The sequence below is a fragment of the Microtus oregoni genome, unplaced genomic scaffold (genome assembly GCF_018167655.1).
Source record: "Microtus oregoni isolate MIOR12 unplaced genomic scaffold, Mior012 000060F_ref0000265, whole genome shotgun sequence".
Classification (NCBI taxonomy): Eukaryota; Metazoa; Chordata; class Mammalia; order Rodentia; family Cricetidae; genus Microtus; species Microtus oregoni.
In genome coordinates this window covers 7,262,124-7,838,839 of record NW_024543870.1, presented here as the reverse complement: position 1 = coordinate 7,838,839, position 576,716 = coordinate 7,262,124, and the positions used below count along the sequence as shown (strand labels likewise).

General features: G+C 40.6%; 3 protein-coding genes across 7 annotated transcripts; 1 reads left to right on the top strand and 2 right to left on the bottom strand.

Moving 5' to 3' along the window:
• Positions 1 to 6,926: 6,926 nt before the first annotated feature.
• Positions 6,927 to 44,226, bottom strand: Dnajc10 (DnaJ heat shock protein family (Hsp40) member C10). The gene is made up of 23 exons (XM_041639838.1): positions 44,076 to 44,226; positions 42,433 to 42,782; positions 40,932 to 41,094; positions 39,314 to 39,364; positions 35,163 to 35,245; positions 34,791 to 34,922; positions 34,248 to 34,341; positions 33,159 to 33,236; positions 31,489 to 31,532; positions 28,369 to 28,506; positions 26,708 to 26,797; positions 25,933 to 26,046; positions 23,997 to 24,111; positions 19,506 to 19,633; positions 19,180 to 19,296; positions 16,437 to 16,538; positions 15,256 to 15,411; positions 13,994 to 14,127; positions 13,285 to 13,338; positions 12,664 to 12,811; positions 11,115 to 11,234; positions 9,834 to 9,938; positions 6,927 to 8,065 (listed from the first exon to the last, which is right to left on the bottom strand). Exons 2-23 carry the CDS (start codon positions 42,634 to 42,636, stop codon positions 8,054 to 8,056), a joined length of 2,382 nt encoding a protein of 793 aa, XP_041495772.1. The 5' UTR covers positions 42,637 to 42,782; positions 44,076 to 44,226; the 3' UTR covers positions 6,927 to 8,053.
• Positions 44,227 to 199,313: 155,087 nt separating this feature from the next.
• Pde1a (phosphodiesterase 1A) lies at positions 199,314 to 444,530 on the top strand. Of its 4 annotated transcripts, none has more exons than XM_041639716.1 (16): positions 199,314 to 199,458; positions 199,729 to 199,839; positions 354,941 to 355,054; positions 378,628 to 378,810; positions 383,158 to 383,224; positions 386,553 to 386,669; positions 387,630 to 387,770; positions 394,106 to 394,206; positions 403,305 to 403,430; positions 404,154 to 404,255; positions 404,361 to 404,481; positions 411,804 to 411,885; positions 419,282 to 419,402; positions 419,907 to 420,094; positions 439,994 to 440,110; positions 442,057 to 444,530. In XM_041639716.1, the coding sequence occupies exons 1-15, from the start codon at positions 199,427 to 199,429 to the stop codon at positions 440,065 to 440,067; spliced, it is 1,680 nt and encodes a 559-aa protein (XP_041495650.1). In that variant the 5' UTR covers positions 199,314 to 199,426; the 3' UTR covers positions 440,068 to 440,110; positions 442,057 to 444,530. The 4 variants fall into 4 exon arrangements, with proteins under 4 accessions (XP_041495650.1, XP_041495652.1, XP_041495651.1 ...); XM_041639717.1 differs by having other exon boundaries at positions 199,321 to 199,504; XM_041639718.1 differs by lacking the exons at positions 439,994 to 440,110; positions 442,057 to 444,530 and adding an exon at positions 425,535 to 425,851.
• A 10,861-nt stretch (positions 444,531 to 455,391) lies between these two features.
• Ppp1r1c (protein phosphatase 1 regulatory inhibitor subunit 1C) lies at positions 455,392 to 559,732 on the bottom strand. 2 transcript variants are annotated; one of them, XM_041639865.1, is made up of 5 exons: positions 559,540 to 559,732; positions 557,727 to 557,787; positions 512,463 to 512,497; positions 508,973 to 509,033; positions 455,392 to 455,452 (listed from the first exon to the last, which is right to left on the bottom strand). In XM_041639865.1, exons 1-5 carry the CDS (start codon positions 559,618 to 559,620, stop codon positions 455,415 to 455,417), a joined length of 276 nt encoding a protein of 91 aa, XP_041495799.1. In that variant the 5' UTR covers positions 559,621 to 559,732; the 3' UTR covers positions 455,392 to 455,414. The 2 variants fall into 2 exon arrangements, with proteins under 2 accessions (XP_041495799.1, XP_041495798.1); XM_041639864.1 differs by lacking the exon at positions 455,392 to 455,452 and adding an exon at positions 462,938 to 463,860.
• Positions 559,733 to 576,716: the final 16,984 nt, after the last annotated feature.

The following is a 576,716-nucleotide window of genomic DNA, read 5'->3' as shown; positions in this document are numbered from 1 at the left end:
TAGACCTCATTGTCATCAGCCTGGCCCCACTTTGGGGCCATCTTCCTTCCAAGTGCTGGGGTTCCTGGCAAGAGCCATAAACTCAGGGGGGAAAATTCTCAGTGTGACTTTTAGGCAGTTAATCTTTGTAGTTACATACTTAGAGAGATATTTGTATATATTTTAGGCTACAGATTGGAATCTGGGACTTGAGGGATTCTCAGGTTTACTGTTTATGTTGAATTCTATGTAGTAAAATTTCTTTTAGATTTTATCTACGTGGGTGATTTTCCTGCATGAATGTCTTGCATTGCATCTTGAATGTCATTCAGTACCTACAGATGCTAAGAGTGTTAAATCCTAAGGAACTGGAGTTACAGAAAGTTGTTGGCTGCTATGTGAGCGATAGGAACTGAACCTGGGTCCTCTGGAAGACCAGCCAATGCTTGGGACCCCTTGAGCTATCTCTCCAACCCCTTCTGTTGGATTTTTTAAAAAACAAGCCTAAGTTCATTTGTTACTGTGAACTCTGGAAATTAGAGAGTGTTGCAGAATATTTACTTATGTTGTAAAGCTATGTCTGCCTAAGTTGCCTTCATTTGGTTTAATAAAGAGCTGAGTAGCCAATAGCTAGGCAGAAGAGAACAGGTGGAACTCCTGGGCCAATTGCCCGATTTTGCCACCATACTCAAGCAAGAGGTAACTAAGCCACAAGGCAGAACGTAGAATTAAAAAAATTGGTTAATTAAGTTATAAGAGCTAGTTGGGGAAAAGTCTAAGACCAGGATTTCATAATTAATAACATGTCTCTCATATGTGGGTTGGCAGTCCAAATATAGTCCGGCAAGAAAGCTTGCTACAGGAGGCAGTTCAAACTAATTAAAATTTTTCTCACACATATAAACCACCACTCTGTTTTCTTGTTCTGCAAAAGGGGACACGTGATGAGGACACGTGTTGAAGTTATTGAACAGACTTGCAAGTAGTGGCTCTCTGAGACCAAGTGCCTGCTTATTCTGACCTTGCTACTGCGAGGGCTCCTGCCGAGACCTGCTGCGTATGGCCTACGCAGGAATTTTCTCACTCTTTGTCCTGGTCTGCTGGAATAGACACCCACTGGGTGACTTGTGTTTCTCTGAGCTCTGAAGGGTAGAACGCTGAAGATGAAGGTGTGGGCAGGCATCTGAGGAGGGTCCCTTTCCTTGTTTATATCACAGACGGCACCTTCTCACTGGGTCCTGACTAGCTTTCTTGGTCCACATGAATTACTCACTTGTCAAGGCCCATCTCCTAATATTGTCCTGGGGGTTAGGATTTTAATGAATGAAACTAGTACATGTGTGTGTGTGTGTGTGGGGTCACTAACATTCAGACCAGTTTCTTAAAAATATCTAGGTTGCTGTAAAATCTGAAAACATTAAATACAGTCAGTACTTGCATCTTCAGTTTTACTTTTCTGAAGCCAAAGGAATTTCCTCTTTACGTGTCTCCGTTGATTAGGACTTAGTTTACGCCTCTAACTTGGAGCAACAGGGTCAGCTAAGTGATTCCGGCCAAGCCTCTATGCAAACTTTTCTATCTCACAGCTGGGGCTCACAAATGAACCTTGAGAACTGTTCTAGCTCCCTAGAGACTTGAATTTAGCTAACATTAGCTAATGATGGAAACCAGGCCTAACAGTGTGAGCCTGTAATCCTAGCACTCAGAAGGCTGAGGCAGGAGGATTCTGATTGAGGCTAACCTGCACTATATACCTGAAAAAGGAAAAAAAATAGTAAAAGGACCGATGAGATCTGGCTTACCACCCCGGGGAAGGATGAGAAGCATGCCCTTTGAGGGATATGGCGGTCAAGGGTAATTCTTTGTTTGCCTTAGGAGCACACAAACAAGGTCAGTGTATGCCTGCATAACCCATGTCCAAGCCCATGAGTCCAGCTGGCACAGTTATTATGACTTTACCAGGGTACGTGTGGGGCCTTAGATAGAATTAACTCTGTTAACTGAAAAGTACCATTCCCAATTCTGGAGAACTAGTTTAGATGCTGCATGGTGCATGGAATTCCCTTAGGGGAAACGATGCTTTTACAAAGAGGTACTATAGAAAGAATAACATGCACAAACACACAAAAGCACGCATGCACACGTGCACACATGTGAGTGTGCACACACACAAACATACACAGGAAGAAAGGAAGGGAGGAGCTGAGATACTGTCCCAGAAGCTGGGCCTTGTGCGGCAGTGCAATAATCACTGGTAGGTGATTATGCAAATCTGGGTACCCGTGCTGCTATTCACCCACGTCTATCCCCTGTGGACAGTAGAAGTAACCTTAGCTCCCTAAGGTGGCTCACCCGGTCCTGAGTTGACTGATCTTCCTTAGAGACAATGGAAGGAGCTCTGTGGGTTCTTTTGACTAGACAAGAAGTCTAGTTGGTGCTTTGTGCTTAAGGATTCGGTCTCAGGCTTTAGTGGGGAGCAGGGTTGTAATCCCTCAGCACCCCAGAGAAGGGCACTAGAGTTCAAGGAGAGGGAAGTAAAGGGAGAAGGGGAGGCAGACCCACCTTTCAAGTTGGCCCCTCATTCCGGACAAATCCATTTCTGTGCGGTGGTTTGCCTACTTTTAAGGCAGTGAGCTAATTTACTGGCAAATAATTATTAATGCTTCGTTTCCTCATAAATTTTAGTATGTGCATTTTAAAATCAAAATTCTGTTAATACATAACCTTTATCATGGAGTATTTCCAAGTAGCACTTTAACCCTTATCCGACACCTCTCTTCGGCTCTTGTATTTCAGATCAGCCGCCTCCATCCTTCATATTATTTCCGACTCTCCCTACCCAGGCTGTTTTCTCTATATTCTGGTTATTTTGAAGCAAATTTTGAACATTGTTTTCATTACAAAGTCAGCCCACTTAAAAATAAAATACCCCTATCAAATATCACTTTCAATTTTCATGTTTCTTCTTTCCCCCCTTCCTCTTCTTGTTCCTCCTCTTCTTATCCCCTCCTTTTTTTTGAGGTCTATTCCAGGGCCTTGCGCCTGCTCAGTGAATGTTCTACCACTGAGCTAGCTTCAGCCCCTTCTTTGTTTCCTGATGTTTGTGAAAATCTAGATCCAAAAGTCCACACACTATATTTGACTGATAGGACGCAAAATCCTTTTTTTCTGTTTCAAAAAAAAGTCTACATTCTTGATTTTTGTTTGCACATTTTTATAAACAAGTTATTTTATTTGCATGACTAGCTGACTGAAGTAGGCAGAGAGATGTTTTTACCTGCATGACTAGCTGATGAAGCAGGCAGAGAGATGTTTGTTTTTCACTTAGCAAATCAGCCATGGTAGAGAGAGACAAAGTAGCAAAATCACCAAACTCACCAAGGAATTGGGTCACAGGACAGGAAATCTAATTTTTTAGAACAATAGTTTTTTTTTTTTTCAACTGAGAATTGGGACTTCTACTTAGTGAGTTTAAAGTAGCATTAAGAATCACAGCACATTCTGAGAATCTCGAAAGGTCTTAGTATAGTCTGCTGTATGTTTTAAGATTCTGGGAAGTGATACACGAGAATAAGAGGTGGCATTCTTCATGAAGGGAGCCTTCCGCGGTCTGTGGGCCCGTGTGGCTAATGATGTATTGTCGTACTGTCCAGAGTCTGTCCTATTCTATCACACCACCAACTTTGCTTGCCTCCCATTTCACTAGTCAATACAGGATACTCAGGAGCTTTTTAGCCGAACAATGCAAACCAGGGTCTGGTTACAGAGGACTGCCTTTTCCCCCTGAGGTGGAAGGAAGCCTCTCCTTACTACCCAGTGCCACCTGCTGGTGCCTCATGTTTCTGATTAAAACCAAAAGGGCAGCCTGTCTGAGGAGCTTGGGAGAAAACAGAAAGACTGAGAAGGTTCTTTTCAAAGGAATAGGTGTGGCTTCCTAGGCAAAGATACATTAGATTTTCTAATAAACATCAAGCAGGCGGATCTCTGTGAGTTTGAGACCAGCCTGGTCTACAGAGCTAGTTCCAGGACAGGCTCCAAAGCCACAGAGAAACCCTGTAACGAAAAAAACCAAAAAATAAAAAATAAAAAAAACCCAAAAAACCAAAAACACTGATTACGATACTCCTAAGCATCGTGAGGGCCACTTTTCAACAGGAACCATCAGCAGCACACTTTTATGGTGGCATTTGCACCTTTCCGGGCACAGCATGTTATTTATGCACGAGGGTCGAGCAGCGGCTGCCACTCCCTCTCCCCAGGCAGCAGCCATTCTTCCGTGTTGATTTCTAGTCCTTTAGTGCACTGGAGACTATCGTGGACTCTTTTTAATTTCTCCTTGACTTGGTCATTGAGATATAATATGCAATTAATCAGTTACTCATAACTAAAACAAGCATTTACTCACCTTTTCCAAAGTCTATACCTACAGTTGTTTTATAAAAACTCGTGTTCAAATGAAATCTTCAGAAAAGCACTGTTTATAGATCAGCTAGCTCGTGATGTTAACAATGAGGTCAAGCCTTTCCAGGGTGACATGCTCCAGGTGATGCATGAAGTCAATGTAACCAGGTGGCTGGCAGAGCATTTCCGGGTCAGATACTGAAGCCAGCGTTGCCTTTGGCACAGTTCCGGGTCATGACTTCCCCAGAAACGCTACCCAGTCATCTGCAAGGGAGCTCGTGACGGAACCTCAGGGCAATGCAGTTTGTAGTTGAGTGTGCACACATGCCAAACGTGGTAGCCAGAGGTTGAGGTCAGGGGTTTTGATCTTACTTTGGGGACAGGGACGACTCTTGCTGGACCTGGCAGTCACTAATTGAGCTGGATGTACTGGCCAGCAAGCTCCAGAGTTCTGCCAGCACCGAGATTACAGGTGTAGACCAACGCGCCAAGGTCTTCGCACAGGTGCTAGGAGTCTGAACTCAGCTCCATGTCTGTGTGACAAGCACTTTATTGACTAGCTATCTTTCTAGCCTGTTTTTTATTTTTAATAATTTATGAGTGTTCTGCCTGCAGATGTGTGTGCACACGTGCTCTGGTGTCCCAAGGTCAAAAGAGGGCACTGAACAACCTGGAACTGCAGCTGAGCCGGGTGCTAGGAATTAAACCGGGATTCTTCTAGAATAGCAGAGCCAAGCCCACTCTCCAGCCTCTGCTTCTGGGATTTGAGAGCTTCACAGGCAGCCCAGACTGCTACTTGTTATCTAGACCTAACTGACCTTGAACTCATGGCAATCCCCCTGCTTCCTGCCTGCTGGGATTACAGGCAAACACTACTAAGCCTGGTCAAATGGTGTTTAAAAAAACGATTCAAGCCAGTGAATCACAACGTTTTTTTGTTTTTCGAGACAGGGTTTCTCTGTAGCTTTTGGAGCCTGTCCTGGAACTCACTCTGTAGACCAGGCTGGCTTTGAACTCACAGAGATCTGTCTGCCTCTGCCTCCCGAGTGCTGGGATTAAAGGCGTGCGCCACCACCATCCAGCAAATCATAACATTTTCATGCACGATCAAAACTGTGTTTATGCTTAGCTTTTTAATCTGGTTTTATGACCACAAAATGCAAGCTTATTTAGTAAACAAAGTTGGCTGCATTTTCAGAATTGAGGGTGTGTAATGTAGGCTGCTAACAGAAGAGCCTTCTCACTGTCATAAGTAACACTGTTGTGTAGGTATGTGAGAAAACACTGTACTCTTTCTAGGTCAGGATGGAATGAACTTGACCTAATTTAGACTCTCACCTGGCTTTGCTGGCAGACGTAAAGAACCAGGAGTAGACTGTTGGACACAGTCAGCTGCACTATCCTCTCCTTAAACTCTCTGCTTTTATGCATTATCAAGTACTGGACCACGAGAAACTGTATCTTTTTAATAACTGCACATCCAGTGAGAACTGGAGGGAAACAATTTAAACTTTAGAGAAAGTTATACAACCGCCTCATTTGTCTATGTAATCAGTTTTAAGATCTGTGTGGACAGGCACAGGCATGCCACAGCATGTCTGTTTAGGCCAGGAACAGTCTAGAGCAGGGTCCCTGCCTTCCAATCCCACCCAGGAATGCTGGAATTACGGAAGTACACTACCACCTCCTCTGGCTTTAGCTGGGTTCTCAGATTTTTAGGCTTGCATGGCCATGTGCTTTACCTGATGAACACCCCCCCCCCATCCCTATAGCAATACACTCTTGGATAAAAAGGTATTCATGTCCACGGCCTGCCTCCCGGAATTTGCTCTGGTATGCTAGGATGAGTTGTGTGCAAGAATGGTGTTGCTGCTGAAAACTGCACACTACAATGGTACTTCTCAGAGGTGTTCTCGTTCAGACATTAGTCTGCCAGCCAGTTCTGGAAGATCCAGCAACACTGTTGAGTGTTGAGGTGGGTCACTCTAGACCCAGGAGACGTAACCTGATGTCCCAGGAGGTTCTAGTTTCCACGTACCTTCTATCTGCATATAGCTTAAGGAAAGAAAACAGACACTGTTCAACTTACTGCCTATAAAACGTTTATCAATAAGTACAGGACATAATTACTGACCTGTTTGTGATAGGAGGGTGGTCCTGTACACTCCTTTGTGTCCTCTGGCGAGTCTTCTATCTCAGCAGACCTTTTCTAAGACTCCCCTGGGCAGTCATTTGGGGATTTCACATAAACAAGCCATTTAAAAAAGAAATTCCATGTTTTCAAATTTACTATGTGAAAGGCTTTTGCTATTATCAGTCATGATTCAAAAAGTACGTTAGGAAAGGTAACTGCCATGTCTGCTCACATGTACAAAATAATGAGTCAGGGGAGCGGAGCAATAAAACAGAAGCTGAATGGGTTAGCGCTGAGAACAGAGTGTGCTGCTTTTCTGTAAGTCTTACCTGTGCTGTAAGCTTTATGAAGACCGACGAGGGAGTATGGGACGGTGATAAAAATCTTCCAAACACAACTATCTTCAAGAGAATTTTAGAAAAATCATTTGACTTTATTCACTGGTGTCCTCTGACCATCCCACACACTCTGAGAATTAAAACATAGGGCACTCAGGGTTTTGAGTCGCAGGAGAAACCTTGTGGCCCTTTAGTCCAAACAACCGAGAAACGGAGAGAGTCCATCATGTGCTTGATTTCAGTAAAAATAACTGCAGTTGCTATGGCAATTCTTTACTGAAAAAGACATCATTTGACAGGAATAACCGAGGAACAATACCACCATGAGCCACGTTAAAATAAATGTAAAATTACTGTTTCTATATGAACTGTGAAGACTGGACAGGAGAAGAAATCAATGTGAATGATGAGAACAGAGACCCCAGAGGAAAATGTGTAAACATCAGGAGACACCGCAAACAACAGAAACCAAACCGTCAGCAGGAACACATTTATGAAAGCAAGCAAACGAATGTGTGCCCGTGAAGACACGGGGACTCTGAGGCTGTCCGTTTAACTGCTGTAGATACTTTCCTTACTTTGTTCTAGAATCATAGTTTACAAGTTTTACATTCACTGTTGTGTTAAGAATCTCTCCAATTCTTATAATAAAACAAAAGGAGAACCTCTGTATATACACTAATACACAGTATGAAAAATGGGTGCGCTTTTATTTTGCGGTATTGTGAAAGTAGTCAAAATAAAATATGTGGTCAAAGGCAGAATTTGCAGAAGGGGTGACGGAAAACCAAGTCACTTTCTGTCAGGACCATCGTAAGATCACAGTAGAAACCCATGTCCACTCTGTACAGACAGAATGTAACAGATGCACAAACATCAGCCTGGTAGCCAGAGAACCAGTGCCTGGCCTGCAAGTGGCCCAGGGAACACTCCTGTATGGCCCTGAGCTAAGAATGGTGTGTGCATTCTAAAGGGATTAACAACAACAACAACAACAGAGATGCAGCCAAGAACTGCGTGTGGCCTGGGTCCCAGGTCCCAGACAGGAAGTGTCTGCAGGCTGCGGCAGACAGAGGAGCACAGGGCAACTGCAAGGCCAAGGTCACCGCGTCTGCTTCCTCAAGAGCATCCTAACGTTTGGAAAACGGATCTTCTGATGTTATTTTCCAGATTCTTTTCTTAAAAATTTTTTTCTTCATCATCAAAGCTCATCCTGTATTTAACGTAAAGGCAATTAAAAGAAAAAGGTATTACAAGCTAATCAATATGTTCTTACTGATGGAGTGTAACACAATACACTTATACACTCCCTGCTTCATTAACAATGGCAAGGTCAGTCTCAGCTGCCCACAGTAGGCGTGGCAACTAGTGAGTCACTCCCTGAGTGTGATGGCTGCTACCGTCAACACCAGAGAGAAGCTTCTGCAATCGCCTGTGGGGTCATGATTACCTGACATGGGACTGGGACTGTGTGGATGGAGAAGCCCTAGGCAGCAGCGAGTCCTGACTGGGTGTGATCAGCTGCTCCACCCCCCCCCCCCCCCCCCCCCCCCCCCCCCCCCGCGCCTGCAGGACTTCCCTGCCAGGGGGGTAGGTACTAGGATGACTGTCACAGAACTGTGAGTCTGTCAGAGTGTTCGATCAGCAAAGACACTGATATCTGGCAGGTTCCCTTTCTTAATTTCAGTTATGGTATTTTGGTTTATGAGTAATAAAATATAAAACATAAATCCTAAGTTTTAAAATAACTAAATCTTTAGAAAAACATGTTTACTTTAGATATCAAGAAGACATGAATTGGCATCTCCTCTGCCCCTGCCTCATAGACGGGGATAACATATCAGGCTCTATAACCCTTTCCCCACTCAGGTCTCCAGTTAACTGGTTCCGCAAAGCCCTGACCCTCTCCAGAGGCTGTGTCTCTGTTCCTCCAGCGTTAGATGAGACTGTAGTAAATCCTACTCCAGCACCTGCTTCTCAGTATGCCGGGAACAGACTCAAATGGGAACAAAGAAATTGGCCACAGGAGGGCAACAGGCAGGACTCTGCAGTGCTGATGGGTAGACACAAATTTAGGATTAAGGGATTATGGGCTAATACACATTCCCCCTATACCAAGTGCAAAAGAAACTTGGCTACCTAAAATATGCTGAAGTTCTAGGGTATTTACTGCTAATACTCAATATTTTATTTACACTAAACAACTTTTAAATAACTATTAGCTATCACTATTTTTAATAACATTGTTGTATAATTTTCTTTAAAAAAACTATTTTGGAAATAAAACCTTACTACTGGCTGGCCTCAAACTCAGACCCGCGTACCTCTGCCCCATGAGAGCTAGGATTAAAGGTGTGCAGCAGGAAGCCTGGCTGGCATATTTCACATATTAAAGAGAGAAAATCCATAATGAAAGTTCAGTGGTGTATTCAAGAGTTAGATCACTATTTTCAGAACATGTTTTGCACTTCAAAGTCTAATTCCTTTTTACTCTTAGTAAGCCACTGCCATGTCTACTCTCACCCTGCCCTGCCTACCACCAGGCTAGTGGTTGAACTAACTAGTTAGTTTTTGAACATTCCACATATACAGAACTATATAATATGCAGCTCTTTGTGACTGGCTTCATTCAGCTAAGTATTTTTTCAAAATTCACCACGTAGCATGGATGCATGTTTCATTTTTTAGGTAAACAAGACTTATCCACTCTGTTTGTGGGTGACCTGTCTTTCCCTAGTTCGGTGTATTAGAGATGTTGCTAGGTACATTGGAGTCCAGGTTATTTATGGAAGAAGCTTGATCATTTTCTTGTTAAATGGGGAGTATACCAATTTCAAAGCCATTTCATTATCTAGAGGACACAATCTTGGCTGTCCCATTTCTCCAAAGTGACAATGTCTTTGAATAGTTATTTCTTCATGGAATGCATACTAAGAATCCACCTTGGCAACCTGCCACTCACTTGTAGGCCTGGCTCTTACCTTGTTTCTCTTTCCTTGGCTCTGGAGAGTTTCCAATTTTCCATAAATTAAGGCAGCAATAGTTTTTGCATCTCTGGAATTTATTTGCTCTTCCCAAATACTTTTCTAAAATTAAAAACACTCATGTTATCTTTTAAGTACTTAAATCAAAACATGACATTTCCACACAAGAAGCTTGCTTAGCCCATGCCTCAACGTTCTTTTGTCCCAAAGCTGTTTGAAATTCAAGTTTCTTCAAGTACATCACGCTGCAGAGCAGTTAACCCAGACTCAAAAGGACAGTAACAGGAGCAGGACTGTGGGGACACAAACTGACCCCGAAGCCTTATCTGGTGGGCACATGTGTGCAGAAGGCTGAGCTGGGAGGTGAGCACTGTCCGCCTTCAGTACTACAGGAGAACCACGAAGACAAGTGTCCCGTCAAGCTCACATCCTAGTCCTTCATTTAATTTCTTACAAAATAACTTTAGTAGGAAAAAAATGTGTCTTCATTTGTTTTAGAAAGATCAGGACTCTTGTTAAAGAGTCATAGTTCTGTGACAACCAGCCTACTATACCTGGGAAGATGGCCCAGGCCCTTATGTGGGTTCAGTTAACCATTTTGTCAGCTGAAAGATGCAGCTTTTGACTCAGTGATCATAGACCTTGGTTTGGTGAGATTTTGACTAGAGTTTTGGTTTCTTTGACTGAAAACCTAACACAGCTAGGCACTGTGGTGTATGTCTTTAACCCCAATACTCAGAGGCAGGTGGATATCTGTGAGTTCAATGCCAGTCTGGTTTCCTAACAAACAAAATCAAACCAAACCAACAAAGGCAAAAAAAAAAAAAGGCATATTGCTAACGGTGCCCCAAAACAAGTATAACCAAAGAAAGGACCCTACTTGTAATCTGAATCCTTAGTACATATTCCTCAAAAAGGCTCAGTTACTAAGGCTATTTCAAAAGCATTATAAAATAATTTCCTTCAATTCTTTTTCTTGTAAGGAAACATTTAAAAAAAAAATCATTATAGTAAAAAGTAGCAAATATGGAACTCCACAAAATAAATCCTACAACCCAGAGGTACCAGGCATGAAGGTCTGGTTAGGTGTCTTTCCACTCACGGAGCACCAAGTTCGTAAGGCTGCTGAGAGCATGCAGACCAGAAAACCCTGTAAGATCCCTCCATACAGCGCAAAAGATGTCTCAATAAGAAATATTTTTAAAGGTGAAGGGACAAACTGGAGAGCAGCAGAGTTGGCTGGCTGAAGGAAGGCGCAGAGCGAAAGCCTGGACATACCTTTGCTCTTTCATAGCGGTAAAATTTAACACTCGGGTAGGCTTTGATGCCAGCTTTCTGGCATGTCTGGGGGTAAGCCTGGCAGTCCACTTTCCCAGCTTTCACTTTTCCTTTGATCATCTGAAAAACAAAAATAGCCACAGGTCTTGCCATTGTATCTTCGGCATAAACTATTTTGGTAACTACATAGCCAACATACTTCAGTTCTTTATATATTTAAGGGTTTGTCATGTTTAAATCTCAGTCTAATTCTCCCCATTCAAGTGAGATTGTCTGTACTTTTCCCAAGCCCTGTAAGCTGCCCACTAGCTGCCGTTTGTCCGACATGAAGTCTTTTCTCAGGAGCATCCGAGGCTTTAACTCTGACCCCAGCACCTGTCTTCGTCTAGTGCATGGCTGACCAAACACCTACACTGCCCAGGTCAGCCTTCACGCCTGTACTGTCAAGGCCAGCCCTGACTCTTTCCATACACTGCCCAGGTCAGCCTTCACGCCTGTACTGTCAAGGCCAGCCCTGACTCTTTCCCATACACTGCAGAGGTCACAGGTTTCCTCTCAGAAGCAGCATGCACGCTGCCATCTAGGTTCCATCCCTCCATCACCAGCCATGTGTGTGGTGCTCTCAACTGACTTCCGTTATTATCATTCTCAGCACCGGAACAGCTTGAAGGCCACAGGGACCTCTCCTTGCCCTAACCTACAGACACCTTCCTGATTTCATCTTCACGTCTGCTTTATGGTGCTGTCCACGCCTGCCTCTTGTCTTCCCTACTTTACTTACAGTCCCCAAACCACACCTTTTCCAGCAGAGGGATCTCGTTCTTTACCTTGAGGCCAGTTCGTGCCCCCAGAGCCCCACCGTTGGGTATCCACTATGATGCTCTCTCGATGAGCTCTTACATAATCCTGTGCTGATGACTCCTCCTTGATGCTAATCTACTCTACTGAACTGCTCTTTGTGAATGCCTCCAAGCACCTCAAACACAAGATATCTGCAATTAGTTTTTCCCCATGCCCTGGGCTCCTCTGCGTCACCTGTCTACCACACACAAAGCTCTGCGTGTTTTCACAGCCTGCGTGTAGATCCCTCTGTTCCATCACTATCTCCTACACTACGCAGTCCTCGTTGGCTCTGGGACAATCAAAGTGTCTTTGCTGTCTCTGGTTTGAGGCCCATGGTTACTGGAACACACACATGCAGGCAGACTGAGTAGGTTAGCAGTGCAACTATAGGATAACAAGGTGCACACACACTCGTGGGCTCCGCAGTCTGTTATTAAATGCTTTTGATATTAGCACTTGGGAGGCAAAGGCAGGCAGACCTCTGAGTTTGAGATTGGCCTACTCTACATGGGGAATTCCAAGTCAGCCAGCATTACAAAGAGAAACCTGTCTCAAGAAAGACAGATTGTAGCTATAGGAACAATTTTTTTAAATTGAGAGATAATTTTTAAGAACTAAATTAAAAATTAGTTTACAATGTTTTAACCAATTATTAAAACATGCATGTGAGTAAAAGTTACTGATTTAACTAGACAGCAATACTTACCCTAGCTAAGAGTTCAAACTCTGGAGCAAAGTTCTGGCAAGGTCCACACCAAGGAGCATAGAAATCAACCACCCAGTGAGTCTTCCCCTCTAAAACCTTCTCGCTGAAAGTCTGAGGTGTTAACTCTGTGGACGCTTGGGGCAGAAATCTGCAGTAAGGGGACCACACATCAATTCTCATTAGACAGAAGCAAAGCAAGCAGTCCACGGCAATCCCACAGGTCTTCCCCCGTGAACAATGCACGCAGTCTACGGCAATCCCACAGGTCTTCCCCCGTGAACAATGCACGCAGTCTACGGCAATCCCACAGGTCTTCCCCCGTGAGCAATGCACGCAGTCTATGGCAATCCCACAGGTCTTCCCATGTGAGCAATGCACGCAGTCTACGGCAATCCCACAGGCCTTCCGTGAGCAATGCACGCAGTCTACGGCAATCCCACAGGCCTTCCCCCGTGAGCAATGGTTCAGAGGAGAGTAACGGAGTGACGCTTGGTTCTACCTTCATAAAACGGCCTGTCCAAGGCTTCAAATGCTAGAATTCTAACTCACAGGAAACTGCGCACACGAGAATACCCTGCTCTGAATCAGTATTTGTCAACAGCACGCAGTACAGTTACTCACCCGAGCCCCCAGCTTCTCAGGGAGTAAGCGTCCCTATTCCAGCCGTTGTAACTACTGAAAGAAGGAAAGAGAATACAAAGCTGTAGACGGATATTACTGGATACGGTCAAGAAACAATCTTACTGTAGCAATTAAAAAAAAAAGTGTTGACTAGTTAATGTCACCGAGTGTCTCTTCCCACAAAGTATATTAAGAGTAGTTATATGACTTCAGATATATTTTTCATAAGTACCCTCCCCAATTAACCCAGAACTGTACGTGATTTTGTGATTCTCCACAGCTAATTCTTGCATTTTTTCCAAGAGATTCATGGCTCAATATTTACTTCTTAATAGTGATTGTGTTTTGTTTTTTGAATACCTACTTAGTATAGAATGGGTGTACACTAGGGCACACTAGGGCAGTCCACAAAGTCTGATGTGGTGAGTTCCTTCTCTGCGAAAGGATGGAATGACTCCTTCCCACCAAGTGTGAGGACCACTGCAAATGATGCAGGCCAGGACTGGATGGGAGCGGGGCCAGCAAGGACTTAACAAGCCTGAGTTCTTCCTCTCCCAGCGACTTGACTAGAACATAACCAGCTTTACTGTTCAGTTCCCTCATCATTATGTGTGGGCTCACCCAGTGGTGGCCTCCCAATCACATATGCTGGGCTAACTGTATAACCAAGGATTTTAAGAGATGTCTTCAAATTTGAGAGAATACTTACTGGTACTGATAAGCTTTATTTGACTTTTGGGGATAAAATCTTATCTCGGGATATCTCTGAACATTTTCTTGGGTACAAAAAGAATGATACTGCTGGCAGTCCACACTGCCTACACTGATCAGTCCAGTTAATGTCTACAAAAGAACAAAGTCAACACATGGGTCAATGACTGGAGTAAAATTCTCTATAACTTTAAAGTACAAAAAAAAATTATGTGTATGAGAGTTCTGCCTGCATCTTGTGTACCATGTGTGTGCACTGCCCATGGAGGGTAGAAGAGGGCACGGGAGCCCCTGGATCTGGAATTAAGATGGGAGAGAGCACTGAGTTTTCTCTAAGAACAGTCAGTGCTCCTAACTGTACAGCCCTCATGACAACTTTTGTATGTGTTAATATACTTTGAAATTTTTATAGTAATTAAGAACTTCCCATAGTTATTGCAGATGAAATAACTGGCTCGTTTACCATGGGGAAAATATGCATTTCAAAATTTCAATGCCAGTAGCCAAAACATAATCTAGCACTTTTCAAAAAATATTATTTTTTAAAATTGTTTTTATTGAGCTATATATGTTTCTCCTCTCCCCTCCCCTTCTATCCTCTCCCAGGGTCCCCATGCTCGCAATCAATATCTTTTTTATTGGAGGTAAGCACTGTCTGACTCACACTCCATTTTTATCAAATACACAATCTTAAGTGTTAGGATACAATAACTCTCTTTAACTCCGTTTATTTTTATTTGAGGGATAAATAAGAACTACTGATTTCATTTTCCATTCTAGTATTTAAATAATTTGCTTTCATTCAGTATTTTATAACACTGTTTATAGGAAACTTATATAAATGTCTTACTGTTTGAGCTTATGTTCTGTTTTGCTTAGTTTTAGTTTGTCTATTTAAAGACAGAACGGGCATCTTTGTGTCCAGGATAATCTTGACTCCTGATCCTTCTGGGTCGGCCTTCTGAATGCCAGCACCACCACACTTCCTGACTAAGGCTGCTTATTTTTAAGACCCACAATATTGTGAGGAAATGTTATCTGTAAGCTCTAAAAATAAAATGACAGAAAAATGTAAACAGGAAATGCAGATGACCTTCGGGCTAACACTGGCAGTATTTTGCCAGAAGCATATCAGATGGTTCAGTTAGGAGGCTGGGACAGCGATGGGTCTTAACGATTCAATCAGGTCTGTATAAATCATCCACTTATAGGTTTATGACCTCGGTTTAAAGAAACTGAAGAAGCATGACGTCACTATACCCGGGCCATTCGTTTCCACTCCGGCATGAGAACCTGACAGGGATGGCACCACGGAGAATAGAAATCGACCATCCAGACTTCGTCATGCTTTCTCTGTTTGACTAGCTCATTGAAAGTGGTGGGTGTCAGAGAGACCACAGAAGGGTTTCTCAGATCCTAAAAAGAAAAAGAAAAAATTATTATATATACCAAGTTTTTCATGTACTTCTGGCTAGTTGCTGGGGTATGTCATTTAGAAAGTTCCTATTTTAGAGAAATCAAAAGGACACTTAGATATTTAAAAGAAATCTATCATGAATTGCTTTAAAAAGTAAACTACCAAATTTATTAAGTTTGGATTTTGCCCATCATTTTTCTTAGAAGATATATTTTCACATTAGCACTGAAATCCCTGTAGGCTGGGAAAAGAGGTATCTTGGAAACTACATAAGTAGAGCATATAATCAAGTTCTGGGAGTAATCCCGATAGTACACAGGCCTGTTAATACTACTATTATATACTAAACATATACAATAATATGTTTAGAAATAACCACTTAATTACTAACACAAAGCCTACTACTATTACTTTTTGATATTTAAATAGAGGAGCTATACATACACCATTTAATTACTAACACAAAGCCTACTAACTATTACTTTTTCATATTTAAATAGAGGAGTTATCCACCTTTCTTGAGACTGTGTATTCCGAATGCAGTTTTCAGAGAGCCTCAGGCCTGTATCACAGTAATTAACACACTAGTTTTACTAGGACAGCCATTAAAACAGGAGGACAGATGGACACAACAGAGTAGAGTGGACATGAGTGGTCAGAGCCCCTGTAATGACCAGTCAAGACTCAATGAACACCATGGAGATGTTGTGGACGCAGGCACTTCCATGCCAACAATGCCAAAGTTTCTTGCAGAATGCCTGGCCTTCTGCATTGAGAGGAAACAGGCAAATGGTGACAGGCTTCACGGGAAATTCTAATCTCACGTATTTCAGTAGCAGTGTCTCCCATATACAAGACACCATAGTAGGTAACAACAACAACAAAACAGAACCAAAGGCTTAAATTAAAAAAAAAAAAAGCTTTTCACAATCTTCTGGCACAAAAATAGTAAGTCCTAACAAAGTTATCCAAAGTATACATGCCAATAGAAAGACTTCTAGCCAAAGTCTCTAGCTGAAAATACCTCTATGAACTCCAAGATTTGTTCCGCAGAGTGGTGCCCTTCATACTCATGTATGCTGGACTGGTTGAATACCACTGTCGTTGGATAAGCTTGGATGTTATACTGTGAGGAAGAAGAAATTCATACATTTTACCCATCTGTTTCAATTCCATACAAATCATTTTATATTTTTTTATGTTTATGGGTGTTTTGCTGGAATGTACATATATGCACCATGTGCTTCTTGGTGCTGCAGGAGGTCAGAAGCGGGTGTCTGATTCTGGAACTGGACTTACAGATAGCTGTTTTCATCATGTGGGTACAGAAAACCGAACCTGGGTCCTCAGTAAGACCCAGAGGTAAATGTTCTTAACTGCTGAGTCATGTCTCTATACCCTTTAACAAGACTGTAAAAATCTACTGCTGTCTTCTTGGTGATGGAAGAGAAGAATGTACGACAAATTTAACAAAGGCTACACATTAAAGCTTGTACTGATGGAGCTAATCATTATTAAAGTCCAATGGCACCAAAACACAGGAAGTGAGCCAGAGAAATTGATTAGTAAGCTCTTCGTCTATTTGTCCTCTTCAAACTAGGAGGGAAGAGACTGAGAAGACCCATCGGTCACTCTGTCTCACGACAGTACTGGGGTCATCCTAAGGGGCGATGAGCACCACCGTAAAACAGCAAGAATAAATGAACACGACTGTGTATTGTATTTTTAGTGTCATGCTCTAAGAAAATGGTCATTTTTACTCAAGAGTTCTTGTAGTGTAAAATATTTAATTCTCTCTTCACAGTTAACATGGGCACCAGCCCAGGCAGCACTGTGTAGTTTTAAGGTACAAAGTGATTTCCCCACCTATGGACGTGTGATCCGCTGTACCTGATCTATGGCTCCTCAAGTTGGTAAGAACATATTAGTAAATAGAAAATTTTAAGACTCATAATTCTAGAAAAATTAGCAACATTATGAAGTTTTGAAAATGTGTGAATTCAAAGCATTTATTAGGTTAAGAGACTAGCTAAAACTTGACAAGTTCCTACTGTCTGCCGTGCTCTAGCCACCCACAATCTCACTAGTTAACATTACCAAACCTACCTTACAGACCTGGTAAACCAACTGGAGGATGTGCATGAATGACGTACACAAATGAAGGCTTACTTCAGGTGAGTGTACTGTATTTTTAATCCTTACACTTTCCTTAATTGTTGATAACACAGTTACTTGGTATAAAATATAGACAAACCAAATGGTTCAAGATGAACTACCGTTACTCATGATGATTTTGCACCTTTGGTTGGCATCTACTTTCCAAATTACATAAAGGACAAAAGATACTAATAGCTCTTTTATTTATTTCTTTAAAACACAAACAGTTCCCTCAACTTACTTTAATTTCAAACATACTAAAACTACGAGAATAACCTCATAAATACCTACACATTTTCCCTTACTAGTGACTAATAGTTGTTAGTCATACTGACTTGTTGATGACACCGTCTTCCTTGGCCCCACCCCTCGGTGTCAAATCTGCTGGTATTTAAACCTCACTTCTTCTCCATTATCTCCAAGCAGAACACTGTACTGTTTTGAGTATTTAAAGACTTTTCTATGATTTTTATCATACTTAATTGCTGCTATATGATCTGCCCTTTTCCTTCTATATTCTATTTTTTAAGATTTTGTCTTTCTCAATGCTGGGGCTTGAGCCCACGCGTTAGACATGTGAGGTAAGCGCTGCTGCCTCTGAGCCACACCCCACTGCTTATCCATGTGCGGAGGGATGTGCCAGGATCCACCGCACCACTCTGAACATTGTTATTTATAAGCTTCTTCTGTCAAAGGGAAGATAGCAAAATTTTGATGTAATTTGTATTTTCTTGAATAGTGAAGTCAAACATTTACCTTCTAGTATGTATTAAGAAACAGGTTTTCGGGGGCTGGAGAGATGGCTCAGTGGTTAAGAGCATTGCCTGCTCTTCCAAAGGTCCTGAGTTCAATTCCCAGCAACCGCATGGTGGCTCACAACCATCTGTAATGAGGTCTGGTGCCCTCTCCTGGCTTGCAGGCATACACACAGACAGAATATTGTATACATAATAAATAAATATTTTAAAAAAGAAACAGGTTTTCCCTTTTTTGTCATTTTTTTCTTTTAAAACATTTTAGTTTTTGAGTTTAAAGATTCATATTATAGAAAAGGAAATAAACCACTATGAATTCACATAGTTTAATTTCCATCCACTCATGGCTACTCTTACATCATCTATACCTCTCCATGTCTGGTTCACGCCTACCCTATTCCTAACAACCAGAGTATGTTTAATATACAATGTCATCACCCACGTACTGGTTCACTCCTACCCTATTCATAACAACCAGAGTATGTTTAATATACAATGTCATCACCACGTAGACACAATGCCACTTCCACATCGTGAGAATGAGCGGTTCTTTTAAACCGGATATCATGCCTGCTCAAATCAAACTACTCAGACTGACAAGTAAAAAGAAATCCAAAGAATAAACTGCAGACTACTAAAACTTAATATGTTACAAAAGTACAAAGACTTAATTAAAGAAAAAGGAAAATTGTGGAAGTATTTTATGACTCAAACACATGCCTGAATTTGGTAAACAAAGTTGCATACAGTCAGCCATCTACAGATCTATTTACAGTTCAACTACAATTACTATTTTGCTGAAACTGTTTCACTATTACTGCCATAACAAGGTTGTGTTAATACTGAACGTCTTACCATGCTGCAGAGTCCTTCGTGAACTGTGCAGTCTAGTGTGCCAACTTTGAGCTGGCCATAGAGCAGCGTGGATGCCTTCCGTAACTCTGGCAAAAGAGCTCGACAGGGCGGGCACCACTGGAAGAAAGGAGTGAGCATGAGCGAGAGAGGACGAGGAAGGGAAGACCTGTACTGTCTCTGCTGAGTGCCGTGGTCTGTCCCACAGCACCTTCTGCTACAGCCTCGTCCTGGGAGCGCCCGGAGGAGCAGCAGGGCCCCCAGTTCTAGACTGATGTTCTAGTTGTCGAGGGGATGGCTTTTTGAGATGACAAATAAAAACAGCTTACCGGGGCAAAGAAGTCAACAAGCCATGGTTCCTTGTCACTTGCAGGGAAGTTCTGAGGTCCAAGCGTGGTAACATGGGAATTAACACTTTCTTTGGCAAAAGCAAGTATATCGTATAGAATCTTCTTTCCTATAAATTGAGAGAAATTAAAGTACGTGGTCTCTTTGTATGTACGGAAACATTCTAATTTTAGTACTGAAAATATAAGAAACAAGAAGGCCTATGGATGACTGGCTCTGGTGGGTTCCTGTGCTCCACACCCTCTCCTTGGCTTGCTGTGCCCGGAATCCCTTCTACTGGGCATTCTTCTGTTTCCTGAACTAAATGACAAGGCCTCTGAGAAATGCTTTCTCACCTCAGAAATACAATAATCCCTTTAGTAGTCTCTTGAATTTGAAATATGTATTACAAATTGTCCGGTGGAAAAATGTACTTGATTATTTGAAACTTAATGTATCTGTTTTAGATTGGGCCACCCTCTCCCCAACCCCTATGTGTTTCTTTTTCATATTCTCAGACTTGGCAGATTGTTACCCCGTTGCCTAAATGAGGCCACCCAGAGGATTCTTCCCTACTTGTTCCCCTATGATTGTGTCCACTCCATCTCTTGCCCTAGCCCTATGCCCCCTGCTACTGCTGTAACAGCCACACTAGTGAATGCACCCATTTTCCTACGGCTACTACAGTCACCCTTAGAAAGCAACAAATACCAAACTTAAGTGCATTCAATGTTTTGCCACAGTCTGAAGAGCATGCTCTGTGGCTTGGCAGATGACTTTTCTTAACTATGAGACTCCATTTTCCCTAAGTACCTTCTGACTTACTCAGCAGTCAAAATGAAGGTGAGCACTGAGTCAGACACATACCTACTGTCACGGTTCAACAGACAGGACAGGTGAGACGACAGTGATGTTACTCTCCTGCCTGTTCTCTTTAGTGCTGTTTCCTGAACTGCTTCACAGTTTTCTTTCTGAGCACCCTGAAATGTCCCAATCACTGGTTCTCCTGCTTCACTCACATTAACTCATATTCACTCAGGCCTTTACCATTAACACACAACTTAATGTCTTCGTTTTTGGCTTACATTTCTCTACTGAAACCAAGGTATATACTCAATTGTGATCTACACACTGTCGACGCCTAATCCTTCCTCACTAAAAGGTCCCATTACTCGAAGTCCAATTCACTACATAAAATTAGGACAATTACAGGACTCCTCTCTTAATCCCCTATATACTAACAAAAACTAAATTATACTGAGTTTCTAAAAGGTTTAAACCGGTCTACTGACCTCTTAGGTACCATCTAAGGTATGGCAGTCCTACCTGAAGTGACCAGGCAGCTTCTGCTGTCCCTTCTAATGTTGCCTCCTACCTACCCTGGGCAGTGACTTTTCTAAAACCAAGTATCTCCCTGTTTTCTCTTAGGATGAAATTCCAGTGCCTTTCCCCAGAAGATCAGAGATCATCTTTGTCTTAGTCTTCTCTCAACAATGACCTTTCCCATCTTTGAAGTCCTGCTGGCCTAAGATCAACAGGGCTCTCTTCTTATCTCAAGTCTGTAAAAAACCGACTGTGTTTTATCACCTCCTCTACTGGGTAGCCATTGTCTAGACTTTACATCTTAACGTGGCGATTGTTCTTTCAGGGCTTCCTCTAATCTCAGAAGATTGTTCTACCTCAGTTTCTTTGTAAGTACAACCTACACTTACTGAAGCCCAGTTTCCTTCCAAGACAGCTCCAATGCCATTTACTTCATGTCAAAGTGACTACCAGAATATGGGGCTGTGATCTCATGTGTTACTTCTGTCTTGCTTTCTCATTTTCAGGTAACTTATTCTGGGATTAGTCAGCGAGCACACTGTTAGCAATTTAGACTGCAGCACACAGTGAAGAACCAAGGCCTCTGGCTCCATGAAGCTTTCTGATTACCCCTTCATCTACATGGACTGCAGTGTCACAAGAAACTAAGATGGCTGCTCCCAAATGGTTGTTATCTGGGTAAAGGGTTCCACTCCACACTCAAACACTTTACCTTCTGTGTTCTCTTCAAGTCTCTAGAAGTTAAGTACAGCTCACATCATTTCTATTTTGTTCTAGTCTGTCTATTTTACTTGGGACACAGAGGCGCTGAGTGCAAGGTGCAGTATAGTTATTAGCAACATAAAGGGACATGATTACAGGCTCAGTTGCTTCCTACGGTAAGAGAGTAAGTCTGGAAGGGTAATTTGGGGTTTGCTAGTATCTGGAGGAGCGGAAAGAGTGACTGTAACTCAGAAGGCAGAACCATGTGCAACCTCGGTATGTTCAGGAGTCAAAAGTGGGTGAAGCTAATCTCTGTGGAGGGGGGGGGCAAAGGAGGGTGCTGAGGCTACGAGACCAGGCAGAAAGAGGTGTGAAAGCACCCTGACCCTGCAACAACTCTTAAAGCGTTCCTAGACATGCCTGACATAGTCCAGGTGCTGGGGACAGAACAGTGAGCAAAACAGACAATGCCATTGCTGCTATATGAGGAGCCTAACACTCATTCTCCAGAAGATTCAAAATGCAGAGCAGTGGCATGAAAATAGTGTGCTGGGTGTCGAGTGCAGACAAGAGGAAGAACAACTGTAGACAAAGGAGGTGATGGGTCTGAAACAAGGCAAAGAACAGAGAAGGTGGGGAACATTTCGTAGGCAACGTGTCACTGCAACTGGGCACAGAGTGCGTGTGTAATCTTAGCACTACAGGGGCCAAGGCAGGGAGACTGCAAGTTCAAGGTCAGTTTGAGCTTTAGGTACATAGAATTCAGGTCAGCATGGCTCAGAGTATAACCTACCTTGCTGTGAGGCTCTAACAGAGCTTAGAGTCCTAAGTTCAGGTCTTAGAGTTAGTCACTTGTGTGTGCCTATGTTGGGGGCAAGTTATTCAACACTTTCAACTTCAGTGCTCCTCTTCACTGGGAGCTGTGATCTGACAATGCTTGTCCTGTGGTCAGTGTGGTCCTGTCACATCTTTGCCCAGGGGTTCTTGGCCTTCCTAATGCTGCCCTTTAATACAACTCCTTATGTCCTTGTGACCCCCAATCATCAAATTATTTTTGTTGCTACCTCATAACTGTGATTTTGCTACTGTAATGAATCATAATGTAAATACTTTGAGACAGAAATCTGCCAAGGGGGTAACAACTCACTGCTTTAAGCTAAAGAACCCTACTTCTGTAATTGCTTTAAGCAGCTAAGCAGTTCATGCTCAATTCACACGCTCCCACTGACCTATGACAAGGACAAGCCCCCTGGATCTTGTTCAGATTTACATAGTGGCCACTGAGCATCTGTCATGTTCTCCCTAGAGAGCTCTCCTGTCCCTATCACATTGTCGTCCAAACTTCTTGAGAGCACAGCTACTGTCGTTCGAATAAGAATGGTCCTCATAGGCTCACATATTTGAATATTTAGTTTCCAACTGATGGAACTGTTTGGGAAAGATTTGGAGGTGTGTCACTAGTGGTGGGCTTTGAGGTGTCAAAAGCTCATACCAGGCCCAGTCTCTTTCTTCCTCCAACTTGTACATCAGATGTGAACTCTTGGGGTATCTCTAGCACTGTGACTACCAACCTGCTGCCTGCCCCTTGTCATGATGGTCATGGGCTAACGCTCTCAACCGTAAGCAAGGAAATTAAATGCTTTCTCTTTTAAGCTGCACTGGTCATGGTGTCTCTTTAGAGAAACAGAAGAGTATCTAAGCCAAGAGTTCCTGTCTTGCAACTCTATTACCTCATACTAAGAGAGCAGAGATAACAGGGGGAGGCTCAAGAAAGAAGCCTCTGTTGAATCAGTGTCTGCTACTCCTCTAACTGCACGTCTTTCAGAACATCAGACAAAGCAGTTAATGAAGTCTGAGTTCTCAGGTAGGCAGGGCTACCGGTTAGCTGAGAGAATGAATGAGGGATGGTGAGATGGAGACCACAAGGGGTGCTTGCTTTGCCAATAAATCCCCACACAGTGATGTGCCACCCTCAGATTTTTAGCTGAAATAGTTATCAAAATGTTAAAAAAGACCTTTAAAAGAATAAGCATAATAAAATTATTAACTACATAATTAAAATATCTCTCTACATATTTGCTAGTGAGAGCAAATTCTTGACAATAATTGTGTCCACAAAATACAAATCACAGTCAGAGTATTTCTATTTGAAAGCTAAGATGCGTTTCTGTGACTTTCCTAGTCTCACTGGGATGGGTGGTCCCAGGTGGTGGCCTTCCTGGAGGAAATGTGTCACCATCATAAACTTTACAGAGTTCAAAGCCTCAATCCCAGTGTGTACGGTTTCCCGCTGCAGTTCAGTTGTGAGCTCTCGGCTGTCTCTGCTGCAGGCCTGTTGCTGCCTTGTTTGCCTACAGTGGTAGTGAACGGCCCTTTACCCCTCTGGAGTATAAGCTCAGGTAAACCCTTTCTCCTAAAAGCTGCCTTGGTCATGGTGTTTCAGCACAGCAAGAGAAAAGCACACTAACCATGATGGATCTCATACTCTTTGGTTCCTTGTCCTTTAAACACTGCTAGGCAGGGCTGGAAAACGTAGAGATCAGAGCAGATGCCCGGTGCAGAGGAGCAGTCAAACCTTCCAACCTGGAAAGTAGAACACTGAATTGGATAAAACACATTTTATACAGTTTTTTAAATATCCATACAACTATCTCCAAATGACATTACAAGTCAATGGGCTATAAAATAAAGGGACAGGAATGGTTCATTTACAGGATTTAATACTGAGTTCAATAAAGAATGCTTCCTAGACAATTTAGAAACCTGCAAGAAATTCCCAAGAAAATGAGAATTTCTTTAAGAAAAATATTCTTGAAAAGATCATAGGGGCTATTTCATTTTGTGGTAGAGCAAAGGTAACTTTGCAAGCGAGGCACTTCAAAAATAGTGCAGAAAAAGGATGTTCCAGTGTCAAAGAAAATAGCACAAATAACTCAAGCAAATGATAGACCAAGGAGGGAAACATGGTATTTAAGACAAAAGAGCCATTAAAAATAATATTAACAATCATATGACCAGGAATAAAAAAGAACCAGGACTGTGAACAGAAAGTAGAGAAGAATGTGACTCAAAAATTACATTCAGAGGCCTGGCGAGACAGCTCAATAAATAAACTGCTGCCGGACAACCACGTGGACCTGAGTTCAGTGTCCGGTATCACGCTAAAAGCAACACGGAGAGCCGGGCGGTGGTGGTGGTGGTGCGCGCCTTTAATCCCAGCACTCAGGAAGCAAATCAGAGGCAGGTGGATCTCCGTGAGAGAGGCCAGCCTGTTTTACAAGAGCAAGTTCCAAGACAGGCTCCAAAGCTTCAGAGAAACCTTATCTCGATAAACAAACAAAACAAAAACCAACAGCAACAACAACCAAGAGGCCATAGCTTGAAATGCAGCAAGGAGAGGTGTTTGGAGAGAGGAAAGGGAAAGAAGAAATAATGTAACTGTAATCTCAAAGATAAATCAAACAACAATAAAACCTAGGACAGCGATTTGTACCTCTAGTCCCAGGGATGAACAGGTAGGGACAAAAGGATGGCTGGGGCTTATAGCTCAAGTGGCAAATCTGAGGTTCCGTGAGACACCATTTCAGAAATGAGGTTGACAGTGATTGACATACAGTGCTGACTTCTAGTCTCCACACCTAGTCATGTATATAGGACTGTATTCACAATCATTACTATTTAGGGAATGCCACTAATAAGTAACCCTTTCATCAACACTACAACAGACTCTATAAGTCACACACAAGTATTGACAACTAGTATCATATGCAGCTCCTCAGAATACAATAAAGTAAAAGTGCAATCAAGACAAACGATGGGGAACAAATATATACGTGGACAATGAACAAAATAATCCACGCCTTATTTAGGAAATGTAAAAGGAAAGGAAAATGCTCTGCAGTGGGCATGGTAGCAGAGCCTACAATTCCAGGAGTCAGGAGAGAGGTGGGGACGAGTTCCGGGACACTACAGCTAGGTCCTATTTCCTTAAAACAAAGCAAATGACAAGGTGAACTAACAGACCAACATCAGGGGTACAACAGTAAGGGTCTAAGCATTAAGTCTCCACACCCAAAGGTATCAGTAAGAAAACTGAACACGCACTTCCAGGACCACAGACTCTTGTGTGGTCCAGGCTGGCCTCTCTCTGACTAGTTCAGGATGACCACGAACGTTTGACCCTCCTGCTTCGACAAGGATCACAAATCTGCACTACTGCCAGGTTTCTGCACTACCGGGATCCAATTCATAGCCTCATGTGCACCGTGTGAGTGCTCTACCAACCAATTCTATCCACAGATACTAAAGCTATTTGTGCAAAGAGAAAAGAATTGAATTTAGTAAAACAAACAAGGCAGACAAACAAGGATGCCCACAAGCTAGACAAAGTATAGTTTTCCTTACTTGAATATGTTCATTTTTAAGCAGAGTTTTCAGTTTTTTCAATTCAGGATCATTTACATTTTCATTTTTTCCAAAATGAAAAAACACGAGCCAGCGATGATGCGCCAGACGATCCTGACGTGACAAGAAGGAACAAGGTCAGCAGAGGGCGAGGATCCAGTGTTCTCTTCTCTGACATAAAATAAACGCTAGCTACCCTCCTTGTTAATTCAAAGTCTTCTCTAAATCAGTCACTGTTCTCTTGAGGTCAGCAGTAATAGCGCTCTAGAGTACACGGTAAGAGATAGGTCACTGGGTCAGAAAGCTTAAAGCAAGGGCTGTTCCGAGAAAAGAATATGACTTTAATAACTTAAGACTTGGGAAGGGCTGGAGAAATCATATGTTTTAGGTTTAATAAAATATTTGGTAAAGATACTAAATCCAGCACTAAGTGATGAACAGATTAAAGGGGCCGAGTCTGCTACTGACTGCACTGTGAACACAATCGGAAGATGCTCCCTAACCCCAGTGAACAACAGCTGTGCTCTCAGACCGAGGCTGCTTTGTCATCCGTATCCAACCTTGCTGGTCCTCTCAAAGCTCAGTTTCAAGGATGTAAAGATCTTTTGAATTAGAAACACTGCAATTTCTGTAATCAGAATTCTCCCAGAATTAACTAATATATAATCCTTCAAAACTGCTATTTTTGATTCTCCCTAGCAACAAATAAATTCTGTTGTTAACTTACTACGACCTGCAAGGTTGTCAGCATTTATTAGTACTGTAAAAGCATCACCTCTAGTTTATTTGCTGGAAGCAGTTCGAAGTCTGGAAGATGATGTATGATTTCCATGTATATTTCCTTAGCATCCAATGAATTAAGGAACTAGAACAAATGAACCATATTGTAAACTTTCTAAGAACATTCTCATTTATTGTATTTGACATCTTATTACAACTTCTACAGGTTAAGGTGGAAGAGTAAGTTTTAACAACCATGTAAATTAAGCAGTTTTTAAAATTATTTCAAATGAGACTGTTTGAAAAGTACGCCATATTTTGGTAACTACTAAAGATACTGTATAACTGGACTTTTTTCAATTGAAAAAATCTATTAGTATGCACGTGTGTGCACACATATCACGTATGTATAGAGAGGCTAGAGGACACTGTGGAGCTGGTATGTCCTAGTGCCGTTACATAGGCTCCACACAGCAACTTGGGTCACCAGTCACTAGCCTTGTGTAGGAAGACTCTTTACTGAAATATCTTTTCAGAAAGTTAGGCTGTTTCTTTCTTTTTAAAAAATAATTATGTAAACAAATTATGAGTCGCTAATTCAATAAGTAAAATTTTATGTGGTCATCCTCTCGGCAATCTCAAGTGAATTCTACAACATCAGGAAAACATGCTTGCTTAATTTCAGTTCTAACCACATTTTACACAATGTCCACACTTTAGTCTCTTAGAATTTTTAATATTAAAACACTTCTAATATTACATTATTTCTATCAATAAGTACCTAGAGCTGGAAAAAACGATTATGTATGTTTTAGAAAACCAAATCACATACGTATGAATTTTTAAAAGCAAAACATACAGACAAAAATTTCTTTGAACATGCCCGGAAGTCAAGTCTCTGCTTTAAAACAAAATGTTCACAGGAGGCAAACACTCCTCCCCTCACACCTCCTTCACCTCCGCCTGTACTTTATCCTAGAGCTTGGTGTCATCAACGGAGCATATGTAACAAAGGAAGCAGAGCAAGAGAATGTACAGGGCATTAACCTATCTTTACAGCTACTCCACCATTTATGTTTAATAATTAAAACCTTACTTAACTTAAACTCAGCTTTCTTCTCAATTTCTTAAATGTGCTTCTATATTAAAAATTATACTAAAATTTATGCTAAAATTTCCCTTAAATGTATTTTTCTGTGTGTTTGCCTGAATCTATGTATGTATACGGCATGCATGCCTGCTGCTAGAGTGGGCCACAAGAGGACATCAGATCCCCTGGGACTAGAGTTAGGCAGTTGAGAGCCACCTTGGGTGCTGAGAACTAAACCTGGGTCCTCTAGAAGAGCAGCAATGCTCCTAAACACTGAGTCGTCTTTATAATTTCGCATAAATATTCTTATATAAAATATTTTCTTGGCTAGGGAGTAGACAGCAATCTGACAATAAGAGCTGGGGAAATTTGCAAGTATCCCCCTTCAAAAAGACACTTTAAGAAATACACAAGATGAACATGCAAGATTGTACAACACTGCTTATAGCCATGAAAGTATATATACAAATAAGTATATCTCAAAACAGGATGCACTAATCTAAGTATGTCATAATTAGTAGAGTATATTCAGGAATTATTTCTAAAAAGATGTGAGCAATTATTATCTTACAATGTGTGCATGTGTCCAATGACATGCAAAGAAATTTCTATAAAGTTACACATACCAAAACACTGGACTTTTCTCTGTTATTCAAAGTGGCTCCGGGAGGAAAATAAGCAGTGGTACTCGCTGTGATGTCCAAACTCTTGCAGAGGCTGTCCTGGGTGTCACAGTCCACCCATCCCACGCTGACAAGACCGTCCTGATGGGAAGTGCAAAGGAATGAACATGCCATGGTGCAAAGAAAGGAAAAAGGACAGTGAGGGTCACCTTCCTTGGAGACTAAGCTTTTCTATTATAAAGTTAAAGCTCTAAAAAATAGTACTCCACACAGTATTCTAAACTATGAATAAAATGTAATTTTCTCAATAGTAAACACAAATTAAACATCAACTTTTATTTTTTTCTTTTTGGGTTTTTCAAGATAGGGTTTCTTTGTGTAGCTCTGGCTGTCCTTAAACTCAGAGATCCCCCCATCTCTGCCTCCCGACTGTTAGGATTAAAGGCCTGTGCTATCACTGCCCGGCCTCCTTTTTACACTGTTTTGTATATGAGAACTACATTTTCACAGTATTATTTTAACTAGGCTGTTCAACAGTCTCAGACTGAAACAGCCCAAACTGTGGCTCTTGTCAGCCGCATCACTGCAACTGTCCTTCCGTTATCATGAAGGTCACAGAAGTCTCTGCACCTATGCTGTTCCATGTAAATCAGCACCCGTCAGTCCTCACCTGTTGGTGCCCGAGCTCCTGTAAAGAGCTCCAATGTCCTACATGGAAAGCACATTTCTCAAAATGTCAAGCTACTAAAAGAAACTTTTCCAGACTAGGCAAGCTGGTAAACAGAGAGAACTGACATCTATTTAATTGGGACTCCATAAAGACAAGAGGAAAAAAAAACAGAAAAGAAGTACAGTAATGGCTGCCAAGGTGAAAAAAAATTAACCTATATATCACAAAGTCCAATACTGTTAAAGAAAAACAAGAAAATGGCACCTAGGTAGTATATGTGAGCATCTGTAAGTAAAAATTAAATAGTACAAAAAAGTACACTATTGACTGGGGAGAAACCTAGCATACTTAAAAACTTAGGTTCAGACATCTGCACCACATATATACACAAAGATACATTCAATTTACTGCATGAAGACTTATGAGAACCCACACTGGACTAACACAGATGATAGCAAATTTGCAAGAGGTAATGAGGGAATCTGCATTCACAGACTTGCCTTGCTAAGAAGATGGAGTCAGAGATGTTAGAGACTTGCTGTAATCTTGATGGTTTACAAATTACAAAGAAAATTAACAAACCTTTTTTTTTTTTTTTTAAGCATTTCAAGACAGGGTCTCTCTGTAACAACAGCTCTGGCTATCCTGGAATGCACTTTGTAGACTAGGCTGGCCTCGAACTCACAGAGATCTGCTTGCCTCTGCCTCCTGAGTGTTGGGACTAACGGTGTGCTCCACCACCATCTGGCCTTATTTAGATTCATATAAGACTCAAAATATAAGAAAAAGTTAGCAAAATGAAATGGAGAAATAGAAATGTCCATAATAATAGTAGGAAGTAGTATGATATTCTTACAAGAAACTAAATCTAGACTTGAGCATCATCACTTCATACAAGCACATGCGCGTATGCATCTTTTCAAAAGTACATGAGGATTTATGAAAGTATATACTAGTCCATAAACATCTCAATTTAGCTTAGAAACTATGGAAAGCATGTTCATTACCCATGCTGGAATTTACATAGCCAGGAATATCACAAAGCTTCAAAAACTTAGATCTGCTTTTAGACATTAACCATACTACTAAATAATCTATAATTCAAAAAACAGTTACAGGGCTGGTGAGATGGTTTAGGGGTTAAGAGCACTGGCTGCTCTTCCAAGGGACCTGGGTTTGAATCCTAGCACCCATGGTGGCTTACTGCTGTCTGTAACTACAGTTCCAGGGCACCTGACACACACGACAAGACACTGATGCACATAAAATAAATAAATTAAAAATAAAAAGGGAATATTTCAGGTGCTAATAAAAATACTATGCAGCAAAATATGGTATGCAGTTAAAGCTATAATTTGTGGTAATTTATCATCTAAATATTAGGAAAAAAGTTAACTATTAGTGACATCTCAACAATTTTAGAACAAATTAAACCCTAAGAAAACAGAAAGGAAATAAAAAGTAAAACTCAATGAAATACTTAGATCTCTGTGAGTTCGAGGCCAGCCTAGTCTACAAAGTGCATTCCAGGAAGGAGCAACAAGATCTCTACGGCTTAGAGAAGCAACCTTCAATCACATAAGCACATTCATGTTACATGCTCCATACAGGTCTACCAATTCCTCACCTTCAGACTACAGTTTGATCATATTCTTTCAGCACAGTAATATGCTGTACAGTTTTGTAGCCTAGAAGCAACAGGCTATCCTACAAAGGCTAGGTATGAGGCATCCTGAACACATCAGGTTTGTCTTAGTAAATTCTGTGATGCCCCACAACGGTGAAATTGCCTGGTGTACCATCTCAGGGCATTACCTAACCCTTAAGTAACAGAACGACTAAGCTACATACATATATGCATACACACATACACATACACACACACACACACACATATGTTGGCATACATACATAAGAAAATGAAAATACAAATCAATTTAACATGCCCCTCCCCAAATTAAACAGGACAGAAATGAGGCAGATACAAGCCCATAAAACTAATCTGTTATGTAGAAAAATCCCACCCAATCAACATCAGTACTCTATAGGACTTTTCCAGCTTCCACAACTGACAATCTCCCAGACCACGTGGAGTTCCAGCGCTACTCAAGGACAAGCATCATTCACAGCATGGGAAGCAGCAGCAGCAGCAGCAGGCTAAACCCTGAGATAACGAAATCTGAAGTCTGGAGATGACAAAGCCTAGCCAACAACTGAGGAATGCACACACAACAGTACACACAGCAGACTCGGGTGAGTCATAAGGGAAGCACACACTAACACTGACAACACAATAATTCAGAAAGACACAGCTAAAATCATGTCTACCAGAAAATAAGATCACAGGTAAGAGGGATAAAGTGTTCAAGAAACCACGAGAAAAGATCTCTGTTGTCAGCTTCTAGCTGTACACCTACACGGAGACACATTGTATAGAAATGCTGGGCGCTTACCAACATGCCACTGAGCCTGAGTCGTGTCTGCGAAGTCAAACAATCTGAGGGGAAGAAATTTATGAGGCTGTTTTAGTTTTAATTCTGATGACCTCATTCGGCGCCCCGCCATACTGTTTCTAAGGCAAGGAGCTGCACTGGTAAATATGGACAGGCCCAGCAGGCCATCTCTGTCCCACACTCAGGCTCAATCTCATACTCCCTCCCCTTCATTTCTGAGGATTTCCACTACAGATGCAAACAGAGCAGGAAACATCTCTTTAGGTCTTATCCTCTTAGAAACACTCTCCTTTGGTCAAGAAATATAATCTAACAGATCTATTTGAGAAGGTATAGGCAGAATCTTCAAAATATTATAAATCTTAATCTTAAAATGGCATTTCACGTTTTTAAAAAGACCAAATTTTATTAAATATGAATGATAGGACACAATGAGGTAAGACTTGGCAGTGGCTTGCAGCCATCTGTCCTGAGCTCCTGCGCCCTCTTGTGGCGTATATGGGAAAAAAAAGACTTGGAAGAAAAGGCATCATAGCTTGGGGGGGGGGGGGCTAAGATAAATGGCAGTATGTTAGAAAGTTTCTAAAGCTCATGTGTAGATAGAGAAATCAGCATTTAGCTTTGCTTGGACCTGTGCTTCTTATCCCACTGGTCTTAACCCCGGAGGTGGGGGTGTGTACTGAATGACCCTGTCACATGGCTTACATATCAGATATTTATATTATTAGTTATGAAGAAGTAATGACATAAGTTTTAGGGCTGGGCTAAACACAACATGAAGAACTGTATTAAAGGGTCGCAGCATTACGAAGGCTAGGAGCCACTGGGTTAGGCTGGTAGGAAACTCACTGCTGAGACACTAAGCTGAAGGCAGTGCTTTCCTAACACAGGTCTCGAGGACGGGTGAACTGTGGCTTTTAGACCCACACTGGGATTAGGCACAACAAAGTATTTACAATGGATTCATTTTTTTTTTTTTTTGAGACAGGGTTTCTCTTTGTAACAGCCCTGTCTGTCCTGGAACTTGTTTTGTAGACCAGGCTGGCCTCGAACTCAGAGATCCACCTGCCTCTGCCTCCTGAGTGCTGGGATTAACGGCATGTGCCACCACTGTCTGGTAGATATTTTGTAATTTTGGAAAAACTTTAAACTGATCTCATTGAACACAGTTTGCATTTTTAAAATTTGGCATGCAGGACACTCAACTTTAAATAACTTACAAAGGGGCGTGCCCTAAAAATGGGGCTGTCATCACTAAAGGCACAATCTGATGAGGTGAGCGCATTTTTTATGTATTTAAGTTTCAACGTCTGAATTTCTAAAAATTATTTTGGAAGCAACTGTAGTTGATATAATTAATTACTTGTGCATACTGCCCAGTTATTTTTGACTATTTGAGATACAATTTATCCTGAAAACTTAGCTGAAAACTCATCCACTAAACATGAAATTATACAGAAACATTTATACATCACAAATTTTATTACCCATTATATGTAAAAGGTCAAAGACGTATACATTAAGTAAATATTTGTAATTTGGTACCTAAATTGTACTTTGAAGTAACTGACTGATTACTGATAGAAAAAAAGAAAAATCAAGCACAGTGGTATAAACTATCTTCTAAATTTAGATACCAGTCTTTTCATCCTAACAAAGTGAGAAATTACCTTCTCCTTTAGAACAAAACGTGATCAGCCAGCCGATACCAGCAGCAAAAGCAGTTTCTATGGCGTTAACAAAATTCCCTTTAAAGAAAATAAAATTTCTGAGTATTTCTTACTCAATAATGAAAACATTCTTCCAAAAGTTTTTTCTTTCCAAACTGAACTACTTCCAATCCTCTCTATTACCAATTATTTTTAAGACATACTGATTATTTAGAAAGGTCAAACAGGTAAGTCTGTATGACCTGAGCGTTGCCTATTTGGCCAGTCACATTTCCCACACAAGCCCACTCTACTCACTGCTGTCTTAGACGTGTGCAGAATTGCTGACTTCCAAATACACAGTGTTCCCAAAGCCTTCCTATTCCATCTTAGGAGAAGTTAGTTACGTTTTCTGTGAAGAAGTACGTTCTAACCTCTTCTCAACAGGGTAGCTTCACCCTTGATCATCCTGTCTGCTCAATCTCTAGCCAGACAAGTACGTTCTAACCTCTTCTCTTCCCCTCAACAGGGTAGCTTCACCCCTTGACCATCCTGTCTGCTCAATCTCTAGCCAGACAAGTTCAAGTTCCTGGACTGCATTTCAGCTGCTGGCCTTGTGCTCACTGACGTAAGCTGCTGATGGCTGGGATTGCTACATAGTGCTGAACAGTTCCTCACACAGAGTTGGTGCTGAATGAATGAATGAGTCACCCTCTGGCCATGCACTCTGTCTCAGATACTTTATAGCAGCCCTACAATCATGTGGTGAATGATTTTAACCTAGCATTGAAGTGGTTCTAAACTTGAGCCTTCGGCCTGTGGCTGTGGAAGCATCAGCGCTGCAGGGCTGAGCGCTGGCAGCCTCACAGGATGCCCTTACCCCCATCTCACACCCTCTACACCTGGGCTGTACAAGTCCCTGTGCAAACGGAACCAGCCTGTCCAATGTACAAGTCAGCAGGGACCAGAGCAAGGACAATTCCTTTCTAAGAAGCACAGGAAAACATACTTCAAAACATAATTATGACCCAAATGTAAAACTATCATTGTAAATCCAAAAGACTGATTACAAAACACCCCTGAAAGGCAAGCCAACGCGGGAGTCTGTACCTGTGGACAGCTCCGTCACTGTGCTCCGGACATGCTGCATGGCGAAGCTCACCAAGCTTTCCTTTGACCGGTCTCCGTTATACTTCACTGCAGCCTGTTGGTTTAGAAAATGCCCTTACTTCTTCACTTTCAAATGCTACCCAATACTCTGACTTAACACTCTGAATGATGCTGAAGTTCTACTTCTTAACAACACAGTGTTCTTACAAATGATACTGGGAGAACCCCGACAGTACAGATCGTACAGAATATCGTTTGTAACGACTTTAGTTCCCTTTCGTCACTGGAAGTGGGAAAAGACAGCTGTTAGAGCTGTATATCCCACGAGGCAGCACCTACAATATGTTGAAATGTGCATTAAACATCCTGTACGACAGAAACTGATGGTCCTGAAGGTTTCATAAAGAAATACACAAGGTTTATGGTAAATTAGCTCCTAAAATAAGAAAAAGCAAAAACCAGCCTAAAAGTTTTCATATTGTTTTCTCTAGTACTTTAATAGCTATAAGGTCCACAAATCTTCAAAATGGAAATAGCACTTACCATTCCAGACCTGAAGATGTAGAGGCTGGGGTAGCTGCTGACTCCTTTCATCCGGCAGAGCATCCGGTCATCGCCGCAGTTGACAGCTCCGATGCGAAGTAACCCATCCACTTCCTTAGCAAACTCTCTCCACTAGACAGAAAAAGACAAGAGTTTCTGACAATGTTTCTTCTCTTGAATACTTCACTCTGTATGATTTTATGGGAGGAAAGTTTTCCTAATAAAACATGGGAAAAGTATTTGGTGATGATCTCATAGTCACAGTGACTAACACAAAATAATTTCCAACAAACTAGAAAAAAAGGAAGCCCAAATAATAAATACATCAACTAGGAAGAAGGCTTTAGCAGCTGGGACAGTAAGCATACGTACAGTGGGGGCTAAATCGTGGCAATGTGAGCATCCCGGGGAGTAAAAGTTTACAAACCACAGTTCTCCAGAATTAACAGCAGCATCTGAAAGCACACAAAACACAACAATTTACTAAAGGTTAAAGCACATTTTAATTACAAATCGTTTTGCTAAGATCAAAATAAAAAAATCAGTCCTAAATATTCCAAGTGAGTGTATTTCCTGTGGTTTTCCTATAAGGAGTACTGTTTTTTCTTAAATGTCATACCCATATAACTTTTACAAACTCCTCCTGAGCCCGTACTCAGGGTAAATGTGGTCGTGAAGGCACACAAGGGGTGGCATGGGAGGCAACAGCCAGGGCTTCTGCCAGTCTGCACAAGAGAGGTAAAGGGGAACCACGGCGGAGACTAAAGCTGTTATACCACTAGCAGCAAGGGGCAGTGCAGGGCCAGGGCCCGTCACAGACACTGAAAACGATTTTTGAGACAGGGTCTCACTGTGTAGTCCTGGTAGCATGGAACTTGGCTATGAAAACCCGACTTGCCTTGAACTCACTTGCCTGCTTGGAGGACTGGGATTAAAGAAAGGTATGTGCTAGTGACCTGCATTACAGAGTAAAGATTACAGAGATTAAATTAAATGTTTTTCCCAAATAAGAGCTTTATCTTGGAAAATCATATTGTTCAAAAATGTAAAGAATTTTGTCATATTAAAACATCAATACATGTTTTTGCTAAAATAGATTTGAACACCATGTAGCATCAAGTCGACAGCATGTATTTGTAAAATGATCCAATGAAGACAAACTTTAAAATTTTAATCAAGGATTACTCTAATATTCTAGACACAAATGTGAGGGCAATTTGTTAAGCTCTTTATATAATTTCATACCAAAATCAGCTTTCAGTGATCTTAAGTGCAATTTTCATAATTATAATTGTCAAGATATGGGTACTATTCTTATTTTTGTTTAGCTGACTGGCTAGTGGAAACACTCAGGAATGTATTTCAGTGGCAAGGCAGTTCTGTGGAGAAACAGTTTACCTACACACTGCAAGCAAGAGTAAATAACTTAGGATTTCCATCGGTCATTCTTTGGCAAAGTTGGGAAGTGTTAAACACTATATTGATGATCATGTTGGGTTAGACTACCAACTGATGTTAATTTAGGGGGAAATCTTCATTAGAGTTACCGAAAACTTTAACAGAAAAAAAGAGACTCTTGTCAGTTACAACCACAGGAGACAGAGCATCTAATGCTGTGTATCCCTGAGTCAGAAACACTGCCAACCTCTGCAGCAGTGGCTCAGTTCTCGCTGTCGAGTGAGAAGCCAGACAAAAATACATTCACTATCTGCTCAGTTTTAGGACCAAGGCTTTTCTCTGTTGTGTAGGCTGGGCAGGAACTCACAGTCCTTCTGCCTTGGCTTCCCACGTAGCTGGGGTCACAGGGTAAGCCACTGTGCTGGACTAAAAATATTTTTAATAGTGTAGTAAAATAGCACAATGAAATGCCTTTATATAACTCAGTAACACAAAACAGAGTAAATATATATTTGAAAATGCAAATTTCTTTGAGATCACAGAACCAGAATATCTATTAATATCTATACAGTAGCTTCTACTAGTACAGAAAATGCTGTACTGTCTTGAGTTCCTCTTTTTTGGTACATCTGCAAAAGCATGCTTCAACCGTGGCCTTATTTGGTCAGGTGTTGTCCACCCTTCAAACACAACCTAGAACTTGATCACGGCTGATGTCGTACTGTGACATACAAAAAGATAATGTGCTCATGCTTAATGGAAAACATGACCCTTCTTAGGAAAAGATGGCAACATTCATAGCTTTAAAATTAGAGCTTCCTAACTACTTCTGTCCTTCTGTGTTGAAATCAGACATTCGGGTTCCTTTCCTGGTAAAAGCGAACTCTGTAATTTGGCCTAAATTTTCCAGTACTAACAACAGGAAAATTGGGCAAACTATAAAAGACTTATGCTGAAAACTCAGAGATGCATAATAAAGCTCTCTAATGCCAAGACGTGGAAAGGTGGAAATCAGAGCCAGTACTGGCCGCTAGAAGAGACACTTGAGAGGCAAAATCTGGGCAGAGATTTCAATGAATTAACCAGTTAAAAAGATATAAGGACTTAAGGTATAAGGAAGGCTGCAAGCAGAGATGAACCAGGGCATGATCACAACACAGCATCTGCATCATTTTGTTCTACCAAATAGAGCTGATTTGAGAGTGCTGGGACTCTCCCCAGAAGACTAGAATATATACATATCACTTAAAGATGATTTTATAATTGTTTATGGAAAGATTAAATAACTCAAGCCAACAGAAAGAAATGGCAAGCCCACTGGTGACATTTGTCCAAACAGGAGTCGGCTCCATAAGCACATCTGTCATCTCTCTGCTTCTAGAACTGAAGGGCCAGGGTCATCTTATCTTAGTCCACTCACACAAAGAACAGTGCGAGTTTTAGTTAATGTGTCTCAATTATCTCTAAGGTTTTGGGCCTGAATTTAGAACTGTCATGTGGGGTTCTAGGTGACCTAATTAGGAGGCCTTTTCTGCACAGTGCTGTGTGAAAATGTATAAACTCATCTGCAGTGTAAAACTCAGCCAAGTCTCGTTCTAGGTGGTCTCACAGAACAGCCAGCTGCAGGTTTGGTTCAGTTCCTCTGATTTCTGTGCAAAAGTCTCCCTTTTTCTAACCACAAGGGTCACAAAACACTTATGAATGAGTCAGAGTAAGAACCACACAGGAAGAGCTATAGAGCTACACAACCACATATGGTCTGTGATACAGGCATTAGTGTTATCTATAAATCAAATCCCCCCATTTCTTTTGTAGGAAAAGATGTTGAAGAGTTCATATACACTACTTCTAGCGGCACTCCATCAGTCAGCTGTTTTCCTAATGGTCTAAAATGTAACTGGAACGGAACAGGGACTTTTCCTATCAGTCACATATAAAATTAAACTTGCCCCCACAATAACCACACTTATCTAAAAGACTGAAACTGCACCTTTTCTGCTGTTGCAAGTACGTAACAAAGCAACATGGACGCTAAACCTCAACTGCATATTCTTTTTACTCTCATTTGGTATTCATACTTAGCTATTTTGCTACGTACTGACTAAGAAACGTTAGTGTTTCTATAATTTTACTTTATGTGTATGATAGCTTCACCTGCATGTGACCATGTGAGTGCACAGAGCCTGTAGCGGTCAGAGAACCATGGCTGTGAGACACGTAGGTGCTGGGAACTGAAACTATGTCTTCTCGAGGGTAAAAGTGCTTTTAACAGCTGAGTCACTTCTCTAGCCCAGTGGTTCTCAATTGTAGCATAAACAATAATAACCCAGAGATACTGGAGTTCAAGCTGAAGATCAGAAAAGCAAAGGAGCCAACCACTAGAAGAAACTTTTACCTCTACCAAACCTTCAGATAGAAGGGGCAAGATCCTTTCTCCATGAATCCTCAAACTCTACACTCCACCAAGTTCCTGTCTCTTCCCCTTTATAGTCTTTCTCTGTCCAACCATATTGCTCCTGTTTCCACCATCCTAGGGTTGGATTAAATGCGTGTGATCCCAAATGCTGGGATCACCTTTGTAGGAGCTCTGTTTCTCTTTTAGACAGATTCAATCTTGTGTGGCCCAGGGTGGCCTTGAACTCACAGAGATCCACCTGCCTCTGTCTCTGGAATTCTGGGATTAAAAGTGTGTGCCACCACTCCCTGGCCTGTATGGCTGCTTAGCCCTCTGATCGTCAGGCAAGCTTTATTTATTTAAACTCAAGTAATATGCCACTATACTCTACCTTCCTAATGCTGCAACCTTCAGTACAGCTCCTCACGCTGTTGTTGCTACTTCATCACCATAATTTTGCATCTGTTATGAATCGTGATATAAGTACCTGATATGCAGTCTTGGGTGACACCTGTAAAAGTCGTTCAACCCCCAGAGCAGTGGTGACCCACAGTTGAGAACCACCACTCTAGCCCCATGCTTCTCTGAACAGTTTAATATACCATGCACATCATAGTCCTTTTAAAAAATCTGAATGATTTCTAACTTCCAATTACATTCAGACTTGTGAGTTTTGGGTAAGAGATGTGACCTGTACTACTGTCAGAAAGTTGTTTGCCCATAAACTTACCAAATTCTCTTCTTTCTAATGTTATGATTTCAGGATCATCATCGTAAATACCTAATTTTAAAAGTGGATAAAAACCATAAAATTAAAACTTCTTCATAAAAATAAATCACCACATAAAATATTAGCTATAAAAATCAGTTATACTGAATTTCAAACTTGAATACACATCAAATTAAGAGAAAACCGACAGTGATTGCTGCTCCAGATGACTTCCTTCAATACTGACAATGCTGTGATCCAGTCGAGCACAGGGTGGGTGAAGTTCCTAGTCATCTCCATTATTCCCCATACAAAACCTCTGTGCCTTGTTACTGTTTTATAAATTATTTACTTTTCTTTTATGTGTATTGGGGTTTTATTGGCATGTATATCTGTGTGAGGGTGTCAGATCCCCTGGAACAGGAGTTACAGACAGTTATGAGCCACCATGTGGGTGCCAGAAATTGAACTCAGGTCCTCTTGAAGAGCAGCCAGTGCTCTTAACTACTGAGTCATCTCTCCAACCCCCTTGTTTTGTTAGTTTTAAAAACAACCACAAACTCACTAGAACTTGCAACAACAGCACAAATTCTTATGTACCCGTCACCTAACTTCTCCTAAAGACGACATGCTACAATATCAAAACCACAAACTTGAGTAATGTTAACAATGAATATAAAGCATCGACAGGAAATTTTTTCTACAGGGGCACTTGTAAATATTTGGGGCTTTATAGGGTGTTATAGGGCAAAGTTTTTGTGGGGTTTCTTTGGTTTTATTTTTAAACACAAATGCTCAGTTCTGCCCTCAGAGTCTTACAGAAGTAATAGATAACATGTAACAAATTACAGATCTGTACTCCAATAAAATTTTCTTTTTGTAAGCTAGTAGGAAGCTAAGTCTGGCTGGTAAAAATCAGCAGGGAATATATGTAAATATTATTTTTAAATTTATTTATCAAGTCTTGAGTAAACCATAGAACAAATTTAAACTATTTTCCTTAGTCCAGATAAAAGCACATGCAGTTCTTAGCCTGCATTTCAAGTTCACTAGTACAAGAGGAAACACTGGTGATATATGATAACACTTCTGATATGACTATGGTCTCTACTTCCTCCTTCCCTGTCCTGTGTCTCTCTCTCCTCTCGCTTTCCTTGTTTATTCCTGCCAACAGCACGTAAAACCAGGATCACCAGAGGCGCCACACGAGGAAGATGGTGTTTCTATCACACCAGATACTGTTACATTTAAAAGTCCAGCTATGGCTGGAACACATTCTTCAAAGTTTTGACATGTTTTAATATTTAACTTCTAATGCAACATACAGCACAAAACACATTGTTAAATGGAACCATATATAAAAGTATTAAGCATAATCTGAGCAATACACTTTCATATATGGTCCATAATTTCTGTAGACCAAATGACTTGCCTTTTCAACTCAACTTCAGAGTAACCTAAGAGCTAATCCAAGCGACATACATGCAACATACAAATTAAACAGCAGAATAACACTGTTTTCTTTGTATTATAAAATAAACTTTAGGTTTGGAGACATGGCTTGGTGGTCAAGCCTGCGGTTCACAGCCCAGCATGGGGTGGGGGGACAGGACTGAGCTCACGGTAGCAGGCACCTTACCGAAATCATAGCGGTAGTAGCTCCAGCTCTCATACTGGCCTCCTTGGTTATCTTCAAGTCCCTTCTCCCCGTATTTGTCATACTTCTTCCGCAGATCTTCATCCTTGAGGACTTCATATGCTCTATTTATTTTTAAAAAATCACCATGTGCATTTGGGTTATTCTGTTAAAAAATATTACATACAACGGTTATTTCAAATATACAATCTGAACCTCTTCAGAAATACAGATTTAACTGATCCAGATTTCTGCATACCAACAGGAAAAAGGGCAGTACAATAAGACATGAATCATCAAGATGAAATCAGGAAGTAGTCCCAGGGAAGCAAACTTTGAAAAGAAGCCTAACGAAGGGAAATCAGAAATTTCAAAATTCAAAAGTCTGGCAGTTCTGGCAACACAAGTTCATTACTGTATAAAGTATCCAAATAAGAGGAACAGTGGATAAAGATCAGCAATCCCCTTCTAAAACGCTGAAAACAATGCCACTAAGAAACAAGCCTAAGGGACCCGTGAAGCCTTTACTTATAATCTGTCACTTCTCTAACAGTGATAAATAGTATGCATGCCATTTCCCACGTGAGGCCCAGCCATAAAGTGTAGCTTTCATTATTAAAAAAGAAATCATACCAAAATCACAATTCAAAACAGGAATAAAAAGATGTTACTTTTTTACTGTAACACAGACTTGGCTTCTGGAAATTACACTTGGAAATTTTAAAACAAAAACTTGAAAAACAACAGCAACAACAACAAAATCCTTCAATATTTATAATACAGATCTCTGGGAAAGAGAAGTCAACCAGGAGTTTATAGTGTTCAGCTTTGTGTAACTGAGACAAAACAAACTCACTTATAAATTTCTAGCTACATAAATTATCTCCATCATGTCCTTATTCATGATAAGCTAAAAATTAATGAAAAAACTTAAATATCATAAACTTCAAAACAGATTGATTTTAAAGGTTCTGGGATACACAATCTTTATAAGGAAGTACACTTGGAGCTCTCAAGTTTTGATTCGAAGTGTGTAAGTCAAGTGTGAACTTTGCATGGATTACAATAGTGAAAGTTACACCACGCTGTGACTAGCTACTGTCCCTCCTGAAAGGCTCTTCTGAGTGCTGAGGGAATAGTTGTCTCTATGAACCCCAGTTAGCCTGAACCCTGCTTCAAAGACAAGGCTGAGGTTAATCCATTCACTGCTCCTGTTGGAAATCAGTTTACAGAGAAGCAGCAGCTGTACAGGATACTGACAAAATCCTTGTGCTTTGCTTCTTCTGGTTTTACTCTGCAGGTGACTTACTAGCTTCAGGTGGTGGGAATCAAACTCCGAACCTTGGCACGCCAGGCAAGTGCTCTACCTACCTCTGTCTTTTATCTCCAGCTGCCAAGTTATAATTTTTTATATTCTGAAGCATTTCAAATGCTTATTTAAAAATAAAACACATATTGAGACACAGTATAATAAGCAGGTATTTGAAAGAGAAATTTTACCTACCGGGTTTTTATCAGGATGTAACTTCAGTGCTAATTTCTTAAAGGCTTGTCTTATTTCTCTACTGCTTGCAGTTTTAGATACTCCGAGTAAACTGTAAAAATTCTGATCCGTGCCTACCACAACGACCACAAACACTATCAGAAGACAGAGACCGATCCGCTTCAAGTCTCTGAGAAAGTCATCTTTGTTTAAGCAGACTCCCATTCTCTTTCTTAGGCAAGTTCTTATTTAAGTGAACATGAAGATACAGTGCTGGGTCCAGTGGTTATAAGAAACACATTTGAGAACTTCTGTCCACATTACTTCAAGGGTCAATCAAGCAACACAGAACACAGCCCAGAAACGTTAACCTAAAGAGACCAAACCAGGCAGTTAAAATACTTTCCAAACTAAGCAGCTAGAACATAATTTGCCATCTGACAGGGTCAGCAATACACTGTGAACGGCCCTGAGTCCTACCCTCTAGAACCCTCCCTTGCCTCTGTATTCAGGTAGGCATATTTGCAAAATCACTCTAGGTAGAAGGAAAAGGGTGATTGGTGGCTGGAATCTAGAAACACACACACACATTTAGACAAGAAGGCGTGTGATCCACCAGGGTAAGAATAAGTGTGACTCCACCAGGGTAAGAATAAGCAGCGTTTCCTTCTTCTCCCAGCACACTGCCCTTTTCCAGTATCTCTTCCTTTTTGCTCCTTTTATTCCTTAAAAACTGTTCAGTTTTCTTTCGAATCTAATCTCATTTGTAGAGGATGCCTTTGAGGGAAATAAAAGGAAGCATAAAACTTTTCCAAGGGGTTTGTGCCTTTTACATAACAATTTTAAAATGTCAGTACAAAAATAGACAACTTACAAAGCGGGCTACCCCAAATTTTCTAAAGTGCTTGCTCTGAGAGAAGAAACTGATTTATAAAAAAAAGCAGAAACAGCTGCGAATCGGTGAAATTTCATTATAAAGATCACGTGTGGAATAAACAAAAGTAGAAGAAATAAGAGAACCAGGAAGGCTGTGAAGGATCAAAATCTAGAATTTCACCTTAGAGTTCTACTAGTATCCTTTAAGATCTTAAAATGCTTGGGGAGGAGGAATCTTTCCTAGCATCTTCAACTTCAATTCTCTTCATTTAAACCCAAACGTGTTCCTAAAAATTCCTTACCTGTGAACAGGCCTCACCTCACTTCTAACCCCTCCTGTCCATCCCACAAAATATACACCTTTGTAAAAGATACTGATAGAAAACCAGACATACCCAGGCTAATAACTAACAGGGAGGAAAACAAAGGAAGAACTAATCTCAATCAGGAATTTGGGATACGGTGTCCCTGGGGTTAGGGTGGGAGTAACAGAAGAGCCCGGGGCAGGTGAGGAGGCTGAAGGTAAACGCAACGTTAAGGATGGATGCTGCCGTCTCTCCAGAGCGGGAGCGGGGGAAGGCAGGGGAACGGGGCTGGCCCGTGTGCGTCCGAGGTCCCCGGTCCGACCGGGGAGAAGCAGCCCGAGTCAGAAGTGCGAGCGGAAGATGGGGTGGAAGGGGCAGCGAGCGAGGCGAGGACTCGACCCCGGGCGGCGCGGCAGCGGTGGGATGCGGCCGGCGCCCTCCCTCCCGAGGCCCCTGCGGTGCGTGGAGGCTGCCCGCGCCCACCTCGGCGTCCTCGGCTACTGCCCCATCCTTAGGCCGCCGAGCTCGGGACCGGGTCGGACCGGACGCCGGCTACGAGCGCGCGCAGCAGCAGCAGCACCGCCGCTCGGGTCGCGCCGGCGGGGCGGGGCCTGGCGCGCGGCATTGTGGGAAAGGCGTGGGGCGGGGGAGGGTGGCCCGTGGGACAGCGGCCGGCGGGGTGGGGCGGACGGGCGGGCCGGCCGGTTTAGGCTGACGTGGCCGATTGTGCGGCGGCCGCTGCGGCTCCCGCTCCCGCTCCCGCTCGGAGACAGGGGAGCAACCTGCAGCGCGGCCCACAGCGGCTCTGCGGCCGAAGGCAGCCACGGGCGGAAGGAAGGGCATAAAGCCCGCCCCTTCCGGTCCCGTTGCCAGGGCGACGGGGAAACCCGGGTAGAGGGATCCGGCTTGCTAATCCTCCCTAGAGATTTGGTTAAAGGGTGGGTACCGCGGAAAAAGCCGATTTGGCTAAAAGTGGAGAACTCGCCTGAATTGACCCCGTTTGCAAGGGACTGGACAGAGTAATTGCCCACTAACCCAACTTCCTAGAAATAAAATTATTTACAGTTTTGTGTATCAGCAGGCATCGAGCTTTCTACTGATTTCCGGGTTTCTGAATCATTCTCACAGAGTATTTCTCCTCTCATTGACTTCTACTCGACTGGGTACAAAAACTACACTTTTTCAGTCATAGCGCTCTGACCATTGAAGTAGCTGCACTTAAAATCCCGGAAAGAGGAAACGTCGTACTTTGCAATAGGTAGAAATTGTTAATGAGTCGTTGGATAGTAAACCAGATGTCAGCTAATAATTTTATGACTGTAGGGCCTATTGCTAAACCAACATGTAGAAATATTAGAAGCAGTCTGAAGTGACAGCTGTTAGCATGTACCAGGAACTGGCCTAAGTACACATGGATTAACTCAGTCCTCCAAGTAATCTTGGGAGATAGCGCTGATTATTATATACATTTCAAAGTCAAGGGAGCCTGGGTAGCTAAAAATTGAGGAAAATGAAAGTCACACCTAAGCAACCTAGTTCCAGGGTTTGTAATGATAATCAGTATGCTACTGTGAACCAAACCAAAACTGCTTAGAATAACTTAAAAAGCAAAACAGATATCAGATAACAATGATGCCCACTTAAGGGAGACTAAATCCTCATTGTCTGAGTTTAAGTATCAAATCTCAATATCATAACTATATCATTTATGCCTGGGACACATTAAGAAATACTCCTTTTAGTTTCTTTTGGGGAACTACATAGCTTTCAAGATCCATTACATGGGGGCTGGAGAGATGGCTCAGTGGTTAAGAGCACTGACTGCTCTTCCAGAGGACCCAGGTTCAGTTCCCAGCACGCACATGGCAGCTCACAACTGCCTGAAGATCCAGTTCCAGGGGATTTGACACCTTCCCACCAGTGCACATAAAATAAATAAACAATAAGAAATAAAAAATGGTCCATTATATGTTTCTTCTGAAGACATTTTCTGTGTACCACCAAAGTGTGTTTGACCACTTCATCTTTGTTATTACATTAATCACAACATGTTGCAAGAGTATGAGATCAGACATTGGCTTTATGTCTCTCCCCAATGCCTCCTTAGAAGAGAGCTTGGCATCTATTCAACACATGGATTAGGGTTGAATGAAGAATCAATATTTGGTTTGAACAAAGAGAAAAGAGTAGCCCTGTGTTCCTGAAGTTATTGTTTGAGACTGGGTACAGGGCGTAGTCACAAGGCAAAAATAAATGACAAGTGAGTGATTTAAATCATGGTCTACGTGGTGAATTTCAGGGTGCAGTGATCAGAGAATGAGAGGAAAGTATGGGTGATTCTAATAAAAGGAATTCTCTCAAGTATTGGAATTTTCATAATTGGGTGCGTTTTGGTGTCATTATGTCTATTTGTTCAACTCACAGGAAGATTTCGAGCAACTAATCAAAAGTCCTTTGTCAAGGGATGAAATGGGAGTACAATCTGTATCGTATGTGTTCTTGCGTGAACAGACAATTACAGCTAAAATTTCCATATACTTTATATGTCTCGGGTACTATTTAAAACACTTTACCTACATTAATTCACTTAGTTATTATAGCAACCCTCTGAGGCAAGCGCTATTACTGGAAATTCCTTTAAAATATTTAAACTTTTGTTTTTAATTATTATAGATATGCATTGTATCTGTGTTTGATCATGCATAGGTGACTTTGGAGGCCAGAGATGTCCGATCTCCCTGGAGCTGCTGGAGTTACAGGCATGTGAGAATCAGACTCAGGTTCTCTGTGAGAGTGTGCGGGCGGAACTGACTCTCCAGGCCCTGCTGCCAGTTCTACTTAGGAGGAAACCAAAGCAAAGAGAAGGCTAAGCCTCATGCCATCATCACACAGTCAGGCAGTGACAGAATTTGGATTCTAGCATTGGTGATCTCAATCAGAAGGCCACCAATATTTCAGATAACTGAAATATTTTTGATAGATATATTTAATAGATTTGTTTAATCCAGAAGAGGTGTTCTTTCCTTAGACTACTTCACAGTATCACACATGCTTGACTTGGGGGTGTTAGAAATGCAGAAATGCTTTATAAGGTAAGACCCCACTGGCAAAGGCAATGCAAATTCCTTGCTTGTGTGTTGCTGTGGAATAATCTTTCTGTACACTGTGAAGATGTATTTTGGCCAAGGCGCCTTCTGGTTGGTTTAATAAAGTGCTGAATGGTCAGTAGCTAGGTAGAAGAGGATTGGTGAAACTTCTGGGCAGAGAGACAAGAGGAGATGAGTCTAGGCACAGGCGAGATACCAGAGGACACAGAGAGGAAACAGGAGGTGCAAGATGGAAGGGAGGTAAAACAGTCATGAAGCAAAATGCAGATCAGTATAAACGGATTAATTTAAGTTATCAGAGCTAATGGGACAAGTCTAAGCTATAGGCTGAGCTTTCATAGTTAATAACAAGTCTCCATGGCTGGTGGGACAGAGGAAGGTCTGATTAAAGTATGCAGAAATCACCCACAGTACCTACCAAAGGAGGTGGCATTCGTGGCGATTTGAATGAGATGTCCTCTATAAGTCTTGAGCATTTGAATACTTTGGCCACCAGTTGGTGGCTGATTGGGAAGGATTGGGAGGTGTGGCCTTGTTGGAAGAGGTGTTTTGCTGGGGCCAGGCTTAGGGTTTCAGAAACCTTCCAGCATCTCCAGTGAACACTCAGATGTTGCTGCAGTATCTCCATCATCATGCCTATCTGCCTGCTGCTGTGCTCTCCACCATGACAGTGACAGACTCCCACCCTTCTGGAACTGTAGGTCCCAAGTAAACCCTTTCCTCTATAAGTTGCCTTGGTTGTGATGTTTTACCATAGCCATAGAAAAGAAACCAACACAGCATCCAATGCATGTGCTGATTTCAGCTCAATTTTCAGGAATGTGCATATGGCTGTAACTGTGATTTCATATTTTCCATCTTCAGATAACAGTTCTACTGTTAATATGGCAAACAGTACTTTTGTGCATTTCTTTATATAAAATAATTTGACATTATAGTTTTTCATGTTAAAGCATTATGTAGTAATTAAACACAATCTAATAAAAGTTATTGAAGCAGACTTTGGTGTGTATACACAGATGTAAGCATATACACATGTATTTGCGTATATCTATGTATCTCGTGCACGTTGGATTTTCCTATCAATCATCCTGTTTTCACCTCCCAAGCTCTGGGATAAGTGTTCGAAACACCTCTGAAAGTTTTTGTAAAACCTGGCTTCTGAGACTGGAACTCAGGTTTTGTGCCAAACACTTTGTGGATTGAGCCCTCTCCCCAGTCCAAGAGTTTATTCTTTAAAAAATAATTTTATATCATGCCTTTCAGACAAGAAATACCCTTGATGGGCCAGAGACTTTTGAAAATTGGTTGAAATGGGGTCAACAGAGGTGTCAAATTTACAGAAGTCCTCAGTGAGCAAAGCAGAGGAAAAGAAAGCTGCGAACTGTGAGAAAGGCTCTGCATGATCTCCAGAGCCAGAGACCAAGAAGCGGATGCTGGAGGGGACAGCTAGAGCAGCAGTGGATCTAGGGTAGCCTTTATGATTGGCACCTGGGTGGTTATCCCCTCAACTACTCCCGTGTTTGTTGAGTCACTAGAATGACACATAGGACCAAGACTATCCTTGCTATGCCCAAGATTCGTCACATAGAAATAATATACGACAAAATCTGGAAGGCAAAGAAGTCTGGACATGGTTTGAAGGAGATCAGTTCTAAGGTCCCAAGGTTCTGACCCACTGGATTGGTGTAGAGCTCAGCTTTCGTGTGTACTGTGTGCTGTGTTGTATTCTGGCCAGTGTAGCAAAGGCTAAATGCCTGAGGTTTGATTGGAGGTAGACACGAAACCAGTTTCTGCTTAGCAGTTAGCAAAGTCCCAGCCTCCCAGAGAAAAGCAGGTATTCAGCTTAAACCACATGGTAGAGTTCAGGCACCATGGGCCAGTCTTATCATTTAAGGAAAGTTTTATAACATGGGAGGAAACTATTGACCAGCTAAGTTTCTGGATGCCAGCCAAAGAGACAAGAACCAAAGGAATGAAGTTATATTAAAAGATGCCAACAACCTTACTCTGTAAGAAGAAAAATGCTATTGCATTTAGTAAATGTTAAAAAGAGGGTTTATTAGATTTTTTTTTGGGGGGGGGGACAGGATCTTCTTAGCCTAGGCTAAGCTATATTCCAAGATGTGATAAGTTTTAAACTCCCACCTAGCTAACCATAACAGTTCTTTGACATCTTAGACAAAGTTCATGTCATCTTTGAACCTGTGATGAAGATGCTGGCCCTATGTACCACCCAATTGGTGAGGGGTTGGGGTGGGTGGCTCTAGGGACACAATAAAGCATATTTCATGCAAGACAGCTGCTCTTAGGAGTTGTTCTTGAAGAGTGAGCCTCTGTGGCTGGCATCCGGAAACTTAGCTGGTCAATAGTTTCCTCCCATGTTATAAAACTTTCCTTAAATGATAAGACTGGCCCACGGCACCTGAACTCTTACAAAAATAGATACGGGGCTGTTAAGTGTGTTTGCTAGTTTTTAAAAATTTAAAATATATATTGAGAGAAATTTGGGGGAATAGTACAGAGAGCTCCCCTGAGGCCCTTCTCAGTTTTTCCCATGGCTATGTTTTATGTAACTACAACCTAGTATTGAAACAGAAAACTGACCTTGTCCCAGAGCTTTTACCTCACTGTGCCATTTATCAAGCAATAGGTGTGTGTAAGCATTACAGCTGCAATACAGGACCATCCTGGCACAGGTGCCCTAGTGCCAACCTTCAGTCACAGGTTACCCAACACATGACCCATGAACTCCACCTCCGGAAGAATGAATATTTTTTTCCATCTTAACAGTATCATCACTGGCCATTGGTGGTGGCCCACACCTTTAGTCCCAACATTTGGGAGACAGAGGCAGGCGGATCTCTGTGAGTTCGAGGCCAGCCTGGTCTACAAGAGCTAGTTCCAGTACAGGCACCAAAGTACAGAGAAACCCTATCTTGAAAAAAACAAAACAAAACAAAAACCAAAAAGCAATATTATCACTGATGATGTTACATAAACTACTATGTGACCTTTTAAGATTGCCTTGTAGTCAGCAGAAAACCTTTGCAAATGATTCATGGTTTTGCAGGTCCATCACTGAAACAGTGTTCTGCAGCATATACATATCATAGTTTGTTTAGCTTCCCTCCTATTATGTAGCATCTTAATTGTTTCCAGTTTAGGACTATGGCCAATAGTGTTGCTTTGAACATTTGTGGGTAGGTTGCAGAGCGCGTTTATATGTTTATAGATTTTCATTTCTCTGCAATAAATTCCCAGGAATGTTACTGTTGATTACATGGTAAATGCATGAATTAGTTTTAAAAGAAAGCAGTAAACAGTTCTCAGAGTGGCTATACCAGTCTGCATTTCCACAGGCAATAAATGAGATTCCTGTTAGTAGGGTTATGGTCTGATCGCAAAACCAATGGGGAGGTTGCACTGCCTTCTGAAGAACAAACGAATTTGTGTTCTGCCTGGAATTCACGGTGGCAAAAGAGCTTTGGTGTTCCTGATGGCAGTGCCATCCCAGTCAAAGACACTGTGCCACATCTGGAGAAAGGCTCAGAAAAACGCTCTCCAGGACAGGAGCCCAGGAAGGTGCTAGTTTCCCACTCGGAACAGGTTCAGGGGCACATGCAAGTGTGCAGCAGTCCTAAAAGAAAGGGCACACAAGGGCAACACAACTTCCAAGGAACACGTACTTGTATAAATTGTAAATATCGTCCTTTTATAGACAGGAGACCAAATACAACCTATAAGTAGGAATGGCATCATTTCTTCTAAAGACCTAAGGGAAACCAATTCAAAATAAGAGGTGAAGACGGGCTAAACAAAAGGAGCTAGCACCACATCACAAAATAATATGATCTACCTAACTCGCGTGTGAGGAGTAATTATACATCAGTGTTCTCAGTGAGAGAGAGCCAAGAGGACAGACAGACAGACAGATGAAGGAATATTTAGTAAGGAATTGGCTTATGTAACTATGGCGATTTTTGAGGCCCCAAATAACGAGCTGCTGGAAACTTTGAATGTTACTAGATGGCTCAGTGTAATTCCTAAAGGGCCAGACCCAGGAAGCCGGTGGTTGGAGTGGCATTCTGAAAGTAAAGGTCTGAAGAAATGGATGATGAGAGTCCTGGAATGTAAATACGCCAGCTGCGATCTCTATAGGCAGGAGAAGATGGTTTCTTAGCGCTACAAGGGAAAGAGACAAATTCCTTTGTTTATTCTACCAGGTCTGCAGCTGATTGGATAGCACCCATCTAGAGGGTGGACTCTACCCACTCACTCAGTCAGACTTTACCCACTGTGGTAGTCTTCTCTGAAAATATTTTTAAAGAACACCCCAGCAAAATCCTTCACTAGTTTTCTAAGTATTTGTTAATCTCATTAAGTTGATATCTAAAAGCAGTCATTGCAAAAAACCTTATGTGTTTTGATGTAATTAAGAATTGGTTTTTCCCCCTTGTGAACATGTCAACAAATTAAAAAAAAAGGGCAGATGAAAGGAAATGGAGGAATTAAGCACAATTAATAGGGCTTTAAAATGTATGTTGAAAATACGCAAAGTAGTAAAGAATGGTGAAAGTCTGTAGTTAACTTGCTTGGGATGAATTCTCATAGGCTAAATCCTGAGGGATATTGAATATGGAGATTTTCTGAGTTCATGGCAATCATCCAGAGCTGGAGGCTGCTGGGAGAATCAAGGCTGTAAGAATGCTGAGGTGGTTAGTTCACCACACATCCAGCATCTGCACCCACAGGCTTAGATCCAGATTGTTGATCCATGCCGGAGAGGAGCTAATGTTCTTGCAATCAAAACTTCATAGCTAAGGCCGAGCCTGCATTTTCTGAATCTCATGTCTACTAGAGACTTGGTTCCACACCAGGATTAATAGGCAGCGACCTGAACACCTACTGCTTTCTCAAGACAGTTAATTCAGTTTATTATATTTGATGCTAGCCACTGGGCATGCACTTAACAGCTGGCACAAAACCCAGGGTATCTGGGCCAGCATACCAGGTAGCACAGATCAAAGACCGATGTTGAAGTGGGAAAATTCAAGCAGGGCAGCATGGTCAAATTCAAGTGTTGAGATGGATTAATTACTGACAGGTTGCAGGAACTACCGTTTAGAAGCCTAGGTTGCAGGAACATATTTAGAAGCCTCAGATTACTTAAGTAGCAAACTTGCTGAGAACATTAAGACCTGGTGATATACAGATTGTCAATCTTTCTTGCTGTCACTAGGCCTTAGGAGTAAAGTAGAGGCAAATCTACTTAGTAGAACATCAAAGAATTCTCGATAATGTAAAGTCAAATTTTAAATGGACCACTTCTTTAAGGCACTGTCCCCACTGAGGAAGTGCGTGCTGTCATGTAACCTGAGTATTAAGTATTAAGTATTCTGCCAACTCTATACACTATGAGAACACAAATGTTCCTAGGACACTCTGCAACTATGCAATGAGTCCTGAAGATTCCAGATATTTAAATTATGGTGTGTGATTTTTTTGTCTTTTAATCATCATTAGAGCTGGCTGAAGATGGCTTCTATTTGTAGAGCCTGGAGACAGGGCTGCCTGCTTCACCTGTGATGGGGACCTCAGTAACTGGAAATGAAAGGTGATGTTTTAGAACATGCGAGGCATTTTCCCAACTCTCCATTTCTGGGAATTTCTTCAGAAACGCTGAGGTAGTATTTTGGATCTGGGTATGCAGTCACATTCAGCTTGAATGAGAATGTCCTGTCTTGGCCAAGAAGCTGTGAGTGCTAGATTTTATTCTCCGGATTGCATCGATGACATAAATGCTTTTGTTATGATGGTGGCTTGAGGTGTTGGGACTCCGGACATTATTTACGGGTAGACGGTGCCAAGTAAGTTCCAAAGTGTGAATTCTTGATGTGCACGGAAGAACAGGACTTTGTTGATGAGATTCAAGCTGTACAGCCTCCTCTTCTTCAACAGCTGTTGTCAAGTTCAAACACTCAAGGAGAAGAAAATGCTGACCCTACAATTGTGTATTTGGACTTGGCAAAAGTTCTCGGGAAGATGCAGTCGTGTGAGATACACCTGTGGTTAGAGCTGCCTTGGAAACGGGCTTCAGCAGAAGCCTGGTGATATGGGTAGGTCAGGGTCACACCCTGGCTGCTGGAGGGAACCACAGGAAAGGTGATGATGCTGTGGCGCCTCTCTAATGCTAAAGAGGGAAGAAGAGAAGGAAAGGCAGACTGAAGAACAGCACAGAGTGACTGGTCATTAGCCAGAAGAGCAGAATGGCCCTCTTTCAACATTTGGTGTGTGTCCTTCCATTCCTGCACAATCGTCTAAAGGTCAGTTATAAAATAGAAAACACAGACACCTTTGCAAACAAGCAGACTGGTTGACACCATTTTAGTTAAAGGAAATGTTGTGAACATAGATAAGCAAGGAGACAAGGATTAGGGTATACAGCAGAGTATTAGCTAGTCTCGGTAGGAGCGCTCTCTGTAGGGAGCATCCTCAGCCTGTAAACATGGGGTGGGAGGACCTGTGGTGGGCACTTTCTGTGTATGCTGCCATCATTCACACATGGTCCAGAGGAAGATTTTACCCTTTTCTCCATAGGCCTGAGGCTCTGGGGTCCTCGCATGGCTGCAACCACGTCAATAGCATCTTCATTGAACACTTCACTCACCCAGGGTTTTCTCTGCTCCCTACAAAGAGCTGTCGGAGAGACAATGCTGTTTACTTCTGGGGTGTCCAGGTATCCTCTAGATGCACACAAAACACCCTTCATAATCCAGAATATAATAAACTTAGTCTCCTAGAAGTAAGAGCCTATGGATGTTCCATTCACCATACAACCTGCAGAATGTAGGGCAGGCTGGAAAGGTGCCTGAGGAAGTCAGCATCACCATCCACGGGCAGACTGGTTTTAGCAGCCTAATGCTATACATGCTTGATTGCTATCGCTCTAAGGATCTGTTCTTAAGAGTCATTTAAGCAATCCAGGAAATTAGGGGCATGAATGTATCTGGAGAGAAACAAACTGGCAGGATTCTGACTCTATCGGGCATAACTGATCTTCCTTTAATATTTTTACCACTTAAGGAGAAGTTTAAGAGATTAATTGAGACCCTCTTTTTTTTCCAGTACAATGTTCCTAAATCCTTTTTCATAATCATCTCATGTGTTTTCATTTATTCAAATAAAATATTTTCCAAATTTTATTTTACTCCTTCTTTGACCCCAGGGTTTAAATGTCACAGGGGATAAACTAATACCTTCTTCCAGGTTTGCTGTGGGACACAAAGGACACTGGATTACTGCAGAAGTGAAATTACTGTGGACTCTACCTGGAATAATCATAATAATATCTGTATCAGCTATTATTCTCATTGCCAAATTGCCATTGTTTTTCTTCATTTTGCTTAAAGATGAAACCTGAAAATTTTCTTTCTCTGCCACAAACTCCGGGACACAGAAATAATCACTGCTTATTTTTCATACTCCATGGTTACCAGGTGTGAGGAAACATCACTGAAGGAGAGCTCAGGCTTTCTCATACCGCCAACATACAACTGGTTTTTGATTTACCAGAAATTGATAAGAGAGAACCTCTGTTTATCTTTTGCAACTTCTGCTTGCTTCAATAGCCGTGCCTTTTTAAAACCGCGTGGTCAGAACAGGGTGACACATGAAAACGTGGGCAGTTATAAAATTTGAACCAAAGCCCCTGGTGGCCTCTGGATTGTTTCCATCAGAAGAATGTGTGCTGCTGCCTGGAACCCATTCCCCGTCTCAGCCAGGCCTGCCATAGGCTTCCTTTCCTGGGAGTCTCTAGCACCTGTAAAGAATTCTCTTTTTAAGTGTCATTTCCAAGGGCCTCCCCACTTTGACATTATATTTTGTTAATTCTGCATTTGCACAGATATGTGCATGGAAGCCAGAGGAGAAAACTATGTTATCATTCTGTGCTTTGTCCCCTTGGGACAGGGTTTCTTCCTGAACATGGAGCTAGGATGGTGGCCAGTGAGCCTCAGTGATTCTCCTGTTTCCGGGACTCTCTTTCTCCCATAGGCCTAATACAACACTAGGGTTACAGGCAAGCAGAGCCATGTGTGACTTTTTACATGGGTGCTGCGGATTTTAACATAGTTTAAAATCCTTTATGATTGCACAGCAAGTGCTGTTTTCCCAATCTCACCCTCCCCTCCCTCAACTCTATAAAACAATAACCAGGACTAAGTGTGCTATTGCCCAATTAATAAAATTGAAGCGAATGTTAAGTGAAAGATTTTAGATTTTAGGCATAGAATAACACAGAGAGAATCCTGCTCAATGCTGAGTAGAGATGCAGCAGGGGAAGGCGAGGGTTGTCTACCAGGAGAGGATGGGATTTCAAGGGAGCCGAGTGTGAAAGGCCCTTTCAGTCTTGAACAGTGCCCCACTGTTCCTGCCTGGACACCAGAGCTCACCTGATGACGGCTTCTTTTGGCCTGGTCATCTCTAATGGCCAGTGCCACATTTTGCTCTAAGCGTCTATCCTGTTCACGTTTGAAAAGGGTTTGGTTTCCATATTTTTCACTGAGATGTAACAATTCTCTGTGTGTGAGTAGCCATGAAAGCGGATGCTCCTTGTCACTGGCAGTGGGTTATTTAAAGTGAGTATTTACGAAAATAAACCCGCTAATATTCTATACTGAAATATAACTTAGTTCTACTCTCATGATGTTTTTCTTTAATACTTAGCCCTATAAAGATGGATTTATATCCAAAGACCTAATTTATTTCTTGTAAACATGTTCTAATTATTTTTATTTATTAATTAGCAATATTAACATTGAATATTTTTTTTTAAATAGTAAAGCAGTGTGGAGCGACTCCTCTTCACCATGGTGCTAGGTAGCCCTGTTCCTTCCACCCCACAGGTTTGCCCACATCTCTGTTCCACACTGCCAGCTAGCTCTATTCCTTCAGATCTTAATGGCCCAAAGGCATGGCTCTTTCTGGTCTGCCCTTCCCTGGGTCAGGAAGTAGGCCCCTGACCTGGAGCCATCAGCTAGGCTCTGCGTCTTTCCACTCCAGGGACACTCCCTCTCCTCTTGAAGATTGCTTCTTTGAGCGAATGGGTAGACGTTGCTCTGCCACACACTCCAGGGCTACCAACTCTGTCAGGATCTAGCCTTCAAGTGTGAGCAGATTTCCTGCCTCCTCCAGGATCCCTATCCCTCAGACTAGGCTTGCTCCCTCCTTCCCTGAAACTTCCCATTGGGCTAGCTTCCCAGAAAGCCTAGGTAGGACTTCCTCTTCTGACCCCACAGGCCTTCTGACCCCGACATACCTAGCTTCCCGAGATCTCCTACCCCCAACCACTGACTGACCAGAACTCACTCTAGACTTGGAGAACTGCACCAGAAGGCATCAGAATAGAGGACCAGCAAGGAGTATGGTGACCTTTGAGCAGTGTCTTCTTGCCCAGGAAGTAGCAGACTTTCAAAATAAGGTTGGGGATAGAGCCTGCTGACCTCAGTGCAAGTTTCACAAAAGACATGTCTTAACCTTCTTACGAGTTAATCCTCTGAACATGCAAGCATCTGCACAGAAATAAATGTAGAGAAATAATAAAGGTTATTGGATCAAAGGGAAGCTGTAACTATAATGTGTATTTTGTGTCATTTTAAGTCTGTACTTTTCTCTTTGATTGTGACAGAGGTCATATTAAGGATCACTTAGAATAGAGACCTTTTGGACTTTTAAGCAGTATCGAGGCTATGAAAGACTTTGAGGACTTCCCAAATTGGGCGAAATGCTTTTTCCATTATGATAGGACTATGAGCTTGAAGGGCCAGAGAGCCGAATGCAATGGTTTGAACAAGAAAACCTCAAGTAGCTGAACCCTTGGTTCCTGTTTGCTGGGGCTGTTTGCGGGGAGACTTTGGGAGTTTGCCTACATTGCTCCTCACCTTGTATTTTGAGATAGGGTCTACCCCTGAGCTTTGTACTCAGTGTTTCAGATAGACTGACTACCTAGTGAGCTGCCAGAAGCTGCTTGTTTCTGCCTCTCTCCTGGCCCTGCTCCAGCCAAGGGCTCATGCTGCCTTCTGTGTGGAAGCTCATGTTCTCATGCTTGTACGGCGTGTTAATTGCTCATTAATTTCAGGACATAATAGTCTTCTGTAAACCTACATTCGTGCAACCAGGGTAAAAACTGACCAAAAGCAGAAATACATCACTCAAACTTCCTTTGAAGTATGACGTTCTGCTTTGTACTTTATGAATTTTATGATTATTAGTTAGGTCCTTCAGAAGTACAGACCATTGGCCCACATCATGGATAAGGCAATCAAGGTGGAGAGATAGGAAATGCTTTATGTGAAACAGCACAGCTCATCAGTGTTACGATTCTATGGCTGGTTTGATTAGTTTGGGGCCCATGTGAGCAAGAAGTGACTTTCTGTTCATTTTGTGGCCTTTTTTTCTCCTTTACATGTTTTCAGTGGGAGGCTCCGGACCATGACATGTGTTTAATACTTTTGTAGAATGGAGTCATAAAGTTGTTACATAAATTTCTATGTAATGTTCCTGGTATACTAATTTCAGTTCGTATTTTTAAAGAAGCATACCCATTTTGCTCACTAATTTTTGCAAGTCTCAAAATGTCAGAACTTCCCATGCTAAAATTAAAATGCCTTTGATTATAATTCAAATAATTTACGCAAATGAGAATGGTTAAAAATTATGCCCCTAGCCGGGCGGTGGTGGCGCACGCCTTTAATCCCAGCACTCGGGAGGCAGAGGCAGGCGGATCTCTGGGAGTTCGAGGCCAGCCTGGTCTATAAGAGCTAGTTCCAGGACAGGAACCAAAAGCTACGGAGAAACCCTGTCTCGAAAAATCAAAAAAAAAAAAAATTATGCCCCTCACTGAGTTGGAACGGGAGCATCCTTAAACCACAAAGCAGGACCTTGCTCCATAATAATCCCACAGTCCCCTGTGAAAGAAACTGTCTTGCTTACTAAGTCACTGAGATTAACTTGGCTGGTTCAGTTGATGGCCAGCTCATGTACAAAGTTAAGTTCATGCCATTAAAGTTTCATCTCCATTTTGCCTTTATAACTAAAGCCTTAAAAATCATGGTTATTCTTACAGAAAGTACTCTGTGTGATTTTCTTGCTTGAAAGATCAGAACAGAGATGGAACAATCTATAAAAATCCAAAGTAAGTAATGCATTTATCTGTTACTAACATGCAAATTTTATTTCTGATATGAAAGGCTTGACTTTAGTCCCTTTCTTAATAAGGAAGTAATATTAAGCCTGACCAGAAAAATTAAGATGACTTATGAATTATAAATCAATGGGAAATGTAATTTAATATCTATTACTTGCAATAACCTAATAAAAGCTGTTTTCATAGCTTTTGTGTTTATGATGAATCAGGCAATGTGTCCCTATTTGCTCTGAACCCTTGTATGAACTCAACATACACATTTAATGATGTGAGTCTGTGTGTCTGTCCCCCTCTCTCACTGGACTCTAGTCAGCAAGAACAAACACTCATTTTTCATCATTGATTCTCTCACTAGAATCTGTACAGTGTTTTGCATGCGACATGTATTCAATAAATATATATATTTAAACAGTTCCCTCTTCCTCCTTTCTTCCCTACTTCCCCTCCCCTCCCCTCTGCTCCCCACGCCAATCTACTCTTCCTCCATTTCTCTTCTGAAAGAGGCAGGCCTCCCAGGGATATCAACAGAACATGGCATATCACGCTGCCAGGAGATGGGCAGTTCAGGCTATGTATCCGCGATTGCAAGACTCATCTACGCAGAGACTAGAGTTGGGCTTATTTGCATTGCTGGCTCAATTCATTTTGCTGAATAAAAGTCTTGTCCTCTGGGGACCATGTCTCCTCTCTAAGGCCTTCAAAGCCCTGGCAGGCGTGTTCAACCTGCCTGACCCTCCTTCTAGTGGACAGGCATTGCCAAACGTCTGTGTTCCGTGAGAACGGGAAGTTTCATGCCAAATACACCAAGTTCTCATATTCTCCTGCATGAGTGTATTTAGAGATGAAATCAGCTGGGAATGAACATTGAGGTCAGCCTTCAAGGCACTATGGAGTCTCAGGCAGGAAGTTTCATTCTTTGGCCTCGGTGAAGGTTGGTGTGCTCACTCTATGAAAATATCTTTTGGGCCTTAAAAAGGAATATTTTCATGAAAGCATAAGCAAAAAGAAAAGATAGAAAAGCAAAAAGAATTCATACCCATTTCCTCCACATAATTAATATAAGACTTTTCTGCCCCTTAGGTTTTTCAAATCTGCAAGAATGCTGAAAGGTTATCCTTTTGCTTTCTATTTAAAATCACAACACATTCCTCAAGTTTTAATGTTTATAAACATATGCCTAATAATTCTATTATATATATATATTTCACTAAATGGACTTAGATATTTAACTGATTGCTCTGCAGTGTCTTCCTACTTTTTAAGCTTTTCTAAATTTTCCTGTTAATGTAGATGAAAATGCTAGTGTAAATATCATTTTGCTAATGTACCAGCATTTTAGTAAGTGTCTTACTTTTTTATACACAGACATATAAATACTATAATAGACGCCCAAGAGCCTATTCAAAGTTCAAGAGCCTGAGGATATTCTTGTAGGATAATCTTTAGCAGGAGGTAGAGAAACACTTTCTTTTCATAAAAACCTAATCATTACTTTAACGATCACAAAGCTGAGGTTTTCCTTTGGCACCAGAGGGAAAACAGAATGGTTCAGTGGATAAAAGTGCCGGCCACAAAGCCAGACGCCCTGATGGCATAGCATTTGGAACATTCTGTACGCTTATGTTCCTTTTGAGCATCTTCTTTGGTGACAGATCTGTTAATGATTGTGAACCACTCCAAAGTTGGGTTATTGGTTTTCTTATTGTAGAGTTTGAAGAATTATTATTAGATTTTTAGATAACTATTCTCAATATCTTTTGTATTTTTTCCTCTCAGTTTTGGCTTGTCTTCTCAGTATTTTGGCAATACCTTCTGTTGAACAAGACTTAAAAAGAAATTTAGACTATCATCTACACTTAACTATTCTCTGTCTTGTGTTCATCCAAGTGTAGATGTCCTGGGGAAGTGCCTATTGACGACCCTTAGGTCAGACTCTGGGGACTTTCTTCTTCAGCTTTGCTGTTACCAACACATCTCAGTGTTTGCCATCTTAACACCAGCGAATTGCAAATCTGCCCTCCCCAGAGCCTGAGAACCCGATTTAACAGTGCTATAATCAAATGTCTTTCCTTGACTCAAAAACTGCCCCCAGGGCTGGAGAGAGGTTTCAGTGGTTAAGAGCACTGGCTGTTCTGGAAGACCTGGGTTTGATTCTCAGTACCCGGTGGCTCACAACGTCTGAAACTCCAGTTAGAGAGACTTCTGTTCCCTTTCCTGGTCTCCAAGGGTATCAGGTACACATATGTTGCAGACATACATGCAGGCAAATTACCCAAACACATAAAATAAAAACAAAAGCAAAAGAAAATCAAAATACCAAAAACAAAAATAAAAACCAAGCCCATCTCCACGTGGCTGCCATTTCCTTGCCTGTCCGGGAAATAGGGATGGGGTGAATGGCGTGGGGGTAACTGATCGTCTCGAGAATCCAATCGGGGAGATTGTGTCCAGTCTCTCTGCAGCATCGTGACCAGGCACGGGATGACTTGGAACGGAAGTGTTCAATTTAATGGGTTTCTGTTCCCGGCCATGTCAACATTGACTCTAGCAATTAACACTTACACTGTTAGTTTTCCTGCTCAAACACTGGCTCCCACGGAGTTCCTGCCTGGGACTTCTGGTTTGTTGAGTTGTGATTCTCTTCCTTTCTGGGGCAGTGCCTTACCCTGTGGTTTACCTCGTGGTTCCGCTTTTCTTACAGTTCTAACAAGTACCGTGGCCTTGAAGCTGGGCCCTCTTTGCTAGAGCAGTGTGGCAACATCTAAGCCCCTGGGATGCCAGGACAGCCGTGCTTGTGGGTTTGTGTGTGTGTGTGTGTGTGTGTGTATGAATTTTAAGTATTTTGCGAAGAGCAAAATACTAGCACAGCTCTCAGAGGAAAAGACAGGACTAATTGGTTATGACCCGATATTCTTATTTTATGATCACGATGCTTTTTAAGAGTTTAAAAAATTTACCAGAATCATGACCACTTTGTTATAAATTATAAAAATAAATTACTCTGAGAAAAGTAGAAAAGTGTATTTCAGTATTGAAGAGACCACTGTGTAACACCATTCTTGAAGACTCGTTTATAAGACTTCTTCTAAGCCCCCTCCTTTTCCATCGTGGGAGTGCTTTCCAGCCTCAGTTGCAAAAGGCCTTCTCTCTCCTCCATCTCTTTTTCTCTAAGCAGTTGCCAAGGTTTATAGCTTGTCTCTCCTGTTCCTTCTCTCTCAAATGCTAAAAAAATTTGTCTTAAGCTTATGATTCAGTTTTTAACCTGTATTTACGGTCAGTTCATAGTTGGGCCTAAGGCTGTTGAGCTCCAAAGAAACCTTCAGATACTCCAGTTTACTCTTCCTACTGTGAAAGCAGCAGATTCCTAAAGTTGTGTTCACTAAGAGCAGTGCAATGTTTTCAATGTAGATGGAATGTGTAAGGATCTCATCATAACAGCAACTAAATGAATACAGAAGAAATATAGCATTGCATATTGATGGAATAAAAATAAATAAAAAGACAATAAAATAAAAATTTGGGTCATTAAAAGATCAAAAATGAATTCAACACTGATTGTCAATAGCTATTATATCACACAAAAAGGCAACTGGATATCATATGTTTCTTAGAACATATGGGCATTAGAACATTATTGGGTAAAATATTGAGACAAAACTCTCAGCACTTAGAAGGCTAGATGTTTGATATTGTTAATTCTTTCAGTTGTCATAATATGTTGTAGTGGTAATAAAAAGGTTCAATTCATTATATGTAGGTAAAGAATATGAATGTTTACAATGAAGTGATATAATATTTGTAACTTGACAAAATGATGCGCCATGGAGAGAGGTGGATAGAAGCGAGGTGAGTTAAAGTCAGCAGCAAAACGGAAGGATAAGTGCCCAGGCTTGGCCACGCCCATCACCTTCAAGGAGCTGCGCTTGGGACCATGAGGGACAAACATGGAGTTGTGGAACCTCTTACTGTGAGGGATGGGTGCACTGTGTCCCCCACTGATTTTGTATATATTTGAGATTTCAAAGTTTCATAGGATTCTGGGAACTATCAAGAAGGCCCAAATCCTGCCAAGTCACTAGAAAAATAAAAATGGAAAATGGATTTATAATAGACTAAGGAATTTGTTAATTCCCAATTAAGCATCATAATATAGACATCTAGTGTAATATAGAAAACCATGAACTTGTTCAGTATGAGATGGACATATTTACATGGATTTCTGGATAGAAGAGCTGCAAAGGTTTCTGCGGATAACTATACACAGACTCAAGCATCAGACTGTATAATGCATGAACTAAATCTATGTTCCAAAGACCATTTAATTCTTTTACTATTACAATATCATACAGAAAGAAACAAGATGCCCAGAATTATGTTTTCAAAGGTAATTTTGACATTGGCTCTAGGGAGAACACTTCTGTTGTGAGATGATGGTTTTACCCTGTAAAGATTTGTTTCTTGTATTTGTTTAATAAATGCTGATTGGCCAGTAGCCAGACAGGAAGTATAGGCAGGGTAACTAGGCAAGAAGTAGAGGGCAATGAGAATTATGGGAAGAGGAAAGTTTTGGTCTGCAGTTGTGATCCAGATGCAGAGGACACAAGATGTGATGCTGAAAAGGTACCAAGCCACATGGCTAACACAGATAAGAATTATGGGCTAATATAAGTTATTGCCTAATATTACCTAGGCATATTGCACATAATATAAAAAAGTTTCATTAAATAAATTATTAAAAACTTCAATGAAATTTGGTAGCAGAGGATGTCCTTTTTTGTTAAATATAAGAAAGAAAAAAATCATATATATATATTACATATACACATTGATATGTTGCATATACAAAGGTATTTATGCTATATATGTATACATGTGTATTTAATTAAACAACTCTATTAAACACTATGTTATTCAGGTTCTTATTGAGAAGAGAATCTTGAAGGAGAATAGAGTTTTTTCATTAGTGTTTGAGTTTTCCTCCATTTAAGTTGACATTGGCTATGGGCTTGCTGTAAGCTGCCTTTATCATGTTTAGGTATGTCCCTTGTATCCCCGATCTCTCCAGGACTTTTATCATGAACGGTTATTGGACTTTGTCAAAGGCTTTTTCTGTGTCTAATGAAATATCCTGTATTTTTTTCTTTCAGTTTATTTATATGGTAGATTACATCTGTTGATTTTGGTACACCGAACTATCTCTGCATCTCCAGGATGAAGTCTACTAGATCTTTTGGATTCAGTTGGTAAGTATTTTATTGGGAATTTTTGCATCTGTGTTCATAAGGGAGATTAGTCTGTAATTCTCTTTCTTGTGGGGTCTCTATGAGCATCTCTACTTTTCAAGACACCAGTTAATGAGATTCACATTTGTAGAGTCCACTTCTCAAGGACAGAAAACCAGGCCCTACGTCAGTAGCTGAGAAACATCTCATGATCATAGTCCCTCAGAACCAGGCTACAGTAAAAACCAAGTCACAAACCTTGAACTCCCACAAGAAACTTCAGGCCTTTCAGAGGCTCTGAACTATTAAAGTAATATTAGTGCAACTCTTAACTATTTAGCAGGTATGTTGGGCTAGGCAGCGGTATCTCTAAGACAGCACGCAGCTGTATGGTACAATGGCAGGCCTTCACTGAGTCGTGATAATGTTGTGTGCGTTGCTGGGATGCTATTGTCCTGTTGTTGTTCTTTATCACACCAGGTAAAACACTCTGCTGTTTCTCAAGTCAACTGGGAAGTGATGTGGGGGGCAGCAGGACAAGCCTGCCAGTGAGTGGGTAACCATGGAAACACACACAGGGTGGTCCAGATCATGCTAGAATCTAGAGGTAACAAGACTAGTGATTTCCAAATCCTCATTACAGGTAGACTCAAGTTCAAGTGTTGTCTGTAGAATTGAGAAATCGTGAGAGGAACAAACACAGGGAGAGCCCAATGGAAGTGGAAGTGTTATGGAAAGGTTCTGGCTTATATCATAAGGACCATCGCTCAGCTTAGCAGCCACACTTTCTCAGAGTCCCGAATTACATAAAATAGATTGCGCTAATGTGTTAACCTGCTTCAGGACAGTTGCCATGGTGGTCATTCATATTGTCCATCAACATGGACTTATTTAAGGAACATTGAAACAAAAATAGACCATTTTCAAGGTGTTTTTTTTAATATACTCGTTCCTCTCTTTTATAAATATTTTCAGTATTAGTTGTTTACCTGCGTTGAATTATTACTTTTTTTATGGAACATTTTTGTGAATATTAATTCTTTGGAGTTATTTGTTATGAAGTATAAAATACTTCAGTAATTTCTTGCATTCATGTAATATTTTAAAGTTTATGCATGCTAATTTTGTTAAATAAGTTTTTATATAAAACATTAATAGACATAATAGCTTCTAATCTTTTAACTAATATAGTATTGGGAACAATGACATAATAATCATTACTTAATTAGCCAGAATTTATAAAGCACTTACCATTTCTTTAGATATCTCTGAAGATAGCTAAGAATGCAAGATAATTGTAAAATATTAAATCATTGATAAATAAACTGCGAGGCATGATGACAAATGTTGCCATAATATATAAAAGAGATTTAGGAAGAACAGGTTAATGTGAGGATCGAAGAGAGGAGATCCTGTGTGGTGTGTGAAAACATTCTAGAAATTTGAAAGTAGCAGAGCGAAGCTACAGACAGTAGGCAAAACGCGTGAGGAAAGAACTGGGGAAGTGAGCCTTGTAGTCTGAGTGCTGACTACTTGAAAGTGTGATTCCAAGAGCAGCGGGCCAGACACCCTGGGTGGGCTTCATGGAGGTACAGGACCTCAGGGTTTGTCATAAGCCCACCTAATTAAAACCCACATGTGCACAATCCTCTGCTGTTTTATATAAAAACATGCTTAGACTATTGCTTTCCAAATGCTAGCTGGCAACATTTTGGCTAAATAAAAATGCCTGGACTGCTGGTTGCTAAAAGTAGAAACGCCTAGCACCCTCCCACAGGGGCCTTTGCTCAAAGGTCTGAAGCTGAACACTGGGAGCCCGTGCCCTCAGGTAATTGTCCCTCATCGCTGCTCCAGGTCCAGCTCGGATTTGATCTGGTTCTAGGCCAGTGGCTCTCAATCTGGGCTGCACATTAGACTCCCTTGGGGAGTTTTAAAGCATTGCGCTCTGGGCCCTGCTCAGAGATTCTGATTGATCTGCATTGCGTGGAATTCAGGGATCTGGTTTTCAAAACATCTCGAGCGACTTTATTGGGTCACTAGGACTTCTTATAGCTGAGATGGGGAGAAAGGAAGAAGACTGTAGAAACACATTTCTTCTCGAATAGAAAAGATATGTCTGAGATGGATCAATTAGGAAGATTAATTCCACTATGGTGCTTGAGGTGGATATGAGGCATGTAGAAACCACCGTAAGGATGTAATTGAAAGCTGGGGAAAGATTCCAAATACAAGGGATTCTAGTGCATATGTAGCTGAAGCAAGTGACATAGAAGGGACTATGGGGGCAACCATTCCCCCACCACATCTGTGCCCACCAGAGCCTTGGTCCAGACTGTCTCTGCAGAGCATCTGTGAAGACTTGGCCCTGACTGCCCCTGGAGAGAGCCTTGTTCTACCTACACCTGGAGGAACCCCAGAACCCGATCAGTGTCCACTAGAGGTATGGACTTCCTGCACCTTGAGGAAGAGCTACCACCTAAGCCACAGGCCCCATCTACACCAATTGGAGGAAGAGGTGGGCAGACAGCAGTGTAAGAACACATTCAACAACATAAAGAGCAGTATGGAACCATCAGAACCTAGTGATCCTTCAACAGAAACACCTGAACATCCTAATCCAGAAGAATCAGAAGAAAATGACCTTTAACTATAACTTTATGGAGATGATAGAGACCCTTAAGGAGGAAATGGAAATTTCACTTAAAGAAATGGAGAAAAAGACAAACAAAAAATTGGAAGAAACCAATAAATCTCTTAAAGAAAGCCAAGAAAACCAAGGAAAAAAATAACAATCAAACAGGTGAAGCAAACAGTTCAAACACTTCAAGACTTGAAAATTGAAAGAGAGAAAATAAAGAAAACACAAACTGAGGAAACTCTGGAAATGAAAAATCTGGGTAAATGAGCAGGAGCTACAGATGCAAGCATAACCAACAGATTACAAGAGATGGAAGAATCTCAGGAATTGAAGATACAAAAGAAGAAATAGATTCATCATTCAATGAAAATGTTAAATCTAACAAATCCTTAACACAAAACATCCAGGAAATCTGGTATACCATGGAAAGACCAAGCCAAGAATAATAGGGATAGAAGAAGGAGAAGAAGTCCAGGTAAAAGGCACAGAAAATATAATCAACAAAATCATAGAAGAAAACTTTACCAAACTAAAGAAGAGTATGCTAAGAAACACACCTCAACCTCAAAGACAGACATTATTTCAGAGTTAAGGGTTGGGAAAATATTTTCCAATCTAATGAGCCTAAGAAACAAGCTTGTATAGCTATCCTAATATCTAACAAAATAGACTTCAAATTAAAATAAGTATAAAGAGATGGAGGACACTTTATACTAATCACAGGAAAAATCCATCAGGATGAAGTGTCATTTCTGAACATCTGTGTCCCAAAAACAAGAGCACCCACATGTGTAAAAGAAACATTACCTAAGCTTAAATTGCACATCAAGCTCCACACACTAATAGTAGGAGACTCTAACAACCCAGTCTTACCAATGGACAGGTCTGCCAGACAGAAACTTAACAGAGAAATAAAAGAACTAAGAGATGCCACGACTCAAATGGACTTAATCGACATCTACAGAAGATTTCACCCAGATACAGAGGATTATACCTTCTTATCAGAACCTGTGGAACCTTCCCTAAAATTCAACACATACTCAATCACAAAGCAATGGGCCTGAAGGCTGAAGATGGATGCCCCAATGGTACAGAGGAACTTTGGGTGACTGTCCAGGCAGCGAGATGTCTCTGTCATTTCTAGAGTTTTAAAAGTTGCTTTTTTCTTGTTTGCTTAGGTAGTATTGTATCTTTCTGGAGTCTTTGATGGAGTTAAGAATAGTTAGTTATAGTTATAGTTTTCCTTAGTTATGATAAAGATTATTGTAACTTTTACTTGATAACTGTTTTGTTATATGTAATTTTGCTATGTTAAAGCCTTTTTTTTGTTTAAACCGAAAAAGGGGAAATGATGGAGGAAGGTCATTGGCTAATAAAGGCACTGCCTTGGCCCATTTTATTGGTTAGAAGATAGGTGGGAGGAGTAAACAAAACAGAATGCTGGGAGGAAGAGGAAGTGAGCTCAGACTCGACAGCTCTCCTCTCGGGAGCAGACGCCTCAGAGAGACGCCATGCCCCGCTCCTGGGCAGACACACACCATGAAGCTCCGACCCAGGATGGACTAGGCTAGAATCTTCCCGGTAAGTGCTCCTAGGGGCGCAACACAGATGATAAGAAATGGGCTAAATTAATATGTGAGAATTAGCCTAGAAGAGGCTAGATAGAAATGGGCCAAGCAGTGATGAAAAGAATACAGTTTCCGTGTAATTATTTTGGGTAAAGCTAGCCGTGGGGGCGGCTGGGTGCCGGGGACGCAGCCCCACCGCCCCTATTACTACAGGAGAGCAAGGAAAGTGCTATATTGATTGAGGGAGCCATTATGGGGCTAGCAAGAAACCTGGCACTAGGGAAATTCCCAGGAATTCCCAGGAATGGCCCCAGCTAAGACCTTAAACAATAGGAAAGAGGGTACCTGAATTGGCCTTTCCCTGTAATCAGATTGATGACTACCTTAATTGCTATCATATAAATGTCATCCAGCAACGGATGGAGGCAGATGCAGAGATCCACAGCTAAGCACTGGGGTGAGCTTCTGTACATCAGACCAAGAGAGGGAGGAGTAATAATATGAGCAAAGGGGTCACGATCATGATGGGGACACCCATAGAAACAACCGACCTGGGCTAGGGAGACCTTACCGACTCTGGACTGACAGCTGGGGAACCTGCAGAGGACCCAACTAGGCCCACTGAATGTGGGTGACAGTTGCATTTCAGGGCCAAACTGTGGGGCCACTGGCAGTGGTTCCAGGATTTATCCCTAGTGCTTGAACTGGCGTTTTGGAACCCATTCTCTTTGGAGGGACACCTCGCTCAGCCTAGATATAGGGAGGAGGACCTCAGTCCTGCCTCAAAGTGATGTGTCAGACTTTATTGACTCCACTTGGGAAGCCTTACCCTCTCTGAGGAGTGGATGAGGGGCTGTCGTAGGGGTAAGATGGGGGATCAGGAAGAGCAGAGGGCATGGGAACTCGGATAGGTATGTAAAATGAGAAAAGATTATTTCTAAAAAATAAATTTAATTAAAAAAGAAGGGAGTATGCATAGAAGTAATAGTGAAGAAAATGGGATTTTAGAAGTCAAGAAAGAAAAGCAACATGTTTATTAGGAAGAAAAGAAAATAGTGTGGTGTATGTGGTCGTTTAATATAGGAAAACTCCCCACCTAAGGTGAAGCCGGAGAAGAAGATGGGAAACAAGAACTTTAATTTCTTTTCTGTACATTGAACTAATAGAAAAAAATTTAGAAAATTCTCCTTAACTGATGGGAGTCAGAGGTGGTGTGGGAGCTGGAGAGATGGCTCAGCAGTTAACAGGACTTGTTCCTGCAGAGGACCCACTGAGTTTGCAGAAGTCACGTCGGACATCTCAGACCCGGCTTAGGTTTCTTCCTAATTCTTCTCCATTAAGCTGGGTTTGCTCTTTCTCAGCCTGGACTCCTTGGAAATGAAGCAGATTGATCTGCTCTAATCTTGCACTGGCATGTTCATAGCGGGTGATTCAGGTAGAATCTTAAATTCCTCCTTAATCCATGTGGTGCTGACTTTAGCCTTTGGCCAAAGTTGAGAATTTTGAGTGCAATTACACCGCCGTTAACACCCTTGCCTCAACTTACCCTTACCTTTTTTTCTGGTGTTAAATTTTACCTTTCAAGTGACTTCCTTCCCATGATGGCTTCTAACAAAACCATATTTTTTTGACATGAAACTTTTGTTTTTTAAATGGAAGAAAGTTATTTGAAATATATCAAACTCTTAGCCTGGATTGCAAAATTCAATTTTAAGTCTCTGTGTCTCTGTCTCTCTCTGTCTCTCTGTCTCTCTGTCTCTCTCTCCACTCCCCAGTCTCTGCAGAAGACATAAGTGGTGTTAGAACTCTTGGAGCTGGACCGACAGGTGGTGTGAGCTGCCTGGCATGGATGCTGAACTCAGGTTGTCCGGAAGAGCGGTTTTTACTCTTAACCACTGAGCTATTTCTCCAGCCCCACCTGCAGTTGTAGAAGTTAAGCTCTGCTATTGTTCTGTCTTTTCTTGATATAACACCTTTAATCCTCTGTGTGGTAGTATCCCTCCAATATTCCCTCTGGCTTACAGTAATTGAAATGTCTAAAACATGCTCCTTTAGAGGGGGTTTGTTGGCTCTTAGCGCACAAAAAGGAGTCTTAAGAGTTTGGGGGGCTGGAGAGATGGCTCAGAGGTTAAGAACACTGGCTCTTCTTCCAGAGGTCTTGAGTTCAATTGCCAGCAACCACATGATGGCTCATAACCATCTGTAATGAGGTTCTGGTGCCCTCTTCTGGCATAGAGGAGTACATGCAGGAGGAACATTGTCATAACAAATCTTTTAAAAAAATAAGAGTTTGGGTAAATTTATTCATGAGTTTGGTACTCCCAGACTTCAATCACAACTTCTGAGATAATATACAAGGCTCTGCTCATGAAAGTACAGAGAAAAACTTTGGCAAGGGACACACACAGGTGTGTGTGTGTGTGTGTGTGTGTGTCTAACACACTAGGGACTGAATCCAGAGCTTTACAAATGATAGGCAAGTGCTCCCCTATCCCCACATTCATACCCTTGATAAGCATTCTTGTAGCTCTCCCTCCTTTTTAAAATACGCCATACTAATAGATTCCTGATTTTATGAGGGACACTGGTACCTGATAGAAAGAAGCTCACAGCAACATTTAGCTGCTGAAGATAAGACCGCACGTGTGCTGTGAAGAGCAACAGATTCTGATTGCTATACAGGTAGCTAGGCCATTTCGACTTACAGTATGTATGTATGCATTTATTTATTTATTTATTTGAGGCAAAGTTTCATGTAGCCCAGGCTGTCCTTGACGTCTGATCCTTCTTGTCCCCACCTCTCAAGTACTGGGATTACGGGTTGTCACTGTCACTAACACCATCTTATAATAAGTCCTAATATCACCTAAGGCAAGTCTCTTATTCATCAACTATGGTTTTCCAAAATATTACTTTTTCAAAATGTTTGTGTCTCTTTGATTTTTTCATGGAAAATTTAACTTCTGCTTGTCAATCCATAAAATATTCATTATCTATTTAGTTGGCATTGCATCTGTTTTATAGACACGGGTGAACTGGTCAGAATAAAGTTTTATTTGTGTTTTTGTCTTCTTTAATGTGTATTTATAGAGATTTATTTTCTTTCACACATTGTTTGTTAAGTTTATATATAGGTGTTTATATCTTGTTGCTTTTATAAAGACTATCTTTTAAAACTGCATATTCCAACCATTGATTGTTAGCGTGTTGGAATATATTTGGTACATTATGTCTAACTAACTTTAATAATTGCTGGTAGATTCTTCTAGAACTTTAGTCGATGGTTATAGCCCCTGAAAATAATGTCGGTTTTGTATTTCTATGTGTAAGGCTTTCATTGTTTTTGTTTCTTCTGGACTTTCTTTAAGGCCCCAAAGCAAAGAGAAGTGTATTTGCATCTGATTTTAGCGATAGTGCTTCTAACTGTTCATCATTAGTCATGGCCTTTGATTGCGATTGTTAGTGGGGAGGCTGTCTTTGATCTAAGCAGGCAATCTAATATTCAATAAAAAGCAGGTGCTTATTAAATATTGCGGGTTACAATGCCATTGTTCTTTCTAGTCCACGGACATATGTTAAGTAAGAGCATCTCTGCCAGGCATGAAAATCTCAGAGTTATTTGTTTAAACCTAATGTTATTAGAAACTGCAATCTGGTGTATAGTGAATTATCCAGAGGCATGTCAAGTTGGATATTTAAGAATCTTTCAAATTTCTGTCATATTCACAAAAGAATTACTCTACTATTGGGGATAACTTGTTTATGTTAGAATTGCTCTTTCTTAAACATCTGCTAATGCAAACCCACTGGGTATAGGCACTGGAATGTTCCACATGTCATTCAGAAGCTGTGCTTGTGTGCCTGCCATTGTAGAGTGATCCTGGGCATCAGAGGAGGGAGTCTCCTCCAGAGTCTTAGTTATCCCTTGCTGTGTAATAAATTATAAGAGTGTGCCATTGAGACTGCCATCACTTTAAAGTCTCCATTTCCTCTAGCGAGAATGGGGACATGGGTTATTTAATTGTTTTCTCACTAGCTGTTTGGACACCACACTGAACACTGTCCCTCTGAAGACATTTGATAGTGTGCCTATTTTCCTCCTTCCCAAGCCAACCAGAGGGAATTCTGCCTTTCAGGGATCACATGATTAGATCAGGGCCACTTGAAGTAATTTACTTAAAAAAACAGCATAATTTATGTTTATTATTTTAAATTGCGTGTGTCTGTGTGGGGCCATGTGCACATGTGCAGTGCCTGCAGCGGCCAAGGCAGCGTATCCTCTGGCGCTGGAGTTAAGGCTGCCTGGGAGCTGCTCAGTGGGGACCAAACTCAGGTCCTCTGCAGCCAAGGCTCTTAGCTAAGGAGACTCCAACGGTCCCCTGACTTTTGATTTAATCAAAGTCAAGTGGGTGAAGACCATGATCTCCTCCACACAATCTGGTTTTTAAACCATGGAACAATTACTGTATTAAAATCTCACATGCAGCGCCTTTCTGCCCACATGTGCGGGGGGTTAGCACACAAGGACAATGGCAGAAGTCTGCCATCACACCCAGTGTCTACATGCAGAGATGGGACTCCCCCCCGGAAGTGCCTTCCTCCTGGCTACCTGTCATTATCTCAAATGCTAGTGCTCCAAACTGCAACTTTGGTTCTGAGGTATGCCTAGAGACATTGTTTATGGTAGACGCTGGATAATTTATGGATTTTAATCCAGAAGATTCTGGGTTCCACTGGTTTTAACCTGCTAGGTTTCAGCTATATTCTCAAGGTGACACACACAGAGAGTGACGGGGAAAAAGAGAGAGAGAGAGAGAGAGAGAGAGAGAGAGAGAGAGAGACACTCATATTTTGTGTTACCCTGAAACTTTACTATTTATTGTCTTGCTGTGTTTAAGAATTACAAGAGGATTAATAGTCCTACAATTATAGGGAAACATTTTCAGAGTGTTTAATGTTGCTTTTCAGAGGTGTGGAAGGTGACATTACAGTAGCCTCTTGCAGTTTACAAGGCGTGAGTTCACATGTCATGCTTGTCATATGTGAGGAAAGCCCATTGGGGCTGGCTAAATTATACGGGCTCGATTGGAAGAACTGGGGTTTCAATGTGGAACCATTGCTATCAATCACAGTACTCTTTCCTGAAGCTGCTTCACAACCTTAGAAATGAGAAGAAATGAACGTTTGCTAATATGCTTTAAATCTTCATTAAATAATAGAGATAGAATTTGGAGACATACGGTCTCATTTTATGTAACTCTGAACTGGTTCCAAAAGGATGGATCTGTCCTTGTCCTGTAGATTTATATACAATTCCTTTTGAATTGGCTTTATTATTTTTACAATGCCCCATCACTTGTAATTTGGCATATGTTCTTTGTCTGCTTTGTGTTCTCTGTGTATTTTTATGAGGTCGTATATCTTCTTATTTATAGGAACAGCAAATGGAAACCACGTCAGTTAGCAGATTTATCCAAGGGCTTCATAGTCATTCGTTCTTGTGTTATTCCTTAATCACATGCCATTGTCTGGAGGCAAATTTCCTACCAGAAGAATGATGATCATACCCAGAATGGAAATATTCATGAGGCTTGAGATGTATGAGTACAATCCTCCATGCAGGCGGCTCTGGCTAAGTTGATAGATCTTCATGGACTTGATGAGAGATGGTTTACAAGAGTAAGTATCAGGTAATATTTAAAACATTAAACTTGCCCCCCCCTGCCAGGTCTTGTTAAAACAGGTCCACGGGCTCTCAAAATCATGATCCTTTTATTGCCACCTCCATGCCTGGATTTTAAAATGAAAGTATTTTGAATAACAATATAGACAAATTACAGCATCAAATAGATCACAGGAAGGTCTAGTGAGAAAATAATTTCCCGTCTGATCTGTCACAAGTTTAGTTGCTTATGGCGAGAATTTGCTGAAGATTAATTTCTTTCCGAAGGAGGAAAGATATTTTCTAATGATGCCACTTGGCTCTAAGAATGTGTGGGAGGCTGGAGAGATGGCTCAGAGGTTCAGAGGTTCAGAGTGTTTGCTGATTTTCCCGAGGACCCGGGTTCAGTTCTCAGCATCCAGACTGGGCAACTTACAATCGCCTGTAACTCCACCTACAGCAGACCCAAGCCACTCGGGCACACACACACACACACACACACACACACACACACACACACACAGAGCATACGTGCACATCCACACCTAAACAGTTTTTGTAAAGAATGCATGGGAAATAGGAGCAAAATACACATGCAGACATTCAAAAGAAGACCAGGCATTCTCTTTCCAACAAAGTATCACATTTGGGCTGATACAATGTGGAATTGAAGAAAACATGTTTTTGCGAACTAGAGAAAACATGTTATGTGAACTAGTCGTGACCCCACCCTGCCTGTTGGCTAGAATGATAGGTGTTTTCCAACAGCCTGTAGGTGCTTCCCTGTCCTTCACCTGACCCAGCAACCGCCCTTCCTGCCTTTGACATAACCAGTCATAGAAAATTCCCTTAAAATGAGCCAATCCCTGTGTTTGACAAACAACCCCTCCTTGAAAATGTGGTTTTTGCCTTTAAAAGCAGCCTGTAACAGCTAGTTGGGGCTTCTCTCCCTGGCCGGGCTCCTTCATTTGCGCAAACCAGAATATAATTCCTCTTGCTTTTGCATCAACCGGACTGGTGAGTGGTTTCTTGGGGCGACCTTCCTGAGTAGTTAGCATCCCAGAGTTGGGGTCTAACAGAATGACTGATAACAAACGGCTCTAGTTTACACAGATTTGCTGCATTGAGCACAGGTGACAAACATCTATCCTGTTTTTGATAATCTTTTAAAATCACCATTTGCGTGTTTCTGTCATCGAAATACGAGAAACAACTTAGGGAGAAAAGCCTTCTTTTGGGTCACAGCTTCAGTGGACTTTAGTTCCTCATAGTGGAAAATGATCAGACAGAGAGGCTCAGTTCACCATGTTGGGAGCGTGTGGTGGAGGCTGTCCATATCAGGATAGACCTGGGTACATACTGAGAAGCTACAACTGTGGCTGGGCATTCAAAAGCCCACCCCTGTTGAGTTACTTAAGCCAATTAAGCCACACATCCTAAAAGTTCCATAGTTTTCCAAAATAGTGCCACCAGTTAGGGACAAAGTACTCAAAAGACTCTGTGAAGCGTATTTTAAATTCAAGCCATAATATTCTCCAGCTAGCTTATAGTCCCATGACCACATCATAATGAAAAACTCAATTAGTCAAACTTGGAAAACCCCCCATAATCTTCACAGTTCTAATGCTGACCAAAGTGCAAATCTCTTCAGAGACTCATAGTAACCCCTCCCCACTTTTAAAGATAGGGTCTTACTATATAGCTCTTGCACGCCTGGAACTTACTATGTAGACCAGGTTGGCTGTGAACTCAGAGATCTGCCTGCCTCCCCCAACCAAGTTCTGGGATTAAAGGTGTGCCCCACCATGTCTCCAAGAACAAATTCTTAATGGGGAGCCCTCGTGATATACAAACAAAATTTATATACCTTGGCTGCATCTATAGAGAAATCAAGCTAAACTTGAGCTGGTGACTTCCTTCTTGCTGGCCTGCGTTCATTGACCTGGTAGTTTCTCTGCCAGATGTTGGAGAGGAAGAGGTGTCAGTGTTCTCATCCAGTGGTGAGCCAGGTAAGAGGTGCCTTCTGTGCAACAGAGGCACAACTGTCATGGGTAGAGCAGATATAGGTGTATCAGATTCCATCTGAAGCCCACCCTGTGGGAGAAAATTCATGCTTTGTACTATAAACCTGGTCAAAATCCAATGGCGATGGAGGACGGCCTTTCTAGGGGGAAACTGAATGCTGTAGATTAGCCAAATTGATTTAGTTTCAATGTTTCTACCCATGGACAAATGCTATGCTTAGCCCTAATCTGAGAAGCCTCTATTTCCAGTGAATGGAGGTGAATGCAGAGATGCATGGCTGTACCAGGTGCTGAGAAAAAGTGACTAGTGAGTGCACAGCTGACAAAAGACCTTTTTACGGTTTCTTCTATGACATCGTGGAAGAGGGAGCAGAAAATAAATATGAGAGCCAGAAGAGAGGAAGAAGAACTGCACAGCCATCTTCTGGGCTGGGCATCGTCATTGCAACCACAAACCCAGCACCTGCAAATACCTGCGCTGAGTCTGCTCAGTAACGGGCCTGGTGACACTCGGGTATGGGTGAAGAAGGGACTGCAGGGCGTCTACCCTGCACCACTGAACTATTTGGTATTGATCCATTCAGGGAGCCCGGGAGTCAACTCAGTTCAGTGGTACGCCCACTGGTGACTCCACCAGGTTCAAATGAATAGTTTCAATTCAATGGTCACATAGATGGCTGTGGTTGAATGAAGTGAGTCCCAAATCCAAACCAAAAGTCATCAGTTTGGGACAGGGAGAAGCAGGGCTTGGTAAGGATGGAAGGGAGACATGAGATGATTGGAAAGGAGGGGAGTGTAATCATGATGTCTTATGTCCATGTATGACATCATGAAACACAGACAATGATACAAGGAAGACCTGCTTACAAAGCTTGCCTTGGCTGACAAGTGGGGACTTAGATTTCAGGAGGGTGAATAGTCTGGAAATTCATGAGTGGTTTGCCGAGACTACATGCTGGACGTACGCCTTCCTCTGGAAGAGTCGATGTTTTGGGGTGTACTAGACAGAAGGTACCTGTATGAGTAGCCCACAGGAAGAAGTTACAGCATGAGGTCTCTGATGAGCTCCCCTGGCACACATTTTGAGTTTATACTAACTGGGGACTAGGTGCCAGAAGGGGAGTCCTGGAATCGTGCACTTGGTTTCCCCTAATTCCCGTTGGTTGGTTTTGCACTGTATCCTTTCACTGTGAGAAATTTGGCTTTGAGTATGATTGCAAAAAAGAAAGTTACAAACTTCCCATATAGTATAGCAAAGAGTAAACATGCCTGTTAAATAAAGAATGAAGAGGAGGAAAGTGTGGGCAAAAGCAAGACCCAAACATAACAGAGAAAACATGAAATCCTGTAGCTTCACGTCTGGGTCATGTGGCAACATCATCTGGGTTTCAGTAGGCCTGTGAACCTTTGCCTTGTGGGTTTGCAATAAAAAGCCTGAATTGCCCTTTCCTGGGGCCCGTCTGTTCAGTACCTGCAGCTTTTCCCCTTAGACATTCCACGCTGCTAGCATTTCAGACATTCTGCTGTCCTTATTTCAACACAGGCTTGAAAATGGAGGCCTTTTTTTCTGTTCTACCCAATTCCAAGACCGTTTTAAAATAATTACTTTGAGGCTAAATATTAATTACAAACTGTTTTGCCTATTTGCTCAGGCTTATTATTAACTAGCTCTTACAACTAAATTAATCAATTTCTATTAGTCTGTATTTTACCATGAGGCTCATGGCTTGCCCTCATAGCTTTACATATTTACAAGGGTTGCCCTGGAAGGATCCCAAAACCAGCTACACATTGCCTGATCTCACAGGTTCTTCTTAAAAAAAAAAAATTCTTGGTCGAAGCCTCCACAACCTCACATCTCTTACATTAGTCATGCCTTCCAAACCAGGGATGTGTGGATATGGTAGTTAAGCTACTAAATGGGTCCAGAGTTACATTGCCTCATAGCTGCATCAGGTTCTGAGGGCCTGGGAGGATGCTTCTGTAGGTGTGTCAGTGAGATTAGAAATCCAAAGGGCACTCTATTTTTAAAGGGAAATCTCTCAAACTAGTTTGCAGCCTGCGATTGCCGGATGAAGGCGATACTCGGTTCCTAAAATGCCCTCAAGACATCTCTCCTACTGTCCCACTGTGAATTGCTTGGTGTGTTTCTAATGTATTATCCTTTTGGATGATTACACCCATTGCCTTAAATGTTAAATGAGCATCTTTTCTGCTTGACGTGTTCATTTCCCATATCGTTCCGGTCTGCATTTAGCTTCTCGGTCTCGCTGTAAGCTTGGTTAAGAGCAGCTAGCAACGGCCATGCCATAGTCTGAAGGCCATGCTCTTTTGAAGTTTCCTGAGCCAGATTAATGTTAGTCCATTCGCACTTAATTCAGTCTCTCTTGGATTTCCAGGACATCAGCAAAACACTGACAAATTCATCAACTCATTCACTGACTGTAGACTTTACTGTCTGCATTTTGATTGATAGTCTGGTCTTCTGAATGCCTACTAGAAATGCCCACTACTGTCTGCTTGCAGTATTTTTGGCTTTCTCTATTGTACATTCACATATTTTTCCTAATTCTTCCTATAATCAAGTTTCTAAGGACTAAGAACCACATAGTCAAGTTTAGTCACAACAGTGAACCTACTCCTGGAACCAATGTTCTGGTTAGTTATTTTACCATCACTGTGACCAAAATACCCAAAAGAAACAGCTCAAGGGAAGAGAAAATGCTTTTGGCCTGTGGTTTCAGAGAACTTCAGTCTACAATGGCAGGGAAGGCATGGCAGAATATCTCAGTTACGGCAGCTATTGTATGAAGTTGCTCCCATTACAGCAACCTAAGAAGCAGAGATGAGGACAGAATTGAGGGTTTTCTTAGTTATAACCTTCAGAGGACCACCACTAATGAGCTAATCTATCAGCTTTGGTTCAACTTCCAAAGGTTTCAGAGTCTTCTAAAATACTGCTGCCTCTTGGGGATCAAGTGTCCCCCACACAAGTTTGTGGGTGATGTCTTGTATTCAAACCATAGCAAACAGAATTACTTCTGTTGTCTTCATTTGTACATGTTTTCCCAGTTATTGCACGGAAGACAGCATGTCACTAGAGAATTAAGAGGTATTGTGAGTTGAATTGCACACCTCCAAAAGATACAGTCACATTCACAAGTCTGAAATTTGTGAATGTGACCTTATTGAAAACCTCTTTGCAGATTTCATCAGGTAAGATGGGGAGGCTCTACACCTAATGACTAGAACCATTAGTAGGTCATGTGAAGACAAAGGCATCGTCATGAATAAGATCATGCAGTAGGAAAGGCAGAGATTGGCGTATTGCAGCTGAAAGGCAAGGGATGCCAAAGAATGCCAATAACCATCAGAATCTAGGAGAGAAACAGAATGGAGTCTCTTGTAGAACTTTCAGAAGAACTGATGATATTTTGAATTTGGAGTACTGGCCTCTCAAGTGTTAGTATTAAAAGCTTGTGCCATGATATGCACATGCTAGGCATTTTAATCTCTTTAGAATTAATTCATGTAATTAGTCTGTGGCACTTGCTTATGATATGACAAATTCGTGGTTTTCAATCCCCATCCATTAAATCTTCGAAACAAGGTCACTTTCTTCATCGATGGGTAACATGCTTACACGGTCTTGCTCTCAGCCATTATCAGCACTGAGCTTTTTGATAAAAATGTAGGCTGTAGCGGCTCTAATTACCTAAACATTCTACATTATTATATTATATTGCCCCACTCCCTTGATGCTTTTGTGCTAAGGGGATATAAGGAAGAAGATAGTGGCTTGAGTCAGATGTACTTGAGATTGGAGAGAAAGGTCACAAAATTTCAGGAGAATTCTTTACTTTTCTAGTGATTCAAGCAGTTTGGACATCATTCTAAGGGTTTTGGCACACAGTAAAGGATTGGTTGTCGGACCTTGAACCTGCCATCACTCAGAATTAGGCACAATACTTTGTGACCTCCTTCAGTTCAGAATATTTATGTTGCCCTAAAAATACTGCTTTGAACCATTTACAAAGTGACTCGAAGGTTGTCAGTTTTGAGGGGGAACTAGACCAAACTTTCCAGCAGGTCCATGATATGGCATGAACCTCTTTGACTCTGAGGTTGACTCAGTGTGGAGGCAGATGAGGACTCCACATAGTGTTTGGAACTGTACATAAGTAAATTGTGTGTTATGAATGGTCATGTTTCTGGAACAAGACTGTGCCTTAACATAACCAGTAGGCATGACTGCTAACCGCCGAGTGCTAGGAGAGAGAGAGAGAGAGAGAGAGAGAGAGAGAGAGAGAGAGAACCTGATCATTAGATGCCTGTCACAGACTGGATTGCTAGATCGTTAAATCTGGGAGAGCATAGCAACAAGGTGTTCTAAGATAAAAATGGTCCATTGGGGATCAGACCCAAGGAGTATGAGGTGGGGCACTAAGTTGTTTCAGTAGATTTGATGGCACTTATTTATTTTTTCCTTTTCATCTTGCAAGAGATTATCTCGTAGAGTGGTTGATTTTATCTGTGGAAGCAAATCCTGGTGGCTAACTTGCTACATCCCTACACAGAGGTAATCCTAAAGATCAGCTGGGGGTGGAATACTCCCAGTTATCAAAAGTATAAACTTCAGAATGGCTTTTTATTTTCTGTGTGAGAGAACTGGGATGAGGTCAGAATATGCTTACCAGAAGGTGATTCGCAGCTCAGATTGGGCAACCCTTAATGATTGGGGAGCAGAAAAACTATGAACAGGGATAGGCCAGATCTTTGTGGGTTTTCCTAGAACTCCCTCTTGTACAGTGCTCACATAATACTACATGGTGGCTCACAACCATCTATAATGAAACACGGCGCCCCCTTCTGGCCTGCAGGCACACATGGAAGGAATGCTGTACACATAATAAATAAATAAATAAATAAATAAATAAATAAATAAATAAAACATCTATTATGGTCTGGGCATCAGTGACAGTGTTTGTGGCTTGTACCTCTAGCCCTTGTGTGTGTAGTGTTCTGAGGAGGTGAGAGCTGCATTTTGTGGCACTGAGTGGCATGAGAGGCAGGTCACATCAAGATGAGCTTGATCATTGAGTGTTCGTGTCCAGCTGTGACTGGAGAGACCATGGCATGTGTATCTTTACGTACATTTCAGTGATACCTCTCCTCACATCTGGGTTTTGTGCTTACACTTTCATTCTCATGGCCTCTTGACAATGTGCGTGCGGGCGTGGCAGAGAGAGGTGCAATATATAGTATATAAGTAGATCTTAGGAGGTTTCAAGACTGCAGATGTATTGAGTGTATAGGAGAGGAGAGTTGCCGTAGGAAGAGTTTGAAGAGATATTAGATTATAAATAAGCATCCCAAAGATTATTTAACACATTCCTATTTGAGAAAGAGGTGTGAGAGAAAATCCTGATGAAGAGGCTCCAAGAGCAGCTAGCGATAATGCGTGGAGAACACTTACTGTTCTTATTCAAAGATGAACTCTCTTAGTCAAACCAACTCAGCCTCTCACTTTTACGTGGAAAACAAATGCTTTCTTAAATGCGTAGCAGAAGTCCACGAGACCCTTACAAACTTCTCAGAGTGATGTATCAACAAGTTCAGCTGGCAGCAGTATCTCTACTTTAGAGATGAAAAAGCTGGATCCTTGATTGAGTATTTTGTACAAATTGAATTGTAAGAATTCTCTTACCTAGTAATAGTATCAGGTACTGTCTATTAAAACAATGCTACAGTAGCTAACATGAATAAATAAATTTAAATAAGCATAGCTAGAAATTTTCAAAATAAGACTTTCTAGTTTGGCACAAAACTATAAACGAGACTCTAGAGGGCGCTCTATCTCTACTGTGTTTCAAGAGAAAGTTCGGGTTCTTGACGGAAGGTGAATTCAGATATTTCAGTCATCTTCAATAGTTTCAAGAACGTTAGAGTTTTTACGCAGCATGTAAATACCATGTGGCTAAGCAGGGCTTCTGTGCGTGAGGGTTAAAGTTTTCATTGGGGTAATTTAAGTTCTTTAATGACTAAGATACAACTAAGGTCGCAAGAAAGCACACCTGATTTAAGAAGTTGGAGCTACGATATTAATTATTTGCCCCATATTACCTAGTGATACTTTTATTTCCTTTTTTTTATTATCAGTGCTGTGTAACATTGGGGTAAAGGCTGGTGATGTTCAGAGGGCTCTGGTTCAAGCAGCTTGCTCCCTTCCTGGTCCCCCACACACTGAATCCACACGGGAGGCCTCAGAACGGGATTGGATCTAGCATGTGTCTATTTAATATTACTCAGTAGTGCATTTGATGCTTAAGAGTGTGATGTTAAGGAACACATTCCAACACTTGTTCCTGAGCCCTTTTCTTCTTGGCTGCAGGCGGAGGAAAGGAAGGCTCTGGCTGGTGAGATGGGATTTCTTTTGCCAGGTTTTAAGAATCTGAGTTCTATGTCACATCAGTTATTGCATTCTGAACTCTTCCATAATCATCAGCTTTCCCCATTGTCCCGCACAAGCAGGTTGAGCAACTGTCTGTGTTTAAAACCCAGGCCAATCTGCTGGGAGCAAACGCCTTGCCTGAACACCACTTTGTGATTGTCCCTTGGGATTGGCTGATTGAAAAACCCTCTGTATTCATTGCATTGTTTCCCTCTTTACAGCTGGAATTGTGTACTTGGTTATAGGCCCAACCACCGGAGCTGGCCAATGGTAACTAAGCACCCCGGTGTGCACCATCACCCCAGTTTGAATCTTGTTTGTCCTGTCAAACACTCAATTCCTCCAGTAACTCAAGTTCTGCTTGTCTCCTTGGAGACTGTAGTTGCAGATGAACGTTTAAGCCGGCAGAGGGAGCTATGCTCCTCTACTGTATGAGTCTTCCTCATGCCTCATGATTCTGTATTCCCTTTGTGGTGTTTACCAACCTGTCTGTAAGGCCTCACTCTGCTACTAAATTTCACATCATAGTTTTTGTTCAGTAGCAATAATCCTTATTATTTCTACAGCGCTCTTGTTACACATTATGTGGCTTCAAAGTTTTGTTCAGTTCGTCTAAACCAGAGCTCAGCTTCTGACTCCAATATCTGGACTCCCTTAATAAGAAGGAGGATATCTACTCCCTGAGCCCAGAATGTCACAGACACACACAGAAGCATCTTCTTAGCCTATAACTTGATGCTGTTTCAAAACAGAGTCCCAAATTTAGTCAATCAAGATCACACACGGTGTTGTTATACACACGCAGACTGCCAATTGCAAGGTTTCTTCTCAGGCTTGCTGCGGTTTAATAGGTCTGGGCTGGAAGCTGAGGGTGTTTGAACAATTGCCCCAGACTCATTTGGTTTATGTTCCTTTTCTCCCCACTCAGCGAGCTGAATTAAGACATTTTCCCCTCATTTTCTCCCTTCTTTGCTTAACTTTTGTTCTCAATGACAGACTAATTTTGATAGCTAATTAGCCTCATGTTTAACCGACATTGAAAAGCAACTTGATCTACACATATTCTTTACACTACTCTGGAATAAACGGCTCTAGAACTGTTCTCACCTAGGCTGATTCATTATTTCTCGCGTCAAAATTTTAAGTCACACAGTGGTGACAGGGTTTTAGAATCAGATGCTCCTAGACTTAATTTCCTTTCTAGTCTTTCCAGAAAACAAAGTGACGTGTCTTTTTCCAAGTGATCTCCCCTTCCATCTTCGCAGAGCTACCAATCTAATTCAGTAGCTCCCAGGTTAACTTCTGTAAGTCCTGGGCACGTTGTAAAAGTAACACATGTATGCAAGGACCCCACAGCAACTATGAAGGATTATAGAATAATAGCTGTGTGGGCCAAAAGATGAGATGTCCTGGGAAGGTGCGTCACATAGTCTCACCATGCTCTATTGAAAAGAGACCAGAAACAAAGCCTGATCTTCAAAGCCTGCCATCCATCCTGGCATTCTGATGTGACCTCGTCTGGCAGGGGCAACACCCTGGCAATGCCAGGAAGAGCAAGGCTGGTCTCACAGTGCAGTTGCTCTTGAGAAACTCATGGAGAGGTGATGTGGGAGGTCCTTCTATGTGTTGCTTTTATTGGTTAATGAATAAAAAAACTGCCTTGGCCTGTTGATAGGGCAGAATTTAGGTAGGCGGGGAAAACTAAACTGAATGCTGGGAAAAAGAATGGCGGAGTCAGAGAGAAGCCATGGAGCCTCCACTGGAGACAGATGCTGGGAATTTTACCCCATAAGCCACAGCCACGTGGCGATACACAGATTAATGGAGATGGGTTAAATTAAGATGTAGGAGTTAGCCAATAGGAAGCTAGAGCTAATGGGACAAACAGTGTTTTAAATAATACAGTTTCTTTGTGATTGTTTCAGGGCTAAGCAGCTGGGAACTAACTAGTGGCCCCATTACAACAGAGAGGAATCAGTACAGCAGATTCATCCTGGTTAAAGAGATGATCTTCATCAGGATAGGTTTACAATGCTAATTTAGTCAATCTCCGAGGTATGTTCAACTTTACAAACAAAAAAGACTAAAACAAAACCTAAATATGTAGAATAAACCAGGTGCCACCTGTAGTTAGTCCACGATAAGAAGCAGGATCCTCTGGGCAGTATGGGCAGTGCCCACTTTTTCTCTTTGATGGACTACTTGAAATGCCTGATGGCTAAAAGTTTCTGTTTTTTCCCCCCTCACAACATTTTGTAGGTGCTGTCATTTAAAACAAACTTTATTACATTTATTTATTTATTTGAGGCACTTAGGCACAGTGTATGGAGGTCCAAGAACTGCTTGCAGGAGTCACTTCTCTCCTTCTACCATGTGGGTGCCAGGGATTGAACTCAGGTCATCAGACTTGACTGCAACACCTTTATTTGTTGAGCCATCTTGCTTGCCCAACATGTCAGTGTTGAGGATTCAGGCACACTGTTTGAGTCAATCAATTTCATTCTGCTTAATACGTAAATGTTTTGAGTATATTATGGCCTTTAACTGGGCTACACCAGGCTATCGGTGACTGGAGATTCTTCTTTTGAAGGTGACTTTGCTTATTTCTCATTTATGATCCATCAAAACTGTATCCTCATCAACTGCATAAAAGAGTGACTGAAGTTCTTCCTCACTATACTCTGATATTTATATTTGATACCCCCACCGAGTCTACCAGAAGTTTATTTTCAACCAAAACATGACATTTCGTTTTCTAAAGAGGGAGACTATGAATCACCAATTCAGCATACTTAGAAGAAAATTGACTTTCGGCAAGTTATTTCCTCTAGTTGGCTTTCAACGTGGATAGTCATTTGTTACACCAGGGAACACTACTTGCAGCATGCACGCTGACTCTACTTTGCAAAACTGGGAAAATTCAGTACTGTGATTTATCTGTAGAACACGTCCAGATTTGCTTAGTCTAGAGCCTGCTTCTGTTCAAAGGCTGGCTTTCTCTGGCCTTGTGTTGGTCTTCAGTGGATTGGGAAAGAGAGCACTGTGTAAGCCACCCTGAGCCTTAATGCTGCCTCCTCCCCACAGTGAGTCATCAGCACGGCCCTCTGCGCAGGTTGTGTCCTTCTTAGTCAGAGATGGAAGGAGGAGTCCAAGAGAGATTCAACCCTGTAGAAAACCCAGAAAACCAGTCAGAGCCTCCCTTCTTCAGGAGCTCATGCCTAAGCACGCAGCATACCACGGAAGCCACAAAACAAACACTTGTCATGTTGTAAGCACTGCTTTTGGAAAGATTTTTCCAGAATCATTTACTATGCACAAGTGTGTCAAAAGGAGAATTCCTCAGATCAGTTATAGTCAGCAGTATTTGATGGAAACAAGACATGATTAATAAACTAGGCAATGCAGATTCCGAGAGCTACAGCCAACGATGGGACATGAACAGGGAATCAAGACACAGAGCAATCTGATTGGCTATAGCTAATTTACTAATCATTCACTTAGGCAGTTGTTTTCCATTGGGTAATTTTCTGCAGTGCCAACTGAAGCTCAGTAAGGGGGTTAAACTTTATTGCTTTGGTCTGGCAGGCCCAGCCCAGGGACCTGGTCTTAGTGCATTCGTCCTCACAAAATTCTATTGAACCATTCTTCCCCTTGGGTTATCCTCTCAAGTTAAGAGTTTGTATGGAGTTTTGGCATTGACACCACTGTAAGAAACCATGATATTAGATTTGGTTTCAATAAGCCATTCATAATTGATAGCATCCTCATGTCCGCATATTTAAGTTCTTATTATTCTACACAATGAGAGATCATTTAGCATTTAACAGATGGCAGCACACGGGTATTTAAGCCTGAGAACACGCTGTACCGGGGAGGCCGCTGTTGTAGCTATTAGGAAGAGAATAGCAACAATTTGAGGTATGATTGCTAGCCAAGGCCAGCATAAAACAAATCCATTAAAGTGGGATGATTAAATGATGAGCGATATTCATTTTTAGTCAAGTAGCTTCTTATTTGTTTCTTGTAATGAAGTATCTCCACTGTCCGATGTATTTATTTCGTGCAACAAAAGTACTAGTGACTGCCCAGACTACTCTCTGCATAGCCACTGGCCCCACACCCTATAGCTAGGAAGTCGAAATGAAGTGAGAATGAGTGTCTAGAAGACTGGCGATGGCGTTATCCCAACAAATGAAAACTATGTACGCAAGGACCAATCAGGAGTGGTAAGAGTCTCAGTATGGTGGGACTGTGATAGTTCATCTTACAGAAAGTTCTCCATATCGGAGGCAAACTTTTCCTTACTTTACCCTAAAAATCTCTAAAGGTATACAGTTCTATCTTAAGTTATAAGATTCTGTAACGACGTAAGCGAATGCAGACAGATTGTAAATATATATATATATATATATATATATATACAGCTTTAATGGAGAAATAGACTTACAGAACCACCGTTCCCGCGGAGACCAGGAAAGCAGAAGCAGTGGCTGGGAGCACACTCGCCAAATTTATAGGCAAACATTAGCCCGAGGCGAACACGCCCCCTAAGGGGCGGGACTTATCCGTACAAGATTCAGACTCTAGTTTTGAGATCCTGAGACTTTCACTGAAGACGGAGTGGGAGAAGTTAGAATAGTCACCAGGCCAACATCTTCCCATAATTGGTATTGCCTGCCTTCTCCATGATGAATGGGTAAAAAGCTAAAAATGGGCGTTTCAAGACCTAGGGCAGATCAGGCGTCTGCTTGTGTCTTCAATGAGTCCTAGGTTAATATTAAATTCCTTTTCCAATGCAAGGGAATTGCATTACTATTTCCAATTGTAACACTATGATCCCTCATGAGGGCCACTGTGGGCAATCTGATTTGGATCAAATTTGGTTTAGAACCACATCAAGTTGTTTCATTCAAATTGGTTCTCGCAACCATCTCATAAAACGTGGAAGTCTGTCAAAGCATTTCCTTGATATTTGTTTAATTCCTGTTCCTCCATGATGTGTTCAAGAATGACCAGTCTCTCTGAATTCTGGGATTTCTCACTCTAGTCTGTGATATAATTCCAAAATGCCGAAAGTCTGGTATTAGGTGTGTGTCAGAGTCGGCTCTTTGAATTCCCTGAAGATGAAACACTTCAGTCCAGAGTAGACAGAACCATCTCTGGGGGGAAACGTGGAACTGTAGCATTACATGGCTTAGCCTCATAGTCAGCCCAGAGCTTCTCTGTGTGGCCCAGAATGCAGTTTGTATTTAAGGAAGGGATAGTTGGTCTCCATACGGTCAGCTACTTGTTTTCTAGGTTTGTTGGCCATGAAGAAATATAACAACATCCCTTTCTGCTTACCTTCTGGTTTTGTTAGCTTTAGGTCAATTCAAACCCCAGCCATTGGTTCATCTTTAATGCTCAGTTAGTTAAAAGCAGCCTGTGGATCTTGATCAGGCCTGAACAGCCCTGAAAAGGGAGAGATTGAAAAGGAGCTGCTAGCAGCTTGGAGGTTTTTCCGCTGCAGTGTTTAAATATGCCTTCTCTTTTATTTTTAAAATTCCTATCTACCGGGGTATTACTGATCTCTGATCAAACACTTCGTCTTAGAAGAAGCTGATATATTCTTGTATGTGTGTCTCAAATGAATACCCGGGAAGGAGAGAGCTGCAGCTAGCTACAAGGATCTTTTATTTCCTTTCTGTTTGCACAACATTCCATATCAATAGCAAATAGACTTAAAGGGTCTGTCTTGTTAGATTGTTCCTAACAGTCTCCTGGAATGCTTCAAAAGGAAGTCTTAAGGCAAAAGAACTAGTCTAGAATTTGATTTTGAAAGTCTTTCAAAAACATTAAAGGTTCAGAGTTCTTGATCAAATAAACCCATAGTCATGCAAAATAATAATTCACTTAACCAAAATAGTAAGACTTCAGATACTAACACCTAAAGCCAAATACAGCGGGAAAGGCCCCAGATCTTCATCAGAGTCAAATTTTCCCATTATAAGTGGGTGAATCTTTCAAGAGAACCTTTTGTTTTTAAACGCAGGGAACCACATATGAGTTTCATGGCCTTATGCATTTGTAATGGTGTGTATTTCCTAGAAAACCTTTCTGTCCTCTAATTTCAATCATCTTGATCACATCAAACTCATCTCTCATTTCTAGAATTTTTTTATATCCCTTCGCAGTTAATCCTTGATCTTTCTCCTCATCATTTCTGGATAACTAGTTCCAATTTCCTTTCTATTTCTGTGATAAAACACCCTGGCGAAAAGTAACATAGGGAGGAAAGGAGTTTACTTAGATTATCATGTTAGTTTCTGCCTGTCACTGTAGAGAGGCCACAGTGTCGGAGTCTGACGCAGCTGGGCACAGATCACATCTGCGGCCAAGAGCAGAATGAAATGGATGCTGGCGTGTTGCTTGCCTATGCTCAGCTTGCTTTGTTTATTCTTGTATGTTTGGTTCTGAGTCTAGCCTCTAATGGCTGAGCCAACTCTCCAGCCCTGGCTTTATTTATTCTTAGCTCAGGACCTCCTGCCTAGGGAATGGTGCTTCCCACAGTGAGCTGTGTCTTCCTACAGCAATTAAAACAATCTCCCACAAACATGCCAACAGGGCAACCTGATCCAGACAATTCCTAAGCTGTGGTTCTCTTCCCATGAGATTCTAGGCTGTGTCAAGTTGATAGCTAAAAGTTAACCAGTACACTGGTCCTTAGACTGGAGACTCCAAATTCCTTTTTTCTTTAAAACATCTTTCATGCATTTTAGCTTCAACAGTCAAAACTCACCAATCATATCTTGCTTCCCTTTTATAATGTTATTTCTAGTTTTAATGGCCATTTATTGATAATAAAAAGAAAATCTTCAGATCGGAAGATGGTAAATAGCACACAGGCATGGACTACTAGAATTTCAAGAAAAAAACAACTGGGAAATTTGATTAATGGTTATCAAACTGTTAGATAACAGTCAAATATTTCTAGTATTAATATCATAGTCAAATAGGGAACTTTTACAGGGAGGAAAGAAAGACTCTAGCAAGTCAGGAAGTATTGGTTTGGTCTAGGGAACTCTCATCTTCGAGGGAGAGGGAATACCAATAACAGCAGAAGTGACAATGCAGAGGCTCCAAGAATCTGCACTTTGTTTTTAGTAATGAACTTTTATTTTTATTACATTTATTTATTTATTTATTTATTTATTTATACATTCATTCGTTAGTCTGCTGAGAGCTGGGGAGGTTGTAGGCTATCTGATTGCCTTTATTTACCTCTCTTGATGGTTCTATAATCAAGTTACCTCATCTCCTCCCTCCTTGCTTGTATTGGTCCCCCTTTTATTTATTTTTTACATTTTCTTTATCCACCCAACTCTAATCACTAACCTTACTCTATTCCATTTTATCTTTCTACCCATATCCACAATAACAAATGCAGTAGTGGATACAGTATTACCTATGTCTTTTTACTTCCTAAAATTATTGACATTTAATGGGTTATCACTTTGCATTTGACCTTTGTTGTATTTTCATAGTGTACCAACCCTTAAAAGAGCTTTTTAAAATGATAATGCTGTACTCTAAAAGAATTACTAGGGATTGAGCTCGGTGTTTTGACTATTAGTAAAAAAGAAAAAAATATCTCAACTGTCCTAGAATCTAGTTTCTCTCAAACATTGCAAACACTAAAAGAATAAAGGCAAAAATATCCAATCAATAATATAACCCAAGATGATTAAATCTCAATGTAAAAACTCAAGATACATAAAAAAATCCAAGACAATATAACTCTTCAAAAAATTGTTGATCCTACGTTGATGGCCTCCAATGATGGTGGATAAGATGAAGCCTCAAAAATTCAAAATAGTGAATCTAAGTATGTTCAGAGAGATCAAAGAAGACACCAATATGCTTCTGGGAGAATTCCAAGAGAATGCAAACAAGAAACTGAAAGAAATGAAGGCTTTGACATCATATATGAGAGAAGAATTCAACAGAGATAGAAATACTAAAGAAGACACTGAGACAATGGGGATGTTCTATCGGGAACTCACCAAGGCCAGCTGGCCCGGGTCTGAGAAAACATGGGATAAAACCGGACTCACTGTACATAGCGGACAATGAGGACTACTGAGAACTCAAGAACAATGGCAATGGGTTTTTGATCCTACTGCACGTACTGGCTTTATGGGAGCCTAGGCAGTTTGGATGCTCACCTTACTAGACCTGGATGGAGGTGGGTGGTCCTTGGACTTCCCACAGGGCAGGGAACCCTGATTGATCTTTGGGCTGACGAGGAAGGGGGACTTGATTGGGGGAGGGGAAGGGAAATGGGAGGAGGTGGCGGGGAGGAGGCAGAAATCTTTAATAAATAAATAAATTAAAAAAAAGAAATACTAAAGAAAGAATTTTTGCTGGGAAAAAATATCAGTACTACAAATGAAACTCTCCATTGGAAACTTCATGAATAGGGCAAGTCAAGGGCAGGACAGAAGGTGTGGAATTAGGTCATTAAGTCACTGACTATGATGGATTAGGGAAATAGGAATAGAACATTTAAGATCTATGGGATATTATAAAAAATACCAAATGTACAAATCATGGGGTTAGGAAAAAAATTTCATGCAAAAGGCATGGACTACATTTTCAGCAAAATCATAGCAGAAATTTTTTTTTAAATCTAGAGAAAGGGATCCATTTATGAGCAATGTCTTAGCCAATGTTGTTATTGCTGTGCTGAAACACCATAATCAAAAGCAAGCTGGGGAAGAAAGGTTTTATTTGGCTCATTTGTGCACTTCATAGTCCATCGTCGAGTGAATTCTGAGCGGGAACTCATACAGAGCAGGAACCTGGAGGCAGGAGCTGAAGCGTACGCTGTAGAGGGTTACTGCTTACAGGCTTGCTCAGCCTCCTTTCTTATAGAACCCAGGACCACCAGCTCAGGGGTGGTCTCATTCATAATGAACAGACCCCTCCTAATGAATGGACTCGCGTCTCCCAAATCAATCACTGATTAAGAAAGATGTCTGACAGGCTTGCCTGGAGCCCAATCTTATGGAGACATTTTCTCCATGGAGGTGTTCTCCTTTCAGGTGACTCCAGCTTGTGTCAAGGTCACATTAAACTAGCAAGCAGAAGCAGGAAGCATTTGAAACATCCAACAAAGAAGTCCATAAAAGAATCTTTCGATGCCATCCTACAGTCAAAACATTAAGTATACAGACCAGAAAAAGTATACTAAAAACTTTAGGGAAGAAGAGTTAAGTCACATACAAAGGCAAACTTGCCAGTCATAGCAGCTGGCTTTTCAAAGAAACCTTAAAAGCTAAGAGGGCTTAAAATATCATAATTCCAGATGTGAAAGACAACTATCAACCAAGACCACTACACTCAGGAAAACTATCTCTAGTCTTCGAGTGAGAAAGACAAGCTTTTCATGATGAAAGAGACTAAAAGAATTCATAACTACTAATCCAGTTATGCATAAGACACTTGAAAGAATTCTTTAGGCTGAAGAGAAAGATAAACATATCCATGAGGCCCTAGGAAAGAATAAACCATGTTAGAATAGTATTTCAGTAAACGAGGAGCAGGAAAACACTACGAAGCTGGCAAAACGACACACCTGTCTTAGTTAGGGTTACCGTTGCTACGATAAACCACTGTAACCAAAAGCAAATTGTGGAGGAATGGGTTTATTTGGCTTATGGTTCCACATCTATAGTCCATCACTGAAGGAGTCCAGATAGGAACTCAAACAAGGTGGGAACCTGGAGGAAGAAGCTGAAGTAGAGACCATGGAAGAGTGCTCCTTACTGGCTTTCCCCTCATGGCTTGCTCGGTCTGCTTTCTTATGGAACCCAAGACCATCAGCCCAGGGATAGTACCAGCCACAATGGACTGGGCCCTCCCACATCAATCACTAATTAGAAAAAAGCTCTACAGGCTTGTCTGCAGCTCAGTGTTATGTAGGCATTTTCTCAGTATGAGCTCCTCTCAGATGACAATATGGTGTATTCTGTATTTGTGTTGCTTTCATTGGATAATGAATAAAGAAACTGCCTTGGCCTAGTTGATAGGGTGGAACTTAGGTAGGTGGAGAAGACAGAACTGAAATCTGGAAGGTAGAAAGCAGAGTTAGAGAAAGAACCCCCATGGAGCGGCCAGAATCAGATATGCTGACTCTTTCCCAGTGTAAGCTAGCCACGTGGCCGGGACAAACAAGGGGCCACCCTTCTGGTACAACAACTATAGCTTTTGTCAAGTTGACATAAACTAGTCAGCATTAGTAACTTTCAGGAATGTATTAAGATTAACAGTCTCCATTCCACAATCAAAAGATACAGAGTAGCAGATTAGATTAAAAAAATGATCCACCTATTTTTGCTGTGGCTGAGAAATTTGCCTCATCATCTGTGATGATTAATTTTGTCAACCTGACAGAATCTAGAATATTTGAACAGCATTTCAGGGAGGATTGTCTGCATTCCTTTGATGTGTGGGCATGTCAGCAAGAGAGCTTTCTGCCTTTCAGTTCCTGACATCTTGATTTCCCACAGTGGTGGACAGGAACATGGAATCATGTGCTAAAAATGAGCCCTTTCTCCCCTAAATGACATCTGTGGGCTTTCCCATGTTTGTCAGGGTTTTTAATCATGACAACAGAAAACAAAACTAAGATACCATCGAAGACATATGCGACCTTAGAGTAACAATAAACTAAGACGCCATTGAAGACACACACTGCCTTAGAGTAACAATAAGAAAAAGATGTTCTCAGCAAACGTGGCCAGGAAACAAGCCGGCCTTACTTTCTGCTGTCTGACAAAATGTATTCCAACCTGAAATTTGCCAGGAGATATAAAGAAATTCACTTAATATTGATTAATAGAATAATATATCATCAGGGCATTTTAACTTTAAATGTGTACACACTGAATTGAGAGTATCCAATTTTGTCTATCAAATACTACTTAATTAATCCCCAATCACACTGGGTGTCTTTGGCATACCAATATCACTAGTATAAAAGCTTTTGATGGTTTATTTAATTTTCCTTCTCCAGGTGCAGAGGAGGCGAGAGTCATAGAGGAAGACTTCTTTCACACAGGTGATCTTTTCTCTAGAGTTATGTCTCAAGATCAACAAGATTAGGCTGGTTTTCCAGCCCAGGCTGTGTGATCTTAATTTAGCGAGAATTCAGGGTTTGGCCAACTAAAGTGTGGTATAGAGAACATCTTTCCCACCTTCTATCTTTTTGCTGTTTTTTTAAAGACAAGATCTTTCTGTTAGCCCTGGGATGTTGACCAGGCTGGCTTCAAGTTCACAGAGATCCTTCTGTCTCTGCCTCCCAAGTGCTGAGATTAAAGGCCTGTACTGAATTCAGAGAGCATTTTTTTCTTTTCTTTTCCTTCCTTTTTTTCTTTTTTCTTTTTATGTTTTGTTTTGTTTTTCAAGGCAGGGTTTCTCTGTATCTTTGGAGCCTATCCTGGAACTAGATCTTGTAGACCAGGCTGACCTCGAGCTCACAGAGATCTGCCTACCTCTGTCTCCCAAGTGCTGGTATTTAAGGCTTGCACCATGCCAGAGATCATTTTCTAAGTAAATTAAAGGGATGTTTTCACTGGTATTCTATCAGGTTCTGACCAAGGCATAGAGGTATATATAAGTGAAGGAAGTCAACCTGGTACCTAATGGCTAAACTTCTATGAATAACCTTTCACCACAGTGTAGGTATAGGCCCACACACCAGTTAAAAAATACAACTCAGTCTATGTTCTTTTCGGTCCTCTTTTTGAATGTATTCCACAGTTTATCCAAATTTAAACATCCTCATTGTGATCATTGTAATTCCAAATTATTTCTAGCAAATTTTCCTCAGTTTTTTAGAAAAAGTATAAGTTCTGGGCATTATTTTATGTGAATTGGCTGTAGAAGTTCCAGGTACTGTATGCAATCTGGTTTTTCTGTCTGAGTAAAGGCAGCTGTCATGAAGACCAGAAGGTTCTTCCTGAGCCATTGTATTGCACACTGCACTGTAGGTATCGCTCTGAAGTTATAAACACTTTCCTAGCACAAACTACTCTTTAAAGGGACCCCAGGACGCAGAGGTCTAGAGCACTAGATCCAGGTGAACCCACGATGCTTCTAGTCTTCTAGTAATTTTACTCTCTACTGTACTCTGTTGAGTTTTTGTCTGACTAGGTTAGATCCCTGAGACTGTTATGCCTGCATCATGAGGCCGCTAGGGCCCACCAGGAGTCTGACCTTTGTTCCACCATTCTCAAGGATATAGCGACTCAGTGGGGGGAGGCACGGGGACCCTCTTGCTGGGCCCTTCCTCCGGTGAGTGGGGGTGAGAAGGGGGTCTCCCCTTCTCTGCAGCCCTTTGGGTCCCTGGAGAAGGGAGCTGATAAGGAGGGGGACAAAAGAGAACTTCTTCCTCAGCTCCCCCTTGGAGGACTGGTGCTGATGGTTTGGGGTGTGGCTTACCAGCTTCTCAGTTTCCTCTTTGACATTCTTATTGGTTCTGTGAAAATAAGCGATTTTAGCCAAGAAGGAGGGTACGTGCAGGACTAGATCCTGCCAGGCGACAATGTAAGGAATGTGGTCCAGGTGGACCATGACATCATTGGCATGAGTCACCAGGTAGAAGTAGAAACTTCTTCCTCCTGGCCCGCCTATATCAAAGGAATGCCATTCTAGCTGACAGAATGTGGTTAATTTTTCTTTCTTAGTTTTAACCCCATCTTTTTTTGTGCTCTTGTCTTAAATCCCTGAAAATGGTCAAGAGTCAGAGTCAAGGGAGTGGGAGTACTCGGCTTCTGTCCATAACATTAGTGTCAGACGCAAAAGAAACACAGACACAAAACAAACAAACAGTCCTAAAGCAAAGCGACCGCCTGGCCACTGGAGGAAACCCGAAACTGAGATGCTGGCTTCTCGCTGATTGGCGGGCAGGATTCTGCCTGTCTAGTCAGAGAAACCAGGAGATCCGAAATTCCTTACAGAAGTGTTCTCAGACACCTGCTACTTCCCCCGCCTGCAGTCTTTCCAACTCTTCTGCCTAGACCTTTTTGCAGGCAACTCAGAAATGGGCTCGGTCAGATTACAAAGTACAATGCAAAACAGAGACAAAGTGAAACCAACCAACCAACCAACCAACCAACCAACCAACCAACCAACCAACCAAACAGAAAGACACTCTCTGGTCAGTCAAAGGCTCCGTGTGTCGGGGTCCTGGTGGATCTGGGGGATCCTGGACGAGCCCCTCACCCCAGAGACCACCAGGATTCTCAGTTCATATGCAAAAGCGAAGAACCTTTATTGCAAGCTCGAGTTTGGGGAGTCTGTTTCTACACAGCCATTGAATCAGGGAGCCCTGAGCTGAGTTGAGGGAGGGTTTTTAAGGAGCAATGGCTGGGGTGAGGAGTAGGGGAATTCCAGATTCACATGGGGGTTGAACTCCTGATTGGGCAGGAGTTTTGTCAGTCATTGGTACTGGTTGTGCTGCAAGGAAATTGGCAATCTCTTTGCAGATTAAGTACAGTGTCCTCATGTTCTCTTTGCAGATTAAGTACAGTGTCCTCATGTTCTCTGTGCAGATTAAGTACACTGTCCTCATGTTCTCTATGCAGTATGTACACTGTCCTCATGTTCTCTTTGCAGGATGTACACTGTCCTCATGTTCTCTATGCAGTATGTACACTGTCCTCATGTTCTCTATGCAGTATGTACACTGTCCTCATGTTCTCTATGCAGGATGCACACTGTCCTCATGTTCTCTATGCAGTATGTACACTGTCCTCATGTTCTCTATGCAGTATGTACACTGTCCTCATGTTCTCTATGCAGTATGTACACTGTCCTCATGTTCTCTATGCAGTATGTACACTGTCCTCATGTTCTCTATGCAGTATGTACACTGTCCTCATGTTCTCTTTGCAGTATGTACACTGTCCTCATGTTCTCTATGCAGTATGTACACTGTCCTCATGTTCTCTATGCAGTATGTACACTGTCCTCATGTTCTCTTTGCAGTATGTACACTGTCCTCATGTTCTCTATGCAGTATGTACACTGTCCTCATGTTCTCTATGCAGGATGTACACTGTCCTCATGTACTCTTTGCAGTATATACACTGTCCTCATGTTCTCTATGCAGGATGTACACTGTCCTCATGTTCTCTTTGCAGATTAAGTACACTGTCCTCATGTTCTCTATGCAGTATGTACACTGTCCTCATGTTCTCTATGCAGTATGTACACTGTCCTCATGTTCTCTATGCAGATTAAGTACACTGTCCTCATGTTCTCTATGCACTATGTACACTGTCGTCATGTTCTCTATGCAGTATGTACACTGTCCTCATGTTCTCTTTGCAGTATGTACACTGTCCTCATGTTCTCTTTGCAGTATGTACACTGTCCTCATGTTCTCTATGCAGTATGTACACTGTCCTCATGTTCTCTTTGCAGATTATGTACACTGTCCTCATGTTCTCTATGCAGTATGTACACTGTCCTCATGTTCTCTATGCAGTATGTACACTGTCCTCATGTTCTCTTTGTAGTATGTACACTGTCCTCATGTTCTCTTTGCAGTATGTACACTGTCCTCATGTTCTCTTTGCAGTATGTACACTGTCCTCATGTTCTGGAGCACCTAGTGCTTGTTTGTCTCAATTCCTGGTTATTGTCATGGTGAAGCCTAGGCCCAGTTATGTTAGTCTACAGCTCGTCATGGCTGCACCAATGTTAAGTTAGTCCTCCTTCAAGGCCTCCTACTGGACTCATCTCTGTGTTTCCTTCACAACGTCCAAATACAGTTTGAGGAATGTTTCCTCAAAGAAACTTGATGTTCAAAGGATGACCCCTGGTACTTCAGAGTCACAGTGAGAACTCAGCCAGCATCCCTCACACAAGGAAAGGGAACACAGCTCAAGAGACAACACTCCCGGTTACTCGGGAGCTCCCACGGTCTCTGGAGCTCCACTCTGCATCCTGATTATAACACTAGCTAAAAGGAAAAGTCCTGAGACCAGTTAGGTGTAGCAGACATCATCTGAGCAAACCACAGTTCATGTATGAGGTAATGCCTATACCCAGACACTTCAACCAACAATTCAACCTGACATTTCCAGAAAACCAGAAGTAAGGCATAGGAAACCTAAAATTAACTACAGTTTAGGCAATCAACTAGCCAACTGGTTATAACTTAATTAGTTTACACTTAAATTACTTAATTGACTACAGAGTCATCCAGGCACTCTGATTAAACTATGTTGGCTTAGTCTGCTGGCCTGTGCCCAGTCCAAGTTGGTAACTTCCCGCCAAGTATTATACAACAACAGCATTGCATCCGATGTCAAATGTGATGGGCAGGGTCTTACAACCCCTGCTAGTCTGACATCGAAATGTCAGAAAAAAAAAAGGTCGGAATTTCTGTGTGATATTTTGGTGAGTCCTCAGGGGAACACACTTGTTCTGTGCCGTTTTGTTTGTTATTCCTTATTGCTGAGTGTAAGTGGCAGCCGTGACTTCTAAACACTACAGTAAGCTTCTGAAGCTTATGGTTTACCCGGGGCAAACCATAACTTCTGAGGAGTTAAGCCAAAGGGAGACAATTGTACCACATTTTCATATAATCTATCAAAGCCACACAGAGAGGTTCGTGTTATTAGTCAATAGGAATTGGCTGACTTCCCAGGCTGACTTAATAAGTAATTATCGTAAGCACCCTGAATATACTGCAGACTATAGTACCTGCTTTCTATATTCCTGGACTTTTCAAGATGCGACAAAGCCAATGTCCTTTGTGCCAGATCTTTCATTTAAAAAAGCTGACAGTTTCTCATTTTGTTTTTTAAATATATGTATTTTATTTTTTTAAAGATTATAATATAATCACTTAATTGGCACAAGCATGAGGAGTTAAGTTTGAGTCCTCAGCACCCATGGTAAATCTGGGCACAGAAATCTGTATCTTAAACCTGAGGGAGATGTGTGTATATGGGGACAGGTCAATCTCTGGAACTCAAAGGCTAGCTAACCATAGTTGAATGGATAGGCTCTGGGTACAAAGAAAGATTCTGCCTCAAAAAGTAAGGTGTGGGGATGAGAGAAGAAGACACCCAGTGTCCATTTCTGGCCTCCACATGTGCATGTGTGCGCACCCCTACACAACCACAGGTGAACTTATCATACACAAACACAAGACAGAGCAGCAGGAGGAGTAAACAGCCGGGAATGAGCCTTGCCCACGAGACCCAGGATCCAGTAGCATTTGACCTTGGGTATATGAGGTCAGGATTATGTGGTTTGTAAGGCTGCAGGGGAAGAGCGCATTCTCTGATGAGGTTGTGAGCCAGGAGAAGACCACCTGCATCACAGCCTCTGAGACTGTTTATTCTTCCAAACTTAGTTAGATGCTCTCCCTGTCAGTTGGCTTAATGTGGACACCTTGAGTGCCTGTTTTGCCCATGAAGTGAAGGAATGATTGAGCTGATTAAAAGAAGAAAATAGATGTTATTTGGAAATATAAAGTATGGGAGGATAAAATTACCAGATTGAAACTAGATAATACCCCTCCTTCCCAGTAAGGCTGGAATGTGACATGCGGTTGCTGAATGCTTCAAAGAAATCCTTCAGAACTGTGAAAGATAATTAGATATTGTATATCTAGATCTGCTATCCTAGAAACTAAATTAGATATCTCAGCTCCATCCATAAGTGAAAGAAAAGAGTACTAATGAATTCCTTTAGTGTCTTTAGCTTAGGGAGCCTCCTTTAGAACAAAAATGACTGTTTCATAACAACCAGTTACGTGTGGATTTCCTAACCCTTCAAAGGCTGCCACAGGCCTGGCTCTTCTGAGCTCTGTGTCCCTCTGACGTCATTGCTGACTGTGACTTCTGTCATTTGTGTGGTTTCAGGGAAACTTGAAGTCACACTTCCAGTATCCTGATAATCCTTTCTCATTGGAGTCAAAGTCAAGAGAAGTCTTTATATCTTCTAGGATCTTCCTCAATATATTCTTATTTTAAAGTTTTTTTAAAGCATTTTAAAGTTTTACTTATAGAGTTCTTTTATCTCCTTGCTTAGTTTTATTTCTAAGTTTTTTTTTGTTTTGTTTTGAGGCTATGGTGAATGGGGTTATCGCCATGATTGCCTTCACAATGCTTGCCATTGTTATATAGGAAGGATGCTGTGGGTTTTTTTTTTGTTTGTTTGTTTTGTATCCTATCACTTTGCTGAACACATGAGATCTTTAGGACTTCAGAAGACCAAATCTAAATTTATACGACCTATCAAACTCAACCCAAATGTTACAGTTTAAACAAATATATAGCAAGTAATGAAACGGAAGTAGAGTTGAAGACTGTCCATCTGAAAGCACCTCACATCTGCTCTTCCATCCTATGCATTACAATGCTTGAATACTCAGTAAGAGCAAGAAGACCAGAAAAAGGCAATAAAAGGGATAAGAATAGTCAAAATGTGTTTATTTGCAGTTGATATGATTCCATACATATGAGACCTTAAATTCTTCAGCAGAAACCTCTTAGAACTGTTTTCCTTTATAAGAGTTGCTGTGGTGTCTCTTTGCAGTAACAGAAACCCTAACTGGGACAGCTAGGAAACGCTTAAAGATTGTGTTTAACATCCTTACCCATCAGAGAAATGCAGATTAAAAGTACTTTGAGATTCTACCTCACTCTACTCGTAATGGTTATCATCGAGAAAACAAATGACCAGTATGGATGAGGATCTGGAGAAGGAGCGCACCTATGCACCGTTAGTAAGAGTATAAGTGGGTGCAGCCAGAATGGAAACCAGTCTGGAAATGTCTCAGAAAAACTAAAAATAGGGCTTCCATAGGGTGGTACTCCTGGACGTATTCCCAAAGGACTTTGCATCCTACTACAAAGACATTTTCACATCCAAGTTCTTTCTTGCTCTATTTCCAATAACTAGGAAAAATATACACATGGAATTGTATCCAACTGTAAGAAAAAATTATGAAAATTTTAGGAAAATGTATGGAACTGGGTGGTATGATATTGAGTGAAGTGATCTAGGAGCAAGCAGGTAAGTGCTACATGTTCTTGCTCATATAGATATTGTGGCTTAGATTTATGTATTTAACTTGGGATGTTGGTAGAATCCAGACTCTAGAAAGGAGACAGGTTATGGGGGAAGAAGCTTGAAGGAGAGTGAGGAAAGGAAGACATGCAAAAGGAAAATAGAGGAGGGTAATGCCGGATATGGCAAGGTTTAAATGCAGAATGGGAAAGAGTTGGCTGAGAGGTGGGAAGAGCTAACACGAACTTAGGATGCATAGGAAGGCATATGGCAACCTAGTTTTATAAAAGCTAATAAAAAAACTTGAATGTAAGTAGGTTTCATGGGTATAAGATGACGAAACAAAAGTCCCAATGCCATGTTTGGACTATCTCCCTATGAGCTGTGGGTTAGGAAGGACCCCATGGCCACCAAAGCAGCCCAGTCTATTGCCCTTGCTCTTGGTTGCCCATCAGAACTAATGAGCAAAAACCTTTTTGCTAAAGACAGCATACGGCTTGGTTTCAAGACAAAGAGAAATCAGACAGAACTGAACTGGAGGTTTCCTCCCTGCCTGCTGAGTGACTTCCATAATGCTTAGAGAAGCTACATAGGCAGCTGGGGAAGGACAGATATCTCTGGTCTTATTCAGAGGTAGGCCTTACATGGTGTAATTCTGACCTGTCAGGCCAGATGGGTTTTACTGAAATCGTGACGTGACTTAGGGGGTAACAAGCTGCTTTCTGATTGGATCTGAGGCTACATCTACAAGAAGTATTCCTGCCTGATACCATAAGTCTGTTCAAAGCCTGCGGTTAAAGAGGTCTCAGGCCCTACAGGGGAATGTACTACTGTCAATCTTCTTTATGAACATGCTCTTAAACTGCTTTCTAGTTTATGAGTTTATATGCATACGGATGCTTCTTGCACTGAATGGTGGAGAACTCAGAGACGCGTGGCCTCTATGGTGCTGAGAACACGTGACTGCTGAATATTTATCCTTAAATGGGGACATGTATGTGACCCACTTCAGGGATCAGAGACTATCATGGCAGAGAAGGCAGAAAAAAATTAAGAATGGTGGGGAGGATCCTCAATCACCATCTTTGGCATGTGATCTGGCCTTTTAATTATGTGCTTACAACAGCCACAGCTGCCGGCACGACTGCTCAGGATTGGGTGCTAACATTCAGCTTTGGATGGAGGAAGGACTTAGGAGGTCCTACTCCTTGTGGGGTTGTGGATGGATGCTGGGTGAGGGAGAGTCATGTCTTTAGTGATGAGTCACTGATGAGTTCTCTATTCTCCTGTGCAGCGTTCTATCCGTGACAGTGCAGGTGGCTCTGGTTAAATTCAGTTGGTCACAAAACGAAAACAGAAACAAAACAAAAAAAAAAAAATTGAGAGGCATCCTATAAGAAGAATACACAGAAAGGGAGGCAAGGGGCTGAGAAAGGACCGACAGCTGTGCCATCAGAATGCATTGTGTATATGTATGAATTGTCAACGGATGAGTTAAAGAAAAAATGCAAAACTCGATTCCCAATGTAGCTGTGCACAACTTTTCTCCTTTCCATAACCAGAGTGAGGAGTGTTTATAATGGAGCGTAACCCAACTGATTTGCATTCTGTATCTTAAAACACAGATTGCATAATGAAGGCTCTATAAGCTGCATCTTACATATAGCAATTGCTAAAGCAGTTGAACGTCCCCGGAAGTGACATCTCATCCCATCTTTTGTTTTGCACCTGTTTTCAATATTTCTGGAACAGGTTCCAATTATTAAGCTGTATGTAATAATTAAGGTTTCACTGAAGATGAATCATCATCCATATACACCGAGAATCTGCCTCATTCTGCTACCTGCCGCTGTGAGAACAATTCTTTCGCACCTCATCAGGCATTCTTGCATGCTCCTTTTCTTTGAGTCTTCACCTTAGAACTTTGTTTTTGTATCTGAATGTCACAAAAATTACCCCTGTGAGAGGAAGGTTTTGCATTTCAAGGCAAGGTTAATATTTTTTCAGCGAATAATAGCGACACCTGCAATCCTCAGACTCTCAGAGACGTGAAGAAGGTGGAGCCGCAACAGCAGGTTACAACAATTTGCTGTTGAAAACCTCTTTCAGTGAAGCAGAGGCCTGACACCCGCTTGGTTTATTCAACTGCTCGTCCTAGGGCTGTTTTCATTTCCTCTGAGACTTACTATCTTAGTGCGGTGAGCTTCAGGGAATGGGCACAAGGCTTTGTGCCTTTTTCATTTCTTCTCTACAGAGATACGCAGAAGAGCTTTCCAGGTTGGTCGCAGCTCCTGCTCACTCTAGCAGAGGTACCTGGCGCTGGCGTACAAGGTCACCCTGTCCTTAGAAAAGGCTCCTTCAGTTCACTGCAGCTTTGGCTCTGCAGTTAAGCTGGTGATTTACATTTCCTGTGCAAGATGGTTCAACAGGCAGAGCGGGGAGGCTGCAGATGCTTTAAGATGACTGTCCACACCTTCTCTTTTCCTAGCAGTCCCATACTTTATATTTTTTCTTGTGTCAGATTTTTTGTGATTAAGAGATTAATATTTAATTGATTAGCTAATGCTAATTAATAATTAACTAAGCATTCTATTAAACTGATGAAAATGAGCAAAAGCAGCAGTGTCTCTGTGATGTAAACTGTGAGCTTTGGGAAATTCATCTTAAAAGGTCACTCAAAAGTCATGTCGTATTAGGGAGAAGCAAGAAACAGTGCAATACTAGCGACTCCACAAGACACAGAAGGAGTACCCTTCAGCTTGCCTCAGATACCTAAGTTTTAAGATTTCTCCCTGTTTTTATTCTAATGAGAGAGAAAAAGAAAGGGTGTGGATTTGAGTGGGTGGGGAAGAGGGGAGGATCTGGGAGGAGTTGGGGGAGGGGAAACTATAATCATTATATGTTGTATTAAAATCTATTTTCAACAAAAAGATAAAATAAAAAATTATCTTCAAATTCAAATTAAACTTCTTTGTATGGTCTTATTTGAGATAATGGGAAAAATCTTGACTCTTTCACTTAGAAATATCAAATAAAGATCTAAGCAAACAACCTATGGAAATGCTGTACAAAGACTCTGGTTCGCATAAGACTTTGTTTAAACTCGTTAGCAGAGTCTCAGGTGATCGGCGCAAACCCATAGGGGTTTTGGTTCCACGTGAAATAAACAAGCAAATGTCATGCCGATAATGGATGTACATTTGCATATTTTAAATTCATACAGAAAGCGTACATGTCAAACTTTTAAATGGCTCACCTCCTTATTCCAGCTGCCCTGATGAATTGAACCGTAAACAATGCTGACCTTCCAGATAGGATTCCTACTAACTGGGACTCAAACGCCTCTTCCTTCCATGAGCTCTTTCTGATCTAAGTTTTATAACACAGGTAGAAGTGTGGTTTTTGAAAAACATAAAGTTCTCAGGTGTGGGCTAAGTAGTTAGAAGTATGTCAGAGAATTGTGAGCGAGGAGGCAGAAGGAGCTGCTGTGTAAGCGGTAGTGTGGAAGGCCTAGCATTCTGGAAGAAGTTCTTCTAAAACTTATCAGCTGCCCTCAGAGGGCGGACTCACCTGGGTCAGAGGTTAACGCTGCTCGGTCTCTCCTCCTGGGTCCTCTAGTCAGAGAAGGTTTCCCTTCGCACTTGCTAGAAGAACATTTCAAGTGTAAACACTGCACGGAACACCACCCGTTTCTATTTTAGTGCAGAGTTCAGGTTCGATGTAGATGTCTCAGATGGGTGGGCGCGCTGGAGCACTGGGGGCGGGAAACAGGAAGTAGAGCAGAGCACAGGCTGCTGGGTATAGTGGGGAGGAAAATCCATCCAGTTACACAGACAAAGCTATTTTTGATCTTCAAAAAATGCCGCGGGTGATCATTGCTACGTTCCTGACCTGAGAAACTGCAAACCTGGTTCATGTGCTGTCCACCCACGACAATGCTGTCCACCCATGGCAATGCTGTCCACCTAAGACAATGCTGTCCACCCACGACAATGCTGTCCACCCACGACAATGCTGTCCACCCACGACAAGGCTGTCTACCCACGACAATGCTGTCCACCCACGACAATGCTGTCCACCCACGACAAGGCTGTCCACCCACAACAATGCTGTCCACCCACGACAATGCTGTCCGCCCACGACAATGCTGTCCGCCCACGACAAGGCTGTCCACCCACGACAATGCTGTCCGCCCACGACAAGGCTGTCCGCCCACGACAATGCTGTCCGCCCACGACAAGGCTGTCCTGCTACCTCCATGACTTTTCAGTCTTAACTGTATTTGAGCGCATCTGTTCGTCACGGGTTTTAATTAGTTAATTAATTCAAGACAAAGTCTCACTATGTTCCCTGACCTTGGCTTCCCTGGTTTTGTAGACTAGACTGACTTTGAACTCACAGAATATCCTACCACTAGCCTCTGATTCATAAGTGCTGAGATTAAAGGCCATGAGTTTTATTTTGATGGGAGTAAATTGAATCAGCAAGAAATTTGTCAATAACTGTAAGATATATGAACTGAAGCCCCAAGACCAAGATGGAATACAACTTCATTGTTATCAAAAGGTTGAGTTACCATGAAGTCATAAAAAATTTTTCAATATCCTAAGTCTCAGGGACATTTTTTTTATTCACTGAATTAAGAAACAAATAAGAAATAGTTATGCCTTAGATATTTAGGATAATATGAGATGGTTTTATGATATTATGAACTTTATTTTTTTCCTTAAATTTCTGTGTGTGCATGTTTGTGTGCGTGTGTGTGTGTGTGTAGAGCATAGGAAAGCATTTGTGCTGGCAAGAACAATAATCTCTGAAAATATGTAATTTCAATTGTTGATTTGTTATCAACAATTCTGTATTTTATTCTGTTTTCATTTATAGAGACACTTGAAAAAATTATATCGTTTCTGTAAACTAGGAAGTTTTAATAAAGTCCAGAACCCATTTGGGCCTAAGGATGATAAAAGCATCTTAAAGGAAGATAGAAAACACTATTCTCATGGCAACTAATAGACTACTCTTAAGAGAAAAGCATTCAGAAAAGAAGGGTCACAATTAAAAATAAAAATGGAATCATTTGATCTTTGACTTAACGTCAAATATGTAAAAAGAAAGTATTAAGTTTGTTCTGTATTTTCCCACTCAGCTGAATGCTAAGTCTTGTAAAGTAGATGTTAAAACCTTCATAGATTTTATTTATGCAGCTGTTGTTGTAAGTATGGTTCTGATTAAACCTCTGATTGAGAACCGTATTTTTGATAGTATAATAGTCAACAAAGTGTGCTGAGCTTTAACCGGATTTTCATATCTGATGAAATATTTGGGTAAAGACTTCCCCTCGGCGTGGTGCCTGTGCACATGCTCAGAAGCATAACGAGTGTTTGTGCAGTATTATTCTAACAGCTGCATCCCTTTCCACCTTATCCCATTCTTTACACACTACAGTCTGAGAAGAGAACCAAATGGGTATATTCCTTTGTGAATGGCATGATCAGAAGAATGTCACTAACGGAGTACCAGCTTGTGTGTGATCCCACTGACCTGAAAATCAACACTCACATTTATGGAAATATTCACAGTAAATTGTAGCGAGTGTCATTCCAGCTACACGCTTGGGGTCAGTTTATGTTTCAGAGAAAAGCAAAAGGCTAAGAATTTTGACAATTTCCCGATATTGTACTTGAGAGAATTGTAGAGAAACACTTCCTACTGCTCGAAAATCTTGGCAGAGGAAGGAAAGGGGATTATAATCTAAGATTTTATTTGCTTTTTAACTTTATTTTTTTTTAAGTATTTGCTCTTTTTAAACACAATTTCCCCAAGGTTTTGCAACTGACTTTGAGTTAAGTCAGCACCTATGAAAGTGAGTACTGAAACACACAATACCTCACTATTTCCAAATGTTGTAACCTGTGATGATTTGGAACTATGTGTGCCCTCTTTGACTGGGTCTAGGATGCCCAGATATGTCTGCGACTCTCTTTGGGGAGATGTCATTGAACAGAATGACTTGAATGGGTAACCAGGAGAGGTTGAGGTAGCTAGCTGACCCTCATCAATACTGCTTGGCTTCTTACAACTGTGGGCAGACTGAGAAGCCAATGATAATGGCCCTGGGGTTTGTCTCTACGGCATGTACTGGCTTTTTGGGATCCTAGCCTATTTGGATGCACACCTTCCTAAGCCTGGATGTGTGTGTGTGTGCGTGGGGGGGCTTGGACTTCCCACAGGGCAGGGTACCTTGCCCTCTCTCAGGACTGGAGGGGGAGGGTGGGAGGGTGTTTTGGGGGAGCAGGAGGGAAGTGGGAGGAGGAAGTGGAAATTTTTATTGGTATTATTTATAAAGTGATAAAAAAATAAAACAAAATGAAAAAGACAGAGGCAAAGGGAAGTTAGATGCTGCCTCCGTCCTCCTGAGGCAAAGGGAAGTTAGATGCTGCCTCCGTCCTCCTGAGGGTTGAGCTGCAATATTGTTGAGAACATCGGGCTTGCTTTTCTGGCCTTCAGACGTGGACTGGAATGCGAACCTCTGTTTTGTAGCTGTGGAGATGTCAAAATATGCCGCCAGTTTTCCTGTGTGACAGTCTTGCAGAGAGATCATGGACGTCTTTCTACCTCTCATAATTTCGTGAGCCAATGCTTTACAATCTCTCTCTCTCCCCCCTCCTCTCTCTCTTCCTCTGTTCATCTTATGAGTTCTTTCTCTATGAATAACTCTAAGTAAGCCAGGATCTGAATTCTTATTCATAAATATTAAATAGAACAAGAAAATGGAAGGGAAAGAGAATAGGAAAAAAAGTTCCTAACACACGAGGACTGTCTTCTGGTGTGTCCTTGGATCCTGTGAGCGCCCTCAGGAGAGGCCTGGTGAAACTGGTAGCTTATATTATATACAATATAATCCATAATATATATATATATATACATATGTATATAAATATAAATGAAAGAAGAATAAACATTTGTAACAAACGTTTTGTGTAAAGGAGTTAATGTTACAATATGAATGCCCTAAATGGGACCATAGAATGAAAATGACGTCACCGAGAATCCCCAGCAAACCCTTTTCCAATCTAATGAATGTTTTGAGATTTTAAATGAAGGGATAAATGTCTGAGCTAATGTAAGACGTTTCCGAGATAGGGGATAGAGCAGGAGCCTTTGCGCTGCCAGCTGCGAACATGCTGGAATTCAGTGTATTTGAATCAATTTGGCATTGGCTTCAGATCAGTGGGGAAGAATTCAGAATCTGAAAATAGACCCTAGCATGGGTGAGAATTTAGCATATAGCTAAGGTGATATTTTCGCTTGTTGGGAAAATGGTGGGTTTTGAAACATATGGTGTTAATTCAGCCGGCTATTCTTCAGGAAGTAGATTAAATTGCATCACCGCATTATATCACACAGGCAAAATCTGGATGGGTCAGAAATTAAATGTAATAGCATAATCGCAACTGACCTCAATGCATCTAGGAGATCACATTTACAAACTGGGGTGGAGGAGGAAAGGGACTCCTGCTTTAAAACAAGTGATTAGTCAAAGAAATCTCTTTGGGAAAAAATTGTATCCTGGTGTCTGTAATACACAAGGAATTCCCACAAACGGACAAGGAGACTATCCAAAGAGAGAAAGAATAAAGGGTAGAAAATGAGAAACTAAATAGAAATAATCCAAAAAGATAAAAAAATTAAATTCATGTCTGTTTACATCTCAAACTGACCAAAACTAAAAGAAGGAAGACACTACTGTTTGTTGCAAAGTTTAAAAAAAAACCAAACCAAAGCAAGCAAGCAAGCAAGCAAGCAAGCAAGCAAGCAAGCAAACAAAAACCAAAAAGAATAAACCATTGAACTTAAAAAAAAAAGACTATTGTAATGTTTAGGAGAATAAACAAGCACATACGGACTTTACTTTGCTTCCACAGCCCCATCTAAGGAGCAGTTTTTAGCACACATGGAGATCTGATACAGAACATTGGTTGTGCCATTTTCCAAAGAGGCCAAGAGTCGGGAACACTGACTATCCATCAGTTCACATCTACACCATGGGTAGCTTATAGACATTAAAGGATGGCTTTAGAACTATATTAAGTAACCTGTGGAAGTGCTCCTGAGTGAAGCAAGCAGGATGTTAATAATGTTATATAATACTCCAGTTTTGAAATATATGCAGATCTACCCCTAAATTATATGTCTACTTTATAGATCCTTATAAGCCAGCTAGGATGAGGTAACGAAAAGCCATTCCATCACTTTAGCTATGTCCCATGCATTAGAAAAAAATCACAGGTGTCGCTGAACACTGTTTGTGTTCCTCAGAGAAGGTTCTCATGAGAACACAGATTATTGGGGAGTCGAGAATAGGCGAATCTGCCACAGAGTACAGGTTTATGAGCAACGTCGATATGTGGTGACGCCCAATGTGGGCTGCAGATTTGAAATCACCTCGAGTGTCTTTAAAGGTGCTTCACTCCAGATCAATTAAATCAGGATGCTCACGGAGTTCTTTAAAGGTGCTTCGCTCCAGATCAATTAAATCAGGATGCTCACGGAGTTCTTTAAAGGTGCTTCGCTCCAGATCAATTAAATCAGGATGCCCACGGAGTTTGTATTTTGCAGATCTCAGTGTGGACAGTAAAAATAATCCTCCAGTTATTTCTAACAACCGCTAGCCCTTGAGATCACTGGGGTGAGGAGAGGAAATCATGGCAGACACCTGCTTCTCGATTTTAACTAGTGGTGCTGTATCCTGCCAAGTGGCCTTCTTTTCAATGTATTCTTTTAATAAAATGTGAACGTATTAAAAGCAGACTCCCTACTCAATTTCTGTGTTAGATGGGCTATTTGCATATCTGGAAGAGAGTAACTGGTCTACAATATTCTGTAATTATTAATGAAACCATTAATTAGATTTTCAAATTGTACCCTCCAAAGCCACGAACATATGAAGCTCTCTCTCTCTCGAGGCCATTTCTGTTATTCTGTGAATATATAATAAACTGGCAAACCTGAAGACTATGCAGGAACTGTGAATTACATCCTGTGAGTCTCAGACTTCAGCAGAAACCTAATTTCCTTCAGGATGGATTGCTGTACTTTTCTTGTCTATCATCGAGAATATAATTATATAGAAGTTAAATGCTTTGAAATCCTCCGCAAGTCTATAAATATGTGAATAATCAATGAACTTTCTATTATAGATGCATGCACGCAAAAGCAAATTTAAAACATTTTGTTAGAGACCAATAGGTATGAAAACACACTTAAAAATATCAGGACTTATTTGTATAATGCCAAGCAAAACTGGAAAATAAATGGGTTTAGATGGTTAAAAAATGATGGTTGTAGAAAATGATAAACCATAGTTGGAAAACATTAGCCAGTCTTTCATCTTGGGAGACTGAGATAAAAACAGTATGAAGAGCCCGAGTATCTGGCTTTTGTGTTTCTCAAAGCCTGAGTCCCACTGAGAAGATTTTATTAGATACTCTTTGAAGCAAAAACATTTGCTGGAGAAAATTATTCTCTGATTCTCAAAGCAAGGATGGGGGAGGGCTTTAATGGGAAATAGCAAAATGTTCTCCAGGGGTGAAGTTGCTGATGGAGTTGGGCATAGTAGAGAGAGGAATATATAGCCCTGCTTCTGAGATAGTGCACGGAGGAGTAGGAAGGACAGGAGAGATCTGCAGAGCCCATGTGAGAAAGGGATTTCTGCCCTATGCATCTCTGTAAAAGGTCCTGGAGAGCTTGGCTGGAAAGATAGCTAGGTCATTAAGAGTAATATGCAGGAAGCAAGACCTAAGGCAGAGATGAGACAGGAATGGGTGTTGTCTCAGTGATGTCTGTGTGGGCTGATGGGGGAGTGGAAGATGGGCAGGGCAATAGGTGCCCTGCCAAATGATCCAAAACACCCAGAACTCGAGGCCCCCTCCATACAAAATAAAACAAAATCAACCAATAAACCAGCCAACCAACCAGCCAACCAGCCAGCCAGCCAGCCAGCCAGCCAGCCAAACAACCAACCCCAGAAATGGAGAATTTAAATGAGCAAAGTTTAAGGTTTGCCACTTTAGACTTGAAACTCCAAATAGGAATTGACTTTCAGGAAAGAAAGAAAATTGCATGCTTTTTATCTGAAAATTTGTGTGGTAAAATCAATAACCATATAAGGTAAGAGAAATAAATATGGAAAGCACAAATGTTTATTACCAGTCATGCTCTCCAAAGGGAATTCAGCTTTCTAGAAGTAGAGGAAAGCTCATGTGACATAGTGCCCTACACTTCCATCTCTGTTGTAAGAATTTTGTAAAATGTGTTTCCTCATGTTCAAAGCCTTGGTATTTTCTAGTTCAATATTATCCACTTGAGATAAGGGATAACAATGGAAGACAACTTTGTCCTGGAGGTAGGTACTCATTATGATAAATTGATGGATGCTGTGATAAAAAATTAAACGTTGTGATGGATAAATGACCCTCTACCAGCTCTTCAGAGGGATAAAGTGAAGACTGAATGGCTACTGGAGAAATTCCAAGTTCTAAAGGTCATATAGTTAAAATTCATACCAATATAAAAATGTGACAGTAGTTTGATTCCTACTGTGTCAAATTGACTTACCTAATTATAGTAACTTATTTAATAGATTCTTTTATTTTTGGTTATTGAGCTCATTTTTATTTTTTAACCTCAGGCTCTGAATTTGAGTTACACGAAACTCTCCTGAACTTGCACTTATCTTAACAATATATCAGGTGGCACTTTTCATAAAGGGGAGAAAACATAGCAGACAACTCAAAGTGACATAAAATCCTATAGTGTCATAGACTCTCATTAGTTTCTTGAGTAGCATGTAAGAAACCTTTGCAAGCAAGACAATTTCAAGCAGGTGTTACTTCTTAGTGGCCCCGAGGGCACGGGCAGTGATTCTCCTAGGCTTCTTTGCTCCTATGGTGCTCAGAGCCTGGACAACCTGACCCCCTCTGTGGGCCACATGTTCTCTCAAAGCTTGCTCATTTCCCATCTTCAGAGGAGCCCACAGCATTCTCTGGACATGCTCAGCCTCTTTTGAGAAAAATTGTTTTTGACGTTCTCATCAGTTCATAGTGATTGCATATATCATGGATCCATTGTGACAACTTGGTAAATGCATACAATGTGGAAAGATCCAATCACGGCGGCTATCATGGCCATCATCTCGATCATTCATCACGGGTTTGTGTTGGAACATTGCAAGACTCTTCTTCTAGCTATTTTGAAATATATAATAACTGTTGTGAACTATAGTCAATCAACGGTACTACAGAACACAAAAACTTACTCCTCTGTTCTAACAAGAGTTTGGTGTATGTTATCCAATTTCTGCAATCCCAGATCTCATACTCTCCTCGAATTTGGTGTTCATTATTCTCCTTTCTGTTTCTTTGCAAAAATCAATGTTTTTGTCTTTCTCAGATAATACTCAAGTTTTTAAATTTCATATTTGTTTAAGTTCTCTCACATTCTTATGAGATTATGCTTGGTCAAATAAGAGTATTAATAAAATTTGCCAATTGTTACCCATCCTAATAACATTGAGAAAAGGGATATTTTTAAAAGAGACAATAAGGAATAGTAAGAATTAATATTGTGTCCATTGTACACATCCAGAAAAAAAAGAATTAATACTGTGGAATTAATTTCCTATAAAGATAGCCTTGTATAGTATTTTTTTTTAAGGTGAGAAATCAATAGCTTCTTTGTTGCCGACTGACTCTGTACCAAGTCTTGATGTGATTGTCACTGCCACGAACTCTGCTCCCTTTTTCTGGTCTGCTTCAGTGGTGCCTGCAATTGCAACACAGTGTCAGAACAGAGGTAGTCTTTCTTTACATCTGTCTTCTATTCATAGGGTGTTCATTTATTTAATGAGCACAAGCCAGACCTGTGTTGTGTGCCAGGGACATAGAGATAAAAGTCCCCTGCTTTCTGAAACTCACAGTCTGTACATAGATAATTTTTTTCAGCTGAATTCCATTGTCAGTAGCTCATGTTTCTGGAAATAGCAATGTATATCAAAAACACATAAAAGAAGAGCAATGCTTGCTATCTTTTAAAGTAGCAAACTGAACATCAGCATATGGAGAAAATGGTCCAATTCTCTCTATGGTTATTAGATGCTAATCTTCTTGTAAGCAGCATCAACCTTTCATGAGGAATTTTAGCAATGAATTTTTTGCCCTCCCCAATGCTGATGGACTATCATTAGGTTTCTTACCTCCTTGGTCAAACTATTTCATCATCTGATCTCCATTTTCAGTCAAAGCTATGCTTGCAGGACTTTTCTGCTCTCTTCGTTTCTGGTCTCATGCCTTCTTGTGGTTGCTTGCATTTTTAGTCTTACAGGAATTTTTTTTTACAAAATTTCAGCATAAGCAAACAATGTCCACAACTTGAGAGCTTTAAGCAAGCTCAGCACAGCAGAAGTGAGAAAGCAAACAAGACTGGTATGAAATAGTGCCAATTTCTTCGCTGCTAAAATTGGAGCTTGGTAAAGTCCTGTCAAGGATATGTGAGATTCAAAGAACATAGAAATAACAAGCTTGTATAATATATATGCACACACATAAAATATACAAAATATATTATGTATATGGAGAAGTATATGGAGAAGGGCTTCTGAGAACATGAAGAGCTAGTAGGTGATTTAGGAGAGTGTGGATGTGGAGGTTTATGAAAGGTATGACACTTGTGACAATTTGTCTCAAGCATGAAGGAGTGAGCCAACAACTAAGGAAGAAGGCAGAAGAAGGGAAAGACGGTGCTGAGCCATGCCAACGGTGTTGCTGCTAAGGGAGAATTGCCCAGAGTGGGCGTTATCACACAGAGGTGTGCATCCAAGTGTGATGAGCTTGTCACTCCGAGGTGTCTATTGGGAACTGACAGATCCAATCTGGCTACATGCTAGGCTTCAAAAGAGGTAATTGATATTGCTGATATTTGAATCTGTACTCTGTATCCTTGAGCCTTCTGGGTAAATATGTCTAGATTGATAAGCTTGTGGGAGATCTACATATGAGTCTAATATATGATGACAGCTGGGAAACCAGTCCATGAAAGAGACAGGAGAGCTCTCCTGGGCAGTCTGATGGAGACAAAGAGCTGGCTCTGGCAGGCAGTGTAGGTAACCAGGTAGCCATAGGGAAAGCAAGAAAAAGAGACTGAGTCAGGAAAAAAAAATATTTTCCTGGAGATGCTAATATCCAGGCAGATATTCCAGTCCTCACCAGCTTTGTTGGGGTGTGACAGTGTTTTACTTTTTGATTTTTCTTTTTTCTCATAGGTCTTTAATCTTTAGAGTGGACAACGACCATTTGAAGTGAACTACACTGTGAAACTTGAGTGAGTGTTGTTTCATTCTGGCTTCTCTCCCTCCCTGTCTAGCAGGTTAGTCAATCATTTGAGGCTCAGCTACTTACTGGTAGAGTGGAGGGAATCATAGATGCCCTACAAATGATTCTATGGTGAAAAGAACTTCAGTGTTTTATCTTATGTTCAAAAATGTCATCAGTGTGATTCTCAGCATCTCTAGAAGGCGTGCTATTGTTATTACAGCTCTGTTCCACCACTGATAGACTGATTAACCCATAAGTTTACTCAACTTTTATAACAACCCTATAAGGTAAATATCCTAATAATTTTTATTTGATAGCTGAGAAATTAAGACTTTATGATGCACATAATTTGCTTAATATTGCTCATTGATGATTTTTATTAATAAACCTACCAATAAAAGTTGTGTTCTTGGATAATTATATTTACTCTAGTAATGAACATTTCATTTCATTTTTGTCATCCCATGGCACATAGTCTTGCATGGCTTCTGATTTTTGGCCAGGAGTTGTAGTTTTATCTTTCCAGTACAATTATATTCTCGTTTCATTTCTGTTGCTGTGACAAATACTCTGGTCAAATTCAACTTGGTGAAGAAACGATTCACTTGACTTACAATCCCTGGTCTTTTTAGGAAAGTCAAAGCAAGAGCTCGCCGGCGGTGGTGGCGCACGCCTTTAATCCCAGCACTCGGGAGGCAGAGGCAGGCGGATCTCTGTGAGTTCGAGGCCAGCCTGGTATAGAAGAGCTAGTGCCAGGACAGGAATCAAAAAGCTACAGAGAAACCCTGTCTTGAAAATAAAAAAAAAAAAAGCAAGAGCTCAAGCAGTCAGTTACATAACATCCTGAGTAAAGAGTGAAGAGACAATATATGCATCTTTGCTAGTTTGCTCTCAGCTGACTCTTTAATTTCTTCTACTGTCCAGGACCGCTTGCCTAGGGAATATTGCCATCTGCAGTGGGCTGTGACTTTCTATATCAAGTGACAATTAAGACATCTCCAATACATGCCCACAGGCCAATCTATTCTAGATAATTCCTCACTAAAACTCTCTTCTCAAGTGATTCTATGCTGCGTTAAATTGACAGTTAAGATTAAGAAGCATAAATGATACCTGCACCATTGGAATAAGAGATAAGACACGATTAACAAGTTCTGGCATTTTTTCTTTGTTTTTTTTTTTTGTCATGTTAGAGGAAACAGTTGAAAACTGGAGAAGTCTTCTGATCTGAAGCCACTTATCAAGGTGAGCCTAGAGCTACAAACCAGCAGCTTCTACACTGAAGGTGTTCTTGACCCTGTTCTCACAGAAACAGCAAGAAATTCGCATGGCAATTCCACACACACTCTGAACATCTACCATACCTGTAAGGCTTTAGAATTTAGTGATGATGCCATCAATCTGGAATCAATGACAAATGAATTTCAAGAAAGTAGAAGATTCTATTTAATGATGTATTCTGGTTAACAGAGTTTCAATTCATGACAGATAGGAATTATCTATTCCAAATCTCATGTAAATATTAAAACAAGGATGGTGTTCTTATTTCAATCTCAGATAACTACAGCTACCTGTGGGATAGTCCTACCCGCTGAGCACTGCACTCATTGTGAACTTTGCATCAAGACTGAACACATGACTTTTGCTTCTGCACCAGTTTCCAACTGGTACTTTCTGATGCCAAACTTTACAAAGATATGGATGGTGTCACTGGAAAGAATATAGCATGAGTGAAGGTTGATGCTACTTGGACTTAATTGAAGAGATGCATCTCCGTGTTGCCATTGAAAATTAAAAATATGATGGTACTTGGAGCGTTTTGGTAAGTTTGGAAAACATGGGTTGGACAGTTTTTCAAGATGAGAAATCTAATAAATGTTGAAAGTAGAACTTGAGTATCCAGGTATTGTGGAATATGTCTATAATCCCAGCACTTGGAAGGTTCCCATAGGAAGATAAGAGGAGTATAAGATCATTCTTGGATACATAGTACCTTAGTTAGTGTTTCTATTGCTAACACCGCAACAAAGGCAGTTTATAAAGGAAGTGTTTGGATGGGCCTGTGGTTTCAGAGGGTAAGAGTCCGTGACAGTGGAACAAGGGCATGGGGCAGAAACACTGAGAGTTTGAGAGTTCACACTCTGATCCACAAGAAGGAAGGAGAGAGACACACATGGGGGTGGGGGGGGATGCCTGGATTCTTCTGAAACTTCTAAGCCTGCCTCCGATGACACACCTCTCCAATAAAGTCACATCTCCTAATCCTTCCAAAGCCAATTGAAAACCAACCACTCAAACATATGAGCGTATGAGGGTCCTTATCATTCAAACCACCATGCACATGAAACCTGAGATCAGCTTGGGCTGCCTGAGACCTTGTCTCAAAAACAAACAGAAAAGGTAGAACATGAACTCACAGTACACTTACACATTTAAAATATCTAATTGATGAAGTTATTTGAACTTTCATTGATGAAGACTACACCACTATATAATTTTATTTAAGAAACAAACATATTTAGAATGTTGGTTAATAACAATATATATAAAACTGAATGAATCAATGACAATTGTTCTTAAAAAGTGTTAAGAACTCATGAAAATGTAAAAAATAGTATATGTTTGTGGTTTATCTCTCACAATAGAACCATCTGTCAAATATTTTATTTTTTATTTAAATCAGTATTATCTAATTTACCACATATTTTGAAACTTCAATTTTCATGTGAAAATCTTGTAACCACAAAGTTATATTTTTAAAACAATTCTTGCCTTACAGATTCACAGTCTCTTATCACAGAACTCACATGTCTCTTATCACAGAAATCACCAAACAAAAAATAGTGGAAACATACAGAGTGATTGATTCCAGAAAAGGTCTCTCGATTAGGGCACATTATTCATCTCAAAACAAAAGTTAATAAAATGCTTGTGTCAACTTTAATTTTCTATAAATGCTCAGGTTGATATTTTTGTTTAAATCTTCAGACATTTTCTGTTTGTTTGTTTGTCTTAGATAGTCTTGCTATGCAGCTAGACTCAAATTCATAGCAATCCTCCTGCATTAGTCTCTGGAGTGCTATAATTACATTTTTAAATGAGCTGCACAAACACAATACCTTAATCAAGAGCAGAAATACACATATAACAAAAGTGACCTTAAATTTATATCAATAAACCAAGATCTATACCAATGCAAATCTTTAAATCATATCACCCTTTAAAAGTAAATAAACATTTATAAGCAATTTATAAACAACATTTGGGAATTTGGGCATAGTTCTCTCCAAACTGCTTTCTGCTTTTTGTTGGGTAAAGTAAATTTTGGGGGTGTTCTTGGCGACCTTGTGGGGGGGGTCTTGGTCCATTAAAGACTCTGCCTACTCTTTCTCTATATATATCTTTTCTAGACTGGCTATAGTCTGTTAATCCATTTGCCCAACGCAGCTTCTTTATTAACCAATAAAAGCAACACATAGAAGGACTTCCCATACCACATGTCTAGGAAGGATGTTGAATGTGTAGGAGCTGGAAGTATACATGGCTATTCTTTGGTTCTTTCAAAAATTGCTAGGTCTTCAAAGAGAAGAAAAGTAGCATTTAGTGAAAGCAGGTTGCGTTATTGCATGTGAGAACTTGCACATACAGACTGATCTGAAGTACACAGGCTCTTCCCTTAAAAAGTGTCCTGTTCTCACACCTGTGCATGACGTGACCAAAGAACCACAAGGCTGCAGCTTCATAGCCTATGGAGTTCAAAACAGAAGTAAGCTTCTACAAAGTCTTCTGTGAGATGTCTCTTAGAGGTTGGCTGAATTACATATGTTGAATTTCTGCAAGTTGGGTATTAGAAACTATTCATTTTTTATTAAAATCAGTTTCTGAAATATAGAGTACTGAAAGTTATTGCTGTTCATAAAATTCCTCCTCTTAGACATATCCCTGTCTCAGGTCCTGTGAGAGTGTTATTGCTGTTCAGGCAACCTGATTAGCCTTTAGTACATAAAAATGAAATTCTGAAAGAGTTACCATGTTAATTAGGCATATAGAATTCATAAACAAGACTATTTTGACAGGCTAATTTGTAGCTTGTTTGTCATTCTGAAATATTGTACAATATATGCTTTCTGAAAATATAAATATAAAAATGTTGACGTGATTGTGGAGGGGAGCTGTAAAACCACCATCCTTTGAAATCTTTAACAACAGAGTAGATTTTTTTTGGGTTATTTTAGATTACAGATTATGGCAGATAGATAAAATTCCTTAATCTTTGGAGACTACTAATTATAGTGTCTTAAAATCTGCTGATATATCAAAAATGCCAGGCAATTATGATTTTAATTTACTGGTTGAGAAGAGAGACTGATGATGCCATAGGGCAAACACAATACCATGCTGTGGAGTTTTTGGTTTATCTGAAATCCGCCTTTTGCATACAGAGTTGAGACACAGTTTCCGGGGGAGGTTGTGTTTCTTTTCTTCAAAATATTTTTTCTATTGCTACTTTGAAACTATTTTTTGTTGCTTTTTTAGCTGTTCCTTGTGGTGAATATTGCTTGGAGTTTGGCTCCCTCGGATGCTGAACATTTCTGATATTCGCAACTTGAAATGGCAGCCTGTGGAACTGGCATGAGTAAGATCAGTGAACTGTAGGCAGTGGATTTGGGGGCTGGGAGAGACCAGAAGTCCAGGGCTACACATTGGAAACTGGTCCCTCAAGTACATTTGACCCCCACATTCACTGGTGAATGCTGGTCTAGCAGAAGGTGAACACAGCCTTGAGAACTCAGATGTCAAAGATTATGAGATCAATGGCCCCGACCACTTGGACTTCTTATCTGAAGACTTGGTTCTCTGCAAAGAACTTTAGATTTCCACATGTGAATAGTCAAATTCAAATGCAGAGATCTAGCATCTTCAGCACTCAACTCAGCTTGCACTCGGCTTTCCTTGCGTTTTGTATTAGAGGTATTTTGTAACCAATTACATAATTTATTTTAGTCTTCTGATGTTTATAATAGCACTAGATGTGTTCTTGATTATTTGAGTCTATCTTTGCTTTCAGTTTGTTTGTATTTAAGGTTCTTTATTTTATCCTTTTAAATCTTATTTCTGTCTTGTCTCTTTTCTTGAAAAAAAAAGTATTTTTAAGATTGCTGTAAGTGTTTCTTAAACTTTGAGCTGTTGGTTTTGTCTGACATTTCAAACCTTCTTAGGCTTTTTAAAATTCCATCCCAGCCTTTAATGTCAGACAGTTATGTTTATTTATTTTTTGATTGCCTTAGTTAGAAACACCCTTCACACCCTTTACAAGGTAGATCTCATAAATGTGTGTCTCCAGCTCTGGACTGCTATTGCTGGTAGGGTTTTGCCTATAGGGATATTTAGAGGTTGCCATGACTGTGGATAGTGTCTGTGCAAGATTACCACCTTTCCATAGTAACACAAATCACGAAAACATGCAGAGACTGAGGTACAAAGTCTAAGTGCAGGACCATCCTGATGGGCTCTTCCTACATCTGTGGAGTCAGCACGGTGCATCTTCATCTGGTTCGACTTTTCTATCTGCTCTATCTTTCTTCCCTTGGGACCTACAGGAACTTTCTCAAGGTCACTTCCTGAATTATATATGGCAATTCTCTCAGAATTGACTTCCAGGACACTCCATCTGGGATAATAATATTTACTTCAAGAGTTCCACTTATATTTGCTTATGAGTGTATTTGCATCTAGTAAAATTTACCAAGTTAAAGTGTACTTCAAGTGCTGTTTCTCAGAGAAACCAGGCAGCTCTTACTTTAATGCCTGTGGCCTTGACTTCCTTCTCCTCTGCCCTGGACATGGCTTGCTCACCTAATTCTTTCAATGCTGTTTTCTCAGGAATAGTTTCTATTCCTACTGTACTTAAAATTTTGAGGCAGCTCCATTTTGGAAACACAGATATAAAGTTCTTGCTTAGTGATTTTTGTGGTCCTTCTTACTTCTACGACATAATATGATGAGCTTATTTTGTTTATTTTCTGTCTTCTCATTCTGATTATAACTCCCAATGGTCAGAACTTAAATTTGTTTTGTTCATTGTAGCCTCTGCAGTACTTATAAATATTTGTTGAAGAAATGGAAAACTGTTTTTGACCTTTCGTTGTATGAACAGTTGAGGCAGTAAGTTGTCCTTTCCGAGTGAGTGCCTGTGTCTGTCACAGGGAAATACAAAATTATACCTCTATTGCAGATCTGTGGTGGGAACCCAAAACGAAATACAAAATTATACCTCTACTTCACATCCGTGGTGGGAATGCAAAGAGAAAGTTTTATGTGACACAAATTACTTTTTTTAAAAAATTTATTTATTTATTAAGGATTTCTGCCTCCTCCCCACCACCACCTCCCATTTCCCTCCCCCTCCCCCGATCAAGTCCCTCTCCCTCATCAGGTCGAAGAGCAATCAAGGTTCCCTGACCTGTGGGAAGTCCAAGGACAGCCCACCTCCATCCAGGTTTAGTAAGGTGAGCATCCAAACTGCCTAGGCTCCCCCAAAGCCAGTACGTGCAGTAGGATCACAAACCCCTTGCCATTGTTCTTGAGTTCTCAGTAGTGTGACACAAATTTCTGAACAAACATGCTACATAGGAAAAGTAACTTGGCTTACGTGTGTGTGCATGCACACAACAAGTATATTCATGTATGTACATATATGTATTCAATTGTTATTTTGATTCTAAAATGAGTCCCTTTGAGGAATGAACCTAACATTTCAATACAATTCCTTTCTCTGTCCTTTGAGTGTCTGAGATTTTACAGGCTGCTCAAGGACACAACTTGGCAATGATGCCTACATAGCAGAGAATACAATGGCAGAGAATATAGCAGAGAATAACAAGGATTTTGAGAGTGTTCCATTTTTTCAGGGTCACCGAACTGGTGGATTTCTGTAGCTGATGCGGTTCTGTATCTGTCAAGAGAGTGGCAGAGAGCAGCTGTAATTTTCTTAGAAGCCTCAATTACTGGTACCTAGTGAGGGGGATGAAGCTCATCTGAGAAAGTGAATCTTTGAGGAGAGAAAAAAGAGAGGCAGAAACCATGATGGGAGGAAGGTAAAGGGGAATGGCAGGATGTAGTGATCTGGTGGTGGAAATGAGAAAAGGGGGCTCCTTAGAGAAGGAGACGGGAGGTAAATCCATGAGAAGGGGTAGGAAGGAAAGTATGGATGTCTGAAAAAAAAAACACAAGGAATTATATTATTAACAATTTACCTAAAAATCCATCAATAGCTCACATAATTTCATAAATAATTATACATAAATAGTTTTAATAAATTTTTCTTATTTGTGCTGACAGTGCTGCCTCTAAGAATCAAAGACAACCTAACTAAAACCTACTAACAGACTCAGGAACCCCTCTTTTTCGTTGTTGGTCAGGATAGCTTAAGAGACTCCCAAAATATACAGCCAATTGCTGTTGCCCTTGGTTACCCCACAGAGGTGGGAAGTTAAGTGCTATTGCTGAAGACACCATGCATATCAGTATGAGGGCTCAGAGACTGCTGAGCTGTAATTGACCAGAATGTCACTTCTCTGACTAGGTTTCATGGCACCAGAAGATACCATGCAAGTTTCCAAAGGAGTGAAGCAACCAGCAGTCCTCCAAGTTCTGATGTCTACGTATCATATCAACAACTAGCTGGCATGGCACCTAAGGGTGCAGTACTGGCACACATACCTTAGTGGTAACCAACAACCCTCTAATTGTACTTAAGATCAACTCAACAAGAGAGAAACCATGCCTGGCACCTGAAACCTAGCCAACTACCTAGTGTTAGTGAATTCATAGCTATTGGAGGAGAATCTACAATGACTAGTCTACTAAACAAGCACAATCTGTAACAACAATCTATAGATAATTGTTCTTTTGTCCACGGATAAGTGTAGTCTTTGTCCCTCATGAAGGAAACTTCTCCTTGCAATAGAGGAAGACCACTACAGAAACCCAAAACTAATCAAACTGCAGAATTACAGAGCCCAGCCCCAGTGCACCCATGCACCTAAGGCTCAGAGAACATTATGGAAGAGATGGTAGAAAGATTGTAGGAGCGAGAGACTCTTTCTGTAAGGTCTTGTCTCTGAGTAACATTAAAACCTACACCCATGTATCTCACCAACACAACTGCTCAAATGTAAGTGGAACAAAGATGATGCCAATTGGCATGCCAAAGTGGACAAGGAAAAGCCCACTGATGTCTTCACCTTGTTCAAAGAACTATAGGAAACGAGGAAAATCTGGGAGGAAGGGGAAGTGATCATACCTCTCAAAAAGAACACAATAATTGGTTGTCTAGTGCCAAATGGTCAGCCCTGAAAACATACAAATAGGCAAGATTATATAGACTCAAGCGGTTATATTTAGAAATATGCAATGTACATAAACATATTTAATGTATATATTATACACACATACATACATACATACACACACACACACACACACACACACACACACACGCAATAACACTCAGTAAGAAAAGAGGCCATGAATTTGAAGGAGAGTAGAGAGAGGTATATGAAAGGGTTTGGAGGTAGAAAATAAAAAGGAGAACCATTGCTATTAAACTATAATCTCAAAAAACCAGAAAAACCAACCGACAAACAAAAAAACTAATACAAATTGCTTTCCAAAACCATCTTGAGCAAATTTCTTAGGATGTTAGGAATTTTCACCCAGAGTGCATATTTGGGACTTAGACCATGAACAGCTGTGTGTTGTTCTTTTTAAACAAGCTAGAGCAAAGGATTTTGAAGATTTTCCCCCTAAAGAAATGATAAGCAAATGAGGAGATAGGTATCTTTAATGTGATTTAGATATTATTAAATTATAATTTCACTGAAATATCGCATTATGCCATTTGATGTGTATGATTTTTGTGCTTTCATATATCAGCTAAAGATGCACTTAATTTTTAAAAAGCTGAGCAGATGGAATGCATACCTGCCTCCCACTTTTATTTATTACATATGCATTTAGATTGGGACAAGCTGCCCAGCCTCTGGTTTTGTTTTTCTGCTTTTTGAAAAGCATTTTGATACTTTAAAAATGTTTTTTTATATGCTCTCAATGTTCGCCCCAATAACTTAATATTGTTTTATAAACAAATCAATGCAATTATTTATGAATAAAATAGTTTACACCAAGATAAAAATTCAGGAGACAGCTTCTTATTTCTCTTCCAGTTGCACAAATATGAAAATTAAATATGACTCTCAGATCAGGCACATTTGTCTGTACTACTAGCACTTGGGAGGCTGAGGCAGGAAGAATGTCACACATTTAACACCAACTATATAGTTAATACCAGAGAAGCCAGTGATATAAATCAAGATCCTGTTTGAGAAAAATGAAACAAAACAAAATAAAAAACCAAATAGCTAATAAACAATATTTTTATCTCTTTAGTGTAAAAATAAGGATTGGAATTTATTAACCACTTAAAACTGTTTTGAGATTTCTTTAGGTTCTTGGCTGTTGAGAGATTTTTGGCACATTGGAGAAAACCCTTCGCGGCAATGAGTGATTCAGGAGAGATTGGTGCGGAGAGAGGAGAGAGATGTGTTGGTGATGGAGAGGGAAGTGTGAACACTGGAAACAGTGCTACTTAAAAACGCTGCTTTAGAGAAGCTTTCAACTTTATTTTTCAGGCCTAAGATAATTTTGCTTCAGAGTTTTCAGATGCAATCACGTACAAACTCTAAGGATCACAAAGTTTTAGTTAATATTATGTTTTACTATTGGGAATGAAATAAGGCTATACACATAGGTTCTAGAGGACTTCCTGGCCATGTTGAAGATCCATGCGTAGAACATGCTATTTCACCAGGAGAGAGAAGAGTCTATAAGCATATTTGGATCAATAATAGACATAATTGAACCTCTCTGATACCAGTGACACAGGAAAATGTGTTCAACAGGATTATTTAATAAAGTGTGGGATGGCCCATTGAAATCGAATATTAAATAAATGGTGCGTAGCTTGTTTTAGCCAAGTATATCATGTTCATTCATATTCCAGGGGGGGCATTCTATGTATTTATTTGCTGTTCCTGGCAACTCTTTCAGCTTAGAACAATGTGAGGTTTGAGAACCGGGCCACTCACATGGAAAGCAGTAACATAAGGAAACACATCATGGTGATTTACTGAAAGCTACAGGTCTACCATTGTTCCATCACCGAGGTACAGGGCGTTTGCTTTTGCCTTTTTATCTGGCTGGACTTGGTTTACTACAGAATCTTGAGGGTAGCCCTGTAAGACTAGGTGTGCTAACAACGTAACAGATTATAACAGGAGCTGCAGATCCTGCCTGTTACATACAGATGCCGCCTGTTGGAGTGCTTAGCCACAAGAGAGAATACCCGAGGCCATCATATGGGAAGAAAGCCGAGCCCACACGGGGAGTCTCAAGTATACGTTTTTATTGTTTGCCTCAGCATCACCTGCACTGAAGTCGCTTCTGAGAACCAACGTTAACTATTTGGAATGTGAGTGAACCTTCTGCTGGCTGTATGAATTCTACCCCTGGTCATTGTGTAACTACACACAGGACGGTGTAAAACAGCTCCAGCAATCCTATTTGTCTTATCTAAGTACTGTGCCTATAGAATCACATAGCACAGTAAAGCAACTGTTTAAGCCACCGAGTTTGGAGTGGCGACAGGGGTGTATCTGCTAAGCAATGATAATACCTAAAATGTGAAGACAAGGTGAATGGTTAAACTAACCAGCACTAAAGGAGCTGAGAGTCATAAAAGGCTTAGGTGGGGGAGAGCCCCTCTGTTCTGCCCCACACTTGAAAGGAGAGGGAAAAGGAAGAATTGCCAGCAAAGATGTATGATCTCTTTCCTTTAAAGTCCTTTATGTAGAATAATTGCAAATTTAAGTCAATCAGTTTTCAAAGCCCTGGGAAAAAAAGATTAAGGCTTGAATGGAGGAAGGAATAAATTAAACTCCTGTCTAATTTCTGGTGTCTGCCTCCTCGCATTTAAAGACGAAGGCTGTGGGTAAGACTTAATGGTTGTTGGGGAGCCGGTAAACTGGGGGACAGATTGCAGTCATTTTGTGTTGGTGACCCACCAGGCTGACTTAATCACTTGAGTTTCACATTTCTTTACAATTCTGAAATAAGGCCATTCGAAAGTGCTCTTTCGAAAGAGCATAAAAGTTTCATGGGTGAAGAAAGCAATATGGCGACAAGAGAATTTCCTTTATGCTGTAATTGAAAGACCCTACAGACCCCCTCCTCAAAACCAGCAGCTAGCATGCTCCCGGGGGAACGTCCTGTTTGCTTTAAAAAAAACCTCTCCAGATCAGCAGCCAGCCTGCTCCCGTAAGAACATCCCATGTGCCTGAGAGAGCAGGAGATAGAGATAGGAAGACTGCAAGGCAAGATGTCAATAAGATAGGATGTCAACAAAGCAGGTTAGCTATAAGATAGGAACAGGATGATTGTTGCCAGGCATCCATACTGAGAGAGGAAACCTTTCATGCCCCCCGCCGCATTCCGATAACCACGCTTTTGCTTCTGTAAACTTGCTTCTTGCTGACACCCATGCTGAGAGGGGAAACCATTCATGCCCCCGCCTCATTCCGGTCGATCGATAACCACGCTTTTGCTTCTGTAAACTTGCTTTTTGCTCTTCCCTATAAAAAGCCTGCCCTCCAGTTGGCAGGTGCGCAAATCTTCCGAGAGATCTTGCTGCCCACAGGTACCTGTGTCTACTCAATAAACCTCTTGCGATTTGCATCCGTGCGGTCTCGGCCTGTTCCTTGGCGTTGGGGAGGTCTCCTCCCGAAAAGAGGTCCTCGTCGAGGGTCTTTCAGTAATGCCTATGGTGAAGTCTCCTCACAGTTGAGTGGCCCAAAATAAGAGCAAAATGAAGTACGTAGTCTGTACTTATGGAAGGATTCCTTTTTTTTTTCTGTTTTGATTTTGAGTTTCATGACAAGGATGAATTGTGGGGAGCAGAGTGAAGCCCGCACCATTTCCTTGAGGTCTACACAACCACATATGGGTGTAATATGAAAAATGTCTACACATTGCTCAAAGATCAAACTCAGATTTTCTAGTTTCATAGAAAGCAGCATTTTTTTTTTTTAAAAAAGATTTGGGAGTGGTCTTTGAGTAACTGGAAACAGTTTTCTTAACTGTTTAGTTTTATTTTTGACCAGAGTCCTGATCTACAGCTCAGGCTGGCTTAGAACGTGTAAAGCTCTCGCCTCCCCTTCTGAGTGCTGAAATTTCAGGTGTACGCCACCACCACAGCTGCCTTCTTTAGTCTCTTCTTCAGCCCCTCTCTGTTGGTTCCCAGGATTTCTAGGTTCCTCTGCTGAGTCTGGACCCATCAGCATCTTCTTGACTCCTGCAGTCTACCAGCTCTGGATTCTTTGAGTTTCATGTAATTTAATCATCAGTCCTAGGCTGATTCCTCCATTTGCCATCCAGATAGACCTCTCTTTAGAGTGGCAAAGCTACCTTGTAGATGGACTCTGTCTTGCATATGGTCCATTGATTAAAATTTCTCAGAGATCGCAAGATTTTGATACCACACTGCATTTCTCCTAAGTTCATGAAGTTGAGGGTGATCCCAAATGTTTTATAGATAATATAATCCATTTTTGTTCCTATGTCTCACTATATTATTTATTTATTTTCTAAATATTCTTTTATTTTGTTAAAATTTAAATAATATTTTTTCCATTTAGTTTGCATACTGAATGCATACCTCCCTCCTCTCCTTCTGGTCCCCTTCCCCCTCCCCTTTTACTCCTGTGTCCTGTACCCATTTTTAAATAATTCTGGTTACTCTGTAGTGAATTTACAACTGAGGTGGTGCTTGTCTAACTCTTGCTTTTTCTCAAGTTTGGGCATCTTTCACCACTCAGAGCCTTGTTCATGTAGCTCATATTATACAATAGCCTCACGGCTTTAGCATTCCTTATTTATATTCAACGTCATCACCCACTATGTAGTAAAATTACAACACTAAAGTTGTAAAAATATGAATCCCAGTGCTCATTAGTCAGAGGCAGTGGAGCTCTGTTGATTTTGAAGCCAGCCTAGTCTACATAGTGAGTTTCAGGCCAGCCAGACCTCCAAAGTGAGACCCTGACACAGATAGCTACACCAATGGTTAAAAAGTTTCCCAGCTTTTAGCAACAGATAAGATCACATACTAGAAGCTCATGTTTAGTGCCCTCCTGATGTGGTATTTTTGAGCTCCTGCTAAAGCATGCCTAAGACTTCAGCCTTTTGAGGAGTCCCACATGGCAGGAGACTGTCAAATGTGCTAACTGGACATTACCTACCTTGGCTTCCCTTTGTCAGCTTTCCAGCTTTTCAGCACCTTTTGCTTGCTGTCTGCTTGTTGGGACTTTACCTGTAGGTATCTTCTTGGCAATGCCTATTTTCATGGCAATGGTTTATTCTCTTCTACCTTCTGCAGTGTTGGAAGGCCCAAAGTGACAAGGAGAAAGTCCTCTGCTATCTGGACTTGAATTTAGAAACTTTAGTAGGAATTGCTATGCCTGTTCTCTTCTCAAATGTTCTGTGGAAAACCAACCAACCAACCAACCAACCAACCAACTAACCAACGAACCAACCAACCAGCCAGTCAGCCAACCAGCCACCCAACAGCAGGTGTTTGCTTTAGCATTTGGCTTCCCTTATTTGTGGCAGTGTAGGTGTTCCCCAGTGTTTTGCGATGTTGACCCACCCTGCTAACACACTGATGCCCCACTGGTAGGTATTCTGACTTGATGCACCTGGATTGTCTCTGGCATTAGGCGATTCTGCTGAGTAATTTCAGCATCAACAGGAGACTTACACTGTACTCATCTACATGCCCCTGGAGTCCTCAGTCTAGGTCAGAGGTTTTCAACCTGTGGGCCGAGACCCCCTTGGGGAGTACACATCAGACATCCTGTATATCGTATTATGTTACAATTTACAACAATGGCAAAACTACAGTTTTAAAGTAGTAACAAAATAATTTTATGGTTGGGGGTCACCACCACATGAGGAGCAACATTAAAGAGTCACAGCGTTAGAAGGGTTGAGAACCACTGCTCTAGATGTTTGCCAAGTAGCAGGTCCTTCCCTTCAATATCCAGACAAACACACAGGTCTCACTTTCTAGCAAATCATACCAAGGCACCTGCTTAATTCCTGGGAAAGCCTGGATTTTGGTTTGGTTTTCAGAGAAAGGATGTAACAGGATGTACATGGAAAGAGTTCAAAGCTGACTTCAGAGGGAGGAAAACCCAGTCTTATCAGTAGACGCTTCCCTGCTCCAAGAGTACTGACCACAGTCTTTGGCCCCATTTTGCAAAGGCTTGAGAATGATAGGCAGACATGCATGTATTCATTCATGTTATGGTCTTCGACTAAATTTTTCACATTTACTGTATAAATACAGTCACACATAATATTAATTCTGTATTTTAGCTTTGAAGGTCATAATTTACATTGTACACAGCAAAGGTAGTCCATTATGTAATTTCTACATAGGTGGATTTAGTGGTGGTAATGACGTTGAAGATTTAAGGCCTCAGAAGCGTCTGTCTCTGGAGGTGTCTTTATACTGTCGTATATTTTTGTCAATTTGCACGAGAGGTAATTTTTCCACAAGAAGGGTTCACTTCTCTAAACACAGAGGTCTTAGTTCTCAGCTACCTTGATTCTGAGAAACTCTTGGGATTTCACCTACGAGATGAGCTACTTGCTTGTCATCTCTGTAGACAGGCCCCACTTTGTCTTCATCTGCCTGTATATTTATTTTAAATGAAAGTGGGTTCCAAACTAAAATAAAATAATACAATTATATAACTTCCTCCTTCCTTTTCCTTACCTGTTCCCTTTCATGTCTCCCTGTTTCCCTCTTAAATCATGGTCTCTTCTCCTTTGCTATTGCTATATATGTGTGTATAAATGCACACATATACATATATACATAAATTAAAACATTAAAGAGTATATTTGGTGTTGCTTGCATGTGTATGATTTCAGGGCTGAACACTTGGTATTAGGTAACCCATCAGGGGCTCATCCCTGGAGACAGTTAATTCTCTCTCTTGATTTTCCTTAGTTGCATGTAGTTCTTTGTCTGCGGGGACCCTGTGAGATCCCTCTTCCATGTTAGTATGCCTACTGAAAAGACTAATGTAAGACTTATTTTACACTAACGCGTACCACTAACTATGCAAACTTAAATTAGGGAAGGATCGCTTGACATGCTGATGAATAACCATTGTCTCAAGCCCCTGATGACCTCATTACCCCTCTACTTAATGTCTACCACTCAGCTGCACCTCCCATGGGCTCACCTGACACATCAGAGATAAATTTTTGAGCTTCATCCAGTGTATCTGCACTAGCATCTCTTCTAATTGATCAATGTCTCTGCTCAATGAGTAGTTTTAAGAGTTAAATATCACACCTGCTTAAAAACTATTAAAAAAATCTTCAAGTTATATATCCTACTTTGAGCAACAGTTTAAAGAGTTAACTTTATGTAAGCTGTGATCTTGTAAAATAAATCAACATTCTTGAAAGGTTATTTTTGGAAATAATTTTATGTTCACTTAATATCTTATTTATAAATGACTAACAGAAGTCGTGTCATGTTAAAAACCATGTCTTAGATAAGTCGAAAAGAAGTTGAGTAATATTTTAACAGAGCAAACTGGGATGGTTCTTAAAATATATTAAAAGAAAAAGCCAGCTGCTAACACAAAGGAGTACTACTCAGCAGTCGCAGTGTAGGAGTCGCTGGGAAGACTAACGGAGATGCCGCGGTGGCTCAGTAGCTGCTTACATCTTTACTGAGGAGTGCATCTGAGAAAAGCGTTCTTCTTCCACCCCATCCAGCACGCTCCCCGCCTTGCTTTGGAGAGCTCTAAGTCACCAGCGTTCTCTGCAACATTGGGGAACCTTGCAGGAACAAATCATTCAGGCCAGATGAATGCGTCTGAGGGCTGGAGTCAGGGAAGATGAAATTTAGATCGAGGCTATTGGGATGTCTGAGCTTACTTTAAAACAGGCTCTCACATGAGCTTTGAAGGCTAGAGCCACCTTTAACGGCTAGCCTTCCCGGATTATTTTAGTGGAAAATGTCATCTGTGCGTTACGAAGAATCAGTGAATACACTAGATTTATAGATTCAGAGACACTTCAGTTGGTTCAATTATTAGTCTGTAGATTAAAATAGGTGACAAAAGGATGGGCAAAAGGAACTTCTACGCACAAAAATGCATCTGCCATGTTTTTTTCAAGACATTTTTAACCTAAAAAATAATTTTTCATACAACGTATTTGAATTATACTCTTCCCCTCCCCCAGTTCCCCTCAGATCCTCACCCTCTTGCTTATCCTCCCACCCAGCTTCATGGTCTCTAAACAAACAAGAAAGACCACATAAAACAAAAGCAGGTAAACAAACAATAAAAAACAATATGAAATAAAAATATCAAAACAAAAATTCACACATACACAAAAGCATAGAGCTCCATGAATTTGAAAGCCAGCAAGAAGGAGTCTATAGGAAGGCTTGGAAGAAAAGAAGGAAAGGGGAAAATGATACTATCATAATCTCAAAAATAGAAACATGGAGTTTGTTTGTATTCCTCAACTACTCCTGGCCATGTGGCTTGCCCCAGAGAATGGCTGATATGCTGTGTCACTCAGCTGGGGAAAGCTGGATTTTTTTTTTTCCCCTTTCCCCATGCAACTGCAAATAGCTTCTTGGTTGGAGGTGGGACTTGGTATCCACATCTCATCAGTGGGATTTTGTCAAAAAATATTTTATCTGAAGTTCAAATGGTCCAATATTTGGTTACTCAAGTCTGCAGACGCCAGTAGCTTCTTATTAAAGACTCACCTTCCCATCCGTTCAGCACTGAAAACACAAAAGTTCCAGGACACTAACGTTCAGACGTGGTGCAGAAGTGAAGTAATACAGGCGACACCATCCCAGGGGTGGGAACAAACAGATCAACAGACATGTATGACATCTGCAGAAATGAATTAGTCATTCTATATAATTATGTGTCTTCTTAGTAAAAGGTGCTGCCTGGCAGAGACTCAGCCCAATGCAGATTCCTCCCACGGGAGTGAGTCATCAGGAAGTTTTATCCCATCCTTATGTTAAGTGGATCTACTCTGTCTCTCCCGTAGTCTACATTCCCTGAGAGCTTCACTGGCACAACTGTGGGTGATGGAGCTTCCATTTGATCTCTGCCAGTCTCTCATTTTCCTGGTCCATCTTCAGTGTTCCGCTCACACTCCGGAGCCAAAGTGTGTTCTCTGATCCTTAAACCATAAAATAACCAAAATCTATTCATGAGATTTGATCCCAGTTTCTACCTGCCGGTGTGAGGGGGAGCAAACAGAGACAAGTCAAATGGTAACAGAGCAAACAGAGACAAGTCAAATGATTTTATTATTATTATTAATTCTGTCAGTAATGACTGTGACATTTTTGGAAAAATAACCTTTGTTTGCAACAACACTTACAGGTATATACAGAAAATAGACACTTTGAATCCCATTTTCTATCTCTTAGAATTTCAGTCATCAGCACTATAATTATTAAATGATATTATGTGTGACTGTGTGGATTAGTGTACCTAATGCTTTCCTAAGGCAGATACAGTTTTTGTACTCAAAAGAAACAGAATTCTAAAATCAGAAGTAGGGTTTATATATGCTAGGATTAACAGCTAGTAAGATTTTCAGTTTAGAGTAGCAATGTGATATCCTGTTTATCTATTTTATTTAATTTCTGTAAATCAACAGAATGGGCACAACAATAGGTTCAGGAGAAACCACAAAGAAAAACTGAAGAGTGTGAAGGACAGAGACTAGGAGAGCCCTAAAATAACCAACAAACATCCATGGGAAATATGACCAAGGCCATGTGGGAACAGTTGTAACTGTGAGGGATTTCACCGAGACAGAGGTATATGAATGCAGGGTCTTGACGATAGAAATCTAGACCCCCATGAGTTCTTAAAATAGGTTCTTCCAAGCCATGCTCTCATGCCAATAAGAACCTCTTTTGAGTGGATCGAAAACAGACCAGTAAAGGGACAGCAAAGAGGACCACACAGCGATGTTTAGCTTACACTTGGGTGGGAAGTCTCAGCAAGCTGCCTTATTGCTTAGCACTATGCAAGAAAACAAAAACTTGGGAGCCTTGAAGTTTAGAAGTATACAATCTTTACACTAAAACCCATATTACTGAGGCCAAAATTTTGAATAATCTTTTCAAGAAAGTGAAGAATAAAAAGAAATTTTAATTTTATGAAATTGCATTTATTCATTATGTGCGTGTGTGTTGTGTGTGTGTGTGTGTGTGTGTGTGTAGGCACATGTGCTGTGGAACATATGTGGAGGTCAAAGGACAACTCGGAAGAGAAGAGTTGATTCTTTCCTTCCACCGTGCCGGTCCTGGTGGCAATATCATCAGGCTGGGTAGCAAGAGCCTTTATCTGGTGAGCCATTGCACAGCTCCTCAGGGATATCCCGCTTGTAGATAATATAAAACTAGCTGAAAGACATCCACAAATGGGTAAAATTTTAGTCCTTTGAAATGAGCAAACACTAAAGAAATTATAAAGACTATAAAAAATAGTACCATGTCTGAGTTAGAAACATGAAATGGGACAAAACTCAAGAAGTCATAACAATAAAAGAAAAAGATTTAAGCGTGAAGATCAAGTTAAAAGTAACAGAGGAAAGAAAAACATGAAAAATAATTCCTTACGTGAAAAGATAAATAAATAGAGATTTTGAAAAATCAAAAGGAAAAACAGATTTAAGAAAACCTGGCAGAAACTGGAGAAAAAGTAAATCCAAAGTAAGAATAATAGAGAAACGTTAGGAGAAAAATCCAACATGAAGAAGGAAATAAAATTGAGGCTTAAGATTGCAGATAATTGTACCTCAATTACAAAATAGTCCTGGCAGTGGTTTGCAGGGGAACATCGCGTGCTGAGATATTAACAAACACTCGATCGTCTCTAAGCTGAGTAGCTCAAAGGAGAAGGAGCCTCTGTTTCCAAAGCAAACAGCAAGCAGATGCTTAGAAACTGTTCAACTCCTCTCTGATCGTTCAAGCGTCTATGCAATTAAACTGGAATCTGTGAAAGTGTGGATGTGAGGAATGGTGGTTTTATCGGGAAGTGACTCACAGCACAGTGAATCTGCCATGAAGTTCCCATCCTCAAATGGAAAGACGAGACAGAGACATCAACGCCAGCGACTCTGCTCAACCGTGGGCAGTGTTCTGACCACTTAGTGCCAGCCAGGTCAACTCTGAGAACACAGGGCAGAATCACTAAAGACTCCGCCACTCATGTCTGCGTGTGGCAGGTTGTTTAAAGAGTGCTTGTCATCTGTCTTGACGAGCAGCTAGCCCCGGGCCCATCTCCACGATGATGCCCAGCATTTTACATCTATCTCATAGGTCAATCTCTTGGATTCCTCTTCTCTTCATTTTTATTTCATTGTCATGTTTTACTAAGGCAAATATATTAAATAGCTAATCTTTTTTTTAAAGCAAATATGATTTTTTGGAGACAAAATGTTCTAGTCACATTTTATTTTTTTAAATTGCCTGCTTAATTGCTGGGTTTTGGGATTTATTTTTCTCTAGCAACTGAAGAATAAGACATATTTCCTTTATAATAAGGTCCCACGGTCACTGATTATACAATCAATAAGCAAGCACCCATTTGAAGTTATTATGCATGTGTGTGTGTGTGTGTGTGTGTGTGTGTGTGTGAAGTCTTTTAGTTTGCTGACAAATTTCATAAATACAAGAATTTAACCTTGTGTCTGAGGACAAAAGTATCTCAACTACTTACACTCTGTAATTTCATTTACAAACTCCTGTATATACTACAAAACCCTGAAGCTACCCACCTTAATCATACCGTAAATCTCCACATCTGTTCATCAGATTCTAACCCCTGCTTCTGCATCCGAAAGTTTCTTGTGTTTTCTTTTATTGGCTATTTGGCTAATATTTAGCCTTTCTCCCTTCATTCATGAGTTCAGAATCAAATGAGGCTCAGTTGTAGGAGGTGATAAGCAGAAACCGAGATATGGGAACTGTGCTGCTGTGATAGGCTCCTTAACACATCACCCCTGACTTAATAGGCCAGGAAGTAACACATCTGGAAACAGAGATTATCTCCTCAGCTTTCTCATGGGATGGAGAGTGGTTTGAAACCCTCTTTCTCTGTCGGCAGGGGAAGCCAAGGGACAAACAATACAACAATACAACATAGAAGTATACATTGTCAGGCGAACTCGTGGGACAATTATTCTTTTTTTTTTTTTTTTGGATTTTTCGAGACAGGGTTTCAAGGGACAACAATTATTCTTATTGGAGGAGTGGGTTATAGACATGTTCCAGGAAACACTAGACTACTGGGGTAAGCACCCCCGCCCCCACCCCATGTACTACTGCAATAGTTCATTGAATATGCGATTCCCAGTCACAGAGCTTTCTCTGTCAAGATGTCTGTGAGTTGGTGAATGACAACATATCAGGGATGTACGGGAGGAATTCTCCTAGACTCCATACAGCGTCTCCTACTCGCTCCTTTGTTAAATTCCCCTCTTAGCCAATCCTTTGTAGACCTTGTACATAAAGGGTTTCTCCTTGGGAGCTATAGTGGTGACCTTTTCCCAGAGCACATTGTAGATGCGCACTGTGCTTTCTGTGTTATAACCAGGCAGCAGTCATTAAGGGTGGTATTGCAGACAAGCTTCACCCTTGGCCATAACTTACTGTGTTCTTGAGAGCATCAGCTGGGCTTCTTGCTGGGTGGGCACTGTCCCACTGGGTCCCCTAGACCTTATCTTTCTATTATTTTACTCCTCTCTGAGTGGGTTAGTCAATTTCACTACACTGGCCAAACCTAGAATAGAGAGTGTGGGCTAGGAGCTTGCCTTGAAAAAGTAGGAATTGATTTTCTGTTTTTCCTCCTTGATTCATTTCTGATTGCTTTCTTCTTTTTCTCAATGGGTCAGGCATAAAGCTCTTGGTAACCCTCTTCTAGGCTGGGATTTTTATCTAAGAAAGCACTATGTGGTAGAATTATTTCACTCATCCACTTGACTTAGCCTGACCTCTGTTTGGCTCTATTTCGTACTCTGAAAGAGTCCCTATACTATGTAACCCTAGACAAGGACCAGCAGTCTTTTCTTGGGTAGTCATCACTTCACTCAGCCCTGATGTAAACTAACTTAAGTGGAAGTTCCCAAGAACCTCTCCGGGTTGATGCATTCGGGCTGGTGAGGCTTAGACAATTATGGGTCCTGACGGATAAGGTATCGTGCATCCGGCAGCTCTTTCTATTCGGATTTCACTAACCAAATGTTGACTCTCTACACTGGCACAAATTTTTGTGCAAATCATTCTTGGAACTGAAAAACCTATTGTGTGTGTTTACTTGTTTTGTTTTGTTTTTCGAGGCAGCTTTTCTCTATAGCTTTGGAGCCTGTCCTGGAACTTGCTCTGTAGACTTGGCTGGCCTAGAACTCACAGAGATCTACCTGTCTCTGCCTCTCAGGTGCTGGGATTAAAGGTGTGTGCCACCACCACCTGGCTGAAAAACCTATTGTTATGAATATGTGTTTGCTTCAGCAAGACCATGTTAGCAGGGTAGGTCTTAGGGCAAAGAAATGTCCACCTGTGGTGCTGCACCTTTTCTCTCAGGAGGATTGCTTAGTGAGTGCTTGCGCTGTTCTTGTTGTTTCCAAGAAAGCCTAACCTTTAAATTTTCCAGGTGCTTCTGTGAGATGCCTGTGGGCACTGAGAACCTGGGTCTCACTTAGAGAACAAGTGTTAATTTGACTTGAAGTCAGGAGGATGGTTAGTTAACATTTGAAATACACTAATCAGAAACACACACCCACCACAAGCAGTTAGCATTTGAATGAATCTAATCAAAAGCATGTTCTCCAGAGACACCTGCTACCTATACTCTCGCATCATCCTCTCTGATTGGTACTAGTAGGTGTCCTAATCATAGCATAAGTGATGGTAGAAATGACTTCTCATTGGTTGAATAGAGTGTGCAAGATGTACGGATTGGTGAAAAGCATTTCATAGAAGCACCGCCATGTAAGGAAACTTGATGTCTAGTGACTTGAGCAGCCCAAATGAGTGGTGTCCAGCGGAGATGATTCGACTCCTACGTCTACCTCCAATTGTCTATCATAGGATGTATGGCAGCATCTAAGGATTGGTTTTTTGTTGTCACAGCTACAGGGAGCGGATGACACTGACTTCTAGTGTGTTTTGTCCCCAAATTCTATAGTACAGACTCCCCAATAATAGATTTTATCCAGACAAAATTACCAACAGTGGCAGGGTGGAGAACTCTTAACCTAGGCTGGTCAGAGTAATTCTTTTTATCTAGGACTCTATTTGGTACCATGTATTGATGTTAGCTGAAATTCTGCAGCTGCTTCTAGCTAGAAATTTAGCTAACTCCTGCTCCCAGAATATTCTTGCAATTCCCCCAGATGAATATTTCACAGAATGGGTTTGTTGGAATTCCTAAAAGAAGTGAAACTTGATGATTTTATGCTGGCTGGTGACCATGTCATTGAGTTTTGCAGGTCTGAGTCTGGGATATGCACTCATGGTCAGAGAAGTGGAAGACCCTGAAATTCTGAGAATGAAGGCTGTGGCAAGACTGTTCTTATAAAGACATAAAGAGTCCACATCTCTTCATCCATAGAGGATGCTGATGGGTGAAGAAGGTTTATTTCAAGTCCAACCAGCGAGTCTATGTTTATTTTAGAAGCCTAGGTAAACTCGGGGAAGTTTGGAGTCTTGTGAACATCTATGAATCTTAGGAATCTCACGAGCCTCATGCCCTCCCCCATAAAAGTGAATGTCAATGGCCTCATTTTTGTCAGGGGGTCTTTTGGGTGAGTAACCAGAGCTGTTCTGATGCAAGGTGGCAAAGGTCATGTCTAACCTGGAGGAAACAGCGACATCACGCCTCAGTCAGATCTTATAGTCTCCCCACCTCCACTTCCCATGACAACACCTAAGCCAGTTGCATAATTAATTACTTTTCATGTAGCATGAGCCAAAAAAACTGCTGCCATGGCAAGGAGGAATACCATTATATACCACATGGGGGAAGATGCTACCCAGAACTCACCCCATTGGTGTTCTACCAGCTTCTGTTGCCTCTCGTATTCATAACAGGGATACACAGCTCCCACTATGGCAAGAAACATGCCATTTCATATCACAGCCATTCTGAATCGTTCATGGGCATTCCTGGATTGAGGGATCTTTTTCATTGGATCATGGAATTCTAAATGAAACTGGGTAAAATGCCCCTTCCTAGCTCCAGAAGAAACTTGTATGGACTTCTATCTTTTTTTCTTTCTGAAATTGTATGGTGTGGGAGGTCCTTCTGTCTATGTGTTGCTTTTATTGGTTAATGAATAAAGAACTGGCTTGGCCTATCGCAAGAGGAAGGTGGAGTCAGAGAGACACCATGGAGCTATGACCAGAGTCAGACATGCCGAAGCTTTGCTGGTAAGCCACAGCCACATGGTGATACACAGATTAATGGAGGTGGGTTAGCCAATAAGAAGCTAGAGCTAAAGGTCCAAAAAGTGATTTAATTAATACAGTTTTTGTGAGATTATTTTGGGTCTAAGCTAGTTGGACAGTCAGGAACCCACAAGTGGGCCTTCCTCCAACAACTGTATTTATTCATTTTGTGATTCCATGATTGAGCAGCCCTATTTTCACATTCCTCACTAATTAGTGATGGAAACTTTCTTTATGGGTGCTTTTATATTTATTAAGATTCTATTTGTCTGTCTTTTTTGATTATGCTGCTTCAAGCTAGAAATCTTTGCATGTGTAACACTTCTAGTGGATTCTAAAACTCAGTGCAGTTAGTTGCTCAGTATCTGAGAAGCACAGTATGAAGCAGTTCTAGCTCTCTCTGGTTCCTGTTTCTACCCTTCATTCCTTATTGTTTTTCTTTTTTAGAGTCAGGCCCAATCTTTCTATATGCAAAGAAAAATTGTGATCAAATGTTACTTGTTAAATTAATATATAATTTTAATTAATATCTAATATCTAATGTTATATCTTTTTCAAAACTTAAGTATCATTTCTTGTGATGGTGGGAATGAGAATGGCTTCATAGGCTCATATGCTTGAATGTTTGGTCCCCAATTAGTAGAACTGTTTGGGAAGGATTAGGAGGTGTGGCCTTGTTGGAGTAGGTATACGTCTGGGGGTGAGCCAAACCCAATCTCTTTCTCTCTCTCTCTGTTAGCCATGGGTCAGAATAAAGCTCTCAGCTACTGCTCCAGCCCCAGGTTGTCTGCTTCTTGCCATCATGATCATGGACTAACCTCTAAGATTGTAAGCAAACTATTAGAAGGGAGTTTCTGTTCTGTCTGGCCCAGCAGTCATTTAGTCCCAAAGTAACACACAGAGGCTTATATGAATTATAAACTGTTTGGCCTACTAGCTCAGACTTACTATTAACTAACTCTTGCAACTTAAGTTAACCCATATTTCTTATCTATGTTTAGCTACATGGCTTGGTACCTTTCTAAGTGAGAAATTCTCATCTTGCTTTCTCTGTATTTGACTGGTGACTACGTCTCTGCCTTTCTTCTTTCCAGAATTCTCTTAGTCTGGTCGTCCCACCTATACTTATTACTGGTCAATCAGTGTTTCATTAAACCAATACTGTAGTGGTATATTATTTGTATTTTGGTAAATAAATCTTGCCTGAAGTCATTAGAGGCCAGACAATGGTGACACACACCTTTAATTCCAGGATTTGGGAGATAGAGTCAGATGGATCTCTGTGAGTTCAAGGCCACCCTGAGTTTTGCAGGATCAATGCAGAAACAAAGCCAGTTGGTGGCTCACATTTTTAATCCCAATCTTAGGGTGTCACATGCTTTAATTCCAAAACTATAGGGAGTATAAAATGGGAGGAGAGAGAGGCTTAGTCTGTTTTAGTTTGTGGTCTCCCAGTCTTGGTAGAGGTAATACTTCTATAGTGGCTTGGCTGCTTTGCTTTTCTGGTTTTTGGGTTGAACCCCAATTTCTATCTTTGAGTTTTTATTATTTGTGCTACACAATATAAGTGACAAATCTTTATATTGTACAAGAGCATTCTGCCAAAGCATTTTCCCTTTTTTGCTTTTCAAAACAAGAACTCTGAATCTAATCTCCTTTAGTTCAACTTTCCTCCTAATTGTAACCAATATCAACCCCAAACAATGATGAATATCCATATTTTTTGGAGGTGCTGGCTAGCCCAGTTGGTAGAGCATGAGACTCAACCTCAGGGTCATGGGTTTGAGCCCCATGTTGGGCACCACACATAGCATGATTAATAAAAACCCAGAGGCAGATATTGGGGTTCAACCTGAAGATCAGAAAATCAAAGCAGCCAAGCCACTAGAAAAGCTCTTACCTCTAAGAAATTCTCAGACTGAAAAAGAGAACAAGTTCCTGTCTCATCTCAGCTTAAATTCTTCTCTAGTGCTAGAATTAAAGGTGTGAGCCACCACCACCCGGATTTATTTCTGCATTGATCTTGTGTAGCACAGGATGGCCTTGAATACACAGTAATCCATCTGTCTCTGTCTCCCAAATTCTGAGAGTAAAGTATGTGACACCACTACCTGGCCTCAAGGGGCTTAGTTTTACCTTCCGGTCTTCACGCAAGCTTTATTTATAAAACATAAATAAAATATCACTATGCAAACCCCCAGTTAAATGCTTTCTTTTGTAAGAGTTGCTTTGGTCACAGTTTCTCTTCATAACAATAAGACAATAACCAAGATAGTTATGAAGGATTAAAAGCCAATCTTCTTCTACTGTGCTTCATAGTCTTAATTTAACTTTCAGATGTTGCTATGCAGAAAGCCGGGATGAAAAGGCGAATCTCAACAGAGTGGGAGAGAGAAGTTCATCCCTGGCTTTAGTTTCTTCAGAACCCTTTTCCCTTGTGTTATTCCTTAGGGAGCAGATGATAAGGAGGAAATGAATTCAAACTTATTTACTTGCAAATAGACACATTCTACACAGCTTTGCTCTGAATAAGGGTATTCAATAACAGAACAGTGCTACCAAATTTTCATCCTTCATATTCCAAACCGATTCTGTGAAAAACACATTCTGTTAAAACACAGTTGCTGCTAGGCTTAAAAAAATATGTTGAGCATTCATTTGAGCTTCTTCTCTGTGACTCATATGTTGTCTAGAGTCACATCGGGTTGTTTTTGCTCTTGAGCTGTCTCTCTCTCCTCTCCTGTTGTGTGATATGTCGAACAAATATCATACTTAATATTTGCAGTTCACACGGTGGCCAAGTCTGGTGCTTACATAATGGATTTTTAGAAAGAAGATTCAAACAAAATGTTAGGTGGATCTAATGGATAGAAGGATAGAAGTCTAGAAAAAGAATGCTTAAGTGGTCTTGTCCATACTGGACATTAGACATTCATTTACTTTTGGGTGATGTCACATTAGTTTTCTTGAAGAATTCCTTTGGATATTAATCTTACTAGTCCAGAGAAACTTTGGATTCACTGGGTAGCAACAGCAAGGAATACTGCTGGAATTTAGAGTGTCTCACATAAAATGAAAACACCTGGGGTGGTTTTGGTGTTAAGAGTAGACAGTGTCACTCTGCTATGGCTAGAACTGGAAACATCCTGTTCCTCTAAAGGAAGGAATAAAGCCTAGGAAGAATCCTGGGGAAGAACCAAGCTACTGCAGAAGTGCCCAAAGACTGACTTTAGTTAGAAGGCCATTTGTCTGAAGTTACAAAATCAGAATAAAGAAACTGAGTCTGGCCCATTGTCTGGAGCACTGAGACCATAGCTCATTGCTATCTCTACACAAGGCAATACGACTCATTCTCAATATGAAGCACAAGTGATGTGGGATTCCCCTCTGTATGCTGTGAATACCATTGGTTAGTCAAGGGTTGCTTTGGGCCTGTGCAGGGCAGAATATAGGTAGGTAGGGAAAAACTAAGCTGAATGCTGGGAAAAAGGAAGGAGGAGTCTGAGAGAAGCCATGGAGCCACCTCCTGGGACAGAAGCACTAAAACTTTGCTGGTAGGTCACAACCTCATGGTAATGCACAGATTAATGGAGTTGGGTTAGATTAAGATGAAATTAATTAGCCAATAAGAAACTAATGGGCCAAGCAGTGCTTTAAATAATATGGTTTCTGTGTGATTATTTTGGGGCTAAGCGACCGGGAACAAACTAGCAGTCTTCTTACTACACACAAGACATGGTGTGACTTGGCTCCTGCCCTCAGCTTTCAGCACCCCAGTGGCACTGACATGCATTCTCACCTACAGGCTTTTGTTCATATGTTCTCATTGCCTGGACCACTCTTGTCCATTTCTTACTGAGACTCTTTTAGATGTGTGCATGAGTACCCCTTTCACTGTGAATAGCTTGACCCTGCCTCCACCTCCAACCTGGGTCAGGCGTCCTTTCATCACGTTCTACTACTGTTTTGTTTATTCTTCTCTCCATGGTGATATTTTATATTCTAAATTAGCATGGACAGGTTACATGTAACAATTACACTTTAGGATAGTACAGGAGAGGACAAACATTATCTTTCTTTGCTACTGTGGGCCAATGCTTGATGTATAATAAGCATTTACTGAATGGTTTAATGAGTGAATAGGTAAATGGCAGTGCAGACCAGTGACTTTCAACTCAAGGTGACTAAGCTTGCCTGCCAGATGTGTTTGGCAACATCTAGAGTCATATTTCATTAACATCATCTGGGAAGTGATAGTGCCCCAACATCTAGTGGGCTGAGCCCATCGTAGGACATAATCACTCTGCAATATGGAGGTCCCATTCTGTAACAAAGAGTTGCCTATTATAAAATGTTGATAGTATGAAAATTATGGTATAAACAATATCATGTTTAAAATAACAGTTAATACAAAGGTGTTACCAGAGGTAAGTAGCAGGAAGAAAAGGGCAATGAAGGCAAATAACTGGGTTTGGAAACAGTTTAGGACTTGCATCAAGGAATGTGATTCATGATCAAGGTCATGGACAGAGGGTACAGCCTTCCCAGGCCGTGATGGCATCAGCTGTGGGAACAGAAGAGTTCAAAGCTGCACCTTGATGATCTGTCTAATAGATTTGTGCCCCTCTTTCTACCCCCTAGTGACTGCCCTCTACCCTCTGAGATTGCCTTAATGCCTTCCAGTTGTCTAGGAAATAGTTGTCATTAGTTTTGAAGGTTTTTTCCCCACCCGTCCTAGATCTGAAGTTTTAAAAAAATAAACAGGATAGGTTGTTTATGGGGCAGGAAAACTGAAATAAATTTCCTCAAATTTGTAGAATGAATCTGGAGAAGATGCAACTGAAGCGATTTTAATAAAAACTCAGCTCTTTATTCTCAGAAACAGGGACACAGTATTCATGCTATCTCTCCTATATCTTCCTTTAATCATGGGTTGTCCATGGTCGAGCAGAATAAGATCATTTTTTCCCACCACACATCTGAAATGCATCTAAACTTAAACTGTCATTAAAATCTTGCTCAGTTCAATGAAGATGGGACCCATTTATAAACAAGAAGATGTTTGGAATATTAAATAAAGACAGCTGATGTTTAGCTGGTTTTGTAATTTATAGACTATCATCTTGATTAATAACCACTCTTACTGTATCTATGGAAACGAAGAAAAATTACTTCTGCCTCCAAGAAACACACGCAAAGATGAGAAACATTTTGCTTCTGTGAAGGATTCACACACGTGTTGCCCTCCTTATTAACTTTGTGTTATTATCCATTTTTCCAAGAGAAAAGGCAAAGCCATGTGGGTGGATATCAGGGCTGTGAGATTAAGAAAATAAATGGAAGTTGCCCTAGGGAGTCATGTACTGTCCGTTAAATGGAAGTTCCACATCATTTTCTGGCTCAGGAAACAGAAATGGAGTATATCCAAACAATTTATGCGCTGAGCTTGCTATTTGATTCATGGAGATGACCAATTTCTGCAGTTCTGTAGGCACGTTTTAATAGACAATCTGGAAGACACAGCACGTCAAAGAATAAGAATTCACCAAACAGGGAGGAGACCCCCTAAAATACGTTTCATAAAATAACACATAAAATAACAGTCTAATGAGTTGCCTTGTGGTTCAGGTTGATATAATGAATCTGGCTGCTAGTGCAATCTCCAATTTGATGGTATTTTATGGAAGGTACTGGTTTTTGGTGAGGCAGGCCTTGTCACCAAATATTAAAGAGTAGGTGAGGGAGAAGCGAGCATCATTCTCTACCACTCGCTGCTTGCTTCCCATTCTTCGGTGACATTTAAATGCCACCATACTCTTGTTTTGGGGTTTCTAACATCTCGAATCCATTTTGTACAGTTTTTCAGAATAATAAGTAGGAGAATGTTTTTCTTTGATCATGTCGTTTTTCTCTTTTGCGTGATTCTGCTTTTCCTGGTCTTGTTTTTGTAGAACCATAATTTCCCTCTCAGTACCTTTGGCACCAGGTGTGGTTAGTGATTGGGCTGGCTTTTCCTCATGTGCTCAGGCAGTTGAGGCATTGGCTCTCCTGGGGAGAAGAGGAGAGGCCATTACCTGGGGCAGTTCTGTAGGTTCCTCAGCCAGTCTCTCTGCTGCTGGGTGAGCCTTAACTTCAAGTGCCAATGGGAGGCTGGCAAGAGACTCCCATTCCTCTCAGCATCAGGAGATGGCGAGGGCAAAGCTCTCTCTGGCAAAGTCTCCGACTGTGTCTTCACTGTCCTCTCCAGTGGTAATTTTAGGTGGTGAGCAGTGAGCAGAGTGGAGCCCTGCTGGAGAAGTCGTAAAAGCTGCCATGCACTGGGACACATTACTTTCTCCCAGGACTCATGACAGCCTGGTAAGTGCTGCCTTCCATCGGAACTGGGAAGAAGTTGAACCTTTGAGATGAGCAATTTGTCCAAAGCCACAGCAGTAGTCAGTGTTGGAGGAAGGATTCCACCTGAAGTGCTTCCGACTCCAGCAGCCCTGTGCTCTCCTCTGCAGCTCTTGACATCCTTTTAAAGGTGCCCAGGGATGTTCTTCCAGCCACAACAGGAGCAGCACCGGGCAGCGTTCCAAGATGGGCATGTGGTTCCTCTGTTTCTAATCTGACAGTTAGAGGTTGAAGGATTTAATAACATTCTACAATCGCTTAATGAGACTCTTGACCTGGTTTTCTCATTAAGTTTGCATTCTGGTTTGCATCTCAATGCTTCTTTCTATGCATAGAATCATCCTCAACAATGCACTTAACTTTGCACAGGTGTTCCGTGGCACATCACAATAGAAAAGTTGAGTTTCCCCATGTGAAAATGTCACAAAAGGAAGGCAGAGACCTGCCACTAGCTGGGAAAACTGTAGGCGCTGCTGCACTTACGATGTGCCCCAACAAGACCATAGGATGTTGAAAATGTCACCCATTAGAACTGCGTTTGTGGCCAGAGATGCAGCTGATGTGGTAGAGAGCACGTCTAGGGCTCATGAGGTCCTGAGTTCGAGCTACAGCACTCCATCAACTGGGAATGGTGACTTAAGCCTGGAATCCTAGCGTTCAGAAGTGCAGGCAGGAGGATCAAAAGTTTAACGCTATCCTTGGCTACACAGTAGGTTAGCCTGAACTACATGGGGCCCATGTTCCAAAAGGGCACAGTAGCAACAACGAAAGTGAAGTTGTACTTATTACACTAAACACACCCAACAGCATCACTTAGCCTATTTTACATGAAATGGGCCCATAAGACCTAGTCCATAGTTCAGCAAAATCGTCTAGCGTGTGTCCTTATTTACATAAAGTACTGAATATGTCATATAATTTGTTAAATACTTGGCAGAAAGTAAAAGACAGCAATTTTAGTTGTAGGGAGTCTTTCTTTGGATCTCCAGCTAACAAGTAATAATACAGAGACTTCTTATTGATTATTTATGCTTGGCCTTAGCTTAGGCTTGTTCCCAAATAGCTCTTTCTTTAAAGTCTTTTTATATTTTACATTTCAATCCCAGTTCCCCTCTCCCTCTCCTTCTCCTGCTCCCCCACTTTCTTTCCACTCCACCCCTCCATCCACTTCTCCATGGGGAGTCAACAAAGTCTGTCACCTTGAGGCAGGACCAAGGCCCTCCCTTGTTTCTAGATTGAGCAAGGTTTCCCTCCCTAGGGAATGGGCACCAAAAAGCCAGTTCATGAACTAGAGATAGATCCTGATCCCACTGCCAGTTGCCCCACAGACTGCCCAAGTCACACAACTGTCATGCACATTCAGAGGGTCTCGTCCGGTCCTATTCAGGTTCCCCAGCTGTCAGTCTAGAGTCAGTGAGCTCCCATTAGCTCAGGTCAGCTGTTTCTGTGGGTATCTCCATCATGGTCTTGACCCCTTTGCTCATATTCTCACTCCTCCCTCTTTTCAAATGGACTCTGGGAGCTCAGCGCAGGGCTTAGCTGTGGATCTCTGCATTTGCTTCCATCAGTTACTGGGTGTAGGTTCTATGATGACAATTAAGGTAGTCATCAAACTGATTGCAGGGAAAGGCCAGTTCAGAGACTCTCTCCACTACTGCTTAGAGTCTTAGCTGGGGTCATCCTTGTGGATTCCTGAGAATTTCCGTAGGAACAGGTTTCTAGGAAAAAAAAAAAAAAAACCATCCTGAGTGAGGGAACCCAGACCCAGAAAAACAGACACAGTATGTACTCACTCATAAGTGGATGATAGATATAAAGGAAAGGATAACCAGCCTACTGTCCACAATCCTGGAAAAACTAGGTAACAAGGGGGACCCTAAGAGAGACATACATGGATCCTCCTGGGAAGGGGAAATAGACAAAATCTCCTGAGTAAACTGGCAACATTTGGGGGAGAGGATGGTGGAGAGTGGAAGGGAAGGGGGAGGGAAGGAGAGGAGGGAGAGGAGAACAGGAGGCATAGTTGAGTTGGGGGAAGGACAGAGAGAAAGAACAAGAGATATCTTGATAGAGGGGCCTTTATGGGGTTAGTGAGAAACCCAACTAGCTCTTATAGCTTAAATAAACGTGTTTATATTAATCTAAGTTCTGCCACATGGCTAGTTACCTCTTCTCCTTACTGTATGTCTGACTTCCTCTGCTTCTCTTTGGCAAATTCCTTGCCTCTTAAGTCCCCTCCCCCCGAGTTCCTCTTTCTCCCCAGAAATCCCACCTATCCTCTCCTGCCCAGTAATTGGCCTCTCCGCTATTTATTATACCAATCAGAAGGTGTCCTGGCAGAGACACATCTTCACAGTGTGTTAAAAGATTATCCCACAACATCTAGTATTATTCTTTCAGACCATTATAGAATGGAGGAAAAATACCAAGTTGAATCAGTTGAGGTCCTGTCTGGGCATCAGGGATATATGACTGTCATAGTATATACTATCACAAGATTTAAGACGTTTGTCATAGGGTCAGCAAGACTAAACTCAACTTTCTCCAAAGGATTACAAAGTTTTCAAGAGATGGGGTGCAGCGAATTCTAAACCTCTTATCACCCAACTGACCTTACCTGAAAGAACAGAAACCTTGGATCTTCATGACATGTGGACAAGATACCTAAGGAGATCACATCTTATGGAATGACATTGTTCAAAAATTTGGAGATGAAGAAAGAAAAGCTAGATATTCCAGATAAACATTCAACCTGATCTCTGCAGTATCCAGAATTCAAAGTAGTCAGTTTACATGCATTTTCCTTGTAATTTCCTCAATAATTGAATTTTCTTTGGTTATATAGAGATTTTTCTGTTTTTCTTGAATTCTTATTAAATGTGTGATTGCTGAATCACACGGCATCATCTGTTAAGACAGGAACAGCCTTGCTCAGTGAAAAACAAAAACAAAACGAAAAAAAAAAAAAAACCCCAGAAAACACAAATCCAGACTCTCTCAAGAATTTACCACTGGGAGGCTACTTGGAAGAGGCAAACAGGCAAGCAGCTGCTTCTTCGTTTTTCTGCCACCATCTTGGGGTTCTTTATTTGTAACCATGCCCAGTACCATCAAACTAGCTTTTAGAAGTTTGATTAAAGTCCCGAAAGCAACCTCCCTTTAACCTTTCTCATCATGAATACTGCAGACCATGACTTTGAAACAGCAACCAACTGCAAAATCTATAATGATGTAGAAGTAAGAGCAGAAACACACGAAGCTTCATAACAGCGTGAGTACATGGGGCACATTCATGTTCCCATGGTAACGAATGCGCCAAGCTTCCTGGGCTTTGCCCCTGGTTTTAGTGATGGTTACCGTCACTAAATCTCATGTCATGTGTCTTTTTACATACCCTTGATGCCACTGAGGCTGGCTTCTTCCTGTGGATGTCCAGACTTTCACACTTGAGCATCTCTGGACACGCTACTCTCTCCTCATCTGGAACAGCATCCCTTATCTTTGTCCACACCTCTCATTTGTTCTTGTAAGGCCACTTATTTATCACTTCTTAGTATTTCTGAGGTCCACAGAATTAGTTGCTTTCCTATTTCTAGAATGTTTTAAATATTAATTAGTATTTCCATTCATGTCATGTAGTGGTTTGGCCCTTATCTGCCATCTTTGTTACACTGGGTCTCTTTGGAAGCATTGATTGTATCTTGATTACTAGTTGCATCCAGCATCATAAGAAGCATCTAGCAGGCACCTGGCATGCTCCTTTTAGCCAACCCTTATTGAGGAAACCTGCATTTTTACTCCAGCCAATAAAGCTTTAAAGAGTTTTGCCCAATTTCTTGCCTTTTTTTTCAGTTTTTGTGAGAGCATCCATTTAACTGGATATTTTGCAGCTCACCACCTTTGCACACGAGACTCTAAAGGCTCAAAAAGTGCAGTCCTGAGTTGCAGACTGAACAGAGTGGAGAGGGCCATGAGGGATTTGCTTTATTTTAACTTAAGCATACACAGTTTGAAAATTCTACCATCCTCCTTCCTCCCTGTCATTTTCAGTCTTACTTGAACAGTGAGAGACATGTGCTAGTATTATATTTACAGAATTTATATAATTTCTGTTTTATGTAGTTCATAAACCAGACAACACAAGTCCATTCTGTCTTACACTGATGGTATAAAGGAAAGATAAGACGGTAGGCACAGAACTGGGTTCAGGAACCTGAGCTCAACTCTGGCTCTACACCTGGCTGTTTCTCCCATCTCCATCATTTCACTGTGGTTCGAAGTGCTGTAGAATATCCTGTTTTCTCAGCCGCTCGTCCCCCTCCTCCTGGTAAAACAGTTCAAGTCTCTCCTATACCTGGTTTTTTCTGGAGCCTTGCATTCTTTATCTTCCTGCATGACAATAAAGAATAAGAGCTGATTGGTATAGGGTGCAGGGAATTACAGTACATAAGTAACAATGTAATACGAAACTAGACAAGTTTACATGATTGCCAATATTGACTTTTGATTAAAAAAATGGTTTTTCTAGAGATGTTTGCTCACGAAGGGAATTTTTTTTATCAAGGCTCCACACTGAAGAGCATTTTTGCCTGGCGAATGGTGTCTAGTTTTAAATATACATTTCATAATGAATGGGACTATTGCATCTTTCCTTGGCAAAAGTAAATTATATTAGACAATTAGAGATTTGTATTCCATTATTTCCTTACCCTAAGTCAACATTTTAAGAAGGAATTCCGTGAGAATACTCCAGCAATTTATACTTTTCTTTTAGTACAGTGGTGAAACAAATGGTCTCCATTGACAGACTGTGCAACAAGCATAAAAATAATATTTTCCAGGGACTAAAATTTGCTTTGGTAGAACTAAAATTTAAATTACTTGATTTTTTTCTAGGCATGTGTTTTCTTACGGTCAGACTTAATATGTGGAGAAATCTTTTTACTTCAAGCATAAGCAAGAGACATGGTCATCCTGTTGGGTGCTATCTGGCAATATGAGCAATACTGAAGGTAGGAGGGCAGGAAGGATGCACTGTATCCAGCAGAAAAAGAGTGTCAAGATATGGAAGAGAGGCAAATAAATTTTACAACTAAGAGCTCATTTTTTGCAAGACACATAATTTAAATGGAACAGTATGAAAAGGGGGCAAATTTAAATATTCTCAGAATTTATTCCAGAAAAGACGAACAATGAAGTCAAAGGCTTTTGTTGAGCAGGTGCCAAATAAAGAAGTTTTACCAAGGCCGTTAGAAAGGAAATGTCTTGGAATTTTCAATTGCTTTTATTAAAACCTAGTTATACATATACATCCCCTTGACTTACAGTAGCACTGACCACATTGAAACTGGGTTGTTTAAGGGTATAGTCTTCCTATGGCTATTGAATAAAAAACTCAGTGCCCGGCATGGGACACCACCCTATGGGTCACTGGTGAGTGAAATCTGAGAGAACTTCAAGAAAACACAGGGTATTGTCATTGTTCTTTATTTCCTACCACACTGCGTAGAAGACATTATTGTTGCATGCTACAATACCAACTTACCAGGCAAGATGCAGTCACTGGTACAACAGTGGTATACTTGTCAGTAACCAACCACTTTCTGAATGTAATTGAGATCTGCTTCCTAGGAGGAAATGTGCACCTGGTACCATGAACCATGGGTGAGGACCCATGGAGGGACACACTAAATAGTTTTCAAATGGCCTTGTAAGTATTTGTATTTATGCTCATAGATCTGATCAGATAGCCTTGATCAGAGAAACTTCTTTTCACAGTAGGCGGTGAGGGGTTAAGGCAGAAACTCACAAGTGACATCTGTATTGACCTCCCCTTGGCCCTGTATCTTACTCAGTGAGCATCTTGGGAGAAGGGGATGGAGAAAATGGAAGAGATGGAGGATAGGGAGGAATTAGTCTGCAAAACGTTGTCTTCTGGACACAGCACAGTCATTACACTCATGAGCTCACAGTTGCTATGGTTACCTGCATAAGACTTGCACAAGAAGAAAGCTAGTCAAAATTCCATCATGGGGAAGGTGATCCTGAGGCCCCACCTCTAGCCGAGGAGCTGTAATCGATGACTGCTAGGGAAAAGGGGAGTCATTTTCATTGTAGATATGACCTCTGATAGGTTTTCCATGCTCCAGTGGATGGCCCCACACCCATGTACACATAAGAATCATTGGCTGAACTCAGTAGGTTACCAAAAAAAGCATGGAGTTAGGAGAGAGATGTGTTGGGAGAGGGTCTAGGAGAACCTGGAGGAGTAAGGGAGATAGATACAATAGAAATATATTGTTTTCATGTATTAAATTTTCAAAGAATAAAGGAGTATAGTCTTAGATCTAGACTATGGTCACCATCTTTTATGAGTTGCCTTTGGACTGAATAACTTATCCTATAGTTTGGTTGTTCTCTGAAGATTCATGCACTATAGGGTAGAAAGTTTCATGGGCTATAGCGTTGTTCCATCGTACATGGGCATTGAGAGGTGGTAGAGCTGCTAAGAAGTGGTCTCAATGAGTTGTGACTGACTCATGATGACTCTTGAAAAGGGATTAATGAGAGTCCCAAAGAGTGAGCTAGGTTTCAGAGGAGAGGATTGTTTTCCAGGAAAGAAAGTTGCTGTGGCCCCTACCCAGTCTCTTGATCCCTTCTCTTGCCAAATGACCTCTGTTGCTTGCTTCTTGCGTGTTCCACTGCATTGTGCCTCCCACTGTGCTATGATGTAGACATGGATCTTGAGTTATTGAGGCTACACCATTAGAACTTTCAACCTAACACTTTGACAGCTTCCTAAATCAAATGTCAAATCCTTACTCCCCATTCTTCAGAAAGTTCCTGTGTTCGGAAGTAAGCTTTTTAAGGAGTAAATTAAGCTAACATTGATACCACTAAGGTGTTGTCAACAACAGTGTCCTTATAAGAAGGGGAAATTTGGAAGAAGACAGCAATAGGGAAAAGGTATTGGGAGAACATAAAATGAAGACAGCAGCCTACGAGCAAGAGAGAGAGGTTTCAGAAGAAATCAATCCAATCTATGCCTTGATGCCAGATTCCTAACCTCCAGTGCTGTGAGAAACCTGAGTTGCCTGTGGTCCTCTACTATGGCAGCCCTAGCAACGGGGTAACTAACATAAACTTTGAATCTAGAGCTCAACAGTCTTTGAATGAGGAATCTTGATTTTTTTCTTTTTCTTTTGTAATAGAATAAAGCCTTTTAATATCTTTATGTCATCTGTAAGATAAAGATTTTACACAAAGCTTACGTTTGGAGGCAGGTAATTATTTGGAATGCACCATAATCCATCCTAGCTGTCCTGACAAAGGGTTATATCCTTAACAAAGACCAAGGTGAGTTCGTTTCCTGGGGCTGCTGAAGCACACGACACTCTCAGTTGCCGGAAGGAACTGAAGCCTCTGCAGAGTTCGCGGGCTGGAAGGAGAAACCCAAATCTTTTGACATTTTCTCTTGTTGCTTCCTCTTTCCTGATCAATTTCTCCAGCATTTTTTGCTCAGCGTAGTCTCTAGCATCCCCTGGTTTGTGTTAGCTGCTCAGCTCCAAATTTTCCCTTGTTGTCACATGGTAGCTTTTCCTGTGTGTCTTTCTCTTCACTTAGGAGGGTGCCAGGCATATAGGATTATGTCCCAGCCTTCTCCAGGATGACCTCATCTTAACTAAGTAGAACTGCAATGATCTCATTTCCACATAAGGATACATTCTGAGGTTGGGGACACCAACGTATCATTTTGTGTGATAGTCAAGCCATAAGAAAGAACCTGGGCCATGGTCAAAGAGAAAAAGAAATTCAAATGACCATCTTATTTATTTTTATTTATTTACTTATATATATATTTATTTATTTTTACTTACCAAGGTGTAACTAATAGCTTGTTTTGAAGAAGCTGATAGTCCAAACGGAAAGCAGTTAGGGTCTAGATATAGATCTGTTTTTGCTATGCTTACACATTGGCAATATTCACCAATAAAGTCAGGGGATAAGAAGCAGTTGGTAAGCCCATCTGTGCTTGCTCTTCTTGGGGAATTAATGCCCTCTATACATGCTCATTCCAGCCCTATGGACCTCAACCTTCTGTTCAAATCCGAGTTTATGCAATTTGTTTTATTAATTTATCAAAGTAATGCAGAGTTTGACGCTTACTTCTCCCCTTTTAACTGGCTATGAGTTTGCATCCCTATCTAAAGAAAAGCATCACATCTGCTTCCTCTAATGTGTTCTCCTTTCATGCTTGTGAAATCCATAATAAGTGGCTTACTTATCGTTAGCCCCTGCTTGATCTTCAAGCTGTTACAGACCCTTTTACATGGGGAGAGCCAAAAATAGCCACAGTCATCTGCAGAGAAAACCATTAGCCACTTTGCTTTTTAGAAGTTTGTCATCTTGTCTGTCGTACCATGAGCTATTGGAGGGCAGAGGACAAACCTAGTTACAGAGTCCCTGGTTCCTAACATTTATTGAGAACTTGCATGTATCTGCCACAATCCTAAGAGCTATTTCCCACCTTATCAATGATAGATATTGTCTATAGGTTTATACTAAGAATAAGTCATGTGTCGGGAACAATACAGCTTGTGAGTGGCTCTGTGAGCATCAGACACACATGTGGTGTACATACATACACATACATACATGCAGAAAACATGCAAACACATAAAATAAAAATAAGTGCATCTCCAAAAAGAGTTACTTTTTAAAAATAATATATAATCTCCCATTATATATGTGCACTAATTCAACCAATCCCCTTCTTTTGGGATAAGGGCTATTTCTAGACTCCTGTCCTCTTTGCTCCCAAATGATGAGCCTGTGAACCACGGACCTGTTGGCTGAAGTACACACATCTCTTTTCAATAGATATCAGATTACATTATTTCAAGGTTTGCTGATTTAAATCTTTATAACATAGACTTTTCTGTGTGAAATCAGACAGTATCGTTAGAAGTCTTAGCTCTAATGTATTAACTTTCTTCTATACACTGAGTAAAATTTGCAGGAAACACATATGACAGGCTCATGTAAGACATTTCAAAGGTACAGAAGAATTTAGAATAAATCAAGGATAACATTTAAAGGCTTTAAGAATATATACATTTATCAATACCCTTTTCCCATGTATGTGTGCTTATGAGCACTCATGCATGCCACATCTCATGAGTAGAGGTTTCAAGACAAACTTGTTAGAGTTTGTTTTCTCTGTCCATCATATGGATTCCAGGATCAGACTCAGGCTATTCGGCTTGGTGGTGTAAGGGCTTTTGCATGCTAAGCCACCTGTCCAGCCTCAAGTTTGTTTTGGGGTGTCCATGATTTAGACTGGCTCATGACTTGGGCTTCTTCTAGATCAAAGTTAATGGGATAGAAAACAGAAAAAATATTTATGTTCATTTTGCGAAATATATTCATTTTAAAAGTTGTAACTAAATTCTTTTTTTTTAAAATCTACTGAGTAAACAGTAGCAATACTCTAGTAAGCCTATGTATGGTTGAGCACAATTTTGGAGAACATGTCATAGGATGGACCTGTTGCCACAGTTACACATCCCCTGGCTGTTCTAATATTTGACATCTCCAGTCTCCAATTGCTGTCTTAGTAATTACAAAGAGTGAGAGTTTGCTAAGAGTCTCACGTGACTGGCTTTCCCTGCCTCTCAGCACTTACACGTCAAAGAGGATGACATTGAGGGCAGGTGGCAGCCCTGCCCCTGCCGTCTGGAGAAAGTTATCTGCAGTCACTCTTGTCAGGCTCTGTGCTTGCAGAACAGACAGATCTACTCTCAGGATGGCACCAGGAGTGGGTCCTAATTAGTTATCCTTAATTTGGTAACGATGTAAATATTTAAATCAGGGCTCCAGCACGATACAGTAGAGAGATGCCAAAAGGAACCAGATCACCTCATACGGCTGAGCGCCCTTGACTACATTAATTCCATCTCTAAAATTGAGCTAAGATAATAATAATCTCTCATAATGACACAAAAACAAATCAGGTAAATAAGAGAGAAGTAGAGAAAGCCTACCTCAGAAGAAATGCCACTAGTGTATCTAATGACACTGTCAACAGAATCACCCACGGGTGAGAGAAAACACGTGAAAGACACATGTCTGGTACAGGTAACAGCAAGACTATGCAAAAAGACAAAACAAAAACCCCATAACTCAAGAACAATAATGCAAACAAACAACTTAAAGAAAAGGGATTTGAGCAGACATTTTGCTAAATAAGACACAAAAATTACAAATATAAAAAAAACCAAATAAAATCATTGGTCCTATGTTTCATGCTTATTACAATGGCTGGCATCAAACAAAAAGATAAATCACATCCAGACTCTGTGTTGTTGGTAAGGATGCAGAATGGCACAGTTACTGCTGAAAACAAAATTGTGGTTCCTCAGAAATAAAATTAGAAGTACAATATTGTTGTAGTGTGAATATCAAATGAACCACACAGGCTCATGTTTTGAAATTTTGGTTTCCCAACTGGTGGTGCTATTTTGTGATATTGTGGAAAATTTAGGAAGAATAGAGGAAGCAGGTCACAGAATCACTGTGTGTGTGTGTGTGTGTGTGTGTGTGTGTGAGAGAGAGAGAGAGAGAGAGAGAGAGGAAAGAGAGAGAAAGATAGATGATAGATAGATAGATGATAGATAGATGATAGATAGATAGATGATAGATATATAGACAGATAGATAGATGATAGATAGATAGATGATAGATAGATAGATAGATAGATAGATAGATAGATAGATAGAAGGTTATACCTGGTTTTGGACTCCTTTCCTGCTTGTTTCTTCCCATCTGTTATGAAGTAAACAGTCTCTGCTTATGTCCCCACTACTATTAGATTCTGTCCTCCAAGGGTACCTTTCCAGTATCTAAAGACCTGCCAGTAGGTCCAATCTCCTATGAATCTGTGAAGATGTCCACAGCCCCCTAAAAGTGCTAAGCTGGTTTCCAGCTCTTAATACATGAACTTTGGGGAGAAACACATTACAAACTAGGTAACCAATCTCTATGTTGCTCTTGCCTAGTGGTACTACTGATCAATCTTGCTGGGTTGCTACTTATTTCTGGTCTTAGCTCTAATTAAAGATACAAGCTTATAACTGGGTGGCAAAGAATCACACCTTAAATCCCAGCACTGGGGAGAAAGAGCAGGGAAATTCTCTGTGAGTTCAAGGCCAGCCTGGTCTACAGAGTGAGTTCCAGGACAGCCAGGCTACAGAGAGAAACCCTGTCTTGAAAGATGAAACAAAACAAGCATCAAAAAATACAATTTGATAATTTGGGGCTGGAGGGATGGCTCAACAGTTAAGAGCTCTGGCTGTTTTTACAGAGGAACAGGGTTTGCCTCCTGATAAGCCACATGGCATCCATCACTCTATGTAATTCCGGTTCCAGGGGCTCTGATGATATCCTCTTCCTGCTTTCTCCAGCATCAATAAACATGCGGTACTCAGACACACATGCCGGTAAAACACTTGGAGGCATTAAGAACCTCTTTACAATTATGTAAAGTTTCAAATGTTAATAAAATAAAAATAGTACAATAACATGCTTATCATTAGCCAGGGTTCAACAAAGCTAACAGTATTTGTAATATTCGATATATACTGTGTTGTTTGGTTGTCTTAGCTAGGGTCACTATTGCTGTGATGAAACACCATGACTAAAGGAACTCGGGGAGGAAAGTGGTTTTTTTTTTTTTTTTTTGGTTTATGCTTCCACATCACTGTTCATCATCCAAGGAAGTCTGGACAGATGCTCAAACAGGGCAGGAACCTGGAGGCAGGAGCTGATGCAGGGGCAGTGAAGGATAGCTGCTTACGGGCTTGTTCACCTTGGCTTGCTCAGTCTGCGTTCTTATAAAACCCAGGACCACCAGCCCAGAGACGGCTCCACCCACAATGGGTTGGGCCCTCCCTCATCAATCACTAATTAAAAAAATGCCTTACAACTGGGTTTTATGGAGACATTTTCTCAACTGAGGTTCCCTCCTTTCAGGCAACTCTAGCTGGTGGCAAGTTGACTTAAAACTAGTAGACGGCATATTATTGCGTGATAATTTCATTGGATCTTTAAAAAATGGTGGCACTAGATTCTTTACCTCTATCAATTTTCAGAGTAAAGATCATGTTTACTCGTCTCTTTCAATCATGGCAAGTGAGATTTATTTCTGTTTTACTTTTAAAACACCAGATGCTATGTAAATGCTCAGGAATAGACTTTACTATGAATTACAACATTCCTTAGCACAGTCAGGGCTGATGTAGGACTGTATAGCTATTTCTGCCTTACCTTACAATCTGGTTTACAGTCATTCTGACTTAACTAACAATAGACCCCAATAGTAGAAGCGGGAAGCCTGCTGAGCTGACAGCAGACTAAGAATTTTTTCTCTGGTCCCTTTCATCATCAGTTTTGCCTCTGAGTTACATAACACATCTTCCCCTTGCCTGCCGCAGTTGGAGATGTTACTGTGTGCATGTCTCCTTCACTTTCCTTTCCCTCTAGCTCGTCTTGCAATGCAGAGGAACTCATCGAAGCCCACGGAACACGTTCCTGAGATGACAGGGGGCTGACTTCCACTCTTCTATAACAAAACTGTCTCAAACAGCTGTCCAATAATGGGCAGATTATCAACCAGTTCTTGCGTCTACAAAAAACCTGAGACCCCTGAGCCTGCCTTCTTGGAGCCATGGCTCAATTTGAAACTGCCCTTTAAGAGAGTAGAAGAAGGCGGTTATCAGGTCATGACAAAGACGACATGTCACATGCTTAGATTCTCTGAGGACATGGACGAAGTAAGTCAGTCTTTGCAAGGATCTTTTCTGAATAATAAGAAATGACCATGGCGTAGGTGCCATGTTGTAGACTTAGAATTCAGATAGTGTAATGGGTTATGATTCTCTCCCTGAAAGCTGCTAAAATCTCAGAGTTGTAAAGATTATTCTGGCTTCTTCACATTCTCAGGAAGCAGGCTCCTCATCATTTAAGCATCTTGTGCGGTCAACAGCACTTTTGTTTTTAAGTATTAAATTTATCAACTTAGTAATTAGCATACCATCTTGTTTTAGCACAAAAAGGAAGCAGCACTGTGCAGTATCTTTAATATTATAATAAGTTGTCCGTGAGCATCATAATCTTCATTCCAAGTGCAGCAGAGAAGCATAGACAGATGATCTTTGTAGTTCATGACACTTGCCTTTCTACCTCTATACGCACTTTAGATAAACTGATAAGAGACAAAATAAGTGGATTACTGCTTTTTCAATCATTTTCTTGAAGTATCTTCTCCAGATCATACCAGCTTCTCTATGACCTGCTTTGCAGAACAACACAGAGAATATTTTTCATTCCACCCTTTTCCCTTTGATATTTCAATAACTCATATTTCAAAAGAAACTTTATGAAAATACGATTCTAATGTCTTTTCGTTACAAAGCCAAGCCTTCAGTTTTCCCCACAGTGATAACTCTTGCCACCACCCCGCATAACCAGAAAGCTTTCAGTGAGTTAAAGTATCCATTAAAGCAAAAGCTTCTGCCATCTTCCCCATTTTCACAGGTTTCAACATCATTATCTATTTAAAATAAATCAGCAGCTTCTTCTCTAGCCCTTACCATAAACCAGATTCCCATATAACTAACTACGTTACTAAACAGTGGGGAATGGTATCTCATATCACAAGTGAAGATGTTAACCCAGGAAGTGAAGGGACTTGCCCTTTTCCCTGTACGCCATGGGTGCTCGAGTTGTCCTCTTATTTCAGATGCACTGCCTCCCCCACAGCTTTGCCTGCCAAACATATGGCTGTATGAACTTTAAACTCCACACTCCCTAGCATGGCTAGAAGCATTGATATAAAGTATTAGTTATCAAAGACTATTTGAAGGCTATGAATTACTCCAGTCATCTCAGATTTTATTATTTTCCAATTTCAAATAAGAAAATGAATATATTAACCATTGACATAAAAAGAACACTTATACAGTTATTATGGTTTATTTTATGTCACAAAGAATGAATGGTAAATCAGATATAAGTGTTTTAGGAACAAACCAGTTAAAATCGTTACATAAAGCCTATAAAATATTCACACAGTAATTTTGCTTTTTAGAGAAGATGAAAAACAAAGTCATCAATGTAAACACATGAAAAGACAGCAAATTCATTTAGCTACTAAGATGAGCTTCCTGGATTTATATACATTTATGCTGCTATAAACATAAAACTTCAAAAAGTATCAGGATAAATGAATGATGGAGGAAGGTCATTGGTTAAATAAAAAGAAACTGCTTGGCCCTCATTGGTTAGAAGATAGGTGGGAGGAGTAAACAGAACAGAACGCTGGGAGGAAGAGGAAGTGAGCTCAGACTCCACAGCTCTCCTCTCGGGAGCAGACGCCTCAGAGAGACGCCATGCTCCCAGCTCCCAGGCAGACGCATGCGATGAAGCTCCGACCCAGGATGGACATAGGCTAGAATCTTCCCAGTAAGCGCACCTAGGGGCGCTACGCAGATGATTAGAAATGGGCTAAATTAATATGTGAGAATTAGCCTAGAAGAGGCTAGATAGAAATGGGCCAAGCAGTGATTAAATGAATACAGTTTGTGTGTTGTTATTTCGGGCATAAGCTAGCCAGGCAGTCGGGGTGCTGGGGACGCAGCCCCGCCGCCCTTATTACTACAAATGAAAAGCACAGATGATTTGTTTGGTCCATGACAGAAGTCATGCCTTCAGTAAGTGGGACAAATATTAAAGCTCTGTACTCATGAGTTCCATGTGATTTCTTGTAGCAATGTACACATAAGTTCCCTGCGAGAGAACACATAAACATAAAATGAGGGAATGAATTGATTACACAGGAGAAATTTAGCTAAAGGTTCTGGCAAAGGTTTGTTATGCTTCAAAAGTAGGAAATATGGTAGAAATAAAAAAATGGAAGGAGACTTGTGGATGGGGGGGATATTAACAGTCAATCTGAAAGGCGGGGCAGGGTATAAAACTGAGAACTTTAAGTTGGTGACCTAGAAGCTACTTTGAAAGCATCCTCATTATCTTTGTAATCTCTTGAGTATCACCGAGGAAACACACCTCTGAGGAACCTGATGAAGTTACTCGTTTGAGCATTTGCATTTGTGCGGCTGACCCTCCCCTCCCTTCCTCATCAGTGATTTTTGCACAGGGGAGATTATTAGAGGTGGCCAGTGGGATGGGGCATGTTCTGGACTTTCTGTGAGAGGTCAGTGGAGAGCCGCGAGGTATGAAATCAAGAGAAAGACTTCTGGGGGTACTTTGTTAGTTGGCCTCAATTCCTTGAAGTGCTTTAACTAGCTATCTAAATTTATTGTTACATATTGCTTCAGCATAAAGAATTAGGACAATAAGGCATGTTTTGAAGATAGAAAAATCACATGTACAACATTAGATTTTTTTAAAATTCAAATTTATTTATTTATTATTTGTTGTGTATGTATGTGTGGGCACAAAATGACATATGTGTGAAGGCCAGGGAACAACTTGCAGTAACTGGCTCACTCCTTCCACCACGTGGGTTTGGGGGATTGAACTCAGGTCACCAGGCTTGGTCACGAAGCCCCTTTATCTACTAACCAACCTCACCAGCCCAACATCAGATTTCTTTGGTTTGCTTGTTTGTTTCAACCAAAGAGCCATCTCCCTTAGAAACTGCTGGTGTCTCCTTGCCATGCTTGGCTACACCGGAGAATTAGAAAGCCGATTGTACCAGATGGAAAGCTCTTTAGGAGGAGTCCTTGATTCTGCGTCTCTATCACCAGTCAGGACAGGGCTCCGACACTTCTGCATCCATTCCTCTTTACGTCAGCGGCAATCTCAATGCTGATTGGTTGACTGCTTCCCTCTCCATCATGCTGCCTTCTGGTTATTAACCACACCTTATGCCAGCAATTTCTTAAAGACGTTAAAAGGGAGTTGTGCCTGGTTCAATAAACACTTAAGCTGATTCTACCAATGCTGCTATGTTTGCTTTATGCTATTTGTGGTATTCACATTGTGGCCTCAGATTTAGTTCTCATTGCTGAGTAGCGTCATTGCGTGAATACACTGAACTTCATCTGCTAGACTGTTTGTGGGAATTGGGATAGTTTCCATCTTGAGGCTTTAAGACTAATCTTTTACATTTCTCATGGATATTGAATATATGCATGTGTTTATGTTGGGAATATAACAGTGAGTAAATGTTGGGCCATGGGAAATACATAAGTCTGGTTTTAGTTAACAATGCAAAATAGTTTCTAAAAATGCTTCTATCGATCTACACTTTTGTAAGCAATGTCTGAGAACATGGGCTGGTCCATAACCTTGCCATTTTTATTATTATTGTCAATAGTTGCTGTTTAAAACTTGTTGTGGAATATTATTCTAAGATGTGTTCCTTTTGTTTATGCTGAGGAACAACTGTTTCATGATGCAGAGATACGTTACATTCTTTTATGTTGCATTTGTTTAACTCTGTGAAGCTGTGTTACTTTGCCTGTCTAAAACTTTGCCTGGTGGGGCTAATAAAGAGCTGAACCACTGATAGCAAGGCAGGAGAAAGGATAGATGAAACTGGCAGTCAGAGAGAATAAATAGGAGGAGAAATCCCCGAAAGAAAAGATAAAGTAGCAAGGAAAGGAGGATTAGGACAAGGAGGAGGAGTCTAGCCACCCAGCTACACAGCAAGCCGTGGAGTAAGAAGCAAAGAGGTATGCAAATGTATTCCAGGTGTATGCATATACTTTTAGAAGTTTATTTAAATTTATTATTATTATCATTTTTGTGTGTTTGCTCATGAGTGCAGGTGACTGAGACTCGAGAGTGTAAGATCCACTGGAGCTGAAGTTACAAGTGGTTGTGAGAAATATGTTATGGATGCTGAGATTTGTGGCCTCCGGAATAGTGATATGTGACCTTGACTGCGGAGCTGTCTCATCACCCCATGTATATACTATTTAATTCTAAACTGATTTTACTGTATCTAGCATGATGCTAATATAGTGGAACACATTAGTATATCTATCATCTGACATGTGGTTTTGGGGAAAGAACACATACATTCTACTACTACAGGGTAGAATTGCAGCCAAGCTCAGGTGCAGCGCAGTTTACTACCTGTAGTCTATAGACTTAGCCTGCATCCCATCTACAGACTTAATTATCCTGTGTATTTCATCTGTAGCCAAATCCGCATCCCAGGGGTTTGCTTTTCCTGGCACAATGTCCTCACTGTCTTTCTCTGTGGATTCCTACAGTTTTTAAGAGTCACACCTTCCCTTTTTCTCTGGATTCCAGGCCAAGACGTTCTATTTCTATCTTCTGAAAGTTATAAACTCTCTTCACTCTAGGAACTTGGCACTAGGCTCTTATCCCGGATATCACTCCGCTTATTGAGATCTTGCTTCTAATATTATAACGTTTTTCTTCACAAATCTGATCACTGAGGACAGAGATGAGGTGACCAGATAATCTAAGGTGACATGATTTGAAAAGATCGCTGTGTCTGTGTACAGTATCTTGTTTGAGAATAGTGAGGCTTGAAAATTAGTTTTCCTTCCCCTCTGGCTTTCGGCTTGGACTTTGCTGCCAGCTGTGTTCAATCGGCCTATGCTTTCTTAACAAAAGGAGGGGGAAACTTTCTTCAATAGTCTTTGGAGACCCAAGGGTCAAAGAAACATTGATTCAAGCTGCTTTCTGGTCTGCAGATTGATTTTCCAAACAGGCCAGGGAGGGAGGGTGAATTTCAAGGAAGACTTCAGGATGAGAGCACTCACGGTTTATATACTGCACACTGTGGATTTATGGAGAAAGGTGAAGCACATTTATCATTTTGGGGAACTTTATCCTTCCACATGCTTTAATAAATCATTCTTGTCAGGTGCTATGAAAGAATTATTGGTTCTTTCATTTTTACTATTTTCTTAGTTGCTCTGAAATTTTAATTGTATTATATAAAATAATTATAGGTTATATTGGTATATTATTTTATACTTCATATTATGTTACAAGCTGTTGTATAGTGTACGGCTAGAGCTGGCCTATTTACTGACAAAACCATCTATTTTCACAACAGTACTGCTTTACCAGGGACATAAATGATGCTAAAGTTTTAATTTTGTATTGTCTATTTTGTGCTACTGAGAAATGTTCAAGAGTCAAATACGAAATAGAGTGACAGTTGACAATAATATTTGATGATCACATTAGGTAGAAACTTTTCTACATAAAGTATTAATAAAATTTAATCATAGTCTATAAATGATTAGATTTTTCTTATAACCTGAAACTTTGTAATTTGGGCTACTGCTGGCTCTCTGCTCTTTCTCACCGTTACAACAGCCAAATTACTTTTAGAGTTTGGCCCCATCTGCACTTTTCCATTTTCCTTATTTCTGGTCTTGGGTGAGAACCTGTTATCTGTTTAAACAGACACTTATTTTTAGAGTTCTTCTTTTGTGGTGTTTATGCTCCTACATCTACTAGTTCTGATATACAGTCAGTCTTCTTTTTGTTCCCTAATCATGGGTTCAACAATACTTTGGGTCAAAACATTTGGAAAAAACCATATTGTTACCATGCATATAGATTCTCTTCCTTGTCATCCCTAGAATCATAATGATTATGTGTACAGCATTTATACTGTGGTAGGTAAGATATTCAATCTAGATATGATTTAAAATATGCAGAAGCGTGTGTGTGAGTTATCTTCAAGTGGTATGTCATTTGTTATAAGAGATTTGAGCAACTGTAGAACTTAGGATTTGTGTATTTGGTAGCATCCATGGATACTGAGATATGACTTCAGTCTCTTTTGATTTACTTAATTAATGTCTAAATTTTACACTTGGAAAGGACTTCAGAGCTTGTTCTTGCAGAGAGCCTGGACTAATGCTCAGGACCTACATGGTAGCTCACAACCATCTGTAACTGCAGTAACAAGGGATTTGATGCCCTTGTTTGTGGCCATGAGGCACACACATGGTAAACATGCATATATGTATGCAAAATACACACATGAAATAAATAAACCTTAAAAATAAGTTAAAAAAGACATTAGTACTATGAGGATATGAAAAGGGAGCTCCTGCACACCATGGATTAAAATGTAAATTGCTACACTTGTCATTAAAACATTATGAAATTATAAAAGAAAATTAAAAACAGAACTATCATATTATCTAGTAATTCACTTAATATGTATCCAGAGGAAATAAGTTAATATGCTCCAGGTTATCCATAAGAACTGTTGCTTTTTTTGTCTGACAGTTTTGCCCCCACAGGCGCATGCGATTGAACACTTGGTCTCGAACCAGGAGCACTGTCTTGTGAGGTTGTGTAACCTACAAAAGTGGAGTCTACCTGGTGTGTGTAGGACACTTGGGCAGGCCTAGGGAGTTAAAGCTTCACTAAGCTTCTGATGCTGCTCCTATCTCCTGTTCCGTTAAGATGCAAATACACAATATTGCAAGCAGAGTGTGCTGCTCTGATGCCCACACCTTCCCTGACGTGGCAGCAGGCACCCTTTCAACTGTAAGCCAAACAAACTTCTCTTCCTTAAGTTACTTCTATCTTGTGTTTGTCACACGGATAAAAAAAGTAACTAATATATAAATTAATAGTGATTCATACTATTAATGTTTATATAAAATGCTACAAGTTTAAGAAAACTTTAAAGTGTGACTTAAAATTTTTAACTAATTTTTTCATATAATTTGATCAAGTCTTTTCCCTGCCCCTGCTCCTCCTAGCTTTTTCCTACCTTCTGTACCTCCATAATTTTATGTTTTTTTCTCCCTGTCTAAAAAAAAAAAAAACCCCAGAAAACACAAAATGGATAGTCAAAACGAACAAACAAAAACAACCCACCCACCGGGCGGTGGTGGCACACGCCTTTAATCCCAGCACTCGGGAGGCAGAGGCAGGCGGATCTCTGTGAGTTCGAGGCCAGCCTGGTCTACAAGAGCTAGTGCCAGGACAGGCTCCAAAGCTACAGAGAAACCCTGTCTCGAAAAACTAAAAAAAAAAAAAAAAACAAAACAAACAAACAAACAAACAAAAAACAACCCACCCCAAACAGAACAAGATGAAACAATGAAACAAAAATCCCTCAGAAAGTCAAGGGTTCACTTTGTGTTGGCCAACTACTCTTGGTTTGGAGCTTACCCTTAACAGTTGTGACTTTATCCAGTGACACACCACTGGAGAAAATAGATTTTTCTTTGCCAGTGGCTATCAGTTAAGCTTCCTGGTTAGGTATGCGATCATGTGTTGCTTCCCGTGAGGGCTCGCCCTCCATTGACCCGAGCCTGGGCAGGTCTTGTGGGTGCTGCTGCAGCCTCTGTCAGTTAATGTGTGCATCAGCCCTGTTGTGTCTGGAAGACACTGTTTCTTGGGAGTCATCCAGCTCTGGCTTTTACAGTCTTTCTGGCTCCTTTTCGGCTTAGGTCCTTGAGCCCTGAGGAGATGGATTTGATGAAAACATTCCATTCAGGACTGAGTGTTCCAAAGTCTTTCATTCTTGGTTCAGTTGTGTTTCTCTGTGCTAATTCTAATCAACTGCATGAAGAAGGTTTTCTGATGATGGGTGATCCAGGCACTGATCTATGGGTATAGCAGTATGTCACTAGGAGTCATTTATTGCTATGTTCCTTTAGTAGAAGAATATTAATAGGCTTTCACTTAGTCACATGACCTTTATAGTCTCAGGTTCTTGGTCACTTCAGCAATTATATATATATATATATACATATATATATATACATATATATTACACACACATGCGTGCGCACGCACACACACACACACACATATATATATATATATATCTGATATGAGATATATCTATATCATGGAGTGGGCCCTGGATCCAATTAAAAAGTGGTTACTCCCATAACATTTGGCCTCTATTGTTCCAGTATATCTTGCAGGCAGGTCACTGTTGTAGATCACAGAATTTATTTCTAGGTGATAGTGATGATTATATTTCTGTTCTAGTACCATTCAGTGTCATGGACTCTTGGTTTAAGATGTGTTACATTTGTTTATGCTGTGGAATATTTGTTTAATAATGCAAGAATGTGTTGTAGTTTTTATGTTGCATTTGTTTAACTCGGGGAAGCTGTGTTACTTTGCCTGACTAAACAACTTGATTAGTCTAATAGAGAGCTGAATGGCCAAAAGCTGGGCAGGTGAGAGGGATAGGTGGGGCTGGCAGGCAGAGAGAATAAATAGAAGAAAAGAACGGGGGGAAGGGAGAGAAAGGTGGAGAGGGGATGCTAGGGACCAGACACCCTGTCACACAATCAGCCATGAGTGAGGAGGAAAGAGAGGTATATAGAGCAGAAAAAGGTTAAGACAGATTTCTGTGAACACCACTGATACTCAGTTTACCTTTTGAGCCATCCGTGCAGTAGTTCTGTCAGGTAACAGATCGTGTCTGCTCACATCTCTGCTTCCATAGCTGCTACGAACCAGGCAGAATTACAAGGCTCTGTAGGGTCAACACTGTACTTCCGTTTGTACTCTAGAGATGGTAGCTGGAGATGCTGACAGGATATATATATATATATATATATATATATATATATATATATATGTTATCACGTAGCTCTTTTGCAGGCATTGCCTCTAAAATCTTAGGTGAATGGGAAATGATGGGACACTATCTGTGTCTTGTCCAATTATTTTCTGAAGCCCTATTTTTCTATGGAGTGACAGGAAGAAGAGATTTGCAAGGAAGTTCTGCAACAGCAGATGACACCCTGGAATTCAGACTTAGCAATGTCATGAACAAAATTAGTGATATTATACACCATTTTTGAGATCTTGCTAAATGTTGGGCATTGTACTAAATACTAAGCATGTGTTTTCTTGGTTATATAATTTTGTGAATTAATAGCATCATCTGCATTTAACAAATGAAGATTTTGAAGCCCTGGGAAAACAACTGAATTAACTTAACTGAAGTTCATCCACGTGAAAATGTATGGAACAGGAATTCAAATTCAGGTTTGTTTAATTCTCGAACCCACCCTCCTCACCACCTCATCAGATACTTTGTTCCTGGAGATGATCAAACCGAGTCTGGAGAGGTCTTGGCAAGGATAACGTCGGAAGACTTCCAACATCAGATGGATGGTTAACCAGGAGGATTAAAACTTTCAAGTTCTGAGAATCTGTGATTCTATGTTTATATCAGCAAGAAGTATATTTTTATGTACCTTTAGACTTCAGAAGAGGAATCGTGACTGGAGTTTTATCAAAGATGGATTTAAAATTAGTTTTAATTTAAAGCACTGCAAAGGAGTATGGTATAGTTCTAAAAAATTGGTTATACAACAAATGATCTCTTTGAATTGTGAGTTAAATTTAGTTGGGAGAAAATGGTACACCCCCTCTGAGAAGTGCTTAGCTTTGGTGGCTTCCCATCATCTCCATCTCAGTATCATAGTTATTTCCCATTTTGTCTCCTTGTCAGTAACATTATCTTTGTTGTCTGCTCTTGATGATGAGACCATCAACCAAACACAATTCTGATCATGCAACCTCTTTCTCCAAGACATTCTGATGATCCCCTTTGTTCAGCTCTTTCTACTTTAGAAATGTCTATATATGTGTCTTCATGTGTGTGTGCACAGATGCATGTGTGTGCGACTCTATATGTATGTGTGCACATGAACGTGTACATGTAGAGGTCAGTGAACAACCTTGGGTGTCATGTTTAGGAATGTCATCCTCTTGTGAGTTGGGATCTCTCAATGGTTTGAAGCTCATCAATTATGCCAGAGAGAGTCTGCCAGCAGGCTCTAGGGATTCTCCAGTCTCAGCATCCTCAGTGCTGGAATTATAAGCACATGTCACTACACCAGACATTTTAAAATGTGGATTCTAAGGATTAGCTTCTGGTCCTTGTGGGGATAAGGCAAAACTTCACCGACTGAACTATGGGGTCAGGGGCTGCTAATCCAGAGTCTAGACATCTTTTGAATTCCAATGATCACTTCCAAATTAGGTCGTAATCCGGAGTGCAGATCTCTTAACTACCAACCATCACTTCCAGCAATCTGGCAGGTCAGATTGTTTTGAAACTCTCCAAAGATTGTTTTGTTACTTTGTCTTCACTCTTTAGACACCAAGTAGTCCCAATGCGTCTCTAGAATCTCATTGGGCATAGGTTTTGTGTCAGTATTCTGCACATGATGCCTTTTCAAGCCCACAGCATACCTTTCCAGGCTTCTCAAAGGCAGGAAAGAAACAGACTACAGAGAAGAAGGCAAGTTGAAGTAAGAATTCTCTACATTTCACTCTTCCTTTGCATACACTCGCCTTGCCAACTGGAGGACTGGGAGCCAATACTTAGAACCCATGAAATGAGAAGAGAGGGAGATGGGGAGGGGGAGAGAAAGAGAGGGAGAGGAGGAGGAGGAAAAGAGGAGGAGGAAGTGGAGGATGAGAATAAAAAAAATCAAGAGCAGTAATGGAAAGGGCTCAAGATTGATGTCCCAAACTAGGTTTAAGAAATACCGTCTTGGCGGAGGCGGATGGAACCCGGTCGCGGAGGCGGATGGAGGACGCCCCCTGCAGCCGGTGGGGACCAGCTGGGACCCGAACAACAGAGGACGCAGGACGCAGGCAGCGGGAACCATCGTGGCAGCAGATACAGGCTGCAGGGACCGCATACCGAGACCAGATCACCCCACTACAATTAAACCAAAGAGGTAGGCCTTTGGTTGGGGAGGTCCCTGGCAAAGGAGGAGCCAGGTCCTATTCCTGAAGACCCTTCTGAGGGGTGAGAGGGACCTTGCCCCCCTCCCCCCCGCAGGAATCAGGAAACAGAGCAAGGGCATTTTGTAAGAGGAGCCCCTGGCCAGCAGGGAAACCTGAACCAGTTTTAAAAGACCCACTAGATAGCATCCATAGGAGGAGATGGGCAGGCGCCAAGGCAAGAATTCACCCAATAATCCGAAAAACAGCAAGAAAACACCAGAACCCAATGATCTTACAACAGGTCTTCAACACCCTAACACAGAAGAAGTGGAAAAAATTGACTTTATGAAAGCAATAGAGTCCCTTAAACAACATGTGAAAAATGCCCTTATAGAAATGGATGAGAAGTATAACCAAAAGTTTGAAGAAATGAGTAAATACGTAAATAATACCCTGGGAAACCAAGAAAGAACGATCAAACAGGTAATGGAAACAATTCAAGAATTGAAAACTGAAATGGAAGCAAGGAAGAAAACACAAACTGAGGACCAGCTGGATATGGAAAATCTAGGTCAATGAGCAGAGCCTACAGAAACAAGCATAATCAATAGAATACAAGAAATAGAAGAAAGAATCTCAGATTCTGAGGACACCATAGAGAAAATAAACGCTCTGATCAAAGAAAACTGCAAAGCCAACAAATTCTCATCACAAAACATTCAGGAATTATGGGACACAATAAAAAGACCAAACTTAAGAATAATAGGAATAGAAGAAGGAGAAGAGTCACAGCTCAAAGGGCCAGAAAATATTTTTAACAAAATTATGGAAGAAAACTTTCCCAACATACAGAAAGATATTCCTTTGAATATTCAAGAAGCATACAGAACACCAAACAGACTGGATTAAAGAAAAACATCCCCTCGCCATATAATAATCAAAACACAAAATATACAGGATAAAGAAAGAATATTAAGAGCTGCAAAGGAAAAAGGCCAAGTAACTTATAAAGGTAAACCGATCAGACTTACACCTGACTTCTCTATGGAAACAATGAAAGCCAGAAGGTCCTGGATAGAAGTACTGCAGAAGCTAAGAGACCATGGATGCAAGCCCAGACTACTATACCCAGCCAAGCTTTCGTTCACTATAAATGGAGAAAACAAGACATTCCAGGATAAGAACAAATTTAAACAATACGTAGCTACGAATCCAGCCCTACAGAAAGTAATAGAAGGAAAATCGCAACCCAAGGAATCCAACATTGCCAACACTGCCTACAATAACTGAGGCATCTAGCGACCCTTCACCAGCACAACTCAAAGAAGAGAGACAAACAAATTCTACTTCCAAAAACAATAAGAATATCTGGAGTAAACAACCACTGGTCATTAATATCACTTAATATTAATGGTCTCAATTCACCTATAAAAAGGCACAGGCTAAGAGATTGGATACGAAAACAGGATCCAACATTCTGCTATTTGCAAGAAACACATCTCAACCACAAAGACAGGCATCTACTCAGAGTAAAGGGTTGGGAAAAGGTCTTTCAAGCAAATGGTCCTAAGAAAAAAGCAGGTGTGGCCATATTAATTTCTAACAAAACTGACTTCAAACTAAAATCAATCAGAAGAGATTGAGATGGACACTTTATACTCATAACAGGAACAATTCATCAGGATGACGTCTCAATCCTGAATATCTACGCCCCTAATATAAAAGCTCCCACTTATGTAAAAGAAATATTACTAAAACTCAAGGCAGACATCAAACCACACACACTAGTAGTAGGAGACTTCAATACACCTCTCTCAGCAATGGACAGGTCAATCAGACAGAAACCTAATAGAGAATTAAGAGAACTACTGGAGGTAACGAAGCAAATGGACTTAACAGACATCTATAGAACATTCCACCCAAATAGGAAAGAATATACCTTCTTCTCTGCGGGTCATGGAACATTCTAAAAATTGACCACATACTTGGAAACAAAGGAAACCTCCACAGATACAAAAACATATCAGTGTCCACCTGTGTCTTATTAGATCACCATGGATTAAAGTTAGAAGGCAACAACCACGCTACCCCCAGAAAACCGACAAACTCATGGAAACTGAACAGTCAACTACTGAACCACACCTGGATTAAGGAAGAAATCAAGAAAGAAATTAAAGTCTTCCTTGAATTTAATGAAAATAAAGGGACAACATACTCAAACCTATGGGACACTATGAAAGCAGTGCTAAGAGGAAAGTTCATAGCACTAAGTGCCCACTTAAAGAAAACAGAGAATGCATACATCAGAGACTTAACAGCCCACCTGAAAGCTTTAGAAAAAAAAGAAGCAGACGCGCCCAGGAGGAGTAGAAGACTGGAAATAATCAAACTGAGGGCGGAAATCAACAAAATAGAAACACAGAAAACACCCAAAAAGATGAATATGGGATGTACTCACTCATAATTGGTTTCTAGCCATAAATAAGGACCACGGAGTCTACAATAGGTGAACCTAAAGAAGCTAAGTAAGAAGGTGAACCCAAGGAAAAACATATAGTTGTCCTCTTGGCTAAGGGAAGTAGACCAAATTTCCGGGGAGAAAATGGGATCTTGGGGGTGGGGTGGGATGGGGGTAAGGGGAGATGGGGAGAGAAAAGGTAGAAGGGAAGGAGGGGGGACCTGGGAAACAGGAGAATTGGGATAAAGGAAAGGTGGATAGGGGAGCACGGAACCACAATTCTTAGTTAAGGGAGCCACTTTAGGGTGGGCAAGAGACTTGACCCTAGAAGGGCTCCCTAGTGCCCAAGATGAGGTTCCCAGTTAGTTCCTTGGGCAGCTGAGGATTGGGAACCTGAAATGACCCTATCCTAGAGTAATACTGACGAATATCTTGCATATCATCATAGAATCTTCATCTGGTGATGGATAGAGATAGAGACAGAGACCCACACAGGAGCACTGGACTGAGCTCCCAAGGTCCCAAGGAGGAGCAGAAGGAGGGAGAACATGAGCAAAGAATTCGGGACCACGAGGCGTGCATCCACCCACTGAGACAGTGGAGCTGATCTATGGGGAGCTCACCAAGGCCAGCTGGACTGTGACCGAAAAAGCATGGGATAAAACCGGACTCTCTGAACATGGCGAACAATGAGGGCTGATGAGACACCAAGGACAATGGCAGGGGGTTTTGATCCTACTTAATGTGCTGGCTTTGTGGGAGCCTAGCCAGTTTGGATGTTCACCTTCCTAGATATGGACGGAGGGGGGGGGGACCTAGGACTTACCACAGGGCAGGGAACCCGGACTGCTCTGTGGACTGGAGAGGGAGGGGGAGAGGAGTGGGGGGAGGGGGAGAAGGGTGGGAGGAGGGGGAGAAGGGTGGGAGGAGGGGAAGGAAATGGGAGCCTGGGAGGAGGTGGAAACTTGTTTTTTGTTTATGTTTTTTTTTCTTCTTTTCGCAATAAAAAATGTTTTTCTTTCTATTAAAACCCTTGATCAAGCAAAAAAAAAAGAATCAATGAAACGAAAAGATGATTCCTGGAGAAAATCAACAAGATCGACAAACCCCTATCCAAACTAATTAAACGACAGAGAGAGAACACGCAAATAAATAAGATCAGAAATGAAAAGGGGGATATAACCACAGACACAGAGGAAATTCAGAGACTCATTAGATCTTACTACAAAAGCCTGTATGCCACAAAACTAGAAAATGCAAAAGAAATGGACATTTTTTTAGATAAGTACCATATACCAAAGCTAAACCAAGACCAGGTGAACGATCTAAATAGACCTGTTAGTCGCGAAGAACTAGAAACTGTTATCAAAAATCTCCCCTCCAAAAAGAGCCCAGGACCAGATGGTTTCAATGCAGAATTCTACCAGAACTTCCAAGAAGACCTAATACCTATACTCCTTAATGTATTTCACAATATAGACACAGAAGAGGCATTGCCTAATTCTTTTATGAAGCTACAGTTACCCTGATACCAAAACCACACAAAGACCCAACCAAGAACGAGAATTACAGGCCTATCTCACTCATGAATATCGACGCAAAAATTCTCAATAAAATACTGGCTAACCGAATCCAAGAACACATTAGGAAAATTATCCATCATGATCAAGTAGGCTTCATCCCAGAGATGCAGGGCTGGTTCAACATACGAAAATCTATTAATGTAATCCATCATATAAATAAACTGAAAGAAAAAAACCATATGATCATTTCATTAGATGCTGAAAAATCATTTGACAAAATTCAACACCCCTTTATGATAAAAGTCTTGGAGAGATTAGGGATACAAGGGTTATACCTAAACATAATAAAAGCTATATACAGCAAGCCGACAGCTAACATTAAGTTAAACGGAGAAAAACTCAAAGCCATCCCACTAAAATCAGGAACACGACAAGGATGTCCACTCTCTCCATACCTCTTCAATATAGTGCTTGAAGTTCTAGCAATAGCAATAAGACAACATAAGGGGACCAAGGGGATTCGTATAGGAAAAGAAGAAGTTAAGCTCTCATTATTTGCAGATGATATGATAGTATACATAAGCGACCCCAAAAACTCTACCAAAGAACTCCTACAACTGATAAACACCTTTAGTATTGTGACAGGATACAAGATCAACTCCAAAAAATCAGTGGCCATCCTATACACTAAGGATAAGGAAACAGAGAGGGAAGTTAGAGAAGCATCACCTTTCACGATAGCCACAAATAGCATAAAATATCTTGGGGTAACTCTGACCAAGGATGTGAAAGATCTATTTGACAAGAACTTTAAGTCTTTGAAGAAAGAAATTGAAGAGGACACCAGAAAATGGAAGGATCTCCCTTGCTCCTGGATTGGGAGGATCAACATAGTAAAAATGGCAATTTTACCAAAAGCAATCTATAGATTCAATGCATTCCCCATCAAAATCCCATCAAAATTCTTCACAGATCTGGAGAAGACAATAATCAACTTTATATGGAAAAACAAAAAACCCAGGATAGCCAAAACAATCTTATACAACAAAGGATTGTCTGGAGGCATTACCATCCCTGACTTCAAACTCTACTACAGAGCTACAGTATTGAAAACAGCTTGGTATTGGCATAAAAACAGAGAAGTCGACCAATGGAATCGAATAGAAGACCCTGACATTAACCCACAAACCTATGAACACCTGATTTTCGATAAAGGAGCTAAAAGTATACAATGGAAAAAAGAGAGCATCTTCAACAAATTGTGCTGGCAAAACTGGATGTCAATCTGTAGAAGAATGAAAATAGATCCATATCTATCACCATGCACAAAACTCAAGTCCAAATGGATTAAAGACCTCAATATCAGTTCAAACACACTGAACCTGATAGAAGAGAAAGTGGGAAGTACTCTACAGCACATGGGCACAGGAGACCACTTCCTACGTATAACCACAGTAGCACAGACATTAAGGACCTCATTGAATAAATGGGACCTCCTGAGACTGAGAAGCTTCTGTAAAGCAAAGGACACTGTCGCTAAGACATAAAGGCAACCCACTGACTGGGAGAAGATCTTCACCAACCCCGCAACTGACAAAGGTCTGATCTCCAAAATATATAAAGATCTCAAGAAACTAGACCGCAAAAGGCTAATCAACCCAATTATAAAATTGGGCACGGAACTGAACAGCGAATTCTCAACAGAAGAAGTCCAAATGGCCAAAAGACACTTAAGGTCATGCTCAACTTCCTTAGTGACCAGGGAAATGCAAATCAAGACAACTTTACACCTGTCAGAATGGCTAAAATAAAAAACACCAAGGATAGCCTTTGCTGGAGAGGTTGTGGAGAAAGGGGTACACTCATCCATTGCTGGTGGGAATGCAAACTTGTGCAACCACTTTGGAAAGCAGTGTGGCGGTTTCTCAGGAAATTTGGGATCAACCTACCTCTGGACCCAGCAATACCACTCTTGGGAATATACCCAAGAGAGGCCTTATCATACAACAAAAATATATGCTCTACTATCTTCATAGCAGCATTGTTTGTTATAGCCAGAACCTGGAAACAACCTAGATGCCCTTCAATAGAAGAATGGATGAAGAAAGTATGGAATATATACATATTAGAGTACTACTCAGCAGTAAAAAACAAGGACTTCTTGAATTTTGCATGCAAATGGATGGAAATAGAAAACACTATCCTGAGTGAGGTAAGCCAGACCCAAAAAGAGGAGCATGGGATGTACTCACTCATGTTTGGTTTCTAGCCATAAACAAATGACATTGAGCCTATAGTTAGTGATCCTAGAGAAGCTAAATAAGGAGAACCCAAAGAAAAACATATAGGCATCCTCCTGAATATTAACCTTCATCAGGCGATGAAAGGAGACAGAGACAGAGACCCACATTAGAGCACCGGACAGAAATCTCAAGGTCCAAATCAGGAGCAGAAGGAGAGAGAGCACGAGCAAGGAACTCAGGACCGCGAGGGGGTGCACCCACACACTGAGACAATGGGGATGTTCTATTGGGAACTCACCAAGGCCAGCTGGCCTGGGTCTGAAAAAGCCTGGGATAAAACTGGACTCGCTGAACATAGCGGACAATGAGGACTACTGAGAACTCAAGAACAATGGCAATGGGTTTCTGATCCTACTGCACGTACTGGCTTTGTAGGAGCCTAGGCAGTTTGGATGCTGATCTTCCTAGAACTGGATGGAGGTGGGGGTTCCTTGGACTTTCCACAGGGCAGGGAACCCTGATTGCTCTTCGGGCTGAGGAGGGAGGGGGACTTGATTGGGGGAGGGGGAGGGAAATGGGAGGCGGTGGCGGGGAAGAGACAGAAATCTTTAATAAATAAATAAATTTAAAAAAATAAAAAAAGAAATACCCTCTTAGGCTTTCTGCTTTATGTAGGGAAAATTGCCACCAAAACTCACTGTCTTGGACACTTATAACCATGTCAAACTTCATTCTACCACAACTAATCTCACTAAGCTTTCATCAAGAGCCACGGGATTCTACAGAATTTGTGGCCTCACTGTACTCACAAAAAATTTTGTTATTCTAGATAGCTTTTCTGTACAGGAATGCTTTAATAGAAGCTAGCCTCTTAGCTGGGTAGTGGTGGTGCATGCCTCTAATCCCAGCTTTTGGGAGGCAGAGGCAGGTGGATCTCTTTGAGTTTGAGGGCAGAATAGTCTACAAGAGCTAGTTCCGGGACAGGCTCCAAAGCTACAGAGAAACCCTGTGTTGAAAAACAAAACAAAGCAAAACAAAACAACAACAAAAAGAAGCGAGCCTCTTTCATGAAGGCAGTTCTCTCAAGTTTACAGCTTTGAAAACATTTTTATTTTTATTTTATGTGTATGAGTGTGTGCCTGAATATATGTATGTACACCACATGTGTGCCTGGTGCCCTGGGAGGTCAGAAGAAGGTGTTTGATCTTCTGAAACTGTAGTTACAAATAGTTGTGAGCTGTCATGTGGTTGTTGGGAACTAAACTTAGGTCTTATTCAAGAGTAACAAGTGTTCTTAATGGCTGATTTACTTCTCCAGCTCCTATTCTATTGCTTTTAAGTGATAGACTCAAAGACGGGAATGCACATTCTTTTTCTTCCTCATTGCTGATTTTATAACATTAATTTTTCCCTTCTCCCAAAGTTTGAATTCCATGACAAATTGCTCCCTACTTTTCTTTGTTACTCTTATACTTGACTAACTTTTGGGGTACCCCAAATCTAAATTTGTGGTTTTAGTTCCTGGATCATCCTCAATCTTTCCATTATTGGCAATGATGATATTTCCAATAATTGGCATCTCATGTTTTTTATCTTGTCTCCTTCAGTAGTCTATCCTTCACCTGGAATAAACCACCTATAGCCATAATCTCAAAGACATCACCACTCAGCCGGGTGGTGGTGGCACATACCTTTATTCCCAGCACTCGGTAGGCAGAAGAGGCGGATCTCTGTGAATTTGAGGGCAGCCTGACTACAAGAGCTAGTTCCAGGACAGGCTCCAAAGCTACAGAGAAACCCTGTCTCAAAAAAACAAAAGAAAAAGACACCACCTCTCTTATTTTCCAAAGTGTCCTTATGTTATTAATGACCTTACATAAGTTATGCAATTTTGAGTTTGTTACAATTTTATTTATTTTTAACTTTTTTTGTTACCTCTATTTAATATGTAAATTTCTGAGGTCTATTAGTCATAGTTTTCTAGAGGAATAGAACTGATAAATTGATGTGGGAAGTCCTTCTGTATATGTGTTGCTTTTACTGGTTAATGAATAAAGAAGCTGCTTTTGTCCAGTGGCTTAACAGAATATAGCTAGGCTGTAAAAGATATATAAAGAGAGTAAGCAGAGTCAGTGAGACATCACGTAGCCCCATTGGAGACAGACGCTGGAGACATAAACTTACCAGGTAAGCCACAGCCATGTGGCTATAGACAGAATAATGGAGATGGCTTAGTTTAGGATATAAGAGTTAGCTAGAAATATGCTTAAGCTATTGGCCAAATAGTATTGCAAATAATATTGTTTCTGTGTAATTATTTCAGGGCTGAGCAGTCAGAAGTGAACTAATAGCCTTCAATAAATGAGTACTTGAAGGGGAAATTCTTAGTTGATTCCGGATCCCGTAAAGCTGACTTGCAAGCTTAATCATCATACTGGGTAAGATATTTTGTTTTCTGTTTACTGAAGGTGAGAACATTGGGAAGTTACTATTCTTCAGATTGTATACTTTACTCTTTGGGCACATAGTTAGCCTGTATTTATATTCTTTGCTGTGATTATCTCTGACTGAGAAAGCATTTCATGGAACTCACGGGCACATCTTGCTTCTTGTTCAATACATGGCACAGTAGAATTCTATTGTTAAGCTGTCAACATTATTGCTTTGCTCTCGCAGCTAACCTATCATGAATGATATACCATGATGCAATAATACAGCCCAAACTCTTTGAGCAGTGGGACTGGAGTGTGACAATCTTTAGTCATGAAATTAAAAAAAGTCATCAGTACTTAAATATTCTAGAGTTGGTGGTAGACTGAGGCTTGCGAGTCTGACTTGGCTAGATTGGCTCTGAATTCTGATGATATGTATCTCAAGAGAAGGTGCTTAGAGCACTAGTGTCTAGAGAAAAGTGTTTTACTATAACACTCATAGCGCTCTCTGAGAATGAATCTATTGCAGGCTCAATTTTCAGCTCAGTTAATTGCTTGTTTTATGGTGGTTGGCACGTGACTTATTCTAACTCTAAAAACATTCCCCTCTATCCCTCCCTCTGTCCCTCCATCTCTCCTTCCCTTTCCCCCCCCTTTCTCCCTTTCTCCATCCCTTCCTCTCTCCCTCTGTCCTTCCTTCTTTATGGTGCTGAGGTTGAACCCAGGGACTTGTGCGTGGTTGGTACAACCACTCTTCCATGGAGTCACATGCTTCCTTGCTTTTCAAACGAGTACTTTTTTTTTTTTAGTAGGTGGAAAGGAATTTACTGTTTCTTTATGAGGGAACTCCAAGAGAAATGTCCCTGTATGTTCTTCAGAGATAGTAAAAATATCTTATGATTTTGAATAAAATTTCCTGAACGAAGAAAATCTGAGGAAAACGCAAAGATTATATCCATATTCAGACTACTCAGACTTTCCTGTGTATGTTAATTTACATTAACTGTTACTTCTGCAAAATTGAGTTATATAACATAGAATAAACTATTTTGTAACTCTGCTCATAGTGCAAACACACACTTATGTCAAAAATCCTGATCCTGTTAAAATAACACTAACAACTTTAGAAAGGATAATGGGAACATTCTACGTGATAATAATGCTAGTGGTCTTTGATTTTATTCATATATTTAAATTGGAATGAGGATCCTCAACTTTGCCCCAGTTATAGTGAATGGTTTGTAACAATAATACATTGCAGAGTGGAAAAGGAATTTATTGTTTTCTATATAAGCACACAATCAAATCAAATACATTGGCATTTTACAAAGCATTGAACATCGTGTTTTGCCTCCCTTTTCCTCCGCTCTGTCGCATGCTGTGGTCTCTATTTGTAGTATACTATAATGTTGCAACTTTACTGCCATTGATGCCTCATCTTGGTGGAACTCATGACCCTTAGCTCTCTTATTGGTTTTGGTGTTTTCGCTTCATTAGTAATATCATTTTAAAGATACAAAGCCTAAATTTGTAGATGCTAACTCGATTTGGGAAATAACCAGGCTAGCTTACAGATAAATAGTTATATATTTATTTCTTATCAGGGGAAAACTTATGAAACTGGAGCCAGAAGTCCAAGCTCAGCTGTGTGGTGAGGGAACCACAGAGAGAAAGAGAGATAACCTGGGCTGTGTGCCCATTTTTCTCCATGCCCCAGAAAGCCACACCCTTAGTTCCACCTCTTAAAGATAATTGGTTAACAAGGCTTCCCCATCATAAATTAATAGGAATGTAGGTATGGTTCATAAACTAGCAAAGGTTAGTTTATGAAAAGATTCAATAAAAATGATTACATTTGTTGTTTTTGTCAGTTTCTTGATGATTTTTGACAAATTCATTCAACATATTTCAAACGTCCTTTAAAAACATTGTTTTAAAAATATTTTGAATTGCTTGTATGTATGTATGTATATATATGGATATGTGCATGATTTCAGGGCCTCACCAAAACTAGAGGCATTGGGTACCCTCGGTCTGGAATTACAGGCAGTTATGAGCCATCTGATATGGATACTGGGAAGCAAACTCAGATCCTAACAAGAGCAGTATGTAATTTTAGTGACTGAGCCATTTCTCCAGCCCCTCAAATACATTCTTAAAAACATCCTCCTTTTCCAAGGAAATCAGAAACATCAACTAGTTTAGAATTCAAAGATATTACAATTATAAATGTGTTTTATTGAGAACTTCAAAGTAATTTATGAATTTCTCTTATACAGACCGGTATACAGTTACTTTCACTGTGTGTGCATACATACATATGTGTGTGTAAAATAAACTGTACAAGCTAAGAAACCGAGATTACCATCTCAAATATAACTCTGTTTCCTGTTAGTCTTGCAAACAGTGACTATTGGAAATGCTTACTTTGTTATCCACATGGAACATTTTTTTTTCCTCAAAAGTATCCTGCAAACATTTAGAGAATATGTGCCAGCCACATTTTCCATTGTAGAATCCTGTGTGACCTAAGCATGACCTATCTGGGGAACAGAGGTCTAGGAGCAGAATCCCATTCCAAGGGGGAAATTATACTTAGCATTGCATGGGAGGGGTATAACCAGCGGGTCTGGCCTGTCTCAGAGGGAACCTGGGCCCTTGTAGAAAGCACCTCATCCACAAAGGAGGATATCAATCAGTAGTTTGGGGCAAGCATTCTAGCACCTGATTATGTATGTAAGAAGATACAGGAGTGGGAATCTGAGAAACAGTCTCTGTCTCCTTGGGGTGTGTATACGCGTGTTTGAACAAACTTCCAAGTGTACTTTGACCCCAGCAGAGTTTGCTGAGAGCAGTTGGCAGGCGCAGAGTTGGGCTCACATTCTCCCTTCCAAAACCTTCCTGCATTTTTGCTCGGTTATATCCTGTGCATTTCAATGTGGCATTTCAGAATTTGTCACCAAGCCTATTTTAAAAATCAAACTTGCTGTTATGTTGGCTCAGGTACTTTAAAAACAAAAATTGAAAAGCAGTGAACTATGCAGGCAATCTTGGGAAGGAATTCAAACCCAGCCATTTTCTGTTAATAAGAACTCAATCAAGAATGAAGTTTTCTGCAAATTTTACATTAGTCTTCTGCCCATTCTTTCTCCACTGATGCAAAGACTCTATCTAGTGACTTAGCATGAGAATAAAGACAAACTCAGTCTCCTAGGAAAATCATAAAGGTAGAACAAGAGATGTGATGGCACTGCTTTTGGACAGATGCTTGCCTGAAGATAAACTGTGGCGCCTGCTTCAGGGTTCACTCTGTTCTTCTATGCACCCCTTTCCCTCTCCGCACTGATCATTTCCGAAGCCATGCCATTTAGTTTGCTTCTTGCAAATCTATTTGCCATGCATACTGGCTTCTCAGAGACCTGAGAAATAATCCAATGACCTGAAATTAGTAGAAAGAGTTTCCAGAAGAACAGTTCATAGACTTGTTATCCTTTATCTTAAACAGCACCACTGATTCTCTCTGTCTTTAGCTGTCCTCTGTTTCTGTCTCTCTCTCTCTCTATGTATATATGTGTATACATATCTATATAGATATACACACACACACACACACACACACACACACACACACACACATACACTGTGGAACATTCTAGTTCTCTCCCTGGACATTTTGAGAGAGTAGGCTCAAATTTTGGCTAGAGTAGGCCTTCCTACTGTCAAATCACACAACTCAGGCGGCAACCCTAGTCTGCTTACCTTCTACAATGCAGACCTGTGCTTTATTTTTCTTAGGATGTTTCCTTATACAAACTTCCTATGAAATATGAAGTATATATAAATATCTGCATGGGGTACTAACCATCTCAGAATAATAAAAATAGGTCACAGAAAAGAAAATCTAATGTTATTGATTTGTTTTTGCCTGTAGTCTCTTCATTAAGCGTATACCTAAGCCTGACATTAAAGCAGGCAAAGCAGGATCAACTGGCCACAATCTCCACTGGTTCCCTCTGCTTTTTCTTTTGCCATCCATTTCTTTCAAGGAAGGGGGCATTCAATTAGGAGATGATAGTTTTTCTAGATGAATCTGGGCAGCAAGAAAGAACCAGCTCAGAAGAGCAAGCTGGACATTAGAGAAAGAGAGGAGGACCCAGCTCTCATGAGATAGACATGACCCTTTCTGTTTTGTCCAGTGCCAGCGTCACCTATGAAGGCTATTTATTGCTGACTTCTGTTTTATATGTACTTGTTCCTAACATATTTCCATTATATTGCTTTTAAGCTGTAAAATGACTGCATCTATGAAAGGAGATTTCACTGCAGTTAGTTGAAAAAAAGTCTATTAAAGATGAATCATGACACTGATTTGAAAGTAACCCTTCTGAATGAAGATCAATTAGATGACATGATAATGAAGCTGTTACATTTCACAATGACGAGTACTGGCCTTGCAGTGTAGAGATTGGCCGTCTTTTCTGTGTAGGCTTCCTGGGTGCCATCTCTTTTCTACAGTTGTTTACAGCTAACGAAGCCTTTTCTTTTGGTTACTGATCATCCTTTTTGCTTCTCAGCACTTGAACATCTAGAGGGAGAGGGACAAGAGTTATCCTCACAGGGATAACGCACAGTCACCTGGTTGGCTCCTGTTTGACTGATTTGTAGCTCTTATTCCGGGATGAGAACCATGTGTGTCGAGAGGTGGGGAAAGAGCTGTAGCTTTGTGCTGGGTACCAGTGTTTTCCTGTCTGCTGCAGACTGTGCTTTCTATCTGTGTGGTGGACTGTTTGAGTGCTTGTAGGGATAAGTCCCGCCCCTTAGGGGGCGTGTTCGCCTCGGGCTAATGTCTGCCTATAAATTTGGCGAGCAAGCTCCGAGCGCTTGCTTCTGCTTCCATGTGTGTCCACGCGCTAGAAGAGGGCACCAGATCTCATTACAGATGGTTGTGAGCCACCATGTGGTTGCTGGGAATTGAACTCACGACCTCTGGAAGAGCAGCCAGTGCTCTTAACCACTGAGCCATCTCTCCAGCCCCCAATATATTTGTCTATTATCCCAAGTGCTGACACCCTTCCCCAAGGTTTGGGTCTTAGAGAGCCTTACCAAGCCTCTCTGAAACGGAGCATCCACTCACACCCAGTGTTTTCTTCATCTTCTTACTTACAGCAGCAGATGGACAAGCTACAATGCTTTGCTTCCAAAACACGCTCATCCAGTGCTTGGTCCCTCGCAAAGGACAAGGCACGACAGCTTTTCTGTGTCATCCTGTTTGTTTAACTTCATCATGGGGTCCTTGTGCAGATTTGTGATGAATACGATGGGAACTCAAGCTGTGTGCCTGGCGCTTTGCCGCTTGGCTCCTGAGCCTTCTATTCTCCAGCTGTGTGAAGGGTTTTGCTTCTTTGAAGTACTGCACTTTCAGACAAGAGATGATCGACGGTAATCATCTTAATAACGCACAGAGACATTTTAGAATCTCTTCTTGTTAGAAGGCTGGAGGTGGCAGATCAATTCACAAGTCCTCCGTCAGCCACAGGGAGGATGAAGGGAAGACTCTTTCTGCAGTATGTTGACTCACTTTGGTCCTACAAGTCTGTGTCATAGTTTCTTGAGTGACTGTGACTCTGTAGCGATCTCATGACCGAACGTGGGAGTTTTTGACCCTGTACAGGGCCCCATATCAATGTGGGGTATGTGAAGACTGGTTACCATGAACAGAATGCAATACTGCCAAAAATCAATGAAAAATCAAACATGAAATACAGCAGAAGTACTTCTGAAGATGCTTGCCTATGTTGCAACCCATGATGTCCCTGCAGCCTTGAGTGTGAGCACGCCATCTGTGCTATGTGCTGCACATGCTGCACCGCTGCCTGGTGTCATGCAATGCTGCCTGAGACACATGAGTTCAGGCCTGAGACTGCTGTATACTGTGAACTTCAGTGTCTTACTGTACATACAAATTTTTATGTTTTTACAGAAATGAGTGGTTTACTTATCAAAAACAAAGACTTTAATATTTTTCTACTAACCATTCTGGAGCATATAAGGATCACACTTTGTATATCATTGAATTGTGCTGTATTAGAATATTTGAATTTAACATCTCTACTTTGCTGATTTGAGTTTTATAAAAAAAAATCATCAATTGAATTTTGGTTTTGGGTTAGGATACTTCCAGTAATTTCAGAAATGGCCTAGACACACTTCTGCCATTGTATACTGTGCATTTATGAGAAGTGGAGTTCTCAGTACTGAAAATTATAAAATAAAAAGATTGATCAATTATGAAAAACTCTGAAGATGCTTTCTGTCCTAAAGCATCAAATATTAATTTAACACTATTTTGTATGTAAAATTCAACAACCGCATCCATCTCTTAAGTATGCAGATTCAATTTTGTCTTTAATAAATAGTAAAATGGGCCCAGTTTTGGTGGCACGCACCTTTAATCCCGGTATTTGGGAGGCAGAGGTAGGCAGATCTCTATGAATTCTTGACTAACGGTCTACATAGTGAGTTCCAGTAGTCAGAGTTTTTGTTTGGTCTCCAAATCAAAACAAGACCCAGTAAAGTTATATGTATGGCAAATAGCTACTTTAGAATCAATTTCTTTATGCTCTATTTTAGTAAATGTTTGACTTATATAGTTATTTATTAATTATATGTGTATATATTCACACACATGCATATATATGTATATATATGCACACACACACAGGGACATAAAGAAATTTCTTAGATGAAACAAGCACTATAAAGGGCTCAGCTGTTGGTATCATGTGTGCTCCTCCAGAGGACCTGAGTTTGGTTCCCAGCACTCACGTCAGGCAGCCCACATCCACCTGTGACTCCAGCTCTGCGTCTTCTAAGCCTCCACACACATCTGCTCGCACACATACCCACCCGCACACACATAATTTTAAGAAATAAAAACAAACCCTATAAAATAGTGCAGTGAGCCTAAGTGGAAAATGGTTAAGAAGCCTTGGCCCATGTGATCAAAGCCATCAAGTGAGTCTGGTCTCTGCAGCTCTCTGGTTCTATGATGGAATGACACCAGCCAGGGTGAGGGGAAAGAAGCCATCATCACCAGAGAAGCCAGCCAAAGCAGAGAGACATAATGGAACATTTGATTTTAGCCCCTGGATTGTGTTTTCGGTTCCTATGCCGGTATCTCTCTCCCATTTGCAAATACAAGTAGGGAGGAGGAGACCTAGAGAAAGGAGATAGGAGAAAGAAAAGAGAAACCAACAAAAGTGGGCGGAGACCCAAGGAGGCACGTGAGAGCGGCAGAAAAGGAAAGCTGGTCGCCGTAACTACCACTGAAGCTACTAAACCAATTTTAATGGACGCCGTCCTTATTACACGAGAGGAAGGCAGAAGGCTTGGGAGGCTTCGAGGGAAAGAGCACGTAGGACAAATCCTCCTCACACCGCAAGCTTCCTCTTAGGGATGACCTTGATTTCTCTCTGCCAGAGCAGGTGCTACAGATGTTTAATTCTCTGATCAGGTGGTGCGTCTCAAATCCTCTGTTTTCATAAACATTTTGGACATTTGTTTTATGATTTAAGCTCATCTAGACTCGAGGATTTGGACAGCAGAAGGGAGCAGACAGAGTAGAGGAAAGCACCTGTATTTCTACAGGAGAGAGAATTAAACCTCCATCATGAGCACAGAGACACAACACGAGGTGCTTCCGTTATTTTGTTTATCATGGCCTGTCAGGACTTGTCTTCCAGCTGCTCTGAGCAAGTTACCTTGCTCTAATTTCATTATTGTCTTTTTTTCCATAATCCCGGGGCTCCCATTATGGCTAGATAATTATTTTGTCACCTCTTAGCCCCATCTGTCCTTTGGAACAGGTCATGGAGATTTAATAAGGCTTCTTTTTACCCCCTGTCTTTCACGATTAGGTGGTGTTTCTTGAGGAACATGGAGACAGTGACTTAAGCAGTTTGTACCAAAGACATCCGATATGACAGATCCAGGATGCGGAGGGAGACTGGCAGGTGGAGAAGAAGCCACAGAGGAGTCGTTGGCAGGACCTGTGTGTATCATCTTCTCAGTTTAGAAGCCCATATGGTGCTTCATAACGCTCGGCTCAATTGCTATAGAGTTTTTGTCTATATCCTATTAAAAATAAACTCTATTAAGCAGAACACTTAGGATGAATTATGAATTTTGTGTTAGAATTCACCACAGTGTTTTTAAAAAAGAATATCTTGAGTTTAATATAAACTGACCTTGAAAGATAAATCGGGATATGTATTTTTGTGTGTGAGTGAAAAAAAAAATAGTACCTCCAAAAGAAGTTGCCACCATTTAGTTTTCAAGGACAAAAGGACTATATGCCTTTGACTGAGATCAGTTTAAAGTAAAATTTTAATGTTGTAAACAATATTAAAACCAGAATATTACAAACATCCCCTTCAGCACTCCTTACCTATAAAGGAGGTATGCACTAGCTTATTGTGGCTTTGATGAACCAAGGTTTGAGTCCTAATCTTTGAGAACAAGATATTTATTTATTTATTGATTGATTGATTGAAACAAGGTTTATCTGTGTATCATTGGCTGTCCTGGAACTTTCTTTGTAGACCAGGCTGGCCTTGAACTCAGAGATCCCCCTGCCTCAGCCTCCCAAGTGCACTTCGTTCTGATTTTTATTTTTAATTATGCAGGTGTGTGTTTGTCTTTATGTAGGTATATGCACATGAGTACAGGTGCTCATAGAGGCCAAGGTACTGGCTCCCCTGGAGCTGGAGTTCCAGGCAGTTGTGAGCTGCCCAACACTCTGCTGGAGTCCACCTGGGACCCTCTGAGATGCAACACACTCTTAACTGCTGAGCCATCTCCTTATTCTGAATTCTAATCTTAAACCTTGGGAAAGAGCCACATAGAAGAAATTAGCTCCTGAGCTTAAGGATTGTGTAGTATGGCTGATCTGGAGGGTAGAACTGTGCCATCAAGTACTGGTGGCTCATTACGATGGTCAGGGATCAACGAGAATCTAAACTCATACTTAGTATGGTATTCATGAAGTTGTCTCTTTAGTTTTTCAGAAAAATTTGGGGGAGATATAAATCAGTACAATTAAGATTTGCCTACTTGTATTGCTACATTTGCATCTCAGCGGCTTTCACTGTCAACATTTCACAGTCAGCTCCGCCTGACAAAGCCTTTGGATGGTCTTCAGCACGTGTGTGGGGCGTAAGAGGGGACCAGGCTCTCCCCGATGGCTATCCCTCCTACCGCCTACAGCTTCCTGGTTTGTAATTGGAGAGAACTAGAACAGCTGCCTCAAGCAGAGTCACTCAGAACAACCACAAAAACATATGAAAAAAGGGATACGTCAGGAAGATGAACAAATGGCAATTCTCATAGATAGTCTCGCCCAGAGTTCCTTTATTATTAATGCCTCACGAGGTCTGGATGTTGGACCTGGAAGCATATGCTTTTTTTTTTTTCATTTACATGGTACCCTCCTAAAAGATAAACAAATGATTTTGGCAGAAAAGTCAAAAGGAATGTGGAAGTTGAAGAGCATACAAGTTTCTGTCTTAATGATTGGCTTTTATACACCAGATGGACAGCCTCAGCAACCAAAGGTTTATTGTCCATTGACGTCATCTCAGAGTGCGCAAACTCTGAAGATATGCCACTAAATCAAGAGATTTCTATCCCCCCAAAATAGATACGGCCATCTTATTTTCTTAACGGAATAATATAATGAGCTATAAAGGATGCAGTGAGATTCATAGGAATCGATTGTGTCTGTGTGTGTGTGTGTGTGTGTGTGTGTGTGTGCAGGCTTGTGTGTGTAAGTTAGAGGACAACCTTGGGCATTGCTCTTCAGACCTTGCCTACCTCTGTTTTGAGACCAGCTGTCTCAGATCTGGAACTCACCCAGTGAGCTAAGCTGCTGACTAACGAGCGGCAGAGAGCTGCCTGTTCTCACCTCCCTACCACTCAGTTGTGAAGCAGTCACCAGATGTATGCAGCTTTTTAAGGGTAGGATCGGGGACACATTCATGTCCTTGGGCTTGCGAGGAAATCCCTTGTTGACCTAGTTCTTTCCCCAGCCCCTTGAGAATCTTAAAAACAAGAAAATAGAAATAAAGTAAGATATGGATTAGTGATCTATTGAGTATTATATGTAATTCAATTCATGTGTTAAACTTACCTAAAATTTTAATTCATGCAAAATGCTAGATATTTCCAGTAATTTTTTCTTTTTTCAATTATTATTTAATTGAAATTATATATACCAATTCCAGTTCCCACTCCCTCCTTTCCTACTGCTCCCTCAATCTTCCCTCCACGCAGAGAGTGTAAGGCTTCCCATGGGGAGTCAATAAAGTCTAGCACAGGGCTTTGAGCCAGAACCAAGGCCCTCCCCACTATATCTAGGCTGAGCAAGGTATCCCTAGAAAGAGAATGGATTCCAAAAAGCCAGTTCAAGCAGTAGGGATAAATCCTGGTCCTACTGCCAGTGGCCCCTCAGCTGCCCCAGCCATATAACTGTCACCCACATTCAGAGGGCCTAGTTTGGTCCTCTGCTGGTTTCCCCATTGTCAATCCGGAGTTAGTGAGCTCCAATTAGCTCAGGTTAAACCATTTCAGTGTGTATCCCTATCATGGTCTTGAGCCCTTTGCTCATATTATTGGTATTCCCTCTTGTTGACTGGACTCTGGGAGCTCAGCCCATTGCTGTGCTGCGGATCTCTGCATCTGCTTCTATCAGTTGCTAGATGAAGGTTCTGTGATGACAATTAAGATAATTATCAAGCTGATTGCAGGGGAAAGCCAGTTCAGCCCCCCCCTCTACTGCTTAGAGTCTTAGATTTTTGAAATGTTTGTGATTTCCCTGTTATCATTCTTGCTATTGACTATATTGCTTAGCAGCATAATCTTTAAGTAAAAGAGCTTTCAGGTGTGCTGTTAAGAAGCTAGTGTGAGATTTCTCCACTTTCTTTATGAAGGCACTTACTTCTATGAACTTTCCTCTTAGCATTGCTTTCATAGTGTCCTATAAGTTTGGGTATGTTGTGCATTCATTTTTGTTGAATTCTAGGAAGTATTTAATTTCTTTATTTCTTCTTTGACCGAGGGGTGATTCAATTGAGCACTGTTCAATTTCTGTGAGTTTGCAGGCTTTTTTTTTTTGAATTAGCGTTTTTGTTGAATACTAACTCTAAGCCATGATAATCCAATATGATACAGGGTGGGGGGTTATTCTGCTTTTTTTTTTTTGAATCTGTTGAGGTTTGCTGTGTTACTGAGTATGTGGTCAGTTTTAGAAAAGGGCCCCTGACGTGCTGAGAAGAAGGTATAATCTTTTGTGTTTGGGTAAAATGTTCTATAGATGTCTGTTAAGTCCATTTGAGTCATGACATCTGTTAGTTTTCTTAATTCTTTGTTAAGTTTCTGTCTGACTGACCTGTCCATTGGTGAGAGTGGGATGTTAAAGTCTCACACTATTAGTGTGAAGTTTGATGTGCAATTTAAGCTTTAGTAATGTTTCTTTTACATATGTGGGTGCTCTTACATTTGGGGCATAGATGTTCATGATTGAGAAGTCATCTTGATGAATTTTTCCTATGATGAGTATGAAGTGTCCTTCTCCATCTTTTTTTTAAATTGATTTTAGTTTGAAGTCTATTTTGTTAGATATTAGGATAGCTAGACCTGCTTGTTTCTTAGGTCCATTTGATTGGTAAATCTTTCCCAACCCTTTACTCTGCAGTAATGTCTGTCTTTGAGGTTGAGGTGTGTTTCTTGTTTGCAGCATAAGATGGATCCCACTTTTGCATCCATTCTGTTAGCCTGTGTCTTTTTACAGGTGAATTGAGTCCATTGATATTAAGAGATATTAATGACTAGTGATTGTTAATTCATGTTACTTTTTCAGTGGTATTATTTGTGTGTTTCTCTTCTTTGGGGTTTATTGGTGTGAGGTTATCTGTTGCCTATGTTTTCGTGGATGCAGCTAATTTTCATGGGTTGGAGTTTTCCTCCTAGTACTGGATTTGTGGATAGGTATTGTTTAAATCTGCTTTTGTCAAGGAATTTTGTTTTTTCTGTCTATGATAATTGAAACTTTGCTGGGTATAGTAGTCTGTGCTTGCATCTGTGGTCTCTTGGTGTCTGTAGCACATCTGTCCAGGACCTTCTTGCTTTCATGATTTCTTTTGAGAAGTCAGGTATTATTCTGATGGGTCTGCCTTTATATATTACTTGACCCTTTTCCTTTTCAGCTCTCAATATTCTTTCTTTATTCTGTATGTTCAGTGTTTTGATTATTATATGGTGAGGGGATATTTTTTGAACCTGTATTTTGTGTTCTGTAAGCTTCTTGTACCTTTATGAACATATTCTTCTTTAGGTTGGGAAAGTTTTCTTCTATGATTTTGTTGAATATATTTTCTGCACCTTTGAACTAGAGTTCTCCTTCTTCTACCCCTGTTATTCTTAGGATCATTTTTTTTCAAGGTGTCCTTGATTTCCTGTATTTTTTTTATTAAGAATTTGTTGGATTTAACATTTTCTTTGAGCTATGAGTCTATTTCCTCTATTGTATCTTCAATGTCTGAGATTCTCTCTTCTATCTCTTGTATTCTATTGGTGATGCTTGCATCTGCAGTTCTGTATTTACTTTGTTTCAGTTTTCAAGTCTTGAACCATTTGAACTGTCTGCTTCACCTGTTTGATTATTTTTTCTTGGTTTCTTTAAGAGATTTATTAATTTCTTCCAATTTTTTGTTTATCTTTTCCTCTGTGTCTTTATAAAGTTACATTTAAGATCATTTTCTTCTGTTCGTCTGGGTTAGGGTGTTCAGGTCTTCCTGTTGTATGACCCTTGGGTTCTGATGTTATCATGTTGCTTTTTGGGTTGTTGAATGTATTCTTGCATTGGCGACTATCCATCTCTTCCTCCAATTAGTGCAGGCAGTCTTTGCCTCTTGGTCCAATCCTTGCAGTAGGTTCTGTGTCAGGGATCCTCTCTTGGATGGCCCATTGCAGTTGCTGTCTTGAGGATCTGCTCTTGGTCTGCCTTGCAGGACACTGTTTGTGTCGCAGGGAGCTTCTGAGGTCTCTGGTATGGTTGGGTTTGGGGGTGGAGAAAAATTTGTAGATTACAGGATCTGATAGATGGAGGAGGGGGATTGGGGCCCGAGGCTTGCCTGCTGGCCAGCTAGAGAGTCTGAGGCAGGTTGGGAGGGGCCTGCAGTTTTGCCCTGGTGCCTAGAGCCTGGAGACTGGGCTGTCCAGCTCTCTTACCTATTGGTCTGCTCTTTGCAGTCACAGTCTGTGTGTGGTGTGAGCTCTGAGGTAGCTTCAGTGATTTTTAAAACCAAATTTATTTGGAAAATCTACTTGGTAGAAGATCGACAATTTTTGGAAAAATTTTCTGATGTTGAAAAGTAATTTAGCCTTAAAGCATATGTTTATTTTTAAACAATGTGTCAGATGAATCTATTTTTGTTAAGTTGGACATAGTTTTAAAATCATAGAATGTATAATGTACTTTCAAATATTTAAATGTGTGTTTTGAAATTTTAATTACAAATTTTCATTTAAATCATATCGTTTTAGCTGTTATAAAACAACAAACTTCTTTTAAAAGATAACGCTTGACTTAAAAGTAATGCAGCAAAGACAATATAATTAACAGTCATACAAAGTATTACAATAGGTTCATGAATTTTGTTGGACATTTTCAAAAATTTGGCTAAAGCTTTCCAAGTGACCTTGATCCTGATGTCTGGGACTTGGAATTGAAAGCAGAATTTAATGTCTTGGTGTCCTCTTAAGTCAGTTATTTCATGCTCAAGTTACACAAAGGAACGTTTATGTGAGATAGTTTGGGATTATCACATTTAATTAATATTTCCTGTCTAACATGTACAGGTAATTAAGCCAGAGGAGATTTGCTTGTAAACTCCCATGGCCAAATAGCAAATTACTTTCAAGTTTTCTTTTATGTTCTGAACATTGATACTCTATAATCATTTAAATTAGCTTAAATATGAATGAATAAAAGAAAATGGACAACCTGAATGGCTTTAGAATGATTTTTATGAGCAATAATTTCTCATGAGCATTGTTAGAGGCTGAACTTCAGAACACTGCAGTGAGGCCAGTAGGGTCTTTGTCTTGTCCCTTCGACACCTGACAATCATTCCCAACAGTGTTCTCTGCATCACACCTCCGAAATAGCATGGCAGCCTGGCAAGGTAAGTCTTGTGATAAGCATTTTCTATCTGAAGAAAGTAGAAATATTAAGTGGTATCTTCTAGACTTTTGAGTTGTAAGTTGTGGGGTTGGGATTGGATCTGAGTTTACCATAACCTTCTTTGGCATTGATTTAAAAGATGAATTTACATATAGAGAGTGTCAGGGTGTAGACTACCAGGGAGTAGGGTCAGAATCTCAACCTACTGTTGTGAATCCGAGCCCAGCAAGTGCGTTACCCAAGTTCCCTCTGTGCCAAATGATTGTAAAAGCCTTTATCATCTGTCTTGTTCATGTAAATCATGTGGAGTCAGTAGTAGCTGTCAGGAGGTCTAAGTGGGCAGTTAATGTTTTGGCAGTATGTATCTTCTCAGATAGGTATACATCTTTTTGTAGTTTTTGATTTTATAGTCAACCAATCTTATTTCACTTGCCTTTCTCCCCTTCTTTCTTCCCCTTTTCTTTCTTCCTTATTTCAGTTAGTTCAATGACATAATTGTGATAATTATTTCTGGAATTTCAGCCAAAGACAATAAAGGAGGCAATTCTGTTTTCTTGCATAGAAGAAGCATTACTGTGCATGAATATTCAGCATTTTATGGGGCTTTTGGGTGATGGGAGGCACTATGTGTGCATATATACATATTTGCTACAAGAACATGGTCATATGTTTTTAATTTTTTCTGTTAATGTGAATTAGTAGCAATGTAAATAAGTATACATTTATGTTTATTGTATTTATTGGCAATTATTAAGAGGATGAAAACCCTATGCCAATTTTTGTTAACCTGTGTACACATGAAAAACCGTAAAACTAAGACAAGATACAATATTTTTAATTTGATAAATGCAGACTTAAGTGAAAATGGAACTAATTTTTATTTTAAAAGCATAGAGAATGTGATCAGCTCATATGACATTTGAGGCGTATTTGTTATACATCATTCTGGCTGACTAAATATTTGGCAAGGTTTTGAAATGAGAGCAATTAGTTCCTTGCAAATAACCTCCCTCCAAGTTTCTCATTTCTTCTTTCATCATTATGCCTCTTCTGATTGCTGGGCAGTTTTCAAAAATTGATTTGATGTCAGTAATTTTTTTCCCAGAACTTTAGGTCAGTGTTTTACTTCTCCAAGAATTATTTGCATTTGAATATTTTTCTGCAATGGAAAGCTTTCTCCTCAACATAATTCTGGGCATCATTGAGGAAGTAGGGGAAATATCTGTAGGAGGAAAATGGCATCTTTAGTTTATCTGAGTGACAACTCTCTACTCCTTTGCACAGAGCAGGCCACAGAGCTAGAGACATAGCCCAGAGGTAGAATAGTTATCTGCTACATTCATACCCTAAGGCAAAATGAACCATGAAACTAAAAAATCATTTGGTAGTTTTTTACAGGTGTTTATTAAATATTTATTTTGTCATCACCAAATGTCTATAGTAATATGGCTATAGTCATATTATTCATGCTAAGTTCTGAGTATGATATGATAGAATCTATAATGTGCTGAACAATAACACAGACTTCTTTTCTGGAAAAATGAAGAATAATAGTGTAGACTATTACAAGTCTAGCAAAATATTATTGCATTGCCTACTAGCTAGTGAATAGTGATCAAATTATTCTGAACGCTGTAATTAAGGTTGGGAAGATTATTTACTTTTATTTTGTTGGATTTAAAGTTAGTAGAGTTAATCTTAAAGGTCTTTCTTTTTGAATTGAAACTTTGGACACTTTGGTTTGTAACTCACTCACTGCCTCTGGAAGCTCATAGTTTGTTCTGGGACTCAATGCAAGCCCACTCTTTGGCCTAACAGCTTGATGGAAGACAGAAAACCCATAAACCTCTCAAGCATTTTTTGATGTTTCTAGAACCTCCTCTGTTTGTGGTAGTGTGTGTTATGTGTTCTTATTGTTGAGAGGCCGCTTGTTTGTTTTCTCAGGCCGCCTGGCAGCTCAGACCTGAAATAACCACACAGAAACTGTATTAATTAAAATCACTGCTTGGCCCCTTAGCTCTAGCTTCTTACTGGCTAACTCTTATATCTTATTTTAACCCATATCTATTAATCTGTGTATTGCCACGTGACTGTGGCTTACCAGCTAAAGTTCTAGCATCAGTCTCTGATGGGGTGGCCTTCTTCCTCCCTGACTTCAGTTTAGCATCCCCCCAACACATCTATCTAAGTTCTGCCCTGCTATAGGTTCAAAGCAGCTTTTTTTTTTTTTAAATTCATTAATGGCAATCACAGCATACAGAGGGGAATCCCACATCATGTTCTTTGAATTTAGGTGTGATTCAGCCAATTGGGAATTTGTCATGAACAAAATAAACTGTGTTTGTAGGACTTGCCTTATTTCATGGCCTTGCTAAGGGAGTCCTTTTAGAGATGCTGTGGGCATGTTGGCCATTCCCATCTATCTAGATCAGCTTTGTAGATCTCAGGCATAGAACCAGGGTACACAAAGACAGAGCCAGGAGTGCTAGGTCTGGTCAAAACTCACCTCTACCACATTCTCTACCCTTAGCTTATTGATTTTTGGTTTTTAAATATTGATTGATTACTACTTAAAATGCAGTTTTTAAAAAGTTGCTGCTCTATTCATTTTCCTCACGTCTCTCTCTTCCTTTTAAACAGAACTGGTGCTGAGTACAGCAGAGGAGGACTAGGCCTAAAGTACTCTCAAACTAGCTAAAGAATGATCAAGAATTTGGAGTTAGTGTGGGCTACATGGAGCAAGCTTATCTTCAAAAAGCCGAAAGAAAAATGAGACAAAAATAAAAAAAATCTAAATTTATATTTTTGAAGTTTTCTCTTGTTTAGAATCTATTTATAAAATAAAATGTTGATTATATTTTCAGTAAAAACAAAACACGTGGAAGGAGCAAGTAACCGAAGTTTTTTTTTTTTTTTTTTTTTTTGTATCAAGAGGAAAGAAGATGGATAGAGTCTACTTTAGCTTTTTTTAAAAGTCAGGGAAGAAAATAAATATATATAGAATAAAAATTCCTCAATTAAAGGGCACATGTCAAAATAGTTTTGTACCTCGTGTCTCTTACTCCTCACTACCGTCTATGGAGGACACAGCTGTTCACACATGTCTTCAAATACTTAGTTTATCATAAGCATTGTTCTAAGTGGACAGACTCCTCAGAAAGCAAGAGAGATCGAGTACTTATTTTCGGGTGCTTCCATTTGAGAAGGAACAATAGCCCACCCAATATACCAAGAGTATGAGCATAGGGTAACAGCATTGGAAATGTCACCCCAAATCATCTGGTATTTTAGATTGAATGGCAGATTTGGTTGCAGAACACATTTGCTGATAGAGAAAATTGTCTCGGAGAATATTGCAGGAGCAAAGAAAAAGCCAATGAGGGTGGACTAGCTAGAGCAAATCAGTGTGAGGGAGAATAGGCATGGCCAAGAGACTCAGACTGGAGCTCTTGATAGAGGCCACTACTTTTTGGCTATTATTTACAGCTTTAGGAGCATATGTGTGGAGGCTTTTGACATGTGTTTTTGTTGCTCTTGAGTAGATTGCTAGAAAATCTCATTGTGTGCTCACAGCTGGTTTTTTTTCAGAAGAAAATGACCCATCACCAAGTGCCCAAGGAGCATTAAAGTCATTCCAGGTGTTACTTTGGCTTACAAATTAACCATGACCTTTTTTAGTTCTTATTTTCCTGAGGCAGTTTAAATTAAATTTTCACAACTATATAAAAGATTGCCCTTATACATGCATATTAAACCCTGCTTAACAAGGTAAACGAAGCACTTCTGAAACATTCAAAATACCCACCTTCCATATTTGACTGCAGTGTCTCAACTTTCCATTCTCCTTGTGTAGAGTTTGGCGCCATCATTCCCTAAGTTCTCACTAACTATTTATGTATTTCACACTTGTAATCGTATTAGTTATTTCTATTTCTCTATTGCTCCCATGATAAAGACTGTAACCAAAAGGGACCTGGGGAGGAAAAGGTATATTTCAGCATATAACCTGTAATCCATCATGCAGGGAAGTCAGGGCAAGAATCTGGAGAGAGGAAATGAAGTAGAGACCATGGGGGAATGCTACTTACTGGCTTGCTGTCCAGGGCTTGCTCAGCTTGCTTTCTTACATAACTCAGAATACCTACCCAGGGGTGGCACCCTTCACAGTGGGCTGCCTCATTAGTTGGTAATCAAAGAAAAAAAAACAGACTTGTCTCCTACTAATCTGATGAAGACATTTTCTCAATTGAAGTTTCCTATTCCCAGAAGACTTTAACTGATGTCACTGACAAAAAACTAAGCAGCATAGTAAGTTAATGAATGAATGACACCGCATCCTAAGCTCATACAGTGCTCCATTCCACCCCCCCATGTTACTTCCATGAGTCACACAGACTTATTGTCAAATACCATCCTTTTTATGAGTATGCCAAACTTTATGAATATTCCAGAAAATGGGGGTTTAAGTAGGAAAGCACCAGTGCTTTAAGTCTCATTTTACATGCAGGAAAGGATTTTATGGTACGTGCATCTTAAACATTTCTAGACCTTGATAATATTTTGAACAAAAGAGAATAAAACTTTCATTGCTTCATCTCTTTCCTTGATATGTGGTATTAAATGACTTTTCATCAAAGTTATGGAGTGTGGAAGAATATGTTGACCTATACTTGATCAGTTAAAATTGTACTAAATATAAATAACCAGAACACTCCAGCTCTCTATACCAACTGTCCATTTCTCTCTCCTTCAGGGACTTTGTTGTTCATGTTTTGTTCATATTTTAAATGCTACCTTCTACTAACTTGCTTGTGTTTATGTGATGGGGTTACTGAGTATTTTCTGTACATACTTTAGATATGAACCATTTGGAATTATGTTACAAACATTGAAAATATTTTTAATTTTCCTTTGAGGATTTTGTTGTCTCTCTGGAGAGTGTGAACAGACTTACTGTCTGTTTTAGCCAAATATTTCCCTCTAGTCTGATATGCTTATTCTTCATTATAGAAGATTTTTAAGATGTAAGAGCTAGCTAGAAATATGCCTGAGTCATTGGCCAAACAGTGTTGTAATTAATATAGTTTCTCTGTGATTATTCGGGTCTGGGCAGCTGGAAAAACAAACAAACAGTCTGCACTTACAAAGATTAGGGTTCCCCAGCAATTTTTTCTTCAATATTACTTGTGATTTTATATCAAATGTGAATTTCTTGCATAAATACTATAGCTGGGTAATGTTTATGTATCTGACACGGCAATCTCTCTTTGACTATACACATTATTTGCACTTCCTATAGCTATCAATATGTTAGTACAGAAGACTGTCATGTTCTTTTGTGTTTGGCAGCTTTTTGTTTCTGTTTTTTTTCCCTCCATTTCCCAGTGCATTTATTAAACAAATCTTGACAAACCTTATTTTGATTTATTTATACTATTTAAATGTGTTTTCCTGAATAGTTTTTCCAATAACATTCTAAACATCATATTATCTACATATACTACCGCAATGTCGTTGTTTCATCAGCTTACGTGTGAAAATCTTAACATTTATAACCCATTTAGTCTCTTGTTTATAACAGGGTTATTTTTTCCAGAGATGCTTACGTCAATATCATGTGATATTATATCCTTTTTTCATTTTAAAACTCAGGTGTACATAAAAACTGTAATATTATCTATACTTTTGCCCTCCATGATCTTCCTCCTTTTCTGAGGTTCTATTTTTCCTTTGATATCTTCCTTTTGGTGTAGGGAATTTTCTTTTGGCATTATTTTAAAGTAGGTGTTCTGAGATACATTTTCTCAGAGTTCCTTTATCTAAGATGTCTTAATCTCACTGAGGATATTATTTTGTGTGTTGACAGTTCTTGTCTTCCAATCCTTCGAAAATGTTCTGTCGCTCTGGGTGCTGTGACTGTAGAAAGCAGACCACCATCCTACATCTGCTGTCCCCTGTGACTGCTGAAGAAACCACTGTCCTTCTTGCTGTATCTTCGTGGTTGCTGGAGTTTCTTTCTCCATGGCATTCAAGATTCTCTTTTGTCTTTTTTCCAGATGTTGACTGTGAGCTTCTTTGGGTTTGCTCTGTTCATTTTGTTAACATGTGTGAATCTCCAGATTTCTAGGAAAATTTTGCTCATTATTTTTTCTATCTCTGTTCTTTTTTTCTTTCCACATGAGTCCCCATTTCCTACATGGTCTTCTGTGCTCTCTCAACTGTGTTAACCTGAGCTCATACTGGTCGTGTTTGTTTCCCATCTCATGAATTCTTTGTTGCTTGATTTCAGTGGTTTCAAAACTATGTATTTGTGCACATTGTGGTAATTTAAAGTGATCCCTATTTTTAATCTTTTCCAGAAGCAGGAGTCTGAATTCATTTTGAATGATAAATCATTCTTTGTTTCCAAAAATCTAGATCCTTCCTTCCTTCCTTCCTTCCTTCTAGCTTCTTGGAACTATGTATTTAACTTCTTTTAAATTTTTTTTTATTTTTATTTTTTGTGTTTAACTTCTATTGTGGTTAGATTCATACATCTTTTTTAGTCATTATTTTTCTATGTTTCAAATATATAAATCTGTACAATTATTACAAAGGAGTATATAAGTTGTATACTGTAAGAGATTGGTGGTTCTGAATATGTCACCATTTATCTTTGTCACATAGTGATGGTTTCTGGCTATAAAACTGGAAGCTTTACATTATTTTTTCAATTATTTAATATACAATGTCTTACATGGAATGCAAATATTGCTCCAAATAATTAAAACTAGTTTACCTATGAGTAAGGATATAGTTTCTAAACAAAATAAACACCATCCCTGAATACAAAACATTAATACTTCACACTAAATGATTAGGGCAAAGATGTATTATTAGTAAACTTGAACAAATAAATAGAATACAAATTATATGATTATGAAATTGCAACAACAATGATGAAAGGTTATAGTCATAAGGCAATTATTATGTATTATATGCTATTTTAAATTTAAGTTGGTTAACTTATTTACTGTGTCAGATCCATGAGAAAGTGATGATATTAACCTTATTTTGCCATGTAAAAAGAGACACAAAATAGTAATTGATTAATAAAAAAAACCCATGTTGCTCTTTTAGTAAAAGATCAGGAATTCTAGCCCAGGTAGTTTGTATTCAGGATCTACTGAATGCCTCGCCAGCAGCAGTAGATACTAAAGTCAATCTATGAACTTCTGTCATCGTTCCTGAACGGATTGTCATTGAACTAGCTTGAGCCCAAATAGAGTTAGAGTGGGAAGAAGGATTGCCTGCCTAAGAGGTAGGATGTGAGCCAGCTCTGATTTGGCCTCTGTTCAGAGTCATTTTTGGCCCCTCCCCTCTTTCCAGAGCTCAGAGTGGATGTTTTATTATGCAAAGTATACTTTGATTTACAGGACTCCATCCTGATCTTATTTTTTTTTTGTCAGAAGCTTTAGATTTTAGCTTAAATTCATCAACAAAACATCTCAGTATTTCTTAATATACTCATTTCAAAAAGTTGAACACTATTACTCAGGTTGTGTTGATTAATTGCAATGTGATTTGTTGTATTTTTGTGTCATTAATGCATCTTGAAGACCAATTACAAATAAAGAAAGTGATATTTATTCTGTACTATAATGGAGAGAATATTTTGGTGCTGAGATTGAAAACTGTTTGGGCCAAGTATTTAGGCAATGAGCTGTTCTATCTGGTTCATCACTGACGATTTTACTTTGAAAGAATTGCACAGTTTTTGGTATCCAATAACTCAATCAGTATACCCCATCATATTAAACACTAAGAAATGGCAGGATTAATGGTAAAAAATAGGGCACATGAGTTGTAATAATGGATTGAGACTTCTCACACAGACCTCATGGTTTTTTATTCTATATCTTACAATGTTATTCAATAGAAAGGCTTAGAATTTCATGGATTATTTAGAAAGTTATTTGTGGGAAAGATGTTTTGTATACTCAAAAATTTTGGTATTATATGTCATAAATAATAATGACATTTTATGCATGTTCAGGACTATAGTTTACCTTGGAGAACAGAATTCAGGTGGTTTGTTTATATCCATTAAGAAAAATCAGAGAGAATTTACTAAAGAAATATATCTAAGATGATAAATGAAGGTATGGCAAAGGTAAAGTTGTGACCTCTCGAGCAAAGATGAACTTGCGTTGGCAACTCTGACAGCTGCTCATGGAAGTAAGTTTGAGTGGAGAAAGCAGCATTGACACTGGCGACACTGAGTCTGATGAAGCTGGAAATGAAGCTTACTGAGTTAAAACCCATTCATTTATAAACCAGAAAGCGGTTTTTGTAGTTTTGCAAGAGTCCTTTGTATATTCATATCGCAGCTTTGACTATTAGATGATGTCAGTGCCTTTTGGACAGAAACACTTCTTTTTTTTATTGGAAGTTTTCTGCCAAGAAAACAATCGCACTCCCTCTAAAGACTAGGTTTTAAATCCAGAGCATTTGTTGATGCTGTCTCATCCGTGAAGCAGGAATGTTACCTACCTTACAGCACTTTTGGGTAAGGCTTTTTAAAAAGCTGTATGTATTAAGTCCCGATGCCTACAATGCCTACACATTGAAATCCTCACTAAACATTGGGTGTTATTACCTAACTGTCTTTGGATACCTGAAGACTCAAGATACAGGGCAACGGGTAAGCCTTCTTGGGTGAGTGAATGAAACTGCATGTGCGCGTCCAAACTATAAGAGGTAAGACTTTGGAGGACATTTTTTTCTTAGCAGTTTGCAGACAGCAGCAGATATGATGGCGCTCTGCTCAGGGTCTGTGCTTCTTTCAAAGAAAGCTCCCCATGTGTTGGAAGCTTGGCAGGCAATCAGTTCTAATTCCTTTTATGTCCACTTTCTCTCATTTTTCTCCTACCGCGCACAAACACCACTGCGTCAGTTTCGCTAGTCTCTCTCTCACTGTCTATGCAGGCACGCGCGCACACGCAGACAGACACACAGACACACACAGACACAGACACAGACACACACACACACACACACTCCTTCCCTCAACATGCGCACACACATGCATTCACACATGCGCACACACATGCATTCACACATGCGCACACACATGCATTCACACATGCTCACACACATGCATTCACACATGCGCACACACATGCATTCACACATGCGCACACACATGCATCCACACATGCATTCACACATGCGCACACACATGCATTCACACATGCGCACACACATGCATTCACACATGCATTCACACATGCATTCACACATGCATTCACACTCGTTTTATTTTGTTTAGTTTGAATCCTCAAAGGATTCGAGGAGCAGGCTGAACGCAGCTGCTCTGTTTTCCCTGGTTAAATTGGCAGTTCCCTACTGTGTAGAGTTGCTAGGAGAAGGTGAATAAGTGTGATTACAGCATCCCTTGATGGACATACTCTCTCTGTAACAACCTGTGGAGCCCTGGGGTCTGTCTTCTGTGTGGCTCTATGTGTTATCTTTCTCTCTGTTTGTCATTATTATTGGCTGCTTTTGTTGGTTGGGGAGGGGATCATGCTCTGTTTTAAAGTGTCGCTTCTAGTTTCATTAAGAGACAAAAGCCTTGGTATTTAAACAGGCACTTTCTTCTCAGGGCGGTGCTGCTGGTACCACTTCCGACCATCTGTTTTCATATTACAGCCTGCCTTCCTTCAGTTGCTAGGGAGGAATTCAGCTTCGTGGGGAGCGCGAAAGTCATTCACGTTTCTCTTGTGCATCATCGGGCTTGCAAACTGTAGGAATTCTGATGTGCTTCTGTGCACGCCGCAGTGACAGATGAGCTGCTTGGGGGACAGCCTGAGCAGTCGGTCAGTAGTACAGTAGCAGCTCACATGTGCGGATCGCTCCCGTGAGGTCAGAGCATCCGTTTATACCGCTGTCTGCTTGAGGGGGGGTGATGTGAGCAGAGGCTTTGCCTGTCAAAGTCGACAGCAGCTCTGGCAGGGGCTTCTCTCAGCTTTGCCCCTCGGAACTGTTTTGATAGATAGGAGATGCTACTGTGTGATGCTTGAGATTTGTCATGGACTGAGGACTGCCTGTTCTCGCGGCTGAAACTGACTGTAACTGTATTGCCCTAGGAACACCAACATGGGGTCCACTGATACGGACATCGATGACCTGGAAAACGCCACTTACAAGTATCTCATTGGAGAACAGACGGAGAAGATGTGGCAACGCCTGAAAGGAATGTGAGTAAGCTCTCTGCTCGGTCTTATGCTCGGTTATGCTTCCTCCCCTCTCCCCCAACAAAACCTGACCATTAGCGTAAGTGTGGCTGCTCACCTGACCATTTTGACATGAGTAACAGTGAGTGCTTGCGACTTTGGGATTTAGTGTTTCCTTTGCAAAAATTTTCTCTCGGAAACTAAAATGTGCCCATCCCAGCTACCAACTTGTTGAAAGCAAAGAGTTTTTCCTGTACCTGTGTGTTTTGTGTAAAGTAAGCTGTGACTCTGAGAAATCACTGCCCGGTTTTCTCTCCAGGGCTTTTGGTCCCCATTGTGTGTGCTATTTAGACGTGCCTTTGGAAATGTGGAGAAGGGTCGGAGGGAGGCTGCTTGCTGGGTCCTTCCTCACGAAAATAATCTCTCTTCAGGAGGGAGAGTGAGGATGAGATGGAGACGTCTTTCTTCAGGAAACAAAGACAGGATTAAGATAACAATAAACAACTTCAGCCCCACCGTGCTTATTTTTTGCTGGTTAAACTAATATTTTAGTAAAGAAATTGTCTATGTGGTAAAACAGTAAAAAAAAAAAGAAACAAAAGAGCATATCAAATGTATTGAAGCTTTGGTTTAAGCTAACCAGTTCAGTTCACCTAAGTACAGAATCGCTTCCAGAGTACTGACCAGGGCTCTTAACAGCACAGATCGGGATGTGGAATTATACTGAGCATGGCTTGTAATTACCTGAATCAACTTTGATTCCCGTGTTATCACCTTGATCTCCACCTCCAACTCCATCCCCTCTGATGTTCTGACCAGAGTTCTAGCAAAGCATTGCTTTGCTTTAATCATATCTCAGTTGTAAAATATGACCTAACATTTGGATAAAAATATTAATATTTATCGGCCATTGGGATTTCTTAGTGCATTTGCGTATCTCAAAATTCGGTGGAGCATTAGCTTTACAAAGACAGCTGAAGGACTCCAATGCTTCCTGGCCAGGAGGCTGCATCGGATTCCTGTTTTTAATGCTGGTGCACGTTCCCATAATGTTTCACCAAAGGCGGTATATGAATAAGCCTGATGTCACTGCTGTTATAAAGAATAGCTACATTGAAATTTGCTTAGAAGTCCAAATCCTCGCGACTTTTCTCCTTTTGGACATTCTGAATTTTGCCTGTATATGTAAGCTGTGCTCTCAGTGTCTTATACAGTTTCCAAGACTTGAAACAATCCACGGGACTGCAGTGTCTAGTATAAGAACACACCAATAATGCAAACAACAGTTAGCAGAGAATAACTTTTTAAAAAGGAGGCCATGTTTACAGCATGTGAATAAAATAGAAAAATCTGTTGTCAAGAGCCATCGGGGATTTAGAAGGCAGATTCTCTAGAGAAACAAATAATCCTGCTGAAACAGAAAGCAGTTCACAAATTAATTAGCATAGATGCAAATTAAGCATTATTAGTCATCAGATGATTTGTGCTCTAACCTAATGAGTGGATGAACAGCTGCACTGGGAAGCTGTAACTGAGATCACAACCTATTTTCGATTCTTCCTGACAGGACAGGATGTTTTGTTTGCTCTGGGTAGATTGTATTTCCATAGTTACACTAATGCACAAAGATGCATGGTGGCGACTTCATGCCTATGACTACAAACAATTAGAAGATTGATTTTGCGTGGACCCAGCATTTTAGAGGAAAGTTATCTGACTTTTCACTTTATCATTAGATGCCAGTTTCCGAGGAGGGTGATGTGGTCCCTCAACAGCAGAGCTTCATGAGTGGGCAGTAGAGTGTGTGTGTGTATGTGTGTGTGTGTGTGTGTGTGATCTATTACTTTGGAACTATAGCTACATAGAATCACTTAATGATCTCTAGTCAATTTGGTTTTTAAAAAACCATTCTTACCGATTGAAGCGACTCTCTGCTTCTATATTGAAGCAGGAGGAAATTTGCATTTTGGTTCTATCACTTTGACTTAAGGCATTTTCAGTATTCTGGGCTCAGGCTTGTCGAAGCCAAAAAGCTCCGAGTTTAAAATCTGCATGACTAATGACAAGCAAATGGTTTAATTATGGCCTTTTGTGTAGTCTGCACTCGGGGTGCAGTGATGCTCAGGACTCCCCATTCCCCTGATGAAATGCCTCTCCTCTTTAAAATGCAATTCTGATTCAAGTAGAATTTCACCTCATTAGCCTTGCTCCTAAGATTGCACTTTGAAGTGTTTGCAGTGGTAATCCTGGTATGCTCGGGATGCTAGTACACATTTGTAAAATGATTTTCTTATTGTTGATTAAATAGACTGAGCATTGGGTATTAGATAGTTATTTGGAAATGATTATATTCTATTACCCCCAACTTTAGGAACTCAGGGATGTTTTTCAGCATGCTATCTATTTTTTTATGCTATCTATTTTTAATTTAGCTTATACTATGTATATTTTAAGGTTAAATTCAAGTGGAGATTAAAACAGGTGAAATGTTTATCCATGCAACATGAAAAACAAAACCCTCTATTGACAGATACTTGGGCAGTTTTTATAGGGATTTTTATATAGTATAATATTTTAGACATGCACACAAATATTGCTGTGTAGCCCAGATTGCCCTCAAATATTCCTGCCTCATTCTCTCTAGTATTTGGATTTCAGGCGTATAACACCACATACCTGGTTTGTGCACTCCTTTGAGTATGTAGAAATAATTTAAGAATTTTGTAACACATGTGGAAAACATTACTAATATAAATTAAATGTCATTCTCTCTAGACCACTTGGCTCATTTCTTCCATTGGTCTCTTTAGTGAGTTTGGTGTCCATGCGGGTGTGTGCATGTGTGTGAACGCAGACACGTGCACACGCACACGGATACCCGAGGTACTGTTCTTGTGGTCCTCACTCACTCTTCCTCAGCTCATGTTGTGAGTTAGGGTCTCTCACTGAACTTGGAGCTTCACTGGCTGATGAGCAAACCACCTGAATCCACTTAGCCCAGCCTCCCCAGTGCCAGGATAATAGGCCGCCGTGCCCCTGTCTTTTCCCGCTGGTGGAAACGGTCAAGCGTAGGACCTGTGTTTACCTGGCAAGTATATTACCAGTATACTCGTCTCCCAACCCTCATCCTTCAATCTTTCTAAGTCTTTTTCATGTAATATTTGAAAAACCATAAAAGCTCATGTGACTCCCAGTCTCTCAGACCTTTGGGAGCAGAGGTGAAATAGTTTCCTATCCTCGTTCTCATAAAGGCCTCCGGGCCTCATGCTTCTGATTTTCTGGTCAGCGTTATTTTCACCATTTCCAATTCATTTGTTACCGCTTGCTCATCGTCTTTGATTGTGGAAATATTAGCAACAACTGTGACACCGGGTCCTTCATAAACTGTAATTTGAAATCATCATATCCTTATCCATAAGTTATCAATAGCTTAGGACTCAAAACAGTTTTCTACTTCTTATTCCATTTCACCAACAGCTTCAGCTCCTTGTGCGGAAGTTCCCTGTCGCTCTGAGGCTCAGCTGAGTCTTACAGATTAAGGGCAGTTTTCTGCCCACACAGGCTTGGCAGAGAAGGTTAATTTATGGTTTCTGTCTGAAAAGTTGATTTGAAAGGTTTATGTTCTTTCAGTTTGTGGTACTTTTAAAAAAAATCAGAAATAATGCTTTTTCGTGTCTTGATACTAAAGTCTCTTCCTTGTCCACTGGTACCCACAACTGTGCTGTGCATATAGGTAGCGACATTGATACTGCTTTTTTCTTGTGGTGCTGCTGTCTCAAGAATTCAGCCCGAGTGGTAAAAACATTTCCAGAACCTTGGTCAAGTAAAGTTTTCAGTGAAAATCATGTGAAGTTGTCAGAGCAACCACCCCAATGTCTTCTTCCACTGTGCACTGTGGTCCAGCAGACATGATGAGAATCTGAACTCCTCAAAACCAGCAACTCGGCAAAAATTAAACGCTCACCACTTCATAGGACAATGTTTCCGGCTCCTTCATGCCGTACGAGTGTAGGGTTAGGATCACAGGGTTTCAACCATCTCTTCATGGCAGATTTCCGATGTTTTCTCTGTTGCCACACATCTCTCCCGTCTTCGCGAATGTCTCCATATTCAGATGTGGAATTGTGAGCGTGGTGAAACTGAAGAGCATTCAGCCAAGCCTCTCCTACCTCTCGCTTTTACGGTAAAGGTCATTTATCAGCAGCGAAGGTGACTTGTAGCGAGGTGGGGAGTGGCTGAGAGCGGAGGAACCCCATCACTCATTCCTCACTGCCAGCTCACGCGCTTGCTAAAGGCTGTCTGGTGCGCAGTGCTCGCGGGAATCTGCCTGGGCTCCATTTCGAAGATCTAACAGCAGTGCATATTTAAACTAGGCAAAGATTGTAACTGGGAAGAGGAACCAGCAGCACATCCCTGAACTGGAATTCTACTTGAAGATAAAATGGCTTCATAGACAAGAAGAAAAAAAAAATCCTTTAAATCTCCCGCTTACACCCGTTACAGCTCCACCTGTTCGCACGTGAAGGTTGAGCATCATTATCCACAGGGTCTCTGTGTGCCTGTTTGGAGTTCCCTTTCATGCCTCCCGTTTCTGGCTCCCTCCCAAGCAGATCTGAGGCTGACTCTAAGAAAGGCTGCATAGCGCTTTTATTAATTTTAATAAGCCTCTTTTTTCAGGCAGCCCAGGTTGCTCTTGCTCACCTGACTTTAAAAGGGCAGTTTCCATGTAGTGAGCCCACAGTGTTCCTGCATTTGGTAGACAGCAAAGACCAGAAAGACAAGACTGTGTCCTGAAGAACCCAGGCTATTCCTTCATCAGGAACATGACCATCTAGAGAAATACTCAGCATCTCGGCTTGAATTTTACTTGTACAGAAAATTCTTGCAGACTTTCCATATTAGGCTGGCTTGGGTTTATAAAATAACCTAAACTTCATTTGCCATCCTGAAATCTACCTTCTCATAGGGACCACAGCTTTTGGGTTCAATTACCAAGTTCACTTTCCTTGTTTTGTGTTTTGGATTCCCTGAACCCGGCACAGTATTGACTCTAAGTAGGAAATGACAAAATAAAGCCAGATTGCTTAATACAAAGTTGGAGATGGAGACAAAATTTACAGTTGGAACAGGGATGGAGAAGATAGAAGTTAGCAAAGTACACTTTCCATGTTTTAGTTGCTAGAACTGTGAATATATAATATGTTCGTTGTCTTGTATTTTCTTATAAATGCGTCTAAGAGATAAGTCTCCCAAATTAGTTAGTCAAGTATCTGGTGAAGCATAAATTTGAGCATAGGTCTACTTGGCCTGAAAGATTATATTCATTTTTTTCTTCTAAAACAAACAACTCGCCTAACAAAGACATTCTCAGAATAGTTATCCAGAAACATCACCAGAAAAGGATGTACAAAGGTGCTTCTACAACAGTCCCCAGATCTCATGGTAGATGGGCTAGGTCCCACCACAGGTCCACACATTTCCCAATCTCTAGTACATGTGAGTGTTACTTTACCTAAAAAGCAAGAGTAAGGCATTATACAGGGTTAAGGTTTCCAAATAATGAATTCTTAAATAGGTCTCTTTTCCTGAATTAGCCAGGTGAATCCCATGTGGTCATAGAACCCCTTGGCAATAAAATTGAGACAGAGGAGGGGACACTGAGAGAAGGGCTGGCTTGGGAATCCCTGCATCTGACACAGACAAAGCAGGCCAGGTGCCAAGGAACATGGGGATCTCACGAAAGTAGAACACGAAGCCTTCCTGAGTCTTCAGGAAGAATGCAGTCTTGCTAAAACAGTGAAAACTGATGTCAGATTTATGACATTCCAAATACAAAACAATGGAACCTATGTAGTATTTAAGACACTAGTGATAGATTTGTTACAGTAGCAGCAAGAAACTAAACTGTATCTCCTATACAAAAAACTAAACTGTATCTTCTATACAAGAATAACACCGCTTAATAATTTGAACATTCTTCTCCTTTCCTTTTCCCCACCCCTTACCAGCCATGCACAGTTAACCCTTAGAGGTGTAGAACAATGGCCCATGATCCATTGGAACTGGGCAGTCTTGACCTTTGCCACCAAATGACCCCAAGAGTCTCTATCCTGTCTGGCTTACATGCCCAAACCATCAGTGTCTTGCCACGTTTTAATGTGAGGATATACAGTACATTAAATATACAAGTGTTATAAGAGAATATTTACAAGCTTCTTGGGGATTGTTAATAAATCTGCCCTTGTTCTTACATTGTTAAGCCTGCAACTATTTGATGGAATCATCAAGTGGATTGCTTTAAAAATTCATATTTTAGCCATCAGTCTAACTTGGTTTGGAGAAAAATCACCTCACAAGTCTTACTCTGAAGCACATATTTAAAGTCGTAAACCTCAGTTTGGATATAACATTCTGCTATTGTCTATGGAATAAAATACTTTCGTCAGGAGTAAGATGGCAATCTGTTATTTCTTACACTATCTGCCAGGCGACATGAACACGTTATTAATTTCTCTGAGCTTCACTTTTCTTAGCTGTAAAACCTAACTATTTTGTTCATCATTCACTTACTCATTCAATAAATGTCCAGTCTCTTTCTATGCAAGGTTCATGCTAGACACGGGCTTATTTCTAGTGGAGGAAACAAACACCAGACAACGAGAAGAGGAATTACACAAACCAAGTTAGCCTATGGTAAGAAACAGCCTAGGAACTTGAACCAAAGTTCCTTTAGGAAGGACTTTGGATGATCATGGATGGTTTCTCTCAGGGTACTTTCCAAGTGAAACAGAGAAAAAGTGCTACCTAGGATGTTAGGATGTGAGAGGACCAAATAAAGGCTGAAGTCCAGTATCTGGTGAGGGATGGATTTCAGAGTCCGGTCAATGGAGATCAAAATGTAAGTTTTAATGTAGTAAAACTTTCCTTGGCTTTGCTGTACAGCTTAATGTGTCAGAGGGTCTCTGACTGCTTCTCCCTCCCCAAATACAGACCATGATAATCTCCCCTCCTAAATTTACCTCCTGACTTGGAACAGATGAAACTTCACTTTCTCCAAGGGCGGATTTCTTCCCTACTCACTGAGAGGGAAACCTCTTGTCTCCAAGTCCAGCTGTGTCCATGATTCTTGGGCCAAACAGGTGCTCCTACTCATTGCAAAGCAGGGAAGAGGCCCAGGAAGCATCACCACTGAAACAGGCTTCAGCAAAGAGGAAAAGACTTGGGCCGAATGCTTTCATACCCTGAAGTCAAGGTAACAACAATTACATGAAGTATGTGACTGCAGCATAGCTCCTCCATGATGCACAGAAGGCCTTTAAGACACTGTAACCATCAATACTCCCACAGCACCCAACCTTCAAGGCAGGGCATCCCTACAACTCATTTGCTCTATGATGTTCTCTATGTCAATCTATTTTATAATATGTTAGTTTTCTCATACATAAACCAGAAATAACTCCTATCGTACAGATGTTGAAGAATTTAAATTAATCAATAATTATAAATTCATTTAATAGTATCTAATATTGCACAAACTTTAGCAGTTAAATTATTGTTGTTAATTTTGCATACTGAACCAGATTTTTTCATTTTGAGATAATTGGCACTATGTGATACAGGCTGTCTTGGAACTTGCAATATTCCTATCTGTGTATACTAAGTACTGAGATTACAGGCATGTGTCATTATGTATGGTTCCAAAATCCTGCACTTTGAAAGGTACTTTTGCTACCAGAATCAGTAGACAGACCAAGGTGGCCAATATAAGAAAACTTTCTCTTACCCTAGTGGACGCTCATAGCAGTTTCTCAGTTTCTTTCTCCCAGTCTGTTAAACTTTAAACTTGAAGGACTTGTCTTCCCTTGAGTCTGAAGCTGGGAGGTCTCAGGGAGAAAACTGAGAAGGGGATAGCCTTGAGAGTTTCACTAGAAGAAGAATGTATTGATGGCTTCAACTTCCTTTCATTTTTTCATAGTGGAGTTTGGTCCTCTCTGGTCATGTACAGCTACAGGCTAGACAGATTTCCTGTGGTACTGGTTTGCAGAGGGTTGACTTCTTATCGATAGGTGTGATGTCCCAAGACCACCCCTTTGCTGACACATTTGATAAAATGCCACAAAACCATTATGCTTCTAGATTTTGTCCTGTACTGTGTTTCTGCCAGCTAGTCAAGTGTTAGGTATGGTTAACTACAGTTGAGGGAGTAAAGATGGAGGCTGGGGAGATGGCTAAAATGTGGTTAAAAGCTTTGGCCAAGCAAACATGAGACCCATAGTTTGAAGCATTGGACCCTACATCCAGTGCTAGGTGGGAATGAATGGTATCCACTTGCAAGTCCTGCCTTGGAAGGTGGAGAGGTGGATCCTAGAAGCAAACTGTAGTGAGAATAGTCATGTCAGCGAATTCTGGGTTTAACTGAGGGACCCAGACTCAACGAACAAGGTTAAAAAGCAATAGAGAACGGTTCCCACGTCAGTCTTGAGTCGCCATATGCATGTGCCCACACATGCGTGTACTCACACACGCAAACATACACACACATACAGAAACACAAATGAAACCAAAGAACACAAAAATGCTAATAAATCCTTAGAAGTTTAAAAATGAAGCTTCATGTTTTGGTTTCTCCTTTAAGCTATACTCTCTTGAAGCTATTTAAAGATGTATTTTATATTGTATAAAATATTAAAAGATAGGTTTTTTACTAAATAGGCCCTGCATGCTCAAGGATGCAGATAATTTTCTTTTGTAGGTGAAATTTTGGTATTTATAGCTCTTCAAATAAATTCATAATGGGCCATGAAAAACTTTTTGATATTTATAGCTCCTCTAATAAATTCATAATGGGTCATGAGAAATGAGTTAGTTTCTAGGCATGAAAGTTTTCAGGAGAAGGAAAATAGATCTTGATTAAACTGTAGATGAGGGCTGGAAGGTGACTCACTCAGAAAGTGCTGGCATAGGAAGGATGAGGTCTTGGGGCCAATCCTCATGAGCATGCTAACCAAGGAACACTCCTGAAACAGGTTCCAGATAATTCTGATGAAAACCAAAATAAATTCACCAGGAAAGACACAGTGTGCTGATTCTGTTCTGACTGACTTAAAACTAAGTTCAAGAACAAGATGAGGAGAAAGTATACAACTTCAGGGTTGACCCCACTTCTGAGTAAAGTATCTCAAAACCACCTCAGAGTTGAATTATAGAAATAATCATACTTAGAAAGTTTTTGTGCCTTCCACTTTTATCTTTTAAAAAGATTTTCATTGTGTATGTTCAGTATACAAGGATATGTTCATGTTTGTATGACACGTTCCCTCAAATCTACACGCTACATCGAGCATACTCTGTAATGGTTTTCTTCTGATATATGTGTCTCAGAATAATCATCTACAGTTTTTTTTTCCACTGAGTAACTATCCCCAAGTGGTCACTTGACTACTGTTTCATGGTTGGTAGGGAAAAGCCAGGGTCCCAGGTCCATACTCAGTCCATTTAACACTGACGTACATGCTTCAGCTCAACACCCAAGACACACTAGGAATTAGTTCTCCTGTTTGAGCTTTTCTGTAATCTGTTATCTGTTTGCCTAACTCTGCATACTTGAGAGTTAAGACTCTAACGGGAGGCAGCTCTTGGTTTACACGTTCTAGATGGCAGAAACTCTCCTACTTGTCCCTCATCCCAGGACATGCATTGTCACTAGCTCTTCAGTTGATTGACTTAAACCATGATCCTTGTTAGCATCTCTAAAGGAATTTGACTATTACAAAAACTGTTGATCCTCAGAGTTTGGACCTTTGCAGTATTACTTCGATTTTCTTGACTCCATCCCCCGACAGTGGAAAGAAAAAGCACAGAATATTTTATTTGTCAGTGAGGATATAGCTATGATTCTGAAGATAAAAAACTTTATTTATGTATAATTTATTCATATATATACTCATGTGTATATGGTAACCCTTTTTTGTTATGAAAGATTTTAAGTTTGTGGTAGCTGTCTTCCTTTGAGTGAAGTAGGCTGTATTTCCCCACTTTGCTTAGGTCAGAAAAATTAACTTAATGGAGTTTATTTTATTTTACTTTACTTTCAAAAACAAATAGAAATCACATCCTTCCCCAGGCTGTTTGGAGGTGGGTACTATCCAGACTAAAGAGAGCCCTTCTTCATTTCAGAATATTCCAATTTTCCAGCACTTCTCTCTCTTTCCAACATGAATAACATGTGTATTTTTGATATGTGTGCATTATTTTGATATAGACGCTTTATTTTCCAGCAAAGTCTGCTTTAATATCTGAGACTCTCCTGCAAGCCACTGTTCTCCAGAAATCTTCCAAAGTTCTTTACTCTAGGGGTCCAATTTGTTCATGGTTTTCTGCATCCATTCTCTTGGATCCCCTCTCCCTCTTGGTTATGCAATGTGCCTTGGCCAAGGGGACCTTTTCAAATGTGATGTAAGAAAAGGCAGGGAAGGATCTATTCATTGGGTCTAATCTCACCCGAAGCTCTCCCATGCCTCACTGCAGCAGGTGAAGAAGTCTGATCAAGATGGACACAAAGAGGAAATACTTACCACTCAGGAGAAGACTCTTTGTTTCTACCAGACGTGTAGGTGAAGAGAGCTTGGACTAGCAGACTTCACAATTGCCAGGGGATAGTAACAGGCTCATTCTTCAGGAGCAATACTGTTTGGCTAGTTTATACACACTTACACTCTTGTTTTTTTGCCTCTAAGGTTTTTTTTCTGTCATTTTATGGTTTCAACAGATTCTTCTGTGTGTACTGTTTTGATATCATCATCTATAACATATATTATATTATACATATATATGTATATGTGTGTGTGTAAACAGCTAGTAAACATTTCAGAGATTAGAAATGTAAGAAGTATGGAGATGTTCTTTTATAGAAAAATCAGTCTAGTGAAATTTCCCCTATGTTGTGTTTACCAAGAGCAACATAAGTGCCGTGTATCCACTTACAGCATTTCTTAGAAAGCCTGCCCACTTGGCGGCCTGTGTATTGAAACTGTATTGTCGCTAAATTTAGTGAACAAATGAGGGTTCCTATCAAATAGAAATAAGACACAGAATAAGGCAGGAAAGCTACACAGTTGTGTAAAAGGAGATGGTTCATATCTCGTTACCCTCACAACAGGGACTAGCAAGGCCAGAACTTTCTGCCCATCCTGTAGCCCTGACAACAGGTTGTACAGGACCTGGGAAGGCCCACTCGCTAGTATTTTAGGTCTCTACTTTGAAAGCACAAAGTAAAAGGACCAAGTGGAGTTGTATCTTATTCCTCTTAAAAACACAGTTCTAATTCTCAAACTACTTCATTATAAGATTGTCTTTCCAGATGTGAAAGAGGTTGAAAAATCATAACCTCAATTTTTGTATTCATGAGTGCAGAAACCTTTGCTAATTTTTGGTTGGATCAAGGGAGCATTGGTAAGAAAAACTGAGGAGGGAATAAAAAATGAACAGAGAGAAGAGGCTGTGGGAATCAGCACGGGGGTTCCCCCATCTGAGAGCTGGAGTTGGTCGGCCACATTAGCCAGGCTCGGCTGGGTCTGAGAGTCATTGAAATGAGTCATTTGCTCTCTGGAAACCTCCATTTCCTTTCAATTAACGCATAACCAAACATCATATCATGAAGCAAGGTTGTGCATTTCTATTATCAGCATATTTCTCAATTTGGTAAAAATTTCCTCACTTTTCATTCACATTCAGCATTAAATTTCTTTCCTCACTCATTACGTCTATGTAGAGTCAATAAGAAGGCAATCTGGTCAATTCTTTTTCCTGTTCCTTTTTCTTTGTTTCGTGGGTAGTGGGTTTCAGCATGTAAAGGAAATATCATTTAGCTTTATCTTTGGCTCTTCCTTATTTATGGCTTATGTAAAACAGTTCCTTTTAAAACTGACCTATGTGTTTAATTTTGATTACTACTGATTTCTGTAAATACAGGCAGGACATTAGTTCAGTGGTATAGCAATAGTTTTAAGTTTTACACTGAACTGGAAGTCTTACTTGGTAAATTCTTCTCTCAAAAAGCAGGAAGCTGGTTTGGTGGAAAAAAGATTTTTCTAGTTTAATTAGAAACTTAATATAGATGGTAAGGAGAGTTATCTGTGGAAAAACACGATCAAGTTAGGGCTGAATTTTGGAAAGAGCAGGCAGGGAAGTTGGGTCTTTAAATGTCCTCGTGATATGAAAATCGGAGAGATATTGCTGATCACCAGAAACTATATGGGCAAATGCTCCAAGTCCCTTAGTGCCCTTCCTGTTTCATCATCATTGCTCATGTAAATAGTATTGTTCACAGTTGTTAGTCTGCTTGCCACATAATCCTTCACCTTCGCTTTGAGGCAAAGCAGCAGAGGGAGTATCTCCTGCACTGTGTGATGTCCCGAGTGCCTGGCCCAGCAGACATCATAAAGTAAGAATCCAAAAATGATTCATAGCTGAATGTGACAGCCACGAGAAATCACATGAGCTCAGGCCGAAAGGTCAGGTGTACGGAGCATCCTTGAGCTGCTTCTGTAGAAAGGAAGAGAACAGAGTCCCAGAGAAGCCTCCCCGGCGACAGGTCACTGGGGATGTGACCTTAGTACATACATAACGATAGAAGCCCAAACGATATCATATTCCGAGGAGTCACTGTCTACAGATGAGTTCTTGTAAAGGGTGAGAAGAGATCCATGGAGTGCTCACATGTTGGGCCTGGCTCAGAAATCTACAAATGGCGGTGCTTCATGTGAGTGACATCTTGGTACAGCTGTATGGAAGGCCACGTGTTAGCGTTTTCCAAACTCTTCTGCCAGATACAAGATGGTGGTGAAAGCTGCCCACTGAAAAATGATATCATGGGTAGAATACAAAGAGAAGTCAAACGTAACTTATTAAAATGCTCACTGCGAGATCCCTAGATTCTGTAACAGTCACATCCAGGAAGATTTAAAGGTTCTTTTAAGGTGTAACTGAATGCTTAGGGTTCTGGTGAGAATGAATAGCTTCCGCGATTCGTGGGTGTTGTGGCCTTGCAGGGGGGGAGGGGGACAGGTAGATTGCCCGGTGGGAGTTCCCAGCCTTCACGGAGTCAGGCAGGAGATAACCTGGTCAAACTGGGAGACATTCAACCCAAAACCTTCAGTGGTAGTTTTCAGTGTATGGTTGGTTTCTTGTCTACTCATCCTTGTCCTGCAGGTTTCTTCTAAAAAATAAATAAATAAATAAATAAATAAAAAATTTAGTAGCTGCAAAGGAACATCCTTGTCAGTTTCCTAAGGAGATGGAGCAATTTTGATATTTCCTGAATTTCATTTTATCAGTCATTCAAATGCAACGTATGTGACAAGATGCACACTAAATGCAGCATTTTTACACTGACAGCAGCTTTGTTCTCTGGCTTCATCCTGTCATGTGAATCATATTGCAATTAGGAAAAATCAAGGGCATATTATTTGTTCTAAATAAGAATCTATCTAGGCAAAATTGTAAGCTGGATTAAGGGATTATCCATACTTAGTGACTAAAAATGTCTAACATGAAATCACAACCAGAATAACAATTTCTAGTTTAGAGGATTAAAATATTCCCAGCGTTCTTCCTCAGGTGACCTTGCTATATATTTCTTCCCTCTATTTTACATGATGTGCGTGCCAGGCTTTTTCATTTGGGCCAACAGTCATCTCCCAAACCAGACATGGAGACTTCTTATTAGTTCTGAGTGCTCAGCCTTAGCTCAGCACTTTCCTGGGTAGTTTTATTTATTTATTTTAACTTAAGTTAACCTGTTTCTCTTCATCTACCTTTTGCCTCAGAGTTTTTTACTTTTCCCTCAGTGTATCTGACTTTCACTGCTTCTCATGTCTGTCTGGCAATGGCTACCTGTCTTCTTGCACCAGGAACGCCCCTTTTTCTTTTATCCTCCTTCTCCTTCCCCCGTTCTTCTTTTTGAGCCTAGATTCCTCCTCCTATTTATTCTCTCTGCCTGCCAGCCCTACCTATCCTTTCTCTGGCTAGCTACTAGCTGTCCTGCTTTTTATTAGACCAATCAGATGCTGTAGTAGGGAAGGTAAAACAGATAATTAAACACACACCCTTACATCGTTAAACAAAATACAGCATAAACAAATGTAATACATCTCTGCCTAGTTAAAATAATATTCTACAACAGAAGTGATTTGTAATTTTTTTTTGAAAAATTACTAAATGAACAGGTTGAAATACAGTATCATGATAGGTAACTTTTTTATCTTCACTTTCATGTTTTTTTCATGTCTAATTCTGCATTATTTGTGTAATGAGTACTTACTATAATTAGAAAAGTTTGTTGATCTCCTTATAGTACCTGGAAAATAAGAAATGGTATAAAATCATTTCAGAGTACTTCGGGTTAGAAATGAATGATTGTAAAGCTCTCTAGGAAGAGAAATGTTCAAATGCAACAATAAAATTAGAGAATTGGAAAATTTCTTCTTGACAAATCTAGATTGTTTTTCTAAGTACGTGTATTTTTTTCCTCTACAAGTAAATAATAATTTTCACAGTGTGAGTCATACTATGGTTATCTTAGTCACAGATTCTCTGACTTAGGAATGGTAGTCTTGAACAAGAAAAAAAGATGTTAAAGTTTAAATCACATAGACTACATAATTGTTCAGGTATTTTGAAAAATAGGATAATGTGTACCAAAAGGCAGAAGTCAGATTATCTAAGATCCTGTTAGGGCAATATAAAAAATTAGGATTGTGTTTCTACATAACAGGAGGTCCTTGGAATGATAGGGATAGAGGAGCTCACTGTGTTTGAAAAATATAATGACTGTTTTATGGAAAGTGATACCAATGTGTGGGGAGTCATGGAAGGCCAGGATAGGGAGCAGGAGAGTGTGTGCAGAGGCAATGGCGGATGCTCAGATAAAGGCTCAGTAACCTTGAGGACCATGTCACCAGTAGTTGCAGTGGTAAAACTGATGATAGTATAGTACTGAAGTCTAGAAAGACTGGAATTTCCTATACATATATATTTATGATAAAATATCATTGTAAGTTAGGCACAGTAACAGAACAACAGCAATAATAATGAAATCAAACAATGATAACAAGATACTGAGAGAAAATTGTCACAGTCCCTGTTCTTCTTTCTCTCTTCCTCTTCTTGTTCTCGTCTTTTTGAGAGAGTATGTCTTTGTTGTGCAGCTCTGGCTCTTCTCCAACTCGCTATGCAGATGAGACTGGCCTCCGACATGCAGAGATCTACTTGCCTCCGCCTCCTGGGTACTGGAGTACTTAAAGGACTGCTCCAACATGCTTGGCTCCTTTAAGGCTATTCTTGAGTAAAGTGAGCCAGAACTCTGATATGATCGTCTATCTGAGATATGGGAGATGTTTGTGAACTGAGTTACAAATAGGTAGCATATACAGGATAGAGATGCTGGGCAAGGGACCGTTCATTTCTCAGGCAAGGGGGCACTGATGGCTTGAGATATTGTCCTGTGACTCAGATAGTTTTTTTTATGGACTGTTCACTTCTGAGTTTTCCTTAAAAAAATGGTTAACTTCAGATGCACAGAAAGTACAACTCTTTAAAGTATAACTTAGAACAAATTTAAATTCGAGTTGACTGGACTTCTTAATGAAATGAATGCAGGGTGTCCAGAGTCACACAGATAAAACACAGCACCTTGGAATGTTTGTGTGTGTGTGTGTGTGTGTGTTTGTGTGTGTGTGTGTGTGTGTTTGTGTGTGTGTGTGTGTGTGTGTGTGTGTGTGATGAGCACCAGAACTTACAGTCTCTTATAGAAAATCTTTGCATCAGATGTGACCCGAAGTCATAATTTTCACAGGAACATTGTTTTCCAGAAGGGAGACGGTCAGAGGACAAGTGTCATTTCAAGCCCATTCAGCATGGACTGAATATGATTGACTATTGGTTCTTGTACCATGAAGGAGATTTTAGTAGCATTTGTAAGATATTTGCAATAACAGAGGACAACAACTATCCCAGGAGTGAGAAGAAGAAGAACCAGAGGTGAATCAAGGAGCCGACTGCACATCTGCCCTTTTTGAGCACCTTCTGAGAACCAATCTTAAAGATGGGGTGATTGCTAGAAGGGGCCTTGAGGGAAGGGGTTCATTGTGTGGGGAGGTTGTTAATGAGAGATTTCCGTTAGGAATGTTGATAAAAAGGTGGCCTTAGGAATTGAAAGATTAACCAGGAGAAAGAGAATCAGAAAGGAAGGAAGAGAAGCATCAAGGACCATGGAGAGAAGGCATGAACCATTTGCAAGTAGGTGGGTGAAAACTTGGTGGCAGTCCCCTCTGGGTACATTTCCATACTCAGTTGAAGGAAGTCTTGAGCTATTTGCAAGTAAGCCTGGGAGAGGGAATCTGAGAAAGTGGTGACAGTCACTGCATAGGAAATGTGGGGAAAGGAGTCTAAGGCCACTGCATCCCTGCTGTCTGCCTTTTCCTGTGCATCCAGCTTTGCAGCTTCCATGAAGACCCACGGCAGGTGCAGAACTGGGTTTACAGAGTCTATATTTTCCCAGAGAACACAAGCGTGATCGATGCAGAGAGAATGTCTCTTTAAAGGCTTTAAAACTTGCCTGACCCTGAACCTGAGGTCGAGTAAGGAGAGTGACGAGAACATGGGGAGAACAATGAGCCACGAAAAAGCTGGTGAGGTCAAGGGGTGAGGGGTGGAGGAGGGGAAGGAGCCACTGGAATTAGACACTAGAATTAGAGACCTTTTGTTTTTAAAGACCCATAATCGTGTAATAAATAGGCATGCCATGTAGGTAAGCTTATACAAGAAACCCAGCTTGTGAAATGGCTATGTAAAGGCAAATTCTCTTTTATTTCTTCCTCTGCAGAAGATGCTCTGAGATCCTTTTGCTTTTAGTTACCAGGGTGTCTCTTCAAACCAGGAGAGGCTGTTAGAAGCATGGCCATTTCTGTAAGGAAAACAAAGCTGGCAGATCTAATTTTAGAATGCTTTTCCTTGACAACAGCCTTTTAAATAATGTCTATACGGTAATCAAAATTGACTCCAGAAATTATTGAGACTGTGTTTGGGCAAGGAAATTAAATTCCTTTTGATGGGTGAGCTTCTCGGGTTGTTGTGAAACCATGTAACAAAGCTTTCCCTTCACCTGTCTCTAATGATGGGGCTTGACTGCCTGTGGTGCTGATGGTGGAGGATGCAGTATCAAAGGCACATGTGCAGTGAAGGTTTAACCAGAGCCTGTGGAGACTCTGACCCTGCACAGCGTCGATGTTACGGCCTTAAAGGGTACAGGGCCTTCAGCTGACCTACAGCAGATGTTAAGTTTCCTCTTGAGAGCTACGTTGCTGTGTTAACTCTGCACAAGCTATAGGATCAATTAATTGTTCCTTTCTATGATGATTATTACAAGATTAACCCTGCTTGTTTGAAGTTTTATAACAGAGTAGACACGCGTACACATACTTACATGTGTTCCAACACACTGACAAGAAATAGTGGCATACAAGATTATGCCCTCACTCCAGATATACAATTTTGTTATGAATGCAATTTCTTTCAAGCAACTACCATACTGGGCTGAAAGTTTTGAAGCAAAGCAAAAATCATTTAATCTTTTTTACTTTCATCAACATTAGTGCCACTGTACACACACACACACACACACACACACACACGCGCACACACACACACAATTCCATGGAACATGATATTCTGAGTTAGAGGAAAGGAGAATGTGGATGAATTTTACATCTATTTATGTGTTTAAAAAATTGAATCTTGAGCCTTAGGAGATTTCTCAGTGGGTAAGAACACTTGTACAAACATAAGGACGTGAGTTCCGATCCCCAGCTCTGACACGAGAAGTCAGGGTGTCTGGGTACACCTGATGCTCCAGTGTTGATGGTAGAAAGAGACATGAGAACCCCGGGTCATATTTGAGACCATCTTAACCCCCAAATCAGTGAGCTCAAGATTTTGTGAGAAACCTTATCTCAAGAGAACAAGGAGAGTGACAGAGAAAGCCACCAGATAGCCCCAATTACCTGCAGCACACATGTGCACACGGAAGTACATTGCAAATGCATGCACATACATGTGTACCCCAAAAAGCCCAATAAAATTGAAAAATTAACTTTAGTGCTTGTATATAATAAATGTATTTGGAGGAGTATAAGCTATGTCAATATCTCAAAATTTTTGTTGAAAAAAATCCCCCCCCCCACCACTAAAGATGGACATCATGCTGGAACCTTCTACTGCTGTGCTACAACCAAGCCTGATTTGCTGAGCTTCTGATTGAGTCCTTCAGGATTTCCTTTATTTGAAGTCTATTTCTATGCCAAAATAAACAAACAAAAAAACCCAAACAAACAAGCAGACAGACATATCTTTAGTGTTCATTACAATAACTCATGACTTACAGGGGACCTAGGGAACCTGAGAATAGTTTTGATCAAATTCATTTGTCCCCTTATTTGTGACTGTGATTATTTGATACACACACAGATATTAGTGGCCAAACTAGGGTGATTAGGATTTTCTTCTTAAGCATTCATCCCTTGTGTGGATCTTCAAACTTCTCTCTTGCTTTTTGCAAAGCACACACTAGTTTGTTCCCCTCTGTAACTTTATTTATCCCCTTTAATCCAACCGCATCCATCCTTGCCCATCATGCCCCTCCCAGGGCTCTGCCCTCTAACATCTGTGAAATCACCTGTGCTGGCCTCTTAATGAGTGAGAACATGTGTTACATATCTCTCTATGCCTTGCTTATTTAACTTGACAGTGTCCTTGAGTTTCAACCATGCTACTCCAAATGCCAGTTTCTTTTCTGTGGCTCAGTACTCTTTTGTCATGTGTGTATACTTTTGTCTTAGTTAGGTTTTCTATTGCTGTGCAGAGATATTGTGACTACAGCAACTCTTATAAAGGAAAATATGTAATTAGGGGCTGGCTTGCAGTTTCAGAAGTTCACTCCATTATCTTCATGGCGAGAAGCATGGCAGAATGCAGGCAGACATGGTGCTGGAGAAAGAGTTGGGAATTCTTCATCTTGATCCATAGGCAACAGGGACTAAACTGTGTCACTGGGCATGACTTGAGCATTTATGAGACCTCAAAGCCTGCCTCCACATCTGCACACTTCCTCCAACAAAGCCACATATACTCGAACAAGGCCACACCTCCTATGGGTGTCACTTCCTTCCAACACATGAGTCTCTGGGGGCCATAACTATTCAAACCACCATGACTGCATTTTTTCTATTCATTCAACAGCCAATGGATACTGAGGTTGCATATAAACCTTGGCTTCAATTAACATGGAGTTACTAGTTTCTCTCTAATATGTCTGCTGCTTCCCTGGGGGATGAGGATGGCTAGGTGTGTGTCTATATCCTAACACCATAGTATGTTAAACCATTCAAGGTATCCAAAATAATTCCTGTAATCCCAGAATCTTTTGTGGGAAGTTGCCACAGGTAATATTTGCTCATTTATAGTTTGCAAATTGATTTTTTTTTTACTCCCTGGATCTCCTTTTTCTTCTTCTTAAGAACTGGACTGAAATTATGTGGGACTACATAATTCCTATTTATTATTCCCCCAAAGCTATACTTGAATGTCCTAAACTTCCAGTCATATTTTGAATAGAACCTTAAAGAAATATAAAATTGTTTTCCTTGATATCAAACATTGATTCATAGCACATTTACTCTCAAAAATTAAATCTCATTTCTTTTAATGTAATAAAATAGTAGGTGCCCTACTTTCATTTGTATGGCTGTGATAAAATTTCCTTGTAAATAAACAGCATAGGAGAGAGTTTATTATTAGCTCCCAATTTCAGGTTATGGCCCGTCACTGCAGGAAAAGAAAAGTCAAGGTGACAGGAATGGATATAGTCATGAACAGAAACCAATGCTCATATACTCAGTTCACTTGCTGCCTTGTTATGTAGTTTAGGACCCTCTGTCTAGGGAATGGGACTGTCCTTAGTGGGCTAGAGCTTCCTGAGTCAATAAACTGCAGACAATCTTCCATAAGCGTCCCCACAGACTGACCCAATGGAGACAAGCCCTTGTTGACACTCCTTCCCAGGTGGCTCTAGATTGTGCCAAGTGGACAGTTACCCATCCCAGCATTTCAACACGGTGCACCAGGGGAATTTTTCTCACATTATGATGGTGTCCAGGTCTGCGTCTTCTGATCTCAGCTTTCATTGTTTAATTTTTCTTTTTGCACATAAATCCTTATTTTAAAATAGTAATGATTTTATCTCTTAGCTATCTATTTGAATGATTTTTTGTCTTCTCATGTAACAGTGGATGCAAACGGAGGACTTGAGACTCCATCTTTGACTGTTCTCCTCTTTGCTAATCTATCCTCCACATACAGTTCTATTACCGTCTCAGTGGATCAATATTTGATGTTTATAATGTTATGACTAAATTAGTTTCACTTCTGAGCCAGGTCATGAAAATGAGCATGTTTCTTGTAGAGTGTAATTACTTGTTTTCTTGGAATTAATAAACATCTCATTTTAATTGTTACTTTTTTTGGCTTCAGTGATTGCATATCCATTACTAATTCTTTCCAAGGTCACCCAAAGAGTTATAAACACACGCAATACTTTTCTCACATTTGCGACCATATCATATGTTTCGTCTGTCTGACTCTTTGAAAAAAAAAATCCCTCTTAGCTCTGTCACATTCTCTAGATATGGCTTTTGTCTCGTGGAATCTGTTCACCTCAATTGGAAGATAGGTTTACTATTTCCTATTCACTGGATCCCGTTCTTTCTTGTTTTACTCATACTGAATTTGCTTTTCCAATGTTCCTTAGTTAGGACTCTCGGGGGTTACATTTTTAAAGTGCACCTACAGACTGGAGAGATGGTTCACTTGGTAAAGTGTTTGCACACAGCTAGAAGGACCTGATTTCAGGTCCCCAAACCCACAAAAACTCTGGGGTGGCATCATGCTGCTGTAACCCCAGGTGTGAGGGACAGAGACAGGCAGATCCCCCAAGATCATTGGTCAGCTTCCTCAGCCAAATTGAAAAGCCTCAGATTCAAGCGATGACCTTGTCTCAAAACATAAGAGTGGAGAGAAATTGAGGAAGACATAAAATTGACCTAGGCTTCCACGCATGTGCTTATACCCACACAAACAAATACCACATGTGTGTACACGTGCACACACACACAGAGTGTAGCATGTGTGGAAATATGCCCCTTTTACTTTGACATAACCTAATTGACTCTAAGACAATTTAAAAATATTATCTTCTAAGATTTTATAAATACAACTTCACTGTCTTTTAATTTTCAGTACTGCTACCAAGGAGTCTGATGCTACTCTGTCTTCATGGAGAACTATGCCACACTCTGCCTAAATTTTAGGATCCGAGCATCTGCTTTATGTCCTTTCCCTGAGATTTTATGAAATTTTTGGTGGTGACAAGGCCATTTCTGTTATTTATTGTGTTCTCACACTGCCATGCAGGCCTCTGGATTTGGGATGATTATAGTTCCAGCTGTTGATTCCTGTTTGTCTTTGTTGGATGGGTGTTTTGTTTCTTAGTTTCTCTTTCTTCTCTGGTCTTCTGGCTTAAATAACACAGGGTTTTAGTGACAAGAGTGTCTTCAGATTTGGTACCGTGTCACCTCAGGGATTTTGAAGCTAGGGTTCCCTATATCTGACCTGGCCTCTGGTAAAGCTAAAGTCTTCTGAAGTTTTAGGCCAAGATACAGAGACTAGAAAAGAGGGTTCATTCTGGGATTGTTGGATATGCTTCAAGGGGTTTAGCTGCTGGTTGGTGTCTTCTCTGGAGTCCCTAGGACCCCTCTGCCCTCTAGTAAAGCTACAGGGGCTGTGGTCCTAGGGTGGAACCCAGGGTGGGGGGGCAATCTTAATCTGACTACACTTTTATTTTAACTTGTTCTTACTTAGAGCATTCCACTCCTTTTTTAAAAAATAAAAATATTCTCTATTTTTATAGCTCTGATATGAGTTTAGATTAATAATCATATTTTCTTCTATACGAGCACTTTTTTTGTCAAGTGCCTTTGCTTCAACGCATATTTTATCTTCAAGGCTTTCTTCGGAGGTCTGGTAATTCATTGTCTCCTCACATTTAAAAGAAACACTAAAAAGCTGATTGATGCTCATTATGAGCAGATACTGAAAATGCAGATTTTAGCAGATTTGGAAAGAAGCAGAATGTATCTGCCATAGGAATTTGGCCAATTTGTAACAGAGCTATGATGGAATCTCAGTATTTTTCTTTTTTCCTTCCAATAAAAATATGGAATATAAAATGAAGAAAAAGATAAAAATCACATTAAGCATTTTTGCCCAAATGGAATAATTATCTAAACTGCAGAAATGGTGTAGCTAACACATTCTCAGTTCTTGTTCTCAGTAATTCCTGGTAATATCTAAATATAATACAATATTTTGATTCTCATTGCAGAGTGTTTGCATTGTACTTTCTGGATTAAAACCATATAAAATATGGGAGATCATGGTGTTTCAGAAGACATCTCTGTAGTATGTAAGGAATTTCATGTTTGTTTTCCCATCAAGTGAAGCCTGCAAGAGGCATCATCATGTGAAACTATCACATGATATCACCACTCTTCTGAGGAGCCTCCAGGTAACACTCAAGACTGGGTATATCCACCAAATTGTGGTGATATTGAACTACGGAATGGGATTTGAACATGTGCCTTCTTTGATACAAGGCACGCGCGCGCACACACACACACACACACACACACACACACACACACACGATGAATCTTAATGAGGCTAGAATTTGGATGGAGAGAAGAATAAACCCAACTCCAAATGAGGATTATAACCCAAGGCACTGGTTGGATGGAATGCGCGTTGCCCCTCAGAAAGACATTGCTTCCTCCTTGTCAGACAATAAACACAGAGCATCCCCTCTTATTTTTAAGAAAGCAATCAGAATCTATTTTCATTAAAAGTATTAACTTTTAAATTTAAAAGTATTAACTTTTAAATTTAAAAGTATTAACCAATAAAATAGTTTTTGAAATCATTTATTGTTTATCACTGTAATGCTCAGGAAAATCTGTATGTAGCAGCATGTTAACATGTGCTTCTTGCTTTTTCAGCTTTGATTGAGGATCTAAGGTTAACAGTGATGCAGAAAGTATTATTTAAAGACAGGGTCATGCACAGTGACCTACCCTACAGAGAAATTAACTGAGCGCAAAGTAGATTATCTGGTACTACTCAGCTCTCTTGTAATTGGTAGGAATTGCAAGGAACTACTTTCCGGCTTATTTGGAGGGCCAGCAGTCAGTGTCCTTAGACTTTCACTAGCCCCAAGGAAAATCCTAACCATAGAGACAGTGATGGGAGCTGCCTTTGCCAGCAAAGGAGAAAGAAGGATCACTGGATTTACCATCAACATCCAAGGCATGTATTCAACAGGTCGTGGCCTGGGCTCAATTCAAAAGCAGTCCTGCTTCGAAAGACAGCATGGTAGAACTGAGCAATTCTCAGAGTGTCCCTTAGGAGTTAGCTGGGAAGCAGCGAAGGAAACTGGACACTCAAGCAGATCTCAATTTCTGCTGGAAGCACTTCACCTTGAAAGAAAGTAGAATTTTGGCTTATTATTCTGCATGTTGATCATTGTGAATTCAGCTGTGAGACTTCTCGTTTGATTGAGGGAGGATATGGAATCTGTTGGAGCTAGGTTTTTATCCTGAAGGACAGACAGAGAAATGCACAGGATTGATGTGAAGTGTTGATGGAGGAATAATAAAAGACCACATGGCACTGTAGTGGTATAGTATTTGTATTCTACTAAATAAATCTTGCCTGAAGACCAGAGGCAAAACTTAAGCCACTAAAGCCAGGCGATGGTGACACAAACCTTTAATCCCCGGATTTGGAGGATGAGTCAGGTGGATCTCTTTGTGAGTTCAAGGTCACCCTGAGCTACTCAAGATCAATGTAGAAACACATCCAGGTGGTGGTGGTTCACACCTTTAACCCCAGGCCTAAGGAGTCACAGGCCTTTAATCGCAGTGTGAAAGGGGATATAAAACGAGAGGAGAGAGAGGTTTAGTCTGTTTAGCTTGCAATCACCCAAACTGGGTAGAGGTAAGACTTGCCTAGCTGCTTTGCTTTTCTGGTTTTTGAGTGGAACCCCAGTTTCTGTCTGGGCTTTTATTATTCGTTACATTGCACTTCACTATGGCTCTTGCCTACTTAGAAACCGAACCTGCAGCTCCTCCATTTGTAGCCTCTGGAGTAAGGGATGCTTGTTAAAAAAAGGGAGGCAAATTCAAGATGAACAGTGGCTAAATGTCTAAATACCCAAGCATATATACTTTCTGTAGAAATAGTCTATTTTCGATTGGTCTATTTATATTTAATTTTTAGAATCCGAATGCTCTCACTACATATTCTGATGAATAAACAAAACCGACAGTTGGAAACTTTGAGATGTGTACAGAGTAAGATGTTACTGTAGCTTTGGATTTCCCAGGAAAGTTCATTCAATTTTCTCTAAATGATACGCATGACTTGGTTCAGTTGTTAACTTCAATTTCATACGTTTCTTCAAAGCTGGGTGTAAAGTATTTTTTAAAACATGAACTTTCCTCAAGACTTTGAAAATCATCTCACATTAAGGAACATTGTTGCTCTTTGAAATAATATGACATCACCTGAAATTTGTTCAAATATTAGAATAAGATATTATAAAAGTCCAGAAAACCTTTTTGTGAATTAAAAGCAAGTTTCAGTTAGGTTCATGATATGAAATGCTTCAACTAATTGCTTAGAGTTTTGTTTTATTTGAGCTCTTGTTAGGGACTCTTGTGGCTGTTATAATGGCATGGATGGCTGATCTCCAAAATATATTTAAAAAAAAGCTTCAAGAAATTGGTCATTAAAAGAACAAATAATCCAATAAAAAAATGGGGTACAGACCTAAACAGAGAACTCTCAACAAAGGAATCTAAAATGGCTGAAGACACTTAAGGAAATGTTCAACATCCTTAGCAATCAGAGAAATACAAATCAAACCAACTCTGTGATTCCATCTTACACCTGTAAGAATGGCCAAGACAAAAAACACTGATGACAACTTATGCTGGAGAGGATGTGGGGTAAAGGGAACACTCCTGCATTGCTGGTGGGAGTGCAAACTGGTACAGCCCCTTTGTATATCAGTATGGCGATTTTTCAGAAAATTTGGAAACAACCTACCTCAAGACCCAGCAATACCACTTTATGGATGCTCAATCATACCACAAGGACATGTGCTCAGCTATGTTTATAGCAGCATTGTTTGTCATATCTAGAGCCTGGAAAAAACCTAAATGCCCCTTGACTGAAGAAAGAATAATGAAAATGTGGTACATTTACATGATGGAGTACTACACAGCAGAGAAAAATAATAAAATTTGCAGGCAAATGGATGAAGCTAGGAAAACATCATATTGGGTGAGGTAACCCAGACCCAGAAAGACAAATATCATATATACTCACTCATAAGTGGCTTTTAGACGTAAAGCAAAGAAAAACCAACCTATAATTCCGTCCCAGAGAACCTTTTGTCCTTAAAGTGATTTTTTTCAGAACAATAGAAATGATATTAGGACAGTAACCCAAACGCAAAGTAATAATTTTAACAACTTACATGTTCTATTTTCTATTCATATCTCACATATTTGTAATTTTAAGAAACTGTGTTTTGCGTAGTACAGTAAATGGCTCTTTCGATGTCTCAGCAACCACATGATATAAATCTATGCACCAAATGAGTTTGCACAGTCACGCCTAAACCAAAGGTAACACAGAACCTTATGAAACTCTGATAGCAAATGACATTTGACAAATGACATAGATATCCAAATTTAGAATTTCCTCTTTCTATCTCCTCTTCCTTGGATGTTATCTGTTGTCTGTGAAATGCTATTTTGTTTTTCTTTGAGTTAGGATATTTAAAAGGTCACAGTTGAGAAGAGTCCACTGCAACCTTTGAAAAAGGCAATGCCATTATAAAAAAAAAAGATAGGAACACGTTCTAATGCTACAATCTTCATCTGCATCAAGCTATTCATTGTATTTCAACACTGGCGGAGTGTAGATGGTGGATTTCACCCTACTTAGCAACTGTTGTAGATGCAGGGAAAGATGGTGTTAATGAACCTGTGTGAGTGTATACATCGTGCAATTCCAAGCTTCATGTGCTCTGTCTCACTTCTCCTTTCTTCGTTCAATATTTTAAGACACTCGGGTAAGGTCTTTTTATGATAAAATAAAATTACAAGTCCTGGTGTGTTCAGATCCTGACACATCAGCTGGAGAATTATTTGCCTTTTGCCTGACATTAATGTAACGAGTTTCTTTCGAACACATTATGCACGAGCTTTTCTGCTACAGAGTATCTTTCATTATAAACTTTCTTAGGAAGATAGCTTCAAATAAAAGCTTTTGGCTTAATAATGACAGTTTCTGATGGCTTTATTAAGGTATAATTTACATATCTTAAAATCCATTCATTTAAAATATGTAATTCAATTATTCTTAGTAAATTTATAGGGTTATGCAACCCTCACCATGAGACATTTCCATTGTCTAAGAAAGTTGCTTCTTGTGAGCGTTCAGTCTTGGCTCAGTTCCCCACTCCTCTACCAGTAACAGGAAAATGCTGGCTTCTTGTCTGTCTCTGTATAGGGTCGTCTTCAAAATGGTTTACACAAATAGGATCCTGCACTATACAGTCTTTGTGTTCTTGTAGTGCATGTCAGATATCCATTTGTTTTAATTACTGAATGGTGTCAGTTATACGGATGGCTACATTTTATTTCTCTGTTCATTCGCCAGTTTATGGATAGGTTTTGGCTAATATAACTGTTGGTGCTGCGATTAGCCAATCATAGTGCTTTGTTGGGCCTAGACTTTCTTGCCTTTTTAATAGAATCTGAGGAATAGAATTGTTAGCATAATGGCAAGTTTATGTTTGATCCTTTAATAAACCTCCATCAAAGTGGCTGTGAGGTTTATGTTCTCAGCAACATTGCAGAAGGTTCAGTCTTTTCTGCTTTCTTGCTAACTCCGCATGTGAAGATTTTTGAAGATTAGAGTCATTCCAGTTTGTGATAATTTGTGGTACATTGTCATTTTGTTTCCTTAATTACTGATGATGCTGAACATCATTTTGCGCATCTGTTAATTCTCTTATGATAAAATGTCCTTTCGCTTCTTTTGATGATTTGCAAAATGAGTTAGTGTGTTGCTTTGCCTTTTAGAGTTTTTAATAAATTCTGTTTAAAGATCATTTACCTGATATGTAGTTTTCAAATAGTTTTCTTCCAGCCCATTACCTACCATCCTTCTTCGTTTTGCCCCTTCCCTTGTAGCTGATGAGCTCTGTTGATTTTCCATAGCAGGTTACAATGCCTCTTTTCTATGTCTATATAAGAGTCAAATTATTTCTATAATAGAAGCCTTTTGTGAAGATTTCTGATGAGAAATCAAGAGCAAGGTATGGCGAGATGACTTAGATGCAAGTCACATACAAATTACTGTAACTGTTCCTACTAAATAAGATTTGTACTTTGTCTTCTTCTCAACACACACTTCGAAAAGAATACAGAATAGACTGAAAGACCACATGCAAGCCAGGTAATGGTGTCTTTTGACTTTAATCCTTCAGAGGCAGGCAAATCTCTGAGTTCGAGGTCAGCCTGGTCTTCAGAATTCCAGGACAGCCAGGGCTACACAGAGGATTGTTGTTTTGAAAAAAAAAAAAAAAAAACCAAACAAACAGCAAGAAAGAAAGACAACTTGAGGTTATCTTTTCTCTAAGTTACTTTCATATTCTCTAGTATTTGCCAATTTGTAGAAATGTATTTTCACATTTTTGGAGAGTGAAGGTAAACCACTCTTGTATCTTAGGTCTACTTGTGTGCCTTCCTACATCTCTCCATCCTCTCTTCCTTCCCTCTCCCTCCTTCGCACCCTCCTTTCTTCTCATACTTCTTTACTTGCCTTATGAAGGAAGAGGATAAATTTACCTCATGAGCTTGATACTAATGATTCTGTCAATTAAGAACAGGATTAGAGCATTTCATTCTTAATGCCCAAATTTATCTACGAATTGTTGATTGTCAGCATCATAAGCTGTCAACTACCTCTTGTGTGAACTTCCAAGTGGGAGTAGCTATGACAGGCATCTTGCTTTCTGCATCCTTAAGATGCTGACTTTTTAAAGAAGCACAGTTCACTTTTCATGCTTTGAGTTTCTCTAAGAAAACTCTAGCGCTTCCAGTACAGACTATCCTCCAAGGATGATCAGAAAGAATTTATCCATTACTGAATTTTACGTGTAGGTGAGAAGAAATAGGAAAACAGGCGACTTAGGGGGGCGGGGCTGCTGAAGTGGGAGTCATATGTACATCTCAGGGCATGCACAGTTTCCACTTCCGTGCTGGTCCTTTGGAACAGTGTCTACTGAGCCTAGATGAGACCTTGAGCCCCAGCGCCTCTTTCTAACTCTGTCAGAAGTATTTACCAACTCAGTGTTGAGTCAAAAAAACACAAGATGGATGTTTTTCACACAGGCGCATGACATGACAAGAGGGTCCAGAATTCTGGGGGTGAATTAGTTTCAAAATTCTAGACCAAAGAAACACTAGAAACACAGCAATAGACCATCCTTATACACCTTAATATATTGGTCCGTGCAATGTCCTTTCTGGATGGGTTTTCATCCTATCTTGGCCCCCGCTCCAGGTTGAGATGAAGTTAAGCTTGACATGGCAAGAGTCTGAATCAGTTGTCTGTAACTGTCTTCCTACACACCTACGCACAGAACGATGCTGCTCACTTAGGTCAACAGTGTTTCTTCACCATGACTGGAAGCTGCTGGCCGCAGTGGGGAAGAGCTCGAATATTCAAAACTTGCGTGACTTGCTTCCCAGTCCACACTAACTATTTATTTTGCTCTTTTATTTTCATGTTACAACATTCTGGTTTTATATTTTCATTTTCTTACTATCTAGCCCACATCCCCTTTTGAATAGGTGGATAGTTGCATGTCTTATTGAAATACATGGTATGCATGCATGTAATTTATTAAAGAATGAATAAGAAATATTATCAAGAAAACAAACACAGAAAACTTTAAATGTAAACTCTGTAATTTTGGTAAACTTTGATCTCATCTTTGGTATTCTATAAAATATTGAATTAATTTTATTAAGTCAGTGTTAATTTTGATATCCACTTTTCTAGTTAGAAAAGTGCTAGCTGTGTGTTAATCAAAATAACATACACATTATGAAGTCAGAATCTAAAATGGATAACACTAGTTAAAAATATAACTTTTGCTAATTATCAGTTAACCCACCTGTGCATATAGAACACACATATTTATTTTTGCAGTGTTTTATCGTCGAAAGAGAATTGTGTATCATATTAGGGAACACTTCCAGAGCTAGCAGCTTCCTTCTTTTTGAGCTTATAAATAAAATTTAATTCTTCATGTGCTCTTTTGGAGGTGAAGTAAGAAAATTGGTTCTTTGCATAGTCTTCGATGCATCCAGTTTTTGTTTATTGTTTTCTAAATAAGCACACTATCCCTCAAAGCCTTTCCTAGATTCGTACCGAAAGCGCAGATAGGTAAAAGTATTAGTGTGTAGGAAATTTCATAAGTAAAAATTCAGCTGTATAGAAACACTCTGTTTCTATTTACATTACTTATAAAAACATATTTTGTCTGCTGAAGCAATCATAAGGAGTGAAAGAAAACAGAGGTGTTCCTTAGATTGCTTAAAGATGTACGAGTCTGGAGAAATATATGGTGCATTTGAGAGCATCTTGTGGTCCTCGGCGATGGAGGAAAGAAGGACTAACTGGTTCCCTTATACTAGGAAGTCTGAATAATTTCAGTAATAGAAATGGGCTGTAACTTTCCCAGAAAGCATCAGAACTACAAATGTCAAAGCGACCATGGGAATGGCAAATCTGTTCTCACCCTTTGGAGATGCTTAGCTGACAGATCCCTCCTCACACTGCCTGTTCTTTCTCCTCAGTGAGGTCTACGGTAAAACAAGGAACTGGAATGGCAGCCAGTAATAGAGAAATTTCAGAAGATGCTAGGTAACCAGTCCTCTCCTCTTTCTGTGTCCCGTCTCCAGCAAGTGTTAAGAGCCCCTCTCAGCTCATGACCTAGAAGTTTCTGTCCTGGATGCAGTGAAGTTATTTATTCATTACTGCGGATTTACCTTAGGTTTGCTTCTCTGGAAACCATTCCATTCTCCTGGAATATCCTAGGATGGTCCTGAACTCACATTCCTCTTGCTTTTGGTATCCAAGTGCTGGGGCTACAACTGAAGGTACCACCAAACTTGGTTTGCCACTCCTCCTGAAGGGAGAAGGTTCCTTCTCCTTGATTCTCACTCCAAATGCTCTAAGTTTTCTTTTTTTTTCTGCTTCGTAAATTTTTACAAACCTATTGCTATGATGATGATGATGATGTGTGTGTGCGTGTGTGTGTGTGTGTGTGTGAATATGCCAAGGTGTGTATGTGGAGAAGGCAAGTTTGCGGAATCAGTTCTCCACTTCAGCCTTTGCGTGGCCTCCAGGTAACAAAATCAGGTGTGCGTGTGTGTGTGCGTGTGTGTGTGTGAATATGCCAAGGTGTGTATGTGTGAATGTGCCAAGGTGTGTGGGTCTGTCTGGGCTTTCTGTTTTCCTATGCTGGAGATTTTTGAGAAAGCATTGAGGTTAGAGAAGAGGCTTTCTAAAAACTAACGGGAACCAAGTCTAAACACACCAGACAGAGCAATACCGCTGGCACCGCAGATGTGAACGTATTTCCTTCTGCCCTCTGCAGAAGCCTTAATGTCCATAGGTCTGAACCCATTGTCCATATCATCATATTTTATTTTCCTCTCAGAATCCCTTGTTGTCCTCATGGAAGTAGGACTTCCCAGTGTCCTTAGGCTACTGGAAGTTTCTTTTCTCCTGTTCTTTGGTTTTCTGGAGACATCTCTTGCTATGCATCCCAGACCGGCCTGGAAGTCAGTGTGACCCAGGCTAGGTAGACCTCATGATTCTTCCGCTTCAGCCTCCAGAGTGCTGTTACTATGGGTACGCATCACCACATCCAGATTTTCGTACTTCTCTTTGTAAACCAACCAAGGGGCTCTAGAATGCTGTCTGTCATTAAAATCGCTCACACAGTCGTCTAAGTCTTTCTTTTGTCACATTGAAGGAAGGACCCGCGTCACAGAGCCTCTCTCCTCTCTGTGTCACCGAGAGAGCTGATCTAATTAAGTCCCTACTGTGAAGTTCACGATAATACATTTATCTAGTAAAGCAAACAAGGGTCAAAGGGGGAGACACAGCTTTATCAAACTCAAATAGCTAATTATGTAGGAAGGGAAGTCCTGGTTGTTCTGTTATATTTTGGTAGACCCAGTGTCCATGTACTGACCCACTCTTGGATGACACTTGAACTCCTCATCCCCCAGAGAACTGCAGAGTCTATCTGGTGATATACACTGTGTTTAATTCGTCTCTGTTGGTTCTTTCCTTTGATGAGCATCACGGTCATACTAAAAGGCCATTTTTTCCTCACTCATAAGGTAACTGGTTTTTTTTTTTCATCATATTTGAAAGGAAATGTCCATCATAGTAAATAGCCTAGCAAAATAGTATATACTCATATCTTTAATGAATATTTAGCACAAGGTAGGTGCATAATACATATTCATTAAACAGGTGTTTGTACTGAACTTAATTTTTATGCCCACATTTTCTATTTATGGAAGCAAATGGGGTTCCGTAGTAAAAGCAGCTGGGTTTTTAGGTTTAAAGCATTCTCCCTCACCTCATAAGTGGACTATAAAACAAAATCTTAGAGAAAGAATTGCATTGGAACTTTTTACAATCACGTTGCTGAGCCATTGACTTGTTGACATTTTCAGTAAAGTCGAACCCTTGAATTGTGTGATAATTTCTTTTCTGTTGAAAAAAGTGTGCAAAATGTCTTTTAAAAGAAGCCAAAGGCATATAAAAAATTCTGTTTTCAGAGTTTGGTCTTATCAACTAGTGAGTAGTGAAAACGTAATCTTTATATGTGGCCTTCCATCCAACACATGGAGGCTATTCTTATCTCATCTCCAATTTTAGAAGTCCTAATTCAGATGAAAGGGGGGTCTTTATTGGGCTTTATTTCAGCTTGCCTTCCTATGGTAAGAGGCAGTAACTGCATAATTTTTTAACAATTATGGGAATATATAAAAGCATAGGAAAAGTTTGCCATATTTTTGCATTTAATGACACACCTTTATGCATTACCTTTTTAATCATTGGATAACTACTGAAATATGGCTCCTCTTTATAGTGTTTGAGTGTCCTAAGCCACATGACTATAAATTATGGCTGTTGGTTATAGAGACTACTCTTGTTCTGGGTATAAATATATTGGTCTGTAGAGCTAGATGGTTTCCATGTTATCGCCTAGAAAATTTAGCACCCTGAAATTGTGAAGACTGTCATTGCCTTCCCCCTGTTTTTTTAGATAAGTGTGTATAATTTTAACTATTTGAAATGCTATTCCACCTACATGCAGCACTCAAGCCCAAAAATCACTTAGAACACAGACAAGGTAATTCATGAAAAACAAATTATGGTATCAAAATAGTCACAGTATCTCTGTAAAAATGGGAAGTCAAATGTCATCTCCCACGAGGTTGGGACTAATGTTCCATGCACAAAATCTTTTATTCTAAGAATTCTCTAACAGAATAGAGTTGCTTCATTGGGAAAAATGCATCCATTTACATTACTTATTTCAAGTTCTCGGAACGGGGTTTGTTGTCTCCAGTATCTCCCATTACTTCACCAGGGTGACATCTCCACAGTTTGAAGGCCTTGCTTTATAGAAATCCACTTTCAAGAAGTCTCTTGGGCCGTGAGACTGGGCTAACACACCCCACTTGGCTGCACAGCACGCTCTAACGTTCTATTTAGAACACCATGGCACCGATCATTTGCCCTCTCAAGTTCCTTGTTTATCTTGTACTGAACTAAGTTCCAAAAGAACAGAGGTTTCTTCATATTTACCAGAAGATATCTGTTCCTGAAACAACCTCAGACAGATCGGGAGTATCTGTCCAATTACTATCTAATAGCTAAATTAAACTGAGTGTCTAGACTGAATGGAAGTACAAGAATCAGTCTTCCAAGCTAGACACAAGCTTCTGTTTTTGTATAGATGCACATTCTATTTAAAAATATTTCTTTTTATTTCTAGTACTCGGAGTTTTGATCATCTGATGCCAGTGAACTCTGCAAGCTTCTTCCACTGAAGCTATTGAAAACAATTATACATTTTCATCTCTTTCCCTGATTTGTATATTGGATTACACTGATTACTTTTAGGTGTTGAATCAGCCATGTATTTCTAGCATAAATTCCACTTGGGCTATGATAGATGATCCTTTTCTGTAATGCTCAACTTGCTCTATAGTTCTCTTATAGAAATTTCCTTCTTTTTAGAAGCACGATAATTCAATGCAATAATGGTAGAAGAGTAGATTGTAATTATTTGTTTCCTAAAGGTGTGATAGAACACCGCTGAATCTATATGATTCCAAATGTTTAAGTTTGGGACCCTCTTAATCACAAATTGATGGCTTCTAAATTCATACAGAGCTGTTAACATTTTAAACTGTTCTTGTTGCACTTTTTAGACACATTCCCATTTCATTAAGTTTGAAGAATTTGTCAACACCAAGTAGTTTTAAATTGACCCTTGGTATTTTATAATTTAACTCTTATAAAATAACAATTCTTATTAGCTTACAATTATTGAATATGTAGTGGGGTTGTCTTTTCAATCCTAATAATGATAGTTTTCTTCCATTCCTTTTTCTTCCCCAGATATGAGTTTTAGGCATATAATCTTTAATTTTAATTTAATTAATTAATTAAACACTTTAATCTCTAGCTGTTGTTTTCTTCTGAGGAGTCTAATGCCTCAGTAGAGAGACCGTGAGAACACGCATTACTTTTACGTTATGGTCTCATTTCTATGGTCTTCTCCTCATCAGCATCTGTGCCCGTGGTCTGTGAACACTCCAGTAGAAAGAGTCCAAGAGTAGAAACCATGGACTGTGGAGGGTGAAGTGGAGCCTTTACTTCACAAAGCCAACCAGAAGGTTTTTGTTGCTGCTTTTTAACCTCATCCTGAGCCATGAATGGATAATGAGAACTTTCTAGGTGATCTGGTCAGTTTCTTCCTGAAGACTGGGTGATCAGTGTGAGCACCACCCCTCTTCAAAGAAAATAAGTCTTTGTCCAGGACCACAAGGCTTTCTGTTAGTTTTTCACCGTTGTCATGAGGTTCTTAAGGTAAATTACTTAAGGGGGAAGGAATTTTGGCATTTGGTTCAAGGTCCTCAAGTCCACCAGCTCTATTGTCTTTAGACCTATGTCAGGCAGAAGGACCATGGCAGAAATATCTGAAAGAAGCTGCTCGTTGCATGGCAGACCTGGGAAAAGTGCGAACAAACCAGAGAAGACAGACCCTTCTAGGGCATGCCCCTAGTCACCCACTCCTCCAACCACACTGCATCTCCTAGTTCCCACTCTCTCCCAGGAATGTCATTAAATTATGAAACCCTCAAAATATGAGTCCTTGGATGATTTTAGAACTCCTGTAGCTCAATTCCTTCCCTAAAGCTACCTGCTTGAAGCCCAGCCTCAGGGCCTGGACATTATGGGACTCTTCACATCCAGACTCCAGGAGGCCTCTTTCCTTTGGCCTTTTACCTCCCCAGGTTTCTATTTTATTATGTTTCCACCCTCATCACGCACAGCTGAGCCTGGCTACTGACAATTTTGCTGGCTTACATAATGGAGCCCTCCTCTCCACCTTCACATTTTAAGAACCTCTCACTGTAATTTCCCCAAATGTCCTTGGAGAGAGGAAGCCAAGAGAGGTGGCATAAACGGATCAATTCCAAATGCTTCTCTTAAGAGAATGGGAATAAGAATCCAAATTTTAGGCTTTCTTTATCTCGGCTGAAGGGTTGGCATTTTATTTGGTGGTTTTCACATTTCTGAATAGATAATGCTTAGGAAGAAAATGTGGTAAGAGAGACCTAATGTATTTAAATAGAAGATTAGAAGGTGAACATTGTAACTGACAGGAGATTTACAAGTTTGGTCAGAGGGTGTGGGATAAACAGCAAAGTATAGATTTAATGATGTCGTAAAGAAAACAGAGGCCAGTCAGTTCGAGACCTCGTGGATACAGGACTGGCAGGCTACAAAACAATGAGAAAGAATTTTGTGCAATTTGAAGTCTTTTTTCTAGATAACCCTAAACCATAACCCATGGTGATTTGCATAACAAATACTCGTACATTTTAATTTATTTATGCAAATTCATTTGAATACTTTCCTCAAGCATTGTTGATGTTGAAAACTCAAGAGTGAAATATTATGTATTTTAATTAATGATCATGATTTGCATCATCAAAATACACATGCAAAAATTTATTGAACTTTCTGGGAAAAATGAATTGTTCTTAGGTATTTTTAAAGTATTTATTTATTATTTATCTATTTCTCTCTCTCTCTCTCTCTCTCTCTCTCTGTGTGTGTGTGTGTGTGTGTATGTGTGTCCACGTGCACATGCTGAAAGATCAGCGGTGGATGTCAAGTATCCTGTGCTCTCACTCTCTACTTTATACCATGAGTCGGGGTCACTCACTGAGTCTGGAGCTAGGTTTGCTGCCAGCAAGCACCCAATCCTGTTTGTGGTCCACTACAAAATCTTACCACAGCACATACACCAAAGCCTGACTGTGACTACTGGGGATTATAATTAACTCATCCTCATGCAAGGACCAGTGCATGTATAGACGTAGCCATCTCTTCTGCTTCTAAGAGGAAGTGCTGCTTCTGATTGGGGTGTTTGGGAACTATTCCAAGTGGATAGTTCAAGCACTAGACCTGTGAGTAGAGAACATGCATTTTGCCAAATGAAAATAACACAGTTGTGAAGTTAAAGTTTTAGAGCACAGTCTATAATGATGTTTTTCCTGAACACACTTGTTGAAGGAACATTCCACTTAAAAATTACTTGCAATGCCTTTGTTAGGAATTTTCCAACTTCTAATGGAATGTATCAATATAATTTAAAAAAAAAATTTATGTATCCTTTTGATTCTTTTTCACAAAAATATATTTAGATTATCAAATTCATATTATTTGTATGTATGTTTCAAAAGGAAAGTTGTATAAACTCTAAGGTAGATACATTTATGAAATTATTAGAGAAGTGTAAAATCAGTATGATATGATTAATAAATGTTAGCTGAGGCTTGAAATATTGGATGGTTAAAAATGACCTTCTGTTAAATTACTAATTCTGGGTCACTGTGAACCAAAGGCATTAACTCTTTCTCTAGCCAATGCCCTTTCTTCTGATCTTCAAATCCAGCCAAGGAAACAGAGAGACCGGAATGTCAAGCTAATGATAAAGGAGAAAGGAAACGCTCAGTGGTCTCCCTGTCTCCCTTCTCCTTCTCCTCCCGTACCCTGGCTGAGCTCGCCATGCAGAGCTCCTCCTGTCTTCAACTCAGGGCACACAGAGCCAGACAAAGCCAGGCAGCCCATGCACTGCGGCATTTTCCTTTTGGGTCCTCGACCCTGACCTGCTTTCAGCAGCAATCTTGCAAAGCTGTGTAGTCAAAAACGCCTCTTAAGCCAGATGATTCTTGGGAGTAAGTAGCTTCCTGTTCGCCGAACACCACCTTGTTCCCTAGCATGAATCCCCACTTATGGCTGTACTCCAGTTGGGTTTCTGTGGCTGTGATTAACACGGTGATTAGTCCATCACTGAGGGAAGCCAAGGCAGGAACTTTTAACCTAGTTGCTCAGAGAGCTGCATACAAGGGCTTACAGCTCCCGCAACACAGATTGACTTCTCAGAAAAGGCTGGGCTGAGAAAAGACATCGCTTTCCTCACACATCCAGGCTGCCATTTCAGCTCTGATATTTCCTCTACACCTATGACAGACTCGCAAAGGACGTTAACAAGCTTGAAAGATGAAGAAGGACTGGTATTTCTTGAGATGATAAAAAGTTTGGTCTTCTCATTCTTTCCCGTCCTTCTTACCGTAGTGTGGATTTGAAAAAAGGGGTTGAATACTACCTTAGAGAATGGAATATTTTTAATATTTGTCTATAAACAACCTGCTTTCGTTACCGCCTCATCTCCCTGACCACCTGACGCAGCGTAGGACACGCTGCCCTAAGACATGGCACCTTGGCAGCCAGGGAGCGGCAGACCCACAACTGGCATTCTCTCACCCTTCTTCCCTGAAATAAAGCCAAGGAAATAATTTCTGACTTTAAAAAATGTTTTTACACCTTGTTACAAATAATTTTATTAAATCACTCTGTGAACCATATCCACTTCATGCCTGGTAGAAAGGAATGCACTTATCTGTGAGGACACATTAATTTGAGCAAGCCGTCTTTGCTAGGCCTCCCTGGGTGGTTACCAATTGGCCATCCTGCTTCATCCAGTCGTACCCGCTGACGAGAGTCCCTGCTTCCCCACACTGCAGCACCCAGCACACAGCCTCCCTGTTTCTTCAGTTCCTCCTGTTCTTATAAAGCCTCCCTTGTCCTGTGGAACAGTTATGAAACCATGAGACAAGTGCGTGTGTTTTCCTCTTGTTATTCCTTTACAAGTACCTTAGCTCTCCAGATCTTCTGAAATGAGTGGAAGTTTGTTTTCTCCAATAACTGACTAGGACGAGAAAGAACACTCAATGTGAGAAATGTATACTCGAGTATGTAAACACTTTCACCTTCGGCTTCGAAGGCAATGCAAGTGCCCCTTAGAGCGTCTTGGAGTAGTTAATGGGTTTGTCAAGCTAAAGCCTTGCAATAACTGATTGTCGCAACCATCTTGTTCCCTCTCTCATACCACCCCTCTTTCTTTCTCTCCCTCGCTCTAATTTCTTAGGTTCTACCTGTTCAAGAAAGTCTCTGTTAATCTCCCAATAAATACAATCTCTAAATATAGCTAAATTTGTTCTTAAACTTCTCCAGATCGAACCAATCCCCCTTTGTTTGAGAAAAAAATCTCTAAAAAAAAGAAAACATTAAGTTCTACAAGTATTTGTCATTGGATACTTGCTCTGTAGAATTAAACTTAGGAATGACATTTGGGGTTACAACGAGTTCACTTGGCAGGACCCTAAAGTCATCATTCTTGTCTTGAATTCTATAGAGAAAGCCCCTATTTTCTTGGCCAAACCCTAGTTAGTCTCTGGAATCTTCTAGAGCCAGTTGTACACTTGTAAAATCTAGTTAAGAATCCTGCTAAATCAGACTAGTCAATAGTTTCCTCATCTTCCACCATTCTTGTTGGTTGACGGTCCTGACCTGTCTTCAGTAAAAACCTGTTGGGTCGTAGTTTTCGACTCGTTCACTCAAGCCTGATGTAATTTCCTCTTGCCATTGCTGTTCAGAGTTATCACAGTTTAACAAGTGTGTGAGGAAGCTGGAACTACTTGGAGTTTCGTATGTTGAACAGTCTGTCAGGGAGCTCCGAGTCCTTGGCACTGGGCAGGTCACATGGCCATGTCAGGAAGGAAAGAGAGGTTCAGTGGAGGCAGCTGAGCTTCACTGAGGCTTTGAGTTCCAGCGCCCTTATCAGACAGACAGAGTGCGAGCTTAGCTGGCTCAGAGCTGTTCTTTCCCATCATTATCAACTCGGTCTCCTTGCCAAGTGCTTCCCTACAGGAGACAGCTCGGTTTCCATGGGGCCCCGGAAGTGTCTCAGGCTGTCTCTTTAGGATGTCATCGTGCCTTTGTTCCTGTGTGTCCTGGATTTGACTGGATCTTGAAAACTGCCTATGAATTTTTCATGAATGGTATTTCTTTTGCACATTTCTTTAATTCTAGAGAGATTTGGACACGAATTACCTTTTAAGTTAGTTGATAATAACAAAACTCTGACAAGTCTTGCTGTGGTGAAATGCTCTCGCTGCTTAGATGGAGCAATGGGTGAGTAGGAGAACCTTCAATTGCTCCTGCTCTCCGTGGGGCTTCTGTGACTCTTTTCTCATAATAACCGGAATTATTTGAGGCTATCAAAATGCCAACAGGTGACTTCTAGTGCAGGGCGGCAGAACCATCATCCCTTTCATTGGAAGTGATTAAGTCATAGCGGTTCGGAAAAGCTCGGGACAAGAGGTGTGAAGTATATTCTTTGCGTGGTGAGTGCAGCTCATTCACACTCCAGGAAAGCAGTAGGTGAATTTTGCAGTGCGTACCTATTTTAAACAACTAATATTTTCAGGTTCATAGAAAGCTACTTGGATTTTTGGTCAATTTTATCAATACAAGCTAAAAATTGGTGACTGGGAAATATGTTTGTCATCAGATTCTTTTTTTTTTTTTTTTGTTTTTTTCAAGACAGGGTTTCTCTGTGGTTTTGGAGCCTGTCCTGGAACTCGCTCTTGTAGACCAGGCTGGTCTCGAACTCACAGAGATCCGCCTGCCTCTGCCTCCCAAGTGCTGGGATTAAAGACATGCGCCACCACCGCCCGGCTTTGTCATCAGATTCTTAAACTAAAAAAATGGCACAATTCTTAAAAATAAAATTCCTTGATAATTTTACATTAAAATTTCTAAAAAGTAAAAGAAAATATTTTTAAATATTGATATTTTCATTCTTAATTTAAAAAATCTGTACAAGAAACTGATTCAAATATTTTTTTGGGAAGAAAGGAAGTATGTTCCCCTTCTCTTGCTGACTCTGCCAGTCCCTTGATGCTCAATACAAAAGGGCTTTAGACTTCAGTCACAACTAAACTTGACTTTTAACTTTTTAATAACATACTTAAAATATTTTTATACATTCAGTTTAGTGTGTGTTCGTGTGTGTGTGTGCATCTGTGTGTGTCTATGTGTGCGGGCGTCATATGTATGTGTGTGCATCTGTGTGTGTCTATGTGTGCGGGCGTCATGTGTGTGTGTGCATCTGTGTGTGTCTATGTGTGCGGGCGTCGTGTGTGTGTGTGCATCTCTGTGTGTGTCTATGTGTGTGGGCGTCATGTGTATGTGTGTGCATCTGTGTGTGTGTCTATGTGTGTGGGCGTCATGTGTATGTGTGTGCATCTGTGTGTGTCTATGTGTGTGGGCGTCATGTGTGTGTGTGTGTGCGCATCTGTGTGTGTCTATGTGTGCGGGCGTCATGTGTATGTGTGTGCATCTGTGTGTGTGTCTATGTGTGTGGGTGTCATGTGTATGTGTGTGCATCTGTGTGTGTCTATGTGTGTGGGCGTCATGTGTGTGTGTGTGCATCTCTGTGTGTGTGTTAAGGGAGAGAAAGAACAAGAACTTGGGTGGATAGGGAGGTGGGGGAGAATCTGGGAGGAGTTATGGGAAGGGAAAGATATGATCAAAATATATTGTATGGAAATCTCAAAGAATAAATAAAAGCATTAAAAAGACAAATGAAAATAAGAGACCTTTAAAGCATACTATAGAAACTGAAGAAAATTTTCATGGTCCAATTCTTCCCAATGTACACTAAAGAGGATTTTTTGAGGGGGCGAGGATAATATTACCCCGTCTTCTGAGAGCTGATCGGCTCTGTGAATTCTGCTCTTCAGAGGGTAAAGGTTGCCTAGTATGCTTGTACTGATCTATAATAGCAGCACTCTGGAAGCCAAGGCAAGACCCTCCCCAAATTTGATTCAAGGCTGAGATACACAGCTGTCCTCCCTCTCTCTCTCCGTATAAAGCCCTGCAGTAAACAAACAAAAAATACTAAGATTTGGTACTATATATGAGGATGCCTGTACTAGTGTGTGCATGTATGTGTGTTTCAAACTTTGATTACCTACATGTTGACAACTGACGTAGGAGCCTCTGTCAAGATTAACTATTTATTAATTTTATTAATTACTAACAACATATACATAGATTGTTAGTTTTATGGATGCATGGACAGCATGACTACAAATTATATTAAAACCATGGAAGACTTCTTGCATTCAGGGAGCAGATTGCAAATGTGTTTATTATGTCGGTCACAAGCATTTTTGCTACATTGTAAAAATGGGTAAATGGGACAGGAGAGAACTGAATTATACATTAAGTTTCAAATGTGGTCCTGAGCATGGGAGCGGTGGAAAGTTGGGGTACTAACCAAGAGAAGACCGGACTGGAGAAGTTACTCATACAGTCAGGAGCACGCTCAGAACTTTCTAGTTAGTGGGAGTTTACAGTCTGACGCTGATTTTGGTATCGAGCATTTTAAAAGGCAGTTGCCGACATATAGTCCTGGCGTCCCCCACAGTTTGCTCTATAGAGAAAGGATCTCAAAAGAGCGTGAAACCTGCTAACCAGAGGCAGACATACAACAGATGGGTATTGGGCTGAGCTGGGGTTCTGGGGCGCCGTCCTGCACCTGCCCCTGATTTTTGGCATTTTTGAGCTTTCGCTTTCTCAGGTAGACTCAAGGGAGATTAGCTCTGCTCTCCAGCACTGCTTACCCTTTCTTTCTCTGGGGGACAGAGAAAGAGGCACGTTTCCTTTGATTTATTTAGACAGTCTCTCTATGGGTAAGCTGAATGTGGCCTTGAAACCCTTAACCCTGTGCTTCTTCCTCCTGTGTTAGTTTTCTTCAGGAAAAAGGATGTGTTCCCATGTCCTAGTGGTCAGCCCTGCATCTAGTTACATACAGGCAACAATTGGACTCAGCAGGTTTTATATAAAAGTAACAGCAGTAATAGTAACACTAATATAAAAATAATGAGGCATGAATTTGAGAGTTGGAAGTTAGGTATGGTCACAATGCATGTTCTTAATGTAATGTGTGGAATATCTAAATGTCTTCTTTTTCTTTTCTTTTTTACTGAAAAAAAAATTTCCGCCTCCTCCCAGCCTCCCATTTCCCTCCCCCTCCTCCCGCCCCTCTCCCCCTCCCCCCACTTCTCTCCCCCTCCCTCTCCAGTCCGAAGAGCAGTCAGGGTTTCCTGCCCTGTGGAAAGTCCAAGGTCCTCCCCCTCCGTCCATGTCTAGGAAGGTGAACATCCAAACTGGCTAGGCTCCCACAAAGCCAGAACCTGAAGTAGGATCAAAACCCCGTGCCATTGTCCTTGGCTTCTCATCAGCCCTCATTGTCCGCCCTGTTCAGAGAGTCCGGTTTTATCCCATGCTTTTTCAGTCCCAGTCCAGCTGGCCTTGGTGATCAGCCCCACTGTCTCCGTGGGTGGGTGCACCCCTCGTGGTCCTGACTTCCTTGCTCATCTTCTCCCTCCTTCCACTCCTCATTGGGACCTTGGGAGCTCAGTCCAGTGCTCCAGTGTGGGTCTCTGTCTCTATCTCCATCCATCGCCAGATGAAGGTTCTATGGTGATATGCAAGATATTCATCAGTATGGCTATAGGATAGGGTCATTTCAGGTTCCCTATCCTCAGCTGCCCAAGGAACTAACTGGGGACCTCGGCTTGGGCACCTGGGAGCCACTCTAGGATCAACCTACCCCTGGACCCAGCAATACCACTCTTGGGAATATACCCAAGAGATGCCCGATCATATGACAAAAGCATTTGTTCAACTATGTTCATAGCAGCATTATTTGTAATAGCCAGAACCTGGAAACAACCTAGATGTCCTTCAATGGAAGAATGGATGAAGAAAGTGTGGAATATATACACATTAGAGTACTACTCTGCGGTAAAAAACAATGACTTCTCGAATTTTGCATGCAAATGGATCGAAATAGAAAACACTATCCTGAGTGAGGTAACCCAGACCCAAAAAGATGAACATGGGATGTACTCACTCATAATTGGTTTCTAGCCGTAAATAAAGGTCACTGAGTCTATAATTTGTGATCCTAAAGAAGCCAAATAAGAAGATGAACCCAAAGAAAAACATATAGTTATCCTCCTTGCTATGGGAAGTAGACAACATTGCCAGGCAAAAAATTGGGATCTTGGGGGTGGGGTGGGATGGGGGTTAGGGGAGATGGGGAGAGAAAAGTGAGAAGGGGAGGATGGGGGGAACTTGGGGAAACGGGATGATTGGGATAAAGGAAGGTTGGATAGGGGAGCAGGGAAGCACATATCTTAGTTAAGGGAGCCACCTTAGGGTTGGCAAGAGACTTGAATCTAAATGTCTTCTTAAACTGGGTATTTCCTGAAATCCTTTTTCAGCATTAAATTCTCAAATCTCGGTTTGGTCTGAGTCAAGGTCTGGTCGAGAGGAAATCCTCAGGCTTCAAGGGTGACAGTGAAGAAAGTCTGTGTGTCTTTTACAGGTTTCCCAGTGCTGGCACACCTAGCCATGGATGATGGGGGCTAGAACAGAAGTCCAGCCTGTTGGGTTCACATACGTTTCTTCCATGCAGAAGGTGTGTGCGCAGATTGGACACAGGGACCTGCCACCTGGTGCTAAATTCAGGGCAAAATCTCTTGCTTACTGTTATGTCCTTCCCCAGCAAATGTAGTTATGCACCATGCTGTTTTGCCTGAAGACAGTGCCAGTGAAGACAGTTCCTGGGGCCCTCAGCTGATGCTAAGCTGTGTATGTTCTAGTCTCTCACATCCACAGGGACCTACACAGTCTCCCGGGACACACCACGGACGATGCTGACCTTCTAGTGGTGCACGCTAAAATCTAAATCCATTCTCCTGGGACTCGGGTCTCTGCCTGGCTCCTGTCCTCAGTTCTCAGGTGGCACTGGTGCCTGGGGCTGGGGAAGGGGTGGTGGAAATGCCTTTGGTCACTGAGGCTGAAGAAAGCTAGGAGGCATCTCTGTCTCACAGTCACAGGACCCACAGCATTTCTGGGAAAAGGGCTGTCTACTTCAAGACGGAGCACGATTCATGCCAGTCTTGTGTTCTCTCCTGCCTGTGCTCAGACCTCAGTCTATTGTCGGGCACCCTGAGGCTCAGTCGGTAAACTTTGACTCCCACACAGGTTCTTCCAATTGTACTGGATGTTCTGTCTTTCCACAGCAGGGCCTGGCACTGAACTCTAAGCAATTTTGTTGTTGTTCTTGTCTTTTTCACCAGAGAACAGAGTCTCACTTCCTTCTTTGCCCCTAGAGAGTGGGTGAGGGGTGCTGGAGATTATTGGCGATCTGATCCATCTCCCACTCCCACTCCCAGAGGCTCAGTCCTCCAGGCATTGGCTGGGCTGTAGGGGTTACAAGGCTCCGCTCACAGTTGGCTATGGCTGCTCTGGTATTTACTTATGAAGCCTAAGACCCAGTTTTAATCCTCGCCCTCCTGAAAGTGAGAGGGGTCTCCACATGGAACTCCTGGGGATGGGAAGAGCCTTGGCCTTGGTGCCTCTTTTCCTTTTTGTCACACTAAACCCAAGCTTTGTAGTTTCTTACCTAATTTCCATACCTTCTGTAAAGCTGGTTTGTTTACCTGTGGGGGAAAGACTTCCTGGGCCCTACTTAGCCATCTTGTTCCACTCTTTATTCCCTTCCTAGAATGTGCCTAGGGAACAAATTTAACTTTTTTTTTTTCCTGAGACTTTTACTTAGTTTTTCTGCCCAAATGTAATCAGACTTAAATTACATGCAGATGGCTGCAGAAATGTTATGCATTTGGTTTTCTCCTTAAGCACTTAAAATAAATATTATGATAATTGAGAGAAGGCTTACCTGATCATATGCAGGTGATTTTACGGCAATGGCAGTGAAGTAAGATTGCTAAAGGCCACCAGTTGTTGCTTAGAAATAGAATGCGAAGTCTCGCAAATACAACCAGCAGGGCAGGAAAATTCATCAAGCTGTTTTAGTCAATATATTTCTTTCCCAGAGAAAGAATAATCATGCCTACGGTTAACTTCAAAGCTGGGGTAGGAAACACGTGTGCACCGGGGAGCACATGCCGGTCTATTCAGCCAAAATCAACTTCTTTCCAAAGGTTTTACTCCCCATTGTTAGCAAGTACTTGTTTGTAGCTCATTCCAGGTACAAGGAGCGTCCCAGGCACACTCTGCACGTGGTGCCTTAGTAATCTTACAGTGTGACAAATTACCTCTTGTCATGTAACAAGTGCACATTCTTCACCCGACATTGTGTAGGAGAAATCCCTCTCTCTCTCTCTCTCTCTCTCTCTCTCTCTCTCTCGATACTATTGGGATATCAAGAGGAATCTTTCCCAGAGACCTAGGGGTCTATAAACTAGATGTTTACCAAAGCTACCAGGAGACGAAGGGCTTCCAAATTCTTGTCTCCTTGACTCAAAGGGAGAGATTTTCAAACTACAGAGGGTGAGCCTTAGAGAGAAGGTCACAGAGATTCATAGGTGGAAGCCAAGGAGGGAAGGAAGGCGGGGGAGAGAGGCACGGAGTGTCTTAGTTAGGATTTCTATATCTGCAGTGAAGCACCATGAGAAAAAGAAGTTGGAGGGGAAAGGTTTATTTGGCTTACGCTTTCACGTCGTTTCCATCATCGAAGGAAGTCAGGACTGGAACCCAAACAGGGCGGGGTCCCAGTGTCAGGAGCTGATGCAGAGACTATGGAGGGGAGCTGCTTACAGCCTTGCTCTCCATGACATGCTCAGCCTGCTTTCTTATAGAGCCCAGGACCATCAGCTCAAGGATGACCCCACCAACAGTGGGCTGTACCCTTCCCCATCAATCACTAATTTAGAAAATTTAGAGAATTTAGAAAATAGCTTGATCTTATGGGGATATTTTTAATTGAAGTTCCCTGCTTCTCGATGACTCTAGTTTGTGTAAAATTGACATGAAACCAGCCAGGACATGAAGAGGGGAAAAGGGAAGGATAGGGAAGGGGTGAATGAGCGGGAGAGCTATGGGATGGAGAGTGACAGAGGCAGAGAGAGTCATCCTATAAAACAAACAGGAGCGATTCCAGGAAATGGGGTATTATTAGGAGGCTAGTCTGGCAGGCTTTAAAGGATTTAGGGATGAAACCCAGGTGGACTATGGGAGGAGATTGAGCTGACCGTTGACTTGGCCCAGCTTAGTGTTCAGTAACCTCCTCTCATCAGTCACACATTGAGGTGCAGCATTTAGGCAGAGGTACTCACCTGGAGATAATAAAGAACCAGGAGCCAGAGCTCTCCTGGCCTTGCTTTGGAGTCCTTGCCCTACTGAATGGTCTACCTCCTGTTGCCATCAATATCACACACACACACACACACACACACACACACGTTTACTATGTTTATTTATGTGTACCTTTATAATAAAAACAAATTCAGCTTGTATTTAGAATATACACAGCTATATGTACACTGTGTATCCACTCCTGCATGTTTGCGATACCATTTTAGTAAACACAGAGTTTCTCAGGAATAGTACTCCTGTGCACAGAGGTAGAAGGCTGAAGAATGTGTTCTGTTTAGAATTTTTTAAAGTAAAAGAGGATTTTGGTAGTGAGGTTGCAAAAGGCATATTTGGCTCATGGGGCCTATTGCTGCCATTGCTTGGGTGGAGTGCATGGTGGAACAAAACTTAGATCACAAGTTAGGCAGCAAAGCAGAGAAAAGGGTCTGGGCTCCGATCCCTTCACAGCCCACCCTCACGGAATTAATGACCTCCCACATCAGAAAGGCTCCATTGCTTCCCACAGAGCCACCCTGGGTCCCAGTCTTCAGCAATGAGTTAACAAGGGCTCTCCAAGTCCGGCCTCAGTGGGAAAAGTTCAGGTGAGTGTCTCCTTGCCAGTCACTCTGTCCGGTCTCAAGCCTTGTTATCTGTACAGGGTGGCTGGTGATTTAAAACTGGCTCTTCAGCTCTTCCTTTGCCAGTCCTACTTGGATGGATACGCGACTCACCTGCAAGCAAGACACTTGTCCTCTGGTCGGTTTGGTTTTAGTAAAAGGTGAGCTGAGGAATCTCTTATGGTCACATTGTATTATGATAAAATACAATGACTTGGTTAACTCAGCAGAAAAAAATGGGGCTCACTGTGTCAATGGCTTTCTGACAGGCATTTGGACCTGAGTTCTCATGCTACAAAACCAGGCTCAGCTGCACATGTCTATAACTCCAGAGCAAGGTGCAGAGAGAGGCAGATCCATGGAGCTTGCTAGCTAGTTAGACAAGGTGAAATGACAAGCTGCAGATTCAGTAAAGGAGCCTGCATCAAAAATTACGGTAGAAAAGTCATTGTAGAAACTATCCTATGTCAGCCTCTGGTCTCTACACAAATCCATATGGGTGAGAACAGTCGTAGACCACATATAGAGACACACATACACAAAGATACAGACAGGTAGGCAGCAGACATACACTCACAGAAAGACACACAGAGACACACACACACAGAGGCACACACACAGACGTTCACACAAAAGTTGAGAAATGCCGCTGTGTCTTAGCTGTGACCATAGACGCAGGTTGTCAAAAGTTAAATTATACTGCGGTTAAAAACTCACTAAGGACATATCCCAAAGAAGCAGAAATGTAAAGATGTGATCTCTGCTGTGGAGACGTTTTCCAGAAGAGGAACTGCCTTGCAGTGGAAAGCACCCGTCTTCAGAATGTCAAGGCAAAGGAGGGGTCAGAGACAGCAGAGGCTCTGCAGGCTTTGGATTGACAGTCTCGTGAGCCAGACCCGACAGCTAAACCACAGCTCTCAGCATCACCAGCCTTGATCTTCCGCAGTTCTTGATGGCGTCGAAAGTTTAAGAAACCACAGTGTGGGCTCTTCACGGCACAGAAGCAAGTTCATGCTGACAGTTGACCCTAGATGTTCCTGAAAGAACAATAGGAATCTTATTGTTTGATAATACATTTAATTTGAGGTTGGGGAGTACATAATACATACCAGAATGATTTTATAAACAAAAATTACATTATGTTGTTTGCAGAAATAGCTTAAAAAGTCATACATGCTACTTAAATAATGAAGTATTCTTATTCACTATAGACCAGTATTTTGGGCAAAGTATATGCTAACACCTCTTCCCAATATGATAATATACTGTTATGTATTGATATACTTAATATTTTTGTAATAAGTATCTATCTCTGGAGCACACATTTCTACAGTGTGGTGATCTGAATGTGACTGAACTGGGAACCTTCACCAGCTTCGGGGGGAATTTCAGCACACAGGTCCACTCAATCTGTCAATCAGACTCCTTCGGAGCAAGGGCCTGGGGCCTTTTGAGCTGTGCAGCATTGCTGTTCTCCATCAGTTTCAGAAACTGGCATGCATTTGGGTAGGCATCCACTTTTCTGCTTGCAATTTAGAGATATAATTTTTGTGACTATAAAAGCTTATTATTGCGCTCTTTGTATTTTTATTCAGCATGACAAAATTGTAGCTAACAGTGGGTAATATGACATCTGTGTAGTGAAGGCATCATAATTTCCAAAGGAGGGTTCCTTGGAAATAAGAGAAACAAAGAAAGTGTTAAAAGCAATGAGGTGGATTTGCTCTTAATTAGTTTCTTGATTTAATCAAACTACAGGGAATTTTCATTTTTCCTGGTAATGTTTATTTTATTTAAAAATATCTTTGAGAACTAGCTTGATGTCATTGGTATATCATTTTCTGCCATGGAGCAATAAATTCACGCTCATCGGCAAATGATGCATTTTGGCTCTTGGGGAAAGAAAGGCCCATGAACTGAAGTAGAGCTGTAAACTGGCCAATCCTGGATTCCACTCCTGAAATTTTATAGCTTTTTTCTTCAACTGGGAACTTTCTGCCTCAATTTTGTACTTTATGTCCTTATTATATTTCTTCTGCTTATCCATTGTTTGTTGAGAAAGGCCTCTTCTTTGTTTCCAGCTGCTCAGACCACAAAATAGTCACACAGAAACTATGTTATTTGCAATACTGTTTGGTCAATAGCTCAAGCCTATTTCTGGCTTACTACTAACCCATCTCTGTTAATCAGTGCATCACCACAAGGCTGTGGCTTACTGGGTAAAGTTCCGTCTAGCGTCTGTCTCTGGCAAGGCTCCATGGCTTCTCTCTGACTGCCTTCTTTCTCCCAGAATTCAGTTTAGTTTTCTCTGCCCAGGCCTAAGACAGCTTCTTTTTATTAACCAATAGTGTTCACAGTATACAGAGGGGAATCCCACATCAATTATTCTCTCTGGTTAGTAAAATTTTGTGGGTGTCATATGTTTTTGAAAATAAAGTACATGCTTGGGATGCTTCTATTTACCATGGAGGTGGGGGGGGGTCAGGTGACAATAGGAGTCACTGAAGATAATTCTCCTGGCAGTTGGGGTAACTCTCAAGCCAGAGTTTACTCTTAAGGTGTACTAGGTCCTGTGCTCAGTAATTCTAAATTGATATTTTCTTCTCTAATCTTGACATAATGTATGAAGTAAAGGTTATTTTCTCTAACATGCTTTCTGTTTTAGTAGACAGGCTTTTAAATATTCTGCATGGATTATCTGGGTTGGTTTAATTAAGTGTAATGTAATGGTTAAAGTCCAAACATATCTTAAAAATCAAATAATGTATACATTACAGTGCCATCAAAAATCACTATGATTTTCTTTAAAAATTTGGGAAGCCCAATTCTCAACCTCCTTTTCAAATGTGCAAACCAAGACATAGAACTATTAAAAAATGTGTGATATGAAATAACTAGAAAACATCAGAGTCAATGATAAAAACCTAAGGGTTTTCACCCTGCTTTTATGAATATTTAGGCTTCGTGACTTTTTGGCACAGAAATATAAACTAATCTGCCCATTGTTGAATGCTTCTTAGATACTATGACAAACAAACTTGTATGAAATAAAGTCCAGACAATCAAACCTCCCCATCTCTCGTTGCCACACTCTTGACAGTACCCACACTCCAACACCTCATCTGAATGAGGATTTAAGGTGTTGCTTCTCATGGGGGAGCAGCTGTCCCTGCACCCATCCTCTCTACTCTTCATGGTGCAGAATAGAGCTCCCACGAATGCACCTTCGCTGTTGTTTGGCACCGCTGAGCTGCTTATCTCTTCATATGCTTTGTGTTTGGGGCACATTTGCCTGGCTCAGCCTACATATTTGGCAAGGATGCTCACAGTTTAGGATATGCTGTTGTGTTGGGCTTCCTGAAGAACAGGATTTCCCCCCACCTCCGAGTAAGAATTTTATAGACCTGTAGTATAAGTCCGTAAATTTCCTGAATATGAAAGCATAGAAAGGAGTTAGCTGAGTTACTGGAGCAGAAGAGGACAGCTTTGCACAGCTACTTTGCCACTTTTCTCAGATGAAAACACAGCGACAGAACACAATGATCTCTACAGAACCCTTTCCTACTACGCTATAATTAACATCTGCACCAGTCACGAACAGAGTCAGAGTAGATTATGACGAGTCTGTAGGGGCATAGACTTTAAATTGAAAAAAAAAATTAGCCTTCAGCCATCAAATCACACCAAACTAAATCAACTTAGAGCAGTGTTGACAAGAACTCTGTGAAGCTCGCTGGAGGATGCAAACCGACTGCCCCACGCAGCTGTTAGCAGGGGGTGATGGGTTTTCCGTGTGATATGGAAAGAACAGAATGCTGCTTTGGAATACCTCTGAAGTTTTTCCTTTCAGCTCGAAATACCTGAGATTCTTTGCAATTTTCACAGCAGAGTGGTGGACCTATAATGTCTGCTGGTTCCAACAAGAGGCATGTGCCTCATGGTTGTAGTTTCTGGATATCAGTAAAGAGACCGGAGCAGGGGAACTTGTACTACTCCAACAAGGTCATACTTCCGTTAGGGCCACTCCCTTTGGGGGTCATTTTCTTTCAAACCACCACAGTATCCATCATTAGTTTTTAAATATGACAATGAATTTGTTGCAAAACACTGACCCAAAGCAAGTTAGAGCAGGACAGGATTTGTGTGGTTTACACTTTCCCACCACAGTCCATTATTGAGGGAAGTCAGGGCAGGAACCCAAGGCAGGACCCGAAGGCTGGCCTGCTTGCTGTTCCCTACAGGTAAACCTAAAGAACTCACTCACAGTGAAGGAAGTACAGTGGCTGCCAGGAAGCAAACTGTCTGAAGGCTTGCTCACTCTCTACCAGACTTGAGCTTAGCTAACTTTCTTACACAGCCCAGGATACCTTGCCTAGAAATGGCAGCACATTTTCTAATTGTGTGTTCTTTTTTTCTGGTAAGCATTTAAAAGACTATAAAGTGCTAGGCATGAGGCCAACCCTGTCTAATATGTTTAAAGCCCCGGGTTTCATCCCTAGCATGGGAAGAAAAAAAATACTACAAATATTTGCAGTAACAGTAAGAAATAGACCATTGCTCCTCATTTGTTTACCTTCTTCTGACTACTATATGTTAAAGATTAATATGAGAGTTAAAGCTAAGAAGATGTAGTCACACTGTCCTCAGCACAATTTAAATGAAAATGAATGAAAAAAGATCTTGTACTTTAATCCTGCATATTAGCATCTTAGAGCCCGCTTAATACTGAATATTCATGGCTCAGCATGCTGCCCCATTTCTACCATAACTAATTGCCTAATGAAGTTCCAGAGAAATTCTCTTTTGATGCTAATGGCTGTTGAACATGGGGAAAATGTAAAGTTATGACTGAGGGTTAAAGAAAATACTCACTGACCATTAAAACAGCTCCAATACCTTTTTAAGCATTAATAATGGAGGGAAACCCAGTATCAGACAGGAAACATTTAAATTTGTATTGTCCAAGCAGAAAGGAGTTCAAGTAACAGCACTGAAGGAGATACAATGTATTAGCACAATATTGCCTAAATTCTTGAATTAGATTCTATAGATTTTCTTCTTTTGTATGACTTTCACACTAAAGCTAATTTGCTTTTTATTGACCTAAACTATTTTCCTTTAAACTTTTAGATCACCTTTCTAAAACAATATTAGTCTCAACTCTGCTTGAGGGAATCACCAGCATTTGTAAAAACTACAAAGTAAAAAAAGAAAAGAAACTCTGTTTAGAAGAAAAATAAAGTAATTTTACTGTATATCAAATGGAGAGATGGAATGTTTGAGGAGGCCACTCAAAGCATAAAATCAGTGATTTGTTTGATGCTTGTTTTTATTTCACTAAAAAAAAAAATCTGACTTCAGGCCATCTAATCAGCCTGTTGAGATCTTAATATTTATATTTAGAAGAAAGATCTGTTATACTTCCTCATTGTCTTCTGGAAATCTTTACATTTCTGTTTCCGGCAAACGGTGTTAAAAAGCTAAGCCCCTTGGCCTTCTGTCTGCACTGGCCTTAAGTGCTGAGGGGAAACACCATCCATCACTCTGTAGCAGACATAAACTCTGTTAATTGCATTGAATGCTCAACCATTGCATTATGCATTTCCAAACATAATTATAGTATGGCCCAACATAGTCTAAAATTCCATTTTCCACAGCCAATAAAAACATTCTTTTGGTCTAGATCCAAAGTATGCCAAGTTTAACTTGTGTATCTTGGAACTGTTTTAGCAAATGAAACCCCAAAGGGTTAGCTATCTTTTTTACTCTCTTTCCCTGTTTTGTGCAAAATAGAGAATAAGAGTACTAAAGTAAGTCTGTAAGACAGTCTCTTGGAAAAACAGTTTCATAACTATATATTGTATGTGTGGATAGATCATTAGACTGAGGTATAGTAGAAAGTATTTTACAGAAGCTAAGATTTTGGGACTAACTCTGCTTATTACTACTGAACTAACATTCCTTCTAAGTTTTCTCAGCAGACAGAGCAGGAAGCAGCATCCACACAAATATAGACGTAATTATATGGGATAGTAGTATAAGCCTGTCTCTCCATCACTGAAGAAGTTGAAGTGAGTCCAAGGTCAGTCTCAGCTACTTAGTGAATAACTCCAAACCAAGGCCCTGTCTCTAAGCAAAGCTAGACAATTAAAATTAAATGAATACAGACACAGACAGATAAGACTATTCCCCAAACTCAAAATTCATATGTGGCATTTTATTTAAGTATGACAATGGGTATGTGTTTGTTAATTGCCATCCTGTTTCATATGCAGAAGTAATAAAGAAATTCATAGACTACAAGAAAGAGTTTTTCCCTCAATTTTGTACAAACCAGGCAGTCAGGGAAGTTATAGTTATTGATGAACTGAGAGGAGTTTAGGAGCTTTGCAATTGTCCTGCCCATGTCTTCTAACAGAAGGGAAGATTCTCAATGACATCATGAAGACATGTGTATCTCAAATTGGAACTGACAGGAACAGACATATCTCACTGTCATGAAAAGCCTTATGATATTAAAACACTTAAGATATAATATTATGTAGGTCTTTGAAGTGTTTGAAGATTACCAATCTATCTAAAATTTATCTTTGTATGACCTTGCATACATACCTAACATGACCATAAGCTTGATTGTTATAGATGAGTAAGTATTAATTGTCGTGGGATATTATTTTAAGATGTATTACATTTGTTTATACTGGGGAACCTTTGTTTAATGATAAAAAGATGTGTTGCATTCTTCTATGTTACATTTGTTTAATTCTGTGAAACTATGTTACTTTGACTGTATAAAACACCTGTTTGATCTAATAATTAATGGCCAATAATGAGACAGGAGAAAGGATACCCATGGGTGACAGGTAGAGAAAATGAAAAGAAGGAGAAATCAGGGAAGAAGGATCAAAGTACAAAAGAAAGGAGAAAAGGAGGACTCCAGGGCTAGCCACCCAGATACAGAGCAAACCACAGAGTAAGAAGTAAAGACTGAAATACAGAATAGAAAAGTACATAAATCTAGAGACAAAAGGTAGATGGAATAATTTAAGAAAAACTGGCTAGAAATAAGCCAAGCTAATGATAGGCATTTATAACAAAGAATAAAACCTCCATGCAATTTGTTTGGGGATGTCAGGTTTCTCAAAGAGCCAAAACAGCAAAAAAATAAAATAAAATAAAAATAAAAAAAATCTAACTACAATTAGCCTGTATTTCTTTATTATTTTAAACAGTTTTCAAGGGCTGAAACTTTACATTACATTTTAAATGAGCAGTATAAGTACCATATCTTAAACAAGAATAGAAACATATGTTGTAAATAGGGGTGGCGGGGGGGCTGTGTCCCTGGCACCCCAGCCGCCTGGCTAGCTTATGCCCCGAAATAACAACACACAAACTGTATTCATTTAAACACTGCTTGGCCCTTTAGCTCTAGCCTTTACTGGCTAATTCTGATATCCCGATCAACCCATCTCTAATAATCTGTGAGCACCGGTCTTACCGGGAAGATTCTAGCCTAGTCCATCCTGGGTTCGGAGCTTCATGGCGTGTGTCTGCCTGGGAGCGGGGCATGGCGTCTCTCTCAGGTGTCTGCTCCCGAGAGGAGAGCTGTGGAGTCTGACCTCACTTCCTCTTCCTCCCAGCATTTTGTTCTGTTTACTCCACCCACAGGGCCAAGCAGTTTCTTTTATTGCTTAACCAATGAAATCAACAGATTGATATATGACACTCCCACATCAAACATATATACAGCATAACTAAAATAAACTTATTTGTATCAATATACAAAGATCAATACCAATGTAAAATATTTGAAACTAGTTCTTGTTCAAAAGTAGACTCAGCAATCCACTCTTTTAGCCCATCAATTCTATACTAAACCTTCCCCTTTTCCTTTCAGAAAGAGACCCCTGATCTAATCTCTTTTTTTGCTTTCTTCCTTACCATGGCCAATAACAATTTGTAACCAATCCCCCCTACATGATGACAAACATCCATAACCCACTGAATGACCAAAACCCATCTACCCTACCTCTTAAGAATGTGGGTATCGTGTTTGCTGGACTGTTTCATATTGTTTAGGGGCAATGAAATTTTTAGGTGACCCTGAGAAAATTAGGATGATGTCAAGTCCTGGGAGAGCTAGCTGTTGCCTAGTCTCCATGGGATGGGAAAATGTAGAGCTTATCTGAAGTCTTTCTGAGGTAGTCTGTGATGCTGGACCATCTTACCCAGAAGCCTTGAAGCTGTTTTGGATGTAGAACTCAGAGAAAACTGCAGCCTAGGCATTGTGAAAGAGAGGCCATATCACCTGGGCCACTTGTTTTGATTGATGTCTGGTCCCCTTGCTTTGAAAATACATGAACTTTCATAGGTAACATAAATATCTATACCAACATAAGTAGGGACTGCACATTGTACACAAATCATCCAAAGACATTTTTTTCTTTTAATGTTTGAGCAGGTAAAATTCACATTGCCTGTCTTATAAGTTTTTTAGGTTCATTTTTTAATGTTCATAGCCTGGATTTTCTTCTGGGGGGGGGTCTCTCCAGATCAAATCTGATCTCTATCAACCTTGAATGAATCCACAGCCTTTTGTTTTCTGGGGAAACAAAAGTATAACTTTTTCCCTGATGTAGCACATTTCCCATCTTCCATTCTGAAGCCAAGACATCTCTACAGTACATAGCCTGGGTTAATTTAGCAGTCCCTTTTATAATCCACTGCCTCACGTTGGGTGCCACGTGTAGATGGATATTTCTTTGGAAGGTTGTTCACAAAAAAGATGACATAGAGACATTATTAACTTTAAAAGTTCAGTCTATAGCTTAGGATTGTTCTGCTAGCTCTTATAATTTAAATTAACCAATTTATATTGTTATATGTTGCCATGTGACTTGTAGCTTTTACCTCTCCTCCTTCACGTCTTGCTCTCTCTGCATCTGGCTGGCAATTCCCCCTTTCTTCTTCCTAGAGCTCTCTCTATCCAGAAGTAACACTTGTATTTCCAGCCTAGCTATTGACTATTTAGCTTTTTATTAAGTCAAACACAGTGACATATTTCTACATAGTATCAAGGAATATCCTGAAACAGCACAAGAAATTAGAAACTTCTGAATTCCTGAAAGGATAACATAGTGATTATAGTCAAATATGGCTGAAATCTGGAACATGTTTAGTAAGCAGTAAAAAAGTGGATGGGAAGAAATTGCTAGATATATAGATTTATGAAGCATGCATGTGAAAGACAGTATTCTGGTCCTCGTTTAAAAAATATAATACATTTATTTGTGTGTATGTGTGTGTGTGTGTGTGTGTGTGTGTGTGTGTGTGTATGTGAACATCAATGTGTACCTTGGTTTGCCTCTGGATATTAGAGGAAAACCTATGGTACTGGTTCATTTCTCAGGTCAGCAGGCTTCTCGTAAAGTGCCTTTACCCATGAAATTATCTTGCCAGCCTAAGCTTGAACATTTTGAGGGCATCTGGAGATAGAAAGATTTTAAGAAAACATGAATTCTACTTTTAAGGGGTTTTATTTTAGCAATTATCAAAGAAATAGATGAATATATAAATGTAGAACTAAACAACTGTATGTGCTCGAGAAAAAAAAAATCAAATCTCATGTGAGTTGAGAGTGGGAAGGCATTTCTCTTCAGAGAAACGCCCAGTAAAGGGGAATTTTTGTTGAACTTAATATTCAAAATGTCAAGACCAATTGTTTCGTATTGCTTGGTTGGTTCTGTTTGTAATCCACAGGGATTAATCTCACAAGGTTTCTAATCCCATTTCTGAAATGCGAAACTATGAAACTTTGCTGTAAAAAATTCATTATTTTGAATGGAATTTCAAGATGATGTTGAATTATGTATGTTCACTTGTTTTTCAAAGTCTTTGATTTCAAATACAATTGAATATCTTCAGCATCCTGTTTCACTGTTCCATTCTGAGTTCAGGATCAAATCTAAAGAGCTACATTTCATGTATTTGTTGGACTCTTTACTGTCTTTAGATATGAAACAATTCTCCAAACTATTTATATATTTTTGATTAAACAGTTTTGCAACATAAAATATTATATATAAATCTGATGGAGGAAGGTCATTGGCTAATAAAGGCACTGCCCTGGCCCATTTTATTGGTTAGAGAATAGGTGGGAGGAGTAAACAGAACAGAACGCTGGGAGGAAGAGGAAGTGAGCTCAGAGACTCACAGCTCTCCTCTTGGGAACAGACGCCTGAGAGAGACGCCATGCCCCGCTCCCGGGATGAAGCTCCGACTGTCTTTAGATATGAAATAATTCTCCAAACTATTTATATATTTTTGATTAAACAGTTTTGCAACATAAAATATTATATATAAATCCTTCTTTACCTTGATTTTTTATGATATTTTTCCAGACATAGGAAATATATATATATATTATAATGAGCTAATTTAATTTTGCAATATCAGAAATGAAGGCATATATTATGCTGTCATAATAGCAATATTTTCATTTTTACAAAGTTCTATTAGCACCTTGTAGAAAGATACCCTGAAACTGTAAAGATAAATTATTGTATCTGCATCATTCCCACCTGCTCTTTGCAAACTCATGTACTTTTCTGACTTTCTTGTTGCATTGTTAACTGTTGTTTTCTTATAATAAATAGATTTCTTCTCAATGTGTTCATCATTTCTCTATGTCCACACTGTTTCATAGGTTTTTATTTTATTCAGAGGAAATAATTACATTTGTCTCATTTATGCTGTTCAAATTATCATATATTTCAATATGGAAGCTCTTTAACCTGGTTTATGTAGGCTTTTGATATGTTGCCATCTTTCTGTAAATAAAATCTTCCATTTTTATTTGGGCATGTATATATGAATATATGTATACATATACACATATAATAGTTCATAGTAATACCTTAAATTTTGCCAAAGGTATAAGATATATGTTATTTCCCTTTATCATACAAAGAATGATGTCTCTTAAGTCCCTGTTCAGAAGACTTTTTTTCTATCTGAAATGATTTTGTGCAAGGGGACATTTATATGTATGAGAATAAACCTACCATCTGGTGCCCACGAACATTTCTTTGGGTGAGGAGAAGACTGAAGCAGGACCAGTATTGCGAATGTTTAGGCAGGGTATTTTTAGACAAATAGCACTGGAGAACAGACAAATTAGAAAAATCAAATTATTTGGAATTACTGAGGGTATACCTGATATTTTATGTGTAGTTCATTTATTTCCCCCAAATATCACTATATTTGAACTATGGCTTTTTAAAGAATGATGAGAAAAATGTGTTGTTTTTTTTTAGGAATAAAGTCACAAAGCGAAATTTTCTGTAATTTATTGAAAATATATAATATCTGTCTTTGAAATTAAGTCTGCATTGCCACTCTGCTTCAACCCCAAGATTTATAGTTTTAATGACATGGCCAATAAAGTGCTTTATTTTAAAGCCACTATTAAAAATGAATATTATTGTAGACAGACATTATACAATGGTAATAAAGAGAAAGATATTGACAGCAGATAACAGAATCATACCCTGTGTCTGTAATCTGACAGCAGTTTAGACTTTGGGTGTTTTAATGACAGTTTGAAAATGTCACTTTTGAAGCATACTATGTAGAAATACTTGAAAGAGTGTGTGTGGTGTGTAGAACTTGGCATGGTAATTGTCTGACAAGGACGATTTGTCTTCTACAAATAATGTGGCAGATAAGGAAAGATAAATGTTTTCTAGTGTCACATGGCATTGTGCTCATAATATTCATAATTTCAAAAATGCAGAGTTTTAAAGATTGATTACTTGTGTTCTACTCTAGTATTGGGTCATATATCAAATAATAAACTTGCCAACGTGTTGAGTGTTGGGCTTGGGAAATGACATTGAACAATTAAAGTTGAGACCGGAATTTTAGTTGAGCTTGATAAAACGAAATGTACAAATTTGTTTTGTTAACTATGACATGCTAGGGACCAATTAGTCATGGTGATGAACTGTTATAAAAATAAGATGATAATTCGGAAGATAAGTTTGACAAGGATGGATTGGCACATGGATTTGGAGTGGAGAAAATATTTAGTTCAGGTGAATGAAGAATCTAAAGGGAAAAGGAAGGTTTTTGTGAGGCAGAAATTGATGTAAGGCTACAAACACATGTGGTCTATGTTGCCTTTTCCTGTTAGTAACTCATTTTTGCTTTAGAAAGATAGTGAGGGTGGTTCCCTTCTACTATACATTCAGGTGTTTACATAGACCCTATTGTGCATCCCACGGACAGTCAAGTGCTGGGAGTGGAGCTCAGAAGCCATGTGCTTGCCTAGCATGAGCTAATCGCTGGGTTTGATTCCCATGCCTCTCCCCTCCAAGTGAAGAAAATCAGTGGCTGCCTCTATTCAAAGCTTGTGTGAGTCATGACCATCTCTAATGCTGTGTAATTCTTAGAGCCCGGAGAAGCCAATAGGTTAGCATGCGGGAACTTTCCATTTATCGACACTGGTTTATTCTTGGTGAGAGTTCCGCACAGACTCACAGGAATTACTGGAAATGCAAGGCAAACTTGAAGTTAAAAAAAAATAGCAACATTAACTGAATTTAGAGTTCTTTCGAAACCAAGCTTAAAATGTGGAGTGAAGCTGGCAATGATGACTTAATACTGAAGCTGAGTTGATGACGGAGTGAGGAACTTCACAGCTAGGGGAACTACATGGCAGTACCAGGCAGCAACTTCTGAAGAATTTTCCACTGACTGAAGAACGGCAAATAAGAATACTTTGGGCTTGTTCAGGGAGTGACGCAGCCTCTGACTCGCGTGCTTTCCCATTTCCGGCGTGATGGCAGAAACGTCCTGAAACTCTCAGAATCATGTGCGTTCCCAATTACACACTGTTGCTTGGTGCCTAGGCCCTGATAAAACTTTCCCCCTTCTCCCTTAAGCCTGCTTGGGGGCTACTCATTCATTCTTCAAGACACTGTTTAGCCGTCTCTGTTGAAATTCTCTCACTCAAAGGGAATTTTACAACGAGGAGGCTCCTTTGTGTGATGTTCCTTGAACTACCCAGTGTATAAGACTTATTTCCTTAGACCATAGATTTATGTGTGGCTGATGCCATACTGAGTGGTGTTTGGCTGTACGGATCTATTTTAAATGATGTCCTTTGTCGTTGTTGATGTTTTCTGGGAATGCCACGCTCTTCTAAGGAAGTCCTTTGCCTGTTGGCACTGTGGGCCATCAGAACTTGGGGGAGTGCTAATTGGAGTCAATCAAATGTTAACTGACTCTCTCCTGTTCTTTTACTCTGTGATGGACATAACAGACTCTGGATTTAGTCACCTGGGGAAGAAGAGCTTTCCTTGCCACACCTGGCCTTCCTCGCTCATTTACTCAAGGCCGTACAGAGTCGGACACATTTAAACCTTAGGTCTGATCTACACGTGATGAGGGTCTGTTAAAACTGGTTTTCAGGTAAAATCTGCTCTCCCTAAGTAAATAACATCTTCAGTAAAACTGAGAACCACATGTAAAGTCATTCTCAAATGTATTGTCAATTTTAATATCCTCATGCCTTGACTGTGCTTTCTCTGAAACTTGGGTGTGGAGACTAAGGTCTCCGAGAGGTGATTAACATGAGATCTCTTCCTCCTTAATGCCATCAAGGTCCCTTCAAAGGAAGTACTGGGGCAGTGTTTGGTTAGCTTGACTTCTGTCCCCTGAGGCTACAGCAAGAACTGTCTCCCATCACCAGGAGGAGGCAATGTGATCTGACACCGCTTACCTTCTAGAACTGTGAGAAAATATATTTCTGATTTATCCACCTTACCTAGTCTCAGGCCTTCTGTTATAGTAGCACAGCCTGGACTAAGGTCTCGTAATACTTGGTACTCAGTACAAACACTGAAGACGCATGACGACAAACAGAAGCATACTGTGTGTTAGAAAATGCCTTGAAACATTACAAGAAATCGATATGAGTCTATTTTTAGAGGCTTACAGCCACACATATGATGATCATTAGCTAATTAGACAATTAGACGAGTTTATTTCTCATTGCCTGGGAAACAGAGTATCATGTGGTCTTCCTAACATTGCTTGTCTGGGACTTCAGCATCATAGGCAGAGAACAAACCGCTTACCTGATTTTCTTGGTGATTCTCTCAGGGTGCTTTTGGCTGGAAACATCACAGGGGTGGAGCCATGTGATTGACTACATACAATGAGTTAGTTAAGAGGCTGTGGAGGAACGGGTACCCTCATCCATTGCTGGTGGGAATGCAATCTTGTGCAACCACTGTGGAAGTCAGTGTTTCGGTTTCCCAGGAAATTCGGGATCAACCTACCCCTGGACCCAGCAATACCATTCCTGGGAATATACCCAAGAGATGCTCTATCATATGACAAAAGCATTTGTTCAACTATGTTCATAGCAGTATTATTTGTAATAGCCAGAACCTGGAAACAACCTAGATGCCCTTCAATGGAAGAATGGATGAAGAAAGTATGGAATATATACACACTAGAGTACTACGCTGCGGTAAAAAAACAAAATGACTTCTCGAATTTTGCATGCAAATGGATGGAAATAGAAAACACTATCCTGAGTGAGGTGTCCCAGACCCAAAAAGATGAACATGGGATGTACTCGCTCATAATTGGTTTCTAGCCATAAATAAGGGTCACGGAGCCTACAATAGGTGAACCTAAAGAAGCTAAGTAAGAAGGTGAACCCAAGGAAAAACATATAGGTATCCTCTTGGCTAAGGGAAGTAGACCAAATTGCCGGGGAGAAAATTGGGATCTTGGGGGTGGGGTGGGATGGGGTTAAGGGGAGATGGGGAGAGAAAAGGTAGAAGGGAAGGACGGGGGACATGGGGAAACAGGAGGATTGGGATAAAGGAAGGGTGGATAGGGGAGCACGGAACCACAATTCTTAGTTAAGGGAGCCACTTTAGGGTGGGCAAGAGACTTGACCCTAGAGGGGCTCCCAAGCGCCCAAGATGAGGTTCCCAGTTAGTTCCTTGGGAAGCTGAGGATAGGGAACCTGAAATGACCCTATCCTAGAGCAATACTGACGAATAGCTTGCATATCATTATAGAACCTTCATCTGGTGATGGATAGAGATAGAGACAGAGACCCACACTGGAGCACTGGATTGAGCTCCCAAGGTCCCAATGAGGAGCAGAAGGAGGGAGAACATGAGCAAAGAAGTCGGGACCATGAGGGGTGCACCCACCCACTGAGACAGTGGAGCTGATCTACTGGGAGCGCACCAAGGCCAGCTGGACTGGGACCGAAAAAGCATGGGATAAAACCGGACTCTCTGAACATGACGAACAATGAGGGCTGATCAGACGCCAAGGACAATGGCATGCGGTTTTGATCCTACTTAATGTGCTGGCTTTGTGGGAGCCTAGCCAGTTTGGATGTTCACCTTCCTAGACATGGACGGAGCGGGGAGGACCTAGGACTTACCACAGGGCAGGGAACCCGGACTGCTCTGTGGACTGGAGAGGGAGGGGGAGAGGAGTGGGGGGAGGGGGAGAAGGGTGGGAGGAGGAGGAGAAGGGTGGGAGGAGGGGGAGAAGGGTGGGAGGAGGGGGAGGGAAATGGGAGGCTGGTAGGAGGTGGAAACTTGTTTTTTGTTTATGTTTTTTTTTCTCCTTTTCTCAATAAAAAAAATTAAAAAAAAAGAAAGATATTTTGATGTTTCAGCAGAGTGAAGGACAGAGATGAGAGCAAGGAAAGAGATATCTTGATTGAGGGAGCCATTATGGGGCTAGCAAGAAACTTAGTTCTAGAGAAATTCCCAGGAGTCCACAAGGATGACCCCAGAAAAGACCCTAAGCAATAGAAGAGAGGGTGTCTGAACTGGCCTTGCCCTGTAATCAGACTGATGAGTATTTTAAATATCACCATAGAACTTTCACAGCAGCTGATGGAAACAGAGGCAGAGACCTGCATCGGAACACTGGACTGAGCTCCCAAAGTCCAGTTAAAGAGTGGGAGGAATGAGAATATAAGCAAAGAGGTCAAGACCATGATGGGTTCATCCACTGAAACAGTCTACCTGAGCTAATGGGAGCTCACCAACTCCAGCTGTACTGGGAAGGAACAAGCATAGGATCAAACTAGTCCCTCTGAATGTGTTGACATTTGCATGGCTGGGGCAGACTGCGGGGCCAGTGGCACCAAGATTTATTTCTACTTCTTGTACTGGCTTTTTGGAACATATTCTCTTTGGATGAATACCTTGGTCAGCCTAGATATAGTAGGGAGGGACTTGGACCTTCCCCAGAGTAAAGTGCATTACCCTCTCTGAGAATTGGATGGGGTTGGGTGGGGAGATAGATGGAGGGGATGGAAGGAAGGGAGAGAGTGGGAACCTGGACTGGGTATGTATAATGAAAAAAGATAGTTTATTTTTTTAAAAAAAATAAAAAATATTAAATAAATAAATGAAAATATTAGGTCAAACAGGCTGCATTTACTTTACAGCATTAGTAAAAACAAACTTTATTTCTGACCTCATTCCTAATAAAAATCTCAATAAATTATACTTAGTCTATATTATAAGAGATTTGGCCTGGTTATTTGCTCCATGGCTTTTAGTATTTGGTGTAGATGGTTGTGTTCATAAAGTGGTATATTTTTGTAATTTACCTAAAGGTGATAACTTCTCATCTCATGAAATGTTACGTGAAGGCTGAATGCTAGAAAAGACAACTTCTCTTCCACAAATTGAATTTAAATGTCCTTTAAGAAAATAAATGAAAACATTTGTAAAAAAAAAAAAAGAAAGTATCCTTTGGGACCAATGAGATGAATTTAGCTGGTAGAGATGCTTGCTAGCTACCCTTGAGGACCTGAGTTCAAGCCCCAGGACACACACTGGTGGGTAGAGAGAAGCAGTTACTGTAAAATGTTTTCTGACTTCCATACAAGTTCTTTGCCATGAATGTGTATAAACACACACACACACACACGAAAACTGTATAAACAAAAATTATTTTTCCTTTATTTTAAGAGAATGTTTTAGCTTATAGACACATTCTCATTGTAATTTTGGTTGAAGATGGGGCTTAAATATTGTGCTTAACATAAATGTGAATCTCTCCTGTCTCCTTTAATCACTTAAATGGAAAAAGAATATAAATTGAGCACAAGGGAAATTGTAATGTCTTTCCTGTGGTAAGTTTAAACAACCTTTAAGTTCATCAGTCGATAATGGAGTCTTGAGTTTGAAATAAACAATATATTGGTTTGGCAGGAACATGAGTAAATGTTAATTGGTATTGTGTTGAGAGTTTTTATGGTCATGAAAAATATTATCTCATATTATTTAAAAGGTTCCTTTTCTATTTGTATGTGTGGGGGGCATGCAGGCATTGCATGGGTGCACACATGTATGTGCTCAAGGAGGTCATGCTAGGGCATTAGGTTCCCAGGAACTGGAATTCCAGTGGTGTGGATACCGGTAAACAAACTCAGGGCCCTAGCAGAGCAGTAAGTGCTCTCAACTGCTGAGCAAACTCACAAGATTCATGCAACACTTTTCTTTGGAAAGGTAGATGGAATTAGGTCTTGAAGTTTTTGTTTGTTTATTTTCTTAGATTATTTCTTTTGTGGAATCTTTGCATTATAGTAATAGTAATAGATGTAAACAATTACAAGAAAGACAGAACGCCATGAACTATATAATTGTTTTGGTACTTTTCTATATGATAATGAAAGCTAACACATATGGTTATAATAGAGCACACGTGTGTTGAACAGGTCTGCTGCTGGGTTGGTTTGTTGGCATGGCCTCCTACCTAGCTTATTGCTGTGTAAAAAGTCATGTGAGTTCGTGATCATCTGTTGTTACTAATGATGGACACATTAATTAAGATGTCTCTCTATAAATATATTTACATTCATATGGTACGTAATATCAAATTATCTTTTTATGTAGAACTTACATAGGCATCATAATTCCTATGATGGTTTATTTGCAAGAAGAAAATTAAGCATGCAACCTCAAAAGGGGCTACATAATTCATTTACTTTTAATGCTTCATTTTACAAGCATTGAAATTGGAGTCCAGACACTGCAAGACCAAAGCTGAACTTGTACACATTTATTACTTTTGGTTCAATGCTTTCTCAGCCTGATTTGCACTTCCTGGTATGGTTTAGAACTTCTGGATTAAATCAGTGGTTCTTATAATTATTCTGTCCCTTTGGTGAAGAAAAGAAAAAGGTAGTCTTATGTATCTTAACTGTCTACACATGACTACAGACAGTTCTCTACCTTTGAGTCTTTTGATGTGGCTTTTTATGGATCATTCAATCAAAGACATGTCTACTCCTCATTTTGCCCTTTATGGTATGCATTTTTATACTGTTTTAATCCTGCCCCGAGATGGCTTATCTAATTACATACGTAACCTCTGGCCTGTAATTTAAGGATTCTGTCCTGGTCCATCAGGAGCTTAAATAACAATTCAGGAAAGTGTTCAAAATAACTTACCTTGAAAAACTAGGATTTGCACTCTCTTATGTTCACAGATTTGCTCACAGTTCTCTTTTGCATTGCTTGGTTTCCCTTTCATTGTTATAGAATTAAAATTTGATATGCTATAAGATCTTATATACCCAGACTATTTGGGTTTATTTACTTATTTATCCAGCATTTATTTATCTGTGTGTACTGTATGTGTTGGTGTTTTGTTTTCATTTTGGTAGTGCCAGTTTCAGAGTTTTCCTAGTTGGAAAACTGCATTTGAGTGCAGAGGCATCTGGGTACATTTTCCCTAACAGGCTTGAGCAATGCTTGTTTTGTTAGCTTCTGGACTCTGGCCAGCACACTGGGACTTCTATCAGCTGGAATGGCATCTCCAGTCTCGGCTGAGTGTAGGTTATTAGGTTATTCTTGCCCCAAAAGATGAGTCGTCCCCACACTTCATCCAGCGTGAATTAAAGCAAGACTGTAAAATAATGATAATCTCTTGAAGCGAAGCCAGCTGTGCAACTCCAGCCCATCCTTCTCCAGTAATTCATATACAGTTCTTATTCTAACAGGACTGATTTGCAGGGGGCACTCACTTGGGACTGCTCAGCCAGCTGTACAACTTTTATTTTGAAGAAAAAAAGTTGAGCCTCAGAACAGGCTGTTTTAAAGACAGGGAGGGACTTAGCCTTGCCGGCTTGACCGGCATGTGGAAGGAGAGCTCTCATGGCTGCAATAACTTAGGGGGAGCTCCTACCTGGGTGTCGCTTGGGGTAGGAAGATTTCTGTTTGTTTTGTCCTGTTTCCGAGGGTCCTGTGTGTTTCTCCCGCCTGTACCAACGTGACTCTTGGTGGGTTTTGCACACCCTGCCCTGTGGGGGAGTGCCCCAACGTGCCTGTCTTATGTGGCCTCTATGGACACACTGCCCGGCTGGCAGAGAACAGGGAAGTTTTCTCCCAGCACCCAAAAAGAGAAAGAGGAAACTACTTTTCCCCTCTGGGCTCCTTGCAGCACAATAGCTCAGGATAAGCCTCCACATTCCCGCCCTGGATTTTTCTGGACTGCTTTCCAGGAAGAAGTTAAAACTTCATCTTTAAATGGATGAGTATGTCACAATCAGGAAGAAACATCTCCAAAGACCCATCTTTAGGTAAGTCTTGCCGCATCCCAGGTGTCTGTGGGGCTGTCAGCCACACTGGTTTCTCTCCCTCATTTTCCATCCGAGGAATGTGTCTTTAAACTACAGCGGAGCCACACAGGAGCTCCATGTTTAACTTCGTGCAAACTGAAGAAACCCTTTTATTTTCTCTTTTCTGAAGCTCGGGACAGAGCCCTTATCAGTTCCTCTAAATAAGTTTCAAAAACATCTTAGCTATTCAGGCACATGAGTGGCACAGCACTGGGAAAACTTTGGAAACCTTGTGTGATCTCGCCCCATGCCTGGGTGCTGCTGCACACTCTTCTGACTGAAAAACACTGCGCTCGGTTCTCTGCGCTGCTCACACTCGAGGGCAGGGTTTCTGTGCTACAAATGCTGCATCTTCCTGAAGTAATGTTCTCTGAGATAAATCTGAGCTTGATAGCTACTGTGTTGGAGTGGACATTTTCTACATCCTCTGGGAATGTTAGGTGAGCAGTTAGGGAAGGAATAAGGCAAAGAGTAGGGCTGTAGGATTGACCAGAAAATTACGGACGTAGTAGGATGGACTCCGATAATGTGATTTATTTGGTGTATGTAAGGGGAAATGCTCTTTCTCCATGGCGGTCATTGATTTCTAACTTTTTAAGCTTGATTGTTTAATTATTTGTTGTGTACTTGAGAATTTAGTATTGAAAATGAATAATTTTTAAGTAAATTGGAACTTACTTAAAACAAAGGAGTTAAATATCAACTTTCTATTATCTTCCCCCAAAATACTGTAGGCATGTAAAAATAGTAAAAGGTAGCGATACTAGGTGTTAATCTCAAGTGGTAGCCACTGGTTCTTGATCTTAGGGTTAAATTCAGAATAACAGAAATCTATGGAGCAGACTCCTGTTATTGCATCATACTGAATGTGGGTGGATCTTAAAGAGGGGAATTACATAAAATGTGGTCATTTTATACACTAAGTAAATATTATTGCAGTTTCATTAATAGAAATATTAAACCTTGGTAATACTTAACACAGTTCTAATATAAATCTATTTGGAACATTTCGAAAGCAAATTATACTCAAGTCCACGCATAAGGACCTAAGCATAAGTGACATCTACTTAAGCGTGCGTCTGTAAATATTGTAAACAACTGCTATAACTATGCAAAAACCCAAAACTATCGCCCTAATGGGAATTCACCTCAGGGGTCTTCCAACCCTACACAATTAATCTCTGTTTTTCTTGCATGTTCATGGTTGTTCCAGGAACTGCTCAAAGAGGGGTCTGCTTGTCATAGAGAAGGAGAGGTGTGTTGGACAGAGGCTGACTCACCTGGCCATCTCGTCCGTGTATTTGGAGATGGAAGCAGATGGGTTTATGCCAAATCCTCTTCACTCCTCTTAAGTTCTATGCTCCAGCACTCTTAATAAGGGGCATCATCTTCCCTATACTTACATTATTTAGATACAGAGAACCGGCTTTTTGTGAAAGGTAAGATTGGGTTTGCCCAATAATTAGTACAAAACATGGTGAATTTAGATCCTTGCTTGGTGTTCATGGTGATCTGAATGAATCCCCCTGATTGCCATGAAGAGGCCATACTTTCACCCAGGCAGCTGTTTAAAGCAAGTATAGGAAATGGGTCAAGGTCAGATGCAGGATGAGACTTACTGATTGATTGCTTCCACCACACGTGGTGGAGATGAGAGATGGGAGCTTATCTTAAAGAGTTCATATAATTAGCCATAATCCTCAGAGAAAGTGCGGTTGGGTACTCACTTCCTCCCTGATAGTTGTTTCAGTTTTGGGCAAGCTGGCAATCAGGACAAACTCCAGTCTTTGCTGTTTTGCCCTTCTCTCATTCACCCTCTCTTGGTACCTTGTCCCCTTGGCCATCCTCCAGCTATCCAGTCTCTCATTGGAATATCTGTTTTCAGACCTGACTTTTCTTTTTAGCAATCTCCTCCAGACCTTTCTTCCTGTTTCTCCACCTTTCAAGGGATTTGCCTCTGGTTATCAGTATACTTGATAAGAAAATCTGTTTCAGATGTGCTCCTGGGACCACATAAACTTTTGTGACCATAATACCTTAGCTACTTATGAATAACTCATTTAAAGTTTTAGCAAGACAGGTAAGGTTTGGAACGTTTAGTCTGAAATTCCATATTTCTTTATGTAGAATAGTTTCTCCTGTAAAACTCATGGCTCTAACTCAGCTCACCTGAACTTCTCTGGCAGACTTTGAGTTCTCGAGAGACATGACCTTGTATATGCCTAAGTGAGCAAGGCCCTCAAGTGGCAGTATCTTACAGGAGGAAATAGTAACTGGGAAGGGCAGGTATTAGGGACAAATTATTATGGCATTTAATTCATCTTAAGGAGAAAATAGAAAAATGCTTTTAAATTTATTTTGAAGCTGAATGAAAGTCAATTTTGCATCAGCATAATTACCATAAATTTAAGAAACTAAAAACAGTCCATTAAATGGAAAAACAGGTAGGTTTTGGAGTAATGTAGGGTGCATACTGACGTCCTATGGCTGGATTAAGAAGAATATGACATAATTTAGATCCTGTTTCTAAGAATGTACAGGTTTCATACAAAGAGAATTCTCAAAGAATTTCACATAGCAAAGCTATCAAATCGTCTTTATAAAGGACTTCTTTGGAATGAGTTTACACACTTACACGCATCTCCATGCTATGTGAGGCGCAGAGCAACAGCAAAACTCCTTTCATGCTCAAAGCAGACGCTTCTATTACCTTGTTCATGAACAGTGTGTGTGTCTGTGGGACCAACAGCACTGCTCAGGCCCGAGTATTAGTAAACGTTGCTCCTTGAACACACGTCGTGGTTCTGGCAGTGCCCTTATAACCCAACCTTATGCAGAGAAAGGGTAGCTCTTTTGTTCTAGAGAAATAATGCAGATAAGCATCACAGACTCCATTTTTTTCTGGCGTCTGATACCTGTCACTTTTATCCCTTCCTCATTTATCACTTTATTGAGAGTCATAAATCTATATTTTAATATTACAGAATCTAACACAATCACATAAAAGACCATTGCGTAACTTCAACAAAGTAATGGCTGAAAGCATTCCCATATTATCAAATTCATATTATTTTGTAAGCTTTCTCTATGCCATGTGATGAATCAACTTTAGTCTCTGATACTAAGAAAACTGTTTCCCCTAAGGAGCTTCAGCCAGAGAACTATTTCTTCTTTGAAAGTCATTGCCATGGAGTTTAAGCATAAGCTTTTTGCAGTGAGATCACCTCCCCGTTCATTTTATACATTTCAGTCCACCCCCATTTTATTGCAGTCAAATTTTTCCCTTTGTAGTTCCTAGAAGTGAAGAGTCAATGAGAACTGGGAAGATTCTTATAGGTTTGTGTTGTTTGGAAGCAACAACCTTTGACCCTCTTTCAGAGTTCAAAAATGGGCAAGTTATTTTTCTGGGGATTTTCCATTGGAAGTACCATTAAGAAAGTCACAAATGAAATCAAACCACACAAACAGTTGCTCGTCAGCCCCAGCAATGAGAACGGCCCTGTTCATCTGGGATCTGAGACACCGAAGGGCAATGATGCCAGGACCAAGGACTAATGAAAATCGTTTGAGGTCTTCCCAGACTCCCCTGTAGAACACGCTGTTTCTTCTCTTTATGTGCTTTCAGAAGTTTTAATTTACTGGTATCTGTTAACAGCGGAATTCTGAGTGTGTTTTTGGCAGACATGTTCTGTTCACATAGAAATGTCGAATGCAGTATGATGGAATGAGAAAATCTATAAAAAGATCTTGCTTTTGTTTGTGGGTCTGTTGGGAAAGTTTTGGGGTTTATAGCAATATTATAAAATAAGTCATGTATTTATTTGACGTATCCACCATATATTTAACAGCAAAAATCTTTTGAGTACAAGCATTGTTTATTCCCCCGCTTTAGCTCAGCATATAAAAACATTATCAAAGCCCAGATGTAAAGATGACCCAGTCTTTTAGATTTTTATGCATTAATAAGGGAGAGGCACTGGATTACAGTAGTGTTCTTTCTAGGTGTCCAGATGAAGCTCAGTTATTCTGATTTTTCAGGTAGGTACATTTCCTGCAGAGCTTGTAGTACAACTAAAAATAACCTGAACAAGTAGTGTAAAGCATAAAACTCCCTTGGAAATTTAAAGCAATTGTGATGCATTACCGACTCTTTTTATTCCATAAATACTTAAGTATTTGGTGTCATTAAATTGAAATCTCTTTTGAGCACCTTCCTTACACAAGAAATATGTAATTTTGAGAAAAGTACATTGTAGTACGAGCTCATCAGAGTATAGGAGGTTACATAGAACAAAGTATTGATGTTAATTGATGGAGTGGTAAAATGCATAAAATATCCTTTTATTCAATAAGGTTTCTTATAGATATGGCTCTATGTGAATCATATATGAAATTAATGTAAACATTATATAATTATAAATTTGTAAGTGTATTTTTCAGTTTTTGCCTTCAAGATGTGTTTATAAATTTGTTCAGTTATAAAAGAGAGACCCAGTCATGGGGATTACATGAGACCTGATCTCGAAAAACCGAGAAAGCAAGAAAAAGTGGGCTTGTAAATTTGTAACGGAGACAGAGTTTTCAAACATGTGAATGTCGTGTCTTACATAGGTGATGAAGAAAAGAGGCGAGCAGCTGCATGTAGGTTTCCCCCACTGCCTATTAAAGTGGGAAATTCAAAACGAAGTCCCAAAGATGTGTGTCTGTGTGTGCAGTGTGTGCATGGCATATGTGTGCATGTGTGTGTGCTTATGCATGTGTATTTGCACATGTGTGTGCGTGCATGCATGCGTGCCTCTGTGTGTGTGTGTCTGCCTGGTCATGCATGGAGCATGTGGAGAAGCTGGAGGTTGACTTCAGCTATTTTTCTTTATTGCCTTCTACCTTATATTTTGGGACAGAGTCTCTCACTGAACCTGGAGTTCGCCAGTTTAACTAGACTTGTTGGCCAGCGAACACTCGTTATCTGACTGTCTCCTCCCACCAGTACTGGAGTTACAAGCGTGTGCCAACATGCTGGCTTTTATGTGGGTCCTGGAGGCCCAAACTCAGAACTTCACACTGTGCAGGCAAACACACTCTGAGCAATGTCTCCAGCACTGAGAAATGAATTTAAAATCTAAAACCCTCTAGAAGTGTGGTTCTCAACCTTCCTAATGCTGGGACCCTTTACTAGTTCCTCATGTTGTGGTGACCCCCAACCATAAAAGTATTTCAGTTACTACTTTCCAACTGTAATTTTGCTACTGTTCTGAATCATAATGTAAATATTTTTGGAGACAGAGGTTTGCCAAGGGGCTCACAACCCACAAGTTGAGAACCTCTGCTCTAAGCACACAGTTCTACTTAGCAAAACTAGTCTATTCTAAAATTGATATGTTTACTAAAAATTAATCTTTTGTTGTATAGGTCAACGATGTTACTGCTGCTAACTAAATGTCATTGTATACATAGAGGAAAAGGAATGGATACAAACTTATCTTTAACATAAATTATACAAGCCAAATCAAAACAAACACATTTGAATGTAAGGCTGTTAAACCATTTTTAGTGTTTATCATTAAAGAAAATCAGACATTAGTGTCCCTATTTATTTCCTAAGTCATAATAGGAATTGGTGTAATTTTTAAGTGGTCTATCAATTATAAATTGTAGTTTGTTATATATTTTAATTTGGCATTGCTGTCTTCATCAGAGGCCTTACAGTTAATACTAAGGACTAACTTTCATCCAACCCATTTTAGGAAAGTTACATGCATGCAGTGTTCTAGACAATACTATGATAGGGATGAAGTTCAAGATGAATGATTTCAGTCATGGAGCCAAGAAGCAGGAGCAGATTGAAGCATGGGAAAGTGTCTCTTATTCAGCTGCATGCATCTTGTCTCACAGGCTAGACAGCTTGCTGATGCTTGAGGTTATTTTGGGAACTTGGTATGATTTAGAAATGGCTTTTCAAAGATCTGGAATGTTTGAAATGAGGAAAATCAAGATTATTCACGTAGAATAATCTATTTAGTGGTCTCATATCCTCTGGAAATTCTTACATTTTGAGTAATTAGCCTTCAGTGGATTTTGTTTAAGTAAAACTCAGGAGCAGAAAGTCATCCCAATGGATGCTTGTTAAAGATGACCTGTGGGTCTTCAGACAGGGGACAACCTTAAAGATGTCTGCAGTATTTACAAACCAAGCCTCCTCGGTTCTGTGCCTGGACATAACATAGTTTTGACAGTTGGTTCTCATGGGAAAGCTTCAGTTTATTTATGAGTTTGATTGCGGCTGCGAGGACATCAGCTCTAATTGAGGGAAAGCCAACATTTCCTGAACTGGAGCTTCTGGGAGGGGAAAGAAGCCAAGGTGCCTCAGCCGAGACCAATCGCTCGTCTCCGGGTGTTGTCTTTGTGCTATCTGTTCCTTCCGGTTCAGAGCCATGCTTTCTGTTACAAAGAGGGTTGACTTCTTTGTTGAATTACTGTTCATTACCAGTATTTTCATGACTCAAGATATCAATGTTAGGAAGGTATCTTTAAAGCAGAAGTGTGTGTGTGTGTGTGTGTGTGTGTGTGTGTGTGTAGGTGTATTGTCTGTGTACATGTGTGTATGGGGGCATTCTCTTTGTGCATATGTGGAGGCCATATGTTAACTGCAGGATGTTTTACTCAATTGATTCTCCACTTTGTTGTATGAGACTTGGTCTTCCATGTTTTGGCAGGCTGGCTGGTCTGTAAGCCCCCAGACCTGTCTCAGCACCCCAGCGCTGGGCATGTGTTGTCACATCTGACATTTTTTCACGGAGTGAGGATTTGATTTTGGCTTCTCATGCTCATACTCACTAAGCCATCTCCTCCACCACAGAATAGATATGTTTATTGATTATCTATTTACTAATGAGATGTATATATAGGTATGGCGAGTTTTTAGCATAAAGTTACTTCAGTTTTAAAAATATGACTATTTAATTTGACTATTTTCAGGGTCAAAGGGTTTTAAACACATGGCTTAAAAATCTGTGATAATGACAGAGTAAAGCTGCTTCATTAGCGTGGAACAGCGACCATTTTATGAGTCCCGATTGAGGACAGAACAGAAAGTCTCACTAGGGTCAATTCACTTTCAAGTTGCATAATTCGACCAAAACTCTGGATGAAAGTAGGGAGTGTGTGAAGATCTGGGAGCAATGGCTTGCTAGCTCTGGCTAATGAGATTGCCCAATGCTCACGTCTCCTCCTGCAGTGACGTTTCCATGGAATCCTTAGAGCAAGCCATGGAGACCTGCAGATCTCTTGGTCCACAGATCAGTGCTTGCTGCTGGGTTGAGCTGACTCTGGCTGTTCATGAACATAAGATCCCTTAGCATGCTCATTTACACCCCTTTTACATAGTTCCTCCGTGTTGTATCATAATCACATGAATGAGGGAATTGACTTTCTGAAAAATACTGCACAATCTCCAAGGCTATAATCAAAATTATAATCCATTGAATATTCCTCATACTTTTTGGAAAGTGTGCTTCAAAAGTCAGAAAGTACTTACTAAAGGCTTCAAACGTAAAACAGAGTACCACAGTCTTCCAAACAAAGTAGCGCTTGTGCTGATCAATAGGAGAAGATATTTGCTTTCTTAAAACCACTTAAAGAGAGGCTGGAAAGATGGCTCATAGGGTAAGATCATTTGCTGCTCTTGCAGAGGACCAAGGGTTGGTTCTCAGCACCTATATGGTGGCTCATGACTGTCTGTAACTCCAGGGAACCTGGCACACTCTTTATCTCCCTTGGGTGCTGCATGCATATGCTGTACATACATATATGAAGTCAAAACACTCATACACGGAGAAAACTATAAATTTAAAAAGTAATACCACTGACATGGGGCCTGGAGAGAGAGCGCTCAGCACTTAAGAATACATACTGCTCTCGAAGAGGGCCCAGGACGATCAATCACTGAAGACAATGGCATTAGAGATTGGTATTTGTAACTATTCCCCAAATACAGTGCTTAAAATGACACTCATCTTGGGGTGGAGGCAAGCGGTTGAAGGATCCCCAGGATCTTCACAAGGCTGGACTTGAGCTCAGTGGGGCTGTCTGCGTGCTTGTGGTCAAATGGAGCCTTTGCTCAGGGTGTCTGGTGGAGGGACCCTTGGCTACATGATTAAGCTTTCTTGCATCCCTAACGTCTCTCCATGGAATAGCCTGGACAGATTCTTACCATTATTGCAGGAAGCAGACTTGGAAGCATTTCTTTTTGAAGGCTCCAAATGAATCTTATTGAGACATATTGCCTCCGTTCCACTGGGAAGATCAAAAAGTCACACAACACGCTCAGGGTTTGCGTGGGAGACTGTGATGCCAACGGGCCATACACAGAACACAAAACAAAACAAGCACACAGAATTATGTGAATTAGCACGCTACACTTTCTCCACAGGTGCTTTATGTTTATTTTTTCTTCGGATTATTCTTTTTCTTAACTCAGCTCCGTTTTATTCGTCCATCGAAGGGAAGGAACATCAAATCTTTTATGCTGTAAAGTAGCCTCAGTGATTACTGAGGACAGGAAAAATTATTAACAGAGTTGTGACGTCCAGATGGGTGCTGGGTGGATAATGGGTCAGATGTGGTGCACCTGACTCCCGGGTGACAGCATACCTTAGATACCTAGTTAGAGTGTTTTAATAAGTATAAAGTTTACAGGAGTCTCACCTAATGGGCCGCACCAGTGGCTGTTATACTGATAATGACTAGCCATGTTTCCTCAGCTCCTTTGGGTAACTGATCTTCATTAAGTAACTTGCTGACACACCTGAGGAAATTCCGTGTTGTAATGGAAGTTGGAGAATTCATTATATAATTCTAGGTAATTCAGTTCTAACGCTGTTCATCTTCTGACCTAGAACACGGGTTCTGAGAGCGGCCACAGGAACAGAGCTCGCTCACAGGCCTTAGATTTGTCGCTCAGTCATAGCCATCATGTGCATTTTTCTTGGTTTGAAGTTTAGTATTTTTTTTCCAAATAGGTACCCTTTATAGTAGATTTATGGTAATGGTTTCTGTTCCTTAACTATCCCACTTATCACTGCAGAAAGCAAATGTGTTTGTAAAAGCTACAAACTCGATGACCTCTCTTTTGAATCAGTGACACGCAGAATGGATATTTTCACCATTGTCTGAATAGCAGCTGACAAAACAAAGCAGAAACAAAGCAAAGCTCCAAGCATTAGCCTCAGAGATTTTGGTTCATCAGGTCTTGGGATGGAAAGCTTTGATGTGGTTCTGAAGCTGCCAAGGTTCCTGTTAGTGCAGAGCTTGCTGTGGGCCTGTTTCCTTGAATGATAGAATTCAAGGGCTTCTTCAAAGAATTAATTCTACTAACAGGATTAATACCCACTAGAAAGGAAAGATCTGGAAAACTAATGCACGCTAGAAAGGAAAGATCTGGAAGTGCTTTCAATAACATTGGGAAATTATTGGGAAAGGAAGCCAAAATTTTCTTCCTCTTCTTCCTCAAAACAGCCTCTGAGCCTAGCTGGTGATATGCCTCCCTAATTCTAGTATCCAGGAGGTGAAGGCAGGAGGCATGTTTCTGTGTGTGAACCTGTCAGAAAGGAATGTAAAGAAAAGATTGATTTTTAATACGAAAATCTGTTTTTGTTTAGTACTTCTTATTATGCATTTTCCTCTTAAAATTCTTTTGTGTGTGCATGTGTACTTGTATGTGTTGTGTTTGTGTCTGTGTGTGCGTGCATGTATATTTTTATGTGTATGTGTGTGCCTGTGTGTATTTGTGTGTGTGTGTACTTGTGTGTGTGTGTGTGTGTGTGTGTGTGTGTTGGTGTGCGCATGGGTCTGACAGCACCAGGGTCCATATGTGGAGGTCAGAGGACAACAGTGGGTGTCAGTCTTCGTTGTTCACCTCGTGGGTGAACAGGGGCTCTGTTGCTCTTCGGGTGCGTGCTCTAGGCTGCCTGGTCATTGATTGAACTTCCTGCAAGTGAGCCATCTCTACCTCCTGTCTCCACAGAGGCACTGAGTTAGCATGTGGCTGAGCTACTGTGTTGTCTTTTGTGTGGCTGATGGGGATCCTAATTAAGACTCTTAAGTTTGGGTAGCAAACGCATTGACTGAATCATCTACCCAGCCCTCTCCTCTTAAAAACAAATTTAAATACATTTTGTTTTCTGTTGTAGATCTGCACAGGCTACCAGGAACTCCAATGTAATAGTCCTCGGCTTAAGCTGTATTTTGAAATCACTGGAAACTCAGAAAGAAAAATCCAAATGCACAAGTGTGTTAGTTACTTTTTCTGTTGCTTTGATAAAATTCCCTGATGAAAGGGGAGAGAGGGTTATTTCTGTGTACAGGTCGAGGGTATGGTCCTTCCTGAAGACAGGCTTGGCTTCAATCACTTGCAATGTCTGTGCACAATGCATCCAAAGTCAGGAAGCAGAGATTAATGAATGCAAGACCCGAGCCCAGTAAAGGGTACCACACACTTTTAGGGTTGATGTTTCTACCTCAGTTAAACAGATCAAGGCAAGACCTCAGAGGCATGGCTGGAGGCTAATACAGTCTAGATAATCCTTAGAAAGTACATGCAGTGGCTTGTTTCCTCTGCGATTTTAGGCGCTCTCAAGTTAGTAATATTAACCTTCATAGCAGGTGTTCCAAATAAAATTTTTTCCCTAAGACAGAGGAATCAAAGTCTTCTTTGGAGCTCTACTTTTCTCATTGGGACCTTGGGAGCTCAGTCCAGTGCTCCAGTGTAGGTCTCTGTCTCTGTCTCCATCCATCACCAGATGAAGGTTCTCACTCAGGATAGTGTTTTCTATTTCCATCCATTTGCATGCAAAATTTGAGAAGTCATTGTTTTTTACCGCAGCGTAGTACTCTAATGTGTAGATATTCCACACTTTCTTCATCCATTCTTCCATTGAAGGGCATCTAGGTTGTTTCCAGGTTCTGGCTATTACAAATAATACTGCTATGAACATAGTTGAACAAATGCTCTTGTCATATGATAGGGCATCTCTTGGGTATATTCCCAGGAGTGGTATTGCTGGGTCCAGGGGTAGGTTGATCCCGAATTTCCTGAGAAACCGAAACACCGATTTCCAAAGTGGTTGCACAAGATTGCATTCCCACCAGCAATGGATGAGGGTACCCCTTCCTCCACAGCCTCTCCAGCAAAGGCTATCATTGGAGTTTTTTATTTTAGCCATTCTGACAGGTGTAAGATGATATCTCAAAGTTGTTTTGATTTGCATTTCCCTGATCGCTAAGGAGGTTGAGCATGACCTTAAGTGTCTTTTGGCCATTTGAACTTCCTCTGCTGAAAACAGACCCATGTCTATCACCATGCACAAAACTCAAGTCCAAATGGATTAAAGACCTCACTATCAGTCAGAACACATTGAACCTGATAGAAGAGAAAGTGGGAAGTACCCTACAGCAGATGGGCACAGGAGATCGCTTCCTATGTGTAACCCCAACAGCACAGACATTAAGGGCAACATTGAATAAATGGGACCTACTTAAACTGAGAAGCTTCTGTAAAGCAAAGGACACTGTCACCAAGACAAAAAGGCAACCTACTGACTGGGAGAAGATCTTCACCAACCCCGCAACAGACAAAGGTCTGATCTCCAAAATATATAGAGAACTCAGGAAACTAGACTTTAAAATGCTAATTAACCCAATTAAAAAATTGGGCACTGAACTGAACAGAGAATTCTACTTTTCTCCTATGCAGCCAATTTTGACAGTTCCTGCTCTAAAAAGAGGTTTATGGGAAGGGCGGTGACAAACAAGGAAGTTGGCCCACTTACTTAAGAGTGCCCTTTGAAGAGAAGGTTTCCACGGCAAAGGGAAGAAGGAAAGAGCACCTAGAATCTGAGAGACTGAGTAAAGGCAGGGGCTGAAAAGTGTCTGGGAATATTTGAGGACTAGGGAAATTTCCCGACTGGCCAGCACCTAGAGCTGACTGAGCATTCATAGGTGGAGAACGGTTGATAATTTTGAACAGACCAGAGTCCCAAGACTGACTGTGTGCATTCTGTACATATGTGTTACCACTTTCATGATACGGTGTCAAATCTGAACTGAGCTCAGAATTTCTAGAATATCATGTCTTTTTGTCTTAGGACACCGCTGCCCTGACACACTAGGGACAAAGTCTTATGTTGGTAAATGCTAATTGTTATACCCCCTCCCCCCTTAGAAGTTTGGCAGATGATCTTATATTTATTTTGTTTAGTAGTTCTCAAAACTCATGCAATTTAGAGCTCTCACGAATGTCCTTAGAAAGTTGTATTTGGAAGAAGTTCTAGTTACCGTTAAATCTCTCACAAATATGTCTGCTCCATTTTCTGAAACTCACTTACCTGTTCTCCCTCCTTCAATGAATTATTTTCTTGTTTTGATTATCTGGAAGATAGCTTGACCCCAAGAAATGTTTCCACAGCTAATATCTTTCCTCCCATCGCAGGGAAACAAAGTTGCCTAGCTGAGAATAGTGAATGTTTATTATGTAACCATGATGGTGTGAGTCTAAAAACAGAGAGAAGAAGAAATATTTGGAGGAGATTGAGAAACAATGAACAATGTCACATTATTGAGACAGCTGAGGGTGAATGAAGACACAGCAGAAGGGAGTGCCGTGGGATTGTCACACCCAGATGCCACTGTGCACACAAAGTGGGCCGCCTCTTTTCCAGATTCCGAGTCTTTCCTCCCATTTCATTTTGAGAAGATTCTCCCCAGGATGAGGCAGAAATCCTTAATAAAAAAAAAAAAAATTCGTACTCAATGAAAAACAGTCGAAAGTCTGCAATGGGTGCTATTTGAGCAGTGATAGCTTAAAGTTTTGTAGAATACTATTTAAGATGTTTAATTTGAGTTTTATTTGCCTGTTTCATTGTTTGCAAACTGTTGTGAAGTAGGAAGATTCCAGCTTCAAGGTGAAGAAGCAAAGGGTCAGAGGGTCACAGGAAGCTTGGGGAAGAGATAATTAAAAGCAATGACACTGGGAACAAACAGATTAAGTGTTTTTCTCATTCCAGGCTTATCTTCACAGCAGAAAGGGTTAGGAGACAGTGCAGATAATACACAGCTATGTGATTCTTTACTGAGGTGTGATCCCTCCCTCCCTCCCTCCCTCCCTCCCTCCCTCCCTCCCTTCCTCCCGTCCATCTCCTTCTTTCCTTCCTTCCTCCCTTCCTTCCTTTCTTGTTCTAGCCAATGAAATTACTTGAATTAAAAAAAATGTGCTTTTCTGAATTATGTAATGCATGCGATTTCTGGGAAAGCTTTCTCTCGAAGAGGTGGAGAGGCAAACAGAAAGCCACAGTCGCGTGATTTACTGGGGTAACTGTACACACACAGAGTTTACAGGACGCATACGATGCTCCTATGAGGGATGAGAGGACACAGAGTACTGTCTCCAGACTAAAGAGGAGGGAAAAAGATAAAGTTCAGGCTGTTGCTTTGAAAGCGTTTCCAAACAGAAGAGATTTGTTGCTATCATAACCTAAACAACCCTTTCCCAAGCCACAGAAAGACCCTAAAGATAACGGAGGATGTGGTTTCTTGGATGTGCAACTCAATATTCAGTTGCATTAGGACTTCATTAATAGAAATGGCTGAAATCAGGACGTCGTCTTCATTTTATTCACTTATATTTCAGGCAATTCTTTCCATGAACGCCCTAATAGCCCAAAACCTGAGAACTTACTTTAAAAGCTTTAATTTACTTGTGGTTATTCTTGAGTTCCACAAAGGTTCCCTGTTTGTTTTGTTTCATTTCTGTTTATTTGTCTTAACTATTTTACCTTATTGTAAACTTCTTGAAATGTCATGCTAAGAATTTCTTTTCTAAAGAGAAAAAGAAAATCTCACAATGTGTTAGACTGACTATAGACTTCCCTGTGAAGGCTATTTTTTTTTTCTTTTTTAAGATTCTGACATTGAGGATAAGGAGATGGCTTAGGGTGTAAGAGCACTTGAATTGCAGTTATGAAGACCTGAGTTCGAATCCCCATAAAAAGCTGCATGTGGTCACATATACCTGCAATCTCAGCAATTAGGGACAGAGACAAGATCCTGGGAGCTCACGGGTCAGCCTGCCAAGCTGAGATGAGGAGCTTTGGTTTTAATGAGAGACCTTACCTCAAGGATTATAATAGAAAAAAGACACCCAACCTCCTTTTCTGGCATTTCCATGAGCGCACACACACACACACACACACACACACACACACACACAAAGAAAAAGAAAAAAATCAATATTTAGAAATCTTTACTAAAACTATATATAAGCTACCGAGGAGTGGTGAAGACATAATTGCCTTACAATTCATCCCTTTCCTAGGGCAATTCATTGTTTGATGGTGCTTGCTTTAACAAGAATCTACTGGAACTTGGTATTAATCAAAATATGGATAACACTTTAAACCAATCCCATTCCCTGGCAAAGCCTTCCCTTCCCCTCCTGTCAGTATCTACGCAGGTAGGGCAGAAACTGAACTGCTGAGTCCCCAGGTGCAATCTGCCCAGCTTCATACGCTCCATCTTCCTTCCTAGCTACCAGCTCATCACTTCTTTCCCTATGGGCTCAGCTACCACTTTGGTTTCCTTGTTCATTATGTCCACACAGAGCTGGCGGAGGACACTAGTCTAGATTTAATTGTCTGACCTCCTCCCCTGACCTAACCATGCAGGGGGCACTCTGATGTTAGTCTTCCCAGCACCCATTTCCTTCTTCCTTTCCTTATATCAAAGTCATGACGTTCACATGTTTGTCAGTGAGCGTGCTGTTTGGAAGAGCTATGCTCATCTCTCTTACATACGAGGGTCTTCAATGCCCTTCTTAGAAGAATGCATCTTTGTCTGAGCAGAAAGTGGTGTTTAGACTTCTCAGGTGGAATGAAGCTTGGCATTTTTTCTTTAGAGAATGGGGCATTTTGAGAAGGGTCTAGATTTACACATGCAAGATTTATCAGAGAACAGAATTCTTGGTTGATATTTTCATAGCATACTGGGTTACTTAGAAATGCCCTTTGTAAAATAATTTCCCCTTAGGTTGTTGGCTCTGCCAATTTAAGATTCAATTGACTTTTCATTTGTTAGTCTTTACCCTGTAGACTGTCACTGCTTGCATTTATTTTCGTTAACTTTTTAGTCCCTAGGAAAAGATACCTTCTCATCACCACAGCAAGGCTCTGTGTTGACACTTGAGGTTCTCAATGCACAATCCATCCTTTTCCATTTCTCATATATTCACTGGATGGTTGCCTGATACTAATCCGAGGAGATTTGTTATACCTCATGATTCTATAAGAATCAGTTCCAAAGTCCATGTGCAGATCCCTTATGAATCTGTCTATCGGCTGGATAGTCTCTCATGAGATAGTTTTACATCTATACAAACACAAGCATATGAAACACATAGCCACAGGATAACAATGGGATTTTCCTGAACCTTGCGTTTATGTAAAAAGCAAACATGAGAGGGCAAAGATGTAATAATGAGAGTTTCCATAATTGACAGTAACTTTTTATGATAAATATGAGTAAACATGGAAGTTTTCCAGTAAGTTATTGTTTGAGCCATAATGCTTAGAGAAGGAGTTAGTTGCTTTAACCCTTTCGGTTGAGACTTAAAGGAAGCACCAAACATTGCCTTGTCTGTTCAATCCTTTCGACATGGAAACCTCAGTTTTTCAGCATTTTTATTTTTTGTCACCCATAACAAAATAATTGGTAGAGTCTTACAAATCTGTCCTTAGCAAAGGTTTTTTTTTTTTCTCTTTTCCCTTCCTGGTGCCTGATGGCATCAACACCTCCTACTCACTCACCTACAATGTGATGGGTGTTTTTTCTTCAGACTAGGCTTCTGATTTCCAGTCCCCTAGTTCCTTGCTTCTAGAGCAGTGGTTCTCATCATGTAGGTTACACCCCCTCGGGTCACGTGACATTTTTAGATTTTGATTCATAACAATAGCAACATTGCAGTTATGAAGTCACAACAAAATGATTTTCTGGGTGGGGGTAACCACAACATGAGGTCCTGTATTAAAGGATCGCAGCATTAGGAAGGTTGAGAACCACTGCTCTAGAGTTACCAGATTTGCTTCTAAAGCTTTGACTGGCTAGGACATTCTATTTTTCTGTGACTTGCATGCTTTTCATTGCTACCTAGTGAACATTTAAGACATCTGAAGTTTGCAAGACTCTTTGCCCGTCTCATTGGTTGTAATTCTGAGTAATCTTTGATGACTCTAGGGCCTCCTTTGTGCTTGCTTTGTCTCTTCTGCGTTTTTCAAACTGATTCCTCTGGTCTCCTTTCTGCACAGTTCTTTGTCTCTATGGACGCTTCCGTTACGAGTTCAGAAACCACTGTCTTCAGGAAAATTTTCTCCATTTTCAGCTAGAATAAACTGCTCTTCTTGGCCTTTAACAGCAATACCTCTTCATTTGCAGCCCAGACATTTCTGTGCATACTTCTCTTGTCCCATTTTCCCTTCGTGCGGTCTTATTCATACCTTGCTTTATTTATGTGTCTATTTATTATTCTAGCTGTCAGGTTAGAAAAGAGCATATGCATTTTTTATTTTCATTTTATAAAACCATTCAAACCATCATGCAGCTAGGCTGAGGTGCGGTCTAATCTGGCCCAGTCCCAGACGCTATCCACCTCAGTGAACTTCCATGTCATGGCCGTTCTGAAGCCATGGGGCTTCACTGAGAAATTCTCACTTATCCACCACAAGAAAAGAAAGGAAATCTGTAATGTAGTTGAAAGAAAGATTAGCTCTCTATTCTCTCTCTACGTCCTCCCAGGTCATGGGCCCTTTTGCCTGCATCCCTTCCTCCCTTGTCCCTCAATATTGTCCTTTCCTGTTGGCTTTCCAAACACTGTTCTCTGATTACAGTATACACATCATGTGCAGCTCCAGACAACTCTAAGACACTAAATATTTTGGTTAATCACTGATAGCTAGTTAGCGTTTAGAATTAAGAAAAGAAAAAGTCTTAGCTCTCAGGCTAAACCTTCTAGCTTAGTTTGTTTGTATCTCTTACTCTTCAGGTCCATGATTATAACAAACATTGAAAATTTACTACACCTAGAATCTTACTCACAGTATATTCAACTATCAAAGTATTATGGGATGTGGGCATTATAGACCCCCCAAGTTCAGTGAGATTAAGAGTCTTGACTAGTTAGAGGGTTAGTCTGCTTGCATTAGAGTGGAGGTGCCAGTGCCAAAACTGAGTAAGAAGGCTTATGTAAAATGAAATTTAAAAAATAAATTTAAAAGAATAAAATTATTTATTTTATACATATGTGCATTTATGAAGTACATTTTATTTAATAAATAAGAAACAGTAACAAATTAATGAAACAGTAACAAATTAACAATATCTAAGAAATAAAGTAAATATAAAAATATGTTGTGGTTAAAAAAATGCTGACTGGGGTAGGGCAAAAGTTTAGTTATCTTGGAAAAATGAAAATTTAGATTAACACCCAACAATCAAACTCCAGGATTTAAATTGAGTATATATAATTTCTGGGGGTATACATATTATCTTCTACAGAGGGAAATGAAAATTAGAATATTTATCCAGGTTTGATGAAAATTTGGAGCAAAGTCTCTCAAGTTAAACATCTTTAAAGTATATCAAATGTTTCTATTGTAGCTGGCAAGGTCCAGTTGTTGCAGGACGTTGGCATTAGTGAATATGTCTGTTGTAGTCGGAAAGGTCCTGCTGAAGCAAACAAAATGACTAGCTAAGAGTAGCTGGAATTCTAATACATGAATAAAGGTAGAACTCTTCAAAACGATAGTATCTGCTAATGTGTGTGAGTGTCCGAGAGTGTGTGCATGAATATCTATATTCCACACCACACTGAAGGGCACACATCCCAAAACTGCTAAGGAGTAATCTTGATAATTAACACTGGATGAGCATTTACAAAGCAGCTCTTGAAATTTATTATTTCTAGAAAAAATGTCATAGTATTTTTTTGCATATGAAAAATAAAAACCATTCAGAGGCATTCATTGCCTTTTGAGAGGGTATTATTACTCATAAGATTCAAACTTACATCTGCAACATCACACACTCCATGGGAAGTCCACAGTGTCCCTAAATAACAGGTTAATAGTGTGGGGGAATGAAAGGTGGGGGATTTGAGCACTCATTGCTGACTTATATTGACAAGTATATTAAACACTATGATCAGTGCATGAATTGCTTGACTAAACCCTATTGGCCTAAGCAGTAATATGCCAAGGGTAGGGGGCAGGAAGACTTCCTCGATACAAGAAACTTGACATTACATTTCTTGGAGAATTTAGCAGCAGTAATAACTAAGGAAAAACCTGCTTATTCTTATCATCATGTGTTGGAAAATTCTAAATAATTTCAGCAATAAAATACTCTTCAGAATTGCTGTGTTGGTCAAACTTTTTAGCAGTTGTGACTACTGTTGAGTTTTATTTATTTGCCAGTTATCAATCTATCATCTCTCCATCATATATAATACATTGTCTGCATATAATATGAATGATTTTGTGGTACGCCTGCAAATATAGTATATATACACTGCATATTCTTCTATTAGCTTTGCATTCTGCAAAGGATACAGTTGGTGGAATTTCAGTTGTGTTTCTAACTGGAATTATTTATAGTTTCCCCAAACATGAATTATAGGCTACATGTTTTTATTTTAAGGGCCATTGGGTAGCCAAGTTTGGGGATTTCTTTTAATTTGTTATCAAATGATTTGTTTCAAATGTATTGTTCAAAATGTGTTGGGGGAAAAATCAACAAAAACTGTTTACTTAAAAGGAAAAATTTCCCGGCACTGCTCGACTTTGTAAACTTTTATTAAGTAAAATATACATTTATGATTTTCTTAGGTGATGGTCTTTTAACCATTTTTAACTGCAGAGATATGTGAAAGCTGTTAAATTCAATAAAAGACAAAACAAAACAAAATAAAAAAGAAAAATAAAAAGCAAAAACAGAAACCAAAACCCAAAGACATGAACAGCTTTCATAGGATTTCATAAATCTCTGCCAAACTTGTCTTTCAGACTGTCCTCTTGTGTTCTTAGGTCTAGGGCTTCACGTGAAGAACTGATTTTGAGAGCAAAATTAATGAAAGTGCTCTCGAACTGGTTTCAGTGATGTCAAATTGACAAGGCTATACCAAGCTCCAAATGAGTATTTGAAGATTATACTACAAAAGGGATGTTAAAAGTGACCCTCTGGTAGCTATGATTGGTGAACACTAAAGGCTCTTTGTTGCCTGGAGCCATCGTGATGGCTGAGGGAAGGGCTTTCTATTTCTTGGTGTCTGCCAGCGTTCTGCATGGAGCAGTTGGTGACACATGCTGGATGAACGAAAGGATGAATGGTGACGGATAATAAACAAAGGCTTGAGACATGCTCCCTTTGGACTGCGGGCTTGACGGGAAAGCTACACTTTTACTGTGAGCTTGAAACCTAAACCCAGTTTAATTGATAACCAGAACTACTTCTTTTTAGTTATTTTGAAGATGAAAAAAAAAAGGCAGTATATCCAAATGCTTCAGACTTTATCTTGTCAAAATATTCTGTGAAAGGTTTTAGGATTTGGGGCCTGGTTTGAATATTCATTCTCATTCATAGAAATGATGGGTCCAGCATGAACCTTTTAATCTACTTTTTTTTTTAAAAAACAAATTTGAATCTACCTTTGAGTTCTGCTAATTGTTATGCAGTAACCTAAACTTTAAGTCATACACCATTATTATAACATGAACTGAAATTCATACCTCCTCACTGCTTGCCACGAGTTTGATTTAGTTTATTTTCATTAATAAAAGCAGTGGTATACTTGATTCACTCGGAGAAAAACACATTAAGAGCCTCAGTTTCTTGTTTTCTGTCAATTCCATGGGACAATTATTTCCACCATGATGATCTCCAATGTAGTGTGGATCACCTGTGTGGTGGTTTGGATGTAACTGACCCTTATCATCTCATAGAGAATGGTACTACTAGGAGGTGTGGGTATGGCCTTATTGGAGGAAGTGTGTCATACAGGGATGGACTCTGAGGTTTCTTATGCTCAGGATACCACTCGGTGTGTCAGTCAACTTCCTGTTGCTTGCAAGATGTAGGACTTTCAGCTACTCCTGCAGTACTACGTCTGCCTGCACGCTACCATGCTCCCCACTATGATGATAATGGGCTGAACCTCTGAAATTATAAGCAAGCTCTTCAATTAAGTGTTTTCCTTGTAAGAGTTGCCATGGCCATGGTGTCTCTACACAGCAATAGAAACTCTAACTAAGACAGCCTGTCACTAGGTTTAGAGTTGGGGCGAGACAAATCCCAGACACTTCAATCAGCATTAGAAGTTGGCACTCTAAAGGTTGACAGTGTTCCTCATTTTGTGAGTGATTAAGTCATAGGGAAGGAACTGAGGTCAAAGCTTGATGCCTTTTTTCCCCTTCAGCTATGGGTAAAATGATTTAGTAGTTTACTGAAAATTACCTTAAGGGTATAGATATGGCAAACAGTCAATCAGAAAATGAAAGTGGTGACAAGCAAAAAGCAGAATGTCAGAATAAAGTCTTTGGGACGTAAAGATAATAAAGATTTATAGCCAAGAACCAAAAAGATCCATGGGAAGAAGAATGGTGTTCTGCCTACAGATGTGACAATTGAAAATCAGGTTTGATCAGTTTTTCTTTATAATCACCTTAGTTCCCAAGAGAATCTTCAAACTCAAACTTTCATTTTTTTCTTTCTTGTTGTGCTTTGCCATCATTGGGAAATTCATAAGCTACAATAAAAAAATAACTTCCCAATGATTCTGTTGGATGCTGGCCTAGCAATTTCTGGTTTAGAAATCCACGTTCCTAGAACATATAATATACTAACAAGATTGTTTTCATGATTGTTGGCCAAAATAAAACAAAATTATCTTCTGTTCTTTTTTTATTTCTTTAAAAGTTCAGTTCCTTAACATATGCAGCTACTAGTAGTAATTATATATTTTTGGGATTTGAATTTAACACAAATCATCAATTTTTATCTCCTAAATTTAAATTCTCTAAATCAATTACATTGGCAATTTTATATACTAAGAATATGCTATTAAAGAAAAAAAGACATGAAATGGAACATACAATTTGAATTATTGTCATATTTAAAAGTAAAAATGAGTAGCTGAAACTCCAAAGTTAAGATACACAATCAGGTTCAAAATCGTTTCAGTTTAAAAACAAGTGTTCTAGATTTAAACATTGGCCCAAATTTTTCCAACCTCCTAATTTTATTCATCTTAATTGAGTACATTTGAAAGAAAGGCAGGGAAAGCCAGCAGGAACCTGGGAAGTGTGGCAGTTTGAAAGAAAATGACCTCCAGAGTGGAGCTCTTAGGAGGTGTGACCTTGTTGGAGGAACTTTGTCACTTGGGAGGGAGCTTTGAGGCCTCTTTTGCTCAAGCTTCTCTCAGTGTACATGGATTCTACTTCCTGTTCCCTTCTGATCAAGATGGAGCCAGCCCCATGTCTGCCCGCATACTGTCTCGCTCCCTGCCATGATGATAAAGGACTGAACTGAACTGTAAGCGAGTCACCCCAATTAAATGTTTTCTTTATGAGAGCTGTTGGTCATGGCGTCTCTTCACAGCAGCTGAAACCCTGACTAAGACAGGAAATGGAAAGGCTGATGGAACAAAGCCTGGTTTGGTTAAGTTCTTCTCTCACCTGTCGGCTCAACAGCTTCAATTCATTGTACGCATCCTGTGGGTTTGCCAAAGCAACGCACGCAGTTGCTATGCTCATTAATATAAAATCAGCAAGCCTAACATGCTTAATTTTCCTAAGGACACAGTAGAAGCTGCGTTAGGACAGACTAGAGAATCCTTCATATCAGAACGGCCAGACACCAAAGGCCTCGGCTTTCATGTGTTGCAGCCACCCATCAGCTGGATGAACAGCATAAGAAATCAGCTTCATAGACTGAGACAAACTTTCTCAGCTGTCTGCAGCTGGAAGGCAGGCTGCCTAGCTGTGAGCAGTGTGTGTTATCTTACACTGTATGACACGATGCTGTCTTTCATGGATACAGATGTATAAGAACCAGACATGCCTTACTTCTGTGGGTCTTTGATTAGTCTAACAAATAAATGACATAGATTCCAATGCTTGATGATGAGGAAACTGTTCTTGGGAAATTTGAACCAGCGTTTCCTGAGGTTAATCTGAAATATTCCTGAACTCTTTGGTGGGAGAGGGCAAAAAAGGAGACATGGCAATTAGGGGACAATGTGCCTGTCCGTGATGTGGAAGGAACACTGTGATTCTAGTAAGATAAGGGATCAGTGACTGAGTGAAAGAGTCAACAAAGACCTTGTAAGAGGTGGAAAATGGTGTGCCCTTGAGGGAAGATGGGAACCGGGATCTCTAAGACAGGAGGTATTCTCTTGGTGGAGGAGGAGCATGTAGAATGAGCATCATACACATACACACAGGAAGTATATTGTTACCCTGTGACAGAGGTTGTTACATTTAGAAAAAATTTGGAAAAATTAGGGAAAACCATTTTAACTGAGTTCAGTTAATATTTGCTTCATGTTAAGGACGCTTAATCTTCATTTGATCATGGTGAAAAAGTTAAACAGTGCAATGGAAATATGTTCAATGATATCGATAAGGATTTAAGAAAAAATCAAATGGCCAATAAATAATTTAAAATCCCAAGATTTGGTAATATCAGTGAGAAGTAAATTAAATCAATATTTACTTTTCAGCTTGTCAAATGAAGTAAAATAAAAGACCAATGGCATGCATTTTTAAGAAGAAATAACTCAAAATTGGAAATTTTACTGTTTGGGGAAATATTCTGATAGTATTTATTAAAATTAAAAATAGATCCCGTTAAACTAAGCAACCCTTTTCCAGGTATCTTTTAAGCAAAAAGACCAGTATAAACCACTCCACTTTCTTAATCTTAAAAGTTACTAACATTGTCTTATTATTGCCAAAACTTACTTTAACTTTTCTCTATAGCATAAAAGGTACAGATAAGAATTTATACAGAAATAGGTAACTAGAGCTAGTGAAAAACGCACTGTCCAAAACAATGATTATTATCTTTCAGCAGGAATGAAATAAAATTAATGTTAAAATATATAAATGGCTCTTCTCCCAGAGCAAAGAAACAACAGAGTTGTTATAAATGACTCATTCATTATGTATCACACACGTCTGAAGGGCGTGTATGAGGGCTGTGTGTCATCACCCCAAGAAGCACATGAGCACGCCTTCTCCCTGACCTCTCTGCAAGGGTCCCACTCCACACTCTGGTCTGGCCAGCTGCCCTAACAACCAATGCCGTCCTTTCCCATCTGAGCTGGAAAGAGCATAGCGTAGGGAAGGAGGGAAGCTGGTGGGAAAGCCTCCCACGTCAACAAGGTCCTAGGGAAAAGCTGGCTTAGGCTAAAACCTGTCAGAACGTCACTGGTTACACTTCTCCTTCGCAGGAACGTGAGTGTAAAGCCTATGATGATATCACAGTGACAAAAATGGATTCTACTATTTGCCTATCTTCCTGTCCTGACCGACTTGAGATGCTGTGTACTTTGAGATCATTATTAGGGTCTGGCAAATATCACTGTTTTGGCTCAACTGCTCTGGTTAGCACCGTGCCATCAAAAGGCACCCCGCTTGCCCCCTTGCAACAATGTCCTGCACTTGCCTTTTCTTCCCTGAGGTGCTGGCCTAACTCTGAATACTCTTCGTACAGTGACTCATCTTGAGCCCGGTGCAGCTTTTCAGTGGGGTCATCCTTGCTTACCCGCAATCACCCTAAGTTCTGATTACCCTAGGAGCTGAGTTTTGTAAACTCTCAATAATGACATTTAAGCATGCCAAAGATAAAGGGAAAAGAATGTTTCCAATTAAAACACAAACATGATCATTAGAAATAGAAATTTGAGAATAAAAAAGAATACTACTTGAAAAACAGATTCGAAAAATTTTCCATGTTTAAAATAATTCTTAAGTAATTATTTTGTTACACCGCACATACACCATTGTTCTTGAAAGGAGTATCATATGTGTATGACTAGATGGGGGAAATTATTTATTCTGCCTGAGCATGGGAGGAGCAACCCTGGAGAAATTTGCAGAGATTTCTGAGATGAACTGATTGAGAGGCAGATCAGGAAGAAGGTGACTGAAACATGGTAGAGAAGGGGATGTACAATAAAAGGTACATAGGAGGATGAAGGGAAAAGATGAAGAATTAGGCATTGGTCCTGCCCACCTGTCACACTTGGAATCATCATCATGCTAATGGTCCAGAGACTCCAGCTTTGCCAGCAAATTGTTTTAAAGTGAGGTGTTCATTCAAGCCCCTGGACTGTCATGGCTGAATAGCACAGGAAAGACATCCTTCCTGTAAAGCCACTCTTACCCTTAGGACCAAGCAAGCCAGTCATAACAAAGCCCAACATTTGGAAATAAGAGTTACTACATAAATAAACCCAGAACTATTTTAGGTGGACTACTGAGCTAAGGATAATCCTGCTGACGCGTAATGCTTAACTCTTATTTTCTATGTCACTGCGCATCTCATTCTGCTTCAGCCTTACAGAAGGATGCCTTTCTTTCCCTACACTTGCAGATTATTTAGTCATGCAAAGTTCTTGCCTGTGACTGCTGCTTTATTCTTGTTTATATCGTTAAAGTTCAGCCAGATGGAACTTGTCCAAGCCCTTACTTCTCTCCGACATTTGAACAGCTGGGACTCTGCAATTTCTGAGTCTGAAATGAAGTATCTGCAGCGCTCATGTCAACAAGGGCCATACGGCCTCATGTTCTTTACCAGTAGCCCTGTACTCACACGGTTCCCAGGGGGAAAAACACCTTAGCATCTGTAATCTGTGCCAGCAGAGAAAGATAAAGTAAGAAAGACTCATACCTAATATCTGCCTGTGACCAATTCAGAACATTTGTGATTGCTTTACTAAATTCATCTTGTGAACTGTAATACGCTATTATTCCATCTTATGAAATAATTTGGCATGAAACATAGATTTATATATAGGATGGAATTTTTTCTTCAGAGAGCGCTGAGGTTCACGTTTAGCTGTGATTTCTGAGTAGAAAATAATTAAGACAAATTGACACTGGAATAGAATATAATATTTAATCACAAAGATTAAGTCATGATTATGCCAATGAAAAAGAGGGAATTGTTTAAATTGAAAAAACAAGTATCAATGGTTGTTTTCTCTGCTTCTTCTGTGCCTTCTCCAGCAACCTATAATCTTCTTTACTCACTCTACAGTCCTGCTGGGCTTACGGGAATCCTAAAAGTGTGTTTTGGTGGAGATGAAGTTATAGTAAAGTCAAAATGACATTCAAAGAATCCAAAAATAGTACATAATGAGAATATTTTAGTAAATTTATAATATCAAAAACATAGTAATGTTATTCTGGCTGGAGGTAAGGCTAGAAGTTCTGATGATTGAATCACCAAGTAACACAACACATGATATCTGAGGCTAGCATGGTCGTTCTTGACTTTGCACTTCATTGGCTGTGAACTGAGACTTATTAAAAAGTTTTTACTATTAAATTATAAAACAGTAACACGCAAATGATGCCAAGTATATCTCAAACAGTCCCTTCTAATTATTTGCATTGTGGCTAGTAGTTACAATCTCATAAAGAGTATTAGAATATTAGGAAGGGAATAAACTTTTAGAACTATGTGGGTCTAATTTCAGTCTCTTTTACTGTAAGTATAATAGAGGAAGAATTTATTCTTTCCTGGGGTTGGAGTAGATACAGTCTGGATTAGCGTTAGGCATGGCTAACATGAGATGTGTCTGAGGGGTGGGGGCAACTTTCAACAGTGCAGCAGGAGCTGGTTCACACCTGAGTGAATCAGGAAGCAGAGAGATTGGGAAAGGCAGATGGTGACCCTCGAGAGACCTGCACCAGTGTGACCTCCAAGGGAGGCTCTATCCACAACCTGTGGGGTCCAAAATGTTCATGAATAGCATCACCTTCTGGGGGTATCAACACTCAGACGTGAGCTTGTAGGAGGCATTTCACACGCACAGCACAACAAAATACAAATGCATGTGGGTTTTCATTCGATGAAATTGGATGCTTTTTGATAGCACTGCACAACTCCCATTAAAACCCTGAAACCTCTAATCACTCCACAGTGTTTCTTTACTACCCAGTTGGCCTCCACCAGTTGACTTTTGTAGTAATAAGGGCGGCAGGGCTGCGTCCCCAGCACCCCGGCTGCCTGGCTAACTTATGCCCGAAATAACAACACACAAACTGTATTCATTTAATCACTGCTTGGCCCATTTCTATCTAGCCTCTTCTAGGCTAATTCTCACATATTAATTTAGCCCATTTCTAATCATCTGTGTAGCGCCCCTAGGTGCGCTTATCGGGAAGATTCTAGCCTATGTCCATCCTGGGTCGGATCTTCATCGCTTGTGTCTGCCTGGGAGCTGGGAGCATGGCGTCTCTCTGAGGCGTCTGCTCCCGAGAGGAGAGCTGTGGAGTCTGAGCTCACTTCCTCTTCCTCCCAGCATTCTGTTCTGTTTACTCCTCCCACCTATCTTCTAACCAATGAGGGCCAAGCAGTTTCTTTTTATTTAACCAATGACCTTCCTCCATCAGACTTTGGAGCTCTTGTCCTCCTGAGGCAAGCTTTGGTGTAGTTTCTAGTACATTATCCTAGGTTTGCCTGTCTAAACTCTGTATAAGGGGAATTATTCATTATGTAAACTTGCTGTGGTTTCTACTGCTCACTTTGAGATGATCCGCATTGACACATATGCCAGGGCTGGGTAGATTTTTGTTAATTCTGATTTGCATTTCATTATAGGAATGGGTTACAGTTTGTCCATCAGCTTCCCAAGAGGGCATATAGGGACTAACAGTGATAAAATTACTGCAAGCATTCCTATAAAGGGCACATAGGACTAACCGTGATAAAATTACTGCAAGCATTCCTATAAAGGGCACATAGGACTAACCGTGATAAAATTACTGTAAGCATTCCTATAAAGGGCATATAGGACTAACTGTGATAAAATTACTGCAAGCATTGCTATAAAGCTTTTTCTGTGGGCCTATGTTTTTATTTCCTTTGACTAAATAGCAAGAAATAAAATTTTAAGGTCTTAAAGAGGTTACATATTTGACTTTATGAAGAACTGCCAAACTAGTTTCCAAAGTGCTAATAAAATTTTCACTCCCACCACCAAAGTAGGAAAGACATGTTCCTCCCTCCCTTCTTCCCTCCCTCCCTCCCTCCCTCCCTCCCTCCCTCCCTCCTTTCTTATCACCTCAACAATGTCAGGTTAAGTTTTCCCCATTCTAATGAGTTCAAAGTGATAATCCACTGCTGCATTAGAACTGATTTTTATCTTTGTGTAAACTACAGTAACACTGACATTTTTAAAAATCTGTTTACTGACCATTTGTTTGTCTTTTGAGAAGTATCTTCTTCATTTTGTTTGGTTATTTACTGTTGATCCTGGGCTTGTAAGAAGTCTTTCTGCCATCAGTGTGCAAGGCGTTTGCTCCACCCATGTCCAGTGAATGTTTCCTTCGAGCCATGACTTGCATGCTCATTTCTTTAGTGACTTATTTTTCAGCGTTCTCTTTTGAAAAAGTATGATTACAGTGAAGTTAGATTTATCAACTTTTATGGCTAGTGTTTTTGAAAATTTTGTGGCTATGCTGTCATCACAAAATTTCTGTATTTTATTTTATGAATCAAAGTTATTTGACATTATTTGGTAGGTCTTTGACTTATCCTGCCTTAACTTTTATATGTGTTATAGCACAGGAGAGAAAACTGTTTATCCCAACATAATACTTTTATTGATTCTTTGGGAAATTTCACAATATGTACCCCCATCACACAATGTACCCCAAGCACACTCACTTCCCATTCCTTCCAGGCCCCTCCCATCCTTATGCCCCCCCATACACCAAGTACAATTTGTCCTGCCTGTACACTCATTGTAGCATGATCAAACCACCAGTGGCCAGCCGCTTAAAGATCAGAGGCCTTTCCCATTCCCCCACCAGAAGCCACCAGCTGTAAAGAGTTATACTTCTGCATTTTTATCACAGGTTTAAGGATTCTCATAAATGGTTTTCTGTCTAGATTGATTCTTTTTTGGGGGGGTATGCGCGGGGGCGGGGAGAGGTTGTTGCAGAAGCCTTCAGTTTCTCAATCTCCCTATATCTACATGGACATTATGTTTTCATGATGTTCATGATAGAGTTTACACATCTTTGAGAGTTTCAAAGAGATACATGAAAAGTACACATATATTTTTAAAGTATGATATCTGAAAAATAAATGTAAGCTATATTGGATTGCTAGTTATTCTTGATTAGGAAGACTTGCATAGCTAATTAAGCTTTTTTTTAAAAAAAATTGAGCATTAAAGTGCTAACATTTCTTTATTACCATTTACCAAGTATTCAGCAACTATCTACAGATTGTGAGCTGAAAGCCCATTAACACTGATTATTTTTGTTCTTTTCCACTTACAAATGTCTCTTTCGTCCCATGAGTTTGTCCTTGATTTATTACCTTAGTGCAATCACATGAACAATATCATTTTTTTTGTTCTGTTAGTAACACTTCTTTGTCATGATCTGGCAAACAGTTTCTCTTGCATATAGTCTTAAGTTCTGTCTTTTCTCTCTATGAGATTGTTTTCCTTTGCCAACTCCTGCAGTGCTGTAATGATAATCTTAACAGAATACACTTTTATCTCAGAAGACTAGACAGGCGTTTAAAAAATACAACTAATCAAGTAAAACATTTCTTGTGGGAACTTTCACCTCCTTTTCTTCTCTTAACATAACAAAAGTTGATAAGACCTTCATTTCAACTGGGAATGAATTCCTGCATTAAAAGACCAATTTAATCTTAGAAGATACCTATGTTTAAAATGTTTATAATACATATTTTATTATACTGTTTTTTTTTCATAATCATTTCCTGTAACTTTGTTCTAATGTTTCCAGATGATGTTTGACTTGAGTGATATTAGGCTCTGAGTCCACCCAGCTGCTGCTTCACACAGACAAAGGTTTTATGCCGAGTCTACCTCTGGGAAAGCTTGTAAGCCTCAGACATGTTAAATCATCCTGTTTGGGTCAGTCTCCCTCGTTTCACTCTCTGTCACAGGATGAGCATTGCAGAGCATCTCCTTGCCTTTCTCCTTCCCTCTTTCCTTCCCCCTCCCTCCTTTCTTTCTTCCCTCTCTCTTTTTTCACTCTTCCTTCCCTCCCCTCCTCCCCTTGTCTCCACTCTCTTCCTTTTCTTCTCCTCTTACTCTGTCTCTTTTTTCTTTTTTGAATGTGTTGGTCTGTTGGAAGATACCAGCTGGCCTTCGAAACAGAGTACCTCTAGGATCCTCACTGCATCTCCTGTAAGCCAACCACATCTCTATTTAGCAGCATGTTCTCCTAGTCCTGTCTGGGCTCCTGATCTTTGAAGGACACCTTTCTTTCCATTGCTAGTCTCTCCTGTGTAGTTCTTACCAGTGATTGCAATCTTTTTACTCAGTTTCTCACCCATGTTTGTGTTTCTTTCTCTTCTGGAACTTGTCTAAATCTAAAAACAGTTCCTCTGTGATCAGAGCGTTGCATCTTTCTCTGGAGCCTGTCTTGTTTTCTAGGTTCAGTCATCAGCTTGCCTCCTGCCTTTTCCTAGCTCTAAGAATTGCTCAAAAAACACTACCTGACAGCATTGCAAGATGTTATGGATTGGATATGAAATGTTCCCCTAAAGGCTCTGGTGTCAATGGCTTGTTCTTTGATGTAGGCAGGACTCAGAAATAGGGTTTTGGGTAAAATGACTGGACTGTGATGCCTCTGTTTTTATCAATGAGTTAATTTTTCAATTCATGGATTCATAATTTGATGGTTATTGTTGGGTGATGACGGACAAGTTTAGAAGTAGGATCTGACTGGGAGAAGCAGGTCACTGGAGTTTCTCCTTGGTGCCAAATATTTTACTGCGACCGTCTTTGTCTTGATCTTTACTTCACAGCCACTATGAACAGAGTAACATCACTCTACCATACTTTTCTGTCAGGAGGTTTTGCCTCACTTCACGCTGACAAACATGAAGCCAACTAACCAGGAACTGGCATTTCTGGAATCAGAAGCCAAAGTTCATATTTTTTCGAAGTTGCTTACTTGCACTTCCTGCTTACTCAGTTAGTATCATTTCCTTCTCAGGTCCCTGAGGGAGTTGAAGACTAGATAGCTTTTGCTATGGTTATAGTTTTCTTTGTTTACGAGACTCAGAAAAGAAATTGACTAAAGAGTGTAAAGTGTAAAGGTTGAGAGATACCAAAAGATAGTTTTGGATGGTAATGCAAATTATGGTAGAAAAAGTAAATTAGGTACAATTCAGCAAGATAGGATAGATAATGGAGTATTTTCTCTGAATTTGTCAAATGCCAATGAACTAGACATTGTTGATATACTTATTGCTTGTATATATTATATGTAGTTATTGCACTGATTGTATATAGTTTTTCTTATATTAGTTATAGCCTTCTTTTTATTTTAGAGAAAAGGGAAAATAGTGATATTTTTAATAAATAAAAAGTGTATTTTAATAAATAAAACGTGCTTGAGGTTAATTTTCTCCCTGCAGACCTTGGCTGCAGCAGAGACGTTAAGCAGCATGCCAGTCACCCTCAGAGAAAGATTTCTAATCTTCGCAGTTTGGATTCATTTCTTCCCTCTCTTTGGCATCACAAACTCCTGGAATTCTTGTGCTTTCCACTAACGATCAACCCAACCATCAGCAAGTTGTTAACTGTGATGGTCTCAGGAATTCTGTATTTACCATCTCCTTCAACCTCAAAAGTTACCAAGTGAATCACCCATTATCGGCCTCCTTTTTCTTATGTCGAAGCAAATGTAGCATTGCTTTTCTTCTTTTGCCTTCTCTTTGAAGCAGGGACTCGTTTCTACCTTTCAACTGCCATATACTTAATTTGAATGCATTGTTGCCTATTCCTGTTTCACAACTTTTGTTTTCTTTATGCCCCTGCATTTAGATTTAGTCCTTTCTTAAAGTCCTTTTCATAAAGCAAGAGAATTGCTTCAAGGTCCTAGGAAATTTCATACCCCAAGCCTGGTTTTCTTCTCATTTTTTCTTGGCTGGGATGTAGGACTTACATTGCTAATCACTTCCCTGTGAAGTGCTTTCCATCTTTTGTTTTTATGACACCCCAAAGACCCAGAATTCACTTAAGCTCCTCTTGGTAAAATGTAGCAAAAAAATTAAGCGTTGCCTCCGTTTCTATCAGCTGACCCATCGCGTGGAAAGGAGCCTTCATCCTTACCGATGCTGCCGTTAAAACTATTAATCCATTCTATTTTAAATAGGTTGAACCTGATTTTATTTTATATACTAAAAATTTCCATAGGATATAATAACGTACAATTACTCTGCATGTCTATTAGGAAGCCATTGTATAAAATGTGTATCTAGAAAATCAGCTTAATAACTTAGTGCATTGTCCTGGTTTTTAAAGGAGAAGATGAAGTCACTGTGTTAGGTACACATACAAGGTACTGAGATATTCTCAGGTTAGAGGCAGAATTTGGAAGTAGAAGGGGGCTCTAAAATTTCTGCCAAATCAGACTTGTTGAGATGGATCACATCTAAGGTAGAAAGATGGGAGCCAAGGTGATAGTAGTTTAATTTGACATTCAAAAGGAGTTTATGAGGATCAGTGGAATGACACAGTGGATAAGGGCACTCGCTGCTCAGGTCTAATGGCTGAACTTGATGCCTTTCTTCTCACAGAAGAGAACTGAGTCCTGAGAATTACCTTCTGTCTGTACTATTGCATGCATGCGTGAGTGTGCTTATGCGCATGTATGCCCCCATGCACAAATAAAAATTAAATTAAAAATGACAATTTAATAATGCATTTTTTGTATTTGGGAAACGATGGTCTAGATAGGTGGAATGAAGTAGAGCTTTTATCTATGTGTATATAATGGAAAGATTAAACTAGCTGGCATATACATCATCTCACCAACATGTCTTATTAAATAATGAGTACATAAAATATCCATTCTTTTAGCAATGTACTATTGCATACTGTGTTCACCATGCAATGAGATAGATTGTACGCTTTGAAGGACTAGAAGAAGATATCCCATGCAAATGGAAACCAAAAGAGAGAAAGAGTGGTGACACACTTCCAAAACAAAACAGAGTTTAAGTAGAAAGCTGTTTAAAAAATAAGTGATAACGGAGACATTAATTCATCAATAAAATAATAGCAGTTAAAAGACAGCTTTACCTAATATCACAGCAACTGAATTATATAGAGCAAATATTAATGGGCATGAAAGGAGGACTAGTTTATCACACAGTAATAGTAGCAGACTTTGGTATCCAGCTTCCAACACTGTAGAAACAACAGACCAGCAATGTAGGAAACACTGGGCTTAAAATATATTTGGGTGACTATTCAAAGAATTCATTATCTGAGTCTAACATGCTATGCTTTGAGCAGTTGAAGATCCAAAATATAAAAGTATAGGAGATCAAAACTAGTGTGCCCAGGGCAGGGAAATGGCTCAGCTCAGCAGTAAAGAACTCGACTTCCAAGTGTGAGGGTCAAAGCTCCCAACATTCATGGAAACGCCTGCTGGGTGTGTCTACCTGCTTGTGATGTCGGTTCCAGTAGGCAGAACCAGGGGACCCCTGCATAGAGTTCACCAGGTTGACTAGTGGAAACAGTGAGTTCCTGGTTCAACTGAAGGACAAGGGATAAAGTGCAGAGTGATCAGAGAGGATTCCCAATGTCAACTCTCAAGCCTGGGTCCACACAGCACTCAGATCTCCTACCGACATACCTGCATCCACATTCACACACAGACACACAGACACATAGATACACTGACACATGCACCAAACAAACAACTAAAACAAAAATAAACCACAACCTAGCATGTTGTTTTCCAGAGACAATGTTTAAGTACAAACAGCTACTGTGTAGTAAATGTGCCCAATAAGCAAAAGACGGATTTCTTCTATTTCCTCCCTATATTTTCCTATTGACTGTAGCACAGGGTCTTGCTGTGTAACCTAGGCTTGCTTTGCACTTGAGATCCTTCAGCCTCACAAATGCTGGGACCACAGGCACTTATCACCGCATCTAGCTTATGCGTGAATCTGTAACCATCTTTAACAGTTCAAGGCAAACTTTACAAGCCTCCTCAGAGGTGATGCGGCCAAGGTTCCTCAGCTAGACAGCACAATAGGCTCCGAGCTTGACTGTCACCTTGCAGTCAGCTTGCAGTCCCCCTTCGTCATGCTATATAAGGGTCTCTGCTCAAGAGCAGGGAAGCTGAGCTCAGCCCCGGTCGTCTGGGACTTGGTTATGCAACAACAATGAGTCACTTACTATCTCCCAGATTCAGTTTAGTCTTCTGCAAGGGAGAGAGGAGACAGGCAGGATAAGGAGGAGAAAGCCAGACCTGAACTTTTGGCTTCCTGTAGGCAAATGACATAGTTTCTTCAACAAACACATGTCAGAAGTATAAAGTAATGGAGACTGGACACTGTTGTACGTTAGTAGACATGGCTGGACATTCTAGGGGCAGCTTCTGGGGCTGTTGCTTAAACCACTGCTATTTAAACAATGATAAAAAACATGAGATTTGGACCTGAACTTGGTATTGGATGATTGCAAGCAATTGACGTTGATGCTGCAGCATGAACTTTATGGGGAGAGTTCATGTGCTAATGGTATATACACTGAAGGGTAGGTGGGCAAGTGATGTTATATTTGTTTAAAAACACCATTATAACCAGGGGAATGCCATGTCTACATTCATAATACCTGGGAAGCAGAGGCAAGAGTACTGTCACTTTTGAGCCTGGCCCGGGATGCCCAGTTAGTTCTAGGACACTGCAGGCTCCATAATAAATTTTTGTCGAAATTAGTTAAAAAGTTCAAAACTTTTGCAAAACTACAAAACATTCTCATGCGGAACCGTGAGAAGTGAGTGGACCACTAGTGATCTTTAAGTTGACTGGCAGACTCGTGGGAGCTCATTAAATGAACTTTTCTCCTTTATTGTATATTTTTTAATTTCCCTCAATTAAAAGAAAGAGAGCATAAAAGAGTGTTGATATTCTCACAGGTGCATATCTATCCCCAAACTTAAAAATTATATGCATTCATTGTACACAGATTTGTGCGTGTTGATCGTATCCCTTTGAAGTGGTTTGTTTTGAACAAAAATGACAGAAAATATAATATGAGGCAAATGTCACCCAGTTCATGCTTTGTGCAGCTTAAAAACTACACAGCATATCATGAACAAGATATATTCTATGCTTTAATTAAAAATGTCAGATATTGACAAACAGTTGGATTTTTAAAAGCTTACTTCGAGCAATCCGTGAGCCCTGCTCTCTCTCCCGCACTAAGGTTCACACCTGACTGTCACGGCTGCACTAAATTGTAAAGACTCTTCTGGGAAGGAGCCAAGCACCCATGAAGCTGAGCATCTCCTTAGTTTCACCACATTGATTCTGATAGGAAAAGAATACTCATTTCTGAAATGTATTAAAATGTTTTTTTCCTGTATATAATACAAGTTTTCATACTTTCACTCATTTGAACTTGAAATAAAGAAAAAATATTGCAGAAGCCATGGTGAGAAAATTTGCAATTTAGATCATCTAAAGTGCTCCTTATGCCCTCTGACTAAGAACAAATTGCATTTATTTATGATGTTTTGATTGAAAATTCCATGTCTCCATATGAGTTTTGAACAAATCTACCCCCCATTTTATCTCCTCCAACCATTTTTCCCTTTAACTTCACGTGCTATGTTTTCAAGTTACTGAGTCCCCGTTGTTCTGCCTGCATGTATATAGGTGCCGGGCCTTCTGCTGGAGAGTGGGCAGCCTCTCCAATACCACACACCTGGAGAAAACTGACTCTCCCTCCCCCAGCAGCCATTCACTACTAATGGCTCCTCAGCTGAGGATGGGACTTCATGAACCCTTCCCTCATCTATGCCGGAAATTTGGGCTGGCTTGATCTTGTACAGACCTTGTGCATGCAGTCACAGCTGTTGTGTGTTCACGTGTGCAACAGCCCTGTCATGTCTGACAAATTCTGTTTCAGTGCGGATGTTTACCAGCCCTGGATCTTACGGTCTTTCTGCTCTGTCTTCAGCGATTATTCCTGGACCCTGGGAAGGAGGGTGTATGAGTGTTAAATTTAAACAAACTATTATTTGTTGCATATTGATTGGTTGTGGGTCTCCATATTAATTGGCACGTACTTCAAATTGGAGTGTCTGTGGGTAAGACTGAGAGGTGCAGTGGGTAAAAATATAAGAACTTAAGTTTGAATCTATGTGTATTTAACAGAATAACAGTATTGCGTTCTACCCCAGAGCCTATGACCTAGCAAACCAGTTGATAATACCAGACATGAATTCCATTGTACGTATCAGGTTTTAAATCAAATTAGGAAGTCGCTGGTAACTCCCACAACCATCGTGTCAATACTGAGCCAGTGAGCATATTTGCCAGGTCAGTCATTGTTGGAGTTTGCAGGGTTCATGACTGGGTAAGACTGTTGGTGACTTCTCCCGTGAGAGCATGGGGGAACCTTCCAACCCTACAAAAAGCTAGCCAATATACATGAAGCTTCAAAATCGGTACCAACGAGAGGTAATCCAGACCCAGAAAAACATGAGTCACATGTCCTCTTTCCTATGTGAATGCCACTTTCAAATTTTTTGATCAAGGTATTTAAATTGGGCTATCCACAGAAGCCAGAAAACACTTCAAGGGAACTGTATAATGTGGGTGGTGAGAAGCGAGAAAAGGATTGATGGGACAGGAAGGGTTAAATTAGCTGGGGAACAAGAGACAGGGTAGGAGTGTGGAAGGGTAAGCAACACTAAATATGTCTTTGAAAAAGCTATATGGAAACCCACTACTCTTGAGGGCTTTCTGACATATCTATATACACTATATAAAATGACTTTAAAGTGTGTTACCCTGTAACCAGGACCATGCCAGCCCCAGACACCATAGGTGATGAGGGCCTGCTACAGGTTACCTTTTTTGAAGTTGTTGGTTACTGGGGTCCCACTGACTCCCCTAAACATTGCAGGTCCTTGCCATTGTTCTTCATAATTCTCTAGACCTTGATAAAAAGCCCATTGCTGAAGAAACTGCATGCTTGAATCATGGAGCAAATTATCACACATTTGATTCCAGTCATAATAGAAACAGTTACAAAAATCGAAATAAATCATCTGACCTTAAAGAGACAATATTCTCACACACATCCCATATACATTTTTATCTTTTCCACGACTCCCAAATTATAGGAAACAATAAAACAAACTAGCTTATCTTTCTAAGTTGCAAATATTATGAATTTTAAATATTTTGACTTGAAGTAGCAAACAAGCTTTTTTGTTGTTATTGCCATGGTGACCAGGGATAATGTGAAGGAAGATGGTCACAAGCACTTGAAAGTTGCTTTTATTGCTTATAGTGTTTTGTCAAGATATATGGCTACCCTGCCCTGTAATAAAGCTCACAAAGACTTAATGTGAGCTTGAGACAATGATGCTCAGTCTGTTTATCTCTGGACCACTCTGATGGCTCCAAGATCGCCTCTCTTAGCTCTAGATTAACCATGACTGCCAAGTTAACTAGTCAAAACATTTCACAATTGAACGTTAGGGCTCAAGAACATGAGCCGAAGCAAATAGAGATGCCATAGTAACACAGAGCGTCTCGGGAAAGGGCGCACTATTAAAGGGAAGGAGAACATTCCCAAATAAAGCCGCCCACAAATAGACTGGCATGGCATGCTCATAATGCCCAGTGATGTGCAATGAACTTGTAATTTCTTATTCTCCACATCCTTATCACAATCATAGTAATTTTATAACTCTATTAATACTGAACTCCCTTTAAAATATAGAACAATAGGCTTGCAAATTAATGGGTGTAAAGTATAAGATTATTTTATGAGACTACACTAAGGAGGCCCCAAAGATAATTATTATATAGATGTGATTTAGGGTAATTAAAGCTATGTTATAAGTTTTATGAGAAACAATAGGCAAATCACAACTAATAGATCAGTATAGTTTCAATTTGGCTGTAACAAAAATGTCATCTCACCTCCAAAAACTATGGAAAAAAAAGTTCTTTGTATTATCTATTTTTTTAAATCAGATTTTTGCTTGTGTGAGTCAACTTCCAATCTGAAAATTAGTTACATTAATTTTAATCATTTCATGTCTGTGACAAACTTCTTAGCTCTTTAAACCTTTGGAATTATCTCTGCAGAAATTTTAAAATATCAAAATATCATATGACACATAAGGAATTATTAAACTTTCAAAACTGCTCTGGGAAAATGGCTTCATGGAAGTCTACTCCAAAATTATAATTATAACGTCTTACAATTCGTGTCCATTTTTCAACAGCATGACACTAAACAGAATTGCTTATCACCACATAAATGTTTTTTAGCACATAGGAAACACATTCCTGCCCATTTCAATATCTGGGAGAGAGACAGGTGAGGGCATAAACAGCAGAGACCAGGACCACAGAGGAGCCTTGCTCAGCCTTGTGTTCAGTACGTGTTCTAGGATGACTCAGGATGTTTAAAAAAGAGAGGGAGGGAAACAAACATGCTTAAGCATGGTTAATTCTATTACTGAGAGTCAAGACTGATGGAAATGAAGAAAACAAGACGAAATGAAGAGGGAAGAGAGAATGAGCAAAGACTTGTCACCAAGAAGAGCCCACAACTCTTTCACTGCCCTTCCTGTTATAATTGATCAATTTTGCATTTGAGGAGCTGATTGAATTTTGGTAATATTAACATATATTTATATCAAGTTTACAAGTATAAACTTCTGATCGTGCCAGCAGAACGAGCTGTAGAACAAAATGATCCTTAAGTTCCTGCACACACGAGGAAGCGGCTAACCTGTGAATAATCCATTAGTTTAAAGGTTAGTCTATAAAGGGGAATCATGCATATTCATCGTGACTCATATGGGGGGTGACTTTTCCTGCTCTTGTCTTTGCTATTATCTCAGATTGTACTCCCAACCCCTGCGTAATTACCGGGTGTTCTGCTTTACTCTCAGTGTGTGATGGTGTGCGAGACAAAGACGACAAGGTCAAGTCATTACCGTAGACTGAAGCTGTAGTGATGACTTTATTCAACGTTAGGAAGAACTTTCAATGTGTTAACATCACCTAATGATAGACTGTGCCTTGTAAGAGCTTTCAACGTGTTAACACTACCCAGTGACGGACGGTGCCCTTGTAAGAGCTGATGGAAGCATGGAGGTCTTAAATCAGATACTGAGAAAGCTAAGATTTAAGAGTATTTAAAGAGAGGCTCCTGGATACGAATTGTATCAATATCTGTCTGTTTAAAAAACGTGTCAATCTTATATAGTTCAATCTAATACAGTAATTGTCAACACTCTGAATTGTGTGTGTGTGTGTGTGTGTGTATGTGTTTGAATATATGTATATGGTCTGTTTTAAAGACCACATTCTTTATGAAGTAAGTAGCATGTGATTCTTTTAATTTAAAATTAAGCCTTTATGAGAAAGAACAAAAATTAAAGTATTCATTTATTATTGCATAGTACAATAGTAAAGCACACACATCAGAGGGATGGAAATGAAAGCCAAGAGGAAGCTGGGCACATTTTGTTGTCAGCCTGTCCTGAAACACCAGAGCTATGTATAATGATTTTTTGTAAGGGGTTAGATTCCTGAAAGAAATTTCAGAGTTATGTATGAGCACTTCTGAGAAGGGCTAAGATTCCTAAAAAAGAACTCAGAGTAAGTTTTTTTTTTTGCTTACAAAAACAACTACAGAGTGTTCTAATATAGTTTGGCAGTACTGGACAAGTCATGTTAGGTTAAACCATGACTGATAACATTTAAGTTAGGGAAAGTCTTGTGTTATTGATTTGTAAGATTACATCATAACAGTGCTTTTTCAAACAGATAGGCGCCCAGCCTGAGTTCTTGTCACACGGGAAATTCCATTGAGGCAATGCTAACCTCCAGGCATATTAATAACTAGAAATTCTTGAGAATCAAAGCAAAGAAAGATTCACAAACCCCAAAATAAAGTATTTGAATCATATCTTTTATTGGATCAATCAAAAATATAAAGTAAGAGCTAAAAGGAGAACAATAAAGAGATGTTACCATTTCTGGAATAGGGTGGAAGAGGGGTTGAAGGACCACGCCCCATGAGTCCTTTATTGAACGTGCCTGCCTTTCTTAGCCACAGCAATCCTCACAACTGAAAGTGGGTTATGAGCACTAGAGCAGTGTTAAAGAAGGAGGCTTCCAGGGCCAGGCAGTGTTGGTGACTCCTTTAATCCCAGCGCTTGGGGGGCAGAGGCAGATGATCTCAGTGAGTTTGAGGCCAGCCTGGTCTACAAAGTTCCAGGACAGCCATGACTGATACATAGAGAAACCTTGTCTCAAAAACTCCCCCCCCCTCAAAAAAAAGAGAAAGAAAGAAAAAGAAGGCGACTCCAGGAAGGAAGCTACTTGGAGACAACAAGTTCTTGCTCTCTGGATGACGTTTAGAGGCAGCACCAATGTGACGAGAGTGCTGCCTTTCTCTGCACATGTAATCATCAGACCCTAAATTGGACCATAGCACGTTATATGCTTCGTGGGTGACTGGATGACAATCAGTCTGAAGATTCTATGCTTATCGTGACCACAGCTTTCTAAGTTCATGATTTTCATGGATTCTACAAGAAAACTGTGACAGTTATCTTTGTGTAGTGATAATAAAAGACCTGAAAACCACTGAAATAAAAGTCTATTTACTCTAGCACTCAATGTATGGAATTGATTAGGAATTCCATAAACATTTTGTTTATTTTAAAATACAAAATGCTACATTGTTTTGGAATTCGAAAAGGAAAAGATGAGTTAACTGTTTCAAAACATTTAACACAGGCAGATACTCCTAACGAAAGTACTCTTGGTAGAAATTTACTGAAAATCATATTTCAAGCCTAAAGTGAATGAAAGGAAAGTAAAAGTATCTTCACTGATGGGAAGCTGTCCCTTGAGTGAACTTTCATCCAAAGTCATATTATCTCATTCATGCATCTGACTATATTCTTGATTCATCTTTGTAATGAACGTGACTTACAGGCTAGAGAGAGTGCTAACAATCAGGGCACAGGACTGCATAATGTCTAGTGTTCATGATTGGACCACTTAGCTCTGTAAAGAGGACAGGAGAAAAGCATCAGTCACAAGCCAGCTGCACTTCTTGAAGGGGTCTGCTCTGGAGACACCTAGATAGACATCTATGGTGCCCAGAGAGCTGTCAGGAAATGTGACTTGTACGTGTTAGATTTCCAATGGCCTCAGGGCCAGAAATGGTTAGAACTACTTCCCGGGGCTGAAGGGAGGGCCCCAGTGATTCCAAGGAGGCTGCCTTGAAGTTGGAAAGGTAATGCCAAAACAGGACAGGGATGGAGAGGCAAGCAGCAAAATTGATTAGTATCACAAAAATTGCCCACCCAGTAGGGCTGCTACAATAGCAGTCTAAAAGTTCTGTTATGTCAGAAGAACACAAGATTCCTTAAGCTAGTTAGAGAGCTATGGAAGATGAGGTGGCACCGTCTAACGAGATCCTCAAAACTGCCCGGGTCATTGCATTCCACCCCACCACTGGCACACAAGCTTCTGGCTAATACCATACACACCTGTGAAATTACTCTTAGCTTACACTTCAATTCTGCAAAGTATGTGCTAGTTTTTCATTAAGTTTATTACATTGGAGAAAGTTTTGCAAAGCTCAGACTCTGTTACAGTTTTAAGACTGACGAAAGTCATACATACTTGTGATATGACACTTGTACCTGTTATTAAGAACACTGAAGTCAGCATCCCCGTTGCTGCCCTTTAAGACAAAGAGACGATTATTCACTGGCCCAAAATGATGGCTCTCATTGGGTGTATCAGTTGATTCCAAAGTCATGTTCCTATGTTCACTGCTGCATGAGGGGAATGCTCTTTTTCTCCTCCCACCTACAGAACTAATGAGCTGTCATTACTATGTGAGTTTGTCAGAGCTCTATGCTTCTAGGCTTCTAGAATCCTGTATCCAGTATAGCTTTCATAGTTGGATTGTTCCATTATATACATATACATGCATACATGCACACATACATACATACACACACATATATGGAGAGAACTCTGCACACGGAACATTCATGTGTGTCATGTCATTCCTTCTGTTGAGGACACTATTTTCTCAGCTAGCCATGTTACTCCTTTTTCACATACCTCAGGTCTAAGTTCTCTGCTGTGCTATTGAAAATTGTTGCAATCCCTCTCTGCTATGATTGTCCCCCGCCCCCGACGCTCTCTAGTGTGTCGCTCAGTCACTAGGTTTCCTTTCTTCTAATACTACACCTTTGAACTACAGATCTTTATTTGGTTTGGTTTTCTCTGGTTTGCATAGAGGTAAAATATGTTGCAGGTTATTAAAGTGTGGACCAGCACATTCTCTATGGACACATTTGAAAATAAAAGGAAGATGAACATAAACGGAAGATGTAAAGGAAAATGTGTCAGATAGCCTGTGCCAGTTTTCTGGGACTCTCAGGTTTAGCCTTCATAATCGCCTTGGGGTCCCTTCTATTCCGTATGCAGTGGGACAGTTTGCCACCTTTTTGTTTTTTTATGTTTTTTTAAAGCAATAATTGAAGGCATGAGGTGGAAACCTTTATCAGCCACTGTGTGGATCTAGCTGACAGTAGATAATCATTCTGACATAGCCTTGGGGCAGATTCACAGAAGCCACAGAGAACTCAGCACTTGTCCTAAAAGAATAATTACATCTACCTTGTCTTAGGAAACTCCCGCAGAAGACATTCAGCTCACAGACATCTTAAGGCCTATGAGGAGTCTCTCTCTCTCCATCTCCTTGTCGCTCTCCCTTTCTCTCTCTCTCTCTCTCTCTCTCTCTCTCTCTCTCTCCTTCTCCCTCTCCTCCCTTCTCTCTCCCTCTCTCTTTCTTTCTTTCCATTTTTATTGGGCATTTATTGTTCTCCATTCCCTTCCCTTCCTTCCCCCCTCCTTCCTTTCTGCCCTCTCCCATGATCCCCATGCTCCCAATATACTCAGGAGACCTTGTCTTTTTCTACTTCCCATGTAGATTAGATCCACATATATCTCTCTTAGGGTCCTCATTATTATTTTTTTGTGATCGAATTGCACCCTTTATTAAGGAGCTATGAAACAGTGAGGACTGGCAAGCATGTCCTTAGAGTGCATTTCCCGCGAGGCGTCTTGTGGGGTCCTCATTGTTGTCTAGGTTCTCTGGCATTGTGAATTGTAGGCTGGTTTTCTTTGCTTTCTGTCTAAAAGCCACTTATGAGTGAGTACATATGATATTTGTCTTTCTGGGTCTGGGTTACTTCACTCAGCATGGTGTTTTCTAGATACAACCATTTGCCTGCAAATTTCAAAATGCCATTATTTTTCTCTGCTCCGTAGTAATCCATTGTGTAAATATCACATTTTCTTTATCCATTCTTCAGTTGAGGGGCATTTAGGTTGTTTCCAGGTTCTGGTTCTTACAAATAATGCTGCTATGAACATAGTTGCACATGTCCTTGTGGTATGATTGAGTATCCTTTGGGTATATACCCAAAAGTGGTATTGCTGGGTCTTGAGGAAGGTTGTTTTATAATTTTCTGAGAAATCGCCATGCTGATATCCAAAGCAGTTGTACCAGTTTATGCTCCTACTAGCAATGCAGGAGTGTTCCCCTTTCCCTACAGCCTCTCCAGCATAAGTTGTCATCAATGCTTTTGGTCTTGGCCATTCTGAGAGGAGTAAGATGGAACCTCAGAGTTGTTTTGATTTGCATTTCTCTGATGGCTAAGGATGTTGAGCATTTCCTTAAGTGTCTTTCAGCCATTTTAGATTCATCTGTTGAGAGTACTCTGTTTAGGTCTGTGCCTCATTTTGTACTGTATTATTTGTTCTTTCGATGACTAGTTTCTTAAGTTCTTTGTGTAATTTGGAGATCATCCCTCTTCAGACGTGGTGTGGATGAAGATCTTTTCCCATTCGGTCGACTGCTGTTTTGTCTTGTTGACCATGTTCGTTGCTTTATTGAAGCTTCTTGGTTTCAGGAGTTCCCATTTATTAATTGTTGCGGTGGTGGTGCATGACTTTAATCCCAGTACTTGGGAGGCAGAAACAGGTGGATCTCTGTTAGTTCCAGGATGGGTTGCAAAGCTACAGAGAAACCCTGTCTAGAAAACCAAAATAAATAATAAAAAGGCATTTCTTTGCCACCTTCTATTGACCTATCATGCTTGATATTGCATCAGCTGATTTTTGTTGTTGATTTAGCACAGAGGGGCTATATTTAATTCTTCTTTCCACCTAAGTCACTGGTAAAAGGTTTTCAATGAGTCTTATTTATGATTATGAATTTTTACTTATCCAAAGACTTAGGTGGAAGTCTCCTGCCTTTAACCAAGTCCCTAAATTATTTGACTTTTTTATTTCGCACAATAAAAACACGTTTTTCTCAACAACATTTTCCGTATGAGTTTGAAGGAAGTACTAGCTGGCTGAGGAAAACAGGGCTCCATCGTCAGTTCAGCCGTGAACTTGTTCATATTGTCTCACTGCCCTTTACAGTGAAAACCTGTGAAACGGCTGTGCTGATTGTTCTAGGTTCTGTCTGTGAGGTTTTTTTCACCCACCTTGAACCATTTCCTGCTGCTGGGCTGATGGTTCAGCCTCTGACCTCTCCTGAGCCCAAGGCTGCAGTACCTGGGAAGGCAGGAGATCCCTGAAGCACAGGAGACCAGAAGTCTCCTTACCTTTCCAGCTGCCCTTTCACCTTCAGATATTGGTGTTGTGAAAAGCATGACCTCTTTTATATTTTCCTACCAACGTGACTATGTTTCTTCAAGAGCCAAAACCACATAACAAAAATCCCAATATCAGACATGAAAAGTCCTCTTGATTTATTTGCCAGAGTTGTCTATAGACTCCCAAAACATACAGCCTATTACTGTTGCCTTTGGTTAACCTGTTAACCTCAGAGGTGGAAGGTAAAGTCCCTACTGCTGACTGTGCACTTCACACACAGGGCTCAGACTCCCCTGGTCTGGAACCGGCCTGGATGTTCCCTCTCTGAGAACTAGTAAACACAGTACCAGACGGCACCAGGAAAGCTTCCAGAGGAGGGAGTCAACCAATAGTCCTGCCTAACTGTGATGTCTATGATCCATGGCAACAGCTAAAAAAGTGAATTGTGACACCTGCATCTTGGCAATAACCAACAGCTCTCTAGTTAGATTTATGATCCACTTAACAAGGAAAAAAACATGCCTGATCCTGGCACCTAGCTAGCTACTCAGTGCTAAGGAAGAAGTGGCTGTTGGAGAAGAATAGAGAAGAATCTACAACTACTAACTTACTAAACCAGCAGAGTCTCCCCCAACCAGCGGTAATCCTTGTCCTTCCACCCACAGGGAAGCAGAGTCTTCATCCTTCACCCATAACTTTTTATAGGAATCCACTTGAGAGGGGTGCCATGCGGTGGGAAGGGTTTGCCTGTCAGGCTGTGAAGCTTGGTTGGATTTTGGTTGATAGGACCACAAACAAAATAGAGGAATTCAAAGCTTTGTGAAGAATTTGAAACCTAATTTGAATTGAAATAATTTGCTAATATTTCTTCATAATACATAAATGTATGTGACTATAAGGAGATATAGATTAGAGACTGAGTTCTGTGTTGGTGTGTGCATTATATATATTAAAAGAAACCCAATAGTTTGTTTTTTCTTATTTCCAAAAATTTAGGTTTATAATATTGTTTCATGAATTTTAGAAAATCTAGGAACAACTGATTTTACTTGAATAGTCATATACTGGAATCAAAGAAAAACAAAATGCATCATTTACAAGTAAATATTATATTTAAATGATACTTTTGTGTTTATGAATCACTGTGTGTTTGTTTGTGTGTGTGTGTGTGTGTGTGTGTGTGTGTGTGTGTGTGTTGATCCACACCATGACAATTGGTTAGAGAGACTGTGTTCCGGTCAGATTGGATTCTGATTTTGACTCTGCCACTAATTAGGGGAATCACACCCTCGGTTTAGGCAGGTGCACAATGTTGACTGCAACATCTGTTTAATTTATTCAGCTCCTTTCTAAGTTATTATAGAACCAAATGACATGATATTTATAATGTACCTTGGAAAGTGTCAGACAAATCAGGAATTCTCATTACTACTTCTGTTGTAGATCTAGGATAAGAGGTAGCTAACCGACAAACTCAACTTGAAGGTTTGAACCATGTTTACAGGGCCTGAACACTTGTTTTTCACAATCCCAGAAATACTTTGGAGCATGCCAGGAGGTCACCTTGTAAGTCATATAGACTCAGTATCCCATGATGTCTTTCTTGAGCTCTGGACATGTTTGCCTTCATTGAAAAAAATTAAAATAAATCTGGGAGGAAATTACTAAGATTATGTGTGTATTTTTGTATATATGAATGTGTGCATATTATTATTTTATTTACTTTTTATATTTTAAATAAAAATTAAAAGATTTTCACAATTATCAAAATATGTCACAGATCTGAGCCCCATATCCTTTATGTCTCTGGTTACATTAACTGAAGCCTGAAAAAGAAAAAGATTTCACTGTGTATAAAAACTGAGTAGAAGTGAGGGTTGTTCTACCCGTTACAATTGAGAGCTTCCTGGTTAAGTCTTGAAGTCCTCTCACAAGGCTGCACACAATGTTCTATAGTTAGTTTCCAAACCCAGTTAGATAAAGCTAGGACACCTGCCAAGCCGTACTGCCTCACTCCGTGAGTGATGGAAAGGATGATCCAGATTTCAAAGCTCAAGATAAAATACCTCAGTATTTTAAACCATAAACCCAACAACTGTACATCATTCAATCAGATCAGTAGTGTAAAGATATGCAGTCATATATTATGTCTCCCCCAGAAGAAGAATTTAGACTGTGTTCCCAGTCAGTGACCAAGCCCATGTCTAAACTTGGTGTAATCAGAAAAACAAAGGTCCACCAAGCATATGGCACAACACAGAGAAGGCAAAGGTGTGGCACACAATCCCTTGTCTGCACAAGTCACTGAAGGACTGAAGGTGGAAGAAATTTATAGAAGAAAAGAGGAGGCCAGGGTTGTGCATTCATAGATGGAGACAGACAGATGGACAGAGAGAAGAGAGAGACACGAGGAGAGACAGACACAGGGAGAGACACACACATGGAGGGGGACAGAGGAAGAGGGACAGAGGGACAGGAAGAGGGAGAGAGTCCTGTACCGTAGAATCTGTGGTCTATTTTGAGGATTCTGTAGAACTGAATACAACAGAGCCTGAACTACATAAAATCATGAAACCATTGGATCATTTTCAAATAACAAAACTAGATAAAAGTGCCGTTGCTTGGCAGTCTTAGAATAAGCCTGCCCGTCTCTTCTGGGTTATGTTTGGTGTGAGTCTCCTCCAGTGGGGAGGTTTATAAATTCAGGAGACAGAAGCACATGAGAAAAAGCTATTAGTAACATTTTCGCTATCAGTGTTTTTCTTGACTCTGGGAGCTTTATTCTTAGTAGCATAAAGTGAGCCTACAGCGAAGAATCCCATGCAGGTCATAACTGCTCACGACACTGACATGGTTGTCAAAAGTTGTTATTTTACCGGATGACATCACTGCCTTCAGATACAGAGAGAGGCCATTTCCGGCCAAGTGAAATGTATTAGTGTAGAAACAAACACAGGCATCTTAATCCTTGGATGTATTTTAAACAGAGGGAGTTATTTACTTTAATCGTTGATATGTAGGATGAAAACTTGCAACTATATCATCCTAAATGCAGTTTTATATGATAAAGTTAGTCAATAAAATCATTCAAGAGTTGGACAGGATGGTTTGTTGACATTATTTATTGCAAGTTCTCACATGGTCCTTTGGGATTTGCTTTAAAAGTCATTTAAGGGGTGAGTGCTCTCAATACTTTTTCAAATGGACCCTGTTTATCGCCAGCTTGGAAGTAAGGAAACAGAACTGTTAATGTTCTGTTCATTTAGATTTCTTCAACTTCGGGAAGAAATTGTACCGACCTTTCCTAAAGACCTAATTATGTATATTGGAATAATGGTGGTTAATTTGTTTGAGGAACATGAAGAACAGACACATGCCAGAAAGTGTAAAAGATACTGGAAAGTTAAAAAGAAAGCCAGGCGATGGTGGCACACGCCTTTAACCCCAGCTCTCACGAAGTAGAGTCAGGCAGATCTCTATGAGTTCAAGGCCAGTGTGATCTAAAGACTACAGATCCAGGACAGTCAGGGCTACACAGAGAAACCCTGGCTTTAAAAATTATATAAAAATAAAAGGAAAGAAAGAAAGAAAGAAAGAAAGGAAGGGTAGAAGGATGGAAAGAAGGAAGGAAGGAAGGGTGGAAGGATGGAAAGAAGGAAGGAAGGAAGGAAGGGTGGAAGGATGGAAAGAAGGAAGGAAGGAAGGGTGGAAGGATGGAAAGAAGGAAGGAAGGATGGAAGGATGGAAAGAAGGAAGGAAGGATGGAAGGATGGAAAGAAGTTAGAAAAAGTTAAAAAGAAGAGGAAGGAAGATAGGGTAGGGAAGGAGAGCAGAGCGAGGAGGGAGGAACATGGGGAGGAAGGGAGAGATCGGGAGAAGAAAGGCTCAGAAATAAATGTGCCAGGGCAGCGCACAGCGGCCAAGTGGTTAAGGAAAAGAGTTAAGGAATAAGATCCCTGCTTGTCTCCTCGTGTAATGAGAGGAAAACTGAAGAAACTACTTCACATTCCTTGGTTTTCTCATCTTTTAGGGCTGTTATAAGGGTCAAAACACTAAGAGCTATTCTTGACATTTGGTAACTCCTCAATGAATGTGAGGTTTTTATCTGCCTCCAAGAAGCAGCATAGTAGGCAAGACACAAAATTCAGAAGCAACCACAACCCAGTGCCATGGGCATGGTATACTTCTGATCAAGTGAAAGAGAAGACAATACTGGAAGGAAAAAAAAAAGCAGTGTTTAGCAACAAGAGACGGGAAGGGACAAAAGTGACAGAGGAATAGCAACAGAGAGCTTAATCCCGAATCCCTGGGTCAGGAGAGACTTCAAAAGGGCAGAGATCTAGAAACAGAAATATTTTAGAAAATAGGCAAGTAGAAAGGCGGCCGGAGAGGATCCTTGGCAGGACACAGGTGGATTTAAGGAACTCTGGCTGCTTAGGTGAGGAAGACAGAGAAGTAAAATATGAAAAGTATAGCAAGAAAGGCTAGAATCAGGGCAGCCATGGGTACTAACAGAGGGGTACCATTCAGCCATTAAAGGGTTTACAGGGGATAATGTTAGATTTGGAAAAAAGAACAAGAAAAGAAAAGAACTCATGACAATCAAGTGATGTAATCAGATACGCTTTGCAAATGTGTGTGCAGGAGAGAACACAGCTCAGCAATACTGCAAGGAAAGCAGTCCCCCACGGCTCACCCCATGCCCTTTAGTCTAGTCTACAGGCCAGTCAACCTTGGACAGATTCCTTGGAAATTTCAGATTATATATTTTATAAAGTGCTGATAATAACACATCTATCCAAGATATATGGTTTACTATAAAATGGACTTTGAAATGCATAACTAAGATATTTTAAATAAAAACCAAGCCAAAAACCTGACATCATTCGGAGTATAATAAAATTAGTTAACAAAGCTGACTTCTTCCAGACTCCATTGAAGCAGATTTATGAACTCAGACATAGAGTGTTTTGCTATTAGGCATTACTGTGTAGACCTGAAGTTTTGTGGAATAATAAAAATCTTTGTTATCTGTATAAGTATTGTTTATTATCTCTTCAAATGCCAAGTGTTGTTAAAGTACCACAGATCATGCAAACACACGTTAAAGAGTTCTTCAGACATTTTATGAGAAAATATATGGTATTGGATACTTAATGGGAGTGTGAGATTCTTTCTCCATTTTAATATGATTATCTGATTACAGGTTTTAAAAGATCAGATCCAAACTCCATCTCCTTCTCTGTAATTCCTTCCATATTGTCTCTGCTGCTTTTCACGACCAACCTCATGTGTTAAAAGTCCTCTGAGTTTATTTAGGGCTGTCTGTATCTGTGTCATTATAGGCCCATCTACAGGAACATGGGCCACCTGGCAGGGTCACATCCCTGAAGCAGCAGCAGCAGCAGCAACAACAACAACAATGGCACCCTCCATCCCCCAGAAGCTATACAACAGCTCCTCAGCTAAGGTTGGGGCTTCACAAGCCCCTCCCCCCCCCGCCTCATTCATGTTGAGACTCTGGCTAACTTGACCCCTCCTGAGGGTCTTACACATAAAGTCACAGATAGATGAGTTAATATAGTCATGGCTACTGTAATGTATATTCCATGGTGCGGCCTTCGACATATTGCTTCTGGAAGTCATCACACAATGATTTTTTATTAAAGACAAAATAAAATTTCTCTTAAGCAGAAAGTTTAGGCACTCAGAAATTCCGATTTTCAAGCATGCTGTTGAACTGGTATTTCAGTGAAGTAAGTGTCTGTAGCCATCTCCCTGAAGGGAAGCAGATGGCTGTATAGATATGTACTGGCTTTGTGATTTCTGCTGTAATTAAGTGGAGGGAGTTTTCATTATTCTCTTCTGGCCATGTGCTCATGTAATGCTACAGATATGTATACAGATTTATCAAACTATATATAAAATAACCTAGGGGAAATGGTATGTAATTACCTTAATACTCACTTGTGTTCTGCAGAAAATCATATAACAAAAATAGCAAGATGCATTAACATGTTAAGCATAGACAAATTTCTGAGAAGTTATCAGTGTGTATTTGCTACTCGATATTCTATTGAGAGAGGCAAAAGTCCCTGCATATGTATCCAGATGAAAAGCACTCAGTAAATATGACTATATTTGCATTCCAGAAGGATATTTATTTTTATGATTTCTATTTTACACCAAAAAATTCTGCACCTAGCACAGGCAAATGGGTTCTGTCTTAGTGAGGGTTTCTATGGCTGTGAAGAGACCCTATGGCCATGGCAACTCTTAACAAGAAAAACATGAATTGGAGCTGGCTTTTCCTCGTGGTGGGAAGTATGGCGGTGCACAGGCAGGCATGGTGCTGGAGAGGCAGCAGAGAATTCTACGTCTGGAGTTTCAGGCAGCTGGAAGAGAGAGAGAGTGACACCGGGCCTGGCTTGAACTTCTGAAAACTCAAAGCCCACCCCCAATGACACACCCCACAAAGGGCACACCTAATCCAATAAAGCCACACCTCCAATGGTACCACTCCTTATGAGTCTATGGGGAGTATTTTTGTTCAAGCCACCACAGGCTCCTAACATCTACAAATGTTGGAGGTCTGAATAATTAATACTGATTGAGTTTAGAAAACAGGCGTCTGGGGAGATGGCTCAGTTGTAATGCCTGACAAATATAAATTGGGGACTTGAGTTCAGAATTCACATAAAAAGCAAGTCATAAAAGTGGGTCCCTGTAACCCCAGCACTGGAGAGTTAGAGGCTGGAGGATCCCTGGGAACTTACCTGGTGGCCAGTCGAACTGAATCAATGGGATCCAGGTTCAGTGTGAGAGAGACCTTGTCTCAAAACCAAGGTGGAGTAGTAACTAAGGAAGGCACTCAGTGCTGACTACTGGCTCTCACGTGTGCATGCGCGCGCGCGTGCGCGCGCGCGCACACACACACACACACACACACACACACACACACACACACACAGGTTTTGGGAGTCACTTTGCCTTTCTACTGTAACCACCAGCCAGCCGCTTTAGCTTCCATGTGTGGTTGTAGCCTGGTTGCCAGGAGACAGTGCTTAACCAGATGTTCCATTTTTACAAGCCCCACTTTGTGGGTATCACACTGAAACTCTTGGGCTCAGCCCAAACAAAATGTAGTGCTCAGGAATTCATGCCTCCTGTGTGTGATACAAAAGGCCAAGCTGCTGACTTCTGTAAATGATTTTCAAATCCTTGCTTTAATAGCAGAAGGGGCTAACGGGGGCCTCCACTGTAGGCAAAATGCAGTCCCTCTTAACCAAATGCAGCAGCTGTGTTTTGTTTACAAAATCTTATCTAAAATCAGTGCTTTCTGCCACACACCATGTCAACTCTCGCAGCTTCTTAGTCCAGCTGGCAATCGGGTAGAATGCCCACACAATTAAAAAAATTAAAAATTTTTTCTTACACAAAGAAAAATATTACTTTACAGAACACTGAATGCCTTTTTTTCTTGATATTTGAATTTTTCCCTTTTTGTTTATTCTTCTCTCATGCAATACATCCCAACTGCAGCCTCCCCTGCCTCCACTCTGTCCACTGCTCCTCTATTTCCTTCAGAGAAGATCATACTTCCCTCTCTTTCCTTCCTTTCTCTGCCTATTTTCTCTGAAAATTAAATGTAAAGTTAAATTCCCTGGGTATCTCATTTCAATTCTATTTTAGTACTTATGGTTTAAATAGTATTGGCCCCCCAGAGGCTCATGCCTGCTTGGCCCATAGGGGGTGGTACCATTCAGAGGTGTGGCCTTCTTGGAGTAGGTGTGTCTCTTTTAGAGAAAGTGTGTCACCAAGGTGGGCCTTGAGGTTTCAGCTGCTCCAGCCATGCCCAGTGTGGCATTGTCTTCCTTCTGCCTCTCTCTGCTCCTTCTCCAGTACCCTGGCTGGCAGCTGGCCACCATTGCTGTGCTCACGGTGTCTCTTCCCAGCAGTAGAAACCACTTGATGAGTTTAGAGTCACTGCATGAAGCGGTGGCGTGACACAGTTTGGTAACGTCTGTCAGTTCAGCCGCGCAGGAGGGATAGAACCATAGCTGCCATTTGCCATGGAGGAGCCGGAGCCGACGGAGATGACCGATCACAGTGGCACGGTGAGGTGCCAAGGCTGGTGTCTAAAACGCCTCCCAGGAAATGACTCGTATGTGACAGGCAGGGGAAATCACCCACAAGTGAGAGAGGACTTTCCTCTGATGTCACCCAGCCAGGACATTGTCATCTCTTATTCAGTGTTTTCTTTAGTTCTTATACCCTGGGGCTGAGTTTTCCCCAACTCACAGTTTTCTCTCGCATCATGTTTGACTTCCAAGACACCTGGAAATTTCCTGCTCCTGCCTCTCTCAGCTGAACCACCAGACCTTGATCTCTGACAGGCTGTTGCTGTTTTTTGGCTCTCTTTTCTGACGAAGTTCTTGTCCTATTCTCTTGCTGGTCAAGCCATGGGTTTTTTCTATCCTATTATTATCACCTCATTATCTCTAGTGTATTTTTAGCATATGCTTCATTTTTAATGGATTTCTTTTAATGTCCACTTTAGCATTTACATACATTTACAAACGCAATGACATGGCGTATGGACCAGGATCTAGAATCCAGGCATCTAGAATCTTGACATGGCGTGTGGACCAGGATCTAGAATCCAGGCAATCTTGGTGCACTCTCATGTCATCCAAGTCCTGCCTGTCCTTCCCTTCTCTGTCTGCCCTGGCTAGTAGCCACTGCTTCCTTTTAGGAAGCAGGGAGCACAGCCCCTGCACCCATGGAAGAACACCTGTAGAAGAAAAAGGATGCTCACCTTCTCTGAGTGCTCCTACCAATAGCAGGGGGGTGGGCACAAGGGGTTTCAGGCGAGGGTGTAGCAGTACCTGTCTTGGTCATGGGATGACAGCCACGCAGCCCGTTTTAATGACTGTTAGTGATCTCCTGCTTATAACACAATAGGACCAGGGGCTTGTAGAGAAGGAAACCTCTCCAGGCTTCCGTAGTCTAGCTTGTGTTCACATGGCCAAATCAAGACCTTTTAGCTATGATTATGCAATCTTGATGATTCTGCACGAGTATTCTTATGGCTATAAAGAACTGACATTGTAGGGCTGAGAAGATGGCTCAGTTAGTTAAAGCATTTCTCTGTAAGCATGAGGATCTGAGTTCAAATCCTCAGAACCTCCATCAAAGCCAGATGCACAGCCCAAGTGTCTCAAGTTCTGGGTCTTTCACAGGTAGAAGGGAGGTAGAGAAAGGAGAATCTCAGAAGCTTGCAGGAAATTAACATGCAACAGAGAAGAAAACAATAAAGAGACCCTGTCTCGAACAAGGTAAAGGCCTGAACAAATACTCGAGGTTGTCCTCTGATACATACCATGGGGGAACATCCCCACCTACATTCTTACACACACACACACACACACACACACACACACACACACACACACACGCATGCATGCGTGCATTTTACATGCCCATACAGACACATATAATTGAAACAGCACTCCTGACTTAAGAGATAAAATTCATAATAATGACAATTGTGAGTTTTGGCTTTCTTTATTTAAATGTAATTATATAGTATGTAAAATTGTCAATAGAAGAAATAATGAGGCCTTGGCATTTTCTCTTTGCACAGTGTCTTGTGAATTATGTATCAGGTCCTTCATGCAGATATTCCTGGGAATAATCACCTCACTTCTACTCATTCCGAAATAAAAACACAAAACCTAGTAAATTAAAAGTTAACATTAAGCTATTTCTTAATAGCCTTTAGGTCACTGACAATAATTTTCTGTAAGTCACATCTTTGGAACCATTTATTACAAAAAAAAAGTATTATCTAAAGACATAGATAACACAGTTCAGTGGAAACACTGCCTCCCATGGTTCTTAGAATTATTCAGATGCTCTGCACACCATGGGAGCAAATTACATCTTCCAGAAACTGAAAAGCCATCCCACAAAGATAACGAGGAGTGACGGGACCAAAACATCCAAGGGTACCAAAGGTACATCCAGTATAATCTCACTTATAGACATCCATAAAAGAAGCCAAGCTGATGTAGTCAGTCCTCTGGTGTTCAAAGCACAAATGGTGGTAACAGCTGTACGAGGGTATGGGGGCAAGGCATACAGCCGGAGGCCCAAGGAGAAATGAAGGAGTCCTGACATTCTGTGGCTTCATCTTAGATCTGGTGGCAAAAGCCCGTCCATCACAAAGTTGTAACTTAAGAAGTGTGGGCTTTTGTTATTCGTGCTGTGGTTGAGTGGCAAAGTTGGAAAACAGCTCGGTGTTGAAGAGAAAAGTCTTTTGATTTTTCTCCTCATTGCTATTGTAAAGCAAATTCTGATTATGCTAATATGTACTGCAGTGGATGAATTGAGTTCAATTCCTTTAACCTACAGTGGAAGAAAACCAACCCCAAAGAGTTGTGTGCTCACCTTTGAGTCTGCACTGAACCACGCGTGCATGAGCAGTCTAGCTTGAAATACTACCAGTCTTTTTTTCTTTTTTATTTCTTGTCACCCAACTGTGGAGAAGCAAAATAAACTTGTCATGACTCCAAAGGGATCGAGACACTGCCTGGTCCTGTAGCTGGTTCTCAACTTTATCACATGAACACTTGTTGGAAAAATCTGAAATTGGATGGACCCTGCTGAATTTATCCTACATGTTACTGTTACTGGGGATTATTCTCCCATTCTCATCAAAAGGTACTTCGTAGTTAACTGTGAACAACTTTTCCGGAATTCCCTCAGCCGTTTTCATAGTTCTGGGAAGGGGTAGCTAACAATTTGAAATCCAAAGCTGTTTTTACTTGGTTATCATGGTGTAACGAAAGATTTCCCTGCGTCTCCATCCGGAGGGCTTACTCATCTTCCCTTTTAAATCTGACTGTATATGTACATACTTATAGTATGCATTAGTCCTCAGCTCAGTGACATGTCTGGGAGTCCATGGAGCTGGAAAAGAACACAGTTTGACAGATCTTAATCTTCTTTATCAGATGACGGATGTGTTCCAGAAAGCTCAAGTGCCTTTCAATGTCATCAGCAGTACTAAAAATTCCACCAGCCTGGTCTGGGCCCAGAAACAACAACAAACATGACAAAGTCTAAACGCAAATGCCTGTCACGGAGAGAGAGCCTTTCCGTCCAGCCTGCGGCTGGTTGTGTGCCGCAGAGGACCCCACAGCCATGGTGCTCTCTTGCCCTGTGCTGCTCAGTTAGAGGTCAGTTTGCAATTTTTGGCAAAGAGAAATGGAAAGTGTCTTTTTCAGACAGATGCTATGTTTATCTTGTTTGTTTAGGATATTTCAAAAAATAAATGGTTCACCCACAGAGGCTTCCCTTTTCTTCAGTGAGATCCATTTAGTAAGCTTCAGTGCGCTGAAACACCCCTCTTGGCATCTGCAGCAAAGGACCTCCTGACTAAATAAATGTGGCAAAGTCTGCTCAGTGCTCTCATGGGATTTGTCCAATTCCCCTGAGACTGAAATCACCATAGCAATGACATTTCACTCTACCTAGATCCTTATTGGAGATGCCTATTAATATAACGTTTATCAGAGCAGATTATTTTGGTACTATGATAACACTTTTTAAAAAAAAAAATCCAAACTGTCCCACATCCTTTGCACAGCCTTTTATGTCTTGATTCCTTTCTTTTACTCATATACAAATCTATTTAGCTCTGTCTGCATCAGTAGAGGATGTAGCATGGGAGAAGGCCCATTCAAGACTTAGAATACAGCTCCATCGTCCTTTCAGACAGATGGCCTGATGCCCTGGCCCCAACAAAGGCTTGGAGATCTAGGGATGTGGGTTAGGGATAGATGCAATGAGACCACCTGAGTAGGGTGTGCTAAATAGAAAAACCAAGAAGACACTTCTCTGGAGACCTGCTCCTCTCCTGCCAGGAGATCTGAGCTTATTCCCAGGGCTCTGTGAGAAAGAGGTCACAGAACGTGGCTGTGTTCCTAGCTGCTGGCCTCACCCACTCTTCCTGGGTCCTGCTTTCCTCCTGGTGGGTGACTTTTCTCCAGAATGGAGGATGATATCGTTGTAGTTTTTGTATCCTACACCTCACCACATCAGCATGAAGCCGATGGTTAAACATGACACAACCTCTGTCTTAAAGACCTAGGACTGGAACACGAACTAGAACACAAATAAATGACAAATATATTGGTCAGTTTTATGCCATCATGCCACGACTGAGTTGGTTTGTAATGTCCTCCAGTTTCCAGGCATGATGCTCAGTGTGATTTTACTTGGAGCTGGTATTATGATGTTTTCCATAGTAACATTTATTACTTCCTTTAAGGATAACTGTGCCATAACTCTGTGGCCTCTGTTTACACTTTCTCCTCCCTCGTAGAAATATCGTCCTTTTTAGTTTCCATGCCCTTCTTTGTGCAGCCATTTCTTACTCTTCCTCCGGTCGGCAGGGCTCTCTTCATCTGCCCCAAGGCCGCGAGTGACAGTTATGGATGTCCACCTTCTCTTTTGTACTGAATGATAATTTCTTTGAAAATGAAGAACCTACCGCATATCCGGCTTTTTCATCAGGCAACTGCTCTGTTCTAGAGAAAGGCTGTCAGTACATGGCTAAAGTGATGATTGTTCCAGGTCTGAACTCATGTTAGAGCTAACAAGGTTTTCCTCACGATTTCATGGGCGGTAAGGGATGGAGTGTTGTGGATAGAGACTACCAGGGAAGCGCAATCCTAACAACACGGAATGAACATCCACATGCATTAATACCGAGACCAAGGATACAGACGACATCGACAAATGTGTCTCTACGGCACAAACTACCTACTAGACCATAAAAGCTAAAGGCTTCAGGGCCAACTCTACATTTTCACTTTTAACTTCGATTCTCAGTTGAAACTAGGCAGATTGCGTGCCTTGTCGTACCGTGTACGTGGATTTTGTTCCCTTTATGGGACGAAGATGAGCTAGATAGTCTATGTCTTTACCGGAAGCCTAAGCAAAACAAAACTGGGAAATTCCTCATAAGGATGAAAGTCAAACATTTCCTGATTGGATAACTTCAGTTGGTCAAGAGGGAAAAGTTTTCTTTATTGTTTGCACATGAATGCACATGGAAAGGAGCTAATAATCAACAGGTCCAGCATTTCAAATGCTCCCTCAGATTTTATATCAAACTGGCTTCTAGAAAAAGAACACGCACGAGATTTTAGCAATTGTCTTCCTCTCAAGCTGAAAAAAATGACCAAATGAAGGAAACACTCCTGTGACGAACTAATGACTTTCAGAGGTCCAGGGCAAAACCCTTGAGATTATTTTCTTTTGTGTCGGTTTTAAATTCAGACAGGTTATGCTCAAGTCCTAACTCTGACATTTACTCTATGAAAATTTGTGGATCTGCTTTTGCTCTGAGCTGGTTTTCACACAGTCTGAAGGATTAAATATCAGTTGTGGAAAGATGTGTCAATAGATCTAAGGGTATTGATTTATAAGTGCATAGGTTATGACTAGAAAGTTCTGGAAGAAGCAGTATGATCTTTTCTTCCAGAGAAGAAAAGACTTACTTTTCACGTAAGGTCTTGATATCTCTAGAACATTCTTGCATTTCATGCACTTCTCTCTTAAGGTAAATAGAGACTAGACAAAATGATGAAGTATGAAGTAGAATTCACAAAAGTAGTCCTGGCCTGGTACAAATGAATCTTGTCTTCTCAGCCTTCTCTCTTCCACCCCACAACTTGCCCTTCCCAATCTGAGGCCCACAAAAAGACTGTTTGTATCATCATAGGAGTGTGAGTTACCTCAACCATTGGTTCAGTAATGGAAGTTTGTGGTTGGTGCCTTTTAATTATTTATGATCATGAAGTAAGTTAAGTCAAGTTTGGGTTTTTAAGTTACAGGATTTTTTTCTTCGTTCTTATTAACAGGACTGATAAACTGCAGATAGTTTTAAAAAAAGCACTGGCATCTAATAAATAGGAGCTGCTGAAGAGATCAGTAATTTTAGAAAATCCAGATGTTGGTTGTCATTATTTTGCAAAAACACCTAGATTACATACCCAATTGTTATTGGGTACAAACCCAATAACAGCACGTTTCTTGCTTGAAGGATGTTTGTCTTGTCTATTAAGTAACAAGGTGCTGTTTTATGTTGCTGAGTGTTGGGACGATTTGGAGTCCTGGCCTCCAGCTGCTCTTCCCTGCTAGAGATCTTTACTTTCCTTCTGATTTGAGTTACTAAAGGCTGTGTCAAAGTTGTTTACCAGCTCTGCTTCACAAGCACGTGTTGCCTTGCCTTGAGGATCAGAGGATAAGGTTTTCACCTGTTGGCCCACCTGACCGTGTCGGGTCTATAAGTCTCCGTGGTGCTATTGAATAAGGGGCTTCTTACCAGTGACCTAGAGGTCCATGTCTCTGTCTCTCTGTCTGTGCTGTCTCTGTGTGTCTCTGTATGTTTCAACCTCCAGCCCCTTGCCCAAAGCTCATGAACTGTATGGTAGCGCATAGAGGGCAGACAGGTGTTGTGTGCTGCAGCTGAGATTTTTTTTTTCATTTCAACAAGGCAGGCACATTTCCTTTTCCTTACAGACATTATGTCGCACCCAACAGAACTAAATGAGGAGGGTGAGGAATAAGTTAATTATTCAATATGTCAGGCAGTGGAATATACCATGACGAAGATGACAAAGGGGGATGAAGGTGTGAGCATGGCTGGTGGCCTTACCTGCGGCAGTCAGAGCAATCAGCTGAGGAAGGAAGGATATTGAGCGGAGAACTGTAGACGTGAGGACAACCCACAGAGTTGTCTGGGGAAGAGCACTCCAGGACATGGGACAGGCGTTGCAGAACATCCTGCGTGGCCAAGGGACAGCAAAGCTGCTAGGTTGACTGGTTAATGCAAGAAGGAGAGGGCTGGTGTAAGGTCACTGCCGTGTCTCACCGCAAGGGAACCGCTCCAGCTGCTTCTCTGACAGGCGCGCACACACTGTTAGGTACCTGACGCACGCAGGAAGACAAAGGTAGTATTAGTGTGTGGGGAAGAACACGGTGACTCAGGCAGCCTAGGGACAGCGGGAAGAGGGTCAGAAATGGAGAAAGATTAGAGCAGTTTACTGTTAGAATAGTCCGTGTGGGGTGTCCCTTACGGCGTTTCTGCTCTAGAGAAATCAGGCACCAGAGGCTTTTGACGCCCTTTGGGTCCCCCTTTCCTCCTGCACGCCTTTAAAATCATACAGGAAGTCATTGTTTTAGACAGGGCTCCCCGTTTTAAACCCAAATACTTACAGATGCTGTTCAATCCCCTAATGCCCAACTAGTGTCTTCTCAAACACTGTCTGTAACTTACTCGTTACTTCTTCTGGTACTCTAGACCTTGTGTGTGTGAGATTAGCAGCCTGTATCCTTTGCTTTTTCTCTGCTTCACTTTGGGAAGCTTTTTTTTGTTTTTTGGGTTTTTTTTTAATTATTTATTAAAGATTTCTGTCTCTTCCCCGCCACCGCCTCCCATTTCCCTCCCCTTCCCCCAATTAAGTCCCCCCCCCCCCCTCAGCCCGAAAAGCAATCAGGGTTCCCTGCCCTGTGGGAAGTCCAAGGAACCCCCACCTCCATCCAGGTCTAGTAAGTTGAGCATCCAAACTGCCTAGGCTCCCACAAAGCCAGTGCGTGCAGTAGGATCAGAAACCCATTGCCATTGTTCTTGAGTTCTCAGTAGTCCTCATTGTCCGCTATGTTCAGAGAGTTTTGAATCAACTTTCATGACACTCATCTTTTTCCTTTGATAGTTACGATTTTTAATTGTACTTTTTTTTTTACCAGATCTAGAATTTCAATTTTGTAACTTAAAACATTTCTTGTATCACATTTTTAAAAATAATTTTCAAGTTATTGCTTTACTTGACTGGAACTTGCAGAAATCGCCTAAAATCACAATATCAGAAATCATAATACATTAGCCAAAGACAAAGCATTATAAGAACAAAAATCAAACTAATAGAAAAAACCCAAAAAACAAAAAACACTTCCCATAATATCATTGAGTTTGCTTTCTGTTTGCCATCTATCTACCGATGGGCTTGAAGCCTGGCCATAAGACTGGGCTGTGTGCCTAGTGAGACTCCATTAGAAAAATTAATTTTTTATTTGTGAGTGATTAGCAACTGAAGGTAACTTCTGAGCTAAGAATGGGGGCTTGGGATCTCTGGTGTATTTAATAGTGTGTGCTGGCTATTTCCATATGTCCACATAAAGACAATAATTTCACAAATGCTACCTCTTCAGTGGGTTCATGACAGGAAACATGTTTTGAATCCCACAGAAGAGGAGGATGATGGTGTGGACCGGGCTGCAACCCATGTTAACCTGATAGTGAGGGGTTAGGAGGGCTATGACTTAAATAAATTATTTATATTGACCAGGATTGAGAGCTAGCCCTGTGGTATAACTATTAACTCTGATTTAAAGCGAATATTCATGAGTTACGGCTGCCTATTTAATGTGCAATTCCCAACAAGATGTCAAAAAAAAAAAAAAAAAACCAACAACCTTGAGATGTGACCGCACCTTAATTGACTGTGTCCTTGGAGGCGATGACCCGGAACTGAACAACCTGAATCACACGGAACTCTGAGGTGACCAGTCGGTAAATATTAGGAGCCTATTTATTTGTAAAACTGTACACCAAGTACTCTTAGTCTAATTATAAAATTGATTATAGTTGTATTCATTCATACATAGTCTGAAATTATGTATGTACAAACTGATGTAAACAGACTGTAACAGCCTCACTCTGTATAGGATTCTAAAGTACTATATTCCTTTCTATCTAGAGTCCTTAATCTTTAATAAAACACATTAACATGTAATGATAAGTACAAAAACTGTTTTATGCTTTTATAGAAAAATTTTATGAAGAGATAAGTACTATAGATCACTTTCAATGACTATTCTTTGTACATTTTGCTAAGAACTCAGTACCATGTAAATTTACTTAGCATGTAAGTGTTTATTCCTCTTACAAATCATTGGAGATCTTTTCCTTTTTTGGCTATTAGTCTGGTCTAGATAGAAGCAGGGAGTAAAACATTTTCAGCCAAAATATTAAACTTGTTTGACACCTGTAAGATAATCATTAAGCAAAAAAAATTACCAGTAGCAGATGAGAGCTGATCCTGTTAATGTATAGAAGGAAGCTAACACTTTGTCAGATTTGCAATTTCTCCAAAGAACATGGCCTACACACAATGAAACACGCCATAACTTCCTCCCTGTTGTTCATTCAGTGAGGTAACTTAGACACTTGTCTAAGGGAGGGGCAAGCTATTTCTGAGTGACAGCTGAGTCAAACCAATCTCACGGCTGCAGATTGAAACGTCTGACCAGGCTGGGATGGAGTGTTTGGTGCCTGTGGATCCTCAGGAAGAGGAATCAGGATGTAGATGGCAGAGCTACCATTGGGATATTCCTAGGTGAGGACAGTGAGGCTTAACCATGGCTTTAGTGTTAACGGAGTCAAGTTCTTTAGGCGCTCAGCACACGCTCAGCAATGACGAATAACGCCAGTCACACCCAAGGAACCATGCCTAACATTTAAGTGTACTTTGGAAGATTTTTTAGGGGGACATGGTACTTCAAGTTAGAACTAGAAGGGATTTGAATTTTATATAAAAATATCCTATTTTACAAATGGAGATTTAGGATATCTGAGCTCCTCCGTGGTTCCACAACTTTTGATCTAAGCGCTACCAGGCATCTTGGATCTACTTTCTTAGTTTGTAAGGAGGTAAGAGACACACCACCACAACCAATGCACAACTGATAGGATTCTTGCGTGACACTTCTAAATATTTATGTTCAATTGGAGCATATAAAGTAGCCTAAAATATGAAGTGATAGAACTCCTTTTTAGAATTTGAATTAGATAATATAAAATTGTGGCAAGGTTATAGTGTATTATACATGTATTTCCAAAGTTTAATCATTGATTGCCAGGAGCTATGAGCTGAGCCTGCTCTCATTTTCTGTTGTTCCTGTTTGTCTACTTTTGTGTTTGAGACAGGGCTTTTCTTTATAATTCTGGCTGGCCTGGCACTAACCATGTAGCCCAGAGTTGCCTCAGACTCATGGCGATCCTTCTGCCTCAGCTTTTCTTCTCCTAGGACTACAGAATATGGGCCACCTCACCTGGCTTATCTTTGAAAATGGAGTTACTGATCATAATATCAGAAGCTTAGTCACTTTTTATGTACCCACCATTGATTTAACAATAGTGTTTGAGATGTCAATAAAGGGTCATTTTTTCCTTTGTTAATCTCATTTACTAAACATTGTTTTCCTTTGGGTTTCTTGCATAAAGAGGCTGGAGAACCTTGATGCTTCGAAGCACTCCTTCTTCAGGAGAAGTGCACTTCCAGCCAGGTGCTTTTTCTACTTCAAGAAAACGGTATTGCTAATCTGCGCTAAGGGATTTCTAAAGATGAGGTGAAAAGTTTTTTTCTGCCATGAATGCGCTTGATGTGTCAAAATATTCATCATTTAAAAACGATTTCAACAATTAAATATCAGTGAACTCCTTTCTATTCTTAACCTGGAAACTCTGGCGTAGCTACAACCTATTGTATTCCCCACTGCAGCTGATGAAAATGCCTGTAGTAGTCACGCTGTTGAGGTGGCAACCGTTCTTCAGCATCCTTCCCTCTGCTTGAAGACCTGGAGATGACAGATGCAGTTAGTTCCAGTGATGGTTCTTACACTATTTGTGGCTTCTGATGTTTCATTTCCTGTCGTCTTAGAAGAGGAATTTTTACGTAGTGGGTTTTATTGGACAAGGTACTTCTGGTTTAAAGACTAAAGAGGAAGAATACGGTGGGACCCAATAGCCTTAAGTTTCATTCCCCAGGGCTCACTCTACTTCAAAGCTCTCTGAAGACAGAAAGTTGTACTTCAACTTTGAGAGAAAGTATTTCCCAAGTCAGTGTAACAGTGATACATTTATTTAGACAAAGTTTGTTCATAATAACATTTGTATTTGATGTAATTTATCTGGAAATGCAGAAATCTATATGCCTTTTATATGTTCTTTTCTCCAAATCTTTAAACGTGTGACTGCACAAACTTATTCTATTGTTCACCTATAACTTCTGTCATAATCCAACCCCCCTTTTAAACTGTGTTCCCAATATGTCTTATGCCAAACTACCTGGTAGGAGTATGCTTCATTAGGAATGACATGTAGTAGTCCTTGTTCAGGATGGTGCACTATGCTATAGGAGTTCACTGAGCTTTATAGAGTTCTGGGCTTGACGAGGGCTTGAGTTACTTCCTTAAGTTATTTGTGCGGTTTTTTAATGTTTCTACTTTTGAGTTAATCCAAATTATTTTATTTTATTTAAAAAATTAAAGATTACACAAGCTCAGTGAAAAATTTTCAAATTATTAACAATTTTTATTTAATCAAGATTGTATTTGAATTTAATATCTCTTTTTAGAAGCAATAAACTTTTATTGCCATACCGTCTTTTACTGAATTGAAATTCATGAAGAGATGCATTTTGCATATGTTAAACATTTTCTTACACAACATGAAAAATAAAAAAAAAAGTGTATGATTGGGGAGTATCTAACTACTAGCTCCAGAGACTAGTTTTATAGACGAAAATATGGTCTGGGTTATTTACCAAGCATTTTATGTAATTGATAATTGTATAATTTTAAATGTGATAGAATCCTATGAAACTCTTAACATACAGTTTCTTTATACTTAGAGTGTTTTTTCCCTACTCTCTTCTTATATGCATATTACATGTGAAAGTTCCCAAAGTTTTTTTTTTTCTTTCCTTCTTAAATGACTTCTTTGTATTTAAGGTCATGTGCTTGACATAATATGGAAAGCAATGACTCTGGGTTTAAGGTCTAGGTAAAGAAAATGAAAGCTAACATGTTTTTAGTATTTATAATGTATCAAGTATTGGTCATTTACATATGCTCCTCTACATACTTTTTCTGTATATACTCTCCACCTTAACTGACAACTTACGGCTTAGAGAGAATGTCTTTAGCTCCTTTTGTAGCTTAGTGAACTCAAGCACAGAAAAAATGCTACCAGAATATAATATTCATACCCCGAATACCTTTATGCTCAGCTGCCTTATATTTATGTGGACTTGCTGAAGTTGCTGAACCTTACAGTACCCCTGTCTGCTCATCCATAAAGGAGTGTGGATACAAAATAAATAGATAAGCTTCACGGAGCACATTTTCTTCCTTGTGGAAAATGAGCAAGTAAATTGTAACTCTGGGGTTGAGAGGCAAGATGGAGCAGAATTAGCCATTAGCTCCCCTGGAAACCCTGAGAGTGAGCATACCCCCAGGAGATACGCACAAAACAGCAGGAGCACCAAGAGCAGGCAGGAAGGCAGCCTTGGTCAAGGGATAAGAAGGCATGCAGGAGAGTGTGGGAGAGAGGTTTAAGGAACCAGAGGGAAGCCAGGCGCGTAATGGGACAGAAGCCAGGAAGCCAGTCAAAAAGCCAAACAAAACTTCGTACAGTTTGAGGATAAAATCAGATCGCTGTTCAGCAGTGAGGTCATCGCTGACCTTTCAAGACACCCATTGCTAGATCTGCTGTGATGGAAGCGGGACAGTAGTGGGTTCAGGGGTGAGGAGGGCAGGAGGTAGAAGCAGGGCAGAGAGACCGTCTACACAGTCTGGCACAAAGTGACAGCAGAAGCCATAGGGTAGAGAGAACCGAGGCCAGGGCTCTGAGGTCGAGGGCGCTTAAAAGAGTTTCTTGATAACATTTAAGAATCAGACAAAAAAGGTAAATTACACACAGAGAGACACGCACACATGCACACACACCAAAAAGCGACTGAAAGAGAGGGAGCAATAGAATGAAGCAAAGGAAAGAGAAGTAGCTCCAGAGGCCTTCTAGAAACATTTGTATTTTCGTAAATGCTTCCGGTCTACCCCCAAGAGGTAATTAACAGCAGTTTAAGATGCTTTCAAGAACGTTTCTGGGTGTCAGACATCATTGTAATTACAGGCTGAAGGTGACAGCCGGGCGCCTTCATGAGGCATCTCGTGGGGACACCGAGAAGGAAGAACAGTGAGTGAACTGGCATGGGAATGCAGGACTTGGTGGGTTTTCATGTCGCCAGGAGGCAGGAAGTTCAATGACAAGAAGACCTTTGAGTAGAAACACAAAGATGTTGAAAGGTTGAACTTTGGCTAAAAGGCCAGTAAGAGTGTCAGATAAGAAAAAGGAGGGCAGCAGCTGCCAAGGGTGGAGGCTTTTGCAGATTCGCCTGAGACGCTAGGAGGTCACAGTCTGGAGTGGGGTGAGATGACAGGAAAGAGCTCGGGAATCAGATCGCATAGCCATGATAAGAGCAGGGTGTTGTGTCCACCAGCCCACACGGCTCTAGGGCGGGGCTACATTTGGATTGACACTGCTTTATTTTATCATACTTTATGTCTAGTGATAACTTTTTTATTTTGAGATATTAGGACATTTTTAAAAGCGAATAAAGCTACAAATCTACTCTGTAGAGGGAAGAGACACATATTCATATTCACATGAATTTTTAAAGTGTTTCCAATGCCATTGGGTTCTTAGAACTTTCAAATTATTTCCACAGACCACAGTTTCCACGTTCTTACTCAGGGGAATGAAACACATGCAAACACCCAAACTTTGTGTCACATAGTATGGTGTGGATGTCCTGACATTTCTATCCCTGGCTCTCTCTGTACCCTTCTGTATCACTGCAACAAAACCCCACAGGGTTGTTTCTCTTATGACCTTTCTGATCCTCCTTCCTTGCTTCTTAATCCTAGCTGGGTCTGCATTCACCCCCAGATCTGCTTTAAAACATCCCATCAGCCTTCAGTGGGCTTGTGTTCCTGGATCCAGCAATCATTTTAGGCTGTGTATAAGAACTCTTTTTATTATTCAGGGGACTGAAGTTCCCTCCTTCTGGAAATAATTCCTTTACCTGGGTCTGCCTTTATGTCACTTCCTGCCATGTTAGTGACCATGTTGATCTGACTTTATCACCTTACTCTTGGATTCAGAGTCTTCCAAAACACTGTTTTGGCTGTACTGACCTCAAAATCTTGGATTGACTTTCATCAATAACATTCTGTTGACCCAAAAGAAGTCATTGGACCTTCCTGAGCTACAGGATGTGTAGGGTTTACCTCAGACTGTGTTTTGATAACCTCTGTGAAAGCAGTTGGCCCAAAATAAACACTGAGATGTTTGCTGAACCTACTGCTGCAGACTGACCCCCACCCTTGCTACCCCAAAAGAAAAATGTCAGCTGACCTTGCTCTTCACGGAGGGTAGTCAACTGTGCAGTAAATGGAGGATGGAGAGGGCCAGGAGCTCATGCTGGGGGATGGTAGTCAACCATGCAATAGATGGAGGATGGAGAGGGCCAGGTGCTCATGCTGGGGGATGGTAGTCAGCAATGCAATAGATGGAGGATGGAGAGGGCCAGGAGCTCATGCTGGGGATGGGGGAGATTCATATAAAGAGTAGCTCAAAGGAGTTCTGAGAGGGGTGACTGTCTTGCTGAAACAGGGAGCCAAAGGGTAGCAATTTGTGCTACTGTAGTTGTATAGAAGTTCATGCAAAAAGCAATAGCAATACCAAATAAATACGGTATGTTTCACATTATGTAGGAAGTCTGGTTCTTTATATTAAAAAGAGGACTTTAATTTCTCATACATGGGTTATTATAACAAGCACATTATTATGATATTTTGGAATCTCCTAAAGTTAAACATTACAATTATTTTATGTGTCTCATTTTCACATTTCAGCATCAGTAGAACTTTAAAATATGCCTATAACCCTGCCCATTGATTATTAGTGTGGCTCCAGGCAGGAGTCTTTGATTAGCGTGATGACACCAAAGTTCTGATGTGGTGAATGTTGTTTGAGAGATTCTGATCTCTGATTCCTGAGATAGAACTGTTAGTGTTATCCTGTAAAATAAATAAAACTAAAATTACATTTCTTATTCTATCTCCCTCATAACAATACACAAGTAATCAAATGAAATAAGCCTCTGATCATGCAATGAATAATTTTTTATTTTGTCAGCATCCTAAGAGATGAGCAGCAGATAGCTCTCCTGACATATTTCTGTCTTCCGTTCTCATGCAGTGTCTTAAAACAGGCACGTCTTCCCTGGTGATTGCGGTGAGAGCTGACACACTAGAGAATCTATACCATAGCTGAAAGCCCTGCTGGCTGCTCCAGAAGGTGAGGAAGCAACCTTGTAAGAGAGGGCGTGTAGCTGTGCTCAGGTCTGCCACACAGGACAGTTAGTCTGCTTCACCGGGAAGGGTTTCGAGGCTTGTGCCATCCTGACAAAGATGCAAGGTGCATCAGAGGGCTACTCTTCTAATCCTGAGATGTTGCACTTGCTGGACCATCCACTTTGTCTGCTAGGGATGCCTTCCATTTCTAGTGATGGAAAAGCCCACTTCTCCAGGGACTCGTTAAGCTCACACCGTAGATAGACTTTTCATCAGATGAGGAAGAGCACTTCAGACTTTAATTTATTTATTTATTGTCCCCAGATTGGAAAGAAATTGTGTTCTAAGTGTTAGACTTAAGGCAAGGGTAGTCACGTTTCATTGCAATTCTTTGTGCTGTTCTTGGGTTTTTTTGTGACTATTATTGCTGCTTTGTTCTGTCCATGTTTTTATAATCTCTTTCACAAAGATATTATTTTATCAGTTCTTACAAGTTCTTGTAAAGAATTTCTCTTTATTACTTTTGTGACCGAATCTGTTTTTCATTAAAATTTTTTTGGGGGGTGAGGGTAGGAAATGTGAGGTAAGTGTTTTTTGTTTATTTGCTGGATTTAATTCTTTGATACCCTAGCCAGTGTTGTTTAATATACATTCCAGTTGAAATATCATCACAGAAAAGAGAAATTGAGTACAGTTGTTGTTCTTTGGAAAATATTTTCCTTCTCTCCTTGAAATGCCCTTACTTTTCTCTGCTTTAATTTGCTTACAGGCACAAAGACTTTTATAAAGTCATTTCTCTTACATTTGCTTGTGAAACTCATAAGATTAAAATAACATTTGTGATAAAGCAGAAAAATCAGCTTTTCATGAATTTTGCATAATAAAGAATAACTATGTTACACAGTGATATAAAATATTGAGTTTAGATGTGGGCATGCCTTTCTAACTCTCTTTGAAGAAACTAAGTCTAAAATCCTGCTTAGTCTCATGGCTGTGGTATTATTTCCAAAGAGCTGAGACCGACACAATCGCTAGACCTAGTCATACATTGATTCTCGAGAAGGTACTATATTTCTCTACTGTTTCTTATTACAGTTTCTCCTCTCATATAAAAACAGCTCTATAGTTTTGGCTGTCAGCTTTGCTGAAGTGTTCAGCCAATGCCATGGTAAACTTTGAAAAGTATTCTGAGCATCTCAAGTGAGAAGTCTATCTAGATAAAAGTCAGAACTATTGGTCAGTCATGTCCCTTGACTGTTGTGGCCTGCATGCATGGCTTTGGGATTGACCTGACTGGGGTGATCTGGAAGGAAGAAATGGCAGACATGTATAGAGAAGAGCTTGGCTCGGGTGGACCATATGCTCTTATTGAAGACATGCCAACACCAACCTAGAGACAGAGTGTGTGTGTTATCTACAGAAACCTATTACAATCTATGAAGAAAGAAGAGCTGCATCAGCTAATCTGGGCAGGAGGTCTTTGAAGGGGAGCAATCGCAGGCTGTGGTCATGCAGAAGAAAGTTGTGGTTGATAGTTTCTACTTACAATGTCAGCATCCTGACAAGGAAGTTTCACTGGATTCTTTCAGCAAATGCTGGTTTTAGCTAAAGGACAATCATCCATTAACATACACATACATACACATTAAGACCAAGAGAAGACTTGATCATTCCTCTAAGTCTGACCCAGGGAAGGTCTTATCATTCCCATGGGTCTGAGGTATTGGGTCTTTGACATGGCTGTGGTCATGTCAATAGCACACATTCACTTGAGACTTCATCCATGCCTCATATCTGACTAGAATAGATTTTGCCTTATGGAAGAATGAAACAAGCTGCTAAATTTCAGGAAATTAAATTCTGTGATTGTAGAGCCTACTGCATTAGCAATATCATATTAAGGTACTTCCATGCCATATTGAATATAGTAGCATTTTTTATGTTAATTCATACTTTATTCTACAATAGATATGATTTAGGCTTAGCATGAAAGCCTAATTTGCTTAAGATCATACAAGTACCGGAGTAATTTAAAACCACAACATGATTTTGGAGTGCTCACTTTCAAAGTTCATGTCAGCATATTGCACTTCTGAAGATAATTAACTTGAAATTATAAAGCCAGAGTTAAAACATCGTTGTCTTAGTAAGTGGTTCTCAACCTTCCTAATGCTGCAACCCTTTAATACAGTTACTCATGTTGTAGTAACCCCTGATCATAAAATTATATTGTTGATACTTCATAACTGCAGTTTTGCTATTGTTATGAATCATAATGTAAATGTTTTTGGAGACAGTGGTTTAACAATGAAGCTTCAACTTGCAGGTTGAAGACCGCTTGTCTAGAACCTTTGAGCGATAAAACTCAAAGAAATTCAAAACACTGGCTAGCTCTCAATTGTGAAACACTTCTTTCAGACATGATAATCACTTGGAGTTTAAAGAGGTCAATATCCAGGTGTAGAGAATTCTACTACAGATTAACTCTGCTGGTTGTAGCTTCAGGTGCTTAGAGGGCATGGCCCCCAAGTCCTCTCAGAACCAAGTCCAAGAGGAGGAATCAGTATACTCATTAGGACGATTCATGTATTATCATATAAATTAAAAAAACAGAATGGTGTTTTTAGCAATGTGGTTAAAATGTAAAATGTAGTTTTAGTCTGTTGAAGTAGCAGTTATTACCTTCTCTGTGGTTTTATCCCCTCAGTTGAGATCCACACAGAGAAAATTCTGCATATTTTTCTTCTTTCCTTTAGTTATTGAAACTTGTTATTTTGTACAGTGCCCAGAACAGAAAACATACTCAAAAGCTCCTATGAACTAGACAATTTATATACAAGTTAACTTCAGAAAAATGATATAAATATATGTGCATGTGGGTGTGTTAAAATAGTAGCTACACACCACCACACCTCTCTTCTCCCACATGGCCGCAGAATTCTAAGTTTCATAACTCCATGTTGATGTAGAACGAAAATCTTCAGACTTGCTCTGTTGCTATGAGGAGAGCTTATAAAATGTTGAAAAAGGAAACCAGAGCCCTTTAAATAGAAAAATGCATGAGAAGCATCGAAATCTGCCAACTGGAGGGACAGGAGAACCCTGGGATAGTACATATTACGCCAAAGAGTAACTGTCGACTGACCTTAGGTCATAGTGAATAGGATCACTGTCTAGGTAGTAAGGAGCCGTCTGTCAGGTCAGTCTACCAAGAGACGGCGGAATGCTGGCATACTATTCTAAAGAAGAAAGATTTGGAAAAATGGAGAATTGCTCACAATCTTGTAACGACTGAAAGGTATTCAGAACATCAAGGTCTAACACTAAAGAAAACAACCCCATTGCAGGCCAACTGGGCAGTATGTATTCTTTTTTTCCTGTGTTTCCAGTCCCTGGAAGAACTAGAGCTTTTGGTTTCCTGAGTGGGTTGCTGGGCTTGTCAGTAGGAGCTGAAGTCATTCTGGCAGCTTCAAAGACACAGCTTTACAGATCCCGATGCCTCAGCTCCCAGGAGAGGGAAGGAACCTTGGAACCTTGACCGTGGTTTTCATTCTGCTGTCCCTTTGAGTTCTCAGAGAATACATTGGCAACCCTGTGAATGTTGCATGAGCACCTGACGAAGTGAAGTAGGAAATTTAGGAGAAAATAAAGCTGCAGTTTTTACAAATAGCAAAAATCTGAAATAAAAAAAAATTAAGCGTAGTGCCCCAATGAATATTTTTAATTTGTCATTTAACTTAAGCCCAGAAAAGTGAAGGTTAAATTAGGATCTCAAAGGGATTTATTATAGAAATTAGAATTCCTCTGGATTATTAGAACTCTTCGCATCAATGTTGTGGTTAATGTCGATCTCTTAATAACACCAATAGAGACCAGGTAGAGCAGAATTAGGAATTTTATTGAATGTGCTTACTAATGAGCTTTGAGACATGCTGAGTTTCATTTTACAGCCTCCCTGCCCCATCAGTGCTAAGATACAGGCAGCTTCCAGATTTGAAGTTATATAAAGATTAGACAGTGTCAGGCTTTCTTCTCACTTCACAGAGTTCTTCTATGGTTTCCAGAGCCCCTTATAGAAACCAAGGTAAGAAGCATATTCTATGGTTTTCTGTAACTCACCAAAACAAAGATTACCAAAGTAGGAAAATCATACAATGAGATACAGTCTGGCTCTCTAGCAATGTAAAGGAAGGAAGGATAAAAGGAGAGAGGGCAGTGTAATGAACGAGAAGAAAACTTTTCTTTCCAAAGTTGCTTCTCAGCATGTGCATATAAACACAGGGAGGGTGACTAGGAAAACAGGGCAGTGAACAACCCATGCTGAGTGCTGACGTATTGAAACACAGGTGGTCGGGGAGCATTCTTAAAGATGACAGAAGAGGAAGGCAGGAGGGTTTGTATCTTGCAGCATGGAGTTGGGTGGCCAGAGGAAATAAGGGCCACAGATATTCTACGCAGTTTAGAAGTTGCAGAGAGCCACTATACTGCTATGCAATTTTCTCCTGGAGTCTCTAAGACACTGGAGCAAGCATTTGGCAGCAGCCGATCTCTGTGGATGAAGTTCTTGGCGTTCATATGATTGCCCTATGGGCATCAAGAGAAACAGCTCCATAGAGCACATGAAACAAGCACACTGCTACTCCACCATTTAATCTTCTGTGAAGAGCCTTGCCACCTCATAGGATGCTTTGTGTGTGTGTGTGTGTGTATCAGTCTTTTAAAACACAGAGCAGCAAAAAAGGCAAGCAGCAGGGATTGCTTCTTCTCATGCAGCAGTTGTAGACAGCTTAGACCAGGCATGGTGTGCTGTAGTGACCTTCAATGGGGCAAGAGGGAAAGCAGTGTGTGAGGTGGAGAACATCATTTACTCTGTAGTCTTGTGTTTGGAAGTGCAAACATGATTTATACTGAAAACGATGAAAACTGAAGGCATTGATTGTTGAAAATATATAGATCCTGGTGATCTACCTTAAAAAGACACATTAGGTCTGCTAAAAATGATGGGTGTGAGCTGCCATATGGGTTCATGCCAATGCACATAAAATAAAGTTAAATAAATAATTAAAAATTCTTTAAAAAAAAAGATGGGTGTGGTGAGTCTTCCTTGTCCAACTTCCTTTCTGGGACCATCAGCCCCCTAATAATGACTTATTGATTATGAAAACTTGGCCTTGGCTTAGGCTCATTCCCAACTAGCTCTTATCACTTAAATGTTATGCGAAGCCATGTGAGTTTGATAAAAGACCTCAAGAATTTATTTAGGCATAAAATGGGGATAAACACTCAATGATAAAAAGGCTGCTGCAGTCCAGCTGCTGTGTCCTGCTGGTCTGCCCAGGGGAGCTGAGGTCCAACCTGAACAAAAAAGGGAGAGAGTGCATGACTCCTCCCTTTTGGGTTTTAAGCGGTTAGGTGTGCAGACAAGACCATGTCCTAGAGCTTGCTGTCCCAAATGTCACTGGCTAAATGGATTGAAATTTCATAACACTTAAATGAACATATTTATATTAATCTGAATTCTGCTAAATGGCTTGTTACCACTCCTTCATAATGTATGTCCCAATTCGTATGTGTCTTCCTGGTGTCTGCCATGTGCCTAGATTCATCTTCTTGAGGTTCTCTCTCTTTCCAGAATTTCTGCCTAACCTTTCCTGCCTATGTTATTGGCCATTCAGCACTTTATCAAACCAACAAGGAGGCACCTTAAGCAGAGACACATCATAACAGTCTACAGAAAGTTTACCGCAGCAGATGGGGGTAGTTTTATTCGTGAAACACAGAGGAAGGCTTTTTAAGTTTGAGAAACTGCTTGACTAGAAATAAAGTGAGGAAGAAAGAAAGCTCAAGGGCTGGAGCCCCAGCCTGACTGGCTGCAGTGTAGCTGACTGGCTGCAGTGTAGCTGACTGGCTGCAGTGTAGCTGACTGGCAACAGTGTAGCCTGACTGGCTGCGGTGTAGCTGACTGGCAACAGTGTAGCCTGACTGGCTGCGGTGTAGCTGACTGGCAACAGTGTAGCCTGACTGGTAACAGTGTAGCCTGACTGGCTGCAGTGTAGCTGACTGGTAACAGTGTAGCCTGACTGGCTGCGGTGTAGCTGACTGGCAAAAGTGTAGCCTGACTGGCTGCGGTGTAGCTGACTGGCAACAGTGTAGCCTGACTGATAACAGTGTAGCCTGACTGGTAACAGTGTAGCCTGACTGGCTGCAGTGTAGCTGACTGGCAACAATGTAGCCTGACTGGTAACAGTGTAGCCTGACTGGCAACAATGTAGCCTGACTGGTAACAGTGTAGCCTGACTGGCTGCAGTGTAGCTGACTGGCAACAATGTAGCCTGACTGGTAACAGTGTAGCCTGACTGGCAACAATGTAGCCTGACTGGTAACAGTGTAGCTTGACTGGCTGCAGTGTAGCTGACTGGCAACAATGTAGCCTGCCTGGTAACAGTGTAGCTGACTGGCAACAATGTAGCCTGACTGGTAACAGTGTAGCCTGACTGGCAACAATGTAGCCTGACTGGTAACAGTGTAGCCTGACTGGCTGCAGTGTAGCTGACTGGCAACAATGTAGCCTGACTGGTAACAGTGTAGCTGACTGGCAACAATGTAGCCTGACTGGCAACAATGTAGCCTGACTGGCAACAATGTAGCCTGACTGGTAACAGTGTAGCCTGACTGGCAACAATGTAGCCTGACTGGCTGCGGTGTAGCTGACTGGCAACTGTGTAGCCTGACTGGCAAACAATGCAGCCTGATTGGCAACAGTGTAGCCTGACTGGCAACAATGTAGCCTGATTGGTAACAGTGTATCCTGACTGGCAACAATGTAGCCTGATTGGTAACAGTGTATCCTGACTGGTAACAGTGTAGCCTGACTGGTAACAGTGTAGCCTGACTGGTAACAGTGTAGCCTGACTGGTAACAGTGTAGCCTGACTGGCAACAGTGTATCCTGACTGGCAACAATGTAGCCTGGTTGGTAACAATGTAGCCTGACTGGCAACAGTGTAGCTGACTGGCAACAGTGTAGCTGGGATTTCTACTCAAAGTCTTACTTAGTTCACGGATTGGCAATAATCAGGTATACCTGTAGAGATTTAAATAATCTTATTATATATTAAAATAAAACCGAGGCAAAGCTATATAGAGTTACAAATGCTTACACTTACTGAATAGTAGGCCATTGTCATTCCTCTCTGTCCTGTCTCATTCTGTTCTAGTTCTCCTTTGGGTGTGCTAACACAATGCCTCCACGAACTAATGGAACTCTGTGTATGTGGTGTAGCATTGTAGGGGACAAAAAATGCTCTTTACAAGGTTGTTGCTTAATAATCGTGACTCATGTCAAACAATGCTTTCCTTTCTTACAACATGTGAGAAATGTCCGAAGAACATTTGCTTTCTTAAGAATGAGCATAAATACTTGAACCGACTCAGGAGTGACACATCACCGCAAGTGTCACAAGGTTTAAATGCGTGAGAGAGCGAACATCTGGCCAGCCTTGGAAATACTCTTAACTTGGGTACTCAGATGCATTGCATAACTAAACTTGTCTAAATTCCAGGCCAGAAATTTATTATTTGGAAGCAAGATGAAACCAAAACACAAGCCTCTCAAACTTAAACATAGGCTCATCAAAGGAGGGACGATGAAAACACGTCCATCCTTGGAGCCTGCAGGAGGATAAAGGCCATCACTCACTGTTTTTAATGAGTGTGCAACCCAGCAGAAATCTGGCAGATTGTTTCCTATAGAGTACTAAGAAAAACATAGTAGAAATGAGGTAAATCTCCACATTTTACTTCTGTTTTCCCGCAATTGATAATAATCTTGACTCAGAGAGGTTTTAAATGTTTCAGCATGTGTGGTCCATTTAGCACCTTTGGAAATAAAGAGTAATGTGTATTAATCTTCTGCGATATAATTTGAAAAAGAGACAAAGATTTTAAGCCACTTTATTCATTCTGATTTTCTGGATAGCCTCTTGTTAATCCTCAAAAGTGAAGTCTCCTGTAAGCTTAACAAGGATGGTTAACAATGAAGTTGGCAGTGGGAATATTTTCTTAATGTGATGAGTTTAGCCCAATGCAAAGAGCAGAGGATTCAAGATACTAGTAGAGTCTGGTGAGGTATTAAGTGTGGGGTAGTGAGCCAGTCACCCCTTGTTTTCAGTCTCAGCATGCCCCTCTGGAAAATTTCAATACTATTCAAATTTTCAGCATGCCTGTTCCCTGACTTGGTACTCAGTTCATGAAATTATGCAAATGCATAAATACTCTTCATAAACCTTTAAATGAATATAAACTAACTCATCAGTAGGAATAATGCATTGCAACTTTGAAAAAACCACATATATGTGTGTGTGTGTGTGTGTGTGTGTGTGTGTGTATGCACATATAAAGTTCAGTCACATACATCACCTGATTTCCTATGGGAACTGTCTGGGTTACACTGACCATGGCAGTAAATTAGGATAGCCCAGTTATATTTCTCATCCCTTAGGAAACTATGTAGAATATCTTGGACTCTTGGAGGTACCTGCCTCTCACAGTCCTCCTGACACAGTCTCAGACTCTCTTACTGACAGGAAACACCCAGATGCCCACTATGATCTCACAAACATTTTTCACATCTCCACTGCTTGGTCAGTTATCAATGTTTTGATATCACTCTTGGTAACAGCCTTACAATTCTCCCACACCAGTGTCCCCAGAGAGATAATGAGGTTTACCCGAAGAAGGCTGTTCTTGGTACCCAAAACTGTCAAACCATGAAGTATAAAAATGTGTGTTGAATGGTATGTACTCACTCATAAGTCTCCTGGGTACAAAGTTGTTTATCAGTGTTTTGTATGGCATCATATTGCTTTGTTTTGTAGTGTAGCTGTTGTTGTTTTAGTATACGTGGGTTTGATTAATTTTTAGATCTTAATTTCATTATTAGAAATCAGAATGTTTTGGAGTTTGGTCTGGTATAGAAGCAACAAATTACATATTATTTGACTGCAGCTTGTTGTTGAATTGCAATTATGTCATGTCTCATGTGATTATGTATTCTGAGGTAATAGCATCTCCATAGAAATGAAGCACAATTTATTTTCTATACTGAACTTTGCAGTATCTCACATGAGAAGCATGAATACATAGACTGAAAAGATAATCTGCAAATGGAGGTGCCCAGTGTCCTGGGCTACACAGTGAGTTCGACCTTGTCTAAGAACCTATGGCTGTAAACCACAGAGAGCAGTAACTTAAATACTGGGGTCTCAGCAGGAGATGCTTGCTGTGTGAGCTTCATAACCTTAGCTCCATCCCAGGTGGAAGAAGAAACCAGCTCCACCAAGCACCTTTCTGACCCCCACAATAGCACTGTGGCATGTACACACACATCACAGACACACAACAGCAGCAGCAACAACAACAATAAAAATAACAAACAAAATAAAGTCAAAAGTAAAGTAAATACCAAGTCTTATTATCTAAAAAAATTTCCATTGTCATTACTGTCTTAATGCCTATAACTGAGCTTGGCCAAACCTCACTTTTTATTAGAGTTAATCCAATTGTTCTGTAGCTATCTTATTAATTTCTCAGTTGTTATATTTTATATTTTTACATAATCTTCTGAGTAGAAAATGAAAGACAAGGGATGCTATCTACATAAATATCAGTTAATTGATAGTTTACCATGATGTGGAGATTCACTTTAAAATTTTCCTGTGACTTCTAGTTGCATTTAATGCTCCTAATCAAATATTTATAGCACTATGTTTTATTTATCATGTCAATATTTAATATATGTTTTAGCAGTTTAGAAGGCTGATTTGCCTAAAACCCATGAACTCTCGTTCAAGTAAAGGAGAAGTAATTAGCTGCAAAACTTATTAAATGACAATATTTGTCTTTAAAAAAAACTCTCATGCTTTTATGAATTATCCATGTTGCGTGTGACAGTCCTCCCTCAGTGTTCCAGAATGGCTATGATTTGTGCTGACTTAGGCTGTAATTAGTAAAGTTGTGCATAATAGTATTCTCAGCATGACCTGCCATAGGAAAAAAAGAATCAATTCCCCTGTGCCAATTATAGTTAGACTTGTGTGTTCAATATGATTATCAATGCCTTAATATTAAACATTGAGAAATAATGACTTTCTTTGAGGAACCCCCACACTGTGCTCCAGCAGGCCTGGACTAATTATGTCCCCACCGGTGTTATACAGGGTTCTCTTTCCTCCACACCACCACCAGTGTTCGTAGCTTTGATTGTTCCCATAGCAGCCAGTGGAGCAGAAGTAAACTGCTTTCTCCTGTGGTTTCCATTTCCCGTGTAGTTTGCTTCGTTGGGAGTCTCTTTATCTGTATATTTGTTGATTAATTTGGATGTCATTTGAAGAATGCACGCTCAGGTCAGTCACCCCTTTGAAAATCAACCAACAAGACAGGTTGGTTTTATTATTTTGCCTCCCGAGCTCTGTATATATTGTGAACATCAGTTGTTTCTATTACTGGATAGGTTTTCTCTTCATCGTACCCTTTTGTTATGCAGATATAAATTAGTTGGTTATAATCTCATTTTTCTTTTTTCCTTTTTAAATTGCATAAGTTCCTTTAAGTCATGAAAAAAAAAGTCAATTAAACAGGCCCAAAGCAGTGTTGTGTGGATTTTCCTCTTTTTTCAGAGCAGCCTTGAAACTTCGGGAGCCTTAGTTTGTTTCCATTGTACTGGGGATGGAAGGCAAGCCGTGGGCACGAGTTCCAAGTGTTACACTGAACAATACTTCCAGACCCAGCTGTCAAGGCTGACTCCCAGTCTTCCATTTGGCTTTTTATACAGTCTGAGAGGAGGTCCAATTGGCAGTCCTCTGCTTGGGGGTGCCAACTTGTCCCATTTATTTTAAGGATCGTCCTTTTCTTATCATGTGTTCTTGGCTCCATTGATAAAAATCAATAAGGGGATGAGCAAACTGTCCTCTATCTATTCTGTTATTTTGAGCAGGGTCTCTATTTTTATGCTAGAACAACAATGAGACTCTCGCTTTGTCAGACAATGTGGAGTAAGTGACAATGCCTCCAGCTTTGTTCTTCTTGCCTGGTTGCCTTGATTCTCTGTTTGCGATACTCTGTATTTAGAATTTTTAAAAATATATTTCTTTGAAAAGTGGCATTGAAATTATGGGGACTATACAGCAGAGTGGGCTCTGGCACAGATAGGGACATATGGGCTGGCTATTGAAAGCGAGAGTACCATGTGTGTCTCTCTTGGGATCCTCTTTGTTGTCTTGGTTCTCTGGGGTTGTGGTCATACATGGGTCTACATAGGAAAGAAAGACAAGATCTCCTGAATAAAGTGGGAGCATGGGGGTCATGGGGGAGGATAGATAGGAAAAGGGGAGGACTGGAGGGGAGCAGAGAAAATTGTATAGATCAATAAAAACAATTCAGAGTCTGAACACCTAAGGAATCTTTGAGTGATTTATCTAGCATCACTGTGTGTTCGTGGAAGAACAGAAGGAAAAACATGTGCTTTTTTTATTTTTTGTCTTTATTAGCTTATAGAAAATTTTATATAGAGGATTTTGATCATCACCCAACTTCTCCCAGATTCATCTCCTTCTCTATTCTCCCATCTTTAAATCAAATTTATGTTGCTTCTATACTCTTGGATGTGTGGCTATCAGAAAGAGTGTAGCCCATCTTTCTATAAAAAAAAAATGATTCTGCTTCTCCCAGTACCTAACACAGCACAGGTTTTCTGACTGTTGTGTTCTGGACAGTGGTGGTGCACATCTTTGATCCCAGCAACTGGGAGGCAGAGGTAGGCAGATCTCCATGAGTCTGAGGCCAGCCTGGTCTACAGAGCATGCTCCAGGACAGTTAGGGCTAAGCAGAGAAAGCCTGCCTTAAAAAACAAGAAAAAGAAAGTTACAGCCTCCTGAGGAGCCTTGGTCTACTTTAACATTCAACACTTCTAGTTACTAATCCGAATGCAAAATTTTATTTTTAAGGAGTTGGCTTTTGGGCTTACAAAATGAGTTTTAATAATCAAAAGAATATTATTGTGTGCAGTGTGAGTGTGAGGAGGGGAGAAGGACGCAGGGCGAGTGGGATTTCATTTCTCACCAATGTTAAAGAGCAAAACAAAGACAGTGGAAGCTCCCAGCAGCAAGTCATAGCTTCTGTAACCCTGGAAACATGCAAAGTTACTCTGTAGCCAACTCATCCAAGGACCAATCTCAATCACAACAGGCTGTGTGAGATCTGCTGTCTTTGGAAGTGCAAGCGTTTGCCATGTTCCTGAGAATTTGCTTCACCTTCAGGGACCCCACAGAATATACAGGGGAAATGAACCCAGTGAATATATTTGTATGTCAGGCCTCAGGCAAAAAAAAATATGATTAAGAGAGAATTTAAGAAAAATCTCCTAAATGTCAGAATTTATGACAAGTAATCATTTTGTCAGCCCAGCATTCTCAAACCCAGCACTGTCTCCTGCGGGTTGTCATCCTTCTTCACTAGCGTTATTGCAAGATGATTGCTTGTGCCTTTCTGGTCACCACTGCCTACACAACACAAGCTATGTTCTAACCACCATTGAGTTACAATCTGAAGTAAGAACATTCTATTCATGCGCCATCTCCTTGGAATGAGTTGGCACCTTTTGTAAACTAAAGCTGGTGCTTAGCATCTGCTTCTTTCAGGCACTGGTCGGTTATCAGCGTGCTGGCTGGCCTCTCTTCTATGTACTGAACATTCAGAGAACTTTCTTGATATGGCTTTGTTATTTTATTGTATCACTCTCAAGTTATTGCAAAGCCATTGGTTCTACAAGCGTGTTAAGTCATTTCTTTGAAAAGCCATTTTCTTTAAAATAGCCCTCATTATGACATTTTCAGCATGATTTTTTCTACATGAGACACTGCAAAACCAAACTACAGGAGGAAAATCACCATGAGCGCTATAGAACACGAGGGAGTATCACACCTTCAAAAACACTGCAGCTTCAGATAAAGAGGAAAAGTCACACTGAGCTCTGCAGAGGAGAATGACTCAAGCATCCTAGAGTGCAAGACACGCTTGTTGGTTTGCACGGAGTCATGCGCTGAGTCAGGGAGATGGCGAGGAAGAGCTGCGGGACTGTTCATAATCAGCGGGCTGAGTCACCAGAGCAGAGGTGGATATCTACCCTTGAACTGCAGATTATGCTGTAATTCTTCACTTCTTAAACCCCTCTGTCCTTTTTTGCTATGGTGATAGACAATCTATAGCTTTACCCAGTACCAAAGGGTCCATGCCCATTTGCCCCGTAAGCTGCTTAATCATTGATATTTCATTCAGTTATTTTGATATTTCATAAAACCATTTTCATTGTTTTGCCTATTGGAACCTTTATTATTATATTATTATTATCATTACTAATATGGTCAAGTAGCAAGAAATGAACATTGTTCTTCCTGTATAAAGATAATGAACTGTCTGTCACACATACCTATTTCCTTTCCAACTTGAACCTTCCTTCCCGACTAAAATTGTGATAGAGTCCTTTACAAAAATAAAAGTGAATGAAAGAAAAGTAATTGAAGAGTGATGCTTTTGTGGCCTGTGAGATACTGTGTATGATCAGGAAGAAAAGCAGTAGCTATCCGTGGAACACAGCGACCACGTGGAAGACTCCGCAGCACAGGGTAACTGAGCTTCTACATCCTCAGAGAAAATGCTTCCCAACTCACAGCACTCTGTCCAACTGTCAAGCAAATGGAAAGAAAGGAAAAAAAAATATCATCCAGGGACACAAGGATTTGTGTCCTATGCACATTTTGTTGGAAGGTACTAGAGAATGTGAGCTTTGAACCAAGATGGGGAAACCTGAGGAAGGAGATAGTTGCTGCCTCTAGAAACAGGTGCCCCATAAAGAATGTGGACATGGGAAGTCTGAGGGAGGACACTGTACTCCAGAGCTACAGAGCAACTCTACCATTTGGGGGTGAGGAGAAAATGAACTCTACGATAAAAGTCTTCAGAATGAAGAATTATTGATGGGTGTGTAGCAGATGTGATGGTTTCCATGAGTAATGTCGGTAATGTGGAGACAATGATGCTGGTAAACTTAAGTGGTTGATGCCCAACTAGCCGCTATAACCGAATCTAGGAACGGGACTGCAATCATGCACCATCTGCTCTGCAGTGAGTTACATCCAGGGGAGCATAAACACTGCTTCGTGGGCATCACCTGCGTAGGCTTGAATGGGGCAGACATGCAAATACCTAAACGCAATATTCTTACCCAGGAGGGAGAGAGAGAGAGAGACGGAGAGACAGAGAGAGACAGAAAGAGATAAATTAGAAATCAAAGTTTTTGTTGTTGTTGGATTTATTTCTTTTTTTGTAACATTCACAGGGTCTTCCCACTGTGCTGGATTGTTGCCTATGCTAGGAATTGCATCTCTGGGGAAAGCCTGGGCTTTCGAGAGCTTCTTTAGACGTCTCAATTTTCTTCTTGCTGAGTGTCAAGTGTAACAGAAAGACTTTTATGCTTTGGGTACTATCATAGCAATGTTTCTGTTTATCGGGCTTTCTTGTGTACTGTTATAATTGGAAAAATTCCATGTTGATTTTCTTTCTGTAGTTTTATTTTTTTGCGTGCATGTTTCTCTAAAAATCTATTTTTATAAGATTTTTCTTCTCTGCTGGTGTATTTTTAAAGCTTGCGGGTACGTGGTTCTGCATTAATTAAATGTTCCAAGCCACTTGCTAGGCTTGTTTCCAGCCCCCCCAAATCTGGATGGTGACATCTAATCCTCCTACTTCCCAAGATGATGGTATCTGGAGGAGGAGCCTGTGGGAAGCGAGTAGATCTGAGGCCACAGTGCTAGTAAACTGGAATCTGCTTTGCTGAAAGAGGCCTTTGAATAAGACCTCCTTTGCCTTTCCTGCCAGGGGAGGTACAAGGAAAGGGGAAGAGAACCAGGGGTTAGCCTTGCTGGGGGACTCAGCCTCTAGAGCTCCAAAATCATGTAGAAGAAACTTTTGTTACCAGGTCCCCAGCACATGCTCTTCTGTATTTTTAGCTATTTCTTCACTATCCCATACTTCGGGGCCTACTCTACACGCAATAGCGCGGCCCATAGCGGTCTGGGTCCTCCCTGCATCAGTAACCAACCTCACAGCCGTGCTCATAGGCAGATCTCTGACCTAGAGAATTGCTCTCTTGACGCTGTCTGCCCAGACGGCTCTCGGCAAGTCAGCTCCCACTCCTCATGGTTTCCCAAAGCTGTGAGGTAAAACCCCTCTTGCCTTCCCTTCTGTGCCCCTTGCCCTTGCTGTTAGTTTATAGCTTCAATTCTCTTGTAATATTAGTGAAGTTTCCGTGGTGATCAGTACAGAAGCCTTTCAAAAGCAGTCTGCCATGTTGAATTTTAAATTTAAAAAATCCTGTTTTTGTCTATTTTCTTTTTGTTTGATTTAAAAACTATGCCACAAAGTTCCTGGTTCATTTTGCATCAGCACCTCCCAACAATACCTGTTATCTCAGTACCCGGCTCCGCCAATGGGAGAGAGTCAATTTGCTTGTGGATTTCTAGCATTTCCAGATTGTCTAGCGTTCCATAGGTGGTGGCTCAGCCCAGGCCTTCCATCAGGTTTCTTATCTTTTCTAACCTTGCCATTGGCTGGATACCAATCACTACAGACAGACTAGAAAACAGCTTTCAAAGTCAGTGTTCTTCCTTTCTGTGAAGAGGGGGAAGAGGGCTGGACTAGGGGAGGAACACCCCCTCAGCTTTCCTGCCTCTACAGTCTTCTCAATGACATCACAGGGCTGCACTAACCATTCCTGGAAGGAGGGAAAGACAGTGTGCCAATGGGAGTGTGCTGTAGGTGGTAGGCTAAAGCAGATTCAGCACAGGTAATGTGAGAAGTGACTAACAGTCTCTACACTTGTACTGGATTCACAGATGAAGCTAAATTTATGTAATCTTCCTGAACTAGTAGTGTGGCACCTTAGGGATGCCCAAAGACATGAAGTATCAATGAACAGAAGAGTAATAAAACTCAGAGACAGGAAAAGAGTCAGAAAGGAGATGGAATAATTACAAGACTTAAAGACAGACAAAGATGGGGGAGGAGAGAGAGAGAGAGAGAGAGAGAGAGAGAGAGAGAGAACTCTGTGGGGAGTTTCCCAATAAGGTTCCTCTGTAGAAGAGATAAGAAGGAGAGGAGATGAAAGAGGAGGGGAGGAGAGAAGAGGGAGGAGGGGAGGAGGGCACAGAGGTGGAGCTGGGGGAGGAAGAAGACCCTCTGGGGAGAATGAACAAGTATCATGAAGTCCCCACGCCTCTCGTTCCCTTCTCCTTCCTCTTATCCTCCTTGCTTCTGATTTACAGTCTAGTCTCTTTCTGTAGGGCAGACTCCAGTGTAAGGAATGTAATACATAGCCACAGAGACAGGAGGGACAAATGAGAGAGATGCTTAACAAAGTACAGCTGAGCTGAGTGCTAAATGACTTCTCTAGCATCCACGAGAATGGCATTTAAGACGTTAAGCTGCTCTCCGGTGCAGCTGTAATGAGTGTTCCCTATCCCTAGCCTGTCTCCTTGATTTAAGTAAATAATTCATTAGTAGAAGAAAGTCTCTTGTTTCATCAAGACACAAGAGCTTTAAATATATTCACTAGGCTTTAGGATATATTTATTTAGACAATAATGCTTCAGAGCTGTTAACAGTGACCAGGTGTAAATGATTAAGCTCTGTCTTAGAGTTACGGTTGTACAGTTTTATTTTATTTTATTTTGTTTGTTTTGTCTCCAAGGAGAAAGGAGTGGATCTTGAAGGCCTTTCTAACGATCTCTGTACTTAAAAGGGAATTCTTCTTTTACATGCTGGGAATTATGCAATGTCTATTTCTGTAAAACAATAAACTAATATCCCTTGAAGTAGTAATAAATACTTTACTAACTTGTCATATTCTTAGAGAAGAGGAAACGTTGGATATAATTTTAGACATAGAAAAGCCCACTCATCCCAGCTGGCAGGCGCTTGCTGCTCATGGTTCCCACGTCTCTTGATTCAATTACTTGTGCTTTGAAAATGATGAGGAAACATTGCGACTGAACTGGACACACACAGGTTTCCCCTCTCTCATGGAGCCCTAAAGGACACAGCATAGCATCTACTTACACACCACACATACAGCACTAACGATAACAAGCAACCTTCAGTAATTTTGACCATGGGGGCATTGCACAGGATACATGAAAGACTATCCTAGCTTATGTCAGATTTGAGGAGCCATAAATCTGGACTCCAACCTCAATTTTCCATATATAGTGAGAGATGACTTCACTGCCTGTCAATAGGATTATGCTGTTCCTTTAAATGGAAACTATACTCATATTTAAATGCATTTTAAGACTAATATTCTTTGTCATGCTGTTTTATTACACACGTTTGAGGTATTAAACACATTACTTACACACATGTGTAAGGATACACTGATACAATCACTACAGTAAGGAAAAAGAGCACATCCATCTTCTTACATGTTACATTTTTTAAGACCGTAAAAGTGACTAAAATCTATCCCTTAGTAAATTCCCAGATACAATGCAATGTTATTGCACATAGTCCTCAAAAATCACAGTAGTAACCCATTGGTCCCACAATTTTCTCTTTTCTTCAATGATACAAATTTTTAGGGAACTGCAGAGCCCTTGGCTCATCCTTCACCAATTCTATGGCAACAGGGAAGAAAGTATCTGAAGTGGCTTTGTTGTCCTTGTTGTTACTTTGTGCTGTTTTAGATTCCAGAGTGAGCAGGGCTTCCTGAAAGTGACACAGTATCTTCTTGTCCTGACAGTCCTGTGTGATTTCAGGCTGTGATTTGTGTGTCGTGGGTACTGGGAGCGTTAGCGTCTCTACCGAGTTACGACTTCAACACTACTCTGTGTGTGGTTCTTAGGACAGACTTATTTTAGCACAAAGCAGTTGTGTTCATTTCCTCTTGAGCTTTAGTAGTTTGCATCTCTCAGGGCTCATTTTGTCAGAGTTGCTAAATTTATTAGCATAATGTTTCTATGATTTCATTTTAATAATTACATTTTAATAATCTCATGGATCATTTTTGTCATCCTTGTTGCATTTGAGTCAGTGTTTGTTTTCATTCTGATATCTTTCAAAGAATTAGGTATTATTATGGCATTTTTAAACAAGAATTTCACGTCCTGTTCCTCCCCTTGCCCTTTCTTGTCTGTGCTTTTTCACCCCTGTTAGCTCCTTCCTGATATCTCTTCACGGATGACCTTGTGAGCCACTCACACACATGTTCTCAGCACTCCATTACTGATAAATATGTCTGCCTCTTCATATGTCTGCTACATAGGACATATTAGTCAGAACTAATAGGAGATATTTCGGTGTGTGTATGCAAGGAATAAATGGTGTAATTTGGTTTCTAAGCATGGACAAAAACCTCAGAGGTTTTATGAGATAGATATTTTCCCAGATATACTTGGTAGCCTAGTTTAAAAAAATCATAAATGGTTAATGATGATAATAATGATAATGATCAAATTTTCTAATGAGTGGAAAACTTGAATAAAATTTTACATCTGTGTTTATATCATAGTCTTCAAATTTATCTAAATATTTCTATACCCATATATATATTTACTGAATAAACATGTAAATATATGAGTATAGAAATATTTTAACCTTCAGGAAGCACGTCTCTCGTTTTGTAGAACTTTACTCCATTTGTGGGTTCTTCACTTTGATTCTTTCATTATATATTTGATTCATCAAGATGAAATTTAGTTTCATACATATGAAATCCAATTGTGTCCATAGACTGGTCTTGAACTGATGGTCTTTCTCCTGGTCCAGACCTCAAGTACTGCAATTACAGGTGCATGCCACCATGCCAGGCACAGGCCACTCCCACCTTGCTTCTCTGTCATCCTTAGCAGACAGGGCATTAGCTATGTGTTCGTCTCTATGATCTCAATACTTGACAGAAACAACTTCAGAGAGAGAGGTTTGTCTCATTCTCTGTTTCTGAGGATTCAGCCCATCATGACATTGAAGATACACTTAACAAACCAGCTCACAGCAGGCCAGCCAGAGAACAGAGAAAGGAGAATTTTGCGACTTTGCATTATTCTGTTTCCCCCAGCCCATGAATTTCCACTAGAAATACCCACAGAGACATACCTAGAGATTTGACACAATCTTCTAGGTTGCTGTAAGTCCTTCTCTGGTACAGAAAAGGAGGCTTTTGAGTTTGGAGGAAATAGCTAAGCAATTACATATAAAAATAAAGTCAGTGTATGAAAGAGACTTCTGAACTGTGTTGATTGCAATACTACTCATAAGAGCCAAAAACCAAAACAACTTCAGTGTCCCATCTCAGTGAATAAATGAGGAATCCTTTACATGTTAGTTCCGTTCTCATCAGTGTTTCATAAACTCTGATGGTATATCAGGGTTCATGATGGACTTATCATTCCCTTCTTACGCCGCTGGTTAGAGCTGCTCTTCCCTTAAGTTGGGCTTTGCTTTGCTCTGCCGATTCGTGTAACTCATTTACCGCTACGTATAACTCATTCTGTGCTGCGTCTGCGAGTCTCTTATTATATGAAATTAATGTTATGAAAGTGTAATAATTCACAGATCCTTAATAAGTTTTAATAAAGGTGTGACATTTTCTACAGAGAAAGTGTTTCTTCTGGTGGGGGAAATGTCAACTGCCTTTTGCGATGTTCTCAGATAGTCTAAAGCCTGGTGTTGGGAATTATCAAAGATAAACTGTTAGGAAATAGAAGATACCCTATGTTAGCTAGTACTCAAGCGTAGGTTGTGTTCTCTCAACTCCTTTAAACCGAGATGGAATTAAATTTGCTGGCATTGCTTACCTGCAGCATGCACAGAGAGGGTGTATGTTCTTCTGTGTTCAGTGACAGACAGTGGATCTAGACAGGCATGTGGTTCCAGTTCAGCTCAGAGAAGTGTCTCCGAAAACGTGCTGTACAATTTAATTCATAGACATTCCCAAAGTGCCACATTCATCTCCGGGTCATTTTTGTATGATCTCACTGTATTGGATGTGTATTGATGCATCACAATTATCTCCAAATTCAGGGTCTTCAAACATTCATCTTTATCATTTTACAATTGGTGTCAATCAGGTTCCAGACCTTCCTTAGCTGTACTTCACTGTCGGAGACCAGCTTTGCCAAAAATACCACTAAGCAGGGTAGGGGCATGGAGATCAGAAAAAAATAGTAAAGAGGACAAAGATGCAAGAAAAGTAACACCAAGCATAGGATGGTATCAGAAGGGAGTTCCAGTGAATACTGAAATCACCTGTTTGTTTTCCATACACTTTTATACCTCAGTACTCAGACAGGTAGATCCACTCCAGATAGTCAGGATATGCAAGCATACTTCTGCTCCTTCTTTGAAGGTGGAGGTGTGAGGTAGGGAATGACTGCCTTCAGGATATTTGGTCTACGGTATCTTCATTGCCTAAACAACAGAATGGTGATGACTTAATGTCAAAAGAACCAAGAAACCACATCCTGAGTCAGAATGTGTAGCCCTGGTTGCTGTCAACAATTGTGAACAAGCTAAAACTCTCTGACCTTCAGACAAGGTGGAAACAGGCTCACAGTTTGGCGCCTCCAAACATCACACTTTAAAATTCTTCTGAATATTGAAACCCATGGCCTTGTGGGCAAAGTCAAGAGAAAATATTTTTCAGATTCACCTTGGCTGGAAAAACAGTTGCAGTGAACTAGTGTTGATTAATGTTTATCACCATGACAAATACCAGATAGAAATGATTTAAGTCAAGAAGATTTCTTTTGCTCCTGAATTTTGATATTTCAGTCCATTGCTGTGGGCCTGTGCAGAGAAAGAGTATCCTGGGGGGAAGCACTGGACCAGAGGGGCAATGGACCAGAGTTGCTAATTTCTCTTTGTTGCAAACAGCAAACAACGGTCAAGGTGCTGTCGGAAGATAACACGGCCAGCCCTGAAGAAGCAGAATGATCAGAGACAAAATTCTAGTCTTAAAAGTAAAATCTTAGGAAAGTGTTTTGAACATGTTGTCTTGAATTTTCAGGAAAATTCACCCTGAATGTGTTTCTCACACTATATGCTAATACTCCTAATAGTCCTGAGAAGAGAATATCATTTCAAATGATTACTTATATTATAAAAACTGGTCTTAGTTATACAAAAATGAAAATATCTCTGTTTAATGACTTAGTAGAAGTCATGTTAAATGTTTTACTTAGTTTCTGTACTTAATATGGAGCTAGATCTACTTTGTTATAAAATCTTTCCCTCTCCTTGTCTCCCTTCGGATATAGACTAAGATGCTTAGTGAAGCAGCTGGAGAAAGGCGACGTCAACGTTGTTGACCTAAAGAAGAATATCGAGTATGCGGCATCCGTGCTGGAAGCAGTTTATATCGATGAGACAAGGTGAGTCTTAGCCCCTCCAGATTCATCTTCATTGCTCCTCTCCTGTCTTCTCTGTTTTTGACCCTCCTATATTACAAAAAAAATTTAGTGATTTTTTTGAATGAAACAAAAGTCAAAAATCTTTATTAAAATTTAGAATTTATTTTCATGTAGCTACTTAAATGGAATATTATTCTTTTTAAAATAAATTATACTTTAGTCCAAACACTTGATTATAATAAAATAGTCAAACAGTAAATTTATTAAACAAAATAATTAAATTTCTTGCTCTTTCAGTTTCCTTAGACTTGTAAATACCAAGAGACTAGTTTTTACTAAGAGTTTTTCCTATTATCTCATATTTCAATATTATGAGAAAAGGGGTGTGAGACCCGTTAGATGGATTCATTAGAGCTGAATGGTGGGCTTACAGGGTTTATTTAGTCAAGCATCCCTTGCCCTAAGCCTGGCTTTGCAGTTGGCAGTTGAAGAAGGTTTGGAGAGGGAGATTTATTTGAAGAGGGTTGTCAATACAGCACTGTGGCTCTCAGCCCAATCCCTTCTCCCTCACAGGTGTTTGTAAACTCAAGGGACTTGAGTGGTTTCTCTGATTTCTCAGGGCTCTCAGAAAACACTGAGGCAGGTTCCCGACTTTCCCACTGGGAAATAAAAGTATTGCAGGGAAAAGAGATGAGCCTCTGAGCTCAGGGCTGAGAGACTGTACAGAGGCAGAGCTGCGCACATCCAGACTTCGGGTCAGACAAAAGGGACAAGGAGAAGGCTTCATGGTGTACCAAAGAGCATTGATGGTGGATGGAAAAAGAAGGATTCTGAAGTGACTTCTCATGTGGCAGTCAGGGCCCGAACCCGGCCAGTTCAGTAACAATTTCTGAGAAGATAAGGTTCAAGGTATACTCATGAATTATCTCTGAAGGACCCATAAGAAGTCCATGATAGAATAAAAGTTCCATTTATTTATTATGTGGGAATTTATTATGTGGATTGCAGTAACACCAACAATCCATTAAGATCCTGGCCCTATAACTCTTCACCTATCCAACCTCATCATTAAACTACCAGTACCAGGAGAGTGCACAGAAGACATGAGTGTGTGCCTTTGGGCCCTGTCCCCTCTGCTCATGTTCACCTAAGCCAGACCTGATTTGGGCGACAGTGAGAACTATTAACTGTGGGATGGGAGTTTTTGCCTCTGTGTATGGACTTCACACACACTGTTATCTGACCGGCAATACATTCTTATTGTTATCCACGGTCGGGATCTAGCCTAGGTGCTTTTAGATTCTTGGTCTCTTATTGAAAGAACTGAAATGAAGGTTGGTGCTTGCCTCTTACAGTATGACTCAGAAGCCAAGCATGTGAGGAAATGATTCATCAGAGTCTTGCCTCCACCTTTGTTCCATGTTCTCAGTTCCCCCCGAATGTCATGTATTTTCCAGTGATCTACTGATGTATTTTATTTTGTATTTTTTCTCTTCTCCTTTCCTGGATAATAGGTTAGAACAAACATAGTATTTTATTTTACTTGTTTCACAAATCAAGAATTTTGGGGGGGTCTGGAATCTCGTTTTGAACTTTTATATGTTCCACAGTTAAAAGGACTTAATTCTGAGAAAAAGATTCACAACCAGGTTGGATGGCACAGGTTCGATGGTCGTAAAATGCAGTTCCTTGGGTTTGGAGTTATGATGAGGTGAAAATCACAGGTTCTTCTTAACTTTACGTTTGCTTGGTGATCTTCCCTAAGGGCAAATGATGTGGGTAGTCACTCCAAGGGGACAGTCATGTGTGTGTGTGTGTGTGTGTGTGTGTGCGTGCGCGCGCACACTAAATGCCAGAGGGGCTGCTAGCGTTTCTTCAGAATTTCTCTTTTAGGTGTATTTACTTATTGTTCACAAGTTGGTTGAGCTTAGCAGGTCTGCAATCCACTTTTTGAAAAGACATTGTACATTACATTTCTTTATAAAATGTAAGAACTTTAAAATGCCAACAATTCTTTGGAGGCTTCCAACATCTTGCAGCATAGTGCTAATTTTTACTTGCCTAAATGTTCAAACTTTCATTTGATTGATGAAATATCATTTGTAGGTAATCTCCTTCCCAGGACAGTTATGACTTCATGTTTTCTTTTGCTAGCTTAGGTACCCATGATCCCTAAGTCATTTAAATATGTTACATTTGTTGTTGTGTTAGGAGTGGCGGGGCTGCGTCCCTGGCACCCGGCCACCCATATGGCTAGCTCTAGCTTATGCCCCGAAATAATTACACGGAAACTGTATTCTTTTAAACAAAGCTTGGCCCATTTCTATCTAGCCTCTTCTAGGCTAACTCTCGCACCTGGACTAGCCCATTTCTATTAATCTACAGTAGCCCACGAGCTTGCTTATCAGGAATGATCGTAACCTGCATCTGCCTGGAGTGGGAGAATCATCGCGACTCCTGACTCAGCTTCTTTCTCCCAGCATTCTGTTCTGTTTACTCCTCCCACCTGTGTTTTAACCTATGAGGGCCAGCCAAGCAGTTTCTTTATTGCTTAACCAATGAAATCAACAGATTGATATATGACACTCCCACATCACTTCCCCTTTTTCTGTTTAAACAAAAAAAAAGGAAGCCTTTACCTTTAACATAGCAAAATTACATATAACAAAACAGTTATCAAGCAAGAACTACAGTTACAATATTTATATCTATTTTATCTTTTATCATAACAATGGAAAACTATAACTACCTATCCATTCTTCAACTCCATCAAAGACTCCAGAAGGATATAATATTACCTAAGCAAACAAGAAATCCAAACTCTAGAAATGACAGAGACATTTCGCTGTCTGGACAGTCACCCAAAGTTCCTCTGCACTGTTGGGGCAACCATCTTCGGCCTACAGGCCGATAGTTTCCAGCAGACATTTCCATGAGCAGGAAATTCCAAAGACAGTTCAGTCACTATCTGCTGTGTCCTGCAGAATGTCTCGCAGACTCTTTCATGAGTCATGAACCCTGAAAGACCGTCTCACCTTTAGGGAAGTTCAGCAGTCCTCTCTCTGAGGGCTCTCTGTGTCCATTTTATGCAACAGTCCAGGCAAGAGCAGTTTCTTGCCCAAATGGCTATCCAACTCCATAAGGAGCCTCTTCGATGCCCATCTTACTCTCGAAGTAGATTGGTGCCACCAGGAGCAGACATGTTTCATTGTCATGAAAAGTCCTAAGTTATTAAAATATTTTAAATGCCATATTCTGCAGTCTTTGAACGATATGAAGAATGTCTATCTAACTGAAATACATCTCTATATATCTAGAAAATCTAACATGACTACAAGCTTCACTATTATTGATGATTATCCATTAACAACCTATATTTTCTAATTATACATTATACTTTTAAAATGAACTACACAATCACAATACCTTAATCAATATCAGAAATACATATACATATAACAAAATTGACCTTAAAATCCACACCAATGCAGATTAATCATACCTATATCATTTCCCTCTTTAAATGTAAAAGAACATTTATAAACAATATTTTGGGAACATGGGTGCAGTTTTTTCTCTCCAAACTGCTTCCTGCTGAATGGGGATCTGTTAATCAGATCATTTAGGGTGTAACCTGTGTGCCAGGTTTATCTCAGTTGGCAGTTGAGTGAAGTAATTTTTTGAGGGTGTTCACAGGAACTTTTTGGGAGGTCATGGTCTATCATACCATATCGGGATAGATGCAATCCACAGGGTCTGGTCCTCTGTGAAAACAAAAGAAGACCCTCTCCAAAGCATCATATCCTTAGACCCAAATTTTGAAATCGTAATACCCTTATATCCATTCTGGTTTAGCTTGGCAGCCCATGTAATGAAATGTCTCTCTGTACTTAGCTCCTTCACAGTCAAAAATTTTAAAGAAAACACAGTGTATATAATCCAGACTCTCTGTGAATTTTCCATTTTTACATGGCTTATTTTTTTTAATCTCTTAACTATCTGTACTGTCTCTTTAAAGACATTACCTTTTTAAAAAAAAAAAAACATTAACTTTATTCTCTATATTGTTTTTCTTCTCTCTCCCAAGCCTACGTACATTCATCCAACAGTGTGACTCATTTAGTGGTCTGAATCTGTCCTATTGTAAAGCTGCAATTTTTTACTATCCAGGAGCACTTTTGATTTGTGCCTTTAAATCACTAGGTGCTTAAGAATCTAAGCTGTGACATTCCTAGGTCAAAAACAGGTACTGCCTGCTGGCCCCGCCCAGTCCAACATGGCAGAGCCGCTCATGCCTCTGATCCTTGCACATTGCACCACTAGCATGGCAGAGCTGCTTGTGCCTCTGAGCTGTGGCACCAATGTCCCCCTTTTAGGCACACAGCAGTCTAGTTGCCATCAAACAAATCGTAGCACTTTACCCCAAATGCTCCATTCAAAAGCTCTTTCTGTCTCCCGCAGGAGCCAGACAGAGATCCTGATGGCGGCACAGCCCAGAAAGCCAGCATTTTAAAACAGCCAGTTTTTTCCTGCTGCTGAGTCAGGAAAATTTCAAAATGGAGGACTTACCATTTTGTGCTAGCTCTGGGGCCGCCAGGTAGGAGCGGCATTCAGCACTTTAATTCTGAGACTGAGCATGCAGCACAGAAATTCTTTTCATCCAAGTTACAGCCAAATCTGATACGCAGAGCCGCTTGCCTGAGCCTGATTCTGCCATCTGCCCAGGTGCAGGTGGGGTGCCTGGGCCATCTGCATGGTCTCAGAGCAATCTCTTTCCTATCCCAAGCGGGAACACAAGCATCCAGTCCCATAAAATCCATTGAAATGCTTTAAAGCCAGAGTTCATCCTGGCAGCATAGCCCCAGGAAGCTGCACTTTAAAATGACGCATCGTTTTTTTCTGCTGCTGATGCCGAATCAGGAAATCTCTCTACAGCATGCCACCATCAAACAGCAAAAATCTGTATTAAACTCTCTCTCCCTTATTTTAAAGACTTTTTAGGTTTTTAAGTGGATTTAGCCCCACGTTGTGCACCACTCTGTAATAGTAGGAGTGGCTGGGCTGCATCCCCAGCATCCGGCCGCCCATATGGCTAGCTCTAGCTTATGCCCCGAAATAATTACACGGAAACTGTATTCTTTTAAACAAAGCTTGGCCCATTTCTATCTAGCCTCTTCTAGGCTAACTCTCGCACCTGGACTAGCCCATTTTTAATAATCTGTGTAGCCCACGAGCTTGCTTACCAGGAATGATCTTAACCTGCATCTGCCTGGAGTGGGAGAATCATCGCGACTCCTGACTCAGCTTCTTTCTCCCAGCATTCTGTTCTGTTTACTCCTCCCACCTATGTTTTAACCTATGAGGGCCAAGCAGTTTCTTTATTGATTAACCAATGAAACCAACAGATTGATATATGACACTCCCACATCAATTTGTAGTGTTTTTACATGTGAAAATTACTCTTTGGTAGGGGAAAATGCTTAGGACAATAATTTAACTTCTGTTGTCTTATTGGCTTCCCCTAGTAAAAAAATAGCACTTCCTAATGTCACACTAATTAATTAATTTGAAAGAGTGTGTCATGTAGCTCAGCCTGGCTATAAATTCACCATCTGGCTGAAAATGAACTTGAGCTTCTCATCCTCCTGCCCCGCACTCCTGAGTGCTGAGGTAGCAGGTTTGCATGCCCACGTCTAGTTCATGTAGGGTTTGGTGTTGAACACAAGGCTTCATGCATGCTGGACAAGTGCTTCACTAACTGAGCTATAGCCCAGAGTCCTTCTTTTTTGTTTAAATCCTTACACAGCTTTATGTTCATCAGAATAATATAATTCCTCAAATTTACTCCTCCTCCTACAGGCTGCTAGCTCCCAGCTCTCTTATACAATACTCAGAGTGATTACTTTCTGCATTTTACTAATGGGAGCACTAAAGCTGATTTAAACATCACAGAAGCCCCGTGAGATAGAAATTCTGTTATTACCATTTTGAAACTAAGGACAATGAATCACAGAAACCTTCCAGGGCTTACCCAAGAGAGTACACTGAAGAGTGAGCTAACAGCTGTAGCACTCTTGACAATAGAGTTGGGCCTATTAACCACAGTTCACACACTCATATCTTTATTTACAGTGGATGGATGGGTATTTCCCAGGGCTGTAGGTGAGTGCAGACACATGCACCTACCTACACTCATATACTCACACATACACCACAAACACGTGTGTAGTATGCACACACACGCACACACACATACATACATGTGTTTTCAGAACTTTTATGGGTACTTTGATCACAGATTCCATGTTATGAGGATAGCATTGCCTCTCATCTTTTCCCAGCTGTGCCTTTTTGTCAACACGCTGTTGCCTTGGACTTGGCTCCAATGGGACACTATGCCCTGGAGAACATCAAATGCTGTACTTTGGTATTTTGTCTTCCCTGGAAAGCCTACGCTTATGTACTTGCCATCGTACCAGCTGTTAGACCTAAGACCACCCCTCAAGGATCTTTGAATTTTGTGCCAGAATGTGTACTTAAGGCATTTTGAGCAAAACCGTACAACACGGATTGATTTCCTATATATTTTGTAAGGCATGAAGCATGGCACTGAGGGTCTTTCTGAAATGTGTTTGCAGTTATCAACATATTATTTGCCATAGGAATTCTAGTAAAACAGACTGAACAAAATAAGGAAGAGTCAGGCAATATTTAGTTGCACATTAGTTTATATTTTAAGATCTCCTGGTTTATAAAAGTTTGAATTTGGAAATGCTTTCTATAAAGAAAATGGTTCTGTGAATGACTCATAGAGATGCTGAAAATTGGCTAGTCTGGGGGAAAGGTTATCACAGGGCAAAATAGGAACTGTCTGTTAACCAGTGCACACAATCACATGTGTACACACACACACACTCCTTCCTACTAAAGATGACCGACTACAGGGTTTCAGTTAAAATAAATCAAGACAAAAATCTCTCTGTAAAAACGAGTTGGGTTAGAAAAATAAAATTTCTGATAGAAATAGAAATATGACTTTTATGGAGATTATTGTACAATCCCACAGTGGGTATAATCATTTGTTAGGTTTTGTAAAAGACATTTTCATATGTAAAGGCCAAAATTTATGAGTCTTTCAGATGTGTCTCTGGAGGCTATTATTTTTCAGTGTTGCACACTTGTAATCCATGTGATCTAGAAAGAATCCCCGTGTCCTTATTTGGATTGTAACACAGCCAAGCGAAATAGCATCCTTGAGCATGAATAATAGGGTATGCAGCTGCCTTGCGAGGCCTGCTTTCAAAGATGGATATTGTGCTTGCTAGCATCCCCAAAACATAAGTTGTTCTTTCATTTTAGTTCCTATGAACCAATCTTTATGATTATCCCAAGTAGATCCTCCACTCAAAACTGAAATAATGACTTAATCTAGAGTACTTAGCTGTTTCATTTCTGAAATACAGAGGGGGGTTGGCAGGATTTAATGTGACATAATGTCATTCAGAGTAAAAGTTAGATTGCAGCCATTATTTTTATTATATGTGTAAAATACAATACACTTTGTATACTTGGTACATAATGTATTAAGATATGGGATTTAAACTTCCTAAAGAAAATAACAAATAATTCCCTGAAAGCAGTTTGGAGTCTTGGAAAAAATGAAGACAGCCAGGGAATAACAGAGATGTACAAAGTGATGGAAGGGGACTTGAAGGCAGTTATCCACCAGTTGGCACATCCTCATTTAGCAAGCAAGTCTAACTAAGCCTGCCATCAATATGTCTTCTCACTTTGCTCTGTAGCTGGTGTTGACTTCCACCTGTTTATTCCTAGAGAGGCCACTATTTTTCTTCTCAGGCCCAACTAAATATAGGCAGGCTTCTAAGCATGAGCTGAACCCTACCTCCAGTTCTTCATGAAGCTCAGATTAGCAGGATGTTCTGGAAGATCTTCCTAGCAGGTGCTTTCAGAACTCAGAGCTCAAGGCCTTTCACAGAGGGCCTGGTGTAGCCTCATCCTCTCTGTGTGTCTGCCTGACTGGAACCAGTTCACCATGCCATACAGCAACTTGTCAACATCTTTTCCTACCTGGAATTGAGAATCTCAAGCCCAAGGTCACCATAAGGGGGCCCAAGAAGATTGATGTTGAGTTGGACTTTCAACATTCAAGTATTAACATCTTGGCCAGAATAATACAATCAAAATCCATGTATACAAAAACGATAGGGTAAAGAATCCGCATTGCTATATCAGCATTTACAAAGATAGCCTTGTTCATGACTATTCTAAGAAGCTGTCTTGCCCTGTCCCATTGTTCAGTCTTCTGTATGGCAGAGTAGAATCTTTTCTTCAATGCAACTAAAAGCCCTCGTCAAGAGATTTTTCAATAAAACAAAGCAACAGTCACACAGAAGTTAAAATTAAGTCTCTGTAAAAGATACAATTTGTTTAAAAAACTTTTTAAATGTCAGGTTATCTCCCTTCCAACCCCTAAGGTTTTTTAAACTCTTGGTTCCAGTATTACATTAGTGATCGCAGCCAAGGTTGAGGATGGACACTTGAGAGAAGTGTGGAAGGAGTGGAAAGGTGGGTGAAGATTTTTAAAGAGCTAAGAAAATCAGAGAGAAAAACCTACAGAAAGAAGATTAGGAGTAGGACACAGACACAGGCCACAAAGCAGAGGAATGGGGACTGGAGGGGTAGCATGGCCTGGGGTCCTGCACTGGGAAATCCAATGTCTCCGGGAGAACTGAATGAGTTTGGAAATTTATAATGCCTCTGAAGTACAGTTTCAACAAAGGGAATAAGCAGCCAGTTACCTTATGGCACCCATGCAGAGTTCACAGGGAGAGGCTTTTTAAGAAATGACTAAGTTTGTTTCCAGAGTTTGCTAGTGTAGATAAAGCAGTAGAAAGAGAACAAACTATTAATGGCACCACATCCTTGCAGAAGCTAGCTGGATCTAACTGCATAGCCAGGAGTCCTTAGGTGAATGCCTGTGAGCCATGCTGTTGAACTGGAAAGCCCAGTTACAACTGGACTCAACTGCTCACCTAGGGTGGGTAAGGGTTTACAGTAATCATGGTCAAACTGCGGACGGTGAATCACACAGTCATTGGACCGTGGTGATGGGGAGAAAAAACTCTCTGTGATCATCACTTTGATGTTGACTCTGTGTGTTCCTGTCACATTTGGAGCAGAGAAAGGGAAGGAAAGTGGAGAATTGAGGTATGAACGTCTTTGAGGATGTGTCAGCCAAGCCCACTAAAACAAAACGGTTGATTTACTAGCTCCCATTACCCAAAGCACTGACTGCCAGGGCTGACTATAAAATTGGTTGACTCAGGGTACAGATGATGTCAGCAGATCAGCCTCTCTGTTCTGCTTGTTCTGATGCCATGAATTGTGGCAAGACATTACCAGTATTTCCACGTTCCTAACTCTTTTCAAACTGCCAAACCTAGACGGAAGAAAAAGATTTTCTTTGCCACAGAATTTCACAAGCCTATTCTTATGCATGGTTGCTTTGAGTGGGGCAACAAGTTTATCATCAAACAGCCAAGTGTCTAGGAGAACTGGAGGCATAGGCTCGTGTGTCATAGGTCCCAGGAGAAGTATGAGGTCGATGCTATTTAAGTCACTTGTCAAGATATGAAAAATGTAGAGGGCATATTCTTAAAATCCACTAACTACATCTTGTTAGCTGTGCAATAAACACAAAACTGCTTCTGTTCATTCTACCAGCAGAGAGGACCTGGATAAGGGTGGAGGTAGGATCTTGAGAAAAGCCCTTGGCTGGAAGATCAGCTGTTATTCTATTTTCCTGGTTTCTCTCCTCCTAGTGATTAGGGAAAGTTTTTTTCCTTCACCCTCAACCATTGCTTTTCTCACACAGAAGATGAGTTCTCAGTTCCTTTCTGCTGTGGAATTCTGTGACCATTCGTCCCCACCTGTCCTTACAGAGACCTGCTCCTGACTAGCCAACCCCAACCCTGGACAGCAGGAAGGGGCAAGAATCAGTTGTTTGCTTAGAGAGGAAGAACTTGGAAAGGCATGTTGAAGGAGCTGTGGTGGGCTGCGTTCCCACCCAGCTCTGCACGGCTAGCTTTACCCGAAATAATTACATGGAAACTGTATTCTTTTAAACACTGCTTGGCCCATTTCTCTCTAGCCTCTTCTAGGCTAACTCTCGCACCTGGACTAGCCCATTTCTATTAATCTACTGTAGCCCACGAGCTGGCTTACCAGGAATGATCTTAACCTGCGTCTGCCTGGAGTGGGAGAATCATGGCGACTCCTTGACTCAGCTTCTTTCTCCCTGCATTCTGTTCTGTTTACTCCGCCTACCTATGTTTTAACCTATGAGGGCCAGCCAAGCAGTTTCTTTATTGCTTAACCAATGAAATCAACAGATTGATATATGACACTCCCACATCACTTCCCCTTTTTCTGTTTAAACAAAAAAAGGAAGGCTTTAACTTTAACATAGCACAATTACATATAGCAAAACAGTTATCAAGCAAGAATTACAGTTACAATATTTATATCTATTTTATCTTTTATCATAACTAAGGAAAACTATAACTATCTATTCATTCTTCAACTCCATCAAAGACTCCAGAAGGATATAATACTACCTAAGTAAACAAGAAATAAGAAAACTCATGATATGACAGAGACATCTCGCTGCCTGGACAGTCACCCAAAGTTCTTTTGTACCGTTAGGGCATCCTTCAGGCCCATAGGATCCAGCAGACATCTCCATGAAGCAGGAAATTTCAAAGACAGTTCAGTCACTATCTGCTGTGTCCTGCAGAATGTCTCGCAGACTCTTTCATGAGTCATGAACCCCGAAAGACCGTCTCACCTTTAGGGAAGTTCAGCAGTCCTCTCTCTGAGGGTTCTCTGTGTCCATTTTATGCAACAGTCCAGGCAAGAGCAGTTTCTTGCCCAAATGGCTATCCAACTCCATAAGGAGCCTCTTCGATGCCCATCTTCCTCTCGAAGTAGATTGGTGCTGCCAGGAGCAGACATGTCTCATTGTCATGAAAAGTCCTAAGTTATTAAAATATTTTAAATGCCATATTCTGCAGTCTTTGAAAGATATGAAGAATGTCTATCTAACTGAAATACATCTCTATATATCTAGAAAATCTAACATGACTACAAGCTTCACTATTATTGATGATTATCCATTAACAACCTATATTTTCTAATTATACATTATACTTTTAAAATGAACTACACAATCACAATACCTTAATCAATATCAGAAATACATATACATATAACAAAATTGACCTTAAAATCCACACCAATGCAGATTAATCATACCTATATCATTTCCCTCTTTAAATGTAAAAGAACATTTATAAACAATATTTTGGGAACATGGGTGCAGTTTTTTCTCTCCAAACTGCTTCCTGCTGAATGGGGATCTGTTAATCAGATCATTTAGGGTGTAACCTGTGTGCCAGGTTTATCTCAGTTGGCAGTTGAGTGAAGTAATTTTTTGAGGGTGTTCACAGGAACTTTTTGGGAGGTCATGGTCTATCATACCATATCGGGATAGATGCAATCCACAGGGTCTGGTCCTCTGTGAAAACAAAAGAAGACCCTCTCCAAAGCATCATATCCTTAGACCCAAATTTTGAAATCGTAATACCCTTATATCCATTCTGGTTTAGCTTGGCAGCCCATGTAATGAAATGTCTCTCTGTACTTAGCTCCTTCACAGTCAAAAATTTTAAAGAAAACACAGTGTACATAATCCAGACTCTCTGTGAATTTTCCATTTTTACATGGCTTATTTTTTTAATCTCTTAACTATCTGTACTGTCTCTTTAAAGACATTACCTTTTTTTTAAAAAAAAAACCATTAACTTTATTCTCTATATTGTTTTTCTTCTCTCTCCCAAGCCTACGTACATTCATCCAACAGTGTGACTCATTTAGTGGTCTGAATCTGTCCTATTGTAAAGCTGCAATTTTTTACTATCCAGGAGCACTTTTGATTTGTGCCTTTAAATCACTAGGTGCTTAAGAATCTAAGCTGTGACATTCCTAAGTCAAAAACAGGTACTGCCTGCTGGCCCCGCCCAGTCCAACATGGCGGGGCCGCTCATGCCTCTGATCCTTGCACATTGCACCACTAGCATGGCAGAGCTGCTTGTGCCTCTGAGCTGTGGCACCAATGTCCCCCTTTTAGGCACACAGCAGTCTAGTTGCCATCAAACAAATCGTAGCACTTTACTCCAAATGCTCCATTCAAAAGCTCTGTCTCCTGCAGGAGCCAGACAGAGATCGTGATGGCGGCACAGCCCAGAAAGCCAGCATTTTAAATCAGCCAGTTTTTTCCTGCTGCTGAGTCAGGAAAATTTCAAAATGGAGGACGTACCATTTTGTGCTAGCTCTGGGGCCGCCAGGTAGGAGCGGCACTCAGCACTTTAATTCTGAGACTGAGCATGCAGCACAGAACTTCTTTTCATCCAAGTTACAGCCAAATCTGACACGCAGAGCACTGTGCAGTCTGAAAACAAGTCTCTGTATGGTGGCAGGAATCTGCCATGCTATTCTGCCTGCCTAAGCCTGATTGGGCAGGCTGCCCAGGTGCAGGCGGGGAGCCCTGAGCCATCCATCCCCAGGGTCTCAGAGCACTCTCCTGATCCCAAGCAGGAACACAAACATCCAGTCCCATAAAATCCATTGAAATGCTTTAAAGCCAGAGTTCATCCTGGCAGCATAGCCCCAGGAAGCCACGCTTTAAAATGACGCAGCGTTTTTTATGCTGCTGTTGCCGAATCAGGAATTCTCTCTACAGCACGCCACCAACAAACAGCAAAAATCTAGACTCCCTTCCTGTTTGCATAGAGGGCTGTTGTCTGGGACGGTTATCTGTAAGTTTTTTCCCCTTTAAATAAATACCACCCTATTAATCATAATTCCAAACTGGTGTGGCATTGTTTGTGACTTACGCCTTCAAAGGCAACTTCTGCTTTGGTTAGTTTTGCTAGTAGGGAACCCTGAGAAAATATGTTCAAGTGAACTGTGTATGCTGGAGAGCAGGAAAGCATCAAAAGCAAGTGACAAGGTGTTCATGAACTCTGTTTTGCAGTATAAGCTAGAAGACGGGTGGCCATGCTGTGTTTGTAGGCTGGACTCACTTCGCACATGGGTGTGAAAACCATGCAGGGAAAAGTCACACCAATTTTGTTTGATTTTTATATTTACTCACCATCTGGGTGGTTTGTTACTTTCTGTAAATCCTTAGAAACAGTTCCGCTAATGTGAAGGGGAAAAAAAAAACAAAAAAAACTCACAAAACAACAACAACAAAAAAACCACTGGTTGTTCTTAGAAACGACTGACAAAATCTCCACATATTAAATAAGATTTCACAATTATGACATTTAAAATAAATTTTTAGACTTGAAAAATACATTTTTTTAAACCCGTACTTTTCTAATGACACACACGATGATCATTTGACAATTATATCTCAGACAACTGATCATGCAGTTTGCAGATATCGCTACATGTTATGGCATGAAATTCTCAGTCATGTGAGCTACCCTATTAGCTTTTAGGAGAAGTTAATAAATTTAAAATATAAAGCAATCAGCTTAATTCTATTCATATTTAAATAGACTATACTCCAAAGTTTGTTCCTAAATTATATCCCATATCCTTTTTCAGGGACCAATCAGCCCAGGGATAAGAGAGGCTGAATCCTCATTGACTGAAGCCAATGGCCAGTTCCCAGTTCCCAGTTTCCAGTTTCCTAGCTGCTGTCTTTAGATATCAATATGTGACATTCTTCTGCCCAAAGGGAATTATATAAAGATTGATAGGATGGCTGACAAAAGTATGAGGAGTATGATTCTTTTTGGTGTTTTTTTTTTTTAAAGAGAGAGAGAGAGAGAGAGAGAGAGAGAGAGAGAGAGAGAGAGAGGTGTGAATTAGAGGCCAGGTTGATTATCTTCCTCAATCATTCTCTCACTTATTTGACTAGATTATATGACTGGAAAGCTCCAGAGACCCTCCTGTCTTTTTATTCCCAGGGCTGGGATTACAGGGGCACACTATCCTGCCTGGCTTTTATGTGGGATTGGAACTCAGACCCTCATCCTTGTCTGACAAGCCCTGTGTAGCGATGCTTCTCTGGCAAGGGCGTTCACAGAAAAGCTATCTAGTCACAAGAATAGAGCTGCCCTTAACGTAAGAATTGGTTCTAAAAAGATGAAGGGAATCTGAGTCTTCGCTGATACTGAGAACTTTCTCACTTTCAAATGCTGTTTTTAATGTATTGTCTCCTCTTCCTTCCCTGGCCCTGCTGATGTCCTTTTCCACTCTCAAGTTGATTGCCTCTTTTTATTATTTTTATTGGGTTTCGTGTATGAGTGTTTTGTCAGCATGTATACCCGTGTATGACTTGTATGTGTGGTGCCCATGGCTGCCAAAAGAAGGCATCAGAGTCCTGGAGCTGGTGCTACAGATGGCTATGAACTGCCCTGTGGGTGCTGGGAATCAACGCCAGATCTTCTGGAAGAGCAGTCAGTGTTCTCAACAGCTCAGTCATAACCCCAGCCCTGACCTGCTGATTTTAACAATCCCTCACCTACCTTTGGTTTTAATGTTAGTGAAAATGATGTGTTTTCTTTGTATTTAAGCTACTGTACCTCAAGTTTGGTGTCATTTGTCATTGATAGCATCCTTCTGGACACATAAGTCAGCTCCATTCTTAACTTATGCTCCTAATCTGTCATCCCACCAGGATCTCACCATATCCTTACCATGATTCTAAGCAATAACATCTGCTTTCTAAGTTAGATCCTTATATTTAGCAAACCGTGAATCCTGTAAGCGACAATGACCACTAGCCTGGCACGATTAAGACTCACACAGGACTGGCATTAATATTATAGAAATAATGAATAACTTTCTAGTTGCATATAAGACCCCCTCCACGAGACAGAGCTCACCCATGCCACTGTTTTTGGACCCCATGACTGGCTAGGTCATGTACTCCAGGGACAACCCGTCACTATTATTCTGCTGAATGGACACAGTCTCAAACCATTTCCTAAGTTCTTATCTTGCAGTCAGTCCTCCTCAGAGGACCTTCTTTTTGCAGTACATGGTGATGGATACAGAGACCATAAGCGCTCAACAGAGAACCATGAACTGTGGAGTGCTCAGATCTTACTGGGACATTTAAGTCATACCCCCTCACTCCGAAACTCAGGACTCATTTCATAAAAAAGGTACAAAGATTGTAGGAGCCCGAGGTGGTGGATTTTTACAGGCAAACAGTATTGTTGCCCATGGTAGGACCTATGCCTGCATCAACTCACGTTGTCGCTGAATGCATACACAAGGCCTAGCCAGCCGACATCCCACATGGATAAAGAAATCCTATTCACAGCTGAAAGGCAGTCAACAATTGATGGCTGCTGAGTCATGCAGAATCACTTTTCTTCAGGTATGTGGTTGCGGAGAGGCTACCCACGCTCCAGTAGATAGTTCTGCCATGCGCATATGGGCAGCTATCTGTGGGTTCGATGGGTTTAATGCATGAAGGCAGGAAAGAAAGGAAGTGAAGGGGTAGGGGAAGAATTGGAGAGAAGGAAATGGGGAAGCCAACTAAGCAGTAACTCTGTCTTCCTATTTCCCCTCCTCGCCTCAACCTGTTACCGTCTGTTCTGCTTCTGCATCTGCTGTTTTTCCTATTCTACTAGGTAAATTTTTAAAAAATGTAAAAATTATTTTTGAGACCTTCCTCCACTGCCTTTTCATAGCCTTTGGAATGTGTATGTATATGCATGCAATATATATGTGTATATAAATATATGTATACGCATATGTGTGCATGTAAACACATGTAATATGTGGGATGTGTATGTATATGTAATAATGTGTATATAAACATATATGTGCGCACATACATATATGTATATGCTCTCCTAAGTCTTCATATTATGCGTGTTTCAAACGCTTGGGACATCATGATGCCAGTCCTTTTCCTATGTGTTAATAAAAGGAAATCTGCGTAGGCTAATCCACACAGGCAAGAGCGTACTGTGAGACAGGTGTGGTTCTAATCAACTTTCCCTCCGTTTCTCCCCTCCATCCTCAGTGGTACCACGAGGCACAATGCACTTCCTGTCTCTGTTGTTCTGAGCGGGAACTGAGATTCACACAGGTGATGCCTTTTTTCCATCTACACAGGTACTAGGTAATGAAGCAGAGGATGCTTAGTAAACAAAAACTTGGCAATTAACAGAGCATTAAGCTTTGTGCCTAATGGAATGTATTCAAAGATGTGTTTTGAGCTAAGATTTCCTAATGGGAAGCCGAGTCCCCAGAGAGGCCTGGGGCGGTATTCTGCTCATTTGATCCTCTCCCACTTTTGTCCCCAACGCACTCCGAAAATAAAATATTTATCCCCGATCTTCACGAAACTTGATTCCATCTGAGAGCCTTACTGGGACATGCCTGGGGGCCTTCCTGCCTGTCCCAGAGGGCAGGACCTCCCTAAGTATGGACATCCACTTCCCTGGGTGAATACAAGGGAGCTGCCAAATCCTTCTTAAGCCTTAATTTCGGGAAGGCCACCTCTGACTCCCACACTATCCTTAGCCAACCTTCTAATAGCCAAGATCTGCCTCTTGGGAATCTGTCTCTTGAGCTAATAACAGCATGACTGCCTTCTCCACCCAAATGATCAATCCTGTGCTCTCTCATACACAATGGTGATATTCTCACAGTTTATCGAAAATGGGGACTAGATCTGCTTTAAACCACCACAAAACTTGAGAATGTGTGAGATTTTTGTCCTTTCTGGAGCAGTATAGGGAATACATACATGCATACATACATGAACATGCTTTGGTAGTAGCCTGGAAGATTCATTTCATTGTGTTTAGAACTGAGGAGTTAGGTTAGTGATGACAGAAATGGAATTTCAAATACACCTGACTCCCTCCTAGCAATGAATACATCACCTCCCAAAGTATCATAGATTTCTGCCATCTGATAGTTCTCTGGAAGAGAATGCTTTGTAAATAAATATAAGCTTTCTTCTACCAGTATTTTACCAATAAGCTAAACTCCTATATATTTTTTTTCCTTTTTAGATATTTGATACTCTTACACATGTATAAAATGAGTTTGACATTTAGATATTTGATACTTTTACACGTGTATAAAATGAGTTTTGACCAATTCTACCTCCCATTCATGTCTTCAAATTCATCTTTTCTCCCTACCGCCAGTTTTCTCTTCCAACCAAGAATTTTTTAGATTATTTTTATCTCTAAATATCAAAGTATATATATCAAGTATATATATATTTATATATCAAAGTATATAAATATCAAAGCTGGAGAATAATGGCTGCTGGCACTATTGCTTAACGGGAAGGCACTCTCTAGTCTGTGCACTTTGTAAGAAAATCATACATTCAAAATAAAGACGATCTTAACAGTTAAAGGCTCAGATGCCAAACTCAGACACTCTGGATCTCAGAATTTGTGACAGCCACTGACTGAGCAAATCTCTTCGGGTTCTGTGCCCTTTCGTTAGTCACCAAAGTAGACAAAGGTGAAAATCTTCACCAAGGTAGTTTTTTGAGTGTTGAATGAGTTAAATTTTGCCTTTTTTCCCTGGTTCAAAACATAAGCAATAGAGTTGACTGGAATCGTTGTGATCAGCTGGTTCTGAAATCTGAGTGAAAGACTGTTTTCATGTTCAGGGTTTCTTTGGTGGATAGGCAATTGAGAGAAGATGTTAGTCAACTCAGCACAGTCGTGTTAATTAAATAAGCAACATTAATGGGTTCCTCTGTGAGGGAAACACTGACTACAAAAGATGTTGTCTACAATAGACAGGTGGGCTTCTCTTATCCGACCCCCAAAACAGGGTACCACATGAAAGAGGTGAATTCAGCATCAGCCTCAGTTCTGTCTCCCTGAACAATGACTTCTACTTCCTGGTGTCAATGGTAATCTATGTCTATCCCTCCATAGAGGTGGCATGTCTTCAAACTAAAGCATGTTTGGGATCAGTTTCCTTCTGCCTTTCACAGGTGCTAGGGTACTGGACTCTGCTGTCATGTTCATCATGTTACTCTGAAGTATTTTGTGGTCTCATTTTTCTAAATCCCCTATGCATGGATCTCCAGGCCATTGTTTCTCCTCTGATATTCTTTCTCTTAAAGAAAGGCTACTGTGTTTGATGTACTCATTATCGGAACCTGCCCTTCCTCCCTAAGAGGAGCCAAGAATCAGCTGCTTTTGAGGGCCAGCAGGTGGATAGAAACTACACTGGGGTGGGGTGCTGAGCATCTGACTAGAAGGTGAGACCTAGAAACTGAGGGCCTGAGCAGGACGGGGTGGGGAGGGAGGCGAAAGTAGCCACAGTCAGGCTGGCCCAGTCTTATCATACAAAGAGTTGACACTTCACATGTTTACTTACAATAAGCCTTTTAGATATTGTAAAATTGAAGCACAGGGCACATAGTTTGTTCACCAGAGAAATAACATCAAAATAGTGATTCTGTCTTATGTAGAGAACTGTGTTCCTGCTCTGGGCTCATCAGACATTAGGGGTAAAATGGACGAGTTAATTACTTCTTGAACTAAACATTTTATCATATAAATGGCACTCCCCCAATCTCACCCAGCTTTTGAATTGTAATATTTAAGTTTAACCCTGGCCACCAACTCCCTGGAAAGGGCTGTGGCTCCCTGGGTGTGCCTGTTTTCCAAGAGCCCACTGCAGACAGAAATGTTTTCACTGACACACAATTTTAAGAGTCAAAATCCCATGACCTCTCCTTCCGAGGCTGCCTTCTTCTTTATTTCCCTTTCCCGCAAACTTTCTAGTCCAAATTATAAGTCCTCTGGGAGATGTGTCATCTTATTTGGAGAGATATTTTGGCCTATAAATAGCTCCAAAGACTCACTTGATCACTGATCGGATGCAAGGTCAGTTTTTCTCATTCTCTGATACCCTTGTCTGAGAACCTCTCTTTAATCTTTGCTGACTCTCATTGGGATAAAACCATCATGTCAAAGAGCAAACATTTTTTTAGAGGTCAACAGTGGTAGCATGTTACATATATGTGCTCTATCATTTCTTCCCTGTATAGCGCACTTTATAGATTCTTAAGGAAAATAGTTATATTTTCACACTGCCTGCTTCTAAAACAGGAAGACTTACTTCTTAACAACTCTCACAGGGCAAATATTTATGTTCACATTGCCTTCTGACTGTAAGATAAAGGATAATCAAACCATTGATATTTGGATCAAACTAAATTATAAAAATTTTAGAAACCCATTTTAACAATCTCTCTTTGTACAAGTTTATGTAAGAAGTGAAGAGAATGAAAGGTAAACAAAGTACAAGTTATTGTGGTTTTGGTGACATAACCTTCTGCAAATATTCAGATATTTCCACATCTGAAAAGTGTTTATGATAACTCTTTGTCCACAAAAGTCCAATGATGTTAGTCCATATTATACTATGATTGATCAGATAAACATCAAATTACCCTGAGTGGTGCTAAGAGGAAGTGAACACCAGGGAGACTGCAAGAAGAGAGAAGACACAGGATGAAGAAAGCTGGGAGTGAGAAGCAGATGCCGTTAGTTGTATCCGTGTATACAGCCCCTGACCCCAGCATACAAGGCCCTCCTGTTTTACTCTGCTATAATCTTCATCTTGGTGCTTCCCTCCACCCCAGGATTCTTGAATGTTTACTGACTTGAATATTCTATGACTACAAAGATAAAGATGGAAAGGAATGGACTGGTAGGATAAAGAAGAAAAGGGGTGTAGTGTTGGCAGGGTTGAAGAACATAGGGCAGAGACAGGAAGGTATTTGTTAGCTCTTCCTGGAAATTCCACCTGCTTCTTCTGGTACCCATTAGCCACCTTTGGCCTTCTCTCTGTTCTCAAACATTTCTCTTATCCTGCCTCTCCCAGGGGATTTGCATTTGCTCTTCCATCTCTGTAGAATGACTTTTTCTTAGATTTTTCCAATCTTTAATTCTTTTTCTTTCTTTGGGTCTTAAATGACACAACTCCTGATGACCATATCCAAAGCAGTGTTTCCTGTCATAATTATATCTCATACAAGAAAGGACCACGCTGCATTTTCAAAAAAAAAATGTTCTTTTGAGATAAGATCTCCTATACAGCCCTGCTTCACCTGAAACTCACTCTGTAGAGCAGGCTGGCCTTGAACTCACATACAATCACCTGCCTTTGCCTCCCGAGTGCTGGGATTCAAAATTTGCAACATCATTCCCAGAAGTTTTCAATTTTTCATCATTTTATAGGCTAACAATAGTGTTGATATGTCTCAATAATATGGTGTTTAAATGCCTAATTTCGATAGGATTTTATTTATATATTAAAAGCAGATAAAGAAACAATATGCTCTCAGAAATCAATAAAGGGACAAGCCTTTACCTGTATCTGACCAATTTACAGAGGTGGTTAGTCCACGCTGTTCATACAGTGGAGAGGCAGAGAAGTGAATTTTAAGAGCTAACTGATGATCAGCAAGGCAGCCTAGCAAGCTGAAATTTATAGGGAATGAATGTTGTAGTCTTGAATCTAGGTGTTATCCCAACTCAGAGTTTTCCCCTTAAGATAACTCCATCTTTTTCTTTAAGGCCTTCAACTGATTTGATGAGGCCTATGCATGTTTTGAAGGGTAATTTACTTTGCTCCATCTTCATGTTAAAAAAGCAGACAGTCGTAGAAACATCTAACTCATCACTTAAACACAGAGCTAGGCATCCTATCCCTATTGTCTTACCAACTGGACCCCTGGAGAAGTATCTGTTGCTGTTTCAAGATGTGCCTTTTCGGTAGACAATGGTGGATTGCCTGCTTTTCTCTTTTGATGCTCCCTTCCTTTATTCCTTTATTCTATAATAAATAAAGATCATTCTTTCCCCTGAAATCCCAAGCTCTTTCTCAATGAAGATTTGCATGCATCATAACGACAAATCGCCAGCGACTTCCAAGTAACAGACCCCAGTCACGCTTATTAAGTTTGTCTTGTTTAGCCATCTGTCTTGGGAAGTTTGTGAGTTTAGAATATGCAGCCTTCAAGTCCCCAATACAAGTGTGTGGTGGACAAACTGGCAGTGGTTACCATCGGCTGGCATTCTGTTTCAGCCCTCTGGTAAGAACTGGGAGGAAAGAATGTGAACAACGGTGACATCATGCGATTACAGCACAATGGTTCCTGTTCCAGCTGCCCTGCTCTGTAACCTTAGCTGATCACTGCATAGGAGATAATAGAAATGGCATAGTCTTTAAGTAATGAAAATTTCAAGGCATGTATCAAAATACCATGCTAAGATGGGCTAAGGAATCTGCCTTGAAATGGGCAAAAGAGCTGTAAAAATAATTTACTTTGAATTACAGTGTCAGTGGTCCAGTACTAAATCAAACTCCTTCAAGTCCAAGAAGCAAAATAAGGTTAAAAAAATTACTAAGTGAGTATTGATCAGCATGAATATTTGACTGAATGTCTTTTGTCTTATATGTACATGAAGTTTTGTAACACCAGCACTTTAGTGTTTATTTTTACTGTTTCATAAATGCATTTGTATTTATGAACATCATGAAAAATAAGTATTGTGTATGTGTGCAGAAGGGAGCAACACACAGAGGGGGACCATTTAAAGGATCGTGCTGATTTACAGAGCGTAAGGTCAGAGATCAACTATGCCAAGGATATCTGGTTATCCATCTGCTGCCCTGTCAAGAAAACAAAGCTACTTTGAGTTCTGTGGATGAAGCACACTGGTCTGTGTAGCTCGCTTTCTATCTAGTGGGAAAACTTTCATTTATTATTTCCAGTTCAAGTTGTTAGTAAGCTCTCAGTTACTGACCCTGGCAGGCTTTCAGTCAGGAAGCTTCCTCAGCTCCCTCCTCTGTGGCAGCTACAGCTTCTTATCAACCGGTCCACACCACTTCCCAGAACTCAATTTGCACTGTCTCCTTAACACTCTGTTGATGTTCTGGGCCTGCAGTCCTCTATGTTGTTTTGACTTTGTAGAGACAAGATTTCGTTTCAAGCTGGTCCAGGTTGGCCTCAGCCTTGCCATCAGGAGCCTTAGTGTCTGGAGTACTGCGACACTTGGTTCCTGATCACAAGTTCCAAACCTGTGAAATTTTCACCCTTATGTTAAAATTGGGTCTTTACTGACAGTGATCCACTCGCTTAGGGGCTAGACTCCTGGAATGAGCTTTCAACATAGCTCTTGGCAGCCTTGTACACCATAGCTGTGGGTTAAACAACTCAGACTGGAAAGTACTCAGAAAAAGAAATTGCATCTTGACTGAAAGTGTGCAATCTTTTTTTTTATTCTTCCCTAAATAACACATGCGTGTGTTTGTGTGTGTGTAGGGGGGGTATGTACATTGCATTGGTGTTATATGAAATGGAGAACTTATTCAAAGTAATCATGAGAGAGCACATAGGTCGTATGCAAAGTGGCTGATTTTTTTTATGGATGGGACATGAGCATATGAGGATCTGGGCATCCTAGGGGAAAGAGAGCCTCCTTAATTCCCACAGAGAACTAAGAGAGAACTGCAACTATTTTTCTTTATTTTAAAATTTGATTTATTATTGCTCAGATGAGTGTATATGATGTGTGTATGTGTGTGTGCGCTCGTGCATGGATTCTACAGTATACACATGAAGGTCAGTCTCGTGACAATCTTCAGGAGTCTGTTTTCTCTTTCCGCGTGGGTTCTGGGGATTGCACTTGGGTCTACAGTTCTTCATGGCAAGTCCTTTACCGGCTGAGCCGTCTCACTGACCTTGTTTCTTCCCTTAGAGTTTTTAATCTGTAAATATATTGTTAGAAAGATTATTTTAGAATTCTTTTTTTTTTTTTCTCTTTCCTGAGACAAGATTTCTCTGCTTAACAGCCCCGCCTGTCCTGGAACTAGCTCTTGTAGACCAGGCTGGCTTTGAACTCAGAGATCTATCTCCCTCTGCCTCCCGAGTGCTGGGATTAAAGGCATGTGCCACCATCACTCAGCTATTTTAGAATTAAGTTATTTCATTAATTTAGAAGACCTTATTCAGTGAGACAGCATGATTCATGACTTTTGGAACCATCGAAAAATTCAAATAGCACTGCTGACTGAACTACACAGAAAAATTAAGTGTGAGTTGTCACAGTCCCAACCCCCGTTTCTTCCCATTCTGCTTGCTTTCTCAGTAACACACACTTATGAATTTTCCTACCTGTCTTTCTTTCTTTTAATCACCATTAGAATGACATATTAATGAGACTGACAACCCCCTGCTAATACTGTCCTTCAGTATTTGAAGAGCCACGGATGCGATCATGTACCATTTCCTGCCTCCAGCAAGGGATCAACTTGAAAACTCGGCAGCTTCCCAAATGTTAACTCCTCTCTTTTAAACAGTTCACGTTAAGAAACAGAGAATGCTGTACCATTAAAAGAGAAAGAGCGAAAACATTGTGATACATGTTTCCTTGTTAGTCTTTGCTCCCTTTCCCAGTGTTTACCTCTACGTGTGTTTGTAGAAGACTTCTTGACCCCGAAGATGAGCTCAGTGACATTCAGACCGACTCAGTCCCATCGGAAGTCCGGGACTGGTTGGCTTCTACCTTTACGCGGAAAATGGGGATGACGAAGAAGAAACCCGAGGAAAAACCCAAGTTTCGAAGCATCGTCCACGCTGTCCAGGCTGGCATTTTTGTGGAAAGGTAAGCGGCGTGGTTCGCGTCCCAAGGAAAGAGAATCCAAAGGGGCAGCAAGCGTGTTTGGTACATAGAAATCCTGAGGGCTCATCCTACACCGTCTCCGGAGGACACTTACCGTCTCAAGCCTAACTGGAGCGGACAGTTTGCACTTGTGACCGATACGGCCACAACAAAAGCACCTTGTCTTGATGTCTTTTCTTTTTTCTAGTAGGCTGACAGGGAGAATGATATCATACCCCACTGGAAAGACATTTTTGTAGATAACCGTTTACAAACAATCCTAATATGTTCACAGCTTTTCATTCAATTTCATATGAACAAGTTACAATAACCCATAAAATGAATCCTATAATGGGCAGTAATCTTTATTTCAAAGTCAAATGAGTCTTTTTTTTTTTTTTTTGTCCTAAATCGAAAAGACTTCCCTCTTCCTGTTTCCATAGTGAGATGACATCTCTCTCACTTCCACTGTGGAGGACCTTAGACTTTAGTGTCATGGAAAGAAGGTGCCCATATCACGGAGGTCACCAGAGTTTCCAGAATTTGCAAGTATTCATAGGGCCAAGTTTCAAATGTTTTTTAATCATTAAGAGAAAAGACTACTTTTCTTTCTTTGAAATGAGATGTTTCAGAATGACTGAGTATAACCATGTCTGGCAAAACTGAGAAGCATTTATCAGGAATTTCTCATGTTAAAAAGTAATGTGTTTAATTATATGTAAAGTGGCAATTTTAATGTTTTTGAAACTGACCAAGTTGAAGGATGGGCAATTATTACACATCAGGGCACTGTTTTTTGTTGTTGTTTTTTGTTTGATTTTTGGTTTTTTTGTTGTTGTTGATGTTGTTGTTGTTCTGTTTTGTTTTGTTTTTCTGAGACAGAATTTCTCTGTCTTTTTGGAGCCTATCCTGGAACTAGCTCTTGTAGACCAGGCTGGCCTCAAACTCACAGAGATTCACAGGGCACTGTTTTTGAGACAGTGACTGGTTAGGTCAGGCTGGCCTTGAATTTTCAACTCTCCTGGCTCACGTTTCTGGAGAGCTAGGACTACAGGCTTATGTCACCAAGCTCAGCTTCAGCACCCTTTACATTTACGTGAATTCTGGTCACTGTTTTTATCTTTCAATATTTTGAAGCCTCGTTTCCAGCCCAAAAAAAAAAAAATGATGGAAAAGATACTTGATTTTCAAAATGTAAGTGGGAAAGCATAAAAGAATCCTATTGCAAATTCAGTTTAAAGATGTGTTAGGACCATGATGACAACACTTTCCAAAGCTTATTTCAGGAAGATACACCTTAAAAGCTCATCTAGTGAGTTATTATCCAAATTCCCTCACTAGCTTCTCAGCCCCATCTGATTGGCTTAAAAAAAAAAAAAACAACAACTAAAAACTTAAAAGAAAACTAATGATATTCGAGTTAGTGACAGGGCATCGCCTTCTTTGGTGTATAGACTTATTCTGACAGAAGTCTGAAGCCAGGATGCTGGGCTGAGGAGAGTGTCCTTTCATATGAGGATTATTGATATCCCATGGCATCAAATGAAAAACATCTAAGTAGTGTTGCAGAGTCTCAGGTGAAGCCCCATGCTTGGCTTGCTGTGGGAATATAAGTTATCTTCCTTGTTAAAAAGTTTGCAAGCTGAAAGGCAAAGCAAAGTATGGATGAGAGCCAACCAAATGTGCATGCATTGAGACAAGGTTATGCATTCGGATTCACGCACTGACCTGGTAAGTTTCTATTTTTTTTCTTATGAAATACCATACAAATCAAGCTTCCTTTCTAAATAGAAATTTCAAAACATGCATAAGGTAACTAAAATAAAAGTTTGACTATTGTAAATTAGCATGCTTGAAGAGCATAGAAGGAAAATCTTGATCTATCAATATCAACGCCCCATTATTGATATCGTTTATCTTGAATTTTTCAAAAGTAATTACTTTCAGTATGGAAATAGAAGTCCCCTTGTTTCTCCTATGAAGTTGCTCTCCCAAGACTCAGCAGGTGCTGACAATTGTTTGTCCAAATGTTACCTGGGACAGCGATGAGAATAGTAGTAGTGTTTTGGTTTCTTTAAAGGTTTAGAATTATATCTCATAGTTTTAGAGAAGCCTTCTAAAGTAATCCGTTAGAGATTCACTTGGACTTTACCACCCATTGGATTCCAGGAAACTCCTTAGTCTTTTTCCTGCATGCATGGCACACGACTTGTTTAATGAAACGAAAGGCCACTGATGAAGATGTCTGCAATCCCTCCTATTTCTGGAGCAGTTGTGTTGCTTTTCCTTTTTATTTGCTCTAATATAAAATTTTTAATTTTGTATTTCTACCCCTGATGATAGGACAGGAAGGCTAACATAATACAGAACTTTTAAAAAAAATTGTTTTGGAAATTTTTAAAAATTGCTTGCCTCTTTTCATTCCATATTGTAAGTAATGCTCAGATTCAAAGCCAATTTCCAAGTCAAAGAACCTCAGTGCTAGATTTTACCCAGCATTTATTTCTTTAGTCTTCACAGAAAGCTTGGGATTCTCCTTTTAAAAATGAAGTATTAAAGACTGTTCCAAATGCCACATAGCTACCAAGCAGCTAACCAAGGATTCAATGCTGGGTTCTCTATCCTTCCCAGCCCCCTTCCCTCCTGTGCCAGGAAATCACACTGATCTGATAGTATTTAATGCTTTAAGGGTCCTTATTGTGTTGATCATTTCCCTGATCATTGCTCCTTCTCAACCCATTGCTCTTTTCTGCATGACAGTCATAAGAAAGATAGGTGGATAAAGACTTTCCTCAGAATCCACAAGGAACAGTCAGCACTCTCTGAACCCTTGTTGTAAGTACCTTCCTTGCTCTACAGGGCTGGAGTATTATACTTAGCTCCAGGGGGTAATTAATAAAAGCTGTTTTCTTGGAAACCCTCCTGAAGGGTTTAGTAAAGAAGTCTGCTGCTGTACTGATCACCATCTGAAAATCCCTCCGAGACTGGAAGAGAACTCGAAATATAAACAGGAAAAAGTGAAGAGTCGAGTTTCTGTGCTGCAGCAGGGTGCAGGAGGGGGCTCTCTTTTGAGAAATTAAACTCAATTCATTTCTGAGCTCCATGAAGTCATTATTTAAAAGGAAATCACAACAAATTACTTGTTTTTTTTTTACTATTATTTTTCAAATTGTGTTTTCTGGATTTTTAATTCATAGACCACAGATTCAAAAATACTTTGACGTGTCCTCAGCAATTTTTATTTTTAAAAGACGGTAGAATATTTTCCACCTGTTTCCTTCCTTCCTTTTCTTTTCCTTCTCTTCTCTTCTTCTTCTTCTTCTTCTTCTTCTTCTTCTTCTTCTTCTTTTTCTTCTTCTTCTTTTTCTTCTTCTTTTTTTCTCTGTATGGTCTTTGCTGGCCAGGTTGGTCTTCAACTCAGAGATCTACCTGCTTCTGCCTCCTGAGTTCCAGGATTAAAGGCACATGCCACCATCACCCAGCTTTCCCTGTACTAACTAATATTGACCACTTCTATCATATTTAATCAAATTATAGTGTTTTCTTTACAAGGGGGACATCACAGCAATATAGTCTAAGCAATACAGTTTCTTGTGTGCCAATTGAATATATAAAGTAAGAGACAGTTTATGTCTTTCCAGTACATTGGGAAATAGTCACAAATTATTCACATTCCTGATAGAGTCCAGTTGCTTTAATCTGTGTTAGAGCCTTCCAGAAACAAACAAGTTACAAATAAGTCAGGATATACTGCTGTTGATATTATTATGGAACCTGAGAGAATATTTTCTCAGAATAATCTTTCTTAAATCATTTTGGACAGCAATTTGATCAGTCTTGACTTATTTTTGTCAATATAACTTTTTATGATATCCTTAACAAAGAGCTGCGTAAATTCTGGTGGTGCTATTTCCCTCTGATAGTAACCATTCAGAAATAAGCAAATATAAATAAATGAATCTCATGTTCAGGGTAATCAGCCTCTAATCTAAAAACGTTGGTATTCAGATGGTCACCAGAGAGGAATATTCTGCTGTCGCAGATGGGGTGACCTGTGAAGAGTGTCATTGTACATGGAACATACAGTCGACCTGATCATTTCATGAAACTCAGGGATAGCTGCCCTTTCCTCGAAACCAAGATCACTTCTCAGAGTTCCTATGAGTAGATAAAGCCATTCCCACCCCATGCCCCATCACCCAGAGAAACAATGGCTGTTATTATCACCTTTGTCACAGTGGGGGTACAAGGCAAAGAAATCTAGAGTTGTCTTTCCTTGGTTTTTGAGAAACACAGCTGAAGATGTTGAGCGAAGGAACGCTAACGGTGCAATTTTCCCCTCTTTCCTAGGATGTACAGGAAGAACTACCACATGGTTGGGCTGTCATATCCTGCAGCCGTCATATTGACACTCAAGGTGAAGCAATTTCACTTGCTTTCCTTTGTAAAGTAGTCACAGACATTTCTTTTCCCTCAAGTGCCTGGGAGGAGAATGAGAGAGAGCAGGTCTTTGCTGCAGTCCACATATTACAATGCAAACATTCTTTTAAGTATTTTGTTAAATGTAAAGCAGCCCAAGCCTTGACTCAGCCTAGTCACAGCATCTGACTGACTGATGCTAGCAGTCAGTGCCTGTCCACAGCCTTTCCCAGTCATGTGCATGTATGAACTGTTCCTCCAGGCTTTACTTACTCGGCTCCTGAACTGCACTTGGAGGTGGCATTATTTTGAGAGTATACGCATCCTCTTATGCTTACCTTATGTTTTAAAAAGGCATTTCACTGTGTGTGTGTAACAAAACACAAAGAAGAAAATTATTCAAGATCTTAAGTCCGAGAAATTATAAAATTGATAAAGAAACTAACCAACAAAAACCAAATTTTTTTCATCTTGTGCCTGGCTTCTCTTGGGACTGTCCCACCCATGCCCCATGTGTGATTGCAGCATTGTGTGTGTAGGGAATGACTGGACGTGCGAATTTGCCCGAGGAAGCTGCTGCCTCGCTCGTCCCCTCTTTACACAGGTGGACCTCACCCAGTTGTTTGACCTGCAGGAAAGTCTTGTAGGCTGCTCATTCATTCTAAAGTCCTTTCCCCCTGACTTTTAATGTTTTCAAGGACTCAACTCTATCTCTTAAAACAACCTTAAGAGAGAGAGAGAGAGAGAGAGAGAGAGAGAGATTTAACCTTTCTTTTGCTAAACCTGAAATTTTGAGGAGGAATATTGAAGCCATGGTTGTCTAATTAAAGCATACACCGGGGACGGGCCATTTGGGCTCCCTCACCCAGGATCAGGATGTCAGCGAGCAGCCCCTTCTAGTTGCTTGAGGTCATATTATAGGAAGAATAGTGTTCACAGGGGTGGGAGAGTTGACTGTCATCTATTGTTAGGAAGATATAATGAGAGGGAACGGACAGGGTAAGGATATACATCATAGGAAAGGGGATGCAAATTTAATGTAGGTTGAAAAATATGGAATGCAATTTACATCAGGTCTGAGAAACAGGAACTTATTCTTAATTACAAACAGAAACCTTCACTTTCAAGGACTTAACAGAGAACAATAGCGACTTATTTTTTAACTACAAGTAAAAAAACCTTAACCTGCAAGATAATAGTGTTCCTGTTTTTTTTTCTTATGCTTTATTTCTGATTTTTGTATTTGTTTTCTAGTTTCAATTTGCAAAGCTTATTTTTTTTTTTGTGTTCCCCTTTTGTCCTAAGCATCCTCTCAGTATTGAGTTCTGCAAATGCACACTGGCTTCAAATGTTAGTCCTTGTAAAAGGCTGTTCATTTTTCATGAAGCTTTTTAACATATTTGTGTTTCCAAAACTGCGAGAAAGACAAGCATGTGACTTTAGTGCCTCATCAATACGTTAACTACTCTGCTTTTGAAAGATTTTTGCCATCCCTCTTATGCTTCAACTATATACAAAAAAACTGGGGGATGCATAAAGGCCAACTAAAATAGTTTGGTATATGAACACAATATTTTGTGAAATGTAGTTGATTAAAACTGCGTGAAGTGTAAGGTTGAGGGAGTAAACGTTACTGAGGAAAGAGAATTATTGTGAGTGTGTTTTCTGAAAATCCCCCAGGCCAGTCTGACGGCCTGGGCACTAAATGTCTGTGGCAGGTGAAAAGTGTCAATCACCTTTGTCTGCAAGCCCCGCCCCCATTTTCTCAAGGGGACCCTTAACTGGCCTCTAACAGGAAGCCTTGAAGGTCTGAACCAACTCCTCCTTGTTAACTTTGGAATTTGATAAAAGATGTATTGTCTTTTTTTGAGCTTTAGTAATACTAAAACTCTTTCTATCAAGAATTTTAGGTTTCTAATTCCTAAAGAGATAAAAGTGGGTGCTTGGGCATCATATTGGAGTCAACTGGGAGGAATTTGACAGTTGCATGCAAGTAAACAAAGACTTAATTGGTGCATGATTCTAAATGATTCAAAAAGGCTGGCAAGATGATCCAGTGGGTAAAGGAGTTTGCCCCAAAAGTCTGGTGACCTGAATTCAATCCCCAGGACCCACTTAAAGATGGAAGGAGAGAAACTACTCCACAAAGCAGAGAGGTCCTCTGACCTCCACATGCATGGGAAAACCTGGAAGAGCCCCACACATAAGCATCAAAGCATTTTAAACTGTCATTCGAAGGCTTCACTATCATCTTTCACAGGACACATTTTCAGAGCCTGCATCAGATGTCCGATTTGATCTAGTTTCAGCATCTCACAGCATGTGAAGCCACTTTCCAAAGCAATGCTCATAGAAAGGGTAAAAGCCCTGCATCGAGTCCACACATACAAAATTAACCATTCCTTTAAATTGTTCGCACACTATCCGATACTCACTCTACTAACACACGCGCGTGTATGCGTGTGTGTGTGTGTGTGTGAGAGAGAGAGAGAGAGAGAGAGAGAGAGAGAGAGAGAGAGAAATTGCATGTCATCACCAGGCATTCTTTCCTGACATCCAGGTTCTACTTTAGATCAGAATAATGTACTCATTTAGGTTTTCTGCAGCAAAACCGTGTAGTAATCTTGGCGGCCTAGTTAGCCCTACTTACTGCTCCCAGTGCCACAGAGGGGATACCTACGTGGTGTTTCCTGTTCCCCTATAAACCTATCTATGTGCCCCCAAAAATGTATGAAATAGCAAAATTACTGACCCCTTCCTCAGTCAAATGATCTACCCCTTGTTCTTACTGTTTCTGGAGGAATCTGAGTGAGTGAGCCTAGGTTAGGCGAGGAAGGCTAAAGCTTTACTTCCTTCGAGAATTTAAGTCCCAAAAGAAGACAGATAATAGCCAAATTACTGACTCTTTATGCTAAAATATCAAGCAAAGAAGAAAGTGTGTGGCTGAATGGCAATGGAGACCAGAACTATTTTCTCTTCATCCCTCAGTTGACATCACCCAAACACCAGCTCTCCTGCCTTAAAATGGAGCAGGTCTAGGTAATGATTTATGGCAGGAAGTCCGAGCGAGCAAAGGCAAAGGCTGCATTAGACTGTTCCCAAGTTTATTGCATCAGCTTCATAACCCTGGTATTGAGGAAGAGCCACGGTGTTATATTATCCCTGTCAGCCTCACCCCTGCAGCCCTGACATATCAGACTCCAGCAGAATGCAGTCTGACATGTTCCACTGCAGGGTTAGCCGTTGCATGTTCAGTGCTTAATTTGTTAAATAATTTTCCATGAGAAGCAGTGTTGTCATCTAAAATATTGACTCTTCTTCTACAGGATGTTGATAAATGGTCTTTTGACGTATTTGCCTTAAATGAAGCGAGCGGCGAGCATAGTCTGAAGTTTATGATTTATGAACTGTTTACCAGATACGACCTTATCAACCGCTTCAAGGTCAGGAACTGGTTATTTGAATAAGAACGGCAGCCCAAAACCCTGAGCCAGTGGCTTTAGATTGATTTAGCAAGTCACCCGTTGAGGGTCTGTGCTCACCCTCTGATGAAACCACCACTCCCTGCACATCTGCGAGCACCGTGAGACCCGGAAAGTTTATCCCAACAGACACTCCCTGGATTCTTCCAGAATCCTATCAGGACAGAAACTATGTCTTGAAGAAGTGCAATAGGTTCCAGGGTTCGTTTTCATCTTTTGTTTCCAGGGCTCTAATACTGCACAACGAACCCATTCTTTTCTTTATTTTGAGGAATGGTCTTTCTATGCAGCCTAGGGTAGCTTTGAATTTGCCATGTTGCACAGGCTAGTCTCGAACACACAGTCTTATTGATTCACCATGGTGGCTCTGGGAGCTCAGTATTCCATCACCACATCTAACTTATTGGGAGCTTTCCTTAGACTGAAAAGATGCGTCTTCCCCTTATTTTCACCTAGAAGTGTCTAAGCAATAATTTTTTTATTGATTTTTATTGAGCTCTACATTTTTCTCTGCTCCTCTTCCTCCCACTTCTGAGAAATCTGAGGTCCTAACTTCCACTAGCTCAGGGCTCGTGGCACTAGAAGGGACAGAAGGAACTGCGAAGCCACCAGTTTTTTCCGACAGTTAGGAAAACTAGACCTTGCGGTTTATATTGGGGAGTTTCATGTTTTTAAGAACTAGTTTTTTTTTTCTTGCCTGTGGAAGATATGAAAATTCAGAGCTATTTAATTTGTGTTAAAGTCTTTCATATTGCAGTCCAATATATCAATGATGTGGTTTTTTTAAGACAACTTTCACTGAACTTGAAATTACTGCCCATATTTGACCCATTAATTCGCTCCATTTCTGAACCCTGTGCTCATGTTTGTGTAACATAACAATTCAAACAAAAATATAATCATGAATATTACTTTCCACAGATTCCTGTTTCTTGCCTAATTGCTTTCGCAGAAGCTTTAGAAGTTGGTTACAGCAAGCACAAAAATCCATATCATAATTTGGTTCATGCAGCTGATGTCACTCAAACTGTACATTACATCATGCTTCATACAGGTATCATGGTAAGAACGCCTTTATACATGCTTCATACAGGTATCATGGTAAGAACGCCTTTATACATGCTTCATACAGGTATCATGGTAAGAACGCCTTTATACATGCTTCATACAGGTATCATGGTAAGAACGCCTTTATACATGCTTCATACAGGTATCATGGTAAGAAAGCCTTTATAAATGAGGTGTGTTGGCATAGAAACAAAACTCCATTCTCTTGCATTATTTTTGTCTCTAATGCTGTGAACGAATATTTGTAGAGTAGCATAACTAACATACATGTAATAATCACTGAGATTTTACAAATTAGTTATACATTTTTCAGAAAATACTTTAATTCTGTAGAAGAAAACATGCTTAAAGGTCAATTAAAATATATTTGCTGTATTAGTTTTCTAAAATTTGAACTGTAGAGCATTCTTTTTTGTTTGTACTTTTGGAAATTAGAAAATAGATTTTGAAACTGCTTTCCCACAGTGGCTTGATTATTACTGCTGACTGATTGCAGCCTGCGAGCAACAATGGCTGGAGACATCTGAGGGGGTTCCTGTCTTGTAGTCTACGATGTCACCCTTGAGACTGGTTGTTGATATGACTGGTGGCTGGAAGCTAAGTTAGGGACTTAGGGGACATCTTAAAGGACATCTTCAATTTTCACTACCCTGGAGAAATACCCACTCTATGACAAAGCAGTCACTTCAAAAACTGTTTTAAAAGAAGTATTTTGGGGGTTCTTTGTTTTTCTTTCTAGTTGTGTCCCTATGCAGCACCTAGGTTTCCCCAAAACCTTTTGGTTTAATGAGGCGGCATTGTCTCAGTTTTTTCTGGAATGCTATGCTTTTACTTGCTTTAGTATTCATGGCCTTATCATCATGGATACAAGGGCTCCTGAGCAGTAAGTGTCTTTCTGTGGTGTCCACTGACTTAGGGTTCTCCACTGGACTTTTAGTCTGTCAGCACAGACACAGGGCCTCCTGAGCAGTAAGTGTCCTTCTGTGGTGTCCACTGACTTAGGGTTCTCCACTGGACTTTTAGTCTGTCAGCACAGACACAGGGCCTCCTGAGCAGTAAGTGTCCTTCTGTGGTGTCCACTGACTTAGGGTTCTCCACTGGACTTTTAGTCTGTCAGCACAGACACAGGGCCTCCTGAGCAGTAAGTGTCCTTCTGTGGTGTCCACTGACTTAGGGTTCTCCACTGGACTTTTAGTCTGTCAGCACAGACACAGGGCCTCCTGAGCAGTAAGTGTCCTTCTGTGGTATTCATTGATTTAGGGTTCTTCGCTTGCTTTTTGATTTCTATTGCCTCTGCCCTGACTCCAGCGGTGAGCTGACTTTTTTTTTTTTTTTCAAACGTCTGACATTAATAAGTTAACTGAAAACAACAGAGAAGAAAAATTCATTTAAACCACACTCTAAGTGGAGAGTGGTTGGGTTTCTGAAGCAGGAGTGAAGATGCCATGCCTCTGTCCCTCTAATTCCATCACTTCTCCGCTGTGAAGCAAACTGAAAAAGTAAGCAATGTGGCGGGCAGAATTTCATTATCTTACAATATTTTTACAGTGCAAACACATTTTGTTATTTTCTTTTGTTTACTACAAGGACTGCAATAAGCATCTCCTCTTTTAGCCTGAGAATTTCAAGTCCAAAGGTTACACTGAAAAGACGTGAGCTATCACATTAGTGGGCAAGCAGAGAAATTGAAATCTGTTGTGTGATTTTACCTGCAGACGTATAGGGAAGATGTGCTGAGCGCATCTCATGTCCTTTCCTGTTCTCCTGAAGCCTGGGAAATCTGAGTCCACATCCTGCCTTCTTGCAGGACACCAAGAAAATGAAGCCATTAGCGCAGGTCTGAGTCTCTCTAGAGAAAGCCACAAATGCGGATGTCACCTCTTTCAACAACATCGGCATGTCACCTCCAATTTCAATCATTTCTTCAGCAAAATATCAGTTAGTTGGACCATTACAAAATTAGTCTACTGGTAAACCTAATTTAGTCTCAAGTAAAATCCAGAAAATTCATTTAATTAAAGCAAAAGAGAGAATGAATTTTACAATGGAATAAAATTTTTGCAGGTGAAATGAATTCGTGAATGTGCTGAGAATTTTGTCAAAATGAGAGCACACTGTCACCTTGACAGTTTTGGGAAAGTAGTTTTAATAAGCTTTCTTCCGCGGTGCTAGGTGAATGCTAATTTTCATACAAATGAACATTTCTGTCTTTAAAACAAAAATGCATCACAAAAAATACCAGCTGCATCTCTGAGTCTTTCTTTCACCCTTTAAGTTTGGTATGGAAAACACTGGGTCACTCATTCCTTTTAGCATTGAGTTGATTCCCTGCTATTTTGAGATGGTCCTATCAGAGTGACATTTAGAGAACACTCCAGCTCCAGGCCAGCGCTGTCAGTCAGGCCTTGCATCTGTCACTTGCAAGGAATGCTGAGGAGCCAAGCCTGAAAGGGATTGTGATGAAGCTTCCTGGGTTTTATGATCAGAGGGAAGTCCTGGGTCCGGACAGCATGGAGAGAAGTAGAGACGGATGCTGGTACAGCTGCTGTGCCTCCTTCTCTCTCCTTTGTCCCTCGATTAAATTGTCACCCCTGCCACAGGGACAGAGAATTACAGACATTCCACTTGCTAAAGAGTCAGCTCTATGGAGTGATGCCAAGCTACCTCCCACTGTCCCTTTAAATACAAGGTCATTCTAGGGCTTTGCCCAGAGCATTTTCACACTTGGTGGCTGGTCTCATTCATTCTCTCTGATGATCTCTGGTGACTTGTGCTCTTTCCTCTGGAATTTGCATCTCACTGACTGCCCAGACACCAACTTCTACACTTTGGGATGACTCCATTTTTCTCTGATCAACCTACCAAAAATGTGGCAGGAAATCCATGTTCTGTGGTAATGGCTTCCCTGACAATACTGTGTCAAAGGGAGGAGGCAGCCGCCAGCATTGAAAACATTATCTGCCACTTGTAAATGCTACCTCTCTGTTTTGGTGTCCTTGTCACTAAAACTGAGTTAATAATACTGACAGTCACAGGAGCTAAAGAAGAACCATTCAGTTTCGTTATGAAGCACCATGTGTAGTACCTGAAATAAACAGCTCTTAATACAAGGCTCATTAGCTTTCATAATGTAATAAATACCTTTCTGTGTTAAATTATTGCAAACTACTCGTGTTTATTAAGAAAAGATGGAGACAAAAAGTGCCCAATCCCAACACTTTAGGCTAAAATAGTTATTATATTCCTTTAAAGCACTCTTAAGAACCAATTTCTGATGTGAAATTCTTGCCTACCTGAACACATGCTTTATCACACACACATGTACATACATACACAGCAATTCAAATATGAGCACAGCCTTTGGAGTTCTACTAGCTTTTACCTATTTAGATATCCACTCAAGATAGTCAGTTCTGCTTTGGAAAGCTTGGAACATGGGCAGATGTCTTGAATCATGAAAGTTACCATGTTCCACAGAAAAAAGAAAATTCAATCTTTTTTTTTTAATCCCAATTCTTGTCTCTGCTTAACCTCCTTCATGCTGATCCAGTTCCATAGGACTGAGCTTTGCTATCTGCTAGCATAAAGATACAAATATTTATCTACTGAGAGGAACATAGAACAAGCATAAAAATAATGGAATCATCTCAAGGGCGCATTTAACAACAGAGCTAGCTCCCCGCCATCTATCACTGATGTGTAAGCTCTTAGGAAGGTCAACTCTTCCTTCTGATATAGCCTGGGCACTGCCCACTTGAGAAGATGTTGACCTGAGCCCTCTAGGGCACGTGCCGTCTGCAGCTTAGAGGAAATGCAGAATCTACATTGATCATGGCTCTCGTTTTAACCTTGGATTTCTGCCCACCAGGAACCAGCAGAGCCCCAGTTTTGGTCAGTTCTGTTCTTTGATGAGAAACACAATATGATCTGATTGCATATGTCCCCAAGAGTTATTTTAGAAATCTACAAACGTAGATGTTTCCTTAGATATAAACACATTCACCACCAGCCATAAGTGAAGCTATAACATGTAGATGTTTCCTTAGCTATAAACACATTCACCACCAGCCATAAGTGAATCAACCATGAAGGAGCCGGCAGTCACTGCAAAATTCTTTTACCAAGACAGAAAAGATATTAGATATTTTTCAATTGAATGTGAGAATGTCTACATTCCCAAATTAATTTCTCCTACAAACGTGATCAGTAAGGCCAGAGCATAGTAATAAGTAAGTACATTCATGGAGAAACGCCTCTTCATGGCAAGCAGAGATTAAACCAGGAAATACATTTAAAATCAATTTTTATAGCTAGGAAGATAATAATTTAAAATAATTATGAGCTAGTCTATGATTAAATTCCATCTCAAAATTTACTTTGCAGACTTATATCTGATATTATCAAAGTAGATATTAGATGTTGCTTTTTTTCCCCAACCAGTTAAATCTATAACTATACAATCAAGAGATACTTGAAGATGATAGGTTTCTCTTCTCTCACAAACATGCTTCTTTAACAAAACAATGAATCTCTGGGGTCACAAATGTTTTAATTTCATTTCTACTCACTTCATGTGTTTAGCTCTATGGTCTCAGAGGGAACGCTGGAGGCTCAGTCCCAGCTCAGTCTGTGACACAGGCTATTAATAAGGTCATTTTCTTCCTTTTAGTGGCTCTCAAATGAGTTTTTACATGCACGAAACACCTAGTTATACTAAGTCCCTTAGGTTCTGAGAGGCCTCGCCTGCAGGCAGGGCTTCAGTATTTCAAAGGCAGTCACCACTGCATCCCGGTTGTCATCTTCCAGATTTAAAGCTTTGCAGTATAAAGTCCTAACTGTAGTAAAGTGCTGCTTGCTCTGTATTTGGCTATTGGACAAGACTTTGATAGGAACAACCCATGAATTTACCCAGCTTTGGAAGCCCACAGAGGAAGACCTGTTAATTCCATTTTAACGGAATCTGTGGCTCAGACGGTAAACATCTCACGTGCCCAGTGACAAAGAGAGACTCACACAGAACTATCATGTGCTCTCTTCCATTGCTCCCACTACCTCCCTCTTACACAAAACCAATGAGCTTCAACGTTGCAGGCATTATTACCTGGCATGCACCATTCTGCAGTTGGTTCTATGAGAGGAACGCAGCTCAGCGAGCTCTGAGAGCTCACCATTGCTGACTCCCTGGCTTCAGTGGCTTCAGTGTGCCTGCCTGACTTTTATAGGAAATCCAGTTTCATCATTGTAATCCAAGTCAGTTGGTTTCATCGTCTTCATCCTCTTCTCAACCTCATCTTATCAGATCGTCAAATGCAGCATACGTGTGTGTGTGTCAATGTATGTGATGTATGTTTATGTGCATGTTCAGATGTGTGGGGTAAGCTATGTGTTTCATAGGCTTGAAAGATGTCCAAGAGCAAACATCTTACTTTAGAACCCCTTTTCCTAATGCAAGTCCTATCTTCTTGCAGGACTATCCAAAAGAACATTTGCTGATAGTCTTGCTCAGTGGCAAGTGAAATCACTTGCCCAGTCTGATCAATGAACATGTGAAATATACCTACTGCAATGGGGCAGTAAATTTAATTCTGTTTTATTTATATTTGTCATATGTGTTGTTGTGTGCTATACAGAATGTGAGTGATGAACAATACATTGAATTATTCTATAAGCTATAGCAGTAGGCATAGTACCAGACAGCTGATAAAAGAAAGGATAATGTATATGAAAAAGGTGGACCTGGGTTTTACATGAAAACAGTTATTCTTTTCTTTGTTTTTATCAAGTTTCCCTGAATGGTTATATATGTGCTATGAATACAAAATTTGGCAAATTCTTATAAACTTTTCCACATCCTTAATTCTTAAAATTAAATCAGTTTCGCTCTTGGAAAGAATAAGTTCTTCCAATTTTAAATGAAAATTTGTTTTCATGGGTTTTTAAATGATTATCTAAATATACATTTTAGTGAAGGTGAGCTCTACATTAAAAGATGACTATATTATAATTTATGTCATAAATCCCAAACTAGTAAAGTTGTTATTTTAAAATCCTTTTGGAGTCAACCTTTCGGATGGTGGAAAAATGGCTCCCTTTTTAAGAAGCATGGCGATCATATTTTGAATTTTAGATTTTGAGCTTATGAAGCACGAAATGATCATTGGCTTCCTGAAGCATTGATTATTCATAGCTAATTGAGGGAAAATGGAAAACATATGAAAGACAGCATTATTTTATGTGGTTGGGCACTCTGAGCACACTGAAGACTTTCCCATAAAAAGAAACGATGGTGAGGATGCTGAGCGTGACGGCATGTTTCCTTCTTTTGCTAGCACTGGTTCACGGAACTGGAAATTTTAGCCATGGTTTTTGCAGCTGCCATTCATGATTTCGAGCACACAGGAACAACAAACAACTTCCACATTCAGACGCGGTAAGTGCCATGAAGTCTTAACTTCAACAAGTTCAAATTTATTTTTCTCAAAAAAGAGAGGGCATAGAAGGTGGCCATGGTCCAAGTACCTACCTGTCTTTATAAAACCCATGAACTATGAATATATGCCTATTCATTTATCTTATGTGTTTTATTTATTCTTAAGAGATGTTTAGAACAAGCAGATTTTTACTAAGAATGGGTTTAATAACTTTTAGCGATAATTCTTAAGACTTGACAACTTCCATCAATCTGCTCCTGTTTTTGAAAACCCACACATTTTGCCTGAGTATTTAACAGGTTAAAATGCATAGGTGTCTATCAGACAAGTTCTCTCTGCCAAGGCTCAGCCTGAGCAGTCTCATACGTCAGACATTTATCCACTGAGACACCTCACATAATGGATTGTCTCCGGCAATGTTTTATGTAATTGTAGATTAGAAGGTAGACAAGTTTGTTTCTTAAGAAATCAGGGGAGTGAAGAAATCTCATTCCAGGGCAGTGTGAAGTGCTCAATAAAATTGAAAAATAAGATGCTTTAATAATGGTTATAATGACACTTACTCAAACCAAAGTACTAGAGTGGACATGTATTATAATATCCTCCTAAGGTTCCTATAATAAACACTGAATGGATGGTTTAAGCAACGAACAATTCCTTTCTTACAGTTCTGGAGGCTGGAAGTCGAAGATTAAGGTGTCAGTGGCTTGTTTCTTCTAGCCCCCACCCCTGGCTTGTGGACAGCCACCTCCTTGTGTCTTTTCTCCCTGCACATGCTTGTCTGGTGCTCCTTCCTCCTCATTTGAGGGCACCGTTCATCCGAGACGTGGTCTCCCACTTTCATAGCATCATTTTACCTCATTTATGCCCATCTATGTCAAATACAGCCACACCTGGGAGCAGAGCTTCAATATATGAATCCAGCGGGGTTGAAGTGCAGAACTCAGTCTATAAAAGGAAGGTACCCTAAACTCTTTATGGTTAAACAAAGATTTCAATGCCCGAGAAGTAGAATTTAGTTCAGGACAAATCAGGGTGCAACTCACTTTCTATCTGTGAAATCCCAACATTTCTGTGTTTAATCAGCCATGATTGCTTAATGGGGAAATACACCTGCATCTCTCTGGGAAACCATAGAACTTCTCTGTTGAGAGAATGCTAAGACTCATTTTTTATGTTTTATTGGCGCCAGGTGGTGGTGGTGGTGCAGGCCTTTAATCCTAGCACTGGCACTCAGGACCAATGGCAAGGGGACCTCTGAGTTCAAGGCTAGCCTGGTCTACAGAGTGAGTTCCAAGACAACCAGGGCTACACAGAGAAACTCTGTACTGAAATAAAACATAACAAAAGCAGACAAATAAAAAATGCTTTATCGGCATATGTTAATCATGGATAATAATTCTTTTCATTATGATAGGTTCATAAATGCATATAATGCTTTTAGATAAATTTTCCCCTTCTCTTATGTGCCTCCCACCCTTCTCAATGTCTTTGCTCCTCCCATTAAGCACCACTTCGACTTTATCTCATTTTGTGTACGTGTCTGTGACCCAGTGAGTTTCAGTACACTTCATGCAGGAACTTGATTGAAAAGTTGTTTAGAGGAGCGAGGACTTTACCAATGAGTACCTCTGAGTAAAATGTCTCTCTCTATTCTATCAAAAACTAACTGTGCATAAAGCCACAGGCAGGAGTGAGGCCCAATGAGCCTCTCCCACGACATGGTGTTAAGGTATTGACAGGCCCAGTCTTGGGAGACTCTTGTGTCGGCTGTCACAGTGCTGAGTGTTTAACATGCAATGGTCATATCACGGCCAGAGGGCAGTTTAACACGCCGCTCCTTTGCTTCCAGTTTTTATATCCCTCTATTCCTTCTTCTGGACGATGTTCTCTGACATCATCACCTATGAGGGTGATGTAGATGTTCCACTTATGGTGGTGATATACCTGGTCCCTTTGTGGATGAGCATTCAATGGTTACTCTCATAGCTGTGACCCATTGTGTATCTCTGTAGGAACGACTTCCCACTACATAAAAGCCTTTCTTACCAAAGCTGACAGCAATGCTAACCTATGGACAGGAACAAAGTTGCTTATGTAGTAATATTTCATTTTTATTTTAATAAATAAAGCTTGCCTGGAGGCCAGTGCAAAGCAGCCACACTGTCACACAGGCCAGGCAGTGGTGGCACACACCTTCAATCCCAGCAGCCACACTTGTTAGCCAGAGCCCGGGTGAAGATGGTGCATGCATCTAGTGCATCCCAGCACTAGAGAGGAATATACGGTAGGATGAGACAGGAAGTCTTTAAATCGGAAGATTTCAGAGAGGTAAGAGCTTTTTCTCTAGTGGCTTGGATGTTTTTGCTTTTCTTTTTTTTTTTTCTTTTTTTTTCTTTTTTTTTTTTTGGTTTTTTGAGACAGGGTTTCTCTGTGGTTTTGGAGCCTGTCCTGGAACTAGCTCTTGTAGACCAGGCTGGCCTCGAACTCACAGAGATCCGCCTGCCTCTGCCTCCCGAGTGCTGGGATTAAAGGCGTGTGCCACCACCGCCCGGCTTATGTTTTTGCTTTTCTGATCTTCAGGTTGAACACCAATATCTGTCTCTGGATTTTTATTATTTGTGTTACTTATTTAGAAGACAAGCTAACGGGCCTGTTGTGCTCCTTATGCAAAAGCTATGCTAGTAGCTTCCCTACTCAGTCCTGTGACCTCCTCCTCAGTCATGGACTTTTGATCAGGTTTATAGTACTAAGCATGAATTTCCTCCTGAGACAGTGGACCACAAATCCAATCAGGAAGCAGTTTATTATCTCGATAAAACACAAGCCATATTACACCGATGGGCACATCTTGCATATCTGATTGGTAATGTGTCTACCAGATCAATAGCAGAGAGAGACCATTGGTAAGAGTCCTCCAGCAACAAGCATGGCATCCTGTGGCACTATGAAGGATATCCTTCTAGTGAGGAAGCAGCCCAGCCAGCTCTGACTTTAATTCTGTGTCTGAGACTAGAATGCATGGTGTCTTACTTAAGCAATCCATTCTTACCATCTAGTTTTGGTGGGACACCAACAGTGGAGGTAATTGCCTGATTTTTAGGGGGTGGGGCAGGGGATTGTATAAAACTCCCTGTTTACACCTCTTTTGATGGTACTCTCTGCTTGAATTTCATTTAATAACATAACTTCTGGAAGCGGCTTTATGTATCCACAGCGGTACCTCTATTCAAATTCTATTTTATTTCCAATTAGTTCATTAAGTATCAGCTTTCTATATAGCCTTTTCATATATAGTTTTACCTGACCCCTTCTTCCCTTACTTTCCCCAACTACCTTGACCCCCCCAAACTTAACCCTGTCCATTCCCCAGGATCCCTCTTTCCACGTGGTCACACTTGGTTATTTTGGTTTGCTTATTTTGTTTTGATAAACCATTTTTAGAGCAATTTTAGATGTATAGAAAAGCTGATCATGGGTCACAAAGCTTCTGGACGCTTAGCTCAGCCGCCCTACAGATTTGCCTGGCAATCAGAACCAAAGCAGATGCTTTGCCTTGTTATGAAGTTCTAATTACGCTTAATAAGCTGATATTAATACGCTACTAATTTAAGTTCTTACTTTATTTTAGAGTTCAGACTTAGATTATAATTTCTATGGATTTTCATAAATGTTTAATGTACCCCACTGTAGGTTAAGTGACTTGAACATCCCATATTTTTTGTTCATTTCTCTTCTTGTTTTACCATTGGGAACACACATCTTTTAAAGATTGGGCTAGTTTTGCCTTTTCCAAAATGTCATGTCATCTTAAAAGTAGACGGTATGTACCCTAGGCTTGTTTTTGTCCCACTGAGCAGCATATGTTAAAAGTCCCTCCATGTTTTCTGGTGTCTTGATAACTCATTTTCATTCTGGATATCTGAATGCACTGTATGGTCCGACCACAATTGGTGGGACCAGAAGAATTTTGGCCTGCTAAATTTTAGCACTTATAAACAGAGCTGCCATAACATAAAAGTGTTACTTTTTATGTGGTTGGTTCATTTAGGTTTTTAACAGAAATATTTTAATAATTAATATTTCATATATAAGGCATTATTGGGGAATGGGTACAGTTTATTACAACATTAGGTATTGTAAAACATAATGGCTGCCTAAGATGACTGAAGTTCAACTTATAGGTCATCTGGTTTATATTCCATGATATATTAAGAAAAGTTAAGGTCACTGGGACGAAGCGACCTATGAAAATACACACAGGTGGTGGATGGCAATACTGAGATTGAGAAGTTGAGAAGAGGGGCAGAATCAGTTTGTGACTAGCACAAGGGACAGACATAGGGCTGGCCCAAGTAGAATGGAAATTGACCAACAGAAAAAGTGGAAACTCAGTGAACATTTGATGACGACATTATGTCTATCTTTGGACTCAAGTCCCCAAGAATGATGTAGAAACAGGGTAAAAGGAGAACCTTGGAATCTGGTTATAAAGCAGGCATGTTATTAACATCTTTTGCAGCACAAGGAGAACACTTTTCCTTTTATTCTGTTATGAGTCAAAGGAGAAGAAGAGCGTCCTTATTAAGGTTGCTTATTGAGGACGCTTTGTACCCGTAGAATCCATAATAAGGAGCGGTTCTATAGAGAGAGGTCTTTACAGAGCTGGGATTTGCATGGGCAAACAGTTCCAGGGGTTGTTGAAGAAACAAGTGCCCTGTATCCAGAGAACAATGCTTGCCCTTCCTGCTCTGAGTAGTGAAGACCAAGCTGGTATTTCCTGTGCTGCATCAGGACATCCCATGTAGTTTCTTTTTTTTTTTTTTTTTTTTTTTTTTTTTTTTTTTTTTTTTTTTTTTTTTGGTTTTTTTTCGAGACAGGGTTTCTCTGTGGTTTTGGAGCCTGTCCTGGAACTAGCTCTTGTAGACCAGGCTGGTCTCGAACTCACAGAGATCCGCCTGCCTCTGCCTCCCGAGTGCTGGGATTAAAGGCGTGCGCCACCACCGCCCGGCCCCATGTAGTTTCTTTTCCACTCATCATCCACATCAGGATGAAGAAGTCTATCTTACTTAAGTGTTGTGTTTATAGGAGGAGGGGAAGCAAAGGAAGTAGGTGAGGGAGAGAAGGAGGCCACATAGGGAAGGGAGAAGGAAAGGGTGATGATGACAGGAGGCATTAGGGTTTTACTCATTTATAGCAAATAATAAAGATGAGTGTAGTCTTCTATTTTACTGCTTTTCTTAATAAATTGTCTACCAGCATCAATTATTTAATGATGTCATTCTACATGAACTTGAAAGTTCTAGTAAAACATTATTTCAATGACAAAATTATGCAACAGTATAACATTTTAAGTTCATGGTATTACCTTCTCCTTGCCAAAAGAGAAACAAGGTCAAATGTCACCAATAACATTAATTCTGTTTTGCTTTATAGTGTTCATTCTATTTGGATTGGGAGGGCTTTTCTAATATGGAGTCATTTACCGTATAAACAAAACGGCTGAGAATGATTTAAAACACAGGGCAAGGCTGATTTGAGTTCCCTAAAGCTATTATAATGCACAAAATCCTTGAAAGTGTAAATAAATGGAATTAATTTTCCCTTTGTGAATAGCAAATGCTAAGCGACATGTTACCATGGATACGACATGTTGCTTAGAGTCTTGTTCTTTTCTTAGCAGTAAAAGACCATCAAATATTAAGACCATGCTGTACTCTCAGAGAGCTTTTTGGATTTATGATACGAAGCCGAACATATTTTGCTATGCTAAATCTGGTTCAAAAACATGCTTTTGCTTGTTTCTCAGAGAGGAAGTGATACTCATTGTCACATTATATAGTAACCTTAAAAATCCTGCTATAGATATATCAGGGTCCACGTGATATAACTAAGATTATTGGAAAATCATAGTTTTTCCTATAATCAGCAAACTTCTGGAAATACATGTGGTATTTTGTTCAGTTAATATTCATTCAATTATCCCTTAAGTGCAGATTACACGTGACCTTCCTTTGTGTTGAACTATGATTGATAGTTAAGTGAGTTTTGGGTTGTGAGATTGCTAGAAGTTGTATAATGTTAGCAAGATGCACATGCGCACATGAGCGCGCACGCGCGCGCGCGCACACACACACACACACACACACACACACACATTTCCCTCACAGTTGTAACTTATGATAATGCAGGCTGCATAAAAGCGTGTGATTTGATCTAGTGACTGATAGACCAGTTCACATATGCCTAGTTAACAAAACAAAAGGCTTGCTTCATCTGGCAGATTATTAGATAATACTCTTGAATACACTGCTTACAAGGGATGTCAGATTTTTTTTTTTTGTTTCTTCTTTTAAAAATATTATGTCCGTATAATGCAGACAACATGACTCTATGGTCCACATAGCAAATGGTTACTGCAGGGAAGCAAATCATCTTCCACAGTTACCCATCTTTGTGTATTGTTTTAGTGACAACATCGGTTCTTTGTTTTGTTCTTACTTGCTCATCAGGAAACATTCAGTAACAGGTGAGGGCCAGGTTGTAACTAGAACTCGATCCATCAAAAAGCCAGAGACAGTCCATTTCGTGCAACACAGTTTCTTACCACGGTGTCTTAGTAGGCTTTCTATAACAGTGCTAAAACACTATGATCAGAAACAGCTTGGGAAGGAAACGGGTTATCTCAGCCTCCAACTCTCAGCTTGCACCATTTCACTGAGAGAAGTTGGAGCAGGCACTCAGAGTAGGAACCTGGAGGCAGGAACTGAAGCAGAGGTGGCCATGGAGGACGCTGCTTACTAGCTTGCTCAGCCTGCTTTCTTATACAACTCAGGACCACTCTCAGGTATGGCACCACCCACCAAGGGCCGAGCCCCCCTGGGCCAATCATTTATTAAGGAAATTGCCCATGGGTTTGCCCACAGGCCAGCATTATGGAATTATTTCCCACTTGAAAGTCCTTCTTTGCAATTAGTCTAGCTTACGTCACACTGACCTTATACCAACCGACACGCATATTAAATACATCTTAGGAAGAAGAGGGGAGGCAGGAGATGCTGGGTTCTAGGAGCCAAAGAGCAGTGGGGGTGCTGTGGGCTTTCCCTTTCTCTTCCTCTTATCACTGCTGCTTGTGTCTGCTGTGCCAGCGTGTGTGGCTGACCCACCAACTGAAGATGCTGCAAACAAGGTTTCTGCTTCCAGTCCATATCGGGCATTCTAGGAGGAGAGAATGAAGAAGCCAAGACTCCACTTTACAGAACTGAGAACATTTGCAACTGGTCCATTAGGCTAGAATGTCAAGTCTCTCCAGGCACTTTGAAGTGTTTTTATTAGTTTGGAGTGTATAGGCAGGTGAGAAATAAATACCTCTTGATGAATGCAACAGCTTAAGAGTAAAATGTCTGCTATAAACATGTGTTGAAAACAACTTTCTCCATTTTAATTTGCAGCAAGTGCATCTGCAACATTCAATTTAATCACAGAAATGTGTGGGAGAAAAAGATTTCCATCACACTCTTTATCCCCTACCCAAAGTAAATTGGGGTCAAATGAATGAAGATTTAATTAACTACTTGAAATGGTGCAAAAAGAGGCTAGTCATTTACTGACTGAATAAGAATGAGCTAAAGTTTTTCTCTTGGCTATTTAGATTATATTACAGATATTAGCATTTTAAATGGAAAGGAAAGAGCATATAGATATTTAAACTATGATAATTAAAGGGAAAATTAGCATCGTGACCAATTATCCCAGGTATGCATGCTATCTCTGATTCAACACCTGAAATTAAATTCATAATCTAAAGAAGAAATGGTACCATGCCAAGATATCCAGAAAAATATTTGACAAAATCCAATTTCCATTTATGGTCCAGATTCAATAAACTAGAAAGAGTTGACAATGTCCTCAACTTGATAAAGAATATTTCCTAGAGTCGAGTGGTAGTCGCTGGATGCTGAGGGGAACGGTTAGGAGATGTTGGTCCAGGGACTTACAATCTCGCCTAGATGAGAGGAATAAGCTAACATGGAGAATTAGATAACATAGGGGCTACCATGAACTGCAATGGATTACATTGTGAAAAATGACCAAGAGTAGACTTTAAAGTATTTTACAAAAATGTTAAGTATATGAATGAATATATAATAGTAATCATTCTAGCCACTGCACAATGCATTGTTTCAAAAGGTCACAATGTAGCAAAACTACACATTTCTCTTCCATTTTCCATTTGTAACTAAATTGGAATACCAATTTTGGGTATATTCCCAAAGGATGCTCAATCATACCACAAGGACATGTGCTCAACTATGTTCATAGCAGCATTGTTTGTCATCGTCAGAACCTGGAAACAACCTAAATGCCCCTCAACTGAAGAATGGATAAGAAAAATGTGGTACATTTGTACAATGGAGTACTACACAGTGGAAAAAAATAATGACATCTTGAAATTTGCAGGCATATGGATGGATCTAGAAAATATCATATTGAGTGAAGTAACCTAGACCCAGAAAGACAAATATCATATGAACTCACTCATAAGTGTCTTTTAGATATAAATAAAAAAAAAACCAGCCTACAATTCATAATCTCAGACAACAATGAAGACCCTAAAAGAGACACAACTGTCACCCACATTCAGTAGGCCTACTTTGGCCAGTGGCAGAAACCCCAGCTGTCATTCTGGAGTTGGTGAGCTCCCTCTTGCTCAGGTCAGCTGTTTCTGTGGGTTCTCCTGTCATGGTCTTGACCACTTTGCTCATCTTATCGCTCCTCCTCCTACAACTGGACTCCAGGAGCTCGGCCCAGTGCTTAGCTGAGGAACACTGCATCTGCTTCCGTCAGTTACTGGATGAAGGTTCTATGGTGACAATTAAGGTGGTCATCAGTCTGCTTACAGGGGAAGGGCAGTTCAGGTGTCCTCTCCACAAATAAAAAAATACAGTTTAAAAAACATAGTTTTTTTTATAAGGTAGTTTAGCATGATTTTCTGCGTTCAATAATAAGATTTTAACCAATGACTTAAATTTGATTATTAAGTATTAAAATCTCAGAGTCTGAAGACATTCTCTGGATGTTTGCTCTCGATTCCCAGGTCAGACGTTGCCATTCTGTACAATGATCGCTCAGTGCTTGAGAATCACCACGTGAGTGCAGCCTATCGGCTTATGCAAGAGGAGGAAATGAACATCTTTGTAAATTTATCGAAGGATGACTGGAGGTGAGTGTCAGAGGAAACCCAAGGGTGTTGAACCCCAAGGACAACGTTTTTAAGTTGTTAGTAAAGTGAGGAAAACAGGTGGAATAAAACCCCCAAGACTTAGCAATAGCAATTATGAGCTGGCAAGAAATACTGTGGCCTGAAAATGGAAAACAACTCATTTTTAGGGAACATATTAAGTGGTGTGGTTATTATCAAACCTTAAGAGTGAATGATTAAGATAATGTCTAGCTTTTGTGAATATGATGGCGTAGAAGAAGAAGAAGAGGAAGAAGAGGAGGAGGAGGAGAGAGCGAGTGAGATAGAGCGAGCAAGAGAGAGAGAGAGAGAGAGAGAGAGAGAGAGAGAGAGAGGAGACAGAGAGACGGGGGAGTGGGGGGGAGATGGCACGTTCACCTTTTAAAAGTTGCTTAGCGCATGCGCACAGGAATTTAACATGGCTACCTCATACGCAGATGACGTATGCATTTAAGGGCTTAGCTGAGTCATACGTGAATGATGTGATCCACGTCGCACATGGGTAACGGGCCCTTTAACACCCCTGGGGGGCCAATAGGCACTTCTGCCTGAGGGTTTGTCTACACAAGCATGGCCCCTAGAATTTAGAAGTACCAGCCTTAGTGGCTGAAATCATTACAGTGTGACCCTAGATATTTGTGGAAACATCCCACTCCAAGGTAAGGAGGAGTCAAATGAACTGTTCTCCTTTCGATGCCTCTGCAGGGATCTTCGGAACTTAGTGATTGAAATGGTGTTATCTACAGACATGTCAGGCCATTTCCAGCAAATTAAAAACATAAGAAACAGCTTGCAGCAGCCTGAAGGGTAGGTTACTGTCTGGTGTCATGTTCAAGGTCTGGGGGCTGGGACTTAGAAAACAGTTGGTGATTGTTTAGTTCTGGTAATTTGAACATGTCTTTGGTTTGACAGGATTGACAAAGCCAAAACCATGTCCCTGATACTCCATGCAGCCGATATCAGCCACCCAGCCAAAACTTGGAAGCTGCATTACAGGTGGACCATGGCCCTAATGGAGGAGTTTTTCCTGCAGGTGCCTTCTCTCTCTGGTTTGAAAACAGCAACTGTGAATATTGACGTGATTTTGTATTTTTAACAGAACCCAGCACTTCTGACTTATATTTTCAATAAGCCAGGGCACATAGTTAAGATGTTTGGGAGAGTTCAATACTGTTTTAGGGAAATACGTTAGTGCTGTAATAGGAGCAGCGGGGCTGCGTCCCCAGCACCCCGGCGCCTGCTAGCTTATGCCCCGAAATAACAACACACAAACTGTATTCTTTCAAGCACTGCTTGGCCCATTATATCTAGTCTCTTCTTGGCTAACTCTTGCACCTGGACTAGCCCATTTCTAATAAAGTGTGTAGCACCAAGGTGCGCTTACCGGGAAGATTCTAGCCTACGTCCATCGTGGGCCGGAGCTTGATAGAGTCTGCCTCAGAGAGTAGAGCTACCCCGTCTGCCCGGGAGAGGGGAGCATGGCATCTCTGAGCTCACTTCCTCTTCCTCCCAGCATTCTGTTCTGTTTACTCCTCCTACCTATGTTTTAACCTATGGGGCCAAGCAGTTTCTTTATTACTTAACCAATGACCTTCCTCCATCATGTTAGATCACCCAAAATAGTACCAAACGTCTTTTAGAGAAAGTGATGTCTTAGATATGAGAGCGTGGCAGTAAGGAAAGAAAGGAATAGAGAAACAGGTTAGAATCATTATGTTATCATGAGGTAAGTTTGGGATTGGAGACAGCAAATAGCAATGGAAAGAGCAAAGGAGGACACCCAACCGTCTGTGTATACCTTCTCTCAAATTCTAACGCAGCATGCAGCTGCAAAGGAGGCTGAGGAAAATGAGGTTGCGCAGACACATGTCTAACTGAAACCAGTACAAGCCTGGAAAAGGCAAGACCTGCTCTCCGCTGCAGGCATGTTCAAGCTGTCTCCTGTGTGGTGCCCCTGTTCTAACATCACCAAACCCAAAGTTGGGATGCTACACTCTCGACTGATGCTAACGATTCAGTTGTCTTACATTCCACAAGTTAAACGCTCAGTCTTCCCAAAGACAGGCTCCACTTCAAACTTCAGCCCCGGGGGGAGGGGAAGGCATGTTGGTTTCTGACTAGCTAGTTACAAATTTAGTTCTTATAATCTTTTATAGAGTTGGTAATAGAGTTTTGTTAGCCCATAGAAGTCAGGGCTTATACTATCCTGACAGCTGGAATTTTATACTCAAGGATGCAATCCAGTAATGGCCAGATAAAGCAGTTAAGAAAAGGGTGGGAAGTGTCTCTGACATGGGTGTCTCTATGGTCTCGAGGTCTCTAGGTCACCTTCCTGAAGGGTGGGGAATGACTCAGACATGGGTGTCTCTATGGTCTCGAGGTCTCTAGGTCACCTTCCTGGATCATGAATATGAACCCCATAACTCCTTTGAATTTCAGGGTCCACAGCATTGTGAATTTCTTTGCACAGGTGAAAAGACTTGTCAAAGCATAACACAGGGCACTCTGTGAACTGCAAAATTAAAACTGTACCTAGAGGACATTTTGTAACATTATATATTTTTATTATTTAAAAAGACCAAAAGTATAAAACATATGACCTGTTTTTTAATCGTAAGAATGTAGGTGAAATTTAAGAAAATTGAACTAAAATAAGCTGAGGAGGAGGTAGTAAATGTAAAACCAAATTCAGTGAAGCAGAGCGAAGAGAAACAATAGACATTTTTTTTTTTTTTTTGGTTTTTTTCGGGACAGGGTTTCTCTGTAGCTTTGGAGCCTGTCCTGGAACTAGCTCTTGTAGACCAGGCTGGCCTCGAACTCCCAGAGATCCGCCTGCTTCTGCCTCCCGAGTGCTGAGATTAAAGGCATGTGCCACCACCACCCGGCTAACAACAATAGACAAATTTAACAGAGAAAAACTGAAAAAGTAGTGAAATTTCTTGCAGGATCAAAAGGATGGAGAAACATATATGCAAGACAGGTTATTATAGTAGAGCTTATGTATGTCTAAAGGGTATGAAATAGTATGAACAATTTATGCTAAAGATATTAATGGCAGAAGTAAAATTGCCTAATTCTTTAAAAAATATATAAATTAGCAAACTACACACAAAACAAAGCTACAGTCTGAATAGTCGTATACTTATATTTTAATTGAATTTATAATGCAATTCCACATAAGAAAATCCAGGATTTGAGCTGGTGAGATGGTCAACAGTTAGGAGAACTGGCTGCTCTTTCAGAGGAAATGGACCTGGGTTCAATTCCTAGCATCCACCTGGCTGCTCACAACATCTGTACCTCCAGTACCGGGGACCCTGACATCCTTTTCTGGCTTCTGTGGGCACCAGGCACACATGTAGTTCACAGATATACATACAGGCAAAACACCCATACTCATAAAAGTAATTAATTCTTAAAAAAATGGAAACCCAGAGTTAAATGGCTCTAGTTTTTTAACTTTAATTTCAATTTCCATTATTTAATTCAGTTGAGAAATATCAATTTTCTCAAGAATTTTAAGGCAGAAATAATGTCAGTTTTACTCAAATTTTTCATGAAAGAGGAAGAAGAAAATTGGCAGTTTATCTCTCAGAAAACTTGACAAAGACGTTTCAAATAAGGGAAATTATAACCCATATCTGTCATGATTCCAGATGGGGAAACTCTTAAAATATTAGCAAGTCAAATTCAATAATATTGTAAAAGAATAGCATGGCCTGAGCTTGCATGTTGAACATTTCTTTAATCACACTGAACTATATTAAAAGAATAAAAAGGGAAAATGATATTGTCATGTCAATAGATTCACAGAATACATTTGGCAAAATCCAAAATTTAATTGCCCAAACTCCCAGAAATGTAGTTAGAAAATGTTGCCTAGCCTAGTAAAGGGTCAGAGAGTCATAACTAATGCAATCCTTGAGGTGAAACACAGAATATTATTATGCTAAGATCAGCGTATCAACTCCATCTTTATTAAATGCTTCATTTGAAGTCCTAACCAGTACAAAGAGGTTCTAAAAGTACATAATGAATAGAGTGGATAAGATGAAGCTTCCCTTATTGTAAAAAGCCAGTAGAACCCACTGGGGTTGTATGATCCATTGGAGTTGTTTCCACAAGCAAGGAACAATTTGACAATTGAGTGTAAAACAGGATGCTACTTAAGAGAGCATAAATGAAAATATTAAGGATTATATTTAGCTGAATTCATACAACACTACCACAAGGAAAACAAGAAAGGTATCTTACTATAATTACTATATATGTATATATGCATATATATGTATGTACAAATGAACAGATAGTTCATATTAATGAGTTCTGTAGTGTGTTTTCTGTGACTGTGACAAAAATACCAACCAAAATCAGATTGGGGAGGAAGAAGCTTATTATACCCTACCAGTTACAGCCATTATCAAGGAAAGCCAGGGCAGAAATTAAAGCAAGGTTGCATAAGAACAGAGTCTGACTTCTCAGCCCCCTACTCTTGGAATTCAACTGTCATTCTTATTTTATTTGGGATTTTTTTTTCTTTTCTTCGTAGGCAGAGGCTGCTTGTTCATTTCCCGACTTCCCAGGCCCAAAATAATCACACAGAAACTACATTATAATTAAAACACCACTTGGCCTATTAGCTCAGGCTTCGTATTAACTAACTCTTACATCTTAAATTAACCCATTCCTATTATTCTATATTTTACCATGAAGCTCATGGTTTACTGGTAAGGTTCCGGGACGTTTGCCTCCTTCGGCAGTGACATAGTGTCTCTGTGACTCCATCTTCTTTTCTCCTCTATCTCTGCTTGGAATGTCTGCCTTGCCCTATTCACAACATACAAAGGGGAATCCCACATAATTATTTTTGCATGTGGGTCTCACACTGTAGCACATTCTGGCCTAGTACTTGCTCTATAGCCCAGGCTGTCTTTGAACTTAAGGCATTCGTTCTGCTCCAGCCCCCAAGTGCTTTCTTTAAAGGCATGCACTACCACACCCCGCTCTTCAATTGCTGTTGAGCAAAATTAGAAAATTAATATAAATATAAAACATCAGAAAAAACATCTAAAGAATGATGTAGCTTTGAGAGCTTTTAGGTAACAATTGTCTCCATCTCGTCTTCTCCCCCTCTCCCTCTCTCCAGCTCCTCCCTCCCCCTTCTCTGTGCATGTGAATTCATATTAGGAAGACTGAGGGGAAGTGTGGGTTGTGTTAATGTCTAAATCAGTTTTGAGTTAATTTACTTAACAAGTCTATTACTTTCTGACAAATGACATAGAAAATTTTAAGCATAATGTATTTGGAGGGCAAGGTGAAGGAGACCAGCTCTTTGTTCATCTTCTCCAACCAGATCTCTTTGTGTATCTGGTCAGCTGCTTCAGTTCACCCTTTGTCCAGGAGGAGTAGTGTCCAGAGGAGACCAAGGTCGTATTTAGAATCTACAGTCCTGAGAAGCACTGGTTTTAGACTTTGATTAAATACCAGTGGCAGAGGAGGCTAGACATGAGCTTATCACACTTCTCAGTACATACAGTGTCTTTGCTCTGAGTGTTTAACAAATCAGCCCAGGAGTTTCCGACTAGAATGAATACATTTGGAAGATTTCAGTGGTGATTGGCATGGATGACAGAGGTACCAGCTGAAATGATGACCAATAGCAAAGCTCTTTATCTCTTCTTAAACACGTACTAATTGGTATGATGGAAAGTTAACATAATTAAATTGAAAAATAACTACTTACATTAATTTTTCACTGTGCACACAATAAATAAATATTTTCTCTTTCCAACTCATTATTTTATGATGCATAGAAACAATCTCAATTTAGGAAAAATCTTCATCTATTAAGCAATATTGTCTTATAAGTCAGAGAGAAACAAATGATTTGAAATGTAGGATATATGCAAGGAAAAGATAAAGTCGTGATTTTTTTAACTCTAAGATGTATATAATCAAGTTCCTCTGTTTTCTTTAGCATTGCTAGATGTCATTTAAAGTATGACAAAGTAAATTTTGTTTTCATACTACTAAAAATATACTCAGTTAATCCATTCTTACCCAAAGACAAAGCACCAATGAAAATTACAGGCATAACTTCCCAAATTAAATGAATATAAAGACCTATAACTCAAAATGTTAAAATCAAATCTAGCTGCAATTTGTCACAAAGCACTATAAGCAGCAGTTACACAAGCAAACCTAACATTTGGTAAAATATAATTAAAGTACAGAATAACATTCTGCCACAAATATAACTGGATGTAGATGTGGCAGTTACTACAGCCATTAAACAGTCCAGTTGTTTGGGAGACTGTGAGAATTTCCAAGGGCTATTTTTAAATGGCGTGGAGGCAGCTCCACAGAGAACATTTCCTTGTGCAGATTGTCCAGGCACTGCTGAATAGGAGTACCATTCCCACCTCCATCTGAGGTTGCCTATGGATCCAGTGGTCCCTCATATCCTATCCTCGGGGTCTGAAGGTGGTCTGAATGGTACTGATTACTCTTGAGGCCCATACCAGGTCTTGGTGCAGAAAGGTTCCCAAGGCTTCTGTACTTCATTCTCTTTCGTTTCCTTTATCTATTGAAAGCTATAAACACTGTTTCAGCTTTAGTGAAATTTAAAGGTATAAAGTATGAGACTGACACCTCGCTGATAGCTGTCACAGCCTTCCCACTCTCCTTGGAAAGCAGAAAAATAATTACTAGCTGTTTGTCACGGCCACTCAAAGCTGAAACTTGATAGGCTGCACAGGAAGTGCTGAGCAGGTAAGGGCTCTCAGATGCTGGAGATCAGACTCTCCACCTGCATTTTAATGGGGCCACTTCTGCTGCTTCAGCACCTGTAGGCCCATCCCCCAGAACACAGTGCCGAGACGCGGGACATCACAGAGAGCTACTGGGTAGTTAATGGAGTGTGGCATTTTCTCTTACCACTTTCATAAGTCAATTAAAACACTAGAAAATGTATTTATACAATAAGTTATTGATTCTAGAGGTATATTTTTGGTCTTCTAAATATAGTGCTTTCAGTAGAATGCACAGCGTTCAAGAAAAGTATTAAATAGATGTTATGTAGAATATCTACAGATTTGACCTTTGACTTCATTGAAATAAGAAGTAGGTATCCCTGCCCTGGGAGAGAATAAGGACTTTTTAAGGGTGGTCAAATTTACACTATGGTAGCACGATTTCCCTTTGAACACCTCTCCCTCTTCCTCAGCAGTACGTCATAGTGCCCTGTTCAATTCTTTCATGGTCTGGCTCAGAGGCGCCCTGTTGGCCTGGTATCCAAGACCTTTATTCATTTCCAAAAGTAAATAACACTTTGAAATATTTATAAATAAATTGAATAATTAATGCATCTTAACATTCTGTGCTTTTAACAATAGAAATTTTATATTCTAAATTAATTGAGAGGTACAGGAAACAGAAAAACAACATAAAACCCCCAACTCCCTCTACAGGAAGGCCAAGTCTGCATTAAGTGTCAAAGGCTTATGCCTTGGATAAAAATGTGTCTTTAGCTTTCTTTAAAATGGAGCTTATACAGAGTACGTCATCACAGTGCCTTTTTCAGACTTAAACAATCTTCTTATGTCTTCCAAAGAACCAGCTCCTATAGAAACAGACCCATTATTGTGTTCTTAAGCTGCAAGCAGTAGCTCCTTGACTACTAACGCCAGCCAATGCAAATATGATCCTGTCAATCAAGGACAGTTGTATCTGTAAATACCAAATAAACATCTTTAATATCATGTTTTCCATCAAGTCCATCATCTGTCTGTCTTCTATTTAAGCAATGTTAATGTTATGTTTTAATATAAACTCTTAAGGATACTGCTATTTCATAATTAACTATTGATGATATTTTGGAACCTTATATCATAAAATCACTATTTGCAATGGGAAAATAAATTTTAGTCAATGAATGGAAAGAGGTTTCAAAATGTTCATGCATTCCAAAAAAAGCAGTAAATGCAAAATCTTTCTTTTTAAAACTTGGTTGAGTGGAATCTAAACAATGAAGGAAAGTCTATAAACTTGGTTCTTAATAAGCTGCCCAATAATACAGAAATGACTGATCCATGGGGACTTCTGAAACCTGAAATGTTTGTTCACTCAGAGTCAGTGGGTTGTGACACTAGAGTGTTACTGTGTTAGTACTAGAGCAATTCCTCAGAAGAAAACTGTTCAAAAAAATTATATAACCTTAGATTTTAATGATATAAATAACTAGTAAGTATTACTGCTTAAAAGGTTCAAATTTGTGATTGTTTAAAGTCACTCTCTAGACTTCACAATTTCCTTAAATTCTCCAACTTGATTCTGGTAATTCATTTCTTTCCCTAGGGAGACAAAGAAGCTGAATTAGGGCTTCCATTTTCTCCACTCTGTGATCGGAAGTCTACGATGGTTGCCCAGTCTCAAATAGGTAAGACTGAAGAATCGTGGCCTTGGAAAGTTGGCGGGACTTGTTAGTGTTCAAATGTGTGTAGCACACTCTTCAAAGTCTTCCAGGCCAACCCCACGCTTTAATCGTGATACATAGTGGCTTTGGGTTGATTTGGATGATGTTGAATGAAAATCAATGAAGGGTTTTCACACAATGAATTCAGTAAAAGCTGCTGCTGCCGGTCAAGGTCAGGTGGAAGAAGTCTGTGTTTTTCAGGGGAATTGTATGGAGAGGGGTGTGTGTGCATAGATCACACAAGTCAAGGCGCTAGGCAGCCAATTGCAGTATTGGAAGTGGTTTGCATCACAAACCAAGCAGAGTCCCTGCTTCCTAAACTGTTCCTATGCGAATCCTGACTCAAAGCACTCTTAAAACAATTATTATTCTTGGCTATAATCCTAGTAAATAACAACTTTCTTCTTGTGTAAGGGACTGGCTCTTTTGTTTTGTCATTTTGCTGATTATTATTTTCTATGATTTAGTCCTTTAGAAATAAAGCAATTCAAATAAGATATTAACTTTCCTATTGTGTTATTGCTAGCTTTTCACTGTTCTTTAGCGGGAGGGGGATTCTTGAGATATGAACTGATAAATCAGCAGCGGGAGATCTGCAAAATGATACTCCTTCCAGCCACATGTATTCTTACCTTTGTTTGTGTAGGGAACTACAACTCGGTTCATTTATGAAACACATGCTTGTTAAGTGGCACAATTTTAATATCTGATTGTATTCTGAAAGCCCCCTGTGATAGAAGGATCAGCATCCTTACTCTGGAGCTGATCTCTGGCGTGCCTATCCCAGCATCCTTACTCTGGAGCTGGTCTCTGGCGTGCCTGTCCCAGCATCCTTACTCTGGAGCTGGGCTCCGGAGTGCCTATCCCAGCATCCTTACTCTGGAGCTGGTCTCCGGAGTGCCTATTCCAGCATCCTTACTCTGGAGCTGGTCTCTGGCGTGCCTATCCCAGCATCCTTACTCTGGAGCTGGTCTCCAGAGTGCCTATCCCAGCATCCTTACTCTGGAGCTGGTCTCTGGCGTGCCTATCCCAGCATCCTTACTCTGGAGCTGGTCTCTGGCGTGCCTATCCCAGCATCCTTACTCTGGAGCTGGTCTCTGGCGTGCCTATTCCAGCATCCTTACTCTGGAGCTGGTCTCTGGCGTGCCTATCACAGCATCCTTACTCTGGAGCTGGGCTCCGGAGTGCCTATCCCAGCATCCTTACTCTGGAGCTGGGCTCCGGAGTGCCTATCCCAGCATCCTTACTCTGGAGCTGGGCTCCGGAGTGCCTATCCCAGCATCCTTACTCTGGAGCTGGTCTCTGGCGTGCCTATCCCAGCATCCTTACTCTGGAGCTGGTCTCCGGAGTGCCTATCCCAGCATCCTTACTCTGGAGCTGGTCTCTGGCGTGCCTGTCCCAGCATCCTTACTCTGGAACTGGGCTCTGGCGTGCCTATCCCAGCATCCTTACTCTGGAGCTGGTCTCTGGCGTGCCTGTCCCAGCATCCTTACTCTGGAGCTGGTCTCCGGAGTGCCTGTCCCAGCATCCTTACTCTGGAGCTGGTCTCTGGCGTGCCTATCCCAGCATCCTTACTCTGGAGCTGGTCTCTGGCGTGCCTATCCCAGCATCCTTACTCTGGAGCTGGTCTCTGGCGTGCTTGTCCCAGCATCCTTACTCTGGAGCTGGTCTCCGGAGTGCCTATCCCAGCATCCTTACTCTGGAGCTGGTCTCCGGAGTGCCTATCACAGCATCCTTACTCTGGAGCTGGTCTCCGGAGTGCCTATCCCAGCATCCTTACTCTGGAGCTGGGCTCCGGAGTGCCTATTCCAGCATCCTTACTCTGGAGCTGGGCTCTGGCGTGCCTGTCCCAGCATCCTTTCTCTGGAGCTGGTCTCTGGCGTGCCTGTCCCAGCATCCTTACTCTGGAGCTGGTCTCTGGCGTGCCTATCCCAGCATCCTTACTCTGGAGCTGGTCTCTGGCGTGCCTATCCCAGCATCCTTACTCTGGAGCTGGTCTCTGGCGTGCCTATCCCAGCATCCTTACTCTGGAGCTGGGCTCTGGCGTGCCTATCCCAGCATCCTTACTCTGGAGATGGGCTCCGGAGTGCCTATCCCAGCATCCTTACTCTGGAGCTGGTCTCCAGAGTGCCTATCCCAGCATCCTTACTCTGGAGCTGGGCTCCGGAGTGCCTATCCCAGCATCCTTACTCTGGAGCTGGTCTCTGGCGTGCCTATCCCAGCATCCTTACTCTGGAGCTGGTCTCCGGAGTGCCTATCCCAGCATCCTTACTCTGGAGCTGGTCTCCGGAGTGCCTATCCCAGCATCCTTACTCTGGAGCTGGTCTCTGGCGTGCCTATCCCAGCATCCTTACTCTGGAGCTGGGCTCTGGCGTGCCTGTCCCAGCATCCTTACTCTGGAGCTGGTCTCTGGCGTGCCTATCCCAGCATCCTTACTCTGGAGCTGGTCTCTGGCGTGCCTATCCCAGCATCCTTACTCTGGAGCTGGTCTCTGGCGTGCCTATCCCAGCATCCTTACTCTGGAGCTGGTCTCTGGCGTGCCTATCCCAGCATCCTTACTCTGGAGCTGGGCTCTGGCGTGCCTATCCCAGCATCCTTACTCTGGAGATGGGCTCCGGAGTGCCTATCCCAGCATCCTTACTCTGGAGCTGGGCTCCAGAGTGCCTATCCCAGCATCCTTACTCTGGAGCTGGGCTCCGGAGTGCCTATCACAGCATCCTTACTCTGGAGCTGGTCTCTGGCGTGCCTGTCCCAGCATCCTTACTCTGGAGCTGGGCTCCGGAGTGCCTATCCCAGCATCCTTACTCTGGAGCTGGGCTCCGGAGTGCCTATCCCAGCATCCTTACTCTGGAGCTGGTCTCCAGAGTGCCTATCCCAGCATCCTTACTCTGGAGCTGGTCTCTGGCGTGCCTATCCCAGCATCCTTACTCTGGAGCTGGGCTCCGGAGTGCCTATCCCAGCATCATTACTCTGGAGCTGGTCTCCAGAGTGCCTATCCCAGCATCCTTACTCTGGAGCTGGTCTCCAGAGTGCCTATCCCAGCATCCTTACTCTGGAGCTGGGCTCTGGCGTGCCTGTCCCAGCATCCTTACTCCTGAGCTGGTCTCTGGCGTGCCTATCCCAGCATCCTTACTCTGGAGCTGGTCTCTGGCGTGCCTATCCCAGCATCCTTACTCTGGAGCTGGGCTCTGGCGTGCCTGTCCCAGCATCCTTTCTCTGGAGCTGGTCTCTGGCGTGCCTGTCCCAGCATCCTTACTCTGGAGCTGGTCTCTGGCGTGCCTATCCCAGCATCCTTACTCTGGAGCTGGTCTCTGGCGTGCCTATCCCAGCATCCTTACTCTGGAGCTGGTCTCTGGCGTGCCTATCCCAGCATCCTTACTCTGGAGCTGGTCTCTGGCGTGCCTATCCCAGCATCCTTACTCTGGAGCTGGGCTCCGGCGTGCCTATCCCAGCATCCTTACTCTGGAGATGGGCTCCGGAGTGCCTATCCCAGCATCCTTACTCTGGAGATGGGCTCCGGAGTGCCTATCCCAGCATCCTTACTCTGGAGCTGGTCTCTGGCGTGCCTATCCCAGCATCCTTACTCTGGAGCTGGGCTCTGGTGTGCCTATCCCAGCATCCTTACTCTGGAGCTGGGCTCCGGAGTGCCTATCACAGCATCCTTACTCTGGAGCTGGTCTCTGGCGTGCCTGTCCCAGCATCCTTACTCTGGAGCTGGTCTCTGGCGTGCCTGTCCCAGCATCCTTACTCTGGAGCTGGTCTCTGGCGTGCCTGTCCCAGCATCCTTACTCTGGAGCTGGTCTCTGGCGTGCCTGTCCCAGCATCCTTACTCTGGAGCTGGGCTCTGGCGTGCCTGTCCCAGCATCCTTACTCTGGAGCTGGTCTCCGGAGTGCCTGTCCCAGCATCCTTACTCTGGAGCTGGTCTCCGGCGTGCCTATCCCAGCATCCTTACTCTGGAGCTGGTCTCCGGAGTGCCTGTCCCAGCATCCTTACTCTGGAGCTGGGCTCCGGAGTGCCTATCCCAGCATCCTTACTCTGGAGATGGGCTCCGGAGTGCCTATCCCAGCATCTTTACTCTGGAGATGGGCTCCGGAGTGCCTATCCCAGCATCCTTACTCTGGAGCTGGTCTCTGGCGTGCCTATCCCAGCATCCTTACTCTGGAGCTGGGCTCTGGCGTGCCTATCCCAGCATCCTTACTCTGGAGCTGGGCTCCGGAGTGCCTATCCCAGCATCCTTACTCTGGAGCTGGTCTCTGGCGTGCCTGTCCCAGCATCCTTACTCTGGAGCTGGTCTCTGGCGTGCCTGTCCCAGCATCCTTACTCTGGAGCTGGTCTCTGGCGTGCCTGTCCCAGCATCCTTACTCTGGAGCTGGTCTCTGGCGTGCCTGTCCCAGCATCCTTACTCTGGAGCTGGGCTCTGGCGTGCCTGTCCCAGCATCCTTACTCTGGAGCTGGTCTCCGGAGTGCCTGTCCCAGCATCCTTACTCTGGAGCTGGTCTCCGGCGTGCCTATCCCAGCATCCTTACTCTGGAGCTGGTCTCCGGAGTGCCTGTCCCAGCATCCTTACTCTGGAGCTGGGCTCCGGAGTGCCTATCCCAGCATCCTTACTCTGGAGCTGGGCTCCGGAGTGCCTATCCCAGCATCCTTACTCTGGAGCTGGGCTCCGGAGTGCCTATCCCAGCATCCTTACTCTGGAGCTGGTCTCCGGAGTGCCTGTCCCAGCATCCTTACTCTGGAGCTGGTCTCTGGCGTGCCTGTCCCAGCATCCTTACTCTGGAGCTGGGCTCCGGAGTGCCTATCCCAGCATCCTTACTCTGGAGCTGGTCTCTGGCGTGCCTGTCCCAGCATCCTTACTCTGGAGCTGGGCTCTGGCGTGCCTGTCCCAGCATCCTTACTCTGGAGCTGGGCTCCGGAGTGCCTATCCCAGCATCCTTACTCTGGAGCTGGTCTCTGGCGTGCCTGTCCCAGCATCCTTACTCTGGAGCTGGGCTCCGGAGTGCCTGTCCCAGCATCCTCACTCTGGAGCTGGGCTCCGGAGTGCCTATCCCAGCATCCTTACTCTGGAGCTGGTCTCTGGCGTGCCTGTCCCAGCATCCTTACTCTGGAGCTGGTCTCTGGTGTGCCTGTCCCAGCATCCTTACTCTGGAGCTGGTCTCCGGCGTGCCTATCCCAGCATCCTTACTCTGGAGCTGGTCTCCGGAGTGCCTGTCCCAGCATCCTTACTCTGGAGCTGGGCTCCGGAGTGCCTATCCCAGCATCCTTACTCTGGAGCTGGGCTCCGGAGTGCCTATCCCAGCATCCTTACTCTGGAGCTGGGCTCCGGAGTGCCTATCCCAGCATCCTTACTCTGGAGCTGGTCTCCGGAGTGCCTGTCCCAGCATCCTTACTCTGGAGCTGGTCTCTGGCGTGCCTGTCCCAGCATCCTTACTCTGGAGCTGGGCTCCGGAGTGCCTATCCCAGCATCCTTACTCTGGAGCTGGTCTCTGGCGTGCCTGTCCCAGCATCCTTACTCTGGAGCTGGGCTCTGGCGTGCCTGTCCCAGCATCCTTACTCTGGAGCTGGGCTCCGGAGTGCCTATCCCAGCATCCTTACTCTGGAGCTGGGCTCTGGCGTGCCTGTCCCAGCATCCTTACTCTGGAGCTGGGCTCCGGAGTGCCTGTCCCAGCATCCTCACTCTGGAGCTGGGTTCCGGAGTGCCTATCCCAGCATCCTTACTCTGGAGCTGGTCTCTGGCGTGCCTGTCCCAGCATCCTTACTCTGGAGCTGGTCTCTGGCGTGCCTGTCCCAGCATCCTTACTCTGGAGCTGGGCTCCGGAGTGCCTATCCCAGCACTGAAGGACAGCAGCATAACTGCACCTGTCACCTTTCCCCTTCCCAGCCAACCTTCAACAACTGTTCAGAGAATAAAACACCAGTGCTTACAGAAAGTGTGGGTGCTGTAGACTCAGGACCTCAACTATCACATTGGGAATGACAGATTCCCAGTGGCTGGTGGCTTGGATACACATTCCTCTTAACTTAGTTCGTAGAAGTGCTGACTCATTGTGCCGTGCACCTGGGGCCCAGGTCTGAACTCTATGCGCTAGACCCCAGTTCGCAAGCTTCGGGAAAGGGGCTGGAGGTTGAGAACACACACGCAGAGACAGACCAACACGCAGACCTTTAAACACTTATACCAAAGCCACTCTTTATTAGCACCATGTAGGCTTAAATACACTGCAGTCAATGGCCAACAGGTGAAAATCCCATCCTCTGATCCTCTAAGCTAGGCACAGTTCTAGTAACTTCAATTAGCAGGTTCTAGGAGGGAAGAGCAGCTGAAGGCCAGGACTCATTAGTCCCAACATCACTGGACAGTTTTTACCTGTGCCAGGGATTTAAAACTCTGGGTGGAAAATTAGTTTTGCTTTGTATTGAAGTGTCAGTTAAGATACAAAATTATTGAAGACTTTTGTAAAAATTAAGGCGTGTCCCAACAAGTCCTTGGGAAGTGTCTAGCTTCCAATATTTTGGTCAGTTATTCAGTGGATAACTTGGTTGTATGTATATGTCACTTCAAGGCCCTCCTCTTCTTATATTCAAGTCTCTTTTCCCAGGTGGGTTCAAGGAACCCACCAATTGAAGCATCCAATTGCTCTTGGGGCCTCATGATGTTTCATTCCCGGGGCTGAAAACAGTTATTGTCTCCTCTTTCACCTCAACAGCAAGAGGCCAATGCACAGTCGTGGACAAGGCTCCGTGCTCTGCCTGTCACTCCCCGTCCTGATGAACACTTTAAGCTTAAGTCATCAGTCAGTCTTGACATCTCCAAGTGGTGGGATTAGTGCTGTCTGCTGGAGACTGTCGTGTTCTCTCTGCCGATCTGACAGCCCACACCCACACACCGTGAACTAACGCTTTACATTTGGAGAATAATAAACAGCCATTGAGAGAGCACTCTGAGGCAGCAAGGAATAAAGAAAGATAAAACAGAAGTAGCTGTCTTCCCATGGCCTGAAGTGTGGGGACCTTCAATGACCTGGGCTCTTTAGAAATTAGGTAGCGTTTCTTTCTGGCCCATAAAAACTGTAACCAAGTAAGGTCCATTCCAAAGGGGAGTGGCCTCTTGTTGAGAAGAAAAGGCATTCCTGCTCACTAGAGCTGGCCTGACAGATAAACAGCATAAAGGGTGGAATATTGCCTAGGAAAGACCACACACTTGAACCAGGGAGCTTGCTTGTCCGTTCTACTCTGAGTGCGTTATTATACAACGCAGTTAGCCGTCCACGTATGTCCCAGGGACTCCTCACTGTGACCGGCCTTGGGAACCAGGAAGCTGGAACATTTGGATGTATCATTCCGTGTGCTTTGCTTTTCCAGGTTTCATTGACTTCATAGTGGAGCCAACATTTTCTCTCCTGACAGACTCAACGGAGAAAATTGTTATCCCTCTTATAGAGGAATCCTCAAAATCGGAGTCTTCTAACTATGGGGCAAGCAGGTATAATTTTGTTTTGCTTATTTTTTGACTTTAATGTTTTAATGTGCTTTTACTGGATATGTATCCCTTTCCTCAAAGGTAGGCAGGCAGTTCTTAGAATAATTATTAGGTAGCACTGCCATCTTGTGGCTGTCTACTGCAGTGCATGCCCTTTGCCACTGATCAAGATCCACTCTTTACAAAGGAGAGAAAGGGTGTGTGTTGGATGGGAGGGGAGGCAAAGGAGCTGAAAGAGTAGGGAGAGACGAACTCTTCATCAGAAAATATTGTATGGAAAGGGTTTTTTTTCAATTTAAAGACAGAGGGGGAGAAATAAGTGAAGTACTCTAGAGTGTGTTGAGGAGAGACCCAGGCCCTCTCCATGTGGGAAAGTGGATGTGGGGAGAAGCACCTGCCACATCCTGACATCTGGGCCTAGCTGACAGTTGTCCTACTCCAGCGCATCTTGTCTCAGGTGGTACCTTAAACTTATTGTGTTTTGATTTTGTTGGTTGTCAATGCTAGCTCGTCCACCATGGTTGGGTTCCATGTTGCTGACTCCCTGAGGCGGTTAAATGTGAAAGGCGTCTTGAGTGATGGGAGCTATCCTCCGGACTACTCTCTGTCCGCTGTGGACCTGAAGAGTTTCAAAAACAACCTGGTGGACATCATCCAGCAGAACAAAGAGAGGTGGAAGGAGCTAGCTACCCAAGGTACAGATGTTGATGGTTGTCTCGTTAGCTAGACTCATAGTTCGGACTCTCTTTCGCTTGATGTTTCTCCGTTGTAAAATGCACATCTCCTGCTGGCTTTTGGAACTTGATTATTCCTGAGAAAGCTGGCTCTGTTGCTGGCTGAGAGAGGCTCATGCTGCTCATGTCAGATGAGCTGCAGCTGTGTGTGCTGCTGGGCGGTAGCCATGCAGGTGTGAAGCATGGGACAATAATGGGATAATAATTTGTGTTTGCTGGGTGGTGGTGACAGCACTCACCTTTAATCCCAGCATTCAGGAGGTAGAGGTCAGTGAATCTCTTGAGGCCAGCCTGCTCCATAGTCCAGTTCCAGTATGGCCGGGGTTACACAGAGAAACCCTGTCTTGAGAAACAAAATACCCCAAACAAAGAACCTCTGTGCATTTCCGTGATGCTGTCAAGACTGTTTTAGTACCAAGCAAGGCTGCTATCTGCTTCTATGTCTACCCGAGTGTCTAAAAAAAAGACAGGGGCTGGAAAGACGGCTTTGTGGTTAAGAGTACTTGCTGCTCTTACCAAGGACCCAGGTTTTATTCCCTGCACCCACAATAGGCAGGTTATCACAACCTGTAACTCCAGCTCCAGGATCCAACGATCTCTTCTGGCCTTCTATAGATATCTGCAGAGACGTGTGTGTGTGTGTGTGTGTGTGTGTGTGTGTGTCACAAAGAGAGAGAGAGAGAGAGAGAGAGAGAGAGAGAGAGATGCACACACATGATTGAAATATATATTTATAGTTTTATATAACTCATAGAGGTCCTCCTACTTCTGCCTCCCAAGTGTGCCACCATGCCCGGCACAATAAATAGTTTCAAAAGAATAAAAGCCTCACATATTATTGTGTGTGCAGAGTAGAAAGAACTCTGTGAAATGGCTGGTAATGACACTGTGTTTCTGTAATGAAAGTGGCTAGGGCAGACCTGCTTTCAGTTTTCATAAGTGACCAAGATGCTAAGCAGGAGCAAGAGTGTAGTTTCAAGCAGGGAGGTTAGAAAAGGCATCACTGAGAAGGTGATAATTTAGAAATATGTAAAAAAAAAGGGGGGGGGGGGAGTAAGAGAAAGGGTTAGGGACAGGCCTGGCATGGAAGGCCAAACCTTTTCAGAGAGAGGATGAGCAAGAAGAGGTTAGATTTTGGTGTGTGTTTGAAGGGAGGATTTATACGCTTATTTGTAAAATGTATAGATGCTGAATATAATCAATACAGAGTATACCACACATATGTGTTACGTATGTTTTATATGTGTGTGTCATTGTACAATATGACTTAAGAAATTTAACTCTCTACATCCACCCTGGTATCCAATCCTATCTGTTCCCCTCTCGAACGTCTCCTGAATCCAGCCTCTTCTTGCTCGTTATCCTGCATGCATACTGATCCAAGCCCCCATCTTTTGTTTTATAGACTGTTAACACAGTTACCGTTACTACTTAGTCTAAACTTTCAGTTTTCTTCTAGATGACAAACAGTAGCCAGCTTTCTGGTACCCTTGATGATACCAGCGTGAATATAGAGGAGAGAATTTTAAAACAGCCATTGTATAATCACACACACAGATAAAGAGAGAGAGAGATTCTATAGATGCTATATTCTATATATGCATCTATAACATAAATTTGTATGTTGTCTTGGTTACTTTTCTACTCTGTGATTAAACACTATGACTGGGGCAGCTTATAAAAGAACATGTCTGATTTGATTTATGGTTCCAGAGGTTTAGAGTCCACAATGGTGGAGGGAAGGAAAAGCCGAAAGTTCACATCTTGCTCAACAACATGGGCAGAGAGAAGATACCGGGAATGGTGTGGGCTTTTGAAACTTCAAAGTCCACACCAGCGACACCTGTCTCCCCCCAAAAATCATATGTCCTAATCCTTCCCAAACAGTTCCACCAACTGGGGACAAAGGATTCAAATATGAGTTGGTGGAGGCCATTCTCATTTCAAATGACCACATTTACTGTGTCATGATAACACTCAATCTAGATGCATTTTATAACTAGACATTTAATCCCCTTCTATGAATATGGTGTTTCATAATAAAAAATGAAAACATGATCTGCTACAAAAAGACACCTACCTTGAAAATGCACAACTATCAGTCCATGTTAATTTGCTGTGGACCACGGTCAACCTTCAGGTACCCTGAAGGGAACACGTCTTCCTCCTAACTTCTTTGAGAAGAAATGATGACATACAGGTGATCTAGTACTCATCAAAGTTAGAGAAGAATTCCAGATGTCTTGCCAGCATCTGATCACTCCTCACATCCCAGCACATCTTCAGAATCCTGGTACTCTTGGGCAGGGAATACCTGTAAAACCCTGGGTTCCAGTGTGGGAAGCACTCATTGTAATGAAGTGAGTTAGTGTTTACACACCCCTTAAAAGAATGCTTTCATCCAGGAAGTCTTCTCTAGGGAGCTGAATATAACTGTCTAGAATTGCTGTATGTAGACTTTTTAAAATATGAGACATTCTTTAAAGTAAAATGCTTTCTATTATTCCAGAATGTTCAGTTTGTGTTAAATTTATTCATTTAGCCTAAAGAAAAATGTCCTCCTCATCCATCCATCATTTCTCAACATCTTATGTCTCTGCCCAGTCTCTGTTTTTTCTGCACTACATAAGAGCTGACCAATTTTAGGAGGATGTGTGGCTATTCTTTTAGTGGGGGTGGACATTTGATAATAGTAAGAAGAATAAGCTGGGAAGTGGTGGCACATGTCTTTAATCCCAGCACTCAGGAGGCAGAGTCAGGCAGATCTCTGATTGTTCGAAGCCAGCCTGGTCTGCAAGAGCTAGTTCTAGGACAGCCTCCAAAGTTACAGAGAAACAGCAACAAATCAAAGAGAAAAAGAAGAAGAATATTGTGTATTTTGTATCCTAATGCTCTGCTGGGTATGTTTATCAGGGGTAGGAGGTTTGGGGTAGAACATTTAGGATTATTAATGTGTAAAATCAAATCGACTTTTTCCTTTGCCTTTATCTTCTCATGTCTAATGGTTCTAGCTACGATTATATTTAATAGGACTGAAGAAAGTGGAAATCCTTGTCTTATTTGTGATTTTCCTTGAAATATTTTTAACTTTTCTTCATTTAACATAACGTTGGCTGGGAGCTTGTGTTATTACCTTTATTATGCTGAGATATATTCTCAGCTTCCTAGATTATCCAGGACTTTTATCATGAAGCATTGTTGGATATACTGAAAGGTCTTTTCTATATATAATGTTGTGATCATGTGGTCTCTGTCTTTGAGTCTATTAATGTGATCAATTATATTTATTGATTTATACATCCCTATGTATTCAAGGTGGAGTCAACTTGTGATTTTTGATGTGTTCTTGAATTTGGTTTAAATGTATTGTGCTGATATTTTTTGGAATCCATGTTCACCAGGAATATTGATTTAGACTTTTTTGTGTGTTTTTGTCTGGTATTAAGTGTACTGCTGGCTTCATAGAAAGAATTTGGAAGCATTCTTTCCTCGTCGTCTTTTCTTTTTTTTTTTTTGGAATAATTTGAGGAAAATTGCTTTTAGTTCTTTTTTAATGCTGAATCCACACAAATGAACTGACACTCCTCAGTATTTGGTCCCGTGCGTTTTCTATTTGCTAAAAGGCCTCCCCAAACCACCTGATGGATGCCAAGGAGAAAGTTGAATGCATGAGACATTCCCTAAGACTTCTTCTACATCGGAATTTGCTGTTTTCTGACGCTTCAAGGATACGTGCTTCCTCTAGCGTTGCATTGTGAGCATGGATAATGGACACAAACAAGGCTTCACAGCAGCTCATGTGGCCTTGGACTGCTGTTGGGCTGGAAAGCGGCTCGTGGAAAAGTATGGCATAGACGAGCTGGAAATGAGGAAGAGATAGGTAGACTGAAAGCTGCATTGTTGATCAGAGAGTCGCTAAGTCATACCCCAGTGGCTAGACCAGTTATGAGTACACTGGAAGTTTGTCAACTTTATACCTCAGAGACCACTACACACATAAACACATGTGCGTATATGTTTATAGTTGCGTGTACACAAATAAGCATGTACTCTCATTTCTGCTCTCTTTAAGAACCTTTAGATTTACACTCAACGCTCTGTTTTTTTTTTTCTTCCCCCTCTGTCTCTAACATCTCTTTGTTGATCAAAGCCAATCTAGATCTTAATCCATCTAACAAAAAAAAAAAACCCTCTTCTAACAGGGTCTTGCTACCATTCAGCAATGAACTCAAGAGTAGACCAGAGTAAGGTCTGACCAGCTGCTGAAATGGTCTCAGGGTACTGATCCATGTAGGACATTAGAACCTTCGTGAGTCAGTGCCATTTGCTGTCCATCCAGCCTTGTGGTGCATATTAATAGTCACCAATTAAACCTTATATTTTTCGGTATATAGTCATTCCTTCATCTACAGAAAATAGGCTCCAATATCCAATAGGCCTGAAGGCATGCACAACTCCTAATCCTCTATATACTACATTTTATTATATGGATCCATATTTATCAGGTATTTTTAATTTTGTTTTGATGTGTATAGGTGTTTTGATTGCATGTATGCCTGTGAACTTCATGTGTGTCTGCTGCCAGAAGAGGGTCTTGGATTCTAAGGAACTGGAATTACAGACAATTATGAGCCACCATGTGGGTATAAATAATTAAACCCAGGGCCTCTGTAGGAGCAATTAGTGCTCTTAAAAAAGCGGAACTATAGCTCCAAGCCTTCGTTACACATCTAATGTAAATTAGGCAGAGTAACTAATGGAAGACATCATGGTAATCACACACTAAAACAGAACTCTATAGCAACATACTATAATAAAAAATATAAATGGGTACTCAACCTCTTTCTCAAAATGTCTTACTGAAAGTTGTGTTGAAATCAATATAATAGATCAGTTCCCATAGCTTTGGATTTCCATGAGGACTCTTGTTTATGTGAGTTAGTAGGTAAGATTAGTGGGAAAAGGATTTTCTCATAGTAAAAATGAACAAGTTCTTCCTCACATCATTTTTTAAAGTGTCTCTCAGACAGAATATTATCTCTTTATATAATTTAATCTCCAAATACAGGTATAGTAACTTTAATCCATAAAACTAACGTCTTTCGTGATAACCTCTTATTTGATTCTGAAGATGTCTACCTGAGCCAAAATTGATTAAAATTATTTTTTTTCACATCATATGAAGATCATCATTGACAAATACAAAAGTCATGAATGGTTCTAGTAGCAAAAGCAAAATATACTGAAAATTAAGAAAATATTGATTGCATTTGATTTTATAACTTTACCACAGTAGACTCTAAAAGCGTGACTGATTTATAAAACTAATCACAGGTTATTTTTTATCATTATTCCTTCACACTTTCTCTAGATTGTTAAAATAAGTACGCTTTTCTTTCAGGACCCAGATAAAATCCACAGGAGCATCCTGTTTTTTCCTCAGTAACCATCAGTGGGTAAATCTTCCTGTGTGCTGACAGCTCTAATTTGATCCAAAGACTTGGCAGTTTTGGTATTCTTGCTGGAAGTCCACCAGGGCCTGAGTAAGAAAGGGACTCCGTTTTTGTAGATTGCTCAATTGACATCAGAAACCCCAGACATAAGAGCTGTATATTTCCTGATGGCCCTGGCCTGACCAACACCTTTGCACCTTCAAATGTCGGTGTAAATAGGATTCTGTGACACCTCTGTCGACTGAGATGATGCAGTGAGTGGCAATAAATGTTCTCTGAGCAACTGACCAGTAATTTCGTCCTGTCTTCTGTAAGACGACCGAGACAAAAGAGCATTTTCCAAAATTTCTGAAAGGAAGCACAGACTTCAGAAATTTATCTTTAATATAAATTCCAAGACTTTCCTCTGAAAAGGCTTTACTACTCTCTACCATTGAAATGATTTATGAAAATTAAAAGAAAATCTCATACAAGTAATGTTTATAGTTTATATTCTAGTGAGAATGAACGGCCAGGGCAGAATGACAACACATTTTGGGTTGGGTCTTGAATCATCTGCCACCACGGAACTTAGTTTAAGACTAGCTAAGTTAGTCTTTAAAAATCCCTTAAAATATTTCAATTGCGTTTCATTTTTTTATTTTTAGTAAGTGTGGTGTGTGTGTATAACGTGTGTGGCTACAAGTGACAGAACCTGTGGAAATCAGGGAACCACTTTCAGGAGTAGAAACTCTTATATATGTGTGTGTGTGTGTGTGTGTGTGTGTGTGTGTGTGTGTGTCTATGTATATATATATATGTACGTATATATACATATATATACAATTTTAACAAGTGATTTTCAATACTTTTTTAATGTGACTCTGTTATAGCTAATTTAATATTTAGTTATACCAGAGCATTAAAGGAACCTAAGAAATAATCAGTAAGAGTAGTGGTGGAATAACAATCTATAAAATATTGCCTTTACAATAATCTAACTCTCTGCCTTAAAGAAAAAATGACTGCATTATACAATTATATTAAATCTAAAGATAAGACATCTATGTATACTAAGGGAAGACATAAGCATCACAGAAGTTAACTTATACCCAGGGAGACAACATAATACAGGGTTAAAATCTAGAATTTTGCTATTGTCAGTAATAGTTACACAGTTTTGAGCAATTTCACTCTGAACTGTGACTTCATCGTTATGAAGCTGTCATTTTACAAGTGTGTCTCAATGTCTGTGATAAATGCTGTATGCATCAGTGTATGTGAAATGTTTGCTGGCCTGTGGCTTTTACACTGGTACTTATTCTTGTGGGCTGCGTATACCTCAAGTCTCCTTGTAGAACTTACGCAAGACTTCCTTGAAGTGTGCTGTGGGAAATCACTCTTGCTGACGGTTAACACGGGACGAAGTGTGCAAGGGTGCAGCTCCATTCAACAGGCACATGGACTGCTGTGTCCCAACACCAAGTCATCACCAGTAGCTCTATGAGTATCTTTCCCAAATGTCTCTCCGATCCATCTAGTTGTCTACATGGAGGGATAGCCGTGGACACAGCTGTCTAGTGTGTATAGATGCAAATGAATTTGTCTAAATTAACCTTTTAAGGAATTGAGGGTCCTTTGTTTTCACTTTAGCATAGTGATTCTCAACCTTCCTCATGTTGAGATCTTTTAGCACAGTTCCTCATGTTACAGTGACCCCAAACCGTAAAATTATTTTCATTGCTACTTCATAACTGTAATTCTGCTATTGTTATGAATGGTAATGGGAATCTCTGTGTTTTCTGAAGGTCTTGGGCAGATCCTATGAAAAGGTCATTCAACCCCAAAGGGGTTGTGACTCACGTGTAAATAATCTTGAGATTTCTGTAGACCTAAATGCTCTAAAAGGGGAAGCTTTATAACCCAGCAAATGGTTCATGAAAATTAAATCCTGAAAGAATTTTTATCAACTTCGTTTTGATCTCTTAAACTACAGATTTTATTTATCACAAACACTTACAGTTATCCTAACTTCACTTCTTTGAAGGTTTGTCATGCTTTTATTAATCAATTTTCCTCATGAACTAAATAGGAATCTAGGAAGTTTCCAGAGATCACATGGGAAGGTTTATAACTGAACTGTTGATTTTTCTCATCCATATTTAATTTCTATGTTTGCTTATCCAAATCACTTGTACAAAGCAAAGGGGAACAAATACCTGTAGTTTCTTCCCAAATGAAGTTGAGTACATAAACCTTCAAAGGGAGATGGAGAAAACCTTCAAGAATCTGAAAATGCAACTTCATTACAATGTCATTTCTAAGACATAATTAGGCTAGACATGGTGGCTCACACCTGTAATTCCAGCCCTTGAAGCAGAAACAAGTAGAACTCTGTGGGTTCAAGTCCAGCCTCCTCTATATAGCACATTCCCGGGTAGCCAGGAGTGTGTAGTGTGACCTTGTCTCAAAAACAAAATGTATAAGGCTGGGTGTTGGCTGGGGCAAGCCTGTATTTCCAGCTAGTCTGTAGCGGAGGCTGGAAAATCTCAAGTTCAAAACCCAGGCTGGCCTCCAAAGCACAGTCAAGTTCAGCCTGGAAAATGGAGCCAAACTCTGTTTCAGCATTATTAGTGGTGGAACGCTAGCCTAGGGTGCATCAAGCCCTAAGTTCAGTGGCCAGTATAACAACAAGATAACTAATAAAATCAAAACTGTAAGATAAGCCCTTTCTTTAGCTTGAAAACTGGGGATAAGTGTTTTGGGAAGGTTTGTATTAATTTTTATTGATATCTAGAATATCCTGTGACACCAATGAGACATAGAGTCCGTGGATCACTCAGTGACATCGGTTTACCACTCTGGAAGGAGGATTTACTTAGTCCAGTCCCACATCACCCTCTATGTTGATGAAGCTGATGGAAATACAAGAAATAGAAAACCCAGAGACGTCAGGCCATAGATAGTAAGACAACAACTCTCATGGTAGTGTGGTGGAGATACAATTTATTTGAAGTTGCTTCACTTCCATCTTTAGACCAACCCTTTTACAAGACTATGTAGAGGTAACTGATTCCATCACTGAGGATCCGCAGACGACTCCATGGCTCATTGCTTAAAGGGCTTTTATTTTAAAGCATGACTTTGCCAACGGATTGCAAAAGGAACAGCATGCATGAACATACAAGGAAAGCCATTTCTTCCATCACTCCTTTCAAAAACTGCGATTGGAGGATACCCTTCACACATCCTTTCAACTAACTCCTCCCCATAGTCAGCAAAGTTAGGTAAGAATCTGCACACCAGAGGTAAATAAATGGCACAGGAAGAACGTTATGAAGGCACCAGAGTTTTCCTTGGCTAAGGTGTAGGGTAGCTGAGGGGATAGGACAACTTTCTCTCTTAGCTCATCAGAGGACTCCTTTACGTGGGTTCCAACCTTCTAAATATTCTAGGATTTGATGACATTAAGCAAAGTTAATAGAAGCAACTGCTATAAAAGCAAAACTTTGGGTGACACCCTATAATTTCAATTGCATGCCGTGTGTGAATCTGTCAAGCAACATTTATAGACTAACGCGAGGTCCATCTGGCAGCTGCTAGAGTTAGGATCAGGCATTTTACCAGGGGTTGCTGAGGTTGTCTTCCATGATAAACATCTGCTAAGCATTGTGTATCCCAGTCTCATAATAACTACATGTGATTTTAGCTCTCACAAGATAAATGAAAGAAGATGGAGTGGAAGAAAAAAACAACACTAAAATTTGGGGGAAATTGACACATACAATTTCCTGAATCTCCATCTCCCAAGTTAGGAGCACACCATGTTACCTCTCCAGATCACGGAGGTCTGCAACAGGTGATCCTGTCTGAGCAGAGGATTGAAGAATTTGTCAAAACAAAATGAGAGCGTTTGCGTGTTTTTCTTTCTTGGGTATAGAGAAGCAGAGATGTATGGGTTTCAACATTAAGGCCCCACTTCTCCTAGCAGTGCGAGTTTTGTGATAACTGCTCCTCACGTTAGCATCTCTTTGTCTCTTTGACATTCTCAGAAGGCATAGGACTTGTGTGAGCCTTGTGTTTTTGTTTGTTCGTTTCTTAAGTAGTTTCTAGCTTACTTTTACTGTAGTGTTTACAGCCAGGAGCATTAGTAAAAGAGAATCCTGGGCGTTTTGGTTTAGTTTGGTTTACTTTTGTTTGTTTGTTTTACACTCTACATGCTTTTATTACAAGACTACCAAGAATACGAGGGGAATCCTTCATCCGGTAGTTACATCTAAAGCACAGATATTTGGAAAAAAAAGAGAAAAAATCGTTCATTAAACTATATGTTTAAATCATTATCAAATAGAAATTTTATATAATAAAGCCAGGAAAAAAGTTGTAAAATATAGTTTACAATAATTATTCACATTCAAGTCTATACATCAATGCACACAACAACATGGACCCACACATGAATTCAATACAAATAATTTATATATTTGAATTTAAATAACATATTAAACTAGAGACTGGCAATAGCCAGCAAGTAACCTCATATGAGAATAAAAATAGAAAGTGTATATTCTAGTATCATTGCATTGTCAGTTTTCATAAGTATTTTTAGTTTTTCTCTTCCTGCACAAGATGTCTCAGCCATTAAAGGCTAGACTCACAACCACAAATATAAGCATTCGTTTGTTTTTGCTCCTTCGTCCCTAGAGAACTGAATTTGAAATCTTTTTAGATTTTCTTAACATGGAAATGAAAAATATCACATTTATTTTATACTTTTCATCTGAAATTTTACATTTTTTTCCCAGACAACGAACAATACTCTTGCTCTTTCAAAGCAGTGTACACTTAGCCCCTTTGGGTTGGGAGTCAGCCTGTGTAAGCAGCATCTTCAGGTTTGTGCAGCAGTGGGCAGCGCTGGAGTGGAAGGCTCAGATCTGCCCCACACATGGATGAGACTTTGGGCAAAATGAAACTGATGACTAAGTGGTAGGAAGTGAGTCTCACTGGGCACAGACTTGGCAAACAGTGGAAACCCTCTGTGATGGCTGCCTTTGCTGTTGCTATGGTTACTAATCTTAGCATGTTACTCTTACCAACTCATGGTTTTGTGCCTTTTCTTGCCCAGATTTCCCATGATTTAATAAATTAAGGCATATTGAGCATTTTTGTTAAAGTACAATAGATTTCATAAAGAACCTAAGATAGAAAGGCTATCATGTATTAACTACTCATAAACATTTCTGAATTTAACTATATCATTATTGTACTCATCTGGGAGTTTCCCTTAAAATACTTTTAAAATGAATGGAAATGGCAGCAAACAGGCAAATTTTGTCAATTAAGTTTGCATAATTCTGCTATGCCTCTTACATTAAGATGTGATTCCTAGCCCCCTCCACACACATTTCCAACTCTTCTGGAATATGGAGGAGAATGTGAATCCACAGCTCCTATATAAAAGAGGTCACATCAGTGATTTTTTTTTCAGGATTGTCTGTTACAAACCAAGCTTAGTTATATTCATCAGTCTCCGCTTGGGCACAGAAGTAGATTGCTACATTGATATAACTGGGCATTTTTTTTAAAGTAAAAAAACAATGGAATGTTTCTGCTTATTTATCAAACTAAAATTTAAATAGAAAATTCAGTTCCCTGGAGTATTTCCAGCACAGCCAAAATGTTTCCTCCCTTTGCACATTTTTATTTCCAAGTTTCAATTCCTGAAACTAATTTTGATGGATGCAGATAAAACCAGTAACATGAACAACTGTTCTGGCTATAAAAGATAAAGATAAAAAAATTAGCACAACTTTCAGACTCGGTTTTTATCTATATTCTGATAAAAATTAAGTGTCCAGTCCAATACGTGCTTATCAAACATTCCTGGGCGTGGAGTCTTCTTGAGACTCTCACACCCTTAAAGAAAACTGACTCTCCCAGCTAATATCAAATGCCATGCCGTAACCCTGGGCTAAGGTGGGACTTTGTGTCAACCTCCCTTCTCCCCATGCTGGGGTGTTATTCTGTCTTGAGCTTCTTCGCACTATCAGCTGCTGTGGGAGTGTAAACTTACACAGCCATTATGGAAGTCGTAAAAGAGACCTACTATGTAATCACTATGTAATAAGCTATACAACTCTGGGGCACATTGCCAAAGGACTACAGAGATAGATGCTTGCTCACAAACGTCCCTTGCTGCTCAATTAGCTGGGTAATGGAAACAGTGTAGATGTCCTACACTGATGTATGGATAATGAAAATGTGATGCATTTGCCCAAAGATATGATATCCCAGTGTTCAGAAAAATGAAGTGATGAAACTTGCAGGTAAATGGATGGAACTGGAAACAATCACCATTAGTAAGTTAAACCAGGCCCAGCAATACAGACCTCCCATGCTCTCTCTCACGTGTTGATAGTAGCCTTGACACTCTAGATATGTCTTTCATTTGAAATACGCACAAAGGTTAGGGAAATAGTAAGGGGCTCTAGGGGGAAGAACCTTTCCAAAGAGGGGAGACAGAGCACAGTGGTATAAGGAATAAAGAGGAAGAATGGAACAGGAAGGACTAAAGGCAAGGGTGGGTAGAAGAGGATATGGAGAAATGACAACTAACACTAATGCCCTTCTGAAAAGCCTTATGGAAACTTACTACTATGGAAGTTTCCTAAAATATACACACATACACATACAAAATGAATTTAAATGGAGGTACCTATAACACGGGCAATGCTCCAACTAGACACCACATGTTGTCAAATAAAACCCCACAACCAGGAAAAATTTATCTCTTTTTGAGTTTTTGGTCTATGAAATCTTAGACCTTCAAATATTACAGGCTATTGCCAATAGTCTTGGTTACCATCCAGAACTCAATGTTAAGACCATTTGGCAATTAATTGAGTTGAATCTTACATAACAGTTTATGAAATGGCGTATTTGTGTTAGTCGGGTTCCTCATCTCTGTGACAAGATTCTGGAGAAAATAACGTCAGAGGAAGATTCATTTTGGCTCAGTTTCAGTTGTTTCAGCCCCTGGCTGGCCGTCTTCTTAGAGAGTCAGGGTAAACTTTGCCATTAGTTCTTCTGAAGTTTAGAAAGAAGCTTACATGCTCCCAATATACACTGGCATTGAGTAAATATTGTCATTCCAAGGAATGATGCATTGTGAATAAAAAAAAAAAAAAAAGAGAGGGCTAGAACCAAAGCAAAACCAAAACCTAACAGGAAAATTGCTGAATTTTATAGCTCTATGTGTGGTTTCTGAAGCACACATTTAAATGTGTAAAGCCCTGGTCTTATACTCTTGGTAATTTGACCTGTTGTAAGGAGGCCGCTAGTTTGTTCCCAGCTGCTTTGCCTTAAAATAATCACACATAAACTGTATTAATAAAGTCACTGCTTGGCCCATTATCACTAGTGTCTTATTGACTAACTCTTACATATTAGTTTAGCCCATTTCTACTAATCTGTGTATCGCCACGTGACTGTGGCTTACCAGCTAAAGTTTTCAGCTGTCTCCAGTGGGCTCCATGGCTTCTCTCTGACTCTGCCCTTCTTTCTCCCAGCATTCAGTTTAGTTTTCCCCACCTACCTAAGTTCTGCCTTGCTACAGGTCCAAAACAGTTTCTTTATTCATTAATGGTAACCGCAGCACTCAGAGGGGACTCCCACATCATTGACCTCTCTTTGGAACTGGCTCCACTAACTGCCTAAAACTTGCCTTAGCATATGTTTCATGCTATTGGTATACCAGCATATGTTTCATGTTATTGACATATCAGCATATGTTTCATGCTATTGGTATATCAGCATATGTTTCATGTTATTGACATATCAGCATATGTTTCATGTTATTGACATATCAGCATATATTTCATGTTATTGACATATCAGCATATGTTTCATGTTATTGACATATCTAACTTCCTGGAGGCTTCAAAGCATGTTGATCTTCATTCTCACAGCTTCACATGTTATACTTTGAGAGTTGGCACCTGAGGACCAACCATGCTATACACTGTATGCACTTACCAATCCTCCATGATTCTTTATGCCCACAAAGCTATCATCATATGGATGATACAGAGATTTGCTATCAGCTAGGAAGTAGCTAGGGTCCCACGAACCATGTCTGTAGAAGGTTCTGAGTGCCTGAGTGATGAGCCAGGTGAAATGCTTCCCTAGGTCACCCCATGCTAGAACAACACTCTTTAATGTTCAATAAATATTTCAATTAAGTTTATGCCTTTAGATCTTTGACTTTGCTCAAGATATCCTCAAGATACCAATCTTATTCTATTGCCTCAGTACACAATATTTGGTTGTGATAGGTTATTGTTACTCTTATTGCTATTATTATCCCTCCTCTTTCTCCTTTGTCTTTAATTTCTCCTTTCTCTTAATTTTTCAGAACTGAGGATTGGCTCTAGGGCCTTGTATATGTTAGTTCTGCACTCTGCCTCTCTGTTACAGCCCAATCTCTTTGGCTGCTTTCTAGTTTTACTATTTCTTTAGCAACCACATTTTCCTTAATCTCAACCTTGAACACATTCATCTTCTGGGAAATTTTCAAGTTTTTATCCTCCTTCAGATTTGATTTTTGTTTCTCACTTTCATTGTAAAGTGGCCAAAAGTAGCTAGCAACATTTAAACTACAGTCTAAATGCACTGAAATTTCTTCTGTCCATTTTTAAAGTTAGCTTTGTACAAAATCTTAGGGTGTGGCCAGAATGCAGACAAGTTCTTCACAGTGTTGCATGAGTTGTCTCTATTACCATTCACCAAAGAATGTTTATTTTCATCTGAAAGCTCCTGAGTAATCTTTAAGTTCTTTATTCCTGTGGGCATTTTATCTTCCAAATTCTCATTGGAATTTCTCATTGATGTCTGCCTGCAGCACTGTAGAACTTTTCCATCTCATAGTTGTGCACTGTTCCAAACTCACCCTTACAAACCAGTTCTAAAATCTAACTCACATAGTTAGGAATAGTCAAAACCCTGGCTCCCCCTCTCTGATACCAGGTTTCTTTGTCAGTCAGGGTTTCACTTCCATACAAAAAATAAATAAAATAAAATAAAATAAGAGAAAAAATTTATTGAGCCATTATTTTAGCAATTTTAGCCCAAGGTCAAACAAATTGTTACTTTGAGCTGAGGTAACACAAAATATATGGTAGTAGTATATGCAGTCCTGGTCATTCACAGAATATTAAAGAGGTACATGTAGTACCACGGTGTGTCATTATATTCCCTCACCACACTGATGTTGTTTTCTAGTGTAAATGGAATTCTTTCTGAATTATATGTATTTTATTTATATATTTTATTTTAAAAAAAGAACACACATATGTTCAGACTATAAGGAGGGGCCAGATCATATTAGAAAAGCCCGAAACCTTTGATTCCATGGACGGCTTCCAAGTTCTTTTACATAGGACAGTATTACTGAGAAGGTTATTGAAAATTATCTTTGGGGGAATGAACGCTCCCTGACATTTTCTCCTTCCTGAAAGGATGATGTCATATTATATGCCCAAGAGTGACTTACACATTAAATACCCAAATTAATGAATTAATTGATGCATCTGGCAGTCTGATGATAATAATAAATACAGGAAGCTGGGAAAATGCACGTCTTTCCAGGGCACACCCCAGTGGTCTACTTTTTCTAATGAGATGTGATCACCCACTTTCCACTACCTTCCAAGGATGATGTCATATTGCAGATATATTAATTACTCTGGGTGCCCCAGGATTGACTTATTTTACTTCTGTGGTGTGCATCTCAATTACAGTCATAAAATGCTTTTACTGTGATGATAAGTTGCCACTATAGCACCTTGTCTGGTCATTGGTATTGTAGCATACAGGGTCCACAGATGAATAGAGTGTTGATGATTCTTTTCCATCCTCAGCCTACAGCAAACCTCTTAGTACCATGAACATTGTCCAGTAAAGAAGGAGCCACCATCTTGGTTACTGCTCTTTTTTTCCATCCTAAAACAAAACCGTCTCCCATCTTCATCTGTAAGGTCATATGATCTAGTTCTGTTGGGAAACCAACAGCACTGACATTTACCTGAATTGTTTAAGAACTTTTCTGACCAACACCTCAAGGTATAACCTGAACTTTCGCATTGCAATGTTTGTTTAGTAACCTGTGGCTTCTGAAAATAGTTTGAACAACCCATGAAGGGTATTTCTACAGAGAAAATCTTTTACCCTAGAATTACTTACAGAATCTTATAGATTATTTTATAATTTGAATCTTATATTTTATTTTTCCTAGCTTTAAACTCAAATTATCATGCATGTCATTTGTAGGATACATTGTATGCAAATATTAGTGACATCTTTGTCATAACTAGAAATCATAAATATTTTATAATATATTTAATGATGTATCCTGAAGTTTAATTTGATGATGATGATCATTATTACTTCAACATCATCTATAGAGTAGAACTACAGTTAGTCCTTTTCATTCACAGAATTGCCAAAGAGGAACATGTAGTACCACTATGTCACTATGTTCCCTTACTATGCTGATATTGTAGTATAAATGGAATTCTATCTGAATTAGATGTGTTTCATTTATATATTTGTAGATGGAAGTTTATGTACCACCCAGTCTGGCAGCTGTTTAGTCCCAAAGAAACACACAGAGGCTTATATTAATTAGAAACTGTTTGACCTATTAGCTCAGGCTTCTTATCAACTAGCTCTTAAAGCTACACTGTAACTGTTTAGAGTTGTTTTCATCTGAATATGTCTTTACTATATATCTCTATCCTTTTCTGAGCACATTAGTCTTAAATCTGCTAAGCAGCATGGCTAGGATTAAAGCTGTGGCTTCGATAGCTGGCGGAACCCCATTCCTTAGCTTTCTGAGAGTCTAGCTTCATAGCTAAGGTACTGGTGGGGTCCATGTTTATTGCCACAACTCTATGGAATTTCAAGGTCTCTGCCACCACCAAGAAACATACTGCTGAATGCTCATAAACGCCATTATGTGGTTAGTGGCAGGGCCTCTTAAAGAAGCTATGAGGTTTTTGAGACTAAAGCTGAGTCAGGAAGCCTCTCTAAAAGGAGTCGCATCTCTGTTTCCCTCTAGTAAACAGAGCCTACTGGAAAAAAGACAGTTACCAAGAGGCTGAGCTTAACTCTTTTCTTGTCTGTCTAGAGTCATTTTGTTAAGCTTTCTCAGGCTTTAATGTGAAAATTCTTGCCAAATTTTAGGGTGCCATTCGTAGATGGAAGTTTCTGTCCCACCCAATTCGGCAGCTGTTCAGTCCCAAAGAAACACATTAAGGCTTATATTAATTATAAACACTTTGCCTATTACTCAGGCTTATTACTAACTAGCTCTTAAAACTTAAATTAACCATAATTCTTGTCTATGTTTAGCCACATGGCTTGGTACTTTTTCTCGGTGCAGCATTCTTATCTTACTTCCTCTGTGTCTGGCTGGTGACCAGCTCTCTGCCTTTCCCCTTCCTAGAATTCTTAGTCTGGTTGCCTCACCTGCCTGGCTACTGGCCAATCAGCATTTTATTAAACTAAAGTGAAAAATCTTTACAGTGTATAAGAGCATTGTCTCACAGAATTTCTAAATGGTTTGTTTATTTGGGACTGAATGGGGGGGGGGGGAGACCAGGCAGGACAGACACTTCCATCTACATACATTTTATTTTAAAAGCAAGTTCACGTATTTGTTCAGACTATAAGGATGGCCAGATCATATTATAAAGTCTGAAAGCTTTGATTCTATGGATGGTTTCCCAGATCTTTTACATAGACCAGAAGGTTACCTAAAATTATCGCCGAGGGAACGAATGCTCCCCAGTCATTTCTTTCTTCCCAAAAGGATGATGTTGAAGTATATGCCCAAGAGTGACTTATACATCAAACATCCAAGTGAGTTACAATGAATGAAGCTACTAATTTTCACAAGCAGCCGAGCTTCTATGAAATTACTTGGCAGTGGTGTGTGTGTGTGTGTGTGTGTGTGTGTGTGTGTGTGTAAACACCAGAACCTTACAGTTTGGGAAAAGGATACTCCTTTGGTGTCGCCAAAGTATGGATGGACTTGGCCATAATACTTAATTATTATTTTTCTAATTGCACACACAGAATGTCTCTAAGATGTTATTTGCACAACATTTTGAGATTTTTTTAAATTGTTGCATTGTTTCTATTATTTAATCCCTCTTCCATTTTTCCTTACTGATAAGATTTCTCTAGAGATAAGATTATTTGGAAAAGTAGAATGTTCTCTCCAATTTTTTATGGGATAAATATTTATGTCACTACATTTTTTCACTGTCATTTCTTCTTTTCTACTAAAGTCAGCTTTGTTATTTTCTAATCTGCTCTTAAATAACAGAATATTAAGTCTGAGGTTTAAATCAAGGCTCCAAGATTATAAATGTCAGAGAGCAAAGGAAGCCATGAGGAACAATGTCGAAGAAGATACGGAACCCAGTTATAAACCTTTTAGTCTCTGTTTAAATGAATGAAATATTAAATTTCTGAAAATAGAAATGGGTTTATGAAGAAAATTCCATGCAAGAGATCCCTATAATGGAGTTATAGAATTGCTTCCTCCTCCTCCAAATCAGAGGAAGAGAGTTTCCCTGGAAGGAGAGAGTTTGCAGCTCAGGGTACACTGGGAATCTAATCTTACCCAAGAGAGTGAAGAGTCAAGTGAGTCAGTGGAGAGAAGACAAGGACTTTGCTCAAGTGCTGAAGTAATAAGGGCAGTGGCGGGGCTGCGTCCCCAACACCCCAGCCGCCTGCCCGGCTAGCTTATGCCCGAAATAACAACACGAACACTGTATTCTTTTAATCACTGCTTGGCCCATTCTCTTCTAGGCTAATTCTCACATATTAATTTAGCCCATTTCTAATCATCTGTGTGTAGCACCCCAAGGTGCGCTTACCAGGAAGATTCTAGCCTATGTCCATCCTGGGTCGGAGCTTCATCCCGGGAGCGGGGCATGGCGTCTCTCTCTGAGGCGTCTGCTCCCGAGAGAGCTGTGGAGTCTCTGACCTCACTTCCTCTTCCTCCCAGCATTTTGTTCTGTTTACTCCACCCACAGGGTCAAGCAGTTTCTTTATTGGCCAATGACCTTCCTCCATCAAAGTGCTTTATGGGAGCAAATGCATCGAGAGGTGTAGTAATAAGGGCAGCGGGGCTGCATTCCCAGCACCCCGGCCGCCTGAACGGCTAGCTTATGCCCCGAAATAACAACACACAAACTGTATTCATTTAATCACTGCTTGGCCCATTCTCTTCTAGGCTAATTCTCACATATTAATTTAGCCCATTTCTAATCATCTGTGTGTAGCACCCCAAGGTGCGCTTACCGGGGAGATTCTAGCCTAGTCCATCCTGGGTCGGAGCTTCATCCCGGGAGCGGGGCATGGCGTCTCTCTCTGAGGCGTCTGCTCCCGAGAGAGCTGTGGAGTCTCTGAGCTCACTTCCTCTTCCTCCCAGCATTCTGTTCTGTTTACTCCTCCCACCTATCCTCTAACCAATAAAATGGGCCAGGGCAGTTCCTTTATTAGCCAATGACCTTCCTCCATCAGAGAGGGTTACATGTGAACATATTTAATATAACAAGAGCTGGAAATATAGCATGAAATTTCTGGGAGGATGTTAGGCTGCCACCTGTTCTTGTTCTGTGGACAGGCTGGGGTGAACGTAGTGAGTAGTATCTGGATACATCACCTGTATGCTCTCAGAATGGTCAGTCTACATCCCTCTCCTGTCTAACGAGTGTAAACAGTACTGCACTGGTGCTGGTCCAGGAGGTACTTGGGGATCCATTTATGTTTATCTCAAACTGTATAGTTTAATTTTTGATGTATTCTCTTCAGTGTCTTAGGAAGCACTGGGATAGTTTGCACGCTAATGCTTTCTTTATCTTCATGGTTTATATAAAGCTGGAGTTTATATAAAGTTCTAAGTCAATAAATTCCAAAATGTTGTTTGTGCAGACTTTTACTTGAAATGTCACTAGTCTCTCATATCCATTTAATCTGTTTTAAATTCATAGCAGCTAGTCATTAAGTAGTTAACGACATATCTCATTAGTATTTATTTAAAATTAGTTTCAGTAAAAGAAATACCCATGAAAATAATGCAGTTCGGTGTATGATTTAATAGATGCTTCTCTCATGGATTTCATTTCTGTGTTCCCAGACTACGCTGCAACTTCAAAGGTTAAGTAACCATTGGAAGACATGTTCTTGTACACTGCAAACCTCCAAGCTGAAAAGAATAAGCACATCTTGAGAGAAATGCACTAAAAATGCGTTTTACAGCGCAGTCTTTAACGCTTCACAAAGTGTTATCAGCTGGCACGTAAGCTCATTTCCCCCAGAGGATAATTTTGTCTCACCTGTTTGTTTTATGTTTTAGGTGAGGTTGATCTTCATAAGAACTCAGAAGACTTAGGGAATGCTGAGGAAAGCCGTGCTGACATGCATCCATAAGTCTGAACAAACTTTAAGAGTTCAGCTGTTTTAAACATAAAAGGTAATCTTACTTTGTAGACAAACAAAAAAAAAAACCAATTTCTAACACCATTAGAGATACAGGACCTCATTTAAACATTTTCCTGGGCTTTTAGAGATTTTTTTTTTGATCAACTAGGTTTTAAAATTCATCAACACAATTTTTATTTACTGAGATTAGAGTCTTAATTCTTTAAGGATAAAAACAATATTTTATAAGGTTTATGAAGAAGATTCCAGTAAAGAAATCCCTATAGTGGGAGAAGATATTACTTCTTCTATGACATATGGGGACTATTTTTATGCTGATTTCTATTTTTATTTTATACAAGAAATATGACTATGTTCCTGATGGCAAACACAAAAATCATGTTTGGTAGAAATATGTGGACAATGATGGCACTTGTTTTTAGAAATGGCCTGTAGGACTTGCTTTCAGTCTGCCAAATTGCTACTCTAGGAATGATGCTGTAGAAATATGAAGTTTAAGGAGATGATATACTAATATTAATGACCATTAAAAAAGAATTATTGCCTTGGAAGGACACGTAAGAAACAGAAAATGAAAAAGGGTGGTGTATATAATGCAGATATCTTAAAGTTTACAAGAAAATGCTTGTGAAACAAATCCCAAGTGTTATAAGGAGTATTGGTGTCCGTACAGTAATCGGAGCAAGGGAAAATGCTGAAGATGACATGCCTCACCCGTGAGATGTTGTCATTGACACTTCTGGTGCAGGTTTGAAACAGTTAAAATGTGATTTGGCTTTTAAGATAAATTCTTCAATATTTGTGGAGAGACTCTCATTGGTGAAAATCTTATATATGTTATGTCAAGCATTCCATGATGGTTGTGATTCCTGTTTTATACATGAAGCTTGGAAATAAATCAGATCACCAAGTGGATCTTTAGTATTTCTCTATTTAACATTGATAGTAACAGTTACAATGACTCCCCACACTTTCCACACAGACTTTACATCTTCCACCTTTAGAGATAGATCCTGGCCATTTAAGTGAATAGGGTCTAAAAACATTGCATTCAAAGAATTAATAAAATAAAAGTATTATTTTAAAAAGATGAATTATTGGATCCTGCTGATACTTGAGAGAACCTTTAAATTATATTTTTGAGAAAACAAACACAGTAGGCTATTATAGATGTTTTCAGTAACAAAAAGTTTTGTTGGGGTGTAACTATCATAAAAAACAAATAAGCATAATTATTTTCCTATAAAAATAGCAAGACTTTTTTTTCCAATAGGACATTTGCAACCTAATGTTTATTATATATCACCACATGCACACAAAAAAGACTGAAAACCTTTGGGTAGCATTTTATAAACATTTATGGTACAGGTCTGCAATATTTATGAACGTATTCCCAAAACATCTGTAGAGAATGCAAGCCAACAGTGTGTTCCCAGAAATGACTGTTCGGTGTATGAAAAAGACCCACTGCAGACACACAGGCCTACAGAGCAGATCTAGGAAGGAATTATAATTCAGACAAAACAAATAACTATTCAATTTCTGCCACTGTTTTCCACCCATAATTCAATAATTATTTCTGATAGAGTGTATGAGTCCTATGTGAAACTGCCACTCAGTAGCCAACACCTACATAGATTAAATGAAGCTCTCTATTCTTTCCTGATTTACTTTTAGTCCCCCAAATGTGTATCTATTGCATGTAACTTGTTTTGAAGTCTATAATCTTCATGGAATGATATATTGAACTAAATATTAAATGTATAACCCTCCTACACTTGTTGCTCTTTGGTGTCTGGGGAAAAGCAACGCTCAATATTTTTCAAGAATACAGTACATTATTATTTACTGTAACTTGTAACTATATTTCCCGAGTTTATTTCTGTGATCTGAGATTTTGTATCTTCTAGCCAACAAATATTCAGCCTACCTTCCCATCCCTTCTCTGATGTCATGTTCATTTGATTTTTATTTCAGGGAAACGAAAGCAGCACAAAACCCATGAAAAGTCCTTGACTTTCTAAAAAACTTATAGTCTCTTCTTTGAACATACATTTGCTCAAGCCATTTTAGTGGACTTCTCTGTAAGGAATGAGACCATAAATTTCAGTCTAATGACTGGGCAAAGAAGTACCCGGGAATTGTGACTAGGATTCTGGCCACTGTTTCTGTCACTGTTTCCCACCCATAATTCAATCATCTTGGATCAAGCCAGAGAAGAAATCTTTTAAGATTGAAAGTCAAACGGCTTCAAACTTTTATCACTTTCAACTTGTGCGGAAGGCGACCCGTTTCCCCACGCACTTCTTGCACTTGTCACTCAGCGTGCTGCTACAGTTTAAACAGAGAACCAACTCAAAACCAACCCAAAATGATGGAAAACGGGGTTTCCTCGCAAGGCTGGTGTGGTAAGACTGTCTTCTTTAAAAGGCATGGGAACAGGAGAATCGAGGTTGCTCGGTGGTTTGTGAAGTCCCCGCAGGAACTGACCATGATGACAGCTGCCACTCAGTGACTGGATGTACACTGCACTGTATCTCCGGCTGGGAAGCGACAGTGCCGCCTTCTGCTGAAGACGGAAGATCATCCTGTTACCATCCCTGTGGTGTTATAGCACTAATGTGTACCCCATGTGTGTGGTCACATTGCAGGTCACAGCTTGCTCTCGGTCCACAGTAACAGGGAGCATCAGTCATGGCAGGGCACAGGCACTGGAAGGGAAAACAACGTTTCCCTTCTGGGATTTGATCCCATTAGGATATAAAAATACATTACAGGCGAATGGATAAGAGATGAGAGAGCGAGAGAGATGTGTGTGTGTGTGTGTGTGTGTGTGTGTGTGTGTGTGTGCGTAAGCATGTGCGTGTGTGCTGTAGGTCTGTGTACTCATGCTCAGAGGTGTATATGGAAATGGAAACTCATGCTTTTCCATATAGCTTACATTATTTGATGTGACTTCTTAATTTTGCTGAACAGAAATGAACTGCAGCCCTCCGTGGCTCTGCTTCTTGGCCGTGTTTTGCCTGAGCATGTGTGAAGCCTTTCCTCGCCCTAAGGGCCTTCACTTGTTTTCGGCTAACAAGAACAGTCAAGCCCAATAGGATGTTGCAGTTCCTCACCGTCCATACCTTTCCTGGATTGTGAGCTTCATGAATGGTGGAAATTGGATGGAATGAATCAAGAGTAACTGTCAATTAAATGACGTGCAGCAGGGTTTGCCCATCCTAATGAGTTGCTTCTTGCACCGGCATTCCCCCAGGTTCCACAAGGCTAAGCAATATTTCAGAGAAGGACCTGACCAGAAGCTTCTAAGCCTAAGTAGTGACGGTCTTTATAACCTAGATCTATTTTAATGTGTAAGCCATATTCTCTATGCATATTTAGTATGCATTATTGTAACTTAAGATATATTTGTGTGTAGACTGTATAAAATGCTTTTGAATGTTCTGTGAATTAGACTCTTAGTGTTAGTATTGTCCAAATCTTGTGCCGATCACAGCTAAATAATTGAATTGTATCATAGACATTATAATGTAATGGATATTTTAAATATCAGCAGTAAAAATTGATCTATAATAATGTGTTGACAAGATTTATAGAAAATGTGCATCATGGTAGCCTTTGTCCTTTAAAATGGACTTTTAATTTCTATTTATGGAGAAACTGTAACTATTGCTCTTAATGTCCTCTTTTTTTAAAAAAAAATCTATATATTTGCCATCTAGAAAATATTCTGCTTTTACAGTAGAATCTGAGAGTCTAAGAAATCTAATTACTCTTGTTCCTAATTGAGCCAGTTGTCTTTAAGCAAAGCTAGAATCTCCGGAGGGAAGAATAAGTTGTAACCCTGCTCCCCTCGGACATAGAAAACACATTCACTTTGTTCCTTTAATCTCTGTGCTTGGGTAATATACACGGAAGGATACGCCCATTGGTCAGTGTGTGTGCTACCCACATTGTCAGAGTGACTTACAGAGCACTGTGACTGACTTGCAGGGGGGCTTGGGGAGACACACTTCCTCAGAGCCCTCACACTGCCTGGCACCCTTACTCTTCTCCCCACTTCCCTCTCTTCCTATCCCCACTCTCCCCACAGTGTTTCCTATTCTGCCTTTGGCCTTCTGCACTCCTTCCTTCCTTGTTCTCTCTGGAGGACCACTCCTGCTGGACACGTCAGACTGAAGGCCCCGTGTGCTGTCCCTCTGCAGATAGTGGTATGTGAGGCCACACTGTGGGGCAGGACTGTCTCTCTCCATAGGCGGCTGCAACTGCTTTGCGTTTTCAGTCACTGCTACCGACTCTACACTCGCAAGTTCATCTGCCTTTTCATTTAACCAGAACTTTGCATTTTTCACATGACAGCCTACAATTCTTGTGTTTTTATTATGCTGTAACTCTCTGTATTTCCTACTACTCATGATTGCTAAATAAATCATATTTGATGGAAATTACCCTGGGCCATTTAGTATTCGCTCTAATTTCTTTCAGTGGATTGTTGAAAGATTGGAGAAATACAGAAGAGACTGGGGGTAAACCAAGTGAAGAACCGACGTGGGCGCATTCTGAGCTGTCTTTCTGACGTGAGCGCATTCTGAGCTGTCTTTCCGACGTGAGCACATCTGAGCTGCCTTTCCGACATGGGCGCATTCTGAGCTGCCTTTGTCCTATAAAGGAAATGATCCTTGATCATCATATCACTAGATGCAAATGTCTGGCTAAAAGCATTGCTTACATACAGTTATGGAAATGAGAGACTTTTCTCTAGAAATCTCAAGTTTTATAGGTGAGCCATCCCCTCTGCAATTTATATATAGATTCAGAATGACACTTACAAAGGTAATATTTTCATTCTACGTGCTTCCAAGAAGAGAGAAAAAGCAGATGAGTTGACTAGAGTAATAAATAACAAGAAAATAAAATGATTGCCTGTTTTCCACTTGTGGCTCCCATGTAAATTATTGACAAATGTTATTTTTATTTTATCTAGCAATGTAGTATGGTTACACCCAAAGACAGCCAAGTCTCAGAGAAGAATACTTGTCTGAACCCATAGAGTTCAGAGGTTGATGCCATCAATTTGGTCTGGATAACTGTGGTACCCAAAGACCTATTCTTCCTACCACATCTTTGTGGAGTGGACTGGAAGCACCGAGGAGTAGAGTGCCATTTGAAAAGAGCAATGTGGAAAGCAGAATGTCAATGTGGCTACTTCTCCATCAGTTAGTACAGATTTTAGGCAATAAGGAAAATGAATACTTTAGAGTCAAAGGGTAGCAAAGATGATATTCATTCCAGTCGTATTTCTGTGGAAGAACTCTAAATATTTAACATGCAAATTCTATACATGCATATCCGTATCCTACTTGGGACATTTTAATCGATTTTTCTGAAACTGGAAAGCTCTCTATATCTCAAATGAACATGTTTTTAATCTCAAATAGCTGAAGAGCAAATTTATTTCTTTTTTCAGCATTCCTGCTTTACATTATTTTCTCTTTTTTATTTTAATACAGAACATTATTTTTCCACAAAACACTCAAAAGTTTAGGTGAATGGAAAATAGTTTTAATCAAGGAATTCAACATTTTTCCAGCACATTCTACTTTATTGGAAATGACCTTGTGACCCATTTCACTGTAAGAGAAATCAGATAAATGTTTAGAAGAAAATATTAAAAGTCTCTTCCTCGCAAAGGTTAAGGTGAAATGAACTGGTTCTTCAGAAACCTCTTCTTGGTGCTTACCATATACAAAATGAGACCAGAACAAAGAACAGCCCTGATCACATCTTTCTGAAGACCCACTGGGTGGGGGGCAGAGGGCGGGGGAGCAGGATGAAAGGAGGCACAGAAGGGACTTGATGTTCACACTTGTGATGACATGCTCTTCAGAACAAGATATCTTGTCTGTGTCATATGTTACAAACAGAGCCGCCCCCTAGGCTCTGCCTTGCCCTGAAATTTAAAAGTACCCTGACAGGGGAATAACACTTTCATCTAAGCTCAATAGAAAACCATTTTTGCTTCCATGAACCCCTGCTTTGTGCAAGGCTGTTCTGGAATCTTTTTCATGAAGGCATCAAATGCAGCATCCTTGGTAGATACAAGACAGGGCCAATCTAGCCCGGGGCACAGCAGAGCTACATTTTCCTTGGGGGTCTTTTATTCTCTAGCCCCACTTTCTATGTGGTGGGAAGCAACTAATTTATCTCTGCCATGGATTTAGTGATCTATGGTTTGGTACTGATGGTCGCTGTGGCTTTCCCTCAATAGTGGCTGCACTTGCACCATCTGCCTTGGGACACCAAATCAATTGCTTGGGAGAACTTACACCTCTGAGCTCAGCCAGGGAACTAAAGGGAGAGTGGCAGGTCCAGAGGTCGAAGTGAAGGCACCAGAAGTGAGTTCAGTTGGGCAATGTCTTCTACATGGTGACTACCTTCCTTGCCCCTTCCAGGATACAGTTTTCTGTCTTCTGAGTACTGATTATATATCATACACACAATAATTCAGCCAATATTGTAATTATCTCTTGTTTGGGTATGTATTTTCTATTTTCAATTTCCATCTCGGAATGGTCTGGCAAACTTATAAATCATTCTAGTTGAATACAAAACCCATAACATTCTCCTCTAAGTAGAGCTAGACACTGACAGCCCCATTACCATGGCAACATCCACCCCTCCACCCCCGGCACCATCCCCGCCAGATACTTCTGTCTGTCAGAGCTCGGAGTTCAGAACATTCCGGCACATTTGGAAGTCTGGAAGGATGAATAAAATTGAGCCTATCCTATATATGGCCAATTTAAATTTCAACATAACAGAGAAAAAAACAAAGACACATTTTATAAACTCCTAGAGACTAAATAATAGCAACCAATAAGTACTATTGCATCTTGAAATAAAGCCAAGTATGTCTATCTTGAGGATGATGTAATATGATGAAGGTTCATAACCAGTAGTAGTTTGTTAGTGCAATGAATTAGAATATCCTTTACCAAAACGGGTAGTGTACTGTGGATAGCATTGTCTACATCACTGTTAAAGAGTACACAGAGAAGCACCCCCCTCTGCCCGCAGAGGAAAAGGAAGTTACGTCTCTTGTTTTATTTTCAAAGTCTTTGGCTCTGGAAGATGACAGAAAGTTTGGATGTTTTCCCCCTTCAACTTATTTGGAAAATCTTCATGCATGTCTAAATTATTATCAGATGCAAGAAATAAGTCATCTACAGTTTCTTATATGCTCATCCTGAATTCATTAGACTATACAAGAGCTCACTTGTTAGACATGACTTTTATCATAAATACTGTACACATTTGTAAATAGGTAAGGTGGAGTTCATTTGGAAAGAGGAATCCGTGTGCTTTGCGTGAATGCATTTTTACTGTAGTGTATCTTTGGATAGTGTATATTTATGTTTGCATGCATACATGGAGCCTAATGACTAGCTAAAATATTAGAGACTTAGAATTTCAGAACTCAGGCTGGGGAGATGGCTCAGTTGGTAAAGTGCTTGAGGTGCAAGCTGAGGACCTGCGTTCAATCTCCAGGACCCAAGTAAGGAAAAAGAGTAATGCTCACACTTGTGATTCCTTCACATACACATACATATCATACACACACCATACACACACCACACACACACACCACACCACACACACACAACTTAGAAACTCCAATTAATTGGAATCATACTTTCCCTTTTGGGAGATGTAATCACATAAAAGTACTTCCTTTTTCAGGAAAGCTTTTTAATAAAAACCAAAGTACATGGAGTTCACTTGCTTTTAAAAAAGTTCCATTTTTTTATTATACAGACCATTAATCAAAACAGAATTCTTCACTTTGCCTCCAAGGTAGACTAAACATTCCATGAAAGAGAACGTTTATTTCTTGTTACTTTCCTCTCCTGTAGTCTAACAAATCTTGCAGACCTTATAGCCTAACTCGTTTGGGTTGAACTTGATATGTTGAATTCATCTGTCCTTTCCTGAATGCCTTGAGGACTTATTTCTTAGAGTTGCAGTGAGGATTAAAAACACAGATTTAGGTTATGTGTTCACAGGCAGGTGAAATCAATCATCCCTTTTATACCTTTATCCCCAGGTAGGACAATGTAGAATCTATTGATTCAATACTAAGAGCACTAGCTACACTATATGCATTTGTAGTAGTATTTAGTTAGGGTTGTGATGTAAATATATATGAACACATAATATCTTCTATGCACTGAGTACATCTGTGAACTTCTTTTTTTCTTGATTTTTATTGAGCTCTACATTTTTCTCTGCTCCCTTCTCTGCCTCTCCCCTCTCCTTCAACCCTCTCCAATGGTCCCCATGCTCCCAATTTACTCAGTTCCTTGCCAATTTATTAATTCTAAAAGAAACTGTAAGTGGTAACTATTACTGTAACATCATCTAAAAATGGAAAAAAAAAAACAGCAAAACACTGTGTTCCGGTGTCTTCCATATTGGAAGACCCAGACTTAAGATTCGGGCCCTGGAACTAAAGGCCCTTTAAGCTCCCTGCTTTCTCAAGATCAGATGATGTCTGTGAGCACAGCTCACTGGACAGCACGCATCTAACACGCTTGAGGTCTGGGGTTCAATCCCCAGCATCGATTCACAGCTGCCTCAAACTAAGCCCCGAAGAAACGGCTGAACTGGGCATGCTCTGATTGCTTCAGCTGTGGAGAAGCTTACACAGCATGGATCACTTTCAAGTTAAGTGCTCACATTGCAGAGGCTGAGAGACTCATACCTCCTCTCCAATGGAAGAGCTTTCCATTTCTTAGCTCTTTATACCTTGTGGTGGATATTTTGTTTCTTCTCAGTTTCATATTCTTTCCCGTTCTGTTAATAAATTAAAATCTCCCTATTGTTTCTCTTTCTCTTTTTAAGGTGTTTATTTCTTCCTGTGTGTGTTTGTGTACATATGTGTGTGCACACAAGCTTTGTTCATGGAGGCCAGAAGCAACCATTGGCCACACCAGTCTTAAAGTCATATGCACTTTTGGGAATTATTTGGTGAATGCTGAGATTGAAACTTGGATCCACTGAATCCCTCATTCCTCTTCATAAAAAGTTTCTACATCAGAATTCAGCCAATTTTTTTAGAAGTAGAGTAAATATTCTAGGCTTTGTAGCTCTAATACCATTACAATACCTCATCCCATTTCTCTTCCCTCTCCCCCGCTTCCTCCTGCCTCATCCCCATCCTTTTCCTCACCTCATATTCTCCCCCCCCTTTCTTTTATTAAAGTCAATTACAAAGCTAATCCCATTCTTATCCTGGTGGGGTAAGTGTCTAGAAAATCTGGTCATATGACATATCGGGTCAAGGAGCACATTGGACTACTTCAAGAGAAAAACCCAGTACCCTGTGAGACAGGCAAGGAGAGAGGACTTGCTTAGCTCCCAGGATCCGCTTGGCTTGAGATATGGACCTATTTCCTAACAAAGCTCTCAGCAACTTTGGACCCCAACCGGCACATCCTTCTCCAAAGTCATCCATCTCAGATGGAGATAACATAACCTGCGTCACAGACCGCACACTAAGCACCCCTGACCGACGCTCATCACAGGCACTCTCCTGGCTGTCTCAGAGGTGCTCCACACGGTATGCTGCTGTGGGTCTCTGCCAGGCCTTTCTATGCAATGCCTCCCTCGCCTGCCCTCGCTCTTCTCTGTGCCATCTTAACCTGGCCTCGCTCTCCTTCCCCCAAAGATGTGCAGAGACACAGTTTCCCCACAGAGCTAATCTCACTGCTGGATTTGATGGCTAGAAAGGGCTGAACATGGTTGGTCTTTTGTGAATATTATTAGATAGATAACATTCACAAAAATGTCTGCAGGCGTTTATTCTTATTTCCTGGTTGATATCTGATTAATTCCCAGATTACCTTGCTAGTTGATTCAGTTGAAATGAAGGCTGTTTTAGAAGTCTACAAGCTACAGATTCCCTAAATATTCTTGTTTTTCTCAGAGCAGACAAATGGGGAGGGCATTAATTCTTAATTCGTACTAAAAGCGAGCATGAATTATACAGTAGAAGCTTTATGGTTTTATGGTTCCCTATGGCCCTGTCTACCCTGGGGACACGTGTCTGCTGCTGCACATGTGTAGCGGTCACAGCAGATCCTATAACATCGTTCAGGAGCCAAGTGCACATGTCTTAGGCGATGTCTTGTAAACTTCATTATTAAGTATAAGAACCCTATTGGATTGTGAAGCAGAAAGACCTTAATTCTCAGTCACTGGCAGCTGCTAGCAATTAACACTGACATGTCCTAACCTTTAGTCATAAAGATATTGATAAAATGGTAAAATAATAATGAAGAACATTTTAAGAGTCTAAAGAGTGCTTGAAACACTGCTGGCCCACAGTGAATAGAAATTAATATTAATTTGTATTTTTCCAGACACATATATTTTTGTTGTTTTGAATGAAGACCCAAGCAATAAATTCTTTATCTACTCCTGACATAAGGCCCCACGCTCAATTTTGGGCTTGGCATTTACCTGCTTTGTGATCTTGTCCAAGCTTTTTCTTCTCATTTAAAAATGGAGATAGCAAGAATATTTCTCTTTTAGGGTTATTGGAACAATTAGAGGTAAGGTGCTGAGAATGTTATGTGACATGAAGGGAAACATTGAAACAACAGGATTTGTGAAAGAATGAACATTCCAGAGGCTGTACCCACTTCCCATAGAGTCACATGATGCTTGTGATTTCAAGAATAAAGCCAGGATTTAACTTAGTAGCAATATTCTAAAAGTCACATGGTGTGTGTGTGTGGGGGGGGTGTTGTTCCCTGAAAAGTAAGTGTAAGACAGCCATTCTAAACTCAAGATTGGATTATCAATGTCTCAAAGCATAACAAAAGCGTATGTGATATAGATGAAAATGATATGGATGGGTTGCGAGTAAGATACAGGTTGATGCACATGTTCAAATAGAGATGGAAATGTTGATTGATTACCAGTTGGTGTATCATGCAGACAATCTAATTATAAATTTAAAAATGAAATGCACGATTGAGGAGATAGATATTAACATGAAACCAAAATAGCGGAGGTCTTTATAATTCCTTAATGGCTTGTTAAATAATATATGTTATTGATGATCCAAGTGCCCAAGAAGCAACAAAAATTGCAATTTTCCAAACTACAACAACAAAAGCAAAGCAAGGCAGCTGAATTGGTGGGCACAGTGGTATAGGCCTGTAATCCCAGATTTGGGATGCAGACACAGAGGGACATTACATGTTAAAGCTTAGCCTGATCTACACAGCTGTTCCCAGGCCAGGCCCTACCTCAGAAGGCAAACAACTACAGCAGTGGTTCTCAACCTTCCTGATGCTGCGACCCTTTAATACAGCTCCTCATGGTGTGACCCCAAACCATATAATTATTCCATTGTTTCTTCATAACTGTAATTTTGCTGCTATTATGAATCATAACGTAAATATATGATATGCAGGATATCTGATATGTGACCCCCAAAGGGTTTACGACCCACAGATTAAGAATGAATGAACTACAAGTATGCACACATGTGCATGCACACACAGACACTACACACACACTTATACCAGTTGACTCTCATTCCCCAAGTTCTCCATTAGCCAAACAAGGAAGCAGAAGGTCCTTTATGATAGGGAAGGCACCATGTAAGAGAAGCATATACATTGTGAATCATGAGGAAGACAGTCTAGAAGCCAAATGGGTCAATGCTGTAATCAGAATCTTCAAACTCACCAGAGAGAATGTGTTGTCGCAAACATCCATAGAGCAGCAGACACCCTCACGTGGGGTAACCTGGGGCAGTGGGCAGAACTCTGCCAAAAGGCAGCATGTGTCAGGGGCCAGCAGAGGGAAACAGTGAGCCTTGCCGTCCCTCAGTTGACCCATGTCATTCTTCTCTGGGCAACTTCAGCACAGAAGATTGGAAATAATTGGAAAGTATTTATTAACAAATAAGTACCTCTGTTCCTTACTTACTTAAGAACAGGTTGTTTCTTTTCTTTCTTTAAAAACATTTTGTTTTTATTTCACCATTGCCAACCATTTCACTTATTTATTGGACTTAAATGTGTATGCACATAAATATGATGCAGGGACACATTCTACTTGCCAGTAGAGCACATTTAAATTTCACATTATATAAACAAAGACGTTGACTTTGTTGACTGTGTTTTCTGTCAAACACTATGATACATTATTTATGCAGATATAGTTTGGGGTAATTTAATGGCAATGCCTAATTTTTAATATTTCTCTCCTGTGTATTCAACAAAATATTAAAGAGTCATTTATTTATCATCTATTTCCAATGTAAACTCCAATTTTAACAAGCAGTCTTAAGCTGACATACAAAAGCAATATTTAGTGGAACAATTCCTATTTTAATCTCATCGACCTTCATGTCCCATGTTTTTGACCATATTTGATTCTCAAAATCAAATAAGGAGCCTTATAAGTGTTTCAAACACTTGACAAATGCAATAACCAAGTAGCAAATTTTAAATAAGAAATCTATGACCCATTAGGGCCAAAGAAGAAAGCAGATGGCAACATATGGCAACATAATTAGTAAGATTAGGGAATCCCATCCACAGAGACCACACTGCAGGCCCACTGAAATGAGAAACCTACCTGTCTGTGTGATGTCCTGGAAAATGTTTCTCGAAGCAATAAGGAAACGAAGAAAAGACAACCATTTCGAACAACTGAATTTTTCAGCCATCCTCCAGCTATGGTGTTTAGAGTTCTCATGGTCTTGTTGGTGTCATTCATGTAAAGAAAGCCATACCTTTGTACTTTTTGAGCAATATGGCATCTTGAAATACAAATTGTTAGAGAATTAAGTGAAAATTATAATGTCTTAAGACCTGGGCAGAGTAGGACTAAAAGTGATGTTGTTTGAAACAATCTTCATGTTTATTTTGTAATTTATAATATATTATCTTTATTACATATCGGCACAAACTCGACAATATTCTACTTTTGAGATAGTGGGTTTTTTAAGTAATTTTATTTTATATCCATTGGTGTGAGGGTGTCAGATCCTCTGGAACTAGAGTTACAGAGAGTTAGTTGTGAGCTGTCCTGTGGGTGCTAAGAGTTGAAACTGGGTTCTCTGGAAGAGTGAGCAGTCAGTGTTCTTAACCAATGAGCCATCTCTCCAGCGCTAGAGTTAGTGGCTTATTTTCAAGAATAAATTTTGAAATGTGTGTGGGTGTTAGTGTATCTCTCTCTCTCTCTCTCTCTCTCTCTCTCTCTCTCTCTCTCTCTGTGTGTGTGTGTGTGTGTGTGTGTGTGTGTGTGTGTGTGGCGGGGGGTGATGCCCATGGACACGGGTGCAGAAGCCAGAAGATCATCTCAGGTGTTTTCCTCTGTGGCATCAATTTTACTGCTTTGAGACCGGGATTTTCACTGAACTAGAAGCCCACCACTTACTCTAGGTTAGATGGCCATCCACTTTTGAGACTCCACTTGTCTCTGTTCCCCAATGCTGAAATTTCAGATATATACAGCCATGCTTGGCTTTTATCTTGCAGGGTGGGGTTTGAACTCAGGTGCCCATCATTGCAGAGCAAGGACTATTACCCACTGAGCCATCTCTCCAGCCTTCTGAAAATAGAAAATATTTAAAAAATGAAACGCTAAGCAAAACATGGTGTGGTACCCACGTTTAATATCAGCACGACACTGAGGCAGGAGCATCTCAATGAATTTGAAGAGAGCTTGGTCTATTCAATGAGTTCCAGGCCAACTGAGGCTATATAGTGAGACCCTGTGTTAAAAGCAAAAAGGAGATAAAGAAAAAAAAAGAGGAGGAACAGGGGAAAAAAGGGAGAGTTAAAGGAGAAAGAGGAAGAGGAGAACAAGGAGGAGACAGAGGAAGAAGGAACCGCCCAGCTAATTGAAGGGTTGCTTTACAGGTTTGGTTTTGCACAGATCACCTTAGTTTAAGTCAATGCTGAAGAATTCAAGAACTAAGAATCTTTTCCCCACCCTAGCCACATGAGGAAAATCATCTTGTGTTTTATCCTTGGGACGTGAGAGCTTTAATTATGAGTCAGTGTAGAGGCCCCGTTGCAGGGAACAAGGGAGCCTGTGGGTTCTACGGAAGCATGCTTTTCTGTTCTTACAATCCTGACAGTCTCACACATGGGTCATAGCTTATGGAAAGACTTGTGGAATTATGAGTTCACTTGAGGTCACTCCTTATCTCTGGAGTTGAGTCTGTATCTACAAAGTGAGTCTTACCTTTTATACACATGTAATGGGCTTACTAACTGAGAAACGTTAAGTGAAGCCACTTTACTAATTGTAAAGAAGGGAACCAATATTAACTAGCATAGTTCACCGGCTATATTTACAATAAAGGCAATCCTATCCCTTTCCACTGTTACAGCCCCAAGCCTTAATCATGTAAACTTCCAAGAGATTTGTGGAACTGAACTGAATCAAGACCAGTGGAATTTGGAAAAGCAACAAGGGGATAAATAAACACAGAGGAATTTGAAACAGAAACAAAGGGATTGTGTTTAAAAACCTTCCCCATTATAAGAGAACTCTCAGTTTTCAAAAGTAGAATTAAAATAATTCAGTTAAAATGTATCCAAATACTCTTTTCTAGTTTTTGAAGGAAGTCGGGGAGAAGAGCTGGACAAATAATTTAGCACAAATAATAATAAACTATTTCTGGAAAACATGTCCACACTATGCATAAAATATCAAAAGCACTCCAGAAGGCCATCCTGTTTGTTGCTGACATGGGGAGGAGCTGGGGTGTTGGGCCTGTGGTTTTGTGTTGTACTTTTCCAAGCTCAGGCAGGAGCAGAGCTTTGACAAGCTTCTGGTTGTTATCAATTTGCTTTTTGCACCTGGAGGAGAAAAAGAAAATACCCCAGAACACAGTGGAAGCATTCCAGAGAACTTAATACCACGCTGCATAAATCTTTGTAAAAGAAAAAACCTGGTACGTGACCCTTTACAGCAACAGTTCACACGCTAGGCAGAGTAAATTGTCCAGTCCTGGTTTGCAGCTGAGTCGTTTTCCTGGAGAAAGTTCCGGATGAGAAAACAGAAACAAACAAAAGCAAGCAAACAAACAAAAAACAGAAACAGATTGCAGTCCTGTAGGTCTTTTCCTAGGACAAATTTTCAAAGACAGAATACAAGGTTACAGCGTTTATGTCATAGAGTCTATGTGCTCCTGTGTCTCTGACTCATAACTTAGCTTTAGTCTGTTGACTGGAGCGCAGCCATAGGAGGGTGTCTCTTTTCTGATTCCATCTTCCCCTAATGCAGGCGCCTCTTAGCTATTCCCATGTCTTCTTTTCTCCTTGGTTGCTTGTTCCTGTAAAGGAATTAGAAGTGAGAAATGTCTAACTCAGAGTCAGAAGGAACAGCACATGGTCATTCATCTCCCAGGTGTATAGCGTTCCACAGTGGGTAAGGGGCGGGCCTGATTCTGCTCTATACAGTGAAGACATCACCTGCTTTTTCTGCAACTTGGCATTACCTGAAATGATGTCATTTATTATATATTAATTGGTATATATATATTGATTATCCCAACCACTTAAATATATACCAACATATTAAAAAACTAAGCAATATTATTTGTACCTATATCCTTAACGTAATAAATATGGAGAATGTCAGAAACATTTGTATATATTTATTGAAAAATAAAACTAGAATTTTGGTCACTTGTTCACCAAATATGCTTAACCTTCAGCAAGCGATGAAAGGAGACAGAGACAGAGACCCACATTGGAGCACAGGACTGAAATCTCAAGGTCCAAATCAGGAGCAGAAGGAGAGGGAGCACGAGCAAGGAACTCAGGACCACGAGGGGTGCACCCACACACTGAGACAATGGGGATGCTCTATCGGGAACTCATCAAGGCCAGCTGGCCTGGGTCTGGAAAAGCCTGGGATAAAACCAGACTCTCTGAACATAGCGGACAATGAGGACTACTGAGAACTCAAGACCAATGGCAATAGATTTTTGATCCTACTGCACGCACTGGCTTTGTGGGAGCCTAGGCAGTTTGGATGCTCAACTTACTAGACCTGGATGGAGGTGGGGGTTCCTTGGACTTCCCACAGGACAGGGAACCCTGATTGCTTTTCGGTCTTGGGGGGGGGGGACTTAATTGGGGGAGGGGGAGGGAAATGGGAGGCGGTGGTGGGGAAGAGACAGAAATCTTTAATAATTAAATAAATTAAAAAAAATTATACCAAACAATCTTGCGTGAACAGTATGGAATGATTAAGGTTATCTAAACAGTTTTATCCAGCTATTGATCTAGATTAAGCATTACCTCACTTATACATATCTAATTAATGCAAAGTTCTGTTGATTAGTAATGTCTTCCACTCCCTGTCACTCACATGCTTGTGAGTTTTCCAAGCCCCAGGAATGAGGTAAGTCCCAAGGTTCTCTTCATTGGGAACTAGATACAACTGGCGTTTCACCAATACCAACAAACCACCTATACTACGAGAACCCAAATTTAGTTGGGATGAGACAAGAAGTCGAATAAAGTGGGGGAGTAGGAGCATACAATTATTAAAAGATTGACCCAGCACTAGAGAGGCAGAGGCAAGTGGATCTCTGCGAGTTCGAGGCCAGCCTGATCTACAGATCTAGTTCCAGAACAGGCAGAACTATTACACAGAGAAACCCTGTCTCAAAATACCAAAATGAATAAATGAATAAATAAATTTTAAAAAGGAAAAAGAAAAAAGAAGAAATCCAATTAAAAGCATTTCCCTTCTGAAACAGCTTCCTACCAAGGTCTGTCTCGTGTTGACACTGTTCTGGCAAACAGCTGAGGGTTCCCCCCTCTTTGTGGTTCCACTGCACTCTCTACTTGAATATGATGCTAAGGAAGCCCCCCCATGATACTGTCTCCATTCTGGGCAGTCCACTGCTTCGCAGAAACCAGCCTGGGTACCGTCTGTGCTGATTTGCCCCCAAGTGCTTTCTTTCCTGACATTTTTTTTTTTATATTTGATAGAAAGTTCTATGCTCAGCTTTTCCCATCTTTTACATGAAGATGCAAACCAGAACTCAGTAATGTTTTCTAATTCTAAACTTCCCAGGGCCTTGAAACTGACCTTCTCCTGTAATCAGACTGAAGACTACCTAAGTTGTCATCTTAGAACCTTCAACAAGCAACTGACGAAAGCAGAAACCATAGGTCGAGCTACTGGAGACCAGCCAGAGAGAGAGAGAGAGAGAGAGAGAGAGAGAGAGAGAGAAAGTGAGTGAGAGAGAGAGAGAGAGAGAGAGAGAGAGAGAGAGAAGCAATAATATGAGCAAAGGGGTCAAAACCACGACAGTGATACCCACAGAAACAACTGACCTGAGCTAGAGATTGCTCGCTGACTCTGACCTGACAGCAGGGGAACCTGCACAGGCCCAAACTAGGCCCTCTGAATGTGGTGACTGTTGTGTGACTCAGAAAGTCTGTGGGCCACTGGCAGTGGGACCAGGATTTATCCCTAGTGCTTGAACTGGCATCTAAGGGCACGTTCTTTTTGGAGGGATACCTTGCTCAGCCTAGGTGAGGGGCTGGAGCAGGAAGGGCCTTGGTCTTGCCTGGAAGTGAAGAGTCAGACTTTGTTGATTGTCCATGGGAAGCCTTACTGTTTCTGAGGAGTGGATGGGAGGGGGGTGAGGGGAAGTGGAGCAGGAGAAGGAAAGGGAGTGGGAATGGGGATAGCTATAAAAATGAGAAAAGATTGTATTTAAAAAGTTCTCAATAAAAAGGAAAAATAATTAAATATTAAAATTAATAAGAAAGAAAAAAAACTTCTCAGTGGCGTTACCTTTGGAATACAAAGGCAAATTCATGTGTCCAAGCATTCTAAAGTTTCTTTCTTTCTCCCCTCCCTCCCTCCCTCCCTCCCTTCCTCCCTCCCTCCCTCCTTACCTTTCTTTTTCTGATCTGTCTTTGTAAGTTAACACCTGTTCCCAAAAGCCATGTGCTAAATGCCCCTACTGTTCTGATATTTGTGAGGATTCTGATATCACAATAATATCACTCTAGAATTCACCATGTTCATCCCTCAGATTAGTTCTCAACATTAAACATCAGAGAAAGGAAGAAAATGTGGTCTTATTTGAAGAGTAAGACTTAAAGATAAAGATGAATCCAATGTCATTTAAATTACCTGACGATTTGTTCTTCAGGCTTCAAGAATCCGCCTTCATACACTTTTCTTTCTTTAATGTACTTGTGCTATCTCTAGATCGAATCTCTGTTGTCCATGTAAAACCAGACAGCTAAATGCAGCAGGGAAGTGGCTAAGTCCAGGTTTGCGCGACAAAGCAAATGTCAGGAAAAAGATGCAGGGGCAAATGGCAGCCTCTTTCTGAGTGTGTTTATTCACTGATGTAGATTATTTCACTGTGGCCGCTTCCTGGTAGAGGGTCGAAAGCTCTATCCCCACAGCTCTCCAGTTATGGGGACATTTGTAGAACTCAGTCCCTTCATTATTTATGGTGCCATTTCCATCTAAGCAGAGAGGGAATGGGAAGATTGTAAGAGCCGGAGGGAGGGCAGGCAGGGAGCTGCTGTAAGCAAAGTAGCTTCATAAAATAAAAGGAGGGGAGGGAGTGGACCTGGAGGAAACAGAGAAGGAGTGGACGAGCATAATCAAGAAGTGTCGTTTGAAATTCCCCGAGTTAATAAAAATATAGTAAAGGAAATTTTCCCTCAGGCTTTTCCCCCCTTTTTTATTGGAAAATAGACTCTCTTCTCATACAATACATGCTGATTAGGCTTTCCCCTTCCTTCTCTCCTCCCAGTTCTTCCCCTCCCTTCCTCTCCACTTGCTCCTCTCCCCTCTGACCCACTCTCTTTCTTTTTCTCATTAGAATAGAACACACCTCTAAGAGATGACAACCAAACATGACAACATAAAATATAGTAAGATCAAGCAAAAACGATCATATCAAAGTTGGACAAGGCAACCCAACAGGAGGAAAAGAGTCTAGAGAGCAGACACAAGAATCAGAGACCCACCCTTTCTCACACACCAAGCAAAAAGCTCGCACAGATACAAAGATAACCTGCTGCAGAATCATGTAGGCACTGCTTGCTGCCCCAGCTTCTGAGTCCATAAGAGGATTCCTTAGCTGATGCAGAGGGCCCTGTTCTCCTGGGGTCCTCCATCCCCTCTGGCTCTTACAGGATTTTTGCCTCCTCTTCCTTGGGGCTCCCTGAGTTCTGAGGGAAAAGATTTACTAGAGACATCCCATCTGAACTCTCTTTTGTTTATATTTAGTTATTCAGGCTGCGTACCCTTCTGAAACATAATCATATAATTTCTTTAAGATATTTTCCATTTCAGCAAAATATTTATTAATGAATAAACATAATGACTCTGAGGAATTTTTCTTTTGGGATCGGTGACTTATAAAAATGAAATAGACGATTTCTTCTTGTATCCACTTCACTCCACATTGTGTAATGGCATAAACACTTCCACAGAAGCAGACCCGCCTTTCCTAGTATTCATTTCACACTTCAACTTTGCTTTTAGATGAAGACGAGAAGTGCATAAGGTATGTGGCTTTTTTATCACTTAATAAATCTATATTGCAATTCTATAGACTCTGAGATGCTTACACTTAAGTTGCTTTTAAGACAATATCCAAAGCAAATGCTTATTAAAATTACTCAGTTGTGTGCTATGCCTTATGTTTGTTATTTGGAGTCATACTACAGTCATTGAATGTATTTTTAAGTGGACTTGAAATATATATTTCACTTTAAATTTCTCCATCCCAAACAATATCCGCTTAAAAATAATAGATATGAATATTTTCTACATATTTTGATCCTATGCATAAAACAAACATAATTTGATCATGGCTAGCCTAAAACCATTTACTCCATAATGTAGAAAACATGGGAAATTCAAAGTGAAATTATGAAAATTTGTTTAGGAATACAAATTAGTTTAGAAAATTCTGTTTTGGAGTACAATTCCTTAACTCAAACCACAAATTTATGATCCAGTACTGAGGTCTCTGACTTAGATGTTTGATATATGACATTCTTTGCCCATTTTTTTTTTCTGTTTGAGATAGAAAATATCATCTTTAACCTTTAACCTTTCTTACATCCAGCACAAACAACCAAGCATTCCCAAATGAATGACAAGGATGCTGCAGACAGTTTGGGAAGAAGTGATGATGTTTTAATTATCTGAATGGTTGACAAGGGCAAGAAGAGAGGAAATGCTGAGTCTTCAGTGGTGACAAAGGGGGAACCGCAGGGGTGCAGAGAATGGGGGACTGTGTAGGGGTGCAGAGAATGGGGGACTATGCAGGGGTGCAGAGAATGGGGGACTGTGTAGGGGTGCAGAGAATGGGGGACTATGCAGGGGTGCAGAGAATGGGGGGACTGTGTAGGGGTGCAGAGAATGGGGGACTATGCAGGGGTGCAGAGAATGGGGGGACTGTGTAGGGGTGCAGAGAATGGGGGACTATGCAGGGGTGCAGAGAATGCTCAGTCTACACAGAGGAGCAACTACAGTTCTTTGGTCAGTTGGGACATTGTCAGATTTGTTGGAGAGTGAGAGCTGATCACTTTACCCTTTCATTTAAAAAAAAAGGCCACACACTAGGAGAGGTTTAGACACTTTTTGGATCCTTTGTAACTGGTAACAGCGCTCACTTGGATAATCTAGGCATTCCATAGATCTTCCATCACTCAAGTCTCAAGAATAATGTACGTTCAAAATGATTGTACTTATTTTGCAAATGGAGATTCAATCAGAACCTAAGTCAGCATGACTCAAAACCTATCTCCTAACCATAACATCATCTTGTGAATGAGGCTGGGCATAAGGGAGTACTAGGCAGAAACTTTCTTTGCCTATTCAACAAAACTAAAGCCACACTATCTCCTTGAGGATACCAAAAACAACAACAAGAAAAAAAAAGCTTTCATTGTAGACTATAATTATTTGAAAAGGAAATAGAAAACCCATTATCTTGGCCCTGGTTTCCTTCAAATCTCTGAGAATGCCACTTGTTTCCCAAGGAAACCTTAAGTTTAAGCTGCTACTGAGTTGTTTTAAAGTGGACAGAAAAATAGGAGGAGAGAGCATTCCCAAGGAGAACTGCCTTACCTGCTCTAAGGGAGAGTGAGAGGAAGTCATTCAGACCTCATGCTGCTTGGCTCCAAAGCTGAGGATGCAGAATCAGCTGGAGCTTTGGATCCTTCTTGTTTGCCTTTGAGTGTGTGTGTGTGTGTGTGTGTGTGTGTGTGTGTGTGTGTGTGGTGCTTTTATAAAAATCTCTAGTCAACTAAAAGGAAAGGGTGGTTTTTGTTAGTACAGCAAGGAGTCTCAAACCCTCTCAACGGGTGTCACTGATGATGTTTTGAAACATAAATAGCTCAAAAGCATTTACAAGAAATATGAACCTTAATGATGTTTTCAGTAGAGAGAAACTTAGGAAGACAAATAGGCATGGAAGGTGGTTAAAAAAAAAAAACTCTAAAGGTCTGGAAAAAAAATTGATTTAGTGACAATAGAGAGAAGAGGAGAAGGAGGAGGCAGAAAGGAAAGAAGGGGGAAGGGAAGGGGAGGGAAGGGGAGGGGAGGGAAGGGGAGGGGAGGGAAGAAAAGGGTAGGAAAGGAGAGGGAAGGGGTAAGTAGGGAAAAGGAGGGGAGGGAAGTGAAGGGAAGAGAAGGGTAAGAAAGGGGAGGGAAGGGAAGAGAAGAGAAGGGTAGAAAAGGGGAGGAAAGGGGTAAGGAGGGAAAGGGAGGGGAGGGGAGGGAAAGGGAGGGAAGGGACGGAAAACAGGACAGAGGACAGGATGGAAACAGAATAGTACTCATAGTCTTGGGATGCCTCTCACTGAGTGAAACTGTTATTTTCACTGCATTTATTAATACTTTCACATAGCTCTCTTAATTGCTAGATTATAAAATTTATTTTCAAACTAAAATTCATTTTATCCCTTTGGATTTGCATTTAAGATTTTTAGTAAATTGTGCATTTTATTTTTCTCTTTTTCTTAATTTTCCCTTAGTAATGTTTTATGGTTATTTAGGGTACGTGCGCGCGCGTGTGTGTGTGTGTGTGTGTGTGTGTGTGTCCCCATCCATCCCACACACCAAGGTTGTGTATTTGTAAAAGGACAATACGTCTCACAAAGTGAGAGACAGTTGGTTTTCTCCTCCTGCCTTGTAGATTTCTGGGCTCTACCACCAAGGCTGGCAGCTGGAAGCAGGTGATCTTACCCCCTGCCCTAGGCCACCAGTGCTCCTTTCAAATCGTCTTTACATTCATGAAACATTTGAACCTCATTAAAACCAACAGTGTAGAAACAAAACTATCTACCCTCGCTAAATTGTGTGTTCATATATCATAAATAATTAAAATTGGACGAAGGCCAGAACTCTGAGTGAAAACCATGCTTACAAATGCCCACGGTCTTCCAAAACCCCGCAGTATTCCAGCTCCAGAGAAGAAACGAGTTTTCCTCTACCTTCATAACTTCCAAAAGAGTAATATCCTAGGAAAGAACTCAGTTTAAAATGGCTGCTAGCAATCATGTGACAACAACTAATGAAAAGGGGACCACGAATTTGAAAGGGAGGGAGGGCTGGTGTATGGGAGGGCTTAGAGAGAGGAGAGGGGAGGGGGAGATGGTGTAACAATAATGCAGAAAAACTCCACAAAAAGCAGTTGTCGAATTAATGGGTGAGTCCTTGGCTGAATTGATGAGACTTTCTTTTTATTCTGTCACAGAGGGGAATAATAAAACACTAAGGATTTATTAAAATGCAATGTGACTGAGGGCATAGCCTAGTGGGTGAATATTTGCATATACAAAGCCCTGGCTTCATTCTCAGCACCAAGGAAAGTAAAAGAGACAACCAAACTCCCCAGACAAACAAAACCCAATGCATAACAGATGGCTTAACTTCACATTGTTAAAAAAGGAGAGCACAGAAGAAATCGGCCATGTTTTATTAGAAATGATTAGATGATGCAGAGAAGCCAACATTGCACAGCATAGAGAATGAAGAGACATGTTTCTTTAAGTAACCATTGATGCACTGCGGGAGGAGGAACCTTTCATGTCTGGTGTGCTGTTCTGAATCAAGACAACTGACATCTACCTATCTTTGTCTTCTTGAAGTAAACTCGGGTCTGATCTATACACAGAAGCATGCTAAAGGCAGGTATTAACTCAGAAGCTTCCACAGACATTCCTCTTCCATTAAGCCCCACTCACATTCATTCCAAGTGCATTTGATATTTATTCTGTACTCTTTGAGTAAAACTCTCTACATTGACTTTGGAAAGTAAATCATATTAGCAGGCCAGTAGGAGTTCAGCTTTGGTATTATCAAAGTGAGAACACACATACGGTAGCAGATTCCCAGGTATTGTTAGTTTAAAAGAAAAATTGTTGTACAATAAGTGCCTGTTCTTTGCTGCGAGTGGCACACAACAATCCGCACTAGGTTTCCCAGTTCAGTCAAGGAGTCTTCTGGGGGATTGTAACTGCTGTGGGTGTGGAGATGAGGCAGAAGAGCCTGTGGGAGGCGGGGCTTGGGAGTACCATAGGCTATTCAGAAGAGCGTTCAGTCCAGCTAACCCCAAGGAGTCCTCTTGCTTCTGGGGGGGTAATTAGTGGTCCCACTTATCTTCTCTTTCGCTTGCACTTTCTTCTTCTTCAGGGAATGCTGATCCATTCTGGCCTTTCAGATGCTTAACCCCTGAAATTATAGAAATTGTGCAAAATTCAAGTGAATTTTATTTCTGGTAGATCCACTGCTGGAAGAGTTAATGAAAATGTGCAATGGAAAACTTTTCATTGTGTGTGTTTTTCTCCGAGAATCTCAACCACGTGGCCTATATAAATCTTTTCATTCACTGAGCAGTAAAAGTACACCCAGCCGAATTTCCATTAGAGACAGGGTATCTTTTATAATGGCATCTTCTCCTTTGAGGATTGCATCACAGTCTATTAAAACCTTGTTGACCAAGATCTGCTCAGAGGCCCTTATTATAATTCTGATGTATCATTTAGTGAAAATATTGCTTTTGGCATCACCGAACTCAATTACAAGGAAGGCCTTTTAAAGTCATAATACTAAAAGGGATGTGCGCCATTTCTGTAACATATAAAAGAAAAGTAACAGTCACGACATTGTTACCCATATGCTTGGGCCCACAACGTACCCACTGGCTTGTGGAATTCTCTTATTCAAAATTCTTCAATGAGAATGCCTTCAGAGCAGAGGAATGCATAGGTATACCTTTGCCTATAGCTGTAACTCAGATGGCCTGGCTTTTCTTTGCCTGCTGGGCTTCATTTTTCACAGGGTTTTATTTCCATTTTCCACAGTAATTCTGCTCTAAGTGTGCTCTACCCCCCCCCCCGCCAGGTTCATTTAAGCCTCTAAGCTTTTCTTGTTCTGTAGCCAACACCAACAATCTTTCTCCTCCTCACACATCTGATCATCTTCCTCTCACCCTTCAGGTATCAGCTTGTCTCTCCTGAAGGATAGCACAAGCCCATGTGGAGTTAGAAAGTGGCTTCTCATATCCACCTGCTGCTCTTGATCCCTTCTGTGTCTGTTCCTTATAGAGCTTTGCCTCACTGTTCTCAACAGACAGAACTTGCTGATGTCAGAGAATGTCATTTCATTTTGGAATCCCAGTTAGAATGTCTACCCAGTAGTAAGCGTTCATTAATAAATAGTCTAATCCAATTGATTGAACTAATGCAGAAACAGTTTAGTATGTATCCTGCCAATTTCACAATAATGTAACTTCAGATTTCTTCCGTTATTCCAAATCTGAAGTACAATATTAGAAGATTACCACTATATCCACATTTAACCTGCATGCTTATCTTCAAGATAACTTGCATGCATTTTTATATTTTAGAAAACTGTTTTATGAGATTTTCCTAAGAATTATGAAAAGCGTTCAAGTTAGAATTGAAAAATAAAAGTAAGGCTTGGCTCATGTTTCAGTAAAACCAAGACTCAAGAAATAAGTGAGTTTGTATGCCTTGCTACCCCCTAGGCTTAGTGTACAATTTGTCAAGAAATGATATCTGGACTTGTTGCATTGTCTTGCAACAATATTTGAGCAGGTGTACTAACATTTAAATATTGCAATATGCATATGCAGATCACTCACAACTTCGGTTGACACAAGTCTGCAGGGAGAAAGTTATTATTAGAAACTGAAAATCACTTCATGTTGCAATAAGCTACGTAGAAAGGAGGGCTAGTTGCTGAGGGGAAGAAAGGGAGCGCACTGAATCCAAGCAGACTTTCTGCAGGAGTTTTCCACGCAGAGCTCACAAAGTCTCAAAAGTACGGGATGGAAACACCTGGATGGGGGTGTTGAGTTCTGAGAACACAAGTGTTTGGCTGTCCACTTTAAGGGTGCTAAGGTGACTTCTAGCACATCCTAGTGTGTGCATTGGGTATGTAAAGGCAGGGTGCCACTGTCAAGGCATCTCAGCCGAATTTCAACATTAACTTTTAAGACGCCAGTCCATACTCTCTGGCCATTCTCTAAGACAGGTCCTAGGTTTACAGTACCAATACTGCCCTGGTGCAGAAGGCTCTCAGCGTCCTTTTGACATTGTTGGGTTCATGCTGCCGCCCAGTACTCATTTTCCTGAGCAGAGGTTGACGGTCCCTCCCCAAGTGTGCTGAAGCCCCAGTGACTCCAGCATGCTTTCCATTCAACTACAAGGTAATGAAATCATGTTTGAGAATTTAAATGAGGAATGTCAATGCTAATTTGGGTAAATGTAGGAACAATAGAAAGAAAAATGCCAACATACTTATACATTAGCCAATCTATCCCCGCATTTGAGTACATACCTGTTTCTTTTCCTGATTTCAATTCTATTTCTTTTTATAATAACAGTCACCATAAATTTATATGAAACACACATTTTTAAAAAAATAAAACCACTCTGAAATAAAATATTTTCAAGGGAAAAGCTTTGATGAGGCAGAGCTGGTAACACATTACCACAGGTTTGTCCTGTAGAACACTTACCACAAATTCTCTAGTTTCTAAAGCAGTTTGCCCTAAAGTCTTCTTTCAGTTGAAGAATGTATAGTTGATTAATTTCTGTCATGAAACCCTTTTGAGCCACTATTTTCCCTTTTCCCATCAGCAATATTTATTTGGTTATAGGTCCAATGATATTGAAATACAGTCTATTGATATATTTTATGTCTTTCTCTACACAGTTTTAATTCATGCTTCATATCACAATTTTCTTTAAATACACATTCAACACTTGAGCAACCCCATAGATAGAGAAGAAGCTATTCTGGAGGTATTGCAATTCCAAGACTCCATCCTGACAGATGAATGATGAAAGCACGTCCCTGTACACAGTCTACGATGACTCACGTCTCCGTCAGAATCCAGTACAAATGTGGACTTGGCCATTACTGCACACAGCAGGAGACAAAGAAACCCCAGAAAGCACAATGGAGAAGCCTTTTCCACAATAACGTGAACACACAGAAAAGGGGTCATACAGAAGGCCAGGCTGTATAGCATGCATCTGTAAAATTATGAAGAAAATGGAGTTGAAGGTAGACAAAGTAAACTGAGTCAAAGAAGAAAACAGAAGGAAAGAAAGGAAGAGAGAAAGGAAGAGAGGGAGGGAGAGGAAGGGAAAGGGAGAGAGAGAGAGAGAAACAACACCCACAGGCAGAGCACTGTGTGTGTGCTCTCTCTTTACTCTGTAAAGCAGGTGGTTTGGTAGGCAGAGACAGGAACTGCCGGTTTATCCTCGACATGGTCTACATAATGAGTTCCAGGCTAGCTAAGGACACATAGCAAGATGACTTCTCTCTCTCTCTCTCTCTCTCTCTCTCTCTCTCTCTCTCTCACACACACACACACACACACACACACGTATGAAGCCACTTTGGTTGTCTGTAACTAAGTGACAAGTTTCCACGTGACACTATGGGAGCTTCTGTGGCCAGGGGCTGAGCATGAGGTTTTCTGTGTCACGGTTCCAATGAGAGTCAGCAGCACCTTAGGAAAGAGACTTTGCCTCTCACTTGAAGGCTTGGCTGCATGCATCAGAAGATATATTCTATAGGAACTGTACATGAAAACAGAAAGTTTGGGAAATAGAACATTGAGAAAAGATGACTGAGACTCCGACCTCATGAAAATGTGGAGGAAAGATGAAAGTGGATCTGTATGGCTCCCACGAGCATAAATAGACGAAAGTGGATCTGTATGGATCTGTATGGCTCCCACGAGCATAAATAGATGAAAGTGGATCTGTATGGCTCCTATGAGCATAAATAGACGAAAGTGGATCTGTATGGCTCCCACGAGCATAAATAGACGAAAGTGGATCTGTATGGATCTGTATGGCTCCCACGAGCAAAAATAGACGAAAGTGGATCTGTATGGATCTGCATGGCTCCCACGAGCATAAATAGACGAAAGTGGATCTGTATGGCTCCCACGAGCATAAATAGGGTCTGGGACTGACAATGAGGTAAGGAAGGAGTGGGTTGTGCTTGACACCAGAGAGGTAGTTCCCAAATCTCCTGCTTCTGCAGCAAAAAATATGCATGATTTTTGTCTATTTACTTGTTTTGTTTTTTGAGCCAGACCATCACATTATGTGTAGTCCAAGCTGGTCTGGAACTCATTGTGTAGCCCAAGATGACTTCGAGCTCATGGAATTTTTCTACCTTGACCTCCTGAAGAATGCTGAGCTTGCAGACTTGAGCTACCATGCTTGGCTCAAATGCATGTTTTTAAAACAAAGTCACAAATTCACCAGGCAAATGTAAAATTAGATTCTCTTTTTTTGGTAAAAGCACATTCTTTAGTTCTTAGCAATCACTCGAAAGTCCTAAGGCAATCTGTGGGTGTATTGTGAAACACCCATTGCCCTCGGAGAAGTCTATTTTTTAAAAAATGGTATTTGTGCCTTTTGTTTTTTGAGCCCCCACAATATATATTCAGCAGATCTTGGCCAGGCCTCTTATCTCTAAATAATTATAAATACAAATATTCACCAATAAAATCCCTCCAGCTTAAATAAGAAAGTGAAGTTTCCTTTTGTGTTCACTAAGACACAGTTGAATGACCATGACACAAACTTTAGGCCTGTGCTCTTGCTGGGAGCTGTTTGCCTGGGTAACTAGACTGTCATCCTCCACTTCCAATGATTTTTACAAAGTGAGGACCATAAAGAACATACGGTGACTCAACATCATGGGTTCCTTTTCCCCATCAAACTGGGTTTGAATGTAACCTATCCCATTCTGTTGGTTTAGTGGAATCAAGAAGATGTTGAGTTTTCTCTAACATGTAGACACTCTTTAAACATAACCCTAGGTCACAAATAGTGATGAAGTAAAAGGAAAGAGGAAGCTTTCGGTCTGTTGTATACAAAACTTTGGACTGGACTCTAGACATGAAAAATGTGGTCATTTAATCTTCATAGACAGAACCAAGCGGTTTGATTTAAACATAATAAGCCTCATCTGGGAAAGAGACAAAACTAGAGATCAGACAGGAAGGGGGATTAGAAGTGATGATGCGCACATGATTTAATTTAGTGGAAAAGTATTACGGATGAGTATAACAAGCCATGCTGATGAGTATCACAGTGCTCCAACTTGAGGAATAGCAATTTAGACAGCCATTTATAGAGCAATACGCTTGATGTTGGTACAAACACTACTTGCAAAATATGTTGAACAATCTTTAGTTTTCTGAAAGCCTGCTGTGTACAAATGAATGATTTCTGTTGTCTTAGCAAGACCACCTACTAATGGTTCATCTTATTTAAAATGTATTGTTAGATAAAGTCCATTTAATCTCTAATGTGGCACTCAGAACGGCCTCTCAATAAAAACCATTTTTTAGATTAGAAATGTGTTTTGCATTTTCTAATATGCTTTCATATATTCAATATTGTGTAATACTTTACCATTCATTTACAATGGGCATATATTAATATACTAAATCAGAGATCAAGTGATATATCGATACTATTCCCCCAAAAGGAATATGTATCATGCCTTAGACAAACCCCAAATCTGTACCCTCCTACTTTATTTGAAGTAAACTTGGTGTAGGTGACAGAGTTCACCCTGCTTTAGTACAGTGAAAGTCAACCTCCGCTCTAATACAATGTGCACTCCACAGCGTGAACTCCTGGTCAGTGCATGGCCATGTTACTTAACTCTCCATCACTTACGAACACACTTCTCTGCATAGTAAATGTGGAAAATGGTTCTCCATGCCACATGGGGGCAGGGACACAGTTATATATTTGTGCATACTTTTATGACCCTCTTGGAATCATATATATATATATATATATATATATATATATATATATATATTGTGTGAGGATTCTGCTATCCAATCTAGAGAGAAAACCACTGGATAGGCCAAAAGTATTCTCATCTGATACCCTTTTTCCTCTGAAGCTAATGGATTACCCCATGAATTTTAAAGTAGACATAATTTTTAAGCTTACATATAATGGTGCCGAAAAGTATTAGGCAATTTTACTTGAGAAAGAGACAAAATAGCTCCCTTTTCTGTAAGTCTTGCTTGCAATTGATTGACTGCAATAAGATGCCTACAATTAAAAAAGAATGAATCGGTGAGCAGCAGTAGTTAGCCTCCAAAGCCTTATAAAGAAAACAGAAAAACAACTTCATTTAGAGCCACAAATGCAATGGTGTTCAGCGGAGGACTTCTAGTGCTGGCAGTGTAGAGGTTTTATCTTCCAGGCAAGGCGCTTTCTACTGGGGCGATGTTTACCACAGCTTCCTATCAATGGGTCCTCCAGCTGAGTCAGATCACCAATCTCTGAATGAGCTTGCTCAGAGAGTCCTTTGGTAACCTCAACTCAAGGAGGGAAGGCACTGAGTAGTTTAGATGTCTTCATTTGATTTAATTCATTTTCCAATTTTGAATTAATAATTTTTCATTCTGGTGTTAAAAACCAGTCATTGGTGTACTTTTCATTGAATATTAATATTCCAAGTTCAGCTGACTCAGACACCATGGAGAAGGAACATTTTAAGAACCTGTCTATCTGAGAGGATTTTCTTTTTTAAATCTGGAATTTGTCAATGTGGTGAGATCTCTGGAATGAGAAAGTAAATATGATCTGACTCAAAGCTTTCTGTAAATCTATAGCAACCAAGATTGTATGACATTGTTGAAAACTAGCATATCCAATGTGGAACAGAAAAGTCTGTGTAAGTAGAATCAACTACCTTTGACAAAGGGAGAAAAGGCAATAAATGCAGCAAAGATAGTTTCTCCAACAGATCACCCAGAAAAACTCAACATTCATATGCAAAATATCCCAAACTTAATATGAAATGCAAATTTTAAAAGTTCTAGAAAATCACACAGGAACAAATCTTCAGTCTGGCAATGACTTTAGACACAACAGCAGAGACATGGTCTCAGAGGAAATCACTGGACAATCTGGTCTTTTTTACAATTAAGAAATTCTGCTTTGTAGATCCAAAGTCCAGGAAAAGAAGACAAGCTACAGACTGTGTAAACAGGAACTCTGAAGATGACACACGCCCAAGGTGTCCTCGCTGATGAAATGAGTAGCTTTCGTTTTACTTTCACTGAAACCCTTTCCTATTTGGGGTGTGGTCAGATTTAAATGAAGTATTTTTTTCAAATGAGTAAGCTTGTTTCCAATTAATTTAATTTTGCTCAACTAATTATCTACATATAGAACACGATAAATTATCTGGTCTGTATTTAGTTTATTCATCTTGGGCTACCACCTAATCTCAGTTCACCAATCCAGACCTTCTCTGCACTTCTATTTGGTGGCAAGGAACCTTCAAAAAGCAAGAAAAAGAAGGAAAGAGAAAGAGAGAGAGAGCCAGAGAGAGAGAGAGAGAGAGAGAGAGAGAGAGAGAGAGAGAAACTCATAAAGCTGTAAACAAGAAATAATACATTCTCTGTTTTTATTACTGCCTTGATAAGTAAGCACAATTAATCTCATTGTATACATGGCTTTTTCCAGAGAAGCGATGTAAATGAATCTAAGCATTTTGGTCACCTCTGCAATTCTTCCATTACTTAAAACTCTTTCATTGGAAAGCTAACGCTGACTCAGTGACTTCCCAGTTCTCTCCATATCCCGAGGCTGTTTTCCTCCTCTCTCTGTGGCTGCTTCAGCTCAATTGATCTCTCATTCCCCAGCCTGCTGACCCCCAGTAAACTTCTGAATGAGCAGATTGTTGTGTTTTTTTGTCTTCTGTTTGACTGATGAATCCACAGGTCAGGCAGCTGCTTGGCTGACCTGTCTCTCCTGCCAGATTTACAGCTGTTCCCAGGCAGGCTTGCTCCCTGACTGCCCTCTCAATAACAGGAATTCAATGTTCTTGCCACAGGGCTCCCTGACCCACTGGCCCCTCTGGTTTGCCGCCCTTCGTTGGCCTGGTTCCTCATTGACCTCCATCCAGGAAAGCACAGCCCTCCTTCCTTTCAGAAAGATCTTAAACTAGCTCCCATGAGCTAGCGCCTTTATTTTATTTTATTTTTGTAAGATTTAAGCATATTTGATACAGAGGAACATTCATTACTCAAGTTTTCTGAAGAATAGTAGGTTTACACTGACTATATGAAGACAAAAATTAACACAGTCTTTGCTTAGAAGATAGTTTCCCATTTTCAATGGTAGTAACTAGAAAAGACAGTGTTCACTCAGCTCATTTACTTGTACATCCAAAACTATTATCTTTTATTTGGGATTGATTTTTCAATCATTTATTCATCCATTTAGATCTTTAGACAGAGTCTTATATAGGCTGGCCGCCAACTTACTATGTAGGTAAGGATGACCGTGGCCTCTTGACCCTTACTCTACCTCTTAAGTGCTGGGAGGATAGGTATGGACCAAGATACCCAGCAGGGTTTTTTTTCTAATAGCAAAATTGGAGCCATTACCCACCTCACAAGCATTTTACTAATAAATTTGTAGTTTTAAAATAAATATCTCTGAATTCCAAACCACTTATGGAAAAGAAGACTGTGCTGCTTTCTGTGTAGATGTGTGCTCTGTTGGGAAAAGTTTATCATCACCCATAGGTGGTTTGAAAAACCTCAGATGATATCAAGAATACTGGTGTCTTTTCAAAGCCCAGGCAGCATTTCACTCAAATGCCAGCTGGAAGAAGAGGTCTCCTCTAGCAAGTTTGTCAGTTGTCACTCCCCAGGAGACTCAGGTCCTTACAATTCACTCCTCACACTTACTGTGCGCCTAATCTATTTGCCTCAGTTTGGAAATTTATTCTTAGTTTGCTACGTGTGGAGGATGACCTTGAACTTTGTTCTTCCTCCTCCTAAGCCTACCTGCCAAGGGCTGCAGTGCGGAGCTGTGAGATACTGGGGATGTATCCAAGTTGGTAGAGCGCTTGCTGAACAGGCGCAAAGTCAAAGCCCATGACTCACCAACATCCACTGCCTGGCTCTTCTGCTGTCTTGCTCTGACCACTGGGTGAGTCCTTGTCTTTCCCAGTGACCTTGCTGAAGCACTTCACCATGAGAGAATACTGAATTATAGGGGTAAGATGTCACTTGTTTTTGATTTAAGGAGAGAGCCAAGAACTAGTGACAAGGTTAAATTGGCAAACAAAGACGAGAGAGAGAGAGAGAGAGAGAGAGAGAGAGAGAGAGAGAGAGGCAGGCTTTGAGACTTTCTCTGAGGCTCAGTTTTTTTCTCTAGCAGTTTTATTTCCTTTAATAACACGAAAAAGTGTGTAATTTTTAATACATTTCACTTTGGCCTAAGCTAATTTTGTTTTGTTTTGTTTTTCGAGACAGGGGTTCTCTGTAGCTTTGGTGCCAATCCCAGAACTAGCTCTTGTAGACCAGGCTGGCCTCGAACTCCCAGAGATCCGCCAGCCTCTGCCTCCCGAGGGCTGGGATTAAAGGCGTGCGCCAACCACCGCCCGGCCTAAGCTAATTTTGTTAGGTTGTTGACATGTGAAACCCAAAGCATCTATCTAATACTTTTCCGTTAGTTTCTATATTCATTGGAGTCTCCTTTTGAGGTGGAAAGGGAAAAGGAAAGGCAAAGTTTGTGTGTGTGTGTGTGTGTGTGTGTGTGTGTCTACAAAGATAGAGGCCACAGGACAACTTCTACTCAATGAGGCATCGACCTTGATTTTGAGACAAGGTCTCTTGCTTGGCCTGGAAATCCTCTATTTGATTTCGCTGTCTTGCCTCACCAAGCCCCAGAGAGTCACCCGTCTGCACCTCTCCAGCGCTGGCATATAACTGTGTGATATCATTTTATTTTTATTTTGTTTATTTTTAGAGACAGTGTCTCACGTGTCCCAGGCTAGCATCAAATTTGGTATATAGCTGAGGATGATCTTGAACTCCTGATCCTCTTGCCTCTCCCCCTAGTATTGATGTTATAGGCACATGCCACCATGCCTGGTCTATGCCATGTTTGAGACTGAACCCTGAATGCATACATGCTTGGCAGGCGTTCCACCAGTTAACTGAGATTTTACATTGTCATTTATGGTTAACATCATCAAATTTAAATCAGGTTTCCTTCTTTCTTTTATCTAATTATAGAAAAATTTAAAGTTCGTCAAAGCAAAAATATATTATCAATTCATGTATAGTATAACCCTGTAAACTCTGAGAGCTATGGCTACTCAGTCCTCTTCACAGCTGGAGACCTGGTGGCTGCAGAAGAATAAATGAATTAATTGCTCAAGGCTCATCGGCAAGTGAACATTATCATAAGTCTTAGAACCCACAGTTCCTGAATCCTAATTCATTTTCTCAGTCATAACAGCATCCATGTCCTGAGGGCCAGAATCCCATTCTAGTCACAAGTTACTTCTAGGTGATCATATTTATCCTTTTTGGTCTATATCATGATTAATAAACCTTTTTGTAACTTTTTTTTTTCTGAAGAGTACGAATTCCTTTCTGAGACCCCAGAAGAACGGGTCAGATAACAACAGTGTTAGACTAGGTATCCAAAAAGTCCATGAAAGACCCAGATGGTTCAGGATCTTAACACTTCACACCGCCTTCCATCATAGCTGATGGCTTCACGCTCTCTGACTTTGTGTGGATCACTTGTAACTTAGGGGGGAAAAAAAACAGGCATTTCTAGGATAGTACTAATTTAAAATACTAAGAAATATTTTCCCATAAGTAGGGAAATGTCTCAAGAATTCCAACATCTCTTGAACTATTTCCTCTCCAAGATTGTTACAAAATTGCAAATGTTCCTAATCCTTATTTTTTTTTTCTCCTAGAAAACATGGTCACCAATGGACCATGGGGAGACAGAGTACATATGTTTATAAACTGATTACTGGAATCATTCTTTTCCCCCACAGAGTTATTTTGGGGAGATTATTGTGCTCTCTGTTATTTTTAGGTCTCTATTTTTAAGTCAATACTTTCTATGCAAATGGCAGTGTCCCAACGGTGTGTGCTGGGACAAAACAGCTTGTACCTTTTTGTTACATACCACATGTTGCTGTAAGAAGCTACATCCATCATATCTGGAAAAATCTCCAAAGGTTTCCTCAAATGAGAATGAGAGGATCTGCTTTCTGCTTCCATTCCTCGATAAAACTCTAAGAAGTAGTTATGTCCCCAGTGTCTGCACGGTGTTTGAAAATCAACTTGCATTTCCATGTGTAGAGATTCTACAATGGAGGGGATTGTGTTCGTGTTATCTGATACAATGCAAAGCTTTCAAAAGCAAAGACCCACATTTGTTATTATATTGTTCTCAGGGGAGTCAGCCTTTTTAATCCCCTGCATGCTGGAGCTCTGAGGACCCTGCTATCAACTAGTATCTGGTATTCAAAAAAAGTGTTAAAATACCGTGTATTGTAATCCAATATTAAGCAATATTATGGATGTCAAGAAAAAGCATGCTTTTCCTGAGAGGAGTGAAGGGGAGGAACAAGTAGAAATAGAGCTGTGTCTGAGAGGAGAAAAGATGAAGGAAGCTCTGGTTTGATAATGTGGGAGGTAGAAGTGGCCTTGAAATGGAAGATGGCTCAAGGGCTTTATGAATTTGCTTAGGGGCACTTGATACCAAACCTCAATCTGAGCTATGATTTTGTCAGTAATGTCTGCACTGCTCCCTTACATTTAGTGCACAGTGATTGGTCACAGAACACAAAGAGGAAAAAGGAGACAGGAACATAAGCTGGGTTTGTGATGGCTATTTTGGAGAACACTACAGTGCCTCTCAATGCATTGTGATCCAGGAACATAGCCCAAGCCCCAGCAAGGTTGTGGTTGTTTCTGTGACCAAACACATTTCTAGTGGGAGGCACACAAACAGTAACAATCTCATCAGGTCTCCCTGTTTCCAAGGAAAAGAGTAAAGCCCGTCCTTCAAAGTCCTAGTAACCGAGCAACGTTTTATTCCCGTGTCAACACACCACAAACCAAGACATGTTGTAGGGCAGATTCTTAAGTCACTTGTTCTATGTCTGAGGGATTCATACCATTATGTTTCTATGCTTGACGTCTGAGCACGGAATGTTACATAGTGAATGAACCTTTTCAGAAATGAGGCGTTCCGAGGGGGCCTGCCTAACTGCACTCCAAGAATAGTTAGTGTTTGAATGATCCTAGTATAAAGCCTCTTTCAGGAAACCACTCTTTCTGTCTCCAATCAATACCAGAAGTTCACTAGTTAAAATACAGTGCACTAAAATACACTAAAAGTATTTCCTTCTGAGAAATGAGAGGTGTTTAAGAAATGTCTGTTTGTTGGATGTACTGAATTGGCATTTTTGCTCTTGCACAGATAGTGTTCAAAAATCTAGCAATATCTTGTCTTCCTCAGAGCAGAGTTCAGTCTCACTTCTGTAAGCATTTCATGGGTTTTACTTGTTAGAGAACCTGAAAGACAGACAGTTGAGACACCGAAATTTCAGAATAACCTGTGTGTGTGCGATTCTGAGGGAGGGAACTGTGTGTTAAGAAATGTTCACATATGTGGAAAACACAGGCCAGGTTTAAAGGGAGGAGGCCTACAGCATCCAGTCTCTGTAGGGAGACAACAAAGGAACAGACCGTGTTTTCATCTAGAGACAGGGGAGCCAAGGAGAAAGAATTGCAATAGAATTCTGGATGTCCCTTGACCTATTCATCAAAAACAGAAAAATAGTTTGTGTAAAGTCACATACTTATTACAAAGACAAGTCAGTTTACCCAGAAGTAGTCACAGATTCTCATCCCCAGAGATTCCTGCCCTAGACCTGGAGACCAAATGGAGTCTGAACAAATATGGACTGGCAAGTTCCTGTCAGTTCATTACAATTGCGTCACATGCACAATTGTCTTTTTTTGTCCCCACAGACTTCACATAAAGTTACCTTTCCCCAGGCCTATGGTTCCTCTATCCTTAAGCCTGCTTGCTCACAGGGTGCTTTCGTTTATTCTGAATTCCTCTTGTTGCCTCATCCTTTGTTACAGGAGCGCCAGCTGTGAACCTTGGGATGAGTGAGGGGAAGATGCTACTTATTCTCTTCTGTGCCTGCACAGAGACACAACTGGCTTATAAGTTGAGTACCATCAACATCATGACTTCTGCGCACTACCAGCTAACATGGCCAAGCCAGATCCTAAGTGGGCGGAGTAGCTACAGTATACACTATGGAAGCTAGAACACAAAAAGCAGCTGTGCCCTCAGACCTGATGATACAACAGCAAGTAGTGAGAACATTGCAATGACAATCCTCTGCTTTCTCTTAGTGAAATTGTGCCTGGAGGTGCTGGGGAGGGCCTCAACTCAAATACAGGGATACTTCGCGAGTCAAGTATTTCACAAGAAAACCCATCATGCTTTCCAAGTTGAACCTATCATTTTGTGTTAAATCTAACGATCAATAATGGCAGCTACTTAAATATAAAAATACTACATACTGTAAAGAAATCAAGGCATTCTTTAAGTGAAGCTGTGACTTTCCACAAACGTCCATTGATCTAGGTCGTGAATAAGGAACTTTCAGTATATTTAGAGTCTCTCTTTGCTCACTTTGCTTTGCAGTTCAACTATTTGTATTTTGTGTAAAAATTAGGACATTTGGTAGGCTAGGAATAGAGTCTGGTGGTACAGTGCTTGTGTAGAAGGTGTGAGGCCATGCGTGAAGTCAGCCAAGAGTAAGTTAAATATTTCATTTCAATTTAACAAGTATTTGTTGAATGGCACTATGGATGCTAGGAGCTTGAAATTTAAGAATGAACAAAGATGAAAATCTCTTCCTTCTGAAATTCCCAAAGCCTTGGCGAGCACTTGTATCTAGATGGTGAGCAGCCGTCCTGGAAACGAAAGGATGCCGAGAATGAGCGTGGAAAGTAGAGGAAAGAAAGAAAACCACGCCACTCACTGGGGCCACACAACCCTTTCACCCGTGCTATTAAGCCAGGAGGGAGTGGAGTAGGGGCGACTAGACTGTGACAGCCGCCTGGAGGGTGTCCACACCTTCAACTTTTGTCATCTCTTCTGTCTAGAACTAAAATCTCTATTCTATTCTATTTTTCCTCTGTTTATGAAATATACTCAAGTATCTTCTAGCCTAAAGACAGGAAGGCAAACAAAAACTCAGAAAGTTTCCTTTAAGGCTACATATTTTAAGTTTGATTTAAAAAAAAAAAAAGTTGCCACCACTACCTCCACCCTCTTATCTCTTCTAACCCAACCCCCATGTATTTCAGCGTGGCTCCGCCCGCCCCTTGCCAAGCCCCACCCACACCCTGCCACCTACCCCTACTGTCACCAAAGCCCTGGGTTTTCTTTGGTCGTACCTTGTGATCATTTAACACTCTTTCCTGACGGTACAACTGCTCTTGTTTTCTGAGATAAACTTGTCCAGGCGGTGTTCCCTACAGCATTGATTGAGTCATTAGTTACCCATACACGCTTTCCCCGAGTTACCTATGCAGCTGTTGAATGGAAGAATTCTCCCAAGTGCAAATCATCACTTCTTTTGGGTTGGAGAAGTGCCCTTGACCAGTACAGAAAGTATAAACTCAACATGTCAGAAACTATACACTCCTTTGCTCTCTTTTAATCCTGGTAGCTGCTTTCAGCATTTCGGGGAAAAGAAGATAGAACTTTGGAGAACTTCCCCTGCCCTCGGAAGCAGGATGTCTATTTTCAGTTGGAAATCCAAAAGGTTTTATATTTTAAATAATGCTTTATCTCCTCATCCTATACTGTGCACGTATGGACAGAGACTTTTAATTTTAATATTTTAGATGGAAGTATCAGATGTTTGGGGAAACATAAACTTATTAGCTATCCTCTGAAAATACTTGACTTTAAACTGGCATGGTATTTAAATTTATTCTTAAAGAAATTAAGATTACAGTGTCATTGATGGAAGATTGTATCTGGAATGCTTTATTTAGACATCCTGACTAACTTTTCAAATAAGAGTCAGCATAAATATTAAGCTCAGTATTTAAGGAGACTGAGCTTATCAGTTCATCAGAGGCTTCAAATGCTCGAAGTTTCAACAGAAAGAAATCTCATCTGGTCTCCATCTGCTATAAATAGAAAATGTCATCCAACTTACTACTTGTTTAAGGTTGGGAAAACATTCCTTACCAATTAACTTCTCAAAGCCTTGTTTTAAAAGAGAATATCGAACTACATAAGTCTATCTTTCTCCTTCAAAATTTATAGCTTGAGAGAATTGTTTAACAGGAATTTGACATAATATTAGGTGGCAAAATGAATTTGGGCTCCAAACTTCTACCCAATCATAAACAGTATCCATTTTCATACCAAGTCATTTTTATTAGATAGATTTGTTAAGTCTACATGGATAAGAATGTCCTAATCAAATGTATGGCACGTATACTTAGGGAAATTAATCCATATCTTCTTAAGAGACTATTTATATTTGAAATGAGTTGCCTTTGGCTAGGCTTTCAAATAAAAACTAGGTTCAAATATATAATTTATGAATATGTGAATATGAAAAGAGAATACATTAAAACCCTGTAAAATTGTAATATATTTAAATGAATGAAAATTACTGTGTTAGGAGATAATGCTAGAGCAGAATTAAAACATAGAAGACTTTGGACTCAGAGAATAAAATCATTAAATCTAATTTTCAGAAATTGACCTGCACTGTTATTCATTGTATTAATAAAGAAATGGGTGACTAAGAAAGAATACAACAGGTTAATTAACAAGGTGGAGAAGATTATCAACAGTAAAGGAAGATACTGTGTGTATCTACCATTTCTTCTCTGCATATTTATAAGTTCACAGAGCTTGCTTTGTGCGGTGTAATGCAGTCTAGCTACCAAATTCAAATGTGGAAAATCTAAATAGGAGGGAAAATGCTCCTTGGGGTAGTTAATCTTGATTGTCAGTTTCAGAGGAGTTGGACACATTAAGGAGGTAAACCTCCAGGGTATGCCTGTCCTGTCGGAGTGTTTCCAAAGAGTTTGAAACACCCTGAATCCTGAACTAGGGAGCATTTGTGAATGGCAATGACTTCTCGAATTTTGCATGCAAATGGATGGAAACAGAAAACACTATCCTGAGTGAGGTGTCCCAGACCCAAAAAGATGAACATGGGATGTACTCGCTCATAATTGGTTTCTAGCCGTAAATAAGGGCCACGGAGTCTACAATAGGTGAACCTAAAGAAGCTAAGTAAGAAGGTGAACCCAAGGAAAAACATATAGTTATCCTCTTGGCTAAGGGAAGTAGACCAAATTGCCGGGGAGAAAATTGGGATCTTGGGGGTGGGGTGGGATGGGGGTAAGGGGAGATGGGGAGAGAAAAGGTAGAAGGGAAGGAGGGGGGACTTGGGGAAACAGGAGAATTGGGATAAAGGAAAGGTGGATAGGAGAGCACGGAACCACAATTCTTAGGTAAGGGAGCCACTTTAGGGTGGGCAAGAGACTTGACCCTAGAGGGGCTCCCAAGTGCCCAAGATGAGGTTCCCAGTTAGTTCCTTGGGCAGCTGAGGATTGGGAACCTGAAATGATCCTATCCTAGAGCAATACTGACGAATAGCTTGCATATCATCATAGAACCTTCATCTGGTGATGGATGGAGATAGAGACAGAGACCCACACAGGAGCACTGGACTGAACTCCCAAGGTCCCAATGAGGAGCAGAAGGAGGGAGAACATGAGCAAAGAAGTCGGGACCACGAGGGGTGCACCCACCCACTGAGACAGTGGAGCTGATCTACTGGGAGCTCATCAAGGCCAGCTGGACTGTGACCGAAAAAGCATGGGATAAAACCGGACTCTCTGAACATGGCGAACAATGAGGGCTGATGAGAAGCCAAGGACAATGGCACGGGGTTTTGATCCTACTTAATGTGCTGGCTTTGTGGGAGCCTAGCCAGTTTTGATGTTCACCTTCCTAGAAATGGACGGAGGGGGGAGGACCTAGGACTTACCACAGGGCAGGGAACCCGGACTGCTCTGTGGACTGGAGAGGGAGGGGGAGAGGAGTGGGGAGAGGGGGAGAAGGGTGGGAGGAGGGGGAGGGAAATGGGAGGCTGGGAGGAGGTGGAAACTTGATTTTTGTTTATGTTTTTTTTTCTTCTTTTCTCAATAAAAAAAAAAGAAAGAAAGAAAGGGAGAAATCAAGATTTCAACTGATCCCCAGCCTTTTCTCTTAGCTTCCTGGTTACAGAAACAACGTGATGAGCCCTGTTGCTCCTGCCTCCTACCTTCCCCTAAGGAGACTTTCTCCTTTAGGACTGCGAGTCAAAGCAAACCTTCCTTCCTTCCTTCCTTCCTAAGCTGCTTTTGTCCGGTATTCATCATCCCAGTGAGTAAAGTAACAAGTGGCTTCAAGTGCAGCTCGGATGCTAATGAAATACACAAGGCATTTTTCTTTAAAGGTGGAAAATGTAAGGATTTTCCACAAAGTCATTGGCTTCTGCTTACTTGGAAACGCGAACATCTGGCAAAGTGTGCCTAGACTTCAACTGGTTTGGAATTCCAAGTGGTAGATGTGGAGCCAGCTGAAACCACAAGTAACAGTTAATCCGCTCCTCCGACCAGGCTCCCCGAGCTCCTGCTTCATGGGGTGGTCTGGAAGGATTCTACTTGCTAGCTACCTACAACCTCAAACTGGAATTTACTAGCAATAGCGCTTTCTGCAGCAGTCTTTTAGATGTTCTTGGGTTGAGACAATCCAAACAGCTGGGATCTATTCCGGTCCTTTCTGGCTCCAGCTGGACTTGCCTTGGAAAGATTCGTCTTCAGTGGGGTTCTGAGTGTGATCGCAGAATGCAGTTTACAAAACCCAGACAGAAATGGTGGTCTGAGTCTGACCCGATTGTCTAAATAGAAAGAAATCCAGCTGTTTCTGCGTTCTTCTCCTCCAGCATCCGAGACCGTTCGAGTCTCCTGAAAGGATCCGGGGGTCTAGTTCCTTTGGAGTATATTAAGACAGTATAAATGGATTTGGACAAGGCATGTTTTGTCTACTAAGAGAAAAGTAATATGATTCACCCAGGCCAGGCATGTTTACAGCAGGCTTTCTGCATATAACCCTATTAGCAAATTTGTTTATCTTGGTCCTGATTACATTAAACCAAACACAGGTCTGAAGCAAGAATGCCTTCCTAGGTAGTAGAGAAAAAAACGCCCAGCGCCACTGGGATACTCATGCCGCTTCCCAGGGCCAAGGAAATCAGGAGATAAAAAAGCTGCCTGAATCTGTGCCAAGATGTCATGACATACTTCCCGTGGTTAGCTCACAGTCTCTGTTTCCATTACTTTGACTGCTGTCTACGAACTCTGATGTACAAGTTGACAAACTGCAAACTCCATGGGCCTGCTGTGGATGAACACCAACGGCCTTGAAATTGACGCAAGAGTTGCCCGTATAGCAATTGTTTTATCTTTGGAAATTTAAATGAAGACTGATGCTCTATAGTAGGTTTCCTGAGCACATTTTCTAAGTGTCTGCTTTTAATGCTCAAGGCACCAGGGTTGAAATTACTGTCAGGAAAGTCTCTGAGCAGGAAACGGTAAGATACACGCCCTTTTGATTTGCTCTCCTGGCGAACTCTGAGGAGGAAGGCGGCAAGCAATTGCCTACAAGACCACTTAACAACATTTAAAATCGATCGCAGGATGCTTGTCTGCAGTTAGTGAATATATACCTAGGCTTTTAATTTTTCAAAAGAAAAAGCTTTTAAAAAATCCCACGAAAGACAGAGGCGCAGCGGCGGCGGCGCCAGACGCACAGAGGCGCAGCGGCGGCGGCGCCAGACGCACAGAGGCGCAGCGGCGGCGGCGCCAGACGCACAGAGGCGCAGCGGCGGCGGCGCCAGACGCACAGAGGCGCAGCGGCGGCGGCGCCAGACGCGGCGCAGCGGCGGCGGCAGCACGGCGGCGGCGCCAGACGCGGCTGAGCGGTGGCCAGACCCAAGCAGCTGGGACAGGCTGCAATAAGGAGAGCAGATCGCCCTACTACAATTGAATCAAAGAGGTAGGCCTTTGGTTGGCCAGGTCACTGGCACAAAGGGAGCCTGGTCCTGTCCTGAAGATCCTTCGGAGGGGTGAGAGGGTTCTTGGCCTGCAGCAGGAACCACATAAGAGAGTGAGGGCATTTTGTAAGCGGAGCCCTTGGCCAGCAGGGAAACCTGATCCGGTTTCTAAAGGATCCATTGGATAGGATCAATAGGAGGAGATGGGCAGGCGCCAAGGCAAGAACTCACCCAATAATCCGAAAAACAACATGAAAACATCAGAACCCAATGATCTTACAACAGAAGTATTTGAACAACCTAACACAGAAGAAGTGGAAAAAATCGACTTTATGAAGATAATAGAGTCCCTTAAACAACATGTAAAAAATGCCCTTATAGAAATGGATGAGAAGTACAACAAAAAGTTTGAAGAAATGAGTAAATACGTACATGATACCCTGGGAAACCAAGAAAAAACCATCAAACAGGTAATGGAAACAGTTCAAGAATTGAAAACTGAAATGAAGGCAAAGAAGAAAATACAAACTGAGGACCAGCTGGATATGGAAAATCTAGGCCAACGAGCTGAGTCTACAGAAACAAGCATAATCAATAGAATCCAAGAGCTAGAAGAAAGACTCTCAGATGCTGAGGACACCATAGAGAAAATAAACGAACAGATCAAAGAAAACAGCAAAGCCAACAAATTCTCAACACAAAACATTCAGGAACTATGGGACACAATAAAAAAACCAAACCTAAGAATAATAGGAATAGAAGAAGGAGAAGAGTCACAGCTCAAAGGCTCAGAAAATATTTTCAACAAAATTATGGAAGAAAACTTTCCCAACTTAAAGAAAGATATTCATTTAAATATTCAAGAAGCATACAGAACACCAAACAGACTGGATCAAAGAAAAACATCTCCTCGCCATATAATAATCAAAACACAAAATATACAGGTTAAAGAAAGAATATTAAGAGCTGCAAAAGAAAAAGGGCAAGTAACTTATAAAGGTAAACCGATCAGACTTACACCTGACTTCTCGATGGAAACTATGAAAGCCAGAAGGTCCTGGATAGAGGTTCTGCAGAAGCTAAGAGACCATGGATGCAAACCCAAACTACTATACCCAGCCAAGCTATCGTTCACTATCAACGGAGAAAACAAGACATTCCAGGATAAGAACAAATTTAAACAATACGTAGCCACAAATCCAGCCCTACAGAAAGTAATAGAAGGAAAATCGCAACCCAAGGAATCCACCACTGCCAACACTGCCTACAATAACCCAGGCATCTAATGGCCCTTCACGAGCACATCTCAAAGAAAGGAGACACACAATCTCTACTACCAAAAGCAATAAGAATAACCGGAGTAAACAACCACTGGTCATTAATATCACTTAATATTAATGGGCTCAATTCACCTATAAAAAGGCACAGGCTAAAAGATTGGATACGAAAACAGGATCCAACATTCTGCTGTTTGCAAGAAACACATCTCAACCACAAAGACAGGCACCTACTCAGAGTAAAGGGTTGGGAAAAGGTGTTTCAAGCAAATGGTCCTAAGAAAAAAGCAGGTGTGGCCATACTAATTTCTAACAAAACTGACTTCAAACTAAAATCAATCAGAAGAGACCGAGACGGTCACTTTATACTCATAACAGGAACAATTCATCAGGAGGACGTCTCAATCCTGAATATATACGCCCCCAATATAAAAGCACCTACTTATGTAAAAGAAATATTACTAGAACTCAAGGCAGACATCAAACCACACACACTAGTAGTAGGAGACTTCAACACACCTCTCTCTCCAAGGGACAGGTCAATCAGACAGAAACCTAATAGAGAATTAAGAGAATTATTGGAGGTAATGAAGCAAATGGACTTAACAGACATCTATAGAACATTCCACCCAAATAGGAAAGAATATACCTTCTTCTCTGCAGCTCATGGAACCTTCTCAAAAATTGACCACATACTCGGAAACAAAGGAAACCTCCACAGATACAAAAAAATCTCAGTGTCCACCTGTGTCTTATCAGATCATCACGGATTAAAGTTAGAAGGCAACAACCACGCTGCCCCCAAAAAACCGACAAACTCATGGAAACTGAACAGTCAACTACTGAACCACGCCTGGGTCAAGGAAGAAATCAAGAAAGAAATTAAAGTCTTCCTTGAATTTAATGAAAATAAAGGGACAACATACTCAAACCTATGGGACACAATGAAAGCAGTGCTAAGAGGAAAGTTCATAGCACTACGTGCCCACTTAAAGAAAACGGAGAATGCATACATTGGGGACTTAAAAACACACCTGAAAGCTCTAGAAAAAAAAGAAGCAGACGTGCCCAGGAGAAGTAGAAGACTGGAAATAATAAAACTGAGGGCTGAAATCAACAAAATAGAAACACAGAAAACAGTCCAAAGAATCAATGAAACAAAAAGCTGGTTCTTGGAGAAAATCAACAAGATCGACAAACCCCTATCCAAACTAATTAAACGACAGAGAGAGAACACGCAAATAAATAAGATCAGAAATGAAAAGGGGGACATAACCACAGACACAGAGGAAATTCAGAGAATCATTAGATCTTACTACAAAAGCCTGTATGCCACAAAACTGGAAAATACAAAAGAAATGGACATTTTTTTAAATAAGTATCATATACCAAAGCTAAACCAAGACCAGGTGAATGATCTAAATAGACCGGTTTCTCGCGAAGAATTAGAAATGGTTATCAAAAATCTCCCTTCGAAAAAAAGCCCAGGACCAGATGGTTTCAATGCAGAATTCTACCACAACTTCCAAGAAGAATTAATACCTATACTCCTTAAGGTATTTCACAATATAGAATCAGAAGAGTCATTGCCAAATTCCTTTTATGAAGCTACAGTTACCCTGATACCAAAACCACAAAAAGACCCAACCAAGAAAGAGAATTACAGACCGATCTCACTCATGAACATCGACGCAAAAATCTTCAATAAAATAATGGCAAACCGAATCCAAGAACACATAAGAAAAATTATCCATTATGATCAAGTAGGCTTCATCCCAGAGATGCAGGGCTGGTTCAACATACGCAAATCTATCAATGTAATCCACCATATAAATAAACTGAAAGAAAAAAACCATATGATCATTTCACTAGATGCGGAAAAAGCATTCGACAAAATTCAACACCCCTTTATGATAAAGGTCTTGGAGAGAATAGGGATACAAGGGTCCTACCTAAATATAATAAAAGCTATTTACAGCAAGCCAACAGCTAACATTAAATTGAACGGAGAAAAACTCAAAGCCATCCCACTAAAATCAGGAACACGACAAGGATGTCCACTCTCGCCATACCTCTTCAATATAGTGCTTGAAATTCTAGCAATAGCAATAAGACAACATAAGGAGATCAAGGGGATTCGTATTGGAAAGGAAGAAGTTAAGCTTTCGTTATTTGCAGATGATATGATAGTGTACATAAGCGACCCCAAAAATTCTACCAAAGAACTCCTACAGCTGATAAACAGCTTTAGTAACGTGGCAGGATACAAGATCAACTCCAAAAAATCAGTTGCCTTCCTATACACCAAGGATAAGGAAGCAGAGAGGGAAATCAGAGAAGCATCACCTTTCACGATAGCCACAAATAGCATAAAATACCTTGGGGTAACCCTGACCAAGGAAGTGAAAGATCTACTTGACAAGAACTATAAGTCTTTGAAGAAAGAAATTGAAGAAGACACCAGAAAATGGAAAGACCTCCCTTGCTCTTGGATTGGGAGGACCAACATAGTAAAAATGGCAATTCTACCAAAAGCAATCTATAGATTCAATGCAATCCCCATCAAAATCCCATCAAAATTCTTCACAGATCTGGAGAAGACAATAATCAACTTTATATGGAAAAACAAAAAACCCAGGATAGCCAAAACAATCTTATACAATAAAGGATTGTCTGGAGGCATTACCATCCCTGACTTCAAACTCTATTACAGAGCTACAGTATTGAAAACAGCTTGGTATTGGCATAAAAACAGAGAAGTCGACCAATGGAATCGAATAGAAGACCCTGACATTAACCCACAAACCTATGAACACCTGATCTTCGATAAAGGAGCTAAAAGTATACAATGGAAAAAAGAGAGCATCTTCAACAAATGGTGCTGGCAAAACTGGATGTCAATCTGTAGAAGAATGAAAATAGATCCATATCTATCACCATGCACAAAACTCAAATCCAAATGGATTAAAGACCTCAATATCAGTCCGAACACACTGAACCTGATAGAAGATAAAGTGGGAAGTACTCTACAGCACATGGGCACAGGAGACCACTTCCTATGTATAACCCCAGAAGCACAGACACTAAGGGCATCATTGAATAAATGGGACTTCCTGAGGCTGAGAAGCTTCTGTAAAGCAAAGGACACCGTCACTAAGACAAAAAGACAACCCACTGACTGGGAGAAGATCTTCACCAACCCTGCAACTGACAAAGGTTTGATCTCCAAAATATATAAAGAACTCAAGAAACTAGACCGTAAAAGGCTAATCAACCCAATTATAAAATGGGGCACTGATCTGAACAGAGAATTCTCAACAGAAGAACTTCAAATGGCCAAAAGACACTTAAGGTCATGCTCAACTTCCTTAGCGATCAGGGAAATGCAAATCAAGACAACTTTAAGATACCACCTTACACCTGTCAGAATGGCTAAAATCAAAAACACCAATGAGAGCCTTTGCTGGAGAGGTTGTGGAGAAAGGGGTACACTCACCCATTGCTGGTGGGAATGCAAACTTGTGCAACCACTCTGGAAAGCAGTGTTTCGGTTTCTCAGGAAATTCGGGATCAACCTACCCCTGGATCCAGCAATACCACTCTTGGGAATATACCCAAGAGAGGCCCTATCATACAACAAAAGTATATGCTCAACTATGTTCATGGCAGCATTGTTTGTAATAGCCAGAACCTGGAAACAACCTAGATGCCCTTCAACGGAAGAATGGATGAAGAAAGTATGGAATATATACATATTAGAGTATTACTCAGCAGTAAAAAACAAGGACTTCTTGAATTTTGCATACAAATGGATGGAAATAGAAAACACTATCCTGAGTGAGGTAAGCCAGACCCAAAAAGAGGAACATGGGATGTACTCACTCATATTTGGTTTCTAGCCATAAATAAAGGACATTGAGCCTATAATTCATGTTCCTAGAGAAGCTAAATAAGGTGAATCCAAAGACAAACACATAGGCATCCTCAGGAATATTAACCTTCATCAGGCGATGAAAGGAGACAGAGACAGAGACCCACACGGGAGCACCGGACAGAAATCTCAAGGTCCAAATCAGGAGCAGAAGGAGACGGAGCACGAGCAAGGAACTCAGGACCACGAGGGGTGCACCCACACACTAAGACAATGGGGATGTTCTATTGGGATCTCACCAAGGCCAGCTGGCCTAGGTCTGAAAAAGCATGGGATAAATCCAGACTAGCTGAACATAGCGGACAATGAGGAATACTGAGAACTCAAGAACAATTGCAGTGGGTTTTTGATCCTACTGCACGTACTGGCTTTGTGGGAGCCTAGGCAGTTTGAATGCTCACCTTAGGAGACCTGGATAGAGGTGGGCAGTCCTTGGGCTTCCCACAGGTCAGGGAACCCTGATTGCTCTTCGAGCAGATGAGGGGGGGGGGGGACTTGATCGGGGGAGGGGGAGGGAAATGGGAAGCGGTTGTGGGGACGAGGCAGAAATTCTTAATAAATAAATAAATTAAAATAAAAAAAAAAAAAAAAAATCCCACGAAAGTTAAAGTAGAAGACCACTGCAAGCTACAACATAACCCTTATTTTAAACAGGCCATCTCATGGAGATGGATGACTGCAGACCTTAGGGATGGTGCCACGTTTGGACCAAGCCATTTTCATAGCATCATTTGCTACACCAGATGACAAACATCTTCTAGTCTATGGTTGCCCTCCACAAGAGCTCACTAACAATTATTACCTTTGTTTGACTTATAAAGTCTTTAAAGGCTATATACAAAGTAGCCTAAAAAGCTACACGGTCATCAAAATTAAACCTGTAAAATTCTGACCAATGAAGAAAAATATATAGTACTGTAAACTACAGATGTGTGTTCAGAGATATATACGTCACAATGGATAAACCCACATTTAACCTTACCTTTCCTTTAGTACCTGCTGGGTGTTAGTCAGATATGCTTACTATTTCGTAGAGCTTACAGATACTCAGAATCCATTCACTGCTTTAACAGATATTTTATTGTATGCATGCATATGTGGAGGTATTCATGTGTGTGTATGCATTTTTACTCGATTTCCTTCACAAAACTAATTTCACATAGCAAAGAAGAATAGTGATGAATTTATATTTTTCCCTAATATTTTACGGTACTCAATGAATATCTCATTCTATGTTTATGACAGATTAAAATGAAATCTAGTAGCAAGAGATAACACATATTTTACCTTCTCAAGAAAGCTGCAGCAAGTCACATTTCAATGACAGGGTCTCTTTTTCCTACAAACTCATAAAGAAAAGGAAAAGGAAAATCTTAGGGGCAAAGATCCCCAGACAAAAGCTTGCTGACAAGCCTGACATCCTGAGACCAACGCCCACAGCCTGAGTTGGAAGGAGAAAACTGACTCCCCAAAGTTGTTTCTGACCTCCACACTGATGCCACTGTATGTGTGCTTATGTGTGTGCTCCCATGCACACACACACACACACACCACACACGCACACACCCACACCACACACGCACACACACACACACCACACACGCACACACACACACCACACACGCACACACACACCACACACACACACACCACACACACACACACACGCACACACCACTGTATGTGTACTTACATGTGTGTTCCCACGCACACACCACAGACACACGCGTGCACGCGTACACACACACACACACCACTAAAAGATAAAATGTTTAAATATATACATTCAAGGACTGCTTGATTTTTATTTCTCAGTTATGAATGAGACTTAGCTTTATTGTGTGTTGAGAACCACTAATATGAATTTTTAGAAATATCAGCTTCTATTTGCCCGTAATTAAAAGTATCAACAGTTTTCTTGACTACGATAGCTCTCTGTGTACAGATTTTACAAGTTGTTTGCTTGCTTTCCACGATGCCACTTACGTTTGGATTTCAGGATTATTTTATTTCATTGTTTCCTGTGGCACCTTTCCCATTTTTCCCGTTATAAAATCTTACCTAGCCTTTCAGGTATATTTTAAATATATTTCATAAATATAGGTACACTCCCAAATCCAACTGTATGCACATTACTTTTTAGATTGATGTAATTTGAACATTTTCAGTCCACAATTTGTCTGAACTTATAGGGTCTTGTTGTTTGCTTATCTTTGTGTGTGCTATGTATGTATGTGTGTATGTATGTATGTATGTTTGTGTGTGCTATGTATGTATGTGTGTATGTATCTTTGTGTGTGCTATGTATGTATGTGTGCTATGTATGTATGTTTGTGTGTGCTATGTATGTATGTGTGTATGTATGTATGTTTGTGTGTGCTATGTATGTATGTATATGCATGTGTACTTATCAATACACTTTCATTTCACCAGAAACCTAAAATATCCTGTAAGGCAAAGAAGAACAAACATGCCTGCCATGTGAAGTGCTTTCTTCTCTGTTCTTTGCCTGCATTAAACACTCCCCTCCCTTGAGGCATGTTGTGGAGTCATGTACTCACTGGAAATAATGACAAACTTCTCAACTTCCACAAACATACTGGGGGTTGTCATACAGTCAGAGCAGACAGCAGCCGCAGGCAGAAGGAACATACACAGCAAATTCTTAAGGGATTGTTCAGTGTGAGAAACTACAGGCAATGGAAGACAAGGCATTGCCCACTTTTTCTAGGGTGAATTACACCAGAATTTAATTATCTCTTAGAAGAAAGCATCGTTGGCACCCAGATGTATTCTTTTTTATAAACTTCAAGACGTGTCTGAAGAGCAAAGTTTCATAAAACACTGACGAGTGTTTCGGGAGAAGAATCTCAGCTACCTGTGTTGTACTGCTCCAGGGCTCATCTTCAGACCTGGCTACTCCCCTGGAAAGCAGTGTGTATTTCTGTGTAGGGGACAGGTGTGCATAACAGAAATCTTGCAGAAATACACGTGTGTGGAAATGTCAATTTCCCTTTAATCGCTTGTTTCCTTTGGGCCTCACACCATGACCCTATTAATGTTTGAAAAGTATGAACATCATGTTTTTTCTTCACAATTTTGTTTTTTCTGTACTTTCATTACATGACAAAAATTCCAGAGATTCTTAGTATTACAAATGCTTGGATCTCTGTTCTAGATTCTTAGTCCCAAATCAGTTCCCCTTGAAACTAGCCATTCTCTGGCCTTCTCCCAAGGTATCCATGGATTCTCAAGGTATGTTAGGAGCTGGTGGTCACAGATAAGTATATTCAGTCTTCGTGTGTTAACTTTGTCCAACCAGGCATTGTGCTCCTCCCCGGGGGCTACCAGACTTGATGAAGTGCTCACCCCAGCAACTGCATCCTTGCTCTGTAAGACATCAGCTGTGGTCCTTCTGCCCCCGAGGGAGAGGGGTCTGGGATTACCCAGAAAGAATGCTACCATTGATTAGAGAAGTTCTCTGCTAATACTGCTGAGGCCTCCAATACTTGTCAGTGCCTTTTGCTATGTGGACACTAGAGGGTGCTACAACCAGAAAGGACGCATTCCTTCCATTTTCAAATTCTGTACTCAGATGGTCACAGTCTTGCTAAAAATCCAACAGGATCTACAAATATACTTAAAATTAAATGGACCATCAAAAATCATAATCCAAATAGATTTTCAGAGTATTTTTGCCAATATGATCCTTGAATTCTGTAATAACTAACAGCAGTATTTTAAGGATGCAGTACAGTGCAGAAGCGGCTTGCGCATCGCGCCTCACTTCTCTTTGTGAGAATCCTATGGACAGAGACAACTCCAATTTAAAGATGACAGAAATCAACTCCCCCAATCTCTTTTCTACAACAGAGGCAGTCTATGTGCAAACTCAGTAAGTAGTTCGCTTGTTATATATTCATAGCATATGTTCATGTATAATACATTCATGTTACCTCCACTCACCCTTGGGAAGACTTTCCTTTCCTCTTCTGTCTTCCAGTAGAATATAGTCAACATTTTCATCAAATCACAAGAATTATATTAAATCATCTGAATTAAAAGAAACATATTTTACCCAATTTCTGCTATAACTCATGGTGTGTGTGTGTGTGTGTGTGTGTGTGTGTGTGTGTGTGTGTTTTATAGGTCAGCTGGGTGAATATTGAGAGAGGCCTAAGCTGAGACAATATAAAGGATATAACAGGAAGGTACACTCAGGGTACTCCCTAAAGGTCAGTTGGATGTGACAGATGGATGCTGTCAAGCAGAATCACTCAAGTCTTGCTTAGGTTGAACAACAAACAGAGCAGTTAAAATGATGCTGAGGGTTTGGATCTGAGCAAAGAGAGAACAGTGGTAGCATTCAAAAAAAAAAACCAGCCATTTGTTTACGGGAATGAAAATGAAATTTTTTTAGATGGCCTGAGTTTGAGGCCCAGCCAGCCCCTGAGAAGTTCTATTGAGCCAACATGTCTGCACACACCGAGGGTGAACATGGGGCTCCTATCCCTAGCAATCAGGACTTAATATGTGGATATAGGAAATTAGTCATAAACAGAATAAGAAAATCTGCGATGGGGCTGGAGAAGTGCCTCAGGGGTTGAGTGTATATTTCTCTTCCAGAGGATTAAGTTCAGTTCCTAAGCATCCATGTCATGGGGCTCACAATCACCTGTAACTCCAGCTCCAGGGCTCACTTGCAGATACCACACCTATGAGCCATACACACATATATGCATGCAATTAAGAACAGAGTAAATCTTGGGAAAAATGACCCCAAATTATAGCATTTTTAAGATGAAGATTTGTAGTTTCTGCATCAGAGAGATGGGAAAGAGAATGTTTCAGGTGAATTTACCTGTTTCTCAGGCCAGTCTTGAATTCATAAATAGAAGAGATCCCCCTCAGCTTCCCACATTGTTGGGGCTATCAGTGTGCAATCCCAGCATCCCACTGTCCATGCAGTTAGCACGGAATTCTGTTAAATGAGTTATCCAGTGTCCTAGATCCAACAACTGGCATCTCATAGAAGAGGAACTCCCTCAGAAACTCAGAAGTGTCCACAGGCATGTGAATAAAGATGCAGGGACTAGGTTAAAGCTCAAAGAGCAGATGGAGTCATGTCAGAAAATACTATTGGCCACAGAAGCTGGAAGCTGGAAGAGGCAGGGAAGAATTTCCCATGGGCTGGTGGGGGTAGCCTGACCCCAACCCCTTGATTTCAGATTTCAAACCTCTCAAGGTCTAAGAGAATAAAATTGTCTTTTAAGTCATGAATATTTGACAATTCTTAATGCAGTCCAAGGAAGCTCATAGAAAGTGTTTTTTGTTGGTGTATCTTACAGACCAAGACAGTGAAACCAGACAGGGAAACAACCACCCGCGTTCTCAAAGTCAGAGAGATAAATGAGGCTAGAACTGAGACACCAATTTTCCAGATTCAGGGATCAGGTTTATCTACCCTCCACCGACACTGTCTCTATGACATCTTTTTTATTACCTGATAACAAAAAGTGACTTAACCTGTGTATGGGGAACTCACAAGCACAGGGTCACCCGGAGGAAAATTGTCCCTCTAAACATATGCAACATCAGGGTCAAACTACTTTTTCCCAGCTAGCCATTTGATAATAAAACTACTGTGTACTATCTTGAAAAAAACCTAATATGATAAAATCAACATTTGCTATCTAAATAGTAACAGAGAACTAACAGAGACCTGGGTTTATTTGTAATAATTTATAATGTCTACCCATATTATCTTAATCCTGCTCCTCAGAATAAATCATTTACCCATCTTCTTTTATGGCTGCATGTAATGATCTGAGACTTCACCATTCTTTAGGAGGGATTTACTATATTTTGGATCATCTAAAATTTTTTGAGATTTATTTATTTGTATTTTATGTGTATGGGTTTTTTTATCTGCATGTATGTGTGTGCCCAGAGAAGGCAGAAGAAGGTGTTGGGTCCCTCAGAACTGGAGTAGAGAAGGATTGAAGATGTCACAGGCGTGCTAGCAACCGAACCCAGGAACTCTGGAAGAGCAGTCAGTGCTCTTAACCACTGAGCCATCTTTCTAGCCCCCTACACCTCAGATATTTCCTTTGCATCAAAACTAGTTTTTTGATTGTATAACTATGGTAGTCTATTATGGAATATTACTTTAATTATATAAAGATGTGTTACGTTTGTTTATGCTGCATTTGTTTAATAATGTAAAGATGTGTTGCTTTGCCTGCCTAGGGAAACTGATTGGTCCAATTAAAAAACTGAATAGCCAATAGCTAAGTAATAAAGGAATAGGAAGAGCTGTCAGGCAGAGAGAATAAGTGGGAGGAGGAATCTAGGCTTGAAAGAGAACAAGAAGAGACAATAAGGGAGAAATGGAGGAAGATGCACAGGACCAGCCAGCCAGGTAGACATCAGCCAGGCAGACATCAGCCAGGCAGACACCAGCCAGGCAGACATCAGCCAGTCAGACATCAGCCAGGCAGACATCAGCCAGGCAGACACCAGCCAGGCAGACACCAGCCAGTCAGACATCAGCCAGTCAGACACCAGCCAGGCAGACATCAGCCAGTCAGACATCAGCCAGGCAGACATCAGCCAGTCAGACATCAGCCAGGCAGACATCAGCCAGGCAGACATCAGCCAGTCAGACATCAGCCAGTCAGACACCAGCCAGTCAGACATCAGCCAGTCAGACACCAGCCAGTCAGACATCAGCCAGTCAGACATCAGCCAGGCAGACATCAGCCAGTCAGACATCAGCCAGGCAGACATCAGCCAGTCAGACATCAGCCAGGCAGACATCAGCCAGTCAGACATCAGCCAGGCAGACATCAGCCAGTCAGACATCAGCCAGGCAGACATCAGCCAGGCAGACATCAGCCAGTCAGACATCAGCCAGGCAGACATGGGATAGGACACACAGAATGAAGGGAAGGTGGAAAACCCCAGGGAAGAATGCAGATGAAGGGAAACAGATTAAATTAAGTTATAAGAGCTGGGAGGACAAGCATAAGATAAGGTGAGCATTCATGACTGATAATAAGCCTCTGTGTCATAATTTGGGAGATGGTTGGTGGCCCACAAGAAAGCCGGCTGCAGCAGCCATACACTCACTTTTTAACAGTCTGAGTGACCACATTGCATGGCCATGCAGAATGTTTAGAGGGGAAATTAGTTCTTGGTCTGAATCTTTGGTAATCTCTACCCTTCTTAGGAGTGGCATTAAGTCAAGTTCGTGGGCACCAGCTGCTTGCCAGGTGTGCACTACTTTGTTTAACATGTTATTTTATTTAAACTTCATAAAGTTCCCTTAAGCTATACTCTCCTAGTTATAGAAATGAATAAGAAACTGGGGAAACAGGTAGCTTGGTGATTACACACATTGGAATTATCAAGGCTCCAGTTTCTTCTACTCTAGGCCTCTTTTGTGCCCTCCCCAAATGAAGGCTGCCATCAGCATCTTAGAGAAGAGATGGGGGGGTTTAGTCAGTTTGAAAGAGACGGTCCCAGGCTTACATCTTTTGGGTGCCACCTCTTGGTAGTGTACTACCTCCTGAGAACAATGTCATGGCATGCGACGGTTCAGAGTTTCTCAGGGGTAGAAATCTAATGGAGAAGTTCCCTTTGGTTAGGGTTATCCGGAAAAAAAAAATACCTGCCTACCATTTGTAAAACCGGTTGTGTTTTTGTTTTACTATACAAAGCAATATCGAGTTGGCATACATATGTGTTGAACGGTTAAAGACACAGAAATCGTGTGTTTCTCAATTTAGGAACAATAAAAACAGGAACTCCTTATGTTGGCTATTCATTAGTAGAAGCCTGTTTTGTATTGAAAAGGATACATTTTTCTCTGAATCACAAGCACTGCTTTCTGCATGAATTTCTGAAATTTTATGAACCAGCAGAGGGCGCTCCTCTCACAAGTTGCTCATTCTCTTTCACATGCTGTTACCAGAACTGCGCAAAACCCTTCAGGTCTCCTTGCCAGTGGAGAAAACACCAAGTCAAGGCTCCTTGCTCCTGGAGTGTTTGTATAAGGGATCAAAACATTCCTGGGCGATCTGTTGGCAAATTCCCAGAGGTGGAGAGAAACAGTATTTATTCAACACATGCTGGAATAGCTCCAAGGGATCTGTTTGAGTCTACTGAGTAATCACACAATTATGTGAAAAAATATATATGTTTATCTCAGAGATCAGAAGGGATTAAAATGCCTGTCTAGAGAACTAAGGATGCTGATACGAAAAGCAAAGAAGATTTTTAGTCTGGCCTTATAAGTAAAACTTCAGACCTCCGGACATTAGACAATTACTCCATATTAACTAAATAAAAGCAAAGCTTTTGGAGTTGACAATGAAGCTCTGCTTTTTAAAATATTGAATATGTAGAATAAATATATTTATTTAAATATGAAAATAGAATATATTTATTCATTGATATATGTAATTCAATATATTGATAACTAAAAGTAATGTTTGTTAAAATAGAAACCTTCCGAGCTTTCTCCTTGACGTCATTAAACTGACACCATCTATCCTTAATTTTTAAAAGTCGGTTAGGTACCTGAAATCTTATGATACTAAAAAACAGGTGGCTTGGGGCTGTGAAGATGAAACAGCTGGTAGAATGATTGTCACACAAGTGTAATAATCTGAGCTTGATCCCAAAACACACATAAAAAATGCCAGGAGTGGTGGAACACAGGTGTAATTCCAGTTTGAAGCGGGAGGTCTGGATTCCTTGGCCAGCCAGTCTAGTTTAGTAAATGAGCTCCAGGCCAATGAGAGATTCTGTCTTCAAAAGCAAGGCACACACAGACCTGCAGGAACACATACTTAGGTAAGCAGACAAACACACACACACACACGCACGCACGCACGCACGCACGCAATGTAGCATAATGTCTAAGCTACCTAAAACTTGAAGAAACATTCCCGGGTTTTGGACTTCTTTGCTGTCAGCAGTCATGAAGGAGAATCTCAGTTCTTACACTGAGGGTTTGGGCTTCTTCCAGTTTGACTTCAAATTAGAAGATTTTCTTCAGTGTGCATTACGCCCAAGACACAAAACTCATGTGTCATCACGGACAGAAACGCTCCAGCTGCCGGGTCTTCCTGGTTGAGGTGCCTGGTACCCTCCAACCTGGGGAGCATTAAGCTGCTTTTGCCAGGCATTTGGTCATGGCGATGAGAAAAATAACTAATACCAAGTAATTATAGAAGAGTAATTAATTCATAACTACATGGCCCGCTATCTTCCATCTTTTAAGAAAACCTAAAAGAAAATATTTATTGTTTTCACAATTTTTAGAATGAATAGCATTGGTAAAATATATATTTTTATATAAATATATTTATATATATATTTTATATATATAAAGACTAATTTCCCCAAATAGGCTAAGAATCTTTCGCCCACATTTCCCCATGCTAGTATTTACAGGTGTGTTATTTAAAACCCAACAGAGTTGCCTAATAACAGGGGGATAATGGAATGTTGAAGAAAATATCATAAGCAAGATGCTACAGGCATACATAATTGTGAAAGATCAATAGAGAAGTATTTTGAAAGAAGTGATCTCACAGGTGCTAATTAATTTATTGTGTAGAGGGGCAATTACCTCAGGGAATAATGGCAGGATTAGAAGATGTGAGTTGACCTCATTAAACATCAGGACCCAAAGCAAGAAAGAGAATCTTTGTTGGAAATTGCAGACCCAAGCTTTCTCCCTCCCAATCCCTTGTCATGATTTCTATATCTTGTGTCTTCAATAGCATCGAAGGCTTTGATCGGCACTATTGTGATTTTGAGGAGGAGAGCAAGTTGAGCCTTGCTCCAGAGTCAAAACTAATCTTGGGAGGTGTAAATAGGCGAGTAGAAAGGAAGGAACAAAGGAAGAGGGGAGGAGGAAGGCACTGGAGAGAGGAAGCAGACAGAAGGGGAAGATATTTGCTATCTCATTTTTTTTCCTAGATCAAAATCCATCATTTATAGAAAAATTTAGAGATATTGGGAACTTTCTTGAAAGATTCATACCAGTTCCTACAATGGTAGAATAAATCTGTGCAAGTCAAATATCAATAAAATAAACAATATAAATTTAAAACTTAAACTAATCTAAAAATAAAGTATATTTTAAACTAAGTTACAAAGTGTTACGACTGGTTTTATCTATTCAAAAACCCATTTTAAGGCCTATTTTAATAAAATGTAAGTAGTCACTATCATCCTGTAGTAGTGTTCAATTCATGAAATATACTTACTTTTCTAAGACTAGAAACTGAAGCAGAACTCAACGTTAATTTGTCATGGAATGAGCCTACAGAGGGAAACCTCTTGACTATCTGGAGCCGGGCTCTCAGAATGCGGTGTTTCTCAGGCCTAATAGATAACAAAAATTTAAAAGTAGGTGACGTGCTATTCCAAACATCATATGGGGAGTAATTATCGCTATGCTCACTGTGTTCTAGGATAGCCATAAGAAAACAGCAAAGTGGTTGTGTGTGGAAATAAACACCTACAGTGTTATAATTTGGCTGGAGATCTCACCACTCAAAGGAAAAAGCATCAAATGCCTAAGGCTAATTCTTCAGGTTTTTAAACGCGCTGAACTTCTTCCTAAGGATTCGAAGTACCCATTCTTTACATTTCAAAGCGTTTAAGGGAAATTTCTGTATATAAGGAGTAAAGAAAAATTAAGGAAAAATTGGTATGGAGGGCCAGTGAGTTTTTACCATGCCCATATTGTCTCTAGCCGGTGTATGAACAGAACTGTGACTGCTATTTCTTGCCATTTCTCATCTTCACCCAGTGTCTGCTGTAAAAGATCAAGAGAAGGCTGTAAACCTTCAGAAATACAAAAAGAACTCAAGGAAGAGATGGAGAGATGACTCAGAAGTTAGGAGTGCTTCTTGCTTTCTTAGGGAACCAAAGTTTAGTCCCAGCATCCGTGTGGGGAAACTAATACACAGACACACACACACACAGAGACACACACACACACACACACAGACACACACAGACAGACACACACAGATATACACATACACACACACATACACACACACAGATATACACACATACACACACACAAATAAAATAAAATCCTTTTTAATAAAAGGATTGCAGGGACAAGAGAGCTATCTTTTAGTAGGATGTTGGACCACATATTGAGTTTAAAAGTTTGCAAAGAAACAAAAGGTGACTCTTTAGCTCTCTCAGTATTTGATTTATTACTTTTGAAAAACATAGTGAATATAATACAGTGGATGCTTTCAGTAAGTCTGAGCCAGAGTTTGGATCGCAGTTGTTCTCCTCGATGACATCATGCTTCTGAGTGTTTCCTCTTAGAGCTGGCCTGTTCACTTCCTGGTTCTTTGCCCCCCACACTACCAGAACCAGGATAACCAATAATCTGCCAAAATGAATATGAGGACTGAGAAACAGCTTCACATCCAGAAAGAAAAAGACAACAACCCTCTGACACTTTCAAAGGCCTCTGAATATTCTAGCTCCTGCTGAATTTAAAGATGAACACTCTTTGGGGTGTTACCTTGAGGGAATGCTGTTGAAAGCCGATGAAAACATTGAAGCTTGAATTTTTTTCATAAGGTAGAACAGTGCCACTTCAAAGAGGTGTGTGTCACACGATCCAGTGAAAAGAGGATGGGCATATTTGCCAAGGGCACAGAAGTGCAGTGCAGCCTTAACTGGGAGTCAGAGCAGCAAGAACTCAATGCAGAATATGAATTAATGTAAACTTTGATGCTTATTGTCCGTGTTTGTGCAGCAAACCTATTTCCCTGAGACCGTGGCCTTGAACACCTCACTTCTGCTTGGCATTTTACCTCTTAGTGAGGGAATCACAACTGGAAACTTACTCAAAACTTGACGGATAGTGTTTACCACTGGTCATTCACCCAGTCCAGAACTCTGCAGAGTTCCAGTGTAAGAAATACCATCCGGATCATCAGTGATACTGATGTCCATATCGCCACTCAGTGTTCCCTTCAGAACAAACGGCACGCTCACTATGGCCACGTCTGGCATGTACGTTTGGCCAAGAGGATCCGTTGAGAGAGGAATTAATGAAACTGCTCATAAAATTATCTTCTAGATCAGCCTGGGTTTTGAAGTTCAGACAAGAATGTTACGGTTTTAAGAGGGAACATGTTTAGACAAGTTTTACAGAGAAGCACATGTTTGCAAAGAATGTAATCCTATCCTAAATTCACGCCACTAAGAACCAATCCCTCTCAATTTATTATGATGCTTTCTATCATAACACACTTTGACTTGGATTTCCATGAATTTATTTGGAAGATAACGTTATGAGTAGTTCAACTCCTCATAAGTCACAGCTATTATTTAGAAAACAAATAGCTCTGCCTGTCAATCATCCTTCCACAGGCAACAGTGCTGAAGACAAGCAGATAAACTGAGGCAGTTATCATAATCAAAGGTAGTCTGATGGAAAGAACAATTATCTTTTGTGAATCAATTCCTATGTCCCTCTCCCCCACCCCCATATTTTCAATCACTGGGAGACTAGGTAACATAATAATCTTAAAAGTCAATTTGAGAGCTGGGGAGAAGGCTCAGCCTATAAAGCCATGCAAACAGGAGATCCTAAATTCAATACACAGGTAAAATGATGCCAGAACAGCCTTGTGCTCCTGTCATCCCAGCACTGGGGAAGGAAAGATGGATTCCTGAAGCTCATTAGCATGCCAGCTAGCCAACTCGATGAACTTCAGTTTCCGTGGGAGACCCTGTCTCAAAAAAAGGAGGTGGAGAGGGAACAAGGAAAAACATTAGATAATGAAAACACACACACTCACACATACATATATACACACACACACACACACTCACACATACATATACACACACACACTCACACATACATACACACACACACACAAACACACCCACACGCACTCACATATACATATATGTTATCTGAAAGTGTATTAATGTGAAATCTATATAGGGTGTGTGTGTGTGTGTGTGTGCGTGTGTTTGTATGTATGACAGAGAGTGAGAGAACGCACAGAAGGAATTAAATGGATGCAGGATGGAGGCCAAGGTCTAAAAGGAGGTGGGGGTGGGAGGAAGAACAAGATAAGGAAATGGAGGAAAGTGTGGCAAACGTTGCATGATGTTATATGTTTCTCTAACATGTAGAATCTGTCCTTTGACTGCTATCTGTTGGCATGAGAGCAGAAGGGGATGGGCTTGGGGATGAGCAGGCACAAAGGACTGTAAGGTGGCGGGGAGGCATGCACAAAGTACAACCATATCCATGTCTACAATGCTACAGTGAAACCCATTATTTTCTGTTCTCAGAAAACAATTTTGAATAGAACATGCCATTGTCTCAGAATACAGCCCAGTTCCTAAGTACAGGCCTTGGAAGACCCTCAGCAGCTCACAGTGTTTGGAAAAGATTCTTTCACATTCTGTCTGTCCAGTTCTGTCAAATCATCTGCCTGGAATCTCGCCTCCACTCCTCTCTTTTGAGAGCTTTCTCTTCCCACCTCTGAAAACAGAAGTCCTGTGTCTCCTGTGAAGCCTCCGTTGGCTGTGCAGGCAGAGCTAGAGACTTCCTCCTCCACCTTCTACTGCTGCTATCCAAATCCATCCCGTAATTATAATTAGCTTCCATCCACACAGCTCACAGTTTGACTTTTTTTTTTTTTTACTCTAGGCAGAGATGACGTTTAGCTCATCCCAACTCCAGAGCTTAATCTGTGACCTGGCAGACAGAAGGCATTTTATAAATGTTGGCAGAGTGAGGGAGTAATTGAGTCAATGAATAAAACACACACAAGAAACTGATAGTTGTTTTCTTCAATATGGACAAAATTAAGCCGTTATTATAATTTCTAAATCAGAAAGATTACTTACCCACAGATCCAGCATTTATTATGGGCTCTTGCTATACAAAGGGAAAATGAAACAGAATACACCTGCCCTGGTTCCTGTCCTGGAGGGGTCAGTTTAGCTCATGGGGAATCACAGGTACCACAGGGAGGCATGTGCAGAATTCACCACCAATCTCAAAGGATTTGGAATGGGATGGAGGAGAAACTCTCTACAGAAGTGAGGCTGGGCTACAACGCACGAAGAACAACAGCCTAGTATATTTTCACAGGACCAAGTGTAGCTCAACATAGCTGCAGTGGGAATGAGAGGGTGAACAGGAAAATAAAAGAGGGGTGAGATTGGTCTGTGATTTTTTTTCTTTGTAATGTCTTTATGTGGTTTGTGTTTCAGGGTAATTGTAGCCTTATAAAAAGAGTTTGGCAATGTTCCTTCTGTTCCTATTGTGTGGAACAATTTGAGAAGTATTGGTATGTAGAGATCAATAAATGATTATGCATGAGAAAAAAAAAGAAAAGAGAAGAGGAAGGCTGTGGCTAGTCAGGTAAGAAGCACAAGATACACGTAAGGTCCTTACTCAGAAATAGCTAGAGGAATGAGAAGCAAGACTAGGATTTGTGTGGCCATCTAGGGGATTGTGCCTTGGGGAGAGGTCAGCGACAAACTTAGTTTGAGGACAGCATTGTTATTGTAGGAGGATCTACAGCATATTTGCATTTTAAAACTAAATTTGTGTTTTAAACTAATCACAGAGATTATTTTTAAGAAAACCTGAATAATTTGTAGCAACCAGAATGAAAAGATCATATGAGAAGATTCCCATTAAGAAAGCTTGGAGGACCAATGTTCAAGTTCTAGAACCCATTTGGCAGTGCACTAACACCTGTGACTCCCAGTCCAGGGGATACAGTGCCCTCTTCTGGCTTCTGTGGGCACCGCATGCTTGTGATGCAGACATTCTGGTGAGCAAAGCACCCACACGCATACATTGTAGATAAATAATTTTAAAATCCCCTGAAGTTACAAGGTTGCAGGATCTTTGGCTATTTATTGGAGTAATCAGAATAAATCTAAAAATTGGAAAAAAAAAAAACCAAACCCTAAGAAGCCCAACCCCGGACAGGGGATGAGCTATGCTAATAGTCCACATCCTTGACATCATGGGGGACAATGTCTCTTTATCTTCTGAGCTTTCTTCCCAAAATCCATTACCCAAGTCTCATCATGAGAAAATCAGCATAAAAGCCCAAAATGTTTGTCCTAGAAAAAGAGTCAACCAATGTTTTCAAACGTTTCAAGGCTATCACACCAAGAAAAGTCTGAGAAACTGTGAAGTCACAGACGAGAAAAACACAGGGAGATAATAACTGCACACAGTGTGGTCTGCATGCGGCCTCACCCCTGAACGGCTTGCAGGAAGAGAACGAAAATGTTGAACAACACAGAGCAAGTACAAAGACAGCATCTGTATCGGTTTATGGTGTGTAATAAATGTTATACGTAAGACTTAGTAGAGATGACAGGTGTACAGTCTATGGAAAGAGATGTGCTAACTGCCCAGTATTTCTGTGATTCTACTTCAAAATATATAATTCATGTTTTTAGTGTGTGACTTCAGCCAGAGAGTGCTCTGGCTGAAAAGTAGTGTTAATAAGAAAGGCAGATAGGAACCAGAACTTTCCAAAGGGATCCAAAGCCTGACGATTTCCCCATTGGCTAAAAAGCGACTGTCTATTTAAACCTATTAGAGGCAGCCGCTTGGATGGTAACAAAAGCAGCTGGGATGGTCACAAAGATGGATACCAGATGGCTCAATTGACTTCGTTTAGTCCTCCTCTGGCTTTGTTTCATCTCTTTAACTTTTTGTTTTCTAGAGTCACCCTCTACTGAAGTTCCTTGGATTTTAGGCATGGGCAGGATCGACAGATGTCTTCATAGCAAAGGATCATAACTACTCCTAGTAACAGTGAGCCTTGCTGCACGGACACACCATGGTGAGCTCACAGGGCACAGGAGTATACCTCCTGGAATCCCTGCCCACTGAAGGGGTGGCAGCTGTGCTTTCCCAGAGCCATCTTCACAGCTGGAAGCGGGCTAACAACCAGTCAGCCTCTGGGCTGCTGGGGTCAGCTTTGCAAACTCCACAGTCTCCTTTACTGTCCTTTCTGTGAAATCTCAACGCTCCTTCTAATCCCCAAGAGTCTGGCTCGGGCTCCCTGACCTGCTTTCCCTCTTCTTCAGGATATGTTACGCCCATTAAATGGTGTCCTCACTTTCAAGTGCTTTAAGCGGCATCATGAAGTTGACTAAAGTACTTATCCCAATTTTCAATTTTGAGGTTTAATTCATCTCCCGATTCCTTAATCCTCTTAAGTTAGTAGTCTATGTTGATGCTGTATGACAAGAAGTCCATGTCTGTTCCCTTATTTTGCTCCACTCTCTCTCAATGTTGTCCTTAGAAAGAAAGAAAGGCATCTACTTGACGTCAGAGCAGGGAGCATTCTTAGTTCCCCAACCTGCGTTTTCAGATATGAAGGAAGATAAACTTAAAACTAGAGGGAGTAATTAGAGAGTGGTGGAGGAAGTGGGTATGGAAGAGAGCGCAGCTTTTAAGGAGCAAGATTTGTGCATATTTAGAATGTGCCTTGTTACCAAGAAACAGTGCATTGAACAAGTGAACCCTACCCTGCATAGTAAATAAACTAAACTGGCACACACACACACACACACACACACACACCACACACACACACACACACACACACCCCTCGAAAACAAAACAAACAAAAATCTTGCAACAAAACAAAACACCAGTGAAAATAAAAACCCTCCAAGATTTAGAAAACTGATGTAATGAATACCTGCAGAGGAGCTGCAGAAAGCCAGAGACTCTCTAAAGCAGTTTTCACCCAGAGGGTCACAAGACCTCGGGGTCACATGTCAGATGTTTACACTACAATTCATAACAGTAGCAAAGTTATTAAGTAGCAATGAAAATGTGGTTGGGGGGTCACCACAACACAAGGAGCTGTATTAAAGGGTCGTGACATTAGGAAAGTTAAGAACCAGTGTTCTCAGGAGACAGACGGGGTGGAAACGCCCTAGTAAGCAGCTCCAATGCCCCGTCCCTCTGTTTTTGCCTCCGTTTCTGTACAGTACTTAGTAATGGCAGGAGAGTGTGGAGCTGACCGATTCCTTCCGGGACTGCTTCCTTCCGGGAACTTCCCGAGACACAGTCACAGTACAATCCCTGTTAATCTACTTGCACTGTCTTTGAGCTGTGAGTCCACAGAGCACTCAGCCTCGTCACAAGACACATTTACTGTACTCTTTGTGTCTGCATCCAAATTCACCATAGCCAAAACCTCGCTCTTCCTCTTTCTGGAAACTATGTCTGATTGCACTGTTAGTTCGCTTGGGAAAGCGGGACATGGCATCTGTGAGGAGCTGCTGGGTGAAATGAAGCCGCGCCCATACTGTGTTGAAAGGGAACCAGAATGCCAAAGAATACTTTCTAAGTTTGCCTGTAGCTGAGCTGAATAAAATCATAGTCTTGTTTGCAAGCTGCGGTGAAGCCATGCTTTGTAGGATCAGGTACCCTTAAAGCTGACTGCATTCCCCTTGGGCAAGGGCAGATCTGCAGCAGGTTTCATTCTTTCCCCAGCCGGGGCTATGCTTTCCGCATTTTCTCATTGCTCAACTCCGAAGGCCTTGATGGAGATGGCGTGGCTGCACCTCATTCTCCACAGAGGGTCCAAATAACTACTTAAAATGGACCCAGTTCCGATAGGCCTATTTTAAGCATTTTCCGCTCACGTTCTGCTTGCTTCCCGATGATCTCCATGGCGCCAACGATAGAAGACTCAAAGATTGACCCTGAGTTTCTGAAGGTGGCTCAGCTCACAAACGAAGATGTCAAGCTAGAGACCCTGATGAGCTGCCCCTCAAAATCCATGTTCTTTCATGTTAGTTCCCCTGAAATCAGTGTGACAAGCAACTTCCCCTGCAGATCAGACGGATCATCCTTCAGTAATATCCCACCCCTCTTGCCCCGGTCTGAGGCCCCTCCTTAGAACTGTTTTAGCCTTTCTATTAGGCCATTCGATTTCTACACTGAGTTGTTCTGTATTTTCATTTGTGGCTCTTTTATGAGAGGAGACTAAAATAAGATTAAGAATTTATGAATGCAGCAGTCTTTGGAAAAATTAAAAATAAGAGGTTGGAGTGAAAATGCCTTCTCCATCTGAAGATCGACCTGACCCTTTAGCTCAGAAGAGCGCTCACGGGGCAGTGAAGCAAGTAAAATTTTCCTTTACGAGAAATCTGAGAGGAGATGTTTGTGAAGTAAAGGGAACATACGGCTTGCTGTACATTAAGAATAGAAATATAATACTAATGGGCTCTGCACACTAAGTGGGTTTCCTATCTTCCCCTTTGTTTAATGTTCAGGTTCCATTGAAATCAATAGCACTTACTTTGCAGTAAATCACATTTGAATTCCAGTAGAACACACACACACACACAAACACATACACACACACAGCGGGGAAATGAGTTAGCCAGTTTCGGTGCCAGGATTCAAATTCACTTTGCTTTCCTGAAAACAAGACTCAAGCAGTCCAACAATAATTTAATCGACTGTTCTGTAAACTGCAGGCTGACAACCACACAAATAAACCCCAGGAGAGTTCACAGGGACCCTCCTTATAGTGCGAGGGAAAAGTCAGTGTTTTTGATGAAAATGTCAACGTCTGTCATTTTGAAGTACAATATATATCTTAAATTTATGGTTGATCTGTATATTATAAAAAGTGTGGTGAGCACAGGACATCTGAAGTACCTCATCCTGTCAAAGATGAGAGCCTCCGAGGACCTCGGATGCAAAGGGAGAGCCTTCTGTTCTGTCTGGTGGATAATTGCTAAATCATGGCAGCCGAAGCGAGCGTGAACCTGAGGGAGACCCAAGTGCTTCGGGGCACTCTCTTTTTCTGTCTGCGTTTTGTTCCATTTGACAGAATTGTAATGGATTTGTATTAAGAATATGAAAGAGAAAATTATTTTCTCTGTAGATGGCATACCATTGAGAGCACTGAAATCATAACAGATGGTAGAATCGGAAGACAAACTATGACCTGTCAATTCCACAGCCCAGCTCTAGATGTAGAAAATCCGATTGAGATGACAATGCTGAAGCAAAAAAAGGCTTATAATTTGACAGCAAGAAATGATGGGAGAATATGAAAATCAGTAGAAATGGAGGTGAAGAAACCTTAGATTCATAGTTTGCTATCTGTCAACAATGCATATGGGTGCCAGCAAAATCTAATTCGATGTTGCTTGCACGAAGAAGAATTAAGTTTTGAGGGAGGAAGAATATTTCAGGCACAATTGCCTCCTAGTTTCTGTTGTTGTTTTGTTTGCTTGTTGGTTTGCTCGTTTCACAACTGTTAATTGCCTCTGGGGGTGCCTTACACCCCTGCAAGTCATTGTACTCTCACTTTTCGCACTGTGCACTGCTCCCCTGCAATCCGAAGAACTTCCCATTTGGGACAACTACATCAGTGTCTTTACCATCTCAACAACACTCCCTGTGTTCAGCCATCCGTCTTATGATTAAAGCTACTCTCTTTACTCAAAATAGACCATATGTTACCATTGGTTCACTTGGTCTTCAGACACCCATTTCCAGCTCTTAGGAACAGATAGATGGGGGGAATCATTTAGAATTGCCCTTCTCTTCTGCCATAAGCTGAAAACTAACAGAGATATTCAGGAAGTGACTTGTATCAATACCCAGATCCCTTCACGAAAGCATGGCTGTGCTCCCTTCAGGCTTCACCTCATTATTGTAGATGGTGGTTGTTGAAGAACAGTCTCTGGGCTCCACAGGGTAAAGTTATATTTAAAATACTTCGGTTGAACTAGCTTCCTTAATGCTAGAATCCCACATTCTTAAAATATTTGGGAGCTAAAAATAATGAGCACCACGGCCCCTCAGGCCTCGGAGTTTAAGATTTTCCTTTCAAAATAATATAGTTATTCTCTGAGGACTTGAGGACTACTTTATTTAGCTTAAGCTATCCCAAAATAAAACAGAGGAAAGAATTGGTCAATTACACATTTATCTTTCATTGTTGCCCATTCATGCCAAAACTTAAATGTCTTGAAGAATACAAATCACTTACAACGAAGAAATATCTTTAAAATGCCACACTAATCTTTAGACAAGGATGCCTAGGAATTTCAGCAATTGCTTTGGGATAAACTCCAATGCAGATAATGTATCATGTACTCATTCTTGTACAAACACACTCACCCTCTTATAATTGCATAAGGATGAGATTTGCTGAGAGTAGCTATGGATCCATTTCTATCCCCCTCCCCCAAAAGAGGAGAAAAAGTGGGAACTCTCACTCCCGGTTTTGACTGCTAAGCTTCCCCGCTGGCTTCTGGGGCACTGAGTCAGAGCTGGAGGGCTCTGGGTGATGAACCCAGAGCCAACAGCCAGGGAGCCAAGCTGGGAGGCAAGATACTGGCCTGGACAGACGCTGCTTGTGTCAGGAACATTTGTGTGTGAAAAAGAAAAGAAGCCTTTCTTGGAACTAGTATTAGTCAAAATACTGATACACTTAGATGTTAGTTGGCAGTTCCACGCTGAAGAGAAAGTCTGGGGAAACGCCAACATCTGAGCTAGCATTCTCTGCTGTGATTGGGCAGCGGGCAAGAGCTCCACAAATTGGTGCTACTTGGGGTTCAGCAGAGTGGCTCCTGACACGAGGCAGCGAGGCAACCCTTGGCATTCCATTTCCACCTAGCTCAAACTCCTCTGCTTTCCTTGAATTAAGGGGCGGCGGGGGGGGGGGGGCAACAACAAAATAAAAAACAAACCAACAAAACCCCGAACTCCTGATAGTCATGCGCCAATCAGCAAGCATAACTAGAGTCTGGAAAAATTCGCAGAAACGGTACAAAGAAAGGTGAAAGAAAAAAATCTTCGTCATTATTTTGAAAATGTGTTTCCCCATGCTAAGATTCTGGGACTCGGCTGTCATCCAATCCTCAGCTGCCTGCCTCACCCGTAAGGGAACAATGCTTCTGAGATGTAAATGCCTTCCCCATCACAGCCTTGAGACGAGCTCGCAATCTACAGAACAGCCCTGACAACCACCGTTCACGACACCCCAAAACGGTACCTGAACAGTACCTTTCATGGCAGGCGGTGTGTACACACTCTGCTTCCTTTGCTTAGGGGATGCATTCTGCGACTGTGGACAAAGAAAAAGAAAGCTTTAGACATTCGTCAAAAGTCCATTGTGTCGACGTGTGAGGAGGATAACGCCGGAATGTATCTCAAAGGGCTTTCTGCTGTTTCCCTGGCAGGAAGTAGAGCTGTAATCAGCTATAGACACGCTCAGGGTACCACAGACCTCCAGGACCCAAAGCTCCGTTTTACCTTAAAATTCTCACGCTTTTATATCTTCATTGTTAACATTAGTTTAGCAGTACTGTATGTAATTTTATTGTACTTAGCATTTTTCATTTGTTGGATTGTTAGTCCACTGTGTGTGGATATGTCTGGATGTGCACATGCTATGACGCAGGTGCTGAGGTCAGAGGACACTTTGTAGAATTGCTTCTCTTCTTTCACGGCTGCATACGGGAGATCAAACTTGGGGTGTCAGACTCAGTGGTCAGTGCCACGGCCTTCACCTATTAGGCCATCTTGCCTGTCCTCAGATTAGTTTATTTTAAGGAAATAAAAGAATATTTATTCAATTGCAGGAAAAACATAGTATACAAAGTATACTTCAAAAAGTATGCCAGTGGTATGTATAAACATAGACATACACAGTGTGTGTGTGTGTGTGTGTGTGTGTGTTCTGCCTCTGTAATTAATGAGAGTTCCAAATGGAAAATTTGAGTTCTTTATTCATAAAAGAAATTCCAAACCTTCTTAAATTCCCACTTTCAGTCTAAGCCTTGCTTTTACTCAGAATGAAAATGTCAAGGCGATACCTTCTGTTTGTCCAAGAGGTAAGTTCTTTCTTACTAAACCGCTACATTGAACTGTTACCTAAATACCCCAGATCAAGATAAGGTTACTAAGAGGTTTCACATTTTTTTTTTTTTTTTTTTGGTTTTTCGAGACAGGGTTTCTCTGTGGTTTTGGAGCCTGTCCTGGAACTAGCTCTTGTAGACCAGGCTGGTCTCAAACTCACAGAGATCCGCCTGCCTCTGCCTCCCAAGTGCTGGGATTAAAGGCGTGCGCCACCACCGCCCGGCTGAGGTTTCACATTTTAAAAATAATAGAAACAAGAATATGCCTCATGGTCAAAACCAGCATCCTTTAATCACAAGGAATCATCTATATATTAAAGATATTATTTATTATTATTTATATAGTTCATTCACCAATCAGATTGTGTCCTAATAGCTTTTTAAACAATGTATATTTATTGATACACTATAATAATGCAATGTAGTATTTATTGATATTTTTACAATGATATTTATTGAAAGGATAGAATTGTAGTATGACTTAGCATACACAAAGTATCATGTTTGCTAATCCCGTCACAAAACATAGCTGTCTATGTTGATAATTCTAGTCCCAGTGAGGAGGGATAAGGAGCATCAGAAGGTTAAGGCCAGGCACTACCATCCACTGATACTGAAGCTACATGAGGCTTGAAAATATTTTTAAAAATTACATTAACTTATATTTTAATGGGATGAAGGAAAAGTTCCTAATTAATGATTTCTAGTGTTTGCAGTGATCTTTGTTGGGAAAATCATAAGTATAAACAGTTATACGATATATTTGAGGGCTGGTTTTATGCTTTCCATGTATATAAGAAAAATGCAAGGTATAGAGTTTGAAAGAAAGCAGAAATGATTTTGTAAAGTTTTAACTTGAATTGAGGCACATTTATGCAAATTAAATTATCCTCAAAATCTCATCCTGGTGTTATTGGTCACTGATTCAAAATACATCTATCAAAAAGTGAAGGTAAGCAAACTGAAACAAACACTGGCCAAATCCTTAGCAAATGAACAAGCTGCCCAAGAGGTTGTTTTTCTCCTTATACTGAGGATCAAACCCCGGGTCTCACCCGGGCACACTCTCCACCAAGTCATGTCCCAGCCCAGCATATTCTGTAACAGGGTTCTCTGGTACCAGTCTACACGAATGTTGACTGGGTGGGTGATTGATGATTCTGGGGGACCGTTGGTGCTTCAGCCATATCAGACTGATCTTGATGAGCAGCTACCACCACTGGGATTCCGTGTATCTTTTTCCATATACACATTCTAAGATGCATAGAATGTTAATTCCATGCAAGTGTTGTGGTCTTTTAGTAGGGTAACGACAAAGCACAGTGAAGCCTACTTTACATAAGTGCTCAGTTTTCAAAGTATTTTTGCCTTTACTGTCTCAGCAAATTATTCAAATTGGCACTCTAACATGTGTTAGTTAAATCCACATAAAACCTGAGAGGGCTTGGAAAGAAATTCTAGACACTAAAATACAAAGTTTAACCACATTTTTTTCCGGATGGGTTCTGCTTGCTGGTGACATGCCGCAGCTACTTTAATGGAGGTTTTCCTAATTCAGTGGCAGCAAAACAAACAAACAAACAAAAACTGCTTCTTCTTCTTTTTTTTTTTTTTTAAAAAAAAAAAGCAGTGGCTTCCTGGTTCACCAGCACAAATGGCTCTAACTCTGCCGGGAGGTCCAATGCAGAGCATTTAAATGGGGTTTGGCAGAGTGCTACAAACTGCTTAACGGCAACATAGACCCACTATGTGCCTAAAAATGGGACAATATACATGACTCTCAGGGGCAGCGAACATATCTCCACCATTTGGACCCGGCGGAGCAAGTAGCCAGGGTGTGTTGGCCCTAGCCACACCGGCTTAGTATTTTAAGAAGCAATCCTGGTCAGAAAAGAATTACAGATACACAATAAAAACAGATTCAAATTAAAAAGACCTTTAAGTTGGTCACAGTGTTGGATAAATATATGTAGGCTGTGGAGAGAGAAGAAAAAAGAATATAGAGAGTTATAAAAAGGACTAAATCGTTTTTAAAAAAATAAAACAAAGTCTTTAAGGAGAGAGAGTACAACAGTAATAGATTAAAGAAAAAAAAAAGAAAAGCAAGCAACATAAAGATGTAAAATACAAAAAGAGTCTGTATTATGTATATTATTGAGTTTTCTTTGAATTTCTTGACTGTGAAGAAACTAACTTACAGAGAGACATTTCATTGTACAGACTGCTAAACTAAACCAACATATATACACTAAAGGTACCTTGATTTCGGAATCTGGGTCTAAGGATATGTTGTTTTGGAAAAGAGGTTCTTCCTGTGTTTCCACAGAGGATGGGAACCTGTTCTTTCAGGAAAAGCAACCTGAATGCTTTCTGTATCACAGTGATATCTATTTATGTCAACTGCTTATGTTATTGGTGTGTTATCAACCACACAGTTAACGTTAATGTGGATTGGCACCCACAAACTGTGTTCCAACTAATATCCTGGGCTGGGCATGTAGCTCTGTGAAGAATATGCCTGTGTGTGAGAGCCTACTTCTGATTCTCAGAATAAGGAGAAAAGAAAAATAAAACAAAAACGCAGTGATATCACAGCTATGTTTTAACACATTGATACAGAATATAGGAAAACTTACTTCTTGAGTGTTGGTCATCCTCTTCTCGTCGGTTTCTGAAAGATAAGTTGATATAACTCATTAGAAATGCGCTGGTCCTCCTTATAATGCTAACGATTTTAAAGGCATAAATAGAAAAATTTTAAACAATTGGCATATGCTTATATAACAGCTGTGAGATAGAGTTGAGAAGGACAGGGAGACAACTGGGCTGTTTCCTTCTGAAAGGAATGAAAAGCTTAAGGAAATACATAGGAAGGCCCTGTACTTGACAACCAGGATTGTCTGCCTTCAGCATCCTGAAAGGAACACCAGGAAAACAGCTCAGCCATGAGTGATGTCATCGGTCCCCCAGTGTCAAGGCATAAGCATCCTTCGGTATTAATTGAATTTCCTGCCTTTGCCAATAACTTTTGTTATTGCTGCTCAAGGGTTTTAGAGCTTGTCACTGGCAAGCCCTGCTTCACTGTTAGGGTAATCTTTGTGACTCCTAAGAGGGGAGCAGCCTCCCTTCCATGAGCCTATGTACAGAGCCAGTGGCTGCCAAATCTTTCTTATGATGGTGCCCAGTGCCTTCTCACAGGCTGTATAAAGGGTTTGGAAGAAGAGGTACTCATGTCTACCACTTTGTTAGAGCCCGTGGGAATACAGGCCTACCCCACTTCACAAAAGCCCTTTGGGGGCTGAGAATTTTTCTTTTCTCCTCATTTTGTTTGGTTTCTGTCTCTTGGCTTTTTGATTTGATGAGCCTTTCCTATTTCTTAAGTTAGTCCCCAAATCAAAAGACTAATTCAATGGTCCAAAACTTAATGATGAATTTATCTCTGAATATTAGTAACTTAAGTAGCTGAATACAAAATCAACTCACAGAAGTCAGTAGCCTTCCTGTATACAAATGACAAATGGGCTGAGAAAGAAATCAGGAAACAACACCTTTTACAATGTCTTTAAATATGCAAAATATCTTGGGGGTAACTCTAACGAAGCAAGTGAAAGACTTGCATGATTAAAATTTTTAAAATATTGAAGAAAAAATTGAATAAAATATCAGAAGATGGAAAAATATCCCATGTTCATGAATTGGTAGGATTAATATAGTAAAAACGGCCATCCTACCAAAAAGCACCCTACATTTTCAATATAGGCACAAATATAGCAGAATGTACCATGCAGTTACTTAGAGCTAGTCATTGGTAGCAAACAGGTTTCTTCCTAGGCATGAATATGTATTTTCTATGCACATTTACAGAATCTTTGTAAAATGAAATACTAGAAAACTTGAGGGTATCAGTGTGCAAATTTTTGCTATCACATTTTCACTAAATACCACAAGTAGCAAAGCCAGCACAGTGATCAGTTATAATGCTAAATCACCATAGCAACCAACAGTGGGTTTATTCACTAGAGCCTTTTAATATTTAAGCTAGTTTCTAACCTAATATTTTAAGATCTGAATGAACTCTAATCATTCACTTTGTACAGTTTTACTCTCTCACAAGATATACAAATAGAGTGTCTTTCCAATAAGAACTATATTCATTCTATAATTAGTTGAAGAAAAATCATTATTGCTTTCATTGTGTTATATTGACAAAAATTCATTTTGTTACAGAAGCAAAGATGGAGAAAACTCAGTCCTTTATCCCCATCCTGAAAATAAAGAATGAAATTTAAGTAAGCTTCAAATAAAAGTGACTCAGACAGAGGCAGAGAGGTCCAAAAACATGTCACAGTTTCCTGAAATCCACTGATAATTTGTTTTCCTTACTGGGTTGTTATTGGTTTGGGAACAATAACCTTTTCTGCCTCCTAACACCCTATATAAACCCACAGTGCATGCTCATAAGGCACATTTACAAGGAGAACAAATGTAAACACAATGTTCTTAATAATTTGTACCATAGAAGTTGTCACCAGTGAGGGATTCCCATAAAAGCACATTCAAGTCTCACCAGCTCTCGACAGCATCAAAATGTCATTTATAGTGACCACATGTTCTCTTCCAGGCTACAAACTGTAATCCCCATGGCCAACTTCAGCAAGCAGTTTGCAGGAATGCTGGAGCCCCAATAAAATATGAGATGAGATCCTTGTATTCAAACACTATCGAACTTTTTCAGTAACCAGAAAAATAATACCACTTTTGGGTACAACTGAAAAAAATCAATTTGTTAATTGATGAGGAGTTTCCTGGCTGAGTATTCATAATTAACAACTACAATGTTTGAGGATGAGAGCTGCTCAGAGCACATGACGCTCTATTAGGAGAATGGGAGCTCATATCCTAGCACTCACTTCAGGTCTCATAAATTCCTGTAAACAGAGACGGTATGATCATTTCCCAGCTGCCCAGATCTGAACAATTACACAGAAACTATAGTAATTACAACACTGTTTGACCAAAGACTTGGGTATATTTCTAGCTAACTCTTATATCTTGAATGAACTCATTTCTATTAATCTGTGGATCACCACAAGGCTATGACCTACCGGTAAGGTTCTGGCAATTATCTCCTTCAGCAGCAAATGGCATTTCTTTGACTCTACCTACTCTCTCTAGATATCTCTTCTAGCCTGGCTATATTCTGCCCTATCACAGGCCAAAGCAGCTTTATTCATTAACCAATAAGAGCAACACATATACAGAAGCACATCCCACATCATCTCCTCCTTTCTGTCTAAATAAAAGTAAGGTTTTTAACTTTAACATAGTAAAACTACATATACAAAACAGTTATCAAGCAAGAATTATTGTTAAATTATTAATCCATTTACTATTTGGAAAATTAAGGAAAATACTCTATCATCCATCCTATCTTTATGAGCTCAAAGTTTTATATCTATTTTATTTCTTATCATAACTAAGGAAAACTATAATTATAACTATTTATTTTTCAAATTCATCAACAACTCCAGAAGGATATATTACCTAAGTAAACAGGAAGTGCATTAAAAGCAACTTCCAAAACTCTAGAATTGAAAGAGACATCTCATTGCCTAAAGGGTCACCCAAAGTTCTTCTGTAATGTTGGGGCATTCATCTTCAGCCTATAGGCCCATAGTATCTAGCAGACTTTTCCATGAAGCAGGAAATTTGAAAGACTCTTTTGTCTATACTGGCAGTTTATCAGTCACTTTCTTCTGCTCTGTGAGTTTCTGCAGATTGGGAAGAAATCAACATCAAGGTGTATGTGGGGTATGTATGTGTGTGTGTACATGTATGTATATAAATGTATATGAAAAATTCATATAAATTCTCATATATATGAAAATTTTAAGATAGTAAATATGGAATACTAGTTTAAGATGTATTACATTTCCTTATGTTGTAGAATATTTATTTAATGACATAAAGATACGTTGCATTTGTTTAACTCTGAAAAACTGTGTTACTTTGCCTGTCTAAAATACCTGATTGGTCTAATAAAGAGATGAATGACCAATAGCTAGGCAGGAGAGAGAAATAGGCATGACTGGCAGGCAGAGAAAATAAATATGGGGAGAAATTTAGTTAAGAGAGTGAGGAGCAAGAAAAGGAGGACTCTAGGGACCAGCCACCCAGCCACAGCCAGTTATTGAGAAAGAAGGAAAGAAAGATATACGGAATAAAGGTTAAAAGCCCAGACACAAAATGTAGTTAAAGATAAATCAGATAATTTAAATTAGAAAAGCTGGCTAGAAACAAGCCAAGCTAATGTTGGGCATTCATAAATAAGAATAGGTCTCCGTGTATTTATTCAGGAGCTGAGTGGCAGGCCTCCAAAGTATTTTAAAAAAAGCTGCAAGTAAAGTCATATTTGATATATTCTTTCATAGAATTAGCCTCATGAACCAACTAAAGCTGAAGAAACGAATGATTTATTCAGGGCATCGCCTGCAGAACAGCAATAGCTCTGATGGAGATTCGATTTCTTAGCTGAAAGTCCAAAGATGCAGGAATCTGATGCATTTAGATAAGCAGGGTCACGTGAGCCTTTGCTTTAAGCAGCTGTTTTGGAAATGCAACGGGAAGAGTCAGTTCAGACAAAACTGGAGAACTTCAAGCAAAAACACTATTGTTAAAAGATACTCTGAAGACTTGCCTGTTCAAAGGGAAGAACCATGATAGGCTAAACATAAAAATAAATGATTGAAACAATAAAGCCATGGCCAGAAAGGAGTCAAACAGCTCTAGGGACTGATAATAGATAGATAGATAGATAGATAGATAGATAGATAGATAGATACACATAATAGAATAAGCAGGTGAGGAACTGGGTCCAGCAGGCTTTGGAATCCAGAAGAAGGCAGAAGCAACTGGAATTTTCAGTCTATCTGTAAAATAACTGACTCCCTGTGAGAAAGAAACAAAAGCTAGACTTGCCGCAGTTATTACTTATGTTAGAGAAAGGCACCCAGGGCAAGATAGCCAGCAAAGCACAAGCTACAGCGGATGACTCCCAAGGAGCTGAAACAGAAATGATACTTCTAATGGACGGCCCAATTTCCTTTCCTTGAGAAGCAAATGCCTGTTGATAGTGAGACATGTTGTCGCCCTGCTCAACTGGCACCACGCTGTAGACTGGTTACACCGGTGTGACATTAACAGTCAGCTGGCATGAGACGAGAGGATAACATGGCAAACCATCACCCAGAGAGACGGAATTCACTGAAAGAGGACTGAACTTCATACAGTCACCACAAGCGTGTGTGATCACAGGGTCAACAGATCAAGATGTCAGCCACTGGTCAGGGCATTCCCTTGCTGTTATCGGAGCATAACTCACGATAAGGATATTATTTTCTCCCTTTTGTTGGATCACTTCTCATAAGTCTATGCTTTAAAACGAAGCCTACAAAAGAGATAACTGAGTTCCTGAAATGAGGGGAATTCAGTGGAAATAAGAGCTAAGCTTTTTATTTAAACTGCTAACGTTTCTGTGAAACACTGTGCCACTTAATAACTTTGACTTCTGCCAAATCTATCATAAAGATCATAAATTTATATGAGATGATTTACAGCTGTCTCAAAAACATATGAACATTTATGATATTTATTATTGTTATGTCAATATAAAAAGGGTTTATAAAAATTCAGCAACAAATCTCCACTAAATCTAGAATATCACATTTACATGTTTGTAACCCAAACCAAATGGTTTGAATGCCTTTATATCATGGTAATGGATTTGGGAACTGTCATTAGCTATCTCGAAGCACGTCTGCTCCTGTGAGCAGGTAATATTTAGAGTCAGTACACACTGTGCAAGTGTCTCCTTAGACAAGAATTCTACAACTTTAATAACAAAGCTTGAACTAAATGATACAAGTTATGTAGGTTTACAAAGAATGAAGATAATAAATTCTGTTGTTACTTGTTTTCATTTTTTACTCTTTGGGGGCCTGCTACCGGGTCCCAAATAAATACACACAGAGAGGCTTATTATTTCTTATGAATTACTGGCCTTAGCTTGGCTTGTTTCTAGCCAGCTTTTCTTAACTTAAATTATCCCATTATATTTTATCTCTGGGCTTTCACCTTTCTCTGTTTCTGTATTTCTTTTCTTTCCTTCTTACTCGTTGGCTGCCTATGTTGCTGGGTGCCTGCACCTCTTTTCCTGTTTTCTTGATCTCTCTCCTCTTAGATTTCTCCTATATATTCTCTCTGCCCCGTCTATTCTTTCTTCTGCCTTGCTATTGGTCATTCAGCTCTTTATTAGACCAATAAGGTGTTTTAGACAGGCTAAGTAACACAGCTTCACAGAGTTAAACAACTGCAACATAAAGGAATGAAACATATCTTTGTATCATTAAACAAATATTCCACAACAAAAACAAATCTTAAAATAATATTCCACAACAATTTTCTTGCCTAATTATTTTTATGTTTGTCATTGGCGATTCTTCTACTGGTAAAGTGTTCAGCTATGTGTGTACTCTATAGTATATATGTGCTTTTTGGTTTGATATATATTGTGTATATAGTTGTGTGTGTTTGGGTCAAAATTGAATTTATAAAATTTCTCAAACATTTACCTATCCACAAAAAATCTGCACTTGTCCTCTAGAGTTGCCCTGAGCTGCAGACAGTTTTTCTTCTGCCTACAGCAGTGGTTCTCAACCTTCTTAATGCTGTGTCTCTTTAATACAGCTCCTCATGCACTATGATGATAAAATTATTTTTATTGCTACTTCATAGCTGTATTTTTCCTGCTGCTATAATTGTAATGTAAATCCTGAGAAACAGGATATGTGATATGGTATGCAAAGGATGCAGCCCACAGGTTGAGAACCACTACTGTAGACCTTGGAGAGGGCACAGATTTAACAGGAATGCTACAGAAGCATCAGGATCTGAGTTCAGATCTCACACACACACACACACACACACACTGGGGTGTGCTATTTGTACTCTGTCTGGATCACAGGATAGTTAATAGTCATCCTCTAAGCTGGTTTCTCTCTGAGTGAGATGATGGTAACATGTTCCTAAACTATTTCTGATTGCAAAAGCGTACTGTAAACTCATTTACACATCTCTGGTAAGAATGCTGAGAACATTTTTCAGTTTTATGTCCCTGCCTCTGTCTAGGAAATGGGCTACCGAGCCAGCAGCAAGCGTGGATGCGACCCTAAATCCCAGCATATTTTTGCCACTTTCACTTATCTTTTTGATCTTTGCCCGCATGATCAAAAATTATTGTTATTTTATACAAGAATAGCAGTTCAGAAAAGTAATTTGGGGTCTTTTATTTTCTTTTGGTGCCCTGAAGGAGACCAGTGCTATGTTTGGCAGTCTCTAAAGGAATTTACCATCGGATCGCTAAAAGCAATTGTGGAATTCAAATTGTTGCCTTTTACACGATTCTATATTTCCTTTCTTAGATTTGAAGGTTAGACGTCCTTCTAAAGGATCTTAGGGAAACATCTAGCACTTAGGTGAACAATTAACCGGTACAACTAAACAATGCACAGAGGATTCCACGAAAGGCAGGAACCCCACAGACCTAAAAATCCAACACCATGAGCCTCCTGCACTCATTAGGAGTTAACCACATGCAAAGGAGGGGCATTGCTGAGCACACCTGACGCCTTGAGCTTCACCGTCTCCTTGTGGTCTTGGTGTCCTGGTTTAGGATAAGTGTGCTTATCGCGCTGGGAAAATCTGCCCTGTATTTCTTCTTCCTTGTGGTAAGGACTGAACTGAGTGCTGCACACTTCACAGCAGGGCTGGGCAGAGTGGGGCTACACTTTATGGTGAAGGCTCTCATGCTGGCCTCCCCAGTTCTCCCACTTCCCTATGCCAGCCGTAGTTATTAGCCCTTTGACTGGAAGCCGGCCACTTTGTGCTGGAGGCCTGTTATTTGGGACATCAAAATGAGCCACTAGGGAGTGGTCTCTTCTGTGTTCTTCTCTATGCGCTCAGATTTTTTTTTTTTTTTGTCACAACTAGGTCCAAATTGAAACCACCAGAGCAATGAATTTATGTTCACTGGGAAGGGAGACTTGGAGAAATTAACCCTAACTCGGGCCTGCTTGACCAAGAGTCACTGAACTGTATTTTCTTTTCAGCATCTTTTCCAGCTTTCCAATTTTTTAATTGAAAATAATCTCATCACCAAATTGATTTTTCTCCGGGGCCCTCTATAAAATATCTCATTTTAGGGGCTATCCAATAAGACCTGGGTACATTGCACGGATTGTCTCTGCCAACAGAGAAGAAAATGGCAAAGAAACCCCAAGATGGATGATGTAGCACGCTCAACCACTTCGTCCTATGACTGCACATTTATTACTGCTCACAGTTCCCAGTTTCCGTGGCTGCTTTCCAAAGAAAGGAAAGGTGCAGAAGAGGCAGAAGAGGTAGAGCTCCTGAAGCCCCCAGAGCGTGTTTTTCATGAGTCTTCCTGCCTTTCAGGAGTTTCGCTTCTCTCACTAAGTATTAGCTGTCCTTGCACACATTCTTGTTTCTTAAGGACCTAAAAGCTGCTGGATCCTTCATCGCAACAGACTTCATTTCCAATTGCTGACAATGTGGGTTTTTTTTGTTTGTTTGTTTTGTTTTGTGATTGTTGCTGTTTTTGGCAAGTTTGAGTTTCTTACATTTCTTCAAGTAAGTAGTTTCATTTGAATAGTTTAAGCAGCAGCAAGATATGGTTCTATAAAGAGAGAAAAACTGTTTTGGAAAGAATCTCACAGGGAATGGGTGATAAAATAAAGATTTGTACATTAGTTTCATAGGTCAACTTAAAGCTAAATCTCTGATGTTCTATGAAATGTAGAAAAATCAATGAGGTAGCTATTAATAAGCATTCCACATCTTCCAGTAATGTGTTTTGTGCCATTTTTGCTGTGCTTTCTGCTAAATAGTTGTAATTTGAGTAACTTTGGTTTTAGACATTTTGAATCATTACCATTTTATCTGCATTTAACCTAAAATAGCAAATTATTTTTTCTTTAGTTTTTATAAATTTATTTTTTTTAAAAAAAATACAGTCTTATTTCATTTCACATACCAATCCCAGTTCCCAACCTCCTGTACTCTCCACCATCCCCCACCCCACCCCATTCACTCCTCAGAGCTGGTAAGGCTTCCAAATGGGGTCAACCAACTCTAGCACATCACTTTGACACAGGACCAAGGTCCTCCCCCCTATATCTAGGCTGAGTAAAGTATCTATCCAAAGACAATGGACTCCAAAAGGCCAAGAACTAAAAACAAATCCTGGTCCCACTGTCAGTGGCTCCACAGACTTCCCCAGACATACAACTGTCACCCACATTCAGAGGGCCTAGTTTGTTCCTATGCAGGTTGCCCTGCTGTCAGTCCAGAGTCAGTGAGCTCCCATTAGCTCAGGTCAGCTGTTTCAGTGGGTCTCCCCATCATGGTCTTGACTCTTTTGCCCATATTATCTCTCCTCCCTCTCTTCGATGGGACTTTTTGTGGGCTCAGCTCAGTGCTTAGCTGTGGATCCCTATATCTGTTTCTATCAGTTTCTGGATGAAGGTTCTATGATGACAATTAAGGTACTCACCAATCTGATTACAGGGGAAGGCTAGTTCAAGCACCCTCTCCACTATTGCTTAGGGTCTTAACTGAGGTCATGCCATAGATTCCTGGGAATTTCTCTAATGTCAGGTTTCTTGCTAGCCCCCTAATGACTCCCTCAATCAAAATCTCTTTCCTTGCTCTTCCTCTCTGACCATCCCCCAACTCGACTATCCCATTCCCTCAAGTTCTCCTCCACACTTCCCCTCTCCCCTCCTCTTCCCCTTCTGTCCTTCCTTCTCCACCCACCCCATGCTCCCAATTTTGTCAGGAGATCTTTTCTATTTTGACTTTCCATGGAGATCTATATATGGTTTTGTGTGTGTGTGTGTGTGTGTGTGTGTGTGTGTGTTCACATTGTTACTTAGCTTCTCTAGGGTCGTGGACTATTGGCTCGTTATCCTTGCTTTACAGTTAGTATCTAGTTATGAGTGAGTATATGCCATGTTCATCTTTCTGGATCTGGGTTACCTCACTCAGGCTGGTTTTTTTTAATAGTTCCATCCATTTGTATGCAAATTTCAAGATGTCATTTTTTTTTACTACTAAGTAGTACTCCATTGTGTAAATGTATCACATTTTTTGATCCATTTTTTAGTTGAGTGGCATCTAGGTTATTCTTTGGGGTTTGCTGGTGTGAGGCTATTGCCTGTCTTTTGGGTGCAGTTAGCTTCCTTGGGTTGGAGTTTCCCTTCTAGTACTTTCTGTAGGGCTAAATTTGTGGATGGGTTTAAATCTGTCATTTAAATCTGGTTTTGTCATGGAATATATTGTTTTCTCCATGAATGTCGATTGAAAGCTTTGCTGGGTATAGTAGTCTAGGCTTGCATCCATGGTCTTTTAGTGTCTGCAGCATATCTGTGCAGAACCTTCTGGATTTCATGGTTTCCATTGAGAAGTCAGGTGTAATTCTGATAGGTCAGCCTTTATATGTCACTTGACCATTTTCCTTTACAGCTCTTAATAGTCTTTCTTTATTTTGTATGTTTTGCATTTTAATTATTATATGGCGAGGGGACATTTTTTTTTTTGGTCAAGTCTATTTGATGTTCTGTAAACTTCTTGTACCTTCATAGGAATATGCTTCTTTAGGTTGAAAAAGTTTTCATCTATGTTTTTGTAGAGTATATTTTCTGTGCCTTTGAGTTGGAGTTCTCCTTCTTCTAGCCCTGTTATTCTTAGGTTTGGTCTTTTCATGGTGTCAGTGATTTCCTGGATACTTTGTGTTAAGAATTTGTTGAACTCAATGTTTTCTTTGACCGATGAATCTATTTTCTCTACAGTATCTTCAACACCTGATATTCTAGCTTTATGGGGAAGATGCAGGGCAGAGTGTTCAAAGTCTCAGCTGTTTAGGATGAGAGATTTTAAAGAACTAATGTATAAGCAGAGAAGTGGTAGCCCACACCTCTAATTCCAGCACTCTGGAGGCAGAAGCAGGTGGATCTCTGAGTTCAAGGCCAGCCTGTTCTACAGAGTGAGTTCCAGGACAGCCAGGGTTACATGGAGAAACCCTGCCTAGAAAAAACAAAAATAAACATGCACACACAAACAAATTAAAAACTAAAGTATGACACAGGATCATGGTTAATATTATTACACTGGTTATCTGAGAAAAAAGAGTAGATTTTTTTCAGTGTTCTTCCAAATAGAGAGAGAGAGAGAGAGAGACAGAGACAGAGACAGAGAGAGGAAGTAGGAAGGGATGAAGGAGGGAAGGAAAGAATGATGCAGGAGAAAACCATCATCAGATTTCTCCTGTGTGGACACTGAGCTGGAGAAGTCATCCAGTTGGGATGGGAAGGCAGCATTCAGGCCATGGGTGATGATCACTGAATCAGGCTGGAGAAACATTTAGGAGAAAGAGCAGCCAAGCTTTTCACACTAAGTGGATGGTGGGGCTGTAGGGACCAGCAAAAAAAAAAAAAAAAAAAAAAAGACAAGGGCTTAAAGATCATACTTTAAAGATCAAAACCAGCGGCTGGCTCAGATTTTGAGTGTTCATGAAATTGTTGGTTTTGAGGTGAAGGAAATTTAGAAATAGCTGTGCTTAGTAGTGAAAGCCCAGTTGAAGACACAGATCTGGGAGTAGCCAGGTCAATGAGGCTATAAAAAGATTTGTCTTTCTAGACAGAAAAACAGGGTTTGATGGAAATCCTGCCTGGTAACCACACAGTTCAGGAAGAAACTGCAAAAGATTGGTCCATAAAGGGACAACAGAGTAGCCACGAGGAATACTGGAAACTTCACTGATGACCTAGCATTTCCCAGAGTACCCTGAAACTGTCTTGGGTCAGCCACTCTCTTTTTGAATATGTGGTGCATGCACAAAGCATTTATGTGGCATCTGATGTCTATACAGACCATTTATATTGGCCCTTTTGAGACATTTGCTCTTAACATTTTTCCTCTTTTTGTGCTTAATGGTCACAGGAATGATACTGTAGCATGTTAATCAACATTTTAGCTTATTTTCTTGTTTACTTTGTGGTTCAGCACATTATAGCCCTGCTTCAGACCTTTAAAGCGAGTTTGGCGGAAGGTCAAGGGTGTCATGAGACTCCTTGGAAGTCGGTTCTTACTGAGTACAGTGCTAGTGGTTTGAGAAAATAATTTAAGAACAGATGGACCGAATTTACTGCCACACACATGAATCCGAACACGAAGTGGTTGACCAATCACACTTCGCATTCCTCCAAATATAACTCTATGAATACTCAATTGAAAGCAAAATGCTGAGTGCTGTGTTCTGCTTTTCCAGCACTTGGCCACTATCCCTAAACCTTTTTTCCCCTAGTTTTTCTATTCATTGTTTAGAATTTCCTAAATACTTTTAAGGTCAAAAAGGATGAATGTTTTAATATCAATATTTTTATTTTCATTTCTTAAAGATTATTTATTGTAGCTCATATCTTTCATTCCTCCCCAAATTGTTATTGTGGCTAAAATAAATAGTTCCAAAAAAACCCAAAAACCTCTGATTTACCTCCAGTTAGAGGGATGTGTCTCCCCCTCTTTTTCTTTACCTAACACATTCGGTGTCTTCAGTGTTGTTGAGGTGGCTTGTCACTCCACTTGTTTGATGCCCTATCTTAAAAGCTCCTATGGACAGAAAGTTCTCCGAAGGAAAAAAAAAGCCACACCCATTTTAAAGATTCTGCAAAGTTGATTGGCTGAGCAGAACTCCAGATTGTAGAGTCAGGATTTTGCAGATCCAGAATAAAATAATATAGGCTTTTCTTTAATCCTGTTACTAGCTATTCTCTGTGGAGATGCGCTGTTCTCTGCCTGCTCTAGCACCCCGCACTACCTCGTGAAACCTGATCTCACAGATCTAGTTTCCACCAATGAAAAGGCTCCGAGCACCACCCACAGCTCTGAAACCTAGAGCAGAGATTTCCTACTGTGCTGTACTCCGTCTGCTTGCTGAGCACTCCCCCCCCCCATTTTAAAAATGCCTTTATTTGTGACTCCCTCCCTCTGTGTAACTATAGAAGCTTCGTGAAACTGTTTCCAAAATAAAATGTGGCATTTGGGGCAATTTGAATAAACCATGTTTCTCAGAAGCAATCACTCATATTTGATTCAAGAATGAAGTATCTTTTTTCTTTCTTTCTTCCTTTTCTTTTTTCCTCTTGAGAGCTGTTCCGCACTGATACTGTTAAGAACTGAGTACATTCCAGACCAAGGCACAGGCACTATAATTCTGTTATTGAACCAAGATAATCCATGCACTTATTCATGGCAACCCCTCAAATCTTTCCTTGCCTTAAAAACAAAACGCAGGTGGGGCAGACGCTCCTCCCGGGCGCCGACAGACCCAACAGACAAGAACTTCAAGTGCCTGTCCTTCAGGTAGACGCCAGTGGAGTGCTGTTCACCCTCCATTTATTCGGCTGGATAGCTCTAGTAAGACATCCTGTACTTTCTCGTTGTATCTTCATGCAATAAGGCCTTCCCATCTCAGCCTTGCTCTCTCCTGTTTTCCAGAATTCCATCCCAAACAAATCACTTTCATACAAGTCCTTTTCTCCACCACACCAGTCCAGAGGATTCAAAGCTAAGAGTTGATACTAAAGATTTGATCTGTCACCTAGAATAGTGTATGTTTCAATTTTATGAAACTAATATCAAGAACTACTCAATTCTATCTTTCATTGATATTCCACAAAATTGTTGATAATTAATATTTTTATTCTCGTTCTACAAATCCTTTTCAGTGGATATGACCAGGTGAACATGAGCATAGCTGCTGAGTGCTAGGTGCTGAGTGCTAGGTGCTCATAGGTGCTGAGTACTAGGTGCTGAGTACTAGGCACACCCAGTGGTGCTGCTGGGTAGAAGACAAGGATTCACATGCCTAGCAGAGGAAAGGGCAGCCGTGACTCAGACTATCAGAGGTTCATAACTGGGAACTATGGACTGGAAACACATTAAAAACCACACATCCTATCAAAAGGGCACAGGTGAGTACCCTGCCAACTAAATCCTAAGTACCATGAAACTGCCAAATACAGAATAACCTTAATCAGATATTCTCAGGAAATAGGGTCAAATGTGGAGACATCCAGATCCTGGGAGGCTGGCCGGTTAGTATTAACACCTGAGAAAACATGTCTGATCAGCTCACAGTACTCTGCCACCCAGGTGAGGTACATGGCTCTGTTGCCACCCAGGAAGGGTGAGTCAGAAGCCACTTCACATTCAGCTAGAGCAACCAACTCTTCTTTTAAGTCTGGGATTAACTCTTACCTGCATGCATTCAGCCTTAGGCAGTTAAACACACGACATTATCTTCTTCCCTTACACAGTTATCGTCTAGGCTTTCAGCTTATGTCAATGGGTGCCGAGTTTTCGCTTTGCTTCTGAGTTGGTCTAAATAGCCTTCCACCTACAATTTGTCCTGCCTCCAAGATGTGCTGGGGAAAAGCTGGCACAGAATTCTGGGAGTGACCGACCAATGACGACTGGTCCAACTTGAGATCCACACCGCACACAGCCCATGCCTGACACTACCTGAGTGGCCAGGAACCAGAGACTGGATAGCTCAGAGACCTAGGACAGAACAAAACACTGCTGACCAGAAGAAGAAAAAAAATTATAAAATGTGAATCAAATGATTCCTAGTGCTATTCTGCTACACCGCAGACTACAGCCCAGCATAATTGTCAGCAGACAGGCTTCATCCAGCAACCAATAGGAGCAGATACAAAGACCCCTGATCAAACACTAGGCACAGCTAAGGAAACCTGTGGAAGAAGGGGAGGAAGAATCTAGGAGTCAGAGGGTCAAGAACACCCAGAGAACACAGTCCACAGAATTAACTCACCAGGCCTCTTAGGGACTCACGAGACTGAAGCATCAATCAGGGAGCCTGTACAGTTCTAACCTAGGTCTTCTGCATTATGTTATGGTTGTGTAGCTTGGTGTTCATTTGGGACTCCCAAAAGTGGGAGATGGAGGCCACTTCTGACTCTTTTGCCTCTTTTAGGACCTTTCTCTGACTACTGGGTTGACTTGTCCAGTTGTGATACGAGGTTTGAGCCTAGTCTTCTTGTAACTTGTCATGCTACGTTTGGGTGAGCTGCTGTTTTTTTAAGGGAAGCAGAGACATGGATCTGAGGGAAAGAAAAAGTGGGGGTGGGGGAAGGAGGTGGAGAAGAAAGGGCAGGGAAACAGTGGTTGGGATGAAATACATGAGATAAGAAAAAATAAACAAACTTTTAAAAGTACCTAAAAAAATCTAGAGAAGAAAATATTGAGAAAAGAACAGACTAGTAAGGTGATTACTATGGACTCCCACTGATCCTCTGGTGTGGTTAGGAAGTTCTGAACTACAGAATGCATTCTAATCAGAATTATCTTCTTTCTTTCTTTCTTTCTTTCCCTTGTTTTGTTTGTTTTGTTTTCAAGAGAGGGTTACTCTGTGTAGCTTTGGTGCCTGTCCTGGAACTCACTCTGTAGACCAGGATGGCCTCGAACTCACAGAGACCTACCTGCTTCCCCAGTGCTGGGATTAAAGAAAGGTGTGCACCACCATCGCCCAGCAAGATTGCTTTCTGTTTTAATGTTACAGTCCTTGTATGTGGTTGCCTCTCTCATCCCTAAATGGGAAAATAGATCAAAGGCATAATAAAATGAGTGAGTATATTATAGATTCCTACAGGGGAACCATTCTGTACTTGGAAACAAACTAAACTCTCTTCCCCCTAGGGGATTTAGGATTGGCAGTAAGAATGCCAGGAAGTAGTTTTTGCAGAAAAAAATTACATAATTCCTTACAGCATTTTTTTTAATACTGAGGTACTTACATGACTAACTAGAAGTGTATTCTTTGAAAAAAAAAAGTTACTAATGTTACCAAGTGTTGCTGAAATGAAAAAGAATTTTTACCTAAGCACTTAAATATAAAATCTAGCCTGGTATCGTAACAATTATTTTATTATTCAAGCATGCATTCATTTGTACAATAAACTTTACAGGCCCAGTGGGAAGAAAAGAGGTTGTGTGATTCCAGAGTCACAGCAGACAGATGTGGACACGGGCATACAGCCTCTCTCTATCCCTTTGCATAGAAACAAGACTGGATGCCAAACTCTGTGCTTGGTAATAGGAATGTAAGGCCAAATCAGGCATAGTCTGTTTCCTCAGACAATCACAATGCAGTGTGAGAAACAGTCTAACCAGTGAGCTTACATTCCAGTCCTCACATGTGCAAGCAGCTATAGTAAGTGCATGAATGCTTCTAATTTTGGTGACCTAAAAATTCTCATTTTCTTTAGTAATAAAGCTAGCAAGTTGGAAGAATTATAACTTTTCCTGTTTTGAAAAGTTTGAGCACACTACAATCTGCCTCTGGGCATCTGGATGTACTTGAATGCTACACATTTGTTGCCATCATTGGAGGATGTGTGCCTTTCTTAAATTCCCCACTTGAAGACTCTCCTTTATGTCCATCAGAATTAGCTTATATTGCCCAGAATTCAAGTATGAATGGTCAACCAGACCTACATTGTCCTCAAAAGGGCATCTGTATGTGATGTCAACTCAAAGTACTCAACACTTTGTCTCATCCACTTCTGCTTTTCAGTCTCAATGACCATTTCAGTTCCTCAAAAGCAGCATTCTGCTTTCTACTCAAGGCTCATCTCTGCATAAATCTCCCCCCCCCTGCTGCCTTGGAGCTTTACATATTAACTGCATTAAAGCCCCCCTTTGACCTTCAGACTAGGTTACATCTGTCTTGTGATACAGCCTATCAGCAACTGTGAACCCTTTGCGGAATCTATTGTGATTACAGTAAACTAATCATTTTGTTTATCATCTGCATCTTAGGTTCTTTTTTTACTGCTGTGACAAAAACACCATGAACAAGGCAGCTTCTAAAATAAAGCATTTAACTGGGGCTCATGGTTCCCGGGGGGTAGAGTCCATGATCATGACGGCAGAAAGCATGGCACTGGAGCAGTAGCTGAGAGCCTACATGTTGATACAGCAATGAGGCAGAGAAAGACTAACTGGGGATGGCTGGACTTCTTAAACCTCAAGCCAGACCCCAGTGACACACCTCCTCTGACAAGGCCACACCTCCTCCTAATCCTTCTCAAATAGTTCCACCAACTGTGGAACAGGCAACTGAATTCTGAAGAAGGTTGTTTCTGAAGAGCAGAAGATTATATGATGCCTAGAGTGCTCAAGAGAAGCTTTGATTTTAAAATAAAAGGCCTACAAAACATGGCGATCGAGGATAGAACTTTAGTGTTATTGGATACTTTATTCAACCCTCCATACAATGCTATCCCTTATAACAGGAACTGCTTTATCAACAGTTTCCTAGAGACCACTGCTTTGTGCAACTGTTAATGCTCAACTGAGTTGGTAAGGATGCTCTTGAGTCACAATACATAGCGAGGCAGCCAACTTCTGAACCCATCAAGTATATATATTAACTATATACTGTCCTGCGCAACGTAGAGACACTGAATATAGTGGTAATCAACTTACTTAAGAAGGAATTTTGGTAGAGCCCTTCTGTGTACCACAAACTGTTGTAGATCACTGAATGAGACTGACAAAACTTTGTCTACTCACAGGTTTTTAAATTTTTCTGTATCAATGGAAACATAAAATAACAGGCAACAAAACTTAGCTATAAGCTATACTCTGCAGTAACAGACCACACTGGAGAAAGGAACCAGCCCAGTGAATAAGCTTATAAATTTATATAGGGTGATCACGGTGGAACCCTGGGAGATTGACATTTGACCAGCAGCTTGAAAGAGCTTAAGAGATGATCATGATACCATCCTGGAAACAAATATGTCAGTTGATGTTCAGCAGCAGTTAAACAAGTATGTTATTGTCTCTTGACATAAGAGTTGTTCAGATGAATGAGACATCTTCCTGAATTTTGAGCTGAACTATGAATATTTTAGGACAGTTTTCATATATATCTCCAATGACAGATCAGGGATACATTACTGACCCCAAAGATTTGAGTGAACACCAATAATGTGCGTTCAGTCAATGGGGAAAAAGAACTCTCAAATTTTAAACTGACAGCCAAAGGGGCTCCTCAGGTAAGGAAAGAAAAACTGTCTACGGTTACCTCCAATACCTCAGTCTGAGATACATCACGGTATGCAGTTTGGACAAAATAAGATATGACAGGATTCTTACTGGATAGCCTTTCTAATTCAATAATCTTTTAAGCTAAAAGACTGGTATATTTAGCTAAATGGTGAAGTTATCCATGGTGGCTCATAAAAGCAGGTTACCAGATCTTCATTGTAGGAGGACAATGTGTCTTGTCAAAAACCGGTTTCATGTTGCAGGAAGCCTAAAGAATGATTATTTTACAATAAAAGGAGAGATCTTGTTGTAACATGAATTATTTCTAAGCAAGTATGGCTAATGTTTGTATTTCTGCACTAATGTTTTGATGAATTCTTTAAAATTATATTTGAAACTGTGTTCCTTTCTTATGCTGTATGAATCCTGAGTATAACTAACTGTATAACACAGTTGAGTATAACTAAAACTGTGTAATTTATTTTTTCTCCTTAATGTTTCTGGTTTGATTATTAAGCAACTTAAAGACTTTCTTCCACAGAAACATAATCTACGCTTGCTAAAAATCAACACACCCCAACTACAATGAAGAAGGGGTGTGGCTGTACTCTAGGGCATGTTCCTCCGAGTGTTAGTCTTTGCAGAAATGCATATGTAAGAAAAATGTTACTCCGAGTGTTAGTCTTTGCAGAAATGCATATGTAAGAAAAATGTTCCTCCGAGTGTTAGTCTTTGCAGAAATGCATATGTAAGAAAAATGTTACTCCGAGTGTTAGTCTTTGCGGAAATGCATATGTAAGAAAAATGTTACTCCGAGTGTTAGTCTTTGCGGAAATGCATATGTAAAAAAAATGTTACTCCGAGTGTTAGTCTTTGCGGAAATGCATATGTAAGAAAAATGTTACTCCGAGTGTTAGTCTTTGCGGAAATGCATATGTAAAAAAAATGTTACTCCGAGTGTTAGTCTTTGCGGAAATGCATATGTAAGAAAAATGTTACTCCGAGTGTTAGTCTTTGCGGAAATGCATATGTAAGAAAAATGTTACTCCGAGTGTTAGTCTTTGCGGAAATGCATATGTAAGAAAAATGTTACTCCGAGTGTTAGTCTTTGCGGGAATGCATATGTAAGAAAAATGTTACTCCGAGTGTTAGTCTTTGCGGAAATGCATATGTAAGAAAAATGTTACTCCGAGTGTTAGTCTTTGCAGAAATGCATATGTAAGAAAAATGTTACTCCGAGTGTTAGTCTTTGCGGAAATGCATATGTAAGAAAAATGTTACTCCGAGTGTTAGTCTTTGCGGAAATGCATATGTAAGAAAAATGTTACTCCGAGTGTTAGTCTTTGCAGAAATGCATATGTAAGAAAAATGTTACTCCGAGTGTTAGTCTTTGCGGAAATGCATATGTAAGAAAAATGTTACTCCGAGTGTTAGTCTTTGCAGAAATGCATATGTAAGAAAAATGTTACTCCGAGTGTTAGTCTTTGCGGAAATGCATATGTAAGAAAAATGTTACTCCGAGTGTTAGTCTTTGCGGAAATGCATATGTAAGAAAAATGTTACTCCGAGTGTTAGTCTTTGCAGAAATGCATATGTAAGAAAAATGTTACTCCGAGTGTTAGTCTTTGCAGAAATGCATATGTAAGAAAAATGTTACTCCGAGTGTTAGTCTTTGCAGAAATGCATATGTAAGAAAAATGTTACTCCGAGTGTTAGTCTTTGCGGAAATGCATATGTAAGAAAAATGTTCCTCCGAGTGTTAGTCTTTGCGGAAATGCATATGTAAGAAAAATGTTTCTCCGAGTGTTAGTCTTTGCGGAAATGCATATGTAAGAAAAATGTTACTCCGAGTGTTAGTCTTTGCAGAAATGCATATGTAAGAAAAATGTTACTCTGAGTGTTAGTCTTTGCAGAAATGCATATGTAAGAAAAGAGGAATGTACTCCTGTTACAGGAAGTCCTGGGTATTGAAGCCAGGACCCACACAGGCATGTGTTTCACCACCTCATATACCATGGCTCCAGCCCTGGTTGTCTTCCAAAGAATAGATATTTATAATACTTAAAAGATTTTCAATATTAAAATATACTCAGTTTCCTTCATTTAGTGGGAAAAAGATAATGAGAAAAATTTTAGAAGTTGGTAAAGTTCAAATTTTTCTTCAGCAGAAGTCACAGCATTTTAAGGATTAACAAAATTCTAACAAAAAATAGCAGAGAACATGGCTTTAATAAATAATATTTTGAGTGTAAGTTTTATCAGTTGACTTTGCTTTCAAACACCTGTACATCTTGTTTTGCTTTGATTCCTGTATTTCAGGATTGGCATTCTCTGTGAAATGCAGCTGTGTGGATGGACAGACGATCATGAACAATCTTTGAATTGTGGATGGACAAACGATCATGAATGTATCCTGCTTCCCTCACACTATCTTCCTGCTTTAATTAAGTTGGCTGGTTTCATTTCATCATTGAACTTGTAGAAAGCCTCAGAGAAATTCTATTAGAAATTCCTTCATGCTTAAGGATACTCGTATTTTGATATATGAAAAGAGCATGCTTCACAGAGATCACAATCTTTTTAACTCCATTGATCTATGGCCCAACCATCCACTATAATTATCTATTATCAGAAGGAGAAACTTGCTTTTGCTAGTGCATCTGAATAACTATTATTGAATTTAAATTATACAGTGTTAAACCTATATTATTAAACCTATAACAATAATTTAGTTATTATAACTTATAATTGTTAATATAACTAATTACAATGATAACTTCATGCACACATTTTTACTAAATCATTAGATACTATTCTAATCCCCTGCCTTTTTCTCATTGTTTGTATTGATTTATTTTAAGGCATATTTCATTTTCTTCTTTCTTTTTCTTTCTTCTTTCCTTTCTTCTTCTTCTTCTTCTTCTTCTTCTTCTTCTTCTTCCTCTCTCTCTCTCTCTCTCTCTCTCTCTCAAAATAGGATCAGATCAATAATCCTTCTATGGAATTGCCTTTGTCTGTTTCAGTCTGTCTTATCCCTCCTATTAGCCCTAATCTTCCCAAAGTCTTCTATCAGGCCATCAATTCTACTTTTAGCTGACCCAGTTTGCTTCCATCTGTTTGAAATGCATCTCTCAGTTCTCTAGTGTTTCCCTCTGTCTGTGGGCTCCCCCATTACTCCTCTCTTCTCATATATACCTATGTGACTGTGATACTGTGTTTCTAAGTGTTTAAGTATCATTAAACCTGATAAGGCTATTCTCTATTCCATGCACCATTACTTGCTTCTTCGTTTGTTTTCAGTAAGGCTGCACTGTAATTTTTATCTCTCGGTAACATAGTCCCAAAGTCAGCATGGTGTTTTTCTATTTTAATAAGATAAGCTCTGGATCACTCATCATTATACCCTCATTATCCTGACTTATTTACCTTCTTGCCCAGTTACAATTAAAAACAAGATATTTTTGTAGCTACCTCTGCATAACTTTAGCAGTTGAAGAATGAGAAAGAAGAGTTAAATGGTCTTCAGTCTAGAATTTCAGCATATTATCAGTTCCCTACATTAGGGCCCATGGCCCATATTGACAACATATTTTGCTCATAGGGAAAACTCATGTGTTCTTCTCACTGAGTCGAGGGCCTGCTTAGGAAGATCTCTAACAGTCTCTCAGTATTTCCTGAGGGCACAGTGCAGAGACTACAGCCCAGACTTTCTGAGGTCTCACTTTTCCTCCAAGATGTCTACTGACTTTTTCTTAATAGAATTCTCTCCACAGTGGCTGTTTTAAATAAAAGTTTACAGGATTGTGCTGTATTACTTAGAAGTACAGATATGGAGTTGGAATGAATAACTGATTTGGGAGTGAATCACCTATTTCCGGCCGTGTGACTTTTCAAAGTTTCTGAAGTCGTGTCTGTGCTGCTGCCTTTATAATGTTCTTAACGGCCTCGCTGGCTTTAAAGTGATGGCAACAGCTGAGCAAGGAGAGTTTCCTACAGCAGACTCAGGAGCTCTTCTGTCTGTGCCTCTGACGCTCCCTGCCGCCGCCAGCCCTGCGCAGTGGTTAGTTAGCCTGTGCTCTATGATTACCTTCTGAGTTTAATTGAATGTAAATTGGCTTAAGTGTGAAGACAGCCTTAACTTAAATATGTTCCTCAGTTTGTTTTCTGCAGCCCGTGGAGAAGAGTTCTTTAATTAAATTATTTGTTTAATATAAATAATAGCACCAATTAACTAAATAGTTATGTTCAACACCACTTAAGAAAACAGTTTCAGAGCCTGGCGGTGGTGGCGCACGCCTGTAATACCAGCTCTCAGGAGGCAGAGGCAGGCGGATCTCTGTGAGTTCGAGACCAGTCTGGTCTACAGAGCTAGTTCCAGGACAGGCTCCAAAACCACAGAGAAACCTTGTCTCGAAAAAAAAAACAAAACAAAACAAAACAAAAAAAAAAGAAAACAGTTTCAAACAAGAGTGTAAGAAGCACCCACCTGTAAGTTCTTCATTAACAGGCCCTGTTAGGGTGTGTCTTGCTGTCTAATCCTTTGTTAACTTAAGGTTTTTAACTGTGCTTTCTGTTCTGCTTGCTGTTTCTTACTAAGAGCATTTGCAATATAATGGTAGTATGATGGAGGAAGGTCATTGGCTAATAAAGGAACTGCCTTGGCCCATTTTATTGGTTAGAGGATAGGTGGGAGGAGAAAACAGAACAGAACGCTGGGAGGAAGAGGAAGTGAGCTCAGAGACTCGATAGCTTTCCTCTCAGGAGCAGACGCCTGAGAGAGACGCCATGCCCCGCTCCCGGGATGAAGCTCCGACCCAGGATGGACATAGGCTAGAATCTTCCCAGTAAGCGCACCTTGGGGTGCTACACACAGATGATTAGAAATGGGCTAAATTAATATGTGAGAATTAGCCTAGAAGAGAATGGGCCAAGCAGTGATTAAATGAATACAGTTTGTGTGTTGTTATTTCGGCCATAAGCTAGCAGGCGGCTGGGGTGTTGGGGATGCAGCCCCGCTGCCCTTATTACTACAGTAGTAGCTCTCCTGTCTGTGGTGACTGTCCTTTGTTTATAACAGACACTGTTTTGGCTGGGAGAGGGTAAGTGGCCCCTTGATAGTTTTGAGAACTTACTGACTGCCCCTTTACCTGACTTCCTTTACCTGATTAGATCCCTTTTCTCTGGCATTTCTTACTTTGAAGAGTAGTTTTTAAGGGGCAGATAAGCAAACTTATCCTCGAAATCTACTTGATACGTTATAGCAGTGGTTCTCAAGTTTCCCAATGCTGCGATGCTTTAATACAATTTCTCATGTTGTGGCAATCCCCAACCATAAAATTATCTCATTGCTACTTCATAACTGTAATGTTGCTATGGTTACAAATTGTAATGTAAATATCTGATATTCAGGATATCTGATATGTGATCACGGAGGGGTGACGACCCACAGGTTGAGAACCAATGGGCTATGGCAAACTCATCTTCATGAGCAGTTGTAAAGTAGCCGATCTACATTCCAGAATGGTAAATAACAAGAGGGTGGCAGATGGTACCGATACCATATCAGTCCGGTGTCTGCTAGCAAGGAAATTCAACTAGACCTCTACAAATAAGTTTTTCTTTAAGATAAAAATTAAAGTCAACCTATGTTCTGTATACTTCACAGCACCGTGGAAAAACATAAATGTGATAATGTGTGTCAAAGCTTGAATTCAGTTCGCAAACTTGACACATTATAAGCTTCAGTAACAGACTTTGCAAAACAGATACATAAATAATAAAAGTGATTGCAATAAGTTGAATACACAAAAACATATAGATGTTTATATTATAATATGAGATAATCTTTTGAATTTGTAGAGATGTGGAGTACAGAAGGTCAACTCTAAAGAGGTAGCTAATATGATTTATCATACTAATCTGATAGTGTTGGGAATAAAAGAAATCTGTAACCCAAGAAAGATCACTTGGGAAGGGTTGAGGTACAGAGGCCTAAGCTCACAATTCTGAGGGAGTAAAGTCACACAACCTGTGAGAAAAAAGAAGGCAGGGAATCACAAAAGCCAGAGATGGCAAGTATTCCTAGAAAGGAATTCCCAACATTTCCAACAGAGGCTAAGGGAACAAGACAGAGGATCATAGAGAAGGACAAATGCAGCTGGATAAGGTGACCACAGAGATTAGCAAGAAGCAAACTGGCGTGGGTGCAGTGACTCTAAAAGCAAGGTCAGACCAACGTAAACAGGCGACATGAAAACAGTAGCATATGGTAGTGGGTGGTGAAGGTCGGGACACCAGGTCTCTCATCAGAAGATGTGAAAAGGCAGAAGGCAGAGAGGAGAAGGGGAAGTATCAGAGTGGGTACAGAGATGGCGCTGTTAATGGAAAGAGAAAAAATGAATTGAAGACCAAGGGAGGAGGAGCTCTATGTGCATCAGGAGCACAGCTCGAGGATTCAGAGAAAGCATCCCTACGGGACAACATTTTCTACCTTCGTTTGGTTGTTATTTTTTCATCATTCGTTATTGCTTTTAGGTCCATCATGGTCAAGAACAATCCTCATGTGGTCATCACAGAAAGGAAAAGGTACTAAGTGCATGGGTTGTCCAGTGGTCCTCAGCTTTTATCCCCCTCCCTATGACTTCCCAATACAGAAATTATAAACATACCCAGTAGTTCCCTCCTATTTAAGAGTCTTCTCCCTTCTGATTCTATGCAATGATATTATGGAAATGAAAATGTGTTCTCTGTTTACCTCCCTACCAAGAGTCACACTGTAAATATTTACAAGTGTTTTAGACAATTTTCCAAATCAAACATTGAAATAATGCATCTTAAATATGCCTCTGTGGAGGTGGGCATGCAAATTTGTCCTTACATTGCCTATGATCTCATGCTTTCATTTGAAAAATACTGCGTTTCTAATGAGGCTCCAGTATTAGTTATCAGATAGCTGACTTGTTTAAGCTAGCTGCCGATGCTTATATTTTCAAGGAAACGTGTCTTCAGTATGTCACTTCTTTAGAACACCTGATGTCCTCCAACTGATATCACAGAAATGGAATCAGAAGTCACTATTTTATTGAGGATCACCAAATTAGCCAGGAAATCTGATTAAAGTTCCACTATTCCCATTAACTTGTTATTCTGAATTTATAAAACCATAAGAGCTTATTTCAAAAGTGTCTTAATGAAAACCTAGAAACAACCTAAATTCCCCTTGACTGAAGAATGTACAAAGAAAATGTGATACATTTACACAATGGAGTATTACACGGCAGAAAAAATGATATCTTGAAATTTGAAGGGAAATTGATGGATCTAGAAAACATCATATTGAGTGAAGTAACCCAGACCCAGAAAGACAAATATCATATGTACTCATGCATAAGTGACTTTTGGACATAAAGCAAAGAAAAACCAGCCTATAATTCACAGCCCCAGAGAACCTAAACAACAGAGAGGCTTCTAAGAGAGATATACATGGATCTAATCTACATGAAAAGTAGAAAAAACCAAGATCTCCTGAGTAAATTGGGAGCATGGGAGAGGGCAGAAGGGGAAGGGGGTGAAAGGGAGGGGAGCACAGAAAAATATATAGCTCAATAAAAGCAATAAAGAATTACAAAAAAAGAAAACTGAGTGTCACTTATAAAAATTCTGGCTGAAGAACACGGGTCTCATAAGTGGGTGGATCCAAGCTCATTTCCAGGGCTACCTCTTGTGTGCTCCGCCACTAGGTATCATATGCCAATGAGGATCTCTGCTTACAGTCCCTGAATCCATTTTCCCAGGAGAAATCAGATGAAAGCTCGCCAACGGAAAACTTAGGTGTTTTGCCACACGGTCAATAAGTTTGCCAGTAGTTTGAGGCCTATCTAAAGCATTAAAACAAAGAAAGAGTCAATTTTGCCTAAATTGCATGGTACCCGTGGGCCATCTGGAGACTCGGGTCCTGAAATGTAGGGGAAGCCCAGCCAATCACCTTGCTTGAAGGGAGGGATCCCCTGAGGCTATTATTTACTTATAAATATTGCGGGTGTACTCCCCGCCTCCCTTTTTTTATTTCCTGCTCGTCGCTGGAACCCTGGTTTTGTAAGCTCTTCCCTTTTTTCCCTTAATAAAGCTGTTAGCCTGGTTAATCCTATTTGCCGGTCGTTTGTGTCACATCACCGAAACACATCATAGCTAAGATAATCTTTAATTCTATGGAATGGTAATATGGAAATCAAAATGTGTACTCTGATACCCACATGTGACTGCATGGATGGGTAAGGCTGTGCCCAGTGGAGCAGTAAGAACAGCAGAAAGTGGTCCATGTGTGTTACGGTTTTCAATGTGTCCTATAAAGACTTCATGAGGGACAACTGATCACAAGGTATAGAGGGTTGATCCTACCAAGGAATGGCTAGCACACAGAGGGATGAGACACATATGTGCTTACATTTAAAAAGTAAAAAAGACTTGTTTTCACTGTGTGTGTGCATGTGTATATGTGTGCGTGTGTATGTGTGTGTGTGTGCGTGTGCGTGTGTGTGTGTGTGTGTGTGTGTGTGTGCAATGTGAGTACAGAGCCCGAGGAAGCCAGGAGAGGTCATCAGATGTCCTGGACTAGAACTACCTGACCGGGGTGTGCTAGGAACCAAACCTGTATCCTCTCCAAGAGCAGTAGCAAGTGTTCTACCCACTGAGAACATCTCCCTAGCCCCACAAACCCAAAAGTCTACCCTCAAGTTTAATTCACCAACACCCATTCTGGAATTGTGTGGTTAGGAAAATGTTTACTTTACCTTGTTACTATTTTTATTGTGTGTGGTTTATTTTATTCAGCACTGGTGATCCAACCCAGAGCCTTGGACATATTAGGCAAACCTCCTTGCATGGAGCTCCGTCCTCCAAGTTCTCTGGTTCACCATATGAGACAAAAGCAGGTAGAAATTAATATACAATTCAAGTATATTTTTAATTTGATCACATTATTCATTTCTTTGTGTGCATTCGTGTGTGTGTGTGTGTGTGTGTGTGTGTGTGTAATAGCATGCCAAAGAACAAATGTAGTTAGAGGTCAACTTGCAGGAATTGGTCTTCTCCTTCTACCACATGAGTCTCTGGGATTGAACTCAGTTTATCGGGCCTGTTAGCAAATTTATTTACCCACTGAGCCATCTTCCAGGCACATTCAGTATAGATTTTTTATTAGACTATATGAAATTCACAGTGAATTGGGGGAAAAAGTTCCTCTGATAAAGAGATCCAATAATATGGAAACAGTGGCTAAACAATGGTTAGATGGCTAATGGAACAGACTTCCGAATACAAGTATCAGCTTCAACACATACGTATATATTCATATACAGTGATTACATGAATTATATTCATGTATCTGTTCCTAATGAGACTGTCTTGTTCAGTATGTTGATCTGTGGTTAAACTGGCACTCAATAAGTATACACATTACTTGCTGCTGGAGATGCTGTTGACTCAAATGGAATGCCTGCCTTTAGTGGAAGTTATAAACCTGTTGACGTCTCAGGAACTTGGCAAAGACTTCAAGGATGGCTCACATGCCTCAGGGATGGGTAAACTATTTGCTATCAGGTATTTGTGATGACGAAGAATTATTCCCCTTGGATCCTGGATGAAAGCAACATTAAAACATTGGCTCTGTAGCTGGGAACTAGGCTATGAATCATACAGGCTTCATATTTTAGTGCCTCACTTATAAAGGCAACATGGAACTTGTCTAGCAGATATCTTACCACTGGTAGCTCGTTACTGGTGGATGAGGACAGATGATCCTGTAACTGGGAACACTGTCAGAAACAAGGACAAAGGAGGTGCATTGTCTGACTAAATGTCATTGTCTGTGGCTTACAACTGTGAGAGACAACCAATCAGTCTCAATAAAAATTCCAGCTCAACTGGATTTTATATATATAAGAAGAAAAGGAAAAACAGAAACTAATTTGCTAGATAATTATGATATATTCATGCTCACATCATTATTTATCACAAACTGCTTTTAATGATCATATAAATGTATCTATACTGGTTTCAGATAGAAAAACTATATTTCAAAGAAATTGTACCCATCAAAAGTGAGAAGATGTTTTGTATAGCTAGATAATAGCAGGCTTCAAATTAAAATCCAAGTTTTCTGACTTTCTGTAGGCTGATTATTGCTGTTTTAATGATACCCTCAATGCCACTTCACAAATAAGTAACAAAGGTAAAGAGTTATTATGACTGAAACATGAGAAAATATGTAATAGCTTAATCAAATACTCATTTTGAAGACCAACTCAGTGTGGCACTGAAAGCTGTTACCAAACCAGAAGGAGCCAGGATAAGCCCCTTGGATCCCAACACTATCCGGCCCATGCTTTCCTCTTTGGACACAGCTCAAGAGACTAAGCTTCTTGGTCTATGGAGTATGTCGAATATTTCTACAGTGGCGTATGTGTATGGTGGGGTTTCAACTTCTTTGTATTTCAGTTGTGATGGCACAGGACTTCACACAGGTTTCAACACATCTGCGTTTTGAGAGGAAGTAGCTGAAAACCCAAGGCCATTGTTAATCAAAGAATAGCTCAACCAGAAATTATTTCTGAACATTGTAAATAGAAGTTTCCAGTTGGTGGCTGTGACCTTGCTCCTCGCTGTGATCACATTCAAAAATAACACTTACTTGTCAGTTCTGAGAAACCATGCCACCCCGTGTCATTATGTATTGACTAGTTACAGGTCTAGTTTGACTTTTTTAATTTTAAAATAGCATGCTTTAGGTAGCCCTTGCTAGTCATGAACTTAACTATTCTCTGGCCTCAGACTCCTGAGTTCTGAGATTTCAGAGGGGTGCTGTCATGCCAGGTATCTTTTTTGGTTCTGTGTTTTTAAAGAAATCCATTCCACTGACACTCCACATTGCTTACAATGGCCTGATCAACTGTAAATGTACTTTGTGTATCTTTCATTGAATCATTTTGATCTAAGAAATTAAATACAACATTTTAAAGAGGTTTTAAAGGTTATAATGAAGATCAAAGTATATACCTACGATCTCTTACTATAAAAGCTAGATTTAAGACATCATAAAGATATAGCTTAGTAAAATCATAAACAGTAACATGTGTTAATCCAAACTCCCTTTGAGGATACTTCATCTTTCAAGCCATAAAATTCCCATCAAACAAACCAACAAGTTCAATAATTAGTCCAGCAGATATTCATGATTGGGGGGTGGAGGAAAGAACATTTTCTTAATTCAAAATTGTCTAAAATTTCAGTCTTGTATTTATAACCAATATTCTTGGCTCTACTACTGTAAGGTCATATTGTTAGACAGTTCATCCATCTCTTTCCTGTTCAAAACTACCCTGTGAAGTAGATATCCTCAATTGTACTTTCCCTGGGAAACAGCTGAGACCAAGAGAGCTTGAGTGACTTGCCCAATGTGACAGAGCTAGTCAGTGGCCATCGACCTTCGTTATCGTGGCCCTAGAAGTTATAGTTTGTGAGTGTGCCACATGCTGTTACTAGGTACATAATTTTTCTAAGATTATGGTAGGAGAGGTCAAGAACAAGAGAATGACAAAATAAATAGTATAAGATGAATTTGTCAGAAAAAATAAAAATGGTGATATGGCTAACATACATGTTATGAAAAGTATATGTCTGTGGTGTGAAAGTTGATATTGACTGCAAACTTGGATGAGATACAGAAACTAGGAAGCAGGCTCCCGGAGAATACCTGTGAATGATTGTCTAGGTTAACTGAGGTGGGAAGACCCAGCATTCCTTGGGCTGGGGTCCCAGCAGCATAAAAAGTAAAAAGCTGGCTAAGAAACAGCAATCGCTGCTCTCAGCTGCCTGACTGAAGAGAGGGTGGGACCAGCTGTTTACACTCCTCTTAAATGCTTTCCCAGCCTGTACTCCCAAAACAGGAGCCAAAATCCACCCTCTCTCAAGCAGGTTTTGTTGGGTATTTTGTTGAAGTAGTGAGACAAATCGCTACTGCTAATGCATGAGTACAGTAAAGTCCCTATTATAAAACGCAACAGCATCCTTCCTCTGACTTAGAAATCTCCAAAACTACCAGAGCTCACACTTAAATACTTGGGATAAGCACAGGCAATTTAAGCTCACTTTGCTATGGGAGGCAGTGAGCTATCTGGCAATAAAGACACTTATTACACAAGGTTGGAACCCGAGTTCAGTCTTCAGAAATCATGTAAAATGGATGCAGAGAACTGACTCCACAAGCTTGTCATGTGACCTTCATATGTGTGCTGAGGCATGCTCATCCCCACACAAATATCATAAACAAACACATACACTAATAATAAACAAACAAGTAAGTAATGAAGACACTATAAAACTCATCAGAAAAAGGACTAAAAATAATTGCTTCCATTGGGGTTTGCAAATGATCAGCTGTATTGAACTGAGGTCGTGCAATTAGGTCTAACCATCCCCCAGAGCTTTCATCAATACATCAGCTGTGCAAGATAGAATAACACCCCGGACCCCACCAAAGTCAGCAGCCCACCAGTGACTCAGACATCAGCAGATGGGAGTAGCTAATCTTACTTGCTTGGCTAGTGATATATGCCCTATTACAGTTACCTCAATGATTAAGAGGTCTAATTGTTTCAGGTAATTATATTGAGCCTCTAATAGATACATTGCCAACATTATCTATGTCATAATTACTAAGCAAACATCCCTTTTAGAAATAAGTATGTTGAGCTTACTCTTAAAAGGATCTAGTAAATTGGGTTTTAATACCTTTAATACCTGTGACTCTATTATTGAAGCATTACTGCTAGGAATATTATTAATATTTTACAGGAAATTAAAGTAAGAACCATCTTATCCTCAACGGCTAGAACATTGTGTTGCTTCTGACTCCACCATCCCACCCATTCCTCTCCAGACACTCAAGGTCTACAACATTAACTCAATCTTATTGTCACTCCCCTCTTCCCATCCAATAAATAATCAATTAGACCAATGTTCCAACTATGCAGACTTTCTCATTTCTACCCAGTGTGTGTGTGTGTGTGTGTGTGTGTGTGTGTGTGTGTGTGTGAGAGAGAGAGAGAGAGAGAGAGAGGGAGAGAGAGAGAGAGAGAGAGAGAAACAGAGTGAGACACACAGAAACAGAGACAGAGACAGAGACAGAGAAATGGGGGGAAGGGAGGTGGGGTACCTACGTTCATATGTAGGTACACCCAGCCAATGGAGCCCAAATGTCTATGCCAGAAATGTCTATGTCAGATGTCTTCCTCATTCCCCTTCATTTTAATTTTTGAGACAGATTCTCTCATCGAACCTGAAGCTCATTAACTCAACAAGGTTGGTTGTCCAATGAACTACGAGGACCTTCATGTTTTTGCCTCCTGCCACTGCACCCCCAGCCTAGCAGTTGGGATAACAGATGCATGCCCCTCGACCTGGCATTTGCATGGAGGAGATTTAAACATAGGTAACCATGCTTGCATAATAAGCATGTTGTCAGTTGAACTATCTTTTAAATCCCCTCATATATTCTTTATCTGCATCTACAGAAACATTTTTAGAATAAAGTTTCATCATTTTGTTTTCCTTCATCAAATATTCACCAAACTCATTAATAAGAGATGTCAAAGCCAGTGCCTACCTCAAACATGGGGAATGTTGTTCATTATTATATAGTAATTATTGTCAATAGAACAGAAGTTTAGTACCTTCTGTAGAATTTAGGTTTAGAAAATTGCTTGTATTATGTTTTGTTTTATTGTCAGCTCCTCAGAGAAACAATTTGGAGTAGGCAACCATACTGTATTTTTTTCCAGGTTACTGTATGTCATGGGCTGAAATCATTTGTCTAAGGAAGTAGTTTTCTTATAAAGAATTCAACTACTGTTTTTCAGCTTTCTCATGATGCAAAAATACTGAGCTATAGTTCTAAGGACAACGAAGAAATTCCAGACTCTTGCTGCCATGCAGAAAATGATTCAAATTAAATCTGAAACAATTTTCTTGATAGAAAGCAGGTTGTACTATGTATGGGAAAAGAATTACAGGAAGAATGTCAAACTAATTTAGGATCAAGAAAACGGAACAGATGCCCACAATGAAGTCATTACTATGCCATATAACAGCAGTATGCCTGCATTGATAGGCATGTGAATAATTGCACAGCTATCAGGAATATGTGGGGCATAATCTTATCAGACTCATTCAAAGAATTACACAACAGCTGGAATTCTATTAAAGGAAGCTATGTATTTGTGTGTTTGCCAACAATTCACGGGTCCAGAATTAGTTCCTTCTGCTGTTTTTGTGCACTAAAGGGTGAACCAAAAAGACTCATTGTGAAATCCACTCTAAAATAATTTCTCACACAACCATTAAGATATATTTCCATAAGAATCTTACTGAAAGCCAGTCAAATGGACTACTTGGCAAAGCTGTGGAATTGTAAATGCTTTTGGTTTGAAACAGATGTGTTGGGTTTTCACTATTAACTTCCAAGTTGTTACCAATGTTCTGATAAGTTATGGGGGTGGGCTGGAATAGTTTAGAAGAATTACAGGATTAAATGTTTATTTTATAATTCAAGTTTCATGAATAGTTCCTGTGTGCCTCATCATAACTAATTAAAAGCTGGAATGGGTAACTGATGGGACATAAATTCGAGCTTGTGGCAGCTGAATTATGAAAGTAGTCACCACAGTCAATCACCGCTTACGGAATTATGTCTTCCAGAGCTTCACAAAACCATAGCAGAGAAGGAAGAATCAGCCTGGGATCTGCAGGTGTCAAACTTTCTAGCTGCTGTGGTCCACGCAGCTTTCTAGAGAAAGGGGGTTTGCTCGGAGTCTTAAGGCAAGAACAATAGAGTGGGAAAAACAGGTGACTTTAATATATGCACAGGTCATTACTATTCTGCCTATACAAAATACAAAGGAAAAATCATTGCCTTCCTGTTTATAATGTTTAAGCCAAAACAATGATTTTCTTAAATGTCTTTAGATATGTAGGTTCCAAACAGATGAGTAACTATCAAGATTCCACTCTAAGAAGGGACAATGAACACAATTTAATTTTTTGTTTATCTGACTGGGGGGGTTTATCATATAGTGAAATTTCCACTGTTAATAATCTTTAATACCTCATTTTATTAATACTCACAAAGAAAAGGTATAAAAATCCTACTTCAAAATAAATTCCCATTGAAATAAATAAGTAGAGTCTTGAAACACAATATGAACGAATTTCCTGCAGCCAAGGTACAATGGGGAATTTACTACTAGTGATTGCAGGAGGATAACAAAATAACAAGAGTCTTTGGCTGCTGCATATTTATGTAAGGGAAAATGCTATGGTAGGAACTATGACCTTGACAGAAGGTCTCTGTTTACTCTTCAGATGTGCTAACTTTCCAGCTCTCCAGCCTTCAATAGCTCACCGTGGCACTGTCGTCTCTTCAGTGGAGCCAGGGCCGACAGAGCTGTTGAGGGGAAGGATTACAAGACAAGAAGCTTTGCAAGCCCTAAAACCGACAGCAAGAGACAATCCTAGGAGAGCTTTTAAATTCACCTTTGAACGTAGGCATTTTTCTTTGTAAACTATCTTGCTTGTATCTTGTACTTTATGTCCTAAATGTACTTCAAACTATAGTCTTCATGCGCTCCTTATTCCACAGCTGTCTCTATAAAGAGTGCAGCTGGCATTCACTTTGAATCAATGGCTTCGACTGTAGACCCAGACTGAAAGTATTTCCAGCCAGCTCTAGGCTCCAGGGCCCTTTCTGGGCTGAGTGAAACAGGAACTCTGGGATCGTTACCAAGTGAAATTACCTGAGGTAGAGTCTGAGATGAGCCACTTTAGCCCCGCCATTTGTGTGGTTCTCCTTCACTGAAATGTGATGGTCACAGGGTCGCTGGCGTTATTTCTTGAAACCCCTTAATCACCAAGGGTAATGGTTAGAGTCGATAATGGAGAAAGAACAGATAGTCTCAGTGTGCATTAGGAAGCACAGCCAGCCCCAGCCTGTCCCTCCTGGACCTGACGTCGGTGTGCATACTGAAATTTATTTTCAGTAGCAATTGCTATGTGGAAAATGACCAGACTTCTTATATTCTTCTAACACCCAAAATGGAAAAGAAAATAAAGTAGAATATTAAGCATAATTGAACATATTTATTTTTTCCTCCTTTTTTGTTTTTTTTTCTTTAAAATGTCTCAGCTTTAACATAATTGTCAACAATTTATGTAACAAAGATTCTATAGACTAGGGGAGAAATGACTGACTCATTTAATAGTCAAAATTAGGACGACGTGCAGGTGCTGATGGAATACATCAGCTTCTCATGAGCAGTTCCTGTGTGCCTTATCATAGCTAATTAAAAGCCAGGACAGTAATTGATGGGACATAAATTAGAGCTTGTGGCAGCTGAATTATGAAAGTAGTCGCCACAGTCAATCACCAATTATGTAATTATGTCTTCCAGAGCCCCACGGAGCAGAAGGAAGGAGCCGAGGAACCGTAGAGTTGCTTTGAAGCTTCTCATTGATTCCAGCTTTGAAGCCAGAGGCATGACTACCGCTGTGTGTGCGTCAAGGAAGTGAAAAGACTGAGGATCACTTTTAGAAGGCCTGAACTTTCTATATATTGTTATAATTATGTTCTCCAATCAAGAAAATGGGAATGTGAGAACCACAAAAATGAGATACCTAATTCTAAAATAGTACTGATATACAAAGAACACAACTTATTTTTAAATTCTCTTTTTACATTTTTTCGTCACTGTGTATGTGTTATATGTGGGGTTTTGGAGTATGCATGTGTGGTGCATCTTTATGCTGGCACAGTAGCCTCGGCATGATGTGCATAGGCCAAAAGAAGATGTCAGATGTCCTACCTGCCATCCATACTCTGATTTGTTCCCTTGGTTTGGGGACACAGTCCTGAATTCTCAGCACTTGTGAACCTGACCCTGGAGTTAGGCTGGCAACCAGCAAGCCCCAATGATCCTTCTGTTCCCAACTCTCACAGTGCTGGGGTTGCAGAAGAATGTAAGCCTACACCTGGTTTTGCATGGGGATGCTGAGAATTCATTGAGTAAATAGTTGGTAGCATGAGTAACTGAGTTTGGATCCCCAGAACCCCACATAAAACCATGATTCTTGGAGGGTAGGAGGTAGAGACAGGAACCTCCCCTGGGCTCAGTGGCCCATCTAATAAATGGGTGAACTTATACTCTTGAGACCCTGACTCAAACAATATGGTGGAAAATAAATGACAAAAACACCTATATTACTGAGGGTAATTATTTTAAAACTGGGTTTCATTTTAACTGTCTGAATTCTTCTCTTTTGTATAGTCAATACATACATACACACACACACACACACACACACACACAGATATAGTCTTCTCGTTTATTTTTGAGACTTTATTTTAATTACAGCATTTCTCTCTTCTCTTTCCTTTCTCCAAGCCCTCACATATGCAAGCAAGGCAATACACATTCATATGTGGAGAATAAGATTCTGAAAACTACTTCCCATAGTGATAAGAAATTGCTGTCAGAGAATAGAGAAAATAGAAATTGCTGATTTCCTGTTTTATCTCCAACCGTAATTTCTTTTAGTATTATTCCTAAGTCTATTGTAATCATATTAAATCATATTTTTATACATTGCCCTTGGAGGATTTGGGCAATTTCATTTCAAGATAGCACTGTTCATCCCTCATTATTCCTGATTCACCTTATTGTGAATAATATAAAGTCTCATACAGCTATGTAAATGATATGGAGAAAGCTTTCAGATATAGATATAGCATTCTAGAGTATGCTGAGATCCCCTGAATGTTAGGGAAGATCTGGAGGGACAATGCATAGACTAGGAGGAATCGGTGAAGTCATCACACTTTGGACACAAGCTTTGGGACTGTCTTTCACTGGTCACTTCCTGAGCCCTTGCAGAATACTTCTCCAAGATCTCAAAAGAATGTGTGTTGCTAGACTATTTGTATCCCAGGAGCTATAGCAGCAACTTTAGTACGAGATTGACTATAAAGGAAGGCAACTTCTAGTGACTCTAACATTTGTTTTTGTTTCAGTTCCCTTGTAGGTTGGTCTAATTTAAAAGACTTGAAAGGATCTTACCTTCTTGAGGTAAACTACATTTCTAATCTCAACCTAAAATAAAGTAAAGTAAAAAATAAAATTCTTCAGTTTTAGCTCCTGGTATTTTCTGCTGCTAAACTGTGGCTGGAGTTTCTTCATTCGCCTATCTAAAATTCCTATGTAGAAACAGATGAAAAGTTAGAAAAATCTCAAGCCTTGAAGGCTTGTTTCTGAGCAATCTCCTCACAAAGATGTTGAAAGTCATACTTTTCAGTAAACTTCCCAGCTTGGCTAGATCCCAACCTCATGTCAACCCCCCAGACCCTGTCACTATCATAGGTCCACTAGTTCTATAATTTGGTGAACGTGACCATCAACTTGAAGCAATTTACATCTTAAGTCTTCCAACCAAAAAAAGCCCAGGACCAGGTTTCAGCTCAGAAGTCTACAAGATTTCCAAAGAAGAACTAATACCAATACTCCTCAAAATTGTTCCACAAAATTGAAACAGAAGGAACATTGCCAAACTCTTTTTATGAGGCTACAATTACCCTGATACCCAAACCACATAAAGACATTAATAAGAAAGAGAATTACAGACCAATCTCATTCATGAACGTTGATGCAAAAATACTAAATAAAATACTGGCAAATTGAATCCAAGAACACATCAGAACCATCATCCACCATCATCAAGTCGGTTTCATTCCAGAGAGTCAGGGATGGTTCAACATACAAAAATCTGTCAACGTAAACTTGAACCTGAATGTGAACTTTTAAGTATACTGGAACCTGACAATGGTGTCATTCATGCCTATAACTAGACAAACACAAAAATGGCTGTCTATTTATTTAATTGACTCACGCCAGCATTTCTTTAAATGGCCATCTGCAATACTTAGTAAAATACAATCGTATTGAAGGAAGTTAAGTGTTTTGAAGCTTCCTTCTCAGAAAGATGCGTAGGTTCCTTGTAGTAATCCAGCAAGCTAGCTTCCATCGGAGATTCATACTCTATTTCAGCCTTTGCTCCTACCTCTGCCCATTTGCATCATCAAAGTAATGGTTACTATGAGCTGAGCACCTCTTCTGAGAACCATAGACTATTTGCAACTTAAAAACCCAGTCCTAAGAAGTTCCGCTGGTAGACATTCCTGTACCAAGGTGAAATATATTGTAGTTTTTGCATGCATGCATTCTTTGGCCCTGTACTGCCTCCTTCACTTTCAAAATGCGTAATGTCAAATTGTGATAATGTCTCATGTAAGTTTTCCCATGAGCATATGATGGGGGACATGTCTATTTTTCCACCTAGAGAGTAATGTGTTCTCTAAAATGAGGAAATGGTTTGTAACAAATTTGAGGATTTTCAGAGGTCATGCAAATTTACTAGCTTATCAGCATTTAACATCTACTCTATAAGTGATTTAGAATGAACAATAAAATTTAGTTTCAGCCTCATCTTTAAACATTTAAAATTAGAAGACTAAATGAAATCAAACATATGCTTACCAGAAAGATGGATATAACATATAAATGCTTCTATTCCATAGCCAGAATTTATTTTATCACAGTTTCAGCAATTTTGGCTTTTATTCTTGTAACTATTTTTTTCCACACAAACACACTCGCCTCTGTTTTCTAGACTACATATCCTTGGAGGATTTGGGACTAGAGACAGACTGATGAATATTTACTGAATTCAGTATATAGTATAAGCTCATAAAATCTTCCATAGTGGGTGGGAGGAAGGCATTAAAATAACGTGACAAACAATAGACCCAATTGGACAGGTGAACTTTTGAAATGTAAGTGAGTCTTGTCCTGCAGTTTAAATAAAAACAAAACTGGTAAAAATGATGGAGAATTATTTATACAATTGAGTCAGTCAGGCTGGAGAAATGGTTCAGTGGTGAAGAGCACTGAGCGCTTTTCTAGAGGATCTGGGTTCAGTTCTGAACATCCACATGACAGCTCACAACAGTCTGCAATTCCAAGATCTGACATCATCACACGGACATACATGCAGGGAAAACACCCATCATATAAAATAAAATAGAGTAATAAAAAGAATATATTAAAGAAGATGGAGTTTGGTATACTCTTTGGCTACATCATGAGTTTGAGGACAGCCTGGGCTATTTGTGATCCAGTCTCAAAAGGAAAGGAATGAGTCGGTCTAGACTAATTCTTAAAACGTTGGCTTAGAGGGATCACTTTAAGGAATCAAAGAAAAAACGCTGCCACACTATAGGCAGTGGATGATATGTGAAAGGAAGTCAGAACAAATGGAATTGAATTACAACCAGCCAGTAGAGGATTGCAGAGATGTCTCTAAAGAGCTTTTTATAATTAACACTTGATTCCCTTTCTTCATTCTATTAAAGTACATAGTTCATTTAGGGTCAAACAAAAATTTGCTAGAAATACGATTATTGCTTCTAACCATTTTGATATTGTTATAGACAACAGTAGACAGCTTATTTAAAAAACAGTTCTTAAGAACTCAAATTCGATTCTGTGCGACTTGTGTTTGCCAACAAAGACACACGCAGTTGAGGCAGTACTGCCATATGACGTAGATAACAGTTCTACAACTGTGTACATGTCTGGTAGAATCTGAGGCATTGGACTTTTCTTCCACAGGAGACACTATGGGGGCCTAAGAGGACTCATAGCAGCAGTTATTCTTTACTAACGACCACGACAACTCAAGCTTCCTCAGCAGTGACCGGTGAAGGGGCACCGGAAATCTGGCAAAGCTGAAACCCAAGCCAGGTCTACTCCAAGGTCAGGCATCTCTGTGACATGTAGTCTCTTTTACAGGTGTTTTCATCTGCTTCAAGCCGCAAGCAGAAAAACAGACCAGAACAAGATATCAATCCAGCCGATAGTGTTCCTATCATAGTTCACTAATTATATTTTAAACTCCCTGTAAAAGATAAATGTGTGGGCTATTCAAAATCAGTAAAAGCCAGCATTCTGTCAAAATAAAGTTGAAATATTTCTTTTTATTACCTATAACTTCATTTTATTTTTGTTTGAGTATTATATTCATCTGAACACTTACACTGTAATACAGCCTGGCATTAGGAGTCAGAATTTGTCTTTGACTCAGCCTTTCCATTTGAGTGCACAATTTGGCTCTGCAGGCTGAATAGTGACGAAAATGGAAGTCAATCAACCGCATGCCGGATGATCCTTAAATCAACTTCCACCATTTGTCTTTAAATCTTTCCACATGGTGTGACACCCAGTAGTGCATAAAAATAAATGCTGAAGAAAAAAAAACATGGACTTTTCTGACATTTCCTTAGGAATTAGCATCAGATAACTCTTGAGCGGTCTTCAAACATCGGATTTGGGCTCTTCGCTGGAGTCAATAGTGATACAGCAAAGTAATTTCTGAGCAATCAGTGGAGATTATGGATCAGGATAAAATCGTATTGCCGAAGAAGGTAAGAAAATTTAGAACGAAAGCTACCATGTATGCTTTGGAGATAACTGTGTTTGAACACAGTCGGCATGAGGTCCTTGGAGATGAATGTCACCTCTGAATCTGGTATTAGATCTTACTCAAATAGCTAAGTTCCTAGGAAAATCCTCGTTGCCTCACTGGGGCACCCAGTCACGGTGTTGTCTTTTGACTACACCATCATTCATTTTCAATACAACAGCAGGATTGCCATGAAAAAGTTCATTCGAGTGACTTGTTTGTTTTGTTTTGTTTTTTTTTGTTTTGTTTTGTTTTGTTTTTTTGGATTTTTCAAGACAGGGTTTCTCCGTAGCTTTTTGGTTCCTGTCCTGGAACTAGCTCTGTAGACCAGGCTGGCCTCGAACTCACAGAGATCCACCTGCCTCTGCCTCCTGAGTGCTGGGATTAAAGGCGTGCGCCGCTTGACTTGTAACACAGAAAATAACGACATACTTTCAGTTGATGCTGTGAAGCTTTTCGTTCATTCTGAACACGGAGGCTCATGAGAAATCATCCCAAATTCCTAGGAGTCCTTTGTGTTTGGATGACAGCATGTTTTCTAAAAAAGGATTTTATGTATGGAGCTTTTCAGAGTCTCAGTATAGAAACAACCTAAATGCCCCTCGACTGAAGAATGGATAAGGAAAATATGGTACATTTACCCAGTGGAGTACTACACAGCAGAAAAAAATAATGACATCTTGAATTTTGCAGGCAAATGGATGGAGCTAGAAAACATCATTTTGAATGAGGTAACCCAGACCCAGAAAGACAATTATCATATTACTCACTCATAAGTGGTTTTTAAACATAAAGCAAAGAAAAACTAGCCTACAGTTCACAATCCCAGAGAACCTAGACAACAATGAGGACACTAAGAGCAACTTACATAGATCTAATCTACATGGGAAGTAGAAAAAGACAAGATCTGAGTAAATTGGGAGCATGGGGACCATGGGAGAGAATTGAAAGGGAGGGGAGAGGCAGGGAGGGGAGCAGAGGAAAAGGTAGAGCTCAATAAAAATCAATAATAATAATAATAATAATCTCATTACATAACTTAGTTTCAGAGCCATTAAACGTGTGTCCTGGTTGCAAGCCACCTTCCATGGTATACAGAGTGCCACTGGCTTTCCTTGCAGCTTGCAGATCTCTCAACTTAACCTCAAGATTGAAAGGAGCTGATGTGATCGTGAATACGGCAGCTCAAGAGTTTCATATTAACGAATGTTTAGGACCCCAAGGCAGATGATGATATCTTTTCATGTTAATTCCTATTTCTAAAATTACTTGTGGGGTGTAAAACAGTCAAGAGAAATCCAAATTCCCTCAAATTTGACTTGGTAGTAAATTCAATAAATACCCTTCCAAATCATCCTACGCTGTACTTCCAGTCAGGGTTTTAGATGTAGAATAAGCTTTTGGAGTCCTGGGTCCTTACCTAAACCTGCACTTAGCTTCAGACTGTTTATAGTTCAATCATATTTAATAGGCCCCAGGCCCATTAAATATAATTGTAACCATCAGCCTGTGCTTAACAGTAAGTGGAAAAGAATGGATGCCACAGACCTTAATATTCATGAAGCCTGGTCTAACTGGCTTTTTACTGGAAGACCATGTCCAGCTCTGGGCTCAAAATGCAGAGATTGAGGAGAATTTGGAAAGAGTTCACTAAAGCCCTTAGTGGTTGAGGGAAATGGATTTTGGATGTAGAAATAACAATAAGGAATTGTTTTATATATTTAAATAGGTGAAAGCAACTTGTATTGAAAAGAATAAGTGAAGATTTATTGTCAGTTAGAGAAATTACATCCAACTTTGGCATAAGAAACTATTTTTTTAACCTCTAAAATTTTTAGACTTGAATCTGAAATCCAGATATAATTATGTAGTTTTCTCTGAGGTGCATAAAGTGGAGCCTGTCTTGGGGAGCTGAAATGATTTATGTCCTTCTATAATGGGAGGTGAAGCTAGAAGCATTTTCTCGGTTTCTCTTTTCCTCACTCTCAAATTCTATTTCTGTGTATTAATCAGTTTTCTGTTGCTGTGAGGAGAGATTCATTTTCATCCAGAGCTTTAACATGATTGCCCCGCCTTCTTGTTTTGAGCCTCTGTTAAAGTAAGACATCATAGTAAGGACTTGTCATTGTCCCTTACCCCGCTTCCTTCCAGGAGACCCCACTTTCAAAATATTCCACCGTATCTCAGTGGTGCCACAGGCTAATGGTCAAGATTTGAGTATGTTAGGCCATTAGGGACATTTAACATCCAAATCATAACATTCCCATAGCCAAAAATTTAAACAGTCTTATGTCTGTTTAAAGCAAGAAATGTTCAAGAAAAATCCACATATGAGATGGAATAAATTTAAAAAGCCAGCTGTCAATCATTGCCACGTTAAGATGCTTTGTGTGTGGATCCAGATAAGGCTGTAAGGACCGTACCAGCTGACCACAGATTACAGAAGAGTAAACACTAACTGCTTTTGCTGTAAGAACAGATAGTGAGACCCTAAGATACAACTTCAGAGAGACTGGTGATCTTGAACAGAAGAGGAACAGAAACTACAGAAAGAGAAGTACTTTTTTCCAAATGGAGTTTCTGGCCTGAGACGACAGGGAAAGGCAACATTTGTCCTTGATGATTCCCTACGCCCAGATCTTATGCTTCTGGTATCTTCTTACTACCTCCTGACTGGTCACAGTTCTTTCTGAAGGCAAGCACTTTGGATTCTTCCTTTTCTACAATAAAGACACATGTACTATGAGCCTGTCTTATTCCTGAGATTTTGAGTTATTTGCTGATCAATGTCAAAGGGTAATATAGCTTTAATAGCTATGTGCCTATTTCATGGAGTTTCTACTGGGGGCAAGTCTAGCCTTAATAGCTGTGTGCCTATTTCATAGAGTTTCTACTAGGGGCAAGTCTAGCCTTAATAGCTGTGTGCTTATTTCATGGAGTTTCTACTGGGGGCAAGTCTAGCTTATTTGTTAGGGAAGAACTGAAGGTATAGTGTGCTGCCCTGGCGGTTAGAACATCACATGCAAAGCAGGGAGCAAAGGCAACAACTGGGCCGATGCCCAGTTAAAATATCATACTCTCTACTCCTCCGTTCTGATGAAGGTCGGTATGAAGAACGAACATGTATGCGGAAATCTAAAATTAAGCTATTTTTTTAAATACTCTTTCATAAGTTACTAATTGTGCTAATACCTAAAATGGTAAATAATAATAGCAAGAGAAAACTTTGCCTTTTATTTAATTTTGGTTGCAAGTCAATAACGTCACATTGTTAAAAGTTTTGTACTGGTCTTAAAGGCAACTTTTTCTTACTATAACCCAGGTTGGCCAGGTACACATTGCATAGCTAAAGACAGCAGGGACTTGAGGCAATCCTATCTCAGCCACTTAAGTGCTAGGATTTCCACACCCAGATAAGATAGCTATAGATGATAAAGAATTTAACTTTCTTTGCTTTATTTATTTACCATAAGGAAACCTTTTAAGAGATTTGAATCTTAAGCAGTACTAACGGTATGTGATCTATGACTCTCCAATGATTTCATGGGCTGCTTCAGTAAATTGAGAATGGTTAAGTCCCTCCCCCGATCGCCAGTATTTAAAGTTGCACCATTCCTTGTTTGCTAAAGATCACTGCGCTTGAGGGCCAGAGAAGCTGCTGCTTTGCTAAGGTTGAAGCTCTTAGGAAATGCTTTGCAAGTAGCCAGATAAGTGTAACTAAGAATTGTTGCATAAGACAGAAATTCTCAGGAAAGATGTGAGCATTAAACTTGTGTGCTTGTTGTAATGAATCTTAAGTAAGCATACAAACTATAAGTTCTAGAATAGATGAGTTAACAGTGATCCTTAATATTTGTTTTGCAGTTTTTAATGTACATCCATGTTAAGTCATCTGTCCATTAATAAAGCTTGTGGTGTAGAAGAAATGGGCATTATCATATCTGTCTGATACATGATAAAATAAAGCTTGGATATGTCCTTACCCAATTTTATAAAACTAATAAAGACCAGTAGTCAAGTTTGCTTGCATTTCATCATCTGTCTGGGGAATCTGACTTCAAGTTCTTTCCTCAGCACATACAGATATTGGATTATATCATTTCTACTAGGAAAAGTCTTAGATCTAGGGCTTTTGCTGCAGAATCTATCACCCACTCCAAACATGGTTCACATACACGCTGATGCCAGTACTATACACAGCCAGGCTTTCCACAAAGAAGGATGAAGATACAGGTAGATAATGTCTCCAAGATGACACAGCTCCGTGTTAGTATCTGCTCACAGCTAGTTTCTCTCCATTGGCACTCACAACCACAAAGAGGGCAAGGTCAACAAGGGAGATAGGGAATTGCTGGTTGGAACATCTCCTAAGAGCAAGCTTACTAGGTCAGAACAAAGTCCTCCCCTGAGATAGCAAATACCGTTCTTCATCTGCTGAAGTAAGCACTCCAGACTAAGTCACATAAATGCTGGTCTTGCCCTCTTGTAGGAACTGAACAAGTCTGTTCTGTGCAAGGGAAAACCAATGCTGATGGCAAATGTCAGACTATAGGGAAAGCATGAGCTCTGGGGTCAGAACTGCCTGAGTTTGTCTTTGAGGCTCGCCATTTCTAGTGGAAAAATGTTACAAAAGCAATTTCACCTCTCTCACATCTCCTATTATGTAAAATGCTTCCTAGCTAGCGTTCAAGACTTATCAGTTGCTGTGCGGGGTTTTAAATGAGAGCTACAAAGGTCAGTAGCATGACCTTACTATGTATAGATGGTAAGAACAGCTAAAGAACTCCGATAGCTAATCTAACCTACGAGCCAAGCTGGACATTATTCTGTTAGGAGGCAAATCCCAGGGTATTATGAAAATGTTCGCTATTATGAGTAAGGTATGGATTGAAAATTACTGTAATATCACTTAAACATTGAAAAGATTTAGTCATCGAATTTAAAAACATGTAAATTTGTAAGCTATAAACATGCCCAGACACATCATTTGAACCTCTTATTCACCTCCATGTAAGTTATCACTCACTAACTGAGGTGATATATCTGAAGATGATTTTAAGATGCCATGCATTCAGTGGCTAAGGACCGAATTAATAACGCTTTGTTCTCAGTGGAAACCAACTTACTTGTTTCCGTTGAGCTGCTAATTTCCCTGGATGTAGGCACAATAATAAATATTCTAGGAGAATTTGTCTTTGCTTTTGTGTGTTTCTCTAATTAGGAAGGTTCCAGAAAAGTCAAGGACTATTTTATTGTGCCATTCCCAGAACAAATCATTCAGGACTTATGAACAGACATACTTTCCAGTATTCAAACTCACTTAGGCCTCCCTTGTTTACAGCAACAATCAAACAAATGAACAAGCGAACAACCACAACAACAACAACAACAACAAAAACCAATGTGATCTGCTGGGTTACAAATTAACGACGTTTCCCGGTCTGCTTATATTTCCAGAGGAAAGTCACTCTGTGCGGTACATGAACTTTCTGTTTGTGTAGCGCAGATCATAGCCCTTTATCAAAACTAATAATGCAGTTTTACTTTTTACAGGAAATGGAAACTAAAACCTCTACAAATGGATGTAAGCATCCAGAATGGTTCTCAAATGGGCAGTGCTGAAAACTGATCCGGCTGCTTGTCAATTGCATCATTCAGAGATGACATCAGGAGCAAGGCTGCAGCCAATGCTGGCATGTTACCCTTCCCGTACCACAAATAAAATCACACTCTGCAAAAATATAATCACCTCCAAGGCTGCAACTTGAACCTTGAAACCTAATTAAGCAACTTTTTATCAGCTCTATTGATAAGACCTGGATCAGGTTCCATATAAACTCGCAGCAGCCAATGCTGATAAAACATGTTGTTACCAGTGTATCATTCTCGAGGAAAGGTAGGCTGATGATTGAGACAGTACTTTCGATATTTATTTCTGATTTTGTTTATGATCCCTTTTATCTAACTGCAACCCTAAGCTGGAACTTATCACCAGGGCCATGCCCTTTGGTCCTCTTTAGACAGTCCTGTTCCATCTCATCAATAGTAAAGACATCGCGCCTCTTTACCTGGGGGATTATGTTCATTGAGTATCACAAGGGACGCTGGTGTGGGTCTTCTTTTCCTGATCTGTGAACAACAAAGGCACAGCTGATGTCAGTGTGAGAATCAGACCCTCCTCTTCATTGATTCTACAGCATGCAAGCCTACTTGCCCTCCTCTTTTCCCAGTGCACGTGAAGGAACTTCTAGAAAGAACATAGCATACACTCACTATATATTTTAGAGCATAGGAAGCAAGCTAGAACTGCCAGATATTACTAACACCTTTTTTGAGCAAAAAGTTACATTTTCAAAGGAAAAAATAATAATAATAGTTGTATATCATAAAACTATGCAACTGAGGTTAATATATTGTAAAGTACAGAGGTGACCTACTATTTAAGTGACTGGTAAAGCCCCATGACAAGGGCAATAACATCATGATCCCTTGCTCTTATCTAAATGAGGCAAAAGAAACTCAGAAGCTTCGAATTTCTCTTACGTGCTATAATTAAATTGACAATGTAAGTTTTAGATTTCAATTTGTCTGATTAACTTTCTACTTTCTAACTTAATATTTAGATCAAATTAGCAGGTCAACCAAAAATAAGAATCTCATAAGAATGTGTGTTTTAATTCCCTTAGGTAGTGCTAATTGGAATCAGTGGGTTAGAAAGAATAAAAGGGAGAGAATGCGAAAGCGAGAGGGCGTGTGAGTGGGTGTTAAAGAAACGGGAGGGGAGAGCTGAGGTACATATGGCTAAGATATATCATACATTGTGTGATATTGTAGATAAATAAGTAAAAGTTACTAAAAAAGTGTAGAAGAAGAAAAGGGACTATATACACTCAATTGAAACTAAGATCGGGCAGATTTACCACCTTGTTATAGGAATCACAGGAACATAGTCTGACTCTCTTGCTTCAGGTTGCCTTTATTCATGCTGTGTGAGCTCATCACTAAATTCCCAGAATACTTGTCAGTAAGATAAAGGAGAAAGGATACAAATGGTGTTGTTCAAGATGGAAGCCATGTTGAGTTCAGTACACAGATCTGGCCCAGGTTATGTGTATCTGGTCTGAATCTGGGTGGGTCTATTGTGGAGGCATCTTATAAAGTAAGACTCCCAGTACATATTGTAAGACTTTGTACCAACTATTTGGGAGAGGATTCAGGGGTCCCCTGAGTTCTAAGTGACTGACGAATTAGATCGGCATTCCCGTTATTTCCTTTGCTCTCCCCACCAGTCTCCACTGAATATCTTTTAAGTGGGTCCATTGCACCCAGCATCTAAGTAAACATGAACATGACGCAGTTAGAAACCAATGTCAGACATAAAAAAAGAACCTAGGAAAAAGTAATAGAGCATTTTTCATACCCATGGCTCATATATAACGCACAACTATGGCTAGGGATACACAATAAAAACTCATAAAAATGCAGCCTGCAATATTAAATTAGTCTAGGATTTACTACTTTAATTTCTACATTACTTCTTATTTTCTAAGTAACAAAATAAAAGAGTGCTAATTTTTGGCAATGTTTTCAAAGTTTCTCTAAATGTTGAAACTGTTACTGTAAGAAGAAAAGCCAGGACATTGCTTCAGACCAGAATGTCTAACACATGGATGTTTATTTTATATAGAATGAAGTGATGCTAAAATCTTAGCCAGTCATTCCCCAGCACAACCCAAACACAAGTACAAAAGCAGACCCACTTCCTCTTTCTGAAAATCACAAAATCAGCAAATGCAGAAAGCAGAGACCCTTTCACCTAGTAAGAACGCATGCCCTTCCTGCCCATCATCCTGGAACCTCTCTGGGTCCACTCCCCCTTACCTGTTCCGCTGCCTCTGGAGCGATCTGACTCTGGAATAAAGGCACAGCAAATTGTATCTTTTTGGGGCTGTTGGGTTCCATGTTAGCGATAAGAATAAGACAGAGCCGTGAAGCACTCACAAAGACAAACCCAAGTGGTGTCCGGAGTGTTCCTGAGGCACGCTTCACCTAGCCCCACACACGGTGCTTTGTAATAAATCTCTGTAATTCCAGCCTGCGCAAGTGAAGATGTCGAGGTTTGAGCAACTCCCTTCTTCAATATCCAGTGATGCCTGCCTTGCCTGATTCCCCCACCAATCTTCTGAATCCTCTCAACACAATTGGGAAAGGAAGAATAAGCTAATTGTGTCCCTGCTCACTAATACACATGCCAAGCTTTCACTCAGCGGCTAATTGAAATTGCAGTGCTAGCCTTGAAGGCCCCGCTGCCCTGGGATTTAAAAGAGAGGCTCTATCCACTGTACATTACTAACCGGCTGCTCAAAAGTGCAGCCTAAGCTCCCTGGAGCATTGCAGGGATGGGTCATCCATTATTGATTAACATAAAGCAGGAAGTTTTTCGAGCTGGGGGCAGGGCCTGGCTCTAGAATCATGTCATTTCTTTGTAGCAACTTACGAGTCAGACACCTTTGCTACTTCACACTCGACCACCACATCGATGAATGGCTATCAACAGTAAACCACAGCCAGTAAAATTAGCTATATTTGTGCTTCAAGATCTGGTTAGGCTAGCCCTGCCCCAGGGCTGAGCAGATCTTAGTTCAAGTTCCACTGTTAATAAGCACTGTGGCCTGGAGGAAATCCCAGCATATGTCTGGGCCCCCACACTTTCAGTGGGAAAATGGGCGGGAGGGAGTTAGATTAGATGACCTTTATGGTCCCATCCTGTTCTAACATACCGTAATTAGAGTTCATGGCTTAAATTTGAGTAGAAAGCATTGGGCAGCTAAATTTAGCAAACAGCTTGAAAGTCGCTGCTATTTCAGTGGCCTTTATTTTGTTTCTGAAGGAGCCAGTTACATCCTCTTTCTTGGAAGAATCCAGAAATGAGTGGAAAACATTAGTGAAAAGCCAGTCATGTCTGACACCATGGCTTGTTGTCAATTATGGGGCTGTATGCAAAGATGAAGATTTGAGAAAAAGTCTAAAAAGGATCACTTTCAGAAAGATGATGCGTCAAGTGACTATGGTCACAGAAGACACTGACTTGGTCATCTCAGTAATTCAGTAATATCAAACAGTAGGCAGCCATATCTCCAGAACCAGTTCAGCTTCACAGAATTCACTCTTTTCTGTTTGTTTTATTTTTTCCTCTGTTTTGCTTTTGTTGTTGCTGTTTGTTTTTCAAGACAAGGTTTTTCTGTGAAAACAGTCCTGGTTGACCTGGAACTCACTATGTAGACCACACTGACCTCGACCTCACAAAGATCCATCTGCCTCTGCCTCCCGAGTGCTGGGATTAAAGGTGTGTGCCACCACTGCCGGGCAATCCACTGCTTACTGAAGGAAGCCTGGAAATGAGCTGGCCTCAATGGAAAGAGGAACTTCAGTTCTTTACTTCTCTGTTTGGAAGGTGTGATTTGGTGACTACTACCTTTAAGAATGTAGCTTTTAGATCCATCAAATGCATTTTGATACTGTCTAAAATTGTAGGTATTTACAAGTGAAGTTTCCTTTATTTTGAAGGTCTTTCTTGCTTTCTTTCTTTCTTTTTTTCTTTCTTTCTTTCTTTCGGAAACCAAAACATTTATTTTATGACAGATTGAAATCCTCAAGATGAACTGGACGCTGCAACAGCTGCCCTCTTGGAATTAGGGGTTGTCCCTTCACGAAATCCATGTCTGAATATTCGGTAGGCAATTTTTAGGTGCCTCATCCGCCCAGTCCTGGTAGTGTTTCGTCTCTTAGTTTTGACACTCCAGTTATACTTTCTCTTGCGCTTGGCAGGGTAGCTGCATTTGCCACAGGTAGACTTCTGAAGGTGGTAGGCCTTACTGCCACAGTGTCGGCACAAGTGTGCGTCTTGTTGCGACGCCTTCCAAAGGATGGCGTTCCTCTCCTCATCTTGCTTCTGCCGCCGAGGCCAAAGAGACCGGAAGAGAAAGCACTTCCGCTACTTCCTGTGGATAAGCTTCCGCCCGGCGAGGTAAGCTTCCGCCCGGCGAACTCTGAAGGTCTGTTTTCTAAAACAGAAACACATATCAATGATTTAATCATACAGCTGTTCTGTAAAGTGTATAAAAAGTAGTATGCATTACTCAAGTCGTTTCCTATATGCGCTAGAGGAAAAGCAAATGGAGATACTGATGGGAAAGTAATTTTAAAGGGGAAAAATGCTGACAGCAAGAAATCTTGTAAAGAATTCATCTCTCAGAGGAGAAAGGAAACTCACCATTCAAAAGAGCCTATGGCAGAAGTTACAGAAGACCATAGAAGGAAACCTTTGTAGATCAATACCGTTACTGAAATCACCTCTCTGAGTATCACTTTAGAACCTGTGGAAAAGCAGACAGCCTTTTTAGTGAGGAATGAGTCCAGAACTTGCTTGGCAATCATCGAGAACTTGTACTTGGCAGCCCAAAACCCACACTCTTACTGCCACTTACCAAGATGAACAACGCAGCACATGAGAGAACTTTTTTCTGTGAAGTTCAGATGAGCACAGTCCTAAGAGGAGATGCTCATAGCATCAGGCTCTCGCCACTCTGTAGCAGATAGCAATTATATGTTTACTAGATTGTTCAAAGTGCTCAATGATACATGTTTTTAGCATGACATATTAAGAAATCTCTTCCTACTGGAAAATTTAATGCCAATAAGAGTAACAGATGATTAAGTGAAATTCTATGTGTGTATTATAGGATGAAGACCAGAAAGTGTGCATGCATGCTCATATGTATATGAGCAGACAGTGTGTGTGTGTGTGTGTGTGTGTGTGTGTGTACAAATGTGTGCACATATGTGCCCATATGCATATGGGACACAGGATGGCACTGGGTGTCTTCCTTAACCACAATCCACTTTATATGTTGAGGCAGTCTCCCATGTGAGCCTGGACCGGTATGCTCCAGCTAGTCTAACTAGCCAGCCTGTTTCAAGGATTCCCGTCTTTGCACCCCACATTCTGAGAGCACAGGCCCGCACCACGGTCATAAAGACACATGGGAGATAGAGATCTGAACTCTTGTCCTCGGGATTGCTCAGCAAGTGCTTTACCTTGAAGAGCCATCTCCTCGTGTTTAATGCCCCTTTTATTTAATAGTTTGACCAGAGATAGTACCTACAGAAACTTCCTGAACCTTTCATGATTTTTCTTCTTCGTCAGTGTGACCAGCTTCTGGGTACTTGTCAGGATTCAGTAGTGTGGCCTTGCTTTTAGGAAAATGATACAGATTTGTTTCCACCCAAACCGGGGCTGTTGGGGCACAGAAAAAGGAGTCCAACAATCTCTGCTGCCCACAGAGAGCACAGTGTACCTCCACTTAGCACAATAGCTACCTGTCTCTCTCTTAATTATTTAACATCTTGAAAACCTCTTCACACAGCAATTCAACACGCTTACGGTCAGGCTTTATGCTATGGCCTTAGAGGAGAGGTTGTGCTAAAAGTCTCATCTGAAATCCTTTTAAAGCTAAATTGTTAGTCCTGGAGACATGCCTAAGCAGGTATAAGATCTTAGAATTGAGATCTAGCACCAGTATAGGGACTTCTAATAGCCTGTAACTCCAGTTTCTGAGGGCCCGATGCCCTCTTCAAGCCTCTGAGAGAACTGCAGGCTTGTGGTGCACAGATGCACATGTAGGTAAAACACCCGTACATATAAAATCAAAATAAATAAATGTTTAAAGCTAAATTGTTAACCTAAGAATCATATAATCTTAACTAAATCTAAAGCAATTGAAAAAAAATAAACACTATGACATTTACCCTCACAAACCAGAGTCTCTGATGATATGAAATGGTTAGGTATATATTCATTTGTTGAGATAATAATGATGATGATATGACAATAGCAATGGCTACCCTTGTGTGGCTGGTTCTTTATCTGTGTAGCATTCTACGTGCTATTCCTGTATTAACACTGGCAATGCCCACTTACAGTTTGCCCTGTTGCCATCTATGCCTCTCACTTCGAATGAGAACATTGTGAAGCAAAGCGTGTAGGTGATCTGCTTAAATTCTCCCAGTTAATGAGTGGCAGATCCGTTTCCAACCCAGGCGCTGGCTTTTTATCACAAAGCTGCAGCTATTCTAATGCACAGGCCTTTGGAACAGTTGTTGGAAACCCCCAGAATCTCCACAGCCAGCTTGCATTCTACTTCATAAACTCCATGGCGTGTGAGCTAAGAGAACAAAGCGCATGCTTTCAGGATATTGATCGTCATGACAATCATCTAGAGAGCTGACACTGAGCTCCAAGCTGGCTTGGAGGTAAATTTTATTCTTTCTCTTTTAAAATAGAGACAGATTCTATGAATAGATATATGAAAAATGTCTAATATAATAAAAAACCTATATTGTCTTTTCCAAGTAACTATTACTGTGCACACAAACAGAAAATGAAACACGGGTCTTACTCACTTTACTTCGTGTTATCCTATCCTGTTTTCTCTGATTCTTTAAGATCCTCATACTAGCTAGATCACTGGTCCTTACATGCCCTCCCCTCTTGCTGGAAGGTGTCCTACCCTGCCTGCTTTATTTGTATCAAATTAGATTTATCCTCTAATTCTACCTATTTAGAAAGGGCTCTTCAGAATCACAAAATGAAAGTAACCCCTCAGTTTACTTTCTCTCCTAGTATCTAATTGTGTCCATTTTATGTCCAATTTATGTTACTGTTCGCTTTTCCCCCTCATATTATAAATCCTATGCTTATATATAAACACAATCAAGATGTCAGTTTCCTCATTACATAAGATCAGTTAGACTCCACCTTTATTATAACGTAGGTAAATATAAAAGATTTCAATAAAATAAGTTTTCCCAAAGACTTCAGTCCTTACTGGGTTACCTCACTCAAAATGATGTTTTCTAGATCCACCCATTTGCCTGCAAATTTCAAGATGTCACTATTTTTTTCTGTTGTGTAGTACTCCATTGTGTAAATGTACCACATTTTCCTTATTCATGAAGGGCATTTGGGTTGGTTCCAGGTTCTGGCTATGACAAACAATGCTGCTATGCACATAGCCGAGCACACATCCTCGTGGTATAATGAACATCCTTTGCTTATATACCCAAAAGTGGTATTGCTGCGCCTCGAGATAGGTTGTTTCCTAATTCTTCTACTCAGAAGATATTCTGAAAATATCACCATACATCAGCTAGCGACTTTGACAAGCTGAGCCATACGATAGCAACCCCAAGAAAAAAAGACTTCAAAGACCAAGCCTTATTAAGTTGTTCCCTGTCTCAGATATATTTCAAAAAATCTGTAGTAGACAAAACATCATAGGAAAAATGAAAAGGACAGTAATTAATGTCCCAGCTAATATACTATCTCCAGATCAGTTTCTCAAAGAATTCCCCCAAATCCCTGTACCTCCTTTATTCCACGTAAGACTTCCGACTCATCCTTTGTGGACACAGTTTTGTAATCCATTTAAAGTCAGGTACCACTTATGCCGTATGACAGATGCCTGGCACAATATGACAGCCATCAAACTTTTGAGAGGCTTTTAAGCCCTTTCATTAATTTTTGCAGGTATCGGTAAAAGCATTTCTGGATCTATCTTCAGACAAGAATGTTTTAAATGATTTAAGAAGACAGAAAAGCACTGCACTCCTAATAAAGTGAAGAATGTTTTAAAAAAATATATTTCACATTTTAGTGTGTGTGTGCAAATTTCTTTGTATTTTTATACATTTTAATTTTTGAAATTATAATTACATCACTTTCTCCCTTCGGTTTCATCCCTCAAAACCCAACGATGCACATCCTCTTGCTCTCTCTCAAATTTGTGGCCTTTCTTCAATTGCTGACATTATGCGTGTATATGTGTCTGTGTGTGTGTGTGTGTGTCTGTGTGTGTGTGCATGTGTGTGTGTATGTATTGAGAAAATATGGATTTAAAAATAAATTATTTGTATATTCCTGAATACAACTCACTTGGTTTATAGGTTACCTTATGTCTTTTTAAATTATCATTATTAAGCATTCTTCTATGTGGCTCAGTTCATTTACTTCCACATCTGCTTTGTGCAGGATAGATTCTCCCTCTTGAAACTGTATTTAAACCAATGAGTCCTTTTATGGTGACAAAACCAAACCAAAAGTCAAGACTCTGGAAAAGCCACAAGTTGGGTGCTGAGAGGGAGATAATAAAGGGAGAAACAGATTACTGTCTAGAACGCATGATATACTTGCATTGGATGGTTAAAGAACTAACTTCATTAACAAATAGGAACATTGCCAGTAAAGAATATGTAACATTTGGTTCCATAAAATAATTTTTCAAGTATATTTCAAAACTTTGTTTTTGTTATAAAATGTTAAATGGTTAAAACATGGCAGCAACTTTTGGCTTCATGTTGCCATTCAGCAGTTTCTGGCTCTGAGTAAGTGCTGCAAAGAGCTGTGGTTGGCTATGTGTCTGTGTTTCCATATGCCAGGTAGGTTTGTTCACATCTACAAGTGAGCTTAAGTAACGGAATGCTAACAAGTAGAATAATTTACTGATTAGGATGACTCATCAGCAAATGTCTTCCTGCTAAAGACATGAAACCTGTATTGGATATCTGAGGATGTTTGCTTGTTTCTCGTCCAGTTGGTTTATCACGACTCTGGTCTGGCCGATAAGCCAAGATCACACTTATTTCCCAGCAACCTGCTATCAGGATCCCTAGTGGCATCCCATAATGTCTGCCATGATATTTTAAAATATTCACTCCTTTATGATTTTTTTCATCCACCTAATTTTAAAATGTGCAAATTAACATATGATTCATTGTACCCTTATGTAATATATGCGTGAGGCTCTTGGATGCCAAGACAACTTCTCAATGTAGAAACAGTAGGAAACTTCTTACAGGTCAGAATGTGCTGAGCCTTCGTTTCCAGGAGTGAGTCACGAGGCGAACAAGCTGGGAGGTGCAGGTACCGAAGAAAACACAATTAGGAAATCAGAGGACATTCTCCCCTGGTGCTTTGGAGAAAATGAAGATAAAATTTTTTTTTGTAGGTGCATCTCAGATCATGCACCCCGCATTCACTACTGAACTCTGTTTTGAGTAACTCAAGGTATTTCACAATTCTGTAACACTGAGACATTTGTTTGGAGAATCCTATATCGCTCCTCTCATGCAATTCACCCTGCGCCTCTCCTTTTAGGCCTGGGTTCAGGTGTTCCTTCTTCTAAACTGCAGTCTCAGAATTCCCCAACTGGTTTGTCTGGTTGTCTTCTAAGCATTCCCCGCACTTTGCCCATAAATGTTTCTGTTTGTTTTGTTTTGCTTTTCCCAGTTGAAAAGTAATTTGGGGGCAGGAGCTATAACTTAGTCAATAAAACTCTTGGCTCATGAGTGTAAGGACCTGAGTCTGCATGCTCAGGCCCTGCAGAGAAACCTGGACCCAGTGCTGGACACTAGTGACACCAGTGTTGGTGAGATGGGAGGCAGAGGAAGGTGGACCCCTGGAATTCAAGGGATGAGCCAGTCTAGAAGATCCGGTGACGTTAAAGGCCAGAGAGAGACCAAATCTCAAACCAAAGGAAGAACAAGACCCACGGTCTTCTCACTTCTTCATTCATATGCATACATGAGCACACATGTACCACATACATATGTGCACCCCACACATGAACATACACACATTAAAGTAATTATAATACGTAATGTAGCTCATGTCTACATCTACCCTCAAGCACACAAGACGCATAGCATGTCCTTGTCCTGATACTACTCAGTCATCAGTAATAGCAAAGCCACCCCTTGCTGTGTACATACCATTGTTTCAATAGGATACCTATTTGTCTTGGATTTATTCTGTCAACCAAAATTCAACCTTTAGCAAGCTTTTTAGAAATGACTCATAGCTATTAAACTTTCTAAGATGCTGTGGATCTGAAATGTCTTTTCACCCTTCTACATGAGTTAACTCAATTGACTAAAAATACCTTAAATTCCAGACTTTTCTTTCAAAACTTTGATAATTCTCTACTGTTAGAGAACATCCAAGGCTACAGATTTTATTTCAGTGGAAGCCGTCATGAAAGCTCTGATCGTTCTTCTTGAGTAACGATCTCAAGTTACATTAGGGTGTGTATAGATGTGGGTGGAAGTTTTCTATTTCTGCCTCTCAAAGACTTTGGGTTTCCCCAATATTTTAGATGACTCATTTTATCCTGAATGTTTTTCAGTAACTTTGTGGTTTGAGATTGTTATTTATATTTATAACTGGTATCCTCATCAAGAGATATCATTAGAATAGATCTCATCAGATCAAATGAAGTCCTCCTTTAGCCAGTGAATATAAACTGTGAAGATAGAGGCTGTCCTTAGGTATTTGGGGAAAAGATCAGTTCGAAGAGACTTTCCATAAAAATAATTTTGTTGAGGGGCTGGGTCCCAGCTGTTGTACATTGCTTGTTAAACCAACCCATTCCAAAGCTGTCCAAGCTTGTCCTGAAGAAATGGGGAACAGTGATTCCCCATTATTTCCTCTTTGCTGTTCCATGACAGCTCAGGCTCTTTATCCCATTTCTCCAGACCCTGCCCACACAAGGGACTCTCCAAGGGAGAGGAAACTCCCCTTGTATATTAAACAATCCTATGCAGACCCTGCTTCTGCCAACTGTGACCAAAATGGGTCTCAAATAAAGGTTCAGAGAGTCAGCCAAGGGCCCTTCTTCTCTGTGCTTTAATCATTGACTCTGATGGTTTCCACAGCTTCCTTGGGGAAATGCTGGTTTGACAGTGTACCATCTTCTACAAGTCTCTCTTTTCTGACTTCTCCAAAAAGATGGTTCTATCTTCTATTTACCTTTCACTAATCCATCAAAGATTCTGATCTGCTGAGTTCTTTGTTATCACAAATAATTTAGATACGTATGGTGAATATGTATTTAGCATGTATAGCCTATATATGGCATATATATCAAATACTAAAATATTTTTATCATCTCAACAATAGGACAAACAGAAGCCTAGCATTATCTTATTCTTAATTTTCATGATTTTATATCAGGGTAAATTAAAAGGATTATTCTATGAGTGTCCCCCACGAGAACACAATAGTTCTGTAAGTCCCTACTGTCTGACTCAGACAATGGAGAGAATGGAAAAATAAACACAAAAATAAAAACAATCAAAAAGAAGGGCTCATAGAAAAGAGTTTGAGTTTTCTATTAGGGGAAAACATCTATGGAAACACTGGAGGAGAGAGACAGGGATTCTGAACTTTGGAGCAAATGGCGGATATGAAAGCTGAAGATCTTTCTGGATGGCATCAAGGTTCATCCTGATGCCTTGCTGAGCCCCGGTTCTCCTACTTATGGGAGAGGAAGTGTTCCACAAGATTGCCAGGCTGTTTTTCACTTTAATTACTGAGATTCTAAACTAGAAACTGGAAATCGATAGACCTCCAGATAGACCATGAGTGGTTTGTGCTTGTCCTAAAATGAGTGAGGCTAGGGCTTGGTAAATTTTAAAACATGGTTGTTCTTTATATTCTTTTCTGAGTAGCTCTGTTTTGACATTCTTTTCTCCTATAATTCTTAGTTCTTTTTCTTTCTATCAGCATTCCCCCAATGACTTACCTTATTGCTGTGTCTGTAAATCTCTGGTAAAATATTAACTGATAAGAAGAAGTCAGTAGATAAAAACCATGGGCAAATGCTTTCCATTAATTATGTACAGCTTTGGGTGACAATGCTCATCTTTTATTTTTCAAGAGTCTTTTTTCTTTATTAGGAGAAAAGTTAAGCAAAAAAAAAAATCATGCAGTTGAACAAATCTACAATCAAAAACCTAAACCTTTTGGATTTTTGAAACCCCAAATGATGGCTTCTAATTTTAGAACATGACCACCTAAATTAAAGACATAATAAACTGGCTACCATGGAACCAAAAACGCTTTAAAAAGATAAAAGTCATACTAGTTAAATAATATTTTACATAATAAAATTAGCTTGAAAGGACAAACACACTGCTCAACTCCTTAAATTACAGTTCATTGAATAACAGTCTGTTCTTCCCTGTCTGTTATTAGGGCTATAGAAAATTATATCTATTTTTGAAATTCTATATTTAACCTAAAACGTGGTATCTACTTCTCCCAGTTGACACAAAATGATTCATTCTTATTACTTATATTCATATGAATTAAAATATTTCCACATACTTTTTTCAGGGTTTCCCCAATCTTAAATTGGGACTAGAAAGTGCTGTAGAAAGATTATCATGATCTGGCTGTAATATTTGTGACCACACTGAGGGTCAGGATGGAGAGCTGCTATTGCTCACTGGGTGAGCACTCCCCACTGTATTTGTATCCTTCTCAAGGCTCCATGTTCAATAGGTGAGATTGTGTTTCCACAATAGAATATTCTTTGCCCAATGGCATATGAATAGCTAGCTGTACCTGACTCCCATCCCATGCAAAAGCGACAAAAAGAAAGAAAGAAAGAAAGAAAGAAAGAAAGAAAGAAAGAAAGAAAAGAAAAGAAAAGCAGGCACAGAGAGAGACTGGGCCTGGTGTGGGCTTTTGAAACCTCAAAGCTCATACCCAGTGACACACCTCCTCCAAGAAGGTCCCACCCACTCCTCCAAGGTCACACCTCTTCTAACCCCACCCACTCCTCCAAGGTCACACCTCTTCTAACCCCACCCACTCCTGCAAGGTCACACCTTCTGGTTCTTCTCCAGCAGCCCACCGGCTGGTGACTAAGCATTCAAATGTGGGAGTCACCGCTGTGGCAGCTGCAGGCAGTGCTCCATCCACGTACGCCCCGCCCCGTGTCCGCCCTGTCCAGTTCACACCCGTCGTCTTTAAGAATTGTGCTTAGCTTATTGCATCTGTTTAGCCACGTGTGTACACCGCTGGCTGTGAAAGGAACGTGTGCCCTTCACACCGCAAGATTCAGGCAGCAGCACCTGACTGGCTCGGAGAGCTGTTAGCCTAATGCTTTCCCTCAGGTCATATAAATGCAAATGCATTGGCCTCTGCCTTGCTCCAAGTCAGTTCTGGCTGAGGCTGGGACTTGACCTCCAATGTGTCCTCTGCTTAGTTTTTTTTTTCCTCTCTTGCCCAGTTCAGCTCACTCTTATTATGACTGACTATCTTGTAGTTTCTACTGCTTATAAAGGAAAGACCTCAACTGGGGCTGGCTTACAGCTCCAAGCTTTAGTCCACTGTCCTCATGGTGGGAAGCAGGACAGCGTGCAGGCAGATGCGGTAGCTGAGACTTCTGCATTTGGATCCCTATAGAACAGGAAGAGGGTGCCACAGTGAGCCTGGCTTGAGCATCTGAGACCACCACCAGTGACACACTCCCTCCAACAACACCCCTACTCCAACAAGGCCACACCTCCCAATACTGCTGCTCCCTATGAGCCTATGGAGGCCCATTTTCTTTCAAACCGCCAAACTGGCTATTCCTAAAAATACTTCCTTAGGAAATCTCTTGTTCAGGGGTTCTCCAAGTTGTCCGCTCTGAGAATCAGAGCCAAAGAGGCAATTATAAAACGAGTCTTCTCCCTTTCCCTTTCAAAGTACTTCACTGACTTTATCTTCTCGTCTCTCTTCCTAGGCTTGGGCCTTCAAAGGCTTTGTACTAATTGGGTGCATTGTCCAGGAGGCCTTACTTAGGAACCACTTAAGAGTTCTTTGTACCCTAGTCGATGCGCTGGATAGGTGGGAACAATCACCCCTGGAGACCTACAGCCACCAGGAAGGAGAATACTGGCTGGAGAGAGTCGGGAAGAAGCTTGGTGTTCAGAACACAAAGCTTTGGCTGGAAAAGGGGAGATGAGTTGGGCATGAGAGACAGAAGTATAAGGGCAGTTTTCCAGATGGGCAGAAGAGTTTTAAAAAGACTCAGAATGAGAAGTATTGTGCCCAAAATACAATTCAACTTGATGAATTCCACTTAGAACTAACACTGAAGTGATTAATATTCATCAATTCTCTGTATGGACAGTGAAGCGAATATGTTATGATTTAATATATCAAAGGGACTGGCAATCATGCTTAAGTGGTTGAGAACAGGGCCATTTCTACATCTCCTTGATGAGGCCCAGATGGTTTCATGCACTGAGCGCTTGCTTGATGAGCGTTTAGCCAGCTGAAAAGCATGTTGATGCTACTTATCCCAATTCAGAGATCTGATAGGTTTTTCTTTCTCTCCTTTTTCCCCTCAAAATCTATTTTAAGGTTTAACAATATGAACAGCTGGTATCATGGGTTTTAGAAATAATTATAGATTATGTGAATAAACATAAAATTATGTAATATTTCACATGGAAATTTCAAAAATAATATACTTCAGCTCTATACCTCACAATTTCAATTTACTTGTGGTGTCTAACATATTCTTAAATTGTCATTTTACATGATAAATATTATATGATTCATTTAATTCAAGTGACTGGTAACCAAAATTAGCCAAAGAAACTGTAATGCAAAGAAAGATGAAGAAAACCAGAAAAATGCATAAACACAAAAGCATGCACGGACTGGATGAGACAGAAACACTACAACATATCAGGAATGCTAATCTGAGCATGATACAACTAGAGATCATTTTCTTCTGTGTGTGTGTGTGTGTGTGTGTGTGTGTGTGAATGTGTGAGCCTGTGTGTATAAATGTGCCCGTGTGTCACACATATGTGTGAGTTTGGAATATGCATGTGTGGTATATATGAACATATGTGTGAGTGCATCATGGATCTGTGTGCCCACTTGCTCATGGATGCCAGAGGGAATTGGGTTTTCTGCTCTATCACTCAGAATCTGATACTGAACTGGAGCTAGGCTTATGTCTAGCGAGCCACAGAGTCTTCTTGTCTCTGGTTCACACAGTGCTGGGGTTACAGACGCATGCCCAGCTGCACCCGACTTTTATGCAGGTGCTGGGATCAGAATCGAGGTCCTCATGGTGGCATCTGATCTCCCAAGACGTCTCTCCAAGCCCATCGTCTTCTTAGTACCCAGAAACTGTGTTATTTATGAACAGCTTGTGTATAAGATCATCCCTCTCACTCAATTTTCTATTAACTGATGGCCTCAAGAGTAAATGTCATATGAGCTGGACTCAGAAAGATCACAACGTCTTGAAGGACTTAGGTGGAATGATGTATTTTGGGCCTTTCAATTACTATACATTGCCTAGAAAACACTGCAACTGGGAGCCTTGCAGATGTAAACAGAACTTCTTTTGTTGGAGTTGTGAGTTTGAAGAGTCACTTTTCTGACACCTTAGATTGATAAATATAGGTAGGGAAGGGATAAGCACATTTAAACACACATGTGACATTTGTGAAGGACACCCTTAAGTAATTTCTCTGGGATCCTCATTCCTGGCTATAATGTCAATTGATTCGAAGGTATGGTGCAGGGGAAAGAACTATGGAGGACATTTCAGAGAAAGGCACAGTTGTAGAAACAGGGTTCTTGTTAAGGGAGTTTTCAGATATCAGGTTCCCATCACAGTGAAAGGTACCAGCTGCCACTGCGGGGGATGGTATGTCTCACTGTCGGCGTTTCCTGTTAGTCACACTTTATACTTTCTCATCAAGGAGTGTTTTGTAAACACAAAGCCTCAATAACATCTACATTATTTTTATGTTGTTGTATAAATGGACTAATAAGCCAGCAAAGGGCTCAGGAAGTTGACAGTCACCTAGGCCAAGGTTGACTTCCTATCGGCACCCCTGTCCAAGATAGCCTGGACTCAGATTTGAGAAGTGCCCAGCATCTGCCCTTGCATGTTAGACTCATGCCTCTAACTCTTTGAGAATGGTTACAGAGGCACAGCCCTAGGGTAGAAGTCATATGTAGGTGTACAGATGAATCTGTAGACAGAGATAAAAAGATCCCATAGAAGGGGTCTACAAACAGGCGTGCTACAGTGAACTGGTGAAGAGCAGAGAAGCCAGGACCTCGCCCCCCATCTTGGAGCTATGACTTTGTTTACATGTCTGAGAATATAACATCATGGGGATGTCCTCCTGACGTTTAAAAAATGGGGAATGTTTGGACTTTAAGAAAAATGATCATATCAGCAGTGACGTTTCTTAACTCTTGATTAGATGACGGGGTTCCCTGCCCTTCTTAAGGTTTAAGTGTATTTTTTTGGTGTCTAGAAACCAAATGAGCTGCCTGGCCGCTTTGTATTCTTGGTTAGGTCCCAGCACCATAGTGTTTGGCATGGTACCTGGCGGGTCTCACTTTCCCAGGGAAGCTGAACCCATAGTGCAGTTGGGCTGTCATGCTGAGTGGAGGGTACCTATGAACACTGGGCACAGTGTAGGAATTTTAGCTAGATGGGGTGAGCCGCAGAACTGACCTTGGGTGATGACGTTTGAAGAAACATGAAAGGACTTCCTTAAAGACGTCATTCCCCCCCCCCCCTTATAGACACCAGCTCCCCTAAGAATGGCTATTGTGCTCCTTAAGTTCAGTTACTACTGTGTTCTTACCATGGTAGAAGAACAGGTATTGTTCCCACTGAGGCCCACAGGGAAACGTTCGAGGACCAGCTCCAGATTTACAAATCCTCTAAAGTTCGCTTCTTCCCTGTCACTCTTCCTCACTCACTGCCTAGGGATTATTCTCCAAACTGCGCAACATTAAAGAGAGCAATATGAATATTGTTGTAGACATTCGGTCGGCAGTGGTTGCCTAGCATGCACTAAGCACCCTGTTCCATCTCTAGCTCCGGATAAAAACAGGCATGGCAGCAGTGTTACATACTGAGCTGGAGGCCTGTCTGGCCAGCATGAGACACCCATCGCAAAACAAACACACACACACAAATCAAGCAACACAATAAAACAGACTTCTGTTTCATCCAAATCACACCAAAAATAGAGTTTATACATCCTCCAACTGGATGTGAGACAGCCAGACTTATAAGGAGAAACAAAGATGCCAGGTAGAGGAGATAACGGTTTAAATGAGTCCGCAAAAAGTTACATGAGTAGAGCGCATTGCCATGCGGGCGCTGATTTCCCGTGGACCTCGTCCTCACACACTAGCTCTGAGCAGGATGCATTTACAAGAGCAGAAGTGTTTCGCTTATGTCATTTACGATCAGTGATTGGTTAGTCCTCTGGGCCTTACCGAGGTTTCTAACCAAGCTTCCGTGATGCGACAGTGTACAGCTTCAGACGGTTTGCTGCAGAGCCGAAGCCAAATTAGAGGAGAAGTTCGTTACGATGGAAAACAAAGGAGGCCGTGTTTACCGAGAGGCTGGTTTGTGGAGGACGTGGAGGATCGGAGACAACTGGGCGTCTCCTACAGGTGGGGGCTGCGGCCAAACGACGTCAGATCGCCAATCGCTGAGTCAGAAGATGGCAGCAAGGGCTGCCCAGCTCAAAGCGAGGATCATGATGTCCTCACGTTATTCTTGTCGCTGATTCACCAGGACGGCCTCTGACCTTTTCCACAGTGACTGCACGGGACCTCCCAAGGCCCTCTTGCTGATCTCCCAAACTTGGAGAAATGGAAGCTACAGGCCTGCCTAACTATGCCAGGAGGCAACACTGGGAGGAGATTAACCAGGGCGGCCAGCATCAGAGCAGGAGTTCGGGTTCAGGCACAGTGATGTCTGACACTCTGGAGTGACACAAAACCTCTTTTCTAAAGAGCTATTATTTTTAGTGAGTACTGAATGCCAGGCCTGCCCCAGGCTTAGGGGCTGGGGAAGGGCTCTGTGGAAGAGGAGTCAGGAAGAGGTGACTCACTCCCCACCCCCACTCCCATCCCCACCCCTATCATGACACACCGAGGTGGGTGGGTTTGGTTGCTAAGAACAACTGGAGACTTTGGGGGACTTTGGAATCAGAAATGTGGAAACAATTCACTTTCTTTGCTGCCCTCAATTTGGTCTTTTTACAACGCTGGTTGGAATGCTTGCTCTCTGAGCCCTAATGTTCTGATTTCAACACCGTGTGAAGTTCACTTCAAAGTCAGCTGAAGCTGCAGCAACAGAAATAGACCTAGGAGTATAAACACTATGTTATCCAGCAAAAAAACAAAGATGACAGACTACATGCTTTAAAATAAGCTCACTCCTGTGGTTTTTAATTCTCAATTATAACCTTGAACTTTATGAGTATTGATTTCCTAGGATGAGAAGACCTGTAAGTGCTTTCCTAACTATCTTTCTATTCATTTTAAATAAGGTCATTAAAACCTCTCTCCTTCTCCTTATCCCTCATCTCCCTCTATATATATCCTTCTTCCTTCCCATATCTGTCTCTCTCCATAGAGAGAGATAGAGATAGATATCTCAGTTTAAATATCCCTTTGCCCTCATCAAAGGAACTTTTCTTTGTCCAACTAAATTTTGGATGCACAAAAAATCAAGCACAATGTGTTCTGAGTATTTAAAAAAAATAAGTTAGCTTGCTGTCCCTAAAGTGCGCAAAAGGTTTGTGAAGTACTTCAAACACTGAAGCTGAGTTTTCCTGACACCATAAGACAGGGACAGGGACAGAAACACAGTGTTTCTTATTTGCTTAAAGTCATAATGTAACTGAGTCCAAGGCTAGAGGTTCAACTCAGGGTGATTTTGAGCAATGGATTAGATCAGGGCACCCAACTCAGGACTCAGCAGAGGTAAAAGGAAGGAAAGGAATTTATTTAACCAACAGGTAAATACTGGGAAGAGAGACAAAGTCAAACATCTGAGAAAATCTTCAGGACCCTGCCCTGAGCCTTGGCTTTCACCAGGGGAAGAAGTAGGCAGGGCATCCTGAATGTGTAGAAGTACAAGGCAGCTTCAGACTCTGGCCAGGCTGCTCATCACTCAGGCCACATCCAGGGTGACTCTGGTGAAACCCCTGTGGCCTGAAGGGATGGTGGGATTCCCATGAGTTGACTGTTTATACCTTAATATTAGTCTCCATTTCTGTGCTGTGGTAATCACTTCCATGTAGTGGGCCCGTCTCTACCCTGAAGTGATCTGCTGGGGCAAAGGGCTGGGTGACTGCAGTTTTACAACAACAACAGG

Bases quoted from the DNA above. Each gene is read 5' to 3' on its own strand.
- Ppp1r1c (XM_041639864.1), bottom strand. From the start codon at position 559,620: ATGGAACCCAACAGCCCCAAAAAGATACAATTTGCTGTGCCTTTATTC. The intron at 509,034-512,462 runs GTAAGTTTTCCT...CTTTGTCCACAG, and splicing joins GGATGACCAACACTCAAGAA to TCGCAGAATGCATCCCCTAA. The intron at 463,861-508,972 runs GTACTGTTCAGG...CTATAATTTCAG, and splicing joins CACACCGCCTGCCATGAAAG to GGGTTAAGCATCTGAAAGGC.
- Dnajc10 (XM_041639838.1), bottom strand. From the start codon at position 42,636: ATGGGAGTCTGCTTAAACAAAGATGACTTTCTCAGAGACTTGAAGCGG. The intron at 34,342-34,790 runs GTAAGTGCTATT...CTAAACCAACAG, and splicing joins ACATCTTCAGGTCTGGAATG to GCTGCAGTGAAGTATAACGG. The intron at 19,634-23,996 runs GTTAGTGTGCTT...CTCAATTTATAG, and splicing joins AGAGTATGAGATCCATCATG to GAAAGAAGATTCTATACGAT.
- Pde1a (XM_041639716.1), top strand. From the start codon at position 199,427: ATGAGCTGCTTGGGGGACAGCCTGAGCAGTCG. The intron at 199,840-354,940 runs GTGAGTAAGCTC...CTTCGGATATAG, and splicing joins TGGCAACGCCTGAAAGGAAT to ACTAAGATGCTTAGTGAAGC. The intron at 386,670-387,629 runs GTCAGGAACTGG...TACTTTCCACAG, and splicing joins ACCTTATCAACCGCTTCAAG to ATTCCTGTTTCTTGCCTAAT.